The sequence below is a fragment of the Pleurodeles waltl genome, chromosome 8 (assembly GCF_031143425.1).
Source record: "Pleurodeles waltl isolate 20211129_DDA chromosome 8, aPleWal1.hap1.20221129, whole genome shotgun sequence".
NCBI classification, from domain to species: Eukaryota; Metazoa; Chordata; class Amphibia; order Caudata; family Salamandridae; genus Pleurodeles; species Pleurodeles waltl.
In genome coordinates this window covers 439,810,664-440,387,379 of record NC_090447.1, presented here as the reverse complement: position 1 = coordinate 440,387,379, position 576,716 = coordinate 439,810,664, and positions in this window count along the sequence as shown.

Below are 576,716 nucleotides of genomic sequence, written 5' to 3'. Positions count from 1 at the left end.
CACCCCCTGAAGAGTGTTCAGGATGTGAAGAAGGATCTTTGTTTTTACCTTTATCCCCATGCTCATCCTGAGATTTTTCAACATCTTTCTTCTTGAAATTCTTGTCACCACCTGTATGAGTTTTTCTGCTCACCCTTGATCTGATAGAGACTTCTAGCTGCAGCTTCCTTACCTTAGAATTCCCTGGCGTCAGCTTCGAATCTGGAATTTTTCTGCTGAGCAGTACCCTGCGCGTGCCGTCGGGCGTCGTCGTTCGGATCCGCGTGCGTCTACCAGCTCCACGTGCGTCATCAGCGTCGTTGGAGCCGTCTATGACGTCACGGTTGTCTATATAGATACCGTGTCGGCGCACGTACGTCAGTTCTTTTCCTTCCGCGCCGGTTAAGCGCAGTTCCAAAAAGAGATACCCTTCTTCGACGGTTTGTCGAGGCTTTTTTGACTGTTTGAAGTCATGTCTTCGAGAAAGACAGGGTTCAAGCTGTGTGGTGCGTGTCATCGCACCATGTCGGTGACTGACCCGCACAGTGTTTGTCTTTGGTGCCTGGAGAAGGACCACGACTCCACCTCGTGCTCTGAGTGTCGGGCCATGGCTCGGAATCCCTTGAGGAAGAGATCCCTCAAGCTTCTCACGGCCCGACATTCGTCCTTGCTCGGCGCCAGTCCGCGGAGGTCACGGCACCGCTCCCGGAGCCCCAAGTCCTCTTCCTCGCATTCGAGGTCATCTGAAGGTAAGAGGCACAAGAAGAAGAAGAAGTCCAAGCGGACTTCGTGTTCTCCACGCCTGTCGGCCGACGAGGCATCTGTGAAACGTCGACGTTCCGAGCGCGGTTCTGCAGAGCCGTCGCCAGGGCAGACTCCGCGTCTTCCCCCTTTTCCGGGGACCGGATGTAGGAGGCTGGACTGGCTTGTAGTGAGCACCAAGGGGTACTTGCACCTTGCACCAGGCCCAGTTATCCCTTATTAGTGTATAGGGTGTCTAGCAGCTTAGGCTGATAGATAATGGTAGCTTAGCAGAGCAGCTTAGGCTGAACTAGGAGACGTGTGAAGCTACTACAGTACCACTTAGTGTCATATGCACAATATCATAAGAAAACACAATACACAGTTATACTAAAAATAAAGGTACTTTATTTTTATGACAATATGCCAAAGTATCTTAGAGTGTACCCTCAGTGAGAGGATAGGAAATATACACAAGATATATATACACAATAGCAAAAATATGCAGTATAGTCTTAGAAAACAGTGCAAACAATGTATAGTTACAATAGGATGCAAAGGGAAACATAGGGATAGGGGCAACACAAACCATATACTCCAAAAGTGGAATGCGAACCACGAATGGACCCCAAACCTATGTGACCTTGTAGAGGGTCGCTGGGACTATTAGAAAATAGTGAGAGTTAGAAAAATAACCCTCCCCAAGACCCTGAAAAGTGAGTGCAAAGTGCACCAAAGTTCCCCTAAGGACAAAGAAGTCGTGTTAGAGGAATAATGCAGGAAAGACACAAACCAACAATGCAACAACTGTGGATTTCCAATCTAGGGTACCTGTGGAACAAGGGGACCAAGTCCAAAAGTCACAAGCAACTCGGAGATGGGCAGATGCCCAGGAAATGCCAGCTGCGGGTGCAAAGAAGCTTCTACTGGACAGAAGAAGCTGAGGTTTCTGCAGGAACAAAAAGGGCTAGAGACTTCCCCTTTGGTGGACGGATCCCTCTCGCCGTGGAGAGTCGTGCAGAAGTGTTTTCCTGCCGAAAGAACGCCAACAAGCCTTGCTAGCTGCAAATCGTGCAGTTAGCGTTTTTGGACGCTGCTGTGGCCCTGGAGGGACCAGGAGGTCGCAAATTGGACCAGGAGAGAGAGGGGACGTCGAGCAAGACAAGGAGCCCTCTCAGCAGCAGGTAGCACCCGGAGAAGTGCCAGAAACAGGCACTACGAGGATGCGTGAAACGGTGCTCACCCGAAGTCGCACAAAGAAGTCCCACGTCGCCGGAGAACAACTTAGGAGGTCGTGCAATGCAGGTTAGAGTGCCGTGGACCCAGGCTGGACTGTGCACAAAGGATTTCCGCCGGAAGTGCACGGAGGCCGGAGTAGCTGCAAAAGTCAAGGTTCCCAGCAATGCAGTCTAGCGAGGTGAGGCAAGGACTTACCTCCACCAAACTTGGACTGAAGAGTCACTGGACTGTGGGGGCCACTTGGACAGAGTTGCTGGATTCGAGGGACGTCGCTCGTCGTGCTGAGAGGAGACCCAAGGGACCGGTAATGCAGCTTTTTGGTGCCTGCGGTTGCAGGGGGAAGATTCCGTCGACCCACGGGAGATTTCTTCGGAGCTTCTGGTGCAGAGAGGAGGCAGACTACCCCCACAGCATGCACAAGCAGGAAAACAGTCGAGAAGGCGGCAGGATCAGCGTTACTGAGTTGCAGTAGTCGTCTTAGCTACTTTGTTGCAGTTTTGCAGGCTTCCAGCGCGGTCAGCAGTCGATTCCTTATCAGAAGGTGAAGAGAGAGATGCAGAGGAACTCGGCTGAGCTCTTGCATTCGTTATCTAAAGTTTCTCCAGAGACAGAGACCCTAAATAGCCAGAAAAGAGGGTTTGGCTACCTAGGAGAGAGGATAGGCTAGCAACACCTGAAGGAGCCTATCACAAGGAGTCTCTGACGTCACCTGGTGGCACTGGCCACTCAGAGCAGTCCAGTGTGCCAGCAGCACCTCTGTTTTCAAGATGGCAGAGGTCTGGAGCACACTGGAGGAGCTCTGGACACCTCCCAGGGGAGGTGCAGGTCAGGGGAGTGGTCACTCCCCTTTCCTTTGTCCAGTTTCGCGCCAGAGCAGGGCTAAGGGGTCCCCTGAACCGGTGTAGACTGGTTTATGCAGAATTGGGCACATCTGTGCCCAAGAAAGCATTTCCAGAGGCTGGGGGAGGCTACTCCTCCCCTGCCTTCACACCATTTTCCAAAGGGAGAGGGTGTCACACCCTCTCTCAGAGGAAGTTCTTTGTTCTGCCATCCTGGGCCAGGCCTGGCTGGACCCCAGGAGGGCAGATGCCTGTCTGAGGGGTTGGCAGCAGCAGCAGCTGCAGTGAAACCCCAGGAAGGGCAGTTTGGCAGTACCAGGGTCTGTGCTACAGACCACTGGGATCATGGGATTGTGCCAACTATGCCAGGATGGCATAGAGGGGGCAATTCCATGATCATAGACATGTTACATGGCCATATTCGGAGTTACCATTGTGAAGCTACATATAGGTAGTGACCTATATGTAGTGCACGCGTTGTAATGGTGTCCCCGCACTCACAAAGTTCAGGGAATTGGCTCTGAACAATGTGGGGGCACCTTGGCTAGTGCCAGGGTGCCCTCACACTAAGTAACTTTGCACCTAACCTTTACCAGGTAAAGGTTAGACATATAGGTGACTTATAAGTTACTTAAGTGCAGTGTAAAATGGCTGTGAAATAACGTGGACGTTATTTCACTCAGGCTGCAGTGGCAGGCCTGTGTAAGAATTGTCAGAGCTCCCTATGGGTGGCAAAAGAAATGCTGCAGCCCATAGGGATCTCCTGGAACCCCAATACCCTGGGTACCTCAGTACCATATACTAGGGAATTATAAGGGTGTTCCAGTAAGCCAATGTAAATTGGTAAAATTGGTCACTAGCCTGTTAGTGACAATTTGAAAGACATGAGAGAGCATAATCACTGAGGTTCTCGTTAGCAGAGCCTCAGTGAGACAGTTAGGCACTACACAGGGAACACATACATATAGGCCACAAACTTATGAGCACTGGGGTCCTGACTAGCAGGGTCCCAGTGACACATAACAAACATACTGAAAACATAGGGTTTTCACTATGAGCACTGGGCCCTGGCTAGCAGGATCCCAGTGAGACAGTGAAAACACCCTGACATACACTCACAAACAGGCCAAAAGTGGGGGTAACAAGGCTAGAAAGAGGCTACTTTCTCACACCGGATCAACCCCCGCTCAGATTAAAGAATTTTACGAGGCCATGCATCTCGTTTTTGAGTGGGCTGCACCCTTGGAGGGGTCTTTGGGCCCCGCGGGGTCAGCAGGGACCCCTTCGGATTCAACATCAGCAGCTTCGGCCACAGCGCCGTTGGGGACCCCAGAATCCGATACCAGATCCGGACCGGTGCCGGTCCCTCACAGTCGACCTCCTCCGGCACCGGGTCCAACATCGACGATTCCGCCACCGGCACCCACCAGTGGTAGCCCCATCCGTATTCCGGATGACCCGGAGCCGGAGCGACGTCGTACGAAGTCGACTCCGACTTCGACTGAGCCAATTCGGCCCAGATTATTGTCTGAGCATTATTTAGATCAGCCAGATGCAGGAGAGGAATGAGAGGGGTCTGAGGACCCTTTAGAATGCGGCTTACAGCAGGACTGGTATGAGGATCTAGGGGAGGCCAGTGGGCTGGACACATCTCCAGATGCTGGTATGCTCTCTCCTCCTAATGTGGCTATGAAGGAGGGTGCTTCATTTGCTATGGTGGTGCGTAGGGCAGCTGAGGTCTTGGACCTAGATTTGCCTACGGTGCCATTCAGGACGAATATCCTGGCAGAAGTGCTTCAACCGGGGGTGACAACATCAGAGACGATGTTGCCCTTCAATGAGGCTCTTACAGACGTCCTTCTGGGTACATGGTCCAAACCCAGCACAGGGGCTCCTCTGAATAGGATGGTCGGCCGCCGCCATAGACCCGCTCCGAGCGACCCTAGTTTCCTGACTCAACACCCCACTCCTGAGAGCTTGGTTGTCCAAGCCTCTACTTCCCGTGGTGCCTTCCCTTCCGCTCCCCCGGATAGGGAATCCAAGAGGCTGGACGAGCTTGGGAAGAAGATGTTTTCTTCCACCAGGCTGGAATTGAGGTTCATAAACACCTAGTATGAAGTTGGCTCTGTATGTACTATTTCAAAGTAAGAAATAGCATGCACAGAGTCCATAGGTTTCCCTTAGAGGTAAGATAGTGGCAAATAGAGATAATTCTAATGCTTTATTTTGTGGTAGTGTGGTCGAGCAGTAGGCTTATCAGAGGGTAGTGTTAAGCATTTGTTGTACACACACAGGCAGTAGATGAGGAACACACACTCAAAGACAATTCCAGGCCATTAGGTATTTATATAGAAAAATATATTTTCATAGTTTATTTTTAAGAACCACAGGTTCAAGATTTACAAGTAATACTTCAAATGAAAGGTATTTCACCCAGGTATCTTAGGAACTTTGAATCAACACGATATCATGTACAGTTTTAGCACAAATAGCAATAAGCTATTTTAAAACTAGACAGTGCAATTTTCAACAGTTCCTGGGGGAGGTAAGTTTTGGTTAGTTTTGCAGGTAAGTAAAACACCTACAGGGTTCAAAGTTGGGTCCAAGGTAGCCCACCGTTGGGGGTTCAGGGCAACCCCAAAGTTAACACACCAGCAGCTCAGGGCCGGTCAGGTGCAGAAGTCAAAGTGGTGCCCAAAACGCACAGGCTTCAATGGAGAAGGGGGTGCCCCGGTTCCAGTCTGCCAGCAGGTAAGTACCCGCGACTTCGGAGGACAGACCAGGGGGGTTTTGTAGGGCACCGGGAGGGACACAAGTCAGCACAAAAAGTACACCCTCAGCGGCACGGGGCGGCCGGGTGCAGAGTGCAAACAGGTGTCAGGTTTGCAATTGGTTTCAGTGGGAGACCCAGGGATCTCTTCAGCGAAGCAGGCAGGCAAGGGGGGGCTCCTCGGGGTAGCCACCACCTGGGCAAGGGAGAGGGCCACCTGGGGGTCGCTTCTGCACTGGAGGTCGGATCCTTCAGGTCCTGGGGACTGCAGGTGCAGTGTCTTTACCAGGCGTCGGGTTCTTTGAAGCAGGCAGTCGCGGTCAGGGGGAGCCTCTGGATTCCCTCTGCAGGCGTCGCTGGGGGGGCTCAGAGGGGTTAACTCTGGCTACTCACTGGGTCGCAGTCGCCGGGGAGTCCTCCCTGTAGTGTTGGTTCTCCGCAGGTCGAGCCGGGGGCGTTGGGTGCTGAGTGGAAAGTCTCACACTTCCGGCGTCTGTGTTGCAAAGTTGCAGTATTTGTGGAACAGGGCCGCTGTCCTCTGGAGTTCTTGGTCCTTTTAGATGCAGGGTAGTCCTCTGAGGCTTCAGAGGTCGCTGGACCCTGGGGAACGCGTCGCTGTTGCAGTTTTTCTCGAAGTGGGGAGACATGCTGGTAGGGCTGGGGCCAAAGCAGTTGGTGTCTCCGTCTTCTCTGCAGGGCTTCAAGTCAGCAGTCCTTCTTTGTCTTCAGGTTGCAGGAATCTATCTTCCTAGGTTCTGGGGGCCCCTAAATACTCAATTTAGGGGTGTGTTTAGGTCTTGGGGGGTTAGTAGCCAATGGCTACTAGCCCTGAGGATGACTACACCCTCTTTGTGCCTCCTCCCTGAGGGGAGGGGGGCACATCCCCAATCCTATTGGGGGAATCCTCCATCTGCAAGATGGAGGATGTCTTCAAGTCAGAGTCACCTCAGCTCAGGACACCTTAGGGGTTGTCCTGACTGGCCAGTGACTCCTCCTTGTTTTTCTCATTATCTCCTCCGGCCTTGCCGCCAAAAGTGGGGCCGTGGCCGGAGGGGGCTGGCATCTCCACTAGCTGGGATGCCCTGTGGTGCTATAACAAAGGGGATGAGCCTTTGAGGCTCACCGCCAGGTGCTACAGTTCCTGCAGGGGGAGGTGAGAAGCACCTCCACCCAGTACAGGCTTTGTTACTAGCCACAGAGTGACAAAGTCACTATCCCCATGTGGCCAGCAACATGTCTGGTGTGTGGCAGGCTGGCAAAACTAGTCAGCCCACACTGGAAGTCGGGTATGTTTTCAAGGGGCATCCCTAAGATGCCCTCTGGGGTGTATTTCACAATAAAATGTACACTGGCATCAGTGTGCATTTATTGTGCTGAGAAGTTTGATACCAAACTTCCCAGTTTTCAGTGTAGCCATTATGGTGCTGTGGAGTTCGTGTATGACAGACTCCCAGACCATATACTCATATGGCTTCCCTGCACTTACAATGTCTAAGGTTTTGCTTAGACACTGTAGGGGCATAGTGCTCATGCACCTATGCCCTCACCTATGGTATAGTGCACCCTGCCTTAGGGCTGTAAGGCCTGCTAGAGGGGTGACTGTAGGAAAGTACCATCTTGCCTGGCATGTTACGCCCATTTTTCGCTGTATATATGTTGTTTTAGTTGTATGTGTCACTGGGACCCTGGTAACCCAGGGCCCCAGTGCTCATAAGTGTGCCTGAATGTGTTACCTGTGTAGTGACTAACTGTCTCACTGAGGCTCTGCTAATCAGAACCTCAGTGGTTATGCTCTCTCATTTCTTTCCAAATTGTCACTAACAGGCTAGTGACCAATTTTACCAATTTACATTGGCTTACTGGAACACCCTTATAATTCCCTAGTATATGGTACTGAGGTACCCAGGGTATTGGGGTTCCAGGAGATCCCTATGGGCTGCAGCATTTCTTTTGCCACCCATAGGGAGCTCTGACAATTCTTACACAGGCGTGCCACTGCAGCCTGAGTGAAATAACGTCCACGTTATTTCACAGCCATTTTACACTGCACTTAAGTAACTTATAAGTCACCTATATGTCTAACCTTTACCTGGTAAAGGTTAGGTGCAAAGTTACTTAGTGTGAGGGCACCCTGGCACTAGCCAAGGTGCCCCCACATTGTTCAGGGCCAATTCCCCGGACTTTGTGAGTGCGGGGACACCATTACACGCGTGCACTACATATAGGTCACTACCTATATGTAGCTTCACAATGGTAACTCCGAATATGGCCATGTAACATGTCTATGATCATGGAATTGCCCCCTCTATGCCATCCTGGCATAGTTGGCACAATCCCATGATCCCAGTGGTCTGTAAAACAGACCCTGGTACTGCCAAACTGCCCTTCCTGGGGTTTCACTGCAGCTGCTGCCAACCCCTCAGACAGGCAGCTGCCCTCCTGGGGTCCAGCCAGGCCTGGCCCAGGATGGCAGAACAAAGGACTTCCTCTGAGAGAGGGTGTTACACCCTCTCCCTTTGGAAAATGGTGTGAAGGCAGGGGAGGAGTAGACTCCCCCAGCCTCTGGAAATGCTTTCTTGGGCACAGATGTGCCCAATTCTGCATAAGCCAGTCTACACCGGTTCAGGGGACCCCTTAGCCCTGCTCTGGCGCGAAACTGGACAAAGGAAAGGGGAGTGACCACTCCCCTGACCTGCACCTCCCCTGGGAGGTGTCCAGAGCTCCTCCAGTGTGCTCCAGACCTCTGCCATCTTGGAAACAGAGGTGCTGCTGGCACACTGGACTGCACTGAGTGGCCAGTGCCACCAGGTGACGTCAGAGACTCCTTCTGATAGGCTCCTTCAGGTGTTGCTAGCCTATCCTCTCTCCTAGGTAGCCAAACCCTCTTTTCTGGCTATTTAGGGTCTCTGTCTCTGGGGAAACTGTAGATAACGAATGCAAGAGCTCATCCGAGTTCCTCTGCATCTCTCTCTTCACCTTCTGCCAAGGAACCGACTGCTGACCGCGCTGGAAGCCTGCAAACCTGCAACATAGTAGCAAAGGCGACTATTGCAACTCTGTAACGCGGATCCTGCCGCCTTCTCGACTGTTTTCCTGGTGGTGCATGCTGTGGGGGTAGTCTGCCTCCTCTCTGCACTAGAAGCTCCGAAGAAATCTCCCGTGGGTCGACGGAATCTTCCCCCTGCAACCGCAGGCACCAAAAAGCTGCATTACCGGTCTCTTGGGTCTCCTCTCAGCACAACGAGCGAGGTCCCTCGAATCCAGCAACTCTGTCCAAGTGGCCCCCACAGTCCAGTGACTCTTCAGTCCAAGTTTGGTGGAGGTAAGTCCTTGCCTCACCTCGCTAGACTGCATTGCTTGGAACCGCGACTTTTGCAGCTACTCCGGCCTCCGTGCACTTCTGGCGGAAATCCTTGGTGCACAGTCCAGCCTGGGTCCACGGCACTCTAACCTGCATTGCACGACCTCCTAAGTTGTTCTCCGGCGACGTGGGACTCCTTTGTGCGACTTCGGGTGAGCTCCGTTTCACGCATCCTCGTAGTGCCTGTTTCTGGCACTTCTCCGGGTGCTACCTGCTGCTAAGAGGGCTCCTTGTCTTGCTCGACGTCCCCTCTACCTCCTGGTCCAATTTGCGACCTCCTGGTCCCTCCTGGGCCACAGCAGCGTCCAAAAACGCTAACCGCACGATTTGCAGCTAGCAAGACTTGTTGGCGATCTTTCGGCGGGAAAACACTTTTGCACGACTCTACAAGGCGAGAGGGATCCGTCCTCCAAAGGGGAAGTCTCTAGCCCTTTGCGTTCCTGCAGAAACCGCAGCTTCTTCTGTCCAGTAGAAGCTTCTTTGCACCCGCAGCTGGCATTTCCTGGGCATCTGCCCATCTCCGACTTGCTTGTGACTTTTGGACTTGGTCCCCTTGTTCCACAGCTACCCCAGATTGGAAATCCAGCGTTGTTGCATTGTTGGTTTGTGTCTTTCCTGCATTATTCCTCTAACACGACTTCTTTATCCTTAGGGGAACTTTAGTGCACTTTGCACTCACTTTTCAGGGACTTGGGGAGGGTTATTTTTCTAACTCTCACTATTTTCTAATAGTCCCAGCGACCCTCTACAAGGTCACATAGGTTTGGGGTCCATTCGTGGTTCGCATTCCACTTTTGGAGTATATGGTTTGTGTTGCCCCTATCCCTATGTTTCCCCATTGCATCCTATTGTAACTATACATTGTTTGCACTGTTTTCTAAGACTATACTGCATATTTTTGCTATTGTGTATATATGTCTTGTGTATATTTCCTATCCTCTCACTGAGGGTACACTCTGAGATACTTTGGCATATTGTCATAAAAATAAAGTACCTTTATTTTTAGTATAACTGTGTATTGTGTTTTCTTATGATATTGTGCATATGACACTAAGTGGTACTGTAGTAGCTTCACCCGTCTCCTAGTTCAGCCTAAGCTGCTCTGCTAAGCTACCATTATCTATCAGCCTAAGCTGCTAGACACCCTATACACTAATAAGGGATAACTGGGCCTGGTGCAAGGTGCAAGTACCCCTTGGTACTCACTACAAGCCAGTCCAGCCTCCTACATTGGTTGTGCAGTGGTGGGATAAGTGCTTTGAGACTTCTTACCACTCTTGTCATTGTACTTTTCATAAGAGAAAAATATACAAAACAAGGTCAGTGTATATACACATAGCCAAAAAGTTTTGCATTTCCTCTTTTCACTGTGCTGAAAAGTACTTCTAACTTTCTAAAAAGTTCTAAAAAGTTTTAAAAGTTTTTTTCTCTGTCTTTCTAAAAGCTCTGACAAACTTTTTATCTTTTACTATCACTTTAACTCTCTCTAAAAATGTCTGGCACAGGCCAAAATGTTGATCTGTCCAAACTTGCATATGATCACCTTGGCTGGAAAGGAGCAAGGAGTCTCTGCATAGAGAGAGGTTTGAGTGTAGGGAAGAATCCTTCCTTGGAATTGTTACTTAACATGCTTAGAGAACAGGATAAGGCTAGAAGTGCCCCATCTGTTGAAAAAGTAGCTAATGGTTCCCAATCTGATCCAGGGACTCCCCCAGGAAAAGATTCAGGAAAGAAACTTCCTAGCCTGCCCATTACTAGACAGTCTAGCATAGTTGGTAATGATGAAGAGCCACACCATACAAATAGTGTTGTCTCACATCATAGCAAAAGCATTTATTCACACCACAGTGGTACTGATGTTTCTGTTAGCCAAGCTGTTAGGGTGCCCTCTGTAAGGGACAGGTCTCCTTCTGTTCATTCCCATCATACCTCTGTATCTAGAAATGTCCCTCCCACCAACCCTGATGACAGATTGTTAGAAAGGGAACTCAATAAGTTGCGGGTGGAACAAACCAGACTGAAGCTTAAAAAGCAACAGCTGAATTTGGATAGACAGTCTTTAGAATTAGAGAAGGAAAGACAGAAGTTGGGTTTAGAAACCCATGGTGGCAGCAGCAGTATTCCCCATAGTCATCCTGCAAAAGAGCATGATTCCAGGAATCTGCACAAGATAGTTCCCCCTTATAAGGAGGGGGATGACATTAACAAGTGGTTTGCTGCACTTGAGAGGGCCTGTGCTGTACAGGATGTCCCTCAAAGGCAGTGGGCTGCTATCCTATGGCTATCATTTAGTGGAAAAGGTAGGGATAGGCTTCTGACTGTGAAAGAAAGTGATGCCAATAATTTTACAGTACTTAAGAATGCACTCCTGGATAGTTATGGCTTAACCACTGAACAGTACAGGATAAAGTTCAGAGAGACCAAAAAGGAGTCTTCACAAGACTGGGTTGATTTCATTGACCATTCAGTGAAGGCCTTGGAGGGGTGGTTACATGGCAGTAAAGTTACTGATTATGACAGCCTGTATAACTTGATCCTGAGAGAGCATTTTCTTAATAATTGTGTGTCTGATTTGTTGTACCAGTGCTTGGTGGACTCTGATCTGACCTCTCCCCAAGAATTTTGAAAGAAGGCAGACAAATGGGTCAGAACAAGGGTGAACAGAAAAGTTCATACAGGGGGTGACAAAGATGGCAACAAAAAGAAGGATGGTAAGTCGTCTGACAAGGGTGGGGACAAATCTAAAAATGAGTCTTCATCAGGCCCACAAAAACACTCTGGTGGGGGTGGTGGGTCCAAATCCTCCTTTAATCAAAACAAAGAAAAGAAACCATGGTGCTATTTATGTAAAGTAAAAGGCCATTGGACAACAGATCCCAAGCCTCCTACCACTACAACCCCTACTGCTACCCCTAGTGTCCCTACTAATAGCAGTGGTGGTGGGAGCAAACCTACTAATAGCCAATCCAAGGGAGTAGCTGGGCTCACTATTGGTAACTTAGTTGGGGTTGGCCTTGTTAGGGAGGCCACAGAGGCTGTGTTAGTCTCTGAGGGGCTATTGATTTAGCCACCTTAGTTGCTTGTCCCCTTAATATGGATAAGTACAAGCAGCTACCCCTAATACATGGTGTTGAGGTTCAGGCCTACAGGGACACTGGAGCCAGTGTGACTATGGTCATAGAGAAACTGGTCCACCCTGAACAACACCTACTTGGTCACCAGTACCAAGTAACCGATGCTCACAACAACACACTTAGGCACCCCATGGCTGTTGTTAATCTCAACTGGGGGGGGGGTTACTGGTCCAAAGAAAGTTGTGGTAGCCACAGATTTACCTGTAGACTGTCTACTAGGAAATGATTTGGAGACATCAGCTTGGTCAGACGTGGAGTTGGAGGCCCATGCAGCAATGCTGGGCATCCCAGGGCATATTTTTGCTTTGACAAGGGCTCAGGCCAAAAAGCAAAAAGGACAGGGAAGCTTGGATCCTGGAACAATGGACCAAGTGCTCCCTAAAGCTAGGGCTAGTAGAAGCAAACCACTTCCTACTATCCCTCCCTCTACAGTGAATTCAACTTCAGAGGAAGAAGAATTCCCTCCCTGTGCAGAACCTACACCAGAGGAGCTGGAAGCAGACACTGCTGAGCTTTTGGGTGAAGGGGGGCCTGCCAGGGAGGAGCTGAGTGTGGCACAGCAAACCTGTCCCACATTAGAGGGTCTAAGACAGCAAGCTGTCAAACAGGCTAATGGGGATGTCAGTGACTCTCACAGAGTTTACTGGGAGGACAACCTCTTGTACACTGAGCATAGGGATCCTAAACCTGGAGCTGCCAGGAGATTAGTGATTCCTCAGGAGTACAGAAAGTTCCTCCTAACTCTTGCCCACGACATTCCCCTAGCTGGGCACCTGGGACAAATGAAAACTTGGGACAGACTGGTTCCCTTGTTTCATTGGCCTAGGATGTCTGAGGACACAAAAGATTTTTGTAAGTCCTGTGAAACCTGCCAAGCCAGTGGCAAGACAGGTGGCACTGCAAAGGTACCCCTTATTCCACTGCCTGTGGTTGGCATACCCTTTGAAAGGGTAGGGGTTGACATAGTTGGCCCCCTTGACCCTCCTACTGCTTCAGGCAATAGGTTTATCTTGGTGGTAGTGGACCATGCCACAAGATACCCTGAAGCAATTCCTTTAAGGACCACTACAGCACCTGCAGTGGCAAAGGCCCTCCTGGGAATATTTTCTAGGGTGGGCTTCCCAAAGGAAGTTGTATCAGACAGGGGAAGCAATTTCATGTCTGTATACTTAAAGGCCATGTGGAAGGAGTGTGGTGTAACTTACAAGTTCACAACACCCTATCATCCACAAACAAATGGACTGGTGGAGAGATTTAATACAACTCTCCAAGGCATGATTATGGGTCTCCCTGAAAAACTCCGCAGGAGATGGGATATCCTTCTACCATACCTCCTTTTTGCCTACAGGGAGGTACCCCAGAAAGGAGTGGGCTTCAGCCCCTTTGAACTTCTTTTTGGACACCCTGTTAGGGGTCCACTCACACTTGTAAAGGAGGGTTGGGAACAACCTTTAAAAGCTCCTAAGCAGGATATTGTGGATTATGTACTTGGCCTCAGATCAAGGATGGCTGAGTACATGAAAAAGGCCAGCAAAAACCTTCAGGCCAGCCAAGAGCTCCAGAAGCAATGGCATGATCAGAAGGCTGTTTTGGTTCAGTACCAACCAGGGCAGAAAGTGTGGGTCTTGGAGCCTGTGGCCCCAAGAGCACTCCAAGATAAATGGAGTGGACCCCACACAATTGTTGAAAAGAAGGGAGAAGTCACCTATTTAGTTGACTTAGGCACTGCCAGGAGTCCCCTTAGGGTGCTCCATGTCAACCGCCTGAAACCCTACTATGACAGGGCTGATCTCACCCTGCTCATGGCAACTGATGAGGGACAGGAAGAAGACAGTGATCCTCTACCTGATCTCTTCTCTTCCACAGAACAAGATGCTCTTGTGGAAGGTGTAGTTTTGGCTGATTGTCTTACTGCTGAGCAGAAAGACCATTGCATAAATCTCCTAGATCAATTCTCTGAACTCTTCTCTACTGTGCCAGGTACCACTTCTTGGTGTGAGCACACTATAGATACTGGAGACAGTTTACCTGTCAAAAGTAAGATCTATAGGCAGCCTGACCATGTCAGGGACTGCATAAAGCAAGAGGTGCAGAAAATGTTAGAACTAGGAGTGGTTGAGTACTCTGAAAGTCCATGGGCTTCTCCTGTGGTACTTGTACCAAAACCCCATTCCAAAGATGGAAAGAAGGAAATGCGGTTTTGTGTAGACTATAGAGGTCTCAACTTGGTAACCAAAACTGATGCTCACCCTATACCCAGGGCAGATGAGCTCATAGATACACTGGCATCTGCCAAGTATCTAAGCACTTTTGATTTGACTGCAGGGTATTGGCAGATCAAATTGTCAGAAGATGCTAAACCTAAAACTGCATTTTCAACCATTGGAGGACATTACCAGTTTACTGTAATGCCTTTTGGTTTGAAAAATGCACCTGCCACTTTTCAAAGGTTGGTGAACACAGTCCTGCAAGGGCTGGAAGCTTTCAGCGCAGCATATTTGGACGATATAGCTGTCTTTAGCTCCAGCTGGGATGATCACCTGGTCCACCTATGGAAAGTTTTAGAGGCCCTGCAGAAGGCAGGCCTCACTATCAAGGCTTCAAAGTGCCAGATAGGGCAGGGGAAGGTGGTTTATCTGGGACACCTTGTTGGTGGGGAACAGATTGCACCACTTCAGGGGAAAATCCAAACAATTATTGATTGGGTTCCCCCTACCACTCAGACTCAGGAGAGCCTTCCTAGGCCTCACTGGGTATTACAGGAGACTCATTAAGAACTATGGCTCCATTGCAGCCCCTCTTAATGACCTCACATCCAAGAAAATGCCTAAAAAGGTATTATGGACAGCAAACTGTCAGAAAGCTTTTGAGGAGCTGAAGCAGGCCATGTGCTCTGCACCTGTCCTGAAAAGCCCTTGTTACTCTAAAAAATTCTATGTCCAAACTGATGCATCTGAATTAGGAGTAGGGGCAGTCCTATCACAACTTAATTCTGAGTGCCAGGATCAACCTGTTGCTTTTATTAGTAGGAGGTTGACCCCTAGAGAAAAGCGTTGGTCTGCCATAGAGAGGGAGGCCGTTGCTGTGGTCTGGGCTCTGAAGAAGTTGAGGCCATACCTGTTTGGCACTCACTTCATTGTTCACACAGACCACAAACTCTACTTTGGCTAAAACAAATGAAAGGTGAAAATCCTAAATTGTTGAGGTGGTCCATATCCCTACAGGGAATGGACTATACAGTGGAACATAGACCTGGGAGTAGCCACTCCAATGCAGATGGACTCTCCAGATATTTCCACTTAGACAATGAAGACTCATCAGGTCATGGCTAGTCTTATTGTCCTTCGTTTGGGGGGGGGGGGGTTGTGTAGGAAAGTACCATCTTGCCTGGCATGTTACCCCCATTTTTCACTCTATATATGTTGTTTTAGTTGTATGTGTCACTGGGACCCTGGTAACCCAGGGCCCCAGTGCTCATAAGTGTGCCTGAATGTGTTACCTGTGTAGTGACTAACTGTCTAACTGAGGCTCTGCTAATCAGAACCTCAGTGGTTATGCTCTCTCATTTCTTTCCAAATTGTCACTAACAGGCTAGTGACCAATTTTACCAATTTACATTGGCTTACTGGAACACCCTTATAATTCCCTAGTATATGGTACTGAGGTACCCAGGGTATTGGGGTTCCAGGAGATCCCTATGGGCTGCAGCATTTATTTTGCCACCCATAGGGAGCTCTGACAATTCTTACACAGGCCTGCCACTGCAGCCTGAGTGAAATAACATCCACGTTATTTCACAGCCATTTTACACTGCACTTAAGTAATTTATAAGTCACCTATATGTCTAACCTTTACCTGGTAAAGGTTAGGTGCAAAGTTACTTAGTGTGAGGGCACCCAAGCACTAGCCAAGGTGCCCCCACATTGTTCAGGACCAATTCCCCGGACTTTGTGAGTGCGGGGACACCATTACACGCGTGCACTACATATAGGTCACTACCTATATGTAGCTTCACAATGGTAACTCCGAATATGGCCATGTAACATGTCTATGATCATGGAATTGCCCCCTCTATGCCATCCTGGCATAGTTGGCACAATCCCATGATCCCAGTGGTCTGTAGCACAGACCCTGGTACTGCCAAACTGCCCTTCCTGGGGTTTCACTGCAGCTGCTGCTGCTGCCAACCCCTCAGACAGGCAGCTGCCCTCCTGGGGTCCAGCCAGGCCTGGCCCAGGATGGCAGAACAAAGGACTTCCTCTGAGAGAGGGTGTTACACCCTCTCCCTTTGGAAAATGGTGTGAAGGCAGGGAGGAGTAGCCTCCCCCAGCCTCTGGAAATGCTTTCTTGGGCACAGATGTGCCCAATTCTGCATAAGCCAGTCTACACTGGTTCAGGGGACCCCTCAGCCCTGCTCTGGTGCGAAACTGGACAAAGGAAAGGGGAGTGACCACTCCCCTGACCTGCACCTCCCCTGGGAGGTGTCCAGAGCTCCTCCAGTGTGCTCCAGACCTCTGCCATCTTGGAAACAGAGGTGCTGCTGGCACACTGGACTGCTCTGAGTGGCCAGTGCCACCAGGTGACGTCAGAGACTCCTTCTGATAGGCTCCTTCAGGTGTTGCTAGCCTATCCTCTCTCCTAGGTAGCCAAACCCTCTTTTCTGGCTATTTAGGGTCTCTGTCTCTGGGGAAACTGTAGATAACGAATGCAAGAGCTCATCCGAGTTCCTCTGCATCTCTCTCTTCACCTTCTGCCAAGGAATCGACAGCTGACCGCGCTGGAAGCCTGCAAACCTGCAACGTAGTAGCAAAGACGACTACTGCAACTCTGTAACGCTGATCATGCCGCCTTCTTGACTGTTTTCCTGGTGGTGCATGCTGTGGGGGTAGTCTGCCTCCTCTCTGCACTAGAAGCTCCGAAGAAATCTCCTGTGGGTCGACGGAATCTTCCCCCTGCAACCGCAGGCACCAAAAAGCTGCATTACCGGTCTCTTGGGTCTCCTCTCAGCACAACGAGCGAGGTCCCTCGAATCCAGCAACTCTGTCCAAGTGGCCCCCACAGTCCAGTGACTCTTCAGTCCAAGTTTGGTGGAGGTAAGTCCTTGCCTCACCTCGCTAGACTGCATTGCTGTGAACCGCGACTTTTGCAGCTACTCCGGCCTCTGTGCACTTCCGGCGGAAATCCTTTGTGCACAGTCCAGCCTGGGTCCACGGCACTCTAACCTGCATTGCACGACCTCCTAAGTTGTTCTCCGGCGACGTGGGACTCCTTTGTGCGACTTCGGGTGAGCACTGTTTCACGCATCCTCGTAGTGCCTGTTTCTGGCACTTCTCTGGGTGCTACCTGCTGCTAAGAGGGCTCCTTGTCTTGCTCAACGTCCCCTCTACCTCCTGGTCCAATTTGCGACCTCCTGGTCTCTCCTGGGCCACAGCAGCGTCCAAAAACGCTAACCGCACGATTTGCAGCTAGCAAGGCTTGTTGGCGTTCTTTCGGAGGGTTATTTTTCTAACTCTCACTATTTTCTAATAGTCCCAGCGAACCTCTACAAGGTCAGATAGGTTTGGGGTCCATTCGTGGTTCGCATTCCACTTTTGGAGTATATGGTTTGTGTTGCCCCTATCCCTATGTTTCCCCATTGCATCCTATTGTAACTATACATTGTTTGCACTGTTTTCTAAGACTATACTGCATATTTTTGCTATTGTGTATATATATCTTGTGTATATTTCCTATCCTCTCACTGAGGGTACACTCTGAGATACTTTGGCATATTGTCATAAAAATAAAGTACCTTTATTTTTAGTATAACTGTGTATTGTGTTTTCTTATGATATTGTGCATATGACACTAAGTGGTACTGTAGTAGCTTCACCCGTCTCCTAGTTCAGCCTAAGCTGCTCTGCTAAGCTACCATTATCTATCAGCCTAAGCTGCTAGACACCCTATACACTAATAAGGGATAACTGGGCCTGGTGCAAGGTGCAAGTACCCCTTGGTACTCACTATAAGCCAGTCCAGCCTCCTACAGTGACCTATCTATGCCATGGGCAGTGTGAGGTTGGCATGGCACCCTGAGGGGAGTGCCATTTTGACTTAGTCATTTTCTCCCCACCGGCACACACAAGCTGGCAAGCAGTGTGTCTGTGCTGAGTGAGGGGTCCCCAGGGTGGCATAAGACATGCTGCAGCCCTTAGAGACCTTCCCTGGCATCAGGGCCCTTGGTACCAGGGGTACCAGTTACAAGGGACTTACCTGGATGCCAGGGTGTGCCAATTGTGGAGACAAAGGTACAGGTTAGGGAAAGAACACTGGTGCTGGGGCCTGGTTAGCAGGCCTCAGCACACTTTCAAATCATAACTTGGCATCAGCAAAGGCAAAAAGTCAGGGGGTAACCATGCCAAGGAGGCATTTCCTTACACACCTTTTGCCTATTGGGCCGTTATTCCCATACTTTATGAGATACGGTGGTACAGGTGCTGCCCCAGGTCCCGGAGGGCGTACGGGACACTCTCACCCAGGCTGTCAAAAATGGGAGAGATGCAGCCAAGTTTACGATCAGGTGTGGATTGGACACAACCGACTCGCTGGGCAGAGCGATTTCATCATCAGTGGCCCTACGTCGCCACACCTGGCTACGTTCAACTGGTTCCTCAGGGAATGTCTGTAGGAGTCTGGACTGGCTTGTAGTGAGTACCAAGGGGTACTTGCACCTTGCACCAGGCCCAGTTATCCCTTATTAGTGTATAGGGTGTCTAGCAGCTTAGGCTGATAGATAATGGTAGCTTAGCAGAGCAGCTTAGGCTGAACTAGGAGACGTGTGAAGCTACTACAGTACCACTTAGTATCATATGCACAATATCATAAGAAAACACAATACACAGTTATACTAAAAATAAAGGTACTTTATTTTTATGACAATATGCCAAAGTATCTTAGAGTGTACCCTCAGTGAGAGGATAGGAAATATACACAAGATATATATACACAATAGCAAAAATATGCAGTATAGTCTTAGAAAACAGTGCAAACAATGTATAGTTACAATAGGATGCAATGGGGAAACATAGGGATAGGGGCAACACAAACCATATACTCCAAAAGTGGAATGCGAACCACGAATGGACCCCAAACCTATGTGACCTTGTAGAGGGTCGCTGGGACTATTAGAAAATAGTGAGAGTTAGAAAAATAACCCTCCCCAAGACCCTGAAAAGTGAGTGCAAAGTGCACTAAAGTTCCCCTAAGGACAAAGAAGTCGTGTTAGAGGAATAATGCAGGAAAGACACAAACCAGCAATGCAACAACTGTGGATTTCCAATCTAGGGTACCTGTGGAACAAGGGGACCAAGTCCAAAAGTCACAAGCAAGTCGGAGATGGGCATATGCCCAGGAAATGTCAGCTGCGGGTGCAAAGAAGCTTCTACTGGACAGAAGAAGCTGAGGTTTCTGCAGGAACGAAAAGGGCTAGAGACTTCCCCTTTGGTGGACGGATCCCTCTCGCCGTGGAGAGTCGTGCAGAAGTGTTTTCCCGCCGAAAGAACGCCAACAAGCCTTGCTAGCTGCAAATCGTGCGGTTAGCGTTTTTGGACGCTGCTGAGGCCCAGGAGGGACCAGGAGGTCGCAAATTGGACCAGCCGAGAGAGGGGACGTCGAGCAAGACAAGGAGCCCTCTCTGAAGCCGGTAGCACCCGGAGAAGTGCCAGAAACAGGCACTACGAGGATGCGTGAAACGGTGCTCGCCGAAGTTGCACAAAGGAGTCCCACGTCGCCGGAGACCAACTTAGAAAGTCGTGCAATGCAGGTTAGAGTGCCGAGTACTCAGGCTTGGCTGTGCACAAAGGATTTCCGCCGGAAGTGCACAGGGGCCGGAGTAGCTGCAAAAGTCGCGGTTCCCAGCAATGCAGCCCAGCGAGGTGAGGCAAGGACCTCCACCAAACTTGGACTGAAGAGTCACTGGACTGTGGGGGTCACTTGGATAGAGTCGCTGGATTCGAGGGACCTCGCTCGTCGTGCTGAGAGGAGACCCAAGGGACCGGTAATGCAGCTTTTTGGTGCCTGCGGTTGCAGGGGGAAGATTCCGTCGACCCACGGGAGATTTCTTCGGAGCTTCTGGTGCAGAGAGGAGGCAGACTACCCCCACAGCATGCACAAGCAGGAAAACAGTCGAGAAAGCGGCAGGATCAGCGTTACAGAGTTGCAGTAGTCGTCTTTGCTACTATGTTGCAGGTTTGCAGGCTTCCAGCGCGGTCAGCGGTCGATTCCTTATCAGAAGGTGAAGAGAGAGATGCAGAGGAACTCGGATGAGCTCTTGCATTCGTTATCTAAAGTTTCCCCAGAGACAGAGACCCTAAATAGCCAGAAAAGAGGGTTTGGCTACCTAGGAGAGAGGATAGGCTAGCAACACCTGAAGGAGCCTATCACAAGGAGTCTCTGACGTCACCTGGTGGCACTGGCCACTCAGAGCAGTCCAGTGTGCCAGCAGCACCTCTGTTTCCAAGATGGCAGAGGTCTGGAGCACACTGGAGGAGCTCTGGACACCTCCCAGGGGAGGTGCAGGTCAGGGGAGTGGTCACTCCCCTTTCCTTTGTCCAGTTTCGCGCCAGAGGAGGGCTAAGGGGTCCCCTGAACCGGTGTAGACTGGCTTATGCAGAATTGGGCACATCTGTGCCCAACAAAGCATTTCCAGAGGCTGGGGGAGGCTACTCCTCCCCTGCCTTCACACCATTTTCCAAAGGGAGAGGGTGTCACACCCTCTCTCAGAGGAAGTTCTTTGTTCTGCCATCCTGGGCCAGGCCTGGCTGGACCCCAGGAGGGCAGATGCCTGTCTGAGGGGTTGGCAGCAGCAGCAGCTGCAGTGAAACCCCAGGAAGGGCAGTTTGGCAGTACCAGGGTCTGTGCTACAGACCACTGGGATCATGGAATTGTGCCAACTATGCCAGGATGGCATAGAGGGGGCAATTCCATGATCTTAGACATGTTACAAGGCCATATTCGGAGTTACCATTGTGAAGCCACATATAGGTAGTGACCTATATGTAGTGCACGCGTGTAATGGTGTCCCCGCACTCACAAAGTTCAGGGAATTGGCTCTGAACAATGTGGGGGCACCTTGGCTAGTGCCAGGGTGCCCTCACACTAAGTAACTTTGCACCTAACCTTTACCAGGTAAAGGTTAGACATATAGGTGACTTATAAGTTACTTAAGTGCAGTGTAAAATGGCTGTGAAATAACGTGGACGTTATTTCACTCAGGCTGCAGTGGCAGGCCTGTGTAAGAATTGTCAGAGCTCCCTATGGGTGGCAAAAGAATTGCTGCAGCCCATAGGGATCTCCTGGAACCCCAATACCCTGGGTACCTCAGTACCATATACTAGGGAATTATAAGGGTGTTCCAGTAAGCCAATGTAAATTGGTAAAATTGGTCACTAGCCTGTTAGTGACAATTTGGAAAGAAATGAGAGAGCATAACCACTGAGGTTCTGGTTAGCAGAGCCTCAGTGAGACAGTTAGGCACCACACAGGGAACACATACCTATAGGTCACAAACTTATGAGCACTGGGGTCCTGACTAGCAGGGTCCCAGTGACACATAACAACCACACTGAAAACATAGGGTTTTCACTATGAGCACTGGCCCTGGCTAGCAGGATTCCAGTGAGACAGTGAAAACACCCTGACATACACTCACAAACAGGCCAAAAGTGGGGGTAACAAGGCTAGAAAGAGGCTACTTTCTCACACAACCCCCCCCCAAACGAAGGACAATAAGGCTAACCTTGGCCAGGTGAGACTTTATTGTCTAAGTGGTGATAAGTAGAGAGTAGCTCTGCAATAGACTGGTTACTCCCTTTATCATCCACTATATGGTTACTTCCCTGTGGGGATGTAAACCACCCTGTTTGAAGTTTTTAGCTAAGCAACAATGTGAAGATGTATTTTCAGAGTTTCTATCAGTAAGTTTTAGTTTAGAGCAGTGGGAATTGTCCACTGAACCTATTTGTAGTGATGGAAATGCCAGACAGGGATGCTGTCTCAGAAAAGCCATAGCTGGGCAAAAACTTTGTCCATATGGCTGGAAGAGAGAACAGGGATGCTGTTTCTCTTGAGTTGGAGCAGGGCAGGGATGCTGTCCTATGAGCTCCACACTAGGGCAGGGATGCTGTCCTAAGTGTTGTGAGGCAGTGCAGGGTTTCTGCACTAAAGTTTCTCTGGGAGGGTTGGAGGGATGCTCCATGTTAACTAAAATGGTGCTCTTTTTCTCACCAATGTTAGTTATCCCACAGAGAGGTACTTCTACCTCAGGGAGTCCAGCTTTGCCAGCTGATGATTCCCTTGGAACAGGTGCCACCCCAGGAGAGGTTTCTCCCACCACAGGAATGCTATCCTGAATGGTAGGGTGGTTAGGGGATACTGTGATACCCTTTTTACCTGTTGATGGAGAGGGATCCTGAGTTTTCAGGCCTTCTCTCCTTTGCTTTTTCATTTCAGTAGAAATGAGAGGGAACAATTCCTCAGGGATGCCCAGCATGGCTGCATGGGCATAAAACTCTACATCAGCCCAACCTGAGGCCTCTAGGTCATTACCTAAGAGACAGTCTACAGGTAAGCTAGGTGATACCACCACCTGCTTAGGGCCAGTAACTCCACCCCAACTAAACTGAATTATAGCTAAGGGAAGAAACTTAGTGGAGTTATGGACATCAATAATCTTATACTGTTGTCCAATGATGTGTTGATCAGGGTGCACTAGGTTTTCAGTCACCAAAGTGATACTGGCACCTGTGTCCCTGTAGGCCAAGGCCTCAACACCATTTATTGAAACTGTCTGACTGTACTTATCCATTTGAAGGGGACAAGCAGCCAGTGTGGCAAGGCCAATGCCACTAGGTGTGACAGAAACTGTCTTGGGAGTGACTACCCCAGTTTCTACTATGGACCCAAAAGTGAACCCAACTACACCCTTAACTTGACTGTTGCCAGCAGTCCCACCACTAGTACCACTACTGCTAGGGGCACTAGAGCTTGATGTATTAGTGGTGGTAGGCTCAGGGGGTTTACCTGGACAGGACTTATCCCCTGGCCTATGGCCTCTGTTTTTACACACAAAGCACCAAGGCTTTTTAATGTGTGCAGTTTGAGAAGAAGAGGAAGAATTAGTTTTATCCCCACCCTCTGAAGAGTGTTTAAGATTTGAAGTGGGATCTTTGGTTTTACCCTTATCCCCATGCTTATCTTGAGATTTTTCACCATCTTTCTTCTTATTGCCATCTTTGTCACCCCCTGTATGAACTTTTCTGTTCACCCTTGTTCTGACCCATTTGTCTGCCTTCTTTCCCAATTCTTGGGGAGAGGTCAGATCAGAGTCTACCAGGTACTGGTGCAACAAATCAGACACACAATTATTAAGTATATGCTCTCTCAGGATTGTGTTATACAGGCTTTCATAATCAGTAACTTTACTGCCATGTAACCACCCCTCCAAGGCCTTCACTGAATGGTCAATGAAATCAACCCAGTCTTGTGAAGACTCCTTTTTGGTCTCTCTGAACTTTATCCTGTATTGTTCAGTGGTTAAGCCATAACCATCCAGGAGTGCATTCTTAAGAACTGTAAAATTATTGGCATCACTTTCTTTCACAGTAAGGAGCCTATCCCTACCTTTTCCACTAAATGATAGCCATAGGATAGCAGCCCACTGCCTTTGAGGGACATCCTGTACAACACAGGCCCTCTCAAGTGCAGCAAACCACTTGTTAATGTCATCCCCCTCCTTATAAGGGGGAACTATCTTGTGCAGATTCCTGGAATCATGCTCTTTTGCAGGATGACTATGGGGAATACTGCTGCTGCCACCATGGGTTTCTAAACCCAACTTCTGTCTTTCCTTCTCTAATTCTAAAGACTGTCTATCCAAATCCAGCTGTTGCTTTTTAAGCTTCAGTCTGGTTTGTTCCACTCTCAATCTATTGAGCTCCCTTTCTAACAATCTGTCATCAGGGTGGGTGGGAGGGACATTTCTAGATACAGAGGTATGATGGGAATGAACAGAAGGAGACCTGTCCCTTACAGAAGCCACCCTAACAGCTTGGCTAACAGAAACATCACTACCAGTATGGTGAGAATAAATGCTTTTGCTATGATGTGAGACAACACTATTTATATGGTGTGGCTCATCATCATTACCAACTATGCTAGACTGTCTAGTAATGGGCAGGCTAGGAAGTTTCTTTCCTGAATCTTTTCCTGGGGGAGTCCCTGGATCAGATTGAGAACCATTAGCTACTTTTTCACCAGATTGGGCACTTATGGCCTTATCCTGTACTCTAAGCATGTTAATTAACAGTTCTAAGGAAGGATTCTTCCCTACACTCAAACCTCTCTCTATGCAGAGATTCCTTGCTCCTTTCCAGCTAAGGTGATCATATGCAAGTTTGGACAGATCAACATTTTGGCCTGTGCCAGACATTTTTAGAGAGAGTTAAAGTGATAGTAAAAGATAAAAAGTTTGTCAGAGCTTTTAGAAAGACAGAGAAAAAAACTTTTAAAACTTTTTAGAACTTTTTAGAAAGTTAGAAGTACTTTTCAGCACTTAGAAAAGAGTGAAAAGAGGAAATGCAAAACTTTTTGGCTATGTGTATATACACTGACCTTGTTTTGTATATTTTTCTCTTATGAAAAGTACAATGACAAGAGTGGTAAGTAGTCTCAAAGCACTTATCCCACCGCTGCACAACCAATGTAGGAGGCTGGACTGGCTTGTAGTGAGTACCAAGGGGTACTTGCACCTTGCACCAGGCCCAGTTATCCCTTATTAGTGTATAGGGTGTCTAGCAGCTTAGGCTGATAGATAATGGTAGCTTAGCAGAGCAGCTTAGGCTGAACTAGGAGACGTGTGAAGCTACTACAGTACCACTTAGTATCATATGCACAATATCATAAGAAAACACAATACACAGTTATACTAAAAATAAAGGTACTTTATTTTTATGACAATATGCCAAAGTATCTTAGAGTGTACCTTCAGTGAGAGGATAGGAAATATACACAAGATATATATACACAATAGCAAAAATATGCAGTATAGTCTTAGAAAACAGTGCAAACAATGTATAGTTACAATAGGATGCAATGGGGAAACATAGGGATAGGGGCAACACAAACCATATACTCCAAAAGTGGAATGCGAACCACGAATGGACCCCAAACCTATGTGACCTTGTAGAGGGTCGCTGGGACTATTAGAAAATAGTGAGAGTTAGAAAAATAACCCTCCCCAAGACCCTGAAAAGTGAGTGCAAAGTGCACTAAAGTTCCCCTAAGGACAAAGAAGTCCTGTTAGAGGAATAATGCAGGAAAGACACAAACCAGCAATGCAACAACTGTGGATTTCCAATCTAGGGTACCTGTGGAACAAGGGGACCAAGTCCAAAAGTCACAAGCAAGTCGGAGATGGGCAAATGCCCAGGAAATGCCAGCTGCGGGTGCAAAGAAGCTTCTACTGGACAGAAGAAGCTGAGGTTTCTGCAGGAACGAAAAGGGCTAGAGACTTCCCCTTTGGTGGACGGATCCCTCTCGCCGTGGAGAGTCGTGCAGAAGTGTTTTCCCGCCGAAAGAACGCCAACAAGCCTTGCTAGCTGCAAATCGTGCGGTTAGCGTTTTTGGACGCTGCTGAGGTCCAGGAGGGACCAGGAGGTCGCAAATTGGACCAGCCGAGAGAGGGGACGTCGAGCAAGACAAGGAGCCCTCTCTGAAGCCGGTAGCACCCGGAGAAGTGCCAGAAACAGGCACTACGAGGATGCGTGAAACGGTGCTCGCCGAAGTTGCACAAAGGAGTCCCACGTCGCCGGAGACCAACTTAGAAAGTCGTGCAATGCAGGTTAGAGTGCCGTGGACTCAGGCTTGGCTGTGCACAAAGGATTTCCGCCGGAAGTGCACAGGGGCCGGAGTAGCTGCAAAAGTCGCGGTTCCCAGCAATGCAGCCCAGCGAGGTGAGGCAAGGACTTACCTCCACCAAACTTGGACTGAAGAGTCACTGGACTGTGGGGGTCACTTGGATAGAGTCGCTGGATTCGAGGGACCTCGCTCGTCGTGCTGAAAGGAGACCCAAGGGACCGGTAATGCAGCTTTTTGGTGCCTGCGGTTGCAGGGGGAAGATTCCGTCGACCCACGGGAGATTTCTTCGGAGCTTCTGGTGCAGAGAGGAGGCAGACTACCCCCACAGCATGCACAAGCAGGAAAACAGTCGAGAAGGCGGCAGGATCAGCGTTACAGAGTTGCAGTAGTCGTCTTTGCTACTATGTTGCAGGTTTGCAGGCTTCCAGCGCGGTCAGCGGTCGATTCCTTATCAGAAGGTGAAGAGAGAGATGCAGAGGAACTCGGATGAGCTCTTGCATTCGTTATCTAAAGTTTCCCCAGAGACAGAGACCCTAAATAGCCAGAAAAGAGGGTTTGGCTACCTAGGAGAGAGGATAGGCTAGCAACACCTGAAGGAGCCTATCACAAGGAGTCTCTGACGTCACCTGGTGGCACTGGCCACTCAGAGCAGTCCAGTGTGCCAGCAGCACCTCTGTTTCCAAGATGGCAGAGGTCTGGAGCACACTGGAGGAGCTCTGGACACCTCCCAGGGGAGGTGCAGGTCAGGGAGTGGTCACTCCCCTTTCCTTTGTCCAGTTTCGCGCCAGAGCAGGGCTAAGGGGTCCCCTGAACCGGTGTAGACTGGCTTATGCAGAATTGGGCACATCTGTGCCCAACAAAGCATTTCCAGAGGCTGGGGGAGGCTACTCCTCCCCTGCCTTCACACCATTTTCCAAAGGGAGAGGGTGTCACACCCTCTCTCAGAGGAAGTTCTTTGTTCTGCCATCCTGGGCCAGGCCTGGCTGGACCCCAGGAGGGCAGATGCCTGTCTGAGGGGTTGGCAGCAGCAGCAGCTGCAGTGAAACCCCAGGAAGGGCAGTTTGGCAGTACCAGGGTCTGTGCTACAGACCACTGGGATCATGGAATTGTGCCAACTATGCCAGGATGGCATAGAGGGGGCAATTCCATGATCTTAGACATGTTACAAGGCCATATTCGGAGTTACCATTGTGAAGCCACATATAGGTAGTGACCTATATGTAGTGCACGCGTGTAATGGTGTCCCCGCACTCACAAAGTTCAGGGAATTGGCTCTGAACAATGTGGGGGCACCTTGGCTAGTGCCAGGGTGCCCTCACACTAAGTAACTTTGCACCTAACCTTTACCAGGTAAAGGTTAGACATATAGGTGATTTATAAGTTACTTAAGTGCAGTGTAAAATGGCTGTGAAATAACGTGGACGTTATTTCACTCAGGCTGCAGTGGCAGGCCTGTGTAAGAATTGTCAGAGCTCCCTATGGGTGGCAAAAGAATTGCTGCAGCCCATAGGGATCTCCTGGAACCCCAATACCCTGGGTACCTCAGTACCATATACTAGGGAATTATAAGGGTGTTCCAGTAAGCCAATGTAAATTGGTAAAATTGGTCACTAGCCTGTTAGTGACAATTTGGAAAGAAATGAGAGAGCATAACCACTGAGGTTCTGGTTAGCAGAGCCTCAGTGAGACAGTTAGGCACCACACAGGGAACACATACCTATAGGTCACAAACTTATGAGCACTGGGGTCCTGACTAGCAGGGTCCCAGTGACACATAACAACCACACTGAAAACATAGGGTTTTCACTATGAGCACTGGCCCTGGCTAGCAGGATTCCAGTGAGACAGTGAAAACACCCTGACATACACTCACAAACAGGCCAAAAGTGGGGGTAACAAGGCTAGAAAGAGGCTACTTTCTCACACAACCCCCCCCCCCAAACGAAGGACAATAAGGCTAACCTTGGCCAGGTGAGACTTTATTGTCTAAGTGGTGATAAGTAGAGAGTAGCTCTGCAATAGACTGGTTACTCCCTTTATCATCCACTATATGGTTACTTCCCTGTGGGGATGTAAACCACCCTGTTTGAAGTTTTTTAGCTAAGCAACAATGTGAAGATGTATTTTCAGAGTTTCTATCAGTAAGTTTTAGTTTAGAGCAGTGGGAATTGTCCACTGAACCTATTTGTAGTGATGGAAATGCCAGACAGGGATACTGTCTCAGAAAAGCCATAGCTGGGCAAAAACTTTGTCCATATGGCTGGAAGAGAGAACAGGGATGCTGTTTCTCTTGAGTTGGAGCAGGGCAGGGATGCTGTCCTATGAGCTCCACACTAGGGCAGGGATGCTGTCCTAAGTGTTGTGAGGCAGTGCAGGGTTTCTGCACTAAAGTTTCTCTGGGAGGGTTGGAGGGATGCTCCATGTTAACTAAAATGGTGCTCTTTTTCTCACCAATGTTAGTTATCCCACAGAGAGGTACTTCTACCTCAGGGAGTCCAGCTTTGCCAGCTGATGATTCCCTTGGAACAGGTGCCACCCCAGGAGAGGTTTCTCCCACCACAGGAATGCTATCCTGAATGGTAGGGTGGTTAGGGGATACTGTGATACCCTTTTTACCTGTTGATGGAGAGGGATCCTGAGTTTTCAGGCCTTCTCTCCTTTGCTTTTTCATTTCAGTAGAAATGAGAGGGAACAATTCCTCAGGGATGCCCAGCATGGCTGCATGGGCATAAAACTCTACATCAGCCCAACCTGAGGCCTCTAGGTCATTACCTAAGAGACAGTCTACAGGTAAGCTAGGTGATACCACCACCTGCTTAGGGCCAGTAACTCCACCCCAACTAAACTGAATTATAGCTAAGGGAAGAAACTTAGTGGAGTTATGGACATCAATAATCTTATACTGTTGTCCAATGATGTGTTGATCAGGGTGCACTAGGTTTTCAGTCACCAAAGTGATACTGGCACCTGTGTCCCTGTAGGCCAAGGCCTCAACACCATTTATTGAAACTGTCTGACTGTACTTATCCATTGTAAGGGGACAAGGAGCCAGTGTGGCAAGGCCAATGCCACTAGGTGTGACAGAAACTGTCTTGGGAGTGACTACCCCAGTTTCTACTATGGACCCAAAAGTGAACCCAACGACACCCTTAACTTGACTGTTGCCAGCAGTCCCACCACTAGTACCACTACTGCTAGGGGCACTAGAGCTTGATGTATTAGTGGTGGTAGGCTCAGGGGGTTTACCTGGACAGGACTTATCCCCTGGCCTATGGCCTCTGTTTTTACACACAAAGCACCAAGGCTTTTTAATGTGTGCAGTTTGAGAAGAAGAGGAAGAATTAGTTTTATCCCCACCCTCTGAAGAGTGTTTAAGATTTGAAGTGGGATCTTTGGTTTTACCCTTATCCCCATGCTTATCTTGAGATTTTTCACCATCTTTCTTCTTATTGCCATCTTTGTCACCCCCTGTATGAACTTTTCTGTTCACCCTTGTTCTGACCCATTTGTCTGCCTTCTTTCCCAATTCTTGGGGAGAGGTCAGATCAGAGTCTACCAGGTACTGGTGCAACAAATCAGACACACAATTATTAAGTATATGCTCTCTCAGGATTGTGTTATACAGGCTTTCATAATCAGTAACTTTACTGCCATGTAACCACCCCTCCAAGGCCTTCACTGAATGGTCAATGAAATCAACCCAGTCTTGTGAAGACTCCTTTTTGGTCTCTCTGAACTTTATCCTGTATTGTTCAGTGGTTAAGCCATAACCATCCAGGAGTGCATTCTTAAGAACTGTAAAATTATTGGCATCACTTTCTTTCACAGTAAGGAGCCTATCCCTACCTTTTCCACTAAATGATAGCCATAGGATAGCAGCCCACTGCCTTTGAGGGACATCCTGTACAACACAGGCCCTCTCAAGTGCAGCAAACCACTTGTTAATGTCATCCCCCTCCTTATAAGGGGGAACTATCTTGTGCAGATTCCTGGAATCATGCTCTTTTGCAGGATGACTATGGGGAATACTGCTGCTGCCACCATGGGTTTCTAAACCCAACTTCTGTCTTTCCTTCTCTAATTCTAAAGACTGTCTATCCAAATCCAGCTGTTGCTTTTTAAGCTTCAGTCTGGTTTGTTCCACTCTCAATCTATTGAGCTCCCTTTCTAACAATCTGTCATCAGGGTGGGTGGGAGGGACATTTCTAGATACAGAGGTATGATGGGAATGAACAGAAGGAGACCTGTCCCTTACAGAAGCCACCCTAACAGCTTGGCTAACAGAAACATCACTACCAGTATGGTGAGAATAAATGCTTTTGCTATGATGTGAGACAACACTATTTATATGGTGTGGCTCATCATCATTACCAACTATGCTAGACTGTCTAGTAATGGGCAGGCTAGGAAGTTTCTTTCCTGAATCTTTTCCTGGGGGAGTCCCTGGATCAGATTGAGAACCATTAGCTACTTTTTCACCAGATTGGGCACTTATGGCCTTATCCTGTACTCTAAGCATGTTAATTAACAGTTCTAAGGAAGGATTCTTCCCTACACTCAAACCTCTCTCTATGCAGAGATTCCTTGCTCCTTTCCAGCTAAGGTGATCATATGCAAGTTTGGACAGATCAACATTTTGGCCTGTGCCAGACATTTTTAGAGAGAGTTAAAGTGATAGTAAAAGATAAAAAGTTTGTCAGAGCTTTTAGAAAGACAGAGAAAAAAACTTTTAAAACTTTTTAGAACTTTTTAGAAAGTTAGAAGTACTTTTCAGCACTTAGAAAAGAGTGAAAAGAGGAAATGCAAAACTTTTTGGCTATGTGTATATACACTGACCTTGTTTTGTATATTTTTCTCTTATGAAAAGTACAATGACAAGAGTGGTAAGTAGTCTCAAAGCACTTATCCCACCGCTGCACAACCAATGTAGGAGGCTGGACTGGCTTGTAGTGAGTACCAAGGGGTACTTGCACCTTGCACCAGGCCCAGTTATCCCTTATTAGTGTATAGGGTGTCTAGCAGCTTAGGCTGATAGATAATGGTAGCTTAGCAGAGCAGCTTAGGCTGAACTAGGAGACGTGTGAAGCTACTACAGTACCACTTAGTATCATATGCACAATATCATAAGAAAACACAATACACAGTTATACTAAAAATAAAGGTACTTTATTTTTATGACAATATGCCAAAGTATCTTAGAGTGTACCCTCAGTGAGAGGATAGGAAATATACACAAGATATATATACACAATAGCAAAAATATGCAGTATAGTCTTAGAAAACAGTGCAAACAATGTATAGTTACAATAGGATGCAATGGGGAAACATAGGGATAGGGGCAACACAAACCATATACTCCAAAAGTGGAATGCGAACCACGAATGGACCCCAAACCTATGTGACCTTGTAGAGGGTCGCTGGGACTATTAGAAAATAGTGAGAGTTAGAAAAATAACCCTCCCCAAGACCCTGAAAAGTGAGTGCAAAGTGCACTAAAGTTCCCCTAAGGACAAAGAAGTCCTGTTAGAGGAATAATGCAGGAAAGACACAAACCAGCAATGCAACAACTGTGGATTTCCAATCTAGGGTACCTGTGGAACAAGGGGACCAAGTCCAAAAGTCACAAGCAAGTCGGAGATGGGCAAATGCCCAGGAAATGCCAGCTGCGGGTGCAAAGAAGCTTCTACTGGACAGAAGAAGCTGAGGTTTCTGCAGGAACGAAAAGGGCTAGAGACTTCCCCTTTGGTGGACGGATCCCTCTCGCCGTGGAGAGTCGTGCAGAAGTGTTTTCCCGCCGAAAGAACGCCAACAAGCCTTGCTAGCTGCAAATCGTGCGGTTAGCGTTTTTGGACGCTGCTGAGGTCCAGGAGGGACCAGGAGGTCGCAAATTGGACCAGCCGAGAGAGGGGACGTCGAGCAAGACAAGGAGCCCTCTCTGAAGCCGGTAGCACCCGGAGAAGTGCCAGAAACAGGCACTACGAGGATGCGTGAAACGGTGCTCGCCGAAGTTGCACAAAGGAGTCCCACGTCGCCGGAGACCAACTTAGAAAGTCGTGCAATGCAGGTTAGAGTGCCGTGGACTCAGGCTTGGCTGTGCACAAAGGATTTCCGCCGGAAGTGCACAGGGGCCGGAGTAGCTGCAAAAGTCGCGGTTCCCAGCAATGCAGCCCAGCGAGGTGAGGCAAGGACTTACCTCCACCAAACTTGGACTGAAGAGTCACTGGACTGTGGGGGTCACTTGGATAGAGTCGCTGGATTCGAGGGACCTCGCTCGTCGTGCTGAAAGGAGACCCAAGGGACCGGTAATGCAGCTTTTTGGTGCCTGCGGTTGCAGGGGGAAGATTCCGTCGACCCACGGGAGATTTCTTCGGAGCTTCTGGTGCAGAGAGGAGGCAGACTACCCCCACAGCATGCACAAGCAGGAAAACAGTCGAGAAGGCGGCAGGATCAGCGTTACAGAGTTGCAGTAGTCGTCTTTGCTACTATGTTGCAGGTTTGCAGGCTTCCAGCGCGGTCAGCGGTCGATTCCTTATCAGAAGGTGAAGAGAGAGATGCAGAGGAACTCGGATGAGCTCTTGCATTCGTTATCTAAAGTTTGCCCAGAGACAGAGACCCTAAATAGCCAGAAAAGAGGGTTTGGCTACCTAGGAGAGAGGATAGGCTAGCAACACCTGAAGGAGCCTATCACAAGGAGTCTCTGACGTCACCTGGTGGCACTGGCCACTCAGAGCAGTCCAGTGTGCCAGCAGCACCTCTGTTTCCAAGATGGCAGAGGTCTGGAGCACACTGGAGGAGCTCTGGACACCTCCCAGGGGAGGTGCAGGTCAGGGAGTGGTCACTCCCCTTTCCTTTGTCCAGTTTCGCGCCAGAGCAGGGCTAAGGGGTCCCCTGAACCGGTGTAGACTGGCTTATGCAGAATTGGGCACATCTGTGCCCAACAAAGCATTTCCAGAGGCTGGGGGAGGCTACTCCTCCCCTGCCTTCACACCATTTTCCAAAGGGAGAGGGTGTCACACCCTCTCTCAGAGGAAGTTCTTTGTTCTGCCATCCTGGGCCAGGCCTGGCTGGACCCCAGGAGGGCAGATGCCTGTCTGAGGGGTTGGCAGCAGCAGCAGCTGCAGTGAAACCCCAGGAAGGGCAGTTTGGCAGTACCAGGGTCTGTGCTACAGACCACTGGGATCATGGAATTGTGCCAACTATGCCAGGATGGCATAGAGGGGGCAATTCCATGATCTTAGACATGTTACAAGGCCATATTCGGAGTTACCATTGTGAAGCCACATATAGGTAGTGACCTATATGTAGTGCACGCGTGTAATGGTGTCCCCGCACTCACAAAGTTCAGGGAATTGGCTCTGAACAATGTGGGGGCACCTTGGCTAGTGCCAGGGTGCCCTCACACTAAGTAACTTTGCACCTAACCTTTACCAGGTAAAGGTTAGACATATAGGTGATTTATAAGTTACTTAAGTGCAGTGTAAAATGGCTGTGAAATAACGTGGACGTTATTTCACTCAGGCTGCAGTGGCAGGCCTGTGTAAGAATTGTCAGAGCTCCCTATGGGTGGCAAAAGAATTGCTGCAGCCCATAGGGATCTCCTGGAACCCCAATACCCTGGGTACCTCAGTACCATATACTAGGGAATTATAAGGGTGTTCCAGTAAGCCAATGTAAATTGGTAAAATTGGTCACTAGCCTGTTAGTGACAATTTGGAAAGAAATGAGAGAGCATAACCACTGAGGTTCTGGTTAGCAGAGCCTCAGTGAGACAGTTAGGCACCACACAGGGAACACATACCTATAGGTCACAAACTTATGAGCACTGGGGTCCTGACTAGCAGGGTCCCAGTGACACATAACAACCACACTGAAAACATAGGGTTTTCACTATGAGCACTGGCCCTGGCTAGCAGGATTCCAGTGAGACAGTGAAAACACCCTGACATACACTCACAAACAGGCCAAAAGTGGGGGTAACAAGGCTAGAAAGAGGCTACTTTCTCACACAACCCCCCCCCCAAACGAAGGACAATAAGGCTAACCTTGGCCAGGTGAGACTTTATTGTCTAAGTGGTGATAAGTAGAGAGTAGCTCTGCAATAGACTGGTTACTCCCTTTATCATCCACTATATGGTTACTTCCCTGTGGGGATGTAAACCACCCTGTTTGAAGTTTTTTAGCTAAGCAACAATGTGAAGATGTATTTTCAGAGTTTCTATCAGTAAGTTTTAGTTTAGAGCAGTGGGAATTGTCCACTGAACCTATTTGTAGTGATGGAAATGCCAGACAGGGATACTGTCTCAGAAAAGCCATAGCTGGGCAAAAACTTTGTCCATATGGCTGGAAGAGAGAACAGGGATGCTGTTTCTCTTGAGTTGGAGCAGGGCAGGGATGCTGTCCTATGAGCTCCACACTAGGGCAGGGATGCTGTCCTAAGTGTTGTGAGGCAGTGCAGGGTTTCTGCACTAAAGTTTCTCTGGGAGGGTTGGAGGGATGCTCCATGTTAACTAAAATGGTGCTCTTTTTCTCACCAATGTTAGTTATCCCACAGAGAGGTACTTCTACCTCAGGGAGTCCAGCTTTGCCAGCTAATGATTCCCTTGGAACAGGTGCCACCCCAGGAGAGGTTTCTCCCACCACAGGAATGCTATCCTGAATGGTAGGGTGGTTAGGGGATACTGTGATACCCTTTTTACCTGTTGATGGAGAGGGATCCTGAGTTTTCAGGCCTTCTCTCCTTTGCTTTTTCATTTCAGTAGAAATGAGAGGGAACAATTCCTCAGGGATGCCCAGCATGGCTGCATGGGCATAAAACTCTACATCAGCCCAACCTGAGGCCTCTAGGTCATTACCTAAGAGACAGTCTACAGGTAAGCTAGGTGATACCACCACCTGCTTAGGGCCAGTAACTCCACCCCAACTAAACTGAATTATAGCTAAGGGAAGAAACTTAGTGGAGTTATGGACATCAATAATCTTATACTGTTGTCCAATGATGTGTTGATCAGGGTGCACTAGGTTTTCAGTCACCAAAGTGATACTGGCACCTGTGTCCCTGTAGGCCAAGGCCTCAACACCATTTATTGAAACTGTCTGACTGTACTTATCCATTGTAAGGGGACAAGGAGCCAGTGTGGCAAGGCCAATGCCACTAGGTGTGACAGAAACTGTCTTGGGAGTGACTACCCCAGTTTCTACTATGGACCCAAAAGTGAACCCAACGACACCCTTAACTTGACTGTTGCCAGCAGTCCCACCACTAGTACCACTACTGCTAGGGGCACTAGAGCTTGATGTATTAGTGGTGGTAGGCTCAGGGGGTTTACCTGGACAGGACTTATCCCCTGGCCTATGGCCTCTGTTTTTACACACAAAGCACCAAGGCTTTTTAATGTGTGCAGTTTGAGAAGAAGAGGAAGAATTAGTTTTATCCCCACCCTCTGAAGAGTGTTTAAGATTTGAAGTGGGATCTTTGGTTTTACCCTTATCCCCATGCTTATCTTGAGATTTTTCACCATCTTTCTTCTTATTGCCATCTTTGTCACCCCCTGTATGAACTTTTCTGTTCACCCTTGTTCTGACCCATTTGTCTGCCTTCTTTCCCAATTCTTGGGGAGAGGTCAGATCAGAGTCTACCAGGTACTGGTGCAACAAATCAGACACACAATTATTAAGTATATGCTCTCTCAGGATTGTGTTATACAGGCTTTCATAATCAGTAACTTTACTGCCATGTAACCACCCCTCCAAGGCCTTCACTGAATGGTCAATGAAATCAACCCAGTCTTGTGAAGACTCCTTTTTGGTCTCTCTGAACTTTATCCTGTATTGTTCAGTGGTTAAGCCATAACCATCCAGGAGTGCATTCTTAAGAACTGTAAAATTATTGGCATCACTTTCTTTCACAGTAAGGAGCCTATCCCTACCTTTTCCACTAAATGATAGCCATAGGATAGCAGCCCACTGCCTTTGAGGGACATCCTGTACAACACAGGCCCTCTCAAGTGCAGCAAACCACTTGTTAATGTCATCCCCCTCCTTATAAGGGGGAACTATCTTGTGCAGATTCCTGGAATCATGCTCTTTTGCAGGATGACTATGGGGAATACTGCTGCTGCCACCATGGGTTTCTAAACCCAACTTCTGTCTTTCCTTCTCTAATTCTAAAGACTGTCTATCCAAATCCAGCTGTTGCTTTTTAAGCTTCAGTCTGGTTTGTTCCACTCTCAATCTATTGAGCTCCCTTTCTAACAATCTGTCATCAGGGTGGGTGGGAGGGACATTTCTAGATACAGAGGTATGATGGGAATGAACAGAAGGAGACCTGTCCCTTACAGAAGCCACCCTAACAGCTTGGCTAACAGAAACATCACTACCAGTATGGTGAGAATAAATGCTTTTGCTATGATGTGAGACAACACTATTTATATGGTGTGGCTCATCATCATTACCAACTATGCTAGACTGTCTAGTAATGGGCAGGCTAGGAAGTTTCTTTCCTGAATCTTTTCCTGGGGGAGTCCCTGGATCAGATTGAGAACCATTAGCTACTTTTTCACCAGATTGGGTACTTATGGCCTTATCCTGTACTCTAAGCATGTTAATTAACAGTTCTAAGGAAGGATTCTTCCCTACACTCAAACCTCTCTCTATGCAGAGATTCCTTGCTCCTTTCCAGCTAAGGTGATCATATGCAAGTTTGGACAGATCAACATTTTGGCCTGTGCCAGACATTTTTAGAGAGAGTTAAAGTGATAGTAAAAGATAAAAAGTTTGTCAGAGCTTTTAGAAAGACAGAGAAAAAAACTTTTAAAACTTTTTAGAACTTTTTAGAAAGTTAGAAGTACTTTTCAGCACTTAGAAAAGAGTGAAAAGAGGAAATGCAAAACTTTTTGGCTATGTGTATATACACTGACCTTGTTTTGTATATTTTTCTCTTATGAAAAGTACAATGACAAGAGTGGTAAGTAGTCTCAAAGCACTTATCCCACCGCTGCACAACCAATGTAGGAGGCTGGACTGGCTTGTAGTGAGTACCAAGGGGTACTTGCACCTTGCACCAGGCCCAGTTATCCCTTATTAGTGTATAGGGTGTCTAGCAGCTTAGGCTGATAGATAATGGTAGCTTAGCAGAGCAGCTTAGGCTGAACTAGGAGACGTGTGAAGCTACTACAGTACCACTTAGTATCATATGCACAATATCATAAGAAAACACAATACACAGTTATACTAAAAATAAAGGTACTTTATTTTTATGACAATATGCCAAAGTATCTTAGAGTGTACCCTCAGTGAGAGGATAGGAAATATACACAAGATATATATACACAATAGCAAAAATATGCAGTATAGTCTTAGAAAACAGTGCAAACAATGTATAGTTACAATAGGATGCAATGGGGAAACATAGGGATAGGGGCAACACAAACCATATACTCCAAAAGTGGAATGCGAACCACGAATGGACCCCAAACCTATGTGACCTTGTAGAGGGTCGCTGGGACTATTAGAAAATAGTGAGAGTTAGAAAAATAACCCTCCCCAAGACCCTGAAAAGTGAGTGCAAAGTGCACTAAAGTTCCCCTAAGGACAAAGAAGTCCTGTTAGAGGAATAATGCAGGAAAGACACAAACCAGCAATGCAACAACTGTGGATTTCCAATCTAGGGTACCTGTGGAACAAGGGGACCAAGTCCAAAAGTCACAAGCAAGTCGGAGATGGGCAAATGCCCAGGAAATGCCAGCTGCGGGTGCAAAGAAGCTTCTACTGGACAGAAGAAGCTGAGGTTTCTGCAGGAACGAAAAGGGCTAGAGACTTCCCCTTTGGTGGACGGATCCCTCTCGCCGTGGAGAGTCGTGCAGAAGTGTTTTCCCGCCGAAAGAACGCCAACAAGCCTTGCTAGCTGCAAATCGTGCGGTTAGCGTTTTTGGACGCTGCTGAGGCCCAGGAGGGACCAGGAGGTCGCAAATTGGACCAGCCGAGAGAGGGGACGTCGAGCAAGACAAGGAGCCCTCTCTGAAGCCGGTAGCACCCGGAGAAGTGCCAGAAACAGGCACTACGAGGATGCGTGAAACGGTGCTCGCCGAAGTTGCACAAAGGAGTCCCACGTCGCCGGAGACCAACTTAGAAAGTCGTGCAATGCAGGTTAGAGTGCCGTGGACTCAGGCTTGGCTGTGCACAAAGGATTTCCGCCGGAAGTGCACAGGGGCCGGAGTAGCTGCAAAAGTCGCGGTTCCCAGCAATGCAGCCCAGCGAGGTGAGGCAAGGACTTACCTCCACCAAACTTGGACTGAAGAGTCACTGGACTGTGGGGGTCACTTGGACAGAGTCGCTGGATTCGAGGGACCTCGCTCGTCGTGCTGAGAGGAGACCCAAGGGACCGGTAATGCAGCTTTTTGGTGCCTGCGGTTGCAGGGGGAAGATTCCGTCGACCCACGGGAGATTTCTTCGGAGCTTCTGGTGCAGAGAGGAGGCAGACTACCCCCACAGCATGCACAAGCAGGAAAACAGTCGAGAAGGCGGCAGGATCAGCGTTACAGAGTTGCAGTAGTCGTCTTTGCTACTATGTTGCAGGTTTGCAGGCTTCCAGCGCGGTCAGCAGTCGATTCCTTATCAGAAGGTGAAGAGAGAGATGCAGAGGAACTCGGATGAGCTCTTGCATTCGTTATCTAAAGTTTCCCCAGAGACAGAGACCCTAAATAGCCAGAAAAGAGGGTTTGGCTACCTAGGAGAGAGGATAGGCTAGCAACACCTGAAGGAGCCTATCACAAGGAGTCTCTGACGTCACCTGGTGGCACTGGCCACTCAGAGCAGTCCAGTGTGCCAGCAGCACCTCTGTTTCCAAGATGGCAGAGGTATGGAGCACACTGGAGGAGCTCTGGACACCTCCCAGGGGAGGTGCAGGTCAGGGGAGTGGTCACTCCCCTTTCCTTTGTCCAGTTTCGCGCCAGAGCAGGGCTAAGGGGTCCCCTGAACCGGTGTAGACTGGCTTATACAGAATTGGGCACATCTGTGCCCAACAAAGCATTTCCAGAGGCTGGGGGAGGCTACTCCTCCCCTGCCTTCACACCATTTTCCAAAGGGAGAGGGTGTCACATCCTCTCTCAGAGGAAGTTCTTTGTTCTGCCATCCTGGGCCAGGCCTGGCTGGACCCCAGGAGGGCAGATGCCTGTCTGAGGGGTTGGCAGCAGCAGCAGCTGCAGTGAAACCCCAGGAAGGGCAGTTTGGCAGTACCAGGGTCTGTGCTACAGACCACTGGGATCATGGAATTGTGCCAACAATGCCAGGATGGCATAGAGGGGGCAATTCCATGATCTTAGACATGTTACATGGCCATATTCGGAGTTACCATTGTGAAGCCACATATAGGTAGTGACCTATATGTAGTGCACGCGTGTAATGGTGTCCCCGCACTCACAAAGTTCAGGGAATTGGCTCTGAACAATGTGGGGGCACCTTGGCTAGTGCCAGGGTGCCCTCACACTAAGTAACTTTGCACCTAACCTTTACCAGGTAAAGGTTAGACATATAGGTGACTTATAAGTTACTTAAGTGCAGTGTAAAATGGCTGTGAAATAACGTGGACGTTATTTCACTCAGGCTGCAGTGGCAGGCCTGTGTAAGAATTGTCAGAGCTCCCTATGGGTGGCAAAAGAATTGCTGCAGCCCATAGGGATCTCCTGGAACCCCAATACCCTGGGTACCTCAGTACCATATACTAGGGAATTATAAGGGTGTTCCAGTAAGCCAATGTAAATTGGTAAAATTGGTCACTAGCCTGTTAGTGACAATTTGGAAAGAAATGAGAGAGCATAACCACTGAGGTTCTGGTTAGCAGAGCCTCAGTGAGACAGTTAGGCACCACACAGGGAACACATACCTATAGGTCACAAACTTATGAGCACTGGGGTCCTGACTAGCAGGGTCCCAGTGACACATAACAACCACACTGAAAACATAGGGTTTTCACTATGAGCACTGGCCCTGGCTAGCAGGATTCCAGTGAGACAGTGAAAACACCCTGACATACACTCACAAACAGGCCAAAAGTGGGGGTAACAAGGCTAGAAAGAGGCTACTTTCTCACAATGTCCAGTCCAGCTTGATGGACATGCCCTATGATGTCTCTTGCCTTTTTGGCGAAAAGGCAGACTCCGTGCTTGAGAGGTTCAAGGATTCTCGAGCTATGGCCAGATCCTTGGGCCTTTCAGCGCCAGCACGACAGCAGTCTGGGTTCGAGGCTTCGGAAGGAGCGTAGTACCACGCCAGCCACAGTTTAGCCACCATCCTCAGGCTTCACAACATCCCGCAAGAGGACGTGGACGTGGTACCATCAGACCAAGAGGGTCTGGCCAGAGGTCGGCCACCACACAGCCCCCTCCACTGCGCCCAAGCCCTCCTAGTATGGTTCTGCAGGATCACGTCCGTCCAGTTGGAGGGAGGATTCATTTTCATCTCCCTCACTGGCTTTCCATCACAATGGACAAGTGGGTCTTGCAGATCATACGGAGGGGCTACTCCCTTCCCTTCCAGTCTTTCCCTCCTTCTATCCCTCCGACAAAGGAATGGCTGATGGAGGACCATCTGGTTTTGCTCCGCGAGGAAGTTACGGCTCTCTTGGCCAAGGGAGCCATAGAAAGAGTCCCGATATCAGAAGTAGGCAGTGGTTGTTATTACCTCTACTTTCTGATTCCCAAAAAGAACAAAAGCCTTCGCCCTGTCTTGGATTTAAGGGATGTCAATCTCTTCCTCAAGAAGGAGAAATTCCAGATGCTCACTCTTGCTCAGGTTTTATCTGCCCTAGACCAAGGAGACTGGATGGTAGCGTTGGATTTGCAGGATGCGTATTTCCACATTCCTATCCTGCCAGCCCACAGACATTACTTGCAGTTCAAGGTGGGCCACGAGCACTTTCAGTTTACCTTGCTTCCTTTCGGTCTCACCAGTGCCCCTCGGGTGTTCACAAAGGTGATGGCGGTGGTGGCAGCTCACCTGCGCAGGTCAGGGATTTCAGTCTTCCCCTACCTAGAGGATTGGCTGCTGAAGGCTCCTACGCCACAGGCTCTTGTCACCCACATCCAGACGACGGCGGACCTCCTGCATTCGCTGGTGTTCACTATAAATGTGCCGAAGTCACACCTGACTCCCTCTCAGAAGCTCACTTTCATCGGAGCTGTTCTGGACACAGTGCAGTATCGGGCCTATCCTCCCGAACAGCGGGTCCAGGATATTGAGGTTATGATACCGATGTTTTGGCCTCTATCCTGGATTTCGGTGAGACAGACTCTGAGGCTGTTGGGACTCATGGCTTCCTGCATCGTATTGGTCAAGCATGCCAGATGGCGCTTGAGGGCTCTGCAGTGGGACCCAATGGGCACAGCATCAGGGAAATCTTACCGACGTGGTTCAGATCTCGGAGGGACTGCAAAGGATCTGCATTGGTGGTTAGTGAACTGCGATTGGGTCAAAGGCAGACTCTTCTCCCGTCCACAACCATATCTAATAGTAGTGACAGATGCGTCACTTCTGGGATGGGATGGTCATCTGGGAGAGGTGGAGATCAGAGGTCACTGGTCTCTGGCGGAATCTGGGCTCCGCATGAACTTGCTGGAGCTTCGGGCGATCCGACTAGCATTAAAAGCATTTCTTCCTGTTGTCAAAGGGAAGGTGGTGCAGGTGTTCACAGGCAACACTACCGCAATGTGGTACTGCAACAAGCAGGGTGGTGTGGGGTCGTGGACCCTTTGTAAAGAGGCTTTACGTCTCTGGACATGGCTGGAACAGCAGGGCATGACCCTGATGTTCAACACCTGGCAGGTTCTATGAACGCCAGGGCGGACGAGCTCAGCCGAAAATGCTTTGAGGGTCATGAATGGTGTCTGCATCCAGAGGTGGCGCAAGGACTCTTCCAGCAGTGGGTAGAGCCTTGGTTAGATCTGTTCGCCTGTGAGAAAGTAGCCTCTTTCTAGCCTTGTTACCCCCACTTTTGGCCTGTTTGTGAGTATATGTCAGGGTGTCTTCACTGTCTCACTGGGATCCTGCTAGCCAGGGACCAGTGCTCATAGTTAAAACCCTATGTTGTCAGTATGTTTGTTATGTGTCACTGGGACCCTGCTAGCCAGGACCCCAGTGCTCATAAGTTTGTGGCCTATATGTATGTGTTCCCTGTGTGATGCCTAACTGTCTCACTGAGGCTCTGCTAACAAGAACCTCAGTGGGTATGCTCTCTCTTATTTCCAAATTTGTCACTAACAGGCTAGTGACTAAATTTACCAATTTACATTGGCATACTGGTACACCCATATAATTCCCTAGCATATGGTACTGAGGTACCCAGGGTATTGGGGTTCCAAGAGATCCCTATGGGCTGCAGCATTTCTTTTGCCACCCATAGGGAGCTCTGACAATTCTTACACAGGCCTGCCAGTGCAGCCTGAGTGAAATAACGTCCAAGTTATTTCACAGCCATTTACCACTGCACTTAAGTAACTTATAAGTCACCTACATGTCTAGCCTTCACCTGGTGAAGGTTGGGTGCAAAGTTACTTAGTGTGTGGACACCCTGGAACTAGCCAAGGTGCCCCCACATCGTTCAGGGAAAATTCCCCGGACTTTGTGAGTGCGGGCCACCATTACATGCGTGCACTATACATAGGTCACTATCTATGTAGAGCGCCACAATGGTAACTCTGAACATGGCCATGTAACATGTCTATGATCATGGAATTGTCACCCCAATGCCATTCTGGCATTGGGGGGACAATTCCATGATCACCGGGTCTCTAGCACAGAACCTGTGTACTGCCAAACTGCCTTTTCAGGGTTTGCACTGCAGCTGCTGCTGCTGCCAACCCCTCAGACAGCTTTCTGCCCCCCTGAGTCATGGGCAGCCTGGCCCCAGGAAGGCAGAACAAAGGATTTCCTCTGAGAGAGGGTGTTACACCCTCTCCCTTTGGAAATAGGTGTGAAGGGCTGGGGAGGAGTAGCCTCCCCCAGCCTTTGGAAATGCTTTGATGGGCACAGATGGTGCCCTCTCTGCATACGCCAGTCTACACTGGTTCAGGGATCACCCCAGCCCTGCTCTGGTGCGAAACTGGACAAAGGAAAGGGGAGTGACCACTCCCCTGACCTGCACCTCCCAGGGGAGGTGCCCAGAGCTCCTCCACTGTGTCCCAGACCTCTGCCATCTTGGAAACAGAGGTGTTTGTAGCACACTGGACTGCTCTGAGTGGCCAGTGCCAGCAGATGACGTCAGAGGCTCCTTCTGATAGGCTCTTACCTCTCTTGGTAGCCAATCCTCCTTCCTAGGTAGCCAAACCTCTTTTTCTGGCTATTTAGGGTCTCTGTTTTGGGGATCTCACCAGATTAGGAATGCAAGAGCTAACCAGAGTTCCTCTGCATCTCCCTCTTCACCTTCTGCCAAAGGATCGACCGCTGACTGCTCAGGACGCCTGCAAAACCGCAACAAAGCAGCAAGACGACTACTAGCAACCTTGAATCGCTTCATCCTGCCGGTTTTCTCGACTGTTTCCAGGTGGTGCATGCTCTGGGGGTAGCCTACCTCCTTTCTGCACCAGGAGCTCTGAAGAAATCTCCTGTGGGTCGACGGAATCTTCCCCCTGCTACCGCAGGCAACAAAAGCCTGCATTACCGGTCCTCTGGTTCCCCTCTCAGCACGACGAGCGTGGTCCCTGGAACTCAGCAACTCTGTCCAAGTGACTCCCACAGTCCAGTGACTCTTCACTTCAAGTTTGGTGGAGGTAAGTCCTTGCCTCCCCACGCTAGACTGCATTGCTGGGTACCACGTGATTTGCAGCTGCTCCGGCTCCTGTGCACTCTTCCAGGATTTCCTTCGTGCACAGCCAAGCCTGGGTTCCTGACACTCTAACCTGCAGTGCACAACCTTCTGAGTTGTCCTCCGGCGTCGTGGGACTCCCTTTTGTGACTTTGGGTGGACTCTGGTTCACTTTTCTTCTAAGTGCTTGTCCAGGTACTTCTGTGGGTGCTGCCTGCTTCTATGGGGGCTCCCTGACTTGCTGGGCGCCCCCTCTGTCTCCTCATCCAAGTGGCAACATCCTGGTCCCTCCTGGGCCACAGCAGCATCCAAAAATCCTAACCGTGACCCTTGCAGCTAGCAAGGCTTGTTTGCGGTCCTTCTGCATGGGAACACCTCTGCAAGCTTCTTCACGACGTGGGACGTCCATCCTCCAAAGGGGAAGGTCCTAGTCCTCTTCGTTCTTGCAGAACACCAAGCTTCTTCCAACAGGTGGCAGCTTCCTTGCACCCTCAGCTGGCATTTCTTGGGCTCCTGCCCACTCTCGACACTGTTGCGACTCTTGGACTTGGTCCCCTTGTCTTACAGGTACGCAGGTCCGGAAATCCACTGTTGTTGCATTGCTGGTGTTTGTTCTTCCTGCAGAATCCCCCTATCACGACTTCTGTGCTCTATGGGGGTAGTAGGTGCACTTTACACCTACCTTTCAGGGTCTTGGGGTGGGCTATTTTTCTAACCCTCACTATATTCTTACAGTCCCAGCGACCCTCTACAAGCTCACATAGGTTTGGGGTCCATTCGTTATTCGCATTCCACTTTTGGAGTATATGGTTTGTGTTGCCCCTATACCTATGTGCTCCTATTGCAATCTACTGTAACTTTACATTGCTTGCATTACTTCCTTTTTCTATTACTTGCATGATTTTGGTTTGTGTACATATATCTTGTGTATATTTCTCATCCTCATACTGAGGGTACTCACTAAGATACTTTTGGCATATTGTCATAAAAATAAAGTATATCTGTGTATTGTGTTTTCTTATGATATTGTGCATATGACACCAGTGGTATAGTAGGAGCTTTACATGTCTCCTAGTTCAGCCTTAGCTGCTTTGCCATAGCTACCTTCTATCAGCCTTAGCTGCTAGAAACACCTCTTCTACACTATTAAGGGATAACTGGACCTGGCACAAGGTGTAAGTATCTCTGGTACCCACTACAAGCCAGGACAGCCTCCTACATCGCCTCCGTAGAGAAAACGCAATGTCAGCAGTTTGGCGCGTTGGAGTTTCCAAGGGGGAGATCGCTAGGCAACGCTTTTCGTTGTGAGTGGAGTTCAGGCCTCCTGTACGCCTTTCTGCCTATACCACTTCTGCCCAGAGTTCTCAAGAAAATCAAGAACGACCGGGCCCAAGTAATCCTAGTGGCTCCAGATTGGGCCCAGAGAGATTGGTATCCAGAGCTTCTCAAAATGAGCATTGGTCCTCCAATCAGGCTGCCTCTTCGGGAGGATCTTCGATCGCAGCAGCAGGGGAGGGTTCTCCACCCGAAACTGTCAACTCTGCGCCTTCATGCGTGGAGATTAAGCGGCGACAGTTGATGGTTTATGACCTTCCTCCCGAGGTCTGTGATGTCATTCTGGCAGCCAGGCTTCCTTCTACATAGTCGATCTACGCCTGCTGTTGGAAACGTTTTGTTTCTTATTGTACAGAGAGGTCTATTGATCCTCTTTCTTTCTTTCTTTCTTTCTTTCTATTGTGTCTAATATCCTTTTGTTTATATTATCTCTCGCCCAACAGGGTTCCTCCTTAGGGACTCTCAATGGCTAGTTGGCAGCCTTATCGTCCTTTCTTCAGTTACCCGATCAACCATCTTTGTTTAAATCATCTATAGTACAGAGATTTTTTAAAGGGCTTGCGCATTTGTTCCTGCCTGTGCCTTTTGTTATACCCCAGTGGGACCTTAATCTGGTTCTTACCTTCCTATTGTGTGCTCCCTTCGAGCCCTTACATAACTGTCCTCTTCGGCTGTTCACTATTAAGACAGCCTTTTTGGTGGCAATTACATCTGCCAGAAGAGCGAGTGAGCTACAGGCTTTGTCATCAAAACTGCTGTATCTCACAATCTTTCCTGAAAAAGTGGTTCTCAGAACTTGTGCCTCTTTCCTCTCCAAGGTGGTGACCCCCTTCTATCTGGGTCATAATATCACCCTGCTCACCTTCTTTGCACCACCGCATCCCTCTAAGGAAGAGGAGTGTCTCCATCGGCTGGACCCAAAAACAGCGTTATAGTTCTATCTTGATCGCACTAAAGAGTTCCGGGTGGACGACCAGCTCTTTGTGGGGTACGTTGGTGCAAAGAAACGATCCATTTCGCTCTGGGTCGTTCTCTGTATAAAGATCTGCTATGCTTTGGCAAGAAGCAGCCCCCTGACGGCTTGAGAGCTCACTCTACTAGGGGAAAAGCTGCTACCACTGCATTGGCACGTGGTGTACCTGTGTTGGACATCTGTCAGGCTGCAACGTGGGCTTCCTTGCACACGTTTGCAATACACTACTGCCGGGATAGCCAGGTGAGAAGAGAGGGGCATTTTGCCCGTTCTGTCTTGCAGGACTTCCTGGTATAAAAATCTCCTTCAGACCCACCGCCATGGGTTATATGTTGGGTATTTATTCTAAGGTAAGGAAGCTGCAGCTAGAAGTCTCTGTCAGATGAACAAGTTACTTACCTTCAGTAACGAGGTATCTGGTAGAGACTCTATCTAACTGCAGATTCCTTACACCCACCCAAGCCTCCCCGCTCTGCGAATTTCTTATACATATATATATATATATATATATATATATATATATATATATATATATATATATATATATATATATATATATATATATATATGTATGTATATATATGATTTTGGCATTTTTGCCTTTCTTAAAGGCTTAAAAGAATTTTTACTTCAAACAGTCAAATAAAGAGATAAAATCCATAACTGTTGATTCTTCCATGACTCTGCGCTTCTGGCGTGGAAAGTTGTGGGAAAAGAACTGATGTACGCGCACCGAGTCGACGTCTATATAGACAACTGTGATGTCATAGACGGCTCCAAAGACGCTGACGACGCACGCAGAGCTGGTCGACGCACACGGATCTGAACGACGACGCCTGACGGCTCACGCAGGGTACTGCTCAGCAGAAAAATTCCAGATTCGAAGCTGACGCCAGGGAGTTCTAAGGTAAGGAATCTGCAGCTAGATAGAGTCTCTACCAGATACCTCGTTACTGAAGGTAAGTAACTTGTTCTTCTGACCCATTTGTCTGCCTTCATTCCCAATTCTTGGGGAGAGGTCAGATCTGAGTCTACCTAGTACTGATGTAACAAGTCAGACACACAATTATTCAAAATATGCTCTCTCAAAATAAGATTATATAGTCTTTCATAGTCAGTCACCTCACTGCCATGTAACCATCCCTCCAAGGCCTTCACTGAACAGTCTACAAAGTCTGTCCAGTTTTGAGAGGGCCCTTTGCTGGTATCTCTGAACTTTATCCTGTATTGTTCAGTGGTTAAGCCAAATCCATCTAAGAGTGCATCTTTCAAAACTTTGTAGTTGTTGCCATCACTCTCCCTGACAGTAAGGAGTCTGTCCCTACCTTTACCAGTGAAAGATAGCCACAAGATAGCAGCCCCTTTGAGGGCCTAACTGTACCATACAGGCCCTCTCAAGTGCAGAAAATCACTTGTTTATGTCATCCCCCTCCTTGTAAGGTGGGACAATCCTATGCAGGTTTCTTGAATCTGTTTCTCTAACAGGATGACTATCAAGATTGCTACTGCTGCCACCATGGGGAACTAACCCCAACTTCTGTCTTTCCCTCTCTACATCTAGGGATTCCCTCTCTGAGGCCAACTGCTGCTGTCTTAGCTTCAGTCTGGCCTCTTCCAACCTCAGCTTTCTGAGTTCCCTGCCTAGGGTGGTATCCTCAGGGTGGGAGGTTTGGGAATTCTCTGACACAGAGGTAATGTGAGAATTAGCAGAACTGGACCTTTCTCTAACTACCTGAACCCTAGTGACCTGCCCTTTTGGAGTGAAAGGTGCCCTACTGATGAGTGACCCCCTCCCACTACTAGCTTCACTAGGTGGCCTCATAACTGGAAGGTCTTTGGAAGTACCCTCCCCAGAGTCCTCAAGGGCCTCCCCTGATTCTACCTGGGTACCCCCTGCTCTACTTCCTGATCCTGGTTTTGACCAGTCTGTTTCTGGTAACTTTCAAGGAGAAGGCTAAGAAGGAAATCTTTGGAAGGGTTCTTATCAATCCCTAAACTCCTTTCTATACAGAGACCCCTCAAACTTTTAAAGTTTAAATTGTCATAAGTTGACTGCACAACTTTGGGAGTGGCCTCTACTACAGACATAGTGGAAAGAAAGAGTTTAGGGAAGAGAGAAAAAGTTTAGAAAACTTTAAAAGAAAAGAGAAAAACTTTTTCAAACTTTTTTGAAACGTTTTAGAAAGTTCTTAGAAAGAAAGAAAGAAAGAAAGAAAGAAAGAAAGAAAGAAAGAAAGACTGATAAGGTTAACTGTGTATATTTCTAAGTATTTAGAGTGTGGTTTTCTTATGAAAAGCACCAATGACAAAGTGGTAAAGCAGTTACAAGAACTTATCCCACCGCTGCACCACCAATGTAGGAGGCTGGCCTGTCTTACAGTGGGTAGCAATGGTACTTACACCTTGTGCCAGGTCCAGTTATACTTTATTAGTAGTATTCTAGCAGCTTAGGCTGATAGAGTTAGCTATAGCAGAGCTGCATAGGCTGAACTAGGAGACATGCAAAGCTCCTACTATACCACCTATATTGTATAGGCATTATATCATAAGAAAGACAATACTCAGATTTACCAAAAATAAAGGTATATTATTTTAGTGACAATGGGGGTCATTACAACATTGGTGGCAAAAGCCGCTTACCGCCGTGCACAAGACCGCCAATACACCGCTGCGGCCGCGGAATTCCACCACAGCTATTATGATACACATCTCGGAATCCGCCGAAATCCAGACACCCACACAAGTCCGCCACACCAAAGGTCAGTGTTTAAGTGGCGAAAACAAAACCTCCACCTCCACGGCAACAGAAACACGCCCATGCTATTACGACCCACGAATCCACGCGGCGGTCTTTCAACCGCGGTATTCCATTGGCGGTACACACCACCGCGCTCAAAATACACACACATCTCCAAAACACCGCCACATTGGACAATTCCAAATACACACACCTGATACACATACAAACACTACTCCCACACACCCAACACAATATAAAACACATACCCACATCACCCACAAACACCTACGACCAAAAATTTGTTGCGAAGGCCAGAGAGACAGCACAGAATAGACAATCCCACCACACAGAGGCACACAACACCATCACCCACACAACATCCACGCACAAAACACCACACACCACTACACATCACCACACACATCAACACTGACACCGCCCCACACATCACACACACCACCCCATGTCACACCAAAGACACCCCCGCTTTTCCGAGGAGGAGCTCCGGGTCATGGTGGAGGAAATCCTACGGGTAGATCCACAGCTATTTGGCTCACAGGTGAAGCACACATCCATAGCCAGGAAGATGGAGCTATGGCGCAGAATAGTGGACAGGGTAAACACTGTGGGTCAGCCTCCAAGAAATCGGGAGGATATCAGGAAGAGGTGGAACGACCTACGGGGGAAGGTGTGTTCAGCTGTCTCCAGGCACAACATCGCGGTTCAGCGGACCTGCGGCGGACCCCCACAACTAACAACATGGGAGGAGCAAGTCTTGACCATCATGCATCCAGAGGGCCTCGGAGGAGTCGGTGGAGGAATGGACACTGGTAAGTCAAATCTTAACTATCAGATCCCCCACCCTACCTGCATGCTATCCCACACCCCCACCCTCACCCCCTCCCCTATCACCCAAACTCCTCACTAATGTACTAAGAACACAAACCACACATCCCAACACCAAGCCCTGCATGACACAACTAAGCATGGACACCCATCACTAAATCATGCTCACTGCACATACCCATAACAACCCCTAACTATCATCACACAAGCCCCCACACAGGAATGCTTGCACTGGGGTACACGCACACCCACCCATTGCACACCATGACACACACACATGTAATAATCATGCTCTTATGCCCCTGCAGGATCACGAAGGACCGTCACCACACCAGAGGGTCCAGACAACTCCAGTCCACCCACAGAAGAGGCCCACAGTGACGATAGCAGCTCTGCCCTACTGGATCCTGATGACCAGACGGGACCATCGTGGGCCTCGGGACAGTCGGTTCCCCTTGCACAGGCACAGCCCAACACTGACCTTCCACCCTCTGGTAACACCAGCACAGCATCCACCCAGCGGGCCCAAACCTTTGTACCCAGGACAGGTCAATCAGCTGTGTGTTCACCACTACAGGGAACCCAGGATAACCCACCACCCCAACAACAACAGGGACCTGGGGGCAGTGGTAGTGGGCACACGGTCCAGGGGACGGAGGCACAGGAACACAGGGGAACTGGGAGGGCTGCTGTGCGACAGGGGGCGGACAGGCCAAGGGAACCCACTCTCCACGAGGCCCTCTCCTCCATCATGGGAGCATACCACCACTCCCAGGAGACGATGGCGGCGGTCCTGGTCAAGTTTCAGGAGACCCAGCGCCTGCAGGAGGACCAGTATTTGGGGTTCAGGGAGGAGCTCAGGACCATAGGCTCCACCTTGGACACCATCGTAGGGGTGCTGAAGGACATACAGCAGACCTTGAGGGACACCGTGGCACTCCAAGGGGCCCCTGACACTAGCATGGACGATGAACTGCCCACCACCTCCGCCGGCGCTAGTGGACAGGACGCCCCATCACAGGACCACCACACCAGCACCCCACCCCCTGCAGACGGACAACCACCACGCAAGCGGTCCCTGAGATCCAGGAACAGGACAGAGCAAGATGGCAAGACACCTGCCAGGAAATGAGACCACCCTGATTGTCCTCCCACTGTCCCACTTTGTTACCCTGTCCATACTTAAGCTGCCCCAGCTCCACTTCCTATACCCTTATGGGCAGTGCACCTGTGAGACTAATAGACTGGACTCTGCCATGGACATTCTTCCACCATCACCCCTCACCATTTTACAACCCACCTCCATTTTTGAGCACTTAAATAAACACCCTTGAACCACAAAACAATGTTGAGTCAGTCTATGATTTGGTAAAATGTATTATTGTAGGAGGCTGGACTGGCTTGTAGTGAGTACCAAGGGGTACTTGCACCTTGCACCAGGCCCAGTTATCCCTTATTAGTGTATAGGGTGTCTAGCAGCTTAGGCTGATAGATAATGGTAGCTTAGCAGAGCAGCTTAGGCTGAACTAGGAGACGTGTGAAGCTAGAACAGTACCACCTAGTGTCATATGCACAATATCATAAGAAAATACAATACACAGTTATACTAAAAATAAAGGTACTTTATTTTTATGACAATATGCCAAAGTATCTCAGAGTGTACCCTCAGTGAGAGGATAGGAAATATACACAAGCTATATATACACAATAGCAAAAATATGCAGTATAGTCTTAGAAAACAGTGCAAACAATGTATAGTTACAATAGGATGCAATGGGGACACATAGGGATAGGGGCAACACAAACCATATACTTCAAAAGTGGAATGCGAACCACGAATGGACCCCAAACCTATGTGACCTTGTAGAGGGTCGCTGGGACTATTAGAAAATAGTGAGAGTTAGAAAAATAACCCTCCCCAAGACCCTGAAAAGTGAGTGCAAAGTGCACTAAAGTTCCCCTAAGGATAAAGAAGTCGTGTTAGAGGAATAATGCAGGAAAGACACAAACCAACAATGCAACAACTATGGATTTCCCATCTAGGGTACCTGTGGAACAAGGGGACCAAGTCCAAAAGTCACAAGCAAGTCGGAGATGGGCATATGCCCAGGAAATGCCAGCTGTGGGTGCAAAGAAGCTTCTACTGGACAGAAGAAGCTGAGGTTTCTGCAGGAACGAAAAGGGCTAGAGACTTCCCCTTTGGTGGACGGATCCCTCTCGCCGTGGAGAGTCGTGCAGAAGTGTTTTCCCGCCGAAAGAACGCCAACAAGCCTTGCTAGCTGCAAATCGTGCGGTTAGCGTTTTTGGATGCTGCTGTGGCCCAGGAGGGACCAGAAGGTCACAAATTGGACCAGGAGGTAGAGGAGACGTCGAGCAAGACAAGGAGCCCTCTTAGCAGTAGGTAGCACCCGAAGAAGTGCCAGAAACAGGCACTACGAGGATGCGTGAAACGGTGCTCACCCGAAGTTACACAAAGGAGTCCCACGTCGCCGGAGACCAACTTAGAAGGTCGTGCAATGCAGGTTAGAGTGCCGTGGACCCAGGCTTGGCTGTGCACAGAGGATTTCCGCCGGAAGTGCACAGGGGCCAGAGTAGCTGCAAAAGTCGCGGTTCCCAGCAATGCAGTCTAGCGAGGTGAGGCAAGGACTTACCTCCACCAAACTTGGACTGAAGAGTCACTGGACTGTGGGGGTCACTTGGACAGAGTTGCTGGATTCGAAGGACCTCGCTCGTCGTGCTGAGAGGAGACCCAAGGGACCGGTAATGCAGCTTTTTGGTGCCTGCGGTTGCAGGGGGAAGATTCCGTCGACCCACGGGAGATTTCTTCGGAGCTTCTAGTGCAGAGAGGAGGCAGACTACCCCCACAGCATGCACCACCAGGAAAACAGTCGAGAAGGCGGCAGGATCAGAGTTACAGAGTTGCAGTAGTCGTCTTTGCTACTATGTTGCAGGTTTGCAGGCTTCCAGCGCGGTCAGCAGTCGATTCCTTAGCAGAAGGTGAAGAGAGAGATGCAGAGGAACTCGGATGAGCTCTTGCATTCGTTATCTAAAGTTTCCCCAGAGACAGAGACCCTAAATAGCCAGAAAAGAGGGTTTGGCTACCTAGGAGAGAGGATAGGCTAGCAACACCTGAAGGAGCCTATCAGGAGTCTCTGACGTCACCTGGTGGCACTGGCCACTCAGAGCAGTCCAGTGTGCCAGCAGCACCTCTGTTTCCAAGATGGCAGAGGTCTGGAGCACACTGGAGGAACTCTGGGCACCTCCCAGGGGAGGTACAGGTCAGGGGAGTGGTCACTCCCCTTTCCTTTGTCCAGTTTCGCGCCAGAGCAGGGTTAAGGGGTCCCCTGAACCGGTGTAGACTGGCTTATGCAGAATTGGGCACATCTGTGCCCAAGAAAGCATTTCCAGAGGCTGGGGGAGGCTACTCCTCCCCTGCCTTCACACCATTTTCCAAAGGGAGAGGGTGTAACACCCTCTCTCAGAGGAAGTTCTTTGTTCTGCCATCCTGGGCCAGGCCTGGCTGGACCCCAGGAGGGCAGATGCCTGTCTGAGGGGTTGGCAGCAGCAGCAGCTGCAGTGAAACCCCTGGAAAGGCAGTTTGGCAGTACCAGGGTCTGTGCTACAGACCACTGGGATCATGGGATTGTGCCAACTATGCCAGGATGGCAAAGAGGGGGCAATTCCATGATCATAGACATGTTACATGGCCATATTCGGAGTTACCATTGTGAAGCTACATATAGGTAGTGACCTATATGTAGTGCACGCGTGTAATGGTGTCCCCGCACTCACAAAGTCCGGGGAATTGGCCCTGAACAATGTGGGGGCACCTTGGCTAGTGCCAGGGTGCCCTCACACTAAGTAACTTTGCACCTAACCTTTACCAGGTAAAGGTTAGACATATAGGTGACTTATAAGTTACTTAAGTGCAGTGTAAAATGGCTGTGAAATAACGTGGACGTTATTTCACTCAGGCTGCAGTGGCAGGCCTGTGTAAGAATTGTCAGAGCTCCCTATGGGGGGCAAAAGAAATGCTGAAGCCCATAGGGATCTCCTGGAAACCCAATACCCTGGGTACCTCAGTACCATATACTAGGGAATTATAAGGGTGTTCCAGTAAGCCAATGTAAATTGGTAAAATTGGTCACTAGCCTGTTAGTGACAATTTGGAAAGAAATGAGAGAGCATAACCACTGAGGTTCTGATTAGCAGAGCCTAAGTGAGACAGTTAGTCACTACACAGGTAACACATTCAGGCACATTTATGAGCACTGGGGCCCTGGTGAACAGGGTCCCAGTGACACATACAACTAAAACAACATATATACAGTGAAAAAATGGGGGTAACATGCCAGGCAAGATGGTTCTTTCCTACACAACCCTCCCCCCAAACGAAGGACAATAAGACTAGCCATGACCTGATGAGTCTTCATTGTCTAAGTGGAAATATCTGGAGAGTCCATCTGCATTGGAGTGGCTACTCCCAGGTCTATGTTCCACTGTATAGTCCATTCCCTGTAGGGATATGGACCACCTCAACAATTTAGGATTTTCACCTTTCATTTGTTTTAGCCAAAGTAGAGGTTTGTGGTCTATCTGAACAATGAAGTGAGTGCCAAACAGGTATGGCCTCAACTTCTTCAGAGCCCAGACCACAGCAAAGGCCTCCCTCTCTATGGCAGACCAACGCTTTTCTCTAGGGGTCAACCTTCTACTAATAAAAGCAACAGGTTGATACTGGCCCTCAGAATTAAATTGTGATAGGACTGCCCCTACTCCTAATTCAGATGCATCAGTCAGGACATATAATTTTTTAGAGTAACAAGGGCTTTTCAGGACAGGTGCAGAGCATATGGCCTGCTTCAGCTCCTCAAAAGCTTTCTGACAGATTGCTGTCCATAATACCTTTTTAGGCATTTTCTTGGATGTGAGGTCATTAAGAGGGGCTGCAATGGAGCCATAGTTCTTAATGAACCTCCTGTAATACCCAGTGAGGCCTAGGAAGGCTCTCACCTGAGTCTGAGTGGTAGGGGGAACCCAATCAATAATTGTTTGGATTTTCCCCTGAAGTGGTGCAATCTGTTCCCCACCAACAAGGTGTCCCAGATAAACCACCTTACCCTGCCCTATCTGGCACTTTGAAGCCTTGATAGTGAGGCCTGCCTTTTGCAGGCCCTCCAAAACTTTCCATAGGTGGACCAGGTGATCATCCCAGCTGGAGCTAAATACAGCTATATCGTCCAAATATGCTGCACTGAAAGCTTCCAGCCCTTGCAGGACTGTATTCACCAACCTCTGAAAAGTGGCAGGTGCATTTTTCAAACCAAAAGGCATTACAGTAAACTGGTAATGGCCTCCAATGGTTGAAAATGCAGTTTTAGGTTTAGCATCTTCTGATAATTTGATCTGCCAATACCCTGCAGTCAAATCAAAAGTGCTTAGATACTTGGCAGATGCCAGTGTATCTATGAGCTCATCTGCCCTGGGTCTACGGTGAGCATCAGTTTTGGTTACCAGGTTGAGACCTCTATAGTCTACACAAAACCGCATTTCCTTCTTTCCATCTTTGGAATGGGGTTTTGGTACAAGTACCACAGGAGAAGCCCATGGACTTTCAGAGTGCTCAACCACTCCTAGTTCTAACATTTTCTGCACCTCTTGCTTTATGTAGTCCCTGACATGGTCAGGCTGCCTATAGATCTTACTTTTGACAGGTAAACTGTCTCCAGTATCTATAGTGTGCTCACACCAAGAAGTGGTACCTGGCACAGTAGAGAAGAGTTCAGAGAATTGATCTAGGAGATTTATGCAATGGTCTTTCTGCTCAGCAGTAAGACAATCAGCCAAAACTACACCTTCCACAAGAGCATCTTGTTCTGTGGAAGAGAAGAGATCAGGTAGAGGATCAATGTCTTCTTCCTGTCCCTCATCAGTTGCCATGAGCAGGGTGAGATCAGCCATGTCATAGTAGGGTTTCAGGCGGTTTACATGGAGTACCCTAAGGGGACTCCTTGCAGTGCCTAAGTCAACTAAATAGGTGACTTCACCCTTTTTCTCAACAATTGTGGAGGGTCCACTCCATTTATCTTGGAGTGCTCTTGGGGCCACAGGCTCCAAGACCCACACTTTCTGCCCTGGTTTGTACTGAACCAAAACAGCCTTCTGATCATGCCATTGCTTCTGGAGCTCTTGGCTGGCCTGAAGGTTTTTACTGGCCTTTTTCATATACTCAGCCATCCTTGATTTGAGGCCAAGTACATAATCCACAATATCTTGCTTTGGAGCTTTTAAAGGTTGTTCCCAACCCTCCTTGACAAGTGTTAGTGGACCCCTAACAGGGTGACCAAAGAGTAGTTCAAAGGGGCTGAAGCCCACTCCTTTCTGGGGTACCTCCCTGTAGGCAAAAAGGAGGCATGGTAACAGGATATCCCATCTCCTGCGGAGTTTTTCAGGGAGACCCATAATCGTGCCTTTGAGAGTTTTATTAAATCTCTCCACCAGTCCATTTGTTTGTGGATGATAGGGTGTAGTGAACTTGTAAGTTACACCACACTCCTTCCACATGGCCTTTAAGTATGCAGACATGAAATTGCTTCCCCTGTCTGATACTACTTCCTTTGGGAAGCCCACCCTAGAAAATATTCCTAGGAGGGCCTTTGCCACTGCAGGTGCTGTAGTGGTCCTTAAAGGAATTGCTTCAGGGTATCTTGTGGCATGGTCCACTACCACCAAGATAAACCTATTGCCTGAAGCAGTAGGAGGGTCAAGGGGGCCAACTATGTCAACCCCTACCCTTTCAAAGGGAACCTCAACCACAGGCAGTGGGATAAGGGGTGCCTTTGGAGTGCCACCTGTCTTGCCACTGGCTTGACAGGTTTCACAGGACTTACAAAATTCCTTTGTGTCCTCAGACATCCTAGGCCAATGAAAGAAGGGGACAAGTCTGTCCCAAGTTTTCATTTGTCCCAGGTGTCCAGCTAGGGGAATGTCGTGGGCTAGAGTTAGGAGGAACTTTCTGTACTCCTGAGGAATCACTAATCTCCTGGCAGTTCCAGGTTTAGGATCCCTTGCTTCAGTGTACAAGAGATTGTCCTCCCAGTAAACTCTGTGAGAGTCACTGACATCCCCATTAGCCTGTTTGACAGCTTGCTGTCTTAGACCCTCTAGTGTGGGACAGGTTTGCTGTGCCACACTCAGCTCCTCCCTGGCAGGCCCCCCTTCACCCAAAAGCTCAGCAGTGTCTGCTTCCAGCTCCTCTGGTGTAGGTTCTGCACAGGGTGGAAATTCTTCTTCCTCAGAAGTAGAATCCACTGTAGAGGGAGGGATAGTAGGAAGTGGTTTGCTTCTACTAGCCCTAGCTTTAGGGAGCACTTGGTCCATTGTTCCAGGATCCAAGCTTCCCTGTCCTTTTTGCTTTCTGGCCTGAGCCCTGGTTAAAGCAAAAATATGCCCTGGGATGCCCAGCATTGCTGCATGGGCCTCCAACTCCACATCTGACCAAGCTGATGTCTCCAAATCCTTTCCTAGTAGACAGTCTACAGGTAAATCTGTGGCTACCACAACTTTCTTTGGACCAGTAACACCCCCCAGTTGAGATTAACAACAGCCATGGGGTGGCTAAGTGTGTTGTTGTGAGCATCGGTTACTTGGTAGTGGTGACCAAGTAGGTGTTGTTCAGGGTGGACCAGTTTCTCTATGACCATAGTCACACTGGCTCCAGTGTCCCTGTAGGCCTGAACCTCAACACCATTTATTAGGGGTAGCTGCTTATATTTATCCATATTAAGGGGACAAGCAACTAAGGTGGCTAAATCAATAGCCCCCTCAGAGACTAACACAGCCTCTGTGGCCTCCCTAACAAGGCCAACCCCAACTAAGTTACCAATAGTGAGCCCAGCTACTCCCTTGGATTGGCTATTAGTAGGTTTGCTCCCACCACCACTGCTATTAGTAGGGACACTAGGGGTAGCAGTAGGGGTTGTAGTGGTAGGAGGCTTGGTGCTTTTCTTTGGACAACTGGGATCTGTTGTCCAATGGCCTTTTACTTTACATAAATAGCACCATGGTTTCTTTTCTTTGTTTTGATCAAAGGAGGATTTGGACCCACCACCCCCACCAGAGTGTTTTTGTGGGCCTGATGAAGACTCATTTTTAGATTTGTCCCCACCCTTGTCAGAAGACTTACCATCCTTCTTTTTGTTGCCATCTTTGTCACCCCCTGTATGAACTTTTCTGTTCACCCTTGTTCTGACCCATTTGTCTGCCTTCTTTCCCAATTCTTGGGGAGAGGTCAGATCAGAGTCCACCAAGTACTGGTGCAACAAATCAGACACACAATTATTAAGAATACGCTCTCTCAGGATCAAGTTATACAGGCTGTCATAATCAGTAACTTTACTGCCATGTAACCACCCCTCCAAGGCCTTCACTGAATGGTCAATGAAATCAACCCAGTCTTGTGAAGACTCCTTTTTGGTCTCTCTGAACTTTATCCTGTATTGTTCAGTGGTTAAGCCATAACCATCCAGGAGTGCATTCTTAAGAACTGTAAAATTATTGGCATCACTTTCTTTCACAGTAAGGAGCCTATCCCTACCTTTTCCACTAAATGATAGCCATAGGATAGCAGCCCACTGCCTTTGAGGGACATCCTGTACAACACAGGCCCTCTCAAGTGCAGCAAACCACTTGTTAATGTCATCCCCCTCCTTATAAGGGGGAACTATCTTCTGCAGATTCCTGGAATCATGCTCTTTTGCAGGATGACTATGGGGAATACTGCTGCTGCCATCATGGGTTTCTAAACCCAGTTTCTGTCTCTCCTTCTCTACTTCTAAAGTCTGTCTATCCAAATCCAGCTGTTGCTTCTTGAGCTTCAGTCTGGTTTGTTCCACTCTCAATCTATTGAGCTCCCTTTCTAACAATCTGTCATCAGGGTGGGTGGGAGGGACATGCCTTGAAACAGAAGTATGGTGAGAATGGACAGAAGGAGACCTGTTCCTTACAGAGGGCACCCTAACAGCTTGGCTAACAGAAACATCAGTACTACTGTGGTGAGAATAAATGCTTTTGCTATGATGTGAGACAACACTATTTGTATGGTGTGGCTCTTCATCATTACCAACTATGCTAGACTGTCTAGTAATGGGCAGGCTTTGAAGTTTCTTTCCTGAATCTTTTCCTGGGGGAGTCCCTGGATCAGATTGGGAACCATTAGCTACTTTTTCTATAGATGGGGCACTTCTAGCCTTATCCTGTTCTCTAAGCATGTTAAGTAACAGTTCCAAGGAAGGATTCTTCCCTACACTCAAACCTCTCTCTATGCAGAGACTCCTTGCTCCTTTCCAGCTAAGGTGATCATATGCAAGTTTGGACAGATCAACATTTTGGCCTGTGCCAGACATCTTTAGAGAGAGTTAAAGTGATAGTAAAAGATAAAAAGTTTGTCAGAGCTTTTAGAAAGACAGAGAAAAAAACTTTTAAAACTTTTTAGAACTTTTTAGAAAGTTAGAAGTACTTTTCAGCACTTAGAAAAGAGTGAAAAGAGGAAATGCAAAACTTTTTGGCTATGTGTATATACACTGAACTTGTTTTGTATATTTTTCTCTTATGAAAAGTACAATGACAAGAGTGGTAAGTAGTCTCAAAGCACTTATCCCACCCCTGCACAACCAATGTAGGAGGCTGGACTGGCTTGTAGTGAGTACCAAGGGGTACTTGCACCTTGCACCAGGCCCAGTTATCCCTTATTAGTGTATAGGATGTCTAGCAGCTTAGGCTGATAGATAATGGTAGCTTAGCAGAGCAGCTTAGGCTGAACTAGGAGACGTGTGAAGCTACTACAGTACCACCTAGAGTCATATGCACAATATCATAAGAAAACACAATACACAGTTATACTAAAAATAAAGGTACTTTATTTTTAAGACAATATGCCAAAGTATCTCAGAGTGTACCCTCAGTGAGAGGATAGGAAATATACACAAGATATATATACACAATAGCAAAAATATGCAGTATAGTCTTAGAAAACAGTGCAAACAATGTATAGTTACAATAGGATGCAATGGGGACACATAGGGAGGGGCAACACAAACCATATACTCCAAAAGTGGAATGCGAACCACGAATGGACCCCAAACCTATGTGACCTTGTAGAGGGTCGCTGGGACTATTAGAAAATAGTGAGAGTTAGAAAAATAACCCTCCCCAAGACCCTGAAAAGTGAGTGCAAAGTGCACTAAGGTTCCCCTAAGGATAAAGAAGTCGTGTTAGAGGAATAATGCAGGAAAGACACAAACCAACAATGCAACAACGATGGATTTCCAATCTAGGCTACCTTTGGAACAAGGGGACCAAGTCCAAAAGTCACAAGCAAGTCGGAGATGGGCATATGCCCAGGAAATGCCAGCTGTGGGTGCAAAGAAGCTTCTACTGGACAGAAGAAGCTGAGGTTTCTGCAGGAACAAAAAGGGCTAGAGACTTCCCCTTTGGTGGACGGATCCCTCTCGCTGTGGAGAGTCGTGCAGAAGTGTTTTCCCGCCGAAAGAACGCCAACAAGCCTTGCTAGCTTCAAATCGTGCAGTTAGCGTTTTTGGATGCTGCTGTGGCCCAGGAGGGACCAGGAGGTCGCAAATTGGACCAGGAGGTAGAGGGGACGTCGAGCAAGACAAGGAGCCCTCTTAGCAGTAGGTAGCACCCGGAGAAGTGCCAGAAAGAGGCACTACAAGGATGCGTGAAACGGTGCTCACCCGAAGTTACACAAAGGAGTCCCACGTCGCCGGAGACCAACTTAGAAAGTCGTGCAATGCAGGTTAGAGTGCCGTGGACCCAGGCTTGGCTGTGCACAAAGGATTTCCGCCGGAAGTGCACAGGGGCCGGAGTAGCTGCAAAAGTCGCGGTTCCCAGCAATGCAGTCTAGCGAGGTGAGGCAAGGACTTACCTCCACCAAACTTGGACTGAAGAGTCACTGGACTGTGGGGGTCACTTGGACAGAGTTGCTGGATTCGAGGGACCTCGCTCGTCGTGCTAAGAGGAGACCCAAGGGACCGGTAATGCAGCTTTTTGGTGCCTGCGGTTGCAGGGGGAAGATTCCGTCGACCCACGGGAGATTTCTTCGGAGCTTCTAGTGCAGAGAGGAGGCAGACTACCCCCACAGCATGCACCACCAGGAAAACAGTCGAGAAGGCGGCAGGATCAGCGTTACAGAGTTGCAGTAGTCGTCTTTGCTACTATGTTGCAGGTTTGCAGGCTTCCAGCGCGGTCAGCAGTCGATTCCTTGGCAGAAGGTGTAGGAGGCTGGACTGGCTTGTAGTGAGTACCAAGGGGTACTTGCACCTTGCACCAGGCCCAGTTATCCCTTATTAGTGTATAGGGTGTCTAGCAGCTTAGGCTGATAGATAATGGTAGCTTAGCAGAGCAGCTTAGGCTGAACTAGGAGACGTGTGAAGCTACTACAGTACCACTTAGTGTCATATGCACAATATCATAAGAAAACACAATACACAGTTATACTAAAAATAAAGGTACTTTATTTTTATGACAATATGCCAAAGTATCTTAGAGTGTACCCTCAGTGAGAGGATAGGAAATATACACAAGATATATATACACAATAGCAAAAATATGCAGTATAGTCTTAGAAAACAGTGCAAACAATGTATAGTTACAATAGGATGCAATGGGGAAACATAGGGATAGGGGCAACACAAACCATATACTCCAGAAGTGGAATGCGAACCACGAATGGACCCCAAACCTATGTGACCTTGTAGAGGGTCGCTGGGACTATTAGAAAATAGTGAGAGTTAGCAAAATAACCCTCCCCAAGACCCTGAAAAGTGAGTGCAAAGTGCACTAAAGTTCCCCTAAGGACAAAATAGTCGTGTTAGAGGGAGAATGCAAGGAAAACACAAATCAGCAATGCAACAACGATGGATTCCTGTCTGAGGGTACCTGTGGAACAAGGGGACCAAGTCCAGAAGTCACAAGCAGCTCGGAGATGGGCAGATGCCCAAGAAATGCCAGCGGTTGGTGCAAAGAAGCTCTTACTAGGCTGAAGAACTGTGAATACTGCAGGAACGACAAGGGCTAGAGACTTCCCCTTTGGAGGATGGATCCCCCACGCCTTGGAGAGTCGTGCAGAAGTGTTTTCCCGCCGGATGGACGCCAACAAGCCTTGCTACACGCAAATCGTGCGTTTGGCGTTTTTGGACGCTGCTGGGGCCCAGGAGGGACCAGGAGGTCGCAAATTGGACCTGCAGAGAGAGGGGACGTCGAGCAAGACAAAGAGCCCTCACTGAAGCAGGTAGCACCCGGAGAAGTGCCAGAAACAGGCACTACGAGGATGCGTGAAACGGTGCTCGCCGAAGTTGCACAAAGGAGTCCCACGTCGCCGGAGACCAACTTAGAAAGTCGTGCAATGCAGGTTAGAGTGCCGTGGACCCAGGCTTGGCTGTGCACGAAGGATTTCCGCCGGAAGTGCACAGGGGCCGGAGTAGCTTGCAAAGTCGCGGTTCCCAGCAATGCAGCCCAGCGAGGTGAGGCAAGGACTTACCTCCACCAAACTTGGGCTGAAGAGTCACTGGACTGTGGGGGTCACTTGGACGGTGTCGCTGGATTCGAAGGACCTCGCTCGTCGTGCTGAGAGGAGACCCAAGGGACCGGTAATGCAGCTTTTTGGTGCCTGCGGTTGCAGGGGGAAGATTCCGTCGACCCACGGGAGATTTCTTCGGAGCTTCTGGTGCAGAGAGGAGGCAGACTACCCCCACAGCATGCACAAGCAGGAAAACAGTCGAGAAGGCGGCAGGATCAGCGTTACAGAGTTGCAGTAGTCGTCTTTGCTACTATGTTGCAGGTTTGCAGGCTTCCAGCGCGGTCAGCGGTCGATTCCTTATCAGAAGGTGAAGAGGGAGATGCAGAGGAACTCGGCTGAGCTCATGCATTCGTTATCTAAAGTTTCCCCAGAGACAGAGACCCTAAATAGCCAGAAAAGAGGGTTTGGCTACCTAGGAGAGAGGAAAGGCTACTAACACCTGAAGGAGCCTATCACAAGGAGTCTCTGACGTCACCTGGTGGCACTGGCCACTCAGAGCAGTCCAGTGTGCCAGCAGCACCTCTGTTTCCAAGATGGCAGAGGTCTGGAGCACACTGGAGGAGCTCTGGACACCTCCCAGGGGAGGTGCAGGTCAGGGGAGTGGTCACTCCCCTTTCCTTTGTCCAGTTTCGCGCCAGAGCAGGGGCTAAGGGGTCCCTGAACCGGTGTAGACTGGCTTATGCAGAATTGGGCACATCTGTGCCCAAGAAAGCATTTCCAGAGGCTGGGGGAGGCTACTCCTCCCCTGCCTTCACACCATTTTCCAAAGGGAGAGGGTGTCACACCCTCTCTCAGAGGAAGTTCTTTGTTCTGCCATCCTGGGCCAGGCCTGGCTGGACCCCAGGAGGGCAGATGCCTGTCTGAGGGGTTGGCAGCAGCAGCAGCTGCAGTGAAACCCCAGGAAGGGCAGTTTGGCAGTACCAGGGTCTGTGCTACAGACCACTGGGATCATGGAATTGTACCAACAATGCCAGGATGGCATAGAGGGGGCAATTCCATGATCATAGACATGTTACATGGCCATATTCGGAGTTACCATGGTGAAGCTACATATAGGTTGTGACCTATATGTAGTGCACGCGTGTAATGGTGTCCCCGCACTCACAAAGTTCAGGGAATTGGCTCTGAACAATGTGGGGGCACCTTGGCTAGTGCCAGGGTGCCCTCACACTAAGTAACTTTGCACCTAACATTTACCAGGTAAAGGTTAGACATATAGGTGACTTATAAGTTACTTAAGTGCAGTGTAAAATGGCTGTGAAATAACGTGGACGTTATTTCACTCAGGCTGCAGTGGCAGGCCTGTGTAAGAATTGTCAGAGCTCCCTATGGGTGGCAAAAGAAATGCTGCAGCCCATAGGGATCTCCTGGAACCCCAATACCCTGGGTACCTCAGTACCATATACTAGGGAATTATAAGGGTGTTCCAGTAAGCCAATGTAAATTGGTAAAATTGGTCACTAGCCTGTTAGTGACAATTTGAAAGTAATGAGAGAGCATAACCACTGAGGTTCTGGTTAGCAGAGCCTCAGTGAGACAGTTAGGCACCACACAGGGAACATATACATGCACACCTATGAGCACTGGGGCCCTGTGTGACAGGGTCCCAGTGACACATACATATAGGCCACAAACCTATGAGCACTGGGGTCCTGACCAGCAGGATCCCAGTGACACATAACAAACATACTGAAAACATAGTGTTTTCACTATGAGCACTGAGGCCTGGCTATCAGGATCCCAGTGAGACAGTGAAAACAGTGACAAACACCCTGACATACACTCACAAACAGGCCAAAAGTGGGGGTAACAAGGCTAGAAAGAGGCTACCTTCTCACAGAAGGTGAAGAGAGAGATGCAGAGGAACTCGGATGAGCTCTTGCATTCGTTATCTAAAGTTTCCCCAGAGACAGAGACCCTAAATAGCCAGAAAAGAGGGTTTGGCTACCTAGGAGAGAGGATAGGCTAGCAACACCTGAAGGAGCCTATCAGAAGAAGTCTCTGACGTCACCTGGTGGCACTAGCCACTCAGAGCAGTCCAGTGTGCCAGCAGCACCTCTGTTTCCAAGATGGCAGAGGTCTGGAGCACACTGGAGGAGCTCTGGGCACCTCCCAGGGGAGGTACAGGTCAGGGGAGTGGTCACTCCCCTTTCCTTTGTCCAGTTTCGCGCCAGAGCAGGGCTAAGGGGTCCCCTGAACCGGTGTAGACTGGCTTATGCAGAATTGGGCACATCTGTGCCCAAGAAAGCATTTCCAGAGGCTGGGGGAGGCTACTCCTCCCCTGCCTTCACACCATTTTCCAAAGGGAGAGGGTGTAACACCCTCTCTCAGAGGAAGTTCTTTGTTCTGCCATCCTGGGCCAGGCCTGGCTGGACCCCAGGAGGGCAGATGCTTGTCTGAGGGGTTGGCAGCAGCAGCAGCTGCAGTGAAACCCCAGGAAAGGCAGTTTGGCAGTACCAGGGTCTGTGCTACAGACCACTGGGATCATGGGATTGTGCCAACTATGCCAGGATGTCATAGAGGGGGCAATTCCATGATCATAGACATGTTACACGGCCATATTCGGAGTTACCATTGTGAAGCTACATATAGGTAGTGACCTATATGTAGTGCACGCGTGTAATGGTGTCCCCGCACTCACAAAGTCCGGGGAATTGGCCCTGAACAATGTGTTGGCACCTTGGATAGTGCCAGGGTGCCCTCACACTAAGTAACTTTGCACCTAACCTTTACTAGGTAAAGGTTAGACATATAGGTGACTTATAAGTTACTTAAGTGCAGTGTAAAATGGCTGTGAAATAACGTGGACGTTATTTCACTCAGGCTGCAGTGGCAGGCCTGTGTAAGAATTGTCAGAGCTCCCTATGGGTGGCAAAAGAAATGCTGCAGCCCATAGGGATCTCCTGGAACCCCAATACCCTGGGTACCTCAGTACCATATACTAGGGAATTATAAGGGTGTTCCAGTAAGCCAATGTAAATTGGTAAAATTGGTCACTAGCCTGTTAGTGACAATTTGAAAGAAATGAGAGAGCATAACCACTGAGGTTCTGATTAGCAGAGCCTCAGTGAGACAGTTAGTCACTACACAGGTAACACATTCAGGCACACTTATGAGCACTGGGGCCCTGGTGAACAGGGTCCCAGTGACACATACAACTAAAACAACATATATACAGTGAAAAAATGGGGGTAACATGCCAGGCAAGATGGTACTTTCCTACAATTATCAATGACAGTGTCAAAATGCGTTTCTAGTTGTAAAGGCAACATACCTATGTCACACATCACAAGTCCTTGAAGGATGCATGCAGATGACACACGTTGGTAAGCACACCTGTGAAACCGTAATCGAAAGGAACAACTCAGTTACCAAATAATCCTATGAAATTACACACAGGATAGAGGAAGACGTGTGACAGTGAATGTAATGGTAAAAATGAAAATGTTCTCACCTGTGTGTCACTGGAAATATTGCTGTATGACTGACTCCCTGTTGTCGTTGTCTTCTTCCTCAGCTTCCTCCTCATCACAGTCCACAGGCTCCACAGCTGCCACAACATCGTCATCTGGGCCATCCTCCTGCAGAAAAGGCACCTGGCGTCGCGATGCAAGACTGTGAAGCATAGAGCAGGCGATGATGATCTGGCACACCTTCTTCGGTGAGTAGAATAGGGAACCACATGTCTTATGGAGGCACCTGAACCTGGCCTTCAGGAGGCCGAAGGTGCGTTCGATCACCCTCCTAGTCCACCCATGGGCCTCATTGTACTGTTCCTCTGCCCTGGTCCTGGGATTCCTCACTGGGGTCAATAGCCAGGACAGGTTGGGGTAACCAGAGTCTCCTAATAGCCACACATGGTGCCTCTGGAGTTGACACATCATATCAGGGATGCTGCTATTCCGCAGGATGTAGGCGTCATGCACTGAGCCAGGAAACATAGCATTTACCCGAGAGATGTACTGGCCTGCCAAACATACCATCTGTACATTCATGGAATGATAACTCTTCCGGTTCCTGTACACCTGTTCACTCCTGTGGGGGGGGACCAGAGCTACATGGGTCCCATCAATGGCACCTATGATGTTGGGGATATGTCCAAGGGCATAGAAGTCACCTTTCACTGTAGCCAAATCTTCAACCTCAGGGAAAATGATGTATCTCCTTACGTATTTCAGCAGGGCAGACAACACTCTGGACAGCACGTTGGAAAACATAGGCTGGGACATCCCTGATGCCATGGCCACTGTTGTCTGAAAAGAGCCACTTGCAAGGAAATGGAGCACTGACAGCACCTGCATGTCAGGGGGGATTGCAGTGGGATGGCGGATTGGTGACATCAGGTCTGGCTCCAACTGGGTACATAGTTCCTGGATAGTGGGACGGTCAAACCTGTAGGTGACGATTAAATGTCGCTTCTCCATTGTCAACAGGTCCACAAGCGGTCGGTACACCGGAGGATTCCGCCATCTTCTCAATTGTCCCAAATGACGGTGCCTAGGAAGGACAACAGCGACCTAAGAGTCAACTTTTTTCCAGGTATGTACCCACAGTTACACAGAACACGACTGTGAGAAAGTAGCCTCTTTCTAGCCTTGATACCCCCACTTTTGGTCTGTTTGTGAGTGTATGTCAGGGTGTTTTCACTGTCTCACTGGGATCCTGCTAGCCAGGGCCCAGTGCTCATAGTGAAAACACTATGTTTGCAGTATGTTTGTTATGTGTCACTGGGACCCTGCTAGTCAGGACCCCAGTGCTCATAAGTTTGTGGCCTATATGTATGTGTTCCCTGTGTGGTGCCTAACTGTCTCACTGAGGCTCTGCTAACCAGAACCTCAGTGGTTATGCTCTCTCTGTACAAATTGTCACTAACAGGCTAGTGACCAATTTTACCAATTTACATTGGCTTACTGGAACAACCTTATAATTCCCTAGTATATGGTACTGAGGTACCAAGGGTATTGGGGTTCCAGGAGATCCCTATGGGCTGCAGCATTTCTTTTGCCACCCATAGGGAGCTCTGACAATTCTTACACAGGCCTGCCACTGCAGCCTGAGTGAAATAACGTCCACATTATTTCACAGCCATTTTACACTGCACTTAAGTAACTTATAAGTCGCCTATATATCTAACCTTTACCCGGTAAAGGTTGGCTGCTAAGTTACTTAGTGTGTGGGCACCCTGGCACTAGCCAAGGTGCCCCCACATTGTTCAGGGCCAATTCCCCGGACTTTGTGAGTGCGGGGACACCATTACACGCGTGCACTACATATAGGTCACTACCTATATGTAGCTTCACAATGGTAACTCCAAATATGGCCATGTAACATGTCTATGATCATGGAATTGCCTCCTCTATGCCATCCTGGCATAGTTGGCACAATCCCATGATCCCAGTGGTCTGTAGCACAGACCCTGGTACTGCCAAACTGCCTTTCCCGGGGTTTCACTGCAGCTGCTGCTGCTGCCAACCCCTCAGACAGGTTTCTGCCCTCCTAGGGTCCAGCCAGGCTTGGCCTAGGATAGCAGAACAAAGGACTTCCTCTGAGAGAGGGTGTTACACCCTCTCCCTTTGGAAAATGGTGTGAAGCAGGGGAGGAGTAGCCTCCCCCAGCCTCTGGAAATGCTTTCATGGGCACACATGGTGCCCATTTCTGCATAAGCCAGTCTACACCGGTTCAGGGACCCCTTAGCCCTGCTCTGGCGCGAAACTGGACAAAGGAAAGGGGAGTGACCACTCCCCTGACCTGCACCTCCCCTGGGAGGTGCCCAGAGCTCCTCCAGTGTGCTCCAGACCTCTGCCATCTTGGAAACTGAGGTGATGCTGGCACACTGGACTGCTCTGAGTGGCCAGGGCCAGCAGGTGACGTCAGAGACTCCTTCTGATAGGCTCCTTCAGGTGTTGCTAGCCTATCCTCTCTCCTAGGTAGCCAAACCCTCTTTTCTGGCTATTTAGGGTCTCTGTCTCTTGGGATTCCTTAGATAACGAATGCAAGAGCTCATCCGAGTTCCTCTGCATCTCTCTCTTCACCTTCTGCCAAGGAATCGACTGCTGACCGCGCTGGAAGCCTGCAAAACTGCAACAAAGTAGCAAAGACGACTACTGCGACCTTGTAACGCTGATCCTGCCGCCTTCTCGACTGTTTTCCTGGTGGTGCATGCTGTGGGGGTAGTCTGCCTCCTCTCTGCACTAGAAGCTCCGAAGAAATCTCCCGTGGGTCGACGGAATCGTCCCCCTGCAACCGCAGGCACCAAAGAACTGCATCACCGGTACCTTGGGTCTCTTCTCAGCACGACGAGCGAGGTCCCTTGAATCCAGCAACTCTGTCCAAGTGACTCCCACAGTCCAGTGACTCTTCAGTCCAAGTTTGGTGGAGGTAAGTCCTTGCCTCCCCACGCCAGACTGCATTGCTGGGAACCGCGACTTTTGCAGCTACTCCGGACTCCGTGCACTTCCGGCGGAAATCCTTTGTGCACAGTCCAGCCTGGGTCCACGGCACTCTAACCTGCATTGCACGACCTCCTAAGTTGTTCTCCGGCGACGTGGGACTCCTTTGTGCGACTTCGGGTGAGCACCATTTCACACATCCTCGTAGTGCCTGTTTCTGGCATTTCTGCAGGTGCTGCCTGCTGCTAAGAGGGCTCCTTGTCTTGCTCGACGCCCCCTCTGTCACGTGACGCAATTGGCGACATCCTGGTCCCTCCTGGGCCACAGCAGCATCCAAAAACACTAACCGCATGATTTGCAGCTAGCAAGGCTTGTTGGCGGTCTTTCGGCGGGAAAACACTTCTGCACAACTCTCCACGGCGTGAGGGATCCGTCCTCTAAAGGGGAAGTCTCTAGTCCTTGTCGTTCCTGCAGAAACCTAAGCTTCTACTGTCCAGTAGCAGCTTCCTTGCACCCACAGCTGGCATTTCCTGGGCATCTGCCCATCTCCGACTTGCTTGTGACTTTTGGACTTGGTCCCCTTGTTCCACAGGTACCCTCGACTGGAAATCCATCGTTGTTGCATTGCTGGTTTGTGTCTTTAATGCAGAATTCCCCTATCACGACTTCTATGTCCTTTGGGGAACTTTAGTGCACTTTGCACTCACTTTTCAGGGTCTTGGGGTGGGCTATTTTTCTAACCCTTACTATTTTCTAATAGTCCCAGTGACCCTCTACAAGGTCAAATAGGTTTGGGGTCCATTCGTGGTTCGCATTCCACTTTTGGAGTATATGGTTTGTGTTGCCCCTATCCCTATGTGTCCCCATTGCATCCTATTGTAACTATACATTGTTTGCACTGTTTTCTAATACTATTACTGCATATTTTGGTATTGTGTACATATATCTTGTGTATATTTGCTATCCTCATACTGAGGGTACAATCTGAGATACTTTGGCATATTGTCATAAAAATAAAGTACCTTTATTTTTAGTATATCTGTGTATTATGTTTTCTTATGATATTGTGCATATGACACTAGTGGTACTGTAGGAGCTTCACTCGTCTCCTAGTTCAGCCTAAGCTGCTCTGCTAAGCTACCATTATCTATCAGCCTATGCTGCTAGACACCCTATACACTAATAAGGGATAACTGGGCCTGGTGCAAGGTGTAAGTACCCCTAGGTACTCACTACAAGCCAGTCCAGCCTCCTACACTGGTTGTGCAGCGGTGGGATAAGTGCTTTGAGACTACTTACCACTTTTTTCATTGTACTTTTCATAAGAGAAAAATATACAAAACAAGTTCAGTGTATGTACACCTAACCAAAAAGTTTTGCATTTCTTTTCTCACCTCTTTTCTAAAGTGCTGAAAAGTACCTCTAAACTTTCTAAAAGTTCTTAAAAAGTTAAAAAAGTTTTTTTCTGTCTTTCTAAAAGTTCTGAAAACTTTTTTTTTCTTTTTCTATCACTTAAACTCCCTTTCTAAAAATGTCTTGCACAGGCCAAAATGTTGATCTGTCCAAACTTGCATATGACCACCTTAGCTGGAAAGGAGCAAGGAGTCTCTCTGTAGAAAGAGGTTTGAGTGTAGGGAAGAATCCTTCCTTGGAATTATTGCTTAACATGCTTAGAGAACAAGATAAGGCCAAAAGGGCCCCATCTGTTGAAAAAGTAGCTAATGGTTCCCAATCTGATCCAGGGACACCCCTAGGAAAAGATTCAGGAAAGAAACTTCATAGCCTGCCCATTACTAGACAGTCTAGCATAGTTGGTACTGAGGTTGAGTCACACCATACAGATGGTGTTGTCTCACATCATAGCAAGAGCATTCATTCTCACCACAGTAGAAGTGATGTTTCTGTTAACCAAGCTGTTAGGGTGCCTTCTGTAAGGGACAGGTCTCCTTCTGTCCATTCTCATCATACTTCTGTTTCTAGGCATGTCCCTCCCACCCACCCTGATGACAGATTGTTAGAAAGGGAGCTCAATAGATTGAGAGTGGAACAAACCAGACTGAAGCTCAAGAAACAACAGCTGGATTTGGATAGACAGACCTTAGAAGTAGAGAAGGAGAGACAGAAGTTGGGTTTAGAAACCCATGGTGGCAGCAGCAGTATTCCCCATAGTCATACTGCAAAAGAGCATGATTCCAGGAATCTGCACAAGATAGTTCCCCCTTATAAGGAGGGGGATGACATTAACAAGTGGTTTGCTGCACTTGAGAGGGCCTGTGCTGTACAGGATGTCCCTCAAAGGCAGTGGGCTGCTATCCTATGGCTATCATTTAGTGGAAAAGGTAGGGGTAGGCTCCTTACTGTGAAAGAAAGTGAAGCCAATGATTACAAAGTTCTTAAGAATGCACTCCTGGATGGTTATGGCTTAACCACTGAACAATACAGGATAAAGTTCAGAGAGACCAAAAAGGAGTCTTCACAAGACTGGGTTGATTTCATTGACCATTCAGTGAAGGCCTTGGAGGGGTGGTTACATGGCAGTAAAGTTACTGATTATGACAGCCTGTATAACTTGATCCTGAGAGAGCATATTCTTAATAATTGTGTGTCTGATTTGTTGCACCAGTACTTGGTGGACTCTGATCTGACCTCTCCCCAAGAATTGGAAAAGATGGCAGACAAATGGGTCAGAACAAGGGTGAACAGAAAAGTTCATACAGGGGGTGACAAAGATGGCAACAAGAAGAAGGATGGTAAGTCTTCTGACAAGGGTGGGGACAAATCTAAAAATGAGTCTTCATCAGGCCCACAAAAACACTCTGGTGGGGGTGGTGGGCCCAAATCCTCTTCTAATCAAAACAAAGAAAAGAAACCATGGTGCTATTTATGTAAAATAAAAGGCCATTGGACAACAGATCCCAGTTGTCCAAAGAAAAGCACCAAGCCTCCTACCACTACAACCCCTACTGCTACACCTAGTGTCCCTACTAATAGCAGTGGTGGTGGGAGCAAACCTACTAATAGCCAATCCAAGGGAGTAGCTGGGCTCACTTTTGGTAACTTAGTTGGGGTTGGTCTGATTGGGGAGACCACAGAGGCTGTGTTAGTCTCTGAGGGGGCTATTGATTTAGCCACCTTGGTTGCTTGTCCCCTTAACATGGATAAGTACAAGCAACTACCCCTAATAAATGGTGTTGAGGTTCAGGCCTACAGGGACACAGGTGCCAGTGTCACAATGGTGATAGAGAAACTGGTCCACCCTGAACAACACCTACTTGGTCACCAGTACCAAGTAACCGATGCTCACAACAACACACTTAGCCACCCCATGGCTGTTGTACATCTCAACCGGAGGGGGGGGGGTTACTGGTCCAAAGAAAGTTGTGATAGCCTCAGATTTACCTGTAGCCTGTCTACTAGGAAATGATTTGGAGACATCAGCTTGGTCAGATGTTGAGTTGGAGGCCCATGCAGCAATGCTGGGCATCCCAGGGCATATTTTTGCTTTGACAAGGGCTCAGGCCAAAAAGCAAAAAGGACAGGGTGACTTGGATCCTGGAACAATGGACCAAGTGCTCCCTAACGCTAGGGCTAGTAGAAGTAAAGCACTTCCTACTATCCCTCCGTCTACAGTGGATTCTACTTCTGAGGAAGAAGAATTTCCACCCTGTGCAGAACCTACACCAGAGGAGCTGGAAGCAGACACTGCTGAGCTTTTGGGTGAAGGGGGGCCTGCCAGGGAGGAGCTGAGTGTGGCATAGCAAACCTGTCCCACACTAGAGGGTCTAAGACAGCAAGCTGTCAAACAAGCTAATGGGGATGTCAGTGACTCTAACAGAGTTTACTGGGAGGACAACCTCTTGTACACTGAAGCAAGGGATCCTAAACCTGGAACTGCCAGGAGGTTGGTGATTCCTCAGGAGTACAGAAAGTTGCTCCTAACTCTAGCCCACGACATTCCCCTAGCTGGACATCTGGGACAAATGAAAACTTGGGACAGACTTGTTCCCTTGTTTCATTGGCCTAGAATGTCTGAGGACACAAAAGAGTTTTGTAAGTCCTGTGAAACCTGTCAAGCCAGTGGCAAGACAGGTGTCACCCCAAAGGCACCCCTTATTCCACTGCCTGTGGTTGGGGTTCCCTTTGAAAGGATAGGGGTTGACATAGTTGGCCCCCTTGACCCTCCTAGTGTAGGAAAGTACCATCTTGCCTGGCACGTTACCCCCATTTTTCACTGTATATATGTTGTTTTAGTTGTATGTGTCACTGGGACCCTGTTCACCAGGGCCCCAGTGCTCATAAGTGTGCCTGAATGTGTTACCTGTGTAGTGACTAACTGTCTCACTGAGGCTCTGCTAATCAGAACCTCAGTGGTTATGCTCTCTCATTTCTTTCTAAATTGTCACTAACAGGCTAGTGACTAATTTTACCAATTTACATTGGCTTACTGGAACACCCTTATAATTCCCTAGTATATGGTACTGAGGTACCCAGGGTATTGGGGTTCCAGGAGATCCCTATGGGCTGCAGCAATTCTTTTGCCACCCATAGGGAGCTCTGACAATTCTTACACAGGCCTGCCACTGCAGCCTGAGTGAAATAACGTCCACGTTATTTCACAGCCATTTTACACTGCATTTAAGTAACTTATAAGTCACCTATATGTCTAACCTTTACCTGGTAAAGGTTAGGTGCAAAGTTACTTAGTGTGAGGGCACCCTGGCACTAGACAAGGTGCCCCCACATTGTTCAGAGCCAATTCCCTGAACTTTGTGAGTGCGGGGACACCATTACACGCGTGCACTACATATAGGTCACTACCTATATGTAGCTTCACAATGGTAACTCCGAATATGGCCATGTAACATGTCTATGATCATGGAATTGCCCCCTCTATGCCATCCTGGCATAGTTGGCACAATCCCATGATCCCAGTGGTCTGTAGCACAGACCCTGGTACTGCCACACTGCCCTTCCTGGGGTTTCACTGCAGCTGCTGCTGCTGCCAACCCCTCAGACAGGCATCTGCCCTCCTGGGGTCCAGCCAGGCCTGGCCCAGGATGGCAGAACAAAGAACTTCCTCTGAGAGAGGGTGTGACACCCTCTCCCTTTGGAAAATGGTGTGAAGGCAGGGGAGGAGTAGCCTCCCCCAGCCTCTGGAAATGCTTTCTTGGGCACAGATGTGCCCAATTCTGCATAAGCCAGTCTACACCGGTTCATGGGACCCCTTAGCCCTGCTCTGGCGCGAAACTGGACAAAGGAAAGGGGAGTGACCACTCCCCTGACCTGCACCTCCCCTGGGAGGTGTCCAGAGCTCCTCAAGTGTGATCCAGACCTCTGCCATCTTGGAAACAGAGGTGCTGCTGGCACACTGGACTGCTCTGAGTGGCCAGTGCCACCAGGTGACGTCAGAGACTCCTTCTGATAGGCTCCTTCAGGTGTTGCTAGCCTATCCTCTCTCCTAGGTAGCCAAACCCTCTTTTCTGGCTATTTAGGGTCTCTGTCTCTCGGGAAACTTTAGATAACGAATGCAAGAGCTCATCCGAGTTCCTCTGCATCTCTCTCTTCACCTTCTGCCAAGGAATCGACTGCTGACCGCGCTGGAAGCCTGCAAACCTGCAACATAGTAGCAAAGACGACTACTGCAACTCTGTAACGCTGATCCTGCCTCCTTCTCGACTGTTTTCCTGGTGGTGCATGCTGTGGGGGTAGTCTGCCTCCTCTCTGCACTAGAAGCTCCGAAGAAATCTCCTGTGGGTCGACGGAATCGTCCCCCTGCAACCGCAGGCACCAAAGAACTGCATCACTTTAGGAGGCTGGACTGCCTTGTAGTGAGTACCTAGGGGTACTTACACCTTGCACCAGGCCCAGTTATCCCTTATTAGTGTATAGGGTGTCTAGCAGCATAGGCTGATAGATAATGGTAGCTTAGCAGAGCAGCTTAGGCTGAACTAGGAGACGAGTGAAGCTCCTACAGTACCACTAGTGTCATATGCACAATATCATAAGAAAACATAATACACAGATATACTAAAAATAAAGGTACTTTATTTTTATGACAATATGCCAAAGTATCTCAGAGTGTACCCTCAGTATGAGGATAGCAAATATACACAAGATATATGTACACAATACCAAAATATGCAGTAATAGTATTAGAAAACAGTGCAAACAAGGTATAGTTACAATAGGATACAATGGGGACACATAGGGATAGGGGCAACACAAACCATATACTCCAAAAGTGGAATGCGAACCACGAATGGACCCCAAACCTATGTGACCTTGAGGAGGGTCGCTGGGACTATTAGAAAATAGTAAGGGTTAGAAAAACAGCCCACCCCAAGACCCTGAAAAGTGAGTGCAAAGTGCACTAAAGTTCCCCAAAGGACATAGAAGTCGTGATAGGGGAATTCTGCAGGAAAGACACAAACCAGCAATGCAACAACGATGGATTTCCAGTCGAGGGTACATGTGGAACAAGGGGACCAAGTCCAAAAGTCACAAGCAAGTCGGAGATAGGCAGATGCCCAGGAAATGCCAGCTGTGGGTGCAAAGAAGCTGCTACTGGACAGTAGAAGCTGAGGTTTCTGCAGGAACCACAAGGGCTAGAGACTTCCCCTTTAGAGGATGGATCCCCCACGCCATGGAGAGTCGTGCAGAAGTGTTTTCCCGCCGAAAGACCGCCAACAAGCCTTGCTAGCTGCGAATCATGCGGTTAGTGTTTTTTGATGCTGCTGTGGCCCAGGAGGGACCAGGATGTCGCCAATTGCATCTGAGGACAGAGGGGGCGTCGAGCAAGACAAGAAGCCCTCTCAGCAGCAGGCATTACCTGCAGAAGTGCCAGAAACAGGCACTACGAGGATGCGTGAAACGGTGCTCACCCGAAGTCGCACAAAGAAGTCCCACGTCGCCGGAGAACAACTTAGGAGGTCGTGCAATGCAGGTTAGAGTGCCGTGGACCCAGGCTGGACTGTGCACAAAGGATTTCCGCCGGAAGTGCACGGAGGCCGGAGTAGCTGCAAAAGTCGCGGTTCCCAGCAATGCAGTCTGGCGTGGGGCGGCAAGGACTTACCTCCACCAAACTTGGACTGAAGAGTCACTGGACTTTGGGAGTCACTTGGACAGAGTTGCTGGATTCGAGGGACCTCGCTCGTCGTGCTGAAAGGAGACCCAAGAGACCGGTAATGCAGCTTTTTGGTGCCTGCGGTTGCAGGGGGAAGATTCCGTCGACCCACGGGAGATTTCTTCGGAGCTTCTAGTGCAGAGAGGAGGCAGACTACCCCCACAGCATGCACCACCAGGAAAACAGTCGAGAAGGCGGCAGGATCAGCGTTACAGAGTTGCAGTAGTCATCTTTGCTACTATGTTGCAGTTTTGCAGGCTTCCAGCGCGGTCAGCAGTCGATTCCTTGGCAGAAGGTGAAGAGAGAGATGCAGAGGAACTCGGATGAGCTCTTGCATTCGTTATCTAAAGTTTCCCCAGAGACAGAGACCCTAAATAGCCAGAAAAGAGGGTTTGGCTACCTAGGAGAGAGGATAGGCTAGCAACACCTGAAGGAGCCTATCAGAAGGAGTCTCTGACGTCACCTGGTGGCACTGGCCACTCAGAGCAGTCCAGTGTGCCAGCAGCACCTCTGTTTCCAAGATGGCAGAGGTCTGGAGCACACTGGAGGAGCACTGGACACCTCCCAGGGGAGGTGCAGGTCAGGGGAGTGGTCACTCCCCTTTCCTTTGTCCAGTTTCGCGCCAGAGCAGGGCTAAGGGGTCCCCTGAACCGGGTCTGTGGTGTGCTAAAGTGGCGGTCTTTGTTGCCGGTTTCCACCAGGGTCATGATTCCCTTTTTTTCTCTGCCGGCCTGTTTGCGGTATTACCGCACCTTTAACACTGTCCGCCAGGGTTGTAATGACCCCCAATGTGCCAAAAATGTCTCTGAGGATATGCTCCCTTAGGAGGTAAGCAAAATACACAAAATATACACACAAACCAAAATTAGGTAAGTAAAACAGTCAGAAAGTAGTTCAAACACTTTAGAATACAATAGGATGCAAAACGACTAGGGCATTAAAAACCATATACTAGGAAAGTGGAATGCGAACCACGAATGGACCCCTAGGCTAGTGTAGTATGTAGAGGGTCGCTGGGAGTGTAAGAAAACACTAAGGCCCATATTCATACTTTTTTAGTGCCGCATTTGCATCGTTTTTTGATGCTAAATCGGCGCAAACTTACAAAATACAATTGTATTTTGTAAGTTTCTGCTGATTTTGCATTAAAAAAACAACGCAAATGCGGCGCTAAAAAAGTATAAATATGGGCCTAAGGGTGTCCAAAATACCCCACCCCAAGACCCTGGAAAGTAGGAGTAAAGTACTACTATTTCCCCAGAAACACGCAAAAGTTGTGATAGAGGATTTTGCAACGACCACAACAGACTGCAAAGTACTGAAGACGGATTCCTGGACCTGAGGACCTGCAAAGGAAGGGGACCAAGTCCAAGAGTCGGGAAAGTGTCCAGAGTGGGGCAGGAGCCCACTGAACCCCAGATGAAGGTGCAAAATGTCTGCCTCCGGATAGAAGAAACTGAAGATTCTGCAACAAAAGGTGCTAGGAACTTCTCCTTCGCACAGAAGATGTCCCACTGAGCACTGGAGGATGCAGAGTTGTTTCCTTGTCAAAATACCGCAAACAAGCCTTGCTAGCTGCAAGAGTCGTTGTTGAAGAAAAAAGGTGCTGCCCGGGCCCAGGAAGGACCAGGATGTCGTCACTTGGGAGAGGAGACAGAGGGGGCTCTCAGCAATGTAGAGAGCCCATGCACAAGAAGGTAGCATTCGCAGAAGTCCTTGAACACGGGTTCAAGAAGTCTGAACACAGCTGTCATCTCAACACTACAAAAGAGGGTCCCACGATACCAGAGATCAACTCAGGGAGTTGAGCATCGCAGGACAGAGTGCTGGGGACCTAGGCTCGGCTATGCATGGAGGATTTCTCAGAAATGTGCACAGAAGCCCTTGTAGCTGCAGTTCACGCGGTAGACAGGATAACTGTCTGAAGAGGGGAGGCAAGAACATACTTCCTCCAAATTTGAACAGTAGGACCACTGGGCAGTCTGGGTCACTTGGGTCCACCACCTGTGTTTCAGGTGCCACACTCGTCAGGATGAGAGGGGTCCCAGAGTACCGGTGAAGCTGAAGTTTGGTGCCTGCTGAAGCAGGGGGAATATTCCACTGACCCACAGGAGATTTCTTCGTGGCTTCCAGTGGAGGATGAAGGCAGGCAGCTCCCAAACCATGCACTACCAGGAAACAGTCGAGAAAGCTGGCCGGATTAGGCGCTAAAATGTCGCTGCTAGTCTTCTTGCTAATTTGTTGCAGTTTTGCAGGCGTCCTGGAGCAGTCAGCAGTCAAACCTTGGCAGACGTCGAAGAGAGAGGTGCAGAGGAGCTCTGGAGAATTCTTGCAAGTCGTTATCTGAGGAATGCCCACTGGAGAGACCCTAAATCGCCCTCAGAGGAGGATTGGCCACCTAGTCAGGTAAGCACCTATCGGGAGGGGTCTCTGACGTCACCTTCTGGCACTGGCCACTCAGAGGCCTCCAGAGTGCCCTCACACCTCCAAGATGGCAGAGGTCTGGGACACACTGCAGGAGCTCTGGGCACCACCCCTGGGGTGGTGATGGACAGGGGAGTGGTCACTCCCCTTTCCTTTGTCCAGTTTCACGCCAGAGCAGGGTCTGGGGGTCCCTGAACCAGTGTAGACTGTATTAAGCAAGAACGGCACCATCTGTGCCCTTCAAAGCATTTCCAGAGACTGGGAGAGGCTACCCCTCCCATGCCTGTAACTCCTATTTCCAAAGGTAGAGGGTGTAACACCACTCTCCCAAAGGAAATTCTTTGTTTTGCCTTCCTGGGCTCGAACTGCTCAAGCAACAGGAAGAAAGAAACCTGTATGTGAGATGGCAGCAGCTGGGGCTGCATGGAAAACCTCAGAAGTACTGCGGATCCTCTAAGGAGCCCCCAGAGTTCATGGAATCATACAACCAATGCTTGCAAAAGCCTTGGGGTATGATTCCAAAATGTTTGATGCCAAACATGGCCATAGTCGGAGTTACCATTGTGAAGCTGTACATAGGTAGTGACCCATGTTCAATGCACGTGTAAAATGGCATCCCTGCACTCCAGAAGTCCGGGAAAATGGCCCTGGACGACGTGGGGGCATCTCTGCTAGTGCAGGGATGCCCTTACACACAGGTACTTTGCACCTAGCCTTCAGGGTTGGAAGGCCTGACATATAGGCGACTTATAAGTGACCTGGTGCAGTGTAAATGGCAGTGAAAGGGTTCATGCACCATTTTACACAGCCTGCAATGGCAGTCCTGTAGAAGCCTTTGCATGGGCTCCCTAGGGGTGGGAAACGTAATGCTGCAGCCCATAGGGATCCCCTGGAACCTCAATGCCCTGGGTACCTAAGTACCATATACTAGGGACTTTTAAGGGGTGACCACTATGCCAAATTAGGGTGAAATACTCAGTTACCAGTATGCAGTGACAACATTTAGAGGAGAGAGCGCATAAGCACAGGGGTCCTGGTTAAAGAGATTACTAAATAGGTGGTTGATGCTTATAAATCGCACATCTGAAACGAAAACTACGATGTCCAAGTGGATACAACTGTAGGAGGCTGGTCTGGCTTGTAGTGAGTACCAAGGGGTACTTGCACCTTGCACCAGGCCCAGTTATCCCTTATTAGTGTATAGGGTGTCTAGCAGCTTAGGCTGATAGATAATGGTAGCTTAGCAGAGCAGCTTAGGCTGAACTAGGAGACGTGTGAAGCTACTACAGTACCACTTAGTGTCATATGCACAATATCATAAGAAAACACAATACACAGTTATACTAAAAATAAAGGTACTTTATTTTTATGACAATATGCCAAAGTATCTTAGAGTGTACCCTCAGTGAGAGGATAGGAAATATACACAAGATATATATACACAATAGCAAAAAATATGCAGTATAGTCTTAGAAAACAGTGCAAACAATGTATAGTTACAATAGGATGCAATGGGGAAACATAGGGATAGGGGCAACACAAACCATATACTCCAGAAGTGGAATGCGAACCACGAATGGACCCCAAACCTATGTGACCTTGTAGAGGGTCGCTGGGACTATTAGAAAATAGTGAGAGTTAGAAAAATAACCCTCCCCAAGACCCTGAAAAGTGAGTGCAAAGTGCACTAAAGTTCCCCTAAGGACAAAATAGTCGTGTTAGAGGAATAATGCAGGAAAGACACAAACCAGCAATGCAACAACTGTGGACTTCCAATCTAGGGTACCTGTGGAACAAGGGGACCAAGTCCAAAAGTCACAAGCAAGTCGTAGATGGGCAGATGCCCAGGAAATGCCAGCTGCGGGTGCAAAGAAGCTTCGACTGGACAGAAGAAGCTGAGGTTTCTGCAAGAACGAAAAGGGCTAGAGACTTCCCCTTTGGTGGACGGATCCCTCTCGCCTTGGAGAGTCGTGCAGAAGTGTTTTCCCGCCGGAAGGACGCCAACAAGCCTTGCTACACGCAAATCGTGCGTTTGGCGTTTTTGGATGCTGCTGGGGCCCAGGAGGGACCAGGAGGTCGCAAATTGGACTTGAAGAGAGAGGGGACGTCGAGCAAGACAAAGAGCCCTCACTGAAGCAGGTAGCACCCGGAGAAGTGCCAGAAACAGGCACTACGAGGATGCGTGAAACGGTGCTCGCCGAAGTTGCACAAAGGAGTCCCACGTCGCCGGAGACCAACTTAGAAAGTCGTGCAATGCAGGTTAGAGTGCCGTGGACCCAGGCTTGGCTGTGCACGAAGGATTTCCGCCGGAAGTGCACAGGGGCCGGAGTAGCTGCAAAGTCGCGGTTTCCAGCAATGCAGCCCAGCGAGGTGAGGCAAGGACTTACCTCCACCAAACTTGGGCTGAAGAGTCACTGGACTGTGGGGGTCACTTGGACAGCGTCGCTGGATTCGAGGGACCTCGCTCGTCGTGCTGAGAGGAGACCCAAGGGACCGGTAATGCAGCTTTTTGGTGCCTGCGGTTGCAGGGGGAAGATTCCGTCGACCCACGGGAGATTTCTTCGGAGCTTCTGGTGCAGAGAGGAGGCAGGCTACCCCCACAGCATGCACAAGCAGGAAAACAGTCGAGAAGGCGGCAGGATCAGCGTTACAGAGTTGCTGTAGTCGTCTTTGCTACTATGTTGCAGGTTTGCAGGCTTCCAGCGCGGTCAGCGGTCGTTTCCTTATCAGAAGGTGAAGAGGGAGATGCAGAGGAACTCGGCTGAGCTCATGCATTCGTTATCTAAAGTTTCCCCAGAGACAGAGACCCTAAATAGCCAGAAAAGAGGGTTTGGCTACCTAGGAGCGAGGATAGGCTACTAACACCTGAAGGAGCCTATCAGCAGGAGTCTCTGACGTCACCTGGTGGCACTGGCCACTCAGAGCAGTCCAGTGTGCCAGCAGCACCTCTGTTTCCAAGATGGCAGAGGTCTGGAGCACACTGGAGGAGCTCTGGACACCTCCCAGGGGAGGTGCAGGTCAGGGGAGTGGTCACTCCCCTTTCCTTTGTCCAGTTTCGCGCCAGAGCAGGGGCTAAGGGGTCCCTGAACCGGTGTAGACTGGCTTATGCAGAATTGGGCACATCTGTGCCCAACAAAGCATTTCCAGAGGCTGGGGGAGGCTACTCCTCCCCTGCCTTCACACCATTTTCCAAAGGGAGAGGGTGTCACACCCTCTCTCAGAGGAAGTTCTTTGTTCTGCCATCCTGGGCCAGGCCTGGCTGGACCCCAGGAGGGCAGCTGCCTGTCTGAGGGGTTGGCAGCAGCAGCAGCTGCAGTGAAACCCCAGGAAGGGCAGTTTGGCAGTACCAGGGTCTGTGCTACAGACCACTGGGATCATGGGATTGTGCCAACTATGCCAGGATGGCATAGAGGGGGCAATTCTATGATCATAGACATGTTACATGGCCATATTCGGAGTTACCATTGTGAAGCTACATATAGGTAGTGACCTATATGTAGTGCACGCGTGTAATGGTGTCCCCGCACTCACAAAGTTCAGGGAATTGGCTCTGAACAATGTGGGGGCACCTTGGCTAGTGCCAGGGTGCCCTCACACTAAGTAACTTTGCACCCAACCTTTACCAGGTAAAGGTTAGACATATAGGTGACTTATAAGTTACTTAAGTGCAGTGTAAAATGGCTGTGAAATAACGTGGACGTTATTTCACTCAGGCTGCAGTGGCAGGCCTGTGTAAGAATTGTCAGAGCTCCCTATGGGTGGCAAAAGAAATGCTGCAGCCCATAGGGATCTCCTGGAACCCCAATACCCTGGGTACCTCAGTACCATATACTAGGGAATTATAAGGGTGTTCCAGTAAGCCAATGTAAATTGGTAAAATTGGTCACTAGCCTGTTAGTGACAATTTGAAAGTAATGAGAGAGCATAACCACTGAGGTTCTGGTTAGCAGAGCCTCAGTGAGACAGTTAGGCACCACACAGGGAACATATACATGCACACCTATGAGCACTGGGGCCCTGTGTGACAGGGTCCCAGTGACACATACATATAGGCCACAAACCTATGAGCACTGGGGTCCTGACTAGCAGGATCCCAGTGACACATAACAACCATACTGAAAACATAGTGTTTTCACTATGAGCACTGAGGCCTGGCCATCAGGATCCCAGTGAGACAGTGAAAACAGTGACAAACACCCTGACATACACTCACAAACAGGCCAAAAGTGGGGGTAACAAGGCTAGAAAGAGGCTACCTTCTCACACAACCCCCCCCCAAACGAAGGACAATAAGGCTAACCTTGGCCAGTTGAGACTTTATTGTCTAAGTGGTGATAAGTAGAGAGTAGCTCTGCAATAGACTGGTTACTCCCTTTATCATCCACTATATGGTTACTTCCCTGTGGGGATGTAAACCACCCTGTTTGAAGTTTTTTAGCTAAGCAACAATGTGAAGATGTATTTTCAGAGTTTCTATCAGTAGGTTTTAGTTTAGAGCAGTGGGAATTGTCCACTGAACCTATTTGTAGTGATGGAAATGCCAGACAGGGATGCTGTCTCAGAAAAGCCATAGCTGGGCAAAAACTTTGTCCATTTGGCTGGAAGAGGGAACAGGGATGCTGTTTCTCTTGAGTTGGAGCAGGGCAGGGATGCTGTCCTATGAGCTCCACACTAGGGCAGGGATGCTGTCCTAAGTGTTGTGAGGCAGTACAGGGTTTCTGCACTAAAGTTTCTCTGGGAGGGTTGGAGGGATGCTCCATGTTAACTAAAATGGTGCTCTTTTTCTCACCAATGTTAGTTATCCCACAGAGAGGTACTTCCACCTCAGGGAGTCCAGCTTTTCCAGCTGATGATTCCCTTGGAACAGGTGCCACCCCAGGAGAGGTTTCTCCCACCACAGGAATAGTATCCTGAATGGTAGGGTGGTTAGGTGATACTGTGATACCCTTTTTACCTGTTGATGGAGAGGGATCCTGAGTTTTCAGGCCTTCTCTCCTTTGCTTTTTCATTTCACTTGAAATGAGAGGGAACAATTCCTCAGGGATGCCCAGCATGGCTGCATGGGCATAAAACTCTACATCAGCCCAACCTGAGGCCTCTAGGTCATTACCTAAGAGACAGTCTACAGGTAAGCTAGGTGATACCACCACCTGCTTAGGGCCAGTAACTCCACCCCAACTAAACTGAATGATAGCTAAGGGAAGAAACTTAGTGGAGTTATGGACATCAATAATCTTATACTGTTGTCCAATGATGTGTTGATCAGGGTGCACTAGGTTTTCAGTCACCAAAGTGAAACTGGCACCTGTGTCCCTGTAGGCCAAGGCCTCAACACCATTTATTGAAACTGTCTGCCTGTACTTATCCATTGTAAGGGGACAAGCAGCCAGTGTGGCAAGGCCAATGCCACTAGGTGTGACAGAAACTGTCTTGGGAGTGACTACCCTAGTTTCTACTATGGACCCAAAAGTGAACCCAACTACACCCTTAACTTGACTGTTGCCAGCAGTCCCACCACTAGTACCACTACTGCTAGGGGCACTAGAGCTTGATGTATTAGTGGTGGTAGGCTCAGGGGGTTTACCTGGACAGGACTTATCCCCTGGCCTATGGCCTCTATTTTTACACACAAAGCACCAAGGCTTTTTAAATTGTGTAGGTTGAGAAGAAGAGGAAGAATTTGTTTTATCCCCACCCTCTGAAGAGTGTTTAAGCATTGAAGTGGGATCTTTGGTTTTACCCTTATCCCCATGCTTATCTTGAGATTTTTCACCATCTTTCTTCTTATTGCCATCTTTGTCACCCCCTGTATGAACTTTTCTGTTCACCCTTGTTCTGACCCATTTGTCTGCCTTCTTTCCCAATTCTTGGGGAGAGGTCAGATCAGAGTCTACCAGGTACTGGTGCAACAAATCAGACACACAATTATTAAGTATATGCTCTCTCAGGATTGTGTTATACAGGCTTTCATAATCAGTAACTTTACTGCCATGTAACCACCCCTCCAAGGCCTTCACTGAATGGTCAATGAAATCAACCCAGTCTTGTGAAGACTCCTTTTTGGTCTCTCTGAACTTTATCCTGTACTGTTCAGTGGTTAAGCCATAACCATCCAGGAGTGCATTCTTAAGAACTTGGAAATTATTAGCATCATTTTCTTTCACAGTAAGGAGCCTATCCCTACCTTTTCCACTAAATGATAGCCATAGGATAGCAGCCCACTGCCTTTGAGGGACATCCTGTACAACACAGGCCCTCTCAAGTGCAGCAAACCACTTGTTAATGTCATCCCCCTCCTTATAAGGGGGAACTATCTTGTGCAGATTCCTGGAATCATGCTCTTTTGCAGGATGACTATGGGGAATACTGCTGCTGCCACCATGGGTATCTAAACCCAACTTCTGTCTTTCCTTCTCTAATTCAAAAGACTGTCTATCCAAATCCAGCTGTTGCTTTTTAAGCTTCAGTCTGGTTTGTTCCACCCTCAACTTATTGAGTTCCCTCTCTAACATTCTGTCATCAGGGTTGGTGGGAGGGACATTTCTAGAAACAGAGCTATGATGGGAATGAACAGAAGGAGACCTGTCCCTTAGAGAAGCCAACTTAACAGCTTGGTTTACAGAAACATTACTACCAGTATGGTGAGAATAAATGCTTTTGCTATGATGTGAGACAACACTATTTATTTGGTGTGGCTCATCATCATTACCATCTATGCTAGATTGTCTAGTAATGGGCAGGCTATGAAGTTTCTTTCCTGAATCTTTTCCTGGGGGAGTCCCTGAATCAGATTGGGAACTATTAGGTACTTTTTCAACAGATGGGGCACCTATGGCCTTATCTTGTTCTCTAAGCATGTTAATTAACAGTTCCAAGGCAGGATTCTTCCCTACACTCAAACCTCTCTCTATACAAAGACTCCTTGCTCTTTTCTAGCTAAGGTTGTCATATGCAATTTTGGACAGATCAACACTTTGGCCTGTGCCAGACATTTTTTAGAGAGAGTTAAAGTGATAGAGAAAGAGACAAAAGTTTTCAGAACTTTTTGGAAAGACAGAAAAAAACTTTTTAAACTTTTAAGAACTTTTTGAAAGTTTAAGAGTACTTTTCAGCACTTTAGAAAAGAGTGAAAAGAGGAAATGCAAAACTTTTTGGCTATGTGTATATACACTGACCTTGTTTTGTATATTTTTCTCTTATGAAAAGTACAAATGACAAGAGTGGTAAGTAGTCTCAAGCACTTATCCCACCACTGCACAACCAATGTAGGAGGCTGGACTGGCTTGTAGTGAGTACCAAGGGGTACTTGCACCTTGCACCAGGCCCAGTTATCCCTTATTAGTGTATAGGGTGTCTAGCAGCTTAGGCTGATAGATAATGGTAGCTTAGCAGAGCAGCTTAGGCTGAACTAGGAGACGTGTGAAGCTACTACAGTACCACTTAGTGTCATATGCACAATATCATAAGAAAACACAATTATACTAAAAATAAAGGTACTTTATTTTTATGACAATATGCCAAAGTATCTTAGAGTGTACCCTCAGTGAGAGGATAGGAAATATACACAAGATATATATACACAATAGCAAAAAATATGCAGTATAGTCTTAGAAAACAGTGCAAACAATGTATAGTTACAATAGGATGCAATGGGGAAACATAGGGATAGGGGCAACACAAACCATATACTCCAGAAGTGGAATGCGAACCACGAATGGACCCCAAACCTATGTGACCTTGTAGAGGGTCGCTGGGACTATTAGAAAATAGTGAGAGTTAGAAAAATAACCCTCCCCAAGACCCTGAAAAGTGAGTGCAAAGTGCACTAAAGTTCCCCTAAGGACAAAATAGTCGTGTTAGAGGAATAATGCAGGAAAGACACAAACCAGCAATGCAACAACTGTGGATTTCCAATCTAGGGTACCTGTGGAACAAGGGGACCAAGTCCAAAAGTCACAAGCAAGTCGTAGATGGGCAGATGCCCAGGAAATGCCAGCTGCGGGTGCAAAGAAGCTTCGACTGGACAGAAGAAGCTGAGGTTTCTGCAAGAACGAAAAGGGCTAGAGACTTCCCCTTTGGTGGACGGATCCCTCTCGCCTTGGAGAGTCGTGCAGAAGTGTTTTCCCGCCGGAAGGACGCCAACAAGCCTTGCTACACGCAAATCGTGCGTTTGGCGTTTTTGGACGCTGCTGGGGCCCAGGAGGGACCAGGAGGTCGCAAATTGGACCTGAAGAGAGAGGGGACGTCGAGCAAGACAAAGAGCCCTCACTGAAGCAGGTAGCACCTGGAGAAGTGCCAGAAACAGGCACTACGAGGATGTGTGAAACGGTGCTCGCCGAAGTTGCACAAAGGAGTCCCACGTCGCCGGAGACCAACTTAGAAAGTCGTGCAATGCAGGTTAGAGTGCCGTGGACCCAGGCTTGGCTGTGCACGAAGGATTTCCGCCGGAAGTGCACAGGGGCCGGAGTAGCTGCAAAGTCGCGGTTTCCAGCAATGCAGCCCAGCGAGGTGAGGCAAGGACTTACCTCCACCAAACTTGGGCTGAAGAGTCACTGGACTGTGGGGGTCACTTGGACAGCGTCGCTGGATTCGAGGGACCTCGCTCGTCGTGCTGAGAGGAGACCCAAGGGACCGGTAATGCAGCTTTTTGGTGCCTGCGGTTGCAGGGGGAAGATTCCGTCGACCCACGGGAGATTTCTTCGGAGCTTCTGGTGCAGAGAGGAGGCAGGCTACCCCCACAGCATGCACAAGCAGGAAAACAGTCGAGAAGGCGGCAGGATCAGCGTTACAGAGTTGCAGTAGTCGTCTTTGCTACTATGTTGCAGGTTTGCAGGCTTCCAGCGCGGTCAGCGGTCGTTTCCTTATCAGAAGGTGAAGAGGGAGATGCAGAGGAACTCGGCTGAGCTCATGCATTCGTTATCTAAAGTTTCCCCAGAGACAGAGACCCTAAATAGCCAGAAAAGAGGGTTTGGCTACCTAGGAGAGAGGATAGGCTACTAACACCTGAAGGAGCCTATCAGCAGGAGTCTCTGACGTCACCTGGTGGCACTGGCCACTCAGAGCAGTCCAGTGTGCCAGCAGCACCTCTGTTTCCAAGATGGCAGAGGTCTGGAGCACACTGGAGGAGCTCTGGACACCTCCCAGGGGAGGTGCAGGTCAGGGGAGTGGTCACTCCCCTTTCCTTTGTCCAGTTTCGCGCCAGAGCAGGGGCTAAGGGGTCCCTGAACCGGTGTAGACTGGCTTATGCAGAATTGGGCACATCTGTGCCCAACAAAGCATTTCCAGAGGCTGGGGGAGGCTACTCCTCCCCTGCCTTCACACCATTTTCCAAAGGGAGAGGGTGTCACACCCTCTCTCAGAGGAAGTTCTTTGTTCTGCCATCCTGGGCCAGGCCTGGCTGGACCCCAGGAGGGCAGCTGCCTGTCTGAGGGGTTGGCAGCAGCAGCAGCTGCAGTGAAACCCCAGGAAGGGCAGTTTGGCAGTACCAGGGTCTGTGCTACAGACCACTGGGATCATGGGATTGTGCCAACTATGCCAGGATGGCATAGAGGGGGCAATTCTATGATCATAGACATGTTACATGGCCATATTCGGAGTTACCATTGTGAAGCTACATATAGGTAGTGACCTATATGTAGTGCACGCGTGTAATGGTGTCCCCGCACTCACAAAGTTCAGGGAATTGGCTCTGAACAATGTGGGGGCACCTTGGCTAGTGCCAGGGTGCCCTCACACTAAGTAACTTTGCACCCAACCTTTACCAGGTAAAGGTTAGACATATAGGTGACTTATAAGTTACTTAAGTGCAGTGTAAAATGGCTGTGAAATAACGTGGACGTTATTTCACTCAGGCTGCAGTGGCAGGCCTGTGTAAGAATTGTCAGAGCTCCCTATGGGTGGCAAAAGAAATGCTGCAGCCCATAGGGATCTCCTGGAACCCCAATACCCTGGGTACCTCAGTACCATATACTAGGGAATTATAAGGGTGTTCCAGTAAGCCAATGTAAATTGGTAAAATTGGTCACTAGCCTGTTAGTGACAATTTGAAAGTAATGAGAGAGCATAACCACTGAGGTTCTGGTTAGCAGAGCCTCAGTGAGACAGTTAGGCACCACACAGGGAACATATACATGCACACCTATGAGCACTGGGGCCCTGTGTGACAGGGTCCCAGTGACACATACATATAGGCCACAAACCTATGAGCACTGGGGTCCTGACTAGCAGGATCCCAGTGACACATAACAACCATACTGAAAACATAGTGTTTTCACTATGAGCACTGAGGCCTGGCCATCAGGATCCCAGTGAGACAGTGAAAACAGTGACAAACACCCTGACATACACTCACAAACAGGCCAAAAGTGGGGGTAACAAGGCTAGAAAGAGGCTACCTTCTCACAACAACGAGTCCTGAGAAGGGTGCCAACCTCGTATAAATACCCAGCCACCACGGGTATTCAAATTGCAAAGAACAAAGAGGAACCGAGGAAGCCTCCTTTGAGCCGTACTGTAAAGTCAAATTCAAAACAGAAAAAACCAGGGCACTCCAAATAATAAGTCCACAGTGAGCAGAAATACAGAAATGTTAATTCCTTATGTTGGATACATAGAAACATAAATGTTCAGAGACAGCCAACACGTGTTTCGTCCAGCAGGACTTTTTCAAGGCAAAACTTATACATAAGCAGGAAAGTATCCAAAACGAACCATATACATGGATTGATTTCTGAGTCCATTAATGATGTTTCTTAGTCACAGGAAACGTGGGTCCTGTATGATGTTTAGGTTGTATATGCCAACAATCCGACAGTCTTATGAGTAGTATGTGGTGGGGCCCTGATAAGCCCAATCACCTGTACTCTCCCGGTCCCGGGAGAGTCAAAAAAGCCGAAAGTTACTTTGCTTACACAGCCCGCGCATGCCGATATCGGCTTTTTTGACTCTCTTGGGAACGGGAGAGTACAGGTGATTGGGCTTATCAGAGCCCCACCACGTACTACTCATAAGACTGTCAGATTGCAGGGGTCCTGGTTAGCAGGATCCCAGTGACACAGTCAAATACACTGACATCAGGCAGAAATTGGTGGTAACATGACAAAAAGAGGGTACTTTCCTACAGTCTACTGTTGTGTGTGTGGAAGTCATGTAATCTCGCAAAGCCTGAAAAAGGGAGGGAAAATATCCTGTAGCCAGTAGTAGTAGATGTGCTAGTTACAAGTAGCATCCTGTCCATGTATGATGGCACAATGTTGCAGTAGAAGATGTGTACAAAGTGTAAGCAGCCTAAAGAATACCACCAGTGTAGGACCTAATCTACTCCAAACAAGATATGCTGTAAATGATGAAGAAGGTACACATATAGACCAATATTGACTGTGCAACACAGCAGTGTTATCATGTGATCACCCAACATATGTACAGAGAGGATGCCTAGGTCAGTACATTACCAACTCATGTTTGCTACAACAACATTGTAGTTGCCCATCACATACCATCCTGACAGAAGGCAGTGACAGATGACATCATCTGTTCCCTGGGTTGTACAAAAATAACAAGTTACACTACAAATACAAGCCCTAACCAAGCTGCAAATAGAAATTTCTAAGAATATATTACCATGTGTGTCAGACCATGCCAAATGAGGAGACATATCCTACACGCACAAGTAGCTAGTCCTCTGTACATGATACGGCAAGCCTAACATCAAGTACCCTAAAGGAAAATGAAAATCCCAAGCAATTTGATCACAAATGTACATGTGTCAGTCTGCAGGGGACTGCGCTTTGCTCTGCTGAAGAGCTATCATGATGAGGCTAGATCCCCGGCCAACACCCCCTAACCTCAATGCTGATGCTACATTGACACTTGACACTGTCAAGGGTCTGATGCATGTGCACAGTGGACTGAGCAGAGTGGAGCTCCGTAAACCAGTGCCAAAACATGCAACCATGGGTCTGTGTGGGCATAAAAAGTCCCACAGTCGTAATTATGACTAGGCTGCCATCTTTGCCTGACTGCAACACCGCTACACAGTTGTATGCCATTGTATGTGACAGTCGTAACAAACATGTTGTGGTCGATTGTAAGTACCTAGTTTGTGTCATGGCACATATGTCTGATATCTCTGCAGACATGTACCACTTAAATGCACAGGCCTGATATTGTGTATTAGAGACTACACAAAAGTCAACTTTCCACAAATGAAAATTCATTTGTATCACATAATCATTGACAGACAAATGACCATCAGATGTGTTCCCACATACGGAAACATAGGTGGCACTGATGTGACTACACAGCCATTTAACAAAGCCCAACATGTGTTCATGCTGGAAGATAGATATGTGAGGCTTTATATCCCATGAACACACAGCTGCTGTCGCTGCACATGTCTTTCCAGACACGTGGCACATACCAACCTTTATTCACACATGTGAGTATACCATCCCTGCATCATAGATGCATAGGGAACTATATGTCACACGTGTAGCAGAGCATCATGAAGCCTGAACCTAACAACACACCACAGTGTGGACACACATGCACTCACATTGCCAGGGGTAACGTGAAATCAACCCAGCCATAGTCCACTACATCCTCTGAGTACGATTTGTCAAGGGGATCACATACATTACCATGTATTGGACATAACCATTCATTTCTACTGTGTTGTTGTCAAATGTACATTTGGAAATCAGACATTACAGTGTGGTAGACCCACAAATATGTGTTAGATCACATATGTACACTCGTAGTGCACATGTGGAAACATGTACTTGGACAAAGTCTAGCAACACATGTACATATGCAAACGCTATCCGTCATTGCATGCATCACACACACATACAAACTTAACAGTAACACATACTGATGTTACCGTTAAGATATGAACGAACATGCACACACAGGTAGCCATACCATACTGTCTATATACATGCATAGCCCCTGTGACATAGTATGTGACTCTGGGTGCACTGCCAGCCTTTCCAACAAAATCCACGCATTTCCGTTATGATTAAAAGATTTTGACACAAACTGCAATATCCCATACTACACAATGCCACAAAATGACGCCTGGCACCTGCGTGTCAATCACAAGTCCATGCATGACAGTAATGCGTCAAATTGTTTGATCAAACGCAAATACTTCATACATTGTTAATCAAAAAATGACGTCCAGCCCCACACGTCAATCGCAAGTCTTGAGGTCTTGCCAGCATTAAAGGGAAAGAATCAACGCATGTCCGTCATGCATAAAAAAAACAACGCATATCAGAAAACATGAGGCACAGTCCCAGGAAGTGATGAAACAGGACTTCCTGGCTGCATACATGGTACAGTGAACTCACTTTCACTTCACAGTCTTTTTTTCTGTAACTGTGTGAGGGTGTGTGGAGCTGGTGCTGGTGGAGGATTGGTGTTGTTAGAGAGTTTTGTGCTGTGTCCTGTTGCTGTTATGTAAATTTTGTTTTTTTTCCTCAGTCTTTTGTAGTGTTTTTGTCCTGTATTTGTCATTGTATTGTATTGTGAGGTGTTTATCTAGGGGTAGCATAGTTTGTTCGGGTATTTGAGGTTAGGTGGGGTAGTTAAATAGGTTTATTTTTTTTGTGCTCTTACATTTGCGGTTTGCTTATACTGCAAAATGTCAGGGAAAGGAAGGGCAACGAAGATGACAACAGATGAATTGGGAGGGTTCATCTGGCTAGTTCAGCAATACCTTTCCATAATGCTAGTTTTGGATGGCCGCGTAATACAGGGCTACCCCACATAGGCATGGGAGCTGGGGTGGGGCAAGGTGCTTGACCACCTACAGAGAATATTCAGAGTTGTGCGCACTGACCACCAGTTGAAACACGGTTGGTTTGATCTCATAGCACGGTAGCAAGATCTACGGGATCACCTGGGGTTTCAGATTGGTGGATCAGTTAGTAAGAACCCCATTTGCCTAGCAACATCCTGATTTGCATGTGCATGACAGGCAGACATAAGGTTGAGTGCAGCATGTTTTGTCAAGGGTCAGGCAGGTTGTTTTGGACCTGATTAAAGAGCCCCTTGCTCCACCTTAGTGCTGCCATTGTGAAATTCATAAATGACGCTAAGGCAGTGCTAAAGTGCCATTTTCCCTGCCCCATATTAACAAAGTGGAGCAATGCATGCATAGCACCAGTTTGTTAAGCCTTGCACAACATGATGACTGCGCCAGGCATCATGTATGGGAGGGGGTGAAAATAAATGGACAGGGAATTCTTCTAAATATCTTTGTGCCATTTTCCCCACACTTTGAACACCTGCTCAGAGCTGGCATTAAAAGGGGGCATACCATTATATATGATGGGCCCATATGTACTCTGCAGGGGTTGCGCCAAAATATTTGGTGCTATTACTGTTGAGAACATCATTTGCATCTATATAAAATGACGCAATTTCCCCCTACTCTGCACCATGGTGCGTTGTATATTTTTATACGGCACACACACGGTGGGGGAAAGGAGGGCGCTAAGGGGCGCTAGGACAGTTGCAATGTACTAGGTGCAGCACCACTTTCCTTAAATTTGCCCCTTTGTGTCTTTTGCCAATAGCATTTAAAGGAGCTTAGCTATGCACTAGGTCAGACTACTTGCACACATTCCTCTTTGTGTAGATTGTGTTTCACATACACCACATAATGTTTCTATTATCTGACACACATGTGCTGAATTTGTACAACATGCCTGCCCCATTTTACAGACAGTGTGGGGCAGGCCTGCCTCTGCGCCAGCACTAGCATATTACTCAGAAGCCTTCACCAACGCATGCATACTTGGACCACAGTGCAAGTGTGTCTGTGTTGAGGGGAGTGTATATGCACAGGTTAGTATTCCTTCCTGGACATAAATGGTCTACTATGGTGACAATGGCTTCCCACACAGTATTGGCAAGACATCCGTAATATTATTTAGTTAATGTGCAGGAAGGGACAACTACGTGAACATAAGGAAACTACCATGGCATTTTAGCTCTAGTGTGTGTGCTAGATACAAGAAACAAGAATATAGCAATGCATTCCTCAACACTTTGTAATGCTCACACCACCCCTGGGCAGTTGTTAGTCTTTTACCACTGATAATAAGTAATATGTCCTCAACATCTGGGCAGGGTCAAAACCAATGCGTGTTACAATGAGATGGCAACTGCAACAACCATTGTATGATCCTCTGATGCAGAACACTGTGTCATGCTGCCCCATATGGACATGGAGGTGTAACGCAACAAACAGCTACATGACAAATCCATGTATATATGGTGCAGTGAAATGCACCACAGGAGCTTCAGGGAAAGTGATGCTTTGGTGCTGCTAGAGTCTCCATTATCTGGCCCTTTGTCTCACAGAGAGATTATTGATGTTTGTCAGTTGTTCTGATCTACCACTAAGTTGACTTGCTTACTGAGCCTAACAAGTTGAATGTGAAACTGTTGTCCATGCATAAAAATGTCCAAACATCACAAAGCTATGTATATCTGCCATGTATTGTAAGTGGGCCTCTACCCTACTCCAGTGGAGAAGTGTCTCGATTTGAAGACCCCAATGCAGCCAGTAAGTATCACCTTGTGCGTCACGTGTGTCATTCCAGGGTTTTGTGTGAGAGGGTCTGATGTGTGCAAAGCAATGATGAGTTAGGATATGGACATCATGTCTGATGCTGTGTTGAGGATGGAGAATGAGTTGATTGTTGCACAAGTGCCAATGTGTCCTGCTATGGAATTGTGGGTGCTAGGTAAAGGAAAACATGCCCACATGTACAGTGATGTCAATCATAATATGTGTCTGAGCTGCTGTTTATCTGATTAGCATGTCTGTTGCCAACATATTTGTCACAGCACTTTTTACAGCACTGCGTGCCACACATAGCTTTCAGTTACTCAGGAAACAGTACAGATGATGTACATGTATTGAGGTCTCTCGGGGCTTATGAAGGAGACCCTTGCACCACCGGTGCCTCACTACTCTTCCGATTTTAAGTGAGGCAGCGGTCGTGTAAGAAGCCAAGCCAACAGTCAGTTGAGTACATAATGATAATACAACTCTGCTCCAAATGGTTGTGGGACATGTCTACTGATTGTAGCAAGCTAGGTGTGTGCAGAATTACCAACATGGTCTACCATCATGATATTTGTGAGTGATCTTGGTCACATCACGTGTGCATAGAATGTGAATGGTGAGTGTGTACCTGGTATTTAGGAGATGTCTGACATGCATGTGCACATGTTGTGCAATAAATAGGAATACTGTAGCTGCACCCAGTGCAGTGGCAATCTTACTGTCCCGCTTAGGGTACTCATGCAGCCACCATGTGTGTGCCGCATAACACAATTTTCACACTATAGCACAGGGTAGGGGGCAATAGGTACAAAATCTGCAGACAACAGATGCACTGTTCTGGCTTTGGACAAACTATATGGGCAGTAAGCCTTACCTGTACATGTGGGTCCATTGTGAGCAGTGGTGTGCCCCCTTGTAACGCGTGCTCTGAGCAGGTGTTAATCCAAGGACACATGAATGATGCTTTGCCAAACCTTAAAATTGCCAGTGGGAAGTTTCCTCTCCCCTATCAGATGACCCCCCACCTTGCATCCATGATGCCTGGCCAAGGCTTGATGTAGCACCACGGGTGTCAAAGTGGTGGATTGCATACATTGCACCGCTTATTGACAATGGCACAGGGATTCCAGACTTGTTGGGCCACTTGATCCTCACTAGTATGATTACACAAATGTTGAACAAGGACGCAGTAGTCCACTTACCTCTGGGCCCCGATGGTCAACAATGGATAGCCGTTACCCCAGTGACATGTACATGATACTGTAGCTGGCTGGTAGGAAGTTAGTATAGATTTGGAGTTTGTCAGTGTTGTGGAATGTGTGGTGGACAGCATGTGTCATCTGAGGATGCTGTGTACATTGCATGTTTGTTCTACCTCCACCCAATGCTGTATTTAATGCCATATTCTCCTCATGTTTCAGCTACCAAAATGACTCCAGCCGAGAAACATGCTTTTGAGAAGAGGGCTGACAGGTACAGACACATCATGGTGGTACAGGCCGGGTACCAGAGGATGGAAAAGATATATGGGAGGGAGAGATCCACTGGGGCTTGTGCATTTTCTCATGCGGGCCCTCCGCTACAGCCCACAACTGTGCAGGCCACATTGGGGAAGAAATCTGGGGTCAGAAGGGCCTCTGCTGGTCCTACCCCCTCCACATCTACTGCACCTATCCACAGCCAGGCACCCCAAGACCCTGAAAAGTGGGTACAAATTGCACCTAAGTTCCCCAAAGAGCACAGAAGTCGTGATAGGGGAATTCTGCAGGAAAGACCAACACCAGCAATGCAACAATGATGGATTTCCAGACGAGAGTACCTGTGGAACAAGGGGACCTGTGTTGCTGTTATTTTTCTAACCCTCACTGTTTCCTTAGTCCCAGCGACCCTCTACAAGGTCACATAGGTTTGGGGTCCATTCGTGGTTCGCATTCCACTTCTAGAGTATATGGTTTGTGTTGCCCCTATCCCTATGTGCCCCCATTGCATTCTATTGTAACTATACATTGTTTGCACTGTTTTCTATTGCTATTACTGCATATTCTGGTATTGTGTACATATATCTTGTGTATATTTGCTATCCTCATACTGAGGGTACTCACTGAGATACTTTGGCATATTGTCATAAAAATAAAGTACCTTTATTTTTAGTATATCTGTGTATTGTGTTTTCTTATGATATTGTGCAAGTGACACTAGTGGTACTGTAGGAGATTCATTCGGCTCCTAGTTCAGCCTAAGCTGCACTGCTAAGCTACCTTTTCTATCAGCCTAAGCTGCTAGACACCCCTCTACATTAATAAGGGATACCTGGGCCTGGTGCAAGGTGTAATTACCCCTTGGGACTCACTACGAGTCAGTCCAGCCTCCTACATTGGTTGTGCAGCGGTGGGATAAGTACTTTGCAACTACTTACCACTTTGTCATATTGTACTTTTCATAAGAAAAAAATATACAAAACAAGTTCAGTGTATGTACACCTAACCAAAAAGTTTTGCTTTTCTCCTCTCACTTCTTTACTAAGTGCTGAAAAGTACCTCTAAACTTTCAAAAAAGTTCTTAAAAAGTTTTAAAAGTTTTTTTTCTGTTCTTTAAAAAGTTCTGAAACTTTTTCTTTCTTTTTCCGTCCCTTAAACCTTTTCTATCATGTCTGGTACAGGCCAAACTCTTGATCTGGCCAGCATAGCTTATGACAACCTTAGCTGGAAGGAAGCAAGGAGTCTCTGCATAGATAGAGGTTTAGGGGTAGGGAAGAATCCCTCTAGACAACTGTTAGTTAATATGCTAATTGAACAAGATAAGACCTTAGTTGGCACTTCTGGTGAGAAATTAGCTGATGGTTCCCACTCTGATTCTGAGGCACCCCCAGTGAAAGATTTGGGAGGGAATCTTTCCAACCTGCCCCTTAGCAGGCCACCTAGCATACCTGGTACTGATGTGAATTCACATCACAGTAATAGTGTTGCTTCTCATCACAGTAGGAGTGTTACTTCTGTAGTCCAGTATATTAGAGTGCCATCTGTTAGGGCCAGGTCTCCCTCTGTTCATTCTCACCATTCTTCTGTGTCAAGGCATGCCCAACCCACCCACCCTGATGACCGAGTGTTAGAAAGGGAGCTCAATAGATTGAGAGTGGAAGAATCCAGGCTGAAGCTCAAGAAGCAACGGCTGGATTTAGATAGGAAGTCCTTTGATTTAGAAAGAGAAAGACAGAGGTTGGGGTTAGGACCCCATGGTGGCAGCAGCAGTATTCCAAATAGTCATCCTGCAAAAGAGCATGATTCTAAGAATCTGCATAAGATAGTTCCCCCTTACAAGGAGGCGGGATGACATTAACAAGTGGTTTGCTGCACTTGAGAGGGCCTGTGTTGCACAGGAGGTCCCTCAAAGGCAGTGGGCTGCTATCCTATGGCTATCTTTCAGTGGAAAGGGTAGGGATAGGCTCCTTACTGTTAAAGAAAGTGATGCCAATAATTTTACAGTTCTAAGAATGCACTCCTAGATGGTTATGGCTTAACCACTGAACAGTACAGGATGAAGTTCAGAGAAACCAAAAAGGAGTCTTCACAATACTGGGTAGACTTTGTTGACCATACAGTGAAGGCCTTGGAGGGGTGGTTACATGGCAGTAAAGTTTCTGACTATGAAAGCCTGTATAACTTAATCCTGAGAGAGCATATTCTTAATAATTGTGTGTCTGATTTGTTACACCAGTACCTGGTAGACTCTGATCTGACCTCTCCCCAAGAATTGGGAAAGAAGGCAGACAAATGGGTCAGAACAAGGGTGAACAGAAAAGTTCATACAGGGGGTGACAAGGATGGCAAGAAGAAGGATGGTAAGTCTTCTGACAAGGGTGGGGACAAATCTAAAAATGAGTCTTCATCAGGCCCACAAAAACACTCTGGTGGGGGTGGTTGGCCCAAATCCTCTTCAAATCAAAACAAAGAAAAGAAACCTTGGTGCTATTTATGTAAAATAAAAGGCCATTGGACAACAGATCCCAGTTGTCCAAAGAAAAGCACCAAGCCTCCTACCACTACAACCCCTGCTGCTACACCTAGTGCCCCTAGTAATAGCAGTGGTGGTGGGAGCAAACCTACTAGTAGCCAATCCAAGGGAGTAGCTGGGCTCACTTTTGGTAATTTAGTTGGGGTTGGTCTTGTTAGGGAGACCACAGAGGCTGTGTTAGTCTCTGAGGGGGCTATTGATTTAGCCACCTTGGTTGCTTGTCCCCTTAATATGGATAAGTACAAGCAACTACCCCTAATAAATGGTGTTGAGGTTCAGGCCTACAGGGACACAGGTGCCAGTGTTACAATGGTAATAGAGAAACAGGTCCACCCTGAACAACACCTACTTGGTCACCAGTACCAAGTAACCGATGCTCATAACAACACTCTTAGCCACCCCATTGCTGTTGTGAATCTCAACTGAGGGGGGTTACAGGTCCAAAGAAAGTTGTGGTTGCCTCAGATTTACCTGTAGACTGTCTACTAGGGAATGATTTAGAGACATCAGCTTGGGCGGAAGTGGAGGCTCATGCAGCAATGCTGGGCACTCCAGGGCATATTTTTGCTTCAACCAGGGCTCAGGCCAAAAAGCAAAAAGGACAGGGTGACTTGGATCCTGTAAGAATGGACCAAGTGCTCCCTAAAGCTAGGGTTAGTAAAGGTAAAACACTACCTACTATCCCTCCCTCTACAGTAAATTCAACTTCTGAGGAAGAAGAATTTCCACCCTGTGCAGAACCTACACCAGAGGAGCTGGAAGCAGACACTGCTGAGCTTTTGGGTTAAGGGGGGCCTGCCAGGGAGGAGCTGAGTGTGGCACAGCATACCTGTCCCACACTAGAGGGTCTAAGGCAGCAAGCTGTCAAACAAGCAAATGGGGATGTCAGTGAATCTCACAGAGTTTACTGGGAGGATAACCTTTTGTATACTGAAGCAAGGGATCCAAAACCTGGAGCTGCCAGGAGATTGGTGATTCCTCAGGAATACAGAAAGTTCCTCCTAACTCTAGCCCACGACATTCCCTTAGCTGGACATTTTTGGCAAATGAAAACTTGGGACAGGCTTGTCCCCTTGTTTCATTGGCCTAGAATGTCAGAGGACACAAAGGAATTTTGTAAGTCCTGTGAAACCTGTCAAGCCAGTGGCAAGACAGGTGGCACCCCAAAGGCACCCCTTATTCCACTGCCTGTGGTTGGGGTTCCCTTTGAAAGGGTAGGGGTTGACATAGTTGGCCCCCTTGACCCTTCTACTGCTTCAGGCAATAGGTTTATCTTGGTGGTAGTGGACCATGCCACCAGATATCCTGAAGAAATTCCTCTAAGGACCACTACAGCTCCTGCAGTGGCAAAGGCCCTCCTGAGAATCTTTTCCAGGGTGGGCTTCCCAAAAGAGGTGGTATCAGACAGGGGAAGCAATTTCATTGCTGCTTACTTAAAAGCCATGTGGAAGGAATGTGGTGTTACATACAAGTTCACCACACCCTATCATCCACAAACAAATGGACAGGTTGAGAGGTTTAATAAAACTCTCAAAGGAATGATAATGGGACTCCCTGACAAACTCCGCAAGAGATGGGATGTCCTGTTACCTTGCCTCCTTTTTGCTTACAGGGAGGTACCCCAGAAAGGAGTGGGCTTTTGCCCCTTTGAACTCCTATTTGGACACCCTGTAAGAGGTCCTCTAACACTTGTGAAGGAGGGTTGGGAACAACCTTTAAAAGCTCCAAAGCAAGACATAGTGGACTATGTACTTGGCCTAAGATCTAGGATGGCTGAGTACATAAAAAAGGCCAGTACAAACCTTCAGGCCAGCCAAGAGCTCCAAAAGCAATCTCATGACCAGAAGGCTGTTTTGGTTCAGTACCAACCAAGGCAGAAAGTGTGGGTCTTGGAGCCTGTGCCCCCAAGAGCACTCCAAGACAAATGGAGTGGACCCCACATTATTGTTGAGAAAAAGGGTGAAGTCACCTACTTAGTTGACTTAGGCACTGCCAGGAGTCCCCTTAGCGTGCTCCATGTCAATCGCCTGAAACCCTACTATGACAGGGCTGATCTCACCCTGCTCATGGCAACAGATGAGGGACAGGAAGAAGAGAGTGACCCTCTCCCTGATCTCTTCTCTTCCACAGAACAAGATGTAGTAGTGGAAGGTGTAGTACTGGCAGATTGTCTTACTGCTGAGCAGAAAGACCACTGCATAAATCTCCTGGGTCAGTTTTCTGAACTCTTTTCGACTGTGTCAGGCACCACTTCTTGGTGTGAGCACACTATAGATACTGGAGACAGCTTGCCTGTCAAAAGTAAGATCTATAGGCAGCCTGACCATGTCAGAGACTGCATAAAACAAGAGGTGTACAAAATGCTTGAACTGGGAGTGGTTGAGTACTCTGAAAGTCCATGGGCCTCTCCTGTGGCACTTGTACCAAAACCTCATTCCAAAGATGGTAAAAGGGAAATGAGATTTTATGTTGACTACAGAGGTCTCAACCAGGTAACCAAAACTGATGCTCACCCTATACCCAGGGCAGATGAGCTAATAGATACACTGGTATCTGCCAAGTATCTAAGCACCTTTGATTTGACTGCAGGGTATTGGAAGATCAAGTTATCAGAGGATGCAAAAGCAAAAACTGCATTTTCAACCATTGGAGGCCATTATCAATTCACAGTAATGCCTTTTGGATTGAAAAATGCACCTGCCACTTTTCAAAGGTTGGTGAATACAGTCCTGCAAGGGCTGGAAGCCTTTAGTGCAGCATATCTAGATGATATAGCTGTCTTTAGCTCCACCTGGGATGATCACCTGGTCCACCTATGGAAAGTTTTGGAGGCCCTGCAAAAGGCATGCCTCACTATCAAGGCTTCAAAGTGACAGATAGGACAGGGGAAGGTGGTTTATCTGGGACACCTGGTAGGTGGAGAACAGGTTGCACCACTTCAGGGGAAAATACAAACTATTATAGATTGGGTTCCCCCTACAATTCAGACTCAGGTAAGAGCCTTCTTAGGCCTCACTGGGTACTACAGGAGGTTCATAAAGAACTATGGCTCCATAGCAGCCCCTCTTAATGACCTCACATCTAAGAAAATGCCTAAAAAGGTATTATGGACAGCAAACTGTCAGAAAGCTTTTGAGAAGCTGAAGCAGGCCATGTGTTCTGCACCTGTCCTGAAAAGCCCCTGTTACTCCAAAAAATTTATTGTCCAAACTGATGCATCTGAATTAGGGGTAGGGGCAGTCTTATCACAACTTAATTCTGAGGGCCAGGATCAACCTGTTGCTTTTATCAGCAGGAGGTTGACCTCTAGAGAAAAGCGTTGGTCTGCCATAGAGAGAGAGGCCTTTGCTGTGGTCTGGGCACTGAAGAAGTTGAGGCCATACCTGTTTGGCACTCACTTCATTGTTCAGACAGACCACAAACCTCTACTTTGGCTAAAACAAATGAAAGGTGAAAACCCTAAATTGTTGATGTGGTCCATATCCCTACAGGGAATGGACTATACAGTGGAACATAGACCTGGGAGTACCCACTCCAATGCAGATGGACTCTCCAGATATTTCCACTTAGACAACGAAAACTCATCAGGTCATGACTAGTATTATTGTCCTTCGTTTGGGGGGGGGGGGTTGTGTAGAAAAGTACCATCTTGCCTGGCATGTTACCCCCATATTTCACTGTATATATGTTGTTTTAGTTGTATGTGTCACTGGGACCCTGCCACCCAGGGCCCCAGTGCTCATAAGTGTGCCCTGTATGTGTTACCTGTGTTATGACTAACTGTCTCACTGAGGCTCTGCTATTCAGAACCTCAGTGGTTATGCTCTCTCATTTCTTTCCAAATTGTCACTAACAGGCTAGTGACCAATTTCACCAATTTACATTGGCATACTGGAACACCCTTATAATTCCCTAGTATATGGTACTGAGGTACCCAGGGTATTGGGGTTCCAGGAGATCCCTATGGGCTGCAGCATTTCTTGTGCCACCCATAGGGAGATCTGACAATTCTTACACAGGCCTGCCAGTGCAGTCTGAGTGAAATAACGTCCACGTTATTTCACAGCCATTTACCACTGCACTTAAGTAACTTCTAAGTCACCTATATGTCTAACCTTTACCTGGTAAAGGTTGGGTGCTAAGTTACTTAGTGTGTGGGCACCCTGGCACTAGCCAAGGTGCTCCCACATTGTTCAGGGCAAATTCCCCGTACTTTGTGAGTGCAGGGACACCATTACACGTGTGCACTATACATATGTCACGACATATGTATAGCGTCACAATGGTAACTCCGAACATGGCCATGGAACATGTCTAGGATCATGGAATTGTCACCCCAATGCCATTCTGGGGAGACAATTCCATTATCCCCCGAGTCTCTAGCTCATACCCGGGTACTGCCAAACTACCTTTCCCGAGGTTTCACTGCAGCTGCTGCTGCTGCCAACCCCTCAGACAGGTTTCTGCCCTCCTGGGGTCCAGCCAGGCCTGGCCCAGGAAGGCAGAACAAAGGACTTCCTCAGAGAGAGGGTGTTACACCCTCTCCCTTTGGAAAAAGGTGTCAGGGCTGGGGAGGAGTAGCCTCCCCCAGCCTCTGGAAATACTTTGATGGGCACAGATGGTGCCCATCAATGCATAAGCCAGTCTGCACCAGTTCAGGGATCCCTCAGCCCTGCACTGGCGCAAAACTGGACAAAGGAAAGGGGAGTGACCACTCCCCTGACCTGCACCTCCCCTGGGAGGTGACAGAGCTCCTCCAGTGTGCTCCAGACCTCTGCCATCTTGGAAACAGAGGTGCTGCTGGCACACTGGACTGCTCTGAGTGGCCAGTGCCAGCAGGTGACGTCAGAGACTCCTTCTGATAGGCTCCTTCAGGTGTTGCTAGCCTATCCTCTCTCCTAAGTAGCCAAACCTCCTTTTCTGGCTATTTAGGGTCTCTGCTTTGGGGAATTCCTTAGATAACGAATGCAAGAGCTCATCAGAGTTCCTCTGCATCTCTCTCTTCACCTTCTGCCAATGAATCGACTGCTGACCGCACTGGAAGCCTGCAAAACTGCAACAAAGTAGCAAAGACGACTACTGCGACCTTGTAACACTGATCCTGCTGCCTTCTCGACTGTTTTCCTGGTGGTGCATGCTGTGGGGGTAGTCTGCCTCCTCTCTGCACTAGAAGCTCCGAAGAAATCTCCTGTGGGTCGACAGAATCTTCCCCCTGCAACCACAGGCACCAAAGAACTGCATCACCGCTCCTCTGGGTCTCCTTTCAGCACGACGAGCGAGGTCCCTTGAACTCAGCAACTCTGTCCAAGTGACTCCCACAGTCCAGTGACTCTTCAGTCCAAGTTTGGTGGAGGTAAGTCCTTGCCTCCCCACGCTAGACTGCATTGCTGGGAACCGCGTGTTTTGCAGCTACTCCGGCTCCTGTGCACTCTTCCATGGTTTGCTTTGTGCACAGTCAAGCCTGGGTCCCCGGCACTCTAAACTGCATTGCACAACCTCCTGAGTTGTCCTCCGTCGTCGTGGGACCCTCTTGTGCAACTTCGGGTGAGCTCCGGTTCACTCCACTTTGTAGTGCCTGTTCCAGCACTTCTGCGGGTGTTGCTTGCTTCTGAGTGGGCTCTTTGTCTTGCTGGACGCCCCCTCTGTCTCCTCACGCAATTGGCGACATCCTGGTCCCTCCTGGGCCACAGCAGCATCCAAAAACCCTATCCGCGACCCTTGCAGGTAGGAAGGCTTGTTTGTGGTCTTTCTGCACAAAAATACTTCTGCACGACTCTTCACGACGTGGGACATCCATCCTCCAAAGGGGAAGTTTCTAGCCCTTGTCGTTCTTGCAGAACCCATTTCTTCTACCATCCGGTGGCAGCTTCTTTGCACCCACAGCTGGCATTTCCTGGGCATCTGCCCACTCCCGACTTGATCGTGACTTTTGGACTTGGTCCCCTTGTTCCACAGGTACTCTCGTCTGGAAATCCATTGTTGTTGCATTGCTGGTGTTGGTCTTTCCTGCAGAATTCCCCTATCACGACTTCTGTGCTCTTTGGGGAACTTAGGTGCACTTGGCACCCACTTTTCAGGGTCTTGGGGTGGGCTATTTTTCTAACCCTCACTGTTTTCTTACAGTCCCAGCGACCCTCTACAAGGTCATATAGGTTTGGGGTCCATTCGTGGTTCGCATTCCACTTCTAGAGTATATGGTTTGTGTTGCCCCATCCCTATGTGCCCCCATTGCATTCTATTGTGACTATACATTGTTTGCACTGTTTTCTATTGCTATTACTGCCTATTTTGGTATTGTGTACATATATCTTGTGTATATTTGTTATCCTCATACTGAGGGTACTCACTGAGATACTTTGGCATATTGTCATAAAAATAAAGTACCTTTATTTTTAGTATATCTGTGTATTGTGTTTTCTTCTGATGTTGTGCAAGTGACACTAGTGGTACTGTAGGAGCTTCACTCGTCTCCTAGTTCAGCCTAAGCTGCTCTGCTAAGCTACCTTTTCTATCAGCCTAAGCTGCTAGACACCCCTCTACACTAATAAGGGATACCTGGGCCTGGTGCAAGGTGTAAGTACCCCTTGGTACTCACTACAAGCCAGTCCAGCCTCCTACAGTGGTTAACGTCATTTTTTACGCTAACCATTTCTTAGTACCACAGTGCGTCATTTTTTAAATATGACACATTGATTGCACTAGGGAATGACGTTAGCTCACAGAGAAGTTTTTGACGCACAACATTTTTCTTAAATCTGGGCCTTAGTGTCATCATATTCAGTAAGTGCTACACAATGCCATTACAATAAATGATAAAAGATTTCTGGGGTGCTAACAAGTACGTGGTATATGCAGAGGTGTATTTATATGTCTACATATGTGTGGTTTCTGGTCTGGCCATTAGAGTGGCATGAAACGCAAACCTGAAAATAGGGTAAAGTCAATTGATTTAGAGTATCAGATCCATAAAAAATTTAAATGTCTTTTATTTTTTTTACAGTGCAAACATCTTTTACATCATTGGAAAAAGAGACATTAGATACACCATTTGTAATGCTTTCTAACCTGCTTTCAGATTCGTAAGTACCTCTTGAGTTTATTTGCAGTGTAACTTTATTTAATGATGGAAATATGTAAGATATCTGATAGAGACTTCCAGTTGCAGATTCCTTACCTTAGAATTTCGCCTGGGAGTCAGTCTGGAACTGGAGATTTTTCTTTGAGCAGTACCCTTGGGTGCCGTTAAGTGGTGTCGGTTAGCTCCGTGTTCATCTTTGACATCGTGGTTGTAGGAAAGTAGCATCTATCTGACATAATTACCCCCACTTTTTGCCTGGTGTCTTTAGACTATAGTGCACTGGGATGCTGCTAACCAGTGTGAGAAAGTAGCCTCTTTCTAGCCTTGTTACCCCCACTTTTGGCCTGTTTGTGAGTGTATGTCAGGGTATTTTCACTGTCTCACTGGGATCCTGCTAGCCAGGGCCCAGTGCTCATAGTGAAAACCCCATGTTTTCAGTATGTTTGTTATGTGTCACTGGGACCCTGCTAGTCAGGACCCCAGTGCTCATAAGTTTGTGGCCTATATGTATGTGTTCCCTGTGTGGTGCCTAACTGTCTCACTGAGGCTCTGCTAACCAGAACCTCAGTGGTTATGCTCTCTCATTTCTTTCAAATTGTCACTAACAGGCTAGTGACCAATTTTACCAATTTACATTGGCTTACTGGAACACCCTTATAATTCCCTAGTATATGGTACTGAGGTACCCAGGGTATTGGGGTTCCAGGAGATCCCTATGGGCTGCAGCAATTCTTTTGCCACCCATAGGGAGCTCTGACAATTCTTACACAGGCCTGCCACTGCAGCCTGTGTGAAATAACGTCCACGTTATTTCACAGCCATTTTACACTGCACTTAAGTAACTTATAAGTCACCTATATGTCTAACCTTTACCTGGTAAAGGTTAGGTGCAAAGTTACTTAGTGTGAGGGCACCCTGGCACTAGCCAAGGTGCCCCCACATTGTTCAGGGCCAATTTCCCTGACTTTGTGAGTGCGGGGACACCATTACACGCGTGCACTACATATAGGTCACTACCTATATGTAGCTTCACAATGGTAACTCCGAATATGGCCATGTAACATGTCTATGATCATGGAATTGCCCCCTCTATACCATCCTGGCATAGCTGGCACAATCCCATGATCCCAGTGGTCTGTAGCACAGACCCTGGTACTGCCAAACTACCCTTCCTGGGGTTTCACTGCAGCTGCTGCTGCTGCCAACCCCTCAGACAGGCATCTGCCCTCCTGGGGTCCAGCCAGGCCTGGCCCAGGATGGCAGAACAAAGAACTTCCTCTGAGAGAGGGTGTGACACCCTCTCCCTTTGGAAAATGGTGTGAAGGCAGGGGAGGAGTAGCCTCCCCCAGCCTCTGGAAATGCTTTCTTGGGCACAGATGTGCCCAATTCTGCATAAGCCAGTCTAACCCGGTTCAGGGGACCCCTTAGCCCTGCTCTGGCGCGAAACTGGACAAAGGAAAGGGGAGTGACCACTCCCCTGACCTGCACCTCCCCTGGGAGGTGTCCAGAGCTCCTCCAGTGTGCTCCAGACCTCTGCCATCTTGGAAACAGAGGTGCTGCTGGCACACTGGACTGCTCTGAGTGGACAGTGCCACCAGGTGACGTCAGAGACTCCTTCTGATAGGCTCCTTCAGGTGTTGCTAGCCTATCCTCTCTCCTAAGTAGCCAAACCCTCTTTTTCTGGCTATTTAGGGTCTCTGTCTCTGGGGAAACTTTAGATAACGAATGCAAGAGCTCATCCGAGTTCCTCTGCATCTCTCTCTTCACCTTCTGCCAAGGAATCGACTGCTGACCGCGCTGGAAGCCTGCAACACTGCAACAAAGTAGCAAAGACGACTACTGCAACTCTGTAACGCTGATCCTGCCGCCTTCTCGACTGTTTTCCTGGTGGTGCATGCTGTGGGGGTAGTCTGCCTCCTCTCTGCACTAGAAGCTCCGAAGAAATCTCCCGTGGGTCGACGGAATCTTCCCCCTGCAACCGCAGGCACCAAAAAGCTGCATTACCGGTCCCTTGGGTCTCCTCTCAGCACGAGCGAGGTCCCTCGAATCCAGCAACTCTGTCCAAGTGGCCCCACAGTCCAGTGACTCTTCAGTCCAAGTTTGGTGGAGGTAAGTCCTTGCCTCACCTCGCTAGACTGCATTGCTGGGAACCGCGACTTTTGCAGCTACTCCGGACTCCGTGCACTTCCGGCGGAAATCCTTTGTGCACAGTCCAGCCTGGGTCCACGGCACTCTAACCTGCATTGCACGAACTCCTAAGTTGTTCTCCGGCGACGTGGGGCTTCTTTGTGCGACTTTGGGTGAGCACCGTTTCACGCATCCTCGTAGTGCCTGTTTCTGGCACTTCTCCGGGTGCTACCTGCTGCTAAGAGGGCTCCTTGTCTTGCTCGACGTCCCCTCTACCTCCTGGTCCAATTTGCGACCTCCTGGTCCCTCCTGGGCCACAGCAGCATCCAAAAACGCTAACCGCACGATTTGCAGCTAGCAAGGCTTGTTGGCGTTCTTTCGGCGGGAAAACACTTTTGCACGACTCTACAAGGCGAGAGGGATCCGTCCTCCAAAGGGGAAGTCTCTAGCCCTTTGCGTTCCTGCAGAAACCGCAGATTCTTCAGTCCAGTCGAAGCTTCTTTGCACCCGCAGCTGGCATTTCCTGGGCATCTGCCCATCTCCGACTTGCTTGTGACTTTTGGACTTGGTCCCCTTGTTCCACAGGTACCCCAGATTGGAAATCCAGCGTTGTTGCATTGTTGGTTTGTGTCTTTCCTGACTTATTCCCCTATTTTCTAATAGTCCCAGCGACCCTCTACAAGGTCACATAGGTTTAGGGTCCATTCGTGGTTCGCATTCCACTTTTGGAGTATATGGTTTGTGTTGCCCCTATCCCTATGTTTCCCCATTGCATCCTATTGTAACTATACATTGTTTGCACTGTTTTCCAAGACTATACTGCATATTTTTGCTATTGTGTATATATATCTTGTGTATATTTCCTATCCTCTCACTGAGGGTACACTCTAAGATACTTTGGCATATTGTCACAAAAATAAAGTACCTTTATTTTTTGTATAACTGTGTATTGTGTTTTCTTATGATATTGTGCATATGACACTAAGTGGTACTGTAGTAGCTTCACCCGTCTCCTAGTTCAGCCTAAGCTGCTCTGCTAAGCTACCATTATCTATCAGCCTAAGCTGCTAGACACCCTATACACTAATAAGGGATAACTGGGCCTGGTGCACGGTGCAAGTACCCCTTGGTACTCACTACAAGCCAGTCCAGCCTCCTACAACCAGGACCCCAGTAGCTCAGAAGGAAGGGGATAGCAGTATTCCCTTACTTGGACGATTGGTTGATCAAAGCCAAGTCCCCGGAGCTTGTGTTGCGTCATCTGCAGTCAACAACCCAGTTGTTGTTCGACCTGGGCTTTTCGGTGAACGAGCCCAAATCTCACCTAGAGCCCTCTCAGCGCCTCCTGTTCATAGGGGCAGTACTGGATACAACATTGGGTCGGGCCTTTCCTCCGCCTCAGCGGATTCAAGATATTCAGGATTTGGTTCCAATGTTTCGAAATGGAGCGGTAGTTCCAGTCCTCAAGGTCCTTCGTCTGCTTGGTCTTTTTGCCTCCTGCATTCTGTTGGTCACGCATGCTCGCTGGCACATGAGGGCTCTTCAGTGGTGCCTCCGAAGGCAGTGGTCTCAACACAGAGGGGATCTCGAGGGTACTGTCAAGATCTCCAGAGATGCTGCTGTGGATTTGAAGTGGTGGATTGCAAGCAACAATCTTTCACAAGGAAAGCCGTTCCAGCAGTCGCCACCAGTGGCCACAGTCATAACGGATGCTTCCACTCTAGGGTGGGGAGCTCATCTGGGGGATCTGGAGATCAAAGGACTTTGGTCTCCAGAGGAACAGATTTTTCACATCAATCTGTTAGAGTTACGGGCTGTACGTCTGGCTCTCAAGGCCTTCCTCCCTTCCCTTCGTGGTCAGTCGGTACAGGTCCTAACGGACAATACTACCACGATGTGGTACATAAACAAGCAGGGAGGAGTGGGGTCGTACCTTCTCTGCAGAGAAGCTCTTCGACTATGGTCCTGGGCAAAGGACCATTGGATTTGCTTGATAGCAAACCATCTGGCCGGAGTTTTGAACGTGCGTGCGGACAGTCTCAGTCGCCACTTCTCGGCAGACCACGAGTGACTCTACAAGGCGAGAGGGATCCGTCCTCCAAAGGGGAAGTCTCTAGCCATTTGCGTTCCTGCAGAAACCGCAGATTCTTCAGTCCAGTCGAAGCTTCTTTGCACCCGCAGCTGGCATTTCCTGGGCATCTGCCCATCTCCGACTTGCTTGTGACTTTTGGACTTGGTCCCCTTGTTCCACAGGTACCCCAGATTGGAAATCCAGCGTTGTTGCATTGTTGGTTTGTGTCTTTCCTGACTTATTCCCCTATCACGACTTCTTTGTCCTTAGGGGAACTTTAGTGCACTTTGCACTCACTTTTCAGGGTCTTGGGGAGGGTTATTTTTCTAACTCTCACTATTTTCTAATAGTCCCAGCGACCCTCTACAAGGTCACATAGGTTTAGGGTCCATTCGTGGTTCGCATTCCAGTTTTGGAGTATATGGTTTGTGTTGCCCCTATCCCTATGTTTCCCCATTGCATCCTATTGTAACTATACATTGTTTGCACTGTTTTCCAAGACTATACTGCATATTTTTGCTATTGTGTATATATATCTTGTGTATATTTCCTATCCTCTCACTGAGGGTACACTCTAAGATACTTTGGCATATTGTCACAAAAATAAAGTACCTTTATTTTTTGTATAACTGTGTATTGTGTTTTCTTATGATATTGTGCATATGACACTAAGTGGTACTGTAGTAGCTTCACCCGTCTCCTAGTTCAGCCTAAGCTGCTCTGCTAAGCTACCATTATCTATCAGCCTAAGCTGCTAGACACCCTATACACTAATAAGGGATAACTGGGCCTGGTGCACGGTGCAAGTACCCCTTGGTACTCACTACAAGCCAGTCCAGCCTCCTACAACCAGGACCCCAGTACCTGTGCTACGTACATCTGGCTTTCCGACGGATGTCCAGGCAAATCTCATGAACATGCCCTTTGATGGGACCCACCTTTTTGTCTAACTCAGTGCTGGAGCGCTTCAAATACCCCCGGGCTACGGCCAAGACTTTTGGCCTCTCGGCGAGCCCTCGCCAACAGTCTGTCTTTCACCCATTTCAAGGCTTTGGAAGGGGCACAGCACCTGGCCATCCAAAGACAGCCACTGTCCTCCGCCACGCCAACATCGTGTGCGGGGATGTGGTGCCTTCAGACCCAGCGTATCTGGCAAGAAGTCATCCACTACCCTGCTCCCCACCTCCACAGCGTCCAAGGCCTCCTAGTGTGATTCTGCAAGACCATGTACGTCCAGTTGGATGAAGAATTCAATATCATCTCCTTCACTGGCAGTCCATAATATCGGACATATGGGTCTTGCAGATCATACAGAAAGGGTATTCCTTCCCCTTCCAGTCTTTCTCTCCCCCAGTGCCTCCCTCAAAAGAACAGCTAATGGAGGATCACTTGGTTTTGCTCCATGAGGAAGTTGCAGCTCCCTTGCCCAAGGGAGCTGTAGAAACGGTCCCGATGTCAGAAGTAGGCAGTGGTTGTTATTCCCACTACTTTCTGACACCCAAAAAGACCAAGGGCCTTCTCCCTATTCTGGATTTTGGAGACGTCAATCTCTTACTCAAAAAGGAGAAATTCAGAATGCTCACTCTGCCTCAGGTCTTGTCTGCCCTAGACCAAGGAGACTGGATGGTAGCGTTGAACTTGCAAGATTTGTACTTCCATATCCCCATTCTGCCTGCCCACAGGCGTTACTTGCAGTTCAAGGTGGGCCACAAGCACTTTCAGTTTACCGTGTTCCCTTTCGGCCTCGCCAGCGCCTCTTGGGTGCTCACAAAGGTGATGACAGTGGTCGCAGCTCATATGCACACGCTAGGGTTTTCAGTATTCCCCTACCTCGGAGACTGGCTTTTGAAGGTACCTTCGCCCCAAGCTGTTGTCACCCACCTGACTCCCTCTCAGACACTCCCTGTCATCGGAGCTGTTCTGGACACAGTGCACTTTTGGGCCTATCTTCCTGAGCAGCGAGTCCAGAATATTCCGGTTATGATTCTGATGTTTCCGCCTCTATACTGGATTTCGGTGAGATAGACTCTTGAGGCTGTTGGGACACATGGGCTCCTGCATCCTGTTAGTAAAATATGCCAGATGGAATATGAGGCTTCTGCAGTGGGACCTGAAGTTCCAGTGGGCATTGCACCAGCAAAATCTCTCCAACACGGTTCAGATCTCGGAAGGAACTGCAAAAGATCTGCAGTGGTGGTTAGTGAACGGCGATTGGGACAGAGCCAGACTCCTCTCCCATACCCAATCAGAGTTTACAGTAGTGACAGATGCGTCACTTCCGGGATGGGGCAGCCATCTGGGAGAGGTGGAGACCAGAGGCCTTTGGTCTCCATCGGAATCCGTACTCCATATCAACTTACTGGAGCTTCGGGGGATCCGACTAACATTGAAGACATTTTTTCCTGTTGTCAAAGGGAAGACAGTGCAGATGTTCACAAACAACACCACTACAATGTGGTACTGCAACAAGCAGGGCGGTGTGGGGTTGTGTACCCTTTGTCAAGAGGCTTTGCGTGTCTGGACATGGTTGGAACAGCAGCACATAACCCTGATGGTTCTACGCCTGGCAGGTTCTTTGAATGCTAGGTTAGACAAACTCAGCTGTCGATGTCTACAGGATCATGAGTGGCATCTCCATCCAGAGGTGGCACAAGGACTGTTTCAGCCGCGGGGAGAGCCTTGGATAGATCTGTTCGCCTCTGAGTAGAACGCGCAGTATTGCACATTGGAGTTTTCAAGGCCGCACTCGGTCGGCGATGCTTTTCATCACGAGTGGACCTTAGGCCTTCTGTACGCCTTTCTGCCCATACCTACCTAGAGTTCTCAAGAAGATCAAGAACAACCCGGCCCAAGTAATCATGGTAGCTCCAGACTAGGCACGGAGAGTCTGGTATCCGGAGCTTCTGAAAATGTGCATTGATCCTCCAATCAGGCTGCGCCTTCAGGAAAATCTTCTGTCACAGCAGCAGGGGAAGTTTCTCCACCCGAACCTGTCAACTCTATGCCTTCATGCATGGAAATTTAGCAGATGCAGTTGACAGTCTTCAACCTTCCTCTTGAAGTCTGTAAAGGCATTCTGGCAGCTAGGCGTCCCTCTAGCAAGAGGGTATACGCCTGCGTTGGTAATGCTGTGTGTATTATTGTTGTAGGAAGCTGGCCTGGTGTGTTGTTTGCACCTTATACCACGTCCAACCAACCCCTATTAGTTAGTGAGACTATGTCTAGGAAGCCAGGGCTCTCTAGTGGTAGTTGTGCTGAGCAGCCAAGACTTATTTAGGAGGAGTGTAAAGTACTTGCAATAGCACAGCAGTCACACAGTAACTTATCACACATGAAAGGAACCACACAGTGTTACAAAAATAAAGGCACTTTATTACAGCAGCACTGAACTAGATTACTTATAGGCAGTCCCCCGAATGCGAGGTAAGTAATATATGTATATATATATATATATGTATATATATATATATATATATATTCTGATGGATACAACTACCTGTGGATTCCTCACCTCATGAATACTCCCATGGCGCCAGCATTCGACGGAAATCTTCTTACTAGTCTCTGCACGTCGACGAGGACGTCACTGTCTCGCACGCGACGCCGTCTGACGTCATACAGGCAATAAGAGGTCCTCGACGACGTGCAGACGTCAGTTCCCTTTTTTCCGTGCATTCGAAACGGTTATCTTCGAGGGAGCAACTGTTACTCTTGCGGTTACAGTGTATATCTTGCTGCGTACTCTTTCTCTGTGGAAATAATGTCGCAGAGAAAGTCTGGATTTAAGCCTTGTCGTGAGTGTGGAGGCAAGATGTCGGTGACGGATCCTCATTCCGATTGCCTTTGGTGTTTGAGCTCCGACCACGACGTCTCGACTTGTGATTCATGTCAGCACATGAATCCGAAGGCCCTTAAAGAACGCGAGGCGAAGCTGTTTATGGCCAAGTCAAAGGAGAAGCATCACAAGAAAAAGTCTTCTCCAAGACATCGGCGTCATCGAGACTCCCGGCGCCGTAGAGAATCTCGGCGTCATTCAAGGGAGGCTCGTTCCAGGTCTCCGGATCGGCGCCGAAGGACATGGGAGGTCAGCCCCACGGTGACGCCGTTGCCCTCTCCGGCGTCTCCAACTTCGCCTGGACAGGCGTCGGTGATTGAGGTATTGGAGCCTCAAGTGTTTTCTCCGGCGCAGACGCCGAGGCCGGCGTCGCCTCCGAGTCAAGCACCCCAGTATCCGGCTTTTCCCACCCCTGGAGCCGATAGTTCCGCATTCTTGAATGCGATGTATGCCATCTTCCAACAGATGGCTCCAGGGGGTGCTCCGGCTGGGCCTTTGGCCTTTTCTTTGGGTGATCCTGCGCCTCTTCGGCCGGCACCCTTTATGCCCTTTCTCCCGTTTGGGAACGTGGGCTCGGCGCCAGTGTCGGCGCCGGTGGCCGCTCCGGTGGCTTCGGAGGGATTGGCCCCAGGGATTTCCATCCCGTCGACGTCGAGATTTCGGCCTGTGACTCCGGTGGGTCCATCCGTTTCAACTGCTCTTCAGTCGGCGCCGAAGTTACCTGTGGCGCCGGATGCGGCGTCGGTGGCTTCGGAAGATCGGCGCCGATCTCCGACTTCGGCGGAGGTATTGTCGACTCCGCGGATTGAGCAACGACTGCATTCAAGGAGGCGTGCTCTCCGGGTACTAGAAGAGCAGGAGTACCAACGAGCCCTAGAGGAAGGAGAGCTAGAGGACTCGGGTGATGGGCTGCGTGGACTGGAGTCGGCCAGTGGGCTGGACACTTCCCCTGAGTGGGACCTTTCGTCCCCGGGGGAATATACCGAGGAAGCTGCTTCCTTTCATACAGTGGTACGGAAGGCAGCTAGTTTTTTGGACCTGCCTTTGCCGGTGGTGGAGGCGAAACAAAACCTTTTGACAGAGGTGTTGCATCCGGCCTCAGCCGCGGCGGAGCCTCTATTACCTTTTAATGACGCTCTGCTGGATCCGGTTTTAGAGGTGTGGAAGAAGCCGGCATCTTCCCCAGCAGTTCACAGAGCCGTGGCCAGGAGGTATCGGACGGCTCCAACTGATCCTGGTTTCCTATCTAGGCACCCTACGCCGGAGAGCTTGGTTGTGCAGGCCTCCTGTTCGTCCAAGTCAGCGCCTGGTTCTTTTCCGACGGTGCCTGGGGACAGAGATTCAAAAAAGCTGGAGGCGCAGTCGAAGAAGATTTTTTCGTCCTGCAGTCTGGCATTAAAAGCCACCAATGCAACCTGTACCCTGGGGAGGTATATTCATGCTCTGATGGATGACATCTCCTCTTCGTTTACAGAGCTTCCCAGGGTCTTTTGGATCTTGTCTCTGATGCCCAGGCTGCTGCGACCCAAATTATCCAGACGGGACTGGATACCACCGACTCGGTAGCCAGAGCAATGGGCACAACTGTGGTGGAAAGGAGACAGGCCTGGCTCCGTAACTCGGGCTTTTCGGCAGATGTACAGTCCACATTGTTGGATCTCCCGTTTGATGGGGACAAACTGTTTGGGGCTAAGGCTGATTCGGCCTTGGAACGGTTTAAGGAGAGCAGGGCCACGGCTAAGTCGTTGGGACTCCAAGCTCCTTCTTCCACGGCCTCTTCCAGATTCTTCAGGAGGTTTCGTGGATTTGGGCGTGGCTCTTCCTCCTCTTCCTTTCGGGGAAGATATCAGCAACCTGCCTCTTCCCATCCCTATAGATCTTTTAGGGGGAGGGGTAGGGTCCGCACCAGGGGAGCTTCTCAGCAGCACTCTGCCTCTTCCTCATCCTCTGGCGGGGTGCAGCAGGGGAAGCAGCCTTAGGCTTCCACCATTTCCCACTCACTCCTCTCCTGTAGGGGGAAGATTACAGCATTTTCTCACCAAATGGGAGACTGTTACGTCGGACACTTGGGTTCTCAGTGTTGTGGGAAAAGGCTACACCCTTCCCTTTCGGGAGTTTCCGCCCCTCATCCCGCCCCGCCCTTCGTATTGTTCACAAGAACACCTCCTGTTGCTAGAACAGGAGGTAGAAGTCCTCCTTTTAAAGGGCGCGGTGGAGTTGGTCCCGGAGCAGGAAAGGGGTCAAGGAGTTTACTCAAGGTATTTCCTGATTCCCAAGAAGGATGGTCGTTTGAGACCAATTCTGGACCTGAGGATCTTGAATTGGTTCCTCAAGCAGGAAAAGTTCAAGATGCTGACCCTAGCACAGGTGCTTTTGGCGTTGAATATGGAAGACTGGATGGTGTCTGTCGACTTGCAGGATGCTTACTTTCATATCCCGATACTCAAGTCACACAGGAAGTATCTCCGGTTTGTGGTGGGATCGCAACACTACCAGTTTGCGGTCCTTCCGTTTGGTCTTACTTCAGCACCTCGAGTCTTCACGAAGGTGATGTCGGTGGTTGCGGCAGAGCTCAGAAGGAAGGGGATAGCAGTATTCCCTTACTTGGACGATTGGTTGATCAAAGCCAAGTCCCCGGAGCTTGTGTTGCGTCATCTGCAGTCAACAACCCAGTTGTTGTTCGACCTGGGCTTTTCGGTGAACGAGCCCAAATCTCACCTAGAGCCCTCTCAGCGCCTCCTGTTCATAGGGGCAGTACTGGATACAACATTGGGTCGGGCCTTTCCTCCGCCTCAGCGGATTCAAGATATTCAGGATTTGGTTCCAATGTTTCGAAATGGAGCGGTAGTTCCAGTCCTCAAGGTCCTTCGTCTGCTTGGTCTTTTTGCCTCCTGCATTCTGTTGGTCACGCATGCTCGCTGGCACATGAGGGCTCTTCAGTGGTGCCTCCGAAGGCAGTGGTCTCAACACAGAGGGGATCTCGAGGGTACTGTCAAGATCTCCAGAGATGCTGCTGTGGATTTGAAGTGGTGGATTGCAAGCAACAATCTTTCACAAGGAAAGCCGTTCCAGCAGTCGCCACCAGTGGCCACAGTCATAACGGATGCTTCCACTCTAGGGTGGGGAGCTCATCTGGGGGATCTGGAGATCAAAGGTCTTTGGTCTCCAGAGGAACAGATTTTTCACATCAATCTGTTAGAGTTACGGGCTGTACGTCTGGCTCTCAAGGCCTTCCTCCCTTCCCTTCGTGGTCAGTCGGTACAGGTCCTAACGGACAATACTACCACGATGTGGTACATAAACAAGCAGGGAGGAGTGGGGTCGTACCTTCTCTGCAGAGAAGCTCTTCGACTATGGTCCTGGGCAAAGGACCATCGGATTTGCTTGATAGCAAACCATCTGGCCGGAGTTTTGAACGTGCGTGCGGACAGTCTCAGTCGCCACTTCTCGGCAGACCACGAGTGGCGTCTCCATCCAGATCAAGTCAGTTTAATCTTCCAGAAGTGGGGGTTTCCTCGGGTAGATCTGTTCGCCACTCGAGAGAACGCGCATTGTCCGTTGTTCTGCAGCCTTCAGTATCCGATGCAGGAAGCGTTGGGGGACGCGTTTCAAATGACCTGGTGCGGCCAGTTGCTTTACGCGTTTCCTCCCATACCCTTGATTCCTCGAGTATTGAGGAAGATTCGCCAAGACCGGGCTCTAGTAATCTTAATAGCTCCGGATTGGCCAAGGAGGGTGTGGTACTCCGACCTTCTCCAACTCTCAACGTGCCCGCCGCTCCATCTCCCTTTCAGGGCAGACCTCCTCTCACAGTCGCAGGGGCAGGTTCTACACCCCAACCTCCAGAGTCTGCACCTACATGCCTGGAGATTGAACGGGGCAACCTGAGTTCCTTCTCTCTCCCGCCTGAGGTAGTGGATGTTATATTAGCGGCCAGGCGACACTCCACTAAATCTATCTACGCTAATAGGTGGTCTAAATTTGTTGCGTGGTGTGGAGAGAGGCAGATTGATCCCTTACATGCTCATCTATCGGACGTTTTGTCTTTTGCTCTATCTCTGGCGCAGAAAGGTTGTGCAGTGGCTACCATTAAAGGTTATTTATCGGCCTTGTCAGCCTTCATATGTCTTCCAGACCAACCATCTTTATTTAAATCCCCTATTGTTATCAGATTCTTGAAAGGTCTTCTAAATCAATATCCTCCAAAGCCATTCGTTATGCCGCAATGGGATTTGTCCTTAGTCCTGACTTTCCTTATGGGGTCCCCTTTTGAACCTATGCATTCTTGCCCCTTGAGGTATTTGGTTTTAAAAACAGTCTTCCTGATAGCTATAACATCAGCAAGGAGAGTGAGTGAGTTGCAGGCCTTATCAGTAAAACCCCCTTATACAACTTTTTATGGGGATAAGGTGGTGTTGAGGACCAAGGCTGCTTTCCTCCCGAAGGTTGTTTCACCCTTCCATTTGGCTCAGGCAATTACTTTGTCCACGTTCTATCCTCCGCCTCATCCTTCCAAAGAGGAAGAAAGACTGCACCGTCTGGACCCAAAGAGAGCGTTGAGCTTCTTTATCGATAGAACAAGGGATTTCAGGCTGGAGGATCAGCTGTTTATTGGATACGTGGGCAAGAGGAGAGGAAAGGCAGTCCACAAGAGAACACTATCCAGGTGGGTTGTTCTTTGCATTAAAATATGTTACTCTTTGGCAAAGAAGGATCCTCCTGAGGGCATTAGAGCTCATTCCACCAGAGCTAAGTCGGCCACTTCGGCCTTAGCCAGAGGTGTTCCTGTGGTCGACATCTGCAAGGCCGCAACTTGGTCGTCCCTTCACACTTTTGCAAAACATTACTGTTTAGATTCTGAGGTTAGAAGGGACGGCCATTTTGCACGGTCAGTGCTGCAGGATTTCTTGGTTTGACCATTTAGGCACCCACCGCCGGGCGTGGTACTGCTTTGGGACTCTATTCATGAGGTGAGGAATCCACAGGTAGTTGTATCCATCAGAAGAACGAGTTACTTACCTTCGGTAACGACTTTTCTGGTGGATACATTAGCTACCTGTGGATTCCTCACGGTCCCACCCGCCTCCCCGTTGCCTTTATGGTCTTGCCAAGTAATCCTTGAGTGCGCTCCTCTTGGTCTTTGAGGGTGCAATAGATGTCTATATAATATATTTATATATATATATGTATATGTGTATATATCTTTATGTATATACTTGGTGTGTGTATATATTTTAAAAAAGAGAGTTTTATATATATATATATATATGTACATAAAAAGATTTACAGTTATTCATACAATGTGGTGTATTTTTACAATATAATGGATGTTGCCTTGCTCTTTCATTGCATTGCCTGGTTGTTCTCATGCACGTAAAAAATGATTGGTACTGACGTCTGCACGTCGTCGAGGACCTCTTATTGCCTGTATGACGTCAGACGGCGTCGCGTGCGAGACAGTGACGTCCTCGTCGACGTGCAGAGACTAGTAAGAAGATTTCCGTCGAATGCTGGCGCCATGGGAGTATTCATGAGGTGAGGAATCCACAGGTAGCTAATGTATCCACCAGAAAAGCGGGGGGCTAAACCACATACTAAAATAGTGGACTACGAAGTGAGGTCCCCCACCCAAGGATGTGGAGTAGTTAGAAGGGAGCTGGGAGAACTTGAAACCCCAAGAAGTGAGTACCTAGGTGACCCCCAGCGACCAGGAGAGCAGAGGTAAGTTACCTGGTCTTCCCAAGGACTAACTAGGGGACTTGGAAAAGGAAGATTTCAAGACCAGGACCAGTCCAGTGGAATGCAACAGTGGATTCCAGAAGAAGAGGACCTGCAAAAGAAGGGGACAGAGTCCAATCCACACAGGAGTGTCCATACGGGGCAGGAGCCACTACCCACCCTTCTGTGGATGAAGGTCCGGGTCGACAGGGGAAGATGATCAGCTGTGGAGCCCAGGAGCTACAGAGAGGTCCTTGGAGCCAAGCAGATGTCACTGGGTCGCAGATGGTCAATGGCAGGGGGACCACCAACAAGCCTTAGCAAATATAAATTTGGGCAGAAGAGGATTTGCAGAGAAGAGTACCAGCATGGTCCAGGGGACTCGACTCTTGGAGGGGAGTCCTGGCTGACCTTCAGCAGTTGTGAGAGTCAACAGAAGCAGTTGTAGCCCCCACAGGCAAACCACTGGCAGCAGGCACAGTTGCAGGGAGACTTAGGGGGTCATTCTGATCCTGGCGGTCATGGGCCACCAGGGCCAACGACCGCGGAAGCACCGCCAACAGGCTGGCGGTGCTTTTGGGGCCATTCTGACCGCGGCGGTAAAGCCGCGGTCAGAAAAGGGAAACCGCCGGTTTCCCGCTGCCCCAGGGAATCCTCCACGGCGGCGCTGCAAGCAGCGCTGCCATGGGGATTCCGACCACCTTCCCGCCATCCTGTTTCTGGCGGTTTTCACCGCCAGAAACAGGATGGCGGGAACGGGTGTCATGGGGCCCCCTAACAGGGCCCCATTAAGATTTTCAGTGTCTGCTTGGCAGACACTGAAAATCGCGACAGGTGCAACTGCACCCGTCGCACACCAGCAACTCCGCCGGCTCCATTCGGAGCCGGCTTCCTCGTTGCTGGGGCTTTCCCGCTGGGCGGGCGGGCGGCCTTTTGGCGGTCGCCCGCCAGCCCAGCGGGAAAGTCAGAATGACCGCCGCGGTCTTTTGACCGCGGTACAGTCTTCTGGCGGTTCCCGCCAGGTGGGCGGCTTCCACCTCCCACGGGGGTCAGAATGACCCCCTTAGTCAGCACACCTGGAGAGGAGTCCTATGTCCCTGGAGCGTCAGAGGAGAGAATGTCTTTGCAAGGATGCAGTGCTGGAGGCCAGGGCTACTTGGAGCCTGAAGATACCTTGGAGTAGGAGCCAACAAGCCTTGATTGTTGCAAGAGTCGGGTGCACAGGGGTGCTGTCCTACAAAGAGAGGCAAGGGCTCACTGTCTTTCCAGTTGGAAAACAGGTAGAGAGGACCAAGAGGACCACTCAGAAACACCACCTGTGTTGGAGATTCTTCCTTGAGCCGGATGGCAGAAGATCCCAGCAGCCGGTCGTCGTTGCCTTAGGTGACTCCTTCACTCCAAGTGAGATTCCCTTTTGCTTTTTGGTGCTGCTGAGGTCTTGCCGACCCCAGAGGATACACAGCCATGGAAATGTTGCAATTGTGGAAGGAGCCAGAGAAACAATGTTGCAAGGCAAGGCCGTCTTAAGAGTTGCAGGCTTGTTTGGTTTCTGTGAAGTTCACCAGCGGTTCCAGTAGCCAGGAGCAGAAGAGGTTGATGCAAAGGAGTCCTGGTGGAGTCTTGCATGCCAAATTTCAGGACCCACCCGCAAAGGAGTCACTAAATAGTCCTAACAGAGGGCTTGGTCATTCTGCAGGGTAGCCACCTCTCAGAAGGGGTCACTGACATCAGTCACCTGTCCTGACCAACCTTATGCTCACAGGGGCCTGTGCACACCTTGTTTCCAAAACGGCAGAATCAAGTGGACACCTGGAGGAGCTTTGGGCACCATCCCTGGGATGGTGATAAACAGGGGAGTAGTCACTCCTCCTTTTTGATACCAAAAATGTGTAGGAGGGTCATTACAACATTGGAGGTAAAAGCCGCTTACCGCCATGCAGAAGACTGCCAACATAAATTCAGACACCCACACAAGTCCGCCACACCAAAGGTCAGTGATAAACTGGCGAAAACAAATCCTCCACCTCCACGCCAACAGAAACACGCCCATGCTATTACGACCCATGCATCCACGCGGCGGTCTTTCAACCGCGGTATTCCATTGGTGGTACACACCGCCGCGCTCAAAATACACACGCATCTCCTAAACACCGCCACATTGGAAAATTCGAAGTACACACACCTGATACACATACAAACACTACTCCTACACACTCAATACAATATGAAACATACACCCACATCACCCACAAACCCCTACGACCAAAAATTAGAGACAAAGGCCAGAGAGTGAGCACAGCAATAGACAACCCTACCACACAGGCACACGACACCATCACCCACACAACATCCACGCACAAAACACAACACACCACTACACATCACCACACTCATCACCACATACACCACCCCACACACATCACCTACACCACCCAATGGCACGCCAAAGACACCCCAGGTTTTCGGAGGAGGAGCTCAGGGTCATGGTGGAGGAAATCGTCCGGGTAGAGCCACAGCTATTTGGATCACAGGTGCAGCACAACTCTATAGCTAGGAAGATGGAGCTATGGCGAAGAATAGTCGACATGGTCAACGCAGTGGGACAACACCCAAGAAATCGGGAGGACATCAGGAAGAGGTGGAACGATCTACGGGGGAAGGTGCGCTCCGTGGTCTCCAGACACAACATCGCGGTTCAGCGGACTGGCGGCGGACCCCCACCTCCTCCCCCACAACTAACAACATGGGAGGAGCAGGTCTTGACCATTATGCATCCTGAGGGCCTCGGAGGAGTCGGTGGAGGAATGGACACTGGTAAGTCTAATCTTAACTATCATATCCCCCACCCTACCTGCATGCTATCACACACCCCCACCCTCGCCCCATCCACTATCACTCCAACTCCTCACTAATGTACTAATAACAAAAACCACCCATCCCAACACCAAGCCCTGCATGACACAACAAAGCATGGACACCCATCACTAAAGCATGCCCACTGCACATACCCATAACAACCCCTAACCATCATCACACAAGCCTCCACACAGGAATGCTAGCACTGGGGTACACGTTCACCCACCCATTGCACACCATGACACACACAGATGCAATAATCATGCTGTTATACCCCTGCAGGACCACTACCTAACTTCACCACACAGGAGGGTCCAGACATCTCTACCCCACCCACAGAAGAGTCCCACAGTGATGACAGCAGCTCTGGCCAACTGGATCCAGATGACCAGCCCGGACCATTGTGGGCCTCGGGACAGTCGGTTCCCCTCGCACAGGCACAGCCCAACACTGACCTTCCACCCTCTGGAAACACCAGTACAGCACCCACCCAGAGGGCCCATACCTCCGTCCCCAGGACATGTCAATCAGCTGTCTGTCCACCACTACAGGGAACCCAGGATAACCCACCACCCCAACAACAACAGGGACCTGGGGGCAGTGGTAGTGGGCACACGGTCCAGGGGACGGAGGCACAGGAACACAGGGGAACTGGGAGGGCTGCCGTGCGACAGGGGGCGGACAGGCCAAGGGAACCCACTCTCCACAAGGCCCTCTCCTCCATCATGGGAGCATATCACCACTCCCAGGAGACGATGGCTACGGTCCTGGCCAAGTTTCAGGAGACCCAGCGCCTGCAGGAGGAACAGTATTTGGGCTTCAGGGAGGAACTCAGAACCATCAGCTCCACCCTGGGCACCATCGTAGGGGTGCTGAAGGACATAGAGAACACCATGAGGGACACCGTGGCACTCCAAGGGGCCCCTGACACTAGCATGGACGATGAACTGCCCACCACCTCCGCCAGCGCTAGTGGACAGGAAGCCCTGCCACAGGACCACCACACCAGCACCCCACCCCCTGCAGAAGGACAACCACCCTGTAAGCGGTCCCTGAGATCCAGGAACAGGTCAGAGCACGATGGCAAGACCCCCGCCAAGAAATAAGAACACCCTGATTGTCATCCCACTGTCCCACTTTGTAACCCTGTCCATATTGGAACTGCCCCAGCTCCACTTCCTATGCCCATATGGGCAGTGCACCTGTGAGACTAATAGACTGGACTCTGCCATGGACATTCCTCCACCATCACCCATCACCATTTTACCACCCCCCTCCAATATTTAGCACTGCAATAAACACCCTTGAACCACTAAACAATCTGGAGTCAGTCTGTGATATTGAAAATGTGTATTAGCTATAACAATGACAAAATCAGTTCTCAACAGTAATGTCAACATACCTATGTCACACATCACAAGTCCATGAAGGATACAAGCAGATGACACACCTTGGTAACCACGCCTGTGAAACCGTAATGGAAATGTACAACTCAGTTACCAAATACTGCTTGAAATTTACAGACAGGATAGAGGTAGAAGTGTGAAAGTACTTGTAGTAGACAAGAAAGTGTTCTCACCTGTGTGTCACTGGAAATATTGCTGTATGACTGAGTCCCTGTTGTCAATGTCTTCTTCCTCTGCTTCCTCCTCATCACTGTCCACAGGCTCCACAGCTGCCACAACACAGTCATCTGGACCATCCTCCTGCAGAAAAGGCACCTGGCGTCGCAAAGAAAGATTGTGAAGCATGGAGCAGGCGATGATGATCTGGCACACCTTCCTTGGTGAGTAGAATAGGGAACCACCTGTCATTTGGAGGCACCGGAACCTGGCCTTCAGGAGGCCGAAGGTGCGTTCGATCACCCTCCTAGCCCGCCCATGGGCCTCATTGTAGCGTTCCTCTGCCCTGGTCCTGGGATTCCTTAATGGGGTCAGTAGCCATGACAGGTTGGGGTAACCAGAGTCACCTAATAGCCACACCCGGTGCCTCTGGAGTTGACCCATCACATAAGGGATGCTGCTATTCCGCAGGATGTAGGCGTCATGCACTGAGCTAGGGAACATAGCATTTACCTGGGAGCTGTACTGGTCTGCCAAACATACCATCTGTACATTCATGGAATGATAACTCTTCTGGTTTCTGTACACCTGTTCACTCCTGTGGGGGGGGGACCAGAGCTACATGGGTCCCATCAATGGCACCTATGATGTTAGGGATATGTCCCAGGGCATAGAAGTCACCTTTAACAGTAGCCAAATCCTCCACCTGAGGGAAAACTATGTAGCTCCTCATGTGTTTCAGCAGGGCAGACAACACTCTGGACAACACGTAGGAAAACATATGCTGGGACATCCCTGATGCCATGGCCACAGTGGTTTGAAATGGCTCACTTGCTAGGAAATGGAGCACTGATACCACCTGCACTTGAGGGAGGATTCCTGTGGGATGGCGGATTGGTGACATCAGGTCTGGCTCCAACTGGGTACACAGTTCCTGGATTGTGGCACGGTCAAACCTGTAGGTGATGATTAAATGTCGCTCCTCCATTGTCAACAGGTCCACCAGCGGTCGGTACACTGGAGGATTCCACCATCTCCTCACATGTCCCAGCTGATGGTGCCTAGGAAGGACAACAGCGACCACAGAGTCAAGCAATTCAGAGGTATGTACCCACAGCTACACAGAACACGAAACAAAATCCCAAAGAGTTGTCTGTATGTGTGTGTAGTCCAGGCCTCGATATGTGTGACGCACTAGAAAATGAAGCCATGTGGGCCCCTGAAATGGCGGATGTCTGACCTCTAAACTGGGACAATGGGATGTGAGGTAACTGCGCTGGCGTTATACACCGTCGCGGTAGGCGGTCATAGACCGCGGCGCAATGCTGCATTGGTTAACATTGGACCCTATGGGTCCCAGGAGCCAATTACGAAGTGCGCCGGCGGTGATGATACGCACCGCTGCGGACGTCACCGCCGCGGACGTGACCGCCATTTTCTATCTGTTCAATCACTCGATACCTGATCTTCGACAGGTGAGGACCTATACTGCAAGTGCTGCTGTGACCTCGGTCTGGAAGAGACAATGGCACGTGCATCTGGGGAAAGGGCCCCTGCCTTCACTGCACAGGAGTTGGAGAAGCTCGTGGACGGGGTCCTCCCCAAGGACACGCTACTCTACGGTCCTCCAGACCAACAGGTGAGTACATAGGGTGCAAGTTGTATGGGCTATGCCTGGGTGGAGAGGGCTGGATATAAGAAGGAAGGGGGCACAGTTCAGCAAGCATGAATGAGTGAATGCATGTGCCACATGGCAAGGGCAGGGTTGTGGGCCACCTACTTCGATGGTGCAGTTGGTAATGACTTCTCTTCTTCCCCTGTACATGTCATGTAGGTCAGCGCCCACCAGAAGAAGGATATTTGGCGTGCCATCGCCAAGGACGTCCGGACCCAGACGGAGCGCCCACTGCTGTAAAAGATGGGAGGACATTCGCCGCTGGATCAAGAAGACGGCGGAGGATCAGCTGGGAATGGCCTCCCAATGTGGGAGGGGTGCCCGTCGCACCATGGCCCCCCTGATGTTCCGGATCCTGGCGGTGGCCTACCCTGAGTTGGATGAGCGCATGAGGGCATCACAGCAGACGCAAGGGGGTGAGTACACTCTAATTCTGCTGACTTTGCGCACAGTGGAGGTGTCTGGGTGGGGGAGGAGGGCTGTGGGTTTCCCTAGGCCAGGGCGAGTTCTGTAGGCTAGGCCCCTCCGTAATGCAGGCCATGTGGCACCCCACCCCACCTCTGTAGAGTGCCAAGTACAGGTATTCATGCCCCTGTGTCATCTATGTGTGCAGATGTCGGCCATAGCCATGTAGGCCATATCCCAGGAACTGTATCTGTAGAGGCCAAGAGCGCGTCGTAGTGCAGGGGGCTGCTGTGTTTGTATTGTCCGCCAACGGTAGCGGTAAGCCATGCACTCAACCTGTCTTTCTTCTGTCGTCCCCCCCCCCTTTTGTGCTCTCCCTGTTCTTCTGTGCATCAGCATCATCAGGCGGAGGTACAGTGGCACCGGAGCACGAGGCAGCTGCATCCCACATGGCCATGGAGGGCCACACCACAGACTCTGAGTACACCAGTGGGACGGAGGGCGAGGGGAGCTTCACGGCTGTCACCGGATCAGCAAACAGTGACACGGACTCGTCCTCCGATGGGAGCTCCCTTGTGGTGGCGGCACCATCTGTGCCCCCCACTTCAACAGGTACAGCCGCCACCCCCCCTACCAGCACCGCCCTCCCAGCAGCCCCTCAGCCTTCGCCCCGTGCCCGCTCACCCAGGAGGGTGGGCATCACCTTCGCCCCAGGCACCTCAGCCCCTGCCCCTGTCACCCCTGCTGCCCTCAGTGAGGAGGCCATTGACCTCCTCAGGTCACTCACTGTTGGGCAGTCTACCATTGTGAATGCCATCCAGGGTGTAGAAAGGGAGTTGCAACACACTAATACATTCCTGGAGGGCATTCATTCTGGTCAGGCTGCCCATCATTGAACCCTGCAATCACTGGCCTCAGCACTGATGGCAGCCATTGTCCCTGTGTCTATCCTCCCCCCTCCAACTTCCTCCACCCAGACCCAATCCCCTGTACCTCTGCCTATCCCAAGCACACCATCAGACCAGCCTGCACACACCTCAACACACAGGGGCAGCTCAGGCAATCATAGGCACCACACATCCCACAGGCACTCACACAAGCATCAACCACATACAGACACAGCAACATCCACTGGCTCCACTGTGTCCCCGTCCTCGTTGTCTCCCTCCTCCTTCCCAGTGTCGTCTACACTCTCACCTGCATGCACTACCACTACAGCCACTAGGACTCGCACCAGAACACCCATCACCACACCCCGCTCACCTGCACTCACCACCCCCACTACCATTTACACATCCCCTGTGTCCTCTCCCAGTGTGTCTGTGACGCCCACTCCCAAAGTACACAAACGCGGGCACACACACACCCAACATCCATCCACCTCACGACAGCCTCCAGAACATGCACCTGCACCCAAATCACCTAAAGTTACACCTCCTACAACCACCTCCTCTTCCTCCACTCCCAGACCCCCTCCAGCTACCCGTCCCAGTGTTCGTCAGAAACTTTTCCTCAGCAACGTTGACCTCTTTCCCACCACCCCCTCTCCAATTCATAGGTCCCGTAGTAGCACCACAGCCCAAAAAAGTCCGGTACCAGTGGTACCTGTTAGAGGTATGTGGAGTGCACCGGGCACCAGGTCAGCCAGTGTGACACGGAGCCAAAGCACAGCCAGTCCCCCCCCTGTGAAGCACCAGAAGTTGGACAGTGCCCGACGGGAGAGTGTGAAGACTCCTGCCGGCAAAGCCGCTCACAAGGGTCCCGGGGGGAGTGTCGAGTCAGCTGTGACTCCTCCCAAGGTGGGGAAGGGGCAGAAGAAAGCGCCAAAGTCTGGGAAGAGCAGCACGGCAGAGAAGGCCGCCATCATCCCCGCTGGCCAGGACGCCACCGTCAGCACAATCGTCACTGGTCAGGAGACCACCGCCAGAGTCAGTGCCCTGGAGGGCAGCACAATCGTCACTGGTCAGGAGACCACCGCCAGAGTCAGTGCCCTGGAGGGCAGCATAATTGTCACTGGTCAGGAGTCACTGGTCAGGAGACCACCGCCAGAGTCAGTGCCCTGGAGGACAGCACTATCGTCACTGGTCAGGAGACCACCGCCAGAGTCAGTGCCCTGGAGGGCCCCGGCAGCCACAGCCCCGCTGGGCAATGAGGGACCGCCATGGCACACACCGCTGAACAGGGCAAGCACCGCTGAACAGGGCAGAAACCGCCATGGCAAGCACTGCTGAACAGGGGAAGCACCGCTGAACAGGGCAGAAACCGCCATGGCAAGCACCGCTGAACAGGGCAGAAACCGCCATGGCAAGCACCGCTGAACAGGGGAAGTACCGCTGAACAGGGCAGAAACCGCCATGGCAAGCAACGCTGAACAGGGCAGAAACCGCCATGGCAAGCACCGCTGAACAGGGGAAGCACCGCTGAACAGGGCAAAGACCGCCATGGCAAGCACCGCTGAACAGGGCAAGCACCGCTGAACAGGGCAGAAACCGCCATGGCAAGCACTGCTGAACAGGGGACGCACCGCTGAACAGGGCAAAGACCGCCAACTCAAGCCCCGCTAGCCCACGGGCGGCAGGGGCAGTGACGCAACTGGGACCGTCACGGGGTGAGTGATGCACTCTGGGCACCAGTCCCCCTCCAGAACCAGTGGAGACATGCATCCACTGCCTCTGTCCTTCACAGGATGAAGCACTCTGGGCACCAGTCGTCCTCCAGAACCAGTGGAGAGATCCATCCACTACCTCTGTCCTTAACAGGATGAGGCACTCTGGGCACCAGTCCCCCTACAGAACCAGTGGAGACTGGTATCGACTTGAGAGACTGTGGCTTTGCACTCCCCAGAATGGTCCAGTGGGCAACCCACCCACTGTAGAGACTTGAGAGACTGTGGCTTTGCACTCCCCAGGATGGTCCAGTGGGCAACCCACCCACTGTAGAGACTTGAGAGACTGTGGCTTTGCACTCCCCAGGATGGTTCATTGGGCAACCCACCCACGGTAGAGACTTGAGAGACTGTGACTTTTCACTCCCCAGGATGGTCCAGTGGGCAACCCACCCACTGTAGAGTCCTGAGAGACTGTGGCTTTGCACTCCCCAGGATGGTCCAGTGGGCAACCCACCCACTGTAGCTTGAGAGACTGTGGCTTTGCACTCCCCAGGATGGTCCAGTGGGCAACCCACCCACTGTAGCTTGAGAGACTGTGACTTTGCACTCCCCAGGATATGGCAGTGGGCAACCCACCCACTGTAGAGACTTGAGAGACTGTGGCTTTGCACTCCCAAGGATACATCAATGGGCATGGAGCCACGTCGTGGATCTGGCGTGGTGCTGTCATCCGGCTGAGGTTCCCCCTCGTTCCTTTCCCCCTGAGGTGCCTGTTGTATTTCTATCTGATGCCCCTGCAGTGTTCTCTCCGTTTCTGGACAGGTATCTAGTGTGGGCCTCGCCCATGCATTTTGGGCCCAGTGGTCCACGGACATTGGATGGTGCATGCCTGCACTACTGATCGTGATGTATATATTTTGGCTTTTGTAAATATTTCTGTATATATTAGCTTACTGTATTTTGATACATTACAATGGTTGTAGTCATTTCCTTTTGTCTTTGCATTCTTCCGGGGGGGGTGGGGGTTGTTACTGTGATGTTTGGAAATGAATTGGTGTGTGTGTTGTAGTGTGCGAGGGTCGGGGTGTCCGTGACTTTTGCCTCCCCTATGTCGTAGGTGCAGTACTCACCGTTGTCTTCTGCGCCGCCGTTGCTGATGTTCGTAGAGGAGCAGGAACACTATCGCAGGGAGTATTTGGAGTTCTGGCCTCCTTCCTCGTGAAGTGTGTAGAGGTGAGTGTTTTCCCATTGAAATGTCTGTTTCCGCCGTGTTTTTATCCACGGTGAATCCGCCCCGGAAAAGGTGGCGGATTGGCCTGTTGTAATACTGTGGGCGGTACTTTGTCTTCCGCCTGTCTGTTGGCGGTGACCGCCGTGCTGTTTGTCTGTACCGCCGTGGCAGTCGGAGTGTTAAAGTGACTGTCTATGTTGGCGGTTTCCGCCACGGTCATAATTCCCTTTTTTTTGCCGCCAGCCTGTTTGCGGTCTTACCGCCGCTTTAACACCGTCCGCCAGGGTTGTAATGACCCCCTAGGTTTGGAGTTGCCATTATGTAGCTTCACCACTAATAGTGACTTGTGGCCAGTACACATGTAAAATGGCTTCCCCATACTTACGAAGTCAAGTGCATTGGATCTGGAGGTTGCAGTGGCACCTCTGCTCATGCAGGGGTGATCTCACACACTGCAACCTGCAACTTGCCCTCCGACCAGGACGGCCTACCAGAGGGATGACTTACAGTGACCTGGTGCAGTGACCTGCAGTGAAAGGGTTCATGCACCTTTTCATGCTGGCTACAATGGCAAGCCTGCAGACACAGTTTGCATAGACTCCCATGGGTATCATTATACATGCTGCAGCCCAGGGGGGACTCCTGGTGTACCAATGCCCTGTGTACCTAAGTACCATATCTTAGGGACTCACAGGGGTACACCAGTTTGCCAAATGTGGGGTGTAATGGGTATCAAAGCAACCAAATTTGGAGGAGAGAGCACAATCTCTGGGGTCCTGGTTAGCAGGTTCCCAGCGAGGGCAGTCTAAACACACTGATAAACAGGCAAAAAGTGGAGGTAACTGTAGGAAAGTACCATCTTTCTTGGCATGTTACCCACAATTTTACATGTATGTCAGTATGTTTTTGCCTGTCTCACTGGGATCCTGCTAGCCAGGACCCTAGTGCTCCTAGTTTGTAGCCTAAATGTATATGCCTGTGTAGTGCCTAACTGTGTCACTGAGGTTCTGCTAATCAGAACCTCAGTGCTCTGCCTTTAAATTTGTCACTATAGGCTAGTGACTACATTTACCAATTTCAATTGACATACTGGTACACCCTTATAATTCCCTAGTATATAGTACCTAGGTTCCCAGGGTATTGGGGTTCCAGGAGATCCATATGGGCTGCAGCATTTCTTTTGCCACCCTTAGGGAGCTCAGACAAACCTTTACACAGGACTGCCATTGCAGTCTGAGTGAAATAACAGACACGTTATTTCACAGCCATTTTCACTGCACTTAAGTAACTTATAAGTCACCTATATGTCCATGTAGGAGGCTGGCCTGGCTTATAGTGGGTACCAATGGTACTTACACGTTTGTGCCAGGTCCAGTTATCCCTTATTAGTAGAGTGTAGTAGTGTTCTAGCAGCTTAGGCTGATAGAAGTAGCTATAGCGCAGCCAAGGCTGAACTAGGAGACATACAAAGCTCATGCAATACCACTTATATCATATAGGTACTATATCATAAGAAAGACAACACTCATAGTTACTAAAAAATAAAGGTACTTTATTTTAGTGACAATGTGCCAAAAATATCTCAGAGGATGTATTCCCTTAGGAGGTAAGTAAAATACACAAAATATACACAAACCAAAATCAGGTAAGTAACAGTCAGAAAGTAGTGCAAGCACTGTAGAATACAATAGGATGCAATAGGCCTGGGGCAACACAAACCATATACTAAGAAAGTGGAATGCGAACCACGAATGGACCCCTAGGCTAGTGTACTGTGTAGAAGGTCGCAAGAACCTGGAAAGTAGGAGTAAAGTACTAATATTTCCCCAGAAACACGCAAAAGTCGTGATAGAGGATTTTGCAAAGACCACAGCAGACTGCAAAGCACCGAAGACAGATTCCTGGACCTGAGGACCTGCAAAGGAATGGGACCAAGTCCAAGAGTGGCGAAAGTGTAAGGGGGGGGGCAGGAGCACACAAATCCCCGGATGAAGGTGAAAAATGGCTGCCTCTGGATGGAGGAAGCTGAAGATTCTGCAACAACGAAAGGTGCTAGGAACTTCTCCTTCATGCAGAAGATGTCCCACGGAGTGCTGGAGGATGCCGAGTTGTTTCCTTGGCAAAATACCACAAACAAGCCTTGCTAGCTGCAAGAGTCTTGTTTGATGAAAAAGGGTGCTGCCTGGGCCCAGGAAGGACCAGGATGTTGCCACTAGGGAGAGGAGACAGAGGGGGCCCTCAGCAACATAGAGAGCCCACACACAAGAAGGTGCCACCCGCAGATGTCCTTGAACACGGGTTCAAGAAGTCTGAACATGCTGGTCATCTTAACACTGCAAAAGAGGGTCCCAAGACACCGAAGATTAACTCAGGGAGCTGAGCATCGCAGGACATAGTGCTAGGGACCTAGGCTTGGCTCTGCATGCAGGATTATGTGGAAATGTACAAAGAAGCCCTTGTAGCTGCAGTTCACACGGTGCACAGGATTACTGTCTGGAGAGGGGAGGCAAGGACTTACCTCCTCCAAATTTATACAGTTGGACCACTGGACAGTATGGATCACTTTGGTCCACCACCTGTGTTCTAGGGGCCACGCTCGTCAGGATGAGAGGTGTCCCAGAGTACCGGTGACGCTGAATTTGGTGCCTGCTGAAGCAGGGGGAAGATTCCGTCGACTCTTGGGAGATTTCTTCATGGCTGCCAGTGCAGGATGAAGGCAGGGTGCCCTCAAAGCATGCACCACCAGGAAACAGTCGAGAAAGCCGGCAGGATTAGGCACTACAATGTCGCTGGTAGTCTTCTTGCCACTTTGTTGCAGTTTTGCAGGCGTCCTGGAGCAGTCAGCGGTCGATCCTTGGCAGAAGTCGAAGAGAGAGGTGCAGAGGAACTCTGGTGAATTCTTGCAAGTCGTTATCTGAGGAAAAGCCCACAGGACAGAATCTAGATAGCCCTCAGAGGAGGATTGTCCTTCTAGTCAGGTAAGCACCTATCAGGAGGGGTCTCTGACGTCACCTGCTGGCACTGGCCACTCAGAGTCCTTCAGAGTGCCCTCAGACCGCTGGATCCAAGATGGCAGAGGTCTGGGACACACTGGAGGAGCTCTGGGCACCACCCCTGGGGTGGTGATGGACAGGGGAGTGATCACTCCCCTTTCCTTTCTCCAGTTTCACGCCAGAGCAGGGACTGGGGGTTCCCTAAACCGGTGTAGACTGGCTTATGCAAGGAGGGCACCATCTATGCCCTTCAAAGCATTTCCAGAGGCTGGGAGAGGCTACCCCTCCCCAGCCTTTCACCTATTTCCAAAGGGAGAGGGTGTAACACCCCATCTCAGAGTAAATTCTTTGTTCTGCATCCTGGGACTGGGCTGCCCAGAACCCAGGAGGGCAGAACCATGTCTCTGGGGTGGCAGCAGTGGTAGCTGCCGAGAAAACCCCAGAGAGCTGGTTTGGCAGTACCCGGGGTCCATAGTCGAGCCCAGGGGATGCATGGAATTGGCACCCCAATACTAGATTTGGCATGGGGGGACAATTCCATGATCTAAGATATGTTACATGGCCATATTCGGTGTCACCATTGTGAAGCTACATATATTTATTGACCTTTATGTAGTGCATGCTTGTAATGGTGTCTCCGCACTCACAAAATCCGGGGAAATTGCCCTGAACTATATGGGGGTACCTTCACTAGTGCAAGGGTGCCCTCACACTTAGTAATTTTGCACCCAACCTTCAGCAAGTAAAGGTTAGACATATAGCTGACTTATAAGTTATTTAAGTGCAGTGTTAAATGACTGTAAATTAATGTGGACGTTATTTCACTCAGGCTGCAGTGGCAGGACTGTGAAAGAATTGCCTGAGCTCCCTATGGGTGGCAAAAGAAATGCTGCAGCCCATAGGGATGCCCTGGAATCCCAATACCCTGGGTACCCAGGTACCATATACTAGGGAATTATAAGGGTGTTCCAGTGTGCCAATCAGAATTGGTAAAATTAGACACTAGCCTGCAGTGACCATTTTAAAAGCAGAGAGAGCATAACCACTGAGGTTCTGGTTAGCAGAGCCTCAGTGATACAGTTAGGCACCACACAGGGAACACATACAGGGCACACTTTATGAGCACTGGGATCCTGGCTAGCAGGATCCCAGTGACACAGGCAAAAACAAACATACATATAAGTAAAAATGGAGGTAACATGCCAGGCAAGATGGTACTTTCCTACACAACCCCCCCCCCCCCAAACGAGGGACAATAAGGCTAACCTTGCCCAGATGAGTCTTCATTGTCTAAGTGGAAATATCTGGATAGTCCATCTGCATTGGAGTGGGTACTCCCAGGTCTATGTTCCACTGTATAGTTCATTTCCTGTAGGGATATGGACCACCTCAACAATTTAGGATTTTCACCTTTCATTTGTTTTAGCCAAAGTAGAGTTTGTGGTCTGTCTAAACAATAAATTGAGTACCAAACAGGTATGGTCTCAACTTTTTCAGTGCCCAGACCACAGCAAAGGCCTCCCTCTCTATGGCAGACCAACGCTTTTCTCTAGGGGTCAACCTCGTACTGATAAAAGCAACAGGTTGATTTTGGCCCTCAGTATTGAGCTGTGATAGCGCTGCCCCAACCCCCAATTCAGAAGCATCAGTCTGGACTATGAACTTTTTGGAGTAGCATGGGCTTTTTAGGATAGGTGCAGAGCACATGGCCTGTTTGAGCTCATCAAAAGCTTTTTGACAGCTAGCTGTCCACAATACCTTTTTAGGCATCTTTTTACTAGTGAGGTCATTAAGAGGAGCTGCAATGGAGCCATCATTCTTAATAAACCTCCTATAGTACCCCGTGAGGCCTAGGAAGGCTCTCACCTCGGTTTGGATTGGAAGGGGAGCCCATTCCATAATGGTCTGGCTCTTCCCCTGCAGTGGTGCAATCTGTTCCCCACCTACTAGGTGGCCCAGATAAACCACATTCCCCTGCCCTATCTGCCACTTTAAGGCCTTGATAGTGAGGCCCGCTTTTTTCAGGGCCTCCAAAACTTTTCACTGGTGGACCAGGTGATCATTCCAGGTGGAGCTAAAGACAGCTATATCATCCAGATGTGCTGCACTAAAAGATTACAACCCTTGCAGGACGGTGTCGCCCAACCTTTGAAAAGTGGCTGGTGCATTCCTCAGACCAAAGGGCATCACAGTGAATTGATAGTGCCCTCCAATGGTTGAAAATGCCGTCTTGGGTTTAGCATCTTCTGATAATTTAATCTGCAAATACCCTGCAGTTGAAACAAAAGTGCTTAGATACTTGACAGAAGCCAGTGTATCTATCAGCTCATCTCCCCTGAGTATAGGGTGAGTATCTGTCTTGGTTACTTGGTTGAGCCCTCTATAGTCAGCACAAAACCTCATCTCTCTTTTCCCATCTTTACTGTGAGGTTTTGGAACCAGCACCACTGGGCTAGCCCATGGGCTTTCTGAATGCTCAATCACTCCTAAGTCTAACATTTTCTGAACCTCTTGTTTACTGCAGTCTCTGACATGGTCAGGCTGCCTATAAATCTTACTTTTGACAGGTAAACTGTCGCCAGTATTGATTATATGCTTACACCAAGTAGTGGTACCTGGTATCAGTGAGAACAATCCACAAGTACTACTCCCACCACTAAGCCATCAGCTTCAGTGGTGGAGAAGAGATCAGGGAGAGGGTCACTCTCTTCTTCCTGTCTCTCATCAGTTGCCATGAGCAGAGTGAGATCAGCCCTATCATAGTAGGATTTTAGGCGGTTGACATGGAGCACCCTAAGGGGACTCCTGGCAGTGCCCAGGTCTACCAAGTAGGTAACCTCACCCTTTTTCTCTACAATTAGATGGGGTCCACTCCATTTGTCCTGGAGTGCTCTTGGGGCCAAAGGCTCCAATACCCACACCTTCTGTCCTGGGTGGTACTGGGTCAGGACAGCCTTCTGGTCATGCCATTGCTTTTGCAGCTTCTGGCTGGCCTGAAGATTTTTACTGGCCTTTTTCATGTACTCAGCCATTCTTGATCTTAGGCCAAGTACATAGTCCACAATGTCCTGTTTAGGAGCTTTTAAAGGTTGTTCCCAACCCTCCTTAACAAGTCCAAGGGGACCTCTCACAGGGTGCCCAAAGAGGAGTTCAAAGGGGCTGAAGCCCACTCCTTTTTGGTGTACCTCCCTGTAAGCAAAAAAGAGGCAAGGTAACAGGACATCCCATCTCCTCCTGAGTTTTTTAGGGAGTCCCATTATCATACCTTTGAGAGTTTTATTAAACCTCTCAACCAGACCATTTGTTTGTGGATGGTAAGGGGTGGTGAACCTGTAGGTAACACCACACTCCTTCCACATTGCTTTTAGGTATGCAGACATGAAGTTGCTACCTCTGTCTGACACCACCTCTTTAGGAAAACCCACCCTGGAAAAGATTCCTAGGAGGGCCTTTGCCACTGCAGGAGCTGTAGTGGTCCTTAAAGGTATGGCTTCAGGATATCTTGTGGCATGGTCCACTACCACCAAGAGAAATCTATTTCCTGAAGCAGTTGGAGGGTCAAGGGGGGCAACTATGTCAACCCCTTCCCTTTCAAAGGGCACCCCAACCACTGGTAGTGGAATTAGAGGGGCCTTTGGAGTGCCACCAGTCTTGCCACTGGCTTGGCAGGTCACACAAGATTTACAAAAGTCTTTTGTGTTCTCTGACATATGAGGCCAGTGAAACAAGGAGACAAGTCTTTCCCAAGTTTTTGTCTGGCCCAAATGCCCAGCCAAAGGAATGTCATGTGCTAGGGTGAGAAGAAACTCTCTGTACTGCAGGGGAATGACCAATCTCCTGGAAGCTCCAGGCTTTAGGTCCCTTGACTCTGTGTACAAGAGGTTGTCTTCCCAGTACACCCTATGACTGTCACTGACATCCCATTTTGCGGTTTGACAGCTTGCTGTCTGAGACCCTCTAATGTGGGACAGGTTTGCTGTGCCACTCAAAGCTCTTCCCTGGCAGGCCCCCCTGCACCCAAAAGCTTAGCAGTGTCTGCTGCCAGCTCCTTTGGTGTAGGTTCTGCACAGGGAGGGAATTCCTCTTCCTCAAAAGGGGAATCATCTGTAGAGGGAGGGATAGTGGGTAGGGATTTACCCTTTCTACCCGTAGCTTTAGGGAGCACTTGGTCCATTGTTCCAGGATCCAAGTTACCCTGTCCTTTTTGCTTCTTGGCCTGAGCCCTTGTCAAAGCAAAAATATGCCCAGGAACGCCCAGCATTGCTGCATGAGCCTCCAAATCCACTTCTGCCCAAGCTGATGTCTCCAAATCATTGCCTAGTAAGCAATCTACAGGTAATAGAGTGGCTACCACAACTTTCTTTGGACCAGTACCCCCCCACCCCCCCCCCAGTTGAGATTCACAACAGCCATGCGGTGGCTAAGTGTGTTATTGTGAGCATCAGTCACTTGGTACTGCTGACCAAGTAGGTGTTGATCAGGGTGAACTAGTTTCTCTATAACCATAGTTACACTGGCTCCTGTGTCCCTGTAGGCCTCAACCTCAACACCATTGTTTAGGGGCAGTTGCTTGTACTTACCCATATTAAGGGGACAAGCAACCAAGGTGGCAAAGTCAATGCCACCATCAGAGACTAAAACAGCCTCTGTGGTCTCCCTAACAAGACCAACCCCAACTACATTGCCAATAGTGAGCCCAGCTACACCCTTGGATTGGCTGTTTGTAGTAGACTTCCCACCACCACTGCCATTTCTAGGGGCACTAGAGGTTGCAGTTGTGGTTGTGGTAGTAGGAGCCTTGGTGTTTTTCTTAGGACAAGTGGCATCACTTGCCCACTGGCTTTTTATTTTACACAAATAACACTATGGCTTTTTCTGATTGTGAGAGGAGGATTTGGACCCACCACTCCCAAAGGATTTTTGTGGGCCTGATGAAGACTCAGAATGTTTTTTATCTTTGTCCCCACCATTGTCATAAGACTTACCATCCTTCTACTTGCCATCCTTGTCACCCTCTGCATGAACCTTTCTGTTCACTATTGTTTTGACCCATTTGTCTGCCATTTTTTCCATTTCTTGGGGAGAGGTCAGATCTGAGTCTACCAAGTACTGGTGCAATAAATCAGACACACAATTGTTCAAAATATGCTCTCTCAGGATTAGATTATACAGGCTTTCATAGTCAGTCACCTTACTGCCATGTAACCAACCCCCCAAGGCCTTCACTGAACAATCTACAAAGTCTGTCCAGTCTTGAGGGGACTCTTTTCTGGTGTCTCTGAACCTAATCCTGTATTGTTCAGTGGTTAAGCCAAATCCACCCAAGAGTGCATCCTTCAAAACTTTGTAATTATTAGCATCACTTTCTCTGACAGTAAGGAGCCTATCCCTTCCCTTACCAGTGAAAGATAGCCACAAGATAGCAGCCCACTGCCTTTGAGGGGCCAACTGTACCATACAGGCCCTCTCAGGTGCAGCAAACCACTTGTTAATGTCACACCCCTCCTTGTAAGGGGGGACTATCTTATGCAGGTTTCTAGAATCTTGCTCTCTAACAGGATTGCTATCAAAAACACTACTACTGCCACCATGGGGAACTAACCCCGACCTCTGCCTTTCCCTTTCCACCTCCAGAGATTCCCTGTCTAAGGCCAGCTGCTGCTGTTTAAGCTTTGACCTGGCCTCTTCCAATCTCAGGTTTCTGAGTTCCCTTTCCATTAAGTTATCCTCAGGGTGGGAGGCTTGGAAATTGTGAGACACAGAAGAAATGTGGGAATTGGCAGAGTTGGACCTGTCCCTAACTGGCTGGGCCCTAGTAACCTGGCCTTTAGGAGTGAAAGGTGCCCTACTAGTGTGTGAACCCCTCCCTCTACCAGTGTCAATAGGTGTCCTGTTAGCGGCAGGTCCTTGGAAGAACCCTCCCCAGCATCCTCAGGGGACTCCTCTGAGTCTGGCTGGGTACCCCCCTCCTCTACCTCCTGATCCTGGGATGGGCCAGACTGGTTCTGGTCACTTTCTAGGAGAATGCCAAGGAGAAGATCTTTTGTAGGATTCTTACCAATTGCTAAACCTCTTTCTATGCAGAGACCCCTCAACGTTTAAAGTTTAGATTCCCATATGTTGCCTGGACAACTGTGGGAGTGAGTTCTACTGCAGACATGATAGAAAAGGTTTAGGACAGAGAGAGAAAAAAGTATTTGGGACTTTTTAAAGAACAGAGAAAAAAATGTTTTCAAACTTTTGAAAACTTTAAAAAGTTTTCAGAAACTTTTCAGAAACCTTTTAGAAAGTTTTAGAGAAGGAAAGTTAAACTGTTTAGGTTACTGTGTATATTCTGAGGTATTTGGTATGTTTTTCTTATGAAAAACACCAATGTCAAAGTGGTAAAGCAGTTACAAGTACTTATCCCACCGCTGCACCACAAATGTAGGAGGCTGGCCTGGCTTATAGTGGGTACCTTGTGGTACTTACACCTTGTGCCAGGTCCAGTTATCCCTTATTAGTAGATTAAAAGTGTTCTAGCAGCTTAGGCTGATAGAGGTAGCTATAGCAGAGCAGCTTAGGCTGAACTAGGAGACATGCAAAGCTCCTACTATACCACTTATATCTTATAGCACTATATCATAAGAAACACAATACTCAGAGTTACTAAAAATAAAGGTACTTTATTTTAGTGACAATATGCCAAAAGTATCTCAGAGGATATGCTCCCTTAGGAGGTAAGTAAAATACACAAAATATACACACAAACCAAAATCAGGTAAGTAAAACAGTCAGAAAGTAGTGCAAACACTGTAGATTACAATAGGACGCAATAGGCCTAGAGGCAACACAAACCATATACTAAGAAAGTGGAATGCGAACCACGAATTTCCCCCTAGGCTAGTGTAGTGTGTAGAGGGTCGCTGAGAGTGTAAGAAAACACTAAGGGCCATATTTATACTTTTCGACGCACAACTGCGCCAACGCAGTTGTGCGTCAAAAAATGTAACGTCGGCTAACGCCATTCTGAAGCACCATGCGGGCGCCGTATTTATTCAATGACGTTAGCCGGCGTTAGCCGGCGCTGTGGAGTGGTGTGCGTAAAAAAAAATGACACACACCAGGCAGCGCCGGCGTAGGGGAAAATGGAGCTTGGGCGTCAAAAAATGGGGCAAGTCAGGCTGAGGCAAAATTATCGCCTCAACCCGATTTGCGCCATTTATTTTTAACGCCCAGACGCCATTAACATGACTCCTGTCTTAGCAAAGACAGGAGTCATGCCCCCTTGCCCAATGGCCATGCCCAGGGGACTTTTGTCCCCTGGGCATGGTCATTGGGCATAGTGGCATGTAGGGGGGCCCAAATCAGGCCCCCCTATGCCACAAAAAATTTAAAAAAAATACTTACCAGCACTTACCTTAATGTCCCAGGGGTGGGTCCCTCCATCCTTGGGCGTCCTCCTGGGGTGGGCAAGGGTGGCAGGGGGTGTCCCTGGGGGCATGGGAGGGCACCTGTGGGCTCCTTCCGAGCCCACAGGTACCTTAACGCCTGCCCTGAGCAGGCGTTAAAAAACGACGCAAACGCGGGTAGACGTCATTTTTTTTTACCCGCCCACTCCCGTGCGTCATTTTTGCATGATAGTGTAAATAAGGCGCACAGGCCTGGGAGTCATTTTTTAGACGGGAACGCCTACCTTGCATATCATTAACGCAAGGTAGGTGTCCACGCTAAAAAATGACGCAGACTCCATGAACTTTGGCGCTAGACGTGTCTAACGCCAGAGTATAATTATGGAGTTCGTTTTGCGTCGAATTTGCGTAAAAAAACGACGCAAATTCGGCGCAGAGTATAAATATGGCCCTAAGGGTGTCCAAGATACCCCACCCCAAGACATTGAAAACTAGGAGTAAAGTGCTACTACTTCCCCAGAAACACACTAAACTCGTGATAGAGGATTCTGCAAATACCACAACAGACTGCAAAGCACTTAAGATGGATTCCAGGACCTGTGGACCTGCAAAGGAAGGGGACCAAGTCCAAGAGTCGTGAAATTGTCCCGGGGGAGCAGGAGTCCACTAAACTCCGGATGAAGGTGCAAAATGGCTGCCTCTGGATGAAAGAAGCTGAAGATTCTGCAACAACGAAAGGTGCTAGGAACTTCTCCTTCATGCAGAAGATGTCTCACGGAGTGCTGTAGGACGGAAAGTTGTTTTCTTTGGAGAAAGACTGCAAACAAGCCTTGCTAGCTGCAAAGGTCGCGGTTGAAGAAAAAGGGTGCTGCCCGGGCCCAGGAAGGACCAGGATGTCGCCACTTGGGAGAGGAGACAGAGGGGGCCCTCAGATACCAGAGAGCCCATGCACACGAAGGCAGCACCCGCAGAAGTCCTTGAACACAGGTTCAAGAAAACTGAGCATGGCATTTGTCTCAACACTACAAAAGAGGGTCCCACGAAGCCGGAGGTAAACTCAGGGAGTTGAGCAATGCAGGATGGAGTGCAGGGGACCTGGGCTAGCCTGTGCATGAAAGACTCCTTGCAAAAGTGCATAGAAGCCCTAGCAGCTGCAGTTCACGCGGTGCACAGGATTACTGTCTGGAGATGGTGGGCAAGGACTTACGTCCTCCAAATTTGGACAGTTGGACCACTGGACAGTCTGGGTCACTTGGGTCCACCACCTGTGTTCCAGGGGCCACGCTCGTCAGGATGAGAGGGGTCCCAGAGTACCGGTGACGCTGAAGTTTGGTGCTTGCTGGAACAGGGGGAAGATTCCATCGACCCACAGGAGATTTCTTTGTGGTTTCCAGTGCATGATGAAGGCAGGCAGCCCCCAAAGCATGCACCACCAGGAAACAGTCGAGAAAGCTGTCAGGATTAGGCGCTATAAGGTCGCTGGTAGTCTTCTTGCTACTTTGTTGCAGTTTTGCAGGCGTCCTGGAGCAGTCAGCGGTCGATCCTTAGCAGTAGTCGAAGAGAGAGGTGCAGAGGATCTCTGGTGAATTCTTGCAAGATGATATCTGAGGAAAAGCCCACAGGAGAGACCCTAAGTAGCCCTCAGAGGAGGATTGGCCGCCTAGTCAGGTAAGCACCTATCAGGAGGGGTCTGTGATGTCACCTGCTGGCACTGGCCACTTAGAGGCCTCCAGTGTGCCCTCACACCTCTGGATTCAAGATGGCAGAGGTCTGAGACAACCTGGAGGAGCTCTGGGCACCAACCTTGGGGTGGTGATGGACAGGGGAGCGGTCACTCCCCTTTCCTTTGTCCAGTTTCACGCCAGATCAGGGACCTGGGGTTTCCTAAACCGGTGTAGACTGGCTTATACAAGAAGGGCACCATCTGTGCCCTTCAAAGCATTTCCAGAGGCTGGGGGAGGCTACTCCTCCCCAGCCCTTAACACCTACTTCCAAAGGGAGAGGACGTAACACCCTCTCTCAGAGGAAATTCTTTGTTCTGCCTTCCTGGGACTGTGCTGCCCAGACCCCAGGAGGGCAGAACCCTGTTTGTTTGGTGGCAGCAGCTGTAGCTGCAGAGAAAACCCCAGAGAGCTGGTTTGGAAGTGCCCAGGGTCCATAGTGGAGCCCCGGGGATGCATGGAATTGGCACCCTAATACCAGATTTGGCACTCCAGGAACCGCTGTAACAGCAACAAAGTATTCACAAGGGATACTTTTCCTCTGCAACTTCAGCTCCAGCCAGCAACTGCAACAGTTTCCACGCGGTATGCATGCTCTGAGGACTCCCTGTCTTCACCCTGCACCAGAACAACGGATGAAATCTCCTGTGGGTTGACAGAGTCATTCTCCTGCTCCAGCAGGCACCTTCTAAGACAACAACCGGTACCCTTGGACCCATCTCACAGTGACAAGCGTGCTCCTAAGGACACAGAGGTTGGACCCCATCAAACGAATTGTAGTGTAGCCATTTTTAATAACGCTTCATGCACGTTAGGTTAACATATTAGGCCTCTGTGCACTTTGCCCTAGATACATTTTATTCAGCCTCGCACTGTTATTTTACAATAACCAGTTTTACGTTCTTGTTTTTATTTCTTTCTATCACACTGTTTAGCTTAGTTCAGCACTGTGTTCTCAAACAATACATTCTTGCTCACTGTAGGAAAGTACCATCTTGCCTGGCATGTTACCCCCATTTTTCACTGTATATATGTTGTTTTAGTTGTATGTGTCACTGGGACCCTGCCAGCCAGGGCCCCAGTGCTCATAAGTGTGCCTGAATGTGTTACCTGTGTTATGACTAACTGTCTCACTGAGGCTCTGCTATCGAGAACCTCAGTGGTTATGCTCTCTCATTTCTTTCCAAATTGTCACTAACAGGCTAGTGACCAATTTTACCAATTTACATTGGCTTACTGGAACACCCTTATAATTCCCTAGTATATGGTACTGAGGTACCCAGGGTATTGGGGTTCCAGGAGATCCCTATGGGCTGCAGCATTTCTTTTGCCACCCATAGGGAGCTCTAACAAATCCTATACAGGCCTGCCACTGCTGCCTGAGTGAAATAATGCACACATTATTTCACAGCCATTTTCACTTTACTTAAGTAACTTATAAGTCACCTATATGTCTAACCTTTACCTGGTAAATGTTAGGTGCAAAGTTACTTAGTGTGTGGGCACCCTGGCACTAGCCAAGGTGCTCCCACATAGTTCAGGGCAAATTCCCCGGACTTTGTGAGTGTGGGGACACCATTACACGCGTGCACTACACATAGGTCAATACCTATGTGTAGCTTCACAATGGTAACTCCGAATATGGCTATGTAACATGTCTAAGATCATGGAATTGCCCCCTCTATGCCATCCTGGCATTGTTGGCACAATCCCATGATCCCACGGGTCTGTAGCTCAGACCCGGGTACTGCCAAACTGCCTTTTCAGGGGTTTCACTGCAGCTGCTGCCAACCCCTCAGACAGGTTTCTGCCCTCCTGGGGTCCAGCCAGGCTTGGCCCAGGAAGGCAGAACAAAGGACTTCCTCAGAGAGAGGGTGTTACACCCTCTCCCTTTGGAAAAAGGTGTTAAGGCAGGGGAGGAGTAGCCTCCCCCAGCCTCTGGAAATGCTTTCATGGGCACAGATGGTGCCCATTTCTGCATAAGCCAGTCTACACAGGTTCAGGGACCCCTCGGCCCTGCTCTGGAAACAGAGGTGCTGCTGGCGCACTGGACTGCTCTGAGTGGCCAGGGCCAGCAGGTGACGTCAGAGACTCCTTCTGATAGGCTCCTTCAGGTGTTGATAGCCTATCCTCTCTCCTAAGTAGCCAAACCCTCTTTTCTGGCTATTTAGGGTCTCTGCTTTGGGGATATCTCTAGATAACGAATGCAAGAGCTCATCAGAGTTCCTCTGCATCTCTCTCTTCACCTTCTGCCAAGGAATCGACTGCTGACCGCGCTGGAAGCCTGCAAAACTGCAACAAAGTAGCAAAGACGACTACTGCAACTCTGTAACGCTGATCCTGCCGCCTTCTCGACTGTTTTCCTAGTAGTGCATGCTGTGGGGGTAGTCTGCCTCCTCTCTGCACTAGAAGCTCGGAAGAAATCTCCAGTGGGTCGACGGAATCGTCCCCCTGCAACCGCAGGCACCAAAGAACTGCATCACCGGTCCCCTGGGTCTCCTCTCAGCACGACGAGCGAGGTCCCTTGAATCCAGCAACTGAGTCCAAGTGACTCCCACAGTCCAGTGACTCTTCAGTCCAAGTTTGGTGGAGGTAAGTCCTTGCCTCCCCACGCCAGACTGCATTGCTGGGAACCGCGACTTTTGCAGCGACCCTCTACAAGGTCACATAGGTTTGGGGTCCATTCGTGGTTCGCATTCCACTTTTGGAGTATATGGTTTGTGTTGCCCCTATCTCTATGTGTCCCCATTGCATCCTATTGTAACTATACATTGTTTGCACTGTTTTCTAAGATTATACTGCATATTTTTGGTATTGTGTACATATATCTTGTGTATATTTGCTATCCTCATACTGAGGGTACACTCTGAGATACTTTGGCATATTGTCATAAAAATAAAGTACCTTTATTTTTAGTATATCTGTGTATTGTGTTTTCTTATGATATTGTGCAAGTGACACTAGTGGTACTGTAGGAGCTTCACTCGTCTCCTAGTTCAGCCTAAGCTGCTCTGCTAAGCTACCATTATCTATCAGCCTAAGCTGCTAGACACCCTATACACTAATAAGGGATACCTGGGCCTGGTGCAAGGTGTAAGTACCCCTTGGTACTCACTGCAAGCCAGTCCAGCCTCCTACTCTCACCCTGTGCTTCAGTCAAGGCTACAGTCTGGTACATTGCAGGTAAACGTGGTGGAAGTTTAGTCTCTAGTGTTTGTAGAAAATACGCATCCTTACGTAGGGACATTTTCTTAGAACATCTGCGTGTTAGTTATAAAAACACTTTCTAGTCCTAGTACACGTGAGAGGGAGATTCCGACCAGGAACCTACAACTAGATGCTGACTGCCCGTTGCAGATGCTGATGCAGATTACAGGCCTTTGCTCAGGTATGAGGGTTGAAGTCCTCCCGGGGGAACCTGAAAGGCAGGCTTGGAGCTTTTCATGCTGTGCTCAGAATATAACTTAGAGAGAACCTAATCTAGTTGCACTATGATAGGCTTATTCTTGTGCTTTACTCTCATCATTACTATTTTAATCCTACTGTGTTGTGTAGTTCTGGTTATTGCAGCTCAGGCTTTGCTATCTAAAATGCAGTCGTTTTATTAAACCAATCTTTAAAACTTAAACTGCCTTTGTCATTTATATATGAGACCGTGCTGTGTATGAGAGAACCGGTTGTGACCTGAGTGACCACGACTCCCCTGGGAAGTACTAAGATGTCATGCACTCGGCTGCCCAATTGTCTCTTCCCGTTGGGAGAGATGAGGCACTGCTAGTTAGCCGGAGCAAAACCCAGATTTAGAGTGACGAGGGTCCTTCACGGTGGGTCACACTTAGTCCCCCCAACTGTGAACGTTCTTGCCGCTCAAAATCCAGTAGTCTCATTAGGATAATGAGAGCCTACGCGACAATAGACTGTCCTGAGGTCCTGCTGACGCAATTTGGAGGAGGTAAGACCTTGCCTTCCCTGAGAGCAACGTTACCCCTGTGTACTACGTCTTCTTCACCTCCTGAGGCCTCTGTGCGCTATTTGCAAAAATTCCTTCGTGCACAGCCTGGCCCAGGTCCCCAGCACTCCATCCTGCGACACTGAACTCGCTGAGTTGTTCTCCGGCGGCGTGGGACCTTCCTTTGTTGTGCTGCACCAGCTGCATTTTGTACCTACTTTCGCCTCGTGTCCTGGGACTCCCGTGGGTGCTGTCTGGCATCCTGAGGGCTCTCTAAAGTGCTGAGAGTCCCCTCTTCCTCCTCACACAGAGTTGAGGCCCCCAGGTCCCTCCTGGGTCCAGCCAGCACCATTTTGATGCAAAACGCACTTTTGTCATAACCAAGGCTTGTTGGCGACTTCCAACATGAAATCACGTCTGCATCCATCTTCACGTCATGGGACATCCTTCGCATCATGCAGGAACCCACTGGCATCTTCCTAGGGTGCATTCCTCCAGTTTTCGACTAACCGGGGGCTCTTCTTTTGCACCCTCTTCTGGGTTGGCAGAGGCTCCTGTCATTCCTGGAACTTCTTTCGACTTCTGGTCTTGTTCCCCTTCTTTTGCAGGTCTTCAGGTCCAGGAATCAAGCAGTTGTTGTTTGCCGACTTGGATAGTTACTGCAATATCCCAATCACAAGGTGTGTAGTGTGTCCTAAGGAAACTTGCAGTATTTTACTCCTGCTTTTCTGGGCTCTGGGGTGAGGTAATTTACTTACCTTTACTGTATTCTTACTCGCCCAGTGATTCTATACACACTACACTTTTCTAGGGGAGAATTCAGGATTCGCATTCCACTTTCTTAGTATATGGTTTGTGTTGCCCCAGATCTATTTTCTCCCATTGCATTCTATAACATTTCCTATTGTTTGCACTGTTCTATGACTAATAACTTGTCTAATTTTGGTGTCTAGTGTATATATTGTGCATAATACTTACCTCCAGAAGTATTGTCTCTAAGATATTTTTGGTACTGTGTCACCCAAATAAATACCTTTATTTTTGGTAACACTGAGTATTGTCTTTACTTGTGTATAAGTACTGTGTAACTATAAGTTGCATGCATGAGCTTTGCATGTCTGCTAGTTCAGCCTAAGCTGCTCTGCTATAGCTACCTCAATCAGCCTAAACTGCTAGAACAGTACTACTTCACTAGTAAGGGATAACTGGACCTGTTCTAAGGTATAAGTACCCAAGGTACCCACCACAAACCAGGCCAGCCTCCTACAGTATCTTCCCAAACTAAGCAATACACCTATTTAGCGTAACAAATGGAAGGAAGAGGACCCCTCTAGTGGGAGAGTGGGGTAGGCGAAGTGCGTGATGTGTGGAAAGAACTGGAGTGCAACCCCTAGACCAATATAAGAACGGGGAGCCAACAGCTGCAGAGTGTAACTGTGAGAAAGTAGCCTCTTTCTAGCCTTGTTACCCCCCACTTTAGGCCTGTTTGTGAGTGTATGTCAGGGTGTTTTCACTGTCTCACTGGGATCCTGCCAGCCAGGGCCCAGTGCTCATAGTGAAAACCCTATGTTTTCAGTATGTTTCTTATGTGTCACTGGGACCCTGCTAGTCAGGACCCCAGTGCTCATAAGTTTGTGACCTATAGGTATGTGTTCCCTGTGTGATGCCTAACTGTCTCACTGAGGCTCTGCTAACCAGAACCTCAGTGGTTATGCTCTCTCATTTCTTTCAAATTGTCACTAACAGGCTAGTGACCAATTTTACCAATTTACATTGGCATACTGGAACACCCTTATAATTCCCTAGTATATGGTACTGAGGTACCCAGGGTATTGGGGTTCCAGGAGATCCCTATGGGCTGCAGCATTTCTTTTGCCACCCATAGGGAGCTCTGACAATTCTTACACAGGCCTGCCACTGCAGCCTGAGTGAAATAACGTCCACGTTATTTCACAGCCATTTTACACTGCACTTATGTAATTTATAAGTCACCTATATGTCTAACCTTTACCTGGTAAAGGTTAGGTGCAAAGTTACTTAGTGTGAGGGCACCCTGGCACTAGCCAAGGTGCCCCCACATTGTTCAGGGCCAATTTCCCTAACTTTGTGAGTGCGGGGACACTATTACACGCGTGCACTACATATAGGTCACTACCTATATGTAGCTTCACAATGGTAACTCCGAATATGGCCATGTAACATGTCTATGATCATGGAATTGCCCCCTCTATGCCATCCTGGCATAGTTGGCACAATCCCATGATCCCACGGGTCTGTAGCTCAGACCCGGGTACTGTCAAACTGCCCTTCCCGGGGTTTCACTGCAGCTGCTGCTGCTGCTGCCAACCCCTCAGACAGGCATCTGCCCTCCTGGGGTCCAGCCAGGCCTGGCCCAAGATGGCAGAACAAAGAACTTCCTCTGAGAGAGGGTGGGACACCCTCTCCCTTTGGAAAATGGTGTGAAGGCAGGGGAGGAGTAGCCTCCCCCAGCCTCTGGAAATGCTTTCTTGGGCACAGATGTGCCCAATTCTGCATAAGCCAGTCTACACCGGTTCAGGGGACCCCTTAGCCCTGCTCTGGCGCGAAACTGGACAAAGGAAAGGGGAGTGACCACTCCCCTGACCTGCACCTCCCCTGGGAGGTGTCCAGAGCTCCTCCAGTGTGCTCCAGACCTCTGCCATCTTGGAAACAGAGGTGCTGCTGGCACACTGGACTGCTCTGAGTGGCCAGTGCCACCAGGTGACGTCAGAGACTCCTTCTGATAGGCTCCTTCAGGTGTTGCTAGCCTATCCTCTCTCCTAGGTAGCCAAACCCTCTTTTCTGGCTATTTAGGGTCTCTGTCTCTGGGGAAACTTTAGATAACGAATGCAAGAGCTCATCCGAGTTCCTCTGCATCTCTCTCTTCACCTTCTGCCAAGGAATCGACTGCTGACCGCGCTGGAAGCCTGCAAAACTGCAACATAGTAGCAAAGACGACTACTGCAACTCTGTAACGCTGATCCTGCCGCCTTCTCGACTGTTTTCCTGGTGGTGCATGCTGTGGGGGTAGTCTGCCTCCTCTCTGCACTAGAAGCTCCGAAGAAATCTCCCGTGGGTCGACGGAATCTTCCCCCTGCAACCGCAGGCACCAAAAAGCTGCATTACCGGTCCCTTGGGTCTCCTCTCAGCACGACGAGCGAGGTCCCTCGAATCCAGCAACTCTGTCCAAGTGGCCACCACAGTCCAGTGACTCTTCAGTCCAAGTTTGGTGGAGGTAAGTCCTTGCCTCACCTCGCTAGACTGCATTGCTGGGAACCGCGACTTTTGCAGCTACTCCGGCCTCCGTGCACTTCCGGCGGAAATCCTTTGTGCACAGTCCAGCCTGGGTCCACGGCACTCTAACCTGCATTGCACGACCTCCTAAGTTGTTCTCCGGCGACGTGGGACTTCTTTGTGCGACTTCGGGTGAGCACCGTTTCATGCATCCTCGTAGTGCCTGTTTCTGGCACTTCTCCGGGTGCTACCTGCTGCTAAGAGGGCTCCTTGTCTTGCTCGACGTCCCCTCTACCTCCTGGTCCAATTTGCGACCTCCTGGGCCACAGCAGCATCCAAAAACGCTATCCGCACGATTTGCAGCTAGCAAGGCTTGTTGGCGTTCTTTCGGCGGAAAAACACTTCTGCACGACTCTACAAGGCGAGAGGGATCCGTCCTCCAAAGGGGAAGTCTCTAGCCCTTTGCGTTCCTGCAGAAACCACAGCTTCTTCTGTCCAGTAGAAGCTTCTTTGCACCCACAGCTGGCATTTCCTGGGCATCTGCCCATCTCCGACTTGCTTGTGACTTTTGGACTTGGTCCCCTTGTTCCACAGGTACCCCAGATTGGAAATCCAGCGTTGTTGCATTGTTGGTTTGTGTCTTTCCTGTATTATTCCTCTAACACGACTTCTTTATCCTTAGGGGAACTTTAGTGCATTTTGCACTCACTTGTCAGGGTCTTGGGGAGGGTTATTTTTCTAACTCTCACTATTTTCTAATAGTCCCAGCGACCCTCTACAAGGTCACATAGGTTTGGGGTCCATTCGTGGTTCGCATTCCACTTTTGGACTATATGGTTTGTGTTGCTCCTATCCCTATGTTTCCCCATTGCATCCTATTGTAACTATACATTGTTTGCACTGTTTTCTAAGACTATACTGCATATTTTTGCTATTGTGTATATATATCTTGTGTATATTTCCTATCCTCTCACTGAGGGTACACTCTAAGATACTTGGGCATATTGTCATAAAAATAAAGTACCTTTATTTTTAGTATAACTGTGTATTGTGTTTTCTTATGATATTGTGCATATGACACTAAGTGGTGCTGTAGTAGCTTCACACGTCTCCTAGTTCAGCCTAAGCTGCTCTGCTAAGCTACCATTATCTATCAGCCTAAGCTGCTAGACACCCTATACACTAATAAGGGATAACTGGACCTGGTGCAAGGTGCAAGTACCCCTTGGTACTCACTACAAGCCAGTCCAGCCTCCTACAGTAACATGTAGTGTAGGGGTCATAGGGCAGCATGCCGCCCAAGGATTAGTGACCCACCGCCAGGAGCATCAGGGTTGGCGCCAGTGGCATCAGATCACCCGCGCGGCCGCAAGCAAGGCAGCAGAGGTATACCAGGTACAAAGTTGAGTTGCATCAGTGTGCGACAACCCAAGTAGTTTATTTAGTTTCACCACTGACTTAGTAACAGACAATTGCATGACAATTTGGTAGGATCAGAGTAATTTGTCTGCTGTCTGAGGAGTCACCGCTGGACGGGTTTATGATCCAAATTCAGAGGACGTCTCGGGGAAGAGCCCTCTTCCCCATTAGAGTTAGTGAGTTCCGCCTTTCTATCTGAGGCAACTGAAAGGAAACTGATGGCTGCTGCAGTTTGAAGTGCACATCGGCACTCTTGTATAATTTGTTCCAGGTCGGGAGCATGTCGCACCTCTCCCAAGGCAGCCACCCGCCTTTTACGATGTCTCCATTTACGGGGTTGTAGATCCCGGGCCGCTGGTTTGTCTATGTCGGGGTCTCGTTGACTGATCAGATCTGTGGATTCCAGCCAGTCCCAAGCCGCCTCCGGTGTGCTAAAGAAGTGTGTTTTATCATCAGCTGCTACACGCAGCCTGGCTGGGAAGAGAAGGGAGTATGACAAATTAAGGGCACGGAGTTTGCACTTTATTGGCAAGATGGAAGGACGCTCTCTTTGTACGGCAATGGTGTAGTTCGGGAATATCATAACCGAATTGTTGTTCACTTGGATTGTGGGGAGTGTTCTCACTGCTCGCAGGACGATTTCTCTGTCTGCATAATGCAAAAGCCGGAGGAGGAAGGGGCGCAGCCCAGCATCCGGCAGAGGGGCTCTGGTATGAATTCTATGGGCTCGTTGAACGGAAAAGAAGGGCGTCAATGAACCCTCCAGGACCAGCTCCCGAAGCCAGATTTCAGCGTAGGTGACCGCATCTGGGTTCTCCATGCCTTCCGGTAGGCCTATTACTCTGATGTTGTTCCTTCTGGTGCGTCTTTCCACATCTTCTACATGGTGCATTAGTACCCCTATCCTGGCCAGTGCATTTTGCAATGAAGCCTCTAGCGAGTCCGTCTTGGGAGTTAAGTCCTGAAGCTGGCCTTCTAGTGTGCAGGTTTTATCCTCTAGTTTGTGTGGTCCGCGTACAGGAGGGTAAGGTTCCTAGCCACTTTATCAATTTTTCCCTCCAACGAGGTCCGAGCCTGGTCTAGGGAGATGTCTATGCGCTCCACGTCCACCAGCACTGCATCCAGTTAATTGCTATCAAGAGGTAGGGCCTCCGTCTGCGGTGCCTGCAGTTTGGCCCCCGTCCCATAGCAGAGGCGGCACTCCTGCCATTGTGTGGTCCAGGGGGGCAACGTGCATTAACTCAGTTCACAAATGTGGACGCCTGTGAGGTACTGTCCACAAGAGGTGTAGGAGGCCTGCTTGCATGCGCAGTATGGCAGTCAAGGTACAGCAGCACGAGCAGCCACCCCTCCCGCACTATCCAGATTTGCGGGGAATTCTCCGACTGGCCTCCCATAGGGGTAAGCTGCAATAGTGCCTGGCAGTCTTTGTGCAGCTGAAAAAAACTCGTTAGGGGGAGGGCTGGCCGAACGGGGTAGTGTCTCTTTCCCCACCTGTTGTCCTGTATGCTCCGGGCCCAGCGACAGCTCCCGTCTTGGGCGCACTCCCCGCCTCACGCAGCGAGAAGCAAATCAGATCCAACTATGTTCGGCAGGCCACCACGAACTCACAGGGCCTAGGGCCGTCACCCCGCCTCACTACCCGGCATACCGCCATCCTCCCCGCCTTATCCAGGCTTGGTGGCACTGCTGCGGGAGCCTGAACGCCACAGGCCCGCCTGCGCAGTCACCTCAGGGCCGCAGTAGTGCCTGGCACTCTTTGTGCGGCTCAACGGGGCAGTGGCTGTTTCCCTACCTGTTGTCATTGTGCTTTGGCGCTCAGCTCCGGGCCCAGCGACAGCTCCAGTCTAGGGTGCACTCCCTGCCTCTGCTGTCTTACCCTGCCTCTCCCGGGCTTGGAGGCACTGCTGCAGAAGCCCGACCGGCACAGGCCCCGCACGCACAGCCTCCTCAGGGTAGGCCACACCTTCTGCTTCTCCACACGGGCCAGCAGCTCCGGCGGCGCTCCCGCCGCTCCCCCGGTCCCTGTGATCAGCTCCTCCAGCTCCAGGGGGATACCGTTCATGGATGGGTGCGTGTGCAGGTGCTGATCGGCTCCCTAAGTCTGTATAAATTACAGATAATTAGGGTGCCGCCAAGGAGCTCACTCAGCTTGTGCCCGCCATCTTGGCCGGCAAGCCATGCCCCTCGGTCCGGCAGGATTTCTTGGTCTGATCTTGGTTTGCAGCCCACCACTGGGGAAGGTATTGCTCGGGTATCTATTCAAAGGTAAGGAATCTGCATCTAGAAGTCTCTAGAAGTTGCAGATTCTTTACCGACCCGCCCATCCTCCCCGCACTGCAAACTGATTTCTAGGGACAAGAACTTCCCCGTAAGGGCCCTAGTTATGGCTCACCACTCTCAGTGTTATTCATGGCTCCGCGCTACTGGCGTGGAAAGTCGTGAAAAGAAACTGACATCAGCGTGCCGGGGTGGTGCCTATAAATAACCACAATGTCATCCTGACGAACACGACGCCAACGATGTCCTCAGAGTCGACTGACGCCACATGACAGCGTGCAGATGTACTGCTCGATGAAAAATCTCCGGATCAAGACTGACGCTTGGGGAAATTCAATGGTAAGGAATCTGCAACTAGAATATGTCTCTACCAGATATATTGTTACCAAAGGTAAGTAACTTGAACTTTAGGATCAGTAACCCACCTCCCCAACCCCCCGGGTAAAGATTCGCAACAGCCATGGGGTGGCTACCAGTGTAGTTATGGGCGTCAGTAACTTGCTACTGATGACCAAGTAGGTGTTGCTCAGGGGCAACCAGTTTCTCCATCACCATAGTGACACTGGCACCTGTGTCCCTGTAGGCCTCAACCTGAACTCCATTTGTTAGGGGTAGCTGCCTGTACTTATCCATATTAAGGGGACAAGCAGCTAAGGTGGCAAGGTCAATGCCACCATCAGAGACTAAAACAGCCTCAGTGTTCTTCCTAAGTAGACCAACCCCCACTACACTACCAAAAGTGAGCCCAGCTACACTCTTTGTTTGGGTATTTGTAGAGTTTTTTATTACCACTGCTATTACTAGGGTCACTAGTGGAAGCAGTGGGGGTTGTGGTGGTTGGAGCTATGGTGTTTCTCTTGGGACATGTGGGGTCACTTGCCCAAAGGCCTTTGCTTTTACACACATAACACCAAGGCTATTTCTGATGATTAGAAGAGGATTTGGGCCCACCACCCCCAGAGGATTTTTGTGGGCCTGATGAAGACTCTGATGATTTTTATCTTTGTGTCCACCCTTGTCATGTGACTTATCATCCTTCTTGCTGTCCTTGTCATCCCCCTTATGAACTTTTCTGCTTACCTTTGTTCTGACCCATTTGTCTGCCTTCTTTTCCAATTCTTGGGGAGAGGTCAGATCTGAGTCCACAATATAATGGTGTAACAAATCAGACACACAATTGTCAAGAATATGCTGCCTCAAGATTAGATTATATGAGCTTTCATAATCAGACACCTTGCTGCCATGCAGCCAACCTTCTAAGGCCTTCACTGAACAGTCCACAAAGTCTATCCAATCTTGTGAAGACTCTTTTCTGTGTTCTCTGATCTTAATCCTATATTTTTCAGTGGTTAAGCTAAATCCATCCAGGAGTGCAGTCTTCAGAGCATTGTAATTGTCTGAATCACTTTCTTTGACAGTAAGGAGCCTCTCACTCCCCTTGCCACAGAAGGACAACCACATAATAGCAGCCCAATGTACCTGAGTGACCCTTCTGAACTTTACAGGCCCTCTCAAATGCAGCAAACCACTTGTAGATGACATCCCCCTCTTTGTAAGGGGGGAGCAATCTTGTGCAGGTTTCTAGAATCAAATGTATGTTCTTTAACATTAAAACTTCTAAAACTGCTGTTGCTGCTGCCACCATGGGGAACTAACCCCAACCCCTGTCTTTCCTTTCCCACAGCTAGGGATTCCCTATCTTAGGTCAACTGTTGCTGCTGCAGCCTCGGTCTGGCCTCCTCCAACCTCAGATTTCTGAGTTCCCTATCTAGGGACTGGTCCTCAGGGTTGGATGTATGGGACACTTCTGATACAGAAGTGGCATGGGAGTGGACATAGGGTGACCTTTCCCTAACCTGTGTAACCCTAGTGACCTGGCCTCTAGGTGTGAAGGGTGTTCTACTTGTGTGTGACCCCTTCCCACTACCAGCTACACTAGGAGGTTTGTTAAGAGAAATATCTATGGGAGGTCCCACCCCTGCATCTTCAGGACCGTCTACTGAATCTACCTGGTCAGAGTCTCCCTCTACCTCCGCTTCTGTTTGTACATGGCCATGAGGATGCTCCTGGTCATCTTGCAAGAGGAGATTCAAGTGGAAATCCTTATTTGGTTTCTTTCCAATCCCTAAACTTCTTTCCAAACAGAGACCCCTCAGACTTTTGAAATTAAGATTTTCATAAGTGGTTTTGATAACCCTGGGGGTAGCCTCAATAGAAGACATAGGCCCTCATTATGATATTGGCAGTAAGTCCCGCTTACCGCCATGCCGACCGCCGCCAACATACCGCGACGGTATGCCGCTACCCATATTATGACCCACACATAGAAATCCGTCCCTATACAGACGCACACATAAGTCCGCCAGCCGAAAGGTCAGTGATAAAATGGCGGTACCAAAACCCTCTCCGTTATGCCAACAGAACTACGCCCACAGCATTATGACCCACGAATCACCGCGACGGACATACAACTGCGGTAAACCATTGGCGGTACATACCGCTGTGCTCAAAATACACACACACACACATACAAAACTATACCACATTGGACAATTCAAACTGCACACACCTGACACTTATATACACACCACACCCACACCACTATAAAACACACATCCACAGTACCCACAACTCTTTACAGCTACAAAATAATTTACAACTGAGAGAGAGAGACACCAAGAGCACCCACAGAACCATAGCCACAGAACACCATCACCCATTCACCATCCATGAACCTCACAGCACACACCCCAAAATATCACCCCACACACCCACACCCACACACACAACTCACACTACACCCATGGCACCACAAAGACACCCTCGGTTCTCTGAGGAAGAGCTAAGGGTCATGGTTTGAGGTAATCATCTGGGTAGAGCCACAGCTATTCAGATCACAGGTGCAGCAGACATCCATTGCCAGGAAGATGGACCTATGGCAGAGGATCGTGGAGAGGGTCAACGCCGTGGGACAGCACCCAAGAACAAGGGATGACATCAGGAAGAGGTGGAACGACCTGGGGGGGGGGGGGAAGGTGTGTTCCGTGGTTGCAAGACACCAGATAGCTGTACAGAGGACTGGCGGTAGACCCCCGCCTGCTAACCCACAGATAACAACAAGGGAGGAGCAAGTCTTGACAATACTGCATCCTGAGGGCCTGGCAGGAGTAGCTGGAGGACTGGACACTGGTAAGTCAAATCTTTACTACTTTGACCCCCACCTACCTGCATGCCATCACAAACCCCCACCCTCACTCCCATCACTCCACCACTACCCACACACCCCACCATCACAACCCACTCATCCCAATGCCAAGCCCTGCATGATCTACCAATGCATGGACACCACTCACAGACCTGCATGGAGAACCATCACCAAAGCATGCACACTAGAGACAATCACCTAGCCCACCAAATAACAACTCTCACTAAGGCCAATCTGCCATGGCAATATCAACCATGGAGGGCAAAATACCCATGCACAAGATGACACACGCAGAAACTATAACACTGCATTTACATCCCCACAGGTCCCCCACACAACGTCACCGGAGAGGAGGTGCCAGCAACATCCATTCCCCCCACAGAAGAGGCCCACAGTGATGACAGCAGCTCTGCATCCCTGGATCAGGATGACCTACCTGGCCGATCAGGGACCTCCGGGCAGTCGGTTACCCAGCCACAGTGCCATACCACCACAGAGCCTCCCCCCTCAGGAAACACCAGCACAGAACCCACCCAGCGGGCCCATACCTCTGTCCCCAGGACACATCAATCAGCAGTGTGTCCACCACTACAGGGACCCCAGGCAACCCCACAAACATAGGATGATCAGGGACCTGGGGTCAGTGGCAGTGGGCACATGGTTCAGAGGACAGAGGCAGAGGACAACAGGGAAGCGGGGAGGACTGCTGTGCGACAGGGGGAGTACAGGCCCAGGGAACTGACCCTCCATGAGGCACTCACCAACATCATGGGAGCATACCACCATTCCCAGGAGACGATGGGCCAGATACTGGCCAAGTTGCAGGAGACCCAGCGGCTGCAGGAGGGACAGTACCTGGGGATCAGGGAGGACCTGAGGGACATCCACAACACCCTGGTCACCATTGCAGGGGTGCTGGCTGACATGGCCAACACCACGAGGGAGGCAGTGGCACACCAACAGGCCCCTGACACTAGCAAAGAAGATGAACAGCCGTCCACCTCCACTGACGCTAGTGGACAGGAGGCCCGCCACAGGAACAACAGGCCACCAGCACCCCACCACGCAAACAGTCCCTGCGATCCAGGCAGAAGCCATAGAACATTGCCAAGACCCCTGCCAGGAAATAAGACTCTCCTGATTGTCACCCTTGTGTCCCACTCTGTCACCCTGCCCACCTTGAACTGCCATTGCTCCACTTCCTATGCCCCCTTGGACAATGCACCTGTGATCCAAATAGACTGAACTCTATCGTGGACTTTCCTCCATCATCAACCCAGCGCATTGCACATCCTCATTTACTTCTCAGCACTGATATAAACACCCTCTTAAAAAATACAAGTATGGAGTTTGTCAAATAATTTAAAGGATGTATTTGTTTAACAATCTGTAGACATTACAATTAGACTGTACAGTTATGTATACATAGGTATGACCTGTAATGTGCTGCAGTCAATACACCAGGAGCCATAGTAGGGCAAAAAGATCTGTGAATAGACAAGTAAAAGGGTACAGTAAGTGGCCAGAGTAGTGGGAACAGCAGCCTGCCTAGAGAAAAACAACTACGCAAAACTGTAATGGAAGGTGAAGTTAAAGTATCTTACCTGTGTGTCACTGGAAGTACTGTTGTATGATAATTGTTCTGTTGTCCACATCCTCATCCTCGGCCTCCTCTTCGTCACTGTCCACAGGCTCCACAGCTGCCACACGCACATCTCCAGCCCCATTCTCCTGCAGAAAAGGCACCTGGTGCCTCAAGGCTAGGTTGTGCAACATGCAACATGCCACGATGATCTGGCACACCTTCTTGGGTGAGTAGCACAGGGATCAACCTGTCAGATGGAGGCACCTGAAGCTGGCCTTCAGGAGGCCAAAGGTGCGCTCAATAATTCTTCTTGTACGCCCATGTACTGCATTGTAACGTTCCTCTGCCCTTGTCCTAGCATTCCTCACTGGGGTAAGTAGCCATGAGAGGTTGGGGTAACCAGAGTCACCTGCAAATATCGAGGGATACCTGTTAGCCACACACTCACCCTTAGGGCCAACCCCACACCCATATACCAACAGACACTGGGTGGGGACCATGGGCTCACTTATTAGCCACACCCGGTGCCTCTGGAGTTGAGCCACCACATATGGGATGCTGCTATTCCTCAAGATAAAGGCATCATGCACAGATCCAGGATACTTTACATTCACATGGGAGATGTACTGGTCCGCAAGGCACAGTATCTGCACATTCACAGAATGAAATCGGTTTTGATTTCTGAACACCTGTTCATTTCTCCGGGGGGGAGGGCAAAGGCAATATGTGTAACATCAATTGCCCCAGTGATGTTGGGGATATGTCCCATTGCGTAGAAGTCAGCCTTCACTGTGGCCAAATCCTCCACCTGGGGGAAACAATGTAGCTGCACATGTGTTTCATCAAGGTAGACAACACTCTGGTCAGCACATTTGAGAATATTGGCTGTGACATCCCTGCTGCCATGCCACTGTCGCTAGGAAGGAGCCACTTGCCGAGAAATGTAGCACTGATAGGACTTGCACAAGAGGGGGGGATCCCAGTGGGCTGACGGATAGCTGAGATAAGGTCTGGCTCCAATTGGACACACAGCTCTTGGATTGTGGCTCTATCAAGTCTTTAGGTGAGGATAATGTGCCTGTCCTCTATTGTTGCCAAGTCCACCAGGGGCCTGTACACGGGGGGGATGTCTCCATCTCCTATTCATCTTCACCGGTTGTACTCTAGAGGGAAAAACAATAAGCATCTGGTCAGTTTACAACATTTCTTCATCGTACAATGCATTGCATGTTGTGACGGAAACAGTATGTTTATTTCTGATGGATACACCTACCTGTGGATTCCTCACCTAAAGAATTCTCCCCTCGCGCCAGCCTCGACGGAAATTTCTTCTAGCTCTGCACGTCGACGATGACGTCACAATCGCCCGACTCCACGCGACGCCACATGACGTCATCCAGGCAATAGGAAGCCATTGTCGACTTGCAGACGTCAGTTCCCTTTTTTCCGTGCCCGAGTAATGGTTAATTCTTCGAGGCTCACAGGGAGCTACTGTTTCCAACGACGGTTACGATGTCACAGCCTAGAAAATCCGGCTTCAAACCTTGTAGCCAGTGCGGGGATCGGATGTCGGTTACCGACCCCCACGAAAACTGCCTCTGGTGCCTTAGTTCCGACCATGAGGTCGAGTCATGCGGTTCATGTCAACGCATGAACCCTAAAGCACTTAAGGAGAGGGAGGCGAAATTGTTCTTGGCTCGCTCCAAGAAGAAGGAGAGGCGTCATAGGAGGGAGTCTTCGTTGAGATCCTCGAAGTCTCGTCATCATCATAGTGACTCTTGGCGCCATCATGGATCTCGGCGCCGATCGGGCAAGGGTGGGTCCAGATCAAGATCGGCTTCTCCGTCGGCTCAGCGTCGTCCGACATGGGAGATAAGCCCGACCGTCACCCCTCCGTCCCCGACGACCCCGACGTCACCCGGGTCGGTCTTCGAGGTCGAGCCCTCCCCAGAGGCCTGAAGGTTCTCCTGGCCAGGAGTTACCTGGACCCTCCTCAGCAGCTATGCCGGCGCCGGTGCAGCAGCAGCAGTACCCGGCTTTCCCGACTCCGGGATCGGACCGTGCAACGTTTTTAAACGCAATGTATAACATTTTTGCTTCCATGACACCAGGTGGAAGTCATGCAGGTCCGTCTGGCCCTTTGGCCTATGATTTGGGGGTTCCGGCGTCTTACAGATCGGCGCCGTTTACCCCATTTTTATCTGCTGCACCTGAAGCGGCGCCGATGCCTATGACGTCGCCCAGGATGACTACACCTGCTATGGCGCCGTCGGATTCGCCTCGGATCCGATCAGCGTCTAAGAACCCTTTGGAGCCAGAGCCTCCGGCTTCGGACGGATCCGGGGATCGGCGCCGACGAAGATCTTCGGCGTCGGCCGACGCCTTGTCGACTCCAGGCTTGGAGTCAAGACTTAAGTCAAGACGTCTGGCTCTTCGACTCTTGGAGGAAGAAGAGTATGCGAGGCAACACCTGGAGGAAGGTGAAGTAGTAGAGCCCTCAGGTGACTTCCAGGGACTGGATTCAGCTAGTGGCCTGGACACTACTCCAGAATGGGATCTAGCTTCCCGTGGAGAGGTAACGGAGGAAGCTGCTTCTTTCCACACAGTCATTCGTAAGGCTGCGGACTTTTTGGATCTTCCCCTTCCTACCACGGAGGTCAAGAGAAATTTATTAACAGAGGTTCTGCACCCTGCGTCTGCTTCTGCTGAGCCTCTTTTGCCATTCAATGAGGCTATGCTGGACCTCATTAAGGATATCTGGCTGAAACCTGTGTCCACCGCGGCGGTCAACAGAGCGGTGGCTCGTCGGTACAGGACGGCGCCTGGGGATCCGGTGTTTCTCTCCAGACAACCAACTCCGGAGAGCCTAGTGGTGCAAGCCTCTTGTTCGTCTAGATCCTCTCCTGGCTCGTTTCCTGGGACCCCTGCAGACAGGGAGTCTGTATCCACCAGAAAAAGCGTTACTGAAGGTAAGTAACTTATTCGTTTATTCCCAAAATGTGCTTATGTCGGCTGTGACGCAATTAGGTGCCTTGGCCTGCCCCCCTGAAATGGCGGACACCTGTCCTGTGTGGAAGGACAGGTAGAAATGAGGTAATTCCGCTGACGTTGTGCGCCGTTGCGGGAGGCAGTCAAGAACCGCCGTGCAGCTTCTCATTGGTTATCATTGGCCCCTATGGGTTCTAGTAGCCAATGGTGATGTACCGCCATTTTCTATCTGTTCACTCACTTGCTACCTGACTTTCAACAGGAGAGGACCTACACTGCAAGTGCTGCTGTGAACCTGTGTCTGGAAGCGACCATGGCTCAAGTCTCTGGGGAAAGGGCCCCAGCCTTCACTTCGGAGGAGTTGGAGAGACTGGTGGATGGTGTCCTACCCCAGTACCGATTGCTTTATGGGCCTCCAAAATGTAGGAGGCTGGCTTGGCTTATAGTGGGTACCTTTTGGTACTTACACCCTGTGCCAGGTCCAGTTATCCCTTATTAGTAGAATAGAGGTGTTTCTGGCAGCTTAGGCTGATAGAAGGTAGCTATGGCAAAGCAGGTTAGGCTGAACTAGGAGAGATGCAAAGCTCCTACTATACCACTTATATCATATAGCACAATATCATAAGAAAACACAATCCTCAGAGTTCCTAAAAATAAAGGTACTTTATTTTAGTGACAATATTCCAAAAGTATCTCAGAGGATACTCTCACTTAGGAGGTAAGTGATATACATAAATTATATGTAGACAAACCCAAAACAGGTAAGTAACAGTAAGAAAAGTAGTACAAACAATGTAGAATCACAATAGGATGCAATAGGTAGACATAGGTCTAGGGGCAACACAAACCATATACTCCAAAAGTGGAATGTGAATCAAGAATGGACCCCAGACCTGTGGGAGGTTGTAGAGGGTCACTGGGACTGTAAGAAAACAGTAAGGGTATCCAAGATACCCCATCCCAAGACCCTAAAAAGTAGGAGTAAACTTACCCTACTACCCCAGAAAGACAGAATAGTCGTGATAGGGGATTCTGCAAGAACCACAAGCACCAGCAAAACACTGAAGACGGATTCCTGGACCTGAGGACCTGTAAAGGAAGGTGACCAAGTCCAAGATCCTGCAAGTGTCCGGGGGGGGCAGGAGCCTACCAAAGCCCGGATGAAGGTGCAAAAGGGCTGCCTCCGGGTGGAAGAAGCCAAAGATTCTGCAACAACGAAGAGAGCTAGGAACTTCTCCTTTGAAAGAAAGATGTCCCACGGCGTGCTGGAGGTTGCAGAAGTGTTTCCAGGCAGAAATACCGCAAACAAGCCTTGCTAGCTGCAAGAGTCGCGGTTGAGGATTTTGGGTGCTGCTGGGGACCAGGAAGGACCAGGATGTCGCCCCTTGAAGGAGGAGAAATGGGGTCGCTCAGCAACTCAGAAAGCCCCCGCAAAAGCAGGCAGCACCCGCAGAAGTACCGGAAGAGGCACATAGAAGATCTGTGAACTCAGAGTAACAAAAGGAAGGTCCCACGACATTGGATTTCAACTCAGCGAGTTGTGCAATGCAGGACGGAGTGCTGGGGACCCAGGCTGGGCTGTGTGTAGGAGGCTGGCCTGGTTTGTAGTGGTACCAAGGGGTACTTACACTCTGCACCAGGTCCAGTTATCCCTTATTCGTGTAGAAGAGGTGTCTAGCAGCTTAGGCTGATAGAAAAAGTAGCTTAGCAGAGCAGCTTAGGCTGAACTAGGAGACGTGTAAAGTTCCTACTATACCACTGGTGTCATATGCACAATATCATAAGAAAACACAATACACAGATATACTAAAAATAAAGGTACTTTATTTTTATGACAATATGCCAAAAGTATCTCAGTGAGTACCCTCAGTATGAAGATAGCAAATATACACAAGATATATGCACACAATACCAAAATTATGCAGTAATAGCAATAGAAAACAGTGCAAGCAATGTATAGTCACAATAGATAGCAATGGGAGCACATAGGTATAGAGGCAACACAAACCATATACTCTAGAAGTGGAATGCGAACCACAAATGGACCACAAACCTATGTGAGCTTGTAGAGGGTCGCTGGGACTGTAAGAAAACAGTGAGGGTTAGAAAAATATCCCACCCCAAGACCCTGAAAAGTGGGTGCAAAGTGCACCTAAGTTCCCCAGAGAGCACAGAAGTCGTGATAGGGGAATTCTGCAAGGAAGACCAACACCAGCAATGCAACAACGATGGATTTCTGGACGAGAGTACCTGTGGAACAAGGGGACCAAGTCCAAAAGTCACGATCAAGTCGGGAGTGGGCAGATGCCCAGGAAATGCCAGCTGTGGGTGCAAAGAAGCTGCCACCGGATGGTAGAAGCTGTGGATTCTGCAAGAACGAAGAGGACTAGGAACTTCCCCATTGGAGGATGGATGTCCCACATCGTGAAGAAGCTTTCAGATGTGTTTCCGTGCAGAAAGACTGCAAACAAGCCTTGCTAGCTGCAAGGGTCGCAGTTAGGGTTTTTGGATGCTACTGTGGCCCAGGAGGGACCAGGATGTTGCCAATTGCGTGAGGAGACAGAGGGGACATCCAGCAAGAGAAAGAGCTCACTCAGAAGCAACCAGCACCCGCAGAAATGCCGAACAGGCACTACAAAGAAGAGTGAACCGGAGCTCACCCGAAGTCACAAAGGAAGGTCACACAACGCCGGAGGACAACTCAGGAGGTCGTGCACTGCAGGTTAGAGTGTCGGGGACCCAGGCTTGGCTGTGCACAATGGAAATCCTGGAAGAGTGCACAGGAGCCGGAGCAGCTGCAAATCACGCGGTACCCAGCAATGCAGTCTAGCGTGGGGAGGCAAGGACTTACCTCCACCAAACTTGGACTGAAGAGTCACTGGACTGTGGGAATCACTTGGACAGAGTTGCTGGGTTCCAGGGACCACGCTCGTCGTGCTGAGGGGGGACCCAGAGGACCGGTGATGCAGTCTTTTGGTGCCTGAGGTTGCAGGGGGAGGATTCCGTCGTCCCACTGGAGATTTCTTCAGAGCTTCTAGTGCAGAAAGGAGGCAGACTACCCCCACAGCATGCACCAGGAAAACAGTTGAGAAGGCGGCCGGATCAGCGTTACAAGGTCGCAGTAGTCGTCTTTGCTACTTTGTTGCAGTTTTGCAGGCGTCCAGAGCAGTCAGCGGTCGATTCCTTGGCAGAAGGTGAAGAGAGAGATGCAGAGGAGCTCTGATGAGCTCTTGCATTCGTTATCTAAAGAATTCCCCAAAGCAGAGACCCTAAATAGCCAGAAAAGGAGGTTTGGCTACTTAAGAAGGAGGATAGGCTAGCAACACCTGAAGGAGCCTATCAGAAGGAGTCTCTGACGTCACCTGCTGGCACTGGCCACTCAGAGCAGTCCAGTGTGCCAGCAGCACCTCTGTTTCCAAGATGACAGAGGTCTGGAGCACATCCCGTGTCCACAGACATTGCCCACCAAACATGCAGCTTAGTAATAGCAGTGGTGGTGGGAAAAACTCTACAAATAGCCAAACAAATGGTGTAGCTGGGCTCACTTTTGGTAATGTAATGGGGGTTGGTCTAGTTAGGGAGACCACTGAGGCTGTTTTAGTCTCTGACGATGGCATTGACCTTGCCACCTTAGCTGCTTGTCCCCTTAATATGGATAAGTACAGGCAGCTACCCCTAAACACCTAAATGGTGTTCAAGTTGAGGCCTACAGGGACACAGGTGCCAGGGTCACTATGGTGATGAAGAAACTGGTTGCCCCTGAGCAACACCTACTTGGTCATCAGTACCACGTTACTGACTCCCATAACAACGTTAGCCACTGCATGGCTGTTGTGAATCTCACCTGGGGGGGGTGGGGTTACTGTTCCTAAAAAGGTTGTGGTATCCACTGACTTACCTGTAGAGTCTCTATTTGATGAGGAGGAGTCAACTCCTTGTGCAGAACCTACACCAGAGGAGTTTCAGGCTGACACAGCTGAACTCTTGGGTGCAGGGGGGCCTGCCAGGGAGGAACTGAGTGTGGCACAGCAGACCTGTCCCACAATAGAGGGTCTAAGACAGCATGCTGTGAAGCAGTAAGCTGGGGTTATCAGTGACTCACATAGAGTTTATTGGGAGAACAATCTCCTTTCTACTGAAGCAAGGGACCCAAAGCCCGGTGCTACCAGGAGACTGGTCATTCCCTGGCAGTATAGGGAATTTCTCCTAACTCTTGCACATGATATTCCCCTGGCTGGACATCTGGGACAAAGCAAGACCTGTGATAGACGTGTCCCTCACTTTCACTGGCCGCACATGTCAGGGGACACAAAAGAGTGCTGTCGCTCTTGTGTCACTTGCCAGGCCATTGACAAAACTGGTGGCACCCCAAAGACCCCCTTAATCCCACTGCCTGTGGTTGGGGTGCCCTTTGAAAGGGTAGGGGTTGATATGGTTGGCCCCCTTGACCCTCAAACTGCTTCTGGAAACAGGTTAATCTTGGTGGTAGTGGACCATGCCACAAGATATCCAGAAGCTATCCCTTAAGGACCACTACAGCTCCTGCAGTGGCAAAGGCCCCCCTGGGAATATTTTCCATGGTGGGGTTTCCTAAGGAGGTAGTATTAGACAGGGATAGCATCTTCATGTCTCCATACTTAAAAGCAATGCGGAAGGAATGTGGTGTAACCCATAAATTCACCACACCCTATCATCTACAAACAAATGGACTGGTTGAGAGATTTAACAAAACTCTGAAAGGCATTATCATGGGACTCTCTGAACAACTCAGAAGGAGATGGGATGTCCTCCCGCCATGCCTCCTTTTTGCCTACAGGGAAGTACCCCAGAAAGGAGTGGGCAACAGCCCTTTGAACTCCTCTGCGGTCACCCTGTTAGGGGTCCACTTGCACTTGTCAAAGAGGGGTGGGAGCAACCCTTGAAGCCCCCTAAACAAGACATTGTGGATTATGTACTTGGCCTTAGATCAAGAATGGCTGAGTACATGAAGAAGGCACTAAGAACCGTCAGGCCAGCTAAGAGCTTCAAAAGCAATGGCATGACCAGAAGGCTGTCCTGACTGAGTATTTCCTAGGACAGAAGGTGTGGGTATTGGAGACTGTGTCACCCAGGGCACTCCAAGACAAATGGAGTGGACCACATTTTATTGTGGAAAAGAAGGGTGAGGTCACCTATTTGGTGGACCTTGGCACTCCCAGAAGTCCTCTCAGGGTACTTCATGTCAACCGCCTTCAACCCTACTATGGTAGGGCAGATTTGACCCTACTCATGGCCACAAATGAGTGGCAGGAAAAAGAGAGTGACCCTCTCCCTGGCCCCCTCTCCAACACTGCAGCTGGTAGCTCAGTGGAGGGGGTTGTCCTTGCAGACTGCCTTACAGCAGAGTAGAAGGAGGACTGTAAGAACCTCCTAGGTCAATTCTCTGAACTCTTTTCACTTACACCTGGTCAGACTACTTGGTGTGAGTATACCATTGATACTGGAGACAGTTTGCCTGTCAAAAGTAAGATTTATCGGCAGACTGACCATGTCACAGACTGTATTAAATCTGAGGTTCAGAAGATGTTGGACCTAGGAGTTATAGAGCACTCAGACAGCACCTGGGACAGCCCAGTTTAGCTTGTCCCCAAACCACATAGTCAAGAAGGAAAACGGGAAATGAGGTTCTGCATAGACAACAGAGGGCTCAATACAGTTACAAAACAGATGTTCACACTATACCCAGGGCATCTGCCAACTATCTAAGCACCTTTGATTTAACTGCAGGGTATTGGCAGATCAAATTATCAGAGGATGCTAAACCAAAAACTGAATTTTCAACCATTGGAGGGCATTATCAATTCACAGTTATGCCCTTTGGTCTGAAAAATGCACCTGCCACTTTCCAAAGGCTGGTGAACACAGTTCTCCAATATCTGGAAGCACTCAGTGCAGCATATTTGGACGATATTGCTGTATTTGGCTCCACTTGGGATGATCATCCGGTCCACCTGTGGAAAGTTGTGGAGGCCCAGAAGGCAGGCCTCACTATCAAGGCTTCTAAATGTCAGATAGGGCAGGGAAAAGTGGTTTATCTGGGACACCTAGTTGGTTGGGAACAGATTGAACTACTACAGGGTAAGATCCAGACTATTTTAGACTGGGCTCCCCCTACCACTCAGACCCAGGTCAGAGCCTTTCTTGGTCTCACTGGGCATTACAGGTGGTTCATTAAGAACTATGGCTCCATTGTTGCCCCTCTTAATGACCTCACCTCTAAGAAAATTCCCAAAAAGGTATCATGGACAGAAGCTGTCAAATAGCTTTTGAGGAGCTTAAGCAGGCTATGTGTACTGCACCTGTCCTAAAAAGCCCAAATTGCACTAAAACATTCATTGTCCAGACAGATGCTTCTGAACTGGGGGTTGGGGCAATGCTTTCACAACTAAACTCAGAGGGACAGGATCAACCTGTTGCTTTAATTAGTAGGAGGTTGACCCCTACAGAAATGCGTTGATCAGCCATAAAGAGGCCCTGAAGAAGTTGAGACCATACTTATTTGGGACTCACTTCATAGTTCGACAGACCGCAAACCTCTCCTATGATTAAAACAGATGAAAGGAGAAAACCCTAAATTGTTGAGGTGGTCCATTTCCCTACATGGGATGGACTTTGCTGTGGACCATAGACCCGGGAGTAACCACTCCAATGCAAATGGACTCTCCAGATATTTCCACTTAGACAATGAAGACTCATCTGGGCAAGGTTGGCCTTATTGCCTCTCGTTTGGGGGGAGTTGTGTAGGAAAGTACTATCTTTCTTGGCATTTTACCCCCAACTTCTGCCTATATGTCAGTGTGTTTTACTGTGTTGTCAGTATGCTTGACTGTGTCACTAGAGTTCTGGTAATCAGAACTCCAGTGCTTATGGTCTCTCTGTTTACCACATTTGTCATGATAGTCTAGTGACTCCATATTCCAATTCAGATTGGCACACTGGACCCCCCCTTATAAGTCCCTAGTATATGGTACCTAGGTACCCAGGGCATTGGGGTTCCAAGAGAGCCTTATGGGTGGCAGCATTTCTTTTGCCACCCAAAAGGAAGTCATACAAACACTCCTTCAGGACTGCCACTGCAGCCTGAGTGAAATAGTGCACACACTATTTCACAGCCATTTTCACTGCACCAGGTAACTTATACGTCACCTATATGTCTAACCTTCAGTTATTGAAGGTTAGGTGCAAAGTTACTGTGTGTGAGGTCACCCTTGCACTAGCAAAGGTGCCCCCATGTTGTCCAGGAACAATTTCCCAGACTTTGTGAGTGCGTAGACACCATTATAAGCGTGCACTACATATATGTCAAAACTTATTTTTAGCATCTGATAGAGACATCTAGCTGCATATTCCTTACCTTAGAATTCCCTGGCGTCAGCTTCGAATCTGGAATTTTTCTGCTGAGCAGTACCCTGCACGTGCCGTCAGGTGGTGTCGTTTGATCCGCTTGCGTCATCCGGCACCACGTGGCGTCATCAGCGTCATTGGAGCTGTATGTGACATCACGGTTGTCTATATAGACACTCCTCAGCGTGTGTATGTCAGTTCTTTTCCTTCCCCGCCGGTTAAGCGCAGATCAGGATAAGAGCTACCCTTTTCTTGGCCGGACGTCAAGGTTTTTTCTTGATTGTTTGAAGAATGTCTTCTAGAAAGACTGGATTCAAACAATGTGGTGCATGTCATTGCACCATGTTGTTTACGCATCCGCACTGAGTGTGTCTCTGGTGCTTAGAGAAGGATCACGACTCCACTTCGTGTTCCAACTGTTGGGCCATCGCTCCGAAGACCTTGAGGGAGAGATCTCTCAAACTTCTTGTAGCCCGACAGCCATCTTCGGTTGGCGCGACTCCAAGGAGGTCACGGTCCCGCAGTAGGAGGAGGTCGCAGCACCACTTCCGGATTCCAAAGTCCTCTTCCTCGCATTCAAGGTCATCCGATCACTCAGGAAAGATGCACAAGAAGAACAAGTCCAAGCGGACTTTGACTTCGCCACGTCCGTTGGCCGACGAGGCATCTAGGGAACGTCGACGTTCCGAACGAGATTCCATCGATAGGGTCGACTCCGCGTCTTCCCCCTTTTCTGGGGACCGGAGCGACCCCCACTCAAACAAAGGAATTTTACGAGGCAATTGTAGGAGGCTGGCCTGGTTAATAGTGGGTGCCTTGGGTACCTACACCTTATACCAGGTCTACTTATCCCTTATTAGTGAAATGTAGTAGTGTTCTAGCAGCTTAGGCAGATCGAGGTAGCTATAGCAGAGCAGCTTAGGCTGAACTAGGAGACATGCAAAGCTCATGCAATACCACTTATAGTTACACAGTACTTATACACAAGTAAAGACAATACTCAGTGTTACCAAAAATAAAGGTATTTATTTGGGTGACATAGTACCAAAAATATCTTAGAGCCAATACTCCTTCTGGAGGGAAGCATTATACACAATACATACACTAGACACCAAAATTAGACAAGTAAATAGTCCTAGAACAATGTAAACAATAGGAAATGCTATAGAATGCAATGGGAGAAAATAGGTCTAGGAGCAACACAAACCATGTACTAAGAAAGTGGAATACAAATCATGAATTCCCCCCTAGACAAGTGTAGTGTGTGCAGAATCGCTGGGAGAGTAAGAATACAGTAAAGGTAAGTAAATTACTCCACCCCAGAGCCCAGAAAAGCAGGAGTAAAGTACTGCAAGTTTCCTTAGGACAGACTACAAGTTGTGATTAGAGTTACTGCAAGAACCGAGCAAGACTGCAAACAACAACTGGTGGATTCCTGGACCTGAAGACCTGTAAAGAGATGAGATCAAGTCCAGAAGTTGGAAGAAGTTCCAGGAAAGACAGGAGCCCCTGTCAATCTAGAAGAGGGTGCAAAAGAAGAGTCCCTGGTTGGACGAAGACTGCAGAAATGCACCAAAGGAAGTAGGTTGCGGGTTCCTGCATGGTGCAATGGATTTCCCACGAAGAGATGTTGGATGCACAGTAAAGGTAAGTAAATTACCCCACCTCCGAGCCCAGAAAAGCAGGAGTAAAGTACTGTAAGTTTCCTTAGGACACATTACATCTCATGATTGGGATTATGCAGTAAACAACCAAGTCTGCAAACAACAACTGCTGAATTCCTGGACCTGAAGACCGGTAAAAGAAGGGGACCAAGTCCAGAAGTCGAAAGAAGTTCCAGGAAGGACAGTAGCCCCTGCCAACCCAGAAGACGGTGCAAAAAGAGAGTCCACATTTAGTCGAAGACTGCAGAAATGCACCCTAGGAAGATGCCAGCAGGTTCCTGCATGATGCAAAGGATGTCCCAACACCTGAAGATGGATATAGACGTGATTTCATGTTGGAAGTCACCAACAAGCCTTGGCTACGACAAAAGTGTGTTTTGTGTCAAAATGGTGCTGGCTGGACCCAGGATGGACCTGGGGGCCTCAACTCTGTGTGAGAAGGAAGAGGGGGCTTTCAGCACTTTAGAGGGCCCTCAGGATGCCAGGCAGCACCCACAGGAGTCCCAGGACACAGAGACAAAGAAGGTGCAAAATGCGGTTGGTGCAGCACTACAAAGTAATGTCCCACGCCGCCGGAGAACAACTCAGCGAGTTGAGCATCGCAGAAAGGAGTCCTGGGGACCTGGGCCAGGCTGTGCATGAAGGAAATTTGGAAATAGTGCACAGAGGCCGCAGGAGGTGAAGAAGACGCAGTACATAGGGGTACTGTCGCTCTCAGAGAAGGCAAGGTCTTACCTCCTCCAAATTGCATCAGCATGTCCTCAGGACAGTCTATATCGAAGGGGTCCAACTTCTGTGTCCTTAGGAGTACGCTCGTTGCTGTGAGAGGAGTCCAAGGGTACCGGTCGTCATCTTAGAAGGTGCCTGCTGGAGCAGGGGAGTGACTCTGTCACTCCACTGGAGATTTCTTCGGTCCTTCTGGTGCAGGATGAAGACAGGGAGTCCTCAGAGCGTGCACACCGTGGAAATTGTTGCAGTTGCTGGCTGGAACTGGAGTTGCAGAGGAAAAGTATTCCTTGTCGATACTTTGTTGCTGATACAGCGGTTCATGAAGCAGGCTGCAGTTGATCCGAGGTCAGAGGAGGATGATGTTGTTGCAGAGGATACCTGAAGGAAACTTGCAAGCAGAATTTGAAGAGAACCCTCAGGAGAGACCCTAAATAGCCCTGAGAAGGGGATTGGCTACCTTATCAGGTATGGACCTATCAGGGGGGTCTCTGACGTAACCTGCTGGCACTGGCCACTCAGAGCCCTCCAGAGTGCCCCCACACCTTGTAAAGCGAGATGGCTGAAGTCTGAGATACACTGGAGGAGCTCTGGTCACCGCCCCTGGGGTGGTGATGGACAGGGGAGTAGTCACTCCCCTTTCCTTTGTCCAGTTTCGCACCAGAGCAGGGGACAAGGGGTCCCTGAACTGGTGTAGACTGGCTTATGCAAGGAGGGCACCATCTGTGCCCTTCAAATCATTTTCAAAGGCTGGGGGAGGCTAGCCCTCCCCAGCCTGTAACACCTATTTCCAAAGGGAGAGGGTGGATCACCCTGCTCTCAGAGGAAATGCTTTGTTCAGCCTTCCTGGGACTCGGCTGCCCAGACTGCAGGAGGGCAGAACCCTGTCTGTGAGGTGGCAGCAGCTGTAGCTGCAGTGCAAGCCTCAGAGTTCTATTTTGGCAGTAATGTGGGTCCATGGTGGAGCCCCCAAGATGCATGGAATTGGCTCCCCAGTACCAGGTTTGGAATGGGGGAACAATTCCATGATCTTAGACATGTTACATGGCCATATTCAGAGTTACCATTGTGAAGCTACATATAGGTATTGACCTATATGTCGTGCACGGGTGTAATGGCGTCCCCTCACTCACAAAGTCCTGGGAAATGGCCCTGAACTATGTGGGGGCACCTTTGGTAGTGGAAGGGTGCCCTCACACTTGTAACTTTGCACCTAACCTTCAGCAAGTGAAGGTTAGACATGTAGGTGACTTATAAGTTACTTAAGTGCAGTCAAAATGGGTGTGAAATAACGTGTGCATTATTTCACACAGGCTGCAATGGCAGGCCTGTGCAAGGGTTTGTCTGAGCTTCCTATGGGTGGCAAAAGAAATGCTGCAGCCCATATGAATCTCCTGGAACCCCAATACCTAGGTACCATATACTAGGGACTTATATGGGGGGGTCCAGTGTGCCAATTGAAATTGGTAAATATAGTCACTATTCTACAGTGACAAATTTAAAAGCAGAGAGCACATAAGCACTGAGGTTCTGATTAGCAGAACCTCAGTGACAAAGTTGAGCACTACACAGACACACACATTAAGCCATAAACTATGAGCACTGGGGTCCTGACCAGCAGGATCCCAGTGAGGCAGGCAAAAACATACTCACATACAAGTAAAAATGGGGGTAACATGCCAAGGAAGATGGTACTTTCCTACACAACTCCCCGCCCCAAACGAGGGACAATAAGGCTAACCTTGCCCAGATGAGTCTTCATTGTCTATGTGGAAATATCTGGAGAGTCCATCTGCATTGAAGTGGGTACTCCCAGGTCTGTGTTCCACTGTATAGTCCATTCCCTGTAGGGAAATGGACCACCTCAACAATTTGGGGTTTTTACCCTTTGTTTGCTTAAGCCATAATAGAGGTTTGTGGTCTGTCTGAACAAAGAAGTGAGTCCCAAACAAGTAGGGTCTCAGCTTCTTCAGTGCTCCGACCACAGCAAAGGCCTCCCTCTCTATGGCAGACCAACACTTTTCTCTAGGGGTCAACCTCCTGCTAATGAAAGCAACAGGTTGATCCTGGCCTTCTGAGTTTAGTTGTGATAGTAAGCCCCCACCCCTAATTCAGAAGCATCTGTTTGAACAATGATTTTTTTTTTAGTAGTTTGGGCTCTTTAAGACAGGTGCAGAGTACATTGCCTCTTTAAGCTCCTCAAAAGCTTTCTGACAACTAGCTGTCCACAATACCTTTTTAGGCATTTCCTTACTGGTGAGGTCATTACGAGGTGCTGTAATGGAGCCATAGTTCTTAATAAACCTCCTGCAATACCCAGTGAGACCTAAGAAGGCTCTGACTTGGGTCTGAGTTGCAGGGGGTCCCCAGTCCCTAATGGTCTGAAACTTCCCCTGAAGTGGTGCAATCTGATTCCCACCTACCAGGTGGCCCAGATAAACCCCTTTCGCTTGCCCTATCTGGCACTTTGAAGCCTCGATAGTTAGGCCTTCCTTTTGCAGGGCCTCCAAAACTTTCCAGAGGTGGACCAGGTGTGTAGGAAAGTACCATCTTGCCTGGTTACCCCCATTTTTACTCATCTGTATGTTTGTTTTTGCCTGTGTCACTGGGATCCTGCTAGCCACGACCCCAGTGCTCATAAAGTATACCCTGTATGTGTTCCCTGTGTAGTGCCTAACTGTATCACTGAGGCTCTGCTAAACAGAACCTCAGTGTTTATGCTCTCTCTGCTTTTAAAATTGTCACTGCAGGCTAGTGACTACTTTTACCAATTCTCATTGGCACACTGGAACACACTTATAATTCCCTAGTATATGGTACCTAGGTACCCAGGGTATTGGGGTTCCAGGAGATCCCTAGGGGCTGCAGCATTTCCTTTGCCACCCATAGGGAGCTCAGGCAATTCTTACACAGGCCTGCTACTGCAGCCTGCGTGAAATAACGTCCACGTTATTTCACAGCCATTTTCAGTGCACTTAAGTAACTTATAAGTCACCTATATATCCAGCCCTCACCTGGTGAAGGTTAGGTGCAAAATTACTAAGTGTGAGGGCACTCCAGTAAGCACTATCAGTGCCAGGGAATTCCTTCCCTTGCACTGATAGGGGACTCCCCCACCCCCACCCGACTCCCTCCCCTACACCCCCCCTGCCACCCCCCAAAGGTGGCAGGACCCCCCTCCCCACCCCGACCCGCAACATAACTACACTCATACACACACGACACGCACGCAGGCACCACCAACACACATACACGCACACACACCGACATACATGCAAACATCCACACACACAGTCAGACACGCACATCCACATTCAAACATCCACGCACACATCCACACAGACATACCTACAGACATGCACGCACCCATTCCCAAACACACAACACCCCTGCAAGCATACACGCACTCACACACCCCCTCTAAATACACAGACGCACACCCCCATGCACGCACACAACACACAACACCCCCCCCTCACGGACGATCGACTTACCTGGTCCGACGATCCTCCGGGAGGGGACGGGAGCCATGGGGGCTGCTCCGCCGACACCACACCACCAACAGAACACCGCCACGCCGAATCACAGGACGTGATTCGCTGGGTGGGGTTCTGTTGGCGTGGAGGCGGAGCAACCTCCACTTCCCCGCCGCCCGCCAGTATGGCTGTTGGCGCCTCTCCGTCCGTAAAAGGACGGAGAGCTGCCAACGGTCATAATAGGCCGAGCGTCAAACCGCCACCACTGGCGGTCTTACGCATGGCGGTTCCTCTGCGGCCTTGGAAAAAGACCGCCGAGGTCAAAATGACCCCCATTGTCAGTAAAATAAAGTAACTTTATTTTTAGTAACTCTGAGTATTGTGTTTCTTATGATATAGTACCTATATGATATAAGTGGTATAGTAGGAGCTTTGCATGTCTCCTAGTTCAGCCTAAGCTGCTCTGCTATAGCTACCTCTAACAGCCTAAGCTGCTAGAACACCTCTAACCTACTAATAAGGGATAACTGGACCTGGCACAGGGTGTAAGTACCACTTGGTACCCGCTATAAGCCAGGCCAGCCTCCTACAAGGTGTTCATCCTAGGTGGAGCTAAAGACAGGCATATCGTCCAAATATGCTGCACGAAAAGCTTCCAAATCTTGGAGGACTGTATTCACCAGCCTCTGAAAACTGGCTGGTGCATTTTTCAAACCAAAGGGCATCACTGGGAAGTGATAATGCCCTCCTATGGTAGAAAATGCAGTTTTTGCTTTAACATCTTCGGACATCTTGATCTGCCAATACCCTGCAGTCAAGTAAAACGTGCTTAGAAACCTGGCAGATGCCAGTGTATCTATTAGCTCATCTGCCCTGGGTATAGGGTGAGCATCTGTTTTAGTTACTGTATTGAGACCCCTATAGTCTACAAAAAACTGCATTTCTCTCTTTCCTTCTTTACCATGTGGTTTGGGGACAAGCACCACTGGGCTGGCCCAGGGGCTATCAGAAGGTTTAATAACTCCAAGGGCTAACTTTTTCTGAACTTCAGTTTTTATGCAAACTCTGACATGCTCAGGTTGCCTGTAAATTTTACTTTTGACAGGTAAACAGTCTCCAGTGGCAATTGTATGTTCACACCAAGTAGTTGTACCAGGGGTGAGGGAGAAGAGTTCAGAAAACTGATCAAGGAGATGTTTACAGTCTCAGCAGTAAGACAGTCTACCAGAACTACTCCCTCTACTAAACCATCAGTTTCAGTGGTGGAGAAGAGATCAGGGAGAGGGTCACTGTCTTCTTCCTATCCCTCATCTGTAGCAATGAGCAGGATTAAGTCGGCCCTGTCATAGTAAGGCTTTAGGCGATTGACATGAAGCACCCTAAGGGGCTTCTGGCAGTGCCCAGGTCCACCAAGTAGGTGACCTCACCTTTCTTCTCTACAATTAGATGGGGTCTACTCATTTTGTCCTGGAGTGTTCTTGGGGCCACAGGCTCCAATACCTACACCTTCTGTCCTGGTTGGTACTCTGGCAGGACAGCCTTCTGGTCAAACCATTGCTCTTGGAGCTCTTGGCTGGCCTGAAGTTTTTTGCTGGCCTTTTTCATGTACTCTGCCATTCTACTTCTCAGGGCAAGTACATAGTCCACTATGTCCTGTTTTGGAATTTTTAAAGTTTGTTCCAAACCCTCCTTAACAAGAACAAGGGGACCCCTAACAGGTTGACCAAATAGGAGTTCAAAGGGGCTGTAGCCCACTCCTTTTTGGGGCACCTCCCTGTAGGCGAAAAGGAGGCATGGTAACAGGACATCTCGTCTCCTTCTGAGTTTTTCAGAGAGTCCCATAATCATACATTTGAGAGGTTTATTAAACTAAGTCCATTAGTTTGTGGATGATAAGGGGTAGTGAACTTGTAGGTAACACCACACTCCTTCCTCATTGCTTTGAGGTATACAGACATGAAGTTACTACCTTTTTCTGACACCACTTCCTTAGGGAAACCCACCCTGGAAAAGATTCCTAGGAGGGCCTTTGCCACTGCAAGAGATGTAGTGGTCCTCAAGGGGATAGCTTCTGAGTACCTTGTGGCATGGTCTACAACCACAAGGAAAAACCTATTGCCAGAAGCTGTTGGGGGGTCCAGGGGGCCAATAATAATAACCCCTACCCTTTCAAAGGGCACCTCAACCACTGGTAGTGGAATTCAGGGGGCCTTAGGGGGTGCCGCCAGTCTTGCCACTGGCTTGGCAGGTGACACAGAAGCAACAAAACTCCTTTGTGTCTTCTGACATAAGGGACCAGTGAAAATGTGGAACAAGTCTGTACCATATTTTGCTGTGGCCTAGATGCCCAACTAAAGAGATGTCATGGCCCAGAGTTAGGAGGAATTCCCTGTACTGAAGGGGATGACCAGTCTCATGGTGGCACCAGGTTTAGGGTCCCTTGCTTCAGTATAAAAGATGTTATTCTCCCATTAAACTTTGTGTGTGTCAGTGACATCACCATTTTGCAGTCCAATGTGGGTCAGGTTTGCTGTGCCACGCTATAATGACTGAAAGCACCGCCAACAGGCTGGCGGTGCTTTGTTCCCTATTCTGACCGTGGCGGTAAAGTTTCGGTCGCACTGCCGGGGCCGGCGGTTTTCCGCCGTTTCTGCCCCGGTGGTGATAATCCACCAGGGCAGCGCTGCAAGCAGCGCTGCCCTGGGGATTATGACCCCCTTACCGCCAGCCTGTTTCTGGCGGTTTTCACCGCCATGAAGAGGCTGGGGGTAAGGGGTGTCCTGGGGCCCCTGGGGGCCCCTGCACTGCCCATGCCACTGGCATGGGCAGTGCAGGGGCCCCCTAACAGGGCCCCGGGCAGCTTTTCACTGTCTGCATAGCAGACAGTGAAAAGCCCGACGGGTGCAACTGCACCCGTCGCACGGCCGCAACACCGCCGGCTTCATTCGGAGCCGGCTCCTGTGTTGCGGCCTCATTCCCACTGGGCCGGCGGGCGCAAACTTGGTTTGCGCCCGCCGGCCCAGCGGGAATGTCGGAATGGGGGCCGCGTGAGTGCAGCCGCATTGGCAGCGGCATGGCGGTTTACGCCTGTTGGGCGGCGGTAGCCGCCCGCCAAGGTCGGAATGACCCCCCTTAGTTCTTCCCTGGCAGGGCTCCCTGCACCCAAAAGCTCAGCTGTGTCGGCTTCCAGCTCCTCTGGTGTATGTTCTGCACAGGAAGAGAATTCCTCTTCCTCAAAAGGGAAATCACCTGCAGAGGAAGGGATAGTGGACAAGGGTTTGCCCTTCTTAGCCCTAGTTTTTGGGAGCACTTGATCCATTGCTGCAGGATTCAAGTTTCCCTGTCATCTTTGCTTCTTGGCCTTAGCCCTGGTAAGAGCAAAGATGTGCCCTGGAATGCCCAGCATTGCTGCATGGTCCTCCAACTCCACTTCAGCCCAAGATGAAGTCTCCAAATCATTGCCTAGCAGACATTCATTCTACAGGTAAGTCAGTGGCTTCCACAACTTTCTTTGGGCCAGTAACCCCCCACCCCCAATTGAGATTCACAACAGCCATGAGGTGGCTTACAGTGTTGCTACGGGCGTCTGTCACTTGGTACTGGTGACCAAGAAGGTGTTGATCAGGGGCAATCAGTTTCTCCATCACCATGGTGACACTGGCTCCTGTGTCCTTGTAGGCCTCAACCTGAACACCATTAATCAGAGGTAGCTGCTTGTACTTATCCATATTAAGGGGACAAGCAACTAAAGTGGCTGGGTCAATGCTACCATCAGAGACTAAAACAGCATCAGTGATCTCCCTAACTAGACCAACCCCCAACCAATGGTGAGCCCAGCTATGCCCTTTGACTGGCTATTAGTAGTGCTCTTCCCAGCACCACTGCTATTACTAGGGGCACTAGTGGTTGCAGTTGGGGTTGTGGTGGTGGGAGGTTTGGTGTTTTTCTTTGGACAATGACTGTCAGTTGCTCAACAGCCTTTAGCTTTACACATATAACACCAAGGTTTCTTATCTTTGTGAGAAGAGGATTTTGGACCCCCACCCCCAGAGGATTTGTGTGGGCCTGATGAAAACTCTGATGATTTTTTATCTTTGTCCCCACCCTGGTCATGTGACTTACCATCCTTCTTCTTGCCATCCTTGTCACCCTCTGTCCCATTTGTCTGTCTACTTTCCCAATTCTTGGGGAGAGATCAGATCTGAGTCCACAAGATATTGATGCAACAAGTCAGACACACAATTATTCACAACATGCTCTCTCAGAATCAAGTTATACAGGCTTTCATACTCAGTCACCTTACTGCCATTTGACCAACCTTCTAGGGCCTTCACAGAACAGTCTACAGTCTGTCCAGTCCTGTGATGACTCCTTTCTGATGGATACAACTACCTGTGGATTCCTCACTCATTGAATTTTCCCCCATGCGCCACCATCCGACGTAAGACATGGGAGGTTAGTCCCACCATCACTCCTCAGCCGCAGTCGCCTCCCGCTTCCCCGACTTCTCCGACGACTCCGCCATCTGTCTTCGAGGTCGTACCTCAACAGGAACCAGAGTTTTCACCTGCTTCAGAGATGCCGGGCCGGCGCCGTTATCACCTCGAGCACAGGCTCTGCAATATCCGTCATTCCCGGCGCCAGGTGCTGATAGTTCCGCATTTCTTAATGCGATGTTTGTCATTTTTCAACAGATGGCTCCAGGTGGTGGTCCGGCTGGTCCTTCGAGCCGCTGGCCTTTAATATGGGTGCTCCGGCTCCTTTACGACCGGTACCTTTCATGCCCTTCCTTCCAATGGGAGGTGCTGGCTCGGCGCCGGTTCCTTTGGCGTCGCCTAAAAGACCTGCGACTCCGATGAGGACTGCTGTCCCGGCGCCAGAGAGTTCTTCGCCATCTCATCCTCTGCCTCCGTCGGTGCCGAAAAAGCCCACGGCGCCAATGGATCCGGTGTCGGATGGATCAGAGGATCGGTGTCAGGCGAGGTCATCGACGTCGGCGGACGCCTTGTCGACGCCAAGGATCGAGGCCAGGCTTCATTCTAGGAGGCTAGCTCTTCGCCTCCTTAAGGAACAGGAATATAACAAGCAGGCCTTGGAGGAGGGTGAGATTGAGGAGCCTCTTGCAGATCTTCACGGTTTGGACACTGCAAGTGGCTTGAACACTTCCCCGGAGTGGGATTTGACATCTCCTTGGGAATATACAGAGGAAGCTGCTTTTTTCCACTCTGTTTTAAGGAAAGCAGCTGACTTTTTGGACCTTCCCCTCCCAGTGGCTGAGGCAAAACCCAACATTCTGACGGAAGTACTACATCCGGCTTTGGCTGTTGCAGAGCCTCTTTTGCCTTTTAATGAGGCTCTCCTTGATCCAATTATGGAGATTTGGAAAAAGCCAGTTACATCTACAGCTGTTAACAGGACAGTAGCGCGCAGATATCTTGTGGCTCCTGCGGATCCGGGCTTTTTGTCGAGGCACCCGACTCCAGAAAGCTTGGTTGTGCAAGCTTCATGTTCATCACGTACTGCTCCAGGTTCTTTTCCGGGTGTGCCTTCGGACAGAGACTCTAAAAAGATGGACCACTCTTCAAAAAAGACATTTTCTTCTTGTAGTATGGCCCTTAAGTCCACGAATGCCACATGTATCTTGGGCAGATACATCTACACCCTTATGGAGGAGATCAAGTCATCTCATTCTGAATTACATCAGGTGTTGGGCCTTGTGTCGGATGCTCAAGCTGCGGCGACCCAATTAATCTAGTCAGGGCTGGACACAACTGATTCTGTGGCCAGGGCTATGGGCACCACTCTCGCTACGAGGAGACAGGCCTGGCTTCGTTCTTAAGGGTTTTCATCAGATGTTCAATCAGCCCTGCTGGATCTACCCTTTGATGGGGATAAACTTTTTGGTCAAAGGCAGACTCTGCCCTTGAAAGATTTAAAGAAAGTGGAGCCACAGCTAAATCTTTAGGCTTGCAGGCCTCCTCTTCTGTTTCTTCACGATTGTTCAGAAGATTTAGGGGGTTTGGTCGTGGCTTCTCCTTTCGGGGCAGGTTTCAACAGCAAGCCACCACTGCCCTCCCCTATAGATCATACAGGGGGTGGGGTAGGGTTCGAACCAGAGGGGCCACCCAGGAGCACTCTGCCTCTTCCTCTGAAGGGGTGCAGCATAGGAAGCAGCCTTAGTCATCCACCAATTCCTTTGCATACCACTCCTGTAGGGGGGAGGTTAATGTACTTTCTCACATGTGGGAGGCAATAACATCGGACGCCTGGGTCACCAGTATTGTGGGGAAAGGCTATGCCCTTCCCTTTCGGGAGTTTCCGCCCCCTATCCCGCCACGTCCATCCTTCTGTTTGGAAGAACATCTCCTGTTACTAGAACAGGAGGTTCTGGTCCTCCTTTCAAATGGTGCAGTGGAGTTGGTTCCAGAGCAGGAGAGGGGTCAGGGTTGTTATTCAAGATACTTCCTGATCCCCAAGAAGGATGGTCGGTTGAGACCAATCCTGGACCTGAGGATTTTGAATTGGTTCCTCAAACAGGAAAAGTTCAAGATGCTGACCCTAGCTCAGGTGCTTTTGGCATTGAACGAAGGAGATTGGATGGTGTCTGTCGACTTGCAGGATGCTTATTTTCATATCCCGATACTCAAGTCGCACAGGAAGTATCTCTGGTTTGTGGTGGGATCGCAACACTATCAGTTTGCGGTCCTTCCGTTTAGTCTTACTTCAGCACCTCGAGTCTTCACGAAGGTGATGGCAGTGGTTGCAGCAGAGCTCAAAAGGAAGGGGATAGCGGTATTTCCTTACCTGGACGATTGGTTGATCAAAGCCAAGTCTCCGGAGCTCGTGTTGCGTCACCTGCAGTCGACAACCCAGTTGTTGTTCGATCTGGGCTTTTCGGTGAACGTGCCCAAATCTCACCTGGATCCCTCTCAGCGCCTCCTGTTCATAGGGGCAGTACTGGACACAACATTGAATCGTCCCTTTCCTCCGCCCCAGCGGATTCAGGACATTCAGGCGTTGGTTCCAATGTTTTAAAGTGGAGCGGTCATTCCAGTCCTCAAGGTCCTTCGTCTGCTCGGTCTGTTTGCTTCTTGCATTCTGTTGGTCACTCATGCACGCTGGCACATGAGGGCTCTTCAGTGGTGCCTCCGAAAGCAATGGTCTCAGCACAAAGGGGATCTCGAGGGATCGGTAAAGATTTCCAGAGACGCTGCATCGATCTAGCGGATCTTCGATGGTGGGCTGCGGACGGCAACCTTTCCCAAGGAAGGCCGTTCTCGCTGCCTCCTCCAGTGGCCACAGTGATAACGGATGCTTCCTCTCTAGGGTGGGGAGCTCATCTGGGGGACCTGGAGGTCAAAGGTCATTGGTCTCCAGTGGAACAGATGTTTCACATAAATCTGTTGGAATTGCGGGCGATACGTCTGGCTCTCAAGGCCTTCCTCCCTTCCTTTCGCGGTCAGTCGGTTCAGGTCCTGACAGACAACACTAACGCGATGTGGTATATCAACAAGCAGGGAGGAGTAGGGTCGTACCTTCTCTGCAGAGAAGCTCTTCAGCTATGGTCCTGGGCAAGGGACCATCGGATTTGCTTGGTAGCACATCATCTGGAAGGAGTCTTGAACGTGCGTGCGGACAGTCTCAGTCGGCACTTCTGGACCGATCACGAGTGGCGTCTTCCTCCAGATCTAGTCCTGTATATCTTCCAGGTGTGGGGTTTCCCTTGGGTAGTTCTTTTTGCCACTCGGGAGAACACGCACTGCCCGTTATTCTGCAGCCTCCAGTATCCGGTGAAAGGAACGTTGGGGGACGCGTTTCAGATGTCCTGGTGCGACCAGTTGCTTTACGCGTTTCCCCCCATACCCTTGATTCCTCGGGTTCTGAGGAAAATTCAACCAAGACCGGGCCCAAGTCATCTTAATAGCTCCGGATTGGCCAAGGAGGGTGTGGTATTCGGATCTTCTCCAACTCTCTCTGTGCCCCCCGCTCCAGCTCCCTCACAGGGTAGACCTCCTCTCGCAATCGCAGGGGCAGGTTTTACACCCCCACCTCCAGAGCCTGCACCTTCATGCCTGGAGATTGAACAGGGCAACCTGAGTTCCTTTTCTCTCCCACCTGAGGTGGTGGATGTTATTTTATCGGCCAGGCGACACTCCACTAAATCTATCTACGCTAGCAGGTGGGCTAAATTTGTGAATTGGTGTGGAGAGAAGCAAATTGATCCCTTACGTGCCCACTTATCGGATATCTTGTCTTTTGCGTTGTCCTTGGCACAGAGGGGTTGTGCCGTGGCGACAGTTAAGGGCTACTTGTCGGCTCTGTCAGCCTTTCTGTGTGTGCCTGACCAACCTTCTTTATTTAAATCTCCATTAGCTTTGAGGTTCATAAAGGGCCTGGCTAATAGATATCCTCCCACTCCTTTCATTATGCCTCAGTGGGATTTGAACTTAGTTTTAACGTTTCTTATGGGCTCACCGTTTGAGGCGATGCATTCTTGCCCCTTAAGGCTATCGGTTCTAAAGACTGTTTTCATTGTTGCCATTACTTCAGCTAGAAGGGTGAGTGAGCTACAGGCTTTTTCTGTTAAGTCCTCGTACACATCTTTTTAAGGGGATAAGGTGGTGTTGAGGACCAAGGCTGCTTTCTTGCCGAAGGTTGTTTCACCTTTCCATATGGGTCAGTCTATTACACTCTTCTCTTTTTATCCTCCACCTCATCCTTCGAAAGAGGAAGAAAGACTGCATCGTTTGGACTCGAGAAGAGCACTGAGCTTCTTCGTCGACAGAACGAAGGAGTTCAGATTGGAAGATCAACTCTTCATCGGGTACGTGGGAAAGAGGAGAGGAAAGGCAGTCCACAAGAGAACACTCTCCAGGTGGGTCATTCTTTGCATTAAGCTGTGTTACTCTCTGGCAAAGAAGGAACCCCCTGATGGAATAAGAGCTCATTCCACCAGAGCTAAGTCGGCCTCTTCGGCCTTGGCTAGAGGTGTTCCTGTGGTTGACATCTGCAAGGCTGCAACTTGGTCATCCCTCCACACTTTTGCAAAGCATTATTGCTTGGATTTGGAGGTGAGGAGGGATGGCCATTTTGCACGGTCAGTGCTGCAGGATTTCTTGGTTTGACCATTCAGGCACCCTCCACCGAGTGCGGTACTGCTTTGGGACTCTATTCAATGAGTGAGGAATCCACAGGTAGTTGTATCCATCAGAAGAACAAGTTACTTACCTTTGGTAACTCCTTTTCTGGTGGATACACTGGCTACCTGGGGATTCCTCACGGTCCCACCCGCCTCCCCGTTGCCTGTCTGGTTTTACCAAGATTTCCTTGGGTGAGCTACTGTAAGTCATTGATTTGTTTATACTGATGCAGATGTCATACATGCTTGTGTTGTTTATATATATATATATATATATATATATATATATATATATATATATATATATATATATATAAAATTCTATATATGTATATATTTTTGTTATGGTATATATTTTTGCATATATGCATATTATACGAATGTTTTTTCTATTTAATTTAATTAAATATTATGGTATAAGATTTTATTTGATGTGTTCGTTTCAGATATATTTTGTTGGTATTTGCCTGTTCCCCTCAAAGGCACGTAAAAAATGTTGGTACTGACGTCAGCACGCCGGCGAGGACCTCTTATTGTCCGTCAGACGGCGTCGCGTTGGAGCTGGGCAATTATGACGTCCTCGTCGACGTGCAGAAGCTAGGAGAAAATTTCCATCGGATGCTGGCGCATGGGGGAAAATTCAATGAGTGAGGAATCCCCAGGTAGCTAGTGTATCCACCAGAAAAGCCGTTACCGAAGGTAAGTAACTTGTTCTTCTGGTCTCTCTGAACTTAAGTCTGTACTGTTCAGTGGTTAATCCCAGACCATCTAAGAGTATACGTTTAAGAATTTGTTAATTATTTGCATCATCCTCTCTGACAATAAGAAGTCTGTCTTTTCCCTTGCCAGAGAAGGATAACCGAAGAATAGCAGCCCACTGCACATGAGGGACCCTCTGACCTTACAGGCCCTCTCAAGTGCAGCAAACCACTTATAGGTGTCATCACCATCCTTGTAAAGAGGGACAACTTTGTGCAGATTTCTAGAATCAAATAAGGGTTCCCTAACATTTGTATTTCTAAAACTGCTGCTGCCAACCATGGGGAACTAACCTAAACCTTGCCTCTCTTTCTCCACAGCCAGGGATTCCCTGTCTAAGGCCAAGACAGGGAATTGCTACATTAGCAAGCTGGCTGTTGCTGCATTAGCCTTAGACTGGCCTCCTCTAAGCTCAGCTTTCTGAGTTCTCTATTTAGGGACTGGTCCTCAGGGTTAGAATTATGTGAAGCCTCTGAAACAGAGGTAACATGAGAGTGTACAGAGGCAGGCCATTCTCTAACAGCGGCCACTCTAGTGACCTGCGCTCTAGGGGTGAAGGGAGTCCTACTTGTGTGTGAACCCTTCCCACTACCAGTTATACTACGGGGTTTGTTGACAGATAGTTCTGTGGAAGGACCCCCTCCAGGATTGTCATTCTGCTCCTTTGAGCCTTCCTGGTTGGAGTCATCCTCTACCTCTTCCTCTCTCTGATCTGGACCAGTACTGATTCCCTGGTCATGCTGGAGGAGAAGATTTAAGAGGAACTCCTTATTGGGGTTCTTCCCAATCCCTAAACTTCTTTCATTGCAGAGACCCCTCAAACTTTCAAAGTTTAGATTCTCATTGGTAGTCTTGACAACTCTAATGGCAGCTTCTAAAGAAGACATATTGAAAGAGAAAAAAAAGTTTAGAAAAGTGAGAAAAAAGTTAGTAGAATAACAGAGCTAACTTTTCAGAGAAAAGAGAAAACTTTTCAGAACTTTGTAAAAAAAATTGAAAAGTTTAAAGAACTTTTCAGAAACTTAGACAATGGTTTCTAAGTATATATTATATATGGTCTAAATATTGGAGCAAGCTTTTCTTGTGAAAAGCACAGGTAACAAAGTGGTAAAGCAATTGCAAGTACTTATCCCACCGCTGCACCACCAATGCAGGAGGCTGGCCTGGTTTGTAGTGGGTACCTTGGGTACTTACACCTTATACCAGGTCCAGTTATCCCTTGTTAGTGAAATGTAGTAGTGCTCTAGCAGCTTAGACTGATAGAGGTAGATACAGAAGAGCAGCTTAGACTGAACTAGGAGACATGCAAAACTCATGCAATACAACTTATAGTTACACAGTACTTATACACAAGTAAGGAAAATATTCAGTGTAACCAAAAATAAAGGTATTTATTTGGGTGACACAGTACCAAAAATATCTTGGAAACAATACTCCTTCTGGAGGTATTATACACAATATATACACTAGACACCAAAATTAGACAAGTGAATAGTCATAAAACAATGGAAACAATAGGAAATGCTATAGAATGCAATGGGAGAAAATAGGTCTGGGGCAACACAAACCATATACTAAGAAAGTGGAATGCGAGTCACAAATTCCCCTCTAGACAAGTGTAGTGTGTGCAGAATCTCTGGGAGAGTAAGAATACAGTAAAGGTAAGCAACTTACCCCACCCCTGATCCCAGAAAAGCAGGAGTAAAGTACTGCAAGTTTACTCAGGACACACTACACCTCGTGATTGGGATTATGCAGTAACCAACCAAGTCTGCAAACAACAACTGCTGGATTCCTGGACCTGAAGACCTGCAAAAGAAGGGGACCAAGTCCAGAAGTCAAAAGAAGATCCTGGAAGAACAGGAGCCCCTGCCAACCCAGAAGAGGGTGCAAAAAGAGAGTCCACGGTTAGTCAAAGACTGCAGAAATGCACCCTAGGAAGATACCAGCGGGTTCTTGCATGATGCAAAGGATGTCCAACAACGTGAAGATGGATGTGTAGGAAGTTGGCTCTGTATGTACTATTTCAAAGTAAGAAATAGCATGCACAGAGTCCAAGGGTTCCCCTTAGAGTTAAGATAGTGGCAAAAAAGAGATAATTCTAATGCTCCATTTTGTGGTAGTGTGGTCGAGCAGTAGACTTATCAGAGGGTAGTGTTAAGCATTTGGTGTACACACACAGGCAATAAATGAGGAACACACACTCAAAGACAATTCCAGGCCAATAGGTTTTTATATAGAAAAATATATTTTCTTAGTTTATTTTAAGAACCACAGGTTCAAGATTTACAAACAATACTTTAAATGAAAGGTATTTCACTTTAGAACTTTAGGCACTTTGAATTAGCAAAATAGCATATACAGTTTTCACACAAATGGCAATAAGCTATTTTAAAACTGGACACTGCAATTTTCAACAGTTCCTGGGGGAGGTAAGTGTTTGTTAGTTCTGCAGGTAAGTAAACCACCTACAGGGTTCAAAGTTGGGTCCAAGGTAGCCCACCGTTGGGGGTTTAGGGCAACCCTAAAGTTACCACACCAGCAGCTCAGGGCCGGTCAGGTGCACAGGTCAAAGTGGTGCCCAAAACACATAGGCTTCAAAGGAGAAGGGGTGCCCCGGCTCCAGTCTGCCAGCAGGTAAGTACCCACGTCTTCGGAGGCAGACCAGGGGGGGTTTTGTAGGGCACTGGGGGGGGGACACAAGTCAGCACAAAAAGTACACTCTCAGCGGCACGGGGGTGGCCGGGTGCAGTGTGCAAACAGGCGGCGGGTTTGCAATGGAGTTTAAAGGGAGACCAAGGGGTCTCTTCAGCGATGCAGGCAGGCAAGGGGGGGGCTCCTCGGGGTAGCCACTACCTGGGCAAGGGAGAGGGCCACCTGGGGGTCACTCCTGCACTGGAGGTCGGATCCTTCAGGTCCTGGGGGCTGCGGATGCAGTGTCCTTACCAGGCATCGGGTTCTTAGAAGCAGGCAGTCGCGGTCATTGGGAGCCTCTGGATTCCCTCTGCAGGCGTCGCTGTGGGGGCTCAGGGGGGTCAACTCTGGCTACTCACGGGCTCGCAGTCACCGGGGAGTCCTCCCTGTAGCGTTGTTTCTCCACAAGTCGAGCCGGGGGCATCGGGTGCAGAGTGCAAAGTCTCACGCTTCCGGCGGGAAACGTGTGTTCTTTCAAAGTTGCTTCTTTGTTGCACAGATGCTTCTTCCTTGGAGCAGAGCCGCTGTCCTCAGGAGTTCTTGGTACTTTTAGATGTAGGGTAGTCCTCTGAGGCTTCAGAGGTCGCTGGACCCTGTGGAACTCGTCGCTGGAGCAGTTCTTTTGAAGGGGGGAGACAGGCCGGTAGAGCTGGGGCCAAAGCAGTTGGTGTCTCCGTCTTCTCTGCAGGTGTTTCAGCTCAGCAGTCCTTCTTCGTCTTAGGTTTCAGGAATCTATCTTGCTGGGTTCTGGGAGCCCCTAAATACTCGATTTAGGGGTGTGTTTAGGTCTGGGGGGTTAGTAGCCAATGGCTACTAGCCCTGAGGGTGGCTACACCCTCTTTGTGCCTCCTCCCTGAGGGGAGGGGGGCACATCCCTAATCCTATTGGGGGAATCCTCCATCTGCAAGATGGAGGATTTCTAAAAGTCAGAGTCACCTCAGCTCAGGACACCTTAGGGGCTGTCCTGACTGGCCAGTGACTCCTCCTTGTTTTTCTCATTATCTCCTCCGGCCTTGCCACCAAAAGTGGGGCCGTGGCCGGAGGGGGCGGGCAACTCCACTAGCTGGAGTGCCCTGGGGTGCTGTAACAAAGGGGGTGAGCCTTTGAGGCTCACCGCCAGGTGTTACAGTTCCTGCAGGGAGAGGTGAGAAGCACCTCCACCCAGTACAGGCTTTGTTACAAGCCACAGAGTGACAAAGGCACTCGCCCCATGTGGCCAGCAACATGTCTGGTGTGTGGCAGGCTGCTAAAACTAGTCAGCCCACACTGGTAGTCGGGTATGGTTTCAGGGGGCATCTCTAAGATGCCCTCTGGGGTGTATTTCACAACAAAATGTACACTGGCATCAGTGTGCATTTATTGTGCTGAGAAGTTTGATACCAAGCTTCCCAGTTTTCAGTGTGGCCATTATGGCGCTGTGGAGTTCGTGTATGACAGACTCCCAGACCATATACTCTTATGGCTACCCTGAACTTACAATGTCTGAGGTTTTGCTTAGACACTGTAGGGGCATAGTGCTCATGCACGTATGCCCTCACCTATGGTATAGTGCACCCTGCCTTAGGGCTGTAAGGCCTGCTAGAGGGGTGACTTATCTATACCTGTAGGCTGTGTGAGGTTGGCATGGCACCCTGAGGGGAGTGCCATGTCGACTTAGTTATTTTATCCCCACCAGCACACATAAGCTGGCAAGCAGTGTGTCTGTGCTGAGTGAGGGGTCTCCATGGTGGCATAAGACATGCTGCAGCCCTTAGAGACCTTCCCTGACATAAGGGCCCTTGGTACCAGTTACAAGGGACTTACCTGGATGCCAGGGTGTGCCAATTGTGGAAACAAAGGTACAGGTTAGGGAAAGAACACTGGTGCTGGGGCCTGGTTAGCAGGCCTCAGCACACTTTCAAATCATAACTTGGCATTAGCAAAGGCAAAAAGTCAGGGGGTAACCATGCCTAGGAGGCATTTCCTTACAGGATGCAAATGTGATTTTGTGTTGGAAGTCGCCAACAAGCCTTGGCTACAACAAAAGTGCGTTTTGCGTCAAAATGGTGCTGTCTGGACTCAGGAGGGACCTGGGGGCCTCAACTCTGTCTGATGAGCCCTCGGGATGCCAGGCAGCACCCACGGGAGTCCCAGGACACGGGGACAAAGAAGGTGCAAAACGCACTTGGTGCAGCACAACAAAGAAAGGTCCCACGCCGCCGAAGAACAACTCAGCGACTTGAGTGTTGCAGGATGGAGTGCTGGGGACCTGGGCCAGGCTGTGCATGAAGGAATTATGGAAATAGTACACATAGGTCTCAGGAAGTGAAGAAGACGCTGTACACAGGGGTACTGTCGCTCTCAGGGAAGGCAATGTCTTACTTCCTCCAAATTGTGTCAACAGGACCTCAGTACAGTCTATGTCGAAGGGGTCCAACCTCTGTGTCCTCAGGAGCACGCTCGTCACTTTGAGAGGAGTCCAAGGGTACCGGTCGTTGTAGGAGGCTGGACTGGCTTGTAGTGAGTACAAAGGGCTACTTGCACCTTGCACCAGGCCCAGTTATCCCTTATTAGTGTATAGGGTGTCTAGCAGCTTAGGCTGATAGATAATGGTAGCTTAGCAGAGCAGCTCAGGCTGAACTAGGAGACGTGTGAAGCTACTACAGTACCACTTAGTGTCATATGCACAATATCATAAGAAAACACAATACACAGTTATACTAAAAATAAAGGTACTTTATTTTTATGACAATATGCCAAAGTATCTTAGAGTGTACCCTCAGTGAGAGGATAGGAAATATACACAAGATATATATACACAATAGCAAAAATATGCAGTATAGTCTTAGAAAACAGTGCAAACAATGTATAGTTACAATAGGATGCAATGGGGAAACATAGGGATAGGGCCAACACAAACCATATACTCCAAAAGTGGAATGCGAACCACGAATGGACCCCAAACCTATGTGACCTTGTAGAGGGTCGCTGGGACTATTAGAAAATAGTGAGAGTTAGAAAAATAACCCTCCCCAAGACCCTGAAAAGTGAGTGCAAAGTGCACTAAAGTTCCCCTAAGGACAAAGAAGTCGTGTTAGAGGAATAATGCAGGAAAGACACAAACCAACAATGCAACAACTGTGGATTTCCAATCTAGGGTACCTGTGGAACAAGGGGACCAAGTCCAAAAGTCACAAGCAAGTCGGAGATGGGCAGATGCCCAGGAAATGCCAGCTGCGGGTGCAAAGAAGCTTCTACTGGACAGAAGAAGCTGAGGTTTCTGCACGAACGAAAAGGGCTAGAGACTTCCCCTTTGGTGGACGGATCCCTCTCGCCGTGGAGAGTCGTGCAGAACCGCCGAAAGAACGCCAACAAGCCTTGCTAGCTGCAAATCGTGCGATTAGCGTTTTTGGACGCTGCTGTGGCCCTGGAGGTCGCAAATTGGACCAGGAGAGAGAGGGGACGTCGAGCAAGACAAGGAGCCCTCTCAGCAGCAGGTAGCACCCAGAGAAGTGCCAGAAACAGGCACTACGAGGATGCATGAAACGGTGCTCACCCGAAGTCGCACAAAGAAGTCCCACGTCGCCGGAGAACAACTTAGGAGGTCTTGCAATGCAGGTTAGAGTGCCGTAGACCCAGGCTGGACTGTGCACAAAGGATTTCCGCCGGAAGTGCACGGAGGCCGGAGTAGCTGCAAAAGTCTCGGTTCCCAGCAATGCAGTCTAGCGAGGTGAGGCAAGGACTTACCTCCACCAAACTTGGGCTGAAGAGTCACTGGACTGTGGGGGTCACTTGGACAGAGTCGCTGGATTCAAGGGACCTCGCTCGTCGTGCTGAGAGGAGACCCAAGGGACCGGTAATGCAGCTTTTTGGTGCCTGCGGTTGCAGGGGGAAGATTCCGTCGACCCACAGGAGATTTCTTCGGAGCTTCTGGTGCAGAGAGGAGGCAGACTACCCCCACAGCATGCACAAGCAGGAAAACAGTCGAGAAGGCGGCAGGATCAGCGTTACAGAGTTGCAGTAGTCGTCTTTGCTACTATGTTGCAGGTTTCCAGCGCGGTCAGCAGTCGATTCCTTGGCAGAAGGTGAAGAGAGAGATGCAGAGGAACTCGGATGAGCTCTTGCATTCGTTATCTAAAGTTTCCCCAGAGACAGAGACCCTAAATAGCCAGAAAAGAGGGTTTGGCTACCTAGGAGAGAGGATATGCTAGCAACACCTGAAGGAGCCTATCAAAAGGAGTCTCTGACGTCACCTGGTGGCACTGGCCACTCAGAGCAGTCCAGTGTGCCAGCAGCACCTCTGTTTCCAAGATGGCAGAGGTCTGGAGCACACTGGAGGAGCTCTGGACACCTCCCAGGGGAGGTGCAGGTCAGGGGAGTGGTCACTCCCCTTTCCTTTGTCCAGTTTCGCGCCAGAGCAGGGCTAAGGGGTCCCCTGAACCGGTGTAGACTGGCTTATGCAGAACTGGGCACATCTGTGCCCAACAAAGCATTTCCAGAGGCTGGGGGAGGCTACTCCTCCCCTGCCTTCACACCATTTTCCAAAGGGAGAGGGTGTCACACCCTCTCTCAGAGGAAGTTCTTTGTTCTGCCATCCTGGGCCAGGCCTGGCTGGACCCCAGGAGGGCAGATGCCTGTCTGAGGGGTTGGCAGCAGCAGCAGCTGCAGTGAAACCCCAGGAAGGGCAGTTTGGCAGTACCAGGGTCTGTGCTACAGACCACTGGGATCATGGGATTGTGCCAACTATGCCAGGATGGCATAGAGGGGGCAATTCCATGATCATAGACATGTTACATGGCCATATTCGGAGTTACCATTGTGAAGCTACATATAGGTAGTGACCTATATGTAGTGCACGCGTATAATGGTGTCCCCGCACTCACAAAGTTCAGGGAATTGGCTCTGAACAATGTGGGGGCACCTTGGCTAGTGCCAGGGTGCCCTCACACTAAGTAACTTTGCACCTAACCTTTACCAGGTAAAGGTTAGACATATAGATGACTTATAAGTTACTTAAGTGCAGTGTAAAATGGCTGTGAAATAACGTGGACGTTATTTCACTCAGGCTGCAGTGGCAGGCCTGTGTAAGAATTGTCAGAGCTCCCTATGGGTGGCAAAAGAAATGCTGCAGCCCATAGGGATCTCCTGGAACCCCAATACCCTGGGTACCTCAGTACCATATACTAGGGAATTATAAGGGTGTTCCAGTAAGCCAATGTAAATTGGTAAAAATGGTCACTAGCCTGTTAGTGACAATTTGGAAAGAAATGAGAGAGCATAACCACTGAGGTTCTGATTAGCAGAGCCTCAGTGAGACAGTTAGTCACTACACAGGTAACACATTCAGGCACACTTATGAGCACTGTGGCCCTGGGTTACCAGGGTCCCAGTGACACATACAACTAAAACAACATATATACAGTGAAAAATGGGGGTAACATGCCAGGCAAGATGGTACTTTAGAAGATGCCTGCTGGAGCAGGGGAGTGACTCCGTCTCCCCACGGACATTTCTTCGGTCCTTCTGGTGCAGGATGAAGACAGGGAGTCCTCAGAGCGTGCACACCATGGAAACTGTTGCAGTTGCTGGCTGGAGCTCAAGTTGCAGAGGAAAAGTATTGCTTTGGGATACTTTGTTGCTGTTACAGTGGTTCATGGATCAGGCTGCCATTGATCTGAGGTCAGAGGATGATGAAGTTGTTGCAGAGGATTCCTGATGGAAACTTGCAAGCATAATCTGAAGAGAACCCATAGGAGAGACCCTAAATAGCCCTAAAAGGGGGATTGACTACCTTATCAGGTATGGACCTATCAGGAGGGGTCTCTGACGTCAGATGCTGGCACTGGCCACTCTGAGCCCTCCAGAGTGCCCCCACACCTTGTAAAGCAAGATGACTGAAGTCTGGGACACACTGGAGGAGTTCTGGGCATCACCCCTAGGGTGGTGATGGACTGGGGAGTGGTCACTCCCCTTTCCTTTGTCCAGTTGTGCTCCAGAGCAGGGGACAAGGGGTTCCAGAACCGGTGTAGACTGGCTTATGCAAGGAGGGCACCATCTGTGCCCTTCAAAGCATTTCCAGAGGCTGGGGGAGGTTACCCCTCCCCAGCCTGTAACATCTATTTCCAAAGGGAGAGGGGGTATCACCCTGCTGTCAGAGGAAATGCTTTGTTCTGCCTTCCTGGGACTGGGCTGCCCAGACCCCAGGAGGGCAGAACCCTGTGTGTGTCGTGGCAGCAGCTGTAGCTGCAGTACAAGCCTCAGAGAGCTGGCTTGGCAGAACTGGGGTTCCATGGTGGAGCCCCCAGGATGCAAGGAATTGGCTCCCGAATACCAGATTTGGAATGGGGGGGACACTTCCATGATCTTAGACATGTTACATGGCCATATTCGGAGTTACCATTGTGAAGCTACATATAGGTATTTACTTATACGTGGTGCACACGTGTAATGGCATCCCTGCACTCACAAAGTCCTGGGAAATGGCCCTGAACTATGTGGGGGCACCTTTGCTAGTGAAAGGGTGCCCTCGCACTTAGTAACTTTGCATATAGACATATAGGTGACTTATAAGTTGCTTAAGTGCAATGAAAATGGCTGTGAAATAACATGTGCGTTATTTCACACAGGCTGCAATGGCAGGCCTGTGCAAGGGTTTGTATGAGCTCCCTATGGGTGGCAAAAGAAATGCTGCAGCCCATATGGATCTCCGGGAACCCCAATGCCCTTGATGCCTGGGTTCCATATACTAGGGACTTATAAGGGGGGTCCAGTGTGCCAATTGAAATTGGTAAATGAAGTCACTAGCCTACAGTGACAAATTTAAAAGCAGAGAGAGCATAAGCACTGATGTTCTGATTAGCAGAGCCTCAGTGCCACATTTAAGCGCTACACAGACACACACATTAGGCCATAAACTATGAGCACTGAGGTCCTGACCAGCAGGATCCCAGTGAGACAGGCAAAAACATACTGACATACAGGTAAAAATGGGGGTAACATGCCAAGGAAGATGGTACTTTCCTACAGCCATGCGCCTTGTTTTTGAGCGGGCTGCAGCCTCTGGTGGGTCTTTGGTCCCCACGCGGTCAGCACGCGCAGTCAGCACATTGGCCCCATCGGGTTCGACATCGGCGGCTTCGGCCATAGCACAGTTAGGGACCCCAGGATCCGATACCAGATCTGAACCAGCGCCGCTCCCTCACAGTCAACCTCCTCTTGCGCCGGGTCCGACGTCGATGCTTCCTCCTCCACCGGCACCCACCGGTGGTAGCCCCATCCTCATTCCGGATAACCCGGAGGCGGAGCGACGTCGTACGACACCAACTCCAATTTCGAATGTGCTAATTCTGCCCAGATCATTGCCTGAGCCTTATTCTGATCAGCCAGGCACAGGAGAGGAGTGGAAGGTTTCTGAGGACCCTTTAGAGTACGACCTGGAACATGAGCGAGGATCTAGGGGAGGCCAGTGGACTGGACACATCTCCAGATACTGGTATGCTATCTCCTCCTAATGTGGCTACGGAGGAGGGAGCTTCTTCTGCTATGGTGGTGCGTAGGGCAGCTGAGGTCCTGGACCTAGACCTGCCCACGGTGCCAGTCAGGACGAATCTTCTGACAGAGGTGCTTCAGCTGGGGATGACTACATCAGAGCTGATGTTGCCCTTCATTGAGGCCCTAACGGACGTCTTTCTGGGAACATGGTCCAAACCCAGCACAGAGGCTCCTGTGAATAGGACAGTCAGCCGCCGCCATAGACCCTCTCCGAGTTACCCTAGTTTCCTTACCCAACACCCCACCCCGGAAAGCTTGGTGGTCCAAGCCTCTACTTCCCGTGGTGCCTTCCCTTCCGCTCCCCCGGATAGGGAATCCAAGAGGCTGGATCAGCTTGGAAAGAAAATGTTTTCTTCCTCTAGCCTGGCATTGAGGTCAGTAAACACCTCTTGCATATTGGGCCATTTTTCCCATACTTTATGGGATACGGTGGTACAGGTGCTGCCCCAGGTCCCGTAGGGCGTACAGGACACTCTCCCCCAGGCGGTCAAGAATGGGAGAAATGCAGCCAAGTTTACTATGAGGTGTGGATTGGACACAACCGACTCGCTGGGTAGAGCAATTGCATCGACAGTGGCCCTACATCGCCACGCCTGGCTACGCTCAACTGGCTTTTCAGGGGATGCAGAGTTGAGTTTGATGGACATGTCCTTTGATGGCTCTCGTCTTTTTCGTGAGAAGACAGACTCCGCGCTTGAGAGATTTAAGGATTCTAGAGCTACAGCCAGATCCTTGGGCCTCTCAGCACCAACTCGACAGCAGTCTGTCTTCCTCCCCTTTCGAGGCTCTGGAAGGGGCACAGTACCACACCAGCCACAACTTAGCCACCTTCCTCAGGCTTCACACCATCCCATGAGAGGATGTGGTTGTGGTACCATCAGACCTAGAGGGTCTGGCTAGCGGTCGGCCACCACACAGCCCCCCCTCCACTGCGTCCAAGCCCTCCCAGTGTAGTTCTGCAGGACCATGGGGGTCATTACAACCCTGGCGGACGGTGTTAAAGCGGCGGTAAGACCGCCAACAGGCTGGCGGTCTTTTTATTGGAATTATGACCATGGCGGTTACTGCCATGGTCATCCGCCGCTTCTCCGTTCCGCCCGCCAGGGTGGAAACGACCGCTGGGCTGGAGACCTGGGTCTCCAGCCCGGCGGCTGTGACAATACCGCCGTCGGTATTTTGACCCGGCTTACCGCCGTGGATTTCCAGCGGTAGGAACCGCCATGAAATCCATGGCGGTAAGCACTATCAGTGCCAGGGAATTCCTTCCCTGGCACTGATGGGGGTCTCACCCACCCCCCACCCGACTCCCTCCCATACACCCCCCACCACCCCTGCCACCCCCCAAAGGTGGCAGGACCCCCCTCCCCACCCCGACCCCTGACATTACCTTACACATCCACACCCGACACGCACGGAGACACCACCAACACACATACACGCACACACACCGACACACATGCCAACATCCACACACAGTCAGACACGCACACCCACATTCAAACATACACATCCACACAGACATACCTACAGACATACACGCACTCATTCCCAAAACACGCACCACCCCCGCAAGCATACACGCACTCACACACCCCCTCTACATACACCCACGCACACCCCCATGCACCCACTCAACACACAACACCCCCCTCCCCTGACGGACGATCGACTTACCTGTTCCGTCGATCCTCCGGGAGGGGACGGGAGCCATGGGGGCAGCTCCGCTGGCACCACACCGCCAACAGAACACCGCTGCGCTGAATCACAGGACGTGATTAGCTGGGCGGTGTTTTGTTGGCGTGGCGGTGGAGCAACCTCCACTTCCCCACCGCCCGTCACTATGGCTGTTGGCGGCTCTCCGTCGGAAAAACGACATAGAGCTCCCAACAGTCATAATACGCCGAGCGGAAAACCGCCACCACTGGCGGTCTTCAGCACGGCAGTCCCTCGGCGGTCTTGTGAAAAGACCGCCGAGGTTGTAATGACCCCCCATGTCTGTCCAGTTGGAGGGAGGATTCCATTTAATCTTTCCATCACAACGGACAAATGGGTCTAGCAGATCATACATTCCCTCCCCTTCTAATCTTTTACTCCCTCTCTCCCTCTGACAAAAGAACGGCTGATTAAGGACCATTTGGTTTTGCTCCGCGAGGAAGTTACGGCTCTCTTGGCCAAGGGAGCCATAGAGAGGGTCCCGATGTCAAAAGTAGGCAGTGGTTGTTATTCCCGCTACTTCCAGATTCCCAAAAAGAACAACAGCCTTCGCCCTATCCTGGATTTAAGGGACATCAATCTCTTCCTCAAGAAGGAGAAATTCAAGATGTTCACTCTTGCTAAGGTCTTGTCTGCCCTAGACCAAGGAGACTGGTTGGTAGCGTTGGACTTGCAGGATACATATTTTCATACCCCATCCTTCCGCCCACAGGCTTTACCTGCGGTTCAAGGTGAGCCACGAGCACTTTCAGTTTACTGTGCTCCCTTTCGGTCCCACCAGTGCCCCTCGGGTATTCACAAAGGTGATGACAGTGGTCACAGCTCATCTGCGCAGGTCAGGGATTTCAGTCTTCCCCTACTTTGCCGATTGGCTGTTGAAGGCTCCTCCCCCCTGGCTCTCATCACCCATCTCAAGACGACGGCGGAGCTCCTGCATTCGCTAGGGTTCACCATCAATGTGCGGAAGTTACACCTGACTCCCTCTCAGAAGCTCACTTTTATCTGAGCTGTTCTGGACACAGTGCAGTATCGGGCCTATCCTCCCAAGCAGCGAATCCAGGATATTCAGGTTATGATACCGATCTTTCGGCCTCTATCCTGGATTTCGGTGAGACAGACTCTGAGGCTGTTGGGACTCATGGCTTCCTGCATCCTATTAGTCAGACATGCCAGATAACATATGAGGACTCTGCAGTGGGACTTGAAGTTCCAATTGGCACAGCATCAGGTAAATCTTACCGACGTGGTTCAGATTTTGGAGGGGACTGCAAAGGATCTGCAGTGGTGGTTAGTAAACTGCGATTGGGTCAAAGGCAGACTCCTCTCCCTTCCCCAACCAGATCTCACAGTAATGACATATATGTCACTTCTGGGATAGGGCGGGCATCTGGGAGAGGTGGAGATCAGGGGTCTCTATTCTCTGGTCTCCGGTGGAATCCGGGCTCCATATCAACTTGTTGGAGCTTTGGGCGATCAGGCCAAAGGCATTAAAGGCATTTCTTCCTGTTGTGAAAGGGAAGGTAGTGCATGTGTTCACGGACAACAGCACCACAATGTGATACTGCAACAAGCAGGTCGGTGTGGGGTCGTGGACCCTTTGTCAAGAGGCTCTGCATCTCTGGACATGGCTGGAACAGCAGGGCAGAACCCTGGTGGTTCAACACCTGGCAGGTTCTCTGAACGCCATGGCGTATGAACTCAGCCATCGATGCTTAGCGGATCACAAATGGTATCTCCATCTGGAGGTGGCGCAAGGACTCTTTCAGCAGTGGGGAGGGCCTTGGATAGATCTGTTCACCTCCGTAAAGAACATGCAATGTCAGAAGTTTTGCACGTTGGAGTTTCCAAGGGGGCTATCGCTATGTGACACTTTTTGTCACAAGTGGAGTTCAGGCCGCCTGTACGCCTTTCCGCCTTTCCGCCCATACCACTTCTGCCCAGAGTTCTCAAGAAAATCAAGAACGACCGGGCCCAGTTAATCCTAGTGGGTCAGGATTAGGCATTGAGAGTCTGGAGGACTGACCCTCATTTTGAGAAGCTCTGGATACCAATCAGGTCACCTCTTCGGGAGGATCTTCTGTCGCAGAAGAAGGTTCTCCACCCGAACCTGGCAACTTTACGGCTTCATGCGTAGAGGTTGAGCGGCGACAGTTGATGGTTTATGACCTCACTTTCAAAGCCTGTGATGTCAATCTGGCAGCCAGGCGTCCTTCTACTAAATCGATTTAATCCTGCCGGTGGAAACGTTTTGTTTCGTATTGTACAGAGAGGTCTGTTGGTCCTCTTTCTTCTTCTCTATCTAATATCCTCTTGTTTATTCTTGTTTATTTTATCTCTCGCCCAACAGGGTTCCTCCTTATGGACTCTAAAGCCAACCATCTTTGTTCAAGTCTCCCATCGTACAAAGATTTTTTAAAGGACGTGTGCATATGTTTCCACCTGTGCCTTTTGTCATGCCCCAGTGGGATCTTAATCTTGTTCTTACTTTCCTAATGTGTGCTCCTTTTGAGCCCTTACATAACTGTCCTCTCCGACTGCTCACTATTGAAACAGCCTTTTTGGTGGCAATTACATCTGCCAGGAGAGTGAGTGAGCTGCAGGCTTTATCATCGAAACCGCCATATCTCACAATGTATCCCAATAAAATGGTCCTCAGAAGTCGTTCCTCTTTCCTCCCCAAGGTGGTGACCCCTTTCCATATGTGTCAAAATATCACCTTGGCCATCTTCTTTGCGCCACCGCATTCCTCTAAAGAAGTGGAGCATCTCCATCGGCTGGACCCAAAAAGAGCATTATTGTTCTACCTTGACCGCACAAAAGAGTTCCGGGTGGACGACCAACTCTTTGTGGGATACATTAGTGCAAAGAAGGGTTGGGCAGTACAGAAACGGTCCATTTCGCGCTGGGTCGATCTCTGTATAAAGATGTGCTACGCTTTGGCCAAGAAGCAGCCTCCGGAGGGTCTAAGGGCTCACTCTATTCGTGGAAAAGCTGCTACCACTGCATTAGCTTGTGGCATGCCGGTACTTGACATCTGCCAAGCAGCAACATAGGCTTCATTGCACACGTTTGCGAGAAACTACTGCCTGGATAGCCAGGTGAGGAGAGAGGTACATTTTGCCCGTACGGTCCTGCAGGACTTCCTGATATGAAATATATCTTCAAGACCCACCACCAGGAGTTATAGCTTGGGTATCTATTCTAAGGTAAGTAATCTGCAACTAGAAGTCTCTATCAGATGAACAAATTTTTTACCTTCAGTAACTAATTATCTGGTAGAGACTCTATCTAGCTGCAGATTTCGTACACCCACCCAAGCCTCCCTGCTCTGCGAATATATATATTATATACATATATGTTTTGGTATTTTTGCCTTTCTTAAGGGCATGTCTTTTTTCTTCAAACAATCAAGTGAAAAAACTAAATACTGTTGGTTCTTCAATGACTGCGCTTCTGGCATGGAAAGTTGTGGGAAAAGAACTGACGTACACGTGCCGAGGTGGCGTCTATATAGACAACCGTGACATCACAGACGGCTCCATCGATGCTGACAATGCCACGCGGAGCCGGACGACGCCACTTCACGGCGCGCGCATGGTACTGCTCAACAGAAAAATTCGGGATTCAAAGCTGACGCCAGGGAATTCTAAGGTAAGGAATCTGCAGCTAGATAGAGTCTCTACCAGATAATTTGTTACCGAAGGTAAGTAACTTGTTCTTCACAATGGTAACCCCGAATATGTCCATGTGAGGTGTCTAAGATTGGGAAATTGTACCCCCAATTCAATTCTGGTATGGGGGGGCAATTCAGTGCACCCTGGGGACTCCACCATGGACCCCAGTACTGCCAAACCAGCTCTCTGAGGTTTCCGCTGCAGCCTCAGCTGCTGCCACTTCACAGACAGGTTTCTGCCCTTCTGGGGATTGAGCAGCTCAATCCCAGGAAGGCTGAACAATGCATTTCCTTTAGGAGAGGGGTGTTACACCCTCTCCCACTGGAAATAGGTGTTACAGGCATGGGGGGGGGTATCCTCCCAGAGCCTCTGGAAATGCTTTTAAGGGCACAAACGGTGCTTTCCTTGCATAATCCAGTCTAGACCGGTTCAGGGACCCCCAGTCCCTGCTCTAGCATGAAACTGGACAAAGGAAAGGGTCGTGACCACTCCTCTGTCTACCACCACCCCAGGGGTGGTGCCCAGAGCTCCTCCACAGTGTCCATGGCATTAGCCATTTTGGATTCCAAGGTGTGGGGACCCTCTGGGAGCATCTGAGTGGCCAGTGCCAGCAGGTGACGTCAGAGACCCCTCCTGATAGGTGCATACCTGGGTAGGTAGTCAATCCCCCTCTCAGGGCTATTTAGGTCTCTCTTCTGGGTGTTTCCTCAGATTCGGTTTGCAAGACTCCTCCAGGACTCCTCTGCATCCCCTGCTTCAGCTTTTGACCGTCAGATCAACTGCAGACTTCTCCTGGAACTCTGTAACTGCAACAAAGTATCCAAGAAGGCTAATGTAACCCTGCAACTTTAGCTCCAGCCAGCAATTGCAACAGTTTCCAGGTTGTGCACGCTCTGAGGACTGCCTGTCTTCATTCTGCACCAGAAGGCTCGAAGGAATCTCCTGTGGAGTGACAGAGTCATTTCCCTGCTTCAGCAGGCACCTCTCTGCAATGACAACCGTTACTCTGAGACTCCTCTCCTGTCGACGATCGTGATCCCTGGAACACAGGTGGTGGACCGAAGTGATCCTGACTGTCCAAAGATCCAGCTTTCCCAAATTGGTGAAGGTAAGGGCTTGCCTTCCTGTGCCAGACAGTACTCCTGTGCACCGCGTCTTCTGCAGCTCCTTGGGCTTCTGTGCACTTCTTCCAGAAATCCTCTGTGCACAGCATAGCTCAGGTCCCCAGCACTCTATCCTGTGACGCTCAGCTCCCTGAGTTTTTCTCCGGCAGCGTGGGATCCCTTTGTGTAGTGCTGCGACGACTTCAATTTGCAACACTTTTGTCCCCATGTCCTGGTACTACTGTGGGTGCTGCTAGGTCCTTTGAGGACTCTGTATAGTGCTGAAAGCCCCCTCTGTCTCCTCAGTCCGAGTCAACACCCCCAGGGCCCTCCTGGGCCCCAGCAGCACCTCTGTGCCACAAAACACATCCTTGCGTGAGCCAAGGCTTGTAGGTGGAATCCTGCGACAAAAAACAGCTGGCACTGGCATACAACGAATCAACTTTGGACATCTCTTTCACCAAGCAGGAACCCGCAGCTGTCTTCTTTGGTGCATTTCTGTACTTTTCTTTTAACCGGAGAATCCACTTTTGCACCTTCATCCAGGTTTGCAAGGGCTCCTGTTCTTCCTGAACTCTTCATCGACTTCTGGACTTGGTCTCCTTTCTTCACAGGTCTTCAGGCCCAGGAATCCATTGTTGGTCTCTTGCAGTCTTGCTTGGTTTTTGCATAATCCTTTACCACGACTTCTAGTGTGTTGTGAGGAAACATGCTGTACTTTACTCCTGCTATCCTGGGCTCTGGGGTGGGGTACTTTCCTTACCTTTGGTGTTTTCTTACACTCCTAGCGCCCCTCTTCACACTAGACTTGCCTAGGGGGAAGACCAACATTTGCATTCCACTATTTTGGTATATGGTTTGTGTTGCCCCAAGGCCCATTGCAATCTGTTGTGTTTTTCACTGTTTGCACTATTTTGTGACTGTGTACTTACATGATTTTGGTTACTAGTGTATATATTGTGTATAATACTTACCTCCGGTAGGAGTATTGCCTCTAAGATATTTTTGGCCTTGTGTCCCTAAAATAAAGTACCTTTATTTTTGGTAACAATGAGTATTGTCTTTACTTGTGTATAAGTACTGTGTGACTATAGTGGTATTCCAAGAGCTTTGCATGTCTCCTAGTTCATCCCTGGCTGCTCTGCTACAGCTACCTCTAGACAGCCTGAGTTGCTAGACACTGCCTACACTTCACTAAGGTTGGATCACTGGACCTGGTATAAGTTATAAGTACCTCTGGTACCCACTACAAATCAGGCCAGCTTCTCACAAACACGTACTTTGTCACCAGTACCAAGTGACTGACGCCCACAACAATACTGTGAGCCACCCCATGGCAGTTGTTGATCTCAGGGGGGAGGTTACTGGTCCTAAAAAAGTTGTAGTGTCCACAGACCTACCTGTAGAGTGTCTACTAGGGAGCAACTTGGCTACTTCAGCTTAGACTGAATTAAAGTTTGAGGCCCATGCAGCCATGCTGGGCATTCCTGGGCATATCTTTGCTTTGACAAGGGTGCAGGCCAAAATGAAAAGGGAACAGGAAAACTTTGCATCCTGAAAATATGTACCAAGAGTTTCCCAAAAGCAGGATTAAGAAGGGTAAGAAATTATCCCTCATCCCTCCCTCCACTGATGATTCCCCCTTTGAGGAGGAGGAATCAACTCATTGGACAGAACCTACAACTTTAGAACTTCAAGGTGACACAGCTGAACTCTTAGGTGCAGGGGGCCTGCCAGGGAGGAGTTAAGAGTGGCTCAGCAAACTTGCCTCACACATGAGGGTTTACGACAGCAAACTGTCAAAGAAAAAGCAGGGGATATCAGTGACACCCACAGGGTGTACTAGGAGAACAACCTCATGTATTCAGAGCCTAGGGAACCCAAACCTGGTGCCACTAGAAGATTGGTCCTCCCTCTGCAAAACAGAGAGTTTTTGGTAACTTTGGCACATGACATTCCCCTTGCTGTTTACCTGGGGCAAAGTAAAACTTGGGACAGACTGGTCCCTCACTTTCACTGGCCTCACATGTCAGAAGACACCAAGGAGTTTTGTCGCTCCTGTGTCACCTGTAAAGCCAGTGGCAAGACCAGTGGCACCCAAAGGCCCCCTTAATCCCACTGCCAGTGGTTGGGGTAACCTTTGAAAGAGTAGGGCTTGATAATGTTGTCCCCCTAGACCCTCCAACAGCTTCTCGAAACAGGTTTATACTGGTGGTGGTGGTCCATGCCACCAGGTATGCAGAAGCCATAGCTCTGAGGACCACTTCAGCTCCTGCAGTGGCCAAAGCCCTCATGGGAATCTTCTTGGGTGGGTTTCCCAAAAGAGGCTGTATCATACAGAGGTAGCAACCTCATGTCTGCATACTTAAAAGCAATGTGGAAAGAGTGTGGTGTAACCTACAAATGCACCACACCTTACCATCCCCAAACAAATGGATTGGTTGGGCATTTTAATAAAACACTCAAAGCTATGATGTCCTGTTACTGTGCCTCCTCTTTGCCTACAGGGAGGTACCCCAAAAAGGAGTGAGCTACAGCCCCTTCAAGCTCCTCTTTGGCCACCCTGTTAGGGGTCCATTATCTCTTGTGAAGGAGAGTTGGGAGCACCCCTGAAGCCCCCTAAACAAGATATAGTGGACTATGCACTTGGCTGCAGTTCAAGAACGGCTGAGTATATGAAGGCCAGTAAGAAGCTTCAGCCAAGCCAAGAAGTGCAAAAGCAATGGCATGACGAGAAGGCCGTCCTGACTCTGTACCAATCAGGGCAGAAAGTGTGGGTCCTGGAGCCTATGGCGCCCAGAGCCCTCTAAGATTAATGGAGTGGACCACACATCATAGTGAAAAAAAGGGTGAGGTCACTTATTGAGAATACCTTGGCACTCCAAGAAGTCTTCTCAGAGTACTTCATGCGAACCACCTTAAGCCCTACTATGACAGGTCTGACTTAACCCTGCTCATGGCCACTGATGAGTGACAGGAAGATGAGAGTGACCCCTCCCTGACCTCTTTTCGAATTCTGCAGCTGATGGTTCAGTTGAAGAGGTGGTCTTAGCAGATTGCATTTCTGAGTCTCAAAAGGAAGACTGCAGAAATCTCCTAGGACAGTTTTCTGAAATGTTTTCCCTTACACCTGAACACACCACATGGTGTGAACAAACCATTGATACAGGGGACAGTCTGCCTGTCAAGAGTAAAATCTACATGCAACCTGGTCTTGTAAGGGACTGCATCAAAGCAGAGGTGCATAAGATGCTTGACCTAGGGGTCATTGAGCACTCAGATAGCCCCTGAGCTAGCCCAGTGGTGTTGGTCCCAAAACCACACCCTCAGAATGGGAAGAGAGAGATGAGGTTTTGTGTTGTCTATAGAGGGCTCAATACAGTGACCAAAACAGATGCTCATCCAATCCCCATGGCAGGTGAGCTCATTGATACACTGGCATCTGCCAAGTATCTTTGCACTTTTGACCTTACTGCAGGGTCTTGGCAGATTAAGATGTCAGAAGATGCTCAACCTAAAACTGCATTTTCTACTATTGGAGGGCACTACCGATTCATAGTAATGCCCTATGGTCTGAAGAATGCACTTGCCACTTTTCAGAGGTTGGTGAATACAGTCTTCCAAGGTCTGGAAGCCTTCAATGCAGCATATCTATCATATAGCTGTTTTTAGCTTCACTTGGGATGACCACCTGGTCCACCTTTGGAAAGTTTTGGAGGCTCTGCAGAAAGCAGGCCTTACTATCAAGGCTTCAAAGTGCCAGATAGGGCAGGGGAAAGTGGTTTATCTGGGACACCTAGTAGGTGGGGAACAGATTCAGCCACTACAGGGGAAGATCCGGACCATTTTGGATTGGACCACACAAACCCAAGTCAGAACCTTCTTAGGTCTCACTGGGTATTACCAGGTTCTTTAAGAACTATGGCTTTTGAGGAACTCATACAGGCCATGTGCTCTGCACCTGTTCTAAAGAGCTCAAGCTACTCCATGAAGTTCATAGTTCAGTATGATGCTTCAGAGGTAGGGGTTGGGATAGTTCTCTCACAACTGAATACAGAGGGCCAGGATCAACCAGTAGTTTTTATCAGCAGAAGGTTGACCCCTGAAGAAAAGCGTTGGTCAGCCATAGAGAGGGAGGCCTTTGTTGTGGTCTGGGCCTTGAAGAACTTGAGACCATACCTCTTTAGTACTCACTTCATTGTTCAGACAGACCACAAACATCTCTTATGGCTCAAGCAGATGAAAGGGGAAAACCCAAAATTGTTGAGGAGGTCCATTTCCCTACAGGGTATGGACTTTACAGTGGAACATAGACCTGGGAGATACCACTCCAATGCAGATGGACTCTCCAGATATTTCCACTATGACCAGGAAGGCTGATCTGGGCAAGGCTAGACTTCTTGTCCCTCGTTTGGGGAAGGGTGTTGTTTAGCAAAGTACCCTCTTTCTTAGCATGGTTACCACCTTTTTCTACCTGATGTCAGTGTACTTGACTGTGTTCATGGGATCCTGCTAACCAGGACCCCAATGATTATGCTCTCTCTCCCAAAACTCTGTATTTCACTCACAATTGGCATACTGGTGCACCCTTATAAGTCGCTAGGATATGGTGCCTAGGTACCAAGGGCATTGGGGTTCCAGGGGATCCCTATGGGCTGCAGCATTTATTTTGCCACCCATAGGGAGCCCATGCAAAGACTTCTGCAGAACTGCCATTGCAGCCGGCGTGAAAAGGTGCAAGAACCCTTTCACTACCATTTTTCACTACACCAGGTCACTTATAATTCACCCAAATGGCAGGCCTTCCAACCCGGAGGGCAGGGTGCAAAGTACCTGTGTGTGAGGGCACCCCTACACTAGCAGATGTGCCCCCATGAACTCCAGGCCCATGTTCCCGGACTTTGTGAGTGCGGGATGCCATTTTATGCGTATCAAACATGCTGGAATCATACCCCAAGGCATTTGCAAGCATTGGTTGTATGATTCCATGCACTCTGGGGGCTCCTTAGAGAACCCCCAGTATTGTCATTACAGCCTTCTGAGGGTTTCCAAGCAGCCCAAACTGCTGCCACCTCCCAGACAGGTTTCTGACTTGGCAGCTGCAAAGGATGAGGTGCATGGGGGTACTGTTGTGCGTGGGGAGGCAAGGTCTTACCTCCACAAATGTTGTACAGCTGGAAGAGAGGACCGTCGGGATCACTTCAGTCCACCACCAGTGATGCAGGATCCATGCAGTCGTTGTTGCAGTTTGTAGGAAAGTACCATCTTTCCTGGCATGTTACCCCCATTTTTACATGTATGTAAGTTTGTTTTTGCCTGTCTCACTGAGATCCTGCTAGCCAGGAACCCAGTGCTCATAGTTTGTGGCCTGAATGTGTGTATCTGTGTAGTGACTAACTGTGTCACTGAGGCTCTGCTAATCAGAACCTCAGTGCTTATGCTCTCTCTGCCTTTAAAATTGTCACTATAGGCTAGTGACCATTTTCACCAATTCTAATTGGCACACTGGAACACCCTTATAATCCCTAGTATATGGTACCTCAAAATATCGGTTTGAGCCATGATTTTTGACTCAAACCTGACTTGCACCATTTTTTGACGCACGACCCCCATTTTCCTCTACGCTGGGGCTGCCTGGTTTGAGTAATTTTTTTTTTACTCTGACCAGCCCTCTGCGCCGGCTAACGTCAATCCTTAAATAAGGCGCCCGCATGGTGCGTAGGAATGGCGTTAGCCTGCGTTACATTTTTTCACGCAAACCAGCGCCGGCGCTGGTTTGCGTAAAAAAATATAAATATGGGCCCAAGGAGTTCAAAAACGGCACACATCAGGCTGTGCGCTGTTTTTTAAGGCCCGTCCCCTCCTGTGCGTCAAAATGACGCAGGAGTATAAATAAGGCGCACAGGCTTTAAAGTAATTTTTTGGATGGGAACGCCTACCTTGCATGTCATTAATGCGAGGCGGTTTCCCGCATCCAAAAAATTACGCACACAGAGGTTTTTTGACATCCGTGGGGTCGGGCGTCAAAGTTTAAATATGGGGCAAGGTTTGCGCCGAATGTGTGTCAAAATTTTTGACGCACATTTGGCGCAAACAGAGTATAAATATGCCCCTGAGTGTGAGGGCACCCTTCCACTAGCAAAGGTGCCCCCACATAGTTAAGGGCAATTTCCCCGAACTTTGTGAGTGCGGGGACACCATTACACGCGTGCACTACATATAGGACAATACCTATATGTAGCTTCACAACGCTAACTCCAAATATGGCCATGTAACATGTCTAAGATCATGGAATTGTCCCAAATCTGGCATTGGGGTGCTAATCCCATGCATCCCCGGGGCTCCACTATGGACCCCGGGTACTGCCAAACCAGCTCTCTGGGGTTTTCTCTGCAGCTAACAGTGCTGTCACCCCACAGACAGGGTTCTGCCTTCCTGGGGTCTGGGCAGCCCAGTCCCAGGAAGGCAGAAAAAAGAATTTCCTCTGAGAGAGGGTGTTACACCCTCTCCCTTTGGAAATAGGTGTTAAGGGCTGGAGAGGAGTAGCATCCCCCAGCCTCTGGAAATGCTTTGAAGGGCACAGATGGTGCCCTCCTTGCACAAGCTAGTCTACACAGGGTCAGGGAACCCCCAGTCCCTGCTCCGGCGTGAAACTGGACAAAGGAAAGGGTAGTGACCACTCCCCTGTCCATCACCACCCCAGGGGTGGTGCCCAGTGTGTCTCAGACCTCTGCCATATTGAATTCAGAGGTCTGAGGGCACACTGGGGGCCTCTGAGTGGTCAGTGCCAGCAGGTGACATCAGAGACCCCTCCTGATAGGTGCTTACCTGACTAGGTGGCCAATCCTCCTCTGAGGGCTATTTAGGGTCTCTCCAGTGGGCTTTTCCTCAGATAACGACTTGCAAGAATTCACCAGAGTTCCTCTGCACCTCTCTCTTCGACTTCTGCCAAGGATCGACCGCTGACTGCTTCAGGACGCCTGCAAAACTGCAACAAATTAGCAAGAAGACTACCAGCGACATTGTAGCGCCTAATCCTGCCAGCTTTCTCGACTGTATCCTGGTGGTACATGCTTTGGGGGCTGCCTGCCTTCATCCTGCACTGGAAGCCACGAAGAAATCTCCAGTGGGTTGACAAAATCTTCCCCCTGCGCCAGGAGGCACCAAACTTCAGAGTCACTGGTACTCTGGGACCCCTCTCATCCTGACGAGCATGGCCCCTGGAACACAGGTGGTGGACCCAAGTGACCCAGACTGTCCAGTGGTCCAACTGTCCAAATTTGGAGGAGGTAAGTCCTTGCCTCCCCTCTCCAGACAGTAATCCTGTGCACCGCATGAACTGCAGCTGCTAGGGCTTCCGTGCACTTTTGCATGGAATCCTTCATAAACAGCCTAGCCAAGATCCCCAGCACTCGGTCCTGCATTGCTCAACTCCCTGAGTTGACCTCTATCTTCCTTGGACCCTCTTTTGTAGTGTTGAGATGACCATAATGCTCAGTCTTCTTGAACCCGTGTTCAAGGACTTCTACAGGTGGTGCCTTCTTGTGCGTGGGCTCTCTGTATTGCTTAGGGCCCCCTCTGTCTCCTCTCCCAAGTGGCAACATCCTGGTCCTTCCTGGTCCCGGGCAGCACCCTTTTTCTTCAACTGCAACCTTTGCAGCTAGGAAGGCTTGTTTGCGGTCTTTCTCCAAAGAAACAAATTTGCCTCCTCCAGCACTCCGTGGCACATCTTCTGCGCGAAGGAGAAGTTCCTAGCACCTTTTGTTGTTGCAGAATCTTCAGCTTCTTCCGTCTGGAGGCAGCCATTTTGCACCTTCATCCGGGGTTTAGTGAGCTCCTGTCCCCCCTGGACACTTTCACGACTCTTGGACTTGGTCCCCTTCCTTTGCAGGTCCTCAGGTCCAGGAATCCATCTTCAGTGCTTTGCAGTCTGTTGTGGTCTTTGCAGAATCCTCTATAACAAGTTTAGTGTGTTTCTGGGGAAGTAGTAGCACTTTACTCCTACTTTTCAGGGCCTTGGGGTGGGGTATCTTGGACATCCTTATTGTTTTCTTACACTCCCAGCGACCCTCTACACACTACACAAGCCTAGGGGTCCATTCGTGGTTCGCATTCTACTTTTAGAGTGTATGGTTTGTGTTGCCCCTATGCCTATTGTATTCTACAAATTGCCCTGAACAATGTGGGGGCATCTTGGCTAGTGCCAGGGTGCCATAACACTTAGGGGGTGATTCTGACCGCGGCAGTCGCCGCCCGCCAAGCGGTTCCCGCCGAAAGACTGCTCCGCGGTCAAAAGACCGCGGCGGTCATTCTGGCTTTCCCACTGGGCTGGCGGGCGACCGCCGAAAGTCCACCCGCAAGCCCAGCGGGAAACACCCTTCCCACGAGGAAGCCGGCTCAGAATGGAGCCGGCGGAGTGGGAAGGTGCGACGGGTGCAGTTGCACCCGTCGCGAATTTCAGTGTCTGCAAAGCAGACACTGAAATTCTTTGTGGGGCCCTCTTACGGGGGCCCCACGACACCCCATACCGCCATCCTGTTCCTGGCGGGCGAACCGCCAGAAACAGGATGGCGGTATGGGGTGTCAGAATCCCCATGGCGGCGCAGCAAGCTGCGCCGCCATGGCGGATTCCCATGGGCAGCGTAAAGTCGGCGGTACACCGCCGGCTTTCCGCTTCTGGCCGCGGCTGTACCGCCGCGGTCAGAATGCCCGGCGGAGCACCGCCAGCCTGTTGGCGGTGCTACCGCCAACCTCCGCCATGGCGGTAATTACCGCCAGGGTCAGAATGACCCCCTTAGTAACTTTGCACCTAACCTTCACTAGGTGAGGGTTAGATATATAGGTGACTAATAAGTTACTTAAGTGCAGTGTAAAATGGCTGTGAAATAATGTGGACGTTATTTCACTCAGGCTGCAGTGGCAGTCCTGTGTAAGAATTGTCTGAGCTCCCTATGGGTGGCAAAAGAAATGCTGCAGCCCATAGGGATCTCCTGGAACCCCAATACCCAGAGTACCTAGGTACCATATACTAGGGAATTATAAGGGTGTTCCAGTGTGCCAATCAGAATTGGTGAAAATGGTCACTAGCCTGCAGTGACAATTTACAAAGCAGAGAGAGCATAAGCACTGAGGTTCTGGTTAGCAGACCCTCAGTGACACCGTTAGGCACCACACAGGGAACACATTTAGGCCACAAACTATGAGCACTGGGGTCCTGGCTAGCAGGATCCCAGTGAGACAGGCAAAAACAAACAAACTGACACACAAGAAAAAAATGGGGGTAAGATGCCAGGCAAGATGGTACTTTCCTCCAGGCACCAAATGTTCCCTTCAAAGCATACCAGTGATTTGGGGAGGCTACCCCTCCCAAGCCATGTAACACCTATTTCCAAAGGGAGAGGGTGTTAACCCCCTCTCCCAAAGGAAATCCTTTGCTCTGCCTTCCTGGGCTTGAGCTGATCAAGCAGCAGGAGAGCAGAAACCCATCTGAGGGGTGGCAGCAGCTTGAGCTGCCCGGAAAACCTCAGAAAACAATTAGGAGCAATGCTGGGGTCCTCTAAGGAGGCCCCAGGGTGCAGGGAATTCTACATCCAATACTTACAACAGTATTGGGGTATGATTCTGACATGTTTGATACAAAACATGCCTAGGTTCGGATTCACCATTATGTAGCTGGACATTGGTAGTGACCACGGACAGAGACTCCCTGAAAAGCTGAAAAGGAGATGGAATTTGCCTACAAAGAAGTGCCTCAGACGGGAGTAGGGTTCTTTCCCTTTGAGCTTCTTCTGTTTGGCCATCCTGTTAGGAGACCACTTGCTCTTGTTAAGGAAGGTTGGGAGAGCCCTCTCCAAGAACCTAAGCGAGACGTGGTGGACTATGTACTAGGCCTACGTACTAGGATGGCAAAGTACATGGAGAAAGCATCCAAAAACATTAAGGCCAGCCAACAGCTCCAGAAGCATTGGTATGACCAAAAGGCTGCACTGGTAGAGTTCAAACCTGGGCAGAAGGTATGTGTTCTGGTACCTGGGGCTCCAAGCGCACTTCAGGACAGGTAGAGTGGCCCTTACCCTATTCTAGAAAAGTGAGTTCACCTACTTGGTAGATCTGAGCACTAGCAAGACACCCAAGACAGTGATACTTGTGAACCTCCTCAGGCTTTTCTGTGGCAGGGCTGAGAAGCAGAGAATTAACCTCTTCCTGGCCTCCTCTCTTAGAGTCCTAAAGATGGGGCAGTTTATATAGTTGTCTACTCAGACATCCAACTGCCTAACAGCAGGCTGAATGCAGGCAAGCCCTGCAGCAGTATGCAGAGCTCTTCTCCTTAACCCCTGGACAGACACACTGGTGTACCCATGGTGTGGACACTGGAGACAGCTTGCCTGTCAAACCCACAATCTATCGGCAGTCTTACCAAGTTAAGGAGAGCATCAAAGTAAAAGGCAACTAGATGCTGGATTTAGGGATTATTGAACCCTCTGACAGCCCAGTGCTCTTTGTGCCCAAGCCTTATCCCCAGGGTGGAAAGAAAGAAATGAGGTTCTGTGTGGACTACAGATGTCTTATTTCTGTCACCAAGACAGGTGCTCATGCCATACCCAGGGCTGATGAGCTGATAGACAGATTAGGTGCAGCAAAGTTTCTCAGTACCTTTGACTTGACTGCAGGGTACTGTCAAATTAACATAGTACCAAGAGCAAAAGAAAATATAGCATTCTCCACACCTGATGGGCATTATCAGTTCACTGTTATGCCTTTTGGTTTAAGGAATGCCCCTGCCACCTTCCAAACGTTGGTGAATCAAGTCCTTGCTGGACTGGCGACCTTTAGTGCAGCATATCTGGATGATATTGCTGTCATTAGGGCCACCTGGTAGGATCACCTGGTCCACCTGGGGAAGGTTTTGCAGAATCCGCAGTCTGCAGGCCTCACTATCAAGGCATGGAAATGCCAGAAAAGGCAGGGTACAGTAGTATATTTGGTCACTTTGTAGGTGGAGGCCAGTATAAGGAGTCTAAGGGCTGGGGTGGAATGGTGTCGGAGTACCACCAGACTGCTTTAACCTTGCACAATCCAGTTTGCACCAGTTAAGGAACCCCTGGTTCACGCTCCGACACGAAACTACACAAAGGATAGAGGCGTGACTACCCCCCTGTCCAGCACCTCCCCTAGGGATATGCACAGAGTTCTGCCAGGTGGCCACTGTATTCTGCCATCTTGGAAACAAGATGGGTAGAGGCTCCTGGGAGCATCTGACTGGTAAAGCTAGGAAAATTATGTCCCTGACCCCTTGCGATAGGTGGGTCTCTTCAGAGAGTAACCAACCCCCTTTTTAGGGTTACCTAAGGGGTTCCCCGTGGGTGGGTCCTCAGATTAGTTGAGGAAGACTTTTCAAGGAACTCTCTGCGAGACATCTTCTGCTCCTGGTCTCTAGAACCACTGCTTGTTTGCTTTGGAACAGAAACACATCTGCTTCTGGTGGGAGGGCTCCCATTGCAACATTGTTTTTCCAGATTCTGCAAGAATTCTGCAACATCTAAGGCTGTGCATCCTCCAGGGTCACGAGGACTCTGTTAGCACCTGAAAGTACAAAGGAATCTCCCTTGGGGTGAAGGAGTCTCTCCCCTGCATCTGCAGGCACATTAAAACAACATTGACCTTTGTAGGAGGCTGGCCTGGTTTGTAGTGGGTACCTTGGGAACTTACACCTTATACCAGGTCAAGTTATCCCTTATTAGTGAAATGTAGCAGTGCTCTAGCAGCTTAGGCTGATAGAGGTAGCTGTAGCAGAGCAGCTTAGGCTGAACTAGGGGACATGCAAAGCTCTTGCAATACCACTTATAGTTACACAGTACTTATACACAAGTAAAGACAATACTCAGTGTTACCTAAAATAAAGGTAGTTTATTTGGGCGAAACAGTACCAAAAATATCTTAGAGGCAATACTCCTTCTGGAGGTATTTATTATACACAATATATACACTAGACACCAAAATAAGGCAAGTAATTAGACAGGATAGTGCAAACAATAGGAAATGCTATAGAATGCAATCTGAGAAAATATGTCTAGGGGCAACACAAACCATATACTAAGAAAGTGGAATGCGAATCACAAATTCCCCCCTAGACAAGTGTACTGTGAACACAATCGCTGGGAGAGTAAGAATACAGTAAAGGAAAGTGAATTGCCCCACCCCAGAACCCAGAAAAGCAGGAGTAAAGTACTGCAAGTTTCCTTAGGACATACTACACATCGTGACTGGAATTATTGCAAGAACCTACCAAGTCTGCAAACAACAAACAGTGGATTTCCTGGAGAGGGTGTAACACTAGCAAAGGTGCCCCAATGCAGTCCAGAGCCAATTCTCCGGACATTGTGAGTACAGGGACGCCATTACACACGTACACTACTTATAGGTCAATACCTATATGTACCTTCGCAATGGTAACTTCGAATATGGCTATGTAAGGTGTCTAAGATCATGGAATTGTCCCCCATTCCAAATTTGGAATTGGGGAGCCAATTCCATGCATACTGGGAATTCCACTGTGGACCCCCAGTACTGCCAAACCAGCTCTCTGAGGCTTGCACTGCAGCTTACAGCTGCTGCCACCTCACAGACAGTGTTCCGCCCTCCTGGGGTCTGAGCAGCTCAGTCCAAGGAAGGCAGAACAAAGCATTTCCTTTGGGAGGAGGGTGGTACACCCTCTCCCTTTGGAAATAGGTGTAACAGGCTGGGGGAGGAGTAGCCTCCCCAGTCTCTGGAAATGCTTTGAAGGGCACAGATGGTTGTAGGAGGCTGGCCTGGTTTGTAGTGGTACCAAGGGGTACTTACACTCTGCACCAGGTCCAGTTATCCCTTATTAGTGTAGAGGTGTCTAGCAGCTTAGGCTGATAGAAAAGGGTAGCTTAGCAGAGCAGCTTAGGCTGAACTAGGAGACATGCAAAGGTCCTACTATACCACTGGTGTCATATGCACAATATCATAAGAAAACACAATACACAGATATACTAAAAATAAAGGTACTTTATTTTTATGACAATATGCCAAAAGTATCTCAGTGAGTACCCTCAGTATGAGGATAGCAAATATACACAAGCTATATGTACACAATACCAAAAATATACAGTAATAGCAATATAAAGCAATGCACAGTCACAATAGATTGCAATGAGAGCACATAGGTATAGGGGCAACACAAACCATATACTACAAAAGAGGAATGCGAACCACGAATGGACCCCAAACCTATGTGAGCTTGTAGAGGTTCACTGGGACTGTAAGAAAACAGTGAGGGTTAGAAAAATAGCCCACCCCAAGACCCTGAAAAGTCAGTGTAAAGTGCACCTAAGTTCCCCAGAGAGCACAGAAGTCGTGATAGGGGAATTCTGCAAGGAAGACCAACACCAGCAATGCAACAATGATGGATTTACGGACGAGAGTACCTGTGGAACAAGGGGACCAAGTCCAAGAGTCGCGACAAAGTTGAGATTGGGCAGATGCCCAGGAAATGCCAGCTGAGGGTGCAAAGAAGCTGCCACCAGATGGTAGAAGCTGTGGATTCTGCAAGAACGAAGAGGACTAGGAACTTCCCCTTTGGAGGATGGATGTCCCACGTCGTGAAGAAGCTTGCAGAGGTGTTCCCATGCAGAAAGACTGCAAACAAGCCTTGCTAGCTGCAAGGGTCGTGGTTAGGGTTTTTGGATGCTGCTGTGGCCCAGGAGGGACCAGGATGTCGCCAATTGCGTGAGGAGACAGAGGGGGCACCCAGCAAGACAAGGAGCCCTCTCAGGAGCAGGCAGCACCCGCAGAAGTGCCAGAACAGGCACTACGAAGAAGAGTGAACCAGAGCTCACCCGAAGTCACAAAAGAAGATCCCACGACGCCGGAGGACAACTCAGGAGGTTGTGCACTGCAGGTTAGAGTGTCGGGGACCCAGGCTTAGCTGTGCACAAATGAAATCCTGGAAGAGTGCACAGGAGCCGGAGCAGCTGCAAATCATGCGGTACCCAGCAATGCAGTCTAGCGTGGGGAGGCAAGGACTTACCTCCACCAAACTTGGACTGAAGAGTCACTGGACTGTGTGAGTCACTTGGACAGAGTTGCTGAGTTCCAGGGACAACGCTCGTTGTGCTGAGAGGGGACCCAGAGGACCGGTGATGCAGTCTTTTGGTGCCTGCGGTTGCAGGGGGAAGATTCTGTTGACCCACAGGAGATTTTTTCGGAGCTTCTAGAGTAGAGAGGAGGCAGACTACCCCCACAGCATGCACCACCAGGAAAACAGTCAAGAAGGCGGCCTGATCAGCGATACAAGGTTGCAGTAGTCGTCTTTGCTACTTTGTTGCGGTTTTGCAGGCGTCCAGAGTAGTCAGCGGTCGATTCCTTGGCAGAAGGGGAAGAGAGAGATGCAGAGGAACTCTGATGAGCTCTTGCATTCGTTATCTAAAGAATTCCCCAAAGCAGAGACCCTAAATAGCCAGAAAAGGAGGTTTGGCTACCTAGGAAGGAGGATAGGCTAGTAAGAAAGGTAAGAGCCTATCAGAAGGAGTCTCTGACGTCACCTGCTGGCACTGGCCACGCAGAGCAGTCCAGTGTGCCAGCAGCACCCCTGTTTCCAAGATGGCAGATGTCTGGAGCACACTGGAGGAGCTCTGGGCACCTCCCCTGGTAGGTGCAGGTCAGGGGAGTGGTCACTCCCCTTTCCTTTGTCCAGTTTCACGCCAGAGCATGGCTGGGGGATCCCTGAACCGGTGTAGACTGGCTTATGCAGAGATGGGCACCATCTGTGCCCATCAAAGCATTTCCAGAGGCTGGGGGAGGCTACTCCTCCCCAGCCCTGACACCTTTTTCCAAAGGGAGAGGGTGTAACACCCTCTCTCTGAGGAAGTCCTTTGTTCTGCCTTCCTGGGCCAAGCCTGGCTGGCCCCAGGAGGGCAGAAACCTGTCTGAGGGGTTGGCAGCAGCAGCAGCTGCAGTGAAACCCCGGGAAAGGTAGTTTGGCAGTACCCGAGTCTGTGCTAGAGACTCGGGGGATCATGGAATTGTCTCCCCAATGCCAGGATGGCATTGGGGTGGCAATTCCATGACCTTAGACATGTTATATAGCCATGTTCAGAGTTCCCATTGTGACGCTATACATAGGTAGTGACCTATGTATAGTGCACGCGTGTAATGGTGTCCCCGCACTCACAAAGTCCGGGGAATTTGCCCTGAACGATGTGGGGGCACCTTGGTTAGTGCCAGGGTGCCCACACACTAAGGGGGTTATTCTAACTTTGGAGGAGTGTTAATCCGTCCCAAAAGTGACGGTAAAGTGACGGATATACCACCAGCCGTATTACGAGTTCCATAGGATATAATGGACTCGTAATACGGCTGGTGGTAAATCCGTCACTTTTCCGTCACTTTTGGGACGGATTAACACCTCCTCCAAAGTTAGAATAACCCCCTAAGTAACTTAGCACCCAACCTTTACCAGGTAAAGGTTAGACATATAGGTGACTTATAAGTTACTTAAGTGCAGTGTAAAATGGCTGTGAAATAATGTGGCCATTATTTCACTCAGGCTGCAGTGGTAGGCCTGTCTAAGAATTGTCAGAGCTCCCTATGGGTGGCAAAAGAAATGCTGCAGCCCATAGGGATCTCCTGGAACCCCAATACCCTGGGTACCTCAGTACCATCTACTAGGGAATTATAAGGGTGTTCCAATATGCCAATGTGAATTGGTGAAATTGGTCACTAGCCTGTTAGTGACAATTTGGAAAGCAGAGAGAGAGCATAACCACTGAGGTTCTGGTTAGCAGAGCCTCAGTGAGACAGTTAGTCATCACACAGGGAACACACACAGGGCACACTTATGAGCACTTAGGCCCTGGCTGGCAGGGTCCCAGTGACACATACAACTAAAACAACATATATACAGTGAAATATGGGGGTAACATGCCAGGCAAGATGGTACTTTCCTACAATGGTGCCCTCCTTGCATAAGCCAGTCTACACGGGTTCAGGGACCACTTGTCCCCTGCTCTGGTGGGAAACTGGACAAAGGAAAGGGGGGTGACCACTCCCCTGTCCATCACCACCCTAGGGGTGGTGCCCAGAGCTCCTCCAGTGTGTCCCAGACTTCAGCCGTCTTGCTTTGCAAGGTGTGGGGGAACTCTGGAGGGCTCTGAGTGGCCAGTGCCAGCAGGTGACGTCAGAGACCCCTCCTGATAGGTCCTTACCTGATAAGGTAGCCAATCCCCCTCTCAGGGCTATTTAGGGTCTCTCCTGTGGGTTCTCTGGAGATTCTACTTGCAAGTTTCCAGCAGGAATCCTCTGCAACTACTACTTCATCCTCTGACCTCAGATGAACCGCAGCCAGCTCCAGGAACCGCTGTAACAGCAACAAAATATCCAGAATGGATACCTGTCCTCTGAAACTTCAGCTCCAGCCTGCAATTGCAACAGTTTCCACGGTGTGCATGCTCTGAGAACTCCCTGTCTTTCCCTGCACCAGAAGGACAAACAAAATCTCCTGTGGGGTGACGGAGTCATTTCCCTGCTCACGCAGGCACCTTCTAAGTCGTCGACTGGTTCTCTTGGACTCCTTTCCTAGTGACGAGCGCGCTCCTTGGAACACAGAGGGTGGACCCCATCGACACAGACTGTCCTGAGTTCCTGCTGTCCCAATTTGGAGGATGTAAGACTTTGCCTTCCCCCAGAATGACAGTACCCCTGTGCACTGCATCTTCTTCACCTCCTGAGGCCTCTGTGCACTATTTGCAAAGTTATTTTGTGCACAGCCTGCCCCAGGTCCCCAGCACTGTATCCTGCGACTCTCAACTCGCTGAGCTGTTCTCCGGCGGCGTGGGACCTTCCTTTGTAGTGCTGCACAAACTACTTTTTGCACCTCCTTTGTCCCCGTATCCTGGGACTCCTGTGGGTGCTATCTGGTGCTCTGAGGCCTCTCTGAAGTGCTGAGAGCCCCCTCTTCCTCCTCACACAGAGTTCAGGCCCCCAGGTCCCTCCAGGGTCCAGATAGCGCCTACTGGATGCAAAACGCGACTTTGCCAGAACCAAGACTTGTTGGAGGCATCCAGCGCCGAAACTCGCCTGCATCCAACATCTCTTTGTGGGACATCCATTGCATCATGCAGAAACCCGCAGCCATCTTCCTTTGGTGCATTTCTGCAGTCTTCGTCCAACCATGGACTCTTAATTTGCACCCTCTTCTAGGTTGGCAGGGCCTCCTGTTCTTCCTGGGAACTTCTTCCGACTTCTGCACTTGGTCTCCTCTCTTTGCAGGTCTTCAGGTCCTGGAATCCACCAGTTGTTGTCTGCAGTCTTGCTTGGTTCTTGCAATAACTCTAATCAAGACTTGTAGTGTGTCCATAGGAAACTTTCAGTACTTTACTCCTACTTTTCTGGGCTGTGGGGTGGGGTATTTTACTCACCTTTGTGGTTTTCTTACTCTCCCAGTGATTCTCTACACACTACACTTGTCTAGGGGGGAATTTGTGATTCGCATTCCACTTTCTTAGTATATGATTTGTGTTACCCCTAGACATATTTTATCCTATTGCATTCTATAGCATTTCCTATTGTTTGCACTATCCTATGTCTAATTACTTACCTTATTTTGGTGTCTAGTGTATATATCGTGTATAATACTTACCTCCAGAAGGAGTAGTGCCTCTAAGATATTTTTGGCTTCGTGTCACCCAAATAAACTACCTTTATTTTTGGTAACACTGATTATTGTCTTTACTTGTGTATAAGTACTGTGTAACTAGTAATAGTAATACTGTGTAACTGTAATAGTGGTATTGCAGGAGCTATCTAGGTCTCCTAGTTCAGCCTAAGGTGCTCTGCTACAGCTACTTCTATCAGCCTAAGCTGCTAGAACACTACTACATTTCACTAATAAGGGATAACTGGACCTGGTATAAGGTGTAAGTACCCAAGGTACCCAATACAAACCAGGCCAGCGTCCTACAATCTTTCTCACTGGTGGTCGATAATATCAGTCTAATGGGCCTTGAAGGGCTATTCTCTCCCCTTCCAGTCTTTCCCTCCCCTAATGCCTCCCTCAAAGGAAGCACTTAACTTTGCTCCTCATGGAAGTTTTGTCTCTCTTGCCCAAGGGAGCCATGGAAAGAGTCCCAGTATCAGAAGTAGGCTGTGGTTATTATTCTCTCTATTTTCTGATACCCCAAAAAAACAAGGGCCTTCACCTTATTCTGGATTCATGGGACATCAATCTCTTCCTCAAAAAGGAGAGCTTCAAAATGCTTCTAGCTCAGGTCTTGTCTGCCCTAGACCATGGAGACAGGATGGGAGCATTGGATTTGGAGGATGTGTTGTTCCACATGCCCATCCTTGCTGCCCACAGGCGTTACCTGTCGTTCATGGTTGGCCATGAGCACTTCCAGTTTACTGTGCTGCCCTCAGTCTCACCAGCACCCCTCAGGTGTTCACCAAAGTGACAGAGGTGGTCGCTGCACAGCTGTGCAGGTTAGGAGTTTCAGTCTTACCGTACTTCGTTGACTTGCTGTTGAAGGCTTCTACGCCCCGGGCGGTCATCACTGTACTTCAGACTATGGCGCACCTCCTTTATTTGCTGGGGTTCACTAACACCCTCTCCCTTTGGAAATAGGTGTTACATGACTTGGAAGGGATAGCCTCCTCAAGCTACTGGTATGCTTTGAAGGTCACATTTGGTGCACTCTTTGCATAAATCAGTTTGCACTGGTTAAGGGACCTCCAGTCCCTGCTCTGGCGCGAAACTGGACAATGGACAGGGGAGTTACCACTCCCCTGTCCATCACCACCCCAGGGGTGGTGCCCAGAGCTCCTCCAGGTGGCCCCTTGGTTATGCCATCTTGAATCCATGGTGGGCAGAGGCCTCTGGGAGCATCTGAGTGGCCAGGTCAGGCAGGTGACGTCACAGCCCCCTCCTGATAGGTGGTCACCCTGCTAGGTGACCAATCCCCCTTTTAGGGCTATATAGGGTCTCCCTCTTAGGTGGGTCCTGAGATTCGACGTGCAAGATTCCTGTAGGACTCCTCTGCAATGTCTACTTCCACTTCTGGCCACTGGAACCACCACTGGACTTCACAGAAACCTACAATCTGCAGCTCCAGCGACAACTTCGCTCTGCAACATTGTTTCTCCGTCTCCTTCCAGCAACTGCAACATTTCCCCGCCTGTGCCTCCTCTAAAGGCAGCAAGTCTTCAATCTGCACCAAGAAGCAAGAAGGAATCTCCCTTAGTGTGAAGGAGTCACTCCCCTGTATCTGCAGGCACCAACTGCAACGAGGACCGGCTGCGTGGGTCCTCCCTCCTGCAACTCTGCGTGGATCCTGCAACACAGGTAGTGGTCCTGAGTGGTCCCTTCTACCAGCTGTCTAACTTTGGAGTTGGTGAGTCTTTGCCTCTTCTTGCAGGACTATACCCCTATGCACTGCAACTCTTGCAGCTACCAAGGCTTGTTGGCTCTTCTTCAACGGGATCTTCAGGCTTCATGTATCCCTGGCCTCTAGCACTCTTCCCTGCAATGCATGGTCTCCCGCCTGCTACTCCAGGAACGTGAGACTCCTTTCCAGGTGTGCTGAGTGCGCCTGCGGTCTGTGAGTTGCCTGTGTGGGATGCATCCATAACTTATTGCTCTCCTGATTGCTGGGGAACGCATGGGACTTCCCTCTTTGGGTTGAGTCCCCTCGGACCTCCCTGGTCCCTGGCAGCTCTGCAAATCTTCTGCAACTTTTGCCCTTGCCAAGGCTTGCTTGTCATTTTTTCACACCACTGATGGACTGCAACTCTTCTTCCGACGTGTGACATTGACTTCATCACTTCTGGAACTCTCCTCTGCTCCTGTGCTGCATAGCCGACTCCCGGTCTTCACCGTCGACCTGCTCCTGCATCTCCAGAAGGGTGGGTAGTGAGTGGCTCCTGCCCCAACCAGACACTCCAACTGGAACTGGACTTGGTCGCCTTCATTTCACAAAGTTTCTCTGTGGGTTTGGGAAAAACCATGTACTTGCCTCTTCTCTGGTCGCTGGGGGGCACTCTGTGTAGGAGACTGGCCCTCTATGTAGTGTGCAAAACTAGGTACACTATGCAGGGGGTCCAGGCAACCACACGTTGGTTTCCAGAGGCAAAAATCAGCCCACCAAATGTTCCTATTTTTATGGTGTCCTCTCGGCGGCCTTCGACACAGTCTCCCATCAGACCCTGCTACGAAGACTCCACGAAGCTGGCATCAGAGACAAGGCCTTCGACTGGATCCAATCCTTCCCCTTTGGCAAGTGAGACTCGCCCCTCTCCTCGCAGACTCCACACCCACCACTTGTCGAGCTCCCCAGGGATCCTCCCTCAGCCCCACGCTGTTTAACATCTACATTGTCCGGCGAGCCACCATCGTCGGAAGATACGGAATCAACATCATCTCCTACGCTGACAACACCCAACTCATCCTCTCCCTCACCAACAAACCCAGACACAACTTCCATGAAGGCATGGAAGCAGTCGCCAACTGGATGAGAAACAGCTGCCTTCAACTCAACGCAAACAAGACAGAAGTACTCATCATGGGCTCTCAACCCAACGCATGGTACGACTCCTGGTGGCCACCCACCCTGGGAAACCCGCCCACCAGCCAAGCCCACAAACTCAGGATCATCCTGGACTCTAATTTCAGCATGAACCATCAAATCAACTCCGTCTCCTCCACCTTCTGCACCATCCGCCTCCTACGCAAGTCCTTCAAATGGATCCGCCTCGAACATAGAAAGACCGTCACACACGCCCTCATCACTAGCAGACTGGACTATGGCAATGCACTCTACACCGCAATCAACAAGAAACTCTTCCGCAAACTACAAAACATCAAGAACGCCGCCACCAGACAGGTCCCCGACCTACCTCAACACTGCCCCATCTCATAACACCTGCGTACATTGCACTGGCTCCCATAGAGAAAAGAATCACTTTCAAGATCCTCACCCACGCACACAAAGCCCTTCACAACACCGGACCAGCCTACCTGAACCAGCAACTCAACCTCCACATACCCCACAGGACCCTACGCTTAGCCCAGCTCTCTCTAGCACAAGTACCCTGCAGCAGGAAAACCAGAACAGGAGGACGCTCCTTTTCCTACCTCGCAGCCACTGCCTGGAATGTCCTTCCTCTCCACATCAGACAAACCACCTCCCTCCTCAGCGTCACAAAGGAACTGAAGACATGGCTTTTTAAAGAACAACCGGTGAATGCTACACTTCCCCCGTGCCTTGGGACCCTAACGGGTGAGTAGTTGCACTTTACAGGCATTGATTGCAGCTGGTTGAGCAGTTAGGCTAATCCAGGAGATGTGATAAGCATTTGCTATACCCACAATTTCAATCATGCTCAACACACTCAATGAACAACTTGGGACCAGATTTTATAAAACTTTTATATAATTTTTAAGACCAAGAATGTTCAGATCAGTTAAGTACTTTTTTAGTTATGAATTTTCAAAGTTTTAATAAAGTTAGTCATTCTGTGCGTAATTACGCACCAAAGGAATCAATGGAAGGCAATCTGTAAAAATGCATTAAAAAATCACAGGACTGTGTTACCAGTCTCTTCTTTTGCAGGATGGTCAGGGTGGATGGTGGGCCCACTGTGCCAGCTGGACAGCCTCGGTGGTTCCCAGTTCCGGCGGGAGCGGTGCTGGAATGTCTCTTGGCACAGGCACATGGCCACTTGGAGGGGCCACCTGGACAAGGAGTTGGCTTGCAGGTTTAAAGATGGTGCCTTTGGGTCTCCTTGGGCTGTCAAGGCCACAAGCGGTCAGAGTCCTGTGGCACACGAGGGAGGGCTGAGGGCGGCCAGATGCAGGGTGAGTTTGATTTCTTGGCGGATGTTCGCAATGGAACCCTTTGGAGCTGGAGGTAACTCTTCTTCCAAGGGTCTTGCAGGATGACGAACTGGCTTCTCTGTTCACTCACTATGTCCCAGGTTTGGCAAGGACACCATGGGGGCATATTGTTCATGCATCTATGCCCTCAAATATACTATGATGCACCCTGCCTTAGGTCTGAAAGGCCTGCCAGAGGGGTGACTTACCCATAACATATGCAGTGTAGAGTGGACAGGGAGTGTGCGATGTCGATTTTGTCTTTTTAGTTTTGCCCCAGAGCACCCAACCTGCAATGGCAGTGCTGGGTGTATCTGGATGCAGGGCCCTTGAGGGTGGCACATTCAGTGCTGCTGCCCCTGGAACGTACCCTTAATATCCCATGCCCTGGTACAGATGTACCCATTTACTAGGGACGTACAGTGATATTTCAGAGTGTATCCACTTGTGCCAAGCATCACAACAGATTTAGGGAAAGAGCTCCGGCCCAGGGAACCTGGTTGGCAGGGGCCCTGGGCACTTCAACTTCTAGGGTACATCAACATCAGGCAAAAAGTGGGGGGGCTAACCATGCAAAAAGAGGCTTCCTCTCACACTACCCCGCCCCAAACGAAAGAGGATGAAACTATCCTTTCCCTAGTGATTCTTGTTCTTCTAAGTGGAAGAACCTGAAGAGGCCATCTGCATTGGCATGGGCAGTCCCAGGTCTTTGTTCCACTTTAAAGTCCATCCCCTGTAGGGAAATGAACCGCCTAAGCAGTTTGGGATTCTCACCTTTTATTTTTTGTAGCCATCTGAGAGGCCTGTGGTGAGTCTGAACAGTGAAGTGAGAGCCAAACAAGAATGGCCTCAACTTCTTCAGGGCCCAAACCACAGCAAAGGCTTCCCTCTCTATGGCACTCCATTTTTGTTCCCTAGGGAGTAGCTTTTTGCTAATAAAAGCAACTGGCTGGTCACGTTCATCATAATTCCTCTGGGAAAGGACTGCTTCTTTCCCTATTTCAGATCCATCAGTTTGGACTATCAATTCCCTAGAGTACTCTGGTGCTTGTAGAACTGGAGCAGAACACATAGCTTCTTTCAGAGTGTCAAAGGCCTTTTTACAACTCACTGACCAGTTAATCTTTCTGGGCATTTTCTTGGAGATGAGCTCTGTGAGGGGGGCAACTATTGTGCCACAATCCTTCACAAACCTCCAGTAATACCCAGCCATGCAAAAGAACGTGCTGACTTGTGTCTGGGCTGTGGGAGCTTCCCGAGCTAGAATAGTCTGAATCATGGGTTGGAGAGGTTGTACTTGGCCTCCACCAACCAGGTGGCCCAAGTAGACAACTTTTCCCTGCCCTATCTGGCACTTACTGGCCTTCATAGTGAAGCCTGCCTTTTGAAGAGCCTCAAGGACTCTTCCAAGGTGGATAAGTGATCCTGCTAGGTGGAACTATAGACAGATATATAATCTAAGTAAGTTGCCCTAAAAGCTTCCAGTCCAGCAAGGACCTGGTTTACCAACCTCTGGAAGGTGGCAGGTGCATTAAGTGAACTGTGAGGTCACTGAATGACCTAACAGTGAACTGATAAAGTACACTAGGAGTAGAAACTGCTGACCTCTGTTTTGCTCCTAGAGTCAGGCTAATCTGCCTGTACCCTGATATTAAATCAAACGTACTCAGATTCTTGGCTGCCCCTCATCTATCTATGATCTCATCAGCTCTTGGGTTTGGGTGTGCATCTGTTCTGGTTACAGAGTTGAGGCCCCTTTAGTCCACACACAACCTCATTTCTTTCGTGTCACCCTTGGAGTGAGGTTTGGTGACTAACACTACTTGGCTAGCCCAGGGGCTCTCTGAGGGCTCAATGACACCCAAACCCAACATTTTCTTTATTTCAGCTTCTATGCCTTCTCTGACATGGTCAGACTGTCTGTAAATCATGTTTTTGACAGGCAGGCTGTCACTAGTGTCCACATCATGGGTACACCAGTTTGTCTTCCCAGGGGTCAGAGAAAATAGCTCAGCATACTGGTTGAGGACTTTCCTGCAATCAGTCTGCTGTTGTTCTGAGAGGTGACCTGACAAGACCACTGTGAGAAAGTAGCCTCTTTCTAGCCTTGTTACCCCCACTTTTGGCCTGTTTGTGAGTGTATGTCAGGGTGTTTTCATTGTCTCACTGGGATCCTGCTAGCCAGGGCCCAGTGCTCATAGTGAAAACCCTAGGTTTTCAGTATGTTTGTTATGTGTCACTGGGACCCTGCTAGTCAGGACCCCAGTGCTCATAAGGTTGTGGCCTATATGTGTGTGTTCCCTGTGTAGTGCCTAACTGTCTCACTGAGGCTCTGCTAACCAGAACCTCAGTGGTTATGCTCTCTCATTTCTTTCAAATTGTCACTAACAGGCTAGTGACCAATTTTACCAATTTACATTGGCTTACTGGAACACCCTTATAATTCCCTAGTATATGGTACTGAGGTACCCAGGGTATTGGGGTTCCAGGAGATCCCTATGGGCTGCAGCATTTCTTTTGCCACCCATAGGGAGCTCTGACAATTCTTACATAGGCCTGCCATTGCAGCCTGAGTGAAATAACGTCCACGTTATTTCACAGCCATTTTACACTGCACTTAAGTAACTTATAAGTCACCTATATGTCTAACCTTTACCTGGTAAAGGTTAGGTGCAAAGTTACTTAGTGTGAGGGCACCCTGGCACTAGCCAAAGTGCCCCCACATTGTTCAGAGCCAATTCCCTGAACTTTGTGAGTGCGGGGACACCATTACACGCGTGTACTACATATAGGTCACTACCTATATGTAGCTTCACAATGGTAACTCCGAATATGGCCATGTAACATGTCTATGATCATGGAATTGCCCCCTCTATGCCATCCTGGCATAGTTGGCACAATCCCATGATCCCAGTGGTCTGTAGCACAGACCCTGGTACTGCCAAACTGCCCTTCCTGGGGTTTCACTGCAGCTGCTGCTGCTGCCACCCCCTCAGACAGGCATCTGCCCTCCTGGGGTCCAGCCAGGCCTGGCCCAGGATGGCAGAACAAAGAACTTCCTCTGAGAGAGGGTGCTACACCCTCTCCCTTTGGAAAATGGTGTGAAGGCAGGGGAGGAGTAGCCTCCCCCAGCCTCTGGAAATGCTTTGTTGGGCACAGATGTGCCCAATTCTGCATAAGCCAGTCTACACCGGTTCAGGGGACCCCTTAGCCCTGCTCTGGCGCGAAACTGGACAAAGGAAAGGGGAGTGACCACTCCCCTGACCTGCACCTCCCCTGGGAGGTGTCCAGAGCTCCTCCAGTGTGCTCCAGACCTCTGCCATCTTGGAAACAGAGGTGCTGCTGGCACACTGGACTGCTCTGAGTGGCCAGTGCCACCAGGTGACGTCAGAGACTCCTTCTGATAGGCTCCTTCAGGTGTTAGTAGCCTATCCTCTCTCCTAGGTAGCCAAACCCTCTTTTCTGGCTATTTAGGGTCTCTGTCTCTGGGGAAACTTTAGATAACGAATGCAAGAGCTCATCCGAGTTCCTCTGCATCTCTCTCTTCACCTTCTGCCAAGGAATCGACTGCTGACCGCGCTGGAAGCCTGCAAACCTGCAACATAGTAGCAAAGACGACTACTGCAACTCTGTAACGCTGATCCTGCCGCCTTCTCTACTGTTTTCCTGCTTGTGCATGCTGTGGGGGTAGTCTGCCTCCTCTCTGCACCAGAAGCTCCGAAGAAATCTCCCGTCGGTCGACGGAATCTTCCCCCTGCAACCGCAGGCACCAAAAAGCTGCATTACCGGTCCCTTGGGTCTCCTCTCAGCACGACGAGCGAGGTCCCTCGAATCCAGCGACTCTGTCCAAGTGACCCCCACAGTCCAGTGACTCTTCAGTCCAAGTTTGGTGGAGGTAAGTCCTTGCCTCACCTCGCTGGGCTGCATTGCTGGGAACCGCGACTTTTGCAGCTACTCCGGCCCCTGTGCACTTCCGGCGGAAATCCTTTGTGCACAGCCAAGCCTGGGTCCACGGCACTCTAACCTGCATTGCACGACTTTCTAAGTTGGTCTCCGGTGACGTGGGACTCCTTTGTGCGACTTCGGGTGAGCACCGTTTCACGCATCCTCGTAGTGCCTGTTTCTGGCACTTCTCCGGGTGCTACCTGCTGCTGAGAGGGCTCCTTGTCTTGCTCGACGTCCCCTCTCTCTCCTGGTCCAATTTGCGACCTCCTGGTCCCTCCAGGACCACAGCAGCGTCCAAAAACGCTAACCGCACGATTTGCAGCTAGCAAGGCTTGTTGGTGTTCTTTCGGCGGGAAAACACTTCTGCACGACTCTCCACGGCGAGAGGGATCCGTCCACCAAAGGGGAAGTCTCTAGCCCTTTTCGTTCCTGCAGAAACCTCAGCTTCTTCTGTCCAGTAGAAGCTTCTTTGCACCCGCAGCTGGCATTTCCTGGGCATTTGCCCATCTCCGACTTGCTTGTGACTTTTGGACTTGGTCCCCTTGTTCCACAGGTACCCTAGATTGGAAATCCACAGTTGTTGCATTGTTGGGTTGTGTCTTTCCTGCATTATTCCTCTAACACGACTTCTTTGTCCTTAGGGGAATTTTAGTGCACTTTGCACTCACTTTTCATGGTCTTGGGGAGGGTTATTTTTCTAACTCTCACTATTTTCTAATAGTCCCAGCGACCCTCTACAAGGTCACATAGGTTTGGGGTCCATTCGTGGTTCGCATTCCACTTTTGGAGTATATGGTTTGTGTGGCCCCTATCCCTATGTTTCCCCATTGCATCCTATTGTAACTATACATTGTTTGCACTGTTTTCTAAGACTATACTGCATATTTTTGCTATTGTGTATATATATCTTGTGTATATTTCCTATCCTCTCACTGAGGGTACACTCTAAGATACTTTGGCATATTGTCATAAAAATAAAGTACCTTTATTTTTAGTATAACTGTGTATTGTGTTTTCTTATGATATTGTGCATATGACACTAAGTGGTACTGTAGTAGCTTCACACGTCTCCTAGTTCAGCCTAAGCTGCTCTGCTAAGCTACCATTATCTATCAGCCTAAGCTGCTAGACACCCTATACACTAATAAGGGATAACTGGGCCTGGTGCAAGGTGCAAGTACCCCTTGGTACTCACTACAAGCCAGTCCAGCCTCCTACAACCACTCCATCCACAGAACCATCTTTGGGGTTGCTTGAAAGAAGAACAGGGAGAGGTTCACTTTCTTCCTCCTGTCCCTCATCTGTAACCATAAGCATGGCCACATCAGCTCCATCATAAAAGGGTTTTAGGCGGCTGACAAGTATGATTCTTTTGGGGTTTTTGCAACTGCCTATGTCAACTATATAAGTGACCTCCCCTTTCTTTTCAAGAATGGGATAGGGCCCAGACCATTTGTCCTGGAAGGCACTTGGTGCCACAGGCTACAACACCCAAATGTTCTGCCCTGGTTGGAACCCCACCATATCAGCTTTTTGGTCATACCAAAGATTTTGAAGTTCTTGGCTGGCCTGAAGATGTCTGCTGGCTTTCTCCATGTACTTAGCCATCCTAGAACGTAGGCCAAGCACATAGTCCAGAATGTCTGGTGTGGGCTCTTTGAGAGGTCTCTCCCAGCCTTCCCTAACAAGACTTAGTGGTCCCCTAATAGGATGCCCAAACAGAAGTTCAAAGGGTGAAAAATCCACTTCCTTCTGTGTCACTTCCCTGTAGGCAAACAGCAGGCAAGGTAGTAGAACATTCGATCTCCTTCTGAGCTTTTGAGGGAGTCCTCCAATCATGCCTTTCAGGGTTTTGCTAAACCTCTCAACCAACCCATGTGCTTGTGGATGGTATAGGGTAGTGAACTTATAAGTCACCCCATATTTCTGCCACATGTGTTTTAAGTATGCAGACATGAAGTTAAACTATCTGATAGAGACTTCTAGCTGCAGCTTCCTTACCTTAGAATTCCCTGGCGTCAGCTTCAAATTCGGAGTTTTTTTCTAAGCAGTACCCTGCGCGCGCGCCATCGGGCGGCTTTGTTCAGATCCGCATGCGTCGACCAGCTCCGCGTGCGTCATCAGTGTTGTTGGAGCTGTCTATGACATCACGGTTGTCTATATAGATGCCGTCTCGGCGCTCGTACGTCAGTTTTTTTCCTTCCGCGCCGGTTAAGCGCAGTTTTGGAAAGAGCTACCCTGCTTCGACAGTGTGTCGACGCTTTTTTGACTGTTTGAAGCCATGTCTTCGAGAAAGACAGGATTCAAGCCGTGTGGTGCCTGTCATCGCACCATTTCGGTGACGGATCCGCACCGAGTTTGTCTTTGGTGCCTGGAGAAGGACCACGATTCCACCTCGTGCTCCGACTGTCGGGCCATGGCGCCGAAGGCCTTGAGGGAGAGATCCCTTAAGCTTTTTGCGGCCCGACATTCGCCTTCAGTCGGTGCGACTCCGCGGAGGTCACGGTCCCTCAGTAGGAGGAGGTCGCGGCACCGCTCCCGGAGACCCAAGTCCTCTTCCTTGCATTCGGGGTCATCCAAAGGTAAGAGGCACAAGAACAAGAAGAAGTCCAAGCGGACTTCGTCTTCGCCATGCCCGTCAGCCGACGAGGCATCTAGGGAACGTCGATGTTCCGAGCGCCGTTCTGCGGAGCCATCGCCAGGGTCAATTTCGCGTCTTCCCCCCTTTCCCGGGACCGGATCGACCCCTACTCAAATAAAATAATTTTACGAGGCCATGCGTCTCGTTTTTGAGTGGGCTGCACCCTCGGGTGGGTCTTCGGGCCCCGCAGGGTCAGCAGGGGCCCCTTCGGATTCGACGCCGGCGGCTTCGGCCTCGGCGCTGTTGGGGATCCCAGCATCCGATACTGGATCCGGACTGGCGCCGGTCTCTCAAAGTCCGCCTCCTTCGTCGCCCGGTCCGACGTCGATGATTCCGCCACTGGCACCCACCGGTGGCAGCCCCATCCTTATTCCGGATGATACGGAGCGATGTCGTATGACGTCGACTCCGACTGAGCCAATTCGGCCCAGATCATTGTCTGAGCATTATTTAGAACAGCCAGATGAAGGAGAGGAATCGGAGGGGTATGAGGACCCTTTAGAATCTGGATTGCAACAGGACTGGTATGAGGATTTAGGGGAGGCCAGTGGACTGGACACGTCTCCAGATACTGGTATGCTCTCTCCTCCTAATGTGGCTATGGAGGAGGGTGCTTCTTTCGCTATGGTGGTGCGTAGGGCAGCTGAGGTCTTGGACCTAGATTTACCTAAGGTGCCAGTCAGGACGAATATCCTGACAGAAGTGCTTCAGCCGGGGGTGTCAACATCGGAGCCGTTGTTGCCCTTCAATGAGGCTCTTACAGACGTCCTTCTGGATACGTGGTCCAAACCCAGCACAGGGGCTCCTGTGAATAGGATGGTCGGCCGCTGCCATAGACCCACTCCCAGCGACCCTAGTTTCCTGACACAACACCCCACTACTGAGAGCTTGGTTGTCCAAGCCTCTACTTCCCGTGGTGCCTTCCCTTCCGCTCCCCCGGATAGGGAATCCAAGAGGCTGGATCAGCTTGGGAAGAAGATGTTTTCTTCCTCCAGCCTGGCATTGAGGTCCGTAAACACCTCTTGCCTATTGGGCTGTTATTCCCATACTTTATGTGATACGGTGGCACAGGTGCTGCCCCAGGTCCCGGAGGGCGTACGGGACACTCTCATCCAGGCTATCAAGGATGGGAGAGATGCAGCCAAGTTTACGATCCGGTGTGGTTTGGACACGACCAACACGCTGGGCAGAGCGATTTCATCGTCAGTGGCCCTACGTTGCCATGCCTAGCTACGTTCTACTGGTTTTTCAGGGGATGTCCAGTCCAGCTTGATGGACATGCCCTTTGATGGCTCTCGCCTTTTTGGCGAAAAGGCAGACTCCGCGCTTGAGAGGTTCAAGGATTCTCGAGCCAAGGCCAGATCCTTGGGCCTTTCAGCGCCAGCACGACAGCAGTCTGTCTTTCGCCCCTTTCGAGGCTTCGGAAGGGGTGTGGTACCACGCCAGCCACAGTTCAGCCACCGTCCTCAGGCTTCACAGCATCCCAGAAGAGGACATGGTCGTGGTACCATCAGACCCAGAGGGTCTGGCCAGAGGTCGGCCGCCACACAGCCCCCCTCCACTGCGCCCAAGCCCTCCTAGTGTGGTTCTGCGGGATCATGTCCGTCCAGTTGGAGGGAGGATTTGTTTTCATCTCCCTTACTGGCTTTCCAGTACCACGGACAAGTGGGTCCTGCAGATCATACGGAAGGGCTACTCCCTTCCCTTCCAATCTTTCCCTCCTTCTATCCCTCCGAAAAAGGAATGGGTGATGGAGGACCATCTAGCTGTGCTCCGCGAGGAAGTTACAGCTCTCTTGGCCAAGGGAGCCATAGAAAGAGTCTCGATATCAGAAGTAGGCAGTGGTTGTTATTCCCACTACTTTCTGATTCCCAAAAAGAACAAAGGCCTTCACCCTATCTTAGATTTAAGGGACGTCAATCTCTTCCTCAAGAAGGAGAAATTCAAGATGCTCACTCTTGCTCAGGTTTTGTCTGCCCTAGACCAAGGAGTCTGGATGGTAGCGTTGGATTTGCAGGATGCATATTTCCATATTCCTATCCTGCCAGCCCACAGGCATAACCTGCGGTTCAAGGTGGGCCACGAGCACTTTCAGTTTGCCGTGCTTCCTTTCGGTCTCACCAGTGCCCCTCGGGTGTTCACAAAGGTGATGGCGGTGGTGGCAGCTCATTTGCGCAGGTCAGGGATTTCAGTCTTCGCCTACCTAGACGATTGGATGTTGACGGCTCCTATGCCCCAGGCTCTCGTCACCCACCTCCAGACGACGGCAGACCTCTTGCATTCGCTGAGGTTCACTATAAATGTGCCAAAGTCACATCTGACTCCCTCCCAGAAGCTCACTTTCATCGGAGCTGTTCTGGACACAGTGCAGTATCGGGCTTATCCTCCCTATCAGCGGGTCCAGGATATTCAGGTTATGATTCCAATGTTTCGGCCTCTATCCTGGATCTCAGTGAGACAGACTCTGAGGCTGCTGGGACTCATGGCTTCCTGCATCCTGTTGGTCAATCATGCCAGATGGCGCATGAGGGCTCTGCAGTGGGACCTGAAGTTCCAATGGGAACAGCATCAAGGAAATCTTACCGACGTGGTTCAGATCTCGGAGGGGACTGCAAAAGATCTGCAGTGGTGGTTAGTGAACTGCGAGTGTATAAAGGGCAGACCCCTCTCCCTTCCCCAAACAGATCTAACTGTAGTGACAGATGTGTCACTTCTGGGATGGGGCGGCCATCTGGGGGAGGTGGAGATTAGAGGTCACTGGGCTCCGGCGGAATCCAGGCTCCACATCAACTTGTTGGAGCTTTTGGGTGATCCGGCTAGCATTAAAAGCATTTCTTCCTGTTGTGAAAGGGAAGGTGGTGCAGGTGTTCACGGACAACACTACCGCAATGTGGTACTGCAACAAGCAGGGCGGTGTGGGGTCGTGGACCCTTTGTCAAGAGGCTTTACGTCTCTGGACATGGCTGGAACAGCAGGGCATGACCCTGGTGGTTCAACACCTGCCAGGTTCTCTGAACGCCAGAGCAGACGAACTCAGCCGAAAATGCTTAGAGGATCACGAATGGTGTCTCCATCCGGAGGTGGCGCAAGGACTCTTTCAGCAGTGGGGAGAGCCTTGGTTAGATCTGTTCGCCTCCGCAGAGAACGCGCAATATCAGCAGTTTTGCGCGTTGGAGTTTCCAAGGGGGCTATCGCTAGGCGACGCTTTTTGTCGCGAGTGGAGTTCAGGCCTCCTGTACACCTTTCCGCCTATACCACTTCTGCCCAGAGTTCTCAAGAAAATCAAGAACAACCGGGCCCAAGTAATCCTAGTGGCTCCGGATTGGGCACAGAGAGTTTGGTATCCAGAGCTTCTCAAAATGAGCATCGGTCCTCCAATCAGGCTGCCTCTTCGGGAGGATCTTCTGTCACAGCAGCAGGGGAAGGTTCTCCACCCAAACCTGTCAACTCTGCACCTTCATGCGTGGAGATTGAGCTGCAACAGTTGATGGCTTATGACCTCCTTCCTGAGATCTGTGATGTCATTCTGGCAGCTAGGCGTCCCTCTACTAAGTCGATCTACGCCTGCTGTTGGAAACGTTTTGTTTCATATTGTTCAGAGAGGTCTATTGATCCTCTTTCTTCTTCTCTGTCTAACATCCTTTTGTTTATTTTGTCTCTCGCCCAGCAGGGTTCCTCCTTGGGGACTCTCATGGGCTATCTTGCAGCCTTATCGGCTTTTTTCAGTTGCCTGATCAACCATCTCTGTTTAAATCACCTATAGTACAGAGGTTTTTGAAAGGGCTTGTACATCTATTCCCGCCTGTGCCTTTCGTTATGCCCCAGTGGGATCTTAATTTGGTTCTTACCTTCCTTATGTGTGCTTCCTTCGAGCCCTTGCATAATTGTCCTCTTCGGCTGTTCACTATCAAGCCAGCCTTTTTGGTGGCAATTACATCTGCCAGAAGAGTTAGTGAGCTACAGGCTTTGTCATCAAAACCGCTGTATCTCACAATCTTTTCTGAAAAAGTGGTATTCAGAACTCGTGCCTCTTTCCTCCCCAAGGTGGTGACCCCTTTCCATCTGGGTCAAAATATCAGCCTGCCCACCTTCTTTGCACCACTGCATCCCTCTAAGGAAGAGGAGCGTCTCCATCGGCTGGACCCAAAAAGAGCGTTATCGTTCTACCTTGACCGCACTAAAGAGTTCCGGGTGGACGACCAACTCTTTGTGGGGTACGTTGGTGCAAAGAAGGGTCGGGCGGTGCAGAAACAATCTATTTCGTGCTGGGTCGTTCTCTGTATAAAAATATGCTACGCTTTGGCAAAGAAGCAGCCGCCTGAGGGCTTGAGAGCTCATTCTACTAGGGGGAAAGCTGCTACCACTGCATTAGCACGTGACGTACTGGTGGTGGACATCTGTCAGGCTGCAACGTGGGCTTCTTTGCACATGTTTGCAAAACACTACTGCCTGGATAGCCAGGTGAGAAGAGAGGGGCATTTTGCCCGTTCTGTCTTGCAGGACTTCCTAGTTGTAGGAAAGTACCATCTTGCCTGGCATGTTACCCCCATATTTCACTGTATATATGTTGTTTTAGTGTATGTGTCACTGGAACCCTGCCAGCCAGGTCCCCAGTGCTCATAAGTGTGCCCTGTATGTGTTCCCTGTGTGATGACTAACTGTCTCACTGAGGCTCTGCTTATCAGAACCTCAGTGGTTATGCTCCCTCTGCTTTTTAAGTTGTCACTAACAGGCTAGTGACCAATTTCACCAATTCACATTGGCATACTGGAACACCCTTATAATTCCCTAGTATATGGTACTGAGGTACCCAGGGTATTGGGGTTCCAGGAGATCCCTATGGGCAGCAGCATTTCTTTTGCCACCCATAGGGAGCTCTGTCAATTCTTAAACAGGCCTGCCACTGCAGCCTGAGTGAAATAACGTCCACGCTATTTCACAGCCATTTACCACTGCACTTAAGTAACTTATAAGTCACCTATATGTCTAACCTTTACCTGGTAAAGGTTGGGTGCTAAGTTACTTAGTGTGTGGGTACACTGGCACTAGCCAAGGTGACCCCACATTGTTCAGGGCAAATTCCCCGGACTTTGTGAGTGCGGGGACACCATTACACGTGTGCACTATACATAGGTCACTACCTATGTACAGCATCACAATGGTAACTCCGAACATGGCCATGTAACATGCCTATGATCATGGAATTGCCCCCTCTATGCCATCCTGGCATAGTTGGCACAATCCCATGATCCCAGTGGTCTGTAGCACAGACCCTGGTACTGCCAAACTGCCTTTCCTGGGGTTTCACTGCAGCTGCTGCTGCTGCCGCCAACCCCTCAGACAGGTTTCTGCCCTCCTGGGGTCCAGCCAGGCTTGGCCCAGGAAGGCAGAACAAAGGACTTCCTCAGAGAGAGGGTGTTACACCCTCTCCCTTTGGAAAAAGGTGTCAGGTCTGGGGAGGAGTAGCCTCCCCCAGCCTCTGGAAATGCTTTGATGGCCACAGATGGTGCCCATCTCTGCATAAGCCAGTCTACACTGGTTCAGGGATCCCCCAGCCCTGCTCTGGCGCGGAACTGGACAAAGGAAAGGGGAGTGACCACTCCCCTGACCTGCACCTCCCAGGGGAGGTGCCCAGAGCTCCTCCAGTGTGCTCCAGACCTCTGCCATCTTGGAAACAGAGGTGCTGCTGGCACACTGGACTGCTCTGAGTGGCCAGTGCCAGCAGGGGACGTCAGAGACTCCTTCAGAAAGGCTCTTACCTGTGTTGCTAGCCTATCCTCCCTTCCTAGGTAGTCAAACCTCCTTTTCTGGCTATTTAGGGTCTCTGCTTTGGGGAATTCTTTAGATACCGAATGCAAGAGCTCATCAGAGTTCCTCTGCATCTCTCTCTTCACCTTCTGCCAAAGGATCGACCGCTGACTGCTCAGGACGCCTGCAAAACCGCAACAAAGTAGCAAAGACGACTACTGCAACCTTGTATCGCTGATCCTGTCGCTTTCTCGCCTGTTTCCTGGTGGTGCATGCTCTGGGGGTAGCCTGCCTCCTTCTTGCACCAGGAGCTCTGAAGAAATATCCTGTGGGACGACGGAATCCTCCCCTTGCAACCGCAGACAACAAAAGACTGCATCACCGGTCCTCTGGGTCCCCTCTCAGCACGACGAGCGTGGTCCCTGGAACTCAGCAACTCTGTCCAAGTGACTCACACAGTCCAGTGACTCTTCAGTCCAAGTTTGGTGGAGGTAAGTCCTTGCCTCCCCATGCTAGACTGCATTGCTGGGTACCGCGTGATTTGCAGCTGCTCCGGCTCCTGTGCACTCTTCCAGGATTTCCTTTGTGCACAGCCAAGCCTGGGTCCCGACACTCTAACCTGCAGTGCACAACCTCCTGAGTTGTCCTACGGCACCGTGAGACTCCCTTTTGTGTCTTCGGGTGAGCTCCGGTTCACTCCTCTTCCAAGTGCCTGTTCTGGTACTTTTGCAGGTGCTGCCTGCTTCTGTGAGTGCTCCCTGACTTGCTGGGCGCCCCCTCTGTCTCCTCATCCAAGTGGTGACATCCTGGTCCCTCCTGGGCCACAGCAGCATCCAAAAACCCTAAACGTGACCCTTGCAGCTAGCAAGGCTTGTTTGCGGTCTTTCTGCGTGGGAACACCTCTGCAAGCTTCTTCACGACGTGGGACATCCATCCTCCAAAGGGGAAGTTCCTAGTCCTCTTCGTTCTTGCAGAATCCACAGCTTCTACCATCCAGTGGCAGCTTCTTTGCACCCTCAGCTGGCATTTCCTGGGCATCTGCCCAATCTCGACTTTGTCGCGACTCTTGGACTTGGTCCCCTTGTTCCACAGGTACTCTCGTCCGGAAATCCATTGTTGTTGCATTGCTGGTGTTGGCCTTCCTTGCAGAATTCCCCTATCACGACTTCTGTGCTCTCTGGGGAACTTAGGTGACCTTTACACTGACTTTTCAGGGTCTTGGGGTGGGCTATTTTTCTAACCCTCACTGTTTTCTTATAGTCCCAGCGACCCTCTACAAGCCACCAAGGTTTGGGGTCCATTCGTGGTTCGCATTCCACTTTTGGAGTATATGGTTTGCGTTGCCCCTATACCTATGTGCTCCTATTGCAGTCTACTGTAACTTTACATTGCTTGCATTACTTCCTTTTGCTATTACTGCATATTTTTGGTATTGTGTACATATATCTTGTGTATATTTGGCATCCTCATACTGAGGGTACTTACTGAGATACTTTTGGCATATTGTCATAAAAATAAAGTACCTTTATTTTTTAGTATATCTGTGTATTGTGTTTTCTTATGATATTGTGCATATGACACCAGTGGTATAGTAGGAGCTTTGCATGTTTCCTAGTTCAGCCTAAGTTGCTCTGCTATAGCTACCTTCTGTCAGCCTAAGCTGATAGAAACACCTCTTCTACACTAATAAGGGATAACTGGACCTGGTACAGAGTGTAAGTACCCCTTGGTACCCACTACAAGCCAGGCCAGCCTCCTACACTAGTATACATTATATTTTTTTTTATTTTTTTTTATCTCCTTCAGACCCACCGCCATGGGTTATAGCTTGGGTATCTACTCTAAGGGAAGGAAGCTGCAGCTAGAAGTCTCTATCAGATGAACAAGTTACTTACCTTCGGTAACAAGGTATCTGGTAGAGACTCTATCAAGCTGCAGATTCCTTACACCCGCCCAAGCCTCCCCGCTCTGCGGACATTTTTCTTATGTAGATATGTATTTATGTATTGATGTGTACATATGTATATTTTTGATCTTGCCATTTTTTGCCTTTCTTAAAGGCATGAATTTTTTTTTACTTCAAACAGTCAAAGAGGTAAAATACATAATGGTTGGTTCTTCCATGACTCTGCGCTTCTGGCGTGGGAAGTTGTGGAAAAGAACTGACGTACGCGCACCGAGACGGCGTCTATATAGACAACCGTGATGTCATAGACGGCTCCAACGATGCTGACTACGCACGCGGAGCTGGTCGACGCACGCGGATCTGAACGACGCCGTCCAACGGCGCGCGCGCAGGGTACTGCTCAGAAAAAACTCCGGATTCAAAGCTGGCGCCACGGAATTCTAAGGTAAGGAATCTACAGCTAGATAGTCTCTACCAGATACCTTGTTACCGAAGGTAAGTCATTTGTTCCTCTGTCTGATACTTCCTCCTTAGGGAACTGTACTCTGGTAAAATACCCAGGAGGGCTTTTGCAACTATAGGTGCAGTAATGGACCTAAGGGTTCTAGCCTCTGGATACCTAGTGGCATGATCAACTACCACTAGTATGTATCGGTGTCCTGATGCTGTTGGAGGGTCAAGTGGGCCAACAATGTCAACCTCTATGCTCTCAAAGGGTATCCCCACCACAGGCAGTGGGATTAAGAGGGCCTTAAATTGCCCACCTGCTTTGCCACTGGCCTGGCAGGAGGGACAGGACTGAAAAAAGTCCTTCACTTTTTGGGACATCACTGGCCAGTAGAAGTGGTTAACTAATCTACTCCAAGCGTTGTTGTGGCTCAGATGCCCTGCTAGGAGGATGTCTAGGGCTAGAGTGAGGAGATGCTCTCTGAAAGTCTGGGGCACTACCGTTGTCCTGGTTGCACCAGGCTTGAGGTCTCTGGCCTCAGAGTACAGGAGTCCCTCTTCCCAGTGAACCCTGTGGGTACCACTGACATTCCCTAACTCTTCCTGAGCAGCTTGCTGTCTTAGGCCTTCAAGAGTGGGACATTCTCTTTGCCCCTGGCACAGATCTTCGCTAGAGGGTACCCCTAGGCCCAAGAGCTCTGGGTGGTAAGGCCCAAGCTCTTCAGGCTCAGTTCCCTCTAAGGTGGGTGACTCCTCCTCCTGAGAATAGGGGTCCTGTCTTTGCAAATGTTTGGAAGCTGGTCCCCCAGTCTTTCTGCCTTTTCTCTTGGGAGGCTGGTCCACTATTTAAGGATCCAGGGGCCAGATGAATGAAAGATTTGCGAATCACAAATCGGTCGCAGCGCTATTTGTGACCTCGCAAAAAGCAGAATGGTATGTTCCAATGCCATTTTGCAGTTCCAAATACCGATGCGACCCATTACCAACTCGCAAAAATTGAGACTTGAAATTGTGACTCGCAATTAAGAAGTCGCATATTGCGAGTCGCAAACCGAATGCACAAGGCAGTCGCAAATTGCGACTAGTCGCAAAAAGCCCATTTTGCACACCCAGATTAGCACTGATTCCAAACAGGTGGTAACCAGAACCAAAGTATAAAAGGAGACCCAGAAGGCATCTGGGTTTCTCAGAATAGCGGCACTATACGTGATAGCATGGAGGAAGAGAGTCCAGGCTGCCCAGCAGAGGAGGAGGATGCAGAGACAGGAGAGGATATACCGAACCAGGCAGACACTATTTCAACAAACTAAGGATGAGATTTATGATAAATACAGATTGAGCAGCGCAGTTATCCTAGAGATCATTGAACTGCTGAAACCTCAGCTTGAACGCCAGACAATATGCGGCTGCTCCATCCCCACACATGTGCAAGTGCTCTGCTCACTGCACCTCTTGGCCTCGGGTAGCTACCAGGGGGTGATTGCTGTTGCAGGTGTCCAGATATATATACCTTCCCGGAAATTAACAGCACCAAGTTGGACTTCTACAGAATTGCCAACTTCCCCCATGTAATAGGGTGTGTGGACAGGACACAGCAAATTTGGAATATGTGTTCCGCAATAGGAAATGTACCCACTCACTAAACATCCAGGTGGTATGTGATGCCCATAATGTCATTACTGACATTGTGGCTAAATATCCAGGGAGTACACATGATGCATACATATTCAGGCACAGTGGGATACACCAACGCCTAGAAAGTGTGGAGTTTGGCGAAGGATATTTATTAGGTACTGTTGAGTACACTCTGATGTCTTAAATACATGTCACTGCGTAACCTTGTGATGCCCTGCTAATTTTGGCTCTTTTGTCACACAGGTGACAGTGCATATGCCCTGAGACCATGGATACTCACCCCATACCTAACACCTGGCAATCAGAATGAGAGGCGATACAACATAGGACATGGACGGACCAGAGCTGTCATTGAGAGGACCTTTGGCTTGTTGAAGTCACATTTCCGATGCCTGCACAAAAGTGGAGGGGCACTCCAATATGCCTCCGAAACTGCATGCAAGATCATTGCAACTTGTGCCATCCTCCACAACATTGCCACCAGACGCAGGCTATATCTCACCCTCGACGACACAGATTCGGAGGATGAGGAGCAACAGCTACCACACCGACAGCTTGAGGATGCTAGCATCGCAATGGAGGGCAGACAGAGACAGGACCACATTGCAACCCACTACTTTGGCAGGTATGTGGCAACCGTGACAACGCTCACAAATGTAAGACACTCATAGCCAGGTTGTGTAGTACAACAAACAATCCCTTTAATGTCAGGAATGTAATGAATACGTTTTTGTCAACTCAACTGCACGAAAAAAGCAAAATGCAATGTCTGACACATCAAGTTCATGTGCCTCAGTCAAAACACAGATTAGGTAGCTCACAGCCTCCTGCGACTACGGCCACCATGGCCCAATCCTGGTCGGTCCCCTGATCCTTGCTGGGCACTGCTACTCCGCAGGATGCGTGCATTTGACGCTGATACACTGCTGATGCTGGAGATGTCCTCGCTATCCTGAGGGGTATCGCCAATGCCCCTTGCTGCCTGGGTGGTCTCTATTAGGTCCACTGCATGGCTGATGCGCCCTAGTCCCCTTGCCACATCACCAGCAACACGGGCAAGTTCTACCTGCAGCTTTACAGTGCGCCTTGACAGGCAGGTAGTTGTGGTTGCAAGGCACCCAATTGATTGACTCAGTCGGTCCAAACAGGCAGCAGTGTTGCGCTCCCTGCGCCTTGCATGGGCCCTATCTGCCACCATTTCCCTGACCAAGTCATTGATGGAGCTTGTGAGGTTTGCCATGTTGTTGTTCATGGCAGTGAATTGGTTGTCCACATTGGCAAAACCCTGGGAGAGGGTCTGTTGCAGTCTGTGCAGGTTCCTATTCATAACCCGCATGTGCTTATTTTGCAGCCTGTGACTCCGCAGTAAGGATGCCTCCAGTCCTAGAAATTGTTCACCAGTGACATCCTCCTCACTGGCTGACTGTGTTGGACATTGCCAGTCTCCGCCCAGACCCAGCTGACCTATGTGGCTGACTCCCACTCCTCAGTGGCTTCGGTGTCATGTTGTCTGCCTCTAGATCAAGATCTGTCTCGTTGGTAGTGTCTCGTGCATGTTGGACGAGTGGTGTAGGCATGCACTCCTCTGCAGTTACACTGGCTGCCTCGTCTGCTGTGCTGCTGGCTGGTTCTTCTCCCTGCACAGTAGGGTTGTTGGTGGGTCCTTGTGGGAGACCTTTGGGACACAGGGGATACACTGTCAGTGCCTCACATATGATGGATGTCTCAGAATAAATATTTCTCAAAAGTTGGACTACTGTACTACATTGTCCATAATGCATTGCTCTGTAGGTTGCAATATGTGAATGGAGCATATCTGGAGGATGCATGCTTTTGTGTACTGTGGTTGTGTGCATGGTGCATTGAGTGGTGTAAATAAGTGATTTTTGGTACTTAATTTTGGATGTTCCCGAAGCAGAACTGTCCAGGTCTCCAATTCCTATTCCAGCCTCTGGCTCCTGAGTGGTCTCCACAATGGTCTCTATGGCTGTAGGGGGTGGTACTGTTTATGGTACTCCTCCAGTTCCTTGCATCTCCCTCATCCGCTCTGCCACCCTTTCCTTGGTCCTGGACCGGAGGTCGTACCACCTTTTGCGGACCTCATCAATAGTGCAATGGCTGACTCCGATCACATTTATCTTAGTAAGGATTTCCTGCCAGATTTTCTTCTTTTGGATGTCAGGGACACTCATTGATGCCTTGCCAAACAAGACATCATGGTGCAGGCAGTACTCCTCAGTTAGGACCTCCAGATCCCTTTCAGAAAACTTCAGTTTCCTCCTCCTCCCAGCAGTGGGTGTCTCCTTGTCCTGAGCTGACATGGCTGTAGTTGCTCCTCTCAGCTGGGTGTGCCTCTGCTGTTTGTGCTGGGTAGGCTCCTCCCTGTTCCATGGGGGTACTTCCTGGTTCTGATGTCATCACTCAGAACCAAGAAGTCTGTTTTCACCTATTTTTTTGGCACCTGCATGCAATTTGCGAGCCAGTCGCAATTTGCGACTCCGGACCACACCCTTGTGCAATTTGCGACCTCGCAAATAGAGATTTCGCAAATTGCGAGTTCGCAAATTGCGGTGCGACTCCGCACCAAATCGCAATTTGGTTTTGCGATTTTTGCCTGCGTCCCGTTTTGCGAGTCAGAAATAGCGATTTGCAAGGAGTCGCTATTTCCGACTCGCAGTTCTTTTGCTTCCTACATCTGGCCCCAGGTCTCCTTTTTCTCTCTGACGTTTGCTCTGTGTCAGAGTCTTGAGACTTGCCCACTCAGCGATCCCTAGCATTGCTCCATGGGTCTTTAGCTCTACCTCAGCCCAAGGGGAATGCTCCAGGTCATTTCCAAACAGGCAATCTATAGGGATGGATGAAGACAAAACCACTTCTTTCTGCCCTGCTACTCCTCCCCACTCAAAGTTTACCATAGCCATGGGGTGGAACGTGGTCTCATTGTCAGCATTAGTGACAGGATAAGACCTCCCTACCAGGAACTGAGTTGAGGGAACCAGATGCTGAGACACAATAGTGATACTAGCTCCTGTATCCCTCAAGGCTTCTGTTTCTTCCCCATTAATCATAGGGTGCTTCCTGTATTTTTGTTACTGGGCCAGGTAGCACAGCATAAATCTACACCCCACCTCAGTGACTAATGTTGCCTCTGTGGGATCACTGACATGCCCAGACCACACTTCTGACCCCATTTGGATATTGGCAACTGCATCTACTGCAGTTTGACTAGAGTCATTTTTCTTCTTTTTACAGCCATAGTCTCCAGGTTGGTGCCCTTTGGTTTTACAGTCTTGGCACCAAGCTTTGCTGGGGGTAAAGTGTTTCCCTTTGTACCCTCCCCTGGACTGTCAGTAGTCTCAGGACCCACCCTCCTCTGCAGATTTTTTAGGGCATTGAGAATGCTCTTTGTTGTTTTTACCCTGGCTCCCAGGTGGCGTTTTGGCCTCTCTCTTTTGGTCTCCCCCACCAGTGGTAGCTTTGGTCACCCTTGTTTTGACCCAGTGGTCTGCTCTCCTCCCCGATTCATGAGGGGAAAGTGGACCCAGGTCTACCAGATGTCGAAATAGTGTATCAGAACAATTACTCAACAGATGCTCTTTCATAAATAAGCTATACAGCCCATCATAGTCTTGTACCTTGTTCACAGCTAACCAACCTCCCAGCATTTTTACTGAATAGTCCACAAAGTTAACCCAGGTCTGTCTCTGGGATTTTCAAGCCTCCCTGAACTTTATTCTGTACTCTTCAGTTGTAAATCCAAAGCCCTCAAGCATGGTACCCTTCATGAGGTCATAGGATTTAGAATATGCCTCATTCAATGTCACGAGCCTATTCCTGCACGTTCCTAAGAATAACTCCCACAACAGTGTGCCCCAGTGTTTCATTTCAATTTCACACCAAATGCAGGCTCTTTCAAAGGCAGAAAACCATTTCACTATTTCATCCCCTTCAGAGAAGGGAGGGACAACTCCTTTTGGGAGTTTAATGTTTAAGGGTTTCTCCTTCAACACTTGTATGCTGCCACCAGAGATGGATGCTAAGCCCACCTCATTTCTTTGCTTTTCTATTTCCAAAAGCTGTCTTTCTAAAGCCAGTCTTTTGGTCAGCCTGGCAAGTTCCAGGTCTGTGTCTGTGGGTGCTTTAGAGCTGCTGTGGGAAGAGGAGCTACCCTCATCCACCATCTCTACAGGATCTTAATCTACCTCAGATGCATCATCATCATCATCTTCACATGGGGGATGGTCTCTTTCATACTGGGCCACCAGAAACCTAAGGCCCATATTTATACTTTTGGACGCAAAGCTGTGCAAACGCAGTTTTTAGTCAAAAAGTATAGCGCCGGCTTACATCATTCCAGTGCCCCAGCCGAGCACCAAATTGATAGAATCCCACAAGCCGGTGCAAAGGGTGGGTCAGCGTCTGGGAAAATGATATTAGCTGGGTGGCGGTGGCGGTATGGGGGAAAAGGTTTTTGCACCAAAAAATGATGTTAGGCTGGTTAGAGGCAAAAAAAAATGCCTTTAACCAGCCTAGCGTTGTTTCCTGATGCACAACCATCCACATCACATGACTTATAAAAGACAGGAGGCATGCCCACCACCCCAATGGCCAGCGCACGGGACAAGGGTCCCCAATGGCAGTTAAAAAAAGTTTTTCAAGTACCTACCTCTACTTACTTGGGATGGGGTCCCCCCCCTCCTCTGGTGTCCCTCTGGTGAGGGTGTTCCTGGTTCTTGGGGTGGGCACCTGTGGGCTCTTTCCATGGTGTTTGACCATGGAAATGGGTCCACAGGTCCCCTAACACCTGCCCTGACCCAGACATTAAGTAATGACACTAAGCAGGCTTAGCGGAATTTTTTAGGCTGCCTACCCCCCCCCCCCATGCATCATTTTTGCACGGGAGGATAAATAAGGAGCTAGGGGCTTTGAGTCATTTTTTGGACGGGAAAGCCTACCTTGCATCTCATTGACGCAAGGTGGTTTCATGCATCCAATAAATGAGTTTAACTCCAATATTTTGGCACTAGACAGATCCAGCGTCAAATATAAATATGGAGTTAAGTTTGTGCTGAATTTGCGTAATTCTTTTTTACGCGAATTCAGCACAAACAAAGTATAAATATGCCCCTAATTTTCTCTGTTTTAGGCTTTTACCAGTATGGATTTTGTACAGCCTGCAGAGTTTCCTTAATTGGCCATAGCTATTTGCCTCATAAGGTTCCAGGTTGAGCTCCTGGGTTCTGGCCTCTGCATCTGATATTTTTTTATCTCATTAAATTTGGAACCTTTTGCAGAATTTAGAACTCCCCTTTTTGGATAACCAACTAAAGCAAGACCTTTTCTACATTTTTGGCGACCTAACCAGGGCCCTAACAATTAATGTTAAAAAATTTCTAAAATTGTAAGTCAATTAGAAAATCAAAAAATAATTATCTAAAGACAATTTAGTGAGTTATTCGGGTGTTAACACAATTGAAAAGTGGCATCAGCAAATGCTAAGTTTTTATCCCGCCGCTGATACACCAAATAAAAGAGGATGGCCCTCTATGTAGTGTGCAAAACTAGGCACATTTTGCAGGGGGTCCAGGCTACCATATTTTGGTTTCCAGATGCAAAAATCAGACCACCCAATGCTCCAATTTTTGTGGTAGCTGGTCGAGCAGTTAGGCTAATCCAGGAGATGTGCTAAGAATTTGCCATACCCACAATATCAATCATGCACCACACACACTCAATGAATAACTGTAGACCATATTTTATAAAAATACTTCAGACTTTTAAATAATTTTTAAGACCAAGATGGTTCAGATAGGTTAAGTACTTTTTTAGTTATGAATTTTCAAACTTTTAATAAAGTTAGTTTTCTGTGCGTAATTACGCACCATAGGAATCAATGGAAGGCAATCTGTAAAAATGCATATCAAATCACAGGATTGTGTTACCAATTTCTTTCGCAGGATGGTCAGTGTGGATGGTGGGCACACTGTGCCAGCTGTAGAGCCTCGGGCATCTTCCGGTTCCAGCAGGAGTGGTGGTGGAAAGTCTCTTGGCACAGGGCCACTTAGAGGGGCCACCTGGATAAGGAGCTACCTTGCAGGTTTAAAGATGGTGCCTTTGGGTCCCTTTGGGCTATCGAGGTCACAAAGGTTCAGGGACCCGTGGCACACAGCAGGTTCTGTGACGCAGGGCTTAGGGCGGCCGGATGCAGGGCGAGTTGGAGGTCTTGGAGGCTGTGCGCGATGGAACCCTTTGGAGCTGGAGGTAAGTCTTCTTCCGAGGGTCTTCCAGGAGGACAAGGGTGCTCTGGTGGGAGGCCCAGGGTGTTCCTGAAGTCCCTCAACTGGGGCTTCCTCCTGCCCCAGTTGCAGCTCCGGGTGAGCTGTTTTTGCTGTTGTCCGACCTTCACTGACCAGTACCTGGTTTATTGGCACAACTCGGCCACAGGAGGGTGGAGTGCCACCAAAGTTGGCACTCTTGTAGGACTCCTTCAGGCTGTCATTGGTGTGTCATCTGGTCCAGCTGCAACGTCCGGGTAAAGAGATATTGTCCAGTCAGTGAAGTGACCCTCACCTGTTTGATGGTTCTTTGCAGGTTTCTTTGGCTTCTTGAGTGGTGCCTCCAGTCAGGAGGGAGATCTCGGGCTACTTGTGAAACCTGGAGGTCCTCTGGGTCTTTTAAGGTTGGTCCAGTGGTCAGCTCTTCTGCAGCGGTGGTTGTCGGGGCTCTGTTGCAGCAAGCAGGGGTCTTGGTGCCTCTTCTGGTGCAGCAGATCCTATGTTCTCGTGCTGTGGTGTTCTTCAGTGCTGTCTTCTTTTCTTCCTGATGAATCTGGTTTCTTAGTCTAGAGGACCCCACAAAATACTGAATTTAGTGGGCGTTTTAGGGGGAACCTGGTAGTGTCCAATGGGACACTTACCCTTGGGTGGCTACACCCACTACAGTGACCACTTCCCTTGGGAAGGGTCACTTCCCTAAACCTCATTGGCTATTTTTCTGCCATCCAACATGGAGAAAAATGAAATGGAGGGTCCACTTTGCATGCAAGCCCTACGGGCGGTGCATGCTCAGTGAGGCCACTCCTCCTACCCTTTGTCTGGTTTCCCGCCTTTTCTCCTGCCAAAAGTGGGAGTTTGCAAAGGTGGAAGCCATCTGCTACTAGCAGAAGGCCTGGGGGCTCAAGTTTCAGAGGCAGTAGCCCTTTGAAGCTCACTGCCAGGGAGTTGCACATTTCTGAGGGAGGGGTGTTTTTGTTCACAAACCAGAGAGCCTGGGCTCTCCCCTAAGGTTTGTATATTGTCGGTTTGGAGGTGGCAGGCTAGATGGAACCAGTCAGCAACCATACCAGTTAGGTTCGCTTTTGCAGGGGGCACCTCTTACGTGACCCCTGGGTACATTTAGGGATAAATCCAATACTGGTACCAGTTTGGAATTATCATTCTGAGTTGTTTGATACCAAACAACCCAGGGTGCTGAGTAGCCATCATGTAACTGGGGAACTCTTGTTTGACCAGTGTCCATACACGCATTTAAAATGGCTGCTTTGTTCACTCACTAGCTCCCAGGTTTGGCAAGGACACCGTGGGGGCATATTGCTCATGCATCTATGCCCTCGCATATACTATGGTGCACCCTGCCTTAGGGCTTAAATGCCTGCCAGAGGAATGACTTACCCATAATATATGCAGTGTAGGATGCACAGGGCACCCAGGGAGTGTGCCATGTCGATTTTGTCTTTTTAGGTCTATCTTAGAGCACCCAACCTGCAATGGCAGCGCTGGGTGTACCTCGATGCAGGGCCCTTGAGGGTGGCACAATCAGTGCTGCTGCACCCAGAAGCCTACCCTTAATACGCCATGCCCTGGGTACAGATGTACCCATTTACTAGGGACTTACAGGGATACTTAAGAGTGTATCCATTTGTGCCAAGCATCAAAACAGTTTTAGGAAAAGAGCTCTGGCCCAGGTAATCTGGTTAGCAGGCGTCCTGGGCACTACAACTTCCAGGCCACATCAACATCAGGCAAACAGTGAACAGTGGGTGGTAACCTTGCAAAAAGAGGCATCCTCTCTCACCATATACGTCCCTAGTACATGGTACCCAGGTACCCAGGGCATTGGGGCACCAATGGTCCCCCAAGGCCTGCAGCATGTATTATGCCACCCATGGGAGCCCATGCAAAGTGTATCTGCAGGTTTGCATTACAGCCTCGTAAAAGGGTGCATGCACACTTTTCACTAGAGGTAACTGCACTACGCCACTGTAAGCCACCCTTATGGTAGGCCCTCCTAGCCCAGAGGGCAGGGTGCAGGTACCTCTGTGTGAGGGCACCCCTGCATAAGCAGAGGTGCCCCCGAACTCCAGCTCCCTTTTTTATGGACTTTGTGAGTGCTGGCATGCCATTTTACGTGTGTACTGGACATAGTTCACTACCTATGTTCAGCTACATAATGTTAACTCCAAACCTAGGCATGTTTGGTATCAAACATGTCAAAATCATACCCCAATACTGTTGCAGTATTGGAAGTATGATTCCATGCACTCAGGGGGCTTCTTAGAGGACCCCAAGCCTTTCTAGGGTTTTCCGGGCAGCCCAAGCTGCTGCCACCCCTCATACAGGTTTCTGCTCTCCTGTTGCATGAACAGCTCAAGTCCAGGAAGGCAGAATAAAGGATTCCCTTTGGGGAGGGGTGGGGTAACACCCTCTCCCTTTGAAAATAGGTGTTACATGGCTTGGGACGGGTAGCCTCCCCAAGCCACTGGTATGTTTTGAAGGGCACAATTGGTGCTCTCCCTGCATAAACAAGTCTGCACCAGTTCAGGGAGCTCCAGTCCCTGCTTTGGCGCAAAAAAGGACAATGGAAAGAGGATTGACCATTCCACTGTCCATCATCACCCGTCAAAAAAGAGGCAGGGGATATCAGTGGCACCCACAGGGTGTACTGGGAGAACAATTTCTTGTATACCGAGGCAGGGGACCCAAAACCTGGTGCCACTAGGAGACTGGTTATTCCCTTGCAATACATAGAGTTTTTGTTAGCCGTGGCACATGATATTCCCCTTGCTGGACATCTGAGGAAAAGTAAGACCTGGGACTGACTGGTCCCTCACTTTCACTAGACTCACATGTCAGAAGATACAAAGGATTTTTGTCACTAGTGTGTCACCTGTCAAGCCAGTGGCAAGGCAGGTAGCACTCCAAAGGGCCCTAATCCCAATGCCAGTGGTTGGGGTACCTTTTGAAAGGGTAGGGGTTGACATTGTTAGCCCTCTAGACCCTCCCACAGCTTCTGTGAACAGGTTTATACTGGTGGTGGTGGACCATGCCACCAGGTATCCAGAAGCCATAACTTTTAGGACCATTAAAGCTCCTGCAGTGGCCAAAGCCATCCTGGGAATATTTTCTAGGGTGGGTTTCCCAAAAGAGGTTGTATCAGACAGGGGTAGCAACTTCATGTCTGCATACTTAAAAGCAATGTGGAAAGAGTGTGGTGTAACCTACAAGTTCACTACTCCTTACCACCCCCAAACAAATGGGTTGGCTGAGCTTTTCAATAAACACTCAAAGGTATGATAGTGGGATTCCCTGAAAAACTCAGGAGGAGATTGTGGGAGGCTGGCCTGATTTGTAGTGGGTACCTTGGGTACTTACACCTTATACCAGGTCAGTTATACCTTATTAGTAAAATGTAGAAGTGTTCTAGCATCTTAGGTTGATAGAGGTAGCTATAGCAGAGCAGCTTATCTGAACTAGGAGACATACAAAGCTCCTGCAATACCACCTATAGTAACACAGTACTTATACACAGGTAAAGGCAATACTCAGTGTTACCAAAAATAAAGGTATTTATTTGGGTGACACAGTACCAAAACTATCTTAGAGACAATACTACTTCTGAAGGTAAGTATTATACACAATATATAACCTAGACACCAAAATTAGACAAGTAAATACTCATATACCAATGAAAGCAATAGGAAATGCAATAGGATTCAATGGGAGAAAATAGGTCTAGGGGCAACACAAACCATATACTAAGAAAGTGGAATGCAAATCACAAATTCTCCCCTAGACAAGTGTAGTGTGTGCAGAATCGCTGGGAGAGTAAGAATGCAGCAAAGATAAGTAAATTACCCGACCCCAGAGCCCAGAAAAGCAGTGTAGGAGGCTGGACTGGCTTGTAGTGAGTACCTAGGGGTACTTACAACTTGCACCAGGCCCAGTTATCCCTTATTAGTGTATAGGGTGTCTAGCAGCATAGGCTGATAGATAATGGTAGCTTAGCAGAGCAGCTTAGGCTGAACTAGGAGACGAGTGAAGCTCCTACAGTACCACTAGTGTCATATGCACAATATCATAAGAAAACACAATACACAGATATACTAAAAATAAAGGTACTTTATTTTTATGACAATATGCCAAAGTATCTCAGAGTCTACCCTCAGTATGAGGGTAGCAAATATACACAAGATATATGTACACAATACCAAAAATATGCAGTATAGTCTTAGAAAACAGTGCAAACAATGTATAGTTACAATACGATGCAATGGGGACACATAGGGATAGGGGCAACACAAACCATATACTCCAAAAGTGGAATGCGAACCACGAATGGACCCCAAACCTATGCGACCTTGTAGAGGGTCGCTGGGACTATTAGAAAATAGTAAGGGTTAGAAAAATAGCCCACCCCAAGACCCTGAAAAGTGAGTGCAAAGTGCACTAAAGTTCCCCAAAGGACATAGAAGTCGTGATAGGGGAATTCTGCAGGAAAGACACAAACCAGCAATGCAACAATGATGGATTTCCAGTCGAGGGTACCTGTGGAACAAGGGGACCAAGTCCAAAAGTCACAAGCAAGTCGGAGATGGGCAGATGCCCAGGAAATGCCAGCTGTGGATGCAAAGAAGCTGCTACTGGGATGTAGAAGCTGAGGATTCTGCAGGAACGACAAGGGCTAGAGACTTCCCCTTTAGAGGATGGATCCCACACGCCGTGGAGAGTCGTGCAGAAGTGTTAGCCTTGCTAACTGCAAATCGTGCGGTTAGGGTTTTTGGATGCTGCTGTGGCCCAGGAGAGACCAGGATGTCGCCAATTGAGTCTGGGGACAGAGGGGGTGTCGAGCAAGACAAGGAGCCCTCTCACAAGCAGGCAGCACCCGCAGAAGTGCCAGAAAAGGCACTATGAAGTGGAGAGAAACAGTGCTCACCCGAAGTCGCACAAAGGAGTCCCACGTCGCCGGAGTACAACTTAGGAGGTCGTGCAATGCAAGTTAGAGTGCCGTGGACCCAGGCTGGACTGTGCACAAAGGATTTCCGCCGGAAGTGCACGGAGGCCGGAGTAGCTGCAAAAGTCGCGGTTCCCAGCAATGCAGTCTGGCGTGGGGAGGCAAGGACTTACCTCCACCAATCTTGGACTGAAGAGTCACTGGACTGTGGGAGTCACTTGGACAGAGATGCTGGATTCAAGGGACCTCGCTCGTTGTGCTGAGAGGAGACCCAGGGTACCGGTGATGCAGTTCTTTGGTGCCTGCGGTTGCAGGGGGACGATTCCGTCGACCCACGGAAGATTTCTTCGGAGCTTCTAGTGCAGAGAGGAGGCAGACTACCCCCACAGCATGCACCACCAGGAAAACAGTAGAGAAGGCGGCAGGATCAGCGTTACAGAGTTGCAGTAGTCGTCTTCGCTACTTTGTTGCAGTTTTGCAGGCTTCCAGCGCGGTCAGCAGTCGATTCCTTGGCAGAAGGTGAAGAGAGAGATGCAGAGGAACTCGGATGAGCTACTCCTCCCCTGCCTTCACACCATTTTCCAAAGGGAGAGGGTGTAACACCCTCTCTCAGAGGAAGTCCTTTGTTCTGCCATCCTGGGCCAAGCCTGGCTGGACCCCAGGAGGGCAGAAACCTGTCTGAGGGGTTGGCAGCAGCAGCAGCTGCAGTGAAACCCCAGGAAAGGCAGTTTGGCAGTACCAGGGTCTGTGCTACAGACCACTGGGATCATGGGATTGTGCCAACTATGCCAGGATGGCATAGAGGGGGCAATTCCATGATCATAGACATGTTACATGGCCATATTCGGAGTTACCATTGTGAAGCTACATATAGGTAGTGACCTATATGTAGTGCACGCAGGTAATGGTGTCCCCGCACTCACAAAGTCCGGGGAATTGGCCCTGAACAATGTGGGGGCACGTTGGCTAGTGCCAGTGTGCCCTCACACTAAGTAACTTTGCACCTAACCTTTACCAGGTAAAGGTTAGACATATAGGTGACTTATAAGTTACTTAAGTGCAGTGTAAAATGGCTGTGAAATAACGTGGACGTTATTTCACTCAGGCTGCAGTGACAGGCCTGTGTAAGAATTGTCAGAGCTCCCTATGGGTGGCAAAAGAAATGTTGCAGCCCATAGGGATCTCCTGGAACCCCAATATCCTGAGTACCTCAGTACCATATACTAGGGAATTATAAGGGTGTTCCAGTAAGCCAATATAAATTGGTAAAATTGGTCACTAGCCTGTTACTGACAATTTGAAAGAAATGAGAGAGCATAACCACTGAGGTTCTGGATAGCAGAGCCTCAGTGAGACAGTTAGTCATAACACAGGTAACACATACAGGCACACTTATGAACACTGGGGCCCTGGCTGGCAGGGTCCCAGTGACACATACAACTAAAACAACATATATACAGTGAAAAATGGGGGTAACATGCCAGGCAAGATGATACTTTCCTACAAGCAGGAGTAGAGTACTGCAAGTTTCCTTAGGTGATTGGAATTTTGCAGCAGCCAACCAAGTCTGCAAAGAACAAACAAATGCGACCACAGAACACAAACAATATATAGTAGTTGAATACAAGTGCAAACTATGATGAAGCACATCCATTGTTGAAAAGTACAGTATTCTTCTTTGTATTTCAGAAAATGGTTTATTCGGATCAATAGTAGTATGTCAAAGAATACAGTCAACACGTGTTTCGTCACACAGTGACTTTTTCAAGGCTGTAAAAAATATAATGTACAGAGGTTTTAGCTAGAAATAGTTATACTGAAAAAGCATAGGTTAAAGAAAATCGCAGATTTGTGAGGTTACAGACATGACAAAAGTGACTGATTGTGTAAACGTAAAAATACATATGTGTGTGCATGAGAGAAAGTAGGCGAATAGGAAAACATATGTTTAAAAAAACGTGTTATAAGAGCATAGAAAATGTTCACTGAGACCCAAAGTGTTCAGAGAGATCAAGCCCCAAACGTGTTTAAGATAGAATAAGTTACGAGACCATGTGTGTACAGAGTAGCAGGTGAGCAAAAAGATAGCATAAAGTAGTAGGGTAAGCAGGCCTACCTAGACTGGAGACAAGTAGATAGAACATAAAATTTGGACTGATGAAGTAAGGAAATTGCAGTGAGGACTGGGAAGAGAACGATATAAAGGAAAAATGTATTAATAAGGGAGGTGAGGTGAGCGATGAGGTAAGTGGACCTAGAAGAAAACATGACGAATGCAAGTATTGAAAGGTAAAGGTACCGGTATCCTATCTTTTGATAGAATGGGAGGTATGACTTTTCAGTGTCTGTGTCTGTAAGCATGTATAGACACCAATAGTTAGTATAGGCCAAATGTACAGCAGGTAGTGGAGTCCTGAGTAAGCGACGAGTCCAAGGACCATGGTAAGTCCTGTAAAAAGGCACAATGAGGTGTAAAAGTAGCAGACTATTTATCAAGGACAAGAGGCAGAAGTAGTATGATCCAATCCCCATATCGGTAAAGAACATGCTATCAGAAAAATAAAATACGAATATGTGTTAGACCGATGTGACCTGGTAGCTACCACCAACTGAAAAGTATTAATTGAAAAACGGACCTATGGTGCCAAGTTCAAGACAAAGTCTAGACAATCGTGCCCCTAGCAGCTGGAATAAATTTTAAATATAAGAATAAAATAGAAGAATATCTAGAGCCGGAAGACAGAGGGTTAAGCTGTGAGCCACAAAGGTATATGTGTATACGCCAATACGATGCGTGTGTTCAAAACGCTAAGCATACAAGGCTATAAAAATAGAATAATGACCGGTATAGTGAATTATCATCGAGTCAAGCGAAAGGCCCATCCACAGTGGTAAAAGTACTCCTGTAGTGCCCCACCAAAGATCTTGTTATGCCATTGTGCAAAACTAGATCAAATATACTAAAAGAATGATGATTTTTCAATATAAGGTATATACTATGACAAATCTCAAAGCCATAAACTAGGAACGATGGGCAAAGCTTACCTGAAAGTAGTAATTAAGTGCGCGCCGTAGCGGTTCCAGTGTCAAGTCTGGTATTTTTCGGTATGCGTCTAGAATAAGTAGCACTCGGAGCCACAGAAAAGAAAGAAGGACTGGGACACGAAATGACTCCTGAATGAAGTAAGTTAGAACGGCGGCCATATTTGAAAAGAAATGCCAAGTGATCGGAAGGTAGGATAAACAGGCAAAAGTATTAAAATGGAAGAGCAAAAGTTTACGATTAAAATCTAGCACACGCCAAGGTAACGTAAGAAAGAAAATGGGTTTAAGTAGCGGCCATAAGAGGAACCGAAGGCCGAATGATGGGAAAAATAATAGTAATAATAATAGTAAGTGAGTCGGGCAAAGAGTATTAATGGGAAATACATCTGTAATTGAAATCTGAAAAAGGATAAAGTAATATGAGAAAAAAAGAAAGAAGTAATGAAGATAGAAGAAAGAAGCCAGTGGATAGAAAAAAGGTCACAAAAAATTGCAACAAATATGTTTGAAGTGCCAAAGTTAGGACTAAAGTAAACAATTAACATCATATAGTTCAGAGGACATATAACACTAAACTCTAGATCAGTTATGTTTTGTGAGTGGGTAAATATGTACTGTTAGGGCACATTGTTATAAACAGTTATGCAAGGTGAGTAAATGAGAATGATAGTGTGCAAATATTATAACCCTAATAAGTTCATAGCAGAGAGTAACAGATAGGGCATCGTATATACTTGGAGAGCCATAGTTGAAACTAAGTCAAACAGAGAACGTCGTAAAACGAGAAAAGATACAAGACAAGGCCCTGTGCAGTTATGTTGTATGAGTGGTTACATTTTGTTGTTACACTACATAAGCAGACAAATATGCGAGATCCGTAGAAGAGAATGTCAGTTTTACATAATGTATATACAACTGTGTATTATAACAGGGTGAAACCTCATGGTGCATAACAATACGGTGTGTTTCTAAGTCAGGAATACATGAAGTTCCCTGTCGATGTTTATACTCTTTTCCACCGCTCGTAGTTTGAGTATCCATTTTGCTTCACATTTGCGCAGTTCTTTAGTCCTATCCCCCAACCTAGGTGATGAAGTGACTTGGGTAATGCTATGGAATCTGATACCAGGGATATTAGACTCATCATGTTGCAAATTTAAATGTACGGCAAGGGGATAGCTGGGGTTGTAATTCCTGATTGCTCTAATGTGTTCCTGGATGCGTTCTTTTAGAGGGAGAATAGTACTTCCCACATAAACCAATCCACAGACGCATATGATGCAGTAGGCTGTGTATTTCGTATTGCAGTTGATAAACTGTATGACATGGTAGGTTATTCCCGTGTTATATGTGAACGTCAAGGTCCTATTCAGTGCAAACTGACACGAGATGCAGCAACCGCATTTATAGAAACCAGCAGGCTTGTTGGGTAACCAGATTTGACGGTGAGTTTGTGGAAGAGGCGCTATGTAGCTAGGATATAAAATGTTTCTCAAAGTGTGGCTCTGTAGGAAGGTAGCCTCTTTCTAGCCTTGTTACCCCCACTTTTGGCCTGTTTGTGAGTATATGTCAGGGTGTTTTCACTGTCTCACTTGGATCCTGCTAGCCAGGACCCCAGTGCTCATACGTTTGTGGCCTGTATGTGTTCCCTGTGTGATGCCTAACTGTCTCACTGAGGCTCTGCTAACCAGAACCTCAGTGGTTATGCTCTCTCTGCTTTCCAAATTTGTCACTAACAGGCTAGTGACTAAATTTGCCAATTCACATTGGCATACTGGTACACCCATATAATTCCCTTGTATATGGTACTGAGGTACCCAGGGTATTGGGGTTCCAGGAGATCCCTATGGGCTGCAGCATTTCTTTTGCCACCCATAGGGAGCTCTGACAATTCTTACACAGGCCTGCCACTGCAGTCCACGTTATTTCACAGCCATTTACCACTGCACATAAGTAACTTATAAGTCACCCATATGTCTAACCTTCACCTGGTGAAGGTTAGGTGCAAAGTTACTTAGTGTGTGGGTACCCTGGGACTAGCCAAGGTGCCCCCACATCGTTCAGGGCAAAGTCCCCGGACTTTGTGAGTGCGGGACACCATTACACGCGTGCACTATACATGGGTCACTACATATGTATAGCATCACAATGGTAACTCCGAACATGGCCATGTAACATGTCTAAGATCATGGAATTGTCACCCCAATACCATTCTGGCATTGGGGGGACAATTCCATGACCCCCCGGGTCTCTAGCACAGAACCCGGGTACTGCCAAACTGCCTTTCCGGGGTCTCCACTGCAGCTGCTGCCAACCCCTCAGGCAAGTTTCTGCCCTCCTGGGGTCCAGGCAGCCCTTGCCCAGGAAGGCAGAACAAAGGATTTCCTCTAAAAGAGGGTGTTACACCCTCTCCCTTTGGAAATAGGCGTGAAGGGCTGGGGAGGAGTAGCCTCCCCCAGCCTCTGGAAATGCTTTGATGGGCACAGATGGTCTACACCGGTTCAGGGATCCCCCAGCCCTGCTCTGGCGTGAAACTGGACAAAGGAAAGGGGAGTGACCACTCCCCTGACCAGTACCTCCCAGAGCTCCTCAAGTGTGTCCCAGACCTCTGCCATCTTGGAAACAGAGGTGTTGGGGGCACCCCTCTCATCCTGACAAGCGTGGTCCCTGGAACATAACAACTCTGTCCAAGTGTCTTCCACAGTCCAGTGACTCTTCAGTCCAAGTTTGGTGGAGGTAAGTCCTTGCCTCCCCACGCTAGACTGCAAAGCTGTATACAGTGTGATTTGCAGCTGCTCCGGCTCCTGTACACTCTTCCAGGATTTCCTTCATGCACAGCCTAGCCTGGGTCCCCAGCACTCGTCCTGCAGTGCACAACCTTCTAAGTTGTCCTCCGGTGTCGTGGGACTCCCTTTTGTGACTTCGCGTGGACTCCGGTTGACTTTTCTTCTAAGTGCCTGTTCAGGTACTTCGGCTCTCTGAGTTGCTGAGCGCCCCCTCTGTCTCATCCTCCAAAAGGCAACATCCTGGTCCTGGCCAACACCCAAAAACTTCTACTGCAACCCTTGCAGCTAGCAAGGCTTGTTTGTGGTCTTTCTGCGTGAGAACACCTCTGCAAGCTTCATCGCAACGTGGGACATCCGTCCTCCAAAGGAGAAGTTCCTAGTCCTCTTCTTCCTTGCAGAACTCTAAGCTTCTTCCAACCGGTGGCAGCTTCCTTGCACCTTCAGCTGGGGTTTCCTGAGCTCCTGCCCCCCCTCAACACTATCGCGACTATTGGACTTGGTCCCCTTGTCTTACGGTTACTCAGGTCCGGAAATCTCAGTGCACTGCTGGTGTGTGTTCTTCCTGCAGAATCCCCCTATCACAACTTCTGTGCTCTCTGGGGGTAGTAGGTGCACTTTACTCCTACTTTTCAGGGTCTTGGGTGGGGTATTTTTCTAACCCTCACTGTTTTCTTACAGTCCCAGCGACCCTCTACATGCTCAAATAGGTCTGGAGTCCATTTGTGGTTTACATTCCACTTTTGGAGTAGATGGTTTGTGTTGCCCCTATACCTATGTGCTCCTATTGCAACCTATTGTGATTCTACACTGTTTGCATTACTTTTCTTGCTATTACTTACCTAATTTTGGTGTGTGTACATATAACTTCTGTATATATATTACCTTCTTACTGAGGGTACTCACTGAGATACTTTTGGCATATTGTCATAAAAATAAAGTACCTTTAGTTTTAGTAACTCTGTGTATTGTGTTTTCTTATGAAATTGGGCATATGATATAAGTGGTATAGTAGGAGCTTTACATGTCTCCTAGTTCAGCCTAAGCTGCTTTGCCATAGCTACCTTCTATCAGTCTAAGCTGCTAGAAACACCTCTTCTACACTAATAAGGGATAACTGGACCTGGCACAAGGTGTAAGTACCTCTGGTACCCTCTACAAGCCAATCTAGCCTCCTACAGGCCCCTACTATGGGTAATGGATGGTGTCTTACCCATAACCGTCCCTAGCCTCGTATCCAGAAGTAACAGATGCCAGTGTTTCTTGACTATACGAAATAATAGATCACTTGCAGGACTAAATTGTAGTAATAAGGAAAATATCCCTTCTCTTATTAGTTCTGGATTTTTTGTGTCCCCTAATGAGTATGGTGTCTCGTTGTTTGGAAAGTGCACGTTTACTGGCCTTGGAGACTTTTTCTTCTGAGTATCTGTAGGAAAGTACCATCTTGCCTGGCATGTTACCCCCATTTTTCACTGTATATATATATGTTGTTTTAGTTGTATGTGTCACTGGGACCCTGCCAGCCAGGGCCCCAGTGCTCATAAGTGTGCCTGAATGTGTTACCTGTGTTATGACTAACTGTCTCACTGAGGCTCTGCTATCCAGAGCCTCAGGGGTTATGCTCTCTCATTTCATTCCAAATTGTCACTAACAGGCTAGTGACCAATTTCACCAATTCACATTGGCATACTGGAACACCCTTATAATTCCTTAGTATATGGTACTGAGGTACCCAGGGTATTGGGGTTCCAGGAGATCCCTATGGGCTGCAGCATTTCTTTTACCCTTTATTTTTAGTATATCTGTGTATTGTGTTTTCTTATGATATTGTGCAAGTGACACTAGTGGTACTGTAGGAGCTTCACTCGTCTCCTAGTTCAGCCTAAGCTGCTCTGCTAAGCTACCATTATCTATCAGCCTAAGCTGCTACACACCCTATACACTAATAAGGGATACCTGGGCCTGGTGCAAGGTGTAAGTACCCCTTGGTACTCACTACAAGCCAGTCCAGCCTCCTACAGTATCCTCTATTGCGGAAGCGTTGAGCCAATAGTCCCAATTCTTGTGAAAAAATCTCATTATCACTACAGTTACGTCTAGTTCTTATCATTTCACCATATGGGATAAGCTTAATCTGAGCACTGGGGTGTGCGCTAAGTGCATGTAGAATGGAGTTACATACAGTAGGTTTTCTGTATATTCTCGACGAGATCTTGTTGTTGGTAACATATAGGAGAAGATCAAGGAACTCAATATAGTTGCAATCTACCTTATGTGTAAAGGCCAGGTTAAAATTGTTGTTGTTCAAATGGTCTATAAGTGTATCTAGGTCCTGTCTATTTCCAGTCCAAATGGTAAGTATGTCATCGATGTATCTTCCCCAGAAGAGAATATGATGTGTGATGGTAGTAGGGGAGTCAGTCCAAAGATGTTGTTTTTTAAACTGACCCATGTACAGATTAGCGTATGAAGGTGAGAATTTTGCTCCCATTGCTACTCCTTGGGATTGTTTGTACCAGTCACCCTCATGTAGAAACACATTATTCTCTGGAACTAGTTGTGTGAGGTCAAGTAACATGTTGGTGTGTTCATAGAGTGTTGCATCTCTGCTAGAGAGTGACATCGACAGAGTCTCTAGTCCAAGTTCCAGTGGGATAGACGTGTACAGTGAGTTTACATCTAAGGTGACGAAGAAACAATCTTCAGTCCGGTCAATGTTCTCTAGTTGACATAACAAATGTCTTGTGTCCTGGATGTAGGAAGGTAAGTTGCATACCAATGGTTGTAGGAAAGAGTCAATGTATTCGGAAATGTGTTCCATGGGTTAACCTATACCTGAGATAATAGGCCTACCTGGAGGGAAGGTTCCCGATTTGTGAACTTTAGGTAGCATGTAGATACATGGTGCACAGGTGCAGTGTTGTGCATGTATCTAAACTCATGTTCTGAGATGAGACATTGGTTCTTCCAATGAGACAGTCTGTTACCTATTTCCTTAGTAATCCTAGGCAGGGGATTGTCTGGAAGGCGTATGTATGCATGTGCATCCCCTAGTTGTCGGTTGATTTCAGACATATAGGCCCTCATTACAACATTGGCGGTAAATCGCGCTTACCGCCATGCATAAGACCGCCAACACAGTGCTACGGCCGCGGAAATCCGCCACAGCTATTACGACCCACAGGCCGGAATCCGCCAAAATCTAGACACCCACACAAGTCCGCCACACCAAAGGTGTAGGAAGCTGGACTGGCTTGTAGTGAGTACCAAGGGGTACTTGCACCTTGCACCAGGCCCAGTTATCCCTTATTAGTGTAGAGGGTGTCTAGCAGCTTAGGCTGATAGATAATGGTAGCTTAGCAGAGCAGCTTAGGCTGAACTAGGAGACGTGTGAAGCTACTACAGTACCACTTAGTGTCATATGCACAATATCATAAGAAAACACAATACACTGATATACTAAAAATAAAGGTACTTTATTTTTATGACAATATGCCAAAAGTATCTTAGAGTGTACCCTCAGTGAGAGGATAGGAAATATACACAAGATATATATACACAATAGCAAAAATATGCAGTATAGTTTTAGAAAACAGTGCAAACAATGTATAGTTACAATAGGATGCAATGGGGACACATAGGGATAGGGGAACACAAACCATATACTCCAAAAGTGGAATGCGAACCACGAATGGACCCCAAACCTATGTGACCTTGTAGAGGGTTGCTGGGACTATTAGAAAATAGTGAGAGTTAGAAAAATAACCCTCCCCAAGACCCTGAAAAGTGAGTGCAAAGTGCACTAAAGTTCCCCTAAGGATAAAGAAGTCGTGTTAGAGGAATAATGCAGGAAAGACACAACCCAACAATGCAACAACAATGGATTTCCAATCTAGGGTACCTGTGGAACAAGGAGACCAAGTCCAAAAGTCACAAGCAAGTCGGAGATGGGCATATGCCCAGGAAATGCCAGCTGTGGATGCAAAGAAGCTTCTACTGGACAGAAGAAGCTGAGGTTTCTGCAGGAACGAAAAGGGCTAGAGACTTCCCCTTTGGTGGACGGATCCCTCTCGCCGTGGAGAGTCGTGCAGAAGTGTTTTCCCGCCGAAAGAACGCCAACAAGCCTTGCTAGCTGCAAATCGTGCGGTTAGCGTTTTTGGATGCTGCTGTGGCCCAGGAGGGACCAGGAGGTAGCAAATTGGACTAGGAGGTAGAGGGGACGTCGAGCAAGACAAGGAGCCCTCTCAGCAGCAGGTAGCACCCGGAGAAGTGCCAGAAACAGGCACTACAAGGATGCGTGAAACAGTGCTCACCCGAAGTTACACAAAGGAGTCCCACGTCGCCGGAGACCAACTTAGAAAGTCGTGCAATGCAGGTTAGAGTGCCGTGGACCCAGGCTTGGCTGTGCACAAAGGATTTCCGCCGGAAGTGCACAGGGGCCGGAGTAGCTGCAAAAGTCGTGGTTCCCAGCAATGCAGTCTAGCGAGGTGAGGCAAGGACTTACCTCCACCAAACTTGGACTGAAGAGTCACTGGACTGTGGGGGTCACTTGGACAGAGTTGCTGGATTCGAGGGACCTCGCTCGTCGTGCTGAGAGGAGACCCAAGGGACCGGTAATGCAGCTTTTTGGTGCCTGCGGTTGCAGGGTGAAGATTCCGTCGACCCACGGGAGATTTCTTCGGAGCTTCTAGTGCAGAGAGGAGGCAGACTACCCCCACAGCATGCACCACCAGGAAAACAGTCGAGAAGGCGGCAGGATCAGCGTTACAGATTTGCAGTAGTCGTCTTTGCTACTATGTTGCAGGTTTGCAGGCTTCCTGCGCGGTCAGCAGTCGATTCCTGGGCAGAAGGTGAAGAGAGAGATGCAGAGGAACTCGGATGAGCTCTTGCATTCGTTATCTAAAGTTTCCCCAGAGACAGAGACCCTAAATAGCCAGAAAAGAGGGTTTGGCTACCTAGGAGAGAGGATAGGCTAGCAACACCTGAAGGAGCCTATCACAAGGAGTCTCTGACGTCACCTGGTGGCACTGGCCACTCAGAGCAGTCCAGTGTGCCAGCAGCACCTCTGTTTCCAAGATGGCAGAGGTCTGGAGCACACTGGAGGAGCTCTGGACACCTCCCAGGGGAGGTGCAGGTCAGGGGAGTGGTCACTCCCCTTTTCTTTGTCTAGTTTCGCGCCAGAGCAGGGCTAAGGGGTCCCCTGAACCGGTGTAGACTGGCTTATGCAGAATTGGGCACATCTGTGCCCAAGAAAGCATTTCCAGAGGCTGGGGGAGGCTACTCCTCCCCTGCCTTCACACCATTTTCCAAAGGGAGAGGGTGTAACACCCTCTCTCAGAGGAAGTTCTTTGTTCTGCCATCCTGGGCCAGGCCTGGCTGGACCCCAGGAGGGCAGATGCCTGTCTGAGGGGTTGGCAGCAGCAGCAGCTGCAGTGAAACCCCAGGAAGGGCATTTTGGCAGTACCAGGGTCTGTGCTACAGACCACTGGGATCATGGGATTGTGCCAACTATGCCAGGATGGCATAGAGGGGGCAATTCCATGATCATAGACATGTTATATGGCCATATTCGGAGTTACCATTGTGAAGCTACATATAGGTAGTGACCTATATGTAGTGCACGCGTGTAATGGTGTCCCCGCACTCACAAAGTCCGGGGAATTGGCCCTGAACAATGTGGGGGCACCTTGGCTAGTGCCAGGGTGCCCTCACACTAAGTAACTTTGCACCTAACCTTTACCAGGTAAAGGTTAGACATATAGGTGACTTATAAGTTACTTAAGTGCAGTGTAAAATGGCTGTGAAATAACGTGGACGTTATTTCACTCAGGCTGCAGTGGCAGGCCTGTGTAAGAATTGTCAGAGCTCCCTATGGGTGGCAAAAGAAATGCTGCAGCCCATAGGGATCTCCTGGAACCCCAATACCCTGGGTACCTCAGTACCATTTACTAGGGAATTATAAGGGTGTTCCAGTAAGCCAATGTAAATTGGTAAAATGGTCACTAGCCTGTTAGTGACAATTTGAAAGAAATGAGAGAGCATAACCACTGAGGTTCTGATTAGCAGAGCCTCAGTGAGACAGTTAGTCACTACACAGGTAACACATTCAGGCACACTTATGAGCACTGGGGCCCTGGTGAACAGGGTCCCAGTGACACATACAACTAAAACAACATATATACAGTGAAAAATGGGGGTAGCATGCCAGGCAAGTTGGTACTTTCCTACAAAAGGTCAGTGATAAACTGCCGATAACAAAACCTCCACCGTCACGGCAACAGGAATACGCCCACACTATCACGACCCACGAATCCACGCAGCGGTCTTTCAACCGCGGTAAACCATTTGTGGTACACACCGCCGCGTTTCAAAATACACACACATTTACAAAACACAACCACATTGGACAATTCGAAATACACACACCTGATACACATACACACACCACAACCACACACTCACACCTCTATAAAACACACATCCACATCACCCACAAACCCCTACGAGAAAATATGAGAACGAAGCACAGAGAGAGACACCACCATCAACAAACTAGCATCCACAGGCACACAACACCATCACTCACACAACATCCACGCACCTCACACAACACACACAAACACATCCCCTCACACATCACAACACACACCACCTCACACATCACCCACACCACACCATGGCACCGCAAAGACTCCCCAGGTTCTCTGAGGAGGAGCTCAGGGTCATGGTGGAGGAAATCGTCCGGGTGCAGCACACCTCCATTGCTAGGAAGATGGAGCTATGGCACAGAATCGTAGATAGGGTCAACGCGGTGGGACAGCATCCAAGAACACGGGATGATATCAGGAAGAGGTGGAATGACCTACGGGGGAAGGTACATTCCGTGGTCTCAAGACACCAGATTGCAGTTCAGAGGACTGACGGCGGACCCCCACCTCCTCCTCCACGAACTAACAACATGGGCGGAGCAGGTCTTGGCTATACTGAATCCCGAGGGCCTCGCAGGAGTAGCAGGAGGAATGGAATCTGGTAAGTCAAATCTTAACTATTACATCCCCCACCCTACCTGCATGCTATCACACACCCCACCCTCACCCTCACCCTATCACTCCAACACCTCACATATGTCCCACTATCACAAACCACACATTCCAACACCAAGCCCTGCATGCAACACCAATGCATGGACACCCATCACCAGAGCATGTCCACTACAGATACCCACATAGATCCCCAAACCAAATACCACACAAGGTCCTAGAGAAGAATGTAAGCACTGGGGTACAGGGTCACCCACCCATTGCACACCATGGCACCCACAGATGCAATAATCAAATAATCATGCCTTTACACCCCTGCAGGACCCCTACCCAACGTCACCGGACAGGAGGTTCCAGACATGTCCACCCTCCCCACAGAAGCACCCCACAGTGATGACAGCAGCTCTGTCCAACTGGATCTAGATGACCAGCCTGGCCCATCTGGGACCTCGGGACAGTCGGTTCCCCACACATTGGCACGTGCCACCACGGAGCCTCCCTCCTCAGGAAACACCAGCACAGCACCCACCCACCGGGCCCACACCTCTGTCCCCAGGACACGTCAAGCAGCAGTGTGTCCACCACTACAGGGAACCCAGGCAAACCCACAAACCCAAGAACATCAGGGACCTGGGGGCAGTGGGCACACGGTTCCGGGGACAGGAACAGGAAAACAACAGAACTGGGAGGACTGCTGTGCGACAGGGGGAGGACAGGCCCAGGGAACCCACTCTCCACGAGGCCCTCTCCAGCATCATGGGAGCGTACCATCGTTCCCAGGAGACGATGGCAACGGTACTGGCCAGGTTTCAGGAGACCCAGCGGACGCAGGAGGAACAGTATTTTGGGATCAGGGAGGACCTCAAGTCCATCAACACCACCCTGGTCACCATTGTAGGGGTGATGAAGGACCTTGTCAACACCAGGAGGGACACTGTGGCACAACAAGGGGCCCCTGACACTAGCCTCAATGATAAACAGCCCACCACCTCTGCCGGCGCTAGTGGACAGGAGGCACCGCCACAGGACCACAACACCAGCACCCCACCCCCTCCAGGTGGAGAACCACCCCGCAAACGGTCCCTGAGATCCAGGACAAAGACAGAGAACAATGCCAGGAGCCCCACCAAGAAATGAGACCACCCTGAATGTCATCCTTCTGTCCCACTTCGTCACCCTGTCCATCCTTAAACTGCCCTAGCTCCACTTCCTATGCTCCTTTGGACAATGCACCTGTGAGACAAACAGACTGGACTCTGCCATGGACATTCCTCCACCATCACCACTGACCATTTTACAACCCCCTCCACTATTTTGCATTTAAATAAACACCCTTGAATCACAAAACAATCTGGAGTCAGTCTATGCTGTCACTAATGTGTATTTGCAATATCTGAGGAAAATAGCAATGTCCATTGTATTGTTAACATACCTAAGTCACACAGCTCTAGTCCATGAGGTAACATAGCAGAGGTCACACAGTGGGACCCACATCTGTGAAATGGAAAGGCAAAGTGGCAGGTCAGGGTCCATACACTGGGTGAAAGTGACAGACATATGATAGGTCTAACAATTATATGAGATGTAGGAGACTGTGACATCTTCTTACCTGTGTCTCACTGGAAATATTGCTGGATCACGTTGTTTCTGTTGTAGATATCCTCTTCTTCTGCCTCCTCTTCCTCACTGTCCTTAGGCTCCACAGCTGCCACAAGACCTCCTTCTGGACCATCCTCCTGCAGAAAAGGTACCTGTCGTCGCAAAGCCAGGTTGTGCATTATACAGCAGGCCATGATGATCTGGCACACCTTCTTTGGTGAGTAGTAGAGAGAACCACCTTTCATATAGAGGCACTAGAACTTGGCCTCACCTGCAAATGTCGAGGGACAAATGTTAGACACATACTAACCTGTAGGGACAACCCCAGACAACTATTCACACGGTATAGGGTCCTTGTCATCACCTATTAGCCACACACGGTGCCTCTGGAGTTGCCCCATCACATAAGGGATGCTGCTATTCCTCAAAATGTAAGCGTCATGCACTGAGCCAGGAAACTTGGCGTTCACATGGGAGATGTACTGGTCTGCCAAACACACCATCTGCACATTCATTGAATGGTAACTCTTCCGGTTTCTGTACACCTGTTCACTCCTGCAGGAGGGTACCAAGGCCACATGTGTCCCACCAATGGCACCTATGATGTTGGGGATATGTCCCAGGGCATAGAAGTCACCTTTCACTGTGGGCAAATCCTCCACCTGAGGGAAAACGATGTAGCTGTGCATGTGTTTCAGCAGGGCAGACAACACTCTGGACAACACGTTGGAGAACATAGGCCGGGACATCCCTGATGCAATGGCCACTGTTGTTTGAAAAGACCCACTTGCCAGGAAATGGAGTACTGACAGGTCCTGCACTAGAGGGGGGATCCCTGTGGGATGGCGGATAGCTGAAATCAGGTCTGGTTCTAACTGGGCAGACAGTTCCTGGATTGTGGCATGATCAAGCCTGTAGGTGACTATTACATGTCTCTCTTCCATTGTTGACAGGTCCACCAGCGGTCTGTACACTGGAGGATGCCGCCATCTCCTCACCTGCCCCAGCGGACGTGCCCTATGGACGAGAACAGCGAGCACAGAGTCAGCCAACACTGAGATAGTAAAAATAGATTTAATTGCACACATTTGTCAATCCGCTATGTGCCTGTCTCTGTGTGTATGCAAGGCCTAGATATGTGTGACGCATTTACAAATAATGGCATGTGGCCATCTGAAATGGTGGCTGCCTGACCTGTAAGGTGGGACAAGGGGAAATGAGGTAACTGTGCTGGCGCTCTACACCGTCGCGGTAGGCGGTCGAAGACCCGCGGGGCAATCCTACATTGGTTAACATTGGACCCTATGGGTGTGAGGAGCCAATGAGTATGTACGCCAGCGGTGACGGTACGCACCGCCGCGGACGTGACCACCATTTTCTGTCTGTTCACTCACTTGATACCTGACCTTCGACAGGAGAGGACCTACACTGCAAGTCCTTCTGTGACCTCAGTCTGGAAGAGACGGTGGCTCATTTGTCTGGGGAAAGGGCCACTGCCTTCACTTCGGAGGAGTCTGTAGGAGGCTGGCCTGGCTTGTAGTGGGTACCAGAGGTACTTGCACCTTGTGCCAGGTCCAGTTATCCCGTATTAGTGTAGAAGAGGTGTTTCTAGCAGCTTAGGCTGATAGAAGGTAGCTATGGCAAAGCAGCTTAGGCTGAACTAGGAGAATGTAAAGCTCCTACTATACCACTGGTGCCCTATGCACAATATCATAAGAAAACACAATACACAGAAGTACTAAAAATAAAGGTACTTTATTTTTATGACAATATGCCAAAAGTATCTCAGTGAGTACCCTCAGTATGAGGATAAGTTATATACACAAGATATATGTACACAAACCAAACTTAGGTAAGTAATAGCAAGAAAAGTAATGCAAACAGTGTAGAATTACAATAGATTGCAGTAGAAGCACATAGGTATAGGGGCAACACAAACCATATACTCCAAAAGTGGAATGCGAACCACAAATGGACCCCAAACCTATGTAAGCTTGTAGAGGGTCGCTGTGACTGTAAGAAAACAGTGAGGGTTAGAAAAATATCCCACCCCAAGACCCTGAAAGGTAGGTGTAAAGTGCACCCACTACCCCCGAGAGAAGTCGTGATAAGGGGATTCTGCAGGAATAATCCCCACCAGCAACGCAACAACAGTGGATTTCTGGACCTGAGAGCCTGTAAGACAATGGTACCAAGTCCAATAGTCGCGACAGTGTCAGGAGTGGGCATGAGCCCAGGAAATGCCAGCTGAGGGTGCAAGGAAGCTGCCACCGGATGGAAGAAACTTGGAGTTCTGTAAGAAAGAAGAGAGATAGGGACTTCTCCTTTGGAAGACGGATGTCCCACGTTGAGATGAAGCTTGCAGAGCTGATCCCACGCACAAAGATTGCAAACAAGCCTTGCTAGCTGTAAGGGTCGCAGTAGAGGTTTTTGGGTGCTGCTGTGGCCCAGGAGGGACCAGGATGTCGCCACTTGGAGGAGGAGACAGAGGGGGCGCCCAGCAACTCAGGGAACCCTAACAGAAGCAGGCAGCACCCATAGAAGTACCTGAAGAGGCACTTTCGAAGGAAAGTGAACTGGAGTCCACCCGAAGTCACAAAAGGGAGTCCCATGACGCCGGAGAACAACTCAGAAGATTGTGCACTGCAGGAAGGAGTGTCGGGGACCCAGGCTTGCCTGTGCACGAAGGAAATCCTGGAAGAGCGCACAGGAGCCAGAGCAGCTACAAATCACGCAGTACCCAGCAATGCAGTCTAGCGTGGGGAGGCAAGGACTTACCTCCACCAAACTTGGACTGAAGAGTCACTGGACTGTGGGAGTCACTTGAACAGAGTTGCTGAGTTCCAGGGACCACGCTCGTCGTGCTGAGAGGGGACCCAGAGGACCGGTGATGCAGTCTTTTGGTGCCTGCGGTTGCAGGAGGAAGATTACGTCTACCCACGGGAGATTTCTTCAGAGCTCCTGGTGCAGGGAGGAAGCAGGCTACCCCCAGAGCATGCACCACCTAGAAACAGTCGAGAAAGCTGGCAGGATGAGGCGATACAAGGTTGCTAGTAGTCATCTTGCTACTTTGTTGCGGTTTTGCAGGCGTCCTGAGCAGTCAGCGGTCTATCCTTTGGTAGAAGGTGAAGAGGGAGATGCAGAGGAACTCTGGTGAGCTCTTGCATTCGTTATCTAAAGAATCCCCCAAAGCAGAGACCCTAAATAGCCAGAAAAGGAGGTTTGGCTACCAAGGAAGGAGGATTGGCTACCAAGAGAGGTAAGAGCCTATCAGAAGGAGCCTCTGACATTACATGCTGGCACTGGCCACTCAGAGCAGTCCAGTGTGCCACAAACACCTCTGTTTCCAAGATGGCAGAGGTCTGGGACACACTGGAGGAGCTCTGGGCACCTCCCCTGGAAAGTGCAGGTCAGGGGAGTGGTCCCTCCCCTTTCCTTTGTCCAGTCTCACGCCAGAGCAGGGCTGGGGGATCCCTAAACCGGTGTAGACTGGCTTATGCAGAGATGGGCACCATCTGTGCCCATCAAAGCATTTCCAGAGGCTGGGGGAGGCTACTCCTCCCCAGCCCTGACACCTATTTCCAAAGGGAGAGGGTGTTACACCCTGTCTCAGAGGAAATCATTTGTTCTGCCTTCATGGGCCACGGCTGCCTGGACCCCAGGAGGGAAGAAACCTGTCTGAGGGGTTGGCAGCAGCTGCAGTGGAGACCCAGAAAGGCAGTTTGGCAGTACCCGGGTTCTATGCTAGAGACCCGGGGGATCATGGAATTGTCCCCCCAATGCCAGAATGGCATTGGGGGGACAATTCCATGATCTTAGACATGTTACATGGCCATGTTCGGAGTTACCATTGTGACGCTATACATATGTAGTGACATATGTATAGTGCACGCATGTAATGGTGTCCCCGCACTCACAAAGTCCAGGAAAATTGACCTGAACGATGTGGGGGCACCTTGGCTAGTGCCAGGGTGCCCACACACTAAGTAACTTTGCACCCAACCTTCACCAGGTAAAGGTTAGACATATAGGTGACTTATAAATTACTTAAGTGCAGTGGTAAATGGCTGTTAAATAACGTGGACGTTATTTCTCTCAGGCTGCACTGGCAGGCCTGTGTAAGAATTGTCAGAGCTCCCTATGGGTGGCAAAAGAAATGCTGCAGCCCATAGGGATCTCCTGTAACCCCATTACCCTGGGTACCTCAGTACCATATACTAGGGAATTATATGGGTGTACCAGTATGCCAATGTCAACTGGTAAATTTAGTCACTAGCCTGTTAGTGACAAATTTGGAAAGCAGAAAGAGCATAACCACTGAGGTTCTGGTTAGCAAAGCCTCAGTGAGACAGTTAGGCATCACACAGGGAACACATACAGGGCACATACTTATGAGCACTGGGGCCCTGCCTGGCAGGGTCCCATTGACACATAGACTAAAACAACATATATACAGTGAAATATGGGGGTAACATGCCAGGCAAGATGGTACTTTCCTACACAACCCCCCCCCACACGAAGGACAATAAGACTAGCCAAGATCTGATGAGTCTTCATTGTCTAAGTAGAAATATCTGGAGAGTCCATCTGCATTGGAGTGAGTACTCCCAGGTCTATGTTCCACTGTATAGTCCATTCCCTGTAGAGATATGGACCACCTCAACAATTTAGAGTTTTCACCTTTCATTTGTTTTCGCCAAAGTAGAGGTTTGTGGTCTGTCTGAAAAATAAAGTGAGCACCAAACAGGTATGGCGTCAACTTTTTCAGTGCCCAGACCACAGCAAAGGCCTCCCTCTCTATGGCAGGCCAATGCTTTTCTCTAGGGGTCAACCTTCTGCTGATAAAAGCAACTGGTTGTTCCTCCCCCTCAGAATTCAGTTGTGATAAGACTGCCCCTACCCCTAATTCAGATGCATCAGTTTGAACAATGAATTTCTTGGAGTAACATGGGCTTTTTAGGACAGGTGCAGAGCACATGGCCTGTTTGAGCTCCTCAAAAGCTTTTTGACAGCTAACTGTCCATAATACCTTTTAGGCATCTTCTTACCTGTGAGATCATTAAGAGGGGCTGCTATGGAGCCATAGTTGTTAATGAATCTCCTGTAATACCCAGTGAGGCCTAAGAAGGCTCTCACCTGGGTCTGTGTTGTAGGGGGAAACCAATCCATGATTGTCTGGATTTTCCCCTGCAGTGGTGCAATCTGTTCTCCACCTACCAGGTGTCCCAGATAAACCACCTTCCCCTGCCCTATCTGGCACTTTGAGGCCTTGATAGTGAGGCCTGCATTTTGCAGGGCCTCCAAAACTTTCCAAAGGTGGACCAGGTGCTCATCCCAGGTGGAGCTAAAGACAGCTATATCCTCTAGATATGCTGCACTAAAAGCCCCCAACCCTTGCAGGACTGTATTCACCAACCTGTGAAAAGTGGCAGGTGCATTTTTCAACCCAAAGGGCATCACTGTAAATTGGTAGTGCCCTCCTATAGTTGAAAATGCAGTTTTAGGTTTAGCATCCTCAGCCAATTTGATCTGCCACTACCCTGCAGTCATATCAAAGGTGCTTAGATACTTGGCAGATGCCAGTGTATCAATGAGCTCATCTGCCCTTGGTGTAGGGTGAGCATCAGTTTATGTTATGTGGTTGAGACCTCTGTAGTCTACACAAAACCTCATCTCCCTTTTTCCATCTTTTGAGTGAGGCTTTGGTACAAGCACCACAGGACTCGCCCATGGACTTTCAGAAGGTTCAACCACTCCTAGATCAAGCATTTTCTGAACTTCTTGTTTTATACAGTCCCTCACATGGCCAGGCTGCCTATAGATTTTACTTTTGACAGGCATGCTGTCTCCAGTATCAATTGTGTGTTCACACCAGGATGTGGTGCCTGGCACAGTTGAAAAGAGTTCAGAAAATTGTCCAAGGATATTTATGCAGTTGTCTTTCTGGTCTGCAGTCAGACAATCTGCGAAAACTACTCCCTCCCCTAAAGCATCATTATCAGTGGTGGAAAAGAGATCAGGGAGAGGGTCACTCTCTTCTTCCTGTCCCTCATCTGTTGCCATGAGCAGGGTGAGATCAGCCCGGTAATAGTAGGATTTTAGGCGGTTGACATGAATCACCCCAAGGGGACTCCTGGCAGTGCCCAGGTCTACCAGATAGGTAACCTCACCCTTTTTCTCAACAATTAGATGGGGTCCAACTCCATTTGTCCTGGAGTGCTCTTGGTGCCAGCGGGCTCCAATACCCACACCTTCTGTCCTGGTTGGTACTGGATCAGAACAGCCTTCTGGTCATGCCATTGCTTCTGGAGCTCTTGGCTGGCCTGAAGGTTTTTACTGGCCTTTTTCATGTACTCAGCCATTCTGGATCTTAGGCCAAGTACATAGTCCACTATGTCCTGTTTGGGAGCTTTTAAAGGTTGTTCCCAACCCTCCTTCACAAGTGTTAGTGGACCTCTTACAGGGTGTCCAAAGAGGAGTTCAACGGGGCTGAAGCCCACTCCTTTCTGGGGTACCTCCCTGTAAGCAAAAAGAAGGCAAGGTAACAGGACATTCCATCTCCTCCTGAGTTTTTCAGGGAGTGCCATTATCATACCTTTGAGGGTTTTATTAAACCTCTCTACCAGCCCATTAGTCTGTGGATGATAAGGAGTGGTGAATTTGTAGGTTACACCACATTCCTTCCACATTGCTTTCAAGTATGCAGACATAAAGTTCCTACCCCTGTCTGATATAAACTCTTTAGGGAACTCACCCTGGAAAAGATTCCCAGGAGGGCCTTTGCCACTGCAGGAGCTGTAGTGGTCCTTAGAGGAATTGCTTCAGGATATCTTGTGGCATGGTCCACAACCACCAAGATAAACCTATTGCCTGAAGCAGTAGGAGGGTCAAGGGGGCCAACTATGTCAACCCCTACTCTTTCAAAGGGGACCCCAACCACAGGTAGTGGAATAAGGGGAGCCTTTGGTGTGCCACCAGTCTTGCCACTGGCTCGGCAGGTCACACAAGACTTGCAAAGATCTTTAGTGTCCTCTGACATCCTAGGCCAGTGAAACAGGGGGACAAGACTTTCCCATGTTTTGATCTGGCCCAAATGCCCAGCCAAAGGAATGTCATGTGCAAGAGTTAGGAGGAACTCTCTTTACTGTAGGGGAATGACCAATCTCCTGGCTGCTCCAGGTTTTGGGTCCCTTGCCTCAGTGTACAAGAGGTTGTCCTCCCAGTAAGTCAGAGAGTCACTGACATCTCCATTTTGCTGTTTGACAGCTTGCTGTCTGAGACCCTCTAATGTGGGACAGGTTTGCTGTGCCACACTCAGCTCTTCCCCGGCAGGCCCACCTCTACCCAAAAGCTCAGCAGTGTCTGCTTCCAGCTCATCTGGTGAAGGTTCTGCACAGGGAGGAAATTCTTCTTCCTCAGACGGAGAATCATCTGTAGAGGGAGGGATAGTGGGTAGGGATTTACCCTTGCTACCCCTAGCTTTAGGGCACACTTGGCCCATTGTTCCAGGATCCAAGTTACCCTGTCCTTTTTGCTTTTTGGCCTGAGCCCTTGTCAAAGCAAAAATAAGCCCAGGTTTGCCCAGCATTGCTGCACAAGCCTCCAACTCCACTTCTGCCCAAACTGATTGTGAGAAAGTAGCCTCTTTCTAGCCTTGTTACCCCCACTTTTGGCCTGTTTGTGAGTGTATGTCAGGGTGTTTTCACTGTCTCACTGGGATCCTGCTAGCCAGGGCCCAGTGCTCATAGTGAAAACCCTATGTTTTCAGTATGTTTGTTATGTGTCACTGGGACCCTGCTAGTCAGGACCCCAGTGCTCATAAGTTTGTGGCCTATATGTATGTGTTCCCTGTGTGGTGCCTAACTGTCTCACTGAGGCTCTGCTAACCAGAACCTCATTTGTTATGCTCTCTCATTTATTTCAAATTGTCACTAACAGGCTAGTGACCAATTTTACCAATTTACATTGGCTTACTGGAACACCCTTATAATTCCCTAGTATATGGTACTGAGGTACCCAGGGTATTGGGGTTCCAGGAGATCCCTATGGACTGCAGCATTTCTTTTGCCACCCATAGGGAGCTCTGACAATTCTTACACAGGCCTGCCACTGCAGCCTGAGTGAAATAACGTCCACGTTATTTCACAGCCATTTTACACTGCACTTAAGTAACTTATAAGTCACCTATATGTCTAACCTTTACCTGGTAAAGGTTAGGTGCAAAGTTACTTAGTGTGAGGGCACCCTGGCACTAGCCAAGGTGCCCCCACATTGTTCAGGGCCACTTTCCCTGACTTTGTGAGTGCGGGGACACAATTACACGCATGCACTACATATAGGTCACTACCTATATGTAGCTTCACAATGGTAACTCCGAATATGGCCATGTAACATGTCTATGATCATGGAATTGCCCCCTCTATCCCATCCTGGCATAGTGGGCACAAACCCATGATCCCAGTGGTCTGTAGCACAGACCCTGGTACTGCCAAACTGCCCCTCCTGGGGTTTCACTGCAGCTGCTGCTGCTGTCAACCCCTCAGACAGGCATCTGCCCTCCTGGGGTCCAGCCAGGCCTGGCCCAGGATGGCAGAACAAAGAACTTCCTCTGAGAGAGGGTGTGACACCCTCTCCCTTTGGAAAATGGTGTGAAGGCAGGGGAGGAGTAGCCTCCCCCCAGCCTCTGGAAATGCTTTCTTGGGCACAGATGTGCCCAATTCTGCATCAGCCAGTCTACACCGGTTCAGGGGACCCCTTAGCCCTGCTCTGGCACGAAACTGGACAAAGGAAAGGGGAGTGACCACTCCCCTGACCTGCACCTCCCCTGGGAGGTGTCCAGAGCTCCTCCAGTGTGCTCCAGACCTCTGCCATCTTGGAAACAGAGGTGCTGCTGGCACACTGGACTGCTCTGAGTGGCCAGTGCCACCAGGTGACGTCAGAGACTCCTTCTGATAGGCTCCTTCAGGTGTTGCTAGCCTATCCTCTCTCCTAGGTAGCCAAACCCTCTTTTCTGGCTATTTAGGGTCTCTGTCTCTGGGGAAACTTTAGATAACGAATGCAAGAGCTCAGCCGAGTTCCTCTGCATCTCTCTCTTCACCTTCTACCAAGGAATCGACTGCTGACCGCGCTGGAAGCCTGCAAAACTGCAACATAGTAGCAAAGACGACTACTGCAACTCTGTAACGCTGATCCTGCCGCCTTCTCGACTGTTTTCCTGGTGGTGCATGCTGTGGGGGTAGTCTGCCTCCTCTCTGCACTAGAAGCTCCGAAGAAATCTCCCGTGGGTCGACGGAATCTTCCCCCTGCAACCGCAGGCACCAAAAAGCTGCATTACCAGTCCCTTGGGTCTCCTCTCAGCACGACGAGCGAGGTCCCTCGAATCCAGCAACTCTGTCCAAGTGGCCCCCACAGTCCAGTGACTCTTCAGTCCAAGTTTGGTGGAGGTAAGTCCTTGCCTCACCTCGCTAGACTGCATTGCTGGGAACCGCAACTTTTGCAGCTACTCCGGCCTCCGTGCACTTCCGGCGGAAATCCTTTGTGCACAGTCCAGCCTGGGTCCACGGCACTCTAACCTGCATTGCACGACCTCCTAAGTTGTTCTCCGGCGACGTGGGACTTCTTTGTGCGACTTCGGGTGAGCACCGTTTCACGCATCCTCGTAGTGCCTGTTTCTGGCACTTCTCCGGGTGCTACCTGCTGCTAAGAGGGCTCCTTGTCTTGCTCGATGTCCCCTCTACCTCCTGGTCCAATTTGCGACCTCCTGGTCCCTCCTAGGCCACAGCAGCATCCAAAAACGCTAACCGCACGATTTGCAGCTAGCAAGGCTTGTTGGCGTTCTTTCGGCGGGAAAACACTTCTGCACGACTCTACAAGGCGAGAGGGATTCGCCCTCCAAAGGGGAAGTCTCTAGCCCTTTGCGTTTCTGAAGAAACCGCAGCTTCTTCTGTCCAGTAGAAGCTTCTTTGCACCCGCAGCTGGCATTTCCTGGGCATCTGCCCATCTCCGACTTGCTTGTGACTTTTGGACTTGGTCCCCTTGTTCCACAGGTACCCTAGATTGGAAATCCACAGTTGTTGCATTGTTAGTTTGTGTCTTTCCTGCATTATTCCTCTAACACGACTTATTTGTCATTAGGGGAACTTTAGTGCACTTTGCACTCACTTTTCAGGGTCTTGGGGAGGGTTATTTTTCTAACTCTCACTATTTTCTAATAGTCCCAGCGACCCTCTACAAGGTCACATAGGTTTGGGGTCCATTCGTGGTTCGCATTCCACTTTTGGAGTATATGGTTTGTGTTGCCCCTATCCCTATGTGTCCCCATTGCATCCTATTGTAACTATACATTGTTTGCACTGTTTTCTAAGACTATACTGCATATTTTTGCTATTGTGTATATATATCTTGTGTATATTTCCTATCCTCTCACTGAGGGTACACTCTAAGATACTTTGGCATATTGTCATAAAAATAAAGTACCTTTATTTTTAGTATAACTGTGTATTGTGTTTTCTTATGATATTGTGCATATGACTCTAAGTGGTACTGTAGTAGCTTCACACGTCTCCTAGTTCAGCCTAAGCTGCTCTGCTAAGCTACCATTATCTATCAGCCTAAGCTGCTAGACACCCTATACACTAATAAGGGATAACTGGGCCTGGTGTAAGGTGCAAGTACCCCTTGGTACTCACTACAAGCCAGTCCATCCTCCTACACTTGGCCTCTAGGAATAAAGACTTCCCTACTGTGATGGGAACCTCCATTACTACCAACATTACTGGGTGTCTTGTTAGAGGGCAAATCCTGATCAGAACCCTCCCTACCTCCGTCAATGAGATCCCCTGAGTTAGATTGGGAACCTTCTATTAACCTCTCATTTGAAGTGCCTGCTTGGGACTCATCATTCACAAGAAGCATGTTAAATAGAAATTATTTGGTAGGGTTCTTTCCTATGACTAAACCTCTCTCTAAGCCGAGACTCCTTAGGCTCTTGTAATTCAAATTGTCATAATTTGTATTGACCATGTTAAGAGCTGACTCTACTTCAGACATGATAGTAAAAGGTTTAGAAATAGTGAGAAGGAAGAAAAAGTTTCAGAACTTTTTAAAGAACAGAGAAAAAAAATATCTAACTATTTAGAAACTTTTAGAAGTTTTAGAATACTTTTCAGAACTTTGTAAAAAGTTTAAGAGGAGAAAAGCAAAACTTTTTGATTAGGTGTATATTCACTGAACTGTTTTGTATATTATTCTCTTATGAAAAGTACACAATGACAAAGTGGTAAGTAGTTACAAGAACTTATCCCACCGCTGCACAACCAATGTAGGAGGCTGGCCTGGCTTGTAGTGGGTACCAGAGGTACTTACACCTTGTCCCAGGTCCAGTTATCCCTTATTAGTGTAGAAGAGGTGTTTCTAGCAGCTTAGGCTGATAGAAGGTAGCTATGGCAAAGCAGCTTAGGCTGAACTAGGAGACATGTAAAGCTCCTACTATACCACTGGTGTCATATGCATTATATCATAAGAAAACACAATACTCAGAAGTACTAAAAATAAAGATACTTTATTTTTATGACAATATGCCAAAAGTATCTCAGTGAGTACCCTCAGTATGAGGATATGTTATATACACAAGATATATGTACACAAACCAAACTTAGGAAAGTAATAGCAAGAAAAGTAATGCAAACAGTGTAGAATTACAATAGATTGCAACAGGAGCACCTAGGTATAGGGGCAACACAAACCATATACTCCAAAAGTTTAATGCGAACTACGAATGGACCCCAAACCTATGTGAGCTTGTATAGGGTCGCTGGGACTGTATGAAAACAGTGAGGGTTAATAAAATAGCCCACCCCAAGACCCTGAAAGGTAGGTGTAAAGTGCACCTACTACCCCCCGAGAGCACAGAAGTCGTGATAGGGGGATTCTGCAGGAAGAACAACCACCAGCAATGCAAAAACTGCCCAGGAAATGCCAGCTGAGGGTGCAAGGAAGCTGCCACTGGATGGAAGAAGCTTGGAGTTCTGCAAGAAAGAAGAGAGCTAGGGACTTCTCCTTTGGAAGACGGATGTCCCACGTCGCGATGATGCTTGCAGAGGTGTTTCCACGCAGAAAGATCACAAACAAGCCTTGCTAGCTGCAAGGGTTGTGGTAGAGGTTTTTGGGTGCTGCTGTGGCCCAGGAGGGACCAGTATGTCGCCACTTGGAGGAGGAGACAGAGGGGGCGCCCAGCAACTCAGGGAGCATTCACAGAAGCAGGCAGGGCCCGCAGAAGTACCTAAATAGGCACTTGGAAGGAAAAAGAACCGGAGTCCACCCGAAGTCACAAAAGGGAGTCCCACGACGCCAGAGGACAACTCAGAAGGTTGTGCACTGCAGGAAGGAGTGTCGGGGACCCAGGCTTGGCTGTGCACGAAGAAAATCCTGGAAGAGTGTACAGGAGCTGGAGCAGCTGCAAATCACGCGGTACCCAGCAATGCAGTCTAGCGTGGAGAGGCAAGGACTTACCTCCACCAAACTTGGACTGAAGTGTCACTGGACTGTGGGAGTCACTTGGACAGAGTTGCTGAGTTCCAGGGACCACTCTCGTCGTGCTGAGAGGGGACCCAGAGGACCAGTGATGCAGTCTTTTGGTGCCTGCGGTTGCAGGGAGAAGATTCTGTCGGCCAACGGGAGATTTCTTCAGAGCTCCTGGTGCAGGGAGGAGGCAGGCTACCCCTAGAGCATGCACCACCCAGAAACAGTCGAGGAAGCCGTCAGGAAGAGGCGATACAAGGTTGCTAGTAGTCATCTTGCTACTTTGTTGCGGTTTTGCAGGCTGCCTGAGCAGTCAGCGGTCGATCCTTTGGTAGAAGGTGAAGAGGGAGATGCAGAGGAACTCTGGTGAGCTCTTGCATTCGTTATCTAAAGAATTCCCCAAAGCAGAGACCCTAAATAGCCAGAAAAGGATGTTTGGGTACCAAGGAAGGAAGATTGTCTACCAAGAGAGGTACGAGCGTATCAGAAGGAGCCTATGATGTCACCTGCTGACACTGGCCACTGGGAGCAGTCCAGTGTGCCACAAACACCTCTGTTTCCGAGATGGCAGAGGTCTGGGACACACTGGAGGAGCTCTGAGCACCTCTCCTGGGAGGTGCAGGTCAGGGGAGTGGTCACTCCCCTTTCCTTTGTCCAGTTTCGCGCCAGAACAGGGCTGGGGGATCCCTGAACCGGTGTAGACTGGCTTATGCAGAGATGGGCACCATCTGTGCCCATCAAAGCATTTCCAGAGGCTGGGGGAGGCTACTCCTCTCAAGCCCTGACACCTATTTACAAAGGGAGAGGGTGTTACACCCTCTCTCAGAGGAAGTCCTTTGTTCTGCCTTTCTGGGCCAGGGCTGCCTGGACCCCAGGAGGGCAGAAACCTGTCTGAGTGGTTGGCAGCAGCAGCAGCTGCAGTGCAGAACCCGGAAAGGCAGTTTGGCAGTACTGGGTTCTGTGCTAGAGACCCCGGGGATCATGGAATTGTCCCCCCATTGGGGTGACAATTCCATGATCTTAGTCATGTTACATGGCCATGTTCGGAGTTACCATTGTGACGCTATACATAGGTAGTGACCTATGTATAGTGCAAGCGTGTAATGGTGTCCCCGCACTCACAAAGTCCAGGGAATTTGCCCTGAACGATGTGGGGGCACCTTGGCTAGTGCCAGGGTGCCCACACACTAAGTAACTTTGCACCCAACCTTTACCAGGTGAAGGCTAGACATATAGGTGACTTATAAGTTACTTAAGTGCAGTGGTAAATGGCTGTGAAATAACGTGGACGTTATTTTACTCAGGCTGCACTGGCAGGCCTGTGTAAGAATTGTCAGAGCTCCCTATGGGTGGCAAAAGAAATGCTGCAGCCCATAGGGATCTCCTGGAACCCCAGTACCCTGGGTACCTTAGTACCATATACTAGGGAATTATATGGGTGTACCAGTATGCCAATGTGAATTGGTAAATTTAGTCACTAGCCTGTTAGTGACAAATTTGGAAAGCCGAGAGAGCATAACCACTGAGGTTCTGGTTAGCAGAGCCTCAGTGAGACAGTTAGGCATCACACAGGGAACACATACAGGGCACATACTTATCAGCACTGGGGCCCTGCCTGGCAGGGTCCCAGTGACACATAGACTAAAACAACATTTATACAGTGAAATATGGGGGTAACGTGCCAGGCAAGATGGTTTTTTCCTTCAGAGTCAGAGTAAATAAATCCGCACTAACTGCTTTCTAAAAGATATCTATGTTGTTATCTGGTGGTAAGGTGGCCATGAAGGTGGATTTGGGTCTAAGTCCACTGTTTAGATCCAGATTTGGCTGTATGTTTAAGTGTTCCAGAAGTTCATCAAGACTAGGAGTAGAAGAAGATTAAGAAGGATAAACATAGAACTAGTGGCCTTAGATACAGAAATAATCTCAATTCGACAGAACTCAAAGCATTTAAGCAACTATCCTCCTGCACTAACCTTGTAATAAGGCAGGCTGATAAGGGTGGGAATGTGGTATTGATTGACAGAAGTGACTATGGGGGTTATTACAACTTTGGAGGAGGTGTTAATCTGTCCCAAAAGTGACGGTAAAGTGACGGATATACCACCAGCCGTATTACGAGTCCATTATATCCTATGGAACTCGTAATATGGCTGGTGGTATATCCGTCACATTTGGGACGGATTAACACCTCCTCCAAAGTTGTAATAACCCCCTATATGTCTGAAATCAACAGACAACTAGGGGATGCACATGCATACATACGCCTTCCAGACAAACCCCTGCCTAGGATTACTAAGGAAATAGGTAACAGACTGATTCATTGGAAGAACCAATGTTTCATCTCGGAACATGAGTTTAGATACATGCACAACACTACACCCCGAGCACCATGTATCTACATACTACCTAAAGTTCACAAATCGGGAACCTTCCCTCCAGGTAGGCCTATCATCTCCGGTATAGGTTCACCCATGGAACACATTTCCGAATACATTGACTCTTTCCTACAACCATTGGTATGCATCTTACCTTCCTACATCCACGACACAAGACATTTGTTATGTCAAGTAGAGGACATTGACTGGACTGAAGATTGTTGCTTCGTCACCTTAGATATAAACTCACTGTACACGTCTATCACACTGGGACGTGGACTAGAGACTTTATTGATGGCACTCTCTAGCAGAGATGCATAACTCTATGAACACACCAACATGTTACTTGACCTCACACAACTAGTTCTAGAGAACAATGTGTTTCTCCATGAGGGTGACTGGTACAAACTGTCCCAAGGAATGGCAATGGGAGCTAATTTCTCACCTTCATACGCTAATCTGTACATGGGTCAGTTTGAAAAACAACATCTTTGGACTGACTCCCCTACTACCATCACACATCATATTCTTTTCTGGGGAAGATACATTGATGACATATTTACCATTTGGACTGTAAATAGACAGGACCTAGATACACTTATAGACCATTTGAACAACAACAATTTTAACCTGGCCTTTACACATAAGGTAGATTGCGACCATATTGAGTTTCTTGATCTTCTCCTGTATGTTACCAACAACAAGATCTCTTCAAGAATATACAAAAAAAACACTGCATGTAACTCCTTTCTACATGCACGTAGCGCACACCCCAGTGCTCAGATTAAAGCCATCCCATATGGCGAAATGATAAGAACTAGACATAACTGTAGCGATAGTGAGATTTTTTTCGCAAGAATTGGGACTATTGGCTCAATGCTTCCGCAATAGAGGATACTCAGAAGAAACAATCTCCAAGGCCAGTAAACGTGCACTTTCCAAACAACGAGACACCCTACTCATTAGGGGACACAAAAAATCCAGAACTAATAAGAGAAGGGATATTTCCCTTATTACTAGATTTAGTCCTGCCAGTAACCTATTATTTCATATACTCAAGAAACACTGGCATCTGTAACTTTTGGATACGAGGCTTGGGACGGTTATAGGTAAAACACCATCCATTACCCAAAGTAGGGGGCGCACTTTGAGAAACATTTTATGTCCTAGCTATATAGCGCCTCTTCCACAAACTCACCCTCAAATGTGGTTACCCAACAAGCCTGCTGGTTTCTATAAATGCGGTTGCTGCATCTCGTGTCAGTTTGCACTGAATAGGACCTTGACGTTCACATATAACATGGAAATAACCTACCATGTCAGACAGTTTATCAACTGCAATACGAAATACACAGTCTACTGCATCATATGCATCAGTGGATTGGTTTATGTGGGAAGTACTATTCGCCCTCTAAAAGAAAGCATCCAGGAACAAATTAGAGCAATCAGGAATTACAACCCCCGCTATCCCCTTGCCGCACATTTCAATTTGCAACATGATGAGTCTAATATCCCTGGTATCAGATTCCACGGCATTACCCAAGTCACTACATCACCGAGGCTGGGGGATAGGACTAAAGAACTGCACAAATGTGAAGCAAAATGGATACTCAAACTACGAGCGGTGGAAAAGGGTATAAACATCGACATGGAACTTCATGTATTCCTGACTTAGAAACACACCGTATTGTTCTGCACCATGAGGTTTCACCCTGTTATAATACACAGTTGTATATACATTATGTCAAACTGACATTCTCTTCTACGGATCTCGCATATTTGTCTGTTTATGTAATGTAACAACACAATGTAACCACTCACACAACATAACTGCACAGGGCCTTGTGTTGTATCTTTTCTCGTTTTACAACGTTCTTTGTTTGACTTAATTTCAACTATAGCTTTCCTAGTATACACGATGCCCTATCTGTTACTCTCTGCTATGAACTTATTAGGGTCATAATATTTGCACACTATCATTCTCATTTACTCACCTTGCATAACTGTTTATAACAATGTACCCTAACAGTACAAATGTACCCACTCACAAAACATAACTGATCAAGAGTTTAGTGTAATATCTCCTCTGAACTATATGATGTTAATTGTTTACTTTAGTCCTAACTTTGGCACTTCAAACATATTTGTTGCAAATTTTTGTGACCTTTTTTCTATCCACTGGCTTTTTTCTTCTCTCTTCATTGCTTCTTTCTTTTTTTCTCGAATTACTTTATACTTTTTCAGATTTCAATTACAGACGTATTTCCCATTAATACTCTTTGCCCGACTCACTTACTATTATTATTACTATTATTATGATTATTTTTTCCATCACTCAGCCTTCGGTTCCATTTATGGCCGCTACTTAAACCCATTTTCTTTCTTACGTTACCTTGGCCTCTGCTAGATTTGAATCATAAACATTTGCTCTTCCATTCTAATACTTTTGCCCGTTTATCTTACCTTCCGATCACTTGGCATTTCTTTTCAAAAATGGCCACCATTCTAACTTGCTTCGTTCAGGAGTCTTTTCGTGTCCCAGTCCTTCTTTCATTTCTGTGGCTCCGAGTGCTACTTATTCTAGACGCATGCCGAACACTACCAGACTTGACACCGGAACCACTACGGCACGCACTTAATTACTACGTTCAAGTAAGCTTTGCCCACCGTTCCTAGTTTATGGCTTTGAGCTTTGTCATTGTATATCCCTTACATTGACGAATCATCATTCTTTTAGTATATTTGATCTAGTTTTGCACATTGGTATAACACGATCTTTGGCGGGACAATATAGGAGCACTTTTACCACTTTGGATGGGCCTTTCGCTTGAATCGATTTGACGGTTCAACATACTGGTCATTATTCTATTTTTATTGCCTTGCCGTTACTTTGTTTGCTAGCATTGACACCTCTTTCAATGCATAGCGTTTTGAACACACGCACCATATTGGCATGTACACACCTACCTTTGTGGCTCACAGCCTAACCCCTTGTCTTCCGGCACTAGATATTCTTCTATTTTATTCCTATATATAAATTTATTCCAGCTGCTAGGGGCACGATTGTCTAGACTTTGGTGGTCATTACAACCCTGGCGGTCGGTGTTAAAGCGGCGATAAGACCGCCAACAGGTTGGCGGTAAAAATTTTGCAATTACGACCATGGCGGAAACCGGCAACAAACACAGCCACTTTAACAAACAAACAGCGCGGCGGTCACCGCCAACAGACAGGGGACAAAGTGCCGCCCACAGTATCACAACAGGCCAATCCGCCACCTTTTCCGGGGCGGATTCACAGTGGATAAAAACACGGCGGAAACAGGATTTCGAAGGGAAAACGCTCACCTCTACACACCCCACGAGGACACCATGGACCCACCAGCAATGCAACAACAGTGGATTTCCGGACCTGAGTACCTGTAAGACAAGGGGACCAAGTCCAAGAGTCGCAACAGTGTCGAGAGTGGGCAGGAGCCCAGGAAATGCCAGCTGAGGGTGCAAGGAAGCTGCCACCGGATGGAAGAAGCTTGGTGTTTCGCAAGAACGAAGAGGACTAGGAACTTCCCCTTTGGAGGATGGATGTCCCACGTCATGAAGAAGCTTGCAGAGGTGTTCCCATACCCCAAACAAGCCTTGCTAGCTGCAAGGGTCGCGGTTAGGGTTTTTTGATGCTGCTGTGGCCCAGGAGGGACCAGGATGTCGCCACTTGGATGAGAAGACAGAGGGGGCGCCCAGCAACGTAGGAAGCCCTCACAGAAGCAGGCAGCACCCGCAGAAGTACCGCAACAGGCACCTAGAAGAGAAGTGAACCGGAGTCCATGGGAAGTCACTAAAGAGAGTCCCACGACGCCGGAGGACAACTCAGAAGGTTGTGCACTGCAGGTTAGAGTGTTGGGGACCCAGGCTTGGAAGAATGCACAGGAGCCGGAGCAGCTGCAAATCACGCGGTACCCAGCAATGCAGTCTAGCGTGGGGAGGCAAGGACTTACCTCCACCAAACTTGGACTGAAGAGTCACTGGACTGTGGGAGTCACTTGGACAGAGTTGCTGAGTTCCAGAGACCACGCTCGTCGTGCTGAGAGGGGACCCAGAGGACCGGTGATGCAGTCTTTTGTTGCCTGCGGTTGCAGGGGGAAGATTCCATCGACCCACAGGAGATTTCTTCAGAGCTCCTGGTGCAGAAAGGAGGCAGGCTACCCCCAGAGCATGCACCACCAGGAAACATTCGAGAAAGCCGGCAGGATGAAGCGATACAAGGTTGCAGTAGTCGTCTTTGCTACTTTGTTGCGGTTTTGCAGGCGTCCTGACCAGTCAGCGGTCAATCCTTTTGCAGAAGGTGAAGAGGGAGATGCAGAGGAACTCTGGTGAGCTCTTGCATTCGGTATCTGAAGAATTCCCCTAAGCAGAGACCCTAAATAGCCAGAAAAGGAGGTTTGGCTACCTAGGAAGGACGATTGGCTACCAAGAGAGGTAAGAGCCTATCAGAAGGAGCCTCTGACGTCACCTGCTGCCACTGGCCACTCAGAGCAGTCCAGTGTGCCACAGACACCTCTGTTTCCAAGATGGCAGAGGTCTGGGACACACTGGAGGAGCTTTGGGCACCTCTCCTGGGAGGTGCAGGTCAGGGGAGTGGTCACTCCCCTTTCCTTTGTCCAGTTTCGTGCCAGAGCAGGGGTGGGGGGATCCCTAAACCGGTGCAGACTGGCTTATGCAGAGATGGGCACCATCTGTGCCCATCAAAGCATTTCCAGAGGCTGGGGGAGGCTACTCCTCCCCAGCCCTGACACCTATTTACAAAGGGAGAGGGTGTTACACCCTCTCTCAGAGGAAGTCCTTTGTTCTGCCTTCCTGGGCCAGGGCTGCCTGGACCCCAGGGGGACAGAAACCTGTCTGAGGGGTTGGCAGCAGCAGCAGCTGCAGTGCAAACCCTGAAAAGGTAGTTTGGCAGTACCCGGGTTCTTGCTAGCGACCCGGGGGATCATGGAATTGTCCCCCCAATGCCAGAATGGCATTGGGGGTGACAATTCCATGATCTTAGACATGTTACATGGCCATGTTCGGAGTTACCATTGTGACGCTGTACATATGTAGTGACCTATGTACAGTGCACGTGTGTAATGGTGTCCCCACACTCACAAAGTCCGGGGAATTTGCCCTGAACGATGTGGGGGCACCTTGGCTATTGCCAGGGTGCCCACACACTGAGTAACTTTGCACCCAACCTTCACCAGGTGAAGTTAGACATATAGGTCACTTATAAGTTACTTAAGTGCAGTGGTAAATGGCTGTGAAATAACCTGGACGTTATTTCACTCAGGCTGCAGTGGCAGGCCTGTGTAAGAATTGTCAGAGCTCCCTATGGGTGGCAAAAGAAATGCTGCAGCCCATAGGGATCTCCTGGAACCCCAATACCCTGGGTACCTCAGTACCATATACTAGGGAATTATATGTCACTAGCCTGTTAGTGACAAATTTGGAAAGCAGAGAGAGCATAACCACTGAGGTTCTGGTTAGCACAACCTCAGTGAGACAGTTAGGCATCACCCTGACATATACTCACAAACAGGCCAAAAGTGAGGTAACAAGGCTAGAAAGAGGCTACTTTCTCACAACAACCCACCCCCCAAACAAAGGATAATAAGGCTAACCTTGGCCAATTGAGTCTTTATTGTCTAAGTGGTGATAATTTGAGAGTAGCTCTGCAATAAATTGGTTACTCCCTTTATCATCCACTATATGGTTACTTCCCTGTGGGGATGTAAACCACCCTGTTTTAAGTTTTTTAGCTAGCCAACAATGTGAAGTTATATTCTCAGAGTTCCTATTAGTATGTTTAAGTTTAGAGCAGTGGGAATTGTCCACTGAACCTATTGTAGAAGGCTGGCCTGGCTTGTGGTCCAGTTCCAGTTATCCCTTATTAGTAGAATAGAGGTGTTTCTAGCAGCTTAGGCTGATAGAAGGTAGCTATGGCAAAGCAGCTTAGGCTGAACTAGGAGGCATGCAAAGTTCCTACTATACCACTTATATCATATGCGCAATATCATAGGAAAACACAATACTCAGAGTTACTAAAAATAAAGGTACTTTATTTTTATGACAATATGCCACAAGTATCTCAGTGAGTACCCTCAGTAAGAAGGTAAGTAATATACATAAGTTATATGTGCACAAACCCAAAACAGGTAAGTAAGAGTCAGAAAAGTAATGCAAACGGTGTAGAATTACAATAGGATGCAATAGGCAAACATACGTCTAGGGGCAACACAAACCATATACTCCAAAAGTGGAATGTGAATCACAAATGGACCGCAGACCTATGGGAGCTTGTAGAGGCACGCTGGGAGTGTAAGAAAATAGTCAGGGTGTCTAAGATACCCCACCCCAAGACCCTGAAAAGTAGGAGTAAAGTACACCTACTACCCCAAAAGAGCACAATAGTCATGATAGGGGGATTCTGCAAGAAGAACAAACACCAGCAGTGCACTGAAAACGGATTCGTGGACCTGAGGACCTGCAAGGCAAGGGGACCAAGTCCAAGAGTCACGATAGTGTCCGGGGGGGGGGCAGGAGCCCAGAAATCCCCGGATGAAGGTGCAAGGAAGCTGCCTCCGGATGGAAAAAGCTTGGAATTCTGCAAGAACGAAGAGGACTAGGAACTTCTTCTTTGGATGGAAGATGTCCCACGTCGTGATGAAGGTTGCAGAAGTGTTCCCACGCAGAAATACGCAAACAAGCGTTGCTAGCTGCAAGGTTTGTGGTAGACGTTTTTGGGTGCTACTTGGGACCAGGAAGGACCAGGATGTCGCCCCTTGGAGGAGGAGATAGAGGGTGCGCTCAGCAACTCAGAGAGCCCCCACAGAAGCAGGCAGCACCCGCAGAAGTACCTGAACAGGCACTCAGAAGATTTGTGAACCGGAGTCCATGGAGAGTTACAAAGGAGGGTCCTACGACATTGGAGGCCAACTCAGAGGTTGAGCACTGCAGGACGGAGTGCTAGGGACCCAGGCTAGGCTGTGCACGAAGGAAATCCTGGAAGAGTGCACAGGAGCCGGAGCAGCTGCAAATCACGCAGTACACAGGTTTGCAGTCTAGCGTGGGGAGGCAAGGACTTACCTCCACCAAACTTGGACTGAAGGATCACTGGACTGTGGGAGTCACTTGGATAGAGTTCCTGTGTTCCAGGGACCATGCTCGTCAGGATGAGAGGGGACCCAGAGGACTGGTGAGGCAGTCTTTTGGTGCCTGCGTTAGCAGGGGGAAGATTCCGTCGACCCACTTCTTCGCTTCCAGTGCAGGGTGAAGGCAGGTGGCCCCCAGAGCATGAAATGCACACAGTGAGGTCCCCTTGCCAAACAAATTTTTTCTTACACAAAATACAAAATGTCAATGAATCAAGTGAGTACAGTTCAAGATAAATGAGTCAAGATCCAATTGAGTAGGTTCATGAAAATAAAATCAAAAAGGCAAATGTCCTTTCTCAATAATGAGCGTTTTTAGAGAATTCGTATGTCGCAGTATTCTTTCACCAAAATAAAATGTCAATGAATCAAGTGAGTACAGTTCAAGATAAATGAGTCAAGATCCAAGTGAGTGGGTTCCAGGAAAAATAATTACGAAGAAAAAATATCCTCTCTCAATACAGAATTAGTAGGTCATGGTATCTTTATTTGCACCAACATCCATGAAGATGGATTCTGAGCCAACACGTGTTTCGTCATGGGGGGTTCTTCTAATCCCCTGCGACTTCTTCAGGGCTCTATATTGTACATAAATGAATGGTATTAGAAACCAAAATGCTCAATACTCTGAGACGTACAGAATATACACTCGAGAAAAGTCCCATAAAACCCCGAAAGCAAGAAAGAAACTATATAGGTGAGAGGAAAGTGAATGAAATCTAATGATAATTCAAATCAAGCTCAAACACCAACCTACCAAATATAAGGAGGGAGAAGAGAGGTGCTACCAGTCACCCAACATGATACATATCACCTAAAGTTGTATTGACAACCAATATCGTGGCAAGTATATCTCAAACTAGCCCGACTGTACAAAAGCAAATCCCTATAAGTGTTTATACATGCAACAAACGAGTGCAAGTACTCAGTGAAAAGCAGCCGCTAGTTTATACATGCCAGCGTAGTCAATATCATACCTCAAAATCTTCAAATTTTTATAATTACTGCAAACCCCTCTCAAGGGTTAGGTACTGTTCCTATATGCCAGTTCGATGTCCTACAATCCTAAATACCCATAAAAATATATGACATGCCAATGGTTATATTTATATTTAATCATTCGCCTTTAAACTTATGAAATAAGCAAATGCATATTTCGTGTCTTACGTCTAGCACCGAGTTATGAGGTATCTTCAGTGGATTTGTAGAAAGCCGTTTCTATTCTAGGCTGTAAAAATAAAATATGGAGAACAAAGGTCGAAACTGAGCATCACGCTAATTAATTCAAACTGTTTCTAAAACTCACAATATCAGAGCGAAAATAAGCTGACCCATATTTCCTTACCTCCGAGGAACGTGTGTCATGTGTAGAAGCATTTCACATAAATCAGGACGCGACGATGCGAGTACGCATACGTGCGTCTGAAACACCGGGGGCTAAATCCTCCCGGAAGCGCGAGTTCAACTCGCGAAACAACACAGACGACGGACTATCGTCCACTGCCTGAACATAGCAGCGCTACGGGGAATAGCGCCATCTTGGAAATTGACTAGGTCCTTCTTTAATTTAACCACTTCGCTGCCAGGCCTTTTCCCCCTCCTGTGCCAGGCCTTTTTTTGCCTATTTGGGGCAGTTCGCGCTTAGGCCCTCATAACTTTTTGTCCACATAAGCTAACCAAGCCAAATTTGCGTCCTTTTTTTCCAACATCCTAGCGATTCTAAAGGTACCCAGACTTTGTGGGTTCCCCTGAAGGAGGCCAAGAAATTGGCCAAAATACAGTGAAAATTTCGGTTTTTTCAAAAAAATTGGAAAAAGGGGCTGCAGAAGAAGGCTTGTGGTTTTTCCCCTGAAAATGGCATCAACAAAGGGTTTGCGGTGCTAAACTCAGCAGCTTCCCAGCTTTCAGGAACAGGCAGACTTGAATCCGAAAACCCAATTTTTCAACACAATTTTGGCATTGTACTGGGGCATACCCCATTTGTGCAATTTTTTGTGCTTTCAGCCTCCTTCCAGTCAGTGACCGGAATGGTCATGAAACCAATGCTGGATCCCAGAAACCTAAGTATTTCTGAAAAGTAGACAAAATTCTGAATTCATCAAGGGGTCATTTGTGTAGATCCTACAAGGGTTTCCTACAGAAAATAACAGCTGAAAAAGAAAAATATTGAAATTGAGGTGAAAAAAACATCAATTTTTCTCTACTTTTTACTCTGTAACTTTTCCCTGCAATGTCAGATTATCGAAAGCAATATACCGTTACGTCTGCTGGACTCCTCTGGTTGTGGGGATATATAGGGTTTGTAGGTTCATCAAGAACCCGAGGAACCCAGAGCCAATAAATGAGCTGCACCCTGCAGTGCGTTTTCATTCTATACCGGGTATACAGCAATTCATTTGCTGAAATATAAGGAGTAAAAAATTGCTATCAAGAAAACCTTTGCATTTCCAAAAAGGGCACAAGATAAGGTGTTGAGGAGCAGTGGTTATTTGCACATCTCTGAATTCCGGGGTGACCATAGTAGCACGTGAATTACAGGGAATTTCTCAAATAGATGTCTTTTTTACACACACTCCTATATTTGGAAGGAAAAAATGTAGAGAAAGACAAGGGGCAATAGAACTTGTTTTGCTAATCTATGTTCCCCCAAGTCTCCCGATAAAAATGGTACCTCACTTGTGTGGGTAGGCCTAGCACCCGCGACAGGATATGCCCCAAAACACAACGTGGACACATCACAGAAAACAGAGCTGTTTTTAGCAAAGTGACTACCTGTAGATTTTGGCCTCTAGCTCAGCCGCCACCTAGGGAAACCTACCAAACCTGTGCATTTCTGAAAACTAGAGACCTAGGGGAATCCAAGGAGGGGTGACTTGTGTGGCTCGGACCAGGTTCGGTTACCCAGAATCCTTTGCAAACCTCAAAATTTGGCTAAAAAAACACATGTTCCTCACATTTCTGTGGCAGAAAGTTCTGGAATCTGAGAGGAGCCACAAATTTCCTTCCACCTAGCGTTCCCCCACGTATCCCGATAAAAATGATACCTCACTTGTGTGGGTAGGCCTAGCGCCCGCGACAGGATATGCCCCAAAACACAACGTGGACAAATCACAGAAAACAGAGCTGTTTTTAGCAAAGTGACTACCTGTAGATTTTGGCCTCTAGCTCAGCCGCCACCTAGGGAAACCTACCAAACCTGTGCATTTCTGAAAACTAGAGACCTAGGGGGATCCAAGGAGGGGTGACTTGCGGGGCTCGGACCAGGTTCTGTTACCCAGAATCCTTTGCAAACCTCAAAATTTGGCTAAAAAAACACATGTTCCTCACATTTCTGTGGCAGAAAGTTCTGGAATCTGAGAGGAGCCACAAATTTCCTTCCACCCAGCGTTCCCCCACGTCTCCCGATAAAAATGATACCTCACTTGTGTGGGTAGGCCTAGCGCCCGCGACAGGATATGCCCCAAAACACAACGTGGACATATCACAGAAAACAGAGCTGTTTTTAGCAAAGTGACTACCTGTAGATTTTGGCCTCTAGCTCAGCCGCCACCTAGGGAAACCTACCAAACCTATGCATTTCTGAAAACTAGAGACCTAGGGGAATCCAAGGAGGGGTGACTTGTGTGGCTCGGACGAGGTTCTGTTACCCAGAATCCTTTGCAAACCTCAAAATGTGGCTAAAAAAACACATGTTCCTCACATTTCTGTGGCAGAAAGTTCTGGAATCTGAGAGGAGCTACAAATTTCCTTCCACCCAGTGTTCCCCCAAGTCTCCCGATAAAAATGATACCTCACTTGCGTGGGTAAGCCTAGCGCCGGCGACAGGAAACACCCCAAAGCGCAACGTGGACACATCCTAAATTTTGGAAAAAAACAGAGGTGTTTTTTGCGAAGTGCCTACCTGTAGATTTTGGCCTCTAGCTCAGCCGCCACCTAGGGAAACCTACCAAACCTGTGCATTTCTGAAAACTAGAGACCTAGGGGAATCCAAGGAGGGGTGACTTGCGGGGCTCGGACCAGGTTCTGTTACCCAGAATCCTTTGCAAACCTCAAAATTTGGCTAAAATAACACATGTTCCTCACATTTCTGTGGCAGAAAGTTCTGGAATCTGAGAGGAGCTACAAATTTCCTTCCACCCAGCGTTCCCCCACGTCTCCCGATAAAAATGATACCTCACTTGTGTGGGTAGGCCTAGCGCCCGCGACAGGATATGCCCCAAAACACAACGTGGACATATCACAGAAAACAGAGCTGTTTTTAGCAAAGTGACTACCTGTAGATTTTGGCCTCTAGCTCAGCCGCCACCTAGGGAAACCTACCAAACCTGTGCATTTCTGAAAACTAGAGACCTAGGGGGATCCAAGGAGGGGTGACTTGCGGGGCTCGGACCAGGTTCTGTTACCCAGAATCCTTTGCAAACCTCAAAATTTGGCTAAAAAAACACATGTCCGTCACATTTCTGTGGCAGAAAGTTCTGGAATCTGAGAGGAGCTACAAATTTCCTTCCACCCAGCGTTCCCCCAAGTCTCCCGATAAAAATGATACCTCACTTGCGTGGGTAGGCCTAGCGCCGGCGACAGGAAACACCCCAAAGCGCAACGTGGACACATCCTAAATTTTGGAAAAAAACAGAGGTGTTTTTTGCGAAGTGCCTACCTGTAGATTTTGGCCTCTAGCTCAGCCGCCACCTAGGGAAACCTACCAAACCTGTGCATTTCTGAAAACTAGAGACCTAGGGGAATCCAAGGAGGGGTGACTTGCGGGGCTCGGACCAGGTTCTGTTACCCAGAATCCTTTGCAAACCTCAAAATTTGGCTAAAAAAACACATGTTCCTCACATTTCTGTGGCAGAAAGTTCTGGAATCTGAGAGGAGCCACAAATTTCCTTCCACCCAGCGTTCCCCCACGTCTCCCGATAAAAATGATACCTGACTTGTGTGGGTAGGCCTAGCGCCCGCGACAGGATATGCCCCAAAACACAACGTGGACATATCACAGAAAACAGAGCTGTTTTTAGCAAAGTGACTACCTGTAGATTTTGGCCTCTAGCTCAGCCGCCACCTAGGGAAACCTACCAAACCTGTGCATTTCTGAAAACTAGAGACCTAGGGGGATCCAAGGAGGGGTGACTTGCGGGGCTCGGACCAGGTTCTGTTACCCAGAATCCTTTGCAAACCTCAAAATTTGGCTAAAAAAACACATGTCCCTCACATTTCTGTGGCAGAAAGTTCTGGAATCTGAGAGGAGCTACAAATTTCCTTCCACCCAGCGTTCCCCCAAGTCTCCCGATAAAAATGATACCTCACTTGCGTGGGTAGGCCTAGCGCCGGCGACAGGAAACACCCCAAAGCACAACGTGGACACATCCTAAATTTTGGAAAAAAACAGAGGTGTTTTTTGCGAAGTGCCTACCTGTAGATTTTGGCCTCTAGCTCAGCCGCCACCTAGGGAAACCTACCAAACCTGTGCATTTCTGAAAACTAGAGACCTAGGGGAATCCAAGGAGGGGTGACTTGCGGGGCTCGGACCAGGTTCTGTTACCCAGAATCCTTTGCAAACCTCAAAATTTGGCTAAAATAACACATGTTCCTCACATTTCTGTGGCAGAAAGTTCTGGAATCTGAGAGGAGCTACAAATTTCCTTCCACCCAGCGTTCCCCCACGTCTCCCGATAAAAATGATACCTGACTTGTGTGGGTAGGCCTAGCGCCCGCGACAGGATATGCCCCAAAACACAACGTGGACATATCACAGAAAACAGAGCTGTTTTTAGCAAAGTGACTACCTGTAGATTTTGGCCTCTAGCTCAGCCGCCACCTAGGGAAACCTACCAAACCTGTGCATTTCTGAAAACTAGAGACCTAGGGGGATCCAAGGAGGGGTGACTTGCGGGGCTCGGACCAGGTTCTGTTACCCAGAATCCTTTGCAAACCTCAAAATTTGGCTAAAAAAACACATGTCCGTCACATTTCTGTGGCAGAAAGTTCTGGAATCTGAGAGGAGCTACAAATTTCCTTCCACCCAGCGTTCCCCCAAGTCTCCCGATAAAAATGATACCTCACTTGCGTGGGTAGGCCTAGCGCCGGCGACAGGAAACACCCCAAAGCGCAACGTGGACACATCCTAAATTTTGGAAAAAAACAGAGGTGTTTTTTGCGAAGTGCCTACCTGTAGATTTTGGCCTCTAGCTCAGCCGCCACCTAGGGAAACCTACCAAACCTGTGCATTTCTGAAAACTAGAGACCTAGGGGAATCCAAGGAGGGGTGACTTGCGGGGCTCGGACCAGGTTCTGTTACCCAGAATCCTTTGCAAACCTCAAAATTTGGCTAAAATAACACATGTTCCTCACATTTCTGTGGCAGAAAGTTCTGGAATCTGAGAGGAGCTACAAATTTCCTTCCACCCAGCGTTCCCCCACGTCTCCCGATAAAAATGATACCTCACTTGTGTGGGTAGGCCTAGCGCCCGCGACAGGATATGCCCCAAAACACAACGTGGACATATCACAGAAAACAGAGCTGTTTTTAGCAAAGTGACTACCTGTAGATTTTGGCCTCTAGCTCAGCCGCCACCTAGGGAAACCTACCAAACCTGTGCATTTCTGAAAACTAGAGACCTAGGGGGATCCAAGGAGGGGTGACTTGCGGGGCTCGGACCAGGTTCTGTTACCCAGAATCCTTTGCAAACCTCAAAATTTGGCTAAAAAAACACATGTTCCTCACATTTCTGTGGCAGAAAGTTCTGGAATCTGAGAGGAGCTACAAATTTCCTTCCACCCAGCGTTCCCCCAAGTCTCCCGATAAAAATGATACCTCACTTGCGTGGGTAGGCCTAGCGCCTGCGACAGGAAACACCCCAAAGCGCAATGTGGACACATCCACAATTTTGGGAGAAAACAGTGCCTACCTGCGGATTTTGGCCTGTAGCTCACCCGGCGCCTAGGGAAACCTACCAAACCAGTGCATTTCTGAAAACTAGAGACCTAGGGGAATCCAAGGAGGGGTGACTTGCGGGGCTCGGACCAGGTTCTGTTACCCAGAATCCTTTGCAAACCTCAAAATTTGGCTAAAAAAACACATGTTCCTCACATTTCTGTGGCAGAAAGTTCTGGAATCTGATAGGAGCCACAAATTTCCTTCCACCCAGCGTTCCCCCAAGTCTCCCGATAAAAATGATACCTCACTTGTGTGGGTGGCCCAGGTGCCTGCAACATAATAAGGCCCAAAACCTGAAGGGATAGAAGGGATAGCACAGCAAGTTTATAAGGGCATATTCTTTTATACATCTTTAGACGGACTCTGCTTTGGGGACCCACATAAGTGAGGTGTCATTTTACTTGGGAGACTGAGGGGAAAACTGGGGAGTAGGAATTTTGTGCTGGAGCGGTGATCCTACTAAGAAAAATCAGGAAAATATGCTTTTTTATGCAAATTGTGAGGTTTACAGAGGAGTCTGGGTAAGAAAATGTTGGGGGAGCCACACAAGCCACACCTCCCTAGACTCCTTGGGGTGCCTAGTTTTAAAAAGTTTCTGGGTTTTGTAGGTTTCCCTACATGATGGCCGCACCCAGGACCAAAAACATAGGTGGGCCCTCCCCCCCAAACACAGGTATTTTTGGAATATATCACTTTGATGTGTGCACATACGTCCGTGATGTGCCAAACACTAAAATTGTGAAAAGAAACACACTTAGGTTATGTGAAGAAGACCCCTCACCCACCAACCAAGTTGGTGGCATGCTTCATCATCGGGGTCCCACCTGAGGCACCTAGCGTGTCTCAAGTGTGCTGCGACGCCTGATTACAGCGGAGCAGGTTTTGTCATTTGTACCACACATACTGGTTGGATTTGGCACGAGGGTGAGTGATGGTTCAGTAGATCAAATTTTATTAACAAGAGATTTCACAAAAGTGAAATGCACTGGTAATAACTGAAAGGCCAAAAAACTGAACCAATGACTCACAGCTCGTGAGCTGTAAAGCCACGACAAGGCACCAACCGCTTTACAGTCCATTCACACACCTTTCATACATGACATGCACTAGACCATTCACGCCGCCAGCCACGGGCCCAGCACATTACAAGACTCGCATCCACAGACAGCGCCAGTCAAGGGCCCATCACTTTCATACGCCCACATGCCTGATACAGCAATCACACCAGCTGATGAGTGTGTGGACTGGCGTTTGGCCGGCACTGCCAGCCAAGCGCCACCCCACCCACACCACCAGCCAAGCGCCACCCCACACACACCGCCAGCCCAGCACCACCCCACACACACCGCCAGCCCAGCGCCACCCCACACACACCGCCAGCCAAGCGCCACCCCACACACACCGCCAGCCAAGCGCCACCCCACACACACCGCCAGCCAAGCGCCACCACACCCACGCCGCCAGCCAAGCGCCACTCTACACATGCCATCCCCTTTTTTTTGTTTTTAAACAACAAAGAAACCACTAATCATAAATTAGTACAAAACTACAAACACAAAAGCTCTAACTGAATACATGACTAATGCCAACCGTGAAACCGAACATATAAAAATATAAAACACCAGTTTACGCTCACGGAATTTCCCAATAATTCTTCTGTGTGTGGTAGCTCCTGAAACAGCCACCCACACACAGCCCAGGCTTTGAAGGACAATCAGGGCAGTACATCCTAGTCTCCTTCCTGATACCTCTTCGAGCACAGACTCTACATCTCTTAGCAGGAAAGTTTTTTTTGGCCGTGGGAGGAATGTGCTCAGCAAAGTGACGATCTTTCAATCTAGCCACATCCTCCACCACTGCTTCTCTAGGAACTCTTGCCTGTTCCAGCACAACAAGGCTAGCTATGATAGACTCCTGAAATTTCACAAATGTCATCCTTGACTCTGGAGAACTATCCTTAAACACAACAAAAGCATTAAAAGTTGCCAAGTGGAACAAGTGAAGCGCTAATTTCTTATACCACACATAAGACTTACGAGCAGCAGTGTAAGGTTCTAACCTCTGATCTACTCTATCAACACCACCCATGTGCTTATTATAGTCTAAGATGCACACAGGTTTGCGCACTTCGGCAACCTGACCCCAAACAGCCACAGGTGAAGTACTCTCATCATGGATGGTGCTTAGCATGTATACGTCCCTCTTGTCTACAAATTTCAGAGCTAGCAGCTCATCATTCCGCAAGGCACTGCACTGTCCCTTCTCAAGTTTTTTACATACAAGCTCTTTTGGATAGCCTTTCCGATTAGAGAGGATTGTGCCACAAGCAACAGTGTCCACTCTGAACAACTCCTTGAACAACCGAACTCCAGTGTAGAAGTTATCTACATATAAATGGTGACCTTTGTTAAACAGTCGTCTACCAAGTTCCCACACAATTTTCTCACTAACTCCAAAAGTGGGAGGACAACCAGGGGGGTCAATATTGGAATCCCTACCAGTGTAGACCCGGAAATTATAAACATATCCTGTACTACTTTCTGACAGCATATACAATTTAATTCCATACCGTGCCCTCTTGCTAGGAATGTACTGCCTAAAAACCAAACGACCCTTGAACAGGACCAAAGACTCATCTACAGATATTTCTTTCCCTGGAACATAGATCTCTGAAAACCGATCTACCAAATGATCAAGGACAGGTCTAATCTTAAAAAGACGGTCAGAATCAGGATGATCTCGTGGCAAGGCTAAAGCATTATCTACAAAATGCAACATCCGAAGAAGAAGCTCATACCGGTTACGACTCATGATGGCAGGAAATATAGCAGTTGCCATCAAGGGACTAGTAGACCAATATGAAGACAGCGACGGCTTCCTTATCAGCCCCATCAAAAAAGTTAAACCCAAGAACTTTTTCAACTCTTCCAGATTTGTGGGAATCCACCGGCTAGCTCTAGAGTGTGGCCTAAGTCTGGCAGCGTTGTCCCTCAAAAACTGCTCTGCATACAAATTAGTCTGCTCAACAATCTCTTCCAAAAATATATCGTCCATAAACAACTCAAAAAAGTTGACGGGCAAAAAGTTTTCCGTATTAACTCGACACCCTGGAAAACCAGTAAACTCAGGCAACTGTGGCTGCTCCATGTTTGGTGCAACCCATGCGTCAGGTCTTCCAATGGGAAGCCTTTCAGCCGCTGGCTCCTGCACCATTGGCACATCACTGTCCTCCTCTAAAACAGGCCCTTCATCAGCACTGAGAGTGGCTTCATCATCAGATGATTCATCTCTGACAGAAAATTCACTTCCAGAATCCTGCACTTCCTCCTCTGCCTCAGATGCAGAGTCAGTCTCATATTCATGGTCAGAAGATGACTCAAAAAGCACACTAACAACCTGCTGAGCGGTCATCCTACGGCTGGCCATGATCCTTCCTACTAAAATTAACTGGACAAATACACCACCAACAACCAGCACTGTGTAAGATAAGTAACAAAGTATAGGTTTATCACTAAGAATTATAAACTCAAAAACTATACTGCTCACTTGCCTGAAAAAGCTTGACTCACCAGCAACTACTCTGCACAGCCACAGCAATCACCAACGATATCCCACTAAAAAGAGAAAAAAAAAAGCAAATTAGACATAAGACAACACAATAATCATTGTGCATAACTCTAAGGACAATTTCACACACAATCCTGCATTCAGTACACCACCTACAAACATGTCATTCATGCATTGCAACAATACTCACTTGGAGTAAATTTATTTACTTACCTAAAACATGCAACTACGCAAACCGCAGGACAACTACTGCCAAAACTGCAACAAGCCACAGCAAAGTCAGCAAAAGCTTTGAACTAAAACAAAAAGGAGAAAAACTGTTATTATCATAAAAGTAAATACTTCGCCAGTTGACAAACACTCCGCCACTAACCATTTTTTCATTTTCCCGTGTCTAGTCTTCTCTGCTTGGGGGAAGATGGGCCTAAAAAAAAAATAGGCCAATCTACCCCCAAGGGGAGGGGGCAGAAATCACCCAGATTACATTGCACCATTTGGGGGGGGGCGACCCTTGCCCAAGGTGCCACACCCCCACACAAAGCACACACACACATACATAGTATCCCTGGCGCTATGGGGATTCTGCCCCCCTTGGGGACAGAAAGGCCTAAAAAATAGGCATATCTGCCCCCTAGGGGGGCAGAACTGCCCAAAAATACATGTGGGCCCCTGGGGGCGACCCTTGCCCAAGGGGCCACCCCCCAACACAAAAAATAAAAATCAACAATAAAATCCCTGGTGTCTAGTGGCTTTCTGCCCCCCTTGGGAGCAGATCGGCCTAAAAATAGGGCCAATCTGCCCCCAAGGGGGGCAGAAACGACAATAAATACATTGCGCCCCTGGGGGGAGCGACCCTTGCCCAAGGGGCCACCCCCCAACACAAAGCACACATACATACATACTATTTCTGGCGCTATTGGGATTCTGCCCCCCTTGGGGGCAGAAAGGCCTAAAAAAAATAGGCCTCTCTGCCCCCAAGGGGGGCAGAACTGCCCAAAAATACATGAGGGCCCCTGGGGGCGACCCTTGCCCAAGGGGCCGCCCCCCAACACAAAAAATACACATCAACAATAAAATCCCTGGTGTCTAGTGGCTTTCTGCCCCCCTTGGGGGCAGATCGGCCTAAAAATAGGGCCAATCTGCCCCCAAGGGGGGCAGAAACGACAATAAATACATTGCGCCCCTGGGGGGAGCGACCCTTGCCCAAGGGGCCACCCCCCAACACAAAGCACACATACATACATACTATTTCTGGCGCTATTGGGATTCTGCCCCCCTTGGGGGCAGAAAGGCCTAAAAAAAATAGGCCTCTCTGCCCCCAAGGGGGGCAGAACTGCCCAAAAATACATGAGGGCCCCTGGGGGCGACCCTTGCCCAAGGGGCCGCCCCCCAACACAAAAAATACACATCAACAATAAAATCCCTGGTGTCTAGTGGCTTTCTGCCCCCCTTGGGGGCAGATCGGCCTAAAAATAGGGCCAATCTGCCCCCAAGGGGGGCAGAAACGACAATAAATACATTGCGCCCCTGGGGGGAGCGACCCTTGCCCAAGGGGCCACCCCCCAACACAAAGCACACATACATACATACTATTTCTGGCGCTATTGGGATTCTGCCCCCCTTGGGGGCAGAAAGGCCTAAAAAAAATAGGCCTCTCTGCCCCCAAGGGGGGCAGAACTGCCCAAAAATACATGAGGGCCCCTGGGGGCGACCCTTGCCCAAGGGGCCGCCCCCCAACACAAAAAATACACATCAACAATAAAATCCCTGGTGTCTAGTGGCTTTCTGCCCCCCTTGGGGGCAGATCGGCCTAAAAATAGGGCCAATCTGCCCCCAGGGGGGCAGAAACGACGTAAAATACATTTGCCCCCAAAGGGGAGCGACCCTTGCCCAAGGGGCCGCCCCCCAACACAAAAAATACAAATCAACAATAAAATCCCTGGTGTCTAGTGGCTTTCTGCCCCCCTTGGGGGCAGATCGGCCTAAAAATAGGGCCAATCTGCCCCCAGGGGGGGCAGAAACGACGTAAAAAGCATGTGCCCCCAAAGGGGAGCGACCCTTGCCCAAGGGGTCGCTCCCCTACACTAATATTCACTCACACACACACATACAGAAATCCCTGGTGTCTAGTGGGCATTCCTGCTGCCCGATCGCATCGCGATCGGGCAGCAGGAATGCTCAAAGAGACATCGAGGGAAAGGAAAACCCTTTCCTTTCCCTCGATGCCTCTCTGAGAGCACCCCCACCCCGCACGAAGGTGAAATACTCACCTTCTCCCTTGACGCGCTGGAAGCAAATGGCTTCCAGCGCGTCATTCCCCGTTTCCATGAAATCAGCGCGCGATCGCGCGCTGACGTCATGGGGGGGGGTGGGGGGGGGGGGGTGGGCGTGAAAGGGGAAGGGATTCCCCTTTCAGCCCTGGCCTGGGGGTGTTGGGGGGCGGCCCTCGGGGGAAGCGCTACGCTTCCCCCGACTGCCAGTCCCTGGACGTAATGGTTACGTCCATGGCGCCACACGGGCGCTGCCATGGACGTAACCATTACGTCCGTGGCGGGGAAGGGGTTAAAGGAAATTCGGGCAATCGCTCAACATCACCTGCTGATCAGAGAATAATGACAATAAACGCCCAGAGAGGAAAATATAATAAATACGGATGCAATTTTCGGGGATTAAATTTCAATAAAGCGCCACTAAATATTTAACCTAAGTGTCCGCATGTGTAAATCTGATAAAGCACCAAAATTCATGTCCTAAAACCGCAATTGCAGAGTAACCCGACCAAGATAGATTAGTGATTTTATACTGTAACACTCACCAGAGAAAAAAACCACAAGAATTTTTTCATAAAGTCCTCACCACTGATAAATTGAGTCACAACATCATTAAGAAACCCATGACTAAGGTCAAGAATTTCCACCATAATTGTATTCCAATGTACTAACTATATAGAGATAGCAATTTTGAGAAGAAAATCAATTACGAATAATTAAATGGAAGTGCAGAGAAGTGAGGTCATAATTTAACAATGTTGGAAGATACTCGAATATGAGAATTTTGATTAATAATTTCCAGATTTATACATATCAATCAAAATAAAGTAAGGTATAAACATATATATGAATGCTCCACACGATAACTGGTTGTTATCTCATTTGCATTAACTGCGATCCCCCAGGAAGAATTCTAACTCTCTGTCAGAGTTGAGGCCCGACTCTACAGCTTTTAATCTCATTATCCAGGTTGCCTCTTTTCTGCGTAGCATAAGTTCTCTATTGTCCCCTCTCGGGTTCCGGGGGACATGTTCCAGTCCGAAAAATTTGAAATTCTTATGTACCGATTGCGCATTACAGGATAAGATGTGAGCCACTATTGGATATCTTGTATCCCCATTTTTGAGCATTCGCATGTGTTCCCCAATTCTGGTTTTTAGCGGGCGTATAGTGCTCCCTACATATACCCGTGTACATTCACATTGTATTATATAAACAACATGAGTAGTATTGCAATTAATCATAGTACAAATTTTGTGAGTAAGCCCCCAGAGCATGCACCATCAGAAAACAGTTGAGAAAGCCGGCAGGATGAGACGCTACAATGTTGCTTGTAGTCGTCTTGCTACTTTGTTGCAATTTTGCAGGCTGAAAGGTACAAGTTTATTGCCCCTTACACAGCTGTTCCCTTGAGGGCCCCCCTGGGCCCAAGAGCTCAACCTGGTAAGGCTCCAGCTCCATGGACTCAGTTCCCTCAGGGGATAGAAGATCTTCCTGGGAAGAGGAGTTTTGTTTCTTGTGCTTTGTTGAAGCTGGTTCCCCAGTCTTCTTTCCTTTTCTTTTGGAAGGTTGGGCCAATACTTCTTTTTCACCCTGAGCCCTGCTTTGTGCCTTTGTCTTGACACACACCAGTTCAGGGATGCCCAACATGTCTGCATGGGTCTAGATCTCTACTTCAGCCTATGCTGAGGACTCCAGATCATTCCCTAGCAGAAATTCTACTGGTATTGCAGAGGAGACTACCGCCAGTTTCAGGCCAGTAACCCCTCCCCATTCTAAAACTACCATTGCCATGGGATGGACTATAGTTTGAGTCTCAGCATTAATGACTGAATCTGTCTGGCCAGCCAGGTACTGTCCTGGGGAAACAAGTTTGTCTGTCACCATTGTGACACTGGCAGCTGTATCCCTCAGGGCTTCTACTCTAGTCCCATTGACTAAGAGCTGCTGCCTGTATTTTTGCATGTTAGGCGGCCAGGCAGCAAGTGTGGCAAAATCCACCTGACCCTCAGAGACTCATGTAACTTCAGTGTGAACCCTCATTTCCTCTGGGCACACTGTTGATCCCACCTGGCTATTCCAGTGCTAACCGGAGTAGTACTTGTTGTGGGTATTTTCTTGGGGACTGGCTTTGTCTCCAGTTTGGTGTCCATGCGACTACATATTTAACTCCAGGCCATCTTGGGATCAAAGTTTTTACCCTTATACCCATTTGAGGATTGTGAAGAGGCTCGGGCCCACCCTCCTGAGCAGGATTTTGGGGCCCTGTTGAAGACTCTTTACTTTTTCCCTTGAATGTCTCCCCATTCTTCCCCTGAGGAGGCTTTGTGACCCCTTCAGGGGTGTGGAATTTTTTTTAATATCTATTTGTCCAGGGGACAGGTTGCTTCTCAAATCTACTTGTCCTGTAAAAAGATCTACTTGTCCCTTTGGTGCCATGTAGTGTGGCGACAAATTATGGCAGCATTCTCATTATGTAAGACCTCTGATAATAGGCTCTCTGATTATGCCAGGGCTACTACCATAGTAGGGCTTGAATACTTGCAGTTTAAATCCCTACTGTAGCAATTTCCTTATTTCTGATGGATACAACTACCTGTGGATTCCTCACCTAATGAATACTCCAATGGCGCCAGCATTCGACGGAAATCTTCTTCCTAGATTCTGCACGTCGACGAGGACGTCACATTAGCCCACGCGTCGCCGTCTGACGTCATACAGGCAATAAGAGGTCCTCGCCGACGTGCCGACGTCAGTTCCCTTTTTTTCCGTGCATTCGAAACGGTTATCTTCGAGGGAGCTACTGTTACTTTCATAGTTACAGTGTATTTTCTGCTGCGTGGATTTCTCTCTGCGGTAATAATGTCTCAGAGGAAGTCGGGTTTCAAGCCCTGTCGAGAGTGTGGCGGCAAGATGTCCGTTACTGATCCTCACTCCGACTGTTTATGGTGTTTAAGCTCAGACCACGACGTCGCAACTTGTGATTCATGTCAGCACATGAATCCGAAGGCCCTGAAAGAACGTAAGGCTAAACTGTTCATCGCGAAGTCGAAAAGAAAGGAGAAAAAACATCATAAGAAGTCTTCTTCGCCAAGGTCTCATTGGCGTCATCGAGACTCCCGGCGCCGTAGGGATTCACAGCGCCATTCCAGCAAGGAGTCTCGTTCGAGGTCGCCTTCAGGTCGGCGTCGGAAGACTTGGGAGGTCAGTCCCACGGTCACGCCGCATCCATCGACGCCGTTGCCCTCTCCGGCGTCACCGACTTCGCCTGGACAGGCGTCTGTGATTGAGGTGACACAGCCTCATGTGTTTTCTCCGGCGTCGCGGACGTCGAGGCTGGCGTTGGGTTCGCCTTCGATCCAGGCACCCCAGTATCTGGCTTTTCCCACCCCTGGAGCCGATAATACCGCATTTCTGAATGCGATGTATACCATCTTTCAGCAGATGGCTCCAGGAGGTGCTCCAGCTGGTCCTTCGGGGCCCTTGGCCTTTTCATTGGGTGATCCTGCGCCTCTACGGTCGGCACCCTTTATGCCCTTTCTCCCTTTAGGGAATGTGGGCTCGGCGCCAGTGTCGGCGCCGGTGGACGCTCCGGTGGCTCCAGAGGTTTTGGCCCCGGAGGTTTCCATCCCGTCGACTTCAGGATTTCGTCCTGTGACTCCGGCGGGTCCATCGGAGACTCCAAGGCGTGACTTTCTTCGTCCGGCTCCTACCTCGGTGCCGAAGCTGCCTGTGGCGCCGGACGCGGCGTCGGATGGTTCCGGAGATCGGCGCCGATCCTCGACTTCGGCGGAGGCCATGTCGACTCCGCGTATCGAGGAGAGACTGCACTCGAGAAGGCGTGCTCTCCGTCTTTTGGAAGAGCAAGAATACCAACGAGTCTTGGAGGAAGGAGAGGTTGAGGACTCTGGTGATGGACTTCATGGTCTGGATACAGCCAGTGGGCTGGATACTTCCCCTGAGTGGGACCTGTCATCTCCAGGGGAGTATACGGAGGAGGCTGCTACCTTTCACGCAGTGGTAAGAAAGGCAGCTAACTTTCTGGACCTGCCTTTGTCGGTGGCAGAGGCGAAGCAGAATTTGCTGACTGAGGTACTACATCCGTCCTCTGCTGCAGCGGAGCTTCTCTTGCCATTCAATGAGGCTTTGCTTGATCCGGTGTTAGAGGTGTGGAAGAAGCCAGTATCTTCCTCGGCTGTTCATAGGGCTGTGGCCAGGAGATATCGGGCGGCGCCATCTGACACTGGCTTTCTGTCTAGACACCCTACGCCGGAGAGCTTGGTGGTGCAAACCTCCTGTTCCTCTAGGTCAGCGCCTGGATCTTTCCCGACGGTACCAGGAGACAGGGACTCCAAAAAGCTGGACGCACAATCCAAGAAGATATTTTCCTCTTTTAGTTTGGCGTTGAAGGCCACCAACGCGACTTGCATTCTGGGGGGATACATCCATGCTCTTATGGACGATATATCATCTTCATTTACGGAGCTTCCCCAGGGTCTTTTGAACGTTGTCTCGGATGCCCAGGCTGCCGCAACCCAGATTATCCAGTCTGGGCTGGACACGACCGACTCGGTGGCTAGGGCGATGGGCACAGCTGTGGTGGCAAGGAGACAGGCCTGGCTCCGCAACTCAGGATTCTCTGCGGACGTGCAGTCGACCCTGTTGGACCTCCCGTTTGATGGGGACAAACTGTTTGGAGCCAAAGCGGATTCGGCCTTGGAGAGATTTAAAGAAAGCAGGGCCACAGCCAAATCATTAGCGCTGCCTCCTCCAGAGTTTTCAGGTCAGGAGGTTTTGTGGATTTGGGCGTGGCTCTTCCTCCTCTTCCTTTCGGGGGAGATTACAGCAACCCACCTCTTCCCTCTCCTATAGATCATTTAGAGGGAGGGGTAGGGCCCGCACTAGGGGAGCCTCTCAGCAGCACTCTGCCTCTTCCTCGTCCTCTGGAGGGGTGCAGCAGGGAAAGCAGCCTTAGGCTTCCACCATTTCCCACTCACTCCTCTCCTGTAGGGGGAAAGTTACTGCATTTTCTCCACAAGTGGGAGACTATTACATCGGACACTTGGGTTATCAGCATTGTGGGAAAAGGCTACACCCATCCCTTTCGGGAGTTTCCGCCCCCCATCCCGCCCCGCCCATCTTATTGTTCAAAAGAACACCTCCTGTTGTTAGAACAGGAGGTTCAAGTCCTCCTTTCAAGGGAACGGTGGAGTTGGTTCCAGAGCAGGAAAAGGGTCAAGGTTGCTACTCAAGGTACTTCCTGATTCCCAAGAAGGATGGTCGATTGCGACCAATCCTGGACCTGAGGATTTTGAATTGGTTCCTCAAACAGGAAAAGTTAAAGATGCTGACCCTAGCTCAGGTGCTTTTGGCGTTGAACAAGGAAGATTGGATGGTGTCTGTCGACTTGCAGGATGCTTATTTTCACATCCCGATTCTCAAGTCGCACAGGAAGTATCTCCGGTTTGTGGTAGGGTCGCAGCACTATCAGTTTGCGGTCCTACCGTTTGGTCTTACTTCAGCACCTCGAGTCTTCACAAAGGTGATGTCGGTGGTTGCGGCGGAGCTCAGAAGGAAGGGGATAGCAGTATTCCCTTACTTGGACGACTGGTTGATCAAAGCCAAGTCCCCGGAGCTTGTGTCGCATCATCTGCAGTCAACAACCCAGTTGTTGTTCGACCTGGGCTTTTCGTGAACGTGCCCAAATCTCACCTGGAGCCCTCTCAGCGCCTCCTGTTCATAGGGGCAGTACTGGATACAACATTGAATCGAGCCTTTCCTCCGCCTCAGCGGATTCAAGATATTCAGGAGTTGGTTCCAATGTTTCAAAATGGAGCGGTAGTTCCAGTCCTCAAGGTCCTTCGTCTGCTCGGTCTGTTTGCCTCCTGCATACTGTTGGTCACGCATGCTCGCTGGCACATGAGGGCTCTTCAGTGGTGCCTCCGAAGGCAGTGGTCTCAACACAAAGGAGATCTGGAAGGTGCTGTCAAGATCTCCAGAGATGCTGCTGTGGACTTGAAGTGGTGGATTGCGGGCAACAATCTTTCACAAGGAAAGCCGTTCGCGCAGTCACCACCAGTGACCACGGTCATAACGGATGCTTCCACTCTAGGGTGGGGAGCTCATCTGGGGGATCTGGAGATCAAAGGGCTTTGGTCTCCAGAGGAACAGATTTTTCATATCAATCTGTTGGAGTTGCGGGCTGTACGTCTGGCTCTCAAGGCCTTCCTCCCTTCCCTTCGTGGCCAGTCGGTACAGGTCCTGACGGACAATACTACTGCGATGTGGTACATAAACAAACAGGGAGGAGTAGGGTCATACCTTCTCTGCAGAGAAGCTCTTCGACTATGGTCCTGGGCAAAGGACCATCAGATTTGCTTGGTAGCAAATCATCTGGCCGGGGTCTTGAATGTACGTGCGGACAGTCTCAGTCGCCATTTCTCGGCCGACCACGAGTGGCGTCTCCATCCAGATCAAGTCCGTTTAATCTTCCAGATGTGGGGGTTTCCTCGGATAGATCTGTTTGCCACTCTGGAGAACACGCACTGTCCGTTATACTGCAGCCTCCAGTATCCGGTGCAGGGAGCGTTGGGGCACGCGTTTCAGATAACCTGGTGCGACCAGTTGCTTTACGCATTTCCCCCCATACCCTTGATTCCTCGAGTGTTGAGGAAGATTCGCCAAGACCGGGCCCAAGTCATCTTAATAGCTCCGGATTGGCCAAGGAGGGTGTGGCACTCCGACCTTCTCCAACTCTCGCTGTGCCCTCCGCTCCGTCTCCCTCTCAGGGCAGACCTCCTCTCGCAGTCGCAGGGGCAGGTTTTACACCCCAACCTCCAGAGTCTGCACCTACATGCCTGGAGATTGAACGGGGCAACCTGAGTTCCTTCTCTCTCCCGCCTGATGTAGTGGATGTTATATTAGCGGCCAGGCGACACTCCACTAAATCTATCTACGATAATAGGTGGTCTAAATTTGTTATGTGGTGTGGAGAGAGACAGATTGATCCCTTACATGCTCATCTGTCAGATGTTTTGTCTTTTGCTTTGTCACTGGCGCAGAAAGGTTGTGCAGTGGCTACTATTAAAGGTTACTTGTCTGCCTTGTCAGCCTTCATTTGTCTTCCAGACCAACCATCGTTATTTAAATCCCCTATTGTTCTTAGATTCTTGAAAGGTCTTCTAAATAAATATCCTCCAAAACCATTCGTTATGCCTCAATGGGATTTGTCCTTGGTCCTGACTTTCCATATGGGGTCCCCTTTTGAGCCTATGCATTCTTGCCCCTTAAGGTACTTAGTTATTAAAACAGTCTTCCTGGTGGCTATAACATCTGCAAGGAGAGTGCGTGAGTTGCAGGCCTTATCGGTAAAACCCCCTTATACAACTTTTTATGGGGATAAGGTGGTGTTGAGGACCAAGGCTGCTTTCCTGCCGAAGGTTGTTTCACCCTTCCATTTGGCCCAGACGATTACTTTGTCCACGTTCTATCCTCCGCCTCATCCTTCAAAGGAGGAAGAGAGACTACATCGCTTGGACCCAAAGAGGGCGTTAAGCTTCTTCATTGATAGAACGAAGGATTTCAGGCTGGAGGATCAGCTGTTCATCGGATACGTGGGCAAGAGGAGAGGAAAGGCAGTCCACAAGAGAACACTCTCCAGGTGGGTTGTTCTTTGCATTAAAATCTGTTACTCTTTAGCAAAGAAGGATCCTCCTGATGGTATTAGAGCTCATTCCACCAGAGCTAAGTCGGCCACTTCGGCCTTGGCCAGAGGTGTTCCTGTGGTCGACATCTGCAAGGCCGCAACTTGGTCGCCCCTTCACACTTTTGCGAAACATTACTGTTTGGACTCTGAGGTCAGAAGGGACGGCCATTTTGCACGGTCAGTGCTGCAGGATTTCTTGGTTTGACCATTTAGGCACCCACCACCGGGCGTGGTACTGCTTTGGCACTCTATTCATTAGGTGAGGAATCCACAGGTAGTTGTATCCATCAGAAGAACGAGTTACTTACCTTCGGTAACGACTTTTCTGGTGGATACATTAGCTACCTGTGGATTCCTCACGGTCCCACCCGCCTCCCCGTTGCCTTTTTGGTCTTATCAAGTAATCCTTGAGTGTGCTCCTCTTGGTCTTCAAGACTGCAATAGATTTTGTATATATGGATACTTGTATATATATATATATATATATATATATATATATATATATATATATATATATATATATATATATATATATATATATCTTTGTGTGTTTACATAATTAGTATATATTTGTTTTGATTTAAAAAAAAAAAAAAAAAAAAGAATTATATTAAATCTACACCCATTTTATTGCAATGTTGTGTGATTTACAATGTTATGGGATGTTGCCTTGATCTTTCATTGCATTGGGTTATTGTTCTCATGCACGTAAAAAATGTTGGTACTGACGTCGGCACGTCGGCGAGGACCTCTTATTGCCTGTATGACGTCAGACGGCGTCGCGTGGGCTAATGTGACGTCCTCGTCGACGTGCAGAAGCTAGGAAGAAGATTTCCGTCGAATGCTTGCGCCATGGGAGTATTCATTAGGTGAGGAATCCACAGGTAGCTAATGTATCCACCAGAAAAGTCGTTACCGAAGGTAAGTAACTCGTTCTTTGCCACCTTTCTGCAGATCTGCATACTGGGGATGGAGGAAGCAGTAAGCAATAGTTCCAAGGCTGGAATGCCTTTAAGTCTGCAAACCTAATAACCTGCATGTTTTAAAGATTTTCACCAGCTTCTCTCAAATATTTTCCTATAATAAGAAAGGTTGGACATTTACTCCTGACAATGGCAGAATTAGAACTTCTTCCAGGGTTGGGAAGAAAGTGGCTGGAGGGAAAATTAACTTGCAAATGCTCAATAGATTTTCACATGAGCAAATCTTCACACCCATGCTAAAATACAGTTCACAAATATTTTATAGGGGTACGACATATACCATGGGTGCACTTTTGTGACTTTCTTTAAGAATTCGTGGCCACATGTTGGTAGGTTCAGATTTGCAACCCGCAATTTGCGAGTCGCAAATTTGAATGTAGGATGGTGTCCCTGACATCATCTGTGATTCGCAAGGGCTTCACACATGCCCACCTCATGAATAATCATGAGGTGGGTCGCAATTTGTGACCCCCTTGCGAATGGCGGCCCTCACATGGATGGTGGCCTGCTGGAGACAGCAGATCACCATGTCTGTGACAGCATTTCAATAAAGCAGTTTTTTTTTTTTTTGTAATACAGACCGTTTTCCTTAAAGGAAAACGAGATGCATTACAAAAACGAAAAATGAAACGTTTTTGTTTCATTGTTTACAGTGACATTCACAATGGGGAAGGGGTCCCATGGGACCCCTTCCCTTTTGCGAAAGTGTTAGCACCCATTTGAAATGGGTGCAAACTGCGATTGGTTTGCGCCCGCTGTCACAAAACAATCCTACATTGCACTGCGAGTCGCAATTAGGAAGGGAACACCTCTTCCTAATTGCGAGTCGCAAACCCGTTTTGCGATTCGGTAACCAGGTTACCAAATCGCAAAACTGGGTTTGTGCATCGCAATGTGCTTTTTGCACGTCGCAAGCAGCGAAAGTCGCTGTTTGCGACATGCAAAAAGCTACCTACAGGTGGGTCTTGGTCCCTAATTAGGTCTGGTGTTAACAAAGACATTTTGTTTTTATTAAACTTCTATTTCTCTCTCTTTCGGCTGGCTTTACTGTGAGTGATCGCATTCTGCTCTTCCACAAGGAGCATATTGGCACACAAAGTAGTTTTGTTCAGTGTCCGGAACTACAGTGGCAGTCAGTGACGTGACGTGACGAAACTGGAGGGTGCCCCTTTGCAAAGAACATGGAGGAGCCCCCTCTCCAGGCTCACTCAGGGCAGGTGCTGTGCTGAAGGGGCCCCCTGGAGGGTGGCTGCGGGGCCTTTGTTATGCCACTGGTAGCAACGTGTGCTTTTAGAGTTCAATTTTTTTTTATTTTTTTTTATAGTGTTTGTTACAATGTTGAGGGCCTGGTAGCTCCCACAACAACAACGTGTTACAAAAGCCATGTCAAAACAAGACACACATTGATGAAACTATAAGTATGTCAGATCAGTTGGCTTTGTCAGTGTTTGTTTATTTTCATGCTCCCCATAATCGTGTTGAAAAAGGTTACACTGATTTTCCATTAAAAATATTTTTGGGAAATACTAGCATGCATCAACACATTTTACTAAATTACACTTCATTTGCATCTAATCAGAGAGCATTCTGGGAGCATTATACTTCGCCTCATAGCCTAAACTTTTCAAACATGTGTATACACGTTTTGTTTTTTTTGTACTGGAACCAACATCAGTAGTGAAGCGTGACCTTAAAACATTTATTTACAGCACTCACCCTAATAATGAAGGCTTTCAAATAATGAGCCATAAATACAAGTTCGAACTCCATTGTCTTTTGGAAACACATTACTTCAACTGCAGAGAGTTCCACTCTCTGTAAATAAGCATCCAAAGGGTTTGTGCTGCATAGGGTTGGGCCTACTTGTCCCAAGGACAAAGTAAACATAAAAACTTGTTGTCCTTGACCCCAAACAAGATGTCCTGGGCGATAGGAATTCCACATCCCTGCCCCTTCCCTTTGGTCACCTCCTGTGGAAGTCTTGGTCACCCTAGTCTTGACCCAATGGTCTGCTTTCTTTCCCAATTCTTGGGGAGAAATTGGACCTAGGTCTACCAGATGTTGATGCAGTTTGTCATTGAAACAACTACTAAACAGATGTTCTTTCATAAACAAGTTATACAGCCCATCATAATCATTTACACAACTGCCAGTTATCCAAACATCTAGTGCTTTGACTGACAAGTCAACAAAATCAAACCAGGTCTGGCTTGAGGATTTTTGAGCCCTCTGAACCTAATCCTGTACTCCTAAGTTGAGAATCCAAAGCCCTCAGTCAGGGTAGCCTTCATGAGGTCATAAGATTCTGTATCTTTACCAGAGAGTGTGAGGAGTCCATCCCTACACTTTCCAGTGAACATTTCCCAAAGGAGATCACCCCAGTGAGATCTGTTTACTTTTCTGGTTGCACAGGCCCTCTCAAAAGCTGTGAACCATTTGGTGATGTCATCACCATCTTCATATTTTGTTACAATCCCTTTGGGGATTTTTAGGATGTCAGTATTCTCTCTGACCCTATTTATGTTGCTGATACCATTGATGGGAATTAAACCCATCTGTTTCCCTTTCTGTGGTTAGGAGCTGCTTCTCCAAAGCCAATCTCTTCGCCATCCTGGCTAACAGGAGGTCCTCTTCATTGAGGCTGCCCTCAACGCTTCCAGAGGTGCTGGTCTCCCCTGTGGAAGAACCAGTCTCTCTAACTAGGATTTGTGGAGTCAGGGTTTGAAGAACCCCGTTCTCCCTATTTAGGACAGAAAGGGGAGATCATCCTCCTGGTCACTAATTTCCCCATCTAAAGGATTATCGTCAGAGGGGTGGTCCCTTGTGAACTCTGCCAAAAGCTCCTGGAGCTTTACTTTGGTAGGGTTGGACCCAGTTTTTATCTTTTTAATTTTATAGAGAGACCTTAACTCTGACATCCCTAGATGCAGGTAAGGGGTGAGGTTGAGTTCCATCATCATCTCATCTGTATTGGACATTATCACTCTAAAAGTTGGTATTACTTTTTAAGAATCTAAAAACTGCTTCTAGAATTTAAATCCAAACTTCTACATCTTTTAAACTTTGAAAGAAATGCTAACAGGGACTTATTACATAAGGCCCTAGCAGGACTTTTAGAAATTTAGAAAAATAGTTAAAATTGCAAAAATCAGTTTCTAAGGACAATTTTTGGAATTTAGTTGTGTGATCAGGTAGTGGCTGAGTAGTCCAGCAAATGCAAAGTCTTAGTTAGACCCCACCGCTGATCCACCAATGTAGGAAGTTGTCTCTGTATATACTATCTCAAAGTGAGAGAGAGTGTTCACAGAGTCCAAGGATTCCCCTTAGAGGTTGACAGTGGCAAAACTAGATAATACTAATGCTCTATTTTATGGTTGTGTGGTCGAGAAGTAGGCTGATCAGAGGGTAGTGTTAAGCATTTGTTGTACACACACGGGCAATAAATGAGGAACACACACTCAACGACTTAACTCCAGGGCAATAGTTTTTATATAGAAAAATATATTTTCTTAATTTATTTTACAACCACAAGAATCAAGATTTGAGGGAAGAACATAAAATGCAAGGTAATTCACACAGGTAAGTATAGAACTTTGATTCAGAGCAGTAGTGCACACAGTTTTAGTTAAAATGGCAATAAGCTATTTTAAAAGTGGATACTGCAAAATCAACAGTCCCTGGGTGAGGCAAGTTTGGTTAGGTTTCTCAGGTAAGTAAAGCGCTTACACAGTCAGTCTCCTGGGCATAGGCAGCCCACCGTTGGGTGTTCAAGGCAACACCAAAGTCACTGCACCAGCAACACAGGGCTGGTCAGGTGCAGAGGTCAAAGGAGGGCCCAAAACACATAGGCACCAAAGGAGAACGGGGGTGCTCCGGTTCCAGTCTGCTAGCAGGTAAGTACCTGCGTCCTCAGGGAGCAGACCAGGGTTTTTTTGTAGAGCACTGAGGGGGACATAAACAGGCACACAAAACACACCCTCAGGGGCACAGGGTCGGTCGGGTGCAGTGTGCAAAGTAGGTGTCGGATTTGCTATTGAAAGCAACGGAGGGACTCAGGGGTCACTTAGGCAATGCAGGCAGGGCACAGGGGGCTTCTCGGACCAGCCACCGACTGGGCTAAGAAGAGGGCCACCTGCTTGTCACTCCTGCACTGGAAAGTGGTTCCTCTTGGTCCTGGGGGCTGCTGGTGCAGTGCTTGGTCCAGGCGTCGGGTTCCTCGTTACCAGGCAGTCGCGGTCAGGGGTAGCCTCTGGATCCTCTCTGCAAGCGCCGCTGTGGGGGTGCAGGGCAGTCGACTCATATTACTCACTTCGTCGTAGTCGCCTGGGAGTCCTCTCTGCGGTGATAGTTCTCTGGAGCTCGAGCTAGGGGCGTCGGGTGCTTTGAGTCTGGAGACAGGCCGGTAGGGCTGGGGCCAAGTCAATTGGTGTCTCCGTCGTCTCTGCGGGGCTTTCAGGTCAGCAGTCCTTCTTCTTTCTTCAGGTTGCAGGAATCTGATTTCCTGGGTTCAGGGTCGCCCCTAAAAACTAAATTTAGGGGTGTGTTTAGGTCTGGGGGGCAGTAGCCAATGGCTACTGTCTTGGAGGGTGGCTACACCCTCTTTGTGCCTCCTCCTGAGGGGTGGGGGGCACATCCCTATTCCTATTGGGGGAATCCTCCAATCTCAAGATGGAGGATTTCTAAAGGTAGGAATCACCTCAGCTCAGAGCACCTTAGGGGCTGTCCTGACTGGTCGGGGGTTCATCCTTGGTTTCCTCATTATCTCATCCAGCCTTGCTGCCAAAAGTGGGGGCAGTGGACCGAGGGGCAGGCATCTCCACTAGCTGGGATGCCCTGGGGTGCTGTAACAAAAGGCATGAGCCTTTGAGGCTCACCACCAGGTGTTACAGTTCCTGCAGGGAGAGGTGATAAGCACCTCCACCCAGTACAGACTTTGTTCCTGGCCACATAGTGACAAAGGCACTCACCCCATGTGGCCAGAAACTCGTCTGGTTGTGGAAGGCTGGCAGAAACTGGTCAGCTTAGCTCTAGGAGTCGGGCTAGTATTCAGGGGGCATCTCTAAGATTCCCTCTGGGTGAATTTTACAATAAATTCCATACTGGCAGCAGTGTGCATTTATTGTGCTGAGATGTTTGGTACCAGACTTCCCAGATTTCAGTTGTTAGAAGAAAATCTGTTAATAAAATAAGACAGATCAATTTGAAATAGTAATATAGGTTTAATCGATTTTCAGGTGGGAACAACAGGCAGTCTCAACATAGAGGCCATGACTGAAGCTCAAAGTTCTAGTTCACAAGCAGTGGTATTTATACTGTAAAAACCACAAACAACTATGCTGACAAGTTCAGCATTGACATAAGCAAGAACAAGCAGTACAGATAAGATAATAGGGGAGAGGTACCTTTTGACAAGAGCACATGCACGATTATTGGTCGCCTCATGGGTGGGTAAGTAACATTGACGCCATTCAGCACCTCTATCTTTCTGCACAACAAGTGATTATTTGTTACATGATGCTCACGGTAGCCCTGTGTTGGGTTCTCTCTCGGTTCGTATGTCGAGTCTTGGAAGGATTCTAGAACCTGTCCTCGAGACTCGAGATACGACGGGAGAACGGTTGGGGAGAGCGTCGGGGTTGGAGGTACTTTGCTGTTCTGCATTAATGAACATTGAACTTGAAATAAAGAACACTTACGTGATACCCGACTCTTCATTGGCGACGAGGACGGCAGGACAGCGGGACCTACGTGTGTAACTTTTCAGATCGATGTGGAATTTTTGGAGGTGTTCAACGCACGGCGTCTTCATCCAGCCCTCAATGTTTCAATCCTGCTGAAAGAAGTTCTTTGAGGAGCCTGCTATATGTCTGATAGAATTTTCATCGATTTTGGGCTGTTTGATTCAACGCGCGCCTCCTCTTGACGTTATTCACGCGTCCCATCACGCGCGGCGTTGATTACTTAGTTGCTTAGCAACGGAGACGCGTCTTACGAGAGACCTCGTTTCCTGGCAACGCAGACGCCAGGAAACGAGTGAAAGACGCTGAATACGCGTCTTATGAGAGACTTTGTTTCCTGGCAACGGGACGCCAGGAAACGAGCGTCTTATGAGAGACTTTGTTTCCTGGCAACGGAGACGCCAGGAAACGAGTGAACCGGCAAATTCTTCGTGAAAATTTCATTTTGACGTTACTTAATGGAAAGTGGCTCCATTCTGCAAGTTACTTCTTCCAAGCGTTTCAAAACATTTCAAGCTGTATAGTAATGTTAAATTGGTCTTCTACAATTCAATTCAATAATATTTTCTGTGGTGACACGCACTCCTTGCGCAGTGTGTTTTGAAAATTAACAGGACACGCATATCTTTGTATTTTTAACTATCCCTCATTGCTTAATTTTAATTAACATTTAGGGTGGTTACATTTAATATGCAGCAATCCATTCTTCCTCCTCCTGTATTTTCTCCGGATCCTGTTTCTTCAGAAGCGGATTGGGATTCCTGGAAAGAAGGTTTCGAGGCATATTTCGATGCCATTGACGGTGACTCTTTTACTCATAGGAAAAAGTTTGCTGTTTTACGTCACTGTTTAGGTCCAGAGGGACGTAAAATTTTAAAACACATTCCACAGATGACTGTTGCATTAGATGTGGGTGAAGGTGGTGGCGGTATTGATGAATATGCTTCTGCCATTAAGTCTCTTGATAACAGATTCAGATCGTGTAAAAATGTTATTATGGAAAGACACAAATTCTATAAAAGGGAACAAGTTCCTGGTGAACCTGTTGCTAATTATGTGGGGGCTTTAAGAATGTTAGCTGTTTCCTGTGATTACAAGGCGTGTGAGGATGAAATGATTAGAGATCAACTTGTCGAGAAAACCAATAATAAGAAGGTTCAAGAGACCCTGTTGTCTACACCGAATTTAACTTTAGAAAAGGCCGTGGAGATAGCCAATAGAATTGAGAATACAACAACGTATATGCAACAGATGAATATAACTAGTCAGAAAGATTCTCATGAGAAAGTGGCTATAATCAAACAGAAATTTAACAAATCCCAAGCAATTGCCAAAGCTGAAACATCAGTTAGGAAGGAAAATTACAAAAGAAGGGAATGTTTTAGGTGTGGTAGTTCCACCCATTTAGGTAATGCAAGTAATTGCCCTGCAGTAGGTAAAAAATGTGCAAAATGTTCCAAAGTTGGGCATTTTGCTAGAGTATGTTGGGCTGTTAACATATCAAGTTCCACTTCAAGGGATAAGGTTTTTAAGTTACACAATGACAAATAGGATGGATCTAATTCTTCCTCTAATGAGGATGACGAAATTCTTACTGTTGTGTGTTGTTCTAATGAGAGTGGTGTTGTTATGTTTCACAACACTAAAAGGCCTACCTGTAAATTGTCGATTAATGGCCATGAAATAATTGTTGTTGCAGACTCTGGATCACCTTATACACTTGTTAGTCAAAAGGTGTGGAAGAAAAATTTCAACCATGTTGGACTCAGGAAGTCTAGCATTAAGCCTGTGGGATATGGAGGCAAGCCTGTGGAAGTTTTGGGGGAGTGTGAAGTCGAGTTGAGTTTCCAAGGTAATGTGACTAAGGGAGTAGTGTATGTAGCTAATGATGAGACTTGTCTTTTAGGTTGGGAAGACCAAAGAAAGTTGGGTATTTTGTTAGATCCCAACAACCCCGAACAAGTTATACTGAGCAAGAATTATAACCAGGTGTTATCTATTAGTTCTATGTGGGTCAATGCATTTCCAGGTGTTTTTAAAGAAGGAATTGGTATGTTCAAGGGATTTGCACACAAGATAAAGTTAAAGGAGAATGCAATTCCCAAAGTTCATAAGGTACGTAGAGTACCTTTAGCGTTGAGAGCAGAGTTGAAAAAGGAGCTAGACAGATTATGTGATCAACGCATAATTGAGAGGGTGGATGCATCAGAATGGGTGGCCCCCATAGTTATTGCTCGTAAAGCCAATAACTCTATGATCTCAATGCACAAATTTGGGTGGATTGCCATCCATTACCTAACATTGTTGAAATTCTATCCATTTTAGATGAGGCCAGCGTGTTCAGTTTGTTGGACATGACATCGGCTTATCATCAGATTAGTCTGCATCCTGAGTCAAGACATTTGACAGCTTTTATTACTCCGGAAGGGTTGTTCCAATTTAGACGCATGCCATTTGGTTTAGCTTCAGCCTCTGCGGTATTCCAAAGGGTGGTGGATAGTCTATTTGGGAGTATGGAAGGTGTAATTGCTTTCCAGGATGACATTTTTATCTTCGGCAAGGATCAAGCACAGCAGGATGAAAGAATGGAACAAGTGTTAACTTTGTTAAATAAAAAGGGGATTGTACTAGGAGCGAACAAATGTAAATTCAGTGTATCTAGTATTGATTATCTGGGGTATAAAATTTCTAAGTGTGGAGTGGAACCAAAGAAAAAGCTGGTTGAAGCTATTGAAGATTTTCAGTCCCCTAGTAATAAAGACCAAGTCAGATCCTTCATGGGTCTGATTGAATTTTATTCAAGGTTCATTCCTAATTGTGCAAGTAAAACTCATAGAATCAGATCTCTTTTAAAGAAAAATGTCAAATTTGATTGGTGTCTGGAGTGTGAACAGGAGTTTACAGCCATTAAAAAGGAAGTAGCAATGGCAGTTCCGTTGAAGTCTTTTAACACAAGGGATGAAATAGTAATAATGACGGATGCCAGTCAACTTGGATTAGGTGCTGTTTTAATGCAGAAGAAAAATGGTAGGGATGAAGTGGTAGCCTTTGCTTCACGTAGTCTGAGAGGTGCTGAAGAAACTTACTCAACTATTGAAAGGGAAGCACTTGCATGTTGGTGGGGCATCGTGCATTTTAAATCATATTTGTGGGGTATGCACTTTACAGTCAGGATGGATCACAAACCATTAGTGCAATTGTTTTCTACCTCTGGTGCGCATTGAGCCACTCCTAGAAGAGCTAAGTGGCAGTATAGATTACAAATGTATAATTTTCATGTGGAATATATTCCGGGTGCAGGGAATACACTTGCTGATTCTCTTTCTCGACTTCCTTGCAAGAATAAGTCGGATGATGAGGAACCAGAAGAAGATGATGTACTGGTATGTTCTATAGAGTTTCATTTGGGTGGTGCGGTGACGGAAGATGAGTGGAGGCAAGCGTGTGGAAGTGATGATCAAGTGAAGGAGGTCATGAAGGGGATTGCACAGGGATGGTCTGTATGCAAGTCGGAACAGTGTGAAGTGTACAAACATGTTTTTGAGGAGTTATCTATTGTAAATAACGTGTTGATGCGTGTGGATGCAGTGGTCGTACCTAAGGATTTAAGATACAAAGTATTATCTTTGGGACATGAAGGACACATAGGTATGCGGGCTATGAAAAGGAGAATAGGAGAGGATTTCTGGTGGCCTGGAATGGACAGAGATGTAGAACACTTTGTGAGAGATTGTTTGGCCTGTGCTATCAGTGACAAGTCTCAGGTTGTCCTGCCTTCCCCGGTTGAAGTTATTGAAGTGCCTGGGAAAGCCTGGAGTAAGGTTGCAGTGGATTTGATTGGACCTGTCCATTTGCTCAATGGGCAAGCGGAGTATGGTATAGTGTTAATGGACTTTTATAGTCGTTGGCCCGAGTTTAAGTTGGTGAAAGTACCTAATTCGCATAAGATCATTGAATTTTTGGAATCTGTTTTTCTCAGAGAGGGTATTCCTGATGAGATACTTACCGACAATGGTAGTCAATTCACATCTTCTCAATTTTCTGATTTTTTAGTGCTCATGGGCATTAAACATGTTAAGACTTCACTTTATCATCCTAGGAGTAATGGTCTTGTTGAGCGTTTTAACAGAGTGATTAAAGAAAATATCCAGTTGGCCAAAGCTGGAGGGTTAAATTGTAAGGATGAACTTAAAAAGTTGTTGTGGGCTGTGAGGACCACACCCAATGCAGATACCGGTGTATCTCCTTTTATATTATTGAAGGGAAGAGCTCCTGGTACTAAGTTGAAAAGGAAGTGGATGGGTGAAAATGGAGTTGATGAGGCATTGATTGAGGAAATGAGTGGAAAAAGGATTTCTGCTCAGAATAAATACAAAGGTGATTATAGAAAAACAATTTGTGTAAAGTTGGGTGATTATGTCAAAATCAAGAGTGCCCGCATTGTTCAGAAAGGTGAATCTAGATTCTCTCATCCTAAGAAAGTCATAAAAATCTGTAAAAATGCTGTTAAATTGGAAGATGCCAATTGGTGGAATAAGGAGAGGTTGTCCTTGGCTCGTGATGTGGAACTCTTGAACAGATCTTTGAAGGAATCCACCAAAGTAAATCAAGATGCAAGAAATGATCCACAGAAGGTCAAGGATTTGGAAGGTCATACTAAGAAGGAAGTTGAGTTGATGGACATGGAAAGGAAATCTTCCACTAGGAATAGGAGGTTTCCTACGAAGTTCCGTGATTATGTATTTTTAGTTTAGCATAACTTGTTACATTTTTGCAACTGTTGAGTGTAACTTTGCATGTGTTAAAGGGAAGGATATGTTGGGTTCTCTCTCGGTTCGTATGTCGAGTCTTGGAAGGATTCTAGAACCTGTCCTCGAGACTCGAGATACGACGGGAGAACGGTTGGGGAGAGCGTCGGGGTTGGAGGTACTTTGCTGTTCTGCATTAATGAACATTGAACTTGAAATAAAGAACACTTACGTGATACCCGACTCTTCACCCTGCTGTGTGCAAATGCTTATCTGACCCTTACACAGTTCCCCTCACCATGATATGAATGACTTGTGGTTTTTAGGACCCTTGTGCTAAGGCAGGATACACCCTTTTGTTCCACCCTGTTCGTGCTAAGTGAAGATTTTGAAAGCGACAGTTGGTGAGGCTCCAAAGAAAACTCTCATTCTAATGTGGTTTGGGCCTCTTGTGTGTTTCAGCACAGCTAAATTAACAATGCAGCATGTGTATAAGTTTCCTAAGTAATAAGTGTTTGTTTGTCCTAAATATGACCTGCCTTTTCTATTGAACCCACAGTCTGTCTTCTTTAACATGTCATGTATTAAGCCTTTCACTACTTACAGTTGGTTGCAACTATCCCTAGCCTAAAATGTTTGTATTGGGGTTTTGGCACTTATGTTTGTATGTATGTGATGTATATGATGTGTTCCTATTCTTCCTACATCGTTCCCCCCTCTAGTTGATTATTCAACTACTTTTCCTACCTTCCCATCTACTAATGAAACTTGGGGAATCACCACATACTCACTACTCTGTCCCTCCCAATGTAGCTGTCATCCTTTTGCAACATGTTATTATTATCTGAAAAATAAGACACATTAAGAGCAACAACACGATCAAAGGCAACAAGGCCATGAACGACCCTGATATCCAGGACGGCACCCATTCGAACCAGCCCTCGAACCACCCATCTGGGGCACCTCCCCCCCATCAATCATTTTCTTTTGTAGATCAGGTAATGTCTGAATGGCCTGAGTTAATGTCCCATTGTCAGCATCATTGGCCGATCCAATCTTCTTACACACCCCTCCTTCCGTGGCCGTCATTAAATCAAGTACATATCTGTATTGCATTACCATCAGCCTAAGGGCTCGGAGTTCTTCCTTGATAGCATTGAACCCGTCTTCGGTTGCATTTATGGTCTTCATCAATTCAAAGCGCGTGATCTGCAGCCAGCGTGCTGTTGCTTTTGCCTAAATAAATGTTAGGATGCTACCAAAAAAGCTTTGGGCATCATTAAATAGTCTATGTTCCAGTGGAACGTCTTTCCACACTGCAGTACCAAAATACTCAGCAGCTCTTTTTGTCCGGTAATGATGAAGCAAGGTTGTTGGACGGCTCATGGGATGGTCATGTAACTGAGAGATGTCCACACCTGGTATCACCAGGGAGGGGGTGTGCAAAGTCACTAGGGAGCAGAGGCCATTCCAGTTCGGGGGTAGTTGTATGTGGAGCCAGGCCCCACACATCCAGTAGTGATCTATCAGGCTGGAGGTGCCGCCCTGCATATTACCGTTGTAGGTGGTGATGTTGCAGTTGAGGTTACTCCCCACCTTCACTGTCCCATTCCCTCTGAAACAAAGAGAAAACTGTGTTAATTTCATTGCTATTCTGGGGTGTATGGTAGTTCCTGTCCATGTATATCTCTGTATGTTTGCATCCCATATTCCCTGACATTGGCCTATTATCTTGTTAAAACTTAGTGGACCTTGTGTCTCAGTGCCAATCCATAACGATATTGCTCTACAAATGACTTTGGCCTCGGTATGCCATTTATCATGGGCAAATGCTGATCCTGTGATACTAAGAACTGGCCTGCCTGCGCAATCAGGGGGCAGGAGTTTAGCTAAATAGTTACTACAGTCAGATGATGGGTAAGACCTTCCAAAAATACCTTGATGTAATACCCCTTTTTCCCAATCTGAGTGAGACCTTTTTTGCCCTGCTTTCTTCAGTTTTTATATCTCTTCCATTATCTCTTGTTTTCCTGTCAGGACTTGTAGGACTTCTGGGGTGGTGTCAAATCTAGCTGTGTTAACTAGTGCAGTAACAGGACTAACATGAGTTGGTTGTAGCTGTGCTCTCATTCTGCATAAAAAAAAGGTGCAGGAGACAATGTGTAATGTTTGGGGATACCTCTTTTGGGAGATGCGATCTATCTACTCCAGCAGCATGGGAGATAAGAGAGCATACATAACAACTGGAGTTGGAAGTGGATGTTTCTATACTATGCGTGTGCTGATACCACATATTATCAAACAAAGCAGTATGGAGAGGGTGATGGTCAATATCATTATCAACAGTTCTACGCATGCGTGTAATAATTAATATAGGATAAAAAAAATAAAAATTTCCAAGGGCTAAAAACATCAATATCAGTGTACAGAGGAGGAAAAACAAACATAAAATACATACCTGGAAAGAAGAAATGTCTAATATTGGAGCTTTAGAGGGAGGCTTTATTCCGGTTGCTTCTCCTGTTCTCCCCCCTCTTTTTCCTGCTCGGTGTCCAAAGGGATGGGTGGCATGGTCGGGCCCAGGCGGATGTCCTGGAGGTGGTACCATGGTTTGTGGCCTTGGACCTTCACTGCTGTAGTCGTGCTGTCTATTACTGGGAATGGTCCTTTGAGTTTGCAGTCCTTCTACTTTCTGACAAAATTGCGAATATATACTAAAGTTCCCAAAGGTAATGGTGTTTGTTGATCCTTTACAGGAGATGCGTAGGCGCGCTTCTTGGCTGCACGTGTAATCTATTTAGAGAAGAACTTTGCAACTTTGGTTAGCTCAGACATGTATTCATTCATTTCAGTTTGTACAACTTCAGGTGCAGTCTCAGTCTCCAACTTATGTCTAGTTAATGGCACAAATGTGCTCATTGTTCTACCTGTCACTATTTGATGAGGAGTCAAATGGTGATTTGATCCTGGGGTATTTCTCAAAGCAAAGAGTGCTAATGGGAGGCAGTATAGCCATTTCTTTTTCAATGTCACACATAGTTTACTTATTTTGTTCTTGAGGAGGCATAAAGGCGCTCCACAATTCCATTGCTTTGCGGATGATAAGCTGAGGACAATTTATGTGTTATTCCTAACAAGGTGGTGAGGTGAGAAAATATATTATTGACAAAGTGGGTGCCATTGTCGGATCTGATCCTCTCAGGGACACCCCACCGTGGTATTACCTCACGGGTCAAAAAATTAGCAGCAGACTTGGCATCACACTGAACACAAGGTCCTGCTTCAATCCACCTTGAGAATGGGCAGACTACAACTATAAGGTAGCAATAATGATTGCATCTGTCAATCATATCAGTGTAATCAATGTGCAGTTCCTTAAAGGGACCTTGTGGGCAAGGTATTGTAGAAGTTATTACCTTAAAAGTGGGACTTGGTGAATACTGCTGACACACTGTGCAGGTATGTATGTACATTGTAATCATCTCATGTAAGTTAGGGACAAACCAATCCTGACGCATTTGGAGGGACATATTGTCTCTAGCAGTATGTGAAGGAAGATGTAGCTGGTTTAGAGCTATCACTAGCAATGCTTGGGGCATGACAGGCTTCCCAGTTGACATTTGTCTGTATATAAAATCTGTTCTTGTCTGTGTGCATCATCTGGCTTCCCACAACTGTTTATCATGCTCTGGGGCATTTTCTTGTATCTCTCTTACATGCAGATGAGCTGTCTCTGTGTAATGTCTGGATGCATTCAAAGGGTCTGAAGGCATCATTGTTTCACTACCTAACAAAACTGTAGTATGTGTGTCACTAAGAGGGCGTGTTGCTGCATCTTTGGCTGCCCAAACAGCCAGAGCATTTCCACAGGACACAAAATCCTGACCATTAGTGTGGGCTGCGCATTTCACTACGGCAACTGCATGTGGCAGTGTTAAAGCTTGTATCAAGTCCTCTAAAAGGGGGCTGTGCATGACAGGGCTTCCATCAGACTTGAGACATCCACGTCTGTTCCACTGCATAATGCTGGAATGTACTGTTGTAGTGACATAGGCTGAATCAGAGTATACTGTTAATGTTTCTCCTTCCCCTTGTTTGAGGGCTGCCACTAAAACTACTAATACATCAGCCTGGGCTGAATATTGAGATGGCAAAGTTATCTGTTTGGTTATCTGCAGTGTGTCTAAAGAGTTGAGCTGCATCGCTCTGACTACTGCAGCACCTGTATGTCTTACCCCTGTGTCTTGATCTATTGTGGAAGACCCATCCACAAAATATACAACACTACCTGGAATGGGGTCTTCTGTTGCTTGGCTACCATCACAGTGGGTTCCTCGTCTGGCCTGTGGGTTACCGATAAGATTGGACACATGAGACTTCTCCTTGGGCACCTTCATTGGGCATATCCTCCCATGTAGTTTTGCTGGAATGGGTTCCCTCCCCTGACAGTTACCCCTCCTTTTAAGTTCTGGTGCTGCAAGTTGGGCTGCACTGTCTGCTGTGGCCCATACTGTAATTGGGGCAATGATTGCTATAACTGCTGAGGCTGTGTCTGTGGTTGAGGCTGCATCTGTATTTGGGGCTGCAGGAGATATATCACTTGGGGACTCGTGGCAGGTTGTGCTACAATGCCACCAGGCGGTGCCATTTGTTGCCCATAATTTACCCATGTCTGGTTGCTAAGTTCATCTTTCTTTTCAAACCTACAGTCTCTAATGAAATGTCCTGTCATCTTGCAATAGTGGCATGTCCGTCCACTCTGGAATGTATTTCCCCCAAACCTTCCTCGCCCTCCTCTTCCATTATTCCTGTTACTGCTTCTCTGGGCATACTGGTAGGGTTGCATTGGGGTGCACTCCCAGGGACACTGCAGCTAACTGGGTGGTGGCAGTGGCAGTTCCTTCCTCTGGTTTCTTAGCCAGTTTCTGCTGGACCAATGTAGCTGCTGCTTTCTCTATTTTATCTTTCTCGTTCTTTTCCTTTTTTTTGTCTCTTCTTACAAAAATGTATTATGTGTGCTTGTATCTCTATCCATGGTTTGGCCTCTAAGGCCACTATACTATCTAATTTATCCTGCACTTCAGCTGGCAGACCCTTTTTCACTATATTGTAAAATAGTTTTGCTTTCTGTCCAGTTACATCCCGACTCTCCCCCACTTCCTGTGTCCATTTTTCCTTCTTTCTGCTAAGGAATTGGGCTGGGTCCTCACTTGGCTGCATTGTTTGGGCCATAAGGGACCCAATGTCTGGCCTGTCTGGATATATTTTCCTCAGTTGTTTCCAAACAATTCCCCTTACTCTATTAAAGGGTGCCCCATCACATTTTGGGTTGGTCAATGTCACATCCTTTACACCTGCCTTTGTGAACAGTAGGTCTGTCTCATCTCCTATAAGGGGACTTAGTAAACTCTTAATGTCCCCTAATTCAAGAGTAATCCCTGCTGTATGTTTTTCCAGAGCTGCTATCCATTTCCCAGCACCCTCAGCAAGTTGTGGCAACTGTTTTTTAAGATTTTCTTTGTCCATCTGGGGCCATGGTATATACTGAGGCGCCCCTAGGCCCTTGAATATCAAGGGCGGGTGTGACAGGACTGTAGTCCTATTGCCAGTAGGGTGATGAGAGTCATACTTACAAGCATATTTCTGCCACACTCTTAGACTTTTCTGCATATAGGGATAATCCCAGTAAGGATTCCCTGTGCCCTGAAAAATGCACATTTCTGCATTAGCCATGTCTCGGGTTTCTAAGGAACCCTCTTGTGGCCATGGTGTTGTCTGTGATGCCAATCATTCTGTCCAACCTGCTAGGTTGTCAGTAAAAGGGACAATATTATACCAACTATTTTCATACTGTGCTACTATTTCATTGGGCGTCAAATTATTGCCAGGGCATACAGGGAATGCATGTGCCATGTCTTTCCTCAGTGTCATTTTTCCTGCCATATCAAATGTTCCCTTTCTCTCATATGGGCGTGCATGCACCCCATCAAATACTAATCTCTGTAATTCTTTTGGCTTCTTTTGTAAAGTCTGTCCTGTCTTATTGTTTTCTTCTCCCTCACAGGCATACTGTGACTGTTCCCTGTTATGGTCCTCAAGACGGGACATTCTTTTAACATGCTCAGTGATGTCATCTAATGCCCCCTCTGATCCTTTGTAGGATTTTTCTAAATCCAGATCTTCTTCACCTAAGCTGCTATGTGTGGAGACTGTGTCCTCTAGTCCTTCTTGTTCAATCATTTGTGGCCCAGTGAGGGCCCTTGACTGCCTCAAGGGCCCTTCTTCCTTTTCCCAAGTCGCTCTTTGGTCTACCTGTCCATCTTCCTCCACTGTGTTCCCCTTGCCTACACTATTCTCCACTGCTCCTGGGTGCATAAACCTCCAGCACTCTGTGGTAGGACTTTCTGGTGTGTAAGCTAACTTTCTTGTCTCATTTTTAATGTTGGTACTTGGTTTTTGCAAAACACCTCTCTTTTTTCTAGCCCCATCCATTCTCTGTGCCTCTCTTGACCGCTCATTAGGTATACCTTCATTTTTCCTAGTGGGGGACATCTTGGGCCAGATGTAGGAAAAGTGCAAATTGCGACTTGCAATTTGCGAGTCCTTCCGACTCGCAAATTGCAAGTCGCAATTTGCAATGCAGAACGGTGTCTCAGACACCGTCTGCGAGTCGGTATGGGGTCGCAGAGATCCACCTCATTAATATTAATGAGGTGGGTCGCAAATTGCGGCCCCATACCGACTATAGGCACTCGCAAACATGGAGGCCTGCTGTAGTCAGCAGACCTCCATGTTCGTGACTGCTTTTAAATAAAGCAGTTTTTTTTTTTAAGTGTAGCCCGTTTTCCTCAAAGGAAAACGAGCTGCACTTAACAAAAAAACCGAAACCTTTAGTTTCGGTATTTTTTCAGGGCAGGGAGTGGTCCCTTGGACCACTCCCTGCCCTGAAAAAATATTTGTGGGTCCATTCACAAAGTGGAAGGGGTCCCATAGCGACCCCTTCCAATTTGTGAGTGGGTTACCATCCACTTCAAGTGGATGGTAACTGCGACTCCATTTGCGACCACATATGCGGTCGCAAATGGAATTGCATTCCACTCCGAATCGCAAATAGGAAGGGAACACCCCTTCCTATTTGCGATTCTGAAATGCATATTGCGAGTCGGTCCCGACTCGCAATATGCATTTCTGAATAGCAAAGAGGCTTTTGCGCCTCACAAACGGCGATTTTCGCTGTTTGCGAGGCGCAAACCCTTTGCTACATCTGGCCCCTTGTCCTCTAAATGAAGTGTAAATGTGGCATCTACTGTCTCTTTGTATTTAGTACTGTCCCCACCTAACATTTCCCATGGTGTACTGGCCATTTGAGGACAAGGAGATGGGTGGACATATTCTCTATGTTCAGAAAAAGATTCTAATCGTGGGCTATACTCCGGTTATGTATAACCCACAGCAGGGGGATGTGAAGAGGTGGGTAGTGAATGTGGGGTACCAGGTTGCATCGTATACATGCCCTGTACCTTTGCACTGCCTAACCTTAATTGCACATCTTGATAGGGGGGTGGAGGAGCTGAAGGGAGAGTCTGAGGCTTTGTATTTGACTCATTCATATTTGTTTCACAAAAGACCCTCCATAGGTCTAGTGTGATCTTCCTTTTCTCTAGTTTATTTCCCTTGAATTTACTCTGTAGGAAGGTGGCCATGTGTTCTATTGTTGTATTATCAAATGTGCCCTCTCTGGGCCACGCATGTGCAAGTTTTAATGTTGCTTTGTGCCATTCCTTACAGTATTTTCCTATCCTGTCCTTGTCTCCTGAGAACACCTTAACCATGTGTTCTAAAGAAGACCCCATGTCTGTTTTGTGAACTAAGGGTTAGATGTAGGTAAGTTGGGTTTTGCGACTCGCAAATTGCGAGTCAGAGCGACTCGCAATTTGCGAGTCGCAAAACCTTATGCACAACAGTGTCCCTGACACTGTTTGCGACTTGCAAGGGGGTCGCAAATGCCCACTTCATGAATATTCATGAGGTGGGTCGCAATTTGCGACCCCCTTGAGACTCGCAGCACTCACAGGGATGGTGGCCTGCTGGAGACAGCAGACCACCATGTCTGTGACTGCTTTTAAATAAAGCAGTTTTTTTTAAAGGAAAACGAGATGCATTACAAAACTAAAAAATGAAATGTTTTTGTTTCATTTTTTCAGAGCAGGCAGTGGTCCATAAGACCACTGCCTGGTCTGGAAAAATGTTTTTAATGTCATTCACAAAGGGGAAGGGGTCCTTCCCATTTGCGAATGGGTTAGCACCCATTTGAAATAGGTGCTAACTGCGATTGGTTTGCCACCGCGTTCGCGGTCACAAAGCAATCCTGCATTGCACTGCGACTCGCAATTAGGAAGGGGACACCCCTTCCTAATTGTGACTCGCAAACCCGTTTTGCGCATTGCAAAGTGCAGTTTGCACGTTGCAAATAGCTAAATTCACTGTTTACGACGTGAAAACTGCTTCCTACATCTGGCCCTTAATCCTTTGTACTATATGGTTTACACTCTAAATGGACTTCTATTTACTTCCTGGGGTATTCCCAGACTTCACATAAACTGTTAATAGGCTGTGAAGGTGAACATCAGATATATATATCCCTAATCTCTGAAATACTTTGTTCATTTATATATATATTAGGTAGGTGCATTTATGTGTGGCCTAAGTGGTTTGTTTGCTTGACACAACAAACAATAATGTTATTGTGATATATGTACATGTTTATAAGTTACTCATATCCTAAATTCCACACTGGGAGGTCCCTAATAAATGAATACAGTAGGAGGTCTAATGCTAAATATGAGTCTTTTATTATTGCAGGGAATTCACGTGACTGTTGCCCATGGTTCCATTTAAAAATTGCAGTGACTTCAATATATTCACTTTCTGGCCACAAGGTGGCACTAGTGTCAAGCATGAAAAATTAAACGGAATATTTTAGAGGCCTTTAAATGGGTGCCTCACTCTTGGAAAGACAACTGCAACAGGTTTTGTAGATTTCAAAACAAACTCTTTTATTCTAATTATGTGAAGGTCCTGTTCACATCTATCTGAATGGTAGTTAAATATATTTGTATGTATAGTAGCTGATAATTCTTCTCCTATTTGTATACCCTCAAGATATGTGTATATTTCCCAGTCTATACTGTGTGATAATTCATCTTTCCTCCAATCTTGAGGCTCTATAGTTTCATATTGGGGATAAATAGTTAGTAGTGTCAGTATTTGTTATGGGGTTCATGAGGCTACTACACTACATTTAACTTGGAGGACAATGTCCTTGTATTATTTATTTGAATAATTATTTATAATTGTCTAGCGGGCATTTCTCTTATGTCAATGTAGGTTTTTTAAGGCCTAGAGGTGATATACTATAAAACCTAGGCATTCATAAACTTCTGACTTAAAAAATAAATGATTCTATGGTATTGATATTACTGGTCTACTAAGGTCAGTTCTGTTGCAGAGGGCGACAGCCTGACCATTATAAAAATGAATAATTAATTCAGGGATGTGGAATTAATTAGTTGACTTTTTTGGGACATTTGCTCAATCCAGTCAATTACTTTACTTTTGAGTATACTGTTATAACGCAAATTGCACAAGGGTGTGGTCCGGAGTCGCAAATTGCGACTGAGTCGCAAATTGCACGCAGGTGCAAATAAAATAGTTAAAAACACAGTTCCTGGTTCTGAGTCATGACATCAGAACCAGGAAATACCCCCATGGATCAGGGAGGAGCCTACTCAGCACAAACAGCAGAGTCACACCCAACTGAGTGGAGCTACTACAACCATGACATCTCAGGACAAGGAGGCACCCAGTGCTGGCAGGAAAAGGAAACTGAAGTTTTCTGAGAAGGAGCTGGAGGTCCTAACAGAGGAGTGCTGCCTGCACCATGATGTATTGTTTGGAAAGGCAGCAATGAGTGTCCCTGACACCCAAAAGAAGAAAATCTGGCAGGACATCCTTACCAAGATTAATGCCATTGGAGTCAGCCATTGCACAGTAGATGAGGTCCGCAAAAGGAGGTACGACCTCCGGTCCAGGACCCAGGAAAGGGTGGCCGAGCGTATGAGGGAGATGCATGGCACTGGAGGAGGACCATCTACAGTACCACCCCCTACAGCTATAGAGACCATGGTGGAGACCACTGTGGAGCTGGAGGCAGTAATCGGAATTGGAGACCTTGACAGTTCAGCTCTAGGTACATCCAAAAGTAAGTACCAAAATTAACTTATTTACACCACTCTATGCACCATGCACACAACCACAGTACACATAAGCATGCATCCTCCAGATTTGCTTGATGCCTATGTTGCAACCTATAGAACAGTGCATTATGGGCAATGTAGTACAGTATTCCAAATTTTTAGGAATATTTATTCTGAGACATCAAACATATGTGAGGCACTGACAGTGTATCCCCTGTGTCCCACAGGTCTCCCACAAGGACCCACCAACAGCCCTACTGTGCAGGGAGATGAACCAGCCACACACACAGCAGATGAGGCAGCCACAGAAACTGCTGGGGAGTTGTAGGAAAGTACCATCTTGCCTGGCATGTTACCCCCATTTTTCACTGTATATATGTTGTTTTAGTTGTATGTGTCACTGGGACCCTGGTAACCCAGGGCCCCAGTGCTCATAAGTGTGCCTGAATGTGTTACCTGTGTAGTGACTAACTGTCTCACTGAGGCTCTGCTAATCAGAACCTCAGTGGTTATGCTCTCTCATTTCTTTCCAAATTGTCACTAACAGGCTAGTGACCATTTTTACCAATTTACATTGGCTTACTGGAACACCCTTATAATTCCCTAGTATATGGTACTGAGGTACCCAGGGTATTGGGGTTCCAGGAGATCCCTATGGGCTGCAGCATTTCTTTTGCCACCCATAGGGAGCTCTGACAATTCTTACACAGGCCTGCCACTGCAGCCTGAGTGAAATAACGTCCACGTTATTTCACAGCCATTTTACACTGCACTTAAGTAACTTATAAGTCACCTATATGTCTAACCTTTACCTGGTAAAGGTTAGGTGCAACGTTACTTAGTGTGAGGGCACCCTGGCACTAGCCAAGGTGCTCCCACATTGTTCAGAGCCAATTCCCTGAACTTTGTGAGTGCGGGGACACCATTACACGCGTGCACTACATATAGGTCACTACCTATATGTAGCTTCACCATGGTAACTCCGAATATGGCCATGTAACATGTCTATGATCATGGAATTGCCCCCTCTATGCCATCCTGGCATAGTTGGCACAATCCCATGATCACAGTGGTCTGTAGCACAGACCCTGGTACTGCCAAACTGCCCTTCCTGGGGTTTCACTGCAGCTGCTGCTGCTGCCAACCCCTCAGACAGGCAGCTGCCCTCCTGGGGTCCAGCCAGGCCTGGCCCAGGATGGCAGAACAAAGAACTTCCTTTGAGAGAGGGTGTGACACCCTCTCCCTTTGGAAAATGGTGTGAAGGCAGGGGAGGAGTAGCCTCCCCCAGCCTCTGGAAATGCTTTGTTGGGCACAGAGGTGCCCAATTCTGCATAAGCCAGTCTACACCGGTTCAGGGACCCCTTAGCCCCTGCTCTGGCGCGAAACTGGACAAAGGAAAGGGGAGCGACCATTCCCCTGACCTGCACCTCCCCTGGGAGGTGTCCAGAGCTCCTCCAGTGTGCTCCAGACCTCTGCCATCTTGGAAACAGAGGTGCTGCTGGCACACTGGACTGCTCTGAGTGGCCAGTGCCACCAGGTGACGTCAGAGACTCCTGCTGATAGGCTCCTTCAGGTGTTAGTAGCCTATCCTCTCTCCTAGGTAGCCAAACCCTCTTTTCTGGCTATTTAGGGTCTCTGTCTCTGGAGAAACTTTAGATAACGAATGCAAGAGCTCATCCGAGTTCCTCTGCATCTCTCTCTTCACCTTCTGATAAGGAATCGACTGCTGACCGCGCTGGAAGCCTGCAAACCTGCAACATAGTAGCAAAGACGACTACTGCAACTCTGTAACGCTGATCCTGTCGCCTTCTCGACTGTTTTCCTGCTTGTGCATGCTGTGGGGGTAGTCTGCCTCCTCTCTGCACCAGAAGCTCCGAAGAAATCTCCCGTGGGTCGACGGAATCTTCCCCCTGCAACCGCAGGCACCAAAAAGCTGCATTACCAGTCCCTTGGGTCTCCTCTCAGCACGACGAGCGAGGTCCCTCGAATCCAGCGACTCTGTCCAAGTGACCCACACAGTCCAGTGACTCTTCAGTCCAAGTTTGGTGGAGGTAAGTCCTTGCCTCACCTCGCTGGGCTGCATTGCTGGGAACCGCGACTTTGCAGCTACTCCGGCCCCTGTGCACTTCCGGCAGAAATCCTTTGTGCACAGCCAAGCCTGGGTCCACGGCACTCTAACCTGCATTGCACGACTTTCTAAGTTGGTCTCCGGCGACGTGGGACTCCTTTGTGCAACTTCGGCGAGCACTGTTTCACGCATCCTCGTAGTGCCTGTTTCTGGCACTTCTCCGGGTGCTACCTGCTTCAGTGAGGGCTCTTTGTCTTGCTCGACGTCCCCTCTCTCTTCAGGTCCAATTTGCAACCTCCTGGTCCCTCCTGGGCCCCAGCAGCGTCCAAAAACGCCAAACGCACGATTTGCAACTAGCAAGGCTTGTTGGCGTCCTTCCAGGGGGAAAACACTTCTGCACGACTCTCCAAGGCGAGAGAGATCCGTCCACCAAAGGGGAAGTCTCTAGCCCTTTTCGTTCCTGCAGAAACCTCAGCTTCTTCTGTCCAGTAGAAGCTTCTTTGCACCCGCAGCTGGCATTTCCTGGGCATCTGCCCATCTCCGACTTGCTTGTGACTTTTGGACTTGGTCCCCTTGTTCCACAGGTACCCTAGATTGGAAATCCACAGTTGTTGCATTGTTGGTTTGTGTCTTTCCTGCATTATTCCTCTAACACGACTTCTTTGTCCTTAGGGGAACTTTAGTGCACTTTGCACTCACTTTTCAGGGTCTTGGGGAGGGTTATTTTTCTAACTCTCACTATTTTCTAATAGTCCCAGCGACCCTCTACAAGGTCACATAGGTTTGGGGTCCATTCGTGGTTCGCATTCCACTTTTGGAGTATATGGTTTGTGTTGCCCCTATCCCTATGTTTCCCCATTGCATCCTATTGTAACTATACATTGTTTGCACTGTTTTCTAAGACTATACTGCATATTTTTGCTATTGTGTATATATATCTTGTGTATATTTCCTATCCTCTCACTGAGGGTACACTCTGAGATACTTTGGCATATTGTCATAAAAATAAAGTACCTTTATTTTTAGTATAACTGTGTATTGTGTTTTCTTATGAAATTGTGCATATGACACTAAGTGGTACTGTAGTAGCTTCACACGTCTCCTAGTTCAGCCTAAGCTGCTCTGCTAAGCTACCATTATGACCCAAGGGTAGGTCGCTCCCCCTGCCGCTGCAGCTCCTCCAAGTTCCCGAGTTCCTGTGTTCCTGAGACCCACCTAACTGTAAGTACCCCCCTCCTCCCAGCCCCTCGCCCTGCCCCGCGCCACTCACCTTCTCTCCTGCTCCTGCTTCTTTTCCTCCTCTCTGTCTCTTCCTCCTCGCTCCCCCTATGCAATCTTCTTCTGTGTTCTTCTGTTCTTCTGTTCTGTTCTTCTGTTCTTCCGTTCTGTTCTTCTGTGTTCTTCCGGTCTTCTGTGTTCTTCTTCTCTGTTCTTCTCGGTGCTTCTGTGTTCTTCTTCTCTGTTCTTCTCTGTTCTTCTCTGTTCTTCTCTGTTCTTCTCTGTTCTTCTGCTCTTCCGATCTTCTGTGCTTCTGTCTTCTGTTCTTCTGGTCTTCTGTTCTTCTGTTCTTCTGTCTTCTGTTCTTCTGTTCTTCTGTCTTCTGCTCTTCCGGTCTTCTGTTCTTCTGTCTTCTGTTCTTCTGTCTTCTGTTCTCCTGTCTTCGGCTCTTCTACCTCCTCCGTCTTCTTCCCCCGAGCCTGCCCTCCTGCTCCTTCCTCATCCCCCTCCCTCACTCGCCTCCCCCTCTCTCACCCCTAGCTAACCCGTTCGCTATCTACCTCCCTCACTCCTCCTATCTTCCTATCTCTCTAGCTCCCTATCTCACTATCTAACTCCCCCACTCTCCACCTCCTCCTACCTACCTATCTGTCTATCTATCTATTTCCCTATCTATCGACTTCTCTATCTATTTTCTCTATCTATTTCTCTATCTCTCCCCCCCTCCAGCCACCCCCTCTACTACCTATCTCCCTATCCTCTCACTCTACCTCTCTCCCTCACCCACCTCTACAACCCCCCCTCCCCTATCTTCACAACCCTACTCCTATCTCTCTCCCTAATCTCCAAACCTCCTAACACTCACCCTCCTCCACCCTAAACCCCCTCCCCCAGCTCCTCTCACTCTACTTGCCCCCCCCCTCCCTCGCGCTTTCCCGCCGCGACCTCCTGCACGCCCCCGCCCCCCAGCTCCCATTCGCCCCCAGCTGACCTCTCCCCCCCCCCTCCTACCTCTTATGGCGGCCGCTGCGCGACAGTGGTAGCGACCCTTGACCCAAGGGTAGGTCGCTCCCCCTGCCGCTGCAGCTCCTCCAAGTTCCCGAGTTCCTGTGTTCCTGAGACCCACCTAACTGTAAGTACCCCCCTCCTCCCAGCCCCTCGCCCTGCCCCGCGCCACTCACCTTCTCTCCTGCTCCTGCTTCTTTTCCTCCTCTCTGTCTCTTCCTCCTCGCTCCCCCTATGCAATCTTCTTCTGTGTTCTTCTGTTCTTCTCTTCTGTTCTTCTGTTCTTCCCTTCTGTTCTTCTGTGTTCTTCCGGTCTTCTGTGTTCTTCTTCTCTGTTCTTCTCGGTGCTTCTGTGTTCTTCTTCTCTGTTCTTCTCTGTTCTTCTCTGTTCTTCTGCTCTTCCGATCTTCTGTGCTTCTGTCTTCTGTCTTCTGTTCTTCTGTCTTCTGTTCTTCTGTTCTTCTGTCTTCTGCTCTTCCGGTCTTCTGTTCTTCTGTCTTCTGTTCTTCTGTCTTCGGCTCTTCTACCTCCTCCGTCTTCTTCCCCCGAGCCTGCCCTCCTGCTCCTTCCTCATCCCCCTCCCTCACTCGCCTCCCCCTCTCTCACCCCTAGCCAACCCGTTCGCTATCTACCTCCCTCACTCCTCCTATCTTCCTATCTCTCTAGCTCCCTATCTCACTATCTAACTCCCCCACTCTCCACCTCCTCCTACCTACCTATCTGTCTATCTATCTATTTCCCTATCTATCGACTTCTCTATCTATTTTCTCTATCTATTTCTCTATCTCTCCCCCCCTCCCGCCACCCCCTCTACTACCTATCTCCCTATCCTCTCACTCTACCTCTCTCCCTCACCCACCTCTACAACCCCCCCTCCCCTATCTTCACAACCCTACTCCTATCTCTCTCCCTAATCTCCAAACCTCCTAACACTCACCCTCCTCCACCCTAAACCCCCTCCCCCAGCTCCTCTCACTCTACCTGTCCCCCCCCCCTCCCTCGCGCTTTCCCGCCGCGACCTCCTGCACGCCCCCGCCCCCCAGCTCCCATTCGCCCCCAGCTGACCCCTCCCCCCCTCCTACCTCTTATGGCGGCCGCTGCGCGACAGTGGTACCGACCCTTGACCCAAGGGTAGGTCGCTCCCCCTGCCGCTGCAGCTCCTCCAAGTTCCCGAGTTCCTGTGTTCCTGAGACCCACCTAACTGTAAGTACCCCCCTCCTCCCAGCCCCTCGCCCTGCCCCGCGCCACTCACCTTCTCTCCTGCTCCTGCTTCTTTTCCTCCTCTCTGTCTCTTCCTCCTCGCTCCCCCTCTGCAATCTTCTTCTGTGTTCTTCTGTTCTTCTCTTCTGTTCTTCTGTTCTTCCCTTCTGTTCTTGTGTGTTCTTCCGGTCTTCTGTGTTCTTCTTCTCTGTTCTTCTCGGTGCTTCTGTGTTCTTCTTCTCTGTTCTTCTCTGTTCTTCTCTGTTCTTCTCTGTTCTTCTGTTCTTCTGTCTTCTGTTCTTCTGTTCTTCTGTCTTCTGTTCTTCTGTTCTTCTGTCTTCTGCTCTTCCGGTCTTCTGTTCTTCTGTCTTCTGTTCTTCTGTCTTCTGTTCTCCTGTCTTCGGCTCTTCTACCTCCTCCGTCTTCTTCCCCCGAGCCTGCCCTCCTGCTCCTTCCACATCCCCCTCCCTCACTCGCCTCCCCCTCTCTCACCCCTAGCTAACCCGTTCGCTATCTACCTCCCTCACTCCTCCTATCTTCCTATCTCTCTAGCTCCCTATCTCACTATCTAACTCCCCCACTCTCCACCTCCTCCTACCTACCTATCTGTCTATCTATCTATTTCCCTATCTATCGACTTCTCTATCTATTTTCTCTATCTATTTCTCTATCTCTCCCCCCCTCCCGCCACCCCCTCTACTACCTATCTCCCTATCCTCTCACTCTACCTCTCTCCCTCACCCACCTCTACAACCCCCCCTCCCCTATCTTCACAACCCTACTCCTATCTCTCTCCCTAATCTCCAAACCTCCTAACACTCACCCTCCTCCACCCTAAACCCCCTCCCCCAGCTCCTCTCACTCTACCTGTCCCCCCCCCTCCCTCGCGCTTTCCCGCTGCGACCTCCTGCACGCCCCCGCCCCCCAGCTCCCATTCGCCCCCAGCTGACCCCTCCCCCCCCCTCCTACCTCTTATGGCGGCCGCTGCGCGACAGTGGTAGCGACCCTTGACCCAAGGGTAGGTCGCTCCCCCTGCCGCTGCAGCTCCTCCAAGTTCCCGAGTTCCTGTGTTCCTGAGACCCACCTAACTGTAAGTACCCCCCTCCTCCCAGCCCCTCGCCCTGCCCCGCGCCACTCACCTTCTCTCCTGCTCCTGCTTCTTTTCCTCCTCTCTGTCTTTTCCTCCTCGCTCCCCCTCTGCAATCTTCTTCTGTGTTCTTCTGTTCTTCTCTTCTGTTCTTCTGTTCTTCCCTTCTGTTCTTCTGTGTTCTTCCGGTCTTCTGTGTTCTTCTTCTCTGTTCTTCTCGGTGCTTCTGTGTTCTTCTTCTCTGTTCTTCTCTGTTCTTCTCTGTTCTTCTCTGTTCTTCTGTTCTTCTGTCTTCTGTTCTTCTGTTCTTCTGTCTTCTGTTCTTCTGTTCTTCTGTCTTCTGCTCTTCCGGTCTTCTGTTCTTCTGTCTTCTGTTCTTCTGTCTTCTGTTCTCCTGTCTTCGGCTCTTCTACCTCCTCCGTCTTCTTCCCCCGAGCCTGCCCTCCTGCTCCTTCCTCATCCCCCTCCCTCACTCGCCTCCACCTCTCTCACCCCTAGCTAACCCGTTCGCTATCTACCTCCCTCACTCCTCCTATCTTCCTATCTCTCTAGCTCCCTATCTCACTATCTAACTCCCCCACTCTCCACCTCCTCCTACCTACCTATCTGTCTATCTATCTATTTCCCTATCTATCGACTTCTCTATCTATTTTCTCTATCTATTTCTCTATCTCTCCCCCCTCCCGCCACCCCCTCTACTACCTATCTCCCTATCCTCTCACTCTACCTCTCTCCCTCACCCACCTCTACAACCCCCCCTCCCCTATCTTCACAACCCTACTCCTATCTCTCTCCCTAATCTCCAAACCTCCTAACACTCACCCTCCTCCACCCTAAACCCCCTCCCCCAGCTCCTCTCACTCTACCTGTCCCCCCCCCCTCCCTCGCGCTTTCCCGCCGCGACCTCCTGCACGCCCCCGCCCCCCAGCTCCCATTCGCCCCCAGCTGACCCCTCCCCCCCCCTCCTACCTCTTATGGCGGCCGCTGCGCGACTGCGCAGCGGGCGCGCGCAGCGGGCACGCCGCTGGCGCGCCAGAGGCGCGCCAGAGGCAAGCCCGTCTGCGCCCGTCCGCGCCTGGCCCGCGCCCAGCGCCACGACCCCTGGTCCCCAGCTCCCCCAAGCCCCGCTGATCCGCTACGACCCCACCACCCTCCACGCCCTCAACCCAGGGCGCTCCAAAACCTGCTTCCTAGCTCACCCCAAACGCACCCATGGACCCTTCGCCTGCAACTCCTGCAAACGCATCTTCCACCACGCAACTACCACGACCACAAGCCCACGCGCCATCAACCACCTCAAGTGCATCCTGATCAACGCTCGTTCCGTCCACAAGCACGCCGTTGAACTTTGGGACCTCCTGGACTCCACAGCCCCGGACGTCGCCTTCATCACGGAGACATGGATGAACGCCTCCTCTGCTCCAGACATCGCTACCCGCCATCCCCGAAGGCTACAAGATCTCCAGAAAAGACCGCACCAACCAAGTAGGAGGAGGTGTCGCCATCATCTTCAAAGACTCCATCAGCGTCACCACCTCCACCGAAGTCCCCCCCCTCGCCGCTGAACACCTGCATTTTCAGATTCGCACCGACCCAAGGACCACCCTCAGAGGATCCCTCGTCTACCGTCCTCCCGGACCTCACGCCTCTTTCAGCGACGCCATCGCCGACTTCATCTCCCCGCACGCCCTCGCCTCACCAGACTACATCCTCCTAGGCGACCTCAACTTCCATCTGGAACAAAACAACGACCCCAACACCACCACCCTGCTCGACAACCTCGCCAACCTCGGCCTCAAACAACTGGTGAACACCGCCACCCACATCGCCGGACACACGCTCGACCCTATTTTCTCCGCCAGCAAACACGTCTTCTTCAGCCACACCTCTGCCCTACACTGGACCGACCACAGCTGCGTCCACTTCACATTCCGACGCGAGACCTCCCACCTCCGCACTCAACCCATCCCTCATCAACAGTGGAACAAGATCCCTGAAGAGCAACTCTTCTCCGCTCTCGCCGCCAACCAACCCACCCTCACCACCGACCCCAACGACGCAGCTCTCAACCTCACAAACTGGATCTCCAACTGCGCTGACAACCTTGCTCCCCTCAAACGCACGCATCGACAGACCAACACCAAAAAACCTCTCTGGTTCTCTGACACCCTCAAAGAATCAAAGAAAACTTGTCGTGCCCTTGAGAAGGCCTGGCGCAAGGACCACACCGCTGACAACATGACCGCCCTCAAGAACGCTACACGCGAACACCACCACCTGATCCGCACTGCCAAAAGGAACTTTTTCACCGACAGACTAGACAAAAACAGCCACAACAGCAGAGAACTCTTCAGCATCGTCAAAGAGTTCTCCAACCCCAGCGCCAGCGCCAACGCCGTCACGCCCTCACAGGATTTGTGCGAATCCCTCGCCACTTTCTTCCATCGCAAGATCAGCGACCTCCACGACAGCTTCGGACACCAGACCCAACCATACACCACTGAACCCGCTTCCCCGGACATCACCCTCAACAACTGGACCCACATCAACACGGAAGAAACCAAATCCATCATGAACTCTATCCACTCCGGCGCCCCTTCGGACCCCTGCCCGCACTTCATCTTTAACAAAGCCGACGACATCATCGCCCCGCACCTCCAGACCGTCATCAACTCTTCTTTTTCTTCTGCTACCTTCCCCGAATGCTGGAAGCACGCTGAAGTCAACGCCCTACTAAAGAAACCTACGGCTGACCCAAGCGACCTGAAAAACTTCCGCCCCATCTCTCTTCTACCTTTCCCAGCCAAGGTAATAGAAAAGACCGTCAACAAACAGCTGACCACCTTCCTGGAAGACAACAACCTGCTCGACCCTTCACAAACCGGATTCCGAACCAACCACAGCACGGAAACCGCCCTCATCTCAGTCACAGACGACATCAGAACCCTGATGGACAACGGTGAAACAGTTGCCCTCATTCTCCTCGACCTCTCGGCTGCCTTTGACACAGTCTGTCACCGCACCCTAATCACCTGCCTACGCTCCACCGGGATCCAAGGCCAGGCCCTGGACTGGATCGCCTCCTTCCTCGCTAACCGCTCCCAAAGAGTTTACCTCCCTCCGTTTCGCTCAGAACCCACCAAGATCATCTGCGGCGTACCTCAAGGCTCATCGCTCAGCCCGACACTCCTCAATGTCTACATGAGCCCCCTCGCCGACATCGTACGCAAGCACGACATCATCATCACCTCCTACGCCGACGACACCCAACTTGTACTCTCCCTCACCAAGGACCCCGCCAGCGCCAAGACCAACCTACGAGAGGGTATGAAGGACGTCGCAGATTGGATGAGGCTCAGCCGCCTAAAGCTGAACTCTGAAAAAACGGAAGTCCTCATCCTCGGCAACACCCCGTCCGCCTGGGACGACTCCTGGTGGCCCACGGCCCTCGGCACCGCACCGACCCCCGCAGACCACGCCCGGAACCTCGGCTTCATCTTGGACCCTCTTCTCACCATGACCAAGCAAGTCAATGCCGTGTCCTCCGCCTGCTTCCTCACTCTCCGCATGCTCCGCAAGATCTTCCGCTGGATCCCCGCCGACACCAGAAAAACCGTGACCCACGCCCTTGTCACGAGTCGCCTGGACTACGGCAACACCCTCTACGCCGGGACCACCGCCAAACTCCAAAACCGCCTGCAACGCATCCAGAACGCCTCGGCCCGCCTCATCCTCGACGTACCCCGCAACAGCCACATCTCCGCACACCTGAGACACCTGCATTGGCTCCCAGTCACCAAAAGGATCACCTTCCGTCTTCTCACCCACGCACACAAAGCCCTCCACAACAAGGGACCGGAATACCTCAACAGACGCCTCAGCTTCTACGTCCCCACCCGCCCCCTCCGCTCCGCTGGCCTCGCACTTGCTGCCGTCCCTCGCACCCGCCGCTCCACGGTGGGTGGGAGATCTTTCTCCTTCCTGGCGGCCAAGACCTGGAACTCCCTCCCCACCAGCCTCAGGACCACCCAGGACCACTCCGCTTTCCGGAGACTCCTAAAGACTTGGCTGTTCGAGCAGCGATAACCCCCCCTTTCCCCCCTAGCGCCTTGAGACCCGCACGGGTGAGTAGCGCGCTTTATAAATGTTAATGATTTGATTTGATTTGATTTGATCTATCAGCCTAAGCTGCTAGACACCCTATACACTAATAAGGGATAACTGGGCCTGGTGCAAGGTGCAAGTACCCCTTGGTACTCACTACAAGCCAGTCCAGCCTCCTACATTGGTTGTGCAGTGGTGGGATAAGTGCTTGAGACTACTTACCACTCTTGTCAGTGTACTTTTCATAAGAGAAAAATATACAAAACAAGGTCAGTGTATATACACATAGCCAAAAAGTTTTGCATTTCCTCTTTTCACTCTTTTCTAAGTGCTGAAAAGTACTTCTAAACTTTCAAAAAGTTCTTAAAAGTTTTAAAAGTTTTTTTTCTGTCTTTCCAAAAAGTTCTGAAAACTTTTTTTCTTTTTCTATCACTTTAACTCTCTCTAAAAATGTCTGGCACAGGCCAAAATGTTGATCTGTCCAAACTTGCATATGACAACCTTAGCTGGAAAAGAGCAAGGAGTCTCTGTATAGAGAGAGGTTTGAGTGTAGGGAAGAATCCTTCCTTGGAACTGTTACTTAACATGCTTAGAGAACAGGATAAGGCCATAGGTGCCTCATCTGTTGAAAAAGTACCTAATAGTTCTCAATCTGATTCAGGGACTCCCCCAGGAAAAGATTCAGGAAAGAAACTTCCTAGCCTGCCCATTACTAGACAATCTAGCATAGTTGGTAATGATGATGAGCCACACCATACAAATAGTGTTGTCTCACATCATAGCAAAAGCATTTATTCTCACCATACTGGTAGTAATGTTTCTGTTAACCAAGCTGTTAGGGTGGCTTCTGTAAGGGACAGGTCTCCTTCTGTTCATTCCCATCATAGCTCTGTTTCTAGGAATGTCCCTCCCACCAACCCTGATGACAGAATGTTAGAGAGGGAACTCAATAAGTTGAGGGTGGAACAAACCAGACTGAAGCTTAAAAAGCAACAGCTGGATTTGGATAGACAGTCTTTTGAATTAGAGAAGGAAAGACAGAAGTTGGGTTTAGATACCCATGGTGGCAGCAGCAGTATTCCCCATAGTCATCCTGCAAAAGAGCATGATTCCAGGAATCTGCACAAGATAGTTCCCCCTTATAAGGAGGGGGATGACATTAACAAGTGGTTTGCTGCACTTGAGAGGGCCTGTGTTGTACAGGATGTCCCTCAAAGGCAGTGGGCTGCTATCCTATGGCTATCATTTAGTGGAAAAGGTAGGGATAGGCTCCTTACTGTGAAAGAAAATGATGCTAATAATTTCCAAGTTCTTAAGAATGCACTCCTGGATGGTTATGGCTTAACCACTGAACAGTACAGGATAAAGTTCAGAGAGACCAAAAAGGAGTCTTCACAAGACTGGGTTGATTTCATTGACCATTCAGTGAAGGCCTTGGAGGGGTGGTTACATGGCAGTAAAGTTACTGATTATGACAGCCTGTATAACTTGGTCCTGAGAGAGCATATTCTTAATAATTGTGTGTCTGATTTGTTGCACCAGTACTTGGTGGACTCTGATCTGACCTCTCCCCAAGAATTGGGAAAGAAGGCAGACAAATGGGTCAGAACAAGAGTGAACAGAAAAGTTCATACAGGGGGTGACAAAGATGGCAACAAAAAGAAGGATGGTAAGTCTTCTGACAAGGGTGGGGACAAATCTAAAAATGAGTCTTCATCAGGCCCACAAAAACACTCTGGTGGGGGTGGTGGGTCCAAATCCTCCTTTAATCAGAACAAGGAAAAGAAACCATGGTGCTATTTATGTAAAATAAAAGGCCATTGGACAACAGATCCCAGTTGTCCAAAGAAAGGCACCACAGCTCCTACCACTACAACCCCTACTGCTACACCTAGTGTCCCTACTAATAGCAGTGGTGGTGGGAGCAAACCTACTAATAGCCAATCCAAGGGAGTAGCTGGGCTCACTTTTGGTAACTTAGTTGGGGTTGGTCTGATTAGGGAGACCACAGAGGCTACTTTAGTCTCTGAAGGGGCTATTGATTTAGCCACTTTGGTTGCTTGCCCCCATAACTTGGAGAAGTACAAGCAACTAACCCTAATAAATGGTGTTGAGGTCCAGGCCTACAGGGACACAGGTGCCAGTGTCACAATGGTGATTGAGAAACTGGTACACCCTGAACAACACATACTTGGACACCAGTACCAAGTAACCGATGCTCACAACATAACACAAAGCCACCCCATGGCTGTTGTAAATCTCAACTGGGGGGGGGGTAACTGGTCCAAAGAAAGTTGTGGTAGCTTCAGAATTACCTGTAGACTGTCTATTAGGGAATGATTTGGAGACATCAGCTTGGTCAGATGTGGAGTTGGAGGCCCATGCAGCAATGCTGGGCATCCCAGGGCATATTTTTGCTTTGACAAGGGCTCAGGCCAAAAAGCAAAAAGGACAGGGAAGCTTGGATCCTGGAACAATGGACCAAGTGCTCCCTAAAGCTAGGGCTAGTAGAAGCAAACCACTTCCTACTATCCCTCCCTCTACAGTGGATTCTACTTCTGAGGAAGAAGAATTCCCTCCCTGTGCAGAACCTACACCAGAGGAGCTGGAAGCAGACACTGCTGAGTTTTTGGGTGAAGGGGGGCCTGCCAGAGAGGAGCTGAGTGTGGCACAGCAAACCTGTCCCACATTAGAGGGTCTCAGACAGCAAGCTGTCAAACAGGCTAATGGGGATGTCAGTGACTCTCACAGAGTTTACTGGGAGGACAACCTCTTGTACACTGAGCATAGGGATCCTAAACCTGGAGCTGCCAGGAGATTAGTGATTCCTCAGGAGTACAGAAAGTTCCTCCTAACACTGGCACATGACATTCCCTTAGCTGGGCATCTAGGACAAATGAAAACTTGGGACAGGCTTGTTCCCCTGTTTCATTGGCCTAGGATGTCTGAGGACACAAAGGAATTTTGTAAGTCCTGTGAAACCTGTCAAGCCAGTGGCAAGACAGGTGGCACCCCAAAGGCACCCCTTATCCCACTGCCTGTGGTTGGGGTCCCCTTTGAAAGGGTAGGGGTTGACTTAGTTGGCCCCCTTGACCCTCCTACTGCTTCAGGCAATAGGTTTATCTTAGCGGTAGTGGACCATGCCACGAGATATCCTGAAGCAATTCCTTTAAGGACCACTACAGCACCTGCAGTGGCAAAGGCCCTCCTGGGAATATTTTCCAGGGTGGGCTTCCCAAAGGAAGTGGTATCAGACAGAGGAAGCAATTTCATGTCTGCATACTTAAAGGCCATGTGGAAGGAGTGTGGTGTAACGTACAAGTTCACAACACCCTATCATCCACAAACAAATGGACTGGTGGAGAGATTTAATAAAACTCTCAAAGGCATGATTATGGGTCTCCCTGAAAAACTCCGCAGGAGATGGGATATCCTTCTACCATGCCTCCTTTTTGCCTACAGGGAGGTACCCCAGAAAGGAGTGGGCTTCAGCCCCTTTGAACTTCTTTTCGGACACCCTGTTAGGGGTCCACTCACACTTGTAAAGCAGGGTTGGGAACAACCTTTAAAAGCTCCTAAGCAGGATATTGTGGATTATGTACTTGGCCTCAGATCAAGGATGGCTGAGTACATGAAAAAGGCCAGTAAAAACCTTCAGGCCAGCCAAGAGCTCCAGAAGCAATGGCATGATCAGAAGGCTGTTTTGGTTCAGTACCAACCAGGGCAGAAAGTGTGGGTCTTGGAGCCTGTGGCCCCAAGAGCACTCCAAGATAAATGGAGTGGTCCCCACACAATTGTTGAAAAGAAGGGAGAAGTCACCTATTTAGTTGACTTAGGCACTGCCAGGAGTCCCCTTAGGGTGCTCCATGTCAACCGCCTGAAACCCTACTATGACAGGGCTGATCTCACCCTGCTCATGGCAACTGATGAGGGACAGGAAGAAGACAGTGATCCTCTACCTGATCTCTTCTCTTCCACAAAACAAGATGCTCTTGTGGAAGGTGTAGTTTTGGCAGATTGTCTTACTGCTGAGCAGAAAGACCAGTGCATAAATCTCCTAGGACAATTTTCAGAACTCTTCTCTACTGTGCCAGGCACCACTTCTTGGTGTGAGCACACTATAGATACTGGAGACAGTTTACCTGTCAAAAGTAAGATCTATAGGCAGCCTGACCATGTCAGGGACTGCATAAAGCAAGAGGTCCAGAAAATGTTGGAACTAGGAGTGGTTGAGCACTCTGACAGTCCATGGGCTTCTCCTGTGGTACTGGTACCAAAACCCAATTCTAAAGATGGAAAGAAGGAAATGCGGTTTTGTGTAGACTATAGAGGTCTCAACTTGGTAACCAAAACTGATGCTCACCCTATACCCAGGGCAGATGAGCTTATAGATACACTGGCATCTGCCAAGTATCTAAGCACTTTTGATTTGACTGCAGGGTATTGGCAGATCAAATTATCAGAAGATGCTAAACCTAAGACTGCATTTTCTACCATTGGAGGACATTACCAGTTTACTGTAATGCCTTTTGGTTTGAAAAATGCACCTGCCACTTTTCAGAGGTTGGTGAACACAGTCCTGCAAGGGCTGGAAGCTTTCAGTGCAGCATATTTGGACGATATAGCTGTCTTTAGCTCCAGCTGGGATGATCACCTGGTCCACCTATGGAAAGTTTTGGAGGCCCTGCAAAAGGCAGGCCTCACTATCAAGGCTTCAAAGTGCCAGATAGGGCAGGGTAAGGTGGTTTATCTGGGACACCTTGTTGGTGGGGAACAGATTGCACCACTTCAGGGGAAAATCCAAACTATTATTGATTGGGTTCCCCCTACCACTCAGACTCAGGTGAGAGCCTTCCTAGGCCTCACTGGGTATTACAGGAGGTTCATTAAGAACTATGGCTCCATTGCAGCCCCTCTTAATGACCTCACATCCAAGAAAATGCCTAAAAAGGTATTATGGACAGCAAACTGTCAGAAAGCTTTTGAGGAGCTGAAGCAGGCCATGTGCTCTGCACCTGTCCTGAAAAGCCCTTGTTACTCTAAAAAATTCTATGTCCAAACTGATGCATCTTAATTAGGAGTAGGGGCAGTCCTATCACAACTTAATTCTGAGGGCCAGGATCAACCTGTTGCTTTTATTAGTAGAAGGTTGACCCCTAGAGAAAAGCGTTGGTCTGCCATTGAGAGGGAGGCCTTTGCTGTGGTCTGGGCTCTGAAGAAGTTGAGGCCATACCTGTTTGGCACTCCCTTCATTGTTCAGACAGACCACAAACCTCTACTTTGGCTAAAACAAATGAAAGGTGAAAATCCTAAATTGTTGAGGTGGTCCATATCCCTACAGGGAATGGACTATACAGTGGAACATAGACCTGGGAGTAGCCACTCCAATGCAGATGGACTCTCCAGATATTTCCACTTAGACAATGAAGACTCATCAGGTCATGGCTAGTCTTATTGTCCTTCGTTTGGGGGGGGGGGGTTGTGTAGGAAAGTACCATCTTGCCTGGCATGTTACCCCCATTTTTCACTGTATATATGTTGTTTTAGTTGTATGTGTCACTGGGACCCTGGTAACCCAGGGCCCCAGTGCTCATAAGTGTGCCTGAATGTGTTACCTGTGTAGTGACTAACTGTCTCACTGAGGCTCTGCTAATCAGAACCTCAGTGGTTATGCTCTCTCATTTCTTTCCAAATTGTCACTAACAGGCTAGTGACCATTTTTACCAATTTACATTGGCTTACTGGAACACCCTTATAATTCCCTAGTATATGGTACTGAGGTACCCAGGGTATTGGGGTTCCAGGAGATCCCTATGGGCTGCAGCATTTCTTTTGCCACCCATAGGGAGCTCTGACAATTCTTACACAGGCCTGCCACTGCAGCCTGAGTGAAATAACGTCCACGTTATTTCACAGCCATTTTACACTGCACTCAAGTATCTTATAAGTCACCTATATGTCTAACCTTTACCTGGTAAAGGTTAGGTGCAAAGTTACTTAGTGTGAGGGCACCCTGGCACTAGCCAAGGTGCCCCCACATTGTTCAGAGCCAATTCCCTGAACTTTGTGAGTGCGGGGACACCATTACACGCGTGCACTACATATAGGTCACTACCTATATGTAGCTTCACAATGGTAACTCCGAATATGGCCATGTAACATGTCTATGATCATGGAATTGCCCCCTCTATGCCATCCTGGCATAGTTGGCACAATCCCATGATCCCAGTGGTCTGTAGCACAGACCCTGGTACTGCCAAACTGCCCTTCCTGGGGTTTCACTGCAGCTGCTGCTGCTGCCAACCCCTCAGACAGGCATCTGCCCTCCTGGGGTCCAGCCAGGCCTGGCCCAGGATGGCAGAACAAAGAACTTCCTCTGAGAGAGGGTGTGACACCCTCTCCCTTTGGAAAATGGTGTGAAGGCAGGGGAGGAGTAGCCGCCCCCAGCCTCTGGAAATGCTTTGTTGGGCACAGATGTGCCCAATTCTGCATAAGCCAGTCTACACCGGTTCAGGGGACCCCTTAGCCCTGCTCTGGCGCGAAACTGGACAAAGGAAAGGGGAGTGACCACTCCCCTGATCTGCACCTCCCCTGGGAGGTGTCCAGAGCTCCTCCAGTGTGCTCCAAACCTCTGCCATCTTGGAAACAGAGGTGCTGCTGGCACACTGGACTGCTCTGAGTGGCCAGTGCCACCAGGTGACGTCAGAGACTCCTTCTGATAGGCTCCTTCAGGTGTTAGTAGCCTATCCTCTCTCCTAGGTAGCCAAACCCTCTTTTCTGGCTATTTAGGGTCTCTGTCTCTGGGGAAACTTTAGATAACGAATGCAAGAGCTCATCCGAGTTCCTCTGCATCTCTCTCTTCACCTTCTGCCAAGGAATCGACTGCTGACCGCGCTGGAAGCCTGCAACACTGCAACAAAGTAGCAAAGACGACTACTGCAACTCTGTAACGCTGATCCTGCCGCCTTCTCGACTGTTTTCCTGTTTGTGCATGCTGTGGGGGTAGTCTGCCTCCTCTCTGCACCAGAAGCTCAGAAGAAATCTCCCGTGGGTCGACGGAATCTTCCCCCTGAAACCGCAGGCACCAAAAAGCTGCATTACCGGTCCCTTGGGTCTCTTCTCAACACGACGAGCGAGGTCCCTCAAATCCAGCAACTCTGTCCAAGTGGCCCCCACAGTCCAGTGACTCTTCAGTCCAAGTTTGGTGGAGGTAAGTCCTTGCCTCCCCACGCCAGACTGCATTGCTGGGAACCTCGACTTTTGCAGCTACTCCGGCCTCCGTGCACTTCCGGCGGAAATCCTTTGTGCACAGTCCAGCCTGGGTCCACGGCACTCTAACCTGCATAGCATGACCTCCTAAGTTGTTCTCCGGCGACGTGGGACTTCTTTGTGCGACTTCGGGTGAGCACCGTTTCACGCATCCTTGTAGTGCCTGTTTCTGGCCCTTCTCTGGGTGCTACCTGCTGCTGAGAGGGCTCCTTGTCTTGCTCGACGTCCCTTCTCTCTCCTGGTCCAATTTGCGACCTCCTGGTCCCTCCAGGGCCACAGCAGCGTCCAAAAACGCTAACCGCCCGATTTGCAGCTAGCAAGGCTTGTTGGCGTACTTTCGGCGGGAAAACACTTCTGCACGACTTTCCACGGCAAGAGAGATCCGTCCACCAAAGGGGAAGTCTCTAGCCCTTTTCGTTCCTGCAGAAACCTCAGCTTCTTCTGTCCAGTAGAAGCTTCTTTGCACCCGCAGCTGGCATTTCCTGGGCATCTGCCCATCTCCGACTTGCTTGTGACTTTTGGACTTGGTCCCCTTGTTCCACAGGTACCCTAGATTGGAAATCCACAGTTGTTGCATTGTTGGTTTGTGTCTTTCCTGCATTATTCCTCTAACACGACTTCTTTGTCCTTAGGGGAACTTTAGTGCACTTTGCACTCACTTTTCAGGGTCTTGGGGAGGGTTATTTTTCTAACTCTCACTATTTTCTAATAGTCCCAGCGACCCTCTACAAGGTCACATAGGTTTGGGGTCCATTCGTGGTTCGCATTCCACTTTTGGAGTATATGGTTTGTGTTGCCCCTATCCCTATGTTTCCCCATTGCATCCTATTGTAACTATACATTGTTTGCACTGTTTTCTAAGACTATACTGCATATTTTTGCTATTGTGTATATATAACTTGTGTATATTTCCTATCCTCTCACTGAGGGTACACTCTAAGATACTTTGGCATATTGTCATAAAAATAAAGTACCTTTATTTTTAGTATAACTGTGTATTGTGTTTTCTTATGATATTGTGCATATGACACTAAGTGGTACTGTAGTAGCTTCACACGTCTCCTAGTTCAGCCTAAGCTGCTCTGCTAAGCTACCATTATCTATCAGCCTAAGCTGCTAGACACCCTATACACTAATAAGGGATAACTGGGCCTGGTGCAAGGTGCAAGTACCCCTTGGTACTCACTACAAGCCAGTCCAGCCTCCTATACCGAGGCCAAGAGGTGCAGTGAGCAGAGCACTTGCACATGTGTGGGGATGGAGCAGCCGCGCATTGTCTGGCGTTCAAGCTGAGGTTTCAGAAGTTGAATGATCTCTAGGATAACTGTGCTGCTCAGTCTGTATTTATCATAAATCACATCCTCAGTTTGTTGAAATAGTGTCTGCCTGGTTCGGTATATCCTCTCCTGTCTCTCCCTCCTCCTCCTCCTATGATGGGCAGCCTGGACTCTCCTCCTCCATGCAATCACGTATAGTGCATCCATTGTGAGAAAGCCAGATGCCTTCTGGGTCTCCTTTTATACTTTGGTTCTGGTTACTGCCTGTTCGGAATCAGTGTTAATCTGGGTGTGCAAAACAGGCTTTTTATGACTAGTCGCAATTTGCGACTGCCTTGTGCATTCGGTTTGTGACTCACAATTTGCGACTTTGTAATTGCGAGTCGCAAAATCAAGTTGCAATTTTTGCGAGTCGGTAATGGGTTGCATCGCTATTTGGAACTCCGAAATGGCATTGGTACATACCATTTCACTTTTTGCGAGGTCGCAAATAGCGCTGCGACCCATTTGCGACTCGCAAAAGTTTCGTACATCTGGCCCTAAATAACATAAACTTATATATTGACATTATTATTTGGCCACATTTCTATCTATACATGCATATACATACACAGTAATTCTTAATTTCATACTAGGACAAACAAAATACTACTGGTCACTTCCCTCCGGATTCATAGAGGGGACAACTTTTCACTATTTCCAACTACAAATTGTGACTTCCAGACTTAAGGTTCTGGGTTAGCTTGACTTGAGTGTTCTTTAGAACATACACTGATTGCTCAGCCCCAAGTCCAACACTACTCTTGACCACTTTTGACTTACTTAGTCAAGTTTCCTGTATCTTCCGGACTTACCACCGGGATCCCTTAATATTGTATCAATTCATACACAATCTTGCAAACAAACACCAAAATTATATACATTACAGTGTCAAAATTGTAAATGTCTTTATAAAATAAAAGGAACAGACCTCGTACTTTGTCCACCTTAATACCAACACCTGAGTCCCACCTGTCCCCACGAAATCAGAGATTTTCACTTAAATGTTGGCATCTCCCTTACCTCTTTAAAAAGTGCACAAATCACCTCGTGGAGACTGGCAGGGCCCCCAGTCCAGCAGTCTGTGAGATCAAAGTAGAGCTCCTGGCTTAGCTGGCTAATATGTTAGAAGGAAATCTGTTAATAAAATAAGACAGATCAATTTGACACAGTAATATAGGTTTAATCGATTTTCAGCTGGGAACAACAGGCAGTCTCAACATAGAGGCCATGAGTAAAGTTCAAAGTTCTAGTTTACAAGCAGTGGTATTTATACTGTAAAAACCACAAAAAACTATGCTGACAAGTTCAGCATTGACATGATCAAGAACAAGCAGTACAGATAAGATAATAGGGGCAAGGTACCTCTTGACAAGAGCACATGCACGATTATTAGTCGCCTCATGGGTGGGTAAGTAACATTGACGTCATTCCGCATCTCCATCTTTCTGCACGACAAGTGATTATATGTTACATGATGCTGAGGTAGCCCTGCCTTGTGCAAATGCTTATCTGACCCTTACACAGTTCCCCTTACCAAGATATGATGACTTGTGGTTTTTAGGACCCTTGTGCAAAGGCAGGATACACCCTTTTGTTCCACCCTGTTCGTGCTAAGTGAAGATTTTGAAAGCGACAGTTGGTGAGGCTCCAAAGAAAACTCTCATTCTAATGTGGTTTGGGCCTCTTGTGTGTTTCAGCACAGCTAAATTAACAATGCAGCATGTGTATAAGTTTCCTAAGTAATAAGTGTTTGTTTGTCCTAAATATGACCTGCCTTTTCTATTGAACCCACAGTCTGTCTTCTTTAACATGTCATGTATTAAGCCTTTCACTACTTACAGTTGGTTGCAACTATCCCTAGCCTAAAATGTTTGTATTGGGGTTTTGGCACTTATGTTTGTATGTATGTGATGTATATGATGTGTTCCTATTCTTCCTACATCGTTCCCCCCTCTAGTTGATTATTCAACTACTTTTCCTACCTTCCCATCTAGTAATGAAACTTGGGGAATCACCACATACTCACTACTCTGTCCCTCCCAATGTAGCTGTCATCCTTTTGCAACATGTTATTATTATCTGAAAAATAAGACACATTAAGAGCAACAACACGATCAAAGGCAACAAGGCCATGAACGACCCTGATATCCAGGACGGCACCCATTCGAACCAGCCCTCGAACCACCCATCTGGGGCACCTCCCCCCCATCAATCATTTTCTTTTGTAACTTAACAATGCAGCATGTGTATAAGTCCTAAGTAATAAGTGTTTGTTTGTCCTAAATATGACCTGCCTTTTCTATTGATCCCACAGTCTGTATTTTATAACATGTCATGTATTAAGCCTTTCACTACTTACATTGGTTTACAACATCCCTGAAATGTTTATAATGGGGTTTTGGAACTTATGTTTCTATGTATGTGATGTGTATGATGTGTTCCTATTCTTCCTACTTCACAGTGTAGCCATTATGGATCTGTGGAGTTCGTGTTTGACAAACTCCCAGACCATATACTCTTTATGGCTACCCTGCACTTACAATGTCTAAGTGTGAGAAAGTAGCCTCTTTCTAGCCTTGTTACCCCCACTTTTGGCCTGTTTGTGAGTATATGTCAGGGTGTTTTCACTGTCTCACTGGGATCCTGCTAGCCAGGGCCCAGTGCTCATAGTGAAGACCCTCTGTTGTCAGTATGTTTGTTATGTGTCACTGGGACCCTGCTAGCCAGGGCCCCAGTGCTCATAAGTTTGTGGCCTATATGTGTTCCCTGTGTGATGCCTAACTGTCTCACTGAGGCTCTGCTAACCAGAGCCTCAGTGGTTATGCTCTCTCTGCTTTCCAAATTTGTCACTAACAGGCTAGTGACTAAATTTTACCAATTCACATTGGCATACTGGTACACCCATATAATTCCCTAGTAAATGGTACTGAGGTACCCAGGGATTTGGGCAGCATTTCTTTTGCCACCCATAGGGAGCTCTGACAATTCTTACACAGGCCTGCCAGTGCAGCCTGAGTGAAATAACGTCCACGTTATTTCACAGCCATTTACCACTGCACTTAAGTAACTTATAAGTCACATATATGTCTAACCTTCACCTGGTGAAGGTTGGGTCCAAAGTTACTTAGTGTGTGGGCACCCTGGCACTAGCCAAGGTACCCCCACAACATTCAGGGCAAATTCCCCGGACTTTGTGAGTGCGGGGACACCATTACACGCGTGCACTGTAGATAGGTCACTACCTATGTACAGCGTCACAATGGTAACTCCGAACATGGCCATGTAACATGTCTATGATCATGGAATTGTCACCCCAATGCCATTCTGGCATTGGGGGGGGCAATTCCATGATCCCCTGGGTCTCTAGCACAGAACCCGGGCACTGCCAAACTGCCTTTCTGGGGTCCTCACTGCAGCTGCTGCTGCTGCCAACCCCTCAGACAGGGCGTGCATGCACCCCATCAAATACTAATCTCTGTAATTCTTTTGGCTTCTTTTGTAAAGTCTGTCCTGTCTTATTGTTTTCTTCTCCCTCACAGGCATACTGTGACTGTTCCCTGTTATGGTCCTCAAGACGGGACATTCTTTTAACATGCTCAGTGATGTCATCTAATGCCCCCTCTGATCCTTTGTAGGATTTTTCTAAATCCAGATCTTCTTCACCTAAGCTGCTATGTGTGGAGACTGTGTCCTCTAGTCCTTCTTGTTCAATCATTTGTGGCCCAGTGAGGGCCCTTGACTGCCTCAAGGGCCCTTCTTCCTTTTCCCAAGTCGCTCTTTGGTCTACCTGTCCATCTTCCTGCACTGTGTTCCCCTTGCCTACACTATTCTCCACTGCTCCTGGGTGCATAAACCTCCAGCACTCTGTGGTAGGACTTTCTGGTGTGTAAGCTAACTTTCTTGTCTCATTTTTAATGTTGGTACTTGGTTTTTGCAAAACACCTCTCTTTTTTCTAGCCCCATCCATTCTCTGTGCCTCTCTTGACCGCTCATTAGGTATACCTTCATTTTTCCTAGTGGGGAACATCTTGGGCAAGATGTAGGAAAAGTGCAAATTGCGACTTGCAATTTGCGAGTCCTTCCGACTCGCAAATTGCAAGTCGCAATTTGCAATGCAGAACGGTGTCTCAGACACCGTCTGCGAGTCGGTATGGGGTCGCAGAGACCCACCTCATTAATATTAATGAGGTGGGTCGCAAATTGCGGCCCCATACCGACTATAGGCACTCGCAAACATGGAGGCCTGCTGTAGTCAGCAGACCTCCATGTTCGTGACTGCTTTTAAATAAAGCAGTTTTTTTTTTTAAGTGTAGCCCGTTTTCCTTAAAGGAAAACGAGCTGCACTTAACAAAAAAAACGAAACCTTTAGTTTCGGTATTTTTTCAGGGCAGGGAGTGGTCCCTTGGACCACTCCCTGCCCTGAAAACATATTTGTGGGTCCATTCACAAAGTGGAAGGGGTCCCATAGCGACCCCTTCCAATTTGCGAGTGGGTTACCATCCACTTCAAGTGGATGGTAACTGCGACTCCATTTGCGACCACATATGCGGTCGCAAATGGAATTGCATTCCACTCCGAATCGCAAATAGGAAGGGAACACCCCTTCCTATTTGCGATTCTGATATGCATATTGCGAGTCGGTCCCGACTCGCAATATGCATTTCTGAATAGCAAAGAGGCTTTTGCGCCTCACAAACGGCGATTTTCGCTGTTTGCGAGGCGCAAACCCTTTGCTACATCTGGCCCCTTGTCCTCTAAATGAAGTGTAAATGTGGCATCTACTGTCTCTTTGTATTTAGTACTGTCCCCACCTAACATTTCCCGTGGTGTACTGGCCATTTGAGGACAAGGAGATGGGTGGACATAGTCTCTATGTTCAGAAAAAGATTCTAATGGTGGGCTATACTCCGGTTATGTATAACCCACAGCAGGGGGATGTGAAGAGGTGGGTAGTGAATGTGGGGTACCAGGTTGCATCGTATACATGCCCTGTACCTTTGCACTGCCTAACCTTAATTGCACATCTTGATAGGGGGGTAGAGGAGCTGAAGGGAGAGTCTGAGGCTTTGTATTTGACTCATTCATATTTGTTTCACAAAAGACCCTCCATAGGTCTAGTGTGATCTTCCTTTTCTCTAGTTTATTTCCCTTGAATTTACTCTGTAGGAAGGTGGCCATGTGTTCTATTGTTGTATTATCAAATGTGCCCTCTCTGGGCCACGCATGTGCAAGTTTTAATGTTGCTTTGTGCCATTCCTTACAGTATTTTCCTATCCTGTCCTTGTCTCCTGAGAACACCTTAACCATGTGTTCTAAAGAAGACCCCATGTCTGTTTTGTGAACTAAGGGTTAGATGTAGGTAAGTTGGGTTTTGCGACTCGCAAATTGCGAGTCAGAGCGACTCGCAATTTGCGAGTCGCAAAACCTTATGCACAACATTGTCCCTGACACTGTTTGCGACTTGCAAGGGGGTCGCAAATGCCCACTTCATGAATATTCATGAGGTGGGTCGCAATTTGCGACCCCCTTGAGACTCGCAGCACTCACAGGGATGGTGGCCTGCTGGAGACAGCAGACCACCATGTCTGTGACTGCTTTTAAATAAAGCAGTTTTTTTTAAAGGAAAACGAGATGCATTACAAAACTAAAAAATGAAATGTTTTTGTTTCATTTTTTCAGAGCAGGCAGTGGTCCATAGGACCACTGCCTGCTCTGGAAAAATGTTTTTAATGTCATTCACAAAGGGGAAGGGGTCCTTCCCATTTGCGAATAGGTTAGCACCCATTTGAAATGGGTGCTAACTGCGATTGGTTTGCCACCGCGTTCGCGGTCACAAAGCAATCCTGCATTGCACTGCGACTCGCAATTAGGAAGGGGACACCCCTTCCTAATTGTGACTCGCAAACCCGTTTTGCGCATTGCAAAGTGCAGTTTGCACATTGCAAATAACTAAATTCACTGTTTACGACGTGAAAACTGCTTCCTACATCTGGCCCTTAATCCTTTGTACTATATGGTTTACACTCTAAATGGACTTCTATTTACTTCCTGGGGTATTCCCAGACTTCACTTAAACTGTTAATAGGCTGTGAAGGTGAACATCAGATATATATATCCCTAATCTCTGAAATACTTTGTTCATTTATATATATATTAGGTAGGTGCATTTATGTGTGGCCTAAGTGGTTTGTTTGCTTGACACAACAAACAATAATGTTATTGTGATATATGTACATGTTTATAAGTTACTTATATCCTAAATTCCACACTGGGAGGTCCCTAATAAATGAATACAGTAGGAGGTCTAATGCTAAATATGAGTCTTTTATTATTGCAGGGAATTCACGTGACTGTTGCCCATGGTTCCATTTAAAAATTGCAGTGACTTCAATATATTCACTTTCTGGCCACAAGGTGGCACTAGTGTCAAGCATGAAAAATTAAACGGAATATTTTAGAGGCCTTTAAATGGGTGCCTCACTCTTGGAAAGACAACTGCAACAGATTTTGTAGATTTCAAAACAAACTCTTTTATTCTAATTATGTGAAGGTCCTGTTCACATCTATCTGAATGGTAGTTAAATATATTTGTATGTATAGTAGCTGATAATTCTTCTCCTATTTGTATACCCTCAAGATATGTGTATATTTCCCAGTCTATACTGTGTGATAATTCATCTTTCCTCCAATCTTGAGGCTCTATAGTTTCATATTGGGGATAAATATTTAGTAGTGTCAGTATTTGTTATGGGGTTCATGAGGCTACTACACTACATTTAACTTGGAGGACAATGTCCTTGTATTATTTATTTGAATAATTATTTATAATTGTCTAGCGGGCATTTCTCTTATGTCAATGTAGGTTTTTTAAGGCCTAGAGGTGATATACTATAAAACCTAGGCATTCATAAACTTCTGACTTAAAAAATAAATGATTCTATGGTATTGATATTACTGGTCTACTAAGGTCAGTTCTGTTGCAGAGGGCGACAGCCTGACCATTATAAAAATGAATAATTAATTCAGGGATGTGGAATTAATTAGTTGACTTTTTTGGGACATTTGCTCAATCCAGTCAATTACTTTACTTTTGAGTATACTGTTATAAAGCAAATTGCACAAGGGTGTGGTCCGGAGTCGCAAATTGCCACTGAGTCGCAAATTGCACGCAGGTGCAAATAAAATAGTTAAAAACACAGTTCCTGGTTCTGAGTCATGACATCAGAACCAGGAAATACCCCCATGGATCAGGGAGGAGCCTACTCAGCACAAACAGCAGAGTCTCACCCAACTGAGTGGAGCTACTACAACCATGACATCTCAGGACAAGGAGGCACCCAGTGCTGGCAGGAAAAGGAAACTGAAGTTTTCTGAGAAGGAGCTGGAGGTCCTAACAGAGGAGTGCTGCCTGCACTATGAAGTATTGTTTGGAAAGGCAGCAATGAGTGTCCCTGACACCCAAAAGAAGAAAATCTGGCAGGACATCCTTACCAAGATTAATGCCATTGGAGTCAGCCATTGCACAGTAGATGAGGTCCGCAAAAGGAGGTACGACCTCCGGTCCAGGACCCAGGAAAGGGTGGCCGAGCGTATGAGGGAGATGCATGGCACTGGAGGAGGACCATCTACAGTACCACCCCCTACAGCTATAGAGACCATGGTGGAGACCACTGTGGAGCTGGAGGCAGTAATCGGAATTGGAGACCTTGACAGTTCAGCTCTAGGTACATCCAAAAGTAAGTACCAAAATTAACTTATTTACACCACTCTATGCACCATGCACACAACCACAGTACACATAAGCATGCATCCTCCAGATTTGCTTGATGCCTATGTTGCAACCTATAGAACAGTGCATTATGGGCAATGTAGTACACTATTCCAAATTTTTTGGAATATTTATTCTGAGACATCAAACATATGTGAGGCACTGACAGTGCATCCCCTGTGTCCCACAGGTCTCCCACAAGGACCCACCAACAGCCCTACTGTGCAGGGAGATGAACCAGCCACACACACAGCAGATGAGGCAGCCACAGAAACTGCTGGGGAGTGCATGACTACATCACCCATCCAACATGCATCAGAGAACATGCATGAGCCTGATCTGGGTCTTGAGGCAGCCAACCTGACACCGGGGCCACTGATGAGGGAGAGTTGGCCACATAGGTCAGCTGGCTCTGTGCGGAGACGGCGGTGCCCAATGCAGTCAGCGAGTGAGAAGGATGTCACCGACGAACAATTTTTAGGACTGGAGGCATCCTTACTGCAAAGTCACCGGATGCAAAACAGACACATGCGGGTGATGAATAGGAACCTGAACAGACTGCAGCAGACAATCTCCCAGGGTTTTGACAATGTGGACAACCAGTTTACTGCTATGAACTCAAACATGGCAAACCTTACAAGCTCCATAAACGACTTGGTCAGCGAAATGGTGGCATATAGGGCACATGCAAGGAGCAGGGAGTGCATTACTGCTGCCCGTTTGGACAGACTGAGTGTATCAATTGGGCACCTTGCAACCACAGCAACCTGCCTTTCAAGGCGCACAGTGAAGCTGCAGGTGGAACTTGGCCATTTTGCTGGTGATGTGGCAAGAGGACTAGGGCGCATCAGCCATGAAGTGGATCTGATAGAGACCAGCCAAGCAGCAAGGGGCATTGGCGATACCCCTCAGGATAGCGAGGAGATCTCCAGTGTCAGCAGTGTATTTGCCTCTGATGCACGGATCCTGCGGAGTAGCAATGCCCGGCAAGGATCAGGGGACCAACCTGGATTGGGCCATGGTGGCCGTAGTCGCAGGAGGCTGTTAGCTGCCAATCTGTGTTTTGACTGAGGCACATGAACTTAATGCGTCAGACATTACTTTTTGATTTCTTCATGCAGTTGATTTGATAATATTTTCTGCATTATATTCCTGAAATTAAAGGGATCATTTGTAGTACTACACAACTGGGTTATGTGTGTCTTACATTAGTGAGTGTTGTCATGGTTGCCACGTACCTGCCAAAGTAGTGGGTTGCAATATGGTTCCGTCTCTGTCTGCCCTCCATTGCGATGCTTCCTTCCCCAGGCTCTCGGTGTGGTAGTTCTTGCTCCTCATCCTTCCGAATCGGTGTCATCAGGGGTGAGATATAGCCCACGTCTGGTGGCAACGTTGTGGAGGATGGCACAAGTTGCAACGATCTTGCATTCAGTTTCTAGGGCATACTGGAGTGCCCCTCCACTTTTGTGCAGGCATTGGAAACGTGACTTCAACAAGCCGAACGTCCTCTCAATGACATCTCTGGTCCGTCGATGTCCTATGTTGTATCGCCTCTCATTCTGATTGCCAGGTGTTAGGTATGGGGTGAGTATCCATGGTCTCAGGGCATATGCACTGTCACCTGTGTGACAAAAGAGGCAAAATTAGCAGGGCATCACAGGGTTACGCAGTGACATGTTTTTAAGGCATCAGAGTGTACTTGACAATACCTAATAAATATCCTTCGCCAAACTACCCACGTTCTAGTTGTTGGTGTATCCCACTGTGCCTGAATATGTATGCATCATGTGTACTCCCTGTATATTTAGCCACAATGTCAGTAATGACATTATGGGCATCACATACCACCTGGATGTTTAGTGAGTGGGTACATTTCCTCTTGCGGAACACATATTCCAAATTTGCTGGTGGGCAAATTGGTATATGTGTCCTGTCCACACACCCTATTACATGGGGGAAGTTGGCAATTCTGTAGAAGTCCAACTTGGTGCTGTTAATTTCCGCCTCATTCCTGGGAAGGTATATATATCTGGACATGTGTGCGAGTATGGCCTCTAGGAGACGTCTGAAGAATCTTGAGAGGGCACTTTGGGATACCCCACGTGCCACTGCAATCACCCCCTGATAGCTACCCGAGGCCAAGAGGTGCAGTGAGCAGCGCACTTGCACATGTGTGGGGATGGAGCAGCCGCGCATTGTCTGGCGTTCAAGCTGAGGTTTCAGAAGTTCAATGATCTCTAGGATAACTGTGCTGCTCAGTCTGTATTTATCATAAATCACATCCTCAGTTTGTTGAAATAGTGTCTGCCTGGTTCGGTATATCCTCTTCTGTCTCTGCCTCCTCCTCCTCCTATGATGGGCAGCCTGGACTCTCCTCCTCCATGCAATCACGTATAGTGCAGCCATTGTGAGAAAGCCAGATTCCTTCTGGGTCTCCTTTTATACTTTGGTTCTGGTTACTGCCTGTTCGGAATCAGTGTTAATCTGGGTGTGCAAAACAGGCTTTTTATGACTAGTCGCAATTTGCGACTGCCTTGTGCATTCGGTTTGTGACTCACAATTTGCGACTTTGTAATTGCGAGTCGCAAAATCAAGTTGCAATTTTTGCGAGTCGGTAATGGGTTGCATCGCTATTTGGAACTCCGAAATGGCATTGGTACATACCATTTCACTTTTTGCGAGGTCGCAAATAGCGCTGCGACCCATTTGCGACTCGCAAAAGTTTCGTACATCTGGCCCTAAATAACATAAACTTATATATTGACATTATTATTTGGCCACATTTCTATCTATACATGCATATACATACACAGTAATTCTTAATTTCATACTAGGACAAACAAAATACTACTGGTCACTTCCCTCCGGATTCATAGAGGGGACAACTTTTCACTATTTCCAACTAAAAATTGTGACTTCCAGACTTAAGGTTCTGGGTTAGTTTGACTTGAGTGTTCTTTAGAACATACACTGATTGCTCAGCCCCAAGTCCAACACTACTCTTGACCACTTTTGACTTACTTAGTCAAGTTTCCTGTATCTTCCGGACTTACCACCGGGATCCCTTAATATTGTATCAATTCATACACAATCTTGCAAACAAACACCAAAATTATATACATTACAGTGTCAAAATTGTAAATGTCTTTATAAAATAAAAGGAACAGACCTCGTACTTTTTCCACCTTAATACCAACACCTGAGTCCCATCTGTCCCCACGAAATCAGAGATTTTCACTTAAATGTTGGCATCTCCCTTACCTCTTTAAAAAGTGCACAAATCACCTCGTGGAGACTGGCAGGGCCCCAAGTCCAGCAGTCTGTGAGATCAAAGTAGAGCTCCTGGCTTAGCTGGCTAATATGTTAGAAGGAAATCTGTTAATAAAATAAGACAGATCAATTTGACACAGTAATATAGGTTTAATCGATTTTCAGCTGGGAACAACAGGCAGTCTCAACATAGAGGCCATGAGTGAAGTTCAAAGTTCTAGTTTACAAGCAGTGGTATTTATACTGTAAAAACCACAAAAAACTATGCTGACAAGTTCAGCATTGACATGATCAAGAACAAGCAGTACAGATAAGATAATAGGGGCAAGGTACCTCTTGACAAGAGCACATGCACGATTATTAGTCGCCTCATGGGTGGGTAAGTAACATTGACGTCATTCCGCATCTCCATCTTTCTGCACGACAAGTGATTATATGTTACATGATGCTGAGGTAGCCCTGCCTTGTGCAAATGCTTATCTGACCCTTACACAGTTCCCCTTACCAAGATATGATGACTTGTGGTTTTTAGGACCCTTGTGCAAAGGCAGGATACACCCTTTTGTTCTACCCTGTTCGTGCTAATTGAAGATTTTCAAAGCGACAGTTGGTGCAGCTCCAAAGAAAAACTCTCATTCTAATGTGGCTTGGGCCTCTTGTGTGTTTCAGCACAGCTAACTTAACAATGCAGCATGTGTATAAGTCCTAAGTAATAAGTGTTTGTTTGTCCTAAATATGACCTGCCTTTTCTATTGATCCCACAGTCTGTCTTTCTTAACATGTCATGTATTAAGCCTTTCACTACTTACATTGTTTTACAACATCCCTGAAATGTTTATAATGGGGTTTTGGAACTTATGTTTCTATGTATGTGATGTGTATGATGTGTTCCTATTCTTCCTACTTCACAGTGTAGCCATTATGGATCTGTGGAGTTCGTGTTTGACAAACTCCCAGACCATATACTCTTTATGGCTACCCTGCACTTACAATGTCTAAGTGTGAGAAAGTAGCCTCTTTCTAGCCTTGTTACCCCCACTTTTGGCCTGTTTGTGAGTATATGTCAGGGTGTTTTCACTGTCTCACTGGGACCCTGCTAGCCAGGGCCCAGTGCTCATAGTGAAGACCCTATGTTGTCAGTATGTTTGTTATGTGTCACTGGGACCCTGCTAGCCAGGGCCCCAGTGCTCATAAGTTTGTGGCCTATATGTGTTCCCTGTGTGATGCCTAACTGTCTCACTGAGGCTCTGCTAACCAGAGCCTCAGTGGTTATGCTCTCTCTGCTTTCCAAATTTGTCACTAACAGGCTAGTGACTAAATTTTACCAATTCACATTGGCATACTGGTACACCCATATAATTCCCTAGTAAATGGTACTGAGGTACCCAGGGATTTGGGCAGCATTTCTTTTGCCACCCATAGGGAGCTCTGACAATTCTTACACAGGCCTGCCAGTGCAGCCTGAGTGAAATAACGTCCACGTTATTTCACAGCCATTTACCACTGCACTTAAGTAACTTATAAGTCACATATATGTCTAACCTTCACCTGGTGAAGGTTGGGTCCAAAGTTACTTAGTGTGTGGGCACCCTGGCACTAGCCAAGGTACCCCCACAACATTCAGGGCAAATTCCCCGGACTTTGTGAGTGCGGGGACACCATTACACGCGTGCACTGTAGATAGGTCACTACCTATGTACAGCGTCACAATGGTAACTCCGAACATGGCCATGTAACATGTCTATGATCATGGAATTGTCACCCCAATGCCATTCTGGCATTGGGGGGGGGCAATTCCATGATCCCCTGGGTCTCTAGCACAGAACCCGGGTACTGCCAAACTGCCTTTCTGGGGTCCACACTGCAGCTGCTGCTGCTGCCAACCCCTCAGACAGGTTTCTGCCCTCCTGGGGTCCAGGCAGCCCTGGCCCAGGAAGGCAGAAGAAAGGATTTCCTCTGAGAGAGGGTGTAACACCCTCTCCCTTTGGGAATAGGTGTGAGGGCTGGGGAGGAGTAGCCTCCCCCAGCCTCTGGAAATGCTTTGATGGGCACAGATGGTGCCCATCTCTTCATAAGCCAGTCTACACCGGTTCAGGGATCCCCCAGCCCTGCTCTGGCGCAAAACTGGACAAAGGAAAGGGGAGTGGCCACTCCCCTGACCTGCACCTCCCATGGGAGGTGCCCAGAGCTCCTCCAGTGTGTCCCAGACCTCTACCATCTTGGAAACAGAGGTGTCTGTGGCCCACTGGACTGCTCTGAGTGGCCAGTGCCAGCAGGTGACGTCAGAGGCCCCTTCTGATAGGTTCTTACCTCTCTTGGTAGCCAATCCTCCTTCCTAGGTAGCCAAACCTCCTTTTCGGGCTATTTAGGGTCTATGCTTTGGGGATCTCACCAGATAACGAATGCAAGAGCTCATCAGAGTTCCTCTGCATCTCCCTCTTCACCTTCTGCCAAAGGATCGACCGCTGACTGCTCAGGACGCCTGCAAAACCGCAACAAAGTAGCAAGATGACTACTAGCAACCTTGTATCGGTTCATCCTGCCGGCTTTCTCGACTGTTTCCAGGTGGTGCATGCTCTGTGGGTAGCCTGCCTCCTCTCTGCACCAGGAGCTCTGAAGAAATCTCCTATGGGTCGATGGAATCTTCCTCCTGCAACCGCAGGCACCAAAAGACTGCATCACCGGTCCTCTGGGTCCCCTCTCAGCACGACGAGCGTGGTCCCTGGAACTCAGCAACTCTGTTCAAGTGACTCCCACAGTCCAGTGACTCTTCAGTCCAAGTTTGGTGGAGGTAAGTCCTTGCCTCCCCATGCTAGACTGCATTGCTGGGTACCGCGCAATATGCAGCTGCTCCGGCTCCTGTGCACTCTTCCAGGATTTTCTTCGTGGACAGCCAAGCATGGGTCCCCGACACTCTAACCTGCAGTGCACAACCTTCTGAGTTGTCCTCCGGTGTTGTGGAACTCGCTTTTGTGACTTCGGATGGACTCCGGTTCACAAATCATCCAAGTGCCTGTTCAGGTACTTCTGCGGGTGCTGCCTGCTTGTGTGAGGGCTCCGTGACTTGCTGAGCGCCCCCTCTGTCTCCTCTTCCAAGTGGCAACATTCTGGTCCCTCCTGGGCCACAGCAGCCCTCAAAAACCTCTACTGTGACCCTTGCAGCTAGCAAGGCTTGTTTGCGGTCTTTCTGCGTGGGATCACCTCTGCAAGCTTCATCGCGACGTGGGACATCCATCCTCCAAAGGGGAAGTTCCTAGTCCTCTTCTGTCTTGAAGAACTCCAAGCTTCTTCCAACAGGTGGCAGCTTCCTTGCACCCTCAGCTGGCATTTCCTGGGCTCCTGCGCACTCTCGACACTGTCGCGACTATTGGACTTGGTCCCCTTGTCTTACAGGTACTCAGGTCCGGAAATCCACTGTTATTGCATTGCTGGTGTTTGTTCTTTCTGCAGAATCCCCCTATTACGACTTCTGTGCTCTCTCGGGGTAGTAGGTGCACTTTACACCTACCTTTCAGGGTCTTGGGATGGGCTATTTTTCTAACCCTCACTGTTTTCTTACAGTCCCAGTGACCCCCTACAAGCTCATATAGGTTTAGGGTCCATTTGTGGTTCGCATTTCACTTTTGGAGTATATGGTTTGTTTTGTCCCTACACCTATGTGCTCCTGTTGCAATTTACTGTAACTTTACACTGCTTGCATTACTTTTCTCGCTATTACCTGCATAATTTTGGTTTGGGTACATATATCTTGTGTATATATCTTATCCTCATACTGAGGGTACTCACTGAGATACATTTGGCATATTGTCATAAAAATAAAGTACCTTTATTTTTAGTACTTCTGTGTATTGTGTTTTCTTATGATATTGTGCATATGACACCAGTGGTATAGTCGGAGCTTTACATGTCTCCTAGTTCAGCCTAAGCTGCTAGAAACACCTCTTCTACACTATTAAGGGATAACTGGACCTGGCACAAGGTGTAAGTACCTCTGGTACCCACTACAAGCCAGGCCAGCCTCATACACTAAGGTTTTGCTTCGACACTGTAGAGGCATAGTGCTCATGCACGTATGCCCTCACCTGTGGTATAGTGCACCCTGCCTTAGGGCTCTAAGGCCTGCTAGGGGGGTGACTTACCTATGTCACAGGCAGTGAGAGGTGGAAATGGCACTCTGAGGGGAGTGCCATGTCGACTTAGTCATTTTCTCCCCAGCAGCACATACAAGCTGTGAGGCAATGTGCATGTGCTGTGTGAGGGGTCTCCAGGGTGGCATAAGACATGCTGCAGCCCTTAGAGAACTTCCCTGGCAACAGGGCCCTTGGTACCAGATGTACCATTTACAAGGGACTTATCTGTTTGCCAGGGCTGTGCCAACTGTGGGAACAAAGGGGTAGTTTAGGTAAAGAACACTGGTGCTGGGGCCTGGTTAGCAGGGTCCCAGCACACTTTCAATCATAACTGGCATCACCAAAAGGCAAAACGTCAGATTGTAACCATGCACAGGAAGGCATTTCCTTACACTGTACTTTACTTATCTCCCCCAGGAACTGTGGACAATTGCAGTGTCCACTTTTAAAATAGCTTCTTGCCATTTTAAAGAAAACTGTGTACATTGTTGATTCTATTCAAAGTTCTAAGTATCAGTGCTTAATTTGTGCTTATTGTTTCCGGTGCTGAGCACCGGCACTTATTTTTGAGGGCCTGGGCTTATTCTTCTGCCTCACGCATTTACTGCAAGCAAAAGACACAAATGGAAAAGACGGAGGAAGAGAAAAACGAAAAAGCGTCACAATGGAGAAAGCAGAAAGCTGCAACAGTGAGCTGAGGGGCAGGGAGTGGCTGTGAATGGATTAAAAAGCCTGAGATGGCTTTACGAATTACACTGCCGCAGTATTCCGTGCTCGCACATATAAATGCAGCAGCCGCATGTTTAAGAGGAAGGCTTTGGGTACTAGCACCTTTTAATTTACAAATTAAGCACTGCCAAGTATTACTATGCAAAGTAGTTTTCATTTAATGTACTTACTTGCTAAATGAATCTTTTGGTTCTAGAAATAAATTAACAAAATAATATTTTCCTATATAAAAACCTATTGGTCTGGAATTAAGTCATTGGGTGTGTGTTTTCACTTATAGCTTGTGCGTGTACAACAAATGCTTAACACTACCCTCCGATAAGCCTAACTGCTTGACCACACTACCACAAATAGAGCATTAGTATTATCTATTATTGCCTCTGTCAAGCCTCTTGGGGAACCCCTGACCTCTGTGCACACTATGGGGGTGATTCTCACCCTGGCGGGCGGCGGAGGCCGCCCGCCAGAGTTCCCCCCTCCAAAATACCGCTCCGCGGTCGAAAGACCGCTGAGGGTATTTTGGGTTTTGCACTGGGCTGGCGGGCGACCGCCAAAAGGCCGCCCGCCAGCCCAGTGCAAAACTCCCTTCCCACGAGGACGCCGGCTCAGAATTGAGCCGGCGGAGTGGGAAGGTGCGACGGGTGCAGTTGCACCCGTCGCGAATTTCAGTGTCTGCAAAGCAGACACTGAAATTCTTATTGGGGCCCTCTTATGGGGGCCCCGCGACACCCCATACCGCCATCCTGTTCCTGGCGGGAGAACCGCCAGGAACAGGATGGCGGTATGGGGTGTCAGAATCCTCCATGGTGGCGCAGCTTGCTGCGCCGCCATGGAGGATTCATTTGGGCAGCGGAAAACCGGCGGGAGACCGCCGGTTTTCCACTTCTGACCGCGGCCGAACCGCCGCGGTCAGAATGCCCAGCGGGGCACCGCCAGCCTGTTGGCGGTGCCCCCGTCATTTTAGCCCTGGCGGTCTTGGACCGCCAGGGTTAGAATGACCCCCTATATCTCATTTTGATATAGTATATACAGAGCAAGCTTCCTACACACGGGCAATGCAATCCTTTAGTCAGATGGACTAAGGCACTCAAGGCCACCTTATGTGCTTCGTTACATGGTAAATCTGCAATAATACATGGCAGAGCAAGTCTCAGTCTTGCAATACTCTGTGCCGGGAAGGTGTTACCTGTGTGGAGAGTGGGTGTTCCCACTCATTCATCCATGTATTTAGGCACATTTCCGAATCTACCAGGACAGTTAAACCTCAGGATGAGTCAAATGTGCCTTCACGATTGAGGCGCAAAAAGGAGAAATATTGTTATTTCTCCTCATTTTTTTCTCTTTCTACGTTTGCTGCAGAAAAGCCTCCAACCATTGTTTTTTGTGCAGGAATGTACACCATGGAGCAAGGATGCCTGAGTTACAATCAGGCAGCACTGAGTGCGCCAGCGCAAAATAAAGAGAGCAGGAATGTGCCATATGTTAGTAATATATAGTGTTAAATCTGGCACTTTAGTTAATTTCATTTTATGTTGTTAATTGGTAATTGAATGCTTTAGGATGCTGAATTAAGTTTATTTACATTAAGGTGAGCTAACAGTACTGTTAACTACCATCTTCATCGACTTTAGCTTATTTTTTTTTTTTTAATGTAATTCTCCTTGTACTGTAAATAATTCAATTAATTATTTTTTTCCAGCCAACACAAGATTATCAAACAGAGTCTTCATGAAAAAGTACGTACAACACAATTTTATAATCCATGGTGCCACTACCAACTAACATAGCTGTTAAAAAAAAATCAGCCTTTGTTATTAACACTTATAAAATGTAAATGCTTCTTTGTGGAAATGAAATTTGAATTCTATGTCTGTATTGTATGTACAATTCCTGTTTACCAATTAATTGTTAGATTCATCTTTTTTGTATGATTTGTTTAATACTACACACTGTGTAACAACTAGATGGATAGCATACGTGCAGTAGTTACGCATACCCTATACTCCCACTTACCATACTACAACTCATTTAATGGTTCTTTCTCTGGGTGTTTCCTCTTTTCCCTTTGCTATGTCTTTAATAGAACACTAGCCTGTTTTAGATCCCATAAAACACAAAACACAATCCTATGATCTGGCTTTTATTTGGACTGGCTTTAGGCAAGAGTTTTTGAATTTACTAAAATTATGTTATACTTTTAAAAAAACTGTCTTTATTGGCATTTCAGTTGCGCTTTTTCCAATCATATAAACACTTTTCCATACATGTAACTTTAGCTGGAACAGACCTTACACAGCATAACATTACTCAATAGTTACATTACAAGCAGTCCGTGCATCTTTAGGCTTGGTCAGGCAGTTTGAAGAGGATCATAAAGGTAAATAGAGCCAACAGTGCTGCAGGCGTCACAAGAGGTGGTCATCAGGCACCCATACGATAGTTTATGCGAGAGGTTTACATGTGCGTGGTCCAGAGGTCTGGGACGTGCAATGTTTCACGATATCACCCTTACATTTATAGGCAGAATGAACAGATGCGCAAGGCTTATACTATTGTGTACATGCAAAAGCCGACTAAGCAATAGGAAAAGATGCAAATAAAATAGAAGGTGAATGAACACTTAAACTGCTGTCTCCAGTGGGCGGCGGGGAACGCCTTTTGGTGAAAAAACCGGGAGGAGCCACCGAGGAAGGCCCACAGGGGCTCAGGGTTTCCCAGCATACAGGATGGGTCGCTAGTGGCCCTGGGGAGGGGGCACATGCTCCAGGACTACCAGTGTCAGAGGAGCGCCATGCACCAGGAATGATAATTCAGTCCTAACTAGGCAGTTGCTCGCACTGTCTACGGTCCCTTAGCTGTCTTTCGATTGGCCTCAGGCTGCTTGTCATGCTCTTCGATACTGGGTCCTGCTCCACCTGATGGACTCTCCCAAGCCTCCAGCACCTCCACCCACAGTCCCTCTATCAGGTACCTATGCAGTCCCCTGGCGTCCTCCCTTAGAAGGACTCTCTTCTCTGCCCAGGCCCATGTAGTCATGTCTTTCTTCCATGTCTCCACTCCAGAGACCGTCCTGGATGTCCAGGCCATCGCTCTCTGCTTCTTGGCTAGGATGAGTCACTCTATCTGATACAGACTTCTAGCTGCAGATTCCCTACTTTTAGAATTACCTGGTGTCAGATTGGAATCTGGAACTTTGGCTGAGCAATACCCTTACGTGTGCCATTGGGTGGCACCTTTCGGATGTGCGTGGCGTCTTCTGCATCATTGGAGCCGTCTGTGACATCACGGTTGCCTATAAAGGCACCATCCAGGCATGCATACGCCAGTTCTTATCCTTCCATGCCGGTTAAAGTGCAGATCCATACGCCAGTTATTTTCCTTCCATGCCGGTTAAAGTGCAGATCCGTAATTGATTGATCCTCTGTCTTTTTGACAGTTTTCAACTCTTTTGATGAGACTTGTTTGCCTGTGCAGGAAAGACCTTGAGTAAGACGGGGTTCAAGCCGTGTAGCGCCTGCCACCGCGCCATGTCGGTGACGGATCCCCAACAGGTATGCCTCTGGTGCTTAGACTGAGACCACGACTCAAAGTCATGTTCCGAGTGCCGGGCCACGGCTCTGAAAGCTTTGAGGGAGCGGTCCCTGAAGCTAATGGCGGCCAAGCAGTCGACGTTGGCAGGCACGACTCCTTGGAGGTCACGGTCGAGGAGGTGGTTGCGGGACTGCTCCAGGAGCCCCAAGTCGTCTTCACACCACTCGAGGTCCTTTGGGCACTCGGGGAAGAGGCACAAGAAGAAGAAGAAGTCCAAGTGAACTTCAACTTCACTTTGCCCGTCGGCTGACAAGGCGAGTCGGGAATGTTAACGTTCCAGGCACGGTTCCGCTGAACCATTGCCAGAGCCGACTCCAAGTCTCCCTCCCTGTCTTGGAGCCGGAGCAGCCCCCCCTCAACTAAAAGAGTTGAACAAGGCCATGCATCTCGTATTTGAGCAGGCTAGCCCTGCCGGTGCACCTCGGGCTCTCCTGTCGGCAGTCTCCATCAAGTTCCACGCCTGCTACTTTGGCCTCGGCGCCAGTGGGGTCTCTTGGATCCAATATCAGATCCGGAACAATACTGAGTCCACACAGTCAGCCTCCTCCAGCATCGCTCCTGACGTCGACCCTCCCGGTGCCACTGGAGCCCACCGGTGGTGCAAACCCCATTCAAATTACTGATGATCCGGAATGGCGTCGCACAACGCCGATTCTAGCACCAATGGCGCCCACAGGTGCCAGATCTTTGCCTGAGCATTTCTACAATCAGCCAGGCACTGGTGAGGAATGGGAAGGGTCTCAGGACCCTCTGGAGCCCCCATTGGAGCCTACGGACTGGTATGAGGAACTAGGAGAGGCCAGTGGACTGGACACTGCTCCAGATACTGCCATGCTCTCACCTCCTGGTGGCTACGGAGGAGGGGACATCGTATGCAATGGTAGTGCGTAGGGCAGCAGAGGTCCTGGACCTAGATCTGCTGTAGGAGGCTGGACTGGCTTGTAGTGAGTACCAAGGGGTACTTGCACCTTGCACCAGGCCCAGTTATCCCTTATTAGTGTATAGGGTGTCTAGCAGCATAGGCTGATAGATAATGGTAGCTTAGCAGAGCAGCTTAGGCTGAACTAGGAGACGAGTGAAGCTCCTACAGTACCACTAGTGTCACTTGCACAATATCATAAGAAAACACAATACACAGATATACTAAAAATAAAGGTACTTTATTTTTATGACAATATGCCAAAAGTATCTCAGTGAGTACCCTCAGTATGAGGATAGCAAATATACACAAGATATATGTACACAATACCCAAAAATATGCAGTATAGTCTTAGAAAACAGTGCAAACAATGTATAGTTACAATAGGATGCAATGGGGACACATAGGGATAGGGGCAACACAAACCATATACTCCAAAAGTGGAATGCGAACCACGAATGGACCCCAAACCTATGTGACCTTGTAGAGGGTCGCTGGGACTATTAGAAAATAGTAAGGGTTAGAAAAATAGCCCACCCCAAGACCCTGAAAAGTGAGTGCAAAGTGCACTAAAGTTCCCCAAAGGACATAGAAGTCGTGATAGGGGAATTCTGCAGGAAAGACACAAACCAGCAATGCAACAACGATGGATTTCCAGTCGAGGGTACCTGTGGAACAAGGGGACCAAGTCCAAAAGTCACAAGCAAGTCGGAGATGGGCAGATGCCCAGGAAATGCCAGCTGTGGGTGCAAAGAAGCTGCTACTGCACAGTAGAAGCTTAGGGTTCTGCAGGAACGACAAGGGCTAGAGACTTCCCCTTTGGAGGATGGATCCCTCACTCCGTGTAGAGTTGTGCAAAAGTGTTTTCCCGCCGAAAGACCGCCAACAAGCCTTGCTAGCTGCAAATCGTTTGATTAGTATTTTTGGATGCTGCTGTGGCCCAGGAGGGACCAGGATGTGGCCAATTGCGTCAGGAGACAGAGGGGGCGTCGAGCAAGACAAGGAGCCCTCTCAGCAGCAGGCAGCACCCGGAGAAGTGCCAGAAACAGGCACTACGAGGATGCATGAAACAGTGCTCACCTGAAGTTGCACAAAGGAGTCCCACGTCGCCGGAGAACAACTTAGGAGGTCGTGCAATGCAGGTTAGAGTGCCGTGGACCCAGGCTGGACTATGCACAAAGGATTTCCGCCGGAAGTGCACGGAGGCCGGAGTAGCTGCAAAAGTCACGGTTCCCAGCAATGCAGTCTGGTGTGGGGAGGCAAGGACTTACCTCCACCAAACTTGGACTGAAGAGTCACTGGACTGTGGGAGTCACTTGGACAGAGTTGCTGGATTCAAGGGACCTCGCTCGTCATGCTGAGAGGAGACCCAGGGGACCGGTGATGCAGTTCCTTGGTGCCTGCGGTTGCAGGGGGACGATTCCGTCGACCCACAGGAGATTTCTTCGGAGCTTCTAGTGCAGAGAGGAGGCAGACTACCCCCACAGCATGCACCACCAGAAAAACAGTCGAGAAGGCGGCAGGATCAGCGTTACAAGGTCGCAGTAGTCGTCTTTGCTACTTTGGTGCAGTTTTGCAGGCTTCCAGCGCGGTCAGCAGTCGATTCCTTGGCAGAAGGTGAAGAGAGAGATGCAGAGGAACTCGGATGAGCTCTTGCATTCGTTATCTAAGGAATCCCAAGAGACAGAGACCCTAAATAGCCAGAAAAGAGGGTTTGGCTACCTAGGAGAGAGGATAGGCTAGCAACACCTGAAGGAGCCTATCAGAAGGAGTCTCTGACGTCACCTGATGGCACTGGCCACTCAGAGCAGTCCAGTGTGCCAGCAGCACCTCTGTTTCCAAGATGGCAGAGGTCTGGAGCACACTGGAGGAACTCTGGGCACCTCCCAGGGGAGGTACAGGTCAGGGGAGTGGTCACTCCCCTTTCCTTTGTCCAGTTTCGCGCCAGAGCAGGGCTAAGGGGTCCCTGAACCGGTGTAGACTGGCTTATGCAGAAATGGGCACCAAATGTGCCCATGAAAGCATTTCCAGAGGCTGGGGGAGGCTACTCCTCCCCTGCCTTCACACCATTTTCCAAGGGGAGAGGGTGTAACACCCTCTCTCAGAGGAAGTCCTTTGTTCTGCCATCCTGGGACAAGCCTGGCTGGACCCCAGGAGGGCAGAAACCTGTCTGAGGGGTTGGCAGCAGCATCAGCTGCAGTGAAACCCCTGAAAAGGAAGTTTGGCAATACCAGGGTCTGTGCTACAGACCACTGGGATCATGGGATTGTGCCAACTATGCCAGGATGGCATAGAGGGGGCAATTCCATGATCATAGACATGTTACATGGCCATATTCGGAGTTACCATTGTGAAGCTACATATAGGTAGTGACCTATATGTAGTGCACGCGTGTAATGGTGTCCCCGCACTCACAAAGTCCGGGGAATTGGCCCTCACACTAAGTAACTTAGCACCCAACCTTTACCAGGTAAAGGTTAGACATATAGGTGACTTATAAGTTACTTAAGTGCAGTGTAAAATGGCTGTGAAATAACGTGGACGTTATTTCACTCAGGCTGCAGTGGCAGGCCTGTGTAAGAATTGTCAGAGCTCCCTATGGGTGGCAAAAGAAATGCTGTAGCCCATAGGGATCTCCTGGAACCCCAATACCCTGGGTACCTCAGTACCATATACTAGGGAATTATAAGAGTGTTCCAGTAAGCCAATGTAAATTGGTAAAATTGGTCACTAGCCTGTTAGTGACAATTTGTACAGAGAGAGCATAACCACTGAGGTTCTGGTTAGCAGAGCCTCAGTGAGACAGTTAGGCACCACACAGGGAACACATACGTATAGGCCACAAACTTATGAGCACTGGGGTCCTGACTAGCAGGGTCCCTGTGACACATAACAAACATACTGAAAACATAGGGTTTTCACTATGAGCACTGGTCCCTGGCTGGCAGGATCCCAGTGAGACAGTGGAAACACCCTGACATACACTCACAAACAGGCCTAAAGTGGGGGGAACAAGGCTAGAAAGAGGCTACTTTCTCACACAACCCCTCCCCAAACGAAGAACAATAAGGCTAACCTTGGCCAGTTGAGACTTTATTGTCTAAGTGGTGATAAGTAGAGAGTAGCTCTGCAATAGACTGGTTACTCCCTTTATCATCCACTATATGGTTACTTCCCTGTGGGGATGTAAACCACCCTGTTTGAAGTTTTTTAGCTAAGCAACAATGTGAAGATGTATTTTCAGAGTTTCTATCAGTAAGTTTTAGTTTAGAGCAGTGGGAATTGTCCACTGAACCTATTTGTAGTGATGAAAATGCCAGACAGGGATGCTCTCTCAGAAAAGCCATAGCTGGGCAAAAATGTTGTCCATATGGCTGGAAGAGAGAACAGGGATGCTGTTTCTCTTGAGTTGGAGCAGGGCAGGGATGGTGTCCTATGAGCTCCATACTAGGGCAGGGATGCTGTCCTAAGTGTTGTGAGGCAGTGCAGGTTTTCTGCACTAAAGTTTCTCTGGGAGGGTTGGAGGGTTGCTCCATGTTAACTAAAATGGTGCTCTTTTTCTCACCAATGTTAGTTATCCCACAGAGAGGTACTTCTACCTCAGGGAGTCCAGCTTTGCCAGCTGATGATTCCCTTGGAACAGGTGCCACCCTAGGAGAGGTTTCTCCCACCACAGGAATGGTATCCTGAATGGTAGGGTGGTTAGGGGATACTGTGATACCCTTTTTACCTGTTGATGGAGAGGGATCCTGAGTTTTCAGGCCTTCTCTCCTTTGCTTTTTCTTTTCAGTAGAAATGAGAGGGAACAATTCCTCAGGGATGCCCAGCATGGCTGCATGGGCATAAAACTCTACATCAGCCCAACCTGAGGCCTCTAGGTCATTACCTAAAAGACAGTCTACAGGTAAGCTAGGTGATACCACCACCTGCTTAGGGCCAGTAACTCCACCCCAACTAAACTGAATTATAGCTAAGGGAAGAAACCTAGTGGAGTTATGGACATCAATAATCTTATACTGTTGTCCAATGATGTGTTGTTCATGGTGCACTAGGTTTTCAGTCACCAAAGTGATACTGGCACCTGTGTCCCTGTAGGCCAAGGCCTCAACACCATTTATTGAAACTGTCTGCCTGTACTTATCCATTGTAAGGGGGCAAGCAGCCAGTGTGGCAAGGCCAATGCCACTAGGTGTGACAGAAACTGTCTTGGGAGTGACTACCCCAGTTTCTACTATGGACCCATAAGTGAACCCAACTACACCCTTAACTTGACTGTTGCCAACAGTCCCACCACTAGTACCACTACTGCTAGGGGCACTGGAGCTTGATGTATTAGTGGTGGTAGGCTCAGGGGGTTTACCTGGACAGGACTTATCCCCTGGCCTATGGCCTCTGTTTTTACACACAAAGCACCAAGGCTTTTTAAATTGTGTAGGCTGAGAAGAAGAGGAAGAATTTGTTTTAACCCCACTCCCTGAAGAGTGTTTAAGATTTGAAGTGGGATCTTTGGTTTTACACTTATCCCCATGCTTATCTTGAGATTTTTCACCATCTTTCTTCTTATTGTTCTCTTTGTCACCACCTGTATGAACTTTTCTGTTCACCCTTGTTCTGACCCATTTGTCTGCCTTCTTTCCCAATTCTTGGGGAGAGGTCAGATCAGAGTCCACCAAGTACTGGTGCAACAAACCAGACACACAATTATTAAGAATATGCTCTCTCAGGATCAAGTTATACAGGCTGTCATAATCAGTAACTTTACTGCCATGTAACCACCCCTCCAAGGCCTTCACTGAATGGTCAATGAAATCAACCCAGTCTTGTGAAGACTCCTTTTTGGTCTCTCTGAACTTTATCCTGTATTGTTCAGTGGTTAAGCCATAATCATCCAGGAGTGCATTCTTAAGAACTTTGTAATCATTGGCTTCACTTTCTTTCACAGTAAGGAGCCTATCCCTGCCTTTTCCACTAGATAGCCATAGGATAGCAGCCCACTGCCTTTGAGGGACATCCTGTACAGCACAGGCCCTCTCAAGTGCAGCAAACCACTTGTTAATGTCATCCCCCTCCTTATAAGGGGGAACTATCTTGTGCAGATTCCTGGAATCATGCTCTTTTGCAGGATGACTATGGGGAATACTGCTGCTGCCACCATGGGTTTCTAAACCCAATTTCTGTCTCTCCTTCTCTACTTCTAAGGTCTGTCTATCCAAATCCAGCTGTTGCTTCTTGAGCTTCAGTCTGGTTTGTTCCACTCTCAATCTATTGAGCTCCCTTTCTAACAATCTGTCATCAGGGTGGGTGGGAGGGACATGCCTTGAAACAGAAGTATGGTGAGAATGGACAGAAGGAGACCTATCCCTTACAGAAGGCTCCCTACCAGCTTGGTTAACAGAAACATCACTTCTACTGTGGTGAGAATGAATGCTCTTGCTATGATGTGAGACAACACTATCTGTATGGTGTGACTCAACATCAGTACCAACTATGCTAGACTGTCTAGTAATGGGCAGGCTCTGAAGTTTCTTTCCTGAATCTTTTCCTAGGGGTGTCCCTGGATCAGATTGGGAACCATTAGCTACTTTTTCAACAGATGGGGCCCTTTTGGCCTTATCTTGTTCTCTAAGCATGTTAAGCAATAATTCCAAGGAAGGATTCTTCCCTACACTCAAACCTCTTTCTACACAGAGACTCCTTGCTCCTTTCCAGCTAAGGTGGTCATATGCAAGTTTGGACAGATCAACATTTTGGCCTGTGCCAGACATTTTTAGAAAGAGTTAAAGTGATAGAAAAAGGATACAAAGTTTGTCAGAGCTTTTAGAAAGACAGAGAAAAATACTTTTTAAACTTTTTAGAACTTTTAGAAAGTTTAGAAGCACTTTTCAGCACTTAGAAAAGAGTGAAAAGAGGAAATGCAAAACTTTTTAGCTATGTGTACACACACTGAACTTGTTTTGTATATTTTTCTCTTATGAAAAGTACAATGACAAGAGTGGTAAGTAGTCTCAAAGCACTTATTCCACCGCTGCACAACCAATGTAGGAGGCTGGACTGGCTTGTAGTGAGTACCAAGGGGTACTTGCACCTTGCACCAGGCCCAGTTATCCCTTATTAGTGTATAGGGTGTCTAGCAGCATAGGCTGATAGATAATGGTAACTTAGCAGAGCAGCTTAGGCTGAACTAGGAGACGAGTGAAGCTCCTACAGTACCACTAGTGTCACTTGCACAATATCATAAGAAAACACAATACACAGATATACTAAAAATAAAGGTACTTTATTTTTATGACAATATGCCAAAAGTATCTCAGTGAGTACCCTCAGTATGAGGATAGCAAATATACACAAGATATATGTACACAATACCCCAAAATATGCAGTATAGTCTTAGAAAACAGTGCAAACAATGTATAGTTACAATAGGATGCAATGGGGACACATAGGGATAGGGGCAACACAAACCATATACTCCAAAAGTGGAATGCGAACCACGAATGGACCCCAAACCTATGTGACCTTGTAGAGGGTTGCTGGGACTATTAGAAAATAGTAAGGGTTAGAAAAATAGCCCACCCGAAGACCCTGAAAAGTGAGTGCAAAGTGCACTACAGTTCCCCAAAGGACATAGAAGTCGTGATAGGGGAATTCTGCAGGAAAGACACAAACCAGCAATGCAACAACGATGGATTTCCAGTCGAGGGTACCTGTGGAACAAGGGGACCAAGTCCAAAAGTCACAAGCAAGTCGGAGATGGGCAGATGCCCAGGAAATGCCAGCTGTGGGTGCAAAGAAGCTGCTACTGGACAGTAGAAGCTTAGGTTTCTGCAGAAACGACAAGAGCTAGAGACTTCCCCTTTGGAGGACGGATACCTTACGCCGTGGAGAGTTGTGCAGAAGTGTTTTCCCGCCAAAAGACCGCCAACAAGCCTTGCTAGCTGCAAATTTTGCGTTTAGTGTTTTTGGATGCTGCTGTGGCCCAGGAGGGACCAGGATGTCACCAATTGCTTTCAGGGGACAGAGGGGGAGTCGAGCAAGACAAGGAGCCCTCTCAGCAGCAGGCAGCACCCGGAGAAGTGCCAGAAACAGGCACTACAAGGATGCGTGAAACGGTGCTCACCCGAAGTCACACAAAGGAGTCCCACGTCGCCGGAGAACAACTTAGGAGGTCGTGCAATGCAGGTTAGAGTGCCGTGGACCCAGGCTGAACTGTGCACAAAGGATTGCCGCCGGAAGTGCACGGAGACCGGAGTAGCTGCAAAAGTCGAGGTTCCCAGCAATGCAGTCTGGCGTGGGGAGGCAAGGACTTACCTCCACCAAACTTGGACTGAAGAGTCACTGGACTGTGGGTGTCACTTGGACAGAGTTGCTGGATTCAAGGGACCTTGCTCGTCGTGCTGAGAGGAGACCCAGGGGACCTGTGATGCAGTTCTTTGGTGCCTGCGGTTGCAGGGGGACGATTCCGTCGACCCACGGGAGATTTCTTCGGAGCTTCTAGTGCAGAGAGAAGGCAGACTACCCCCACAGCATGCACCACCAGAAAAACAGTCGAGAAGGCGGCAGGATCAGCGTTACAAGGTCGCAGTAGTCGTCTTTGCTACTTTGTTGCAGTTTTGCAGGCTTCCAGAGCGGTCAGCAGTCGATTCCTTGGCAGAAGGTGAAGAGAGAGATGCAGAGGAACTTGGATGAGCTCTTGCATTCGTTATCTAAGGAATCCCAAGAGACAGAGACCCTAAATAGCCAGAAAAGAGGGTTTGGCTACCTAGGAGAGAGGATAGGCTAGCAACACCTGAAGGAGCCTATCAGAAGGAGTCTTTGACGTCACCTGATGGCACTGGCCACTCAGAGCAGTCCAGTGTGCCAGCAGCACCTCTGTTTCCAAGATGGCAGAGGTCTGGAGCACACTGGAGGAGCTCTGGGCACCTCCCAGGGGAGGTACAGGTCAGGGGAGTGGTCACTCCCCTTTCCTTTGTCCAGTTTTGCGCCAGAGCAGGGCTAAGGGGTCCCTGAACCGGTGTAGACTGGCTTATGCAGAAATGGGCACCAAATGTGCCCATGAAGGCATTTCCAGAGGCTGGGGGAGGCTACTCCTCCCCTGCCTTCACACCATTTTCCAAAGGGAGAGGGTGTAACACCCTCTCTCAGAGGAAGTCCTTTGTTCTGCCATCCTGGGACAAGCCTGGCTGGACCCCAGGAGGGCAGAAACCTGTCTGAGGGGTTGGCAGCAGCATCAGCTGCAGTGAAACCCCTGAAAAGGCAGTTTGGCAGTACCAGGGTCTGTGCTACAGACCACTGGGATCATGGGATTGTGCCAACTATGCCAGGATGGCATAGAGGGGGCAATTCCATGATCATAGACATGTTACATGGCCATATTCGGAGTTACCATTGTGAAGCTACATATAGGTTGTGACCTATATGTAGTGCACGCATGTAATGGTGTCCCCGCACTCACAAAGTCCGGGGAATTGGCCCTGAACAATGTGGGGGCACCTTGGCTAGTGCCAGGGTGCCCTCACACTAAGTAACTTAGCACCCAACCTTTACCAGGTAAAGGTTAGACATATAGGTGACTTATAAGTTACTTAAGTGCAGTGTGAAATGGCTGTGAAATAACGTGGACGTTATTTCACTCAGGCTGCAGTGGCAGGCCTGTGTAAGAATTGTCAGAGCTCCCTATGGGTGGCAAAAGAAATGCTGCAGCCCATAGGGATCTCCTGGAACCCCAATACCCTGGGTACCTCAGTACCATATACTAGGGAATTATAAGGGTGTTCCAGTAAGCCAATGTAAATTGGTAAAATTGGTCACTAGCCTGTTAGTGACAATTTGTATAGAGAGCGCATAACCACTGAGGTTCGGGTTAGCAGAGCCTCAGTGAGACAGTTAGGCACCACACAGGGAACACATACATATAGGCCACAAACTTATGAGCACTGGGGTCCTGACTAGCAGGGTCCCAGTGACACATAACAAACATACTGAAAACATAGGGTTTTCACTATGAGCACTGGGCCCTGGCTGGCAGGATCCCAGTGAGACAGTGGAAACACCCTGACATACACTCACAAACAGGCCTAAAGTGGGGGTAACAAGGCTAGAAAGAGGCTACTTTCTCACATCTGCCTACAGTGCCAGTCAGGACTAACTTCCTGACGGAGGTGCTACATCCAGTTGTTTCTACATCAGAACCAATGCTACCCTTATTGGGGCCCTCACGGATGTCCTGCTGGGAACGTGGTCCAAACCCAGCACAGGGGTGCTTGTAAACAGGACAATTGGTCACTGCCATCGCCCTGCTATGGGTGATCCTAGCTTCCTCACGCAATCCCCCACCCCAGAGAGCTTGGAGGTCCAAACCTCCACTTCCCATGGCACCTTCCCTTCCAGTTTCCCAGATAGGGAATCCAATAGGCTGGCCAAGCTTCGGAACAAGATGTTTTCATCTTCCAGCCTGCCATTGAGGTTGGTAAACACCTCATGCCTACTGGGCCATTTTTCTCATACTTTATGGGATACGGTGGCGCAGGTGCTGCCTCAGCTCCAGAATGATGTGCGGGCCACTCTCTCACAGGCAGTCAAAGATGGCAGCCAAGTTTACCAACAGGTGCGGATTGGACACAGTTGATTTGCTTGGTAGAGCGATTTTGTTGATGGTGGACCTTCGATGCCATGCCTGGCTTTGTACATCTGGATTTTCAGGGAATGTCCAGGCAAACCTCATGGACATGCCCTTCAATGCGTCCTGCCTATTTAGCAAAAAGGCACACTCAGCGCTGGAGCACTTCAATGACTCCTGGGCTATGGCCAAGGCCTTGGACCTCTCATCAACCCCTCCTCAACAGTCTGTTTTTTGCCCCTTTCAAGGCTTCAGAAGGTGCGGAGTACCATGACACCCACAGACCAGCCACCATCCTCCGCAAGGCCAACAACTTGTGTGGGGACACGTTTGTGGTGACTTGAGACCCAGAGGATCTGGCCAGAAGTCATCCACCACCCAGACCCCACCTCCACAACTTACAAGCCCTCCTAGTGTGATTCTGCAAGACCATTTACATCCAGTTGGAGGGAGAATTACATTTAATTTCCCTCACTGGCGGTCCATACCATCGGACAAATGGGTTGTGCATATTGTAGGAGGCTGGCCTGGTTTGTAGTGGTTACCTTGGGTACTTACACCTTATACCAGGTCCAGTTATCCCTTATCAGTGAAATGTAGTAGAGTTCTAGCAGCTTAGGCTGATAGAGGTGTAGGAGGCTGGCCTGGCTTATAGTGGGTACCTTGTGGTACTTACACCTTGTGCCAGGTCCAGTTATCCCTTATTAGTAGAATAGAGGTGTTCTAGCAGCTTAGGCTGAGAGGTAGCTATAGCAGAGCAGCCTAGGCTGAACTAGGAGACATGCAAAGCTCCTACTATACCACTTATATCATATAGCACTATATCATAAGAAAACACAATACACAGAGTTACAAAAAATGAGTTTTCATCAGGCCCACAAAAATCCTCTGGGGGTGGTGGGTCCAAATCCTCTTCTCACAATCAAAAGAAGCCATGGTGTTATTTATGTTATTTATGTAAAAGTAAAGGCCATTGGGCAAGTGATTCCACCTGCCCAAAGAAAAACACCAAGGCTCCCACTACCACAACCCCAAGTGCAAACTCTAGTGCCCCTAGTAATAGCAGTGGTGGTGGTAAGTCTACTACAAAGAGCCAATCAAAGGGTGTAGCTGGGCTCACCATTGGTAGTGTAGTTGGGGTTGGTCCTGTTAGGGAGACCACAGAGACAGTTTTAGTCTCTGATGGTGGTATTGACTTTGCCACCTTGGTTGCTTCTCCCCTTAATATGTGTAAGTACAAGCAACTTCCCCTAATAAATGGTGTTGAGGTTGAGGCCTACAGGGATACAGGTGCCAGTGTCACTATGGTGATTGAGAAACTGGTTCACCCTGATCAACACCTACCTGGTCAGCAGTACCAAGTGACTGATGCTCATCACAACACTCTTACCCACCCCATGGCTGTTGTGAATCTCAACTGGGGGGGGGGGAGAGGTTACTGGTCCAAAGAAAGTTGCGGTAGCCACTTAATTACCATTAGATTGCTTACTAGGCAATGATTTGGAGACATCAGCTTGGGCTGAAGTGGAGTTGGAGGCTCATGCAGCAATGCTGGGCATTCCTGGGCATATCTTTGCTTTAACAAGGGCTCAGGCCAAAAAGCAAAGTGGACAGGGAAACTTGGGTCCTGAAGCAATGGACCAAGTGCTCCCAAAAGCTAGGGGTAGAAAGGGTAAATCCTTGCCCACTATCCCTCCCTCTCCAGAAGATTCCCCTTTTGAGGAAGAGGAATCCTCTCCCTGTGCAGAACCTACACCAGATGAGCTGGCAGCGGACACTGCTGAGCTTCTGGATGCAGGGGGGGGCTGCTAGGGAAGAGCTGAGTGTGGCACAGCAGACCTGTCCCATACTAGAGGGTCTGAGACAGCAAGCTGTCAAACAGCAAAATGGGGATGTCACTGATAGCCATAAGGTGTATTGGGAAGACAATCTCCTGTATACTGAGTCAAGGGACCCTAAACCTGGAGCTGCCAGGTGATTGCTCATCCCTTTGCAGTATTGGGAGTTTCTTCTTACCTTGGCACATGACATTCCTTTAGCTGGGCATTTAGGCCATAGTAAAACTTGGGAAAGGCTTGTTTCATTGTTTGACTGGCCTCAGATGTCAGAGGACCCTGAAGAGTTTTCTTCCTCTTGTGTGACCTGCCCGGCCAGTGGCAAGACTGGTGTCACACCTAAGGCCCCCTTAATTCTACCTCCTGTGGTTGGGTTGCCCTTTGAAAGGGTAGGGACTGACATAGTTGGCCCCCTTGACCCTCCAACAGCTTCAGGCAATAGGTTTATCCTTGTGGTAGTGGACCATGCCACTAGGTAACCTGAAGCAACTCCCTTAAGGACCACTACAGCTCCTGCAGTGGCAAAGACCCTCCTGGGAATCTTTTCCAAAGTGGGCTTCCCTAAGGAAGTGGTGTCAGACAGAGGTAGTAACTTCACGTCTGCATACCTCAAAGCTATGTGGAAGGAGTGTGGTGTAACTTATAAGTTCACTACTCCTTATCATCCACCGACACATGGTCTGGTTGAGAGGTTTAGTAAAACTCTCAAAGGTATGATTATGGGACTCCCTGAAAAACTCAGAAGGAGATGGGATTTCCTGTTGCCGTGCCTCATTTTTGCTTACAGGTATGTACCCCAAAAAGGAGTGGGCTTTAGCCCCCTTGAACTCTTCTTTGGGCACCCTATGAGAGGTCCCCTTGCACTTGTGAAGGAGGGTTGGGAACAACCTTTAAGAGCTCCAGAGCAAGACATTGTGGACTATGTACTTGGCCTAAGATCCAGAATGGCTGAGTACATGAAAAAGGCCAGTAAAAACCTTCAGGCCAGCCAAGAGCTCCAAAAGCAATGGCATGACCAGAAGGCTGTCCTGACCCAGTACCACCTAGGACAGAAGGTGTGGGTATTGGAGACTGTGGCCCCACGAGCACTCCAAGACAAATGGAGTGGACCCCATCTCATTGTTGAGAAAAAGGGTGAGGTTACCTACTTGGTAGACCTGGGCACTGCCAGGAGTCCCCTTAGGGTGCTCCATGTCAATCGCCTAAAACCCTACTATGACAGGGCTGACTTAACCCTGCTCATGGCAACTGATGAGGGAAAGGAAGAAGAGAGTGACCCTCTCCCTGATCTCTTCTCCACCACTGAAGCTGATGGCTTAGTGGAGGGAGTGGAGGTGGGGCATTTGGGCCAAAGTAAAACTTGGGACAGGCTTGTTACCCTGTTTCACTGCCCTCATATTTCAGAGGACACCAAAGAGTTTTGTCGCTCTTGTGTGACCTACCAAGCCAGTGGCAAGACTGGTGGCACTCCAAAGGCCCCTTAATTCCACTTCCTGTGGCGCCTTTGAAAGGGTAGGGGCGACATAGTTCGCCCCCTTGACTCTCCAACAGCTTCAGGCAATAGGTTTATCCCGGTGGTAGTGGACCATGCCACTAGGTACCCTGAAGCAATTCCATTAAGGACCACTACAGCTCCTTTTCCAGAGTGGGTGTAGGAGGCTGGCCTGGCTTGTAGTGGGTAACTTGTGGTACTTACACCCTATGCCAGGTCCAGTTATCCCTTATTAGTAGAATAGAGGTGTTTCTAACACCTTAGGCTGATAGAAGGTAGCTATGGCAAAGCAGCTTAGGCTGAAGTAGGAGACATGCAAAGCTCCTACTATACCACTTATATCATATAGCACAATATAATAAGAAAACACAATACTCAGAGTTACTAAAAATAAAGGTACTTTATTTTAGTGACAATATGCCAGAAGTATCTCAGAGAATACCCTCACTTAGGAGGTAAGTAATATACACAAGTTATATATACACAAACCAAAAACAGGTAAGTAACAGTAAGAAAAGTAGTGCAAACAATGTAGAATTAAAATAGGATGTAATAGGTAGACATAGGTCTAGGGGCAACACAAACCATATACTCCAAAAGTGGAATGCGAATCACGTATGGACCCCAGACCTATGGGAGGTTGTAGAGGGTCGCTGGGACTGTAAGAAAACAGTAAGGGTGTCCAAGATACCCCACCACAAGACCCTGACAAGTAGGAGTAAAGTTACCCTAATACCCCAGAAAGACACAATAGTCGTGATAGGGGGATTCTGCAAGAACCACAAGCACCAGCAAACACTGAAGACGGATTCCTGGACGTGAGGACCTGCAAGGCAAGGGGTGTAGGAAAGTACCATCTTGCCTGGCATGTTACCCCCATTTTCACTGTATGTATGTTGTTTTTAGCCCTTGTGTCACTGGGATCCTGCTAGGCCCCAGTGCTCATAGTATTTGCCCTGTAAGTGTTTCCTGTGTGGTGCCTAACTGTATCACTGAGGCTCTGCTAACCAGAACCTCAGTGTTTATGCTCTCTCTGCTTTCTAAATTTGTCACTGCAGGCTAGTGACTAAATTTACCAATTCTCATTGGCACACTGGTACACCCATATTATTCCCTTGTATATGGTACTGAGGTATCCAGGGTATTGGGGTTCCAGGAGATCCCTATGGGCTGCAGCATTTCTTTCGCCACCCATAGGGAGCTCAGACAATTCTTACACAGGCCCGCCACTGCAGCCTGAGTGAAATAACGTCCACATTATTTCACAGCCATTTTTCACTGGACATAATTAACTTATAAGTCACCTATATGTCTAACCTTCACTTAGTGAATGTTGGGTGCCAAGTTACTTAGTGTGTGGGCACCCTGGCACTAGCCAAGGTGCCCCCACATCGTTCAGGGCAAATTCCCCGGACTTTGTGAGTGCGGGGACACCATTACACGTGTGCACTGTACATAGGTCACTCCCTATGTATAGCATCACAATGGTAACTCTGAACATGGCCATGTAACATGTCTAAGATCATGGAATTGTGACCCCAATACCATTCTGTATTGGGGGAACAATTCCATGATCCCCCGGGTCTCTAGCACAGAAACCGGGTACTGCCAAACTCCCTTTCTGGGGTTTCCACTGCAGCTGCTGCTGCTGCCAACCCCTCAGACAGGATTCTGCCCCCCTGGGGTCCAGGCAGCCCTGGCCCAGGAAGGCAGAACAAAGGATTTCCTCTGAGAGAGGGTGTTACACCCTCTCCCTTTGGAAATAGGTGTTAAGGGCTGGGGAGGAGTAGCCTCCCCCAGCCTCTGGAAATGCTTTGATGGGCACAGATGGTGCCCATCTCTGCATAAGCCAGTCTACACCGGTTCAGGGATCCCCCAGCCCTGCTCTGGCGCAAAACTGGACAAAGGAAAGGGAAGTGACCATTCCCCTGCCCAATACCTCCCAGGGGAGGTGCCCAGAGCTCCTCCAGTGTGTCCCAGATCTCTGCCATCTTGGAAACAGAGGTGTTGGGGGCACACTGGACTGCTTTGAGTGGCCAGTGCCAGCAGGTGACATCAGAGACCCCCTCTGATAGGCTCTTACCTTTCTTGGTAGCCACCTCCTATTCTGGCTATTTAGGGTCTCTCCTCTGGGGAATTCTTCAGATAACGAATGCAAGAGCTCACCAGAGTTCCTCTGCATCTCCCTCTTCGACTTCTGCCAAGGATCGACCGCTGACTGCTCCAGGACGCCTGCAAAACCGCAACGAAGTAGCAAGACGACTACCAGCAACATTGTAGCACCTCATCCTGTCGGCTTTCTCTACTGTTTCCTGGTGGTGCATGCTCTGGGGGTCACCTGCCTTCACCCTGCACTGGAAGCCAAGAAGAAATCTCCCGTGGGTCGACAGAATCTTCCCCCTGCTAACGCAGGCACCAAAAGACTGCATCACCGGTCCTCTAGGTCCCCTCTCATCCTGACGAGCGTGGTTCCTGGAACACAGGAACTCTATCCAAGTGACCCCCACTGTCCATTGATCCTTCAGTCCAAGTTTGGTGGAGGTAAGTCCTTGCCTCCCCACGCTAGACTGCAAACCTGTGTACTGCGTGATTTGCAGCTGCTCCGGCTCCTGTGCACTCTTCCAGGATTTTCCTTTATGCACAGCCTAGCCTGGGTCCTCAGCACTCCGTCCTGCAGTGCTCAACCCTCTGAGTTGGCCTCCGGCGTCGTGGGACCCTCCTTTGTGACTCTGAGCCAGCTCCGGTTCACAAATCTTCTAAGTGCCTTTTTGGGTACTTCTGCGGGTGCTGCCTGCTTCTGTGGGGGCTCTCTGAGTTGCTGAGTGCCCCCTCTGTCTCCTCCTCCAAGGGGTGACATCCTGGTCCTTCCTGGCCCCAGCAGCACCCAAAAACCTCTACCACAACCCTTGCAGCTAGCAAGGCTTGTTTGCGGTATTTCTGTGTGGGAACACTTCTGCAACCTTCCTCGCGATGTGGAACATCTTCCATCCAAAGGAGAAGTTCCTATTCCTCTTTGTTGTCGCAGAATTCCAAGCTTCTTCCATCGGGAGGCAGCTTCCTTGCACCTTCATTCGGGGTTTCCTGGGCTCCTGCCCCCCCCCCCGGACACTATCGCGACCCTTGGACTTGGTCCCCTTGCCTTGCAGGTCCTCAGGTCCACGAATCCACCTTCAGTGCCTTGCTGGTGTTTGTTGTTCGTGCAGAATCCCCCTATCACGACTATTGTGTCCTTTTTGGGTAGTGGGTGGACTTTACTCCTACTTTTCAGGGTCTTGGGGTGGGGTATCTTGGACACCCACACTGTTTTCTTACAGTCCCAGCAACCCTCTACAAGCTCCCATAGGTCTGGGTTTCATTCGTGATTCGCATTCCACTTTTGGAGAATATGGTTTGTGTTGCCCGTAGACCTATGGTCACCTATTGCATCTGTAGGAAGTTGGTTCTGTATGCACTATTTCAAAGTAAGGAATAGTATGCACAGAGTCCAAGGGTTCCCCTTAGAGGTAAGATAGTGGCAAAAAGAGATAATACTAATGCTCTATTTTGTGGTAGTGTGGTCGAGCAGTAGGCTTATCAAAGGAGTAGTGTTAAGCATTTGTTGTACATACACACAGGCAATAAATGAGGAACACACACTCAGAAACAATTCCAGGCCAATAGGTTTTTGTTATAGAAAAATATATTTTCTTAGTTTATTTTAAGAACCACAGGTTCAAATTCTACATGTAATATCTCATTTGAAAGGTATTGCAGGTAAGTACTTTAGGAACTTTGAATAATCACAGTAGCATATATATTTTCCCATAAAACAAATTTAGCTGTTTTAAAAGTGGACACAGTGCAATTTTCACAGTTCCTGGGGGAGGTAAAGTATTGTTAGGTTTTGCAGGTAAGTACACCACCTACGGGGTTCAAGTTTGGGTCCAAGGTAGCCTACCGTTGGGGGTTCAGAGCAACCCCAAAGTCACCACACCAGCAGCTCAGGGCCGGTCAGGTGCAGAGTTCAAAGTGGTGCCCAAAACGCATAGGCTTCAATGGAGAGAAGGGGGTGCCCCGGTTCCAGTCTGCCAGCAGGTAAGTACCCGCGTCTTCGGAGGGCAGACCAGGGGGGTTTTGTAGGGCACCGGGGGGGACACAAGTCCACACAGAAAGTACACCCTCAGCAGCGCGGGGCGGCCGGGTGCCGTGTGCAAGCAAGCGTCGGGTTTCCAATGGGAGTCAATGGGAAACCAAGGGGTCTCTTCAGCGGTGCAGGCAGGCAAGGGGGGGGCTCCTCGGGGTAGCCACCACCTGGGCAAGGGAGAGGGCCTCCTGGGGGTCACTCCTGCACTGGAGTTCCGATCCTTCAGGTGCTGGGGGCTGCGGGTGCAGGGTCTTTTCCAGCCGTCGGGATTTTAGAGTCAGGCAGTCGCGGTCAGGGGGAGCCTGGGGATTCCCTCTGCAGGCGTCGCTGTGGGGGCTCAGAGGGGACAACTTTGGTTACTCACAGTCTCGGAGTCGCCGGAGGGTCCTCCCTGCGGTGTTGGTTCTCCACCAGTCGAGTCGGGGTCGCCGGGTGCAGGGTTGCAAGTCTCACGCTTCTTGCGGGGATTGCAGGGGTCTTTAAATCTGCTCCTCTGAAACAAAGTTGCAGTCTTTTTGGAGCAGGGCCGCTGTCCTCGGGTGTTTCTTGTCTTTCTTGAAGCAGGGCAGTCCTCTGAGGATTCAGAGGTCGCTGGTCCTTGGGAAAGCGTCGCTGGAGCAGGTTTCTTTAGAAGGCAGGAGACAGGCCGGTAGGACTGGGGCCAAAGCAGTTGGTGTCTTCTTTTCTTCTTCTGCAGGGTTCTTTCAGCTCAGCAGTCCTCCTCTTCTGATGGATACAACTACCTGTGGATTCCTCACCTGATGAATACTCCCATGGCGCCAGCATTTGACGGAAATCTTCTTACTAGTCTCTGCACGTCGACGAGGACGTCACTCTAGCCCACGCGACGCCGTCTGACGTCATACAGGTAATAAGAAGTCCTCGCCGACGTGCCGATGACAGTTCCCTTTTTTCCGTGCATTCGAAACGGTTATCTTCGAGGGAGTTACTGTTACCTTCGTGGTTACAGTGTATTGTCTGCTGCGTAGTCTTCTCTGCGGTAACAATGTCTCAGAGGAAGTCGGGTTTCAAGCCCTGTCGAGAGTGTGGGGGCAAGATGTCAGTTACAGATCCTCACTCCGACTGTCTATGGTGTTTGAGCTCCGACCACGACGTCTCGACTTGCGATTCATGTCAACACATGAATCCGAAGGCCCTCAAAGAGCGCGAGGCCAAGTTATTCATGGCAAAGTCAAAGAAGAAGGAGAAACATCATAAGAAGTCTTCTTCGCCAAGGTCTCACCGGCGTCATCGAGACTCCCGGCGCCGTAGAGACTCACGACGTCACTCCAGCAAGGAGTCTCGTTCGAGGTCACCTTCGGCTCGGCGTCGGAGGACTTGGGAGGTCAGCCCCACGGTCACGCCGCATCCATCGACGCCGTTGCCCTCTCCGGCGTCACCGACTTCACCTGGTCAGGCGTCAGTGATTGAGGTGGTGCAGCCTCTTGTGTTTTCTCCGGCGTCGCAGACGTCGAGGCCGGCGTCGGGGTCGCCCTCGATCCAGGCACCCCAGTATCCGGCTTTTCCCACTCCTGGAGCCCATAGTACCGCGTTTCTTAATGCGATGTATACCATCTTTCAGCAGATGGCTCCAGGAGCTGCTCCGGCTGGTCCTTCGGGGCCCTTGGCCTTTTCGTTGGGTGATCCTGCGCCTCTTCGGCCGGCACCCTTTATGCCCTTTCTCCCTTTTGGGAATGTGGGCTCGGCGCCGGTGCCGGCGTCGGTGGCCGCTCCGGTGGCTTCGGATGTTTCGGCCCCGGAGGTTGCCCCTCCGTCGAAGTCAGGATTTTGCCCTGTGACTCCGGTTGGTCCATCGGCTCCAAGACCTCGTCCTCCGGCTCCTGCCTCGGCGCCGAAGCTGCCTATGGCGCCGGACGCGGCGTCAGATGCTTCTGGAGATCGGCGCCGTTCTTCGACGTCGGCGGAGGCCATGTCGACTCCGCGTATCGAGGAGAGACTTCATTCGAGGAGGCGTGCTCTCCGTCTTTTAGAAGAGCAAGAGTACCAGCGAGTCCTAGAGGAGGGAGAGATTGAGGACTCTGGAGACGGACTGCATGGTCTGGATACAGCCAGTGGGCTGGACACTTCCCCTGAGTGGGACCTTTCATCTCCAGGGGAATATACGGAGGAGGCTGCTTCCTTTCATGCTGTGGTGAGGAAGGCAGCGAGCTTTTTGGACCTGCCTTTGCCGGTGGCAGAGGCAAAGCAGAATTTGCTGACAGAGGTATTGCATCCGGCCTCTGCTGCAGCTGAGCCTCTCTTGCCATTTAATGAGGCTTTGCTGGATCCGGTGTTGGAGGTGTGGAAGAAGCCGGTGTCTTCCTCGGTCGTTCATAGGGCTGTGGCCAGGAGGTATCGAGCTGCACCATCTGACCCTGGCTTTCTCTCTAGACACCCTACGCCGGAGAGCTTGGTGGTGCAAGCCTCCTGTTCCTCAAAGTCAGCGCCTGGTTCCTTCCCGACGGTGCCTGGAGACAGAGACTCCAAGAAACTGGATGCGCAGTCCAAGAAAATATTTTCGTCATGCAGTTTGGCGTTGAAGGCCACCAACGCCACGTGCATTCTGGGGAGGTACATCCATGCGCTGATGGATGATATTTCGTCTTCATTCACGGAGCTTCCCCAGGGTCTTTTGGATGTGGTCTCGGACGCCCAGGCTGCCGCGACCCAGATTATCCAGTCTGGGCTGGACACGACCGACTCGGTGGCCAGGGCGATGGGCACGGCTGTGGTGGCAAGAAGACAGGCCTGGCTCCGAAACTCAGGGTTCTCTGCGGATGTGCAGTCGACCCTGCTGGACCTCCCGTTTGATGGGGACAGACTGTTTGGAGCCAAGGCAGATTCAGCCTTGGAACGATTTAAGGAGAGCAGAGCCACAGCCAAATCGTTAGGACTGCAAGCTCCTTCTTCCTCTGCCTCTTCTAGAATTTTCAGGAGGTTTCGGGGATTTGGGCGTGGCTCTTATTCCTCTTCCTTTCGGGGGAGGTTCCAGCAACCCGCCTCTTCCCTCCCCTATAGGTCATTTAGAGGGAGGGGGAGGGGTGGGGTCCGTACCAGAGGAGCCTCTCAACAGCACTCTGCCTCTTCCTCGTCCTCTGGAGGGGTGCAGCAGGGAAAGCAGCCTTAGGCTTCCACCGTTTCCCACTCACTCCTCTCCTGTAGGGGGAAGATTACAGCATTTTCTCCACAAGTGGAAGTCTATCACAACGGACACTTGGGTTCTCGGCATTGTGGGAAAAGGCTACGCCCTTCCCTTTCGGGAGTTCCCGCCCCTCATCCCGCCCCGCCCATCTTATTGTTCAGAAGAACACCTCCTGTTGCTAGAACAGGAGGTTCAAGTCCTCCTTTCAAAGGGCGCGGTAGAGTTGGTCCCAGAGCAGGAAAAGGGTCGAGGTTGTTACTCAAGATACTTCCTGATTCCCAAAAAGGATGGTCAGTTGAGACCAATCCTGGATCTGAGGATCTTGAATTGGTTCCTCAAACAGGAAAAGTTCAAGATGCTGACCCTAGCACAGGTGCTTTTGGCGTTGAACAAGGAAGATTGGATGGTGTCTGTCGACTTGCAGGATGCTTACTTTCATATCCCGATACTCAAGTCGCACAGGAAGTATCTCCGGTTTGTGGTAGGGTCGCAGCACTATCAGTTTGCGGTCCTCCCGTTTGGTCTTACTTCAGCACCTCGAGTCTTCACAAAGGTGATGTCAGTGGTTGCGGCGGAGCTCAGAAGGAAGGGGATAGCAGTATTCCCTTACTTGGACGACTGGTTGATCAAAGCCAAGTCCCCGGAGCTTGTGTCGCATCATCTGCAGTCAACAACCCAGTTGTTGTTCGACCTGGGCTTTTCGGTGAACGTGCCCAAATCTCACCTGGAGCCCTCTCAGCGCCTCCTGTTCATAGGGGCAGTACTGGATACAACATTGAGTCGAGCCTTTCCTCCGCCTCAGCGGATTCAAGATATTCAGGAATTGGTTCCAATGTTTCGAAATGGAGCGGTAGTTCCAGTCCTCAAGGTCCTTCGTCTGCTCGGTCTGTTCGCCTCCTGCATTCTGTTGGTCACGCATGCTCGCTGGCACATGAGGGCTCTTCAGTGGTGCCTCCGAAGGCAGTGGTCTCAACACAAGGGAGATTTAGAAGGTACTGTCAAGATCTCCAGAGATGCTGCTGTGGAATTGAAGTGGTGGATTGCGGGCAACAATCTTTCACAGGGGAAGCCGTTCGCGCAGTCGCCACCAGTGGCCACGGTAATAACGGATGCCTCCACCCTAGGATGGGGAGCTCATCTGGGGGATCTGGAGATCAAAGGGCTTTGGTCTCCAGAGGAACAGGTGTTTCATATCAATCTGTTGGAGTTACGGGCTGTACGTTTGGCTCTCAAGGCCTTCCTCCCATCCCTTCGTGGTCAGTCGGTACAGGTCCTGACGGACAATACTACCACGATGTGGTACATAAACAAACAGGGAGGAGTAGGGTCGTACCTTCTCTGCAGAGAAGCTCTTCGGCTATGGTCCTGGGCAAAGGACCATCAGATTTGCTTGGTGGCAAATCATCTGGCCGGGGTCTTGAATGTACGTGCGGACAGTCTCAGTCGCCAATTCTCGGCAGACCACGAGTGGCGTCTCCATCCAGATCAAGTCTGTTTAATCTTCCAGATGTGGGGGTTTCCTCGGATAGATCTGTTTGCCACTCGGGAGAACGCGCATTGCCAGTTATTCTGCAGCCTCCAGTATCCGATGCAGGGAGCGTTGGGGGACGCGTTTCAGATAACCTGGTGCGACCAGTTGCTTTACGCGTTTCCCCCCATACCCTTGATTCCTCGAGTGTTGAGGAAAATTCGCCAAGACCGGGCCCAAGTCATCTTAATAGCTCCGGATTGGCCAAGGAGGGTATGGTACTCCGACCTTCTCCAACTCTCACTGTGCCCTCCGCTCCGTCTCCCTCTCAGGGCAGACCTCCTCTCGCAGTCGCAGGGGCAGGTTTTACACCCCAACCTCCAGAGTCTGCACCTACATGCTTGGAGATTGAACGGGGCAACCTGAGTTCCTTCTCTCTCCCGCCTGATGTAGTGGATGTTATCTTAGCGGCCAGGCGACACTCCACTAAATCTATCTACGCTAATAGGTGGTCTAAATTTGTTATGTGGTGTGGAGAGAGACAGATTGATCCCTTACATGCTCATCTGTCACATGTTTTGTCTTTTGCACTGTCTCTAGCGCAGAAAGGTTGTGCAGTAGCTACCATTAAGGGTTATTTGTCGGCCTTGTCAGCCTTCATTTGTCTTCCAGACCAACCATCGTTATTTAAATCCCCTATTGTTCTCAGATTCTTGAAAGGTCTTCTGAATCAATATCCTCCAAAACCATTCGTTATGCCTCAATGGGATTTGTCCTTGGTCCTGACTTTCCTTATGGGGTCCCCTTTTGAGCCTATGCATTCTTGCCCCTTAAGGTATTTGGTTATTAAAACAGTATTCCTGGTAGCTATAACATCTGCAAGGAGAGTGAGTGAGTTGCAGGCCTTATCGGTTAAACCCCCTTATATAACGTTTTATGGGGATAAGGTGGTGTTGAGGACCAAGGCTGCTTTCCTTCCGAAGGTTGTTTCACCCTTCCATTTGGCTCAGACAATCACTTTGTCCACGTTTTATCCTCCGCCTCATCCTTCAAAGGAGGAAGAAAGACTACATCGCCTGGACCCAAAAAGGGCGTTGAGCTTCTATATCGACAGAATGAAGGATATCAGGCTGGAGGATCAGCTGTTTGTCGGATACGTGGGCAAGAGGAGAGGAAAGGCAGTCCACAAGAGAACACTCTCCAGGTGGGTTGTTCTTTGCATTAAAATCTGTTACTCTTTGGCAAAGAAGGATCCGCCTGAGGGCATTAGAGCTCACTCCACCAGAGCTAAGTCGGCCTCTTCGGCCTTGGCCAGGGGTGTTCCTGTGGTCGACATCTGCAAGGCCGCAACTTGGTCGTCCCTTCACACTTTTGTGAAACATTACTGTTTGGACTCTGAGGTCAGAAGGGACGGTCATTTTGCACGGTCAGTGCTGCAGGATTTCTTGGTTTGACCATTTAGGCACCCACCGCCGGGCGTGGTACTGCTTTGGGACTCTATTCATCAGGTGAGGAATCCACAGGTAGTTGTATCCATCAGAAGAACGAGTTACTTACCTTCGGTAACGACTTTTCTGGTGGATACATTAGCTACCTGTGGATTCCTCACGGTCCCACCCGCCTCCCCGTTGCCTTTTTGGTCTCTCCAAGCAATCCTTGAGTGTGCTCCTTTTGGTCTTCAAAGTTGCAATACATTTTGCATGTATGATATTTGTATATATGTGTATATTTATATATAAATCTATATATATATTGGGTATATACATGATTCGTATGTATAAATATATTTATTTGTTTAAAAAAAAAAAAAAAAAAAAGGTTATATTAAATCTACAGCTATTTTATTGCAATGTTGTGTGATTTACAATATTAAGAGATGTTGCTTTGCTCTTTCATTGCATTGGGTTATTATTATTCTCATGCACGTAAAAAATGTTGGTACTGTCATCGGCACGTCGGCGAGGACTTCTTATTGCCTGTATGACGTCAGACGGCGTCGCGTGGGCTAGAGTGACGTCCTCGTCGACGTGCAGAGACTAGTAAGAAGATTTCCGTCAAATGCTGGCGCCATGGGAGTATTCATCAGGTGAGGTATCCACAGGTAGCTAATGTATCCACCAGAAAAGTCGTTACCGAAGGTAAGTAACTCGTTCTTCTTGTAGTTTCAGGAATCTAAATTCTTAGGTTCAGGGAAGCCCTTAAATACTAATTTTAAGGGCGTGTTTAGGTCTGGGGGGTTAGTAGCCAATGGCTACTAGCCCTGAGGCTGGGTACACCCTCTTTGTGCCTCCTCCCAAGGAGAGGGGGTCACAATCCTATCCCTATTGGGGGAATCCTCCATCTGCAAGATGGAGGATTTCTAAAAGTTAGAGTCACTTCAGCTCAGGACACCTTAGGGGCTGTCCTGACTGGCCAGTGACTCCTCCTTATTATTCTCATTATTTCCTCCGGCCTTGCCGCCAAAAGTGGGGCCGTGGCCGGAGGGGGCGGGCAACTCCACTAGCTGGAGTGCCCTGTGGTGCTGGAACAAAGGGGGTGAGCCTTTGAGGCTCACCGCCAGGTGTTACAGCTCCTGCCTGGGGGAGGTGTTAGCATCTCCACCCAGTGCAGGCTTTGTTACTGGCCTCAGAGTGACAAAGGCACTCTCCCCATGGGGCCAGCAACACATCTCGGTTGTGGCAGGCTGCTGGAACCAGTCAGCCTACACAGATAGTCGGTCAAGATTTCAGGGGGCACCTCTAAGGTGCCCTCTGGGGTGGATTTCACAATAAAATGTACACTGGCATCAGTGTGCATTTATTGTGCTGAGAAGTTTGATACCAAACTTCCCAGTTTTCAGAGTAGCCATTATGGTGCTGTGGAGTTCGTGTTTGACAGACTCCCAGACCATATACTCTTATGGCTACCCTGCACTTACATTGTCCAAGGTTTGGCTTAGACACTGTAGGGGCACAGTGCTCATGCACTGGTACCCTCACCTATGGTATAGTGCACCCTGCCTTAGGGCTGTAAGGCCTGCTAGAGGGGTGACTTATCTATACTGCATAGGCAGTGTGAGGTTGGCATGGCATCCTGAGGGGAGTGCCATGTCGACTTACTCGTTTTGTCCTCACCAGCACACACAAGCTGGCAAGCAGTGTGTCTGTGCTGAGTGAGGGGTCCCCAGGGTGGCATAAGATATGCTGCAGCCCTTAGAGACCTTCCCTGGCATCAGGGCCCTTGGTGCCAGGGGTACCAGTTACAAGGGACTTACCTGGATGCCAGGGTGTGCCAATTGTGGATACAAAAGTACAGGTTAGGGAAAGAACACTGGTGCTGGGGCCTGGTTAGCAGGCCTCAGCACACTTTCAATTCAAAACATAGCATCAGCACAGGCAAAAAGTCAGGGGGTAACCATGCCAAGGAGGCATTTCCTTACACAACCCCCACCCCCCCCAAACGAAAGAGGATGAGACTAACCTTTCCCAAGAGAGTCTTCATTTTCTAAGTGGAAGAACCTGGAAAGGCCATCTGCATTGGCATGGGCAGTCCCAGGTCTGTGTTCCACTATAAAGTCCATTCCCTGTAGGGAGATGGACCACCTCAACAGTTTTGGATTTTCACCTTTCATTTGCATCAGCCATCTGAGAGGTCTGTGGTCAGTTTGAACTACAAAGTGAGTACCAAAGAGGTATGGTCTCAGCTTCTTCAGGGACCAAACCACAGCAAAGGCCTCCCTCTCAATGGCACTCCAACGCTGCTCCCTGGGGAGTAACCTCCTGCTAATGAAAGCAACAGGCTGGTCAAGGCCATCATCATTTGTTTAGGACAAAACTGTCCCTATTCCATGTTCAGAGGCATCTGTCTGCACAATGAAGTGCTTGGAGTAATCTGGAGCTTTTAGAACTGGTGCTGTGCACATTGCTTGTTTCAGGGTGTCAAAGGCCTGTTGGCATTCTACAGTCCAGTTTACCTTCTTGGGCATTTTCTTGGAGGTGAGTTCTGTGAGGGCTGTCACAATGGATCCATATCCCTTCACAAACCTCCTATAGTACCCAGTCAAGCCAAGGAATGCCCTGACTTGAGTCTGGGTTTTTGGAGCTGCCCAGTCCAGGATAGTCTGGATCTTAGGTTGGAGTGGCTGAACTTGGCCTCCACCTACAAGGTGTCCCAAGTAAACCACAGTTCCTTGCCCTATCTGGCATTTGGATGCCTTGATAGAGAGGCCTGCTGATTGCAGAGTCTTCAAAACCTTCTTCAGGTGGACCAGGTGATCCTGCCAGTTGAAGCTAAAGACAGCAATATCGTCAAGATAAGCTGCACTGAAGGACTCCAAGCCAGCAAGGACTTGATTCACCAACCTTTGGAAGGTGGCAGGGGCATTCTTTAAACCAAAGGGCATAACAGAGAACTGATAATGCCCATCAGGTGTGGAGAATGCTGTCTTTTCTTTTGCTCCAGGGGCCATTTTGATTTGCCAGTACCCTGCTGTTAAGTCAAAGGTACTTAAGAATTTGGCAGCCCCTAATTTATCAATCAGCTCATCAGCTCTAGGAATGGGATGGGCATCTGTCTTGGTGACAGAATTAAGTCCTCTGTAGTCCACACAAAACCTCATCTCTCTCTTTCCATCTTTGGTGTGAGGTTTGGGACTAAGACCACTGGGCTAGCCCAGGGGCTGTCAGAGTGCTCAATTACTCCCAATTCCAGCATCTTGTGGACTTCCACCTTGATGCTTTCCTTAACTTGGTCAGACTGTCTGAATATTTTGTTTTTGACAGGCATGGTGTCTACTGTGTCCACATCATGGGTACACAGGTGTGTCTGACCAGGGGTTAGGGAAAAGAGCTCAGCAAACTGTTGCAGGACCTTCCTACAGTCAGATTGCTGTTGGCTAGAGAGGGTGTCTGAATAGATCACTCCATCCACTGAGCCATCTTTAGGGTCTGATGAGAGGAGATCAGGGAGAGGCTCACTCTCAGCTTCCTGGTCCTCATCTGTTACCTTCAACAGATTTACATCAGCCCTGTCGTGGAAGAGCTTTAGGCGGTTCACATGGATCACCCTCTTGGGGCTCCTGCAAGTGCCTAGGTCCACCAGGTAGGTGACCTGACTCTTCTTCTCTAGGATTGGGTAAGGGCCACTCCATCTGTCCTGAAGTGCCGTGGGAGCCACAGGCTCCAAAACCCAAACTTTCTGCCCTGGTTGAAATTCAACCATTGCAGCCTTTTGGTCATACCAAAACTTCTGGAGCTGTTGGCTGGCCTCAAGGTTTTTGCTTGCCTTTCCCATGTACTCTGCCATCCTTGAGCGAAGGCCAAGTACATAGTCCACTATGTCTTGTTTAGGCTCATGAAGAGGTCTCTCCCAGCCTTCTTTAACAAGAGCAAGTGGTCCCCTTACAGGGTGGCCAAACAGAAGTTCAAAGGGTGAGAACCCTACTCCCTTCTGAGGCACCTCTCTGTAAGCGAAAAACAGACATGGCAGGAGGACATCCCATCTCCTTTTGAGTTTTTCTGGGAGCCCCATGATCATGCCCTTTAATGTCTTGTTGAATCTCTCAACAAGGCCATTAGTTTGTGGATGATATGGTGTAGTGAACTTATAAGTCACTCCACACTCATTCCACATGTGTTTCAGGTATGCTGACATGAAGTTGGTACCTCTGTCAGACACCACCTCCTTAGGGAAGCCCACTCTGGTAAAGATACCAATGAGGGCCTTGGCTACTGCAGGGGCAGTAGTCGACCTAAGGGGAATAGCTTCAGGATACCTAGTAGCATGATCCACTACTACTAGGATGTACATATTTCCTGAGGCTGTGGGATGTTCAAGTGGACCCACTATGTCCACACCCACTCTTTCAAAGGGGACCCCCACCACTGGAAGTGGAATGAGGGGGGCCTTTGGATGTCCACCTGTCTTACCACTGGCTTGACAGGTGGTACAGGAGACACAAAACTCCTTAACTTTCTGGGACATGTTGGGCCAGTAGAAGTGGTTGACTAACCTCTCCCACGTCTTGGTTTGTCCCAAATGCCCAGCAAGGGGAATATCATGGGCTAAGGTCAGAATAAACTCTCTGAACTCCTGAGGCACTACCACTCTCCTAGTGGCACCAGGTTTGGGATCTCTTGCCTCAGTGTACAGGAGTCCATCTTCCCAATAGACCCTATGTGTTCCAGTTTTCTTGCCATTGGACTCTTCAGCAGCTTGCTGCCTAAGGCTTTCAAGAGAGGGACAGGTTTCTTGCCCCTTACACAACTGCTCCCTTGAGGGTCCCCCTGGGCCTAAGAGCTCAACCTGATAAGGTTCCAACTCCATAGGCTCAGTTCCCTCAGAGGGCAGAACTTCTTCCTGAGAAGAGAGGTTCTCTTTTTGGGGTTGTGTTGCAGCTGGTTTCCCAGCTGGCTTTCCTTTTCTCTTGGTAGGCTGGGCCCTTTTTCCAGACTCCAGCTCTACTTTTTCACCCTGTGCCTTGCACTGTGCCCTTGTCTTGACACACACCAGTTCAGGGATACCCAGCATGGCTGCATGGGTTCTCAGTTCTACCTCAGCCCATGCTGAGGACTCCAGGTCATTTCCAAGCAAACAGTCTACTGGGATATTTGAGGAGACCACCACCTGTTTCAGGCCATTGACCCCTCCCCACTCTAAAGTTACCATAGCCATGGGATGTACTTTAGTCTGATTGTCAGCGTTGTTGACTGGATAAGTTTGTCCAGCCAGGTATTGACCAGGGGAAACCAGTTTCTCTGTCACCATGGTGACACTGGCACCTGTATCCCTCAGGCCTTCTACACTTGTCCCATTAATTAAGAGCTGCTGCCTGTATTCTTGCATGTTAGGAGGCCAGGCAGCCAGTGTGGCTAAATCCACCCCACCCTCAGAGACTAATGTAGCTTCAGTGTGACACCTGATTTGCTCTGGGCACACTGTTGATCCCACTTGGAGACTAGCCATTCCAGTGTTAGCTGGAGTGGAGTTAGAAGTGGTTGTTTTCTTGGGACAGGCCTTGTCTCCAGTTTGGCCCACCCTCCTGTGCAGGTTTTTGGGGGCCTGTAGAAGACTCTTTACTATTTTTGTTTTTGGCTGTCTCACCACCCTTCCCCTGGGGAGGTTTTGTGACCCCTTTCTTTTGGTCACCCCCTGTGGAAGTCTTGGACACCCTAGTCTTGACCCAATGGTCCGCCTTCCTTCCCAATTCTTGGGGAGAAATTGGTCCTAGGTCTACCAGATGCTGATGCAGTTTATCATTGAAACAATTACTTAACAGGTGTTCTTTCACAAATAAATTGTACAGCCCATCATAATTACTTACACCACTGCCTTGAATCCAACCAACTAGTGTTTTTACTGAGTAGTCTACAAAGTCAACCCAGGTCTGGCTCGAGGATTTTTGAGCCCCCCTGAATCTAATCCTATACTCCTCAGTGGAGAATCCAAAGCCCTCAATCAGGGTACCCTTCATGAGGTCATAAGATTCTGCATCTTTTCCAGAGAGTGTGAGGACTCTATCCCTACACTTTCCTGTGAACATTTCCCAAAGGAGAGCACCCCAGTGAGATTTGTTCACTTTTCTGGTTACACAAGCCCTCTCAAAAGCTGTGAACCATTTGGTGATGTCATCACCATATTCATATTTAGTTACAATCCCTTTAGGGATTTTCAACATGTCAGGAGAATCTCTGACCCTATTTATGTTGCTGCCACCATTGATGGGTCCTAGGCCCATCTCTTGTCTTTCCCTTTCTATGGCTACGATCTGTCTTTCCAAAGCCAATCTTTTGGCCATCCTGGCTAACTGGATGTCCTCTTCACTGGAGTTATCCTCAGTGACTTCAGAGATGTTGGTGCCTCCTGTGAGGGAGCCAGCATCTCTGACTATTATGTTTGGAGTCAGGGCTTGAGAGGCCCTGTTCTCCCTAAATAGGACTGGTAGGGGGGAATCTCCCTCCAAGTCACTATCATCATCCTCTGTGTTGCCATCCTCAGAGGGGTTGGAATTTTCAAACTCTGCCAACAGCTCCTGGAGCTGTAGTTTGGAAGGTCTGGGGCCCATTGCTATTTTCTTTATTTTACAGAGTGATCTTAGCTCCCTCATCTTAAGATGGAGGTAAGGTGTGGTGTCGAGTTCCACCACATTAACATCTGTACTAGACATTATGCTTCTAAAAGTTGGAATACTTTTTAAGAATCTAAAAACTAGTTCTAGAATCTAATTCAAACTTTTACCAAACTTTAAACACTAAAATAAATGCTAAACAGGGACTAACACAAGGCCCTAGCAGGACTTTTAAGAATTTAGAAAAATTGTTCAAATTGCAAAAATCAATTTCTAATGACAATTTTTGGAATTTGTCGTGTGATCAGGTATTGGCTGAGTAGTCCAGCAAATGCAAAGTCTTGTACCCCACCGCTGATCCACCAATGTAGGAAGTTGGCTCTGTATGCACTATTTCAAAGTAAGGAATAGTATGCACAGAGTCCAAGGGTTCCCCTTAGAGGTAAGATAGTGGCAAAAATAGATAATACTAATGCTCTATTTTGTGGTAGTGTGATACAAGATATATGTACACAAACCAAAATTATGCAGGTAATAGCAAGAAAGTAATGCAAGCAATGTAAAGTTACAGTAGATTGCAATAGGAGCACATAGGTATAGGGGCAACACAAACCATATACTCCAAAAGTGGAATGCGAACCACAAATGGACCCCAAATCTATGTGAGCTTGTAGAGGGTCGCTGGGACTGTAAGAAAACAGTGAGGGTTAGAAAAATAGCCCACCCCAAGACCCTGAAAGGTAGGTGTAAAGTGCACCTACTACTCCTAGAGAGCACAGAAGTCGTGATAGGGGGATTGTGCAGGAAGAACAAACACCAGCAATGCAACAACAGTGGATTTTTGGACCTGAGTACCTGTAAGACAAGGGGACCAAGTCCAAGAATCGCGACAGTGTCGAGAGTGGGCAGGAGCCCAGGAAATGCCAGCTAAGGGTGCAAGGAAGCTGCCACCGGGTGGAAGAAGCTTGGTGTTCTGCAAGAACGAAGAGGACTAGGAACTTCCCCTTTGGAGGATGGATGTCCCACGTCGTGAAGAAGCTTGCAGAGGTGTTCCCACACAGAAAGACCGCAAACAAGCCTTGCTAGCTGCAAGGGTCGCGGTTAGGGTTTTTGGGTGCTGCTCTGGCCCAGGAGGGACCAGGATGTCGCCACTTGGATGAGGAGACAGAGGGGGCACCCAGCAATGTAGGGAGCCCTCACAGAAGCAGGCAGCACCCGCAATAGTACCTGAAAAGGCACTTAGAATAAAAGTGAACCGGAGTCCACCCGAAGTCACAAAAGGGAGTCCCACGACGCCGGAGGACAACTCAGAAGGTTGTGCACTGCAGGTTAGAGTATCGGGGACCCAGGCTTGGCTGTGCACAAAGGAAATCCTGGAAGAGTGCACAGGAGCCGGAGCAGCTTCAAATCACGCGGTACCCAGCAATGCAGTCTAGCGTGGGGAGGCAAGGACTTACCTCCACCAAACTTGGACTGAAGAGTCACTGGACTGTCAGAGTCACTTGGACAGAGTTGCTGAGTTCCAGGGACCACGCTCGTTGTGCTGAGAGGGAACCCAGAGGACCGGTTGTAGGAGGCTGGCCTGGCTTGTAGTGGGTACCAAGGGGTACTTACACTTTGTACCAGGTCCAGTTATCTCTTATTAGTGTAGAAGAGGTGTTTCTAGCAGCTTAGGCTGATAGAAGGTAGCTATAGCAGAGCAGCTTAGGCTGAACTAGGAGACATGCAAAGCTCCTACTATACCACTGGTGTTATATGCACAATATCATAAGAAAACACAATACACAGATATACTAAAAATAAAGGTACTTTATTTTTATGACAGTATGCCAAAAGTATCTGAGTGAGTACCCTCAGTATGAGGATGACCAATATACACAAGATATATGTACACAATACCAAAAATATGCAGTAATAGCAAAAGGAAGTAATGCAAGCAGTGTAAAGTTACAATATATTGCAATAGGAGCACATAGGTATAGGGGCAACACATACCATTTACTCCAAAAGTGGAATGCAAACCACGAATGGACCCCAAACCTATGTGAGCTTGTAGAGTGTCGCTGGGACTGTAAGAAAACAGTGAGGGTTAGAAAAATAGCCCACCCCAAGACCCTGTAAGGTAGGTGTAACGTGTACCTACAACCCCAGAGAGCACAGAAGTCGTGATAGGGGATTCTGCAAGGAAAACCAACATCAGCAATGCAACAACAGTGGATTTTCAGACTTGATTACCTGTAAGACAAGGGGACCAAGTCCAAGAGTCGCGACAGTGCCGAGAGTGGGCAGGAGCCCAGGAAATGCTAGCTGAGGGTGCAAGGAAGCTGCCACCGGATGGAAGAAGCTTGGGGTTTTGCAAGGACGAAGAGGACTAGGAACTTCCCCTTTGGAGGATGGATGTCCCACGTCGTGAAGAAGCTTGCAGATGTGTTCCCACACAGAAAGACCGCAAACAAGCCTTGTTAGCTGCAAGGGTCGCGGTTAGGGTTTTTGGATGCTGCTGTGGCCCAGGAGGGACCAGGATGTCGCCACTTGGATGAGGAGACAGAGGGGGCGCCCAGTAAGTCAGGGAGCCCTCACAGAAGCAGGCAGCACCCGCAGAAGTACCGGAACAGGCACTTAGAAGAGGAGTGAACAGGAGTCTACCCGAAGTCACAAAAGGGAGTCCCACGACGCCGGAGGACAACTCAGAAGGTTGTGCACTGCAGCTTAGAGTGTCGGGGACCCAGGCTTGGCTGTGCCTGAAGGAAATCCTGGAAGAGTGCACAGGAGCCTGAGCAGCTGCAAATCATGCGGTACCCAGCAATGAAGTCTAGCGTGGGGAGGCAAGGACTTACCTCCACCAAACTTGGACTGAAGAGTCACTGGACTGTCAGAGTCACTTGGAAAGAGCTGCTGAGTTCCAGGGACCACGCTCGTCATGCTGAGAGGGGACCCAGAGGACCGGTGATGCAGTCTTTTGTTACCTGCGGTTGCAAGGGGAAGATTCCGTCGACCCACGGGAGATTTCTTCAGAGCTCCTGGTGCAAGAAGGAGGCAGGCTACCCCCAGAGCATGCACCACCAGGAAACAGGCGAGAAAGCCGGCAGGATGAAGCAATACAAGGTTGCAGAAGTCGTCTTTGCTACTTTGTTGCGGTTTTGCAGGCGTCCTGAGCAGTGAGCGGTCGATCCTTTGGCAGAAGGTGAAGAGGGAGATGCAGAGGAACTCTGGTGAGCTCTTGCATTCGGTATCTGAAGAATTCCCCAAAGCAGAGACCCTAAATAGCCAGAAAAGGAGGTTTGGCTTCCTAGGAAGGAGGATAGGCTAGTAAGAAAGGTAAGAGCCTATCAGAAGGAGTCTCTGACGTCACCTGCTGGCACTGGCCACTCAGAGCAGTCCAGTGTGCCAGCAACACCACTGTTTCCAAGATGGCAGAGGTCTGGGGCACACTGGAGGACCTCTGGGCACCTCCCCTGGGAGGTGCAGGTCAGGGGAGTGGTCACTCCCCTTTCATTTGTCCAGTTTCGCGCCAGAGCAGGGCTGGGGGATCCCTAAACCGGTGTAGACTGGCTTATGCAGAGATGGGCAGCATCTGTGCCCATCAAAGCATTTCCAGAGGCTGGTGGAGGCTACTCCTCCCCAGCCATCGCACCTATTTCCAAAGGGAGAGGGTGTCACACCCTCTCTCAGAGGAAATCCTTTGTTCTGCCTTCCTGGGCCAGGGCTGCCTGGACCCTAGGAGGGCAGAAACCTGTCTGAGGGATTGGCAGCAGCAGCAGCTGCAGTGGAGACACCGGAAAGGCAGTTTGGCAGTACCCGGGTTCTGTGCTAGAGACCCGGGGGATCATGGAATTGTCTCCCCAATGCCAGGATGGCATTGGGGTGACAATTCCATGATCTTAGACATGTTACATGGCCATGTTCGGAGTTACCATTGTGACGCTATACATAGGTAGTGACCTATGTATAGTGCACACGTGTAATGGTGTCCCCGCACTCACAAAGTCCGGGGAATTTGCCCTGAGCAATGTGGGGGCACCTTGGCTAGTGCCAGGGTGCCCACACACTAAGTAACTTTGCACCCAACCTTCACCAGGTGAAGGTTAGACATATAGGTGACTAATAACTTACTTAAGTGCAGTGGTAAATGGTCACGGTTAGGGTTTTTGGATGCTGCTGTGGCCCAGGAGGGACCAGAATGTCGCCACTTGGATGAGGAGACAGAGGGGGCGCCCAGCAAGTCAGGGAGCCCTCACAGAAGCAGGCAGCACCCGCAGAAGTACCGGAACAGGCACTTAGAAGAGGAGTGAACAGGAGTCCACCCGAAGTCACAAAAGGGAGTCCCACGACGCCAGAGGACAACTCAGAAGGTTGTGCACTGCAGGTTAGAGCGTCGGGGACCCAGGCTTGGCTGTGCATGAAGGAAATCCTGGAAGAGTGCACAGGAGCCTGAGCAGCTGCAAATCATGCGGTACCCAGCAATGCAGTCTAGCGTGGGGAGGCAAGGACTTACCTCCACCAAACTTGGACTGAAGAGTCACTGGACTGTCAGAGTCACTTGGACAGAGCTGCTGAGTTCCAGGGACCACGCTCGTCGTGGTGAGAGGGGACCCAGAGGACCGGTGATGCAGTCTTTTGTTACCTGCGGTTGCAGGGGGAAGATTCTGTCGACCCACGGGAGATTTCTTCAGAGTTCCTGGTGCAGAGAGGAGGCAGGCTACCCCCAGAGCATGCACCACCAGGAAACAGGTGAGAAAGCCGGCAGGATGAAGCAATACAAGGTTGCAGTAGTCGTCTTTGCTACTTTGTTGCGGTTTTGCAGGCGTCCTGAGCAGTGAGCGGTCGATCCTTTGGCAGAAGGTGAAGAGGGAGATGCAGAGGAACTCTGGTGAGCTCTTGCATTCGTTATCTGGTGAGATCCCCAAAGCAGAGACCCTAAATAGCCAGAAAAGGAGGTTTGGCTACCTAGGAAGGAGGATTGGCTACCAAGAGAGGTAAGAGCCTATCAGAAGGAGCCTCTGACGTCACCTGTTGGCACTGGCCACTAAGAGCAGTCCAGTGTGCCACAAACACCTCTGTTTCCAAGATGGCAGAGGTCTGGGACACACTATGAAGTACTGGGTTTTTCAGAACCCAGTGGTGCCAGGGAACACACCCTAAGACTTCGAGTCCTTCCTGTTTCAGACTACAGAAACACAGAGTCTTCTTGGTGAAGTCAAAGATCTTGTTTATTGGCTGCAGCCAGTAACAGGTATCCTAGAAGTACAACACGTTGTATATTCTCAGGAGACTGCTCCCCTTGCAAAGCTAACCTTCTCTTTTATACAAAATATTATGCTTTAGGCAAACATCCCTTATTTTACAGTTGACCATTCACATATTTTCACTACAAAGAAATAGCAGGGTTATGATGACAAGCCCATATTTCAGTTTGTCCAGCCCTCAATCAATTACCCGGCAAGGCTCAGTACTTTCATCAGATATCGAAGGACCCCCAATATAAACGGGCACCTCCTCCTTGTAAAGCAAGTCATAAAGAAAGAAACAGGGACAGGTGCGTGTAAGATTAGGCATGGTTTGTGTGTGATGAAAGGTTTTATGATGTGTTGTGCCTTGATACTAATCTCATTCGGCCACTGGGAAAGAAACTGGCCGAACAGGTTTGGCTTCAGGCAGTGGAGTCAGATTGCCCAGGTCACAGAGGAGTCAGCAAAGATGTACGTTTCCTTCAGACTCGTTTTCGGCATTAGTCATTGGCCTATGTGAGGGCAATCACAAAATGGCTGTCATTTAAATGGAACCCGAGGGTTTAGGACGGAAACTCTGATATTCGGGTGATTTCGTCACCCGAATATGAATACAATGCTTGTGCATACTATTCTAATCATTCTCGGTCTGCTGATACCAAAATCGTTGTGATCCGACGATGTTTATAACACGGGTCCAGAATTTTCAGTACCACAGACCCTCCTTTTGCCCTTACATAGGCAATACCTATACTCACGCTAATCTGAGTCCAGGTCTATATTCATAAAGTCGTTGAGATGTTGCTGTAGCATCATCCTATTACCTAGCTCGTCTTTTGATACAGGTTTCCTTACACACGATGTAGCACAGAGGCCACATATTGCAGGAGCACACTGTACACACAGACAGGACAGGAAAAGAATGGCTAAGATCATCCCAATGACTACCAGAGTCTTCCATCCCCAGGCGGATATCAGCTCCCAGAACCACCCCATCAATGACCTATCTCCTTTATCCACGTGAATAGATTCGGAGATCTTATGCAGTTTGGAAATGGCCTGGTAGACTGTCGGAGCGTTATCTGGGATGAAAACACAGCAACTTGATTGGATCACTTTACATACCCCACCTTAGTCTGCAAGTATGACGTCTAATGCGACCCTGTTCTGAAGAGTCATAAGGCGATCCGACTGGAGCTCAACAGTCAAATTACTAAGGGCACCGGCGGTTTCAACTACCGTGGATTCAACCACCCTTGTCAATTGCCTTATGTTCCTGCTGTTAACCATAGGACCCCAAAACGGCAGAATACCCTTTACGAAATCTCCAAATTCTTGTCCTGTAGTGTCTTCTTTACTTATGACACCTCTAACTATCCTTGTCTTATGGTAATCTGCCACGGCTGTGTAGGTGGGAGGTAACAGGAACGAAACAAAACATGTGCCTGAGAAGTCAGGGGGCAACCATGTATAGGCTCTATTATGGCAGATGAAATAGGTACCCTTAGCTGCTAAGAACGAAGGAGAAGTCTGAGACGCAAAAACATATGTTTCAGTGCAGATACTTTTCCCTAACTGAGCTCTGGGATCCTTGCCATTACCTTGCAGACATAGGTGACCCTGATGGGGTACAATCCAAATCGGGGAGGATCTTTTTGCTCGCTGGTTCCCACTCAGAGTAACTCCATATCCTGTTATGTTCCATCCAATATATGCTAGTGTCTCATCTCTCGGGATAGTCTCATAGGAAATATCTTCCCTAATCATATCTACTATACCCTTAGCTAGAGCACTATTCTTAGGATTATCTTTCACAGAACGTAGGGGGTTGGCTTCATACGCGTATATGAACACCGTTCTATATGCCCATACAGAACCATTATGGCTGAAAGGCAGGATCAGATAAGGGATACCTTTATCAGTAGTATGAGGCATAAGACCACACACCCAACAGTTAGTTGTGTTCACTACTAATTGGTGTTGGTGTAGAAGCTGAATGAATGAATTGTTGACAAATTCTAATCTTCTGGCAGACTCGTGTTCAGGCAGGGGGTGAAAAGAATGGGAGGAAACAGTAGAAGGAGGTATGGGCTGTGTAATGGGTGCAAATGTCACTTGAAAAGAGAATAAAACATATCCTATTAAAAACATCATTACACTAAGCAACATGAAAATACATAATATCACAAATCGTTTCTTTGTCATTATTATACACATTCTGGCTTTAAAGTCCATCTGTCTGGCAGGTCTCTCATTCTTGAAAAACTCCATCCTCTCTAATTGCTGCTCGCGGTGGTAGGGTGTTCTATGCTAGGGAATGCTTCTGTCAGTCCAGGGCAACTCCCTTAGACTGACCAGAACTGTCGACCTAACGTCTTCAGCTGCACTCCAAAGACTTGGGCAACCACGACCCTACAGCTGAACCCGGATGGCGGTTAGAAAAGAAAAAAACAAAAATAAGAAAGTTTCTCAGAGGAGAGAGCCGCACTTTAAAAAAAAAATAGCAAAGGAACGGGCAAAAAAATTATTTGTCCTTAGTTCTTGGTCTCAAATTATAACGGCTTTTTCCAGGTACTGTCTGGTTCTGGAACAAGAGTTCAGGCTCTGTAGTGTTCAATCGAATTGACGGTGGCACAGCTTCTTGCAAATTATTGTCACTTTCTCGTTCAGAAATTGTTCCTTTTACACGTGCATCGCTAAATGGCAAAAAACGAGGCACAGTCTCAGTCTCAGAGTCAGCGATCCCCTCCTGGACCCACCGGTCGTACGGTAGAGGAAAAGGGACCCTCTTGCAGTGTACGCCGTGGATCCAGTTCTTTTTCCCTTCCACTCGAACAGCTGATCTTGTTGAGAGAAGGACGAGGTGGGGGCCGGTCCAACGGGGCTGGTCATTCTTTGTCCGCTGGAAGTTCTTGACCAGCACCAATGATCCAGGATCGATAAGATGTCCTGGAGCTTCAGAGACCTGAGGCAGAGTATTGTGAACCTGTTGGTGTAGAACACGCAATTTAGTCGTCAATTCATACAAATAATCAAGCAGTACAGGGTGTTCGATCTCACTGAATTTTGTTGGTCTTGGCACTCCCCATATGTTGGCCGGGCGGCCGAACACAATTTCATAGGGACTAAGTCCCACTCGCGAATGCACAATCATTCTTGTTGATAGGAGTGCTAAAGGCAGAGTGTCAGGCCATTTAAGACCAGAGCTCGCTTGTATCTTTGCCAACTTCAGTTTTAGCGTGCCATTATAGCACTCTACTAGTCCAGCTGATTGGGGGTGATTTACAGCGTGGAATTTTTGCTGGACACCTAGCCCCTCACATACTTTTTTCATCACTCGACCCACAAATTCACTCCCATTATCACTCCAGACCATTCTCGGCATTCCAAACCTAGGGAAGAATTCTTTGGCAAGGGCTTTAGCTGTGGATAAGGCAGTGTTGTCTTTTAAGGGATATGCTTCTACCCATCTTGAGAAAGCACAAACAACAACGAGTACGTATTTCAGATTGTTGCACCTTTCCATGTGGATGAAATCTAGCTGCAAAACCTCGAACGGATACGTTGGAGGCGCAAAATGACCAGCTGGAGTTGGGGTTCCCCTACCAGGATTGTATTTCAGACACACCATGCAATTCTTGACCACATTCTCTGCACATTTAGGAATTCCAGCATTTTGCCATAATGGAGCCAACAACTTACAAATCCCTTTCACACTGATATGGGCCATTCCATGAGCCATTGTCACCACTGCAAGCACATACGCATCGGGTAACAACCATCGCTGATGTTCTGACAAGTCAACCCAACAACCATTTTCATTCAATTTACCCGTACTTTCTTTCCACACATTCAACTCTTTCTCTGAAGCTTCAGCTTGAAGAGACTTCACACCCTCTATCGTATCTTCACACATTCCAACGTCACCAACCCATCTTGCGGGGCCTGCAACATACATTCGATTCATCACATCTTTTGCTGTTTCTTTTGCGATTTCGTCAGCAAATGCATTGCCACGACCGACATCATCAGTAACCTTCTTGTGTGCCCTGCATTTCACAATCGCAACTTGTAAAGGCAAGGTCAGTGACTCAAGAAGCTCATTCACCAACTGACCATGCTGAATTTTAGATCCATGCGAAGTCAGGAACCCACGTTCTTTCCACAATCGTCCAAAACTATGGGCCACACCAAACGCATACTGGCTGTCGGTATATATGGTCACTTTCATTCCTTTCGATAACACACACGCTCTCGTAAGTGCAATCAGCCATGCTGCTTGAGCTGAATTATGTGGTATATGTAGGAGGCTGGACTGGCTTGTAGTGAGTACCAAGGGGTACTTGCACCTTGCACCAGGCCCAGTTATCCCTTATTAGTGTATAGGGTGTCTAGCAGCTTAGGCTGATAGATAATGGTAGCTTAGCAGAGCAGCTTAGGCTGAACTAGGAGACGTGTGAAGCTACTACAGTACCACTTAGTGTCATATGCACAATATCATAAGAAAACACAATACACAGTTATACTAAAAATAAAGGTACTTTATTTTTATGACAATATGCCAAAGTATCTTAGAGTGTACCCTCAGTGAGAGGATAGGAAATATACACAAGATATATATACACAATAGCAAAAATATGCAATATAGTCTTAGAAAACAGTGCAAACAATGTATAGTTACAATAGGATGCAATGGGGAAACATAGGGATAGGGGCAACACAAACCATATACTCCAGAAGTGGAATGCGAACCACGAATGGACCCCAAACCTATGTGACCTTGTAGAGGGTCGCTGGGACTATTGGAAAATAGTGAGAGTTAGCAAAATAACCCACCCCAAGACCCTGAAAAGTGAGTGCAAAGTGCACCAAAGTTCCCCTAAGGACAAAATAGTCGTGTTAGAGGGAGAATGCAAGGAAAACACAAATCAGCAATGCAACAACGATGGATTCCTGTCTGAAGGTACCTGTGGAACAAGGGGACCAAGTCCAAAAGTCACAAGCAGCTCGGAGATGGGCAGATGCCCAAGAAATGCCAGCGGTTGGTGCAAAGAAGCTCTTACTAGGCTGAAGAACTGTGAATACTGCAGGAACGACAAGGGCTAGAGACTTCCCCTTTGGAGGATGGATCCCCCACGCCTTGGAGAGTCGTGCAGAAGTGTTTTCCCGCCGGATGGACGCCAACAAGCCTTGCTACACGCAAATCGTGCGTTTGGCGTTTTTGGACGCTGCTGGGGCCCAGGAGGGACCAGGAGGTCGCAAATTGGACCTGCAGAGAGAGGGGACGTCGAGCAAGACAAGGAGCCCTCACTGAAGCAGGTAGCACCCGGAGAAGTGCCCGAAACAGGCACTACGAGGATGCGTGAAACGGTGCTCGCCGAAGTTGCACAAAGGAGTCCCACGTCGCCGGAGACCAACTTAGAAAGTCGTGCAATGCACGTTAGAGTGCCGTGGACCCAGGCTTGGCTGTGCACGAAGGATTTCCGCCGGAAGTGCACAGGGGCCGGAGAAGCTTGCAAAGTCGCGGTTCCCAGCAATGCAGCCCAGCGAGGTGAGGCAAGGACTTACCTCCACCAAACTTGGGCTGAAGAGTCACTGGACTGTGGGGGTCACTTGGACGGTGTCGCTGGATTCGAGGGACCTCGCTCGTCGTGCTGAGAGGAGACCCAAGGGACCGGAGATGCAGCTTTTTGGTGCCTGCGGTTGCAGGGGGACGATTCCGTCGACCCACGGGAGATTTCTTCGGAGCTTCTGGTGCAGAGAGGAGGCAGGCTACCCCCACAGCATGCACAAGCAGGAAAACAGTCGAGAAGGCGGCAGGATCAGCGTTACAGAGTTGCAGTAGTCGTCTTTGCTACTATGTTGCAGGTTTGCAGGCTTCCAGCGCGGTCAGCGGTCGATTCCTTATCAGAAGGTGAAGAGGGAGATGCAGAGGAACTCGGCTGAGCTCATGCATTCGTTATCTAAAGTTTCCCCAGAGACAGAGACCCTAAATAGCCAGAAAAGAGGGTTTGGCTACCTAGGAGAGAGGAAAGGCTACTAACACCTGAAGGAGCCTATCACAAGGAGTCTCTGACGTCACCTGGTGGCACTGGCCACTCAGAGCAGTCCAGTGTGCCAGCAGCACCTCTGTTTCCAAGATGGCAGAGGTCTGGAGCACACTGGAGGAGCTCTGGACACCTCCCAGGGGAGGTGCAGGTCAGGGGAGTGGTCACTCCCCTTTCCTTTGTCCAGTTTCGCGCCAGAGCAGGGGCTAAGGGGTCCCTGAACCGGTGTAGACTGGCTTATGCAGAATTGGGCACCTCTGTGCCCAACAAAGCATTTCCAGAGGCTGGGGGAGGCTACTCCTCCCCTGCCTTCACACCATTTTCCAAAGGGAGAGGGTGTTACACCCTCTCTCAGAGGAAGTTCTTTGTTCTGCCATCCTGGGCCAGGCCTGGCTGGACCCCAGGAGGGCAGATGCCTGTCTGAGGGGTTGGCAGCAGCAGCAGCTGCAGAGAAACCCCAGGAAGGGCAGTTTGGCAGTACCAGGGTCTGTGCTACAGACCACTGGGATCATGGAATTGTACCAACAATGCCAGGATGGCATAGAGGGGGCAATTCCATGATCATAGACATGTTACATGGCCATATTCGGAGTTACCATGGTGAAGCTACATATAGGTAGTGACCTATATGTAGTGCACGCGTGTAATGGTGTCCCCGCACTCACAAAGTTCAGTGAATTGGCTCTGAACAATGTGGGGGCACCTTGGCTAGTGCCAGGGTGCCCTCACACTAAGTAACTTTGCACCTAACCTTTACCAGGTAAGGGTTAGACATATAGGTGACTTATAAGTTACTTAAGTGCAGTGTAAAATGGCTGTGAAATAACGTGGACGTTATTTCACTCAGGCTGCAGTGGCAGGCCTGTGTAAGAATTGTCAGAGCTCCCTATGGGTGGCAAAAGAAATGCTGCAGCCCATAGGGATCTCCTGGAACCCCAATACCCTGGGTACCTCAGTACCATATACTAGGGGATTATAAGGGTGTTCCAGTAAGCCAATGTAAATTGGTAAAAATGGTCACTAGCCTGTCAGTGACAATTTGGAAAGAAATGAGAGAGCATAACCACTGAGGTTCTGATCAGCAGAGCCTCAGTGAGACAGTTAGTCACTACACAGGTAACACATACAGGCACACTTATGAGCACTGGGGCCCTGGGTTACCAGGGTCCCAGTGACACATACAACTAAAACAACATATATACAGTGAAAAATGGGGGTAACATGCCAGGCAAGATGGTACTTTCCTACAGTATACGTGCAGCTTCAACAATCGTATGCAAAGTTGTCACAGCATATGCTGCAGTCGTATCACCTTTCGGAAGCTTGAAGCATGAACCATCCACCCATAAGGTACCATCACACTTTACAAGAGGAGTATCTTTAAGATCTACTCTCCCTTTCGTTTCTTCTTCTGTCCTAAGAAAACAATCATGTTGTTCAACATCATCTGTCTCTACTGAAATCGGCAATAACGTGGCTGGATTCAACATATTGCACCTCTTTATGTGCACATGACTCGCTAACAGTGTCAACTCGTAACCTGACAATCGAGCACTAGTTAAATGCTGTGTCTTGGTCCTGTTTAACAACGTGTCCACTGCATGTGGAACCATCACAATCAACATATTATTCATCACTAACCCAGCAGACTGTCGAATAGAAACAGCTGCTGACGCTGTGGCTCTCAAGCAACTCGGCAATGCTTTAGCTACCGGATCCAAAGTTGATGAAAAATATGCACATGGGCGCTGCTTGTCTCCAAAAGACTGTGTCAGCACTGACAATGCACAACCCTCTTTCTCATGGACATACAGTGTAAAGGGCTTACTGTAGTCGGGGGTACCCAACACAGGAGCCGAACACAATGCATTACGCAATTCGGAAAAACTTTTCTGACAATCTTCAGACCACAGAACGGGTTTCGGTGTATCTTTATAGGTCAATGCTACCAAAGGTTTGGCCAGCAAAGAAAAATTTGGTATCCATTGTCTGCAGTATGATGTAATGCCCAAGAAAGCACGTACTTCTCTCTGTGTCCTTGGCACACTCAATTTTGCAAATGCCTGAATTCTTTCTGAGGTCAGTTTCCTTCCCTCCTTCGATAAGAGATGACCTAAGTAGGTCACTTCTTGTCGACAATATTGCAGTTTTGAAAGGGACACTTTGTGATGTAAATCAGACAAATGACGCAACAACGACAAGGTGGCTTCTTTACAAATCTCTTCAGTATCTGTAGCGACTAGCAAATCATCGACGTACTGAATAAGGGTAGCGCCGTCAGGTAAAACAATTGCATCAAGCTGTGTTTTTAAAGCCTGACTATATATTGATGGACTTTCACAGTAGCCTTGAGGAGCGCGTTTGAAGCGGAAACTTCGGCCTCCTAAACTGAAGCCAAAAATATCCCTGCTCTCCTCGGCAATTGGGATGCTGAAGAAAGCATTCTTTAAGTCAATCACCGAGAACCAGGTGGCGGAAGCTGGAATCATAGTCAATAGGGCAGTGATATCAGGAACAACTGGAAACTGTGGCACAACTATTTTATTTACCTCTCTAAGATCAATCACGAACCTGTAAACAGGTGGCTTAGAGGGGTCAGTACGTTTCAAAACAGGCAGAACAGGACTATTACAAACGTTGTCTCTTGTCTCTTCAATTACATCTTTTTCAATTAAATCATAAATGATCGCTAGCAACGCCTTTTCACCTTCAATAGAGATCTTGTATTGTTGAATGCGTGGTAATTTAACATTGGCTTTCAATGTCACAACATAAGGCGGTATTTCCAAAAGACCCACGTCATTAGGACCAGTAGCCCAAATGGTATCAGGAAGAAATGACAATTCGGTCGGAAGTTTATCCTTCGACAAATACATTGGAGAGACCATTTTCCTACCCAGTGTAAGTTGTACTCCCGAAGGAGAACAATATAATGTTGCATACAATCTTTTCAACAAATCCAATCCTAACAAGTTTTCACCACAACCTGTTGTCAGAATAAGGGGTGCTTCCAATTCACAAGGTCCAACAGAAAGGGACATAGGACTAGAAATCGGGTTCCTAACCGGGGCGCCAGAAAAACCTACTGAAACATTCATCTCGCCAGACAAAGGTGCGCCAGGGAGTTTTGAGTGCATAATAGAACTCTTTGTAGCACCAGTATCCAACAGAAAAGGCTCCGACACACCTGATGTAATCACCTTAACATAAGGTCCATTCTGATCTACTGGAACTAAAAAAAACTCCCTCTCTTCGTCTATGGCTGTCCTAGCAATTATTACCTTCCAGATTCTCATCTTCTGCATAGTAGTCGTCAGCATAGTACTGAGCCGTCCTACCAGACGCGTTATGTTGCTGGTCAAAACTATTCATTGAGTTTTGAGATGGAAAGGAAGGCGTGTTCTGGGGGAAACTTCCACGTCCTCTACCTCTAGGAGCTTGTTGAACACCTCGACCTCTTGCGCCAGAAGCACCATTCGTACGCTGTAACAAAATAGGACAACTATACTTGAAATGACCCTCTTCTTTACAATATGAACACTGATTGGGACCTACAGGAACACGTGGTTGAGAAAACTCGAACCTTTGCGAGTTTCTCTGGAACTGTTGAGGTTTCTGATAGTTACTCTGACCACCACGTGGCGGATACGCCTGTTGTAAAAGAACCTTCATCTTTAATTCTTTAGTTTTCTTGTCTGCTCTATCCTTCTCATCTTTATCCCTATTTTCGTAGTACTGTGCAGTAGCCAATATTTGTGCTGAAGAGGAAACGGCCCAAGAACTCTCTGAACCCTTCAATTTCTTACACAGCTCGGCAAGAAAATTGTGCACAAACTTGTCGACGAACAACCGTTGACCACCTTCTGTACTCATATCTTGACCACTGTGGTCGATAAACGTTTCCTCAAACCTGGTGAAGAAATCAGACACTGTTTCATCTTTCTTCTGCTTACACGCAGACAATTAATCCCAATTCAAACGCATCGCAGGCATTAAAGTCTTCATGTAAGTAATGATCCTAGCAGGCAGTTCTGCTACCAAAGGCTCAGGCTTGGCACCACCAACTTAACTATCATTTGCAGGACTAATATTAGCCCATGAGTCACCTAACTCTTGTGCATGATCTGTATGGCGAATCAATCCCCACAAAGGCTGTGGAACAACATTCCCAAATAACATGTCTATGTCGGCTAAATTCATAATACATGAGTCTGCAGTCTGTGATAATTCCTTATAATACCCTGCAGGGTTTTTACGGGGATCAGGCAAAGTCTGCTTAAGGGCTAAAACTTCAGCTCGCTTCCACGGAACATGTACCCAAACACGCTGAAAATGAGCTAGGACAGCATCAAATTGATTAGCAACATCAGCCGCAACGGCGTCCTTCCATACCGGAGGGAATTCTCTCATTGGGTACTGTCGCACCTTTTTTTTAACAGAGGAGTCATGTTGGAACAATGACTGAGAAGGATCCTTATTCCTAAAGGACAACAACGTCGCAACTGCTTTCTCAACATCGGAACCCACAATCGTGCCCTTTTCAAACTCAAACCGTACACGGCACAAATCAGGCGGATTTGTTTCCAAATCATTATCCTCCAATTCCTCACAAAGGAAAGCACACATTTTCTCAAAAACGTATCTTTGTTTCGGTGCTTCCCATTGACGGAAGACATCCATAACAGACTCTACATCGTATCTTAAAGGGTAAACAACCCATTTACGCGCCATACGGTCAAACATTTCTCTCTCTCGAGAATTAGGCAGTTGACTACGCGACTGCTTACGCTCCGAATCTGGGGTCACACCAGACGACTCAAAGAGAGGAAATATAAGGCTGGCAACAGTATCTGTCATTCTCTGTCGGACAAAAGGAGAAGTTGATGAAAGAACCGGAGAAAAAACAGAGGGAGGCAAGGCAGACGCAGAGGCAGTATCAGGAAGAACACCAGAAGAGACAGTCGATGTAGTACATAAAGTCGTAGGAGGTACAGATGGAGCAGGTAGCGAAGTCGGCGGCCCTTGAAGGGGCTGCTCCATAGTAGTAGGAGCCAACTGAAGAGGAGCTGGCGACTGTGGAAGAACCTGAGGCACAATAACTGGAGGTTGCACAGCTAAAGGTTGCGGGGGTGCTGTAGCATTCTGCGCATAAGGGGGTGGCGAACTCAACAAGTGTGACATTAAAGGATCTTTCTCAAGTTCTTTTGCTGCATCTTGCTGAAGAAGCGGAAAAACTGGATAACATTTATCGGTCACCATTTTACGTTGCCTGTGCAACTGCTCATTCATCTGTTCTTCTTCATCATCTTTAAACTGCATGGCAGCTTGCATTATCGAGATACCCTCTTCCCTCTTATTTCTCTTTGCTAATTAAATTTCCTTCTGTTTGGCTTCCTTACGCCATAGGCGGAAAGACTCAAACATCGCCGGCCGGGCTTTCTTCTTAAAAAGTTTAACCTCCAGATTATCCAGCATCTCAGTGTCAAAACTACCATATTGGGGCCATTTTAAAACACCATCTTTCCTGGTGTATCGGATCCATACTTCATTATATGTGAGGGGGCCTATGCCATGTTTCACATATAGTTCATAGGTTGGAGTTCCAATCGGAGGAACCGGACACGAGTCCTCCAATCGGGAATCCCTATTATAACCAAGACAAAACAAATTTCCATGTCTGCTAAAACCAGGCATCTTCGCTCTCCAGTCTAGCGTCAAACTTCAAAGGATTATCGAATACGATAGTCTCGTGAATACACGAATCCCTCGGCTTTGGTACTTGCAAGTTCCAAATCAAAGATCCCAAGGGGATACCAAACTAAGAACCAAACTAAGGACTGGGAGACGCTCCACTTATACTTACCTGAGGTATCGATGACGTCACCAGAAGACTCGTTTATCGTTTCGCTCTACCAAATCATCAAGGGTCCAAAACAGGGCGATAGTCAGGGCAGCAGTCCTTCGTAGCCGTCGGGAAGCGAGGAACCTCGCAGCAAAGACTTTCCGACCACGTCGACATACAGGGGTCGATGAAGTGGCGGCCTCCCTCTAGAATTTTCACACGAAGCTCCTCACGAACCTCTGGCTTGGACCGGTACCGCTGAAATCGCCCCACGTTGGGCGCCAATTGAAGTACTGGGTTTTTCAGAACCCAGTGGTGCCAGGGAACACACCCTAAGACTTCGAGTCCTTCCTGTTTCAGACTACAGAAACACAGAGTCTTCTTGGTGAAGTCAAAGATCTTGTTTATTGGCTGCAGCCAGTAACAGGTATCCTAGAAGTACAACACGGTGTATATTCTCAGGAGACTGCTCCCCTTGCAAAGCTAACCTTCTCTTTTATACAAAATATTATGCTTTAGGCAAACATCCCTTATTTTACAGTTGACCATTCACATATTTTCACTACAAAGAAATAGCAGGGTTATGATTTCAGTTTGTCCAGCCCTCAATCAATTACCCGGCAAGGCTCAGTACTTTCATCAGATATCGACGGACCCCCAATATAAACAGGCACCTCCTCCTTGTAAAGCAAGTCATAAAGAAAGAAACAGGGACAGGTGCGTGTAAGATTAGGCATGGTTTGTGTGTGATGAAAGGTTTTATGATGTGTTGTGCCTTGATACTAATCTCATTCGGCCACTGGGAAAGAAACTGGCCGAACAGGTTTGGCTTCAGGCAGTGGAGTCAGATTGCCCAGGTCACAGAGGAGTCAGCAAAGATGTACGTGTCCTTCAGACTCGTTTTCGGCATTAGTCATTGGCCTATGTGAGGGCAATCACAAAATGGCTGTCGTTTAAATGGAACCCGAGGGTTTAGGACGGAAACTCTGATATTCGGGTGATTTCGTCACCCGAATATGAATACAATGCTTGTGCATACTATTCTAATCATTCTCGGTCTGCTGATACCAAAATCGTTGTGATACGACGATGTTTATAACACGGGTCCAGAATTTTCAGTACCACAACTAGAGTAGCTCTGGGCACCTCCCATGGGAGGTGCAGGACAGGGGAGTGATCACTCCCCTTTCCTTTGTCCAGTTTTGCGCCAGAGCAGGGCTGGGGGATCCCTGAACCGGTGGAGACTGGCTTATGCAGAGATGGGCAGCATCTGTGCCCATCAAAGCATTTCCAGAGGCTGTGGAGGCTACTCCTCCCCAGCCTTCACACCTCTTTCCAAAGGGAGAGGGTGTTACACCCTCTCTCAGAAGAAGTCCTTTGTTCTGCCTTCCTGGGCCGGGGCTGCCTGGACCCCAGGAGGGCAGAAACCTGTCTGAGGGGTTGGCAGCACCAGCAGCTGCAGTGGAGACCCCGGAAAAGGCAGTTTGGCAGTACCCAGGTTCTGTGCTAGAGACCCGGGGGATCATGGAATTGTTCCCCCAATGCCAGAATGGCATTGGGGTGACAATTCCATGATCTTAGAAATGTTACATGGCCTTGTTCGGAGTTACCATTGTGACGCTGTACATAGGTACTGACCTATGTACAGGGCATTCATGTAATGGTGTCCCCGCACTCACAAAGTCCGGGGAATTTGCCCTGAACGATGTGGGGGCACCTTGGCTAGTGCCAGGGTGCCCATACACTAAGAAACTTTGCACCCAACCTTCACCAGGTGAAGGTTTGACATGTAGGTGACTTATAAGTTACTTAAGTGCAGTGGTAAATGGCTGTGAAATAACGTGGACGTTATTTCACTCAGGCTGCACTGGCGGGCCTGTGTAAGAATTGTCAGAGCTCCCTATGGGTGGCAAAAGAAATGCTACAGCCCATAGGGATCTCCTGGAACCCCAATACCCTGGGTACCTCAGCACCATATACTAGGGAATTATATGGGTGTACCAGTATGCCAATGTGAATTGGTGAAATTGGTCACTAGCCTGTTAGTGACAAATTTGGAAAGCAGAGAGAGCATAACCACTGAGGTTCTGGTTAGCAGAGCCTCAGTGAGACAGTTAGGCATCATACAGGGAACACATACAGGGCACATACTTATGAGCACTGGGGCCCTGCCTGGCAGGGTCCCAGTGACACATAGACTAAAACAACACATATAAAGTGAAATATGGGGGTAACATGACAGGCAAGATGGTACTTTCCTACACAACCCCCCCCCCCAAACGAAGGACAATAAGACTAGCCATGACCTGATGAGTCTTCATTGTCTAAGTGGAAATATCTGGAGAGTCCATCTGCATTGGAGTGGGTACTCCCAGGTCTATGTTCCACTGTATAGTCCATTCCCTGTAGAGATATGGACCACCTCAACAATTTAGGGTTTTCACCTTTTATTTGTTTTAGCCAAAGTAGAGGTTTGTGGTCTGTCTGAACAATAAAGTGAGTGCCAAACAGGTATAGCCTCAACTTCTTCAGTGCCCAGACCACAGAGGCCTCCCTCTCTATGGCAGACCAACGCTTTTCTCTAGGGGTCACCCTTCTGCTGATAAAAGCAACTGGGTGATCCTGGCCCTCAGAATTCAGGTGTGATAAAACTGCCCCTACCCCTAATTCAGATGCATCAGTTTGAACAATGAATTTCTTGGAGTAACATGGGCTTTTTGGGACAGGTGCAGTGCACATGGCCTGTTTGAGCTCCTCAAAAGCTTTCTGACAGCTAGCTGTCCACAATACCTTTTTAGGGATCTTTTTACTGGTGAGATCATTAAGTGGGGCTGCAATGGAGCCATAGTTTTTAATGAATCTCCTGTAATACCCAGTGAAGCCTAGGAAGGCTCTTACCTGGGTCTGTGTTGTAGGGGGAACCCAATCCATGATTGTTTTGATTTTCCCCTGAAGTGGTGCAATCTGATCTCCACCTACCAGGTGTCACAGATAAACCACCTTTCCCTGCCCTATCTGGCACTTTGAGGCCTTGATAGTGAGGCCTGCCTTTTGCAGGGCCTCCAAAACTTTCCAAAGGTGGACCAGGTGCTCATCCCAGGTGGAGCTAAAGACAGCAATATCATCAAGATATGCTGCACTAAAAGCCTCCAACCCTTGCAGGACTGTGTTCACCAACCTCTGAAAAGTGTCAGGTGCATTTTTCAAACCAAAGGGCATCATTGTAAATTGGTAGTGCCCTCCTATAGTTGAAAATGAAAGTTTTAGGTTTAGCATCCTCTGCCAATGTGATCTGCCAATACCCTGCAGTCAAATCCAAGGTGCTTAGATACTTGGCAGATTCCAGTGTATCTATGAGCTCATCTGCCCTGGGTATAGGGTGAGCATCAGTTTTTGTTACCTGGTTGAGACCTCTGTAATCAACACAAAACCTCATCTCCCTTTTCCCATCTTTTGATTGAGGCTTTGGTACAAGCACCACAGGACTCGCCCATGGGCTTTCAGAAGGTTCAACCACGCCTAGGTCAAGCATTTTCTGAACCTCTTGTTTTATGCAGTCCCTGACATGGTCAGGCTGCCTATAGATTTTACTTTAGACAGGCATGCTGTCTCCAGTATCAATTGTGTGTTCACACCAAGATGTGGTGCCTGGCACAGTTGAAAAGAGTTCAGAAAACTGTCCAAGGATATTTATGCAGTTGTCTTTCTGTTCTGCAGTAAGACAGTCTGCCAAAACTACTCCCTCCACTAGAGCATCCTCTTCAGTGGAGGAGAAGAGATCAGGGAGAGGGTCACTCTCTTCTTCCTGTCCTTCATCTGTTGCCATGAGCAGGGTGAGATCAGCCCTGTCATAGTAGGGTTTTAGGCGGTTGACATGAATCACCCTAAGGGGACTCCTGCCAGTGCCCAGGTCAACCAAGTAGGTGACCTCGCCCTTTTTCTCACCAATGAGATGGGGTCCACTCCATTTGTCTTGGAGTGCTCTTGGGGCCACAGGCTCCAATACCCACACCTTCTGTCCTGATGGTACTGGATCAGAACAGCCTTATGGTCATGCTCTTGGCTGGCCTGAAGGTTTTTTCTGGCCTTTTTCATGTACTCAGCCATTCTGGATCTTAGGCCAAGTACATAGTCCACTATGTCCTGTTTGGGAGCTTTTAAAGGTTGTTCCCAACCCTCCTTCACAAGTGTTAGTGGACCTCTTACAGGGTGTCCAAAGAGGAGTTCAAAGGGGCCGAGGCCCATTCCTTTCTGGGGTACCTCTCTGTAAGCAAAAAGGAGGCAAGGTAACAGGACATCCCATCTCCTCCGCAGTTTTTCAGGGAGTCCCATTATCATTCCTTTGAGAGTTTCATTAAACCTCTCTACCAGTCAATTAGTCTGTGGATGATAAGGTGTGGTGAATTTGTATGTTACACCACATTCCTTCCACATAGCCTTCAAGTATGCAGACATAAAGTTGCTACCCCTGTCTGATACAACCTCTTTTGGGAAACCCACCCTGGAAAAGATTCCTAGGAGGGCTTTTGCCACTGCAGGTGCTGTAGTGGTCCTTAGAGGAATTGCTTCAGGATATCTTGTGGCATGGTCCACAACCACCAAGATAAACCTATTGCCTGAAGCAGTAGGAGGGTCAAGGGGGCCACCTATGTCAAACCCTACCCTTTCAAAGGGGACCCCAACCACAGGTAGTGGAATAAGGGAAGCCTTTGGTGTGCCACCAGTCTTGCCACTGGCTTGGCACGTCACACAAGACTTACAAAAATCTTTTGTGTCCTCTGACATCCTTGGCCAGTGAAACAGGGGGAAAAGCCTTTCCCATGTTTTGATCTGGCCCAAATGCCCAGCCAAAGGAATGTCATGTGCCAGAGTTAGGAGGAACTCTCTGTACTGCAGGGGAATGACCAATCTCCTGGCTGCTCCAGGTTTTGGGTCCCTTGCCTCTGTGTACAAGAGGTTTTCCTCCCAGTAAACTCTAAGTGAGTCATTTACATCCTCATTTTGCTGCTTGACAGCTTGCTGTCTGAGACCCTCTAATGTGGGACAGGATTGCTGTGCCACACTCAGCTCTTCCCTGGCAGGCCGCCCTCCACCCAAAAGCTCAGCAGTGTCTGCTGCCAGCTCATCTGATGAAGATTCTGCACAGGGAGGAAATTCTTCTTCCTCAGAAGGAGAATCACCTGTAGAGGGAGGGATAGTGGGTAGGGATTTACCCTTGCTACCCCTAGCTTTAGGGAGCACTTGGTCCATTGTTCCAGGATCCAAGTAACCCTGTCCTTTTTGCTTTTTGGCCTGAGCCCTTGTCAAAGCAAAACTATGCCCAGGAATTCCCAGCATTGCTGCATGAACCTCCAACTCAACTTCTGCCCAAGCTGATGTCTCTAAATCATTTCCTAGTAGACAGTCTACAGGTAAATCTGAAGCAACCACAACTTTCTTTGGACCAGTAACCCCCCCCAGTTGAGATTCACAACAGCCATGGGGTGGCTAAGAGTGTTGTTATGAGTGTCTGTCACTTGGTACTGGTGACCAAGTAGGTGTTGTTCAGGGTGTACCAGTTTCTCTATTACCATGGCAACACTGGCACCTGTGTCCCTGTAGGCCTGAACCTCAACACCATTTATTAGGGGAAGTTGCTTGTAATTATCCATATTAAGGGGACAAGCAACCAAGGTGGCCAAATCAATGGCACCTTCACAGACTAACACAGCCTCTGTGGTCTCCCTAACAAGACCAACCCAACTAAATTACCAAAAGTGAGCCCAGCTACTCCCTTGGATTGGCTATCAGTAGGTTTGCTCCCACCACCACTGCTATTACTAGGGACACTAGAATTTGCAGTAGGGGTTGTGGTAGTAGGAGGTTTGGTGTTTTTCTTTGGACTACTGGCATCAGTTGTCCAATGGCCTTTGACCTTACACAAATGACAGCAAAGCTTTTTAACTTGATTTGAAGAGGATTTGGACCCACCACTCCCACCAGAGGATTTTTGTGGGCCTGATGAAGACTCGGTTTTAGATTTCTCCCCACCCTTGTCAGAAGGCTTACCATCCTTCTTCTTGCCATCCTTGTCACCCCCTGTATGAACTTTTCTGTTCACTCTTGTTCTGACCCATTTGTCTGCCTTCTTTCCCAATTCTTGGGGAGAGGTCAGATCCGAGTCCACTAGATATTGGTGTAACAAGTCAGACACACAGTTGTTCAGAATATGGTCTCTCAGAATAAGATTATACATGCTTTCATAGTCAGAAACTTTACTGCCATGTAACCACCCCTCCAAGGCCTTCACTGAACAGTCAACAAAGTCTATCCAGTCTTGTGAGGACTCTTTTCTGGTGTCTCTGAACTTAATCCTGTATTGTTCAGTGGTTAAGCCAAGTCCATCCAAGAGTGCATCCTTCAAAACTGCAAAATTGTTAGCATCACTTTCTCTAACAGTAAGGAGCCTATCCCTACCCTTTCCATTGAAAGATAGCCACAATGTAGCAGCCCACTGCCTTTGAGGGACCCCCTGTACCATACAGGCCCTCTCAAGTGCAGCAAACCACTTGTTGATGTCATCCCCCTCCTTGTAAGGGGGGACTATCTTGTGCAGATTCCTGGAATCATGCTCTTTAACAGGATTACTATCAGGAATACTGCTGCTGCCACCATGGGGTCCTAACCCCAATCTCTGTCTCTTCTTCTCCAGGTCTAGGGATTCCCTGTCTAGAGCCAGCTGTTGCTGTTTAAGCTTCAGTCTGGTCTCTTCCACTCTCAACTTTTTGAGTTCCCTTTCTAACATGTTGTCTTTAGGGTGGGTGGGTTGGGAATGCTTGGACACTGAGGACAAATTGGAAACAACAGAGGGAGATCTGTCCCTAAGAGCTTGGACTCTAACAACCTGGCCTCCAGGAATAAAAACATCCCTACTATGAGGGGAGCTCCTATTACTACCACCATTGCTATGTGGTCTGCTAAGGGGCAGATTTGGAACAGAACCCTCCCCACCTCCCTCAAGGAGTTCCCCTGAGTCAGAATGGGAGCTATCTATTAACTTCTCATTTGAAGTGCCTGCTAGGGACTCATCATTCACAATGAGCATGTTATGCAGAAACTCTCTCGTAGGGTTCTTTCCTATCACTAAACCTCTATCTAAGCAGAGATTCCTTAGGCTCTTGAAATTTAAATTGTCATAGGTAGTATTGACCATTTTAAGAGCAGACTCTACAGCAGACATGATAAAAGAAGGTTTAGAGACTTTGAGAAGAAAGAAAAAGTTTCAGAACTTTTTAAAGAACAGAGGAAAAAAAAAATCAAACTTTTAGAAACTTTTTAGACGTTTTGCAGTACTTTTCAGCACTTAGTAGTAAGTGTAAGAGGAGAATAGCAAAACTTTTTGGTTAAGTGTACATACACTGAACTTGTTTTGTATATTATTCTCTTATGAAAAGTACACAATGACAAAGTGGTAAGTAGTTACAAGAACTTATCCCACTGCTGCACAACCAATGTAGGAGGCTGGCCTGGCTTGTAGTGGGTACCAGAGGTACTTACACCTTGTGCCAGGTCCAGTTATCCCTTATTAGTGTAGAAGAGGTGTTTCTAGCAGCTTAGGCTGATAGAAGGTAGCTATGGCAAAGCAGCTTAGGCTGAACTAGGAGACATGTAAAGCTCCAACTATACCACTGGTGTCATATGCACAATATAATAAGAAAACACAATACACAGATATACTAAAAATAAAGGTACTTTATTTTTATGACAATATGCCAAAAGTATCTCAGTGAGTACCCTCAGTATGAGGATAAGATATATACACAAGATATATGTACACAAACCAAAATTATGCAGGTAATAGCAAGAAAGTAATGCAAGCAATGTTTAGTTACAGTAGATTGCAATAGGAGCACATAGGTATAGGGGCAACACAAACCATATACTCCAAAAGTGGAATGCGAACCATGAATGGACCCCAAACCTATGTGAGCTTGTAGAGGGTCACTGGGACTGTAAGAAAACAGTGAGGGTTAATAAAATAGCCCACCCCTAGACCCTGAAAGGTGGGTGTAAAGTGCACCTACTACCCCCAGAGAACACAGAAGTCGTGATAGGGGGATTCTGCAGGAAGAACAAACACCAGCAATGCAACAACAGTGGATTTCCGGACCTGAGTACCTGTAAGACAAGGGGACCAAGTCCAAGAGTCGCGACAGTGTCGAGAGTGGGCAGGAGCCCAGGAAATGCCAGCTAAGGGTGCAATTTTTCATACATATGATGACTTGAACCCAGATTTACTGACTCTCTGGGACAAAGAACTAACCTCTAGTTCATTAAAACTTATGGATATTCTTATCACTAATTGCGCAAGGAAGGTTTCTAAATTACAAAAAGAAATTGCCACACTCGAGATAGAAATTAAGGAGCTTAACCTTCCCGAGGCTACAGAGAAAAATTACAAAATCCTAGAGGAGATTCTCTCCTCATTTCAACAAGTAATTACTCAGCGAAAGGCAAGAAAATTAAGAAGGGATGAAAGGGATTAGGAATCAGGAAGAGTATTTACTTTTGCTCGAAAATATGATCATTTGATACAATCGAATCTCACTAGGCAAGTATCACAGTCTTCTAATAACTCACGTTCCACATCCATTAGTGCTCAGATTTCCAGTGACAGCGACATTGAAGGTGGTGGGGGAAGTGTACCACAAAGTAAACAGCCTGGTAGTGGTGGTTTTTTACAAGAACTTATGAGAATAAAGCAAAGCAATTGCGATCTGAGCATGAAGAAACAATATTCAGGAGGACCAGAAGGGGTAGACGAGGGGGGAAATATAAGGGAAAAAACAGGCATGAAAACAAGATCCTGGGACAAGAGGGTATAAACCAAAGCACAACTGACTCTATATATGTTGTTAACCTATCCAGCTTGACTCTCACATCTGATATGAGGACATTGTTGGAAAAGGGCCTTAATTTTTGCCCCACTGATCGAGGAGATGTAAATAAGTTGAAAATAGATTTATTTAAATTTGTTCGCAAACTTAAACTGAAGAAACATTTCTCGCTTTATCAATCTGATATACAGAATCAAGACAATGTAATTCAGAGTTTAGATTTAAATTAATTTTCAATTAAAGATATTCAAGACACAGCAACATTACTGTCTATCTCTGAACATGAGGAATTTCCAATTATTTTCTCTCAGGTGATAAATGATCTTGACATCACACATAATATCAGTATAAGTAGTGGTCTTAAAAGTAAGTCCAAATGGGTTCCTAAGCTTATTGGTAATAATAAGTTAGACATGTTCTTTGATTTAGTGTGTAGAGATTTGGATAAAGCTAAGCCACATTTCTCAGGTTCGAACCTGAGTCATGGTGAAAAAATGGCCCTGAAGGATTTACGACAGAATAAAGAAATTATCATCAGACCAGCGGAGAAAGGGGGCAATGTAGTGATAATGAATATAAATGACTATGAGACGGAAATTGCTTCTCAATTACAGGATAAATGTTGTTATGAGAAACTTACATATAACCCAATTCCGGGATTGATCAACTGTATACAGAAGAAATTGAAGGATTGGTACGAATAGAAATTACTGGATAAAGATGAATACCAATATTTGTTGAATGCCCGGCCCAGATATCCATGTATTTACACTTTACCGAAAATACATAAAGCATTACCATTCCCCCCAGGAAGACCTATTATTTCGGGGATCTCAGGACGTACAGAAAAAATATCTGAATTTGTAGATGTTTTCCTCCAACCCATGGTCAATAATTTACCATCATTCATTAAGAATACTACACATATCCTGAGTATTCTAAGTGATTTTGAATGGGATACTAACATGACACTTGTCACCTTAGATGTGGTTGCTTTATACACGTGTATAAAACATGATTTAGGTTTAAAGGCCGTTGAGGCATTTCTTAATAGAAAATCGATCACGTTGTGGCAACACACAAGAATTTTACTAGATATGATAGAGTTAATTTTGAATAACAACTTTTTTCTGTTCAAGAGAGACTGGTACAGACAGAAACAAGGTGTGGCAATGGGCTCGAGATTCTCCCCCTCTGACGCAAACCTATTTATGGGTTGGTTTGAGGAGAGGTGGGTCTGGGGCCCAGAGGCCGCCAAGTGGCACTCGGACATATTGTACTGGGGTCGTTATATCGACGATTGTCTTATGATTTGGACAGGAGGTGTGGAACAACTTACTGAATTTTGCAAATACCTTAATGCAAATGATATGAATGTTCAATTTACTTACCAGCACAGCAATACTAGCATTGACTTTTTGGATGTACAACTATATATTGAACACAATAGTATTCAAAGCAGGTTGTATAGGAAGTCCACTGCCTGTAATTCTATCTTACATGCAGCAAGTGCCCACCCCTACCATCAGATTTCTGCGATACCATATGGTGTAATGGTCAGAGCTAGGCGCAATTGTAGTAAGGACGAAGAGTTTGAGACATGCATTGAACATATGTGTAAGCGCTTTAAACAAAGGGGATACCACAAGCAGCTTATTAGTAAATCAAAACAGAGAGTTAAAAAAATACAAAGGGAATATACATTGAAGCCTAGGGTACATGACAACCAAATAGAGCAAGGAAAAGTTGGCTATCAATTTGGATGCAGCTGCTAAAATTTAAATAATAAGCTATATCATCTTTTGAAGAATATGATTGAACTGTGATTAGAGAAATCTGGACTTGGACTTTGGATCATTGCAATCTTGGAACAACAGATCAATTAATTCTACTATTTGGATTTGGACAGTGATACTGTAATTGGGGATTATGTTGGAAATAATCCTATTAATTTTCAGAAATATATGACAAAACATTACCTAGGTATACTGACTCATGAGTACTATTATTTTTCATGTTATAATGAGTGCCTCTTGTACTTTATGAGGGTGCAAGGAAGCTGCCACCGGGTGGAAGAAGCTTGGTGTTCTGCAAGAACGAAGAGGACTAAGAACTTTCCCTTTGGAGGATCGATGTTCCACGTCGTGAAGAATCTTGCAGAGGTGTTCCCACGCAGAAAGACCACAAACAAGCCTTGCTAGCTGCAAGGGTCGCAGTTAGGGTTTTTGGGTGCTGCTGTGGTCCAGGAGGGACCAGGATGTCGCCACTTGGATGAGGAGACAGAGGGGGCGCCCAGCAACGTAGGGAGCCCTCACTGAAGCAGGCAGCTCCTGCAGAAGTACCTGAACAGGCACTTAGAAGAAAAGTGAACTGGAGTCCACGCGAAGCCACAAAAGGGAGTCCCACGTCGCCGGAGGACAACGCAGAAGGTTGTGCACTGCAGGTTAGAGTATCGGGGACCCAGGCTTGGCTGTGCACGAATGAAATCCTGGAAGGGTGCACAGGAGCCGGAGCAGCTGCAAATCAAGCGGTACCCAGCAATGCAGTCTAGCATGGGGAGGCAAGGACTTACCTCCACCAAACTTGGACTGAAGAGTCACTGGACTGTGGGAGTCACTTGGACAGAGTTGCTGAGTTCCAGAGACCACGCTCGTCATGCTGAGAGGGGACCCAGAATACCGGTGATGCAGCCTTTTGTTGTCTGCGGTTGCAGGGGGAAGATTCCGACGACCCACAGGAGATTTCTTCAGAGCTCCTGGTGCAGAGAGGAGGCAGGCTACCCCTAGTGCATGCACCACCTGGAAACAGTAGAGAAAGCCGGCAGGATGAAGCGATACAAGGTTGCTAGTAGTCGTCTTGCTACTTTGTTGCGGTTTTGCAGGCATCCTGAGCAGTCAGCGGTCGATCCTTTGGCAGAAGGTGAAGAGGGAGATGCAGAGGAACTCTGGTGAGCTCTTGCATTCGTTATCTGGTGAGATCCCCAAAGCAGAGACCCTAAATAGCATAGCCAGAAAAGGAGGTTTGGCTACCTAGGAAGGAGGATAGGCTACCAAGAGAGGTAAGAGCCTATCAGAAGGAGCCTTTGACGTCACCTGTTGGCACTGGCCACTCAGAGCAGTCCAGTGTGCCACAAACACCTCTGTTTCCAAGATGGCAGAGGTCTGGGACACACTGGAGGAGCTCTGAGCACCTCCTGTGGGAGGTGCAGGTCAGGGGAGTGGTCACTCCCCTTTCCTTTGCCCAGTTTCGCGCCAGAGCAGGGCTGGGGGATCCCTGAACCAGTGTAGACTGGCTTATGCAGAGATGGGCACCATCTGTGCCCATCAAAGCATTTCCAGAGGCTGGGGGAGGCTACTCCTCCCCAGCCTTCACACCTATTTCCAAAGGGAGAGGGTGTCACACCCTCTCTCAGAGGAAATCCTTTGTTCTGCCTTCCTGGGCCAGGGCTGCCTGGACCCCAGGAGGGCAGAAACCTGTCTGAAGGGGTTGACAGCAGCAGCAGCTACAGTGGAGACCCCGGAAAGGCAGTTTGGCAGTACCCGGGTTCTGTGCTAGAGACCCGGGGGGATCATGGAATTGTCCCCCAATGCCAGAATGGCATTGGGGTGACAATTCCATGATCTTAGACATGTTACATGGCCATGTTCGGAGTTACCATTGTGACGCTGTACATAGGTAGTGACCTATGTACAGTGCACGTGTGTAATGGTGTCCCTGCACTCACAAAGTCCGGGGTATTTACCAGGTGAAGGTTAGACATATAGGTGACTTATAAGTTACTTAAGTGCAGTGGTAAATGGCTGTGAAATAACGTGGACGTTATTTCACTCAGGCTGCACTGGCAGGCCTGTGTAAGAATTGTCAGAGCTCCCTATGGGTGGCAAAAGAAATGCTGCAGCCCATAGGGATCTCCTGGAACCCCAATACCCTGGGTACCTCAGTACCATATACTAGGGAATTATATGGGTGTACCAGTATACCAATGTGAATTGGTGAAATTGGTCACTAGCCTGTTAGTGACAAAATTGGAAAGCAGAGAGCATAACCACTGAGGTTCTGGTTAGCAGAGCCTCAGTGAGACAGTTAGACATCATACAGGGAACACATACAGGGCACATACTTATGAGCACTGGGGCCCTGCCTGGCAGGGTCCCAGTGACACATAGACTAAAACAACATATATACAGTGAAATATGGGGATAACATGCCAGGCAAGATGGTACTTTCCTACAGGCACCTAGTGATGCTGGTAGTGATAGAGTTTCCCATAACAGTAGCACATCCTTTATCCCTAGAGACCAGGTTACCAGATTCCAGACAGTTAGGGACAGGTCCCCCTCTGAAACGTCTCATATTTCCTCTGTGTCAAAGCATTCCCAACCCACCCACCCTGAGGATAACTTGTTGGAAAGGGAACTCAAAAGGTTGAGGGTTGAAGAGACCAGACTGAAGCTTAAACAGCAGCAGCTGGCCTTAGATATGGAATCCCTAGACATTGAGAGGGAAAGACAGAGGTTGGCGTTAGTTCCCCATGGTGGCAGCAGCAGTATTCCTGATAGCAATCCTGTTAGAGAGCAAGATTCCAGGAATCTGCACAAGATAGTCCCCCCTTACAAGGAGGGGGATGACATTAATAACTGGTTTGCTGCACTTGAGAGGGCCTGTATGGTACAGTTGGTCCCTTAAAGGCAGTGGGCTGCTAATTTGTGGCTATCTTTCACTGGAAAGGGTAGGAATAGGATCCTTAATGTTAGAGAAATTGAAGCCAACAACTACAAAGGTTTGAAAGATGCACTCTTGGATTGATTTGGCTTAACCACTGAACAGTACAGGATTAAGTTCAGAGACACCAGAAAAGAGTCTTCTCAAGACTGGACAGATTTTGTGGACTGTTCAGTGAAGGCCTTGGAAGGGTGGTTACATGGCAGTAAGGTATCTGACTATGAAAGCCTGTACAATCTTATTCTGAGAGAGCATATTCTTAACAATTGTGTGTCTGACTTGTTGTACGAATACCTAGTGGACTCTGATCTGACCTCTCCCCAAGAATTGGGAAAGAAGTCAGACAAATGGGTCAGAACAAGGGTGAACAGAAAAGTTCATACAGGGGGTGACATGGATGGCAAGAAGAAGGATGGTAAGTCTTCTGAGAAGGGTGGGGACAAAAGTAAGCATTCTAAGTCTTCATCAGGCCCACAAATATCCTTTGGGGGTGGTGGGCCCAAATCCTCTTCTAATAATCAACCTAAAAAGCCTTGGTGTTATTTGTGTAAAGTCAAAGTTCATTGGGCAACTGATTCCAGCTGCCCAAAGAAAAACACCAAACCTCCCACCACCACAGCCCCTACTGCAAATTCTAGTGCCCCTAGTAATAGCAGTGGTGGTAGGAAATCTACTACTAATAGCCAATCCAAGGGTGTAGCTGGGCTCACTATTGGCAATGTAGTTGGGGTTGGACTTGTTAGGAAGACCACAGAGGCTGTTTTAGTCTCTGATGGTGTCATTGATTTTGCCACCTTAGTTGCTTGTCCCCTTAATATGGATAAGTACAAGCAACTTCCCCTAATTAATGGTGTTGAGGTTCAGGCCTACAGGGACACAGGAGCCAGTGTAACTATGGTAATAGAAAAACTGGGCCACCCTAAACAACACCTACTTGGTCAGCAGTACCAAGTGACAGACGCTCATAACAACACTCTTAGCCACCCCATGGCTGTTGTGAACCTCAACGGGGGGGGAGTTACTGTAGGAAAGTACCATCTTGCCTGGCATGTTACCCCCATTTTTCACTGTATATATGTTGTTTTAGTTGTATGTGTCACTGGGACCCTGGTAACCCAGGGCCCCAGTGCTCATAAGTGTGTCTGAATGTGTTACCTGTGTAGTGACTAACTGTCTCACTGAGGCTCTGCTAATCAGAACCTCAGTGGTTATGCTCTCTCATTTCTTTCAAATTGTCACTAACAGGCTAGTGACCAATTTTACCAATTTACATTGGCTTACTGGAACACCCTTATAATTCCCTAGTATATGGTACTGAGGTACCCAGGGTATTGGGGTTCCAGGAGATCCCTATGGGCTGCAGCATTTCTTTTGCCACCCATAGGGAGCTATGACAATTCTTACACAGGCCTGCCACTGCAGCCTGAGTGAAATAACGTCCACATTATTTCACAGCCATTTTACACTGCACTTAAGTAACTTATAAGTCACCTATATGTCTAACCTTTACCTGGTAAAGGTTAGGTGCAAAGTTACTTAGTGTGAGGGCACCCTGGCACTAGCCAAGGTGCTCCCACATTGTTCAGGGCCAATTCCCCGGACTTTGTGAGTGCGGGGACACCATTACACGCGTGCACTACATATAGGTCACTACCTATATGTAGCTTCACAATGGTAACTCCGAATATGGCTATGTAACATGTCTATGATCATGGAATTGCCCCCTCTATGCCATCCTGGCATAGTTGGCACAATCCCACGATCCCAGTGGTCTGTAGCACAGACCCTGGTACTGCCAAACTGCCTTTCCTGGGGTTTCACTGCAGCTGCTGCTGCTGCCAACCCCTCAGACAGGCATCTGCCCTCCTGGGGTCCAGCCAGGCCTGGCCCAGGATGGCAGAACAAAGAACTTCCTCTGAGAGAGGGTGTGACACCCTCTCCCTTTGGAAAATGGTGTGAAGGCAGGGGAGGAGTAGCCTCCCCCAGCCTCTGGAAATGCTTTCTTGGGCACAGATGTGCCCAATTCTGCATAAGCCAGTCTACACCGGTTCAGGGGACCCCTTAGCCCTGCTCTGGCGCGAAACTGGACAAAGGAAAGGGGAGTGACCACTCCCCTGACCTGCACCTCCCCTGGGAGGTGTCCAGAGCTCCTCCAGTGTGCTCCAGACCTCTGGCATCTTGGAAACAGAGGTGCTGCTGGCACACTGGACTGCTCTGAGTGGCCAGTGCCACCAGGTGACGTCAGAGACTCCTTGTGATAGGCTCCTTCAGGTGTTGCTAGCCTATCCTCTCTCCTAAGTAGCCAAACCCTCTTTTCTGGCTATTTAGGGTCTCTGTCTCTGGGGAAACTTTAGATAACGAATGCAAGAGCTCATCCGAGTTCCTCTGCATCTCTCTCTTCACCTTCTGCCAAGGAATCGACTGCTGACCGCGCTGGAAGCCTGCAAAACTGCAACATAGTAGCAAAGACAACTACTGCAACTCTGTAACGCTGATCCTGCCGCCTTCTCGACTGTTTTCCTGGTGGTGCATGCTGTGGGGGTAGTCTGCCTCCTCTCTGCACTAGAAGCTCAGAAGAAATCTCCCGTGGGTCGACGGAATCTTCCCCCTGCAACCGCAGGCACCAAAAAGCTGCATTACTGGTCCCTTGGGTCTCCTCTCAGCACGACGAGCGAGGACCCTCGAATCCAGCAACTCTGTCCAAGTGGCCCCCACAGTCCAGTGACTCTTCAGTCCAAGTTTGGTGGAGGTAAGTCCTTGCCTCACCTCGCTAGACTGCATTGCTGGGAACCGCGACTTTTGCAGCTACTCCGGCCTCCGTGCACTTCCTGCAGAAATCCTTTGTGCACAGCCCAGCCTGGGTCCACGACACTCTAACCTGCATTGCACGACCTCCTAAGTTGTTCTCCGGCGACGTGGGACTTCTTTGTGCGACTTCAGTTGAGCACCATTTCACACATCTTTGTAGTGCCTGTTTCTGGCACTTCTCCGGGTGCTACCTGCTGCTAAGAGGGCTTCTTGTCTTGCTCGACGTCCCCTCTACCTCCTGGTCCAATTTGCGACCTCCTGGTACCTCCTAGGCCACAGCACCACCCAAAAACGCTAAGCGCACGATTTGCAGCTAGCAAGGCTTGTTGGCGTTCTTTCGGCGGGAAAACACTTCTGTACGACTCTACAAGGCAAGAAAGATCCGCCCTCCAAAGGGGAAGTCTCTAGCCCTTTGCGTTCCTGCAGAAACCGCAGCTTCTTCTGTCCAGTAGAAGCTTCTTTGCACCCGCAGCTGGCATTTCCTGGGCATCTGCCCATCTCCAATTTGCTTGTGACTTTTGGACTTGATCCCCTTGTTCCACAGGTACCCTAGATAGGAAATCCACAGTTGTTGCATTGTTGGTTTGTGTCTTTCCTGCATTATTCCTCTAACACGACTTCTTTGTCCTTAGGGGAACTTTAGTGCACTTTGCACTCACTTTTCAGGGTCTTGGGGAGGGTTATTTTTCTAACTCTCACTATTTTCTAATAGTCCCAGCGACCCTCTACAAGGTCACATAGGTTTGGGGTCCATTCGTGGTTCGCATTCCACTTTTGGAGTATATGGTTTGTGTTGCCCCTATCCCTATGTTTCCCCATTGCATCCTATTGTAACTATACATTGTTTGCACTGTTTTCTAAGACTATACTGCATATTTTTGCTATTGTGTATATATTTCTTGTGTATATTTCCTATCCTCTCACTGAGGGTACACTCTAAGATACTTTGGCATATTGTCATAAAAATAAAGTACCTTTATTTTTAGTATAACTGTGTATTGTGTTTTCTTATGATATTGTGCATATGACACTAAGTGGTACTGTAGTAGCTTCACACGTCTCCTAGTTCAGCCTAAGCTGCTCTGCTAAGCTACCATTATCTATCAGCCTAAGCTGCTAGACACCCTATACACTAATAAGGGATAACTGGGCCTGGTGCAAGGTGCAACCCCCCCCTGGTACTCACTACAAGCCAGTCCAGCCTCCTACATTGGTTGTGCAGCGGTGGGATAAGTGCTTTGAGACTACTTACCACTCTTGTCATTGTACTTTTCATAAGAGAAAAATATACAAAACAAGGTCAGTGTATATACACATAGCCAAAAAGTTTTGCATTTCCTCTTTTCACTCTTTTCTAAGTGCTAGAAAGTACTTCTAACTTTCTAAAAAGTTCTAAAAAGTTTTAAAAGTTTTTTTTCTCTGTCTTTCTAAAAGCTCTGACAAACTTTTTTCTCTTTTTCTATCACTTTAACTCTCTCTAAAAATGTCTGGCACAGGCCAAAATGTTGACCTGTCTAAGATTGCATATGACCACCTTAGCTGGAAAGGAGCAAGGAGTCTCTGTATAGAGATAGGTTTGAGTGTAGGGAAGAATCCTTCCTTGGAATTGTTACTTAACATGCTTAGAGAACAAGATAAGGCTAAAAGTGCCCCATCTGTTGAAAAAGTAGCTAATGGTTCCCAATCTGATCCAGGGACTCCCCCAGGAAAAGATTCAGGAAAGAAACTTCTCAGCCTGCCCATTACTAGACAGTCTAGCATAGTTGGTACAGAGGTTGAATCACACCATACTGATGGTGTGCTCTCACATTATACTGTTAGCCAAGCTGTTAGGGTGCCCTCTGTAAGGGACAGGTCTCCTTCTGTCCATTCTCACCATACTTCTGTTTCAAGGAATGTCCCTCCCACCCACCCTGATGACAGATTGTTAGAAAGGGAGCTCAATAGATTGAGAGTGGAACAAACCAGACTGAAGCTCAAGAAGCAACAGCTGGATTTTGATAGACAGACTTTAGAAGTAGAGAAGGAGAGACAGAAACTGGGTTTAGAAACCCATGGTGGCAGCAGCAGTATTCCCCATAGTCATCCTGCAAAAGAGCATGATTCCAGGAATCTGCATAAGATAGTTCCCCCTTATAAGGAGGGGGATGACATTAACAAGTGGTTTGCTGCACTTGAGAGGGCCTGTGCTGTACAGGATGTCCCTCAAAGGCAGTGGGCTGCTATCCTATGGCTATCATTTAGTGGAAAAGGTAGGGATAGGCTCCTTACTGTAAAAGAAAATGAAGCTAATGATTACAAAGTTCTTAAGAATGCACTCCTGGATGGTTATGGCTTAACCACTGAACAATACAGGATAAAGTTCAGAGAGACCAAAAAGGAGTCTTCACAAGACTGGGTTGATTTCATTGACCATTCAGTGAAGGCCTTGGAGGGGTGGTTACATGGCAGTAAAGTTACTGATTTTGACAGCCTGTATAACTTGATCCTGAGAGAGCATATTCTTAATAATTGTGTGTCTGATTTGTTGCACCAGTACTTGGTGGACTCTGATCTGACCTCTCCCCAAGAATTGGGAAAGAAGGCAGACAAATGGGTCAGAACAAGGGTGAACAGAAAAGTTCATACAGGGGGTGACAAAGATGGCAACAAAAAGAAGGATGGTAAGTCTTCTGACAAGGGTGGGGACAAATCTAAAAATGAGTCTTCATCAGGCCCACAAAAACACTCTGGTGGGGGTGGTGGGTCCAAATCCTCCTTTAATCAAAACAAAGAAAAGAAACCATGGTGCTATTTATGTAAAGTAAAAGGCCATTGGACAACAGATCCCAGTTGTCCAAAGAAAAGCACCAAGCCTCCTACCACCACAACCCCTACTGCTACCCCTAGTGTCCCTACTAATAGCAGTGGTGGTGGGAGCAAACCTACTAATAGCCAATCCAAGGGAGTAGCTGGGCTCACTATTGGTAACTTAGTTGGGGTTGGCCTTGTTAGGGAGGCCACAGAGGCTGTGTTAGTCTCTGAGGGGGCTATTGATTTAGCCACCTTAGTTGCTTGTCCCCTTAATATGGATAAGTACAAGCAGCTACCCCTAATAAATGGTGTTGAGGTTCAGGCCTACAGGGACACTGGAGCCAGTGTGACTATGGTCATAGAGAAACTGGTCCACCCTGAACAACACCTACTTGGTCACAGTACCAAGTAACCGATGCTCACAACAACACACTTAGCCACCCCATGGCTGTTGTTAATCTCAACTGGGGGGGGGGTTACTGGTCCAAAGAAAGTTGTGGTAGCTTCAGATTTACCTGTAGACTGTCTATTAGGGAATGATTTGGAGACATCAGCTTGGTCAGATGTGGAGTTGGAGGCCCATGCAGCAATGCTGGGCATCCCAGGGCATATTTTTGCTTCGACAAGGGCTCAGGCCAAAAAGCAAAAAGGACAGGGAAGCTTGGATCCTGGAACAATGGACCAAGCACTCCCTAAAGCTAGGGCTAGTAGAAGCAAACCACTTCCTACTATCCCTCCCTCTACAGTGGATTCAACTTCTGAGGAAGAAGAATTCCCTCCCTGTGCAGAACCTACACCAGAGGAGCTTCAAGCAGACACTGCTGAGCTTTTGGGTGAAGGGGGACCTGCCAGGGAAGAGCTGAGTGTGGCACAGCAAACCTGTCCCACATTAGAGGGTCTCAGACAGCAAGCTGTCAAACAGGCTAATGGGGATGTCAGTGACTCTCACAGAGTTTACTGGGAGGACAACCTCTTGTACACAGAGCATAGGGATCCTAAACCTGGAGCTGCCAGGAGATTAGTGATTCCTCAGGAGTACAGAAAGTTCCTCCTAACTCTTGCCCACGACATTCCCCTAGCTGGGCACCTGGGTCAAATGAAAACTTGGGACAGACTGGTTCCATTGTTTCATTGGCCTAGGATGTCGGAGGACACAAAAGATTTTTGTAAGTCCTGTGAAACCTGTCAAGCCAGTGGCAAGACAGGTGGAACTCCAAAGGCACCCCTTATTCCACTGCCTGTGGTTGGGGTACCCTTTGAAAGGGTAGGGGTTGACATAGTTGGCCCCCTTGACCCTCCTACTGCTTCAGGCAATAGGTTTATCTTGGTGGTAGTGGACCATGCCACAAGATACCCTGAAGCAATTCCTTTAAGGACCACTACAGCACCTGCAGTGGCAGAGGCCCTCCTGGGAATATTTTCTAGGGTGGGCTTCCCAAAGGAAGTAGTATCAGACAGGGGAAGCAATTTCATGTCTGCATACTTAAAGGCTATTTGGAAGGAGTGTGGTGTAACTTACAAGTTCACAACACCCTATCATCCACAAACAAATGGACTGGTTGAGAGATTTAATAAAACTCTCAAAGGCATGATTATGGGTCTCCCTGAAAAACTCCGCAGGAGATGGGATATCCTTCTACCATGCCTCCTTTTTGCCTACAGGGAGGTACCCCAGAAAGGAGTGGGCTTCAGCCCCTTTGAACTTCTTTTTGGACACCCTGTTAGGGGTCCACTCACACTTGTAAAGGAGGGTTGGGAACAACCTTTAAAAGCTCCTAAGCAGGATATTGTGGATTATGTACTTGGCCTCAGATCAAGGATGGCTGAGTACATGAAAAAGGCCAGCAAAAACCTTCAGGCCAGCCAAGAGCTCCAGAAGCAATGGCATGATCAGAAGGCTGTTTTGGTTCAGTACCAACCAGGGCAGAAAGTGTGGGTCTTGGAGCCTGTGGCCCCAAGAGCACTCCAAGATAAATGGAGTGGACCCCACACAATTGTTGAAAAGAAGGGAGAAGTCACCTATTTAGTTGACTTAGGCACTGCCAGGAGTCCCCTTAGGGTGCTCCATGTCAACCGCCTGAAACCCTACTATGACAGGGCTGATCTCACCCTGCTCATGGCAACTGATGAGGGACAGGAAGAGGACAGTGATCCTCTACCTGATCTCTTCTCTTCCACAGAACAAGATGCTCTTGTGGAAGGTGTAGTTTTGGCTGATTGTCTTACTGCTGAGCAGAAAGACCATTGCATAAATCTCCTAGATCAATTCTCTGAACTCTTCTCTACTGTGCCAGGTACCACTTCTTGGTGTGAGCACACTATAGATACTGGAGACAGTTTACCTGTCAAAAGTAAGATCTATAGGCAGCCTGACCATGTCAGGGACTGCTTAAAGCAAGAGGTGCAGAAAATGTTAGAACTAGGAGTGGTTGAGCACTCTGAAAGTCCATGGGCTTCTCCTGTGGTACTTGTACCAAAACCCCATTCCAAAGATGGAAAGAAGGAAATGCGGTTTTGTGTAGACTATAGAGGTCTCAACTTGGTAACCAAAACTGATGCTCACCCTATACCCAGGGCAGATGAGCTCATAGATACACTGGCATCTGCCAAGTATCTAAGCACTTTTGATTTGACTGCAGGGTATTGGCAGATCACATTGTCAGAAGATGCTAAACCTAAAACTGCATTTTCAACCATTGGAGGACATTACCAGTTTACTGTAATGCCTTTTGGTTTGAAAAATGCACCTGCCACTTTTCAAAGGTTGGTGAACACAGTCCTGCAAGGGCTGGAAGCTTTCAGTGCAGCATATTTGGACGATATAGCTCTCTTTAGCTCCAGCTGGGATGATCACCTGGTCCACCTATGGAAAGTTTTGGAGGCCCTGCAGAAGGCAGGCCTCACTATCAAGGCTTCAAAGTGCCAGATAGGGCAGGGGAAGGTGGTTTATCTGGGACACCTTGTTGGTGGGGAACAGATTGCACCACTTCAGGGGAAAATCCAAACAATTATTGATTGGGTCCCCCCTACCACTCAGACTCAGGTGAGAGCCTTCCTAGGCCTCACTGGGTATTACAGGAGGTTCATTAAGAACTATGGCTCCATTGCAGCCCCTCTTAATGACCTCACATCCAAAAAAATGCCTAAAAAGGTATTATGGACAGCAAACTGTCAGAAAGCTTTTGAGGAGCTGAAGCAGGCCATGTGCTCTGCACCTGTCCTGAAAAGTCCTTGTTACTCTAAAAAATTCTATGTCCAAACTGAATTAGGAGTAGGGGCAGTCCTATCACAACTTAATTCTGAGGGCCAGGATCAACCTGTTGCTTTTATTAGTAGGAGGTTGACCCCTAGAGAAAAGCGTTGGTCTGCCATAGAGAGGGAGGCCTTTGCTGTGGTCTAGGCTCTGAAGAAGTTGAGGCCATACCTGTTTGGCACTCACTTCATTGTTCAGACAGACCACAAACCTCTACTTTGGCTAAAACAAATGAAAGGTGAAAATCCTAAATTGTTGAGGTGGTCCATATCCCTACAGGGAATGGACTATACAGTGGAACATAGACCTGGGAGTAGCCACTCCAATGCAGATGGACTCTCCAGATATTTCCACTTAGACAATGAAGACTCATCAGGTCATGGCTAGTCTTATTGTCCTTCGTATGGGGGGGGGATGTGTACGAAAGTACCATCTTGCCTGGCATGTTACTCCCATTTTTCACTGTATATATGTTGTTTTAGTTGTATGTGTCACTGGGACCCTGGTAACCCAGGGCCCCAGTGCTCATAAGTGTGCCTGAATGTGTTACCTGTGTAGTGACTAACTGTCTCACTGAGGCTCTGCTAATCAGAACCTCAGTGGTTATGCTCTCTCATTTTTTTCAAATTGTCACTAACAGGCTAGTGACCAATTTTACCAATTTACATTGGCTTACTGGAACACCCTTATAATTCCCTAGTATATGGTACTGAGGTACCCATGGTATTGGGGTTCCAGGAGATCCCTATGGGCTGCAGCATTTCTTTTGCCACCCATAGGGAGCTATGACAATTCTTACACAGGCCTGCCACTGCAGCCTGAGTGAAATAACGTCCACGTTATTTCACAGCCATTTTACACTGCACTTAAGTAACTTATAAGTCACCTATATGTCTAACCTTTACCTGGTAAAGGTTAGGTGCAAAGTTACTTAGTGTGAGGGCACCCTGGCACTAGCCAAGGTGCTCCCACATTGTTCAGGGCCAATTCCCCGGACTTTGTGAGTGCGGGGACACCATTACACGCGTGCACTACATATAGGTCACTACCTATATGTAGCTTCACAATGGTAACTCCGAATATGGCCATGTAACATGTCTATGATCATGGAATTGCCCCCTCTATGCCATCCTGGCATAGTTGGCACAATCCCATGATCCCAGTGGTCTGTAGCACAGACCCTGGTACTGCCTAACTGCCCTTCCTGGGGTTTCACTGCAGCTGTTGCTGCTGCCAACCCCTCAGACAGGCATCTGCCCTCCTGGGGTCCAGCCAGGCCTGGCCCAGGATGGCAGAACAAAGAACTTCCTCTGAGAGAGGGTGTGACACCCTCTCCCTTTGGAAAATGGTGTGAAGGCAGGGGAGGAGTAGCCTCCCCCAGCCTCTGGAAATGCTTTCTTGGGCACAGATGTGCCCAATTCTGCATAAGCCAGTCTACACCGGTTCAGGGGACCCCTTAGCCCTGCTCTGGCACGAAACTGGACAAAGGAAAGTGGAGTGACCACTCCCCTGACCTGCACCTCCCCTGGGAGGTGTCCAGAGCTCCTCCAGTGTGCTCCAGACCTCTGCCATCTTGGAAACAGAGGTGCTGCTGGCACACTGGACTGCTCTGAGTGGCCAGTGCCACCAGGTGACGTCAGAGACTCCTTGTGATAGGCTCCTTCAGGTGTTGCTAGCCTATCCTCTCTCCTAAGTAGCCAAACCCTCTTTTCTGGCTATTTAGGGTCTCTGTGTCTGGGGAAACTTTAGATAACGAATGCAAGAGCTCATCCGAGTTCCTCTGCATCTCTCTCTTCACCTTCTGCCAAGGAATCGACTGCTGACCGCGCTGGAAGCCTGCAAAACTGCAACATAGTAGCAAAGACGACTACTGCAACTCTGTAACGCTGATCCTGCCGCCTTCTCGACTGTTTTCCTGGTGGTGCATGCTGTGGGGGTAGTCTGCCTCCTCGCTGCACTAGAAGCTCCGAAGAAATCTCCCGTGGGTCGACGGAATCTTCCCCCTGCAACCGCAGGCACCAAAAAGCTGCATTACCGGTCCCTTGGGTCTCCTCTCAGCACAACGAGCGAGGTCCCTCGAATCCAGCAACTCTGTCCAAGTGGCCCCCACATTCCAGTGACTCTTCAGTCCAAGTTTGGTGGAGGTAAGTCCTTGCCTCACCTCGCTAGACTGCATTGCTGGGAACCGCGACTTTTGCAGCTACTCCGGCCTCCGTGCACTTCTGGCGGAAATCCTTTGTGCACAGTCCAGCCTGGGTCCACGGCACTCTAACCTGCATTGCACGACCTCCTAAGTTGTTCTCCGGCGACGTGGGACTTCTTTGTGCGACTTCGGGTGAGCACCATTTCATGCATCCTCGTAGTGCCTGTTTATGGCACTTCTTCGGGTGCTACCTGCTGCTAAGAGGGCTCCTTGTCTTGCTCGACGTCCCCTCTACCTCCTGGTCCAATTTGCGACCTCCTGGTCCCTCCTAGGCCACAGCAGCATCCAAAAACGCTAACTGTACGATTTGCAGCTAGCAAGGCTTGTTGGCGTTCTTTCGGCAGGAAAACACTTCTGCACGACTCTACAAGGCAAGAGGGATCCGCCCTCCAAAGGGGAAGGCTCTAGCCCTTTGCGTTCCTGCATAAACTGCAGCTTCTTCTGTCCAGTAGAAGCTTCTTTGCACCCGCAGCTGGCATTTCCTGGGCATCTGCCCATCTCCGACTTGCTTGTGACTTTTGGACTTGTTCCCCTTGTTCCACAGGTACCCTAGATTGGAAATCCACAGTTGTTGCATTGTTGGTTTGTGTCTTTCCTGCATTATTCCTCTAACACGACTTCTTTGTCCTTAGGGGAACTTTAGTGTACTTTGCACTCACTTTTCAGGGTCTTGGGGAGGGTTATTTTTCTAACTCTCACTATTTTCTAATAGTCCCAGCGACCCTCTACAAGGTCACATAGGTTTGGGGTCCATTTGTGGTTCGCATTCCACTTTTGGAGTATATGGTTTGTGTTGCCCCTATCCCTATGTTTCCCCATTGCATCCTATTGTAACTATACATTGTTTGCACTGTTTTCTAAGACTATACTGCATATTTTTGCTATTGTGTATATATATCTTGTGTATATTTCCTATCCTCTCACTGAGGGTACACTCTAAGATACTTTGGCATATTGTCATAAAAATAAAGTACCTTTATTTTTAGTATAACTGTGTATTGTGTTTTCTTATGATATTGTGCATATGACACTAAGTGGTACTGTAGTAGCTTCACACGTCTCCTAGTTCAGCCTAAGCTGCTCTGCTAAGCTACCATTATCTATCAGCCTAAGCTGCTAGACACCCTATACACTAACAAGGGATAACTGGGCCTGGTGCAAGGTGCAAGTCCCCCTTGGTACTCACTACAAGCCAGTCCAGCCTCCTACAGTTACTGGTCCAAAGAAAGTTGTGGTTGCCTCTGATTTACCTTGAGACTATCTACTAGGGAATGATTTAGAGACATCAGCTTGGGCAGAAGTGGAGTTGGAGGCCCATGCAGCAATGCTGGGCATTCCTGGGCATATTTTTGCTTTATCCAGGGCTCAGGCCAAAAAGCAAAAAGGAAAGGGTAACTTGGATCCTGGAACAATGGACCAAGTGACCGCTAAAGCTAGGGGTAGCAAGGGTAAATCCCTACCCACTATCCCTCCCTCTACAGATGATTCCCCTTCTGAGGAAGAGGAATTTCCTCCCTGTGCAGAACCTTCACCAGATGGGCCGGCAGCAGACACTGCTGAGCTTTTGGGTGGAGGGGGTCCTGCCAGGGAAGAGCTGAGTGTGGCACAGAAAACCTGTCCCACATTAGAGGGTCTCAGACAGCAAGCTGTCAAACAACAAAATGTGGATGTCAGTGACAGCCATAGAGTTTACTGTGAGGACAACCTCTTGTACACAGAGGCAAGGGATCCAAAACCTAGAGCAGCCAGGAGATTGGTCATTCCCCTGCAGTACAGATAGTTCCTCCTAACTCTTGCACATGACATTCCTTTGGCTGGGCATTTGGGCCAGATCAAAACATGGGAAAGACTTGTCCCCTTGTTTCACTGGCCTAGGATGTCAGAGGACACCAAAGATTTTTGCAAGTCTTGTGTGACCTGCCAAGCCAGTGGCAAGACTGGTGGCACTCCAAAGGCCCCTCTAATCCTACTTCCAGTGGTTGGGGTGCCCTTTCAAAGGGCACCCCAACTAAGTGAGGTTTAGACATATAGGTGACTTATGAGTTACTTAAGTGCAGTGTAAAATGGCTGTGAAATAACGTGGATGTTATTTCACTCAGGCTGCAGTGGCAGTCCTGTGTAATAATTGTCTGAGCTCCCTATGGGTGGCAAAAGAATTGCTGCAGCCCATAGGGATCTCCTGGAACCCCAATACCCTGGATACCTAGGTACTGTAGGAAAGTACCATCTTGCCTGGCATGTTACACCCATTTTTCACTGTATATATGTTGTTTTAGTTGTATGTGTCACTAGGACCCTGCCAGCCAGGCCCCCAGTGCTCATAAGTGTGCCCTGTATGTGTTACCTGTGTTAAGACTAACTGTCTCACTGAGGCTCTGCTATCCAGAACCTCAGTGGTTATGCTCTCTCATTTCTTTCCAAATTGTCACTAACAGGCTAGTGACCAATTTTACCAATTTACATTGGCTTACTGGAACACCCTTATAATTCCCTAGTATATGGTACTGAGGTACCCAGGGTATTGGGGTTCCAGGAGATCCCTATGGGCTGCAGCATTTCTTTTGCCACCCATAGGGAGCTATGACAATTCTTACACAGGCCTGCCACTGCAGCCTGATTGAAATAACATCCACGTTATTTCACAGCCATTTACCACTGAACTTAAGTAACTTATAAGTCACCTATATGTCTAACCTTTACCTGGTAAAGGTTAGGTGCAAAGTTACTTAGTGTGTGGGCACCCTGGCACTAGCCAAGGTGCCCCCACATTGTTCAGGGCAAATTCCCCGGACTTTGTGAGTGCAGGGACACCATTACACGCGTGCACTACACATAGGTCACTACCTATGTGTAGCTTCACAATGGTAACTCCTAATATGGCCGTGTAACATGTCTAAGATCATGGAATTGCCCCCTCTATGCCATCCTGGCATTGTTGGCACAATCCCATGATCCCACGGGTCTGTAGCAGAGACCCTGGTACTGCCAAACTGCCTTTTCAGGGGTTTCACTGCAGCTGCTGCTGCTGCCAACCCCTCAGACAGGTTTCTGACCTCCTGGGGTCCTGCCAGGCTTGGCCCAGGAAGGCAGAACAAAGGACTTCCTCAGAGAGAGGGTGTTACACCCTCTCCCTTTGGAAAAAGGTGTTAAGGCAGGGGAGGAGTAGCCTCCCCCAGCCTCTGGAAATGCTTTCATGGGCACAGATGGTGCCCATTTCTGCATAAGCCAGTCTACACCGGTTCAGAGACCCCTCAGCCCTGCTATGGCGCGAAACTGGACAAAGGGAAGGGGAGTGACCACTCCCCTGACCTGCACCTCCCCTGAGAGGTGGCCAGAGCTCCTCCAGTGTGCTCCAGACCTCTGCCATCTTGGAAACAGAGGTGCTGCTGGCACACTGGACTGCTCTGAGTGGCCAGGGCCAGCAGGTGACGTCAGAGACTCCTTCTGATAGGCTCCTTCAGGTGTTGCTAGCCTATCCTCTCTCCTAAGTAGCCAAACCCTCTTTTCTGGCTATTTAGGGTCTCTGCTTTGGGGAATTCCTTATATAACGAATGCAAGAGCTCATCAGAGTTCCTCTGCATCTCTCTCTTCACCTTCTGCCAAGGATTCGACTGCTGACCGCGCTGGAAGCCTGCAAAACTGCAACAAAGTAGCAAAGACGACTACTGCAACTCTGTAACGCTGATCCTGCCTCCTTCTCGACTGTTTTCCTGGTGGTGCATGCTGTGGGGGTAGTGTGCCTCCTCTCTGCACTAGAAGCTCCGAAGAAATCTCCCGTGGGTCGACGGAATCTTCCCCCTGCTACCGCAGGCACCAAAGAACTGCTTCACCGGTCCCCTGGGTCTCCTCTCAGCACGACAAGCGAGGTCCCTTGAATCCAGGAACTCTGTCCAAGTGACTCCCACAGTCCAGTGACTCTTCAGTCCAAGTTTAGTGGAGGTAAGTCCTTGCCTCCCCACGCCAGACTGCTTTGCTGGGAACCGCGTCTTTTGCAGCTACTCCGGCCTCTGTGCACTTCCGGCGGAAATCCTTTGTGCACAGCCAATCCTGGGTCCACGGCACTCTAACCTGCATTGCACGACTTCCTAAGTTGTCCTCCGGCGGCGTGGGACTCCTTTGTGCAACTTCGGGTGAGCACCGTTTCACTCCTCTTCGTAGTGACTCTTCCGGCACTTCTGCGGGTGCTGCCTGCTTCTGAGAGGGCTCCTTGTCTTGCGCGATGGCCCCTCTGTCCTCAGACGCAATTGGCGACATCCTGGTCCCTTCTGGGCCACAGCAGCATCCAAAAACCCTAACCACATGATTTGCAGCTAGCAAGGCTTGTTGGCGGTCTTTCTTCAGGAAAACACTTCTGCACGACTCTTCACGGCGTGGGGCATTCATCCTCCAAAGGGGAAGTTTCTAGCCCTTGTCGTTCCTGCAGAATCCTCAGCTTCTACTGTCCAGTAGCAGCTTCTTTGCACCCACAGCTGGCATTTCCTGGGCATCTGCCCATCTCCGACTTGCTTGTGACTTTTGGACTTGGTCCCCTTGTTCCACAGGTACCCTCGACTGGAAATCCATCGTTGTTGCATTGCTGGTTTGTGTCTTTCCTGCAGAATTCCCCTATCACGACTTCTATGTCCTTTGGGGAACTTTAGTGCACTTTGCACTCACTTTTCAGGGTCTTGGGGTGGGCTATTTTTCTAACCCTCACTGTTTTCTTGCAGTCCCAGCGACCCTCTACAAGGTCACATAGGTTTGGGGTCCATTCGTGGTGCGCATTCCACTTTTGGAGTATATGGTTTGTGTTGCCTCTATCCCTATGTGTCCCCATTGCATCCTATTGTAACTATACATTGTTTGCACTGTTTTCTAAGACTATACTGCATATTTTTGGTATTGTGTACATATATCTTGTGTATATTTGATATTCTCATACTGAGGGTACTCACTGAGATACTTTGGCATATTGTCATAAAAATAAAGTACCTTTATTTTTAGTATATCTGTGTGTTGTGTTTTCTTATGATATTGTGCAAGTGACACTAATGGTACTGTAGGAGCTTCACTCGTCTCCTAGTTCAGCCTAAGCTGCTCTGCTAAGCTACCATTATCTATCAGCCTAAGCTGCTAGACACCCTATACACTAATAAGGGATACCTGGGCCTGGTGCAAGGTGTAAGTACCCCTTGGTACTCACTACAAGCCAGTCCAGCCTCCTACAGGTACCATATACTAGGGAATTATAAGGGTGTACCAGTGTGCCAATTAGACTTGGCGAAAATGGTCACTAGCCTGCAGTGACAATTTAAAAAGCAGAGAGAGCATAAACATTGAGGTTCTGGTTAGTAAAGCCTCAGTGATACAGTTAGGCACCACACAGGGAACACATACAGGGCACAACTTATGAGTGACACAGTGACAAAGGCAAAAACAAACATACATATCAGTAAAAAATGGGGGTAACATGCCAGGCAAGATGGTACTTTGCTACACAACCCCCCTCAAACGAGGGACAATAAGGCTAACGTTGCCCAGATGAGTCTTCATTGTCTAAGTGGAAATATCTGGAGAGCCCATTTGCATTGGAGTGGGTACTCCCAGGTCTATGTTCCACTGTATAGTCCCATTCCCTGTAGGGATTTGGACCACATCAGCAATTTAGGGTTTTCACCTTTCATTTGTTTTAGCCAAGGTAGAGGTTTGTGGTCTGTCTGAACAATAAAGTGAGTACCAAACAGGTATGGTTTCAACTTTTTCAGTTCCCAGACCACAGCAAAGGCCTCCCTCTCTATGGCAGACCAGTGCTTTCTCGAGGGGTCAACCTCCTGCTGATAAAAGCAACAGGTTGATCCTGGCCCTCAGTATTAAGCTGTGATAGCACTGCCCCAATCCCCAATTCAGAAGCATCAGTCTGGACTATGAACTTTTTGGAGTAGCAAGGGCTTTTTAGGAGAAGTGCAGAGCACATGGCCTGTTTGAGCTCATCAAAAGCTTTTTGACACCTAGCTGTCCACCATATCCTTTTAGGCATATTTTTACTAGTGAGGTCATTAAGAGGAGCTGCAATGGAGCCATACTTCTTAATAAACCTCCTATAGTACCCTGGGAGGCCTAGAAAGGCTCTCACCTGGGTTTGAGTTGTACAAGGAGCCCATTCCATAATGGTCTGGATCTTCCCCTGCAGTGGTGCAATCTGTTCCCCACCTACCAGGTGGCCCAGATAAACCACTTCCCCCTGCCCTATCTGGCACTTTGAGGCCTTGATGGTGATGCCTGCCTTTTGCAGGTCCTCCAAAACTTTCCACTGGTGGACCAGGTGATCATCCCAGGTGGAGCTAAAGACAGCTATATCATCTAGATAAGCTGCACTAAAAGCTTCCAAGCCTTGCAGGACTGTGTTCACCAACCTTTGAAAAGTATCAGGTGCATTCTTCGGACCAAAGGGCATCACAGTGAATTGATAGTGCCCTCCTGTGGTTGAAAATGCAGTCTTGGTTTAGCATCTTCTGATAATTTAATCTGCTAATACCCTGCAGTTAAATCAAAAGTGGTTAGATACTTGGCAGAAGCCAGTGTATCTATTAGCTCATCTGCCCTGGGTACAAGGTGAGCATCTGACTTGGTTACTTGGTTGAGCCCTCTATAGTCAACACAAAACCTCATCTCTCTTTTTCCATCCTTACTGTGAGGTTTTGGAACAAACACCACTGGGCTAGCCCATGGGCTTTCTGAAGGCTCAATCACTCCAAAGTCTAACATTTTCTGAACCTCTTGTTTAATGCAGTCCCTGACATGGTCAGGCTGCCTATAAATCTTACTTTTGACAGGTAAACTGTCTCCAGTATTGATTGTATGCTCACACCAAATAGTGGTACCTGGTATCAGTAAGAAGAGTTCAGAAAACGGACTTAAAAGATTTACTTTTGACAGGCAGGCTGTCTCCAGTGTCAATTGTATGTTCACACCAGGATGTTGTACCTTGTACAAGTGAAAGGGGGTCTGAAAACTGACTTAAGAGATTGATGCAGTTGTCTTTCTGTTCAGCAGTGAGACAATCTGCAAGTACTACTCCCTCCACTAAGCCATCAGCTTCAGTGGTGGAGAAGAGTTCAGGGATAGGGTCACTCTCTTCTTCCTGTCCCTCATCAGTTGCCATGAGCAGGGTGAGATCAGCCCTGTCATAGTAGGGTTTTAGGCGGTTGACATAGAGCACCCTAAGGGGACTTCTGGCAGTGCCAGGTTCTAGCAAGTAGGTAACCTCACCCTTTTTCTCAACAATTAGATGGGGTTCACTCCATTTGTCTTGGAGTGCTCTTGGGGCCACAGGCTCCAATACCCACACCTTCTGTCCTGGGTGGTACTTGGTCAGGACAGCCTTCTGGTCATGCCATTGCTTTTGCAGCTCCTGGCTGGCCAGAAGGTTTTTATTGGCCTTTTTCATGTACTCAGCCATGTTTGATCTTAGGCCAAGTACATAGTCCACAATGTCCTGTTTAGGAGATTTTAAAGGTTGTTCCCAACCCTCCTTTACAAGTGTAAGGGGACCTCTATCAGGGTGTCCAAAGAAGAGTTCAAAGGGGCTAAAGCCCACTCCTTTTTGGGGTACCTCCCTGTAAGCAAAAAGGAGTCAAGGTAACAGAACATCCCATCTCCTTCTGAGTTTTTCAGGGAGTCCCATTATCATACCTTTGAGAGTTTTATTAAACCTCTCAACCAGACCATTTGTTTGTGGATGGTAAGGGGTGGTGAACTTGTAGGTAACACACATTGCTTTCAAGTATGCAGACATGGAGTTGCTACCCTTGTCTGATACTACCTCTTTAGGAAAACCCACCCTGGAAAAGATTCCCAGGAGGGCCTTTGCCACTGTAGGAGCTGTAGTGGTGCTTAGAAGAATTGCTTCAGGATATTTTGTGGCATGGTCCACAACCACCAAGATAAACCTATTGCCTGAAGCAGTAGGAGGGTCAAGGGGGCCAACTAAGTGCCCTCCTTGCACAAGCCAGTCTACACAGGTTCAGGGAGCCCCCAGCCCCTGCTCTGGCATGAAACTGGACACAGGAAAGGGGAGTGACCACTCCCCTGTCCATCACCACACCAGGGGTGGTGCCCAGAGCTCCTCCAGTGTGTCTCAGACTTCTGCCATCTTGAATGCAGAGGTGTTGTGGCACAATGGAGACCTCTGAGTGGCCAGTGCCAGCAGGTGATGTCAGACACCCCTCCTGATAGACTCTTACCTGGTTAGGTAGCCAATCCTCCTCTGAGGGCTATTTAGGGTCTCTCCTGTGGGTTTCTCGTCAGATAACGAATGCAAGAGCTCACCAGAGTTCCTCTGCACTTCCCTCTTCGACTTCTGCCAAGGATCGGCCGCTGACTGCTCCAGGTAGCCTGCAAAATCACAACAAAATAACAAGAAGACTACCAGCAACATTGTAGCGCCTAACCCTGCCAGCTTTCTCGACTGTTTCCTGGTGGTTTATGCTCTGAGGGCTGTCTGCCTTCACCCTGCACTGGAAGCCAAGAAGAAATCTCCCGTGGGTCGATGGAATCTTCCCCCGCCAACGCAGGCACCAAACGTCTGCATCACTGGCCCTCTGGGTCCCCTCTCATCTTGACGAGCGTGGTCCCTGGAACACAGGAGCTGGATCCCAGTGACCCCGACAGTCCAGTGATCCTTCTGTCCAAATTTGGTGGAGGTAAGTCCTTGCCTTCCCACACCAGACAGTAATCCTGTGTACTGCGTGAACTGCAGCTGCTAGGGCTTCTGTGCACTTTTGCAAGACTTCCTTCATGCACAGCACAGCCCAGGTCCCCATCACTCTGTCGTGCATTGCCCAGCTCGCTGAGTTGGACTCCGACTTCGTGGGACCCTCTTTTGTTGTGCTGAGACAACCACAGTGCTCAGATTTTCTGAATGCCTGCTCAGGTGCTTCTGCAGGTGCTGCCTGCTTCTGCATGGGCTCTTTCTGTTGCAGAGCGCCCCCTCTGTCTCCTCTTCCAAGGGGCGACCTCCTGGTCCTTCCTGGCACTGGCAGCACCCAAAATCCTCAACCGCGACTCTTGCAGCTAGCAAGGCTTGTTTGCAGTCTTTCTGCGTGGGAACAACTCTGCATCTTCCAGCACGCCGTGGGACATCTTCTGACCAAAGGAAAAGTTCCTGGCACCTTCCGTTGTTGAAGAATCTTTGGCTTCTTCCACCCGGAGAAAGCCCTTTTGCACCTTCATCCGGGGTTTAGTGGGCTCCTGCCCCCCCTGGACACTTGCGTGACTCTCGGACTTGGTCCCCTTCCTTTGCAGGTCCTCAGGTCCCGGAATCCATCTTCAGTGCTTTGCAGTCAGTTGTTGTCTCTGCAGAATCCCCTATCTCGACTTTACTGTCTTTCTGGGGAAGAAGGGTAACTTTACTCCTACTTTTCAGGGTCTTGGGGCGGGGTATCTTGGACACCCTTAGTGTTTTCTTACACTCCCAGTGACCCTCTAAACACTACACTAGGGCTGGGGTCCATTCTTGGTTCGCATTCCACTTTTGGAGTATATGGTTTGTATTGCCCCTAGGCCTATTTTCTCCTATGGCATTCTATTGTGTTCTAGTGTTTGCACTACTTTTCTAAGTGTTTTACTTACCTGATTTTGGTTTGTGTGTATATTTTGTGTATATTACTTACCTCCTAAGGGAATATATCCTCTGAGATACTTTTGGCATGTTGTCACTAAAATAAAGTACCTTTGTTATCTGATAGACTTCTAGCTGCAGCTTCCTTACCTTAGAATTCCCTGGCGTCAGCTTCTAATCCGGAATTTTTCTGCTGAGCAGTATCCTGCACGCGCCTTCGGGCGGCGGCGTTCGGATCCGCGTGCGTCAACCAGCTCTGCGTGTGTCGTTAGCATCGTTGGAGCCATCTATGACGTCACGGTTGTCTATATAGACGCCGTCTCGACGAGCGTACGTCAGTCCTTTTCCTTCCATGCCGGCTAAGCGCAGTTCCGGAAAGAGCTACCCTTCTTCGACGGTTTGTCGAGGCTTTTTTGACTGTTTGAAGTCATGTCTTTGAGAAAGACAGGGTTCAAGACGTTTGGTGTGTGTCATCGCACCATGTCGGTGACGGACCCGCACCGCGTATGTCTTTGGTGCCTGGAGAAGGACCACGACTCCACCTCGTGCTCCGACTGTCGTGCCATGGCTCTGAAGGCCTTGAGGGAGAGATCCCTCAAGCTTCTTGCGGCCCGACATACGTCCTTATTCGGCGCATCTCTGCGGAGGTCACGGTCCCGCAGTGGGAGGAGGTCACGGCACCTCTCCCGGAGCCCCAAGTCCTCTTCCTCGCATTCGAGATCATCTGAAGGTAAGGGCACAAGAAGAAGAAGAAGTCCAAGCGGACTTCGACTTCTCCACACCTGTCGGCCGACGAGGCATCTTTAGAACGTCGACGTTCCGAGCGTGGTTCAGCGGAGCCTTCGCCAGGGCCAACTCCGCGTCTTCCCCCTTTTCAGGGGACCATATTGACCCCCGCTCAGATGAAAGAATTTTAAGAGGCCATGTGTCTCGTTTTTGAGCGGGCTGCACCCTTGGATGGGTCTTCAGGCCCCGTGGGGTCACTAGGGGCCCCTTCAGATTCGACGTCAGCGGCTTCGGCCTCGGCGCCGTTGAGTACCCTAGGATCCGATACCGGATCCGGACCGGAGCCAGTTCCTCACAGTTGAACTCCTCCGGCGCCGCGCCCGACGTCGACAATTCCGCCATCGGCACCCACCGGTGGTAGCCCCATCCTTATTCCAGATGATCCGGAGGCGGAGCGACGTCGTACGAAGTCGACTCCGACTTCGACGGAGCCAATTCGGCCCAGATCATTGTCTGAGCATTATTTAGATCAGCCAGACACAGGAGAGGAATGGGAGGGGTCTGAGGACCCTTTAGAATGTGGCTTGCAGCAGGACTGGTATGAGGATCTAGGGGAGGCCAGTAGACTGGACACGTCTCCAGATGCTGGTATGCTCTCTCCTCCCAATGTGGCTACGGAGGAGGGTGCTTCATTTGCTATGGTGGTGCATAGGGCAGCTGAGGTCTTGGACCTAGATTTCCCTACGGTGCCAGTCAGGACCAATATCCTTACAGAAGTGCTTCAACCGTTGGTGACATCAGAGCTGATGTTGCCCTTCAATGAGGCTCTTACAGACGTCCTTCTGGGTACATGGTCCAAACTCAGCACAGGGGCTCGTGTGAATAGAACAGTCAGCCGCCGCCATAGACCCGCTCCGAGCTACCCTAGTTTCCTGACACAACACCCCACTCCTGAGAGCTTGGTTCTCCAAGCCTCTACTTCCCGTGGTGCCTTCCCTTCCGCTCCCCCGGATAGGGAATCCAAGAGGCTGGACCAGCATGGGAAGAAGATGTTTTCTTCCACCAGCCTGGCATTGAGGTCCATAAACACCTCTTGCCTATTGGGCCGTTATTCCCATACTTTATGGGATATGGTGGCACAGGTGCTGCCCCAGGTCCCGGAGGGCGTACGGGAAACTCTCACCCAGGCTGTCAAGGATGGGAGAGATGCAGCCAAGTTTACGATCAGGTGTGGTTTGGACACGACCGACTCGCTGGGCAGAGCGATTTCATCGTCAGTGGCCCTACATCACCACGCCTGGCTATGTTCAATTGGTTTCTCAGGGGATGTCCAGTCAAGCTTGATGGACATGCCCTTTGATGGCTCTCGCCTTTTTGGCGAAAAGGCAGACTCCGCGCTTGAGAGGTTCAAGGATTCTCGAGCCAAGGCCAGATCCTTGGGCCTTTCAGCGCCAGCACAACAGCAGTCTGTCTTTCGCCCCTTTCGAGGCTTCGGAAGGGGTGTGGTACCACGCCAGCCACAGTTCAGCCACCGTCCTCAGTCTTCACAACATCCCGGAAGAGGACGTCGTAGTGGTAACATCAGACCCAGAGGGTCTGGCCAGAGGTCGGCCACCACAAAGCCCCCCTCCACTGCGCCCAAGCCCTCCTAGTCTGGTTCTGCAGGATCATGTCCGTCCAGTTGGATGGAGGATTCATTTTCATCTCCCTCACTGGCTTTCCATCACAACAGACAAGTGGGTCCTGCAGAGCATACGGAAGAGCTACTCCCTCCCTTCCAGTCTTTCCCTCCTTCTATCCCTCCGACAAAGGAATGGCTGATGGAGGACCATGTGGTTTTGCTCCGCGAGCAAGTTTTGGCTCTCTTGGCCATGGGAGCCATAGAAAGAGTCCCGATATCAGAAGTAAGCAGTTGTTGTTATTCCCGCTACTTTCTAATTTACAAAAAGAACAAAGGCCTTCGCCCTATCTTGGATTTAAGGGACATCAATCTCTTCCTCAAGAAGGAGAAATTCAAGATGCTCACTCTTGCTCAGGTTTTGTCAGCCCTAGACCAAGGAGACTGGACGGTAGCGTTGGATTTGCAGGATGCATATTTCCATATTCCTATCCAGCCAGCCCACAGACGTTACCTGCGGTTCAAGGGGGGCTGTAGGAAAGTACCATCTTGTCCGGCATGTTACCCCCATATTTCACTGTATATATGTTGTTTTAGTGTATGTGTCACTGGGACCCTGCCAGCCAGGGCCCCAGTGCTCATAAGTGTGCCCTGTATGTGTTCCCTGTGTGATGACTAACTGTCTCACTGAGGCCCTGCTAACCAGAACCTCAGTGGATATGCTCTCTCTGCTTTCCAAATTGTCACTAACAGGCTAGTGACCAATTTCACCAATTCACATTGGCATACTGGAACACCCTTATAATCCCCTAGTATATGGTACTGAGGTACCCAGGGTATTGGGGTTCCAGGAGATCCCTATGGGCTGCAGCATTTCTTTTGCCACCCATAGGGAGCTCTGACAATTCTTACACAGGCCTGCCACTGCAGCCTGAGTGAAATAACGTCCACGTCATTTCACAGCCATTTACCACTGCACTTAAGTAACTTATAAGTCACCTATTTGTCTAACCTTTACCTGGTGAAGGTTGGGTGCTAAGTTACTTAGTGTGTGGGCACCCTGGCACTAACCAAGGTGCCCCCACATCGTTCAGGGCAAATTCCCCGGACTTTGTGAGTGCGGGGACACCATTACACGCGTGCACTGTACATAGGTCACTACCTATGTACAGCGTCACAATGGTAACTCCGAACATGGCCATGTAACATGTCTAAGACCAAGGAATTGTCACCCTAATGCCATTCTGGCATTGGGGAGACAATTCCATGATCCCCTGAGTCTCTAGCACAGACCCGGGTACTGCCAAACTACCTTTCCTGGGGTTTCACTGCAGCTGCTGCCAACCCCTCACACAGGTTTCTGCCCTCCTGGAGTCCAGACAGGCCTGGCCCACGAAGGCAGAACAAAGGACTTCCTCAGAGAGAGGGTGTTACACCCTCTCCCTTTGGAAAAAGGTGTCAGGGCTGGGGAAGAGTAGCCTCCCCCAGCCTCTGGAAATGTTTGATGGGCACAGATGGTTCCCATCTCTGCATAAGCCAGTCTACACCGGTTCAGGGATTCCCCAGCCCTGCTCTGGCGTGAAACTAGACAAAGGAAAGGGGAGTGACCACTCCCCTGACCTGCACCTCCCAGGAGAGGAGCCCAGAGCTCCTCCAGTGTGCTCCAGACCTCTGCCATCTTGGAAACAGAGGTGCTGCTGGCACACTGGACTCCTCTGAGTGGCCAGTGCCAGCAGATGACGTCAGAGACTCCTTCTGATAGGCTCTTACCTGTGTTACTAGCCTATCCTCCTTCCTAGGTAGCCAAACCTCCTTTTCTGGCTATTTAGGGTCTCTGCTTTGGGGAATTCTGTAGATAACGAATGCAAGTGCTCATTAGAGTTCCTCTACATCTCCCTCTTCACCTTCTGCCAAAGGATCGACCGCTGACTGCTCAGGACGCCTGCAAAACTGCAACAAAGTAGCAAAGACGACTACTGCAACCTTGTTTCGCTGATCCTGCCGCTTTCTCGCCTGTTTCCTGGTGGTGTATGCTCTGGGGGTAGCCTGCCTCCTTCTTGCACCAGGAGCTCTGAAGAAATCTCCCGTGGGACGACGGAATCCTCCACCTGCAACCGCAGGCAACAAAAGACTGCATTACCAGTCCTCTGGGTCCCCTCTCAGCATGATGAGCGTGGTCCCTGGAGCTCAGCAACTCTGTCCAAGTGACTCCCACAGTTCAGTGACTCTTCAGTCCAAGTTTGGTGGAGGTAAGTCCTTGCCTCCCCACGCTAGTTTGCATTGCTGGGTACCGCGTGATTTGCAGCTGCTCCGGCTCCTGTGCACTCTTCCAGGATTTCCCTCGTGCACAGCCAAGCCTGGGTCCCCGACACTCTAACCTGCAGTGCACAACCTTCTGAGTTGTCCTCAGGCGTCGTGGGACTCCCTCCTTTTGTGTCTTCGGGTGAGCTCCGGTTCACTCCTCTTCCAAGTGCCTGTTTTGGTACTTCTGTGGGTGCTGCCGGCTTCTGTGAGGGCTCCCTGACTTGCTGGGCGCCCCCTCTGTCTCCTCATCCAAGTTGCGACATCCTGGTCCCTCCTGGGCCACAGCAGCATCCAAAAACCCTTACCGCAACCCTTGCAGCTAGCAAGGCTTGTTTGCGGTTTTTCTGCGTGGGAACACCTCTGCAAGCTTCTTCACAACGTGGGACACCCATCCTCCAAAGGGGAAGTTCCTAGTCCTCTTCGTTCTTGCAGAATCCACAGCTTCTACCATCCTGTGGCAGCTTCTTTGCACCCTCAGCTGGCATTTCCTGGGCATCTGCCCAATCTCGACTTTGTCGCGACTCTTGGACTTAGTCCCCTTGTTCCACAGGTACTCTCATCCGGAAATCCACTTTGGTTGCATTGCTGGTGTTGGTTTTCCTTGCAGAATTCCCCTATCACGACTTCTGTGCTCTCTGGGGAATATAGGTGCCCTTTACACCTACATTGCAGGGTCTTGGGGTGGGCTATTTTTCTAACCCTCACTATTTTCTTACAGTCCCAGCGACCCTCTACAAGCTCACATAGGTTTGGGGTCTATTCGTGGTTCGCATTCCACTTTTGGAGTATATGGTTTGTGTTGCCTGTAGGAAAGTACCATCTTGCCTGGCATGTTACCCCCATTTTTCACTGTATATATGTTGTTTTAGTTGTATGTGTCACTGGGACCCTGGTAACCCAGGGCCCCAGTGCTCATAAGTGTGCCTGAATGTGTTACCTGTGTAGTGACTAACTGTCTCACTGAGGCTCTGCTAATCAGAACCTCAGTGGTTATGCTCTCTCATTTCTTTCCAAATTGTCACTGACAGGCTAGTGACCATTTTTACCAATTTACATTGGCTTACTGGAACACCCTTATAATTCCCTAGTATATGGTACTGAGGTACCCAGGGTATTGGGGTTCCAGGAGATCCCTATGGGCTGCAGCATTTCTTTTGCCACCCATAGGGAGCTCTGACAATTCTTACACAGGCCTGCCACTGCAGCCTGAGTGAAATAACGTCCACGTTATTTCACAGCCATTTTACACTGCACTTAAGTAACTTATAAGTCACCTATATGTCTAACCTTTACCTGGTAAAGGTTAGGTGCAAAGTTACTTAGTGTGAGGGCACCCTGGCACTAGCCAAGGTGCCCCCACATTGTTCAGAGCCAATTCACTGAACTTTGTGAGTGCGGGGACACCATTACACGCGTGCACTACATATAGGTCACTACCTATATGTAGCTTCACCATGGTAACTCCGAATATGGCCATGTAACATGTCTATGATCATGGAATTGCCCCCTCTATGCCATCCTGGCATTGTTGGTACAATTCCATGATCCCAGTGGTCTGTAGCACAGACCCTGGTACTGCCAGACTGCCCTTCCTGGGGTTTCACTGCAGCTGCTGCTGCTGCCAACCCCTCAGACAGGCAGCTGCCCTCCTGGGGTCCAGCCAGGCCTGGCCCAGGATGGCAGAACAAAGAACTTCCTCTGAGAGAGGGTGTGACACCCTCTCCCTTTGGAAAATGGTGTGAAGGCAGGGGAGGAGTAGCCTCCCCCAGCCTCTGGAAATGCTTTGTTGGGCACAGATGTGCCCAATTCTGCATAAGCCAGTCTACACCGGTTCAGGGACCCCTTAGCCCCTGCTCTGGCGCGAAACTGGACAAAGGAAAGGGGAGTGACCACTCCCCTGACCTGCACCTCCCCTGGGAGGTGTCCAGAGCTCCTCCAGTGTGCTCCAGACCTCTGCCATCTTGGAAACAGAGGTGCTGCTGGCACACTGGACTGCTCTGAGTGGCCAGTGCCACCAGGTGACGTCAGAGACTCCTGCTGATAGGCTCCTTCAGGTGTTAGTAGCCTTTCATCTCTCCTAGGTAGCCAAACCCTCTTTTCTGGCTATTTAGGGTCTCTGTCTCTGGGGAAACTTTAGATAACGAATGCATGAGCTCAGCCGAGTTCCTCTGCATCTCCCTCTTCACCTTCTGATAAGGAATCGACCGCTGACCGCGCTGGAAGCCTGCAAACCTGCAACATAGTAGCAAAGACGACTACTGCAACTCTGCAACGCTGATCCTGCCGCCTTCTCGACTGTTTTCCTGCTTGTGCATACTGTGGGGGTAGTCTGCCTCCTCTCTGCACCAGAAGCTCCGAAGAAATCTCCCGTGGGTCGACGGAATCTTCCCCCTGCAACCACAGGCACCAAAAAGCTGCATTACCGGTCCCTTGGGTCTCCTCTCAGCACGACGAGCGAGGTCCCTCGAATCCAGCGACTCTGTCCAAGTGACCCCCACAGTCCAGTGACTCTTCAGCCCAAGTTTGGTGGAGGTAAGTCCTTGCCTCACCTCGCTGGGCTGCATTGCTGGGAACCGCGACTTTGCAAGCTACTCCGGCCCCTGTGCACTTCCGGCGGAAATCCTTCGTGCACAGCCAAGCCTGGGTCCACGGCACTCTAACCTGCATTGCACGACTTTCTAAGTTGGTCTCCGGCGACGTGGGACTCCTTTGTGCAACTTCGGTGAGCACCGTTTCACGCATCCTCGTAGTGCCTGTTTTTGGCACTTCTCCGGGTGCTACCTGCTTCAGTGAGGGCTCTTTGTCTTGCTCGACGTCCCCTCTCTCTGCAGGTCCAATTTGCGACCTCCTGGTCCCTCCTGGGCCCCAGCAGCGTCCAAAAACGCCAAACGCACGATTTGCGTGTAGCAAGGCTTGTTGGCGTCCATCCGGCGGGAAAACACTTCTGCAGGACTCTCCAAGGCGTGGGGGATCCATCCTCCAAAGGGGAAGTCTCTAGCCTTTGTCGTTCCTGCAGTATTCAAAGTTCTTCAGCCTAGTAAGAGCTTCTTTGCACCAACCGCTGGCATTTCTTGGGCATCTGCCCCTCTCCGAGTTGCTTGTGACTTTTGGACTTGGTCCCCTTGTTCCACAGGTACCCTCAGTCAGGAATCCATCGTTGTTGCATTGCTGATTTGTGTTTTCCTTGCATTTTCCCTCTAACACGACTATTTTGTCCTTAGGGGAACTTTAGTGCACTTTGCACTCACTTTTCAGGGTCTTGGGGAGGGTTATTTTTCTAACTCTCACTATTTTCTAATAGTCCCAGCGACCCTCTACAAGGTCACATAGGTTTGGGGTCCATTCGTGGTTCACATTCCACTTTTGGAGTATATGGTTTGTGTTGCCCCTATCCCTATGTTTCCCCATTGCATCCTATTGTAACTATACATTGTTTGCACTGTTTTCTAAGACTATACTGCATATTTTTGCTATTGTGTATATATATCTTGTGTATATTTCCTATCCTCTCACTGAGGGTACACTCTAAGATACTTTGGCATATTGTCATAAAAATAAAGTACCTTTATTTTTAGTATAACTGTGTATTGTGTTTTCTTATGATATTGTGCATATGACACTAAGTGGTACTGTAGTAGCTTCACACGTCTCCTAGTTCAGCCTAAGCTGCTCTGCTAAGCTACCATTATCTATCAGCCTAAGCTGCTAGACACCCTATACACTAATAAGGGATAACTGGGCCTGGTGCAAGGTGCAAGTACCCCTTGGTACTCACTACAAGCCAGTCCAGCCTCCTACATTGGTTGTGCAGTGGTGGGATAAGTGCTTGAGACTACTTACCACTCTTGTCATTGTACTTTTCATAAGAGAAAAATATACAAAACAAGGTCAGTGTATATACACATAGCCAAAAAGTTTTGCATTTCCTCTTTTCACTCTTTTCTAAGTGCTGAAAAGTACTCCTAAACTTTCAAAAAAGTTCTTAAAAGTTTAAAAAGTTTTTTCTGTCTTTCCAAAAAGTTCTGAAAACTTTTTTTTTCTTTTTTTTTTTTTTCTATCACTTTAACTCTCTCTAAAAATGTCTGGTACAGGCCAAAATGTTGAACTGTCCAAAATTGCATATGATCACCTTAGCTGGAAAGGAGCAAGGAGTCTCTGCATAGAGAGAGGTTTGAGTGTAGGGAAGAATCCTTCCTTAGAACTGTTAATTAATATGCTTTGAGTACAGGATAAGGCCATAAGTGCCCAATCTGGTGAAAAAGTAGCTAATGGTTCTCAATCTGATCCAGGGACTCCCCCAGGAAAAGGTTCAGGAAAGAAACTTCTCAGCCTGCCCATTAATAGACAGTCTAGCATAGTTGGTACAGAGGTTGAATCACACCATACTGATGATGTGCTCTCACATTATGCTGGTAGCCAAGCTGTTAGGGTGCCCTCTGTAAGGGACAGGTCTCCTTCTGTTCATTCCCATCATACCTCTGTATCTAGAAATGTCCCTCCCACCCACCCTGATGACAGATTGTTAGAAAGGGAGCTCAATAGATTGAGAGTGGAACAAACCAGACTGAAGCTCAAGAAGCAACAGCTGGATTTGGATAGACAGTCTTTAGAAATAGAGAGGGAAAGACAGAAGTTGGGTTTAGATACCCATGGTGGCAGCAGCAGTATTCCCCATAGTCATCCTGCAAAAGAGCATGATTCCAGGAATCTGCACAAGATAGTTCCCCCTTATAAGGAGGGGGATGACATTAACAAGTGGTTTGCTGCACTTGAGAGGGCCTGTGCTGTACAGGATGTCCCTCAAAAGCAGTGGGCTGCTATCCTATGGCTATCATTTAGTGGAAAAGGTAGGGATAGGCTCCTTACAGTGAAAGAAAATGATGCCAATAATTTCCAAGTTCTTAAGAATGCACTCCTGGATGGTTATGGCTTAACCACTGAACAGTACAGGATAAAGTTCAGAGATACCAAAAAGGAGTCTTCACAAGACTGGGTTGATTTCATTGACCAGGCAGTGAAGGCCTTGGAGGGGTGGTTACATGGCAGTAAAGTTACTGATTATGACAGCCTGTATAACTTGATCCTGAGAGAGCATATTCTTAATAATTGTGTGTCTGATTTGTTGCACCAGTACTTGGTGGACTCTGATCTGACCTCTCCCCAAGAATTGGGAAAGAAGGCAGACAAATGGGTCAGAACAAGAGTGAACAGAAAAGTTCATACAGGGGGTGACAAAGATGGCAACAAAAAGAAGGATGGTAAGTCTTCTGACAAGGGTGGGGACAAATCTAAAAATGAGTCTTCATCAGGCCCACAAAAACACTCTGGTGGGGGTGGTGGGTCCAAATCCTCCTTCAATCAGAACAAGGAAAAGAAACCATGGTGCTATTTATGTAAAATAAAAGGCCATTGGACAACAGATCCCAGTTGTCCAAAGAAAGGCACCACAGCTCCTACCACTACAACCCCTACTGCTACACCTAGTGTCCCTACTAATAGCAGTGGTGGTGGGAGCAAACCTACTAATAGCCAATCCAAGGGAGTAGCTGGGCTCACTTTTGGTAATTTAGTTATGGTTGGTCTGATTAGGGAGACCACAGAGGCTACTTTAGTCTCTGAAGGGGCTATTGATTTAGCCACTTTGGTTGCTTGCCCCCATAACTTGGAGAAGTACAAGCAACTAACCCTAATAAATGGTGTTGAGGTCCAGGCCTACAGGGACACAGGTGCCAGTGTCACAATGGTGATTGAGAAACTGGTGCACCCTGAACAACACATACTTGGACACCAGTACCAAGTAACCGATGCTCACAACATAACACAAAGCCACCCCATGGCTGTTGTAAATCTCAACTGGGGGGGGGTAACTGGTCCAAAGAAAGTTGTGGTAGCTTCAGATTTACCTGTAGACTGTCTATTAGGGAATGATTTGGAGACATCAGCTTGGTCAGATGTGGAGTTGGAGGCCCATGCAGCAATGCTGGGCATCCCAGGGCATATTTTTGCTTTGACAAGGGCTCAGGCCAAAAAGCAAAAAGGACAGGGAAGCTTGGATCCTGGAACAATGGACCAAGTGCTCCCTAAAGCTAGGGCTAGTAGAAGCAAACCACTTCCTACTATCCCTCCCTCTACAGTGGATTCTACTTCTGAGGAAGAAGAATTCCCTCCCTGTGCAGAACCTACACCAGAGGAGCTGGAAGCAGGCACTGCTGAGCTTTTGGGTGAAGGGGGGCCTGCCAGAGAGGAGCTGAGTGTGGCACAGCAAACCTGTCCCACATTAGAGGGTCTCAGACAGCAAGCTGTCAAACAGGCTAATGGGGATGTCAGTGACTCTCACAGAGTTTACTGGGAGGACAACCTCTTGTACACTGAGCATAGGGATCCTAAACCTGGAGCTGCCAGGAGATTAGTGATTCCTCAGGAGTACAGAAAGTTCCTCCTAACACTGGCACATGACATTCCCTTAGCTGGGCACCTGGGTCAAATGAAAACTTGGGACAGATTGGTACCATTGTTTCATTGGCCTAGGATGTCTGAGGACACAAAAGAATTTTGTAAGTCCTGTGAAACCTGTCAAGCCAGTGGCAAGACAGGTGGCACTCCAAAGGCACCCCTTATCCCACTGCCTGTGGTTGGGGTTCCCTTTGAAAGGGTAGGGGTTGACATAGTTGGCCCCCTTGACCCTCCTACTGCTTCAGGCAATAGGTTTATCTTAGTGGTAGTGGACCATGCCACAAGATATCCTGAAGCTATTCCTTTAAGGACCACTACAGCACCTGCAGTGGCAAAGGCCCTCCTGGGAATATTTTCCAGGGTGGGCTTCCCAAAGGAAGTAGTATCAGACAGGGGAAGCAATTTCATGTCTGCATACTTAAAGGCCATGTGGAAGGAGTGTGGTGTAACTTACAAGTTCACAACACCCTATCATCCACAAACAAATGGACTGGTGGAGAGATTTAATAAAACTCTCAAAGGCATGATTATGGGTCTCCCTGAAAAACTCCGCAGGAGATGGGATATCCTTCTACCATGCCTCCTTTTTGCCTACAGGGAGGTACCCCAGAAAGGAGTGGGCTTCAGCCCCTTTGAACTTCTTTTTGGACACCCTGTTAGGGGTCCACTCACACTTGTAAAGGAGGGTTGGGAACAACCTTTAAAAGCTCCTAAGCAGGATATTGTGGATTATGTACTTGGCCTCAGATCAAGGATGGCTGAGTACATGAAAAAGGCCAGTAAAAACCTTCAGGCCAGCCAAGAGCTCCAGAAGCAATGGCATGATCAGAAGGCTGTTTTGGTTCAGTACCAACCAGGGCAGAAAGTGTGGGTCTTGGAGCCTGTGGCCCCAAGAGCACTCCAAGATAAATGGAGTGGACCCCACACAATTGTTGAAAAGAAGGGTGAAGTCACCTACTTGGTTGACTTAGGCACTGCCAGGAGTCCCCTTAGGGTGCTCCATGTCAACCGCCTGAAACCCTACTATGACAGGGCTGATCTCACCCTGCTCATGGCAACAGATGAGGGACAGGAAGAAGACAGTGATCCTCTACCTGATCTCTTCTCTTCCACAGAACAAGATGCTCTTGTGGAAGGTGTAGTTTTGGCTGATTGTCTTACTGCTGAGCAGAAAGATAATTGCATAAATCTCCTAGGACAATTTTCAGAACTCTTCTCTATTGTGCCAGGCACCACTTCTTGGTGTGAGCACACTATAGATACTGGAGACAGTTTACCTGTCAAAAGTAAGATCTATAGGCAGCCTGACCATGTCAGGGACTGCATAAAGCAAGAAGTTCAGAAAATGTTGGAACTAGGAGTGGTTGAGCACTCTGACAGTCCATGGGCTTCTCCTGTGGTACTGGTACCAAAACCCAATTCTAAAGATGGAAAGAAAGAAATGCGGTTTTGTGTAGACTATAGAGGTCTCAACTTGGTAACCTAAACTGATGCTCACCCTATACCCAGGGCAGATGAGCTCATAGATACACTGGCATCTGCCAAGTATCTAAGCACTTTTGATTTGACTGCAGGGTATTGGCAGATCAAATTGTCAGAAGATGCTAAACCTAAGACTGCATTTTCTACCATTGGAGGACATTACCAGTTTACTGTAATGCCTTTTGGTTTGAAAAATGCACCTGCCACTTTTCAGAGGTTGGTGAACACAGTCCTGCAAGGGCTGGAAGCTTTCAGTGCAGCATATTTGGACGATATAGCTGTCTTTAGCTCCAGCTGGGATGATCACCTGGTCCACCTTTGGAAAGTTTTGGAGGCCCTGCAGAAGGCAGGCCTCACTATCAAGGCTTCAAAGTGCCAGATAGGGCAGGGTAAGGTGGTTTATCTGGGACACCTTGTTGGTGGGGAACAGATTGCACCACTTCAGGGGAAAATCCAAACTATTATTGATTGGGTTCCCCCTACCACTCAGACTCAGGTGAGAGCCTTCCTAGGCCTCACTGGGTATTACAGGAGGTTCATTAAGAACTATGGCTCCATTGCAGCCCCTCTTAATGACCTCACATCCAAGAAAATGCCTAAAAAGGTATTATGGACAGCAAGCTGTCAGAAAGCTTTTGAGGAGCTGAAGCAGGCCATGTGCTCTGCACCTGTCCTGAAAAGCCCTTGTTACTCTAAAAAATTCTATGTCCAAACTGATGCATCTGAATTAGGAGTAGGGGCAGTCCTATCACAACTTAATTCTGAGGGCCAGGATCAACCTGTTGCTTTTATTAGTAGAAGGTTGACCCCTAGAGAAAAGCGTTGGTCTGCCATTGAGAGGGAGGCCTTTGCTGTGGTCTGGGCTCTGAAGAAGTTGAGGCCATACCTGTTTGGCACTCACTTCATTGTTCAGACAGACCACAAACCTCTACTTTGGCTAAAACAAATGAAAGGTGAAAATCCTAAATTGTTGAGGTGGTCCATATCCCTACAGGGAATGGACTATACAGTGGAACATAGACCTGGGAGTAGCCACTCCAATGCAGATGGACTCTCCAGATATTTCCACTTAGACAATGAAGACTCATCAGGTAATGGCTAGTCTTATTGTCCTTCGTTTGGGGGGGGGTTGTGTAGGAAAGTACCATCTTGCCTGGCATGTTACCCCCATTTTTCACTGTATATATGTTGTTTTAGTTGTATGTGTCACTGGGACCCTGGTAACCCAGGGCCCCAGTGCTCATAAGTGTGCCTGAATGTGTTACCTGTGTAGTGACTAACTGTCTCACTGAGGCTCTGCTAATCAGAACCTCAGTGGTTATGCTCTCTCATTTCTTTCCAAATTGTCACTGACAGGCTAGTGACCATTTTTACCAATTTACATTGGCTTACTGGAACACCCTTATAATTCCCTAGTATATGGTACTGAGGTACCCAGGGTATTGGGGTTCCAGGAGATCCCTATGGGCTGCAGCATTTCTTTTGCCACCCATAGGGAGCTCTGACAATTCTTACACAGGCCTGCCACTGCAGCCTGAGTGAAATAACGTCCACGTTATTTCACAGCCATTTTACACTGCACTTAAGTAACTTATAAGTCACCTATATGTCTAACCTTTACCTGGTAAAGGTTAGGTGCAAAGTTACTTAGTGTGAGGGCACCCTGGCACTAGCCAAGGTGCCCCCACATTGTTCAGAGCCAATTCACTGAACTTTGTGAGTGCGGGGACACCATTACACGCGTGCACTACATATAGGTCACTACCTATATGTAGCTTCACCATGGTAACTCCGAATATGGCCATGTAACATGTCTATGATCATGGAATTGCCCCCTCTATGCCATCCTGGCATTGTTGGTACAATTCCATGATCCCAGTGGTCTGTAGCACAGACCCTGGTACTGCCAGACTGCCCTTCCTGGGGTTTCACTGCAGCTGCTGCTGCTGCCAACCCCTCAGACAGGCAGCTGCCCTCCTGGGGTCCAGCCAGGCCTGGCCCAGGATGGCAGAACAAAGAACTTCCTCTGAGAGAGGGTGTGACACCCTCTCCCTTTGGAAAATGGTGTGAAGGCAGGGGAGGAGTAGCCTCCCCCAGCCTCTGGAAATGCTTTGTTGGGCACAGATGTGCCCAATTCTGCATAAGCCAGTCTACACCGGTTCAGGGACCCTTTAGCCCCTGCTCTGGCGCGAAACTGGACAAAGGAAAGGGGAGTGACCACTCCCCTGACCTGCACCTCCCCTGGGAGGTGTCCAGAGCTCCTCCAGTGTGCTCCAGACCTCTGCCATCTTGGAAACAGAGGTGCTGCTGGCACACTGGACTGCTCTGAGTGGCCAGTGCCACCAGGTGACGTCAGAGACTCCTGCTGATAGGCTCCTTCAGGTGTTAGTAGCCTTTCCTCTCTCCTAGGTAGCCAAACCCTCTTTTCTGGCTATTTAGGGTCTCTGTCTCTGGGGAAACTTTAGATAACGAATGCATGAGCTCAGCCGAGTTCCTCTGCATCTCCCTCTTCACCTTCTGATAAGGAATCGACCGCTGACCGCGCTGGAAGCCTGCAAACCTGCAACATAGTAGCAAAGACGACTACTGCAACTCTGTAACGCTGATCCTGCCGCTTTCTCGACTGTTTTCCTGCTTGTGCATGCTGTGGGGGTAGTCTGCCTCCTCTCTGCACCAGAAGCTCCGAAGAAATCTCCCGTGGGTCGACGGAATCTTCCCCCTGCAACCGCAGGCACCAAAAAGCTGCATTACCGGTCCCTTGGGTCTCCTCTCAGCACGACGAGCGAGGTCCCTCGAATCCAGCGACGCTGTCCAAGTGACCCCCACAGTCCAGTGACTCTTCAGTCCAAGTTTGGTGGAGGTAAGTCCTTGCCTCACCTCGCTGGGCTGCATTGCTGGGAACCGCGACTTTGCAAGCTACTCCGGCCCCTGTGCACTTCCGGCGGAAATCCTTCATGCACAGCCAAGCCTGGGTCCACGGCACTCTAACCTGCATTGCACGACTTTCTAAGTTGGTCTCCGGCGACGTGGGACTCCTTTGTGCAACTTCGGCGAGCACCGTTTCACGCATCCTCGTAGTGCCTGTTTTTGGCACTTCTCCGGGTGCTACCTGCTTCAGTGAGGGCTTTTTTTCTTGCTCGACGTCCCTTCTCTCTGCAGGTCCAATTTGCGACCTCCTGGTCCCTCCTGGGCCCCAGCAGCGTCCAAAAACGCCAAACGCACGATTTGCGTGTAGCAAGGCTTGTTGGCGTTCATCCGGCGGGAAAGCACTTCTGCACGACTCTCCAAGGCGTGGGGGATCCATCCTCCAAAGGGGAAGTCTCTAGCCTTTGTCGTTCCTGCAGTATTCACAGTTCTTCAGCCTAGTAAGAGCTTCTTTGCACCAACCGCTGGCATTTCTTGGGCATCTGCCCCTCTCCGAGTTGCTTGTGACTTTTGGACTTGGTCCCCTTGTTCCACAGGTACCCTCAGTCAGGAATCCATCGTTGTTGCATTGCTGATTTGTGTTTTCCTTGCATTTTCCCTCTAACACGACTATTTTGTCCTTAGGGGAACTTTAGTGCACTTTGCACTCACTTTTCAGGGTCTTGGGGAGGGTTATTTTTCTAACTCTCACTATTTTCTAATAGTCCCAGCGACCCTCTACAAGGTCACATAGGTTTGGGGTCCATTCGTGGTTCACATTCCACTTTTGGAGTATATGGTTTGTGTTGCCCCTATCCCTATGTTTCCCCATTGCATCCTATTGTAACTATACATTGTTTGCACTGTTTTCTAAGACTATACTGCATATTTTTGCTATTGTGTATATATATCTTGTGTATATTTCCTATCCTCTCACTGAGGGTACACTCTAAGATACTTTGGCATATTGTCATAAAAATAAAGTACCTTTATTTTTAGTATAACTGTGTATTGTGTTTTCTTATGATATTGTGCATATGACACTAAGTGGTACTGTAGTAGCTTCACACGTCTCCTAGTTCAGCCTAAGCTGCTCTGCTAAGCTACCATTATCTATCAGCCTAAGCTGCTAGACACCCTATACACTAATAAGGGATAACTGGGCCTGGTGCAAGGTGCAAGTACCCCTTGGTACTCACTACAAGCCAGTCCAGCCTCCTACATTGCCCCTATACCTATGTGCTCCTATTGCAATCTACTGTAACTATACATTGCTTGCATTACTTCCTTTAGCTATTACTGCATATTTTTGGTATTGTGTACATATATCTTGTGTATATTTGGCATCCTCATACTAAGGGACCTCACTGAGATACTTTTGGCATATTGTCATAAAAATAAAGTACCTTTATTTTTAGTATATCTGTGTATTGTGTTGTCTTATGATATTGTGCATATGACACCAGCGGTATAGTAGGAGCTTTGCATGTTTCCTAGTTCAGCCTAAGCTGCTCTGCTATAGCTACCTTCTATCAGCCTAAGCTGCTAGTAACACCTCTTCTACACTAATAAGGGATAACTGGACCTGGTACAGAGTGTAAGTACCCCTTGGTATCCACTACAAGCCAGGCCAGCCTCCTACAGGGGCCACGAGCACTTTCAGTTTACTGTGCTTCCTTTCGGTCTCACCAGTGCCCCTCGGGTGTTCACAAAGGTGGTGGCGGTGGTCGCAGCTCATCTGTGCAGGTCAGGGATTTCAGTCTTCCCCTACCTAGACGTTTGGCTGCTGAAGAGTCCTACGCCCCAGGCTCTCGTCAGCCACCTGCATTCGCTGGGGTTCACTATAAATGTGCCGAAGTCACACGCTACTTCCTCTCAGAAGCTCACTTTCATCTGAGCTGTTCTGGACACAGTGCAGTATCGGGCCTATCCTCCCGAACAACGGGTCCAGGATATTCAGGTTATGATACCGATGTTTCGGCCTCTATCCTGGATTTCGGTGAGACAGACTCTGAGGCTGTTGGGACTCATGGCTTCCTGCATCCCATTGGTCAAGCATGCCAGATGGCGCATGAGGGCTCTGCAGTGGGACCTGAAGTTCCAATGGGCACAGCATCAGGGAAATCTTACTAACGTGGTTCAGATCTCAGAGGGGACTGCAACGGATCTGCAGTGGTGGTTAGTGAACTGCGATTGGGTCAAGGGCAGACTCTTCTCCCTTCCCCAACCAGATCTCATAGTAGTGACAGATGCGTCACTTCTAGGGTGGGGTGGACCATCTGGGAGAGGTATAGATGAGAGGTCAATGGTCTCCGGCGGAATCTGGGATCCACATCAACTTGCTGGAGCTTCAGGCGATCCGACTAGCATTGAAAGCATTTCTTCCTGTTGTGAAAGGGAAGGTAGTGCAGGTGTTCACGGACAACACTACCACAATGTGGTACTGCAAAAAGCAGGGCGGTGTGAGGTCGTGGACCCTTTGTCAAGAGGCTTTACGTCTCTGGACATGGCTGGAACAGCAGGGCATGACCCTGGTGGTTCAACACCTCGCAGGTTCTCTGAACGCCAGGGCGGACGAGCTCAGCCGAAAATGCTTAGAGGATCACAAATGGTGCCTCCATTCGGAGGTGGCGCAAGGACTCTTTCAGCAGTGGGGAGAGCCTTGGTTAGATCTGTTTGCCTCAGTAGAGAATGCGCAATGTCAGCAGTTTTGCCTGTTGGAGTTTCCAAGGGGGCGATCGCTAGGCAATGCTTTTCGTTGCAAGTGGAGTTCAGGCCCCCTGTACGCCTTTCCGCCTATACCACTTCTGCCCAGAGTTCTCAAGAAAATCAAGAATGACCGGGCCCAAGTGTGAGAAGGTAGCCTCTTTCTAGCCTTGTTACCCCCACTTTTGGCCTGTTTGTGAGTGTATGTCAGGGTGTTTGTCACTGTTTTCACTGTCTCACTGGGATCCTGATAGCCAGGCCTCAGTGCTCATAGTGAAGGCACCATGTTTTCAGTATGTTTGTTATGTGTCACTGGGATCCTGCTGGTCAGGACCCCAGTGCTCATAGGTTTGTGGCCTATATGTATGTGTCACTGGGACCCTGTCACACAGGGCCCCAGTGCTCATAGGTGTGCATGTATATGTTCCCTGTGTGGTGCCTAACTGTCTCACTGAGGCTCTGCTAACCAGAACCTCAGTGGTTATGCTCTCTCATTACTTTTAAATTGTCACTGACAGGCTAGTGACCATTTTTACCAATTTACATTGGCTTACTGGAACACCCTTATAATTCCCTAGTAAATGGTACTGAGGTGCCCAGGGTATTGGGGTTCCAGGAGATCCCTATGGGCTGCAGCATTTCTTTTGCCACCCATAGGGAGCTCTGACAATTCTTACACAGGCCTGCCACTGCAGCCTGAGTGAAATAACGTCCACGTTATTTCACAGCCATTTTACACTGCACTTAAGTAACTTATAAGTCACCTATATGTCTAACCTTTACCTGGTAAAGGTTAGGTGCAAAGTTACTTAGTGTGAGGGCACCCTGGCACTAGCCTAGGTGCCCCCACATTGTTCAGAACCAATTCACTGAACTTTGTGAGTGCGGGGACACCATTACACGCGTGCACTACATATAGGTCACTACCTATATGTAGCTTCACCATGGTAACTCCGAATATGGCCATGTAACATGTCTATGATCATGGAATTGCCCCCTCTATGCCATCCTGGCATTGTTGGTACAATTCCATGATCCCAGTGGTCTGTAGCACAGACCCTGGTACTGCCAGACTGCCCTTCCTGGGGTTTCACTGCAGCTGCTGCTGCTGCCAACCCCTCAGACAGGCAGCTGCCCTCCTGGGGTCCAGCCAGGCCTGGCCCAGGATGGCAGAACAAAGAACTTCCTCTGAGAGAGGGTGTGACACCCTCTCCCTTTGGAAAATGGTGTGAAGGCAGGGGAGGAGTAGCCTCCCCCAGCCTCTGGAAATGCTTTGTGGGGCACAGATGTGCCCAATTCTGCATAAGCCAGTCTACACCGGTTCAGGGACCCCTTAGCCCCTGCTCTGGCGCGAAACTGGACAAAGGAAAGGGGAGTGACCACTCCCCTGACCTGCACCTGCCCTGGGAGGTGTCCAGAGCTCCTCCAGTGTGCTCCAGACCTCTGCCATCTTGGAAACAGAGGTGCTGCTGGCACACTGGACTGCTCTGAGTGGCCAGTGCCACCAGGTGACGTCAGAGACTCCTGCTGATAGGCTCCTTCAGGTGTTAGTAGCCTTTCCTCTCTCCTAGGTAGCCAAACCCTCTTTTCTGGCTATTTAGGGTCTCTGTCTCTGGGGAAACTTTAGATAACGAATGCATGAGCTCAGCCGAGTTCCTCTGCATCTCCCTCTTCACCTTCTGATAAGGAATCGACCGCTGACCGCGCTGGAAGCCTGCAAACCTGCAACATAGTAGCAAAGACGACTACTGCAACTCTGTAACGCTGATCCTGCCGCCTTCTCGACTGTTTTCCTGCTTGTGCATGCTGTGGGGGTAGTCTGCCTCCTCTCTGCACCAGAAGCTCCGAAGAAATCTCCCGTGGGTCGACGGAATCTTCCCCCTGCAACCGCAGGCACCAAAAAGCTGCATTACCGGTCCCTTGGGTCTCCTCTCAGCACGACGAGCGAGGTCCCTCGAATCCAGCGACACCGTCCAAGTGACCCCCACAGTCCAGTGACTCTTCAGCCCAAGTTTGGTGGAGGTTAGTCCTTGCCTCACCTCGCTGGGCTGCATTGCTGGGAACCGCGACTTTGCAAGCTACTCCGGCCCCTGTGCACTTCCGGCGGAAATCCTTCGTGCACAGCCAAGCCTGGGTCCACGGCACTCTAACCTGCATTGCACGACTTTCTAAGTTGGTCTCCGGCGACGTGGGACTCCTTTGTGCAACTTCGGTGAGCACCGTTTCACGCATCCTCGTAGTGCCTGTTTTTGGCACTTCTCCGGGTGCTACCTGCTTCAGTGAGGGCTCTTTGTCTTGCTCGACGTCCCCTCTCTCTGCAGGTCCAATTTGCGACCTCCTGGTCCCTCCTGGGCCCCAGCAGCGTCCAAAAATGCCAAACGCACGATTTGCGTGTAGCAAGGCTTGTTGGCGTCCATCCGGCGGGAAAACACTTTTGCACGACTCTCCAAAGCGTGGGGGATCCATCCTCCAAAGGGGAAGTCTCTAGCCCTTGTCGTTCCTGCAGTATTCACAGTTCTTCAGCCTAGTAAGAGCTTCTTTGCACCAACCGCTGGCATTTCTTGGGCATCTGCCCATCTCCGAGCTGCTTGTGACTTTTGGACTTGGTCCCCTTGTTCCACAGGTACCCTCAGTCAGGAATCCATCGTTGTTGCATTGCTGATTTGTGTTTTCCTTGCATTTTCCCTCTAACACGACTATTTTGTCCTTAGGGGAACTTTAGTGCACTTTGCACTCACTTTTCAGGGTCTTGGGGAGGGTTATTTTTCTAACTCTCACTATTTTCTAATAGTCCCAGCGACCCTCTACAAGGTCACATAGGTTTGGGGTCCATTCGTGGTTCGCATTCCACTTTTGGAGTATATGGTTTGTGTTGCCCCTATCCCTATGTTTCCCCATTGCATCCTATTGTAACTATACATTGTTTGCACTGTTTTCTAAGACTATACTGCATATTTTTGCTATTGTGTATATATATCTTGTGTATATTTCCTATCCTCTCACTGAGGGTACACTCTAAGATACTTTGGCATATTGTCATAAAAATAAAGTACCTTTATTTTTAGTATAACTGTGTATTGTGTTTTCTTATGATATTGTGCATATGACACTGAGTGGTACTGTAGTAGCTTCACACGTCTCCTAGTTCAGCCTGAGCTGCTTTGCTAAGCTACCATTATCTATCAGCCTAAGCTGCTAGACACCCTATACACTAATAAGGGATAACTGGGCCTGGTGCAAGGTGCAAGTACCCCTTGGTACTCACTACAAGCCAGTCCAGCCTCCTACACCAAGTAATCCTAGTGGCTCCGGATTGGGCATGGAGAGTTTGGTATCCAGAGCTTCTCAAAATGAGCATCGGTCCTCCAATCAGGCTGCCTCTTCGGGAGGATCTTCTGTCGCAGCAGCAGGGGAAGGTTCTCCACCCAAACCTGTCAACTCTGCGCCTTCATACGTGGAGATTGAGCGGCAACAGTTGATGGTTTATGACCTCCCTCCGAGGTCTCTGATGTCATTCTGGCAGCCAGGCGTCCCTCTACTAAGTCAATCTATGCCTGCCGTTGGAAACGTTTTGTTTCATATTGTACAGAGAGGTCTATTGATCCTCTTTCTTTTTCTCTGTCTAATATCCTTTTGTTTATATTATCTCTCGCCCAAAAGGGTTCCTCCTTAGGGACTCTCAAGGGCTATCTTGCAGCCTTATCGGCCTTTCTTCGGTTGCCCGATCAACCATCTTTGTTTAAATCACCTATAGTACCAAGATTTTTGAGAGGGCTTATGCATTTGTTCCCGCCTGTGCCTTTTGTTAAGCCCCAGTGGGACCTTAATCTCGTTCTTACTTTCCTTATGTGTGCTCCCTTCGAGCCCTTACATAACTGTCCTCTTCGGCTGCTCACTATTAAGACAGTCTTTTTGGTGGCAATTACATCTGCCAGAAGAGTGAGTGAGCTACAGGCTTTATCATCAAAACCGCCATATCTTACAATCTTTCCTGAAAAAGTGGTTCTCAGAACTCATGCCTTTTTCCTTCCCAAGGTGGTGACCCCTTTCCATCTGGGTCAAAATATCACCATGCCCACCTTCTTTGCACCACTGCATCCCTCTAAGGAAGAGGAGCGTCTCCATTGGCGGGACCCAAAAAGAGCATTATCTTTCTATCTTGATCGCACTAAAGTGTTCCGGGTGGACGACCAACTCTTTGTGGCATTCGTTGGTGCAAAGAAGGGTCGGGCACTACAGAAACGATCCATTTCGTGCTGGGTCGTTCTCTGTATAAAGATCTGCTATGCTTTGGCAAAAAAGCAGCCTCCTGAGGGCTGGGAGAGCTCACTCTACTAGGGGGAAAGCTTCTACCACTGCGTTAGCATGTGGTGTACCTGTGGTGGACATCTGTCAGGCTGCAACATGGGCTTCCTTGCACACATTTGCAAAACACTACTGCCTGGATAGCCAGGTGAGAAGAGAGGGGCATTTTGCCCGTTTTGTCTTGCAGGACTTCCTGGTATAAAAATCTCCTTCAGACCCACCACTATGGGTTATAACCTGGGTATCTGTTCTAAGGTAAGGAAGCTGCAGCTATAAGTCTCTATCAGATGAATAAGTTACTTACCTTCGGTAACGAGGTATCTGGAAGAGACTCTATCTAGCTGCAGATTCCTTACACCCACCCAAGCCTCCCCGCGCTGCGGATATTTTTATACAAATATATATATATATATATATATATATATATATATATATATATATATTTATGTATATATATGATTTTGGCATTTTTGTCTTTCTTAAAGGCATGTAAGGATTTTTACTTCAAACAGTCAAATAAAGAGATAAAATCCATAACTGTTGGTTCTTCCATGACTCTGCGCTTCTGGCGTGGAAAGTTGTGGGAAAAGAACTGACGTACGTGCACCGAGATGGCGTCTATATAAACAATCGTGACGTCATAGACAGCTCCAACCACGCTAACGACGCACGCAGAGCTGGTAGACGCACGTGGATCCGAACGACGACGCCCAACGGCACGCACAGGGTACTACTCAGCAGAAATATTCCAGATTCGAAGCTGACGGCAGGGAATTCTAAGGTAAGGAATCTGCAGCTAGATAGAGTCTCTACCAGATACCTTGTTACTGAAGGTAAGTAACTTATTCTTTAGTAACTCTGAGTATTGTGTTTTCTTATGATATAGTGCTATATGATATGAGTGGTATAGTAGAAACTTTGCATGTTTCCTAGTTCAGCCTAAGCTGCTCTGCTACAGCTACCTCTATCAGCCTACGCTGCGAGAACACTATAAATCTACTAATAATAAGGGATAACTGGACCTGGCACAAGGTGTAAGTACCACAAGGTACCCACTATAAGCCAGGCCAGCCTCCTACAATCACCACCCCAGGGGTGGTACCCAGAGCTCCTCCAGTGTGTCCCAGACCTCTGCCATCTTGAATGCAGAGGTGTGAGGGCACAATGGAGACCTCTGAGTGGCCAGTGCCAGCAGGTGACGTCAGAGACCCCTCCTGATAGGCTCTTACCTGGTTAGGTAGCCAATCCTCCTCTGAGGGCTATTTAGGGTCTCTCCTGTGGGTATCTCTTCAGATAACGAATGCGAGAGCTCACCAGAGCTCTTCGACTTCTGCCAAGGATCGACCGCTGACTGCTCCAGGATGCCTGCAAAACCGCAACAAAGTAACAAGAAGACTACCAGCAACATTGTAGCACCTAATCCTGCCGGCATTCTCGCCAGGGTCAGATATTCTACGAGAAATGATTATACGGCCAAAATTCCAATTGAGCGAGGTGTAAAACAAGGCTGCGTTTTGGCCCCAACCTTATTCAATTGTTATATAAATAAAGTAAGTCAAGTTTTGAAGGAATTAAATCTGGACGTGCCAAAACTAGCCAATGAAAGTATACCTATCTTGCTCTTTGCTGATGACGCCGTATTACTGGCAAGAACAGAGATAGCAATGCATGGTCTACTTAGGGGCTTCGAATCTTTCTGTACCTCAAGGAGCATGGTAATCAATGAGGGGAAAACAAAGTTTATGATTCTCAACCAAAAACAGACGTTGCAATCGACTTTTAGGGTAAATAATAAGCCTTTGGCCCGAGTGGCCACCTATGATTACCTGGGCTGCAGATTAGATGAAAAACAGACATGGAAACCACAAATCTACAAAAGCAGAATTTCCTTGGCCCAACAAGCCGGAGCAGTACACAGATTTGCAAAGGCTACAGGCAATCACTCGGTGAGCTCCGCACTGCTTGCATACAAAACAAAAGCAAGAGCCGCAGCACTTTACAGCGCAGAGATCTGGGGATTCAGAAAGATTCCATCAATACAAGTAACCGAGAACAAATTTTTACGCCAATTACTTTGTCTAGGTAATGCTACACCAATGAACGCAATAAGAATTGATCTACAGATGATAAAGGTTGAGGACTACATCGCTCTGGCTCCAGTAAGATACTGGATCCGTATTTGGACAAAAGAGGCTCTTAAACCATTCAGAGACGTACTTAAGGATATCATGAAGCTGCAAAACATCGGAAACTGCCCTGGTTCAAACATATCTCAACTATCCTGGCTGCTATCGGCCAGGATGACTTTTGGCTCCATCCAGAAAAAATCGGAAGGCCTAGTCTAGCTGTCATAAAAAAAGGCATATTGGGAGCGAAAGACAGAGATTATGTGCGAGTCATTTAGCCCTTTATTCAAGCGGTATATTTTGTTTAACCAAGAGCTTAAACCAGCATTATTCATAGACAGTATTTATCCGGAGGAAAAAAGGGCTCTCTACTTTAAATTCCGTATGGGCACACTACCAGTGACAGCGGTGGTCAACAGATGGCAATCCGCTCCTCCGAGTAGTTTAGAATGTTGTCCATGCCTTCATGGTGGTCCGGAAACACTCTCCCACTTCCTTTTACTATGCCACTTTACGCTCAGACTCCGTAAATTGTACCTTCGTCCACTTTTTAGAACTTCCGGAGTTAGGAAGTGCAAGGAGGCGGAAGCGCTATGTATGCGTTCAGATGAGAAACACATTGTGACAAAGGTCTCAACCTATATCTTGGAAGCATGGAAATTACGTCTATCAATGCACCTACAGTTGGCACAGGCACAATAGCCTATGTTATCCCGTACCTATTTAGCTTGGGAAATCGGTGCAGGGTAGTGTAAACTGGGTTAGGCCTCGGGCTTTTATTAAATGGCTGGAAGGCAATGCAAGGCCCCAAATGACTCGTCCCATAATAAGACATTTTAAATATTAGACTCATAATGTTTTTCTAGAATAAGTTAAGTTTTTATGTAAATTATGGTCAAATCAGGTTTTACGATAATGCATGGTAAATTGGATACATTTTGGCACATGTTAAATCAAAAATTCAAGCATAGTTCCTTTTATTGAGATGTTTTATTTAATGTGATTTTTATTGAGTTCGAGGGATTGATATCTATTGTGTGATTATTGTTAAGGCCGGATAGGCTAATAACAATTAAATAAATAAAAATAAATAAAAATAGTAGAAACTTTGCATGTTTCCTAGTTCAGCCTAAGCTGCTCTGCTACAGCTACCTCTATCAGCCTACGCTGCGAGAACACTATAAATCTACTAATAATAAGGGATAACTGGACCTGGCACAAGGTGTAAGTACCACAAGGTACCCACTATAAGCCAGGCCAGCCTCCTACAATTACCACCCCAGGGGTGGTACCCAGAGCTCCTCCAGTGTGTCCCAGACCTCTGCCATCTTGAATGCAGAGGTGTGAGGGCACAATGGAGACCTCTGAGTGGCCAGTGCCAGCAGGTGACGTCAGAGACCCCTCCTGATAGGCTCTTACCTGGTTAGGTAGCCAATCCTCCTCTGAGGGCTATTTAGGGTCTCTCCTGTGGGTATCTCTTCAGATAACGAATGCGAGAGCTCACCAGAGCTCTTCGACTTCTGCCAAGGATCGACCGCTGACTGCTCCAGGATGCCTGCAAAACCGCAACAAAGTAACAAGAAGACTACCAGCAACATTGTAGCACCTAATCCTGCCGGCATTCTCGACTTTCCTGGTGGTGCATGCTCTGAGGGCTGTCTGCCTTCACCTTGCACTGGAACCCAAGAAGAAATCTCCAGTGGGTCGACGGAATCTCCTCCTGCCAACGCAGGCACCAAACTTCTGCATCACTTGTCCTCTGGGTCCCCTCTCATCTTGACGAGCGTGGTCCATGGGACACAGGAGCTAGATCCACGTAACCCCGACAGTCCAGTGGTCCTTCTGTCTAAATTTGGGGAGGTAAGTCCTTGCCTCCCCACGCCAGACAGTAATCCTGTGATCTGCAGCTGCTAGGGCTTCTGTGCACTTTTGAAAGACTTCCTTTGTGCACAGCACAGCCTAGGTCCCCAGCAATCCATCCTGCATGACCATCTCACTGAGTTGGACTCCGACTTCGTGGGACCCTCTTTTGTTGTGCTGAGATGACCACTGTGCTCAGATTTTCTGAATGCCTGATCAGGTGCTTCTGCGGGTGCTGCCTGCTTCTGCTTGGGCTCTCTCTGTTGCTGAGTGCCCCCTCTGTCTCCTCCTCCAAGGGGCGACCTCCTGGTCCTTCCTGGGCCCTGGCAGCACCCAAAATCTATAACTGCAACTCCTGCAGCTAGCAAAGCTTATTTGCGGTCTTTCTGCGTGGAAAAAACTCTGCATCCGCCAGCACGCCGTGGCACATCTTCTGACCAAAGGAGAAGTTCCTGGCACCTTCCGTTGTTGCAGAATCTTTGGCTTCTTCCACCTGAAGGCAGCCCTTTTGCACCTTCATCCGGGGTTTAGTGGGCTCCTGACCGCCCTGGACACTTGCGTGACTCTTGGACTTGGTCCCCTTCCTTTGCAGGTCCTCAGGTCCAGGAATCCGTCTTCCGTGCTTTGCAGTCAGTTGTTGTCTTTGCAGAATCCCCTATCTCGAATTTACTGTCTTTCGGGGGTAGTAGGGCAACTTTACTCCTACTTTTCAGGGTCTTGAGGTGGGGTATCTTGGACACCCCTAGTGTTTTCTTACACTCCCAGCAACCCTTTACACACTACACTAGGCCTGGGGTCCATTCGTGGTTCGCATTCCACTTTTGGAGTATATGGTTTGTGTTGCCCCTAGGCCTGTTTTCTCCTATTTCATTCTATTGTGTTCTACAGTATTTGCACTACTTTTCTAAGTGTTTTACTCACCTGATTTTGGGTTGTGTGTATATTTTGTGTATATTACTTACCTCCTAAGGGAATATATCCTCTGAGATACTTTTGGCATATTATCACTAAAATAAAGTACCTTTATTTTTATTAACTCTGAGTATTGTGTTTTCTCATGATGTGGTGCTATGTGATATAAGTGGTATAGTAGGAGCTTTGCATGTCTCCTAGTTCAGCCTAAGCTGCTCTGCTATAACTACCTCTATCAGCCTAAGCTGCTAGAACACTACTAATCTACCAATAAGGGATAACTGGACCTGGTACAAGGTGTAAGTACCACAAGGTACCCACTATAAGCCAGGCCAGCCTTCCTACAGGGCGGCACATCTCTAATCCTATTGGGGGAATCCTCCAATCTCAAATGGAGGATTTCTAAAGGCAGGGGTCACCTCTGCTCAGGGCACCTTAGGGGCAGTCCTGACTGATGGGTGACTCCTCCTTGCTTTTTCTCATTATCTCCTCCAGCCTTGCCGTCAAAAGAGGGCGCAGTGGCCGAAGGGGAGGGCATCTTCACTAGCAGGGATGCCCTGGGGTGCTATAACAAAAGGCATGAGCTTTTGAGGCTCACCGCCAGGTGTTACAGTTACTACAGGGGCAGGTGTGAAGCACTTCCACTCAGTACAGGCTTTGTTCCTGGCCACAGAGTGACAGAGGCACTCTCCCAATGTGGCCAGAAACTCATCTGGTTGTGGCAGGCTGGCAGAAACTGGTCTGCCTAGAACTAGGAGTTGGACTGATACTCAGGGGGCATCTCTAAGATGCCTTCTGGGTGCATTTTACAATGAATTCACACTTACATCAGTGTGCATTTATTGTGCTGAGAAGTTGATACCAAACTTCCAAGATTTCAGTGTAGCCATTATGGCACTGTGGGGTTCATGTTTGACAAACTCCCAGACCATATACTCTTTATGGCTACCCTGCACTTACAATGTCTAAAGTTTTACTTAGACATTGTGGGGAGCTAGTGTTCATGCACATATGCCCTCACCTGTGGTACAGTGCACCCTGCCTTATAGCTGTAAGGCCTGCTAAAGGGGTGACTTTCCTATGTCACAGGCAGTGTGAGGTGCGCATGACACTCTGAGGGGAGTGTCATGTCGACTTAGTAATTTTCTCCCCACCAGCACGCACAAGCTGTGAGGCAGTGTGCATGTGATGCGTGAGGGGTCCCCAGGGTGGCATAAGACATGCTGCAGCCCTTAGAGACCTTCCCTGGCATCAGGGCCCTTGGTACCAGGGTACCATTTACAAGGGACTTATCTGGGTGCCAGAGCTGTACCAATTGTGGAAACAAAGGTACAGTTTAGGGAAAGAACACTGGTTCTGGGGCCTAGTTAGCAGGGTCACAGCACACTTTCAATCATAACTGGCATCAACAAAAGGCAAAAAGTCAGGGGGTAACCATGCCAAGGAGGCATTTCCTTACACAACCCCCCCCCCATACCAAAGAGGATGAGTCTAACCTTTCCCAAGAGAGTCTTCATTTTCTAAGCAGAAGAACCTGGAAAGGACAGCAGCATTGGCATGGGCAGTCCCAGGTCTGTGTTCCACTGCAAAGTCCATTAGTCCCCTGTAGGAATATGCATCACCTCAACAGTTTAGGGTTTTCTCCTTTCATTTGAATCAGCCATCTGAGAGGTCTGCTGTCAGTTTGAACTGTGAAGTGGATACCAAAACGGTATGGTCTCAACTTCTTCAGGGACCAAACCACAGCAAAGGCCTTCCTCTCAATGGCACTCCAACGCTGCTCCCTGGGGAGTAATCTCCTGCTAATAAAAACAACAGGCTGGTCAAGGCCATCATCATTTGTTTGAGACGGGACTGCTCCTATCCCATGCTCAGAGGCATCACTCTGCACAATGAACTGCTTAGAATAATCTGGAGCTTTCAAAACTGGTGCTGTGCACATAGCTTGCTTCAGGGTGTCAAAAGCCTTTTGACAGTCCACGGTCCAGTTCACTTTCTTGGGCATTTTCTTGGAGGTCGGTTCTCTGAGGGGTGTCACTATTGATCCATATCCCTTCACAAACCTCGTAGAGTACTCAGTCAAGCCAAGGAATGCCCTGACTTGAGTTTGGGTTTTTGGAGCTACCCAGTCCAGAATAGTCTGGATCTTGGGTTGGAGTGGCTGAACTTGGCCTCCACCTATAAGGTGGCCCAAGGAAACCAGAGCACCCTGGCCTATCTGAAATTTAGATGCCTTGATAGAGAGGCCTGCTGCTTGCAGGGCCTGCAAAACCTTCTTCAGGTGGACCAGGTGATCATACCAGTTGGAGCTAAAGACAGCACTATCATCAAGATAAGCTGCACTAAAGGACTCCAAGCCAGCAAGGACTTGATTCACCAACCTTTGGAAGGTTGCAGGGGCATTCTGTAAGCCAAAGGACATCACAGTAAACTGGTAGTGCCCATCAGGTATAGAGAATGCTGTTTTCTATTTTGCTCCAGGTGCCATTTTTATTTGCCAGTACCCTGCTGTCAAGTGAAAGGTACTTAGGTATTTGGCAGCACCTAATTTGTTTATTAGCTCATCTACCCTTGGGATGGGGTGAGCATCTGTCTTGGTGACAGAGGTGAGCACTCTGTAGTCTACACAAAACCTTATCTCTCTCTTGCCATCTTTTGTGTGAGGTTTAGGGACCAAGACCACTGGGCTAGCCCAGGGACTGTCAGAGTGCTCAATCATTCCCAACTCCAGCATCTTGTGGACTTCCACTTTGATGCTTTCCTTGACTTGGTCAGAATGTCTAAATATTTTATTCTTGATAGGCATACTGTCTCCTGTGTCCACATCATGGGTACAGAGGTGTGTCTGACCAGGGGTCAAAGAGAAGAGCTCTGCAAACTGCTGGAGGACTTGCCTGCAGTCAGCCTGTTGTTGGCCAGAGAGGGTGTCTGAATAGATCACTCCATCTACTGAGCCATCTTTAGGGTCAGTGGAGAGGAGATCAGGGAGAGGTTCACTCTCAGCTTCCTGGTCCTCATCTGTAACCATTAACCTGTCATGAAAGAGTTTGAAGCGGTTCACATGGATCACCCTCTTGGGGGTCCTGCTAGTGCCTAGATCCACCAGGTAGCTGACCTGACTCTTTTTCTCAAGTACTGGGTAAGGGCCACTCCATCTGTCCTGAAGTGCCCTGGGAGCCACAGGCTCCAGAACCCAGACTTTCTGCCCTGGCTGAAACTCAACCATAGCAGCCTTTTGGTCATACCACAACTTCTGGAGTTGTTGGCTGGCCTCAATGTTTTTGCTTGCCTTTTCCATGTTCTCTGCCATCCTTGAACGTAGGCCTAGTACTTAGTCCACCACATCTTGTTTAGGCTCATGGAGAGGTCTCTCCCAGCCTTCTTTTACAGGCGCCAGTGGTACCCTAACAGGATGGCCAAACAGAAGCTCAAAGGGGGAAAACCCTACTCCCTTCTGTGGCACCTCTCTGTAGGGGAAAAGCAGGCATGGTAAGAGGACATCCCATCTCCTTTTGAGTTTTTCAGGGATTCTCATCATCCTGCCCTTCAATGTCTTGTTAAATCTCTCAGCAAGACCATTGGTTTGTGGATGGTATGGTGTAGTGAATTTGTAAGTCACCCCACGCTCATTCCAAATGTGCTTTAGGACCTCTGGGGAATTGCTTCAGGGGTACCTAGTAGCATGATCCACTACTACTAAGATATACTGGTTCCCAGATGCTGTGGGAGGTTCAAGTGGACCCACTATATCTACTCCGACTCTCTCAAAGGGGACCCCCACTACTGGAAGTGGAATGAGGGGGGCCTTTGGATGGCCACCTGTCTTACCACTGGTTTGACAGGTGACACAAGAGGTGCAAAACTCCTTTACCTTCTGGGACATGTTGGGCCAATAGAAATGGTTGACTAATCTCTCCCATGTCTTGGTTTGTTCCAAATGCCCAGCAAGGAGAAAGTCATGGGCTAAGGTCAGAATGAACTCCCTAAACTCCTGAGGCACTACCACTCTCCTAGTGGCACCAGGTGCGGGATCTCTTGCCCCAGTGTAAAGGATCCATCTTCCCAATAGACCCTGTGGGTTCCACTGACATTTCCTTTTTCTTGCTCAGCTTCTTGCTGTCTTAGGCCTTCAAGAGAGGGACAAGTTTCTTGCCCCTTACACAGCTGTTCCCTTGAGGGTCCCCCTGGGCCCAAGAGCTAAACCTGGAAGGCTCCAGCTCCATGGACTCAGTTCCTCAGGGGATAGAACATCTTCGTGGGAAGAGAGGTTCTGTTTCTTTTGCTGTGTTGAAGCTGGTTCCCCAGTCTTCTTTCCTTTTCTATTGGAAGGTTGGGCCATTATTGCAGACTCCAACACTTCTTTTTCACCCTGTGTACTTGTCTTGACACACACCAGTTCAGGGATAGCCAGCATGGCTGAATGGGTCTTGAGCTCTACATCAGCCCATTCTGAGGACTCCAGATTATTCCCTAGCAGGCATTCTACTGGAATTGCAGAGGAGACTATCACCTGTTTCAGGCCAATGACCCCTCCCATTCTAAAGTTACCATTGCCATGGGATGGAGTTTAGTTTGATTGTCAGCATTTGTGACTGGATATGTCTGTCTAGTAAGGTACTGTCCTGGTGAAACCAGTTTGTCTGTCACCATGGGTACACTGGCACCTGTAACCCTCAGGGCTTCTACTCTAGTCCCATTGATTAAGAGCTGCTGCCTGTTTTTTTGCATGTTAGGCGGCCAGGAAGCAGGTGTGGCTAGGTCCATCCCACCCTCAGAGACTAATGTAGCTTCAGTGTGAACCCTGATTTCCTCTGGGCACACTGTTGATTCCACCTGGACACTGGCTATTCCAGTGCTAGCTGGAGTAGTGTTTGTTTTGGGACTTTTCTTGGGACAGGCCTTGTCGCCAGTTTGGTGTCCATGCTGAGTACAGATTCGACACCAGTGCTTCTTGGGATCAAAGTTTTCACCCTTATACCCATTTGAGGACTGTGAAGAAATTCTGGGACCACTCTCCTGAGCAGGTATTTGGTGACCTGTAGAAGACTCTTTACTTTTTCCCTTGGATGTCTCACCACTCTTCCCCTGAGGAGGTTTGGTGACCCCTTTCTTTTGGTCACCCCCTGTGGAAGTCTTGGTCACCCTAGTCTTGACCCAATGGTCTGCCTTCTTTCCCAATTCTCGGGGAGAAATTAGATATAGGTCTACCAGATGATGATGCAGTTTATCATTGAAACAATTAATTAACAGATGTTCTTTCATAAACAAGTTATACAGCCCATCATAATCATTTACACCACTGCCAGTTATCCAACCATCTAGTGTTTTGACTGAGAATTCAACAAAATCAACCCAGGTCTGGCTCAAGGATTTGTGAACCCTCCCTGAACCTAATCCTGTACTCTTCAGTTGGGAATCCAAAGCCCTCAATCAGGGTAGCCTTCATGAGGTCATAGGTTTCTGCATCTTTACCAGAGAGTGTGAGGAGTCTATCCCTACACTTTCCAGTGAACATTTCCCAAAGGAGAGCACCCCAGTGAGATTTGTTTACTTTTCTGGTTGCACAAGCCCTCTCAAAAGCTGTGAACCATTTGGTGATATCATCACCATCTTCATATTTTGTTAGAATCCCTTTGGGGATTTTTATGATGTCAGTATCCTCTATGACCCTATTCAAGTTGCTGCCACCATTGATGGGAGCTAAACCCATCTCATGACTTTCCCTTTCTATGGCTAGGAGCTGTCTCTCCAAAGCCAGTCTTTTCGCGATCCTGGCTAACAGGAGGTCATCTTCATTGAGGCTGCCCTCAATGCTTCCAGAATTACTGGTCTCCCCTGTGCAAGAACCAGTCTCCCTGACTATGATTTGTGGAGTCAAGGTTTGAGAAACCCTGTTCTCGCTGGTTAGGACAGGAGGTGGGAAATCATCCTCCTGTTCACTAACTTACCCATCTGTAGATTTATCCTCATAGGGGTGGTCCCTTGAAAACTCTGGGAAAAGCTCATGGAGCTTTACTTTGGTAGGGTTGGACCCAGTCTTTATGTTTTTTAGCTTATATAGAATCCTTAACACTGACATCCCTATATGCAGGTAAGGGGTGAGGTTGAATTCCACCACCATCTCATCTGTGCTAGACATTAACACTCTAAAAGTTGGGATTACTTTTTAAGAATCTAAAAACTACTTCTAGAACTTAAATCCAAACTTTTACAAACTTTTAAACTCTAAAAGAAATGCTAACAGGGACTTACACAAGGCCCAGCAGGACTTTAACATTTTTTGAAAAATAGCTCAAATTCCAAAAATCAGTTTCTAATGAAAATATTTGGAATTTAGTTGTGTGATCAGGTATTGGCTGAGTAGTCCAGCAAATACAAAGTCTTAGACCCCACTGCTGATCCACCAATGTAGGAAGTTGGCTCTGTATATACTATCTCAAAGTGAGAGATAGTGTGCACAGAGTCCAAGGGTTCCCCAAAGAGGTTGATAGTGGCAAAATTAGATAATTCTAATGCTCTATTTTGTGGTAGTGTGATCGAGCAGTAGGCTTACCAGAGGGTAGTGTTAAGCATTTGTTGTACACACATAGGCAATAAATGAGGAACACACACTCAAAGACTTAACTCCAGGCCATTAGTTTTTATATAGAAAAATATATTTTCTTAATTTATTTTAGAACCACAAGTTTCAAGATTTGAAGTAAATGCATAAAATGCAAGGTACTCCACACAGGTAAGTAAGGAACTTTGAATTAGAGCAATAACATACACAGTATAAGTTAAAATGGCAATAAACTACTTTAAAAGTGGACACACTGCAAAAATCAACAGTTCCTGGGGGAGGTAAGTAAGGTTAAGTTTCTGAGGTATGTAAAGCACTTATAAGTTCAGTTTCCTCGGCGTAGGCAGCCCACCGTTGGGGTTTCAAGGCAACCTCAAAGTCACTGCACCAGCAACACTGGGCCGGTCAGGTGCAGAGGGCAAAAAGGGCCCAAAACACATAGGCACCTATGGAGAACAGGGGTGCTCCGGTTCCGGTCTGCTGGCAGGTAAGTACCTGCGTCCTCGGGGAGCAGACCAGGGGGTTTTTGTAGAGCACTTGGGGGGTCACAAACAGGCACACAAAACAAACCCTCAGCACCCCAGGGCCGGCCGGCTGCAGTGTGCAAAGTTGGCATCCGGTTTGCTATAGAATGCAATGGAGGGACCCGGGGGTCACTTAGGTGATGCAGGCAGGGCACAGAGGGGCTTCTCGGGCCAGCCACCGACTGGGCTAGAAAGAGGGCCGCCTTCTGGTCACTCCTGCACTTGAGGTTGTTTCCTTTCCGTTCTGGGGGCTGCGGGTGCAGTACTTGGTCCAGGCGTCGGGTTCTTTGTTACCAGGCAGTCGCGGTCAGGGGGAGACGTTGGATATACTCTGCAAGCGTCGCTGTGGGGGTGCAGGGGGGTCGTCTCAGGTTACTCACGAAGTCGCAGGTGCCTGGGAGTCCTCCTTGTGGTGTTGGTTCTCTGGAGCTCAAGCCGGGGGCGGTGGGTGCAGAGTGTGAAGTCTCACGCTTCTGGCGGGAAGAGTGAGTTATTTGAAAGTTGTTAAAAAGTTGCAAAGTTGTTGCTGTTTTTTAACAGTGCCACTGTTCTCAGGGGTTTCTTGGTCCTTCAGTTCAGGGTAGTCATCGGAGTCCTCAGAGGTCGCTGGTGTGAGAAAGTAGCCTCTTTCTAGCCTTGTTTCCCCCACTTTTGGCCTGTTTGTGAGTATATGTCAGAGTGTTTTAACTGTCTCACTGGGATCCTGCTAGCCAGGGCCCAGTGCTCGTAGTGAAAACCCTATGTTGTCAGTATGTTTGTCATGTGTCACAGGGACCCTGCTAGCCAGGACCCCAGTGCTCATAAGTTTGTGGCCTCCATGTGTTCCCTGTGTGATGCCTAACTGTCTCCGTGAGGCTCTGCTAACCAGAACCTCAGTGGTTATGCTCTCTCTGCTTTACAAATTTGTCACTAACAGGCTAGCGACTAAATGCACCAATCCACATTGGCATACTGGTACACTCATATAATTCCCTAGTATATGGTACTGAGGTACCCAGGGTATTGGGGTTCCAGGAGATCCCTATGGGCTGCAGCATTTCTTTTGCCACCCATAGGGAGCTCTGACGATTCTTACATAGGCCTGCCACTGCAGGCTGCGTAAAATAACATCCACGTTATTTCACAGCCATTTACCACTGCATTTAAGTAACTTATAAGTCACCTACATGTCTAACCTTCACCTGGTGAAGGTTGGGTGCAAAGTTACTTAGTGTGTGGGCACCCTGGCACTAGCCAAGGTGCCCCCACATCGTTCAGGGCAAATTCCCCGTGCACTGTACATAGGTCACTACCTATGTACAACATCACAATGGTAACTCCGAACATGGCCATGTAACATGTCTAAGATCATGGAATTCTCACCCCAATGCCATTCTGGCATTGGGGAGGCAATTCCATGATCCCCCGAGTCTCTAGCACAGACCCGGGTACTGCCAAACTGCCTTTCCCGGGGTTTCACTGCAGCTGCTGCTGCTGCCAACCCCTCAGACAGGTTTCTGCCCTCCTGGGGTCCAGGCAGCCCTGGCCCAGGAAGGCAGAACAAAGGACTTCCTCTGAGAGAGGGTGTAACACCCTCTCCCTTTGGAATAGGTCTGAGGGCTGGGGAGGAGTAGCCTACCGCAGCCTCTGGAAATGCTTTGATGGGCACAGATGGTGCCCATCTCTGCATAAGCCAGTCTACACCGGTTCAGGGATCCCCCAGCCCTGCTCTGGCGCGAAACTGGATAAAGGAAAGGGGAGTGACCACTCCCCTGACCTGCACCTCCCAGGCGAGGTGCCCAGAGCTCCTCCAGTGTGTCCCAGACCTCTGCCATCTTGGAAACAGAGGTGTTGTGGGCACACTGGACTGCTCTGAGTGGCCAGTGCCAGCAGGTGACGTCAAAGGCTCCTTCTGATAGGCTCTTACCTCTCTTGGTAGCCAATCCTCCTTCCTTGGTAGCCAAACCTCCTTTTCTGGCTATTTAGGGTCTCTGCTTTGGGGATCTCACCAGATAATGAATGCAAGAGCTCATCAGAGTTCCTGTGCATCTCCCTCTTCACCTTCTGCCAAAGGATCGACTACTGACTGCTCAGGACGGCTGCAAACCGCAACAAAGTAGCAAGACGACTACTAGCAACATTGTATCGCTTCATCCTGCCGGCTTTCTCCACTGTTTCCAGGTGGTGCATGCTCTGGGGGTAGCCTGCCTCCTCCCTGCACCAGGAGCTCTGAAGAAATCTCCCGTGGGTCGACGGAATCTTCCCCCTGCGACCGCAGGCACCAAAAGACTGCATCACTGGTCCTCTGGGTCCCCTCTCAGCACGAGGAGCGTGGTCCCTGGAACTCAGCAACTCTTTCTAAGTGACTCCCACAGTCCAGTGACTCTTCAGTCCAAGTTTGGTGGAGGTAAGTCCTTGCATCCCCATGCTAGACTGCATTGCTGGGTACCGCGTAATTTGCAGCTGCTCCGGCTCCTGTGCACTCTTACAGGATTTCCTTTGTGCACAGCCAAGCCTGGGTCCCCGACACTCTAACCTGCAGTGCACAACCTTCTGAGTCGTCCTCCGGCGTCGTGGGACTCCCTTTTATGACTTCGGGTGGACTCCGGTTCACTTTCCTTCCAAGTGCCTGTTCAGGTACTTCTGCGGGTGCTGCCTGCTTCTGTTAGGCCTCCCTGACGTGCTGGGCGCCCCCCTCTGTCTCCTCATCCAAGTGGCAACATCCTGGCCCCTCCTGGGCCATAGCAGCACCCAAAAACCTCTACCGTGACCCTTGCAGCTAGCAAGGCTTCTTTGCGGTCTTTCTGCGTGGGAACACCTCTGCAAGCTTCATCGCAATGTGGGTTATCCATCCTCCAAAGGAGAAGTTCCTATCTCTCTTCTTTCTTGCAGAACTCCAAGCTTCTTCCAACAGGTGGCAGTTTCCTTGCACCCTCAGCTGGCATTTCCTGGGCTCCCCTTGGTCCCCTTGTCTTACAGGTACTCAGGTCCGGAAATCCACTGTTGTTGCATTGCTGGTGTTTGTTCTTCCCGCAGAATCCCCCTATCACGACTTCTGTGCTCTCTCGGGGTAGTAGGTGCACTTTACACCTACCTTTCAGGGTCTTGGGGTGGGTTCTTTTTGTAACCCTTACTGTTTTCTTACAGTCCCAGCGACCCTCTACAAGCTCACATAGGTTTGGGGTCCATTCGTGATTCGCATTCCACTTTTGGAGTATATGTTTTTTATTGCCCCTATACCTATGTGCTCCTTTTGCAATCTACTGTAATTGTACACTGCTTGCATTACTTTTTTTACTAATACCTGCATAATTTTGGTTTGTGTATATAACTTATCCTCATACTGAGGGTACTCACTGAGATACTTTTGGCATATTGTCATAAAAATAAAGTACCTTTATTTTTAGTACTTCTGTGTATTGTGTCTTCCTATGATATTGTGCATATGACACCAGTGGCATAGTAGGAGCTTTACATGTCTCCTACTTCAGCATAAGCTGCTTTGCCATAGCTACTTTCTATCAGCCTAAGCTGCTAGAAACACTTCTTCTACACTAATAAGGGATAACTGGACCTGGCACAAGGTGTAAGTACCTCTGGTACCCACTACAAGCCAGGCCAACCTCCTACATTGGTTGTGCAGAGGTGGGATAAGTACTTGTAACTACTTACCACTTTGTTATTGTGTACTTTTCATAAGAGAATAATATACAAAACAGTTCAGTGTATGTACACCTAACCAAAGTTTTGCTTTTCTTCTCTCAAACTTTTTACAAAGTGCTGAAAAGTATTCAAAAAATTTCTAAAGTTTCTAAACAGTTAGAAAAAGTTTTTTCTCTGTTCTCTAAAAAGTTCTGAAACTTTTTCTTCCTTCTCACTATTTCTAAACCTTTTACTATCATGTCTGAAGTGGAGTCAGCTCTTAAAATGGTCAATACAACTTATGACAATTTAAATTACAAGAGCCTAAGGAGTCCCTGCTTAGAGAGAGGTTTAGTGATAGGAAAGAACCCTACCAAAGAATTTCTATTTAAAATGCTTATTGTGAATAATGAGTCCCAGCAGGCACTTCAAATGAGAGGTTAATAGAAGGTTCCCAATCTGACTCAGGGGATCTCCTTGAGGGAGGTAGGGAGGGGTCTGATCAGGATTTGCCCTCTAACAAGACACCTAGTAATGTTGGTATTAATGGATGTTCCATTCACAGTAGGGGAGTCTTTATTCCTGGAGGCCAAGTTACTTGGGTTCAGTCAGTTAGGGACAGATCCCCCTCTGTTGTTTCCAATTACTCTTCTGTGTCCTAGCATTCCCAACCCACCCACCCTGAAGACAACATGTTAGAAAGGGAACTCAAAAAGTTGAGGGTTGAAGAGACCAGACTGAAGCTTAAACAGCAACAGCTGGCCTTAGATAGGGAATCCCTAGACCTGGAGAAGGAGAGACAGAGATTGGGGTTTCGACCCCATGGTGGCAGCAGCAGTATTCCTGATAGTAATCCTGTTAGAGGGCATGATTCCAGGAATCTGCACAAAATAGTCCCCCCTTACAAGGAGGGGGATGACATCAACAAGTGGTTTGCTGCACTTGAGAGGGCCTGTATGGTACAGGGGGTCCCTCAAAGACAGTGGGCTGCTATATTATGGCTATCTTTCACTGGAAAGGGTAGGGATAGGCTCCTTACTGTTAGAGAAAGTGATGCTAACAATTTTGCAGTTTTGAAGGATGCACACTTGGATAGATTTGGCTTAACTACTGAACAATACAGGATTAAGTTCAGAGACACCAGAAAAGAGTCCTCACAAGACTGGATAGACTTTGTTGACTGTTCAGTGAAGGCCTTGGAGGGGTGGTTACATGACAGTAAAGTTTCTGACTACGAAAGCCTGTATAATCTTATTCTGAGAGAGCATATTCTGAATAAATATGTGTTTGACTTGTTACACCAATATCTAGTGGACTAAGATCTGACCTCTCCCCAAGAATTGGGAAAGAAGGCAGACAAATGGGTCAGAACAAGAGTGAACAGAAAAGTTCATACAGGGAGTGACAAGGATGTCAAGAAGAAAGATGAGATGGTGATAAATCTTAGGATAAGCATGGGGATAAGGGTAAAACCTAAGATCCTTCTTCAAATCCTTAACACTCTTCAGGGGGTGGGGATAAAACAAATTCTTCCTCTTCTTCACAACATACACACATTAAAAAGCCTTGGTGCTATTTGTGTAAAAATAAAGGCCATTGGCAAGGGGATAAGTCCTGTCCAGGTAAACCCCCTGAGCCAACCACCACTAATACATCAAACTCTAGTGCCCCTAGCAGTAGTGGTAATAGTGGTGGAACTGCTGGCAACAGTCAAAGTAAGGGTGTACTTGGGTTCACTTATGGGTCCATCAAAGAAACTGGGGTAGTCAGTCCCAAGACAGTTTCTGTCACACCCAGTGGCATTGGCCTTGCCACACTGGCTGCTTGTCCCCTTACAATGGATAAGTACAGGCAGACAGTTTCAATAAATGGTGGTGAGGCCCAGGCCTACAGGCACACAGGTGCCAGTATCACTTTGGTGACTGAAAACCTCGTGCCTCCTGAACAACACATCATTAGACAACAGTACAAAATTATTGATGTCCATAACTCCACTAAGTTTCTTCCCTTAGTTATAGTTCAGCTTAGTTGGGGTGGAGTTACTGGCCCTAAGCAGGTAGTAGTGTCACCTAGCTTGCCTGTAGACTGTCTCTTAGGTAATGACCTAGAGACCTCAGGTTGGGCTGAGGTAGAGTTTTATACCCATTTAGCCATGCTGGGTATCCCTTAGGAACTGCTTCCTATCATTTCTACTGAAATGAAAAAACAAAGTTGAGGAACAGGCCTGAAAACTCAGGATCCTTCTCCAACAACAGGTAAAAAGGGCATCACAGTATCCCCTACCCACCCTGACATTCAGGCTACAATTCCTGTGGTAGGAGAAACCTCTCCTGGGGTGGCACCTGTACCAAGGGAACCATCAGCTGGCACAGCTGTAATCCCTGAGGTGGAAGTACCTCTCTGTGGGATAACTAACATTGGTGAGAAAAAGTCCACCATTGTAGTTAACATGGAGCATCCCTCCAACCCTCCCAGAGAAACTTTAGTGCAGCCACCCTGCACTGCCTCAAAAACATTAGGACAGCAGCCCTGCCCTAGTGTGTAGCTCATAGGACAGCATCCCTGCCCTGCTCCAAAACAAGAGAAACAGCATCCCTGTTCTCTCTTACAGCCATATGGACAACGTTTTTGCCCAGATTATGGCTTTACTGAGACAGCATCCCTGTCTGGCATTCTCATCACTAGAAATAGGTCCAGTGGACAATTTCCACTGTTCTAAACTAAAACTTACTGATAGGAACACTGAGAATATATCTTCAAATTATTGGTTAGCTAAAAAACTTCAAACAGTGTGGTTTACATCCCCACAGGGAAGTGACCATATAGTGGATGATAAAGGGAGTAACCAGTCTATTACAGAGCTACTCTCCACTTATCACCACATAGACAATAAAGACTCAACTGGCCAAGGTTAGCCTTATTGTCCTTCGTTTGGGGGGGGGGGGGTGAGAAAGTAGCCTCTTTCTAGCCTTGTTACCCCCACTTTTGCCCTGTTTGTGAGTATATGTCAGGGTTCTCACTGGGATCCTGCTAGCCAGGGCTCAGTGCTCATAGTGAAAACCCAAACCCTATGTTGTCAGTATGTTTGTTATGTGTCACTGGGACCCTGCTAGCCAGGACCCCAGTGCTCATACGTTTGTGGCCTACATGTGTTCCCTGTGTGATGCCTAACTGTCTCACTGAGACTCTGCTAACCAGAACCTCAGTCGTTATGCTCTCTCTGCTTTACAAATTTGTCACTAACAGGCTAGTGACTAAATTCACCAATTCACATTGGTATAGTGGTACACTCATGTCATTCCCTAGTTTATGGCACTGAGGTACCCAGGGTATTGGGGTTCCAGGAGATCCCTATGGGCTGCAGCATTTCTTTTGCCACCCATAGGGAGCTCTGACAATTCTTACACAGACCTGCCACTGCAGCCTGCGTAAAATAACATCCACGTTATTTCACAGCCATCTACCACTGCACTTAAGTAACTTATAAGTCACCTATATGTCTAACCTTCACCTGGTGAAGGTTGGGTGCAAAGTTACTTAGTGTGTGGGCACCCTGGCACTAGCCAAGGTGCCCCCACATCGTTCAGGGCAAATTTCCTAGACTTTGTGAGTGCGGGGACACCATTACACGCATGCACTGTACATAGGTCATTACCTATGTACAGCATCACAATGGTAACTCTGAACATGGCCATGTAACATGTCTAAGATCATGGAATTGTCACCCCAATGCCATTCTGGCATTGGGGGGACAATTCCATGATCCCCCGGGTCTCCAGCACAGTACCCTGGTACTGCCAAACTACCTTTCCGGGGTCTCCACTGCAGCTGCTGCCAACCCCTCAGACAGGTTTCTGCCCTCCTGGGGTCCAGGCAGCCCTGGCCCAGGAAGGCAGAACAGAGGATTTCCTCTGAGAGAGGGTGTTACACCCTCTCCCTTTGGATATAGGTGTGAGGGCTGGGGAGGAGTAGCCTCCCCCAGCCTCTGGAAATGCTTTGATGGGCACAGATGGTGCCCATCTCTACATAAGCCAGTCTACACCGGTTCAGGGATCCCCCAGTCCTGCTCTGGCATGAAACTGGAAAAAAGGAAACGGGAATGACCACTCCCCTGACCAGTACCTCCCAGGGGAGGTGCCCAGAGCTCCTACAGTGTGTCCCAGACCTCTGCCATCTTGGAAACAGAGGTGTTGGGGGCCCACTGGACTGCTTTGAGTGGCTCTTACCTCTCTTGGTAGCCAATCCTCCTAACTTGGCAGCCAAACCTCCTTTTCTGGCTATTTAGGGTCTCTGCTTTAGGGAATTCTTCAGATAATGAATGCAAGAGCTTACCAGAGTTCCTCTGCATCTCCCTCTTCACCTTCTACCAAGGATTGACCGCTGACTGCTCCAGGACACCTGCAAAACCACAACAAAATAGCAAGACGACTACCAGCAACATTGTAGCACCTAATCCTGCCTGCTTTCTCGACTGTTTCCTGGTGGTGTATGCTCTGTGGGTAGCCTGCCTTCACCCTGCACTAGAAGCTCCGAAGAAATCTCCTGTGGGTCGGCGGAATCTTCCCCCTGCTAACGCAGGCTGCAAAAGACTGCAACACTGGTCCTCTGGGTCCCGTTTCATCCTGACGAGCGTGGGCCCTGGAACACAACAACTCTGTCCAAGTGACTCCCACAGTCCAGTGACTCTTCAGTCCAAGTTTGGTGGAGGTAAGTCCTTGCCTCCCCACGCTAGACTGCAAAGCTGTGTACCGTGTGATTTGCAGCTGCTCCGGCTCCTGTGCACTCTTCCAGGATTTCCTTCATGCACAGCCAAACCTGGGTCCCCGGCGCTCCTTCCTGCAGTGCACAACCTTCTGAGTTGTCCTCCGGCGTCGTGGGACTCCCTTTTGTGACTTTGTGTGGACTCCGGTTCACTTTTATTCTAAGTGCCTGTTAGGGTACTTTTGCGGGTGCTGTCTGCTTCTGTGAGGGCTCCCTGAGTTGCTGGGTACCCCCTCTGTCTCCTCCTCCAAGTGGCGACATCCTGGTCCCTCCTGGGCCACAGCAGCACCCAAAAACCTCTCCCACGACCCCTGCAGCTAGCAAGGCTTGTTTGCGGTCTTTCTGTGCGGGAACACGTCTGCAAGCTTCATCGTGACGTGGGACATCAGTCTTCCAAAGGAGAAGTCCCTAGTCCTCTTCTTTCTTGCAGAACTTCAAGCTTCTTCCAACCGGTGGCAGTTTCCTTGCATCTTCAGCTGGCATTTCCTGGGCTCCTGCCCACTCTCGACACTGTTGCGACTATTGGACTTGGTCCCCTTGTCTTACAGGTACTGAGGTCTGGAAATCCACTGTTGTTGCATTGCTGGTGTTTGTTCTTTCTGAAGAATCCCCCTTTCACAACTTCTGTGCTCTCTGGGGGTAGTAGGTGTACTTTACTCCTACTTTTCAGGGTCTTGGGTTGGGCTATTTTTCTAACCCTCACTGTTTTCTTACAGCCCCAGCGACACTCTACAAGCTCACATAGGTTTGGGGTCCATTCGTGGTTCACATTCCACTTTTGCAGTATATGGTTTGTGTTGCCCCTATACCTATGTGCTCCTATTGCAATCTATTGTTATTCTACACTGTTTGCATTACTTTTCTTGCTATTACTTACCTCATTTTGGTTGGTGTACATAAAACTTGTGTATATAACTTATCCTCTTACTGAGGGTACTCACTGAGATACTTTTGGCATATTGTCATAAAAATAAAGTACCTTTATTTTTAGTAACTCTGTGTATTGTGTTTTCTTATGATATTGGGCATATGATATAAGTGGTATAGTAGGAACTTTGCATGCCTCCTAGTTCAGCCTAAGCTGCTTTGCCATAGCTACCTTCGATCAGCCTAAGCTGCTAGAAACACCTCTTCTACACTAATAAGGGATAACTGGACCTGGCACAAGGTGTAAGTACCTCTGGTACCCACTACAAGCCAGGCCAGCCTCCTACATTGGTTGTGCAGTAATGGGATAAGTACTTGTAACTACTTACCACTTTGTCATTGTGTACTTTTCATAAGAGAATCATATACAAAACAGTTCAGTGTAAGTACACTTAACCAAAAAGTTTTGCTTTTCTTCTCTCAAACTCTTTACAAAGGTTTGAAAAGTTGCCTAAAACTTCTAAAAGTTTTCTAAAATCTTTTTTCTCTGTCCTTTAAAAAGTTCTGAAACTTTTTCTTCCTTCTTACTATCTCTAAAACTTTTGCTATCATGTCTGTGGTAGATTCAGCACTTAAAACTGTCAATACAACTTATGACAAATTGAATTACAAGAGCCTAAGGAGTATCTGCTTAGATAGAGGTTTAGTGATAGGAAAGAACCCTACAAAAGAGTTTCTGGTTAACATGATTATTGTAAATGATGAGTCCTAAGCAGGCACATCAGATGATAGGTTAATAGAAGGTTCCCATTCTGACTCAGGGGAGCACCTTGAGGAAGGTGGGGAGGGTTCTGAACAGGATCTGCCCCTAGCAGGACACCCAGTAATGTTGGTAGTAATGGAGGTTCCCATCACAGTAGGGCTTCCTTTATTCCTAGAGGCCAAGTTGCTAGGGTTCAGTCAGTTAGGGACAGATCCCCCTCTGTAGTTTCCAACTTGTCTTCTATGTCAAAGCATTCCCAACCCACCCACCCTGAGGATAACTTGTTAGAAAGGGAACTCAAAAAGTTGAGGGTTGAAGAGACCAGACTGAAGCTTCAACAGGAACAGCTGGCCTTAGATAGGGAATCCCTAGACCTGGAGAAGGAAAGACAGAGATTGGGGTTTGGACCCCATGGTGGCAGCAGCAGTATTCCTGATAGTAATCCTGTTAGAGAGCATGATTCCAGGAATCTGCACAAGATAGTCCCCTCTTACAAGGAGGGGGGTGACATCAACAAGTGGTTTGCTGCACTTCAGAGGGCCTGTATGGTACGAGGGGTCCCTCAAAGGCAGTTGGCTGCTATATTGTGGCTATCTTTCACTGGAAAGGGTAGGGATAGGCTCCTTACTGATAGAGAAAGTGAAGCTAACAATTTTACAATTTTGAAGGATGCACTCTTGGATGGATTTGGCTTAAACACTGAACAATACAGGAGTAAGTTCAGAGACACCAGAAAGAGTCCTCTCAAGACTTGACAGACTTTTGTGGACTGTTCAGTGAAGGCCTTGAGGGGGTGGTTACATGGCAGTAAAGTATCTGACTATGATAGCCTGTATAATCTTATTCTGAGAGAGCATATTCTGAATAACTGTGTGTCTGACTTGTTACACCAATATCTAGTGGACTCAGATCTGACCTCTCCCCAAGAATTGGGAAAGAAGGCAGACAAATGGGTCAGAACAAGAGTGAACAGAAAAGTTCATACAGGGGGTGACAAGGATGGCAAGAAGAAGGATGGTAAGTGTAAGGAAATGCCTCCTTGGCATGGTTACCCCTGACTTTTTGCCTTTGCTGATGCCAAGTTATGATTTGAAAGTGTGCTGAGGCCTTCTAACCAGGCCCCAGCACCAGTGTTCTTTTCCTAACTTGTACCTTTGTCTCCACAATTGGCACACCCTGGCATTCAGGTAACTCCCTTGTAACTGGTACCCCTGGTACCAAGGGCCCTGATGCCAGGGAAGGTCTCTAAGGGCTGCAGCATGTCTTATGCCACCCTGGGGACCCCTCACTCAGCACAGACACACTGCTTGCCAGCTTGTGTGTGCTGGTGGGGAGAAAATGACTAAGTTGACATGGCACTCCCCTCGGGGTGCCATGCCAACCTCACACTGCCCATGGCATAGTCACCCCTCTAGCAGGCCTTACAGCCCTAAGGCAGGGTGCACTATACCATAGGTGAGGGCATAGGTGCATGAGCACTATGCCCCTACAGTGTCTAAGCAAAACATTAGACATTATAAGTGCAGGGTAGCCATAAGAGTATATGGTCTGGTAGTCTGTCATACACGAACTCCACAGCACCATAATGGCTACACTGAAAACTGGGATATTTGGTATCAAACTTCTCAGCACAATAAATGCACACTGATGCCAGTGTACATTTTATTGTGAAATACACCCCAGAAGGCATCTTAGAGATGCCCCCTGAAAATATACCCGACTTCCAGTGTGGGCTGACTAGTTTTACCAGCCTGCCACACACCAGACATGTTGCTGGCCACATGGGGAGAGTGCCTTTGTCACTCTGTGGCTAGTAACAAAGCCTGTACTGGGTGGAGGTGCTTCTCACCTCCCCCTGCAGGAACTGTAAGACCTGGCGGTGAGCCTCAAAGCCTCACCTCCTTTGTTACAGAGCCCCAGGGCACTCCAGCTAGTGGAGATGCCCGCCCCGTCCGGCCACGGCCCCACTTTTGTCGGTAAGGTCGGAGGAGATAATGAGAAAAACAAGGAGGAGTCACTGGCCAGTCAGGACAGCCCCTATGGTGTCCTGAGCTGAGGTGACTCTGACTTTTAGAAATCCTCCATCTTACAGATGGAGGGTTCCCCCAATAGGATTAGGGATGTGCCCCCCTCCCCTCAGGGAGGAGGCACAAAGAGGGTGTAGCCACCCTCAGGGCTAGTAGCCATTGGCTACTAACCCCCCAGACCTAAACACACCCCTAAATTGAGTATTTAGGGGCTCCCAGAACCTAGCAAGATAGATTCCTGCAACCTGAAGGCGAAGAAGGACTGCTGACCTGAAGCCCTGCAGAGAAGACGGAGACACCAACTGCTTTGGCCCTAGCCCTACCGGCCTGTCTCCCCACTTCGAGAAAAACTGCAACAGCGACGCGTTCCTGAAGCCTCAGAGGACTACCCTGCATCTAAAAGGACCAAGAACTCCTGAGGACAGCAGCCTCGTTCCAAAGAAACTGCAACTTTGCAACAAAGAAGCAACTTTCAAAGACCATACGTTTCCCGCCGGAAGCATGAGACTTCCCACTCTGCACCCGACGTCCCTGCCTTCACCTGCGGAGAACCAACACTACAGGGAGGACTCCCCGGCGACTGCGACCCTGTGAGTAGCCAGAGTTGACCCCCCTGGACACCCCCCTCAGCGACGCCTGCAGAGGGAATCCAGAGGCTCTCCCTGACCGCGACTGCTTGCTTCTAAGAACCCGATGCCTGATAAAGAAACTGCACCCGCAGCCCCTAGGACCTGAACGATCCGACTTCCAGTGCAGAAGCGACCCCCAGGTGGCCCTCTCCCTCGCCCAGGTGGTGGTTACCCTGAGGAGCCCCCCCCTTGCCTGCCTGCTTCGCTGAAGAGACCCCTGGGTCTCCCATTGAAACCCATTGCAAACACGACACCTGTTTGCACTCTGCACCCGGCCAACCCGGGCCGCTGAGGGTGGACTTTTTGTGCTGACTTGTGTCCCTCCGGTGCCCTACAAAACCCCCCTGGTCTGCCCTCCGAAGACGCGGGTACCTACCTGCTGGCAGACTGTAACCGGGGCACACCCTTCTCCATTGAAGCCTATGCGTTTTGGGCACCACTTTGACCTCTGCACCTGACTGGCCCTGAGCTGCTGGTGTGGTAACTTTGGGGTTGCCCTGAACCTCCAACGGTGGGCTACCTTGGACCAAACTTTGAACCCTGTAGGTGGTTTACTTACCTGCAAAACTAACAAACACTTACCTCCCCCAGGAACTGTTGAAAATTGCACTGTGTCTAGTTTTAAAATAGCTTATTGACATTTTTGTGAAAACTGTACATGCTGTTTTGCTGATTCAAAGTTCCTAAGTTACCTAAGGGAAATACCTTTCATTTGAAGTATTACTTGTAAATCTTAAACCTGTGGTTCTTAAAAATAAACTAAGAAAAAATATTTTTCTATATCAAAACCTATTGGCCTGGAATTGTCTTTGAGTGTGTGTTCCTCATTTATTGCCTGTGTGTGTACAACAAATGCTTAACACTACCCTCTGATAAGCCTACTGCTCGACCACACTATCACAAAATAGAGCATTAGAATTATCTCTTTTTGCCACTGTTTTACCTCTAAGGGGAACCCTTGGACTCTGTGCATGCTATTTCTTACTTTGAAATAGTACATACAGAGCCAACTTCCTACATTGGTGGATCAGCGGTGGGGTACAAGGCTTTGCATTTGTTGGACTACTCAGCCAATACCTGATCACACGACTAAATTCCCAAAATTGTCATTAGGAACGGATTTTTGTAATTAGAGCTATTTTTCTAAATTTTTAAAAGTCCTGCTAGGGCCTTGTGTTAGTCCCTGTTAGCATTTCTTTTAGAGTTTAAAAGTTTTGAAAAAGTTTGAATTAAGTTCTAGAGATAGTTTTAGATTCTTAAAAAGTATTCCAACTTTTAGAAACATAGGGGGTGATTCTAACTTTGGCGGGCATGGCAGACACTAAAAATCTTTTAGGGTCCCTCTTACGGGGGCCCCTGCAGTGCCCATGCCATTGGCATGGGCACTGCAGGGGCCCCCAGGGGCCCCACGACACCCATCACCGCCATCCTGTTCCTGGCGGTCAAAACCTCCAGGAACAGGATGGCGGTGAGGGTGTCGGAATCCCCATGGCGGCGCAGCAAGCTGCGCCGCCATGGAGGATTCCTCAGGGCAGCGGATAACCGGCCATACCGCCGCGGTCAGAATGCCCTTGGGAGCACCGCCAGCCTGTTGGCGGTGCTCCCGCGGTCGTTGACCCTGGCGGTCAATGACCGCCAGGGTCAGAATGACCCCCATAATGTCTGCTGCAGAAGAGATAGTGATGGAACTCAACCTCACCCCTTACCTGCATCTTGGGATGTCAGAGTTAAGGTCTCTCTGCAAAATCAAAAAGATAAAAACTGGTTCAAACCCTACCAAAGTACAGCTCCAGGAGCTTTTGGCAGAGTTTGTTAAAAACAACCCCTCTGATGAGATCTTCACAGAGGGGGAAGCTAGTGATGTGGAGGATTTCCCACCTCCAGTCCTAGATAGGGAGCCCAGGGTTCCTCAAACTGTGTCTCCACAAGTGATAATCAGAAATGCTGCTTCTCTCACAGGAGAGTCCAACAGCTCTGCAAGCATTGAGGGAAGCCTCAATGAAGATGACCTCCTGTTAACCAGGATGGTCAAAAGATTGGCTTTGGAAAGACAGATCCTAGCCATAGAAAGGGAAAGACAAGAGATGGGCCTAGGTCCCATCAATGGTTGCAGCAACATAAATAGGGTCAGAGATTATCCTGACATGTTGAAAATCCCTAAAGGGATTGTAACTAAATATGAAGATGGTGTTGACATCACCAAATTGAGAGGGCTTGTGCAACAAGAAAAGTTAGCAGATCTCACTGGGGTGCTTTTCTTTGGGAAATGTTCACTGGAAAGTGCAGGGATAGACTCCTCACACTCTCTGGAAAAGATGCAGAATCCTATGACCTCATGAAGGCTACCCTGATTGAGGGCTTTGGATTCTCAACTGAGGAGTAGAGGATTAGGTTCAGGGGAGCTCAAAAATCCTCGAGCCAGACCTAGGTTGATTTTGTTGACTACTCAGTTAAAACACTGGATGGTTGGATTCTTGGCAGTGGTGTAAATGATTATGATGGGCTCTACAATTTATTTGTGAAAGAACACCTGTTCAGGGGTGTGGAATTTTTTAAAATATCTACTTGTCCAGGGGACAGGTTGCTTCTCAAATCTACTTGTCCTGTAAAAAGATCTACTTGTCCCTTTGGTGCCATGTAGTGTTGCGACAAATTATGGCAGCATTCTCATTATGTAAGACCTCTGATAATAGCCTCTCTGATTATGCCAGGGCTACTACCATAGTAGGGCTTGAATACTTGCAGTTTCAATCCCTACTGTAGCAATTTCCTTATTTCTGATGGATTCAACTACCTGTGGATTCCTCACCTAATGAATACTCCCATGGTGCCAGCATTCGACGGAAATCTTCTTCCTAGCTTCTGCACGTCGACGAGGATGTCACATTAGCCCACGCGGCGCCGTCTGACGTCATACAGGCAATAAGAGGTCCTCGCCGACGTGCCGACGTCAGTTCCCTTTTTTCCGTGCATTCGAAACAGTTATCTTCGAGGGAGCTACTGTTACTTTCATAGTTACAGTGTATTTTCTGCTGCGTGGATTTCTCTCTGCGGTAATAATGTCTCAGAGGAAGTCGGGTTTCAAGCCCTGTCGAAAGTGTGGCGGCAAGATGTCCGTTACTGATCCTCACTCCGACTGTTTATGGTGTTTAAGCTCAGACCATCAGACGTCGCAACTTGTGATTCATGTCAGCACATGAATCCGAAGGCCCTGAAAGAACGTGAGGCTAAACTGTTCATGGCGAAGTCGAAAAGAAAGGAGAAAAAACATCATAAGAAGTCTTCTTCGCCAAGGTCTCATCGGCGTCATCGAGACTCCTGGCGCCGTAGGGATTCACAACGCCATTCCAGCAAGGAGTCTCGTTCGAGGTCGCCTTCAGGTCGGCGTCGGAAGACTTGTGAGGTCAGTCCCACGGTCACGCCGCATCCATCGACGCCGTTGCCCTCTCCGGCGTCACCGACTTCGCCTGGACAGGCGTCTGTGATTGAGGTGACACAGCCTCATGTGTTTTCTCCGGCGTCGTGGACGTCGAGGCTGGCATCGGGGTCGCCTTCGATTCAGGCACCCCAGTATCCGACTTTTCCCACCCCTGGAGCCTATAATACCTCATTTCTGAATGCGATGTATACCATCTTTCAGCAGATGGCTCCAGGAGGTGCTCCGGCTGGTCCTTCGGGGCCCTTGGCCTTTTCATTGGGTGATGCTGCGCCTCTACGGTCGGCACCCTTTATGACCTTTCTCCCTTTAGGGAATGTGGGCTCGGCGCCGGTGTCGGCGCCGGTGGACGCTCCGGTGGCTCTAGAGGTTTTGGCCCCGGAGGTTTCCATCCCGTCGACTTCAGGATTTCGTCCTGTGACTCCGGCGGGTCCATCGGAGACTCCAAGACGTGACTTTCTTCGTCCGGCTCCTACCTCGGCGCCGAAGCTGCCTGTGGCGCCGGACGCGGCGTCGGATGGTTCCGGAGATCGGTGCCGATCCTTGACTTCGGCGGAGGCCATGTCGACTCCGCGTATCGAGGAGAGACTGCACTCGAGAAGGCGTGCTCTCCGTCTTTTGGAAGAGCAAGAATACCAACGAGTCTTGGAGGAAGGAGAGGTTGAGGACTCTGGTGATGGACTTCATGGTCTGGATACAGCCAGTGGGCTGGATACTTCCCCTGAGTGGGACCTATCATCTCCAGGGGAGTATACGGAGGAGGCTGCTACCTTTCACGCAGTGGTAAGAAAGGCAGCTAACTTTCTGGACCTGCCTTTGCCGGTGGCAGAGGCGAAGCAGAATTTGCTGACTGAGGTACTACATCCGGTCTCTGCTGCAGCGGAGCCTCTCTTGCCATTCAATGAGGCTTTGCTTGATCCGGTGTTAGAGGTGTGGAAGAAGCCAGTATCTTCCTCGGCTGTTCATAGGGCTGTGGCCAGGAGATATCGGGCGGCGCCATCTGACCCTGGCTTTCTGTCTAGACACCCTACGCCGGAGAGCTTGGTGGTGCAAGCCTCCTGTTCCTCTAGGTCAGCGCCTGGATCTTTCCCGACGGTACCAGGAGACAGGGACTCCAAAAAGCTGGACGCACAATCCAAGAAGATATTTTCGTCTTGTAGTTTGGCGTTGAAGGCCACCAACGCGACTTGCATTCTGGGGAGATACATCCATGCTCTTATGGACGATATATCATCTTCATTTACGGAGCTTCCCCAGGGTCTTTTGAACGTTGTCTCGGATGCCCAGGCTGCCGCAACCCAGATTATCCAGTCTGGGCTGGACACAACCGACTCGGTGGCTAGGGCGATGGGCACGGCTGTGGTGGCAAGGAGACAGGCCTGGCTCCACAACTCAGGGTTCTCTGCGGACGTGCAGTCGACCCTGTTGGACCTCCCGTTTGATGGGGACAAACTGTTTGGAGCCAAAGCGGATTCGGCCTTGGAGAGATTTAAAGAAAGCAGGGCCACAGCCAAATCATTAGGGCTGCCTCCTCCAGATTTTTCAGGAGGTTTCGTGGATTTGGGCGTGGCTCTTCCTCCTCTTCCTTTCGGGGGAGATTCCAGCAACCCACCTCTTCCCTCTCCTATAGATCATTTAGAGGGAGGGGCAGGGCCGCACTAGGGGAGCCTCTCAGCAGCACTCTGCCTCTTCCTCGTCCTCTGGAGGGGTGCAGCAGGGAAAGCAGCCTTAGGCTTCCACCATTTCCCACTCACTCCTCTCCTGTAGGGGGAAGATTACTGCATTTTCTCCACAAGTGGGAGACTATTACATCGGACACTTGGGTTATCAGCATTGTGGGAAAAGGCTACACCCTTCCCTTTCGGGAGTTTCCGCCCCCCATCCCGCCCCGCCCATCTTATTGTTCAAAAGAACACCTCCTGTTGTTAGAACAGGAGGTTCAAGTCCTCCTTTCAAGGGCGCGGTGGAGTTGTTTCCAGAGCAGGAAAAGGGTCAAGGTTGCTACTCAAGGTACTTCCTGATTCCCAAGAAGGATGGTCGATTGCGACCAATCCTGGACCTGAGGATTTTGAATTGGTTCCTCAAACAGGAAAAGTTCAAGATGCTGACCCTAGCTCAGGTGCTTTTGGCGTTGAACAAGGAAGATTGGATGGTGTCTGTCGACTTGCAGGATGCTTATTTTCACATCCCGATTCTCAAGTCGCAAAGGAAGTATCTCCGGTTTGTGGTAGGGTCACAGCACTATCAGTTTGTGGTCCTCCCGTTTGGTCTTACTTCAGCACCTCGAGGCTTCACAAAGGTGATGTTGGTGGTTGCGACGGAGCTCAGAAGGAAGGGGATAGCAGTATTCCCTTACTTAGACGACTGGTTGATCAAAGCCAAGTCCCCGGAGCTTGTGTCGCATCATCTGCAGTCAACAACCCAGTTGTTCGACCTGGGCTTTTCGGTGAACGTGCCCAAATCTCACCTGGAGCCCTCTCAGCGCCTCCTGTTCATAGGGGCAGTACTGGATACAACATTGAATCGAGCCTTTCCTCCGCCTCAGCGGATTCAAGATATTCAGGAGTTGGTTCCAATGTTTCAAAATGGAGCGGTAGTTTCAGTCCTCAAGGTCCTTCGTCTGCTCGGTCTGTTTGCCTCCTGCATACTGTTGGTCACGCATGCTCGCTGGCACATGAGGGCTCTTCAGTGGTGCCTCCGAAGGCAGTGGTCTCAACACAAAGGAGATCTGGAAGGTGCTGTCAAGATCTCCAGAGATGCTGCTGTGGACTTGAAGTGGTGGATTGCGGGCAACAATCTTTCACAGGGAAAGCCGTTCGCGCAGTCACCACCAGTGACCACGGTCATAACGGATGCTTCCACTCTAGGGTGGGGAGCTCATCTGGGGGATCTGGAGATCAAAGGGCTTTGGTCTCCAGAGGAACAGATTTTTCATATCAATCTGTTGGAGTTGCGGGCTGTACGTCTGGCTCTCAAGGCCTCCCTCCCTTCCCTTCGTGGTCAGTCGGTACAGGTCCTGACGGACAATACTACTGCGATGTGGTACATAAACAAACAGGGAGGAGTAGGGTCGTACCTTCTCTGCAGAGAAGCTCTTCGACTATGGTCCTGGGCAAAGGACCATCAGATTTGCTTGGTAGCAAATCATCTGGCTGGGGCCTTGAATGTACGTGCGGACAGTCTCAGTCGCCATTTCTCGGCCGACCACGAGTGGCGTCTCCATCCAGATCAAGTCCGTTTAATCTTCCAGATGTGGGGGTTTCCTCGGATAGATCTGTTTGCCACTCTGGAGAACACGCACTGTCCGTTATACTGCAGCCTCCAGTATCCGGTGCAGGGAGCGTTGGGGGACGCGTTTCAGATAACCTGGTGCGACCAGTTTCTTTACGCATTTCCCCCCATACCCTTGATTCCTCGAGTGTTGAGGAAGATTCGTCAAGACCGGGCCCAAGTCATCTTAATAGCTCCGGATTGGCCAAGGAGGGTGTGGTACTCCGACCTTCTCCAACTCTCGCTGTGCCCTCCGCTCCGTCTCCCTCTCAGGGCAGACCTCCTCTCGCAGTCGCAGTGGCTGGTTTTACACCCCAACCTCCAGAGTCTGCACCTACATGCCTGGAGATTGAACGGGGCAACCTGAGTTCCTTCTCTCTCCCGCCTGATGTAGTGGATGTTATATTAGCGGCCAGGCGACACTCCACTAAATCTATCTACGCTAATAGGTGGTCTAAATTTGTTATGTGGTGTGGAGAGAGACAGATTGATCCCTTACATGCTCATCTGTCAGATGTTTTGTCTTTTGCTTTGTCACTAGCGCAGAAAGGTTGTGCAGTGGCTACTATTAAAGCGTACTTGTCTGCCTTGTCAGCCTTCATTTGTCTTCCAGACCAACCATCGTTATTCAAATCCCCTATTGTTCTTAGATTCTTGAAAGGTCTTCTAAATAAATATCCTCCAAAACCATTCGTTATGCCTCAATGGGATTTGTCCTTGGTCCTGACTTTCCATATGGGGTCCCCTTTTGAGCCTATGCATTCTTGCCCCTTAAGGTACTTAGTTATTAAAACAGTCTTCCTGGTGGCTATAACATCTGCAAGGAGAGTGAGTGAGTTGCAGGCCTTATCGGTAAAACCCCCTTATACAACTTTTTATGGGGATAAGGTGGTGTTGAGGACCAAGGCTGCTTTCCTCCCGAAGGTTGTTTCACCCTTCCATTTGGCCCAGACGATTACTTTGTCCACGTTCTATCCTCCGCCTCATCCTTCAAAGGAGGAAGAGAGACTACTTCGCTTGGACCCAAAGAGGGCGTTAAGCTTTTTCATTGATAGAACGAAGGATTTCAGGCTGGAGGATCAGCTGTTCATCGGATACGTGGGCAAGAGGAGAGGAAAGGTAGTCCACAAGAGAACACTCTCCAGGTGGGTTGTTCTTTGCATTAAAATCTGTTACTCTTTAGCAAAGAAGGATCCTCCTGATGGTATTAGAGCTCATTCCACCAGAGCTAAGTCGGCCACTTCGGCCTTGGCCAGAGGTGTTCCTGTGGTCGACATCTGCAAGGCCGCAACTTGGTCGTCCCTTCACACTTTTGCGAAACATTACTGTTTGGACTCTGAGGTCAGAAGGGACGGCCATTTTGCACGGTCAGTGCTGCAGGATTTCTTGGTTTGACCATTTAGGCACCCACCACCGGGCGTGGTACTGCTTTGGGACTCTATTCATTAGGTGAGGAATCCACAGGTAGTTGTATCCATCAGAAGAACGAGTTACTTACCTTCGGTAACGACTTTTCTGGTGGATACATTAGCTACCTGTGGATTCCTCACGGTCCCACCCGCCTCCCCGTTGCCTTTTTGGTCTTACCAAGTAATCCTTGAGTGTGCTCCTCTTGGTCTTCAAGACTGCAATAGATTTTGTATATATGGATACTTGTATATATATATATATATATATCTTTGTGTGTTTACATAATTAGTATATATTTGTTTTGATTTAAAAAAAAAAAAAAAAAAAAATTATATTAAATCTACATCCATTTTATTGCAATATTGTGTGATTTACAATGTTATGGGATGTTGCCTTGATCTTTCATTGCATTGGGTTATTGTTCTCATGCACGTAAAAAATGTTGGTACTGACGTCGGCACGTCGGCAAGGACCTCTTATTGCCTGTATGACGTCAGACGGCATCGCGTGGGCTAATGTGACGTCCTCGTCGACGTGCAGAAGCTAGGAAGAAGATTTCCGTCGAATGCTGGCGCCATGGGAGTATTCATTAGGTGAGGAATCCACAGGTAGCTAATGTATCCACCAGAAAAGTCGTTACCGAAGGTAAGTAACTCGTTCTTTGCCACCTTTCTGCAGATCTGCATACTGGGGATGGAGGAAGCAGTAAGCAATAGTTCCAAGGCTGGAATGCCTTTGAGTCTGCAAACCTAATAACCTGCATGTTTTAAAGATTTTCACCAGCTTCTCTCTAATATTTTCCCATATTAAGAAAGGTTGGACATTTACTCCTGACAATGGCAGAATTAGAACTTCTTCCAGGGTTGGGAAGAAAGTGGCTGGAGGGAAAATTAACTTGCAAATGCTCAATAGATTTTCACATGAGCAAATCTACACACCCATGCTAAAATACAGTTCACAAATATTTTATAGGGGTACGACATATACCATGGGTGCACTTTTGTGACTTTCTTTAAGAATTTGTGGCCACATGTTGGTAGGTTCAAATTTGCAACCCGCAATTTGCGAGTCGCAAATTCGAATGTAGGATGGTGTCCCTGACATCATCTGTGATTCGCAAGGGCTTCACACATGCCCACCTCATGAATAATCATGAGGTGGGTCGCAATTTGTGACCCCCTTGCGAATGGCGGCCCTCACATGGATGGTGGCCTGCTGGAGACAGCAGATCACCATGTCTGTGACTGCATTTCAATAAAGCAGTTTTTTTTTTTTTTTGTAATACAGACCGTTTTTCTTAAAGGAAAACGAGATGCATTACAAAAACGAAAAATGAAACGTTTTTGTTTCATTGTTTACAGTGACATTCACAATGGGGAAGGGGTCCCATGGGACCCCTTCCCTTTTGCGAAAGTGTTAGCACCCATTTGAAATGGGTGCAAACTGCGATTGGTTTGCGCCCGCGGTCACAAAACAATCCTACATTGCACCGCGAGTCGCAATTAGGAAGGGAACACCTCTTCCTAATTGCGAGTCGCAAACCCGTTTTGGGATTCGGTAACCAGGTTACCAAATCGCAAAACTGGGTTTGTGCATCGCAATGTGCTTTTTGCACGTCGCAAGCAGCGAAAGTCGCTGTTTGCGACATGCAAAAAGCTACCTACAGGTGGGTCTTGGTCCCTAATTAGCTCTGGTGTTAACAAAGACATTTTGTTTTTATTAAACTTCTATTTCTCTCTCTTTCGGCTGGCTTTACTGTGAGTGATCGCATTCTGCTCTTCCACAAGGAGCATATTGGCACACAAAGTAGTTTTGTTCAGTGTCCGGAACTACAGTGGCAGTCAGTGACGTGACGAAACTGGAGGGTGCCCCTTTGCAAAGAACATGGAGGAGCCCCCTCTCCAGGCTCACTCAGGGCAGGTGCTGTGCTGAAGGGGACCCCTGGAGGGTGGCTGAGGGGCCTTTGTTATGCCACTGGTAGCAACGTGTGCTTTTAGAGTTCAAAAACTTTTGATTTTTTTTTTTATAGTGTTTGTTACAATGTTGAGGGCCTGGTAGCTTCCACAACAACAAAGTGTTACAAAAGCCATGTCAAAACAAGACACACATTGATGAAACTAAAAGTATGTCAGATCAGTTGGCTTTGTCAGTGTTTGTTTATTTTCATGCTCCCCATAATCGTGTTGAAAATGGTTACACTGATTTTCCATTAGAAATATTTTTGGGAAATACTAGCATGCATCAACACATTTTACTAAATTACACTTCATTTGCATCTAATCAGAGAGCATTCTGGGAGCATTATACTTAGCCTCATAGCCTAAACTTTTCAAACATGTGTATACACGTTTTGTTTTTTTTGTACTGGAACCAACATCAGTAGTGAAGCGTGACCTTAAAACATTTATTTACAGCACTCACCCTAATAATGAAGGCTTTCAAATAATGAGCCATAAATACAAGTTAGAACTCCATTATTTTTTGGAAGCACATTACCCCAACTGCAGAGAGTTCCACTCTTTATAAACAGGAATCCAAAGGATTTGTGCTGCAGAGGGTTGGGCCTACTTGTCCCAAGGACAAAGTAAACATAAAAACTTGTTGTCCTTGACCCCAAACAAGATGTCCCGGGCGACTCCACATCCCTGAGCCTGTTAAGTAATTGTTTCAAAGATAAACTGCATCAGCATCTGGTTAGACCTAGGACCAATTTCTCCCCAAGACTTCCACAGGGGGTGACCAAAAGAAAGGGGTCACAAAGACTCCCCAGGGGAAGAGTGTTGAGACATCCAAGGGAAAAAGTAAAGAGTCTTTTACAGGGCCCCAAAAACCTGCTCAGGAGGGGGGGTCCAAAGCCTCTTCACAATCCAATTTTAGGTACAAGGGTAAAAACTTTGATCCCAAGAAGGCCTCGTGTCGTAGCTGTAATCAGCAGGGACACCAAACTGGAGACAAGGCCTGTCCCAAGAAAGGTTCCAATTCAAACTCTGCTCCAGCTAACACTGGAATAGCCAGTCTCCAGGTGGGATCAACAGTGTGCCCAGAGCAAATCAGGGTTCACACTGAAGCTACATTAGTTTCTGAGGGAGGGGTGAACTTAGCCACACTGGCTGCCTGGCCCCCTAATATGCAAAAATACAGGCAACAACTCTTAATTAATGGGACAAGTGTAGAAGGCCTGAGGGCTACAGGTGCAAGTGTCACCATGGTGACAGAGAAACTGGTTTCCCCTGGTCAATACCTGGCTGGACAAACTTATCCAGTCACCAACGCTGGCAATCAGACTAAAGTACATCCCATGGCTATGATAACTTTAGAGTGGGTAGGGGTCAATGGCCTGAAACAGGTGGTGGTTGTAGGAGGCTGGACTGGCTTGTAGTGAGTACCAAGGGGTACTTGCACCTTGCACCAGGCCCAGTTATCCCTTATTAGTGTATATGGTGTCTAGCAGCATAGGCTAATAGATAATGGTAGCTTAGCAGAGCAGCTTAAGCTGAACTAGGAGACGAGTGAAGCTCCTACAGTACCACAAGTGTCATATGCACAATATCATAAGAAAACACAATACACAGATATACTAAAAATAAAGGTACTTTATTTTTATGACAATATGCCAAAGTATCTCAGGGTGTACCCTCAGTATGAGGATAGCAAATATACACAAGATATATGTACACAATACCAAAATATGCAGTAATAGTATTAGAAAACAGTGCAAACAATGTATAGTTACAATAGGATGCAATGGGGACACATATGGATAGGGGCAACACAAACCATATACTCCAAAAGTGGAATGCGAACAACGAATGGACCCCAAACCTATGTGACCTTGTAGAGGGTCGCTGGGACTATTAGAAAATAGTAAGGGTTAGAAAAATAGCCCACCCCAAGACCCTGAAAAGTGAGTGCAAAGTGCACTAAAGTTCCCCAAAGGACATAGAAGTCATGATAGGGGAATTCTGCAGGAAAGACACAAACCAGCAATGCAACAATGATGGATTTCCAGTCGAGGGTACCTGTGGAACAAGGGGACCAAGTCCAAAAGTCACAAGCAAGTCGGAGATGGGCAGATGCCCAGGAAATGCCAGCTGTGGGTACAAAGAAGCTGCTACTGGACAGTAGAAGCTGAAGGTTCTGCAGCAACGACAAGGGCTAGAGACTTTCCCTTTGGAGGATGGATCCCACACGCCGTGGAGAGTCGTGCAGAAGTGTTTTCCTGAAGAAAGACTGCCAACAAGCTTTGCTAGTTGCAAATCGTGCGGTTAGGGTTTTTGGGTGCTGCTGTGGCCCAGGAGGGACCAGGATGTCGCCAATTGCGTCTGGGGACAGAGGGGGCGTCGATCAAGACAAGGAGCCCTCTCAGCAGCAGGCAGCACCCGCAGAAGTGCCAGAAACAGGCACTACGAGGATGCGTGAAACGGTGCTCACCCAAAGTCGCACAAAGGAGTTCCACGTCGCCGGAGGACAACTTAGGAGGTCGTGCAATGCAGGTTAGAGTGCCATTGACCCAGGCTGGACTGTGCACAAAGGATTTCCACCGGAAGTGCACGGAGGCCGGAGTAGCTGCAAAAGTCGCGGTTCCCAGCAATGCAGTCTGGCGTGGGGAGGCAAGGACTTACCTCCACCAAACTTGGACTGAAGAGTCACTGGACTGTGGGAGTCACTTGGACAGAGTTGCTGGATTCAAGGGACCTCGCTCGTCGTGCTGAGAGGAGACCCAGGGGACCGGTGATGCAGTTCTTTGGTGCCTGCGGTTGCAGGGGGACGATTCCATCGACCCACGGGAGATTTCTTCGGAGCTTCTAGTGCAGAGAGGAGGCAGACTACCCCCACAGCATGCACCACCAGGAAAACAGTCGAGAACGCGGCAGGATCAGCGTTACAGAGTTGCAGTAGTCATCTTTGCTACTTTGTTGCAGTTTTGCAGGCTTCCAGCGCGGTCAGCAGTCGATTCCTTGGCAGAAGGTGAAGAGAGAGATGCAGAGGAACTCGGATGAGCTCTTGCATTCGTTATCTAAGGAATCCCAAGAGACAGAGACCCTAAATAGCCAGAAAAGAGGGTTTGGCTACCTAGGAGAGAGGATAGGCTAGCAACACCTGAAGGAGCCTATCAGAAGGAGTCTCTGACGTCACCTGATGGCACTGGCCACTCAGAGCAGTCCAGTGTGCCAGCAGCACCTCTGTTTCCAAGATGGCAGAGGTCTGGAGCACACTGGAGGAGCTCTGGACACCTCCCAGGGGAGGTGCAGGTCAGGGGAGTGGTCACTCCCCTTTCCTTTGTCCAGTTTCGCGCCAGAGCAGGGCTAAGGGGTCCCTGAACCGGTGTAGACTGGCTTATGCAGAAATGGGCACCATGTGTGCCCATGAAAGCATTTCCAGAGGCTGGGGGAGGCTACTCCTCCCCTGCCTTCACACCATTTTCCAAAGGGAGAGGGGGTAACACCCTCTCTCAGAGGAAGTCCTTTGTTCTGCCATCCTGGGCCAGGCCTGGCTGGACCCCAGGAGGGCAGAAGCCTGTCTGAGGGGTTGGCAGCAGCAGCAGCTACAGTGAAACCCAAGGAAAGGCAGTTTGGCAGTACCAGGGTCTGTGCTACAGACCACTGGCATCATGGGATTGTGCCAACTATGCCAGGATGGCATAGAGGGGGCAATTCCATGATCATAGACATGTTACATGGCCATATTCGGAGTTACCATTGTGAAGCTACATATAGGTAGTGACCTATATGTAGTGCACGCGTGTAATGGTGTCCCCGCACTCACAAAGTCCGGGGAATTGGCCCTGAACAATGTGGAGGCACCTTGGCTAGTGCCAGGGTGCCCTCACACTAAGTCACTTTGCACCTAACCTTTACCAGGTAAAGGTTAGACATATAGGTGACTTATAAGTTACTTAAGTGCAGTGTAAAATGGCTGTGAAATAACGTGGACGTTATTTCACTCAGGCTGCAGTGGTAGGCCTGTGTAAGAATTGTCAGAGCTCCCTATGGGTGGCAAAAGAAATGCTGCAGCCCATAGGGATGTCCTGGAACCCCAATACCCTGGGTACCTCAGTACCATATAGTAGGGAATTATAAGGGTGTTCCAGTAAGCCAATGTAAATTGGTAAAATTGGTCACTAGCCTGTTAGTGACAATTTGAAAGAAATGAGAGAGCATAACCACTGAGGTTCTGGATAGCAGAGCCTCAGTGAGACAGTTAGTCATAACACAGGTAACACATTCAGGCACACTTATGAGCACTGGGGCCCTGGCTGGCAGGGTCCCAGTGACACATACAACTAAAACAACATATATACAGTGAAAAATGGGGGTAACATGCCAGGCAAGATGGTACTTTCCTACAGTGGTCTCCTCAAATATCCCAGTAGACTGTTTGCTTGGAAATGACCTGGAGTCCTCAGCATGGGCTGAGGGAGAACTCAAGACCCATGCAGCCATGCTGGGAATCCCTGAACTGCTGTGTGTCAAGACAAGGGCACAGTGCAAGGCTCAGGGTGAAAAAGTGGTGTTGGAGACTGGAAAAAGGGCCAAACCCTCCAAGAGAAAAGGAAATAAGACTAGGGAACCAGCTTCACCACAACCAGAGAAAGAGAACCTCTCATCCCAGGAAGAAGTTCTGCCCTCTGAGGGAACTGAGCCCATGGAGTTAGAACCTTATCAGGTTGAGCTCACAAGGGAACAGTTGTGTAAGGGGCAAGAAACTTGTCCCTCTCTTGAAGGCCTTAGGCAGCAAGCTGCTGAAGAGTCCAAAGGAAAAATCACTGGAACACATAGAGTCAATTGGGAAGATGGACTCCTCTACACTGAGGCAAGAGATCCCAAACATGGTGCCACTTGGAGAGTGGTAGTGCCTCAGGAGTTTAGGGAGTTCATTCTAACCTTAGCTCATGATATTCCATTTGCTGGGCATTTGGGACAAACCAAGACTTGGGAAAGGTTAGTTAACCATTTCTATTGGCCCAACATGTCCCAGATGGTAAAGGAGTTTTGTGTCTCCTGTGCCACCTGTCAAGCCAGTGGTAAGACAGATGGACACCCAAAGGCCCCCCTCATTCCACTTCCAGTGGTGGGGGTCCCCGTTGAAAGAGTGGGTGTGGACATAGTGGGTCCACTTGAACCTCCCACAGCCTCAGGGAACCAATACATACTAGTAGTAGTGGATCATGCTACTAGATACCATGAAGCAATTCCCCTTAGGTCCACTACTGCCCCTGCAGTAGCTAAAGCACTCATTGGTATTTTTACCAGAGTGGGATTTCCTAAGGAGGTGGTGTCTGACAGGGGTACCAACTTCATGTCAGCATACCTGAAACACATGTGAAATGAGTGTGGGGTGACTTACAAATTCACCACACCATACCATCCACAAACCAATGGTCTTGTAGAAAGGTTTAACAAGACATTGAAAGGCATGATCATGGGGCTCCCTGAAAAACGCAAAAGGAGATGGGATGTTCTCTTGCCATGTCTGCTTTTCGCCTACATGGAGGTGCCTCAGAAGGGAGTAGGGTTTTCCCTTTTCGAACTTCTGTTTGGCCATCCTGTCAGGGGACCACTAGCTCTTGTAAAAGAAGGCTGGGAGAGACCTCTTCATGAGCCTAAACAAGATATAGTGGACTATGTACTAGGCCTACGTTCAAGGATGGCAGAGTACATGGAAAAGGCAAGCAAAAACCTTGAGGCCAGCCAACAACTCCAGAAGATGTGGTATGACCAAAAGGCTGCTATGGTTGAGTTTCAGCCAGGGCAGAAAGTCTGGGTTCTGGAGCCTGTGGCTCCCAGGGTACTTCAGGACAGATGGAGTGGCCCTTACCCAGTGCTAGAAAGAAAGAATCAGATCACCTACCTGGTAGACCTAGGCACTAGCAGGACCCCCAAAAGGGTGATCCATGTGAACCGCCTCAAACTCTTTCATGACAGGGCAGATGTGAATCTGGTGATGGTAACAGATGAGGACCAGGAAGCTGAGAGTGAACCTCTCCCTGATCTCCTCTCCACAGACTCAAAAGATGGCTCAGTTGATGGAGTGATCTATTCAGACACCCTCTCTGGCCAACAGCAATCTGACTGGAGGAAGGTCCTACAACAGTTTGCTGAGCTCTTTTCCCTAACCCCTCGTCAGACACACCTGTGTACCCATGATGTGGACACAGGAGACAGCATGCCTGTCAAAAACAAGATTTTCAGACAGTCTGACCAAGTTAAGGAAAGCATCAAAGTGGAAGTCCACAAGATGCTGGAATTGGGAGTCATTGAGCACTCTGACAGCCCCTGGGCTAGCCCAGTGGTCTTTGTCCCCAAACCTCACACCAATGATGGAAAGAGGGAGATGAGCTTTTGTGTGGACTACAGAGGACTTAATCCTGTCACCAAGACAGATGCCCATCCCATTCCAAGGACATATGAATTAATTGACAAACTAGGTGCGGCCAGATACTTAAGTATCTTTGACTTGACAGCAGGGTACTGGCAAATCAAAATGGCACCAGGAGCAAAAGAAAAGACAGCATTCTCCACACCTGATGGGCACTATCAGTTCACTGTTATGCCCTTTGGTTTAAAGAATGCCCCTGCCACCTTCCAAAGGTTGGTGAATCAAGTCCTTGCTGGCTTGCAGTCCTTTAGTGCAGCTTATCTTGACAATATTGCTGTCTTTAGCTCCAGCTGGCAGGATCACCTGGTCCACCTGAAGAAGGTTTTGACGGCCCTGCAAGCAGCAGGCCTCTCTATCAAGGCATCCAAATGTCAGATAGGACAGGGAACTGTGGTTTATTGGGACACCTTGTAGGTGGAGGGCAAGTTTAGCCACTCCAGCCCAAGATCCAGACTATTCTGGACTGGGCAGCTCCAAAAACCCAGACTCAAGTCGGGGCATTCCTTGGCTTGACTGGGTACTACAGGAGGTTTGTGAAGGGATATGGATCAATAGTGACACCCCTCACAGAACTTACCTCCAAGAAAATGCCTAAGAAGTTAAACTGGACTGTAGAATGCCAACAGGCGTTTGACACCCTGAAACAAGCTATGTGCACAGCACCAGTTCTAAAAGCTCCAGATTACTCCAAGCAGTTCATTGTGCAGACTGATGCCTCTGAACATGGGATAGGGGCAGTTTTGTCCCAAACAAATGATGATGGCCTTGACCAGCCTGTTGCTTTCATTAGCAGGAGGTTACTCCCCAGGGAGCAGCGTTGGAGTGCCATTGTGAGGGAGGCCTTTGCTGTGGTTTGGTCCGTGAAGAAGCTGAGACCATACCTCTTTGGTACTCACTTTGTAGTTCAAACTGACCACAGACCTCTCAGATGGCTAATGCAAATGAAAGGTGAAAATCCCAAACTCTTGAGGTGGTCCATCTCCTTACAGGAAATGGACTTTATAGTGGAACACAGACCTGGGACTGCCGATGCCAATGCAGATGGCATTTCCAGGTTCTTCCACTTAGAAAATGAAGACTCTCTTGGGAAAGGTTAGTCTCATCCTCTTTCGTTTGGGAGGGGGTTGTGTAAGGAAATGCCTCCTTGACATGGTTACCCCCTGACGTTTTGCATTTGCTGATGCCAAGTTAGGATTTGAAAGTGTGCTGAGGCCTGCTAACCAGGCCCCAGCACCAGTGTTCTTTCCCTATTCTGTACCTTTGTTTCCACAATTGGCACACCCTGGCATCCAGGTAAGTCCCTTGTAACTGGTACCCCTGGTACCAAGGGCCCTGATGCCAGGGAAGGTCTCTAAGGGCTGCAGCATGTCTTATAAATGAGGAACACACACTCAAAAGACAATTTGAGGCCAATAGGTTTTTATATAGAAAAATATATTTTCTTAGTTTATTTTAAGAACCACAGGTTCAAGATTCACAAACAATACTTTAAATGAAAGGTATTTCACTCAGGTATCTTAGGAACTTTGAATCATCACAATAGCATGTACAGTTTTGGCAAAAATGGCAAAAGCTATTTGAAAAATGTAGACAGTGCAAAAATCAACAGTTCCTGTGGGAAGTAAGTATTTGTTAGGTTCACAGGTAAGTAAAGCACTTACATGGTTCAAAGTTGGGTCCAAGGTAGCCCACCGTCGGGGGTTCAAGGCAACCCCAAAGTTACCACACCAGCAGCTCAGGGAGTCAGGTGCAGAGGTCAAAGTGCTGCCCAAAACACCTAGGCTTCAATGGAAATAGGGGTGCCCCGGTTCCAGTCTGCCAGCAGGTAAGTACCCACGACTTCGGAGGGCAGACCTGGGGGTTTTGTAGGGCACTTGGGGGGACACAAGCAGGCACAGAAAGTGCACCCTCAGCGACACAGGGGCGGCCGGGTGCAGAGTGCAAACAGACGTCGGGTTTTCAATAGAGATCAATGGGGAGACCCAAGGCTCTCTTCAGCGATGCAGGCAGGCGGGGGGGGGGGGCTCCTCGAGATAACCACCACCTGGGCTAGGAAGAGGGCCACCTGGGGGTCGCTCTTGCACTGGAGTTCGGTTCCTTCAGGTCCTGAGGGCTGCGGGTGCAGTGTGTTTTCCAGGCGTCGGGTTCCTTGAAGCTGGCAGTCGCGGTCAGGGGGAGCCTCTGGATTCCCTCTGCAGGTGTCGCGGTGGGGGCCAACTCTGGCTACTCACGGGCTCGCAGTCACCGGGGAGTCCTCCCTGTAGAGTTAGTTTTCCGCAGGTCGAGCTGGGGGCGTCGGGTGCAGAGTGGAAAGTCTCACGCTTCTGGCGGGAAAAGTGTGGTCTTTAAAAGATGCTTCTTTGTTGCAAAGTTGCAGTTTTGTTGAACAAGGCCACTGTCCTCTGGAGTTTCTTGGTCCTTTTAGATGCAGGGTAGTCCTCTGAGGATTCAGAGGTCGCTGGACCCTGGGGGATGCGTCGCTGTTGTAGTTTTTCTCGAAGTGGGGAGACAGGCCGGTAAGGCTGGGGCCAAAGCAGTTGGTGTCTCTGTCTTCTCTGCAGGGCTTCAGGTCAGCAGTCCTTCTTCGTCTTCAGGTTGCAGGAATCTATCTTCCTAGGTTCTGGGGGCCCCTAAATACTCAATTTGGGGGTGTGTTGAGGTCTGGGAGGTTAGTAGCCAGTGGCTACTAGCCCTGAGGGTGGCTACACCCTCTTTGTGCCTCCTCCCGGTGGGGAAGGGGTCACATCCCTACTCCTATTGGGGGAATCCTCCATCTGCAAGATGGAGGATTTCTAAAAGTCAGAGTCACCTCAGCTCAGGACACCTTAGGGGTTGTCCTGACTGGCCAGTGACTCCTCCTTGTTTTTCTCATTATCTCCTCCGGCCTTGCTGCCAAAAGTGGGGGCTGTGGCCGGAGGGTCGGGTGCAGAGGTCAAAGTGCTGCCCAAAACACCTAGGCTTCAATGGAAATAGGGGTGCCCCGGTTCCAGTCTGCCAGCAGGTAAGTACCCACGACTTCGGAGGGCAGACCAGGGGGGTTTTGTAGGGCACTTGGGGGGACACAAGCAGGCACAGAAAGTGCACCCTCAGCGACACAGGGGCGGCCGGGTGCAGAGTGCAAACAGACGTCGGGTTTTCAATAGAGATCAATGGGGAGACCCAAGGCTCTCTTCAGCGATGCAGGCAGGCGGGGGGGGGGCTCCTCGAGATAACCACCACCTGGGCTAGGAAGAGGGCCACCTGGGGGTCGCTCTTGCACTGGAGTTTGGTTCCTTCAGGTCCTGAGGGCTGCGGGTGCAGTGTGTTTTCCAGGCGTCGGGTTCCTTGAAGCTGGCAGTCGCGGTCAGGGGGAGCCTCTGGATTCCCTCTGCAGGTGTCGCGGTGGGGGCCAACTCTGGCTACTCACGGGCTCGCAGTCACCGGGGAGTCCTCCCTGTAAAGTTAGTTTTCCGCAGGTCGTGCTGGGGGTGTCGGGTGCAGAGTGGAAAGTCTCACGCTTCTGGTGGGAAAAGTGTGGTCTTTAAAAGATGCTTCTTTGTTGCAAAGTTGCAGTTTTGTTGAACAAGGCCACTGTCCTCTGGAGTTTCTTGGTCCTTTTAGATGCAGGGTAGTCCTCTGAGGCTTCAGAGGTCGCTGGACCCTGGGGGATGCGTCGCTGTTGCAGTTTTTCTCAAAGTGGGGAGACAGGCCGGTAAGGCTGGGGCCAAAGCAGTTGGTGTCTCTGTCTTCTCTGCAGGGCTTCAGGTCAGCAGTCCTTCTTCGTCTTCAGGTTGCAGGAATCTATCTTCCTAGGTTCTAGGGGCCCCTAAATACTCAATTTAGGGGTGTGTTGAGGTCTGGGAGGTTAGTAGCCAGTGGCTACTAGCCCTGAGGGTGGCTACACCCTCTTTGTGCCTCCTCCCGGTGAGGAAGGGGTCACATCCCTACTCCTATTGGGGGAATCCTCCATCTGCAAGATGGAGGATTTCTAAAAGTCAGAGTCACCTCAGCTCAGGACACCTTAGGGGTTGTCCTGACTGGCCAGTGACTCCTCCTTGTTTTTCTCATTATCTCCTCCGGCCTTGCTGCCAAAAGTGGGGGCAGTGGCCGGAGGGTCGGGCATCTCCACTAGCTGGGATGCCCTGTGGCGTTGTAACAAAGGGGGTGAGCCTTTGAGGCTCACCGCCAGGTGTTACAGTTCCTGCAGTGGGAGGTGAGAAGCACCTCCACCCAGTACAGGCTTTGTTCCTGGCCACAGAGTGACAAAGGCATTCTCCCCATGTGGCCAGCAACATGTCTGGTGTGTGGCAGGCTGGTAAAACTAGTCAGCCCACACTGTAAGTCGGGTATGTTTTCAGGGGACATCTCTTAGATGCCCTCTGGGTGTATTTCACAGTAAAATGTACACTGGCATCAGTGTGCATTTATTGTGCTGAGAAACTTGATACCAAACTTCCCAGTTTTCAGTGTAGCCATTATGGTGCTGTGGAGTTCGTGTATGACAGACTCACAGACCATATACTCTTATGGCTACCCTGCACTTACAATGTTTAAGGTTTTGCTTAGACACTGTAGGGGCATAATGCTCATGCACCTATGCCATCACCTGTGGTATAGGGCACCCTGCCTTAGGGCTGTAAGGCCTGCTAGATGGGTGACTTATCTATGCCATAGGCAGTGTGAGGTTGGCATGGCACCCTGAGGGGAGTGCCATGTCGACTTAGTAATTTTCTCCCCACCAGCACACACAAGCTGGCAAGCAGTGTGCATGTGCTGAGTGAGGGGTCCCAGGGTGGCATAAGACATGCTGCAGCCCTTAGAGACCTTCCCTGGCATCAGGGCCCTTGGTACAAGGGGTACCAGTTACAAGGGACTTATCTGGGTGCCTGGGTTGTGCCAATTGTGGAGACAAAGGTACAGTTTAGGGAAAGAACACTGGTGCTGGGGCCTAGTTAGCAGGCCTCAGCACACTTTCTAATCATAACTTGGCATCAGCAAAGGCAAAAAGTCAGGGGGTAACCATGCCAAGGAGGCATTTCCTTACAGTGGCCCTACGTCGTCACGCTAAGTTTCTACTGGTTTTTCAGGGGATGTCCAGTCCAGCTTGATGGACATGCCCTTTGATGGCTCTCGCCTTTTTGGCGGAAAGGCAGACTCTGCGCTTGAAAGGTTCAAGGATTCTTGAGTCACAGCCAGATCCTTGGGCCTTTCAGCGCCATCATGACAGCAGTCTGTCTTTTGCCCCTTTCGAGGCTTCGGAATGGGTGTGGTACCACGCCAGCCACAGTTCAGCCACCGTCCTCAGGCCTCACAGCATCCCGGAACAGGACGTGGTCGTGGTACCATCAGACCCAGAGGGTCTGGCCAGAGGTCCGCCGCCACACAGCCCCCCTCCACTACGCCCAAGCCCTCCTAGTATGGTTCTGCGGGATCATGTCCGTCCAGTTGGAGGGAGGATTAGTTTTCATCTCCCTCACTGGCTTTCAATCACCACGGACAAGTGGGTCCTGCAGATAATACGAAAGGGCTACTCCCTTCCCTTCCAGTCTTTCCCTCCTTCTATCCCTCTGACAAAGGAATGGCTGATGGAGGACTATCTAGCTTTGCTCCGCGAGGAAGTTACAGCTCTCTTGGCCAAGGGAGCCATAGAAAGAGTCCCGATATCAGATGTATGCAGCGGTTGTTATTCCCGCTACTTTCTGATTCCCAAAAAGAACAAAGGCCTACGCCCTATCTTGGATTTAAGGGACATCAATCTCTTCCTCAAGAAGGAGAAATTCAAGATGCTCACTCTTGCCCAGGTTTTGTCTGCCCTAGATCAAGGACACTGGATGGTAGCGTTGGATTTGCAGGATGCGTATTTCCATATTCCTATCCTTCCAGCCCACAGGCATTACCTGCGGTTCAAGGTGGACCACGAGCACTTTCAGTTTATCATGCTTCTTTTCGGTCTCACCAGTGCCCCTCGGGTGTTCACAAAGGTGATATTGGTGGTGGCAGCTCATTTGCGCAGGTCAGGGATTTCAGTCTTCCCCTACCTAGACGATTGGCTGTTGAAGGCTCCTACGCCCCAGGCTCTCGTCACCCACCTCCAGACGACGGCGGACCTCTTGCATTCACTGGGGTTCACTATAAATGTGCCGAAGTCACACCTGACTCCCTCACAGAAGCTCACTTTCATCGGAGCTGTTCTGGACACAGTGCAGTATCGGGATTATCCTCCTGAACAGCAGGTCCAGAATATTCAGGTTATGATACCGATTTTTCGGCCTCTATCCTGGATCTCGGTGAGACAGACTCTGAGGCTGCTGGGACTCATGGCTTCCTGCATCCTGTTGGTCAAACATGCCAGATGGCGCATGAGGGCTCTGCAGTGGGACCTAAAGTTCCAATGGGCACAGCATCAGGGAAATCTTCCTGACGTGGTTCAGATCTCTGAGAGGACTGCGAAAGATCTGCAGTGGTGGTTAGTGAACTGCTTGTGGGTCAAAGGGAGATCCCTCTCCCTTCCTCAACCAGATCTAAGGGTAGTGACAGATGCGTCACTTATGGGATGGGGTGGCCATCTGGGGGAGGTGGAGATCAGAGGTCGCTGGTCTCCGGCGGAGTCCGGGCTCCACATCAACTTGCTGGAGCTTCGGGTGATCCGGCTAGCATTAAAAGCATTTCTTCCTGTTGTGAAAGGGAAGGTGGTGCAGGTGTTCATGGACAACACTACCGCAATGTGGTACTGCAACAAGCAGGGCGGTGTGGGTACGTGGACCCTTTGTCAAGAGGCTTTACATCTCTGGACATGGCTGGAACAGCAGGGCATGACCCTGGTGGTTCAACACCTGGCAGGTTCTCTGAACGCCAGAGCAGACAAACTCAGACGGAAATGCTTAGAGGATCACGAATGGTGTCTCCATCCGGAGGTGGTGCAAGGACTCTTTCAGCAATGGAGAGAGCTTTGGTTAGATCTGTTTGCCTCCGCACAGAATGCGCAATGTCAGCAGTTTTGTGCGTTGGAGTTTCCAAGGGGGCTATCGCTAGGCGACACTTTTCGTCGCAAGTGGAGTTCAGGCCTCCTGTACGCCTTTCCGCCTATACCATTTCTGCCCAGAGTTCTCAAGAAAATCAAGAAAGACCGGGCCCAAGTAATCCTAGTGGCTCCGGATTGGGCACGGAGAGTTTGGTATCCAGAGCTTCTCAAAATGAGCATCGGTCCTCCAATCAGGCTGCCTCTTCTGGAGGATATTCTGTCGCAGCAGCAGGGGAAGGTTCTCCACCGAACCTGTCAACTCTGTGCCTTCATGCGTGGAGATTGAGCGGCGACAGTTGATGGTTTATGACCTCCCTCCCGAGGTCTGTGACGTCATCCTGGCAGCCAGGCGTCCCTCTACTAAGTCGATCTATGCCTGCCGTTGGAAACGCTTTGTTTCATATTGTGCAGAGAGGTCTATTGATCCTCTTTCTTCTTCTCTGTCTAACATCCTTTTGCTTATATTGTCTCTTGCCCAGCAGGGTTCCTCCTTGGGGACTCTCAAGGGCTATCTTGCAGCCTTATCGGCTTTTCTTCAGTTGCCCGATCAACCATCTCTGTTGAAATCACCTATAGTATAGAGGTTTTTGAAAGGGCTTGTGCATCTATTCCCGCCTGTGCCTTTCATTATGCCCCAGTGGGATCTTAATTTGGTTCTTACCTTCCTTATGTGTGCTCCCTTTGAGCCCTTGCATAACTGTCTTCTCCGGCTGCTTATTATTAAGACTGCCTTTTTGGTGGCAATTACATCTGCCAGGAGAGTGAGTGAGCTGCAGGCTTTATCTTCAAAGCCACCGTACCTCACAATATCTCCTGATAAGGTAGTATTAAGAACTCGTGCCTCTTTCCTCCCCAAGGTGGTGACCCCTTTCCATCTGAGTCAAAATATCACCCTGCCCACCTTCTTTGCACCACCGCATCCGTCTAAGGAAGAGGAGCGTCTCCATCAGCTGGACCCAAAAAGAGCGTTATTGTTCCACCTTGACCGCACTAAAGAGTTCCGGGTGGACGACCAACTCTTTGTGGGGTTGTGAGAAAGTAGCCTCTTTCTAGCCTTGTTACCCCCACTTTTGGCCTATTTGTGAGTGTATGTCAGGGGATTTTCACTCTCTCACTGGGATCCTGCTAGCCAGGGCCCAGTGCTCATAGTGAAAACCCCATGTTTTCAGTATGTTTGTTATGTGTCACTGGGACCCTGCTAGTCAGGACCCCAGTGCTCATAAGTTTGTGGCCTATATGTATGTGTTCCCTGTGTGGTGCCTAACTGTCTCACTGAGGCTCTGCTAACCAGAACCTCAGTGGTTATGCTTTCTTATTTATTTCAAATTGTCACTGACAGGCTAGTGACAAACTTTACCAATTTACATTGGCTTACTGGAACACCCTTATAATTCCCTAGTATATGGTACTGAGGTACCCAGGGTATTGGGGTTCCAGGAGATCCCTATGGGCTGCAGCATTTCTTTTGCCACCCATAGGGAGCTCTGACAATTCTTACACAGGCCTGCCACTGCAGCCTGAGTGAAATAACGTCCACGTTATTTCACAGCCATTCTACACTGCACTTAAGTAACTTATAAGTCACCTATATGTCTAACCTTTACCTGGTAAAGGTTAGGTGCAAAGTAACTTAGTGTGAGGGCACCCTGGCACTAGCCAAGGTGCCCCCACATTGTTCAGGGCCAATTCCCCGGACTTTGTGAGTGCGGGGACACCATTATACGCGTGCACTACATATAGGTCACTACCTATATGTAGCTTCACAATGGTAACTCCGAATATGGCCATGTAACATGTCTATGATCATGGAATTGCCCCCTCTATACCATCCTGGCATAATTGTCACAATCCCATGATCCCAGTGGTCTGTAGCACAGACCCTGGTACTGCCAAACTGCCCTTCCTGGGGTTTCACTGCAGCTGCTGTTGCTGCCAACCCCTCAGACAGGCATCTGCCCTCCTGGGGTCCAGCCAGGCCTGGCCCGGGATGGCAGAACAAAGAACTTCCTCTGAGAGAGGGTGTTACACCCTCTCCCTTTGGAAAATGGTGTGAAGGCAGGGGAGGAGTAGCCTCCCCCAGCCTCTGGAAAGGCTTTCTTGGGCACAGATGTGCCCAATTCTGCATAAGCCAGTCTACACCGGTTCAGGGGACCCCTTAGCCCTGCTCTGGCGCGAAACTGGACAAAGGAAAGGGGAGTGACCACTCCCCTGACCTGCACCTCCCCTGGGAGGTGTCCAGAGCTCCTCCAGTGTGCTCCAGACCTCTGCCATCTTGGAAACAGAGGTGCTGCTGGCACACTGGACTGCTCTGAGTGGCCAGTGCCACCAGGTGACGTCAGAGACTCCTTCTGATAGGCTCCTTCAGGTGTTGCTAGCCTATCCTCTCTCCTAGGTAGCCAAACCCTCTTTTCTGGCTATTTAGGGTCTCTGTCTCTGGGGAAACTTTAGATAACGAATGCAAGAGCTCATCCGAGTTCCTCTGCATCTCTCTCTTCACCTTCTGCCAAGGAATCGACTGCTGACCGCGCTGGAAGCCTGCAAAACTGCAACATAGTAGCAAAGACGACTACTGCAAATCTGTAACGCTGATCATGCCGCCTTCTCGACTGTTTTCCTGGTGGTGCATGCTGTGGGGGTAGTCTGCCTCCTCTCTGCACTAGAAGCTCCGAAGAAATCTCCCGTGGGTCGACGGAATCTTCCCCCTGCAACCGCAGGCACCAAAAAGCTGCATTACCGGTCCCTTGGGTCGCCTCTCAGCACGACGAGCGAGGGCCCTCGAATCCAGCAACTCTGTCCAAGTGGCCCCCACAGTCCAGTGACTCTTCAGTCCAAGTTTGGTGGAGGTAAGTCCTTGCCTCACCTCGCTAGACTGCATTCCTGGGAACCGCGACTTTTGCAGCTACTCCGGCCCCTGTGCACTTACGGCGGAAATCCTTTGTGCACAGCCAAGCCTGGGTCCACGGCACTCTAACCTGCATTGCACGACCTCCTAAGTTGTTCTCCGGCGACGTGGGACTTCTTTGTGCGACTTCGGGTGAGCACCATTTCACGCATCCTCATAGTGCCTGTTTCTGCCACTTCTCCGGGTGCTACCTGCTGCTAAGAGGGCTTCTTGTCTTGCTCGACGTCCCCTCTACCTCCTGGTCCAATTTGCGACCTCCTGGTCCCTCCTGGGCTACAGCAGCATCCAAAAACGCTAACCGCACGATTTGCAGCTAGCAAGGCTTGTTGGCATTCTTTCGGCGGGAAAACACTTTTGCACGACTCTACAAGGTGAGAGGAATTAGTCCTCCAAAGGGGAAGTCTCTAGCCCTTTGCGTTCCTGCAGAAACCGCAGCTTCTTCTGTCCAGTAGAAGCTTCTTTGCACCCGCAGCTCGCATTTCCTGGGCATCTGCCCATCTCCGACTTGCTTGTGACTTTTGGACTTGGTCCCCTTGTTCCACAGGTACCCCAGATTGGAAATCCAGCGTTGTTGCATTGTTGGTTTGTGTCTTTCCTGCATTATTCCTCTAACACGACTTCTTTATCCTTAGGGGAACTTTAGTGCACTTTGCACTCACTTTTCAGGGTTTTGGGGAGGGTTATTTTTCTAACTCTCACTATTTTCTAATAGTCCCAGCGACCCTCTACAAGGTCACATAGGTTTGGGGTCCATTCGTGGTTCGCATTCCACTTTTGGAGTATATGGTTTGTGTTGCCCCTATCCCTATGTTTCCCCATTGCATCCTATTGTAACTATACATTGTTTGCACTATTTTCTAAGACTATACTGCATATTTTTGCTATTGTGTATATATATCTTGTGTATATTTCCTATCCTCTCACTGAGGGTACACTCTAAGATACTTTGGCATATTGTCATAAAAATAAAGTACCTTTATTTTTAGTATAACTGTGTATTGTGTTTTCTTATGATATTGTGCATATGACACTAAGTTGTACTGTAGTAGCTTCACACGTCTCCTAGTTCAGCCTAAGCTGCTCTGCTAAGCTACCATTATCTATCAGCCTAAGCTGCTAGAAACCCTATACACTAATAAGGGATAACTGGGCCTGGTGCAAGGTGCAAGTACCCCTTGGTACTCACTACAAGCCAGTCCAGCCTCCTACAGGGGTACGTTGGTGCAAAGAAGGGTCAGGCAGTGCAGAAACGATCCATTTCGAGCTGGGTCGCTTTGACAAAGAAACAGCCTCCCGAGGGCTTGAGAGCTCATTCTACTAGGGGGAAAGCTGCTACCACTGCGCTAGCATGTGGCGTACCGGTGGTGGACATCTGTCAGGCTGCAACGTGGGCTTCTTTGCACACGTTTGCAAAACACTACTGCCTGCATAGTCAGGTGAGAAGAGAGGGGCATTTTGCCCAGTCTGCTTTACAGGACTTTCTGGTGTAAAAATCTCCTTCAGACCCACCGCCATGGGTTATAGCTTGGGTATCTATACTAAGGTAAAGAAGCTGCAGCTAGAAGTCTCTATCAGATGAACAAGTTACTTACCATCGGTAACGAGGTATCTGGTAGAGACTCTGGGGGTGATTCTAATTCTGGCGGGCGGCGGAGGCCGCCCGCCAGAATTCCGCCCCCATAATACCGCTCCGCGGTCAGAAGACCGCGGAGGGTATTATGAGTTTTTCCCTGGGCTGGCGGGCGGTCTCCAAAAGACCGCCCGCCAGCCCAGGGAAAAACTCCCTTCCCACGAGGATGCCGGCTCGTAATCGAGCCGGCGGAGTGGGAAGGTGCGACGGGTGCAGTAGCACCCGTCGCGTATTTCAGTGTCTGCAAGGCAGACACTGAAATACCTTGCGGGGCCCTCTTACGGGGGCCCCTGCCGTGCCCATGCCATTGGCATGGGCACGGCAGGGGCCCCCAGGGGCCCCGCGACCCCCCCTACCGCCATCCTGTTCATGGTGGCTTTCCCGCCATGAACAGGATGGCGGTAGGGGGGGTCAGAATCCCCCATGGCGGCGCAGCAAGCTGCGCCGCCATGGGGGATTCTGAGGGCAGCGGTAAACCGGCGGGAGACCGCCGGTTTACCCTTTCTGACCGCGGCCAAAGCGCCGCGGTCAGAATGCCCTGCGGGGCACCGCCGGCCTGTCGGCGGTGCTCCCGCCGACCCTCGCCCCGGCGGTCGAAGACCGCCGGGGTTAGAATCAGCCCCTCTGTCTAGCTGCAGATTCCTTACACCTGCCCACGCATCCCCGCTCTGCGGATATTTTTCTTATGTAGATATATATATCTGTATATATGTATTTATGTGTACATATTTATATTTTTGATCTTGGCATTTTTGCCTTTCTTAAAGGCATGAAGGAATTTTTGCTTCAAACAGTCAAAGAGGTAAAATCCATAATAGTTGGTTCTTCCATGGCTCTGCGCTTCTGGCGTGGTAAGTTGTGGAAAAGAACTGATGTACGCACGGCAAGGCGGCGTCTATATAGACAACCTTGATGTCATAGACGGCACCAACGATGCTGTCGACGCACGCGGAGCTGGTCGAAGCGCGGGGATCTGAACAATGCCGCCCAACGGCAAGCGTGCAGGGTACTGCTCAGAAAAAACTCCGGATTCGAAGCTGGCGCCAGGGAATTTTAAGGTAAGGAATCTGCAGCTAGATAGAGTCTCTACCAGATACCTTGTTACCGAAGGTAAGTAACTTGTTCTTCAGGGTCTTGGGGTGGGGTATCTTGGACACCCCTACTGTTTTCTTACAGTCCCAGCGACCCCCTACAACCTCCCATAGGTCTGGGGTCAATTCATGATTCGCATTCCACTTTTGGAGTATATGGTTTGTGTAGCCCCTAGACCTATGTTTACCTATTGCATCCTACTGTGATTCTACATTGTTTGCACTATTTTTCTTACTGTTACTTACCTGTGTTGGGTTTGTGTACATATAATTTGTGTATATTACTTACCTCCTAAGTGAGGGTATCCTCTGAGATACTTTTGGCATTTTGTCACTAAAATAAAGTACCTTTATTTTTAGTAACTCTGAGTATTGTGTTTTCTTGTGAAATTGTGCTATATGATATAAGTGGTATAGTAGGAGCTTTGCATGTCTCCTAGTTCAGCCTAAGCTGCTTTGCCATAGCTACCTTCTATCAGCCTAAGCTGCTAGAAACACCTCTATTCTACTAATAAGGGATAACTGGACCTGGCACAGGGTGTAAGTACCACAAGGTACCCACTATGAGCCAGTCCAGCCTCCTACACCGTGCTCATAAAGTCCGGGGAAATTGCCCTGAACAATGTGGGGGCACCTTGGCTAGTGCCAGGGTGCCCTCACACTTAGTAACTTTGCACCTAACCTTTACTAGGTGAGGGTTAGACAAATAGGTGACTTATAAGTTACTTAAGTGCAGTGAAAAATGGCTGTGAAATAAAGTGGACGTTATTTCACTCAGGCTGCAGTGGCAGCCCTGTGTAAGAATTGTCTGTGCTCCCCATGGGTGGCAAAAGAAATGCTGCAGACCATAGGGATCTCCTGGAATCCCAATACCCTGAATACCTAGGTACCATATACTAGGGAATTATAAGGGTGTTCCAGTGTGCCAATTAGAATTGGTGAAAATGCTCACTAGCCTGCAGTGACAATTTGAAAAGCAGAGAGAGCATAAGCACTGAGGTTCTGGTTAGCAGTGCCTCAGTGACACAGTTAGGCACCACACAGGGAACACATTCAGGCTACAACCTATGACCACTGGGGCCCTGGCTAGCAGGGTCCCAGTGAGACATATAAAAGACACTGACAAGTAGGGTTTCCACTATGAGCACTGGGGTCCTGGTTAGCAGGATCCTAGTGAGACAGTAAAAACACCCTGACATATACTCACAAACAGGCCAAATGTGGGGGTAACAAGGCTAGAAAGAGGCTAACTTCCTACACATCTCCACTCGCTGGGATGCCCTGGGGTGCTGTAATAAAAGGCATGAGCCTTTGAGGCTCACCGCCAAGTGTTACAGTTCCTACAGGGGGAGGTATGAAGCACTTCCACCCTGTACAGTCTTTGTTCCTGGCCACAGAGTGAGAAAGGCACTATCCGCATGTGGCCAGAAACTCGTCTGGTTGTGGCAGGCTGGCAGAAACTGGTCAGCCTAGCACTAGGAGTTGGACTGGTATTCATGGGGCATCTCTAAGAAGCCCTCTGGGTGCAGTTTACAATAAACTCCACACTGGCATCATGAATTTATTGTGCTGAGAAGTTTGATACCAAACCCTTCCAGATTTCAGTGTAGCCATTATGGCACTGTGGGGTTCATGTTTGACATACTCCCAGACCATGTACTCTTTATGGCTACCCTATGTAGGAAAGTACCATCTTGCCTGGCATGTTACCCCCATATTTCACTGTATATATGTTGTTTTAGTCTATGTGTCACTGGGACCCTGCCAGGCAGGGCCCCAGTGCTCATAAGTGTGCCATGTATGTGTTCCCTGTGTGATGACTAACTGTCTCACTGAGGCTCTGCTAACCAGAACCTCAGTGGTTATGCTCTCTCTGCTTTCCAAATTGTCACTAACAGGCTAGTGACCATTTTCACCAATTCACATTGGCATACTGGAACACCCTTATAATTCCCTAGTATATGGTACTGAGGTACCTAGGGTATTGTGGTTCCAGGAGATCCCTATGGGCTGCAGCATTTCTTTTCCCACCCATAGGGAGATCTGACTATTCTTACACAGGCCTGCCAGTGCAGACTGAGTGAAATAACATCCACGTTATTTCACAGCCATTTACCACTGCACTTAAGTAACTCATAAGTCACCTATATGTCTAACTTTCACCTGGTGAAGGTTGGGTGCAAAGTTACTTAGTGTGTGGGCACCCTGCCACTAGCCAAGGTGCCCCTACATCGTTCAGGGCAAATTCCCCGGACTTTGTGAGTGCGGGGACACCATTACACGCATGCACTATACATAGGTCACTACCTATGTGTAGCGTCACAATGGTAACTCCGAACATGGCCATGTAACATGTCTAAGATCATGGAATTGTCACCCCAATGACATTCTGGCATTGGGGAGACAATTCCATGATCCCCCGGGTCTCTAGAACAGAACCCAGGTACTGCCAAACTGCCTTTCCGGGGTCTCCACTGCAGCTGCTGCTGCTGCCAACCCCTCAGACAGGTTTCTGCCCTCCTGGGGTCCAGGCAGCCCTGGCCCAGGAAGGCAGAACAAAGGATTTCCTCTGAGAGAGGGTGTAACACCCTCTCCCTTTAGAAATAGGTGTGATGGCTGGGGAGGAGTAGCCTCCCCCAGCCTCTGGAAGTGCTTTGATGGGCACAGATGCTGCCCATCTCTGCATAAGCTAGTCTGCACTGGTTTAGGGATCCCCCAGCCCAGCTCTGGCGCGAATCTGGACAAAGGAAAGGGGAGTGACCACTCCCCTGATCTGCACCTCCCAGGGGAGGTGCCCAGAGCTCCTCCAGTACGCCCCAGACCTCTGCCATCTTGGATTCAGAGGTGTTGCTGGCACACTGGACTGCTCTGAGTGGCCAGTGCCAGCAGGTGATGTCAGAGACTCCTTCTGATAGGCTCTTAACTCTCTTAGTAGCCAATCCTCCTTCCTAGGTAGCCAAACCTCCTTTTCTGGCTATTTAGGGTCTCTGCTTTGGGGAATTCTTCAGATACCGAATGCAAGAGCTCACCAAAGTTCCTCTGCATCTCCCTCTTCACCTTCTGCCAAAGGATCGACCGCAGACTGCTCAGGACGCCTGCAAAACCGCAACAAAGTAGCAAAGACGACTACTGCAACCTTGTATTGCTTCATCCTGCCGGCTTTCTCACCTGTTTCCTGGTGGTGCATGCTCTGGGTGTAGCCTGCCACCTTCTTGCACCAGGAGCTCTGAAGAAATCTCCTGTGTGTCGACTGAATTTTTCCCCTGCAACTGCAGGCAACAAAAGACTGCATCACCGGTCCTCTGGGTCCCCTCTCAGCACGACAAGCGTGGTCCCTGGAACTCAGCAACTCTGTCCAAGTGACTCCCACAGTCCAGTGACTCTTCAGTCCAAGTTTGGTGGAGGTAAGTCCTTGCCTTCCCACGCTAGACTGCATTGCTGGGTACCGCGTGATTTGCAGCTGCTCCGGCTCCTGTGCACTCTTCCAGGATTTCCTTCGTGCACAGCCAAGCCTGGGTCCCCGACACTCTAACCTGCAGTGCACAACCTTCTGAGTTATCCTCTGGCGTCGTGGGACTCCCTTTTGTGACTTCGCGTGGACTCCGGTTCACTCCTCTTCTAAGTGCCTGTTCCGGTATTGGGGGCACAATTCTATGCATCCCTGGGTCTCTAGCACAGAACCAGGGTACTGCCAAACTGCCTTTCCGGGGTTCCCACTGCAGCAGCTGAAAACTGGGAAGTTTGGTATCAAACTTCTCAGCACAATAAATGCACACTGATGCCAGTGTGCAATTTATTGCATACCACACCCAGAGGGCATCTTAGAGATGCCCCTGATAACATACCTGACTTCCAGTGTGGGCTGACTAGTTTGTGCCAGCCTACCACACACCAGACATGTTGCTGGCCACATGGGGAGAGTGCCTTTGTCACTCTGTGGCCAGGAACAAAGCCTGTACTGGGTGGAGGTGCTTCTCACCTCCTCCTGCAGGAACTGTAACACCTGGTGGTGTGCCTCAAAGGCTCACCCCCTTTGTTGCAGCGCCACAGGGCATCCCAGCTAGTGGAGATGCCCGTCCCTCCGGCCACTGCCCCCACTTTTGGCGGCAAGGCTGGAGGAGATAATGAGGAAAACAAGAAGGAGTCACCCACCAGTCAGGACAGCCCCTAAGGTGTCCTGAGCTGAGGTGACTCTTACTTTTAGAATTCCTCCATCTTGTGGATGGAAGATTCCCCCAATAGGATTAGGGATGTGCCCCCCTCCCCAGAGAGAGGAGGCACAAAGAGGATGTAGCCACCCTCAAGGACAGTAGCCATTGGCTACTGTCCTCCCAGAACTAAACACACCCCTAAATTTAGTATTTAGGGGCCCCCAGAACCGAGGAAGATAGATTCCTGCAACCTAAAGAAGAAGAAGTACTGCTGACCTGAAGCCCTGCAGTGAAGACTGAGACGACAACTGATTTGGCCCCAGCCCCACCGACCCCTCTCCCTACTTCGACGAAAACTGCAACAGTGACGCATCCAATAGGGACCAGTGACCTCTGAAGCCCCAGAGAACTGCCCTGCATCCAAAGGACCAAGAAGCTCCCGAGAACAGCAGCCCTGTTCAACAAACTGCAACTTTCTACAACAAAGAAGCAACTTTAGAGACTTCACATTTCCCGCCGGAAGCGTGAGACTTTCCACTCTGCACCCAACGCCCCCGGCTCGACCTGCGGAAAATTAACACTACAGGGAAGACTCCCTGGCAAATGCGAGCCCGTGAGTAGCCAGAGTTGACCCCCTGAGCCCCCACAGCGACACCTGCAGAGGAAACCCAGAGGCTCCCCCTGACCGCGACTGCCTGCTTCCAAGAACCCGATGCCTGGTAAAGACACTGCACCCGCAGCCCCCAGGACCTGAAGGATCCAACAAAGTTGCAGTTTTGTGGAACAGGGCCACTGTTCTCTGGAGTTTCTTGGTCCTTTTAGATGCATGGTAGTCTTCTGAGGCTTCAGAGGTCACTGGACCCTGGGGGATGCGTCGCTGTTGCAATTTTTCTCGAAGTGGGGAGACAGGCCGGTAGGGCTGGGGCCAAAGCAGTTGGTGTCTCCGTCTTCTCTGCAGGGCTTCAGGTCAGCAGTCCTTCTTCGTCTTCAGGTTGCAGGAATCTATCTTCCTAGGTTCTGGGGGCCCCTAAATATCCAATTTAGGGGGGTGTTTAGGTCTGGGAGGTTAGTAGCCAATGGCTACTAGCCCTGAGGGTGTCTACACCCTCTTTGTGCCTCCTCCCGGTGGGGAAGGGGTCACATCCCTACTCCTATTGGGGGAATCCTCCATCTGCAAGATGGAGGATTTCTAAAAGTCAGAGTCACCTCAGCTCAGGACACCTTAGGGGTTGTCCTGACTGGCCAGTGACTCCTCCTTGTTTTTATCATTATCTCCTCCGGCCTTGCCGCCAAAAGTGGGGGCCGGAGGGGCGGGCATCTCCACTAGCTGGGATGCCCTGTGGCGCTGTAACAAAGGGGGTGAGCCTTTGAGGCTCACCGCCAGGTGTTACAGTTCCTGCAGGAGGAGGTGAGAAGCACCTCCACCCAGTACAGGCTTTGTTCCTGGCCACAGAGTGACAAAGGCACTCTCCCCATGTGGCCAGCAACATGTCTGGTGTGGGGCAGGCTGGTAAAACTAGTCAGCCCACACTGGAAGTCGGGTATGTTTTCAGGGGGCATCTCTAAGATTCCCTCTGGGTGTATTTTTACAATAAAGTGCACACTGGCTTCAGTGTGCATTTATTGTGCTGAGAAGTTTGATACCAAACTTCACAGTTTTCAGTGTACCCATTATGGTGCTGTGGAGTTTGTGTTTGACAGACTCCCAGACCATATACTGTTATGGCTACCCTGCACTTATAATGTCTAAGGTTTTGCTTAGACACTGTAGGGGCATAGTGCTCATGCACCTATGCCCTCACCTGCGGTATAGTTCACTCTGCCTTAGGGCTGTAAGGCCTGCTAGAGGGGTGACATATCTGTGTCATAGGCAGTGTGAGGTTGGCATGGCACTCAAAGGGGAGTGCCATGTCGACTTAGTGATTTTCTCCCCACCAGCACACAGAAGCTGGCAAGCAGTGTGTATGTGCTAAGTGAGGGGTCCCCAGGGTGGCATACGACATGCTGCAGCCCTTAGAGACCTTCCCTGGCATCAGGGCCCTTGGTACCAGGGGTACCAGTTACAAGGGACTTACCTGGGTGCCTGGGTTGTGCCAATTGTGGGGACAAAGGTACAGTTTAGGGAAATAACCCTGGTGCTGGGGCCTGGTTAGCAGGCCTCAGCACACTTTCAAATCATAACTTGGCATCAGCAAAGGCAAAAAGTCAGGGAGTAACTATGCCAAGGGGGCATTTCCTTACACAACCCCCCCCCCCAATCGAAAGAGGATGAGACTAACCTTTCCTAAAAGAGACTCTTCATTTACTAAGTGGAAGAACCTGAAAAGGCCATCTGCATTGGCATGGGCAGTCCCAGGTCTGTGTTCCACTATAAAGTCCATTCCCTGTAGGGAGATGGACCACCTCAACAGTTTTGGATTTTCACCTATTGTAGGAGGGGTACTTTCCTACACCTATCATTTGCATTACCCATCTGAGAGGTCTGTGGTCAGTTTGAACTACAAAGTGAGTACCAAAGAGGTATGATCCCAGCTTCTTCAGGGACCAAACCACAGCAAAGACCTCCCTCTCAACGGCACTCCAACGCTGCTCCCTGGGGAGTAACCTCCTGCTAATGAAAGCAACCGGCTGGTCAAGGCCATCATCATTTGTTTGGGACAAAACTGCCCCTATCCCATGTTCAGAGGCAACAGTCTGCACAATGAACTGCTTGGAGTAATCTGGAGCTTTTCAGAACTGGTGCTGTGCACATAGCTTGTTTCAGGGTGTCAAAGGCCTGTTGGCATTCTATAGTCCAGTTTACCTTCATGGGCATCTTCTTAGAGGTAAGTTCTGTGAGGGGTGTCACTATGGATCCATATCCCTTCACAAACCGCCTGTAGTAACCAGTCAAGCCAAGGAATGCCATGATTTGAGTCTGGGTTTTTGGAGCTACCCAGTCCAGAATAGTCTGGATCTTGGGTTGGAGTGGCTGAACGTGGCCTCCACCTACAAGGTGTCCCAAGTAAACCACAGTTCCCTGCCCTATCTGACATTTGGATGCCTTGATTGAGAGCCCTGCTGCTTGCAGGGCCTGCAAAATCTCCAGGTGGACCAGGTGATCCTGCCAGCTGGAGCTAAAGACAGCAATATCATCAATATAAGCTGCACTAAAGGACTCCAAGCCAGCAAGGACTTGATTCACCAACCTTTGGAAGGTGGCAGGGGCATTCTTTAAGCCAAAGGGCATTACAGTAAACTGATAGCGCCCATCAGGTGTAGAGAAAGCTGTCTTTTCTTTTGCTCCTGGTGCCATTTTGATTTTCCAGTACCCTGCTGTCAAGTCAAAGGTACTTAAGTATCTGGCAGCACCCAATTTATTAATTAATTCATCTGCCCTTGGAATGGGATGGGCATCTGTCTTGGTGACATAATTAAGCCCTCTGTTGTCCACACAAAACCTCATCTCTCTCTTGCCATCATTGGTGTGAGGTTTGGGGACTAAGACCACTGGGCTAGCCCAGGGTCTGCCAGAGTGCTCAATGACTCCCAATTCCAGCATCTTGTGGACTTCCACTTTGATGCTTTCCTTAACTTGGTCAGACTGTCTGAAAACTTTGTTTTTGACAGGCATTCTGTGCCCGTGTCCACTTCATGGGTACACAGGTGTTTTCTGACCAGGGGTTAGGGAAAAGAGCTCAGCAAACTGTTGTAAGACTTTCCTACAGTCAGCTTGCTGTTGGCCAGAGAGGGTGTCTGAAGAGATCACTCCATCTACTGAGCCGTCTTTAGGGTCAGTGGAGAGGAGATCAGGGAGAGGTTCACTCTCAGCTTCCTGGTCCTCATCTGTAACCATTAACATGTTTACATCTGCCCTGTCATGAAAGAGTTTGAGGCGGTTCACATGGATCACCCTTTTGGGGGACCTGCTAGTGCCTAGGTCTAACAGGTAGGTGACATGACTCTTTCTCTCAAGCACTGGGTAAGGGCCACTCCATCTGTCCTGAAGTGCCCTGGGAGCCACAGGCTCCAGAACCCAGACTTTCTGCCCTGGCTGAAACACAACCATAGCAGCCTTTTGGTCGTACCACATCTTCTGGAGTTGTTGGCTGGCCTCAAGGTTTTTACTTGCCTTTTCCATGTACTCTGCCATCCTGGAACGTAGGCCTAGTACATAGTCCACTATATCTTGTTTAGGCTCATGAAGAAGTCTCTCCCAGCCTTCTTTTACAAGAGCTAGTGGATAGCCAAACAGAAGTTCAAAGGGGGAAAACCCTACTCCCTTCTGAGCACCTCTCTGTAGGCAAAAAGCAGACATGGCAAGAGGACATCCCATCTCTTTTTGAGCTTTTCAGGGAGCCCCATGATCATGCCCTTCAATGTCTTGTTGAATCTTTCCACAAGTCCATTGGTTTGTGGATGGTATGTGTGGGAGGCTGGCCTGGCTTGTCAGGTACGAGAGGTACTTACACCTTGTGCCAGGTCCAGTTATCTCTTATTAGTGTAGAAGAGATGTTTCTAGCAGCTTAGGCTGATAGAAGGTAGTTATGGCAAAGTAGCTTAGGCTGAACTAGGAGACATGTAAAGCTCCTACTATACCACTGGTGTCATATGCACAATATCATAAGAAAACACAATACACAGAAGTACTAAAAATAAAGGTACTTTATTTTTATTACAATATGCCAAAAGTATCTCAGTGAGTACCCTCAGTATGAGGATAATTTATATACACAAGACATATGTACACAAACCAAAATTATGCAGGTAATAGCAAGAAAAGTAAATCTGATAGAGACTTCTAGCTGCAGCTTCCTTACCTTAGAATTCCCTGGCGTCAGCTTCGAATCCGGAGTTTTTTGTGAGCAGTACCCTGCGCGTGCGCCGTCGGACGGCGTCGTTCGGATCCGCGTGCGTCGACCAGGTCCGCGTGCGTCATCAGCGTCGTTGGAGTCGTCTATGACGTCACGGTTGTCTATATAGACGCCGTCTCGGCGCGCGTACGTCAGTTCTTTTCCTTCCGCGCCGGTTAAGTGCAGTTTTGGAAAGAGCTACCCTGCTTCGACTGTTTGTCGACGCTTTTTTTGACTGTTTGGAGTCATGTCTTCGAGAAAGACAGGATTCAAGCCATGTGGTGCATGTCATCGCACCATGTCAGTGACGGATCCGCACTGAGTTTGTCTTTGGTGGTTGGACAAGGACCACGATTCAACCTCGTGCTCCGATTGTCGGGCCATGGCGCCGAAGGCCGGTTTTACACAGTTGACCTCCTTCGGCGCCGGGTCCGACGTCGACGATTCCGCACCGGCGCCCACCGGTGGCAGACCCATTCTTATTCCGGATGATCCGGAGCGACGTCGTATGACGTCGACTCCGACTTCGACTGAGCCGATTCGGCCCAGATCATTGTCTGAGCATTATTTGCAACAGCCAGACGCAGGAGAGGAATGAGAGGGGTCTGAGGACCCTTTAGAATCAGGATTGCAACAGGATTGATATGTGGATCTAGGGGAGGCCAGTGGACTGGACACATCTCCAGATACTGGTATGCTCTCTCCTCCTAATGTGGCTACGGAGGAGGGGGCTTCTTTCGCTATGGTGGTGCGTAGGTGTGAGAAAGTAGCCTCTTTCTAGCCTTGTTACCCCCACTTTTGGCCTGTTTGTGAGTGTATGTCAGGGTGTTTTCACTGTCTCACTGGGATCCTGCTAGCCAGGGCCCAGTGCTCATAGTGAAAACCCTATGTTTTCAGTATGTTTGTTATGTGTCAATGGGACCCTGCTAGTCAGGACCCCAGTGCTCATAAGTTTGTGGCCTATATGTATGTGTTCCCTGTGTGGTGCCTAACTGTCTCACTGAGGCTCTGCTAATCAGAACCTCAGTGGTTATGCTCTCTCATTTCTTTCAAATTGTCACTAACAGGCTAGTGACCAATTTTACCAATTTACATTGGCTTACTGGAACACCCTTATAATTCCCTAGTATATGGTACTGAGGTACCCAGGGTATTGGGGTTCCAGGAGATCCCTATGGGCTGCAGCATTTCTTTTGCCACCCATAGGGAGCTCTGACAATTCTTACACAGGCCTGCCACTGCAGTCTGAGTGAAATAACGTACACGTTATTTCACAGCCATTTTTCGCTGCACTTAAGTAACTTATAAGTCACCTATATGTCTAACCTTTACCTGGTAAAGGTTAGGTGCAAAGTTACTTAGTGTGAGGGCACCCTGGCACTAGCCAAGGTGCCCCCACATTGTTCAGAGCCAATTCCCTGAACTTTGTGAGTGCGGGGACACCATTACACGCGTGCACTACATATAGGTCACTACCTATATGTAGCTTCACAATGGTAACTCCGAATATGGCCATGTAACATGTCTATGATCATGGAATTGCCCGCTCTATACCATCCTGGCATAGTTGGCACAATCCCATGATCCCAGTGGTCTGTAGTACAGACCCTGGTACTGCCAAACTGCCCTTCCTGGGGTTTCACTGCAGCTGCTGCTGCTGCCAGCCCCTCAGACAGGCAGCTGCCCTCCTGGGGTCCAGCCAGGCCTGGCCCAGGATGGCAGAACAAAGGACTTCCTCTGAGAGAGGGTGTGACACCCTCTCCCTTTGGAAAATGGTGTGAAGGCAGGGGAGGAGTAGCCTCCCCCAGCCTCTGGAAGTGCTTTCTTGGGCACAGATGTGCCCAATTCTGCATAAGCCAGTCTACACCGGTTCAGGGGACCCCTTAGCCCTGCTCTGGCGCGAAACTGGACAAAGGAAAGGGGAGTGACCACTCCCCTGACCTGCACCTCCCCTGGGAGGTGTCCAGAGCTCCTCCAGTGTGCTCCAGACCTCTGCCATCTTGGAAACAGAGGTGCTGCTGGCACACTGGACTGCTCTGAGTGGCCAGTGCCACCAGGTGACGTCAGAGACTCCTTCTGATAGGCTCCTTCAGGTGTTGCTAGCCTATCCTCTCTCCTAGGTAGCCAAACCCTCTTTTCTGGCTATTTAGGGTCTCTGTCTCTGTGGAAACTTTAGATAACAAATGCAAGAGCTCAGCCGAGTTCCTCTGCATCTCTCTCTTCACCTTCTGATAAGGAATCGACTGCTGACCGCGCTGGAAGCCTGCAAAACTGCAACAAAGTAGCAAAGACGACTACTGCAACTCTGTAACGCTGATCCTGCCGCCTTCTCGACTGTTTTCCTGTTTGTGCATGCTGTGGGGGTAGTCTGCCTCCTCTCTGTACCAGAAGTTCCGAAGAAATCTCCCGTGGGTCGACGGAATCTTCCCCCTGCAACCGCAGGCACCTAAAAGCTACATTACCGGTCCCTTGGGTCTCCTCTCAGCACGACGAGCGAGGTCCCTCGAATCCAGCAACTCTGTCCAAGTGGCCCCCACATTCCAGTGACTCTTCAGTCCAAGTTTGGTGGAGGAAAGTCCTTGCCTCACCTCGCTAGACTGCATTGCTGGGAACCACGACTTTTGCAGCTACTCCGGCCTCCGTGCACTTCCGGCGGAAATCCTTTGTGCACAGTCCAGCCTGGGTCCACGGCACTCTAACCTGCATTGCACGACCTCCTAAGTTGTTCTCCGGCGACGTGGGACTTCTTTGTGCAACTTCGGGTGAGCACCGTTTCACGCATCCTTGTAGTGCCTATTTCTGGCACTTCTCCGGGTGCTACCTGCTGCTGAGAGGACTCCTTGTCTTGCTCGACGTCCCCTCTCTCTCCTGGTCCAATTTGCGACCTCCTGGTCCCTCCAGGGCCACAGCAGCATCCAAAAACGCTAACCGCACAATTTGTAGCTAGCAAGGCTTGTTGGCATTATTTCGGCGGGAAAACACTTCTGCACGACTCTCCACGGCGAGAGGGATCCGTCCACTAAAGGGGAAGTCTCTAGCCCTTTTTGTTCCTGCAGAAACCTCAGCTTCTTCTGTCCAGTAGAAGCTTCTTTGCACCCGCAGCTGGCATTTCCTGGGCATCTGCCCATCTCCGACTTGCTTGTGACTTTTGGACTTGGTCCCCTTGTTCCACAGGTACCCTAGATTGGAAATCCATAGTTGTTGCATTGTTGGTTTGTGTCTTTCCTGCATTATTCCTCTAACACGACTTCTTTGTCCTTAGGGGAACTTTAGTGCACTTTGCACTCACTTTTCAGGGTCTTGGGGAGGGTTATTTTTCTAACTCTCACTATTTTCTAATAGTCCTAGCGACCCTCTACAAGGTCACATAGGTTTGGGATCCATTCGTGGTTCGCATTCCACTTTTGGAGTATATGGTTTGTGTTGCCCCTATCCCTATGTTTCCCCATTGCATCCTATTGTAACTATACATTGTTTGCACTGTTTTCTAAGACTATACTGCATATTTTTGCTATTGTGTATATATATCTTGTGTATATTTCCTATCCTCTCACTGAGGGTACACTCTGAGATACTTTGGCATATTGTCATAAAAATAAAGTACCTTTATTTTTAGTATAACTGTGTATTGTGTTTTCTTATGATATTTTGCATATGACACTAAGTGGTACTGTAGTAGCTTCACACGTCTCCTAGTTCAGCCTAAGCTGCTCTGCTAAGCTACCATTATCTATCAGCCTAAGCTGCTAGACACCCTATACACTAATAAGGGATAACTGGGCCTGGTGCAAGGTGCAAGTACCCCTTGGTACTCACTACAAGCCAGTCCAGCCTCCTACATTGGTTGTGCAGTGGTGGGATAAGTGCTTTGAGACTACTTACCACTCTTGTCATTGTACTTTTCATAAGAGAAAAATATACAAAACAAGGTCAGTGTATATACACATAGCCAAAAAGTTTTGAAATTTCCTCTTTTCATTCTTTTCTAAGTGCTGAAAAGTACTTCTAAACTTTCAAAAAGTTCTTAAAAGTTTAAAAAGTTTTTTTTCTGTCTTTCTAAAAAGTTCTGAAAACCTTTTTCTCTTTTTCTATCACTTTAACTCTCTCTAAAAATGTCTGGCACAGGCCAAAATGTTGATCTGTCCAAACTTGCATATGATCACCTTAGCTGGAAAGGAGCAAGGAGTCTCTGCATAAAGAGAGGTTTGAGTGTAGGGAAGAATCCTTCCTTAGAACTGTTAATTAACATGCTTAGAGAACAGGATAAGGCTAAAAGTGCCCCATCTGTTGAAAAAGTAGCTAATGGTTCTCAATCTGATCCAGGGACTCCCCCAGGAAAAGATTCTGGAAAGAAACTTCCTAGCCTGCCCATTACTAGACAGTCTAGCATAGTTGGTAATGATGATGAGCCACACCATACAAATAGTGTTGTCTCACATCATAGCAAAAGCATTTATTCTCACCATACTGATAGTGATGTTTCTGTTAGCCAAGCTGTTAGGGTGGCTTCTGTAAGGGACAGGTCTCCTTCTGTTCAATCCCATCATGCCTCTGTATCTAGGAATGTCCCTCCCACCAACCCTGATGACAGAATGTTAGAGAGGGAACTCAATAAGTTGAGGGTGGAACAAACCAGACTGAAGCTTAAAAAGCAACAGCTGGATTTGGATAGACAGTCTTTTGAACTAGAGAAGGAAAGACAGAGGTTGGGTTTTGAAACCCATGGTGGCAGCAGCAGTATTCCCCATAGTCATCCTGCAAAAGAGCATGATTCTAGGAATCTGCATAAGATAGTTCCCCCTTATAAGGAGGGGGATGACATTAACAAGTGGTTTGCTGCACTTGAGAGGGCCTGTGCTGTACAGGATGTCCCTCAAAGGCAGTGGGCTGCTATCCTATGGCTATCATTTAGTGGAAAAGGTAGGGATAGGCTCCTTACTGTAAAAGAAAATGAAGCTAATGGTCACAAAGTTCTTAAGAATGCACTCCTGGATGGTTATGGCTTAACCACTGAACAATACAGGATAAAGTTCAGAGAGACCAAAAAGGAGTCTTCACAAGACTGGGTTGATTTCATTGACCATTCAGTGAAGGCCTTGGAGGGGTGGTTACATGGCAGTAAAGTTACTGATTATGAAAGCCTGTATAACACAATCCTGAGAGAGCATATACTTAATAATTATGTGTCTGATTTGTTGCACCAGTATCTGGTAGACTCTGATCTGACCTCTCCCCAAGAATTGGGAAAGAAGGCAGACAAATGGGTCAGAACAAGGGTGAACAGAAAAGTTCATACAGGGGGTGACAAAGATGGCAATAAGAAGAAAGATGGTGAAAAATCTCAAGATAAGCATGGGGATAAGGGTAAAACCAAAGATCCCACTTCAAATCTTAAACACTCTTCAGAGGGTGGGGATAAAACAAATTCTTCCTCTTCTTCTCAACCCACACACATTAAAAAGCCTTGGTGCTTTGTGTGTAAAAACAGAGGCCATAGGCCAGGGGATAAGTCCTGTCCAGGTAAACCCCCTGAGCCTACCACCACTAATACATCAAGCTCTAGTGCCCCTAGCAGTAGTGGTACTAGTGGTGGGACTGCTGGCAACAGTCAAGCAAAGGGTGTAGTTGGGTTCACTTATGGGTCCATCATAGAAACTGGGGTAGTCAGTCCCAAGACAGTTTCTGTCACACCTAGTGGCATTGGCCTTGCCACACTGGCTGCTTGTCCCCTTACAATGGATAAGTACAAGCAGACAGTTTCAATAAATGGTGTTGAGGCCTTGGCCTACAGGGACACAGGTGCTAGTATCACTTTGGTGACTGAAAACCTAGTGCACCCTGATCAACACATCATTGGACAACAGTATAAGATTATTGATGTCCATAACTCCACTAAGTTTCTTCCCTTAGCTATAATTCAGTTTAGTTGGGGTGGAGTTACTGGCCCTAAGCAGGTGGTGGTATCACCTAGCTTACCTGTAGACTGTCTCTTAGGTAATGACCTAGAGGCCTCAGGTTGGGCTGATGTAGAGTTTTATGCCCATGCAGCCATGCTGGGCATCCCAGAGGAATTGTTCCCTCTCATTTCTACTGAAATGAAAAAGCAAAGGAGAGAAGGCCTGAAAACTCAGGATCCCTCTCCATCAACAGGTAAAAAGGGTATCACAGTATCCCCTAACCACCCTGCCATTCAGGATACCATTCCTGTGGTGGGAGAAACCTCTCCTGGGGTGGCACCTGTTCCAAGGGAATCATCAGCTGGCAAAGCTGTACTCCCTGAGGTAGAAGTACCTCTCTGTGGGATAACTAACATTGGTGACAAAAAGAGCACCAGTTTAGTTAACATGGAGCATCCCTCCAACCCTCCCAGAGAAACTTTAGTGCAGAAACCCTGCACTGCCTCACAACACTTAGGACAGCATCCCTGCCCTAGTGTGGAGCTCATAGGACAGCATCCCTGCCCTGCTCCAACTCAAGAGAAACAGCATCCCTGTTCTCTCTTCCAGCCATATGGACAAAGTTTTTGCCCAGCTATGGCTTTTCTGAGACAGCATCCCTGTCTGGCATTTCCATCACTACAAATAGGTTCAGTGGACAATTCCCACTGCTCTAAACTAAAACTTACTGATAGAAACTCTGAAAATACATCTTCACATTGTTGCTTAGCTAAAAAACTTCAAACAGGGTGATTTACATCCCCACAGGGAAGTAACCATATAGTGGATGATAAAGGGAGTAACCAGTCTATTGCAGAGCCACTCTACTTATCACCACTTAGACAATAAAGTCTCAACTGGCCAAGGTTAGCCTTATTGTCCTTCTTTTGGGGGGGGGGGGTTGTGTGAGAAAGTAGCCTCTTTCTAGCATTGTTACCCCCACTTTTGGCCTGTTTGTGAGTGTATGTCAGGGTGTTTTCACTGTCTCACTGGGATCCTGCTAGCCAGGGCCCAGTGCTCATAGTGAAAACCCTATGTTTTCAGTATGTTGGTTATGTGTCACTGGGACCCTGCTAGTCAGGACCCCGGTGCTCATAAGTTTGTGGCCTATATGTATGTGTTCCCTGTGTGGTGCCTAACTGTCTCACTGAGGCTCTGCTAATCAGAACCTCAGTGGTTATGCTCTCTCATTTCTTTCAAATTGTCACTAACAGGCTAGTGACCAATTTTACCAATTTACATTGGCTTACTGGAACACCCTTATAATTCCCTAGTATATGGTACTGAGGTACCCAGGGTATTGGGGTTCCAGGAGATCCCTATGGGCTGCAGCATTTCTTTTGCCACCCATAGGGAGCTCTGACAATTCTTACACAGGCCTGCCACTGCAGCCTGAGTGAAATAACGTACACGTTATTTCACAGCCATTTTTCACTGCACTTAAGTAACTTATAAGTCACCTATATGTCTAACCTTTACCTGGTAAAGGTTAGGTGCAAAGTTACTTAGTGTGAGGGCACCCTGGCACTAGCCAAGGTGCCCCCACATTGTTCAGAGCCAATTCCCTGAACTTTGTGAGTGCGGGGACACCATTACACGCGTGCACTACATATAGGTCACTACCTATATGTAGCTTCACAATGGTAACTCCGAATATGGCCATGTAACATGTCTATGATCATGGAATTGCCCCCTCTATACCATCCTGGCATAGTTGGCACAATCCCATGATCCCAGTGGTCTGTAGCACAGACCCTGGTACTGCCAAACTGCCCTTCCTGGGGTTTCACTGCAGCTGCTGCTGCTGCCAGCCCCTCAGACAGGCAGCTGCCCTCCTGGGGTCCAGCCAGGCCTGGCCCAGGATGGCAGAACAAAGGACTTCCTCTGAGAGAGGGTGTGACACCCTCTCCCTTTGGAAAATGGTGTGAAGGCAGGGGAGGAGTAGCCTCCCCCAGCCTCTGGAAGTGCTTTCTTGGGCACAGATGTGCCCAATTCTGCATAAGCCAGTCTACACCGGTTCAGGGGACCCCTTAGCCCTGCTCTGGCGCGAAACTGGACAAAGGAAAGGGGAGTGACCACTCCCCTGACCTGCACCTCCCCTGGGAGGTGTCCAGAGCTCCTCCAGTGTGCTCCAGACCTCTGCCATCTTGGAAACAGAGGTGCTGCTGGCACACTGGACTGCTCTGAGTGGCCAGTGCCACCAGGTGACGTCAGAGACTCCTTCTGATAGGCTCCTTCAGGTGTTGCTAGCCTATCCTCTCTCCTAGGTAGCCAAACCCTCTTTTCTGGCTATTTAGGGTCTCTGTCTCTGGGGAAACTTTAGATAACGAATGCAAGAGCTCAGCCGAGTTCCTCTGCATCTCTCTCTTCACCTTCTGATAAGGAATCGACTGCTGACCGCGCTGGAAGCCTGCAAAACTGCAACAAAGTAGCAAAGACGACTACTGCAACTCTGTAACCCTGTGATCCTGCCGCCTTCTCGACTGTTTTCCTGTTTGTGCATGCTGTGGGGGTAGTCTGCCTCCTCTCTGCACCAGAAGCTCTGAAGAAATCTCCCGTGGGTCGACGGAATCTTCCCCCTGCAACCGCAGGCACCAAAAAGCTGCATTACCGGTCCCTTGGGTCTCCTCTCAGCACGACGAGCGAGGTCCCTCGAATCCAGCAACTCTGTCCAAGTGGCCCCCACAGTCCAGTGACTCTTCAGTCCAAGTTTGGTGGAGGAAAGTCCTTGCCTCACCTCGCTAGACTGCATTGCTGGGAACCGCGACTTTTGCAGCTACTCCGGCCTCCGTGCACTTCCGGCGGAAATCCTTTGTGCACAGTCCAGCCTGGGTCCACGGCACTCTAACCTGCATTGCACGACCTCCTAAGTTGTTCTCCGGCGACGTGGGACTTCTTTGTGCAACTTTGGGTGAGCACCGTTTCACGCATCCTCGTAGTGCCTGTTTCTGGCACTTCTCAGGGTGCTACCTGCTGCTGAGAGGGCTCCTTGTCTTGCTCGACGTCCCTTCTCTCTCCTGGTCCAATTTGCGACCTCCTGGTCCCTCCAGGGCCACAGCAGCGTCCAAAAACGCTAACCGCACGATTTGCAGCTAGCAAGGCTTGTTGGCATTCTTTCGGCGGAAAAACACTTCTGCACGACTCTCCATGCCCAGCGGGATCCGTCCACTAAAGGGGAAGTCTCTAGCCCTTTTCGTTCCTGCAGAAACCTCAGCTTCTTCTGTCCAGTAGAAGCTTCTTTGCACCCGCAGCTGGCATTTCCTGGGCATCTGCCCATCTCCGACTTGCTTGTGACTTTTGGACTTGGTCCCCTTGTTCCACAGGTACCCTAGATTGGAAATACACAGTTGTTGCATTGTTGGTTTGTGTCTTTCCTGCATTATTCCTCTAACACGACTTCTTTATCCTTAGGGGAACTTAAGTGCACTTTGCACTCACTTTTCAGGGTCTTGGGGAGGGTTATTTTTCTAACTCTCACTATTTTCTAATAGTCCCAGCGACCCTCTACAAGGTCACATAGGTTTGGGATCCATTCGTGGTTCGCATTCCACTTTTGGAGTATATGGTTTGTGTTGCCCCTATCCCTATGTTTCCCCATTGCATCCTATTGTAACTATACATTGTTTGCACTGTTTTCTAAGACTATACTGCATATTTTTGCTATTGTGTATATATATCTTGTGTATATTTCCTATCCTCTCACTGAGGGTACACTCTGAGATACTTTGGCATATTGTCATAAAAATAAAGTACCTTTATTTTTAGTATAACTGTGTATTGTGTTTTCTTATGATATTGTGCATATGACACTAAGTGGTACTGTAGTAGCTTCACACGTCTCCTAGTTCAGCCTAAGCTGCTCTGCTAAGCTACCATTATCTATCAGCCTAAGCTGCTAGACACCCTATACACTAATAAGGGATAACTGGGCCTGGTGCAAGGTGCAAGTACCCCTTGGTACTCACTACAAGCCAGTCCAGCCTCCTACAGTAGGGCAGCTGAGGTCTTGGACCTAGATTTGCCTACGGTGCCAGTCAGGACAAATATCCTGACAGAAGGGCTTCAGCCGGGGGTGTCAACATCAGAACCGTTGTTGTCCTTCAATGAGGCTCTTACAGACGTCCTTCTGGGTACGTGGTCCAAACCCAGCATAGGGGCTCCTGTAATAGGACGGTCGGCCGCCACCTTAGACCCGCTCCCAGCGACTCTAGTTTCCTAACACAACACCCCACTCCTGAGAGCTTGGTTGTCCAAGCCTCTACTTCACGTGGTGCCTTCCCTTCCGCTCCCCCGGATAGGGAATCCAAGATTTCCGCCGGAAGTGCACGGAGGCCAGAGTAGCTGCAAAAGTCGCGGTTCCCACCAATGCAGTCTGGCGTGGGGAGGCAAGGACTTACCTCCACCAAACTTGGACTGAAGAGTCACTGGACTGTGGGAGTCACTTGGACAGAGTTGCTGGATTCAAGGGACCTCGCTCGTCGTACTGAGAGGAGACCCAGGGGACCGGTGATGCAGTTCTTTGGTGCCTGCGGTTGCAGGGGGACGATTCAGTCGACCCACGGGAGATTTCTTCGGAGCTTCTAGTGCAGAGAGGAGGCAGACTACCCCCACAGCATGCACCACCAGGAAAACAGTCGAGAAGGCGTCAGGATCAGCGTTACATGGTCGCAGTAGTCGTCTTTGCTACTTTGTTGCAGTTTTGCAGGCTTCCAGCGCGGTCAGCAGTCGATTCCTTGGCAGAAGGTGAAGAGAGAGATGCAGAGGAACTCGGATGAGCTCTTGCATTCGTTATCTAAGGAATCCCAAGAGACAGAGACCCTAAATAGCCAGAAAAGAGGGTTTGGCTACCTAGGAGAGAGGATAGGCTAGCAACACCTGAAGGAGCCTATCAGAAGGAGTCTCTGACGTCACCTGGTGGCACTGGCCACTCAGAGCAGTCCAGTGTGCCAGCAGCACCTCTGTTTCCAAGATGGCAGAGGTCTGGAGCACACTGGAGGAGCTCTGGACACCTCCCAGGGGAGGTGCAGGTCAGGGGAGTGGTCACTCCCCTTTCCTTTGTCCAGTTTCGCGCCAGAGCAGGGCTAAGGGGTCCCTGAACTGGTGTAGACTGGCTTATGCAGAAATGGGCACCATGTGTGCCCATGAAAGCATTTCCAGATGCTGGGGGAGGCTACTCCTCCCCTGCCTTCACACCATTTTCCAAAGTTAGAGGGTGTAACACCCTCTCTCAGAGTAAGTCCTTTGTTCTGCCATCCTGGGCCAGGCCTGACTGGACCCCAGGAGGGCAGAAGCCTGTCTGAGGGGTTGGCAGCAGCTGCAGTGAAACCCCGGGAAAGGCAGTTTGGCAGTACCAGGGTCTGTGCTACAGACCACTGGGATCATGGGATTGTGCCAACTATGCCAGGATGGTATAGAGGGGGCAATTCCATGATCATAGACATGTTACATGGCCATATTCGGAGTTACCATTGTGAAGCTACATATAGGTAGTGACCTATATGTAGTGCACACGTGTAATGGTGTCCCCGGACTTTGTGAATTGGCCCTGAACAATGTGGGGGCACCTTGGCTAGTGCCAGGCTGCCCTCACACTAAGTAACTTTGCACCTAACCTTTACCAGGTAAAGGTTAGACATATAGGTGACTTATAAGTTACTTAAGTGCAGTGTAAAATGGCTGTGAAATAACGTGGACGTTATTTCACTCAGGCTGCAGTGGCAGGCCTGTGTAAGAATTGTCAGAGCTCCCTATGGGTGGCAAAAGATATGCTGCAGCCCATAGGGATCTCCTGGAACCCCAATACCCTGGGTACCTCAGTACCATATACTAGGGAATTATAAGGGTGTTCCAGTAAGCCAATGTAAATTGGTAAAAAATGGTCACTAGCCTGTTAGTGACAATTTGAAAGAAATGAGAGAGCATAACCACTGAGGTTCTGGTTAGCAGAGCCTCAGTGAGACAGTTAGTCACTACACAGGTAACACATTCAGGCACACTTATGAGCACTGGGGCCCTGGCTGACAGGGTCCCAGTGACACATACAACTAAAACAACATATATACAGTGAAAAATGGGGGTAACATGCCAGGCAAGATGGTACTTTCCTACAGTGTGGTGCCACGCCAGCCACAATTTAGCCACCGTCCTCAGGCTTCACAGCATCCCTAAAGAGGACGTGGTCGTGGTACCATCAGACCCAGAGGGTCTGGCCAGAGGTCGAACGCCACACAGCCCCCCTCCACTGTGCCCAAGCCCTCCTAGTGTGGTTCTACTGGATCACGTCCGTCCAGTTGGAGGGAGGATTCGTTTTCATCTCCCTCACTGGATTTCCATCACCACGGACAAGTGGGTCCTGCAGATCATACGGAAGGGCTACTCCCTTCCCTTCCAGTTTTTCCCTCCTTCTATCCCTCCGACAAAGGAATGGCTGATGAAGGACCATTTAGCTTTGCTCCGTGAGGAAGTTTCGGCTCTTTTGGCCAAGGGAGCCATAGAAAGAGTCCCGATATCAGAAGTAGACAGTGGTTGTTATTCCCGCTACTTTCTCATTCCCAAAAAGAAAAAAGGTCTTCGCCCTATTTTGGACTTAAGGGACGTCAATCTCTTCCTCAAGAAGGAGAAATTCAAGATGCTCACTCTTGCTCAGGTTTTGTCTGCCCTAGACCAAGGAGACTGGATGGTAGCGTTGGATTTGCAGGATGCGTATTTCCATATTCCTATCCTGCCAAGCCACAGACGTTACCTGCGGTTCAAGGTGGGCCACAAGCACTTTCAGTTTACTGTGCTTCCTTTCGGTCTCACCAGTGCCCCTCGGGTGTTCACAAAGGTGATGGCGGTGGTGGCAGCTCATTTGCGCAGGTCAGGGATTTCAGTCTTCCCCTACCTGGACGATTGGCTGTTGAAGGCTCCTACGCCCCAGACTCTCGTCACCCACCTCCAGACGACAGCGGACCTCCTGCATTCGCTGGGGTTCACTATAAACGTGCCGAAGTCACACCTGACTCCCTCTCAGAAGCTCTCTTTCATCAGAGCTGTTCTGGACACAGTGCAGTATCGGACTTATCCTCCCGATCAGCGGGTTCAGGATATTCAGGTTATGATTCCGATGTTTCGGCCTCTATCCTGGATCTCGGTGAGACAGACTCTGAGGCTGCTGGGACTCATGGCTTCCTGCATCCTGTTGGTCAAGCATGCCAGATGGCGCATGAGGGCTCTGCAGTGGGACCTGAAGTTCCAATGGGCACAGCATCAGGGAAATCTTACTGACGTAGTTCATATCTCGGAGAGGACTGCGAAAGATCTGCAGTGGTGGCTAGTGAACTGCGAGTGGGTCAAGGGCAGACCCCTCTCCCTTCCCCAACCAGATCTAACGGTAGTGACAGATGCGTCACTTCTGGGATGGGGCGGCCATCTGGGGGAGGTGGAGATCAGAGGTCACTGGTCTCCAGCGGAATACGGGCTCCACATCAACTTGTTGGAGCTTCGGGCGATCCGGCTAGCATTAAAAGCATTTCTTCCTGTTCTGAAAGGGAAGGTGGTGCAGGTGTTCACAGACAACACTACCGCAATGTGGTACTGCAACAAGCAGGGCGGTGTGGGTACGTGGACCCTTTGTCAAGAGGCTTTACACCTCTGGACATGGCTGGAACAGCAGGGTATGACCCTGGTGGTTCAACACCTGGCAGGTTCTCTGAACGCCAGAGCAGACAAACTCAGCCGAAAATGCTTAGAGTATCATGAATGGTGTCTCCATCCGGAGGTGGCGCAAGGACTCTTTCAGCAGTGGGGAGAGCCTTGGTTAGATCTGTTCGTCCCCATATAGAACACGCAATGTCAGCAGTTTTGCACGTTGGAGTTTCCAAGGGGGCTATCGCTAGGCAACGCTTTTCGTCGCGAGTGGAGTTCAGGCCTCCTGTACGCCTTTCTGCCTATGCCACTTCTGCCCAGAGTTCTCAAGAAATCAAGAATGACCGGGCCCAAGTAATCCTTGTGGCTCTGGATTGGGCACGGAGAGTTTGGTATCCGGGGCTTCTCAAAATGAGCATCAGTCCTCCAATCAGGCTGCCTCTTCGGGAGGATCTTCTGTCGCAGCAGCAGGGGAAGGTTCTCCACCCGAACCTGTCAACTCTGCGCCTCTATGCGTGGAGATTGAGCGGCGACAGTTGATGGTCTATGACCTCCCTCCTGAGGTCTGTGATGTCATTCTGGCAGCCAGGCGTCCCTCTACTAAGTCGATCTACGCCTGCTGTTGGAAACGTTTTGTTTCTTATTGTTCAGAGAGGTCTATTGATCCTCTTTCTTCTTCTCTGTCTAACATCCTATTGTTTATTTTGTCTCTCGCCCAGCAGGGTTCCTCTTTGGGGACTCTCAAGGGCTATCTTGCAGCCTTATCGGCTTTTCTTCAGTTGCCTGATCAACCATCTCTGTTTAAATCACCTATAGTACAGAGGTTTTTGAAAGGGCTTGTACATCTGTTCCCGCCTGTGCCTTTCGTTATGCCCCAGTGGGATCTTAATCTGGTTCTTACCTTCCTTATGTGTGCTCCTTTCTAGCCCTTGCATAACTGTCCTCTCCGGCTGCTTACTATTAAGACAGCCTTTTTGGTGGCAATTACATCTGCCAGGAGAGTAAGTGAGCTGCAGGCTTTATCTTCTAAACCTCCTTATCTCATGATATATCCTGACAAGGTGGTGTTAAGAACTTGTGCCTCTTTCCTCCCCAAGGTGGTGACCCCTTCCCATCTGGGTCAAAATATCACCCTGCCCACCTTCTTTGCACCACTGCATCCCTCTAAGGAAGCGTCTCCATGGACTGGACCCAAAAAGAGCATTATCATACTACCTTGACCGCACTAAAGAGTTCCGGGTGGACGACCAACTCTTTGTGGGGTACGTTGGTGCAAAGAAGGGTCGGGCAGTACAGAAGCGATCCATTTCGCTCTGGGTCATTCTCTGTATAAAAATATGCTACGCTTTGGCGAAGAAGCAGCCTCCTGAGGGCTTGAGAGCTCATTCAACTAGGGGGAAAGCTGCTACCACTGCGTTGGCACGTGGCGTACCGGTGGTGGACATATGTCAGGCCGCAACGTGGGCTTCTTTACACACGTTTGCGAAGCACTACTGCCTGGACAGCCAGGTGAGGAGAGAGGGGCATTTTGCCCGTTCTGTTTTGCAGGACTTCCTTGTATAAAAAAAAAAATATATATCCTTCAGACCCACCACCATGGGTTATAGCTTGGGTATCTATTCTAAGGTAAGGAAGCTGCAGCTAGAAGTCTCTATCAGATGAACAAGTTACTTACCTTCGGTAACGAGGTATCTGATAGAGACTCTATCTAGCTGCAGATTCCTTACACCCGCCCAAGCCTCCCCGCTCTGGGGAATTTTTTTCTCATGTACATATGTGTATATATATACATATATATATATGTATATATATATATATGTTTCATTTTGGCAACTTTTTGCCTTTCTTACAGGCATGATAGTGTTTTTCTCCAAACAGTCAAAGAGGTTCAAAGTGTATTGGTTGGTTCTTCCATGACTCTGTGCTTCTGGCGCAGGAAGTTGTGGAAAAGAACTGACGTATGCGCGCCGAGACGGCGTCTATATAGACAATCGCGACGTCATAGACGACTCCAACGACGCTGACGACGCACGCGGAGCTGGTTGACGCACGCGGAGCTGGTCGACGCACGCGGATCAGAACGATGCCGTCCGACGGCCCGAGCGCAGGGTACTGCTCACAAAAAACTCTGGATTCTAAGCTGACGCCAGGGAATTCTAAGGTAAGGAATCTGCAGCTAGATAGAGTCTCTACCAGATACCTCGTTACCGAAGGTAAGTAACTTGTTCTTCAAGCAGTGTAAAATTACAGTAGATTGCAATAGGAGCACATAGTTATAGGGGCAACACAAACCATATACTCCAAAAGTGGAATGCAAACCACGAATGGACCCCAAACCTATGTGAACTTGTAGAGGGTCGCTAGCACTGTAAGAAAACAGTGAAGGTTAGAAAAATAGCCCACCCCAAGACCCTGAAAGGTAGGTGTAAAGTGCAACTATTACCCCCAGAGACCACAGAAGTCGTGATAGGGGGATTCTGCAGGAAGAACAAACACCAGCAATGCAACAACAGTGGCTTTCCGGACCTGAGTACCTGTAAGACAAGGGGACCAAGTCCAATAGTCGCGACAGTGTCGAGAGTGGGCAGGAGCCCAGGAAATGCCAGCTGTGGGTGCAAGGAAGCTGCCGATGGTTGGAAGAAGCTTGGAGTTCTGCAAGAAAGAAGAGGACTAGGAACTTCCCCTTTGGAGGACAGATGTGCCACATCGCGAAGAAGCTTGCAGAGGTGTTCCCACGCAGAAAGACTGCAAACAAGCCTTGCTAGCTGCAAGGGTTGCAGTTAGGGTTTTTGGGTGCTGCTGTGGCCCAGGAGGGACGGGAATGTCGCCACTTAGAGGAGGAGACAGAGGGGGCACCCAGCAACGTAGGGAGCCCTCACAGAAGCAGGCAGCACCCACAGAAGTACCTGAACAGGCACTTAGAAGAAAAGTGAACTGGAGTCCACCCAAAGTCACAAAAGGGAGTCCCACGATGCCGGAGGACAACTCAGAAGGTTGTGCACTGCAGGAAGGAGTGGCAGGGACCCAGGCTTGGCTGTCCACGAAGGAAATCCTGGAAGAGTGCACAGGAGCCGGAGCAGCTGCAAATCACGCGGTACCCAGCAATGCAGTCTAGCGTGGAGAGGCAAGGACTTACCTCCACCAAACTTGGACTGAAGAGTCACTGGACTGTAGGAGTCACTTGGACAGAGTTGCTGAGTTCCAGGGACCACGCTCGTCGTTTGGAGGGGGGACCAGAGGACCGGTGATGCAGTCTTTTGTTGCCTGCGGTTGCAGGAGGAAGATTCCGTCGACCCACGGGAGATTTCTTCAAAGCTCCTGTGCAGGGAGGAGGCAGGCTACCCCCAGAGCATGCACTACCTGGAAACAGTTGAGAAAGCCTCCAGGATGAAGCGATACAAGGTTGCAGTAGTCGTCTTGCTACTTTGTTGCGGTTTTGCAGGCGTCCTGAGCAGTCAGTGGTCGATCCTTTGGTAGAAGGTGAAGAGGGAGATACAGAGGAACTCTGGTGAGCTCTTGCATCCGTTATCTGCTGAGATCCCCAAAGCAGAGACCCTAAATAGCCAGAAAAGGAGGTTTGGCTACCTAGGAAGGAGGATTGGCTACCATGAGAGGTACGAGCCTATCAGAAGGAGCCTCTGATGTCACCTGCTGGCACTGGCAACTCAGACCAGTCCAGTGTGCCACAAACACCTCTGTTTCCAAGATGGCAGAGGTCTGGGACACACTGGAGGAGCTCTGGGCACCTCACCTCGGAGGTGCACGTCAGGGGAGTGGTCACTCCCCTTTCCTTTGTCCAGTTTCGCACCAGAACAGGGCTGGGGGATCCCTGAACTGGTGTAGACTGGCTTATGCAGAGATGGGCACCATCTGTGCCCATCATAGCATTTCCAGAGGCTACTCCTCCCCAGCCTTCACACCTATTTCCAAAGGAAGAGGGTGTAACACCCTCTCTCAGAGGAAATCATTTGTTCTGCCTTCCTGGGCCCGGGCTGCCTGGATCCCACGGGGGCAGAAACCTGTCTGAGGGGTTGGCAGCAGCAGCAGCTGCAGTGCAATCCCTGAAAAGGCAGTTTGGCAGTACCCGGGTTCTGTGCTAGAGACCCGTGGGATCATGGAATTGTCCCCCCAATGCCAGAATGGCATTGGGGTGACAATTCCATGATCTTAGAAATGTTACATGGCGATGTTCGGAGTTACCATTGTGACGCTATACATAGATAGTGACCTATGTACAATGCACACGTGTAATGGTGTCCCCGCACTCACAAAGTCCGGGGAATTTGCCCTGAACAATGTGGGGGCACCTTGGCTAGTGCCAGGGTGCCCACACACTAAGTAACTTTGCACCCAACCTTCACCAGGTGAAGGTTAGACATATAGGTGACTTATAAGTTACTTAAGTGCAGTGGTAAATGGCTGTGAAATAACGTGGACGTTATTTCACGCAGGCTGCAGTGGCAGGCCTGTGTAAGAATTGTCAGAGCTCCCTATGGGTGGCAAAAGAAATGCTGCAACCCTTAGGGATCTCATGGAACCCCAGTACCCTGGGTACCTCAGTACCATATACTAGGGAATTATATGGGTGTACCAGTATGCCAATGTGAATTGGTAAATTTAGTCACTAGCCTGTTACTGACAAATTTGGAAAGCAGAGAGAGCATAACCACTGAGGTTCTGGTTAGCAGAGCCTCAGTGAGACAGTTAGGCATCACACAGGGAGCACATACATATAGGCCACAAACTTATGAGGACTGGGGTCCTGGCTAGCAGGGTCCCAGTGACACATAACAAACATACTGACAACATAGGGGTTTCACTATGAGCACTGGGCCCTGGCTAGCAGGATCCCAGTGAGACAGTGAAAACACCCTGACATATACTCACAAACAGGCCAAAAGTGGGGGTAACAAGGCTAGAAAGAGTCTACTTTCTCACAGTATGGTGTGGTGAATTTGTAAGTCACCCCACACTCATTCCACATGTGCTTCAGGTATGCTGACATGAAGTTGGTACCCCTGTCAGACACCACCTCCTTAAGAAATCCCACTCTGGTAAAGATACCAATGAGTGCTTTAACTACTGCAGGGGCAGTAGTGGACCTAAGGGGAATTGCTTCAGGGTCTCTAGTAGCATGATCCACTACTACTAGTATGTACTGGTTCCCTGATGCTGTGGGACGTTCAAGTGGACCCACTATGTCCACACCCACTCTTTCAAAGGGGACCCCCACCACTGGAAGTGGAATGAGGGGGGCCTTTGGATGGCCACCTGTCTTACCCTGGGCCTAATAGTTCAACCTGATAAGGTTCCAACTCCATGGGCTCAGTTTCCTCAGAGGGCAGAACTTCTTCCTGGGAAGAGAGGTTATTTTTCTTTTGTTGTGTTGAAGCTGGTTCCCCAGTCTTCTTTCCTTTTCTCTTGGAGGGTTGGGCCATTATTCCAGTCTCCAACACCTCTTTTTCACCCTGAGCTCTGCACTGTGCCCTTGTCTTGACACACACCAGTTCAGGGATACCCAGCATGGCTGCATGGGTCTTGAGTTCTACCTCAGCCCATGCTGAGGATTCCAGGTAATTTCCAAGCAAACAGTCTAATGGGATATTTGAGGAGGCCACCACCTGTTTCAGGCCAGTGACCCCTCCGCATTCTAAAGTTACCATAGCCATGGGATGTACTTTAGTCTGATTGTCAGCGTTGGTGACTGGATGAGTTTGTCCAGTCAGGTATTGTCCTGGGAAAACAGTTTGTCTGCCACCATTGTGACACTGGCACCTGTATCCCTCAGGCCTTCTACACTAGTCCCATTAATTAAGAGTTGTTGCCTGTATTTTTGCATTTTAGGGGGCCAGGCAGCCAGTGTGGCTAAGTCCATCCCACCCTCAGAAACCAATGTAGCTTCAGTGTGAACCCTGATTTGCTCTGGGCACACTGTTGATCCCACCTGGAGACTTGCTATTCGAGTGCTAACTGGAGTAGAAGTTGAAGTGGAACCTTTCTTGGGACAGGCCTTGTCTCTAGTTTGGTGTCCCTGCTGATTACAGCTATGACACCAGGCCTTTTTGGGATCAAAGTGTTTACCCTTGTACCCAAAATTAGGTTGTGAAGAGGCTTTGGACCCTCCCTCCTGAGCAGGTTTTTGGGGCCCTGTAGAAGACTCTTTACTTTTACCCTTGGATGTCTCAACACTCTTCCTCTGGGGAGTCTTTGTGACCCCTTTCTTTTGGTCACCCCGTGTGGAAGTCTTGGTCACCCTAGTCTTGACCCAATGGTCTGCCTTCTTTCCCAATTCTTGGGGAGAAATGGGACCTAGGTCTACCAGATGCTGATGCAGTTTATCATTGAAACAATTACTTAAAAGGCGTTCTTTCATAAACAGATTGTACAGCCCATCATAATCATTTACACCACTGCCATTAATCCAACCATCCAGTGTTTTGACTGAGAAGTCAACAAAATCAACCCAGGTCTGGCTCGAGGATTTTTGAACCCCCCTGAACCTAATCCTGTACTCCTCAGTTGGGAATCCAAAGCCCTCAATCAGGGTAGCCTTCATGAGGTCATAGGATTCTGCATCTTTTCCAGAGAGTGTGAGGAGTCTATCTCTACACTTTCCAGTGAACATTTCTCAAAGGAGAGCACCCCAGTGAGATTTGTTTACTTTTCTGGTTGCACAAGCCCTCTCAAAAGCTGTGAACCATTTGGTGATGTCATCACCATCTTCATATTTTGTTACAATCCCTTTGGGGATTTTTAGCATGTCAGGAGTATCTCTGACCCTTTTTAAGTTGCTGCCACAATTGATGGGAGCTAAGTCCATTTCTTGTCTTTCCCTTTCTATGGCTAGGAGCTGTCTCTCCAAAGCCAATCTTATGGCCATCCTGGCTAACAGGAGGTCATCTTCATTGAGGCTGCTCTCAATGCTTTCAGAGTTGTTGGACTCTCCTGTGAGAGAAGCAACATCTCTGTCTATTATTTGCGGAGTCAGGGTTGGAGAAACCCTGGTCTCCCTAACTAGGACTGGAGGGGGGAAATTCTCCGCCACATCACTAGTTTCCCCCTCTATTAGGGTATCTTCAGAGGAGTTGTTTCTAGCAAACTCTGCCAAGAGCTCCTGGAGCTGTGCTTTGGTAGGGTTTGAACCAGTTTTTATCTTTTTGATTTTGCAGAGTCCTTAACTCTGACATCCTAAGAAGTAGGTAAGGGGTGAGGTTGAGCTCCACCACCATCTCTTCGGCAGCAGACATTATGGTGGTCATTACAACCCTGGCGGTCGGTGTTACAGCGGCGGTAAGACCGCCAACAGACCGGCGGTAAAATGTGTGCAATTACGATAGTGGCGGAAACCGCCAACAAAGACAGTGACTTTAACACTCCGACCGCCACGGCGGTACAAACAAACAGCGCGGTGGTCACCACCAACAGACAGACGGGAGACAATGTACCGCCCACACTATTATGACAGGGCAATCCGCCACCTTTTCTGGGGCGGATTCACCGTGGATAAAAACAAGGCGGAAACAGGAATCCCGAAGGGAAAACGCTCACCTCTACACACCCCACAAGGAACGAGGACGCCATGGACCCGGAACTCCAAATCCTCCCTGCAATAGTCTTCCTGCTCCTCTACCAGGAGCACGAACGCCGGCGGCGAAGACCACGGTGAGTACTGCACCTACGACACAGGGGAGGGGGAAGGGAAGAAACAGAGACACACACACGCAACACCCCCACCCTCACCCACTACAACACACACACTACTACATATCAATATATCACAGTTACACCCCCCAAACCCCCCGGAAGAATGCAAAGACAATAGAAAATTAGTGTAACCATTGTAATATATTAAAAGGAAGTAGGCAGAAATATATATATATACACCATGTACATAATATATACCAAGCATAGTAGTCCAGGTAGTGCACTAAGAAAGTCCGTGGAACACTGGTACCACACGGTATGGGCGAGGCCCACACAAGATCCCCGACCATGACGGAGAGAACACTGCAGGGGCATCAGAGAGCAACTAAACAGGCACCTCAGGGGGAGGGAAAGGGGGGGCACCTCAGCCGCTTGAGTGCACGACGCCAAATACACGAGGGGGCCACATGCCCACTGTTCAATACTGGGGTGTGCAAAGCCACAGTCTCTCAAGTCTCTACAGTGGGTGGGTTGCCCACTGCCATATCCTGGGGAGTGCAAAGCCACAGTCTCTCAAGTCTCTACAGTGGGTGGGTTGCTCACTGCTTTATCCTGGGGAGTGCAAAGCCACAGTCTCTCAAGTCTCTACAGTGGGTGGTTCTGCCCACTGCTCTATCCTGGGGAGTGCAAAGCAAAATCTCCCAAGTCTCTACAGTGGGTGCGTTGCCCACTGCCATATCCTGGGGAGTGCAAAGCCACAGTCTCTCAAGTCTCTACAGTGGGTGGTTTGCCCAGTGCCATATCCTGGGGAGTGCAACGCCACAGTCTGTCAAGTGGATGACAGTATCCACTGGGTCTGGAGGGGGCATGGTGCCCCGAGTGCTTCATCCTGCCAAGGATTGGGGTAGTGGATACTTTTCTCCACTGGTTCTGGAGGGGGCATGGTGCCCAGAGTGCTTCAACCTGCCAAGGATTGGGGTAGTGGATGCTTTTCTCCACTGGTTCTGGAGGGGGCATGGTGTCCAGAGTGCTTCAGCCTGCCAAGGATTGGGGTAGTGGATGCTTTTCTCCACTGGTTCTGGAGGGGGCATGGTGCCCAGAGTGCTTCATCCTGCAAAGGATTGGGGTAGTAGATGCTTTTCTCCACTGGTTCTGGAGGGGGCTTGGTGCCCAGAGTGCATCAGTTGCGTCAGTGCCCTTGCCTCTCATGGGCCAGCGGTGCTTGAGACGACGGTGCCCTGTTCAGCGGTGCTTGAGATGGCGGTGCCCTGTGCAGCGGTGCTTGAGACGGCGGTGCCCTGTTCAGCGGTGCTTGAGATGGCAGTGCCCTGTTCAGCGGTGCTTGAGACGGCGGTGCCCTGTGCAGCGGTGCTTGAGACGGCAGTGCCCTGTGCAGCGGTGCTTGAGACAGCGGTGCCCTATGCAGCGGTGCTTGAGGCGGTGGTGCCCTGTTCAGCGGTGCTTGAGACGGCGGTGCCCTGTTCAGCGGTGCTTGAGACGGCGGTGCCCTGTTCAGCGGTGCTTGAGATAGTGGTCTCCATTGAAGGGTCTCAGCTGCTGGTGGTCCTTCATGGCCCAGCGGGGCTTTTGCTGGTGGTCCTTTATTGCCCAGCGGGGCTTTTGTTGGCGGTCCTTCATGGCCCAGCAGGGCTTTTGCTGGCGATACTTCATGGCCCAGCGGGGCTAATGCTGGCGGAGGCCTCCTGGGCAGGTGGGCTGGTGCTGGCGGTGGCCTCCTGGGCAGCTGGGCTGGTGCTGGCGGGGGCCTCCTGGGCAGCTGGGCTGGTGGTGACATCCTGGGCAGCTGGGCTGTTGCTGGCGGTGGCCTCCTGTGCAGCTGGGCTGGTGCTGGCGTTGGCCTCCTGGGCAGCAGGGCTAGTGCTGGCGGTGGCCTACTGGGAAGGTGGGCTGGTGCTGGCGGTGGCCTCCTGGGCAGCTGGCCTGGTGCTGGCGGTGGCCTCCTGGGCAGCTGGGCTAGTGCTGACGATCCTGTCCTGGGCAGCTGGGATTGTGCTGGAGGTGGGCGCCTGGGCATCGGGGATGATGGCAGTCTTCTCCACCGTGCTGTTCTTCCCAGACTTGCCGGGTTTCTTGTGGCCCTTTCCCACCTTGGAAGGTGTCACACCTGGGAGCGGCTTTGGTGGCTGGAGTCTTCCCCCTCTCCCGCCGAGCACTGGCCAACTTCTGATGCTTCACAGGTAGGGGACTGTCTGTGCTGTGGCTCTGTGCCACACTGGCTGCCCTGGTGGCCGGTGCACTCCAGATTCCGGTGACTACAGGCACCACTGGTCCAGAAGATGTTGTGGCTAAGGTGCTAGTTCGGGACCTATGAGACGGACGGGGTGGGGGAGGTGTGGGAAAGAGGTCAAGGTTGGACAGGAATAGTTTTTGGGACACACTGGGACGGGTAGCTGGAGGGGGTTTGGGAGTGGAGGAAGAGGTGGTGGTTGTAGGAGGTGTACGTTTGGTGACTTTGGGTGAAGGTGCATGTGCTGGAGGCTGTCGGGAGGTGGATGGCTGTTTGGTGGGAATGTGCCTGAGTTTGTGTATCTTGGGATGGGGCGTCACTGACACACTGGGAGAGGACACAGGGGACGTGTGAATGGTAGTGGGGGTGGTGACTGCACGTGAGCGGGGTGTGGTGGTGGGTGTGCTGGAGAGGGTCGTAGTGGCTGTGGAGGTAGTGCATGCAGGTGTGACTGTAGACAAGACTGGGAGGGAGGAGGGAGACGAGGAGGAGGGGGACACAGTGGAGGCAGTGGATGTGCTTGCGTGAGTGCCTGTGGAATGTGTGGTGCATGTTGGTCTGTAGGTGTGCTTGGAATAGGCTGAGGTACAGGGGATTGGGTCGGGGTGGAGGAAGTTGGAGGGGGGAGGCTAGAGTCGGGGACAATGGCTGCCATCAGTGCTGAAGCCAGAGTCTGAAAAGCTCTCTGAAGGGCCGCCTGACCAGAATGAATGCCCTTCAGGAATGCATTGGTTTGTTGCAACTGCCTCTCTACACCCTGGATGGCATTCAAAATGGTAGACTGCCCAACAGTGAGGGACCTGAGGAGGTCAATGGCCTCCTCACTGAGGGCAGCAGGGGTGACTGGGGCAGGGCCTGAGGTGCCTGGGGCGAAGGTGATGCCCACCCTCCTGGGTGAGAGGGCACGGGGCAAAGGCTGAGGGGCTGCTGGGAGGGCGGTGCTGGTAGGGGGGGTGACGGCTGTACCTGTAGATGCGGGGGGCACAGATGTTTCCGCCACCACAAGGGAGCTCCCATCAGAGGACGAGTCTGTGTCGCTGGTGTCAGCTCCTGTCCCCTCCGTGGAGCTCCCCTCGCCCTCCATCCCACTGGTGAACTCTGAGTCTGTAGTCTCACCCTCCAGGGCCATGTGGGATGCAGCTCCCTCGTGCTCCGGTGCCACTGCTCCTCCGCCTGATGATGCTAATGCACACAAGAACAGGGAGACGACAAAAAGGGGGGGGGGAAGACAGAAGAAAGACATGTTGAGTGCATGCATTACCGCTACAGTTGGCGGACACAACAGACACAGAAGCCCCCTGCACTATGCCGCTCTCTTGGGCTCCACTGTTCAATTCCTGGGAAATGGCCTCCAAGGCTATGGACGACATCTGCACACATAGATGACACAGGGGCATGACTAGGTGTACTTGGCACTCTACAGAGGTGGGGTGGGGTGCCACATGGCCTGCCTTACGGAGGGCCCTTGCCTACGGAACTCGCCCTGGCCTAGGGAAACCCACAGCCCACCTCCCCCACCCAGACACCTCCACTGCACGCAAAGTCACCATAACGAGAGTAAACTCACCCCCTTGTGGCTGCTGTGATGCCCTCAAGCGCCCATCCAACTCCATCCTGAACATCAGGGGGGTCATGGTGCAACGGGCACCCCTCCCACGTTGGGAGGCCATCCCCAGCTGATTCTCGGCTGTCTTCTTGCTCCAGCGGCGAATGTCCTCCCATCTTTTCCGGCAGTGGTTGCTCCGTCTGTGGTAGACCCCCAGGGTCCGGACGTCCTTGGCAATGGCACGCCAAATATCTTTTTTCTGGTGGGCTCTGACCTACATGAAATGTACAGGGGAGAAAGAGAAGTTATTACCAGCTGCACTGTCAAAGTGATTGGCCCCCATCCCTACCCTTACCATGTGGCCACGCATTCACCGTCTTTCATGCAGCACTCTCCCCCCTTCCTTCTTACATCCAGCCCTCTCCACACAGGCATAGCCCATACAACATGCTCCCTGTGTACTGATCTGTTTGTCTGGAGGACTGTAGAGTAGCGTGTACTGGGGGAGGACCCCATCCACGAGCTTCTCCAACTCCTCCGTTGTGAAGGCAGGGGCCCTTTCCCCAGACACTCGAGCCATTGTCTCTTCCAGACCGAGGTCACAGCAGCACTTGCAGTGTAGGTCCTCTCCTGTCGAAGATCAGGTATCGAGTGATTGAACATATAGAAAATGGCGGTCACGTCTGCGGCGGTGCGTACCGTCACCGCCGGCGTACATCGTCATTGGCTCCTGGGACCCATAGGGTCCAATGTTAACCAATGCAGCATTGCGCCACGGTCTTCAACCGCCTACCGCGACGGTGTAGAACGCCAGCGCAGTTACCTCACATCCCATTGTCCCACTTTACAGGTCAGGCAGCCACCATTTCAGGGGCCCACATGGCTTCATTTCCAACTGCGTCACACATACCTAGGCCTAGACTCAACACACACACAGGCCACCTTTTGTGTATGATTGGTGTTCTGGGTAAACTGTGGGTACGTACCTCTGAGTTGTTTGACTCTGTGCTTGCTGTTGTCCTTCATAGGCACCGTCCGCTGGGACATGTGAGGAGATGGCGGCATCCTCCGGTGTACCGACCGTTGGTGGACCTGTCAACAATGGAGGAGCAACATGTGATTATCACATACAGGCTTGACCGTGCCACAATCCAGGAACTGTGTACCCAGTTGGAGCCAGACCTGTTGTCAGCAATCCGCCATCCCACAGGAATCCCCCCTCAAGTGCAGGTGCTGTCAGTGCTCCATTTCAAACAACAGTGGCCATAGCATCAGGGATGTTCCAGCCTATGTTTTCCAACGTATTGTCCAGAGTGTTGTCTGCCCTTCTGAAACACATGCGGAGCTACATCGTTTTCCCTCAGGTGGAGGATTTGCCTACAGTGAAGGGTGATTTCTATGCCCTGGGACACATCCCCAACATCATAGGTGCCATTGATGGGACCCATGTGGCTTTGCCCCCCCCCACAGGAGTGAACAGTTGTACAGAAACCGGAAGAGTTATCATTCTATGAATGTACAGATGGTATGTTTGGCAGACCAGTACATCTCCCATGTGAATGCCAAGTTCCCTGGCTCAGTGCATGACGCCTACATCCCGCGGAATAGCAGCATCCCTTATGTAATGGGTCAACTCCAGAGGCACTGTGTGTGGCTATTAGGTGAGCACCTGGAGGCAAGTCAGTGGGAATGGTTGTCTGGGTCTGGCGATATCCCTCCAGGTTAGTGCGTGTCTAACAGTTGTCCCTCACCATTTGCAGGTGACTCTGGTTACCCCAACCTGTCATGGCTACTGACCCCAGTGAGGAATCCCAGGACAAGGGCAGAGGAACGCTACAATGAGGCCCATGGGCGAACTAGGAGGGTGATCGAGCGGACCTTTGGCCTCCTGAAGGCCAGGTTCAGGTGCCTCCATATGACAGTTGGATCCCTATTCGACTCACCAAAGAAGGTGTGCCAGATCATCGTGGGCTGCTGTATGCTTCACAACTTGGCTTTGCGACGACAGGTGCCTTTTCTGCAGGAGGATGATCCAGATGGCGGTGTTGTTGTAGCTGTGTTGCCTGTGGACAGTGATGACGAGGAAGCAGAAGAAGAAGACATGAACAAAAGGGACTCAGTGATCCAGCAATATTTCCAGTGAGACACAGGTAAGAGTACAGACCTGCCTACTACGTGTACTTTAACACTACTACCGCTCTACTGTCTGTCGTTTTCACCCAATGTATGGTCACTGAGTTGTCACTTTCCCTTACGATTTCACAGATGTGGGTCCCACTGTGTGACATCTGCTTAGATTCCTCATGGACTAGAGCTGTGTGACATAGGTATGTTGACATTATAATTGAAAGAGCATTTTGTCACTGCAATTGATAATACACTATTTCGAAATCACAGACAGACTCCAGATAGTTTTGTGCTTTAAGTGTGTTTATTTTAGTGCTCAATATTGGAGGCGGTAGTGAAATGGTGAGGGGTGATGGCGGAGGAATGTCCATGGCAGAGTCCAGTCTATTAGTCTCACAGGTGCATTGCCCAAATGGGCATAAGAAGTGGAGCTGGGGCAGTTTAAGGATGGACAGGGTGACAAAGTGGGACAGTAGGATGACAATCAGGGTGGTCTCATTTCTTGGCGTGGATCTTGGCATCGTGCTCTGTCTTTGTCCTGGATCTCAGGGACCATTTGCGGGGTGGTTCTCTCTCTGCAGGGGGTGGGGTGCTGGTGTGGTGGTCCTGTGGTGGGGCGTCCTGTCCACTAGCGCCGGCAGAGGTGGCGGGCAGTACATCATCCATGCTAGTGTCAGGGGCCCCTTGTAGTGCCACAGTGTCCCTCCTGGTGTTGAGTACTTCCTTCAGCACCCCTACGATGGTGCCAAGGGTGGAGCTGATGGTTCTGAGTTCCTCACTGAAGCCCAAATACTGTTCCTCCTGCAGGCGCTGGGTCTCCTGAAACTTGGCCAGTACTGTTGCCATCGTCTCATGGGAGTGGTGGTAGGCTCCCATGATGGAGGAGAGGGCCTCATGGAGAGTGGGTTCCCTTGGCCTGTCCGCCCCGTGTCGCACAGCAGCCCTCCCAGTTCCCCTGTGATCCTGGGCCTCCGTCCCCTGGACCGTGTGCCCACTACCACTGCCCCCAGGTCCCTGTTGTTGTTGGGGTGGTGGGTTATCCTGTAGTGGTGGACACACAGCTGATTGTCGTGTCCTGGGGACGGAGGTATGGGCCCGCTATGTGGGTGCTGTGCTGGTGTTTCCAGAGGGGGGAAGGTCTGTGGTGGCCTGTGCCAGTGTGAGGGGAACCGACTGTCCCAAGGTCCCCGATGGGCCAGGCTGGTGATCTAGATCCAGTTGGACAGAGATAATGTCATCACTGTGGGCCTCTTCTGTTGGTGGTGTGGACATGTGTGGACCCTCCTATCCGGTGACGTTGGGTAGGGGTCCTGCAGGGGTATAAAAGGATGGTTATTACATTTGTGTGTGTCATGGTGTGCAATGGGTGGGTGACCCTGTACCCCAGTGCTTGCATTCCTGTGTGGGACCTTGTGTGATGATGGTTTAGGGGGTTTTATGGGTATGTGCAGTGGGCATGCTTTAGTGATGAGTGTCCATGCTTTGTTGTTGCATGCAGGGCTTGGTGTTGGGATGGGTGGTTTGTGATGTTGGGACATATGTGAGGAGTTGGGGTGCTGGGGGTGAGGGTGAGGGTGGGGGTATGTGATAGCATGTAGGTAGGGTGGGGGATGTAATAATTAAGAGTTGTCTTACCAGAGTCCATTCCTCCAGCTACTCCTGCGAGGCCCTCAGGATGCAGAATCAACAAGACTTGCTCCTCCCATGTTGTTAGTTGTGGGGGAGGAGGTGGGGGTCCGCCGCCAGTCCGCTGAACCGCCTGGTGGTGTCTTAAGACCACGGAACTCACCTTCCCCCGTAGGTCATTCCACCTCTTCCTGATGTCCTCCCGATTTCTTGGGTGCTGTCCCACTGCGTTGACCCTGTCTACTATTCTTCGCCATAGCTCAATCTTCCTTGCAATTAAGGTGTGCTGCACCTGTGCTCCGAATAGCTGTGGCTCTACCCGGACGATTTCCTCCACCTTGACCCTGAGCTCCTCCTCCGAGAACCTTGGGTGTCTTTGCCGTGCCATGGAGTGGTGTAGGTGATATGTATGGTGATAAGTGTGCTGATATGTAGTGGTGTGTTGTGTGAGGTGCATGGACGTTCTGTGGGTGATGGTGTTGTGTGCCTGTGGATGCTGTTGTTCTTGCTAGTGGTGTCTCTCTCTGGCCTTCTTTCGGAATTTGTGGTCTTGGGGGTTTGTGGGTGATGTGGGTGTGTGTTTTATATTGTAATGGGTGTGTGGGAGTGGTGTGTGTATGTGTATCAGGTGTGTGTATTTTGAATTGTCCAATGTGGTAGTGTTTTGTAAGAGTGTGTGTATTTTGAGCGCGGCGTTGTGTACCGCCAATGGAATACCACGGTTGAAAGACCGCTGCGTGGATTCGTGTGTCGTGATAGTGTGGGCGTATTTCTGTTGGCGTGACAGTGGAGGATTTGTTATCGCCAGTTTATCACTGACCTTTGGTGTGGCGGACTTGTGTGGGTGTCTGTATTTTGGCGGATTCCGAAATGTGGGTCATGATAGCTGTGGCTGAATTCCGCGACCGTGGCGGTGTGTTGGCGGTCTTCTGCACGCCGTTAAGCGGCTTTTACCGCCAATGTTGTAATGACTGCCTATGTCTCTAAAAGTTGGGATACTTCTTAAGAATCTAAAACTATCTCTAGAACTTAATCCCAACATTTACAAAACTTTTAAACTCTAAAAGAAATGCTAACAGGGAGTAACACAAGGCCCTAGCAGGACTTTTAAAAATTTAGAAAAATAGCTCAAATTTCAAAAATCAGTTTCTAATGACAATTTTTGGAATTTAGTCGTGTGATCAGGTATTGGCTGAGTAGTCCAGCAAATGCAAAGTCTTGTACACCACCGCTGATCCACCAAAGTAGGAAGTTGGCTCTGAATGTACTATTTCAAAGTAAGAAATAGCATGCACAGAGTCCAAGGGTTCCCCGTAGAGGTAAGATAGTGGCAAAAAGAGATAATTCTAATGCTCTATTTTGTGGTAGTGTGGTCGAGCAGTAGGCTTATCAGACTGTAGTGTTAAGCATTTGTTGTACACACACAGGCACTAAATGAGGAACACACACTCAAAGACAATTCCAGGCCAATAGGTTTTTATGTAGAAAAATAAATTTTCTTAGTTTATTTTAAGAACCACAGGTTCAAGATTTACAAACAATACTTTAAATGAAAGGTATTGTATTCAGGTACCTCAGGAACTTTAAATAATCACAATAGCATGCGCAGTTTTGGCAAAAATGGCAATAAGCTATTTTAAAAATGGACACTGCAAAAATCAAAAGTTCCTGGGGGAGGTAAGTAAATGTTAAGTTCACAGGTAAATACAACACTTACAGGGTTCAAAGTTGGGTCCAAGGTAGCCCACCGTTGGAGGTTCAAGGCAACCCCAAAGTTACCACACCAGCAGCTCAGGGCCAGTCAGGTGCAGAGGTCAAAGTGGGGCCCAAAACACATAGGCTTCAATGGAAATACTGGTGCCCCGGTTCCAGTCTGCCAGCAGGTATGTACCCGTGACTTCGGAGGGCAGACCAGGGGGGTTTTGTAGGGCACCGGGGGGACACATGTAGGCACAGAAGGTACACCCTCAGCGGCACAGGGGCGGCCGGGTGCAGAGTGCAAACAGGCGTCAGGTTTGTAATAGGATTCAATGGGGAGACCCCGGGGTCTCTTCAACGATGCAGGCAGGCAAGGGGTGGCTCCTCCCTGTAGAGTTAGTTTTCAGCAGGTTGAGCCGGGGGCGTCGGGTGCAGAGTGGAAAGTCTCACGCTTCCGGCGGGAATCGTGTGGTCTTTAAAAGTTGCTTTTTGTTGCAAAGTCGCCGGTTTGTTGAACAGGGCTTCTTGGTCCTTTTAGATGCAGGGTAGTCCTCTGAGGCTTCAGAGGTCGCTGGACCCTGGGGGATGTGTCGCTGTTGCAGTTTTTCTCGAAGTGGGGAGACAGGCCGGTAGGGCTGGGGCCAAAGCAGTTGGTGTCTCCGTCTTCTCTGCAGGGCTTCAGGGCAGCAGTCCTTCTTCGTCTTCAGGTTGAAGGAATCTATCTTCCTGGGTTCTGGGAGCCCCTAAATACTCAATTTAGGGGTGTGTTTAGGTCTGGGTGGTTAGTAGCCAATGGCTACTAGCCCTGAGGGTGGCTACACCCTCTTTGTGCCTCCTTCCGGTGGGGAGGGGGCACATCCCTAATCCTATTGGGGGAATCCTCCATCTGCAAGATGGAGGATTTCTAAAATTCAGAGTCACCTCAGCTTAGGACACCTTAGGGGCTATCCTGACTGGGGAGTGACTCCTCCTTGTTTTTCTCATTATCTCCTCCAGCCTTGCCGCCAAAAGTGGGGGCAGTGGCCGGAGGGGCAGGCATCTCCACAAGCTGGGATGCCCTATGGCGTTGTAACAAAGGGGGTGAGCCTTTGAGGCTCACCGCCAGGTGTTACAGTTCCTGCAGGGGGAGGTGAGAAGCACCTCCACTCAGTACAGGCTTTGTTCCTGGCCACAGAGTGACAAAGGCACTCTCCCCATGTGGCCAGCAACATCTCTGGTGTGTGGCAGGCTAGTAAAACTAGTCAGCCCACACTGGAAGTCGGGTATGTTTTCAGGGGGCATCTCTAAGATGCCCTCTGGGGTGTATTTCACAATAAAATGTACACTGGCATCAATGTGCATTTATTGTGCTGAGAAGTTTGATACCAAACTTCCCAGTTTTCAGTGTAGCCATTATGGTGCTGTGGAGTTCGTGTATGACAGACTCCCAGACCATATACTCTTATGGCTACCCTGCACTTACAATGTCTAAGGTTTTGCTTAGACACTGTAGCGTCATAGTGCTCATGCACCTATGCCCTCGCCTATGGTATAGTGCACCCTGCCTTAGGGCTGTAAGGCCTGCTAGAGGGGTGACTTATCTATGCCATTGGCAGTGTGAGGTTGGCATGGCATCCTGAGGGGAGTGCCATGTCGACTTGGTCATTTTCTCCCCACCAGCACACACAAGCTGGCAAGCAGTGTGTCTGTGCTGAGTGAGGGGTCCCCAGGGTGGCATAAGACATGCTGCCGCCCTAAGAGACCTTCACTGGCATCAGGGCCCTTGGTACCAGGGGTACCAGTTACAAGGGGCTTACCTGGATGCCAGGGTGTGCCAATTGTGAAAAGAAAGGTTCAGTTTTAGGGAATGAACACTGTTGCTGGGGCCTGGTTAGCAGGCCTCAGCACACTTTCAAATCATAACTTGGCATCAGCAAAGGCAAAATGTCAGGGGGCAACCATGCCAAGGAGTCATTTCCTTACACAGTGGCAGAAAGCAGGTGGGCAAGGTGATATTTTGACCCAAATGGAAAGGGGTCACCAACTGGGGGAGGAAAGAGGCATTAATTCAGAGGACTACTCTATCAGGATAGATCGTGAGATACGGCGGTTTCGATGATTAAGCCTGCAGCTCACTCACTCTCCTGGCAGATGTAATTGGCAACAAAAAGGCTGTTTTGATAGTGAGCAGCAGGAGAGGACAGTTATGTAAAGGCTCAAAAGGAGCACACATTAGAAAAGTAAGTATAGGATTAAAATCCCACTGGGGCATGATAAAAGGCACAGGTGGAAACATATGCACACGCCCTTTTAAGATAAGAATCTCTGTGCAATGGGAGACTTGAACAAAGATGGTTGGTTGGGCAAGTGTAGAAAAGCAGGTAAGGCAGCAAGATAGCCCTCAAGAGTCCCTAAAGAGGAACCCTGTTGAGCGAGTGATAGAATAAACAAAAGGACATTAGATAGAGAAGAAGAAAGAGGATCAATAGACCTCTCTGTAAAATATGAAACAAAACATTTCCACCGGCAGGAATAATTCGACTTAGTAGAGGGACGCCTTGCTGCCAGAATGACATCATAGACTTCGGGAGGGAGGTCATAAACCATCAACTGTTGCCGCTCAACCTCCATGCATGAAGCTGCAAAGTTGACAAGTTCGGATGGAGAACCTTCCCCTGCTGTTGCGACAGAAGATCCTCCGGAAGAGACTACGTGATTGGAAGACTGATGCTCATCTTGAGAAGCTCTGGATACCAGACTCTCCGTGCCCAATCCAGAGCCACTAGGATTACTTGGGCCGGGTCATTCTTGATTTTCTTGAGAACTCTGGGCAGAAGTGGTATGAGCAGAAAGGTGTACAGGAGGCCTGAACTCCACTTGCGACGAAAAGCGTTGCCTAGCGATAGCCCCCTTGGAAACTCCAACGCGCAAAACTGCTGACATTGCGCAATCTCTACAGAGGCGAACAGATCTAATCAAGGCTCTCCCCACTGCTGGAAAAGTCCTTGCACTGTCTCCTGATGGAGATACCATTCGTGATCCGCTAAGCATCGTCAGCTGAGTTTGTCCGCCCTGGCGTTCAGAGAACCTGCCAGGTGTTGAACCACCAGGGATATGCCCTGCTGTTCCTACCATGTCTAGAGACGCAGAGCCTCTTGACAAAGTGTCCACGACCCCACACTGCCCTGCTTGTTGCAGTACCACATTGAGGTAGTGTTGTCCATGAACACCTGCACTGCCTTCCCTTTCACAACAGGAAGAAATGCTTTTAATGCTAACCGGATCGCCTGAAGATTCAACAAGTTGATATGGATTCTGATGGAGACCTGAGACCCCTGATCTCCACTGCTTCCAGATGGCCGCCCCATCCCAGAAGTGACACATCTGTCACTACTGTGAGATCTGGTTGAGGAAGGGAGAGGAGTTTGTCTTTGACCCAATCGCAGTTCACTAACCACCACTGCAGATCCTTTGCAGTTCCCTCCGAGATCTGAACCACGTCGGTAAGATTTCCCTGATGCTGTGCCCATTGGAACCTCAGGTCCCACTGCAAAGTCCTCATATGCCATTTGGCAAGCATGACCAATAGGATGCAGGAAGCCATGAGTCCCAACATCCTCAGAGTTTGTCTCACCAAAATCCAGGATAGAGGCCGAAACATCGGTATCATAAACTGAATATCCTGGACTCGCTGCTTGGGAGGATAGGCCCGATACTGCACTGTGTCCAGAACAGCTCTGATGAAATTGAGCTTCTGAGAGGGAGTCAGGTGTGACTTCGGCACATTTATAGTGAACCCCAGCGAATGCAGGAGGTCTGCCGTCATCTAGAGATGGGTGACGGGAGTATGGGGCGTCGGAGCATTCAACAGCCAATCATCTAGTTAGGGGAAGACTAAAATCCCTAACCTGTGCAGATGAGCGACCACCACAGCCATCACTTTGGTGAACACCCGAGGGGCACTGGTGAGACTGAGGGGGAGCACGGTAAACTGAAAGTGCTCATCGCCCACCTTGAACCGCAAGTAACGCCTGTGGGCGGGCAGGATGGGGATATGAAAATACGCATCCCTCAAATTCAACGCTTCCAACCAGTCTCCATGGTCTAGGGCAGACAAGACCTGAGCAAGAGTGAGCATCTTGAATTTCTCCTTCTTGAGGAAGAGATTGACAGCCCTTAAATGCAGGACAGGGCAAAGGCCCTTGTTCTTCTTGGGAATCAGAAAGTAGCGGGAATAACAACTACTGCCTACTTCTCACATTGGGACTGTTTCTATAGCTCCCTTGGCCAAGAGAGCTGTAACTTCCTCGCGGAGCAAAACTAAATGGTCTTCCATCAGCCGTTCTTTTATCGGAGGGATAGAAGGAGGGAAAGACTGGAAGTGGAGGGAATAGCCCTTCTGTATGATCTGCAAAACCCATCTGTCTGTTGTGATGGAGATGAAATTAAATCCTCCCTCCAACTGGACGGACATGGTCTTGCAGAACCACACTAGGAGGGCTTGGGCTCAGTGGAGGGGGGCTGTGTGGTAGCCGACTGCTGGCCAGACCCTCTGGGTGTGACGGTACCACGACCACGTCCTCTCCCGGGTTGTTGTGAAGCCGGAGGACAGTGGCTGAATTGTGGCTTGCGTGGTACCGCGCACCTTTCGAAGCCTCGAAAGGGACAGAAGACAGACTGCTGTCAATCTGGTGCTGAGAGGCCCACGGATCTGGCCGTAGCTCGAGAATCCTTGAACCTCTGAATCGCGGAGTCTGCCTTTTTACCACAAAGACGAGAGCCATCAAAGGGCATGTCCATCAAACTTGACTGGACATCCCCTAAAAAGCCAGTTGAATGTAGCCAGACGTGGCGACGTAGGACCACTGTCGATGCAATCGCTCTACCCAGCAAGTCGTTCGTGTCCAATCCACACCTGATTGAAAACTTGGCTGCATCCCTCCCATGCTTGACAGCTTAGGTGAGAGTGTCCCATACGTCCTCCGGGACCTGGGGCAGCACCTGTGCCACCGTATCGAATAAAGTATGGAAAATACGGCCCAATAGGCAAGAGGTATTTTCTGACCGCAATGCCAGGCTGGAGGAAGAAAACATCTTCTTCCCAAGTTGGTCCAGCCTCTTGGATTCCCTATCCAGTGGAGCGGAAGGGAAGGCACCACGGGAAGTGGAGGCTTGGGCCACCAAGCTCTCAGGGGTTGGGTGTTGGGTCAGGAAACCAGGGTCGTTTGGAGCAGGTCTATAGTGGCGGCCGACTGTACAATTCACAGGAACCCCTGTGCTGGGTTTGGATCATGTTCCCAGAAGGACGTTCATTAGGGCCTCATTGAAGGGCTCTGATGTAGTCCCCCTCAGCTGAAGCACCACTGTCAGGAGATTCATCCTGACTGGCACCGTGGGCAAGTCTAGGTCCAAGACTTCAGATGGCCTCGTAAAACTCTTTAATTTGAGCGGGGGTCGCTCGGGTCCCCGGAAAAGGGGGAAGACATGGATTTTTTGAAGAATCAGTCATGGACCATAATATCGAGGTTTACATTTATTTTGGGTTAGTCGGAGAGGTAAGAATTTAGAGGAAAGCCAGACCTTATTGTGGATCTGATAATGCGGGGCCTCACAACGTTTCTCATCAGCCATCCTTTTCATGCGTGTTTTAGTGGCTACAAGATTTGAATGTATACCCCGTAGTTGCTGGACATATGAGGTAATGGCAGGAAGATTGGAAGTTTCTTACGGAGGAATAGGAAAGGCCCTTGGATGGAATCCATAAGAACAATAGAAAGGGGAGACTTTCGAGGCACTGTGTACTGAGTTGCTGTAGGAGAATTCTGCAAGTGGTAAATACGTAGACCAATTGCTCTGCGTAGCATTACAGAAGCTACGTAAATATTGTTCGAGGCCTTGATTCAGCCGTTCTGTCTGTCCATTCGTTTGAGGATGTAAACCTGACGATAAGGCCACCTCAATTCCAAGTGTCTTACAGAATTGTCTCCAAAACCGGGAGATGTATTGAGGACCCCGATCTGAGATAATGACTTGTGGTAGGCCATGAAGCCGAAAGATCTCCTCGATAAAGATTAGTTCCTTAGCCGTAGGTAGTTTTCTTAATGCCGTGAAATGTGCCATCTTTGTGAAGGAATCAATGGTTACCATTATTACTCGATATCCAACCGAAGAAGGCATAGAGCACATAAAATCAGTGGATATAGTGTGCCATGGACCTGGTGGAACAGAAAATGGACGGAGTAATCCTACTGGTTTAGTACGAGGTGTCTTGGCTTGTGCACATATGGGACAGGAAGACACATAGGCCCTCATTACGACCCTGGCGGTTTGTAACCGCCAGGGCCGCGGGACGCGGTGGCACCGCCGACAGGCCGGCGGTGCCCCGCGGGGCATTCTGACCGTGGCGGCTTAGCCGCGGTCAGAGAAGGGAAACCGGCGGTCTCCCGCCGGTTTCCCGCTGCCCCCAAGGAATCCTCCGACTCCCCCTCCCGCCATCCAGTTCCTGGCGGTTCTCCCGCCGGGAACCGGATGGCGGGAGGGGGAGTCGCGGGGCCCCTGGGGGCCCCTGCAGTGCCCATGCCAATGGCATGGGCACTGCAGGGGCCCCCGTAAGAGGGCCCCGCTTGTATTTCACTGTCTGCATAGCAGACAGTGAAATACGCGACGGGTGCAGTAGCACCCGTCGCACCTTCCCACTCCGCCGGCTCGATTACGAGCCGGCTTCATGGTGGGAAGGTCGTTTTCCCCTGGGCTGGCGGGTGGCCTTTCGGAGGCCGCCCGGCAGCCCAGGGAAAACTTGGAATGCCGGCCGCGGTCTTCAGACCGCGGTGCGGTATTCCTGCGGTACAACTTTGGCGGGCGGCCTACGCCGCCCGTCAAAGTTGTAATGAGGGCCATAGTCCTCAGTATCTGCTTTGATTGTGGGCCACCAGAAAGAGCAAAGCAGGAGCTCTTGGGTAGCCTTCTTTCCGCGATGACCTGCGATGGGGGAGTCGTGGCACATACGTAGGGCTTCTGTCTGGACTATCTTAGTAGGTAGAAACAGGGCTTTGTTGTAATAATAGTATTCCTGGTCTTTATGAAGCTACGGTCTTAAATTGTTCATTTCCGTTGTTTCATGGTTGAAATATTCAGACTTAACTTTGTCTAGGAATGTCTGTACTAGCCCAATGATCTTATTATTTTCAAATAGGTTTTGTACAGGAGAATCGCTACACTCAGGGTAACGACGGGACAGGGCATCTGCCAAGATATTCTGAGAACCAGGGATATATGTAATGTAAAAATCATATTGACTTAAAAAAGAGAGCCCATCGAGCCTGCCGGGTATTTTGGCACTGAAAGTTTCTCAAGCATTGTAAATTCCGGTGATCCGTCCGTGCCTCAAAGGGTTCTTTCGATCCCATAAGAAAGTGCCTTCATTCCGTGCAAGCTGTCTTCAAGGCGAGTAGTTCTCGTTCTAACACCGAATAGTTCTGTTCGGAGTCGGATAATATGTGTCAAAGATAGAATACAGGATGCTCTAACCCATCATCATCTTGTTTTTGTAGTAAGGCAGCCCCGATTGCTCTTTCTGAGGCATCCGTGACAACGATGAACTGTTTGGTGGTGTCTGGGTGCCGTAGAATGGGGGCTTGAATAAAGGCCTTTTTCAGTTCTTGAAAGGCAAACTCGGCGTCTTGGGTCCAACAAAAACCTTTCCTTAGATTGTCTTTCTTAAGGGGTTGTGTAATATAACTGGTTCTCTGGGCAAAGTCAGCTATAAACTGTCGATAGAAATTGCCCAATCCCAAAAAACACTGAGTTTCTTTGATGGAAGAGGGGGATGGCCAATCCAGAATGGCTTGAATCTTATCTGAATCCATGGCAACACCTGCTTGGTTAATGCAATATCCCAAATATTTTACCTTAGTTTGGTCAAATTCGCATTTTTCTGGCTTGCAGAATTGATGATGTTGTCTAAGTCTTTCTAATACTTGGAGGACATGTTTAGTGTGTTGTTCTGGGTGGACAGAGAATATTAGAATGTCGTCCAGATAGACGACCACAGTTTGGTGTAGAAGATCAGAAAAAATAGCGTCCATGAATCTTTGAAAGATGGAGGGAGCATTGGTTAGTCCAAAAGGCATCACCCGGTATTCATAATGGCCGAAAGGTGTTCTGAAGGCGGTCTTCCATTCATCACCTTCCTTTATCCTTAAAAGATGGTATGCTCCTCTAAGATCTAACTTGGTGAATTTCTTTGCCCCTCTGACGGCTTCTAAGATGTCCTTAATAAGAGCCAGAGGGTATCGATCCTTAGTAGTAATCTTATTTAATCCTCTAAAGTCTATGCAAGGACGCAAGTCTTTCGTCTTTTTTGGTACGAAAAAGAGAGGAGCCCCTGCAGGTGAGGAGGAAGGGGCAATCAAACCACTTTGTACATTTTCCTCTAGATATTCCTTGAGGATCTTCTTCTCAGGCTCTGTTAGAGAGTACATTCGCCCAAAAGGAACCATGGCTTCTGGTTCCAAAGGAATGGCGCAATCGTATTCTCTATGGGGTGGCAGTTCTGGTCTTTCTGGTTTCTGGAATACATCGGCATATTCTAGATAATGTCTGGGTACTCCTTGTAGAACATTAATGGAACATCCCACCATAGGTGGTGTAAGTAAGAGACTCTTCGGGGACCAATAGTTTCCTGCTAAATAACAGTGGTGTTGGCAAAAGTGGGAGGAAAGAGAAATGGTTCTAGTTTCCCAATTAATGTAGGGATTATACCGAGTTAGCCATGGAATCCCCAGGATTATTACGTGATATTAGGTCGAAGGAAATGTTTTCTTGATGTTTCCCGAACTGTAGACATAAGGTAGGAGTGGTATACTGGACAGGTCCCGAGGCCAAGAGTGAACCATCCACTGTGTGGGCTTGTTCTGGTACTTCCTTAGGTATTTGTAGAATCTGTCTTTCCCTGGCCCAGGTCTCGTCTAGGTAGATACCACTGGCTCCACAATCCAGCAAGGCCAGTGCTCTTTCTTCACGGCCGTCTGTTAAGTGTAGGGTAACAGGTAAGAGGAAAAGAGCAGTTCCTTCTTCCCTTGAGGAACAGATGGAAGGTATCTTGAAATATCCCGTCCTCACCCTTCTCACAGAGGACGGGAGTTGGCGTTTCCCAAGGGCTTGGCTGGACGGACGGGACAGGTACGAAGTAGATGACGAGCAGCACCACAATAAAGGCAAAGTCCTTTTCTTCGCCTGTTTTCCCGCTCACTAGATGATAATGGCCCTCGTGCCATGTCAATTTGCATAGGCTCTTCATCAGTAGCACCTTTAGGTTCAGAACGAGTCTCCTCGGAACGATGAGGAAGGGTGCGGGACGTCATCGAGTGTGATGGTATACGACTCCGCTTCTTCTCCACCCTTCGCTCATTTAAACGATATTCTGTTGCTAGGGTCTGATCCATTAAACCCTTGAGATTCTCCACTCTGGCGGAGTGCACTAGTTCGTCCTTAATGTCATCCCTGAGACCCCTGCGAAACAGGGTCACCAAAGTACGCTCCACCCAGGAAGTTTCAGCTGCCAACAGTCTGAATTGTGTGATGTATTGTAAGACGTCCTGACTTCCTTGTTGAATATCGCATAGAGCTTCCTCTGCTGAAGACTGCAGTCCAGGACGCTCAAACATTTGTTTAAAGGCAGCGACAATGCTTGAATAATTAGACAGGCTAGGGTTGTTGCCTGTCACCAAAGGGGTTGCCCATGCCAAGGCTGGTCCAGATAGAGCGCTGATCAAATACCTACCCTTGATCTTGTCTTGCATGAACTGTGAAGGACGGAATACGAAGTAGACTGTCAAGGCATCCAGGAACTCTCGCAATTTGTTAGGGTCCCCAGAGAAGCGAGGTGTGGTTGCGGAGACAGTAGGAACATCGGTGGCTCTAGAGGCTAAGGCTTGTCGGAAAGCCGTATTTTCGGTACGTAGCTGTTGGAGTTCTTGGGCCTGTTGTTGGATCGTCAGGAGCAAGGTTTGACTTGTTGGTTCTGTACTCATCACGGGGTTCTCCATGACTCCGGACAGCGACTGGAGTTCTGGGCGTTGCAATCTGTCACGATTCACCCTGGGCTTACTGTCGATATTAGAGAGGGATGGTGAGCGGCCCCGGTTCCTGCAAGTCCTGCTCTGGCCGAGGTAGGGGCGACCCCTTCCGGTAGCCACAGTGCTGTTGACAATAGTAAGCCACTACAGTCTGTGCCCTCCAGAAGGAGTCCCAGAGGAAAAACACCAAGGGGGAAAAAACCCTCCAACAGGAACTCCCTGAAACAGATGGAGGACACAAGGATGAGAACTCAAGATCCTGGAAATCTGGAAGACTGAAGACAGAACAAGAACGACTGGCGTCTCAAATGAAAACCAGCCGGAGCGTGACCACCACCGCTGAAGTGTTGCAACGCAATGAAAAGAAGAAAAGGTTCCCTTTATATACCCCTAGACAGGAAGTGATAAACAGGAAGAAGAAACACCACCATCTTGGTTTGGGAAGAAGCCATAACTACAGTAAAGATAGAAAACATGCCCCTGTGTAAGAGGAACAAATGCATGCAGGGAAGAAGGAAAGTGCACAGCATGCTGGGAAGGAGAAAGCATGCTTTAAAACTAAGCATGTATACGGAGGAAGGTCTCAAAGCGTGTGGCAGGTGAGTGGTGCTATGGAGGGGGGCCCAGGCACCCTTAAGCAAGATTAACATAGCGCGTCGAGCGCAGCGAGGACCGCGACCCAATTCTGGGTCTCCGGCCCTGCCGCGCTCTAATTACAGCACACAGCCGGAGAAAAGGGCCGCTGCGGGTGCCGCGACCCTTGACCCGGACCGCAGCTTCCCCCGCGGCCCGCTCGCGGGCCGCCACGGTTTCCTACGCGGGTCAGCTGGGTTGCGCCGCAGTGGCTCATGGCGCAACAGTAGGTCCCCCCCGAGGCCCCAGGTTTGTGAGGAAAAAGACGGAAAAAACGACGGATCTAAAGAGGGGCATGAACCGAAGGTGCATCTTCCCAGGAGCATTCACTCATAGGGTAGCCCTTCCAATGAATGAGGTATTGGAGACGACCACGGAATACCCGAGAGTCACAGATTTCCTGGACCTCGTATTCAGGCACATTATCAATCAACTGAGGAGGAGGACAGGTGAATTGTCTGTGAAAAGGATCAGGGATGTAAGGTTTGAGTTGTGAGACATGGAATACAGGATGTATTTTCCAAGACAGAGGCAGGCGAAGACGAACAGACACAGGGTTGACCTCCCTGGTCTGCCCTCCGAAGTCGCGGGTACTTACCTGCTGCCAGACTGGAACCGGGGCACCCCCTTCTCCATTGAAGCCTATGCGTTTTGGGCACCACTTTGACCTCTGCACCTGACCGGCCCTGAGCTGCTGGTGTGGTAACTTTGGGGTTGCCCTGAACCCCCAACGGTGGGCTACCTCGGACCCAACTTTGAACCCTGTAGGTGGTTTACCTACCTGCAAAACTAACAAATACTTACCTCCCCCAGGAACTGCTGAAATTTGCACTGTGTCTAGTTTTAAAATAGCTTATTGCCATTTTTGTCAAAACTGTACATGCTATTTTGCTGATTCAAAGTTCCTATGATACCTAAGTGAAGTACCTTTCATTTGAAGTATTGATTGTAAATCGTGAACCTGTGGTTCTTAAAATAAACTAAGAAAATATATTTTTCTATATAAAAACCTATTGGCCTGGAGTTGTCTTTGAGTGTGTGCTCCTCATTTATTGCCTGTGTGTGTACAACAAATGCTTAACACTACCCTCTGATAAGCCTACTGCTCGACCACACTACCACAAAATAGAGCATTAGAATTATCTCTTTTTGCCACTATCTTACCTCTAAGGGGAACCCTTGGACTCTGTGGATGCTATTTCTTACTTTGAAATAGTACATACAGAGCCAACTTCCTACACACCGCATCCCTCTAAGGAAGAGGACCGTCTCCATCAGCTGGACCCAAAAAGAGCGTTATCGTTCTACCTTGACTTCACAAAAGATTTTCGGGTGGATGACCAACTCTCTGTGGGATACGTTGGTGCAAAGAAGGATCGGGCAGTACAGAAACGATCCATTTCTCTCTGGGTAGTTCTCTGTATAAAGATTTGCTATGCTTTGGCCAAGAAGCAGCCTCCAGAGGACTCACTCTACCAGAGGAAGAGCTGCTGCCACTGTGTGAGCTCCTGGTGTGCCCTTACTTGACATCTGCCAAGCGGCAACGTGGGCTTCTTTGCACACTTTTGCAAGACACTGCTGCCTGGATAGCCAAGTGAGGAGAAAGGGGCATTTTGCCCGCTCGGTCCTGCAGGACGTCCTGGTGTGAAATATATCCACGCGACCCACCACCAGGAGTTATAGCTTGGGTATCTATTCTAAGGTATCTATCAGATGAAAAAGTTACTTACCTTCGGTAACAAATTATCTGGTAGAGACTCTATCTTGCTGCAGATTCCTTACACCCACC